General features: G+C 40.3%; 40 protein-coding genes and 1 long non-coding RNA gene across 82 annotated transcripts; 17 read left to right on the forward strand and 24 right to left on the reverse strand.

Moving 5' to 3' along the window:
- The first annotated feature begins 665 nt into the window (after positions 1-665).
- LOC137196185 (transforming acidic coiled-coil-containing protein 1-like) lies at positions 666-21,770 on the forward strand. 4 transcript variants are annotated; one of them, XM_067609058.1, is made up of 13 exons: positions 666-723; positions 10,640-10,731; positions 12,970-13,408; positions 15,184-15,238; positions 15,360-15,441; positions 16,546-16,598; positions 17,913-18,050; positions 18,139-18,215; positions 18,413-18,456; positions 18,721-18,881; positions 19,366-19,472; positions 19,591-19,711; positions 19,834-21,770. In XM_067609058.1, exons 1-13 carry the CDS (start codon positions 719-721, stop codon positions 19,900-19,902), a joined length of 1,443 nt encoding a protein of 480 aa, XP_067465159.1. In that variant the 5' UTR covers positions 666-718; the 3' UTR covers positions 19,903-21,770. The 4 variants fall into 4 exon arrangements, with proteins under 4 accessions (XP_067465159.1, XP_067465151.1, XP_067465133.1 ...); XM_067609050.1 differs by lacking the exon at positions 666-723 and adding an exon at positions 1,917-2,320; XM_067609032.1 differs by lacking the exon at positions 666-723 and adding an exon at positions 8,364-8,877.
- A 107-nt stretch (positions 21,771-21,877) lies between these two features.
- si:ch211-113d22.2 (uncharacterized) lies at positions 21,878-24,586 on the forward strand. The gene is made up of 3 exons (XM_067609066.1): positions 21,878-22,414; positions 22,925-23,038; positions 23,668-24,586. Exons 1-3 carry the CDS (start codon positions 22,366-22,368, stop codon positions 23,880-23,882), a joined length of 378 nt encoding a protein of 125 aa, XP_067465167.1. The 5' UTR covers positions 21,878-22,365; the 3' UTR covers positions 23,883-24,586.
- Positions 24,587-24,865: 279 nt separating this feature from the next.
- On the forward strand, positions 24,866-41,983 carry plekha2 (pleckstrin homology domain containing A2). 5 transcript variants are annotated; one of them, XM_067609111.1, is made up of 13 exons: positions 24,866-25,155; positions 25,357-25,400; positions 32,527-32,687; positions 32,818-32,874; positions 33,330-33,378; positions 33,514-33,611; positions 35,219-35,350; positions 35,540-35,629; positions 35,717-35,785; positions 35,877-35,947; positions 38,604-38,667; positions 40,165-40,242; positions 40,382-41,983. In XM_067609111.1, the coding sequence occupies exons 3-13, from the start codon at positions 32,547-32,549 to the stop codon at positions 40,835-40,837; spliced, it is 1,305 nt and encodes a 434-aa protein (XP_067465212.1). In that variant the 5' UTR covers positions 24,866-25,155; positions 25,357-25,400; positions 32,527-32,546; the 3' UTR covers positions 40,838-41,983. The 5 variants fall into 5 exon arrangements, with proteins under 5 accessions (XP_067465212.1, XP_067465204.1, XP_067465219.1 ...); XM_067609103.1 differs by lacking the exons at positions 24,866-25,155; positions 25,357-25,400 and adding an exon at positions 25,463-25,662; XM_067609118.1 differs by lacking the exons at positions 24,866-25,155; positions 25,357-25,400 and adding an exon at positions 26,889-27,268 and having other exon boundaries at positions 40,457-41,983.
- Positions 41,984-43,479: 1,496 nt separating this feature from the next.
- Positions 43,480-61,242, forward strand: tbx5b (T-box transcription factor 5b). 2 transcript variants are annotated; one of them, XM_067609080.1, is made up of 9 exons: positions 43,480-45,174; positions 49,442-49,588; positions 49,905-49,999; positions 50,357-50,476; positions 51,903-52,050; positions 53,864-54,016; positions 55,804-55,895; positions 56,834-57,090; positions 58,856-61,242. In XM_067609080.1, the coding sequence occupies exons 1-9, from the start codon at positions 45,136-45,138 to the stop codon at positions 59,443-59,445; spliced, it is 1,641 nt and encodes a 546-aa protein (XP_067465181.1). In that variant the 5' UTR covers positions 43,480-45,135; the 3' UTR covers positions 59,446-61,242. The 2 variants fall into 2 exon arrangements, with proteins under 2 accessions (XP_067465181.1, XP_067465184.1); XM_067609083.1 differs by lacking the exon at positions 43,480-45,174 and adding an exon at positions 48,096-48,585.
- LOC137196261 (uncharacterized) lies at positions 56,970-67,236 on the reverse strand. Its single transcript, XR_010931235.1, has 2 exons — positions 62,102-67,236; positions 56,970-57,101 (listed from the first exon to the last, which is right to left on the reverse strand). It is a non-coding gene; the product is annotated as an uncharacterized lncRNA (long non-coding RNA).
- Positions 67,237-75,960: 8,724 nt separating this feature from the next.
- Positions 75,961-79,975, forward strand: cfap73 (cilia and flagella associated protein 73). Of its 2 annotated transcripts, XM_067609187.1 has the most exons (8): positions 75,961-76,106; positions 76,225-76,391; positions 77,506-77,635; positions 77,726-77,830; positions 78,109-78,291; positions 79,112-79,333; positions 79,452-79,610; positions 79,692-79,975. In XM_067609187.1, exons 2-8 carry the CDS (start codon positions 76,351-76,353, stop codon positions 79,818-79,820), a joined length of 969 nt encoding a protein of 322 aa, XP_067465288.1. In that variant the 5' UTR covers positions 75,961-76,106; positions 76,225-76,350; the 3' UTR covers positions 79,821-79,975. The 2 variants fall into 2 exon arrangements, with proteins under 2 accessions (XP_067465288.1, XP_067465281.1); XM_067609180.1 differs by having other exon boundaries at positions 75,961-76,391.
- An 898-nt stretch (positions 79,976-80,873) lies between these two features.
- On the reverse strand, positions 80,874-87,159 carry iqcd (IQ motif containing D). 3 transcript variants are annotated; one of them, XM_067609165.1, is made up of 6 exons: positions 84,722-84,775; positions 83,011-83,128; positions 82,209-82,899; positions 81,815-82,036; positions 81,647-81,718; positions 80,874-81,232 (listed from the first exon to the last, which is right to left on the reverse strand). In XM_067609165.1, the coding sequence occupies exons 3-6, from the start codon at positions 82,890-82,892 to the stop codon at positions 80,951-80,953; spliced, it is 1,260 nt and encodes a 419-aa protein (XP_067465266.1). In that variant the 5' UTR covers positions 82,893-82,899; positions 83,011-83,128; positions 84,722-84,775; the 3' UTR covers positions 80,874-80,950. The 3 variants fall into 3 exon arrangements, with proteins under 3 accessions (XP_067465266.1, XP_067465271.1, XP_067465258.1); XM_067609170.1 differs by lacking the exons at positions 83,011-83,128; positions 84,722-84,775 and adding an exon at positions 86,727-87,159; XM_067609157.1 differs by lacking the exon at positions 83,011-83,128 and having other exon boundaries at positions 84,722-84,811.
- Positions 85,016-96,994, forward strand: tpcn1 (two pore segment channel 1). Its single transcript, XM_067609139.1, has 26 exons — positions 85,016-85,627; positions 88,940-89,079; positions 90,572-90,748; positions 90,844-90,957; positions 91,110-91,240; positions 91,396-91,484; positions 91,630-91,664; positions 91,794-91,852; positions 92,017-92,116; positions 92,294-92,410; positions 92,541-92,665; positions 92,767-92,815; positions 92,901-92,964; positions 93,075-93,119; positions 93,203-93,259; positions 93,349-93,399; positions 93,517-93,589; positions 93,825-93,932; positions 94,045-94,206; positions 94,392-94,507; positions 95,170-95,216; positions 95,337-95,405; positions 95,519-95,615; positions 95,856-95,995; positions 96,090-96,170; positions 96,257-96,994. Exons 1-26 carry the CDS (start codon positions 85,537-85,539, stop codon positions 96,398-96,400), a joined length of 2,481 nt encoding a protein of 826 aa, XP_067465240.1. The 5' UTR covers positions 85,016-85,536; the 3' UTR covers positions 96,401-96,994.
- A 287-nt stretch (positions 96,995-97,281) lies between these two features.
- On the reverse strand, positions 97,282-105,168 carry slc8b1 (solute carrier family 8 member B1). Its single transcript, XM_067609149.1, has 15 exons — positions 104,746-105,168; positions 102,671-102,823; positions 102,096-102,148; positions 101,516-101,573; positions 101,206-101,311; positions 100,940-101,107; positions 99,936-100,049; positions 99,773-99,847; positions 99,539-99,669; positions 99,301-99,442; positions 99,060-99,181; positions 98,259-98,412; positions 98,092-98,172; positions 97,915-97,979; positions 97,282-97,766 (listed from the first exon to the last, which is right to left on the reverse strand). The coding sequence occupies exons 1-15, from the start codon at positions 104,902-104,904 to the stop codon at positions 97,575-97,577; spliced, it is 1,773 nt and encodes a 590-aa protein (XP_067465250.1). The 5' UTR covers positions 104,905-105,168; the 3' UTR covers positions 97,282-97,574.
- An 878-nt stretch (positions 105,169-106,046) lies between these two features.
- Positions 106,047-114,092, reverse strand: LOC137196384 (acyl-CoA dehydrogenase family member 11-like). 2 transcript variants are annotated; one of them, XM_067609195.1, is made up of 15 exons: positions 114,024-114,092; positions 112,458-112,753; positions 112,113-112,336; positions 111,890-111,989; positions 111,107-111,224; positions 110,770-110,912; positions 110,522-110,674; positions 109,388-109,482; positions 109,193-109,292; positions 108,969-109,109; positions 108,795-108,887; positions 107,364-107,471; positions 107,094-107,265; positions 106,932-106,998; positions 106,047-106,834 (listed from the first exon to the last, which is right to left on the reverse strand). In XM_067609195.1, exons 2-15 carry the CDS (start codon positions 112,734-112,736, stop codon positions 106,714-106,716), a joined length of 1,914 nt encoding a protein of 637 aa, XP_067465296.1. In that variant the 5' UTR covers positions 112,737-112,753; positions 114,024-114,092; the 3' UTR covers positions 106,047-106,713. The 2 variants fall into 2 exon arrangements, with proteins under 2 accessions (XP_067465296.1, XP_067465297.1); XM_067609196.1 differs by lacking the exon at positions 114,024-114,092 and adding an exon at positions 113,560-113,947.
- A 408-nt stretch (positions 114,093-114,500) lies between these two features.
- morc2 (MORC family CW-type zinc finger 2) lies at positions 114,501-129,817 on the reverse strand. Of its 5 annotated transcripts, none has more exons than XM_067609191.1 (29): positions 129,710-129,817; positions 128,958-129,113; positions 126,782-126,835; positions 126,642-126,676; positions 126,476-126,544; positions 126,231-126,321; positions 126,022-126,130; positions 125,226-125,385; positions 124,930-125,041; positions 124,663-124,788; positions 124,503-124,582; positions 124,329-124,411; positions 123,665-123,750; positions 122,971-123,111; positions 122,719-122,873; positions 121,532-121,684; positions 121,194-121,322; positions 120,973-121,078; positions 120,703-120,835; positions 120,530-120,616; positions 119,555-119,806; positions 119,204-119,455; positions 118,226-118,336; positions 117,837-117,894; positions 117,601-117,739; positions 117,338-117,505; positions 116,084-116,177; positions 115,641-115,829; positions 114,501-115,526 (listed from the first exon to the last, which is right to left on the reverse strand). In XM_067609191.1, the coding sequence occupies exons 2-29, from the start codon at positions 129,023-129,025 to the stop codon at positions 115,458-115,460; spliced, it is 3,309 nt and encodes a 1,102-aa protein (XP_067465292.1). In that variant the 5' UTR covers positions 129,026-129,113; positions 129,710-129,817; the 3' UTR covers positions 114,501-115,457. The 5 variants fall into 5 exon arrangements, with proteins under 5 accessions (XP_067465292.1, XP_067465293.1, XP_067465291.1 ...); XM_067609192.1 differs by having other exon boundaries at positions 129,612-129,789; XM_067609190.1 differs by having other exon boundaries at positions 129,251-129,789.
- Positions 129,818-130,755: 938 nt separating this feature from the next.
- zgc:158398 (uncharacterized protein LOC568894 homolog) lies at positions 130,756-134,442 on the reverse strand. The gene is made up of 7 exons (XM_067609198.1): positions 134,254-134,442; positions 133,438-133,614; positions 132,877-133,168; positions 132,681-132,783; positions 132,408-132,546; positions 132,179-132,319; positions 130,756-131,887 (listed from the first exon to the last, which is right to left on the reverse strand). The coding sequence occupies exons 2-7, from the start codon at positions 133,597-133,599 to the stop codon at positions 131,867-131,869; spliced, it is 858 nt and encodes a 285-aa protein (XP_067465299.1). The 5' UTR covers positions 133,600-133,614; positions 134,254-134,442; the 3' UTR covers positions 130,756-131,866.
- Positions 134,443-135,282: 840 nt separating this feature from the next.
- Positions 135,283-141,673, reverse strand: plbd2 (phospholipase B domain containing 2). Its single transcript, XM_067609202.1, has 12 exons — positions 141,381-141,673; positions 139,771-139,864; positions 139,504-139,662; positions 139,285-139,385; positions 138,985-139,199; positions 138,455-138,549; positions 137,423-137,583; positions 136,963-137,058; positions 136,782-136,853; positions 136,524-136,676; positions 136,182-136,344; positions 135,283-136,036 (listed from the first exon to the last, which is right to left on the reverse strand). Exons 1-12 carry the CDS (start codon positions 141,599-141,601, stop codon positions 135,866-135,868), a joined length of 1,701 nt encoding a protein of 566 aa, XP_067465303.1. The 5' UTR covers positions 141,602-141,673; the 3' UTR covers positions 135,283-135,865.
- A 72-nt stretch (positions 141,674-141,745) lies between these two features.
- Positions 141,746-150,857, reverse strand: rbm19 (RNA binding motif protein 19). 3 transcript variants are annotated; one of them, XM_067609200.1, is made up of 24 exons: positions 150,706-150,857; positions 150,430-150,612; positions 150,215-150,328; positions 149,955-149,996; positions 148,453-148,675; positions 147,998-148,239; positions 147,836-147,895; positions 147,635-147,713; positions 147,307-147,378; positions 146,678-146,887; positions 146,455-146,585; positions 146,166-146,293; positions 145,986-146,082; positions 145,720-145,830; positions 145,398-145,598; positions 145,224-145,293; positions 144,959-145,098; positions 144,795-144,855; positions 143,632-143,711; positions 143,483-143,538; positions 142,656-142,772; positions 142,448-142,553; positions 142,219-142,339; positions 141,746-142,106 (listed from the first exon to the last, which is right to left on the reverse strand). In XM_067609200.1, exons 1-24 carry the CDS (start codon positions 150,739-150,741, stop codon positions 142,024-142,026), a joined length of 2,763 nt encoding a protein of 920 aa, XP_067465301.1. In that variant the 5' UTR covers positions 150,742-150,857; the 3' UTR covers positions 141,746-142,023. The 3 variants fall into 3 exon arrangements, with proteins under 3 accessions (XP_067465301.1, XP_067465300.1, XP_067465302.1); XM_067609199.1 differs by having other exon boundaries at positions 144,959-145,101; XM_067609201.1 differs by having other exon boundaries at positions 144,959-145,104; positions 150,706-150,856.
- A 2,305-nt stretch (positions 150,858-153,162) lies between these two features.
- Positions 153,163-155,306, reverse strand: LOC137172162 (golgin subfamily A member 6-like protein 6). The gene is made up of 3 exons (XM_067576454.1): positions 155,032-155,306; positions 153,763-154,620; positions 153,163-153,667 (listed from the first exon to the last, which is right to left on the reverse strand). The coding sequence occupies exons 1-3, from the start codon at positions 155,059-155,061 to the stop codon at positions 153,602-153,604; spliced, it is 954 nt and encodes a 317-aa protein (XP_067432555.1). The 5' UTR covers positions 155,062-155,306; the 3' UTR covers positions 153,163-153,601.
- Positions 155,307-156,259: 953 nt separating this feature from the next.
- LOC137196478 (solute carrier family 2, facilitated glucose transporter member 11-like) lies at positions 156,260-164,921 on the reverse strand. 3 transcript variants are annotated; one of them, XM_067609203.1, is made up of 12 exons: positions 164,457-164,921; positions 164,230-164,328; positions 161,862-162,022; positions 161,647-161,771; positions 161,178-161,307; positions 160,909-161,057; positions 159,153-159,340; positions 158,890-159,000; positions 158,323-158,424; positions 158,115-158,190; positions 157,874-158,001; positions 156,260-157,738 (listed from the first exon to the last, which is right to left on the reverse strand). In XM_067609203.1, the coding sequence occupies exons 1-12, from the start codon at positions 164,526-164,528 to the stop codon at positions 157,544-157,546; spliced, it is 1,536 nt and encodes a 511-aa protein (XP_067465304.1). In that variant the 5' UTR covers positions 164,529-164,921; the 3' UTR covers positions 156,260-157,543. The 3 variants fall into 3 exon arrangements, with proteins under 3 accessions (XP_067465304.1, XP_067465306.1, XP_067465305.1); XM_067609205.1 differs by lacking the exons at positions 164,230-164,328; positions 164,457-164,921 and adding an exon at positions 163,540-163,713; XM_067609204.1 differs by lacking the exons at positions 164,230-164,328; positions 164,457-164,921 and adding an exon at positions 163,182-163,393.
- A 1,455-nt stretch (positions 164,922-166,376) lies between these two features.
- LOC137196515 (solute carrier family 2, facilitated glucose transporter member 11-like) lies at positions 166,377-175,399 on the reverse strand. Its single transcript, XM_067609206.1, has 12 exons — positions 175,279-175,399; positions 172,146-172,244; positions 171,347-171,507; positions 171,140-171,264; positions 168,965-169,094; positions 168,682-168,830; positions 168,145-168,332; positions 167,882-167,992; positions 167,315-167,416; positions 167,106-167,181; positions 166,865-166,992; positions 166,377-166,728 (listed from the first exon to the last, which is right to left on the reverse strand). Exons 1-12 carry the CDS (start codon positions 175,315-175,317, stop codon positions 166,537-166,539), a joined length of 1,500 nt encoding a protein of 499 aa, XP_067465307.1. The 5' UTR covers positions 175,318-175,399; the 3' UTR covers positions 166,377-166,536.
- A 5,461-nt stretch (positions 175,400-180,860) lies between these two features.
- si:dkey-98f17.5 (uncharacterized protein LOC569123 homolog) lies at positions 180,861-195,465 on the forward strand. Its single transcript, XM_067609209.1, has 12 exons — positions 180,861-181,025; positions 182,958-183,069; positions 185,388-185,481; positions 187,201-187,255; positions 190,276-190,416; positions 190,512-190,672; positions 191,366-191,464; positions 192,171-192,316; positions 192,434-192,605; positions 192,698-192,810; positions 193,010-193,097; positions 193,830-195,465. Exons 1-12 carry the CDS (start codon positions 180,914-180,916, stop codon positions 193,881-193,883), a joined length of 1,347 nt encoding a protein of 448 aa, XP_067465310.1. The 5' UTR covers positions 180,861-180,913; the 3' UTR covers positions 193,884-195,465.
- Positions 195,466-195,570: 105 nt separating this feature from the next.
- On the reverse strand, positions 195,571-209,520 carry LOC137171555 (apoptosis-inducing factor 3). The gene is made up of 20 exons (XM_067575564.1): positions 209,500-209,520; positions 209,311-209,455; positions 205,086-205,299; positions 203,363-203,472; positions 203,150-203,259; positions 203,002-203,046; positions 202,814-202,910; positions 202,602-202,714; positions 201,735-201,821; positions 201,475-201,566; positions 201,246-201,376; positions 200,843-200,958; positions 200,486-200,557; positions 199,897-199,960; positions 199,126-199,202; positions 198,915-199,032; positions 198,715-198,813; positions 198,443-198,518; positions 198,174-198,278; positions 195,571-196,862 (listed from the first exon to the last, which is right to left on the reverse strand). The coding sequence occupies exons 1-20, from the start codon at positions 209,518-209,520 to the stop codon at positions 196,820-196,822; spliced, it is 1,935 nt and encodes a 644-aa protein (XP_067431665.1). The 3' UTR covers positions 195,571-196,819.
- A 6,713-nt stretch (positions 209,521-216,233) lies between these two features.
- Positions 216,234-217,035, reverse strand: cldn26 (claudin 26). The gene has a single exon (XM_067576465.1). It carries the CDS (start codon positions 216,905-216,907, stop codon positions 216,251-216,253), a length of 657 nt encoding a protein of 218 aa, XP_067432566.1. The 5' UTR covers positions 216,908-217,035; the 3' UTR covers positions 216,234-216,250.
- A 1,282-nt stretch (positions 217,036-218,317) lies between these two features.
- Positions 218,318-226,244, reverse strand: lztr1 (leucine zipper like post translational regulator 1). Of its 2 annotated transcripts, none has more exons than XM_067609220.1 (19): positions 225,650-226,244; positions 225,034-225,096; positions 224,901-224,957; positions 224,730-224,809; positions 224,524-224,632; positions 223,995-224,078; positions 223,843-223,900; positions 223,604-223,743; positions 223,315-223,516; positions 222,830-222,940; positions 222,583-222,675; positions 222,359-222,454; positions 221,877-222,063; positions 221,618-221,787; positions 221,116-221,399; positions 220,527-220,676; positions 219,837-219,942; positions 219,632-219,712; positions 218,318-219,192 (listed from the first exon to the last, which is right to left on the reverse strand). In XM_067609220.1, the coding sequence occupies exons 1-19, from the start codon at positions 225,799-225,801 to the stop codon at positions 219,076-219,078; spliced, it is 2,340 nt and encodes a 779-aa protein (XP_067465321.1). In that variant the 5' UTR covers positions 225,802-226,244; the 3' UTR covers positions 218,318-219,075. The 2 variants fall into 2 exon arrangements, with proteins under 2 accessions (XP_067465321.1, XP_067465314.1); XM_067609213.1 differs by having other exon boundaries at positions 221,877-222,066.
- Positions 226,245-227,650: 1,406 nt separating this feature from the next.
- On the reverse strand, positions 227,651-237,173 carry gal3st1a (galactose-3-O-sulfotransferase 1a). Of its 3 annotated transcripts, none has more exons than XM_067609260.1 (3): positions 235,545-237,173; positions 232,684-232,834; positions 227,651-231,529 (listed from the first exon to the last, which is right to left on the reverse strand). In XM_067609260.1, exons 1-3 carry the CDS (start codon positions 235,552-235,554, stop codon positions 230,392-230,394), a joined length of 1,299 nt encoding a protein of 432 aa, XP_067465361.1. In that variant the 5' UTR covers positions 235,555-237,173; the 3' UTR covers positions 227,651-230,391. The 3 variants fall into 3 exon arrangements, with proteins under 3 accessions (XP_067465361.1, XP_067465353.1, XP_067465344.1); XM_067609252.1 differs by lacking the exon at positions 235,545-237,173 and adding an exon at positions 233,105-234,385; XM_067609243.1 differs by lacking the exon at positions 235,545-237,173 and having other exon boundaries at positions 232,684-233,089.
- A 113-nt stretch (positions 237,174-237,286) lies between these two features.
- On the reverse strand, positions 237,287-247,151 carry pes (pescadillo). Its single transcript, XM_067609232.1, has 15 exons — positions 246,979-247,151; positions 246,709-246,788; positions 244,877-245,030; positions 244,429-244,538; positions 244,008-244,179; positions 243,783-243,872; positions 242,633-242,749; positions 242,270-242,347; positions 240,912-241,001; positions 239,500-239,630; positions 239,235-239,360; positions 238,561-238,745; positions 238,214-238,377; positions 237,957-238,124; positions 237,287-237,685 (listed from the first exon to the last, which is right to left on the reverse strand). Exons 1-15 carry the CDS (start codon positions 247,000-247,002, stop codon positions 237,611-237,613), a joined length of 1,764 nt encoding a protein of 587 aa, XP_067465333.1. The 5' UTR covers positions 247,003-247,151; the 3' UTR covers positions 237,287-237,610.
- A 549-nt stretch (positions 247,152-247,700) lies between these two features.
- Positions 247,701-254,685, forward strand: p2rx2 (purinergic receptor P2X, ligand-gated ion channel, 2). The gene is made up of 12 exons (XM_067609272.1): positions 247,701-248,215; positions 248,847-248,982; positions 249,096-249,167; positions 249,272-249,347; positions 249,439-249,535; positions 251,252-251,332; positions 251,440-251,593; positions 251,809-251,939; positions 252,039-252,129; positions 252,206-252,271; positions 252,382-252,459; positions 253,556-254,685. Exons 1-12 carry the CDS (start codon positions 248,049-248,051, stop codon positions 253,652-253,654), a joined length of 1,248 nt encoding a protein of 415 aa, XP_067465373.1. The 5' UTR covers positions 247,701-248,048; the 3' UTR covers positions 253,655-254,685.
- Positions 254,686-255,282: 597 nt separating this feature from the next.
- pole (polymerase (DNA directed), epsilon) lies at positions 255,283-271,063 on the reverse strand. Its single transcript, XM_067609359.1, has 48 exons — positions 270,808-271,063; positions 270,502-270,637; positions 270,301-270,381; positions 270,125-270,169; positions 269,687-269,779; positions 268,999-269,153; positions 268,764-268,908; positions 268,596-268,676; positions 268,392-268,499; positions 268,193-268,303; positions 267,973-268,058; positions 267,759-267,878; positions 267,532-267,664; positions 267,278-267,391; positions 266,964-267,176; positions 266,755-266,862; positions 266,512-266,640; positions 266,319-266,421; positions 266,086-266,232; positions 265,845-265,990; positions 265,481-265,629; positions 265,248-265,340; positions 264,685-264,987; positions 264,342-264,537; positions 263,946-264,160; positions 263,396-263,498; positions 263,217-263,297; positions 263,015-263,137; positions 262,635-262,844; positions 262,214-262,426; positions 261,949-262,092; positions 261,713-261,853; positions 261,411-261,564; positions 261,065-261,171; positions 260,720-260,896; positions 260,376-260,599; positions 259,969-260,189; positions 259,645-259,849; positions 259,356-259,529; positions 259,094-259,219; positions 258,383-258,515; positions 257,909-258,116; positions 257,621-257,752; positions 257,232-257,425; positions 256,913-257,113; positions 256,430-256,555; positions 255,782-255,871; positions 255,283-255,669 (listed from the first exon to the last, which is right to left on the reverse strand). Exons 1-48 carry the CDS (start codon positions 270,873-270,875, stop codon positions 255,553-255,555), a joined length of 6,882 nt encoding a protein of 2,293 aa, XP_067465460.1. The 5' UTR covers positions 270,876-271,063; the 3' UTR covers positions 255,283-255,552.
- Positions 271,064-273,746: 2,683 nt separating this feature from the next.
- On the forward strand, positions 273,747-296,269 carry acacb (acetyl-CoA carboxylase beta). Of its 8 annotated transcripts, none has more exons than XM_067609293.1 (54): positions 273,747-273,815; positions 275,679-276,252; positions 279,269-279,401; positions 279,498-279,636; positions 279,840-279,949; positions 280,055-280,136; positions 280,235-280,333; positions 280,507-280,616; positions 280,711-280,821; positions 280,937-281,146; positions 281,242-281,412; positions 281,523-281,684; positions 281,784-281,947; positions 282,262-282,412; positions 282,530-282,633; positions 282,717-282,798; positions 282,893-283,038; positions 283,136-283,286; positions 283,396-283,530; positions 283,867-284,013; positions 284,106-284,294; positions 284,460-284,560; positions 284,679-284,767; positions 284,880-285,004; positions 285,106-285,219; positions 285,441-285,554; positions 285,646-285,735; positions 285,817-285,935; positions 286,417-286,440; positions 287,085-287,225; positions 287,343-287,442; positions 287,529-287,636; positions 287,750-287,806; positions 288,151-288,192; positions 288,312-288,527; positions 288,694-288,849; positions 289,204-289,407; positions 289,607-289,762; positions 289,841-289,963; positions 290,046-290,315; positions 290,418-290,515; positions 290,646-290,766; positions 290,854-290,964; positions 291,683-291,826; positions 291,927-292,047; positions 292,156-292,252; positions 292,360-292,456; positions 292,543-292,678; positions 292,768-292,945; positions 293,080-293,192; positions 293,327-293,481; positions 293,613-293,783; positions 294,065-294,201; positions 295,029-296,269. In XM_067609293.1, the coding sequence occupies exons 2-54, from the start codon at positions 275,699-275,701 to the stop codon at positions 295,153-295,155; spliced, it is 7,305 nt and encodes a 2,434-aa protein (XP_067465394.1). In that variant the 5' UTR covers positions 273,747-273,815; positions 275,679-275,698; the 3' UTR covers positions 295,156-296,269. The 8 variants fall into 8 exon arrangements, with proteins under 8 accessions (XP_067465394.1, XP_067465412.1, XP_067465384.1 ...); XM_067609311.1 differs by having other exon boundaries at positions 273,797-273,811; XM_067609283.1 differs by having other exon boundaries at positions 273,801-274,095.
- On the reverse strand, positions 296,106-302,517 carry foxn4 (forkhead box N4). Its single transcript, XM_067609365.1, has 9 exons — positions 302,359-302,517; positions 299,799-299,965; positions 298,756-298,868; positions 298,552-298,662; positions 298,333-298,460; positions 298,121-298,217; positions 297,820-298,027; positions 297,321-297,713; positions 296,106-297,231 (listed from the first exon to the last, which is right to left on the reverse strand). Exons 1-9 carry the CDS (start codon positions 302,469-302,471, stop codon positions 296,981-296,983), a joined length of 1,581 nt encoding a protein of 526 aa, XP_067465466.1. The 5' UTR covers positions 302,472-302,517; the 3' UTR covers positions 296,106-296,980.
- A 10,292-nt stretch (positions 302,518-312,809) lies between these two features.
- Positions 312,810-322,053, forward strand: myo1ha (myosin IHa). The gene is made up of 31 exons (XM_067609449.1): positions 312,810-313,519; positions 313,603-313,718; positions 313,835-314,033; positions 314,135-314,215; positions 314,627-314,806; positions 314,900-314,998; positions 315,086-315,199; positions 315,281-315,352; positions 315,433-315,552; positions 315,646-315,713; positions 315,906-316,011; positions 316,111-316,191; positions 316,277-316,368; positions 316,775-316,869; positions 316,995-317,041; positions 318,480-318,560; positions 318,790-318,895; positions 318,996-319,113; positions 319,215-319,328; positions 319,412-319,488; positions 319,567-319,635; positions 319,734-319,818; positions 319,915-320,077; positions 320,152-320,235; positions 320,313-320,406; positions 320,478-320,533; positions 320,615-320,750; positions 320,838-320,908; positions 321,248-321,345; positions 321,424-321,523; positions 321,642-322,053. The coding sequence occupies exons 1-31, from the start codon at positions 313,367-313,369 to the stop codon at positions 321,666-321,668; spliced, it is 3,102 nt and encodes a 1,033-aa protein (XP_067465550.1). The 5' UTR covers positions 312,810-313,366; the 3' UTR covers positions 321,669-322,053.
- Positions 322,054-322,099: 46 nt separating this feature from the next.
- kctd10 (potassium channel tetramerization domain containing 10) lies at positions 322,100-326,486 on the reverse strand. Its single transcript, XM_067609424.1, has 7 exons — positions 326,385-326,486; positions 324,970-325,183; positions 324,705-324,874; positions 323,959-324,045; positions 323,803-323,855; positions 323,491-323,686; positions 322,100-323,395 (listed from the first exon to the last, which is right to left on the reverse strand). The coding sequence occupies exons 1-7, from the start codon at positions 326,385-326,387 to the stop codon at positions 323,177-323,179; spliced, it is 942 nt and encodes a 313-aa protein (XP_067465525.1). The 5' UTR covers positions 326,388-326,486; the 3' UTR covers positions 322,100-323,176.
- Positions 326,487-326,702: 216 nt separating this feature from the next.
- On the forward strand, positions 326,703-334,006 carry ube3b (ubiquitin protein ligase E3B). Its single transcript, XM_067609377.1, has 28 exons — positions 326,703-326,802; positions 326,983-327,252; positions 327,399-327,567; positions 327,747-327,864; positions 328,008-328,067; positions 328,159-328,263; positions 328,354-328,450; positions 328,564-328,649; positions 328,777-328,859; positions 328,996-329,101; positions 329,189-329,309; positions 329,408-329,585; positions 329,855-330,021; positions 330,173-330,340; positions 330,443-330,614; positions 330,709-330,827; positions 330,936-331,050; positions 331,161-331,260; positions 331,340-331,459; positions 331,566-331,742; positions 331,846-331,956; positions 332,061-332,198; positions 332,294-332,359; positions 332,443-332,501; positions 332,601-332,783; positions 332,960-333,071; positions 333,172-333,264; positions 333,349-334,006. The coding sequence occupies exons 3-28, from the start codon at positions 327,407-327,409 to the stop codon at positions 333,538-333,540; spliced, it is 3,207 nt and encodes a 1,068-aa protein (XP_067465478.1). The 5' UTR covers positions 326,703-326,802; positions 326,983-327,252; positions 327,399-327,406; the 3' UTR covers positions 333,541-334,006.
- A 2,108-nt stretch (positions 334,007-336,114) lies between these two features.
- On the forward strand, positions 336,115-340,112 carry aldh3b4 (aldehyde dehydrogenase 3 family, member B4). The gene is made up of 11 exons (XM_067609393.1): positions 336,115-336,196; positions 336,372-336,472; positions 336,948-337,143; positions 337,280-337,390; positions 337,690-337,810; positions 337,915-338,000; positions 338,564-338,645; positions 338,731-339,120; positions 339,213-339,379; positions 339,481-339,580; positions 339,670-340,112. Exons 2-11 carry the CDS (start codon positions 336,420-336,422, stop codon positions 339,867-339,869), a joined length of 1,506 nt encoding a protein of 501 aa, XP_067465494.1. The 5' UTR covers positions 336,115-336,196; positions 336,372-336,419; the 3' UTR covers positions 339,870-340,112.
- Positions 340,113-340,170: 58 nt separating this feature from the next.
- On the reverse strand, positions 340,171-341,932 carry mmab (metabolism of cobalamin associated B). The gene is made up of 9 exons (XM_067609437.1): positions 341,772-341,932; positions 341,453-341,511; positions 341,250-341,343; positions 341,100-341,157; positions 340,939-341,011; positions 340,754-340,851; positions 340,600-340,664; positions 340,427-340,486; positions 340,171-340,344 (listed from the first exon to the last, which is right to left on the reverse strand). The coding sequence occupies exons 1-9, from the start codon at positions 341,873-341,875 to the stop codon at positions 340,260-340,262; spliced, it is 696 nt and encodes a 231-aa protein (XP_067465538.1). The 5' UTR covers positions 341,876-341,932; the 3' UTR covers positions 340,171-340,259.
- A 140-nt stretch (positions 341,933-342,072) lies between these two features.
- Positions 342,073-352,259, forward strand: mvk (mevalonate kinase). 3 transcript variants are annotated; one of them, XM_067609410.1, is made up of 11 exons: positions 342,073-342,155; positions 342,409-342,488; positions 343,303-343,450; positions 343,819-343,963; positions 346,370-346,525; positions 348,055-348,158; positions 348,310-348,355; positions 348,542-348,632; positions 349,064-349,183; positions 349,390-349,543; positions 350,707-352,259. In XM_067609410.1, exons 2-11 carry the CDS (start codon positions 342,411-342,413, stop codon positions 350,856-350,858), a joined length of 1,194 nt encoding a protein of 397 aa, XP_067465511.1. In that variant the 5' UTR covers positions 342,073-342,155; positions 342,409-342,410; the 3' UTR covers positions 350,859-352,259. The 3 variants fall into 3 exon arrangements, with proteins under 3 accessions (XP_067465511.1, XP_067465502.1, XP_067465518.1); XM_067609417.1 differs by having other exon boundaries at positions 342,097-342,197; XM_067609401.1 differs by having other exon boundaries at positions 342,092-342,488.
- A 47,461-nt stretch (positions 352,260-399,720) lies between these two features.
- fam222aa (family with sequence similarity 222 member Aa) lies at positions 399,721-450,355 on the forward strand. Of its 2 annotated transcripts, XM_067609469.1 has the most exons (4): positions 399,721-400,023; positions 400,431-400,625; positions 426,430-426,572; positions 443,189-450,355. In XM_067609469.1, the coding sequence occupies exons 3-4, from the start codon at positions 426,476-426,478 to the stop codon at positions 444,661-444,663; spliced, it is 1,572 nt and encodes a 523-aa protein (XP_067465570.1). In that variant the 5' UTR covers positions 399,721-400,023; positions 400,431-400,625; positions 426,430-426,475; the 3' UTR covers positions 444,664-450,355. The 2 variants fall into 2 exon arrangements, with proteins under 2 accessions (XP_067465570.1, XP_067465563.1); XM_067609462.1 differs by having other exon boundaries at positions 399,721-400,625.
- Positions 450,356-453,316: 2,961 nt separating this feature from the next.
- Positions 453,317-467,554, reverse strand: trpv4 (transient receptor potential cation channel, subfamily V, member 4). Its single transcript, XM_067609482.1, has 17 exons — positions 466,962-467,554; positions 465,660-465,740; positions 464,237-464,676; positions 463,473-463,648; positions 462,701-462,853; positions 461,764-461,904; positions 460,025-460,323; positions 459,708-459,887; positions 459,317-459,475; positions 458,484-458,576; positions 458,269-458,342; positions 457,726-457,891; positions 457,577-457,643; positions 456,623-456,927; positions 455,604-455,731; positions 454,953-455,074; positions 453,317-454,824 (listed from the first exon to the last, which is right to left on the reverse strand). Exons 2-17 carry the CDS (start codon positions 465,666-465,668, stop codon positions 454,724-454,726), a joined length of 2,613 nt encoding a protein of 870 aa, XP_067465583.1. The 5' UTR covers positions 465,669-465,740; positions 466,962-467,554; the 3' UTR covers positions 453,317-454,723.
- A 1,147-nt stretch (positions 467,555-468,701) lies between these two features.
- On the reverse strand, positions 468,702-473,779 carry gltpa (glycolipid transfer protein a). The gene is made up of 6 exons (XM_067576477.1): positions 473,464-473,779; positions 473,052-473,183; positions 470,725-470,783; positions 470,501-470,634; positions 470,239-470,389; positions 468,702-470,105 (listed from the first exon to the last, which is right to left on the reverse strand). The coding sequence occupies exons 2-6, from the start codon at positions 473,152-473,154 to the stop codon at positions 469,923-469,925; spliced, it is 630 nt and encodes a 209-aa protein (XP_067432578.1). The 5' UTR covers positions 473,155-473,183; positions 473,464-473,779; the 3' UTR covers positions 468,702-469,922.
- Positions 473,780-476,613: 2,834 nt separating this feature from the next.
- tchp (trichoplein, keratin filament binding) lies at positions 476,614-481,832 on the forward strand. Its single transcript, XM_067609586.1, has 13 exons — positions 476,614-476,787; positions 477,101-477,295; positions 478,714-478,924; positions 479,020-479,076; positions 479,419-479,487; positions 479,839-480,012; positions 480,102-480,214; positions 480,309-480,375; positions 480,472-480,644; positions 480,734-480,815; positions 480,905-481,090; positions 481,288-481,431; positions 481,526-481,832. The coding sequence occupies exons 2-13, from the start codon at positions 477,105-477,107 to the stop codon at positions 481,556-481,558; spliced, it is 1,500 nt and encodes a 499-aa protein (XP_067465687.1). The 5' UTR covers positions 476,614-476,787; positions 477,101-477,104; the 3' UTR covers positions 481,559-481,832.
- A 58-nt stretch (positions 481,833-481,890) lies between these two features.
- Positions 481,891-498,176, reverse strand: git2a (G protein-coupled receptor kinase interacting ArfGAP 2a). Of its 9 annotated transcripts, none has more exons than XM_067609502.1 (21): positions 497,792-498,176; positions 493,890-494,023; positions 493,462-493,574; positions 493,191-493,296; positions 493,007-493,093; positions 492,772-492,902; positions 492,565-492,659; positions 492,215-492,260; positions 491,706-491,754; positions 491,541-491,613; positions 491,310-491,407; positions 490,539-490,650; positions 490,287-490,429; positions 490,013-490,162; positions 487,741-487,989; positions 486,739-486,828; positions 485,021-485,103; positions 484,643-484,834; positions 484,250-484,381; positions 483,552-483,615; positions 481,891-483,274 (listed from the first exon to the last, which is right to left on the reverse strand). In XM_067609502.1, exons 1-21 carry the CDS (start codon positions 497,841-497,843, stop codon positions 483,062-483,064), a joined length of 2,412 nt encoding a protein of 803 aa, XP_067465603.1. In that variant the 5' UTR covers positions 497,844-498,176; the 3' UTR covers positions 481,891-483,061. The 9 variants fall into 9 exon arrangements, with proteins under 9 accessions (XP_067465603.1, XP_067465595.1, XP_067465647.1 ...); XM_067609494.1 differs by having other exon boundaries at positions 491,706-491,757; XM_067609528.1 differs by having other exon boundaries at positions 483,145-483,274; positions 484,221-484,381; positions 491,706-491,757; positions 497,792-498,175.
- Positions 498,177-500,136: 1,960 nt separating this feature from the next.
- ankrd13a (ankyrin repeat domain 13A) lies at positions 500,137-508,239 on the forward strand. The gene is made up of 15 exons (XM_067609575.1): positions 500,137-500,677; positions 502,226-502,361; positions 502,666-502,790; positions 502,881-502,926; positions 503,213-503,356; positions 503,458-503,647; positions 504,497-504,563; positions 504,684-504,765; positions 504,909-504,970; positions 505,055-505,185; positions 505,310-505,467; positions 505,603-505,734; positions 505,828-505,982; positions 506,092-506,156; positions 506,301-508,239. The coding sequence occupies exons 1-15, from the start codon at positions 500,570-500,572 to the stop codon at positions 506,497-506,499; spliced, it is 1,800 nt and encodes a 599-aa protein (XP_067465676.1). The 5' UTR covers positions 500,137-500,569; the 3' UTR covers positions 506,500-508,239.
- Positions 508,240-513,695: 5,456 nt separating this feature from the next.
- On the reverse strand, positions 513,696-522,166 carry slc6a4b (solute carrier family 6 member 4b). Its single transcript, XM_067609615.1, has 13 exons — positions 521,941-522,166; positions 520,735-520,869; positions 520,409-520,628; positions 520,119-520,257; positions 519,866-520,000; positions 518,388-518,491; positions 517,205-517,332; positions 517,003-517,115; positions 516,406-516,537; positions 516,197-516,296; positions 515,966-516,066; positions 515,234-515,401; positions 513,696-515,124 (listed from the first exon to the last, which is right to left on the reverse strand). The coding sequence occupies exons 1-13, from the start codon at positions 522,164-522,166 to the stop codon at positions 515,044-515,046; spliced, it is 1,782 nt and encodes a 593-aa protein (XP_067465716.1). The 3' UTR covers positions 513,696-515,043.
- A 6,617-nt stretch (positions 522,167-528,783) lies between these two features.
- On the forward strand, positions 528,784-564,253 carry sgsm1a (small G protein signaling modulator 1a). Its single transcript, XM_067609601.1, has 25 exons — positions 528,784-528,856; positions 528,988-529,031; positions 540,289-540,364; positions 548,989-549,151; positions 549,427-549,579; positions 549,675-549,742; positions 550,884-551,029; positions 551,444-551,581; positions 551,966-552,090; positions 552,684-552,751; positions 552,897-553,060; positions 553,496-553,631; positions 554,396-554,525; positions 555,034-555,098; positions 555,963-556,108; positions 556,810-556,938; positions 557,024-557,206; positions 557,671-557,742; positions 558,024-559,250; positions 559,360-559,484; positions 559,896-559,978; positions 560,131-560,240; positions 560,373-560,469; positions 560,885-561,052; positions 562,527-564,253. Exons 1-25 carry the CDS (start codon positions 528,838-528,840, stop codon positions 562,613-562,615), a joined length of 3,924 nt encoding a protein of 1,307 aa, XP_067465702.1. The 5' UTR covers positions 528,784-528,837; the 3' UTR covers positions 562,616-564,253.
- Positions 564,254-565,191: the final 938 nt, after the last annotated feature.

The following is a 565,191-nucleotide window of genomic DNA, read 5'->3' on the forward strand; positions in this document are numbered from 1 at the left end:
ACAATATAAGATAAAATAAAATAAATTACAAATCAAATTCAACACATGAGGCTCTGGTTTTCACAGCTTTAGAGTTTGTGTGTAATATTTTAGTATCCAGGTAGGATTTTACATGAAGACAGTAAGGCTGAGTTTTCATTTTGCAAATTTGCTGGCATGTATATGGAATTTTTACAGTAAAGAAATAAGATTAATGACAGGCATTACATGAGCAAAACCAAATAAAATAAGTTCAATTTTGAATTTGAGTATCTAATTTTCTGTTTAAAAACCAAAAAGTTTGACTAAAGGTACAGTCCCAAAAAAGATGAATTATCATTCCATCTCTGTGGTGACAGAAGGAACAAAGAGGGTCAACATTTAACCTGTATTTTACAATAACTGAACTAACTGGACAACACCTGTGCAATATTTTCACAGCTCTTGGGCCTTATTTGAAACCAAAAAAATCCTGGGTACATTTTTTTCCAGTCTATATCAATATACAGATTATTCCAAACAAATACAGAAGCAGGTTTACTAATTATGCCCCTCTGGATTATATTCCTTATACATTTATTATTAGTTTTTATACTCAGAAAAGGATGGTAGAGGAGTTTAATGGAAGTGGGCCACAGTCTCGTTACTGTGGCATATCATTGAGCATGCGCAGTTGTGTTGTAAACACAGCATCACTTGTAGCGGGTGACTTGACCAACAGCCCGGGACAACAACAACCATGAGGCAAGTTGGGCTCTTAATACGAATTTTAGTATTCGTTTTTAAGCTATTACTGTTATTAATAGCTGAAGGCTATTAAGCTATCAAGGTTATTGCTACATTTTATATTTGTTTATGTATATATTGATAATTTATGGTGTTGTGTTCACGTTAAAAGTGGTGCGGAAGCTAACTAACAAGAGTAACGGTCAAGTTTTACTGACTATAACGGTCATATCATGAGTCACGGTCAATGAAAACTCTATGTATTTCATTGTCACACCATTTCTGTGGGCTGTGTGTGGCTCTATGGTTGTGCCCACTGTGTAAAAAATGTAGTGAGGTCATTCAGTAATGAGGATCTCCATAGTGAGCCTCGTGTGATTCATTTCAGTGGGAGCAAATTATGCACTAAAGCCTCTCAGTTATTCTCAAAGGCTGGACTGTCCAGGACACCACAGCCTGACCCGCAACTGCTCTGAGGTTTTAGCCATCCTTCATTTGATCAAAAGAGAATAACAGGAGGAGACAGCCTTGAATCAAGAGGTAATTGTCTTTTTTTTTTTTTAATTCAATGTTAGACTCTGCTGTAGTCACATTAATGAGTTAGATTGATGATTAATGAGTTGGCCCATGATACATTTCCAGTAAGGCTGTTTCATAGGTTTATTAATAATCTTGTTCAATCTTTTGAAACATTTTGTGCCACACTGATTGCGTTGTTTGAAGTGTTTGGAGTGTGTCCAGGTTTGGTTTCAGGGTAAAAGGTCAAAAAGCAGTGATGAGCTTAGGAAATGAATGTATGCAAACAAACTGTGAGCTGTTACAGTGTGTGTGTATTGTCATGCTAACTCCGAGGGGCTGCAGGGGTGGGTTTTGGGTCACAGCAGGTAGTGGGAATGTGGCACAACAAGTGGGGCTGTGTTTTATGCCGCCAACTCTCCCTCCATCTCTCCCTCCCCCTTCATCTCTGATCTGGTATTCAGCTGACTAACAATAGAAGAGACTCTTTCTTTTTCGAACAATACTCTCACCCCTGCCAGATACCCCCATGACACTCCATCTCCATCTACTCCCCCCCCTCCAACTTCTTAGACCTTGCAGTCTTTAAATAACCCCCCCTCCTTTCACACAGACACACTCCACCACTCTTGTCTATCTCCTTCTAACAGCTTCACAGTACCTAACAAGTGAATGTAATCTGCCCCTGTGTGTGTGTGAGAGAGAGAGAGGGAGAGAGAGAGAGAGATGATGATGGAGGTTGAGGAGAAGTAGAGCGAGGAGGCGGGACTGTTAGCAGAGCTATTCATGTGCGATCAGTAGTACTCCTGAGCATTTAGTCTGTATAGCATCAACAGTGACAAGCAAAAAGACCAGGAGAGGAGAGGCTGGTTGGCGACATTATATCAAGCCAGTCATGAGAAGCAGTGCGTTGTGGATCTCTGACACTGAGCCAGGCTGTCTGGAGGAGAGACAGAGGTGAACCTGGGAGGAGGAGAAGGACATACGGAGCATCTTGGATAAACGTGAAACGAAACACAGACTCGGCTGTTGCCATGGGGGGCTCCCTCAGCCAGCACAGGAAGGGCTCCGTCAGCTCTCCTCGGAAGAAGAGCAGCATGTAAGACGAGGATCCTTCGTTGTTTGTTTGTGTGTCGGTGTGTGTGTGTGTTTGTTTGTGTGCCAGTGCTCAATGAGAAAAGGCACGGACAGAGACGCTCCAAAATAGCTGAGTGAGCGAGTGCTCCTGATCCGGGAAAGCGGATCAATTTCACCCTTTGGTACTTGAGATTTTGTTGTCTGGTGTGGTTGAACTCAGGGAGGGGAAGAGAAGTGAGAGATAAGGAGCTGAAGGGCAGTCGCAGAGACCTTGATGCTTCCTGTAGAGCTAGAACTTTCTCTGTTGGACTGAAAGCAAATCAGCCCATCGGATGGCCTCCGCTGCTACTTTGAATACTATTTAGGTATTCAAATCTATGGAGAGAAGGAAGAGACAGAGCGGTACAGCTGATGACATTAGCAGAGAAGCTAATGTAATGAGCCGATTGAGTCATGCTCTTGAAATCAATGCTGTGTCCATACCTTCCTTTCAGTTCTTCATCTTTTGCATTGGTTTCAATTTTAGCAGCAGCTTCCAACAGCATCTGTAATCCGTATTCTGAAGTGTTATTTTAACTGTGACACAGTTTATTCCTGTCTGAGCAGGTAGCATAGCTCTCTGTTCTGCTGTTTATCACCACACTGAGTTCATCATGCTGTGTTTGACATCCCCAAAGTGCCTCGTGATGTGAGTCTCCTTGGCAAAATGCAGGGAGTGAAGATGTTGTTGCTGAGGCATTCGTCAGAGCTTAAAAGCACTTATCCGCTACGCATCCTCTTCTTTTTTTCTCTCTAATCCTTTGTAACAGTGAGTGAGTCGTTTCACTTTGTCCTCCCAGCTGCTTTTATCTCCATTTTTTAAAAGCTTCCATAAGCCCTGTGTAGCCGATGCACACATGCACATAAATGCACTGGCTAAGCCATATTCAGCCTAGTCGTCCCTTAAATATACATAGTGTTCACTCAGCGATTCAAGTCATGGAGAACGGCGGTGGTTAATATGAGAAGCAGCGCCGCCATGCACTGAAGCGGATGTTGTTTCAGAGATGATAGGGACACAGTGAGTGACAGAAAAGCAAAGCTGAAGACTTGGGAGACAGGATGTCAGAGACAAGGCCATGTTCAAGTAATGCTGATTGTTATGTGGGTGTTTTAAAAAAATCTGCCAAAAAATCCCTCTGTAGTTTATGGCATACAGCTGTGTTTGGGTTAGTGCAGATGGGGGTTGGGGTCATCCCCGTGGGAAAAATGGGAAGCCGAGCAGCGCAGTGGGATCACCGCTTTCAGCTTCTGGTCTAATTTTAGTTGGCTCAATCATCCGTTTTATGTTACAACTGGAACACTCTTGGATGGACACAGTCTTATTCTTCAAAATCCCTGAACATCAGATGGTCCCTCATTTGGGAAGAGACTGACCTGCATTTGGAGCCCATTTTCTTGCTGCAGTGGTTTGAATTCAGGCCAGAGTGAGATGAAAAACTTTTTTTTATCTCTAGCGAGATGCACGCATTGTGAATACATGAAGCCAGGCACAAAATTTGAAGATTTTTAATTATGCCTGCACTGATGAGGCTTGACAGTGAATCTCACTGCTGAATAGTGTTCACTCGCACTGTGCAACAATGATGCATTTGAACAACCATTTCAACTGAATTTAAAGGGCAAAGAAAAAGAATGGAAACACCATAAAGTAGAACAGTAGGGGGTGTGTCGTCTCCCTGCCTTGTGCGTGCATGTGTGTACAATTTACATGCACTATTGTCTGGGAATTGTGTGCTCCCATGTAGTCATGGACAATAGCTCAGTTGGTGTCCGTACATGACTCCTCTGGGGTAAACCCCTCCTCTCTTTCTCTCTTTCTCTTTTTGTTTCATAATGCCACAGTCAGTTAAGTCATTCTACTGTACTGCATTCAGTCTAACTCTGTTCACTCCACACTAGTTTTCTGAATGCAGGATGTAAACACACAAACCCAAATCAAAGACTTTGGAGCGTGTCTATATTTTATCCCTCTGACGCTGCTGTGACCTACATAGAGCTAAGATGCAGGAAAGTATAAACATCAACAACGTAGGAAGTCTTTATATGCATGTTTCATAGTGTAATACACTTGTGACCTCTTCCCAAACGGTTGCCATGGTGAAACCGGAGATCCCGTCCACTCTGTTTAAGCTCACAGAGGTGATGTCAGAACAGTCATGCATCTCTCTCACATCTATTCCTCTCCTCTGCTGTGATCTTTCATCCTGACACTGTAACAATAAAGATGTGGATGAATCTAATGCTGCTGTTTTTATGTTACAGTTATTTAATGTATCTAAGGAATCTGGGAAAGAGTCCATAATGACCACTAGGTGGCACCATACTACAAAACAAGCCAACAAATATGACCCAGCAGTATTTCTCTGCTCAGATTAGATGCTTCGACTCATTAGAAAGACACACAGATAGATAGAGAGATATATAGTTAGTCCGTCTCTCCATCCCATGTTCATTTCTCACATGAAAAACTGAATACGGTTTATACATGGACCCACACTTTATCCACAACCTCCTTATATTATAAATATATTTTGTGCTATTGAAACCAAACACTATTTATTAAACTTTTTGCTCACTTATATCCTCTGCTGCACAAAAAGTAGTGAATTTAATATGCATGTATGCAACAAAGATAGAATAGAACCCATAATATAAGACGCCACAATCAAGTATTTTGTTATTGGATTGTTTATAATTCCAGTGTAGACATCTGAGTGATAATATAAAGACATTTTCTGCTCCCAATGTGTTGCTAAATTAAGGAACGGTAATCTTGCAGATTATCACTAACTCAAGCAATTACGTGCAATGTGGATACTTTCACTTTAAAAGCAAACTTTATTTTTTTCCACAGCCTCATCCTACCATTAAGGCGCTCATGTGTATTGCACTTGGCTTTTGAAGAGACTTGTTATTCTGACAAAATCTAGAAGAACCAGTGTTACTGGGATAGTCATGCTTACTTTATTGCAGTTTGAGTCTGGATTCATGACCAGGAGCACTTACATTGTAAATAGTGACAATGACAGGTTTATAACTGTCTTGCTTCTTATTTAATTACCAGAGAGAAGCCAAGCAGAGTTTCACTGTACTTGTGTATGATGACAGTAAAGATCATTCATTCATTTAAATGTGCTGTTTGACATTTGCTCTCTGTAAATGTTGATCAAACCAGGAACATTTGAAGACAGCACTTTCTGCATTTCTTTGAATGTAACCTCTAATTGAAGCAAGTTAGGCTAGAGCGCAGGTCTAAAATTAAACCAGTGAAGCTGGAATTACACCCTGCAATATGAAAATGTTGGACAGAACAAATATGCTACAATTCTGCTCTTCTTACCATCACTGGGCATAAAAATGTAAAGTTTATCTTTAGGGTGGAGGCCATTAAAAATCAAAATCATTCATCCTCTTAGGGGCTTTAGTGACATCTGGTGTGGAAAGTGACATTTTGCACTAATTGAGGAGGAAGAAAGCATCTCAATCCAAAATTAAAAGGCAGTCTGTAATTTTCATGGGAATCCATTTTATTACATTAAACATTGGGATTCATCGTCTAGGAATATTCACTGTAAATTTCATGTTAATCCAACCGTTGACCTTCAATATATTTTGTAACGAATCAAAGCGGTGGTCAGGGGAAATGCTGACCTGACGGTGGCACTAGACGAAAGGTCAGGCAAGCCAGCTGACTTTCTGTCGTCATTCAGGGGGATTGAGAGCAGAGATATACAGTCTTTGATAGTTGAGAAGCTTCTCTAATTCCCTTTGTGTACATGTACATAAATAGTTACCTCATTAGTATCAGATCACCTCTGTTGTGGCTCACAGACATGTTTAGCATCGCTGATTTATTCTTAGCTCATAACCACACATGCCGCTATCAGTCAAAATGTAATTGATGATTAAGGATGGGCCATTCTTCCTGTATTAACTGACAGCAAACACACATAGCAGCCTGGGTCTAGTGTGTGCGGTGTTTCGTGTCTACCCCTGAGCTGCACAGGGCTCTGTGTGTGCTAAGATGGCAGCCGCAGATCATATATGTATGTGTGGGTTTCTGCCACTGTTTCCCTGTGAGCTATTTGCGGTTTCAAGGTATTACATAAGAGCCGATTCTTTTCCCTTTTTCTGTTTTCCTTCTACTTCGCTCGTCTGTGTTCATGCCTCGGCCAGAGGGAGAGGTGGGGATGTTCCCTCTTAGAGTGCTCTGTCTGCATGTGGTCGCTCTGTCTGTGTTTGTGTCCAGAGGCACAAACACATATAGCTTCAAGGTGCAACAGAGTAAAACCAGGTTCATGCAGCACAGGACGTTCATTGCTTATGGCTTTGCTGCTTGAGGGGCTTTGTTATCTTCAGGCAGATCATGTCCTCCACAGGATAGACAGGTTTGTCCTCTCTGCTGGCCTGACTGACAGATACCCAAACAAAGGAGGTAAAAGAGACAATGTCGGGAATGTTAACGAAACACACAAGGGCGCTTTGCAGATTCCTGCTCTGCCCTTTTACCTTACCCTTTGATCTCAAATTTCTAAATATTCTCATCCTCATTATCTTGCTTTCTCTCCCATCCCCGCTTTTAATTAACGCTGTTTTCCATCTGTCATCCCTCTAATTTGCTCTGTTTTTCTGTCAGCCTATCACAGATTGAACAGGGTCTCTTTCTCCGTGTTCACCAGTGTGTGACATTATTTGTGAGCGTGTTTTTGTGCGTGAATACATCTACGTGCCCGCCTGTCTCCGTGGATGTTTTCCACATGCGAGCAGTAAGCAGCAGGAGAGAAAACTCAAAGTGCAAATAAAAAGAAAAAATATTTCTGCTCCTGTTCACCTTTTTCACAGTGGTCAAATCATCCTCCTGTTATTAGATTAGTCATGGTCCATGTTTCTCTTTCAAAGAACACATCTCATCCGGCCTAGATACTCTGTATGTATGTGTGTGTGTGTGTGGGAGATGTATAAATGTGAAAGCCTCCACTCAGTTACATAAGCCATCCATGAACAGCCTTACAGGCACTTGTGTGAGCATGTGTGAGCAGCGATGAGAGCTTTAATCCAAATGACTTTTCTGTCAGTTACTGTTACTGCTGAATCTAGGTTTGCTGTATTGATTGGTTTGCTGCCTGTCCTGGATATTTTTAGCGAACAATAGATCCTCTGTAAGTTTGGCCACACATCGTTGCATTAATGGTTTAGATTTTATCTATCTGTGTCTGTTATACATTCCTAGTCCTTGTTGAAAATATTTGCAACAGGATTGCTCTTGTCTCCTCTTAATGCAACCATGGAAAAAAAGCAGAAGGGCTCTTTTTTTTTCAGGAAAGCTCTTTGTCACAATCACAGTTATCCACTGTTTCTGCTGGAAGCTGCCAAGTAAACAAACCATTAACAACTCAAATTACCTTTCAAACTCATGGTGGCCTCATTGTTTCAGCAACTGCTCAGTCAGTTCATTTGCAAAAAAAATATCCTTTAATTTGGTTAAAATTCAAATAGACAATGCTTGTCTCCCTAAAGGATGTAGTATATCTGGAAATCTGTACTGTACATATCCAGGGCTTTACTGCAAATATACTTTATATTTTTTAGGGAATATGGGAGGTTATAATGTCAGTGAGATGTGTGTTATTAGAAGGCATAATTTCAGAAAGACAGGATACACAACGAGAGCATTATTTCACATCCAAACTTATCTTTTAAAATGTACTGTTCGCCACATTTCCTCCCTTTCCTGTCTTTTCATCTGTTTCTTTTCTTGGAGACACTAAGCATCTGGCATTATGTTTGTCTCAGAGTAACCAGATTCTTCTTAGCCTGTTAAAACAGGAAGCTTTGCCTTTCTGTACCCCCCTCTCTTCCTTCACAATGGGCAAACCCTGAAAAGCTCAGGGAGGGGAGAGGCAAACTCCTGAGACCGAGCAAGTTAGCAAACATACAGGAGCAGGGCGAGCTGTGTCTGTCTGTTAACCAGCTGATCGTCCACCCAGAAAGAAAGCAGGGAGGGAGGGGGGAGCAGTGAGAGGAGTGACTACTGATGCTCCAGTAATCTGCACGGTCTGAGTCAGTGCGGTGGAGAGCAAAGCAGCAACAGAAACAGCAGCTGCAGAAGCGTGAGACACGTTTTCCCCCTCTCTCTCTCTCTCTCTCTCTCTCGCGACCGTCAACAGTGCAGAAGAGCAGGATGGGAGAACTGAGCGTGAGGAGGAAGTGAGAGAGCTGTATAGAAAGCTGACGTTGAAAGGGAGGGAAGCAAGAAGACAGAAGGGGCGCCTGCTTCTTTTTGACAGCCTCGTTTTTTGGAGTTGGAAAGACAGAGCGTTGGAGATCACTGCGTTAGTCTTAACTGATCCAGAGGAAAAGGAAGTTTACCGTTAAAGCTCGGAGGTGGCAGCAGGTTTAGGACTCGACTCTTGGTGCAGGGATGTCCTGGTTGTCTCCGGTCCAGTGGGCCAAATGGACGTGGTCGGCAGTGACCGGGGGTGCGGGGGAAGACGAGCAAACCAGACAGCCAAGAGCAAAGGATGATGGAGATGTCAAGTAAGAGGGCTTGGCCACAGATGTTTGTGTGTGTGTGTTAGAGAGAGAGAGAGAGAGAGAAAGAAAGTGAGGACAGAGAGAGAAAGCTGGTTTACAGGTGTGTTCGTATAAGACATGAAATCAATAAGAATCAATTTTTGATATAGTTTGGAATCTGGTAGATTGATTATTATAGTGTGTGTGTGTGTGTGTGTGTGTGTGTGTGTACATGTGTGATGATTCCCCTGAGTCATACTGACAGGTGGTGGATATAAACACACATACACAGACAAATTGATTGATGCTGTGGTATAATCTCACATTCTTTCCGACTGTGGATCCCAGTGCTTCTGTCGCTGGCTAAAAACAGATTCTTAGTCAAAATTCAGTCACTCAAACTACTCTTTTATCATTTCCTGCTTTTGTCATTTCCTTATGACACACCAAACACTTGAGGACCTGACTGTTTATGGCTGTTTTTATGTGTGTTTTGAGTGTGTGTGTGTGTATATATGTGTGTGTGTGTGAATGGAGAGTGAGGCTGTTTGGCAGTTGAGGAACATTTGCTGGGGGAAGGGAAAAAAAGCCACAGTTTCCAAAGCTTTTGATTTTTTTTTAGTTTCTAAGTAACCATCCAAGCTCGCAACCTTTGGGGCCATCACTGGGACGTGATCCAGTGTGTGTGCGTGTGCGTGTGTGTGTGTGTGTGTGTGTTGGGTGGGGGGTGGGTATGTATATTAGGATTAGCTCTGGATGGTGTGGTTGCATGGAGCCCTGTGTGTGAACATGTTTGTGTGAACTGGTATCAGAGATGGAGTGCGGTTGGGTATTGGCTCTGTCAGCTTTGTTCTTTGTGCTGTTTTTCATTAGAGTGTGGACGTTTTGATGTGCGTTCAAGTGGCTGGGAACGAGTACACACACAAACACACACACACCCACATAAACTCTCACTCGCTGTCTCTCTCCCTTCCTTTCTGTCTCTCCACAGTTTGGAAATAAATTTGGGCTGGGTGTCTAGGCAGCTGACACAGCAGACCAAAAGACTGTGTGTGTTTTGTGTGTGTGTGTGTGTGTGTGTGTGTGTGTGTGTGTGGATGTCGTGGGACACAGTGTGTCTTTATTAAGGGGTAAAGGATGCAGGTGGCCTTGTAGGGCCCAGGCCTCACTTCCTCTCCTCTCCCTTCCTCTGACTCCCCTTAAAATAAAAGCAGCTTGTTTACTTTGAACTGCTTTGAACTCTGAGCTCTATTGTTTTCACGTCGCTTTAAGAAAACAGAAAATTGATATTTGAAAGCCTGCGCTTATTTGTTATAATAAATTTGACACTGCAACACACAACTAAAGCTTTTATTGTTATATGAACATCATTTAGTAGCTGTTTGTAGCATTGATATGTGATTAGATAGACTGACTAACATTCAATACCCCTCTGTTCTCAAAGATGGGAGCTTTCTCGCAGCTCTAGGCGCTGTGATTTTTTTTTAATCACATGCTCTAAACACTTTATGAGGAAAGTTGTTGTTTTGTGGATCATGTTTTGTCAGTTTCAACACATTTTGAATTTCAAATTGGAGATTTCATCTTTGGTTTCAGAGAACATGCCAATTATGCAAGCTCAGTCGTAACTCTGACCTCTTTCTTTCTCATCTCTTTGTTTGTTTCTGATAAAATCACGTTTTTGTCAATATTTTATGAAATTTTAACTTAATTTCATATAGTCACTAACAACTTCAATTATAAACATGAAATAAATCTTTTTCTTCCCCTCTCATTCTCTCCATAGTTCAGACTCAGAGGGGACCTTCGAGACTCCAGAGGCAGAGTCTCCGTGTGTTGTGAATCTGCTGAGCCAACTGGACAACTCCAACCACTCAGGTGAGATGACTCAGCGGTCTGGCGGTCACACCTGGTTAGAGATGTTGATGTTCAGTATCAAACCTCAATAATTTAATGTGTTACCAAATTTAGTGATTACTGACAACTGTCAAACACCAAAAGCTGGCGTAGAATATCTGGTCATGTTTTAAATTTGTTTACTCATTCTTTGATCACTTACTTCCCATATGATTTAACATATCATATGATTTAACATATCTCAGACTTTGAGTAGGCAATGTACTTGTACTTGTACATTTTAGTATTAATATCAAAGTATTGTATCAGCACTAATATCAAGGTATTTCCAACTATACCCGGCCCCATTCCTAGGAATCAGATTTGGATCTGGACTGGAGTGAAGTCAAGTTACAACAATTACAGAAAAACTTGAATTTGACGGTATGAGTAGCAATGATTACAATTTTAATACCAGTGGTATCATGTTTGAAGTGATTTTCCATTAACCTTGGCAGTGTAGCTTGAACTGCTCCTGTTCTGAGCTGTAAAGCTTTCTGGCAGATTTCCCACAAGATCAGACTTCATGGCAGACGTATGTTAATGGTCCAGGTTACCCAAACTACAAACATATTTTCTCACTTAGCTCTAATAGTATCTGGCAATGTGTATAGTTTTGGATTTTGTTTTTTAGTAATTTGAGTGAACAGACATTTTAATTGCAGTTTAGTAATGACACTAATGTCTCAAGATTAAAGTGGAAATTATGTTTTGTTGGTAAGTTTGTGTCACTTCAAATCTGGAGCGTTATGTAGTTGACTGTGTCAACTACAGTATGAACATGCCAACACAGACCGTGTGTATGAAAAGTTATCAGAAACGTTAACGAGCTCTTTCCTGTTAGGCACAGACTTGTAAATCTGCCGATAATTGGGTGGTAGAGAGCTGCCAGAGAGGCCGCAGCCTCCCTCTCCCCCCATTCCCTCCCGCTGTCCTGCTTTCGCCCACACAGACATGAACTACAATGCATCACCATAGTAATAGATGAACTGGAGTGCATCCTCTGTGTTGAAACGAATGCTAATTATATCACCAGTGTTAGCAAACTGTTTCCTCATTCCCATCAGTTTTCATTGAAGTAACTGATTTTAATTTGCACTGTACGTGAAGATCAAATGGGTCTGCATGGTTTAGATGACTCATCTAGTTGAAATCAGACATGCAACACATGGGACATTGTGCAAGATAATAACAGAGAGATGAATGTGTTTATTATTGAATCTAGTTGCAGACAATAACAGTCTCGATTTTTGGTCACATGCTCTGTACAAAATCTGGGTTAGCTTCATAAATAAAATATCAACTGTGTGGAGAGACTCATAGCCTGGTTCACTATAATTAGACTGTAATGGCACAGGGGGGAATCTGTCTGTTCAAGACCACAATCTGACTGTATGTATGTTTGAACCAGGATGATGCTGAAACCTTAGACAGCAGTGCGTCTACCTGTATACCATCTATTTCTCTCTGACTAGCTCACTTCCTCTTCTGTCTCCTTTTCCTCTTTTTTGGTTGAGTTGTGAAACTGCAATAAATCCTGATGTTGTTTTTGTTGCTAGGCCACGTGGTGCTGTGTACTCTGCATGACTGGGTGTGGTTCCTCCACATCTGTTCCCTGTCTCCAAAGGGTGTATGTGTGTATATATCTGAAAGTACCCAGATTTTGAGCAGGAGCTTACCAGAACTTGTACTAGTTGAATGTATGATGTAATAAGTCACACATTAGCTCTTGGTCATGACAAACGATGTGAGAAGCTGTTATCCGCCCAAAGTGAAACTACCATGATTTCATTCATATAATGTGTACTTTGAGAGGAAAGAAAAAGAGTACCTAGAGGATCTTGTAGTTGTGTTATTGTGTGAGTTTTACAGTGTGTGTGGGGGTGTATTTCTCAGTAACAGAGAGTGCTGTGTTTCAGCAACAGTGTGACTCAACCGAGACCGGTCTGCTGCTGAGGTCGTAAGCTAGCTGTTAACGGGATGTGTGAGGACACAGGATATGAAGTGCCCTGAGAGGAGCTGTTAGAACATTTAAAATGTCCAGCAGCCATTTTAAATGTTCTAACAGGAAAAGGGAGGCCATCACTTGAAGGTTAAATCTCTTGAGTGACAGATAAAATCATTAGGTTGCGACCGGATAGGGATGTTTCAAGGTTTTAAAGTTTAAGAACAGGAACACTGGTGGAGGGATTAAGACTTGCTTTTCTTCCCTTTTTGCAGTTCTTCCTGATGTTACAAACCACTTTCTGGACAAGAACTCCAACCAGGATGTTTCTTCCCAAGAGGTCGATTCCCTGAACAACCTCACCAGCTCGTCCCCTAATAACAGCTGCGTTGGTTTGGATCAGAACCTCAACATGACCCTGGGCACCAAACCAGGAGAGGGTCTCTCCCTGTCCAACCCTCTGCCTCCGCAGCAAGCCCTACGGCCCCCATCACTGTCAGTCATCTCCCCACTGAACAAACCCGACCCTGAGGAGGTGGACGACGAGGCTCCGATGACCTCTGACTCAAGCCCAGACTCAAACCTGACACCCAGCCATGACGTTTGTGTGGATCCTGACTTGCTCAATGGCAATGTGAACTCTGACTCTCCGCTAGGGAACGCAAAACTGACATGTAACCTGGAGGGAAGCGAGACCAACAGCAAGATTATCACGTGAGTTAAATGTCAAACCCTCACATGTACCGTTCCCCTTTACTCGTCACTCATTATCATCCTCTTTTCAGTCACTGGTTACACTCACACTCAAACTGGACTAATACTGTATGACTCACAGATTAAGATGAACAAAAGCTGCTTTCTCTTTTATGGCTGCATGGAACACTAGTGAATGCTCACTATTGTGCACAATGAACCTGAAGTGATCAGAGTCTTCCCCTTTTACCAGCTGTGTCACCCTGTTCTGTATCCTCAAAGCCCTGCAAGGTCCCTGTTCCCATTAAACAAACCTTTCAACTGCTCTTCTTCTCCTGCACAACCATCCATTCCTCACCATTATTATTATAGTTTTAATTTTATTTTAGAATTTGGATTCATTTTCAGTGTTAGTCAAGCTTTTTGAAGGATTTAACAGGATTTGTTTTCCGTAGATGTTCATGTAGGCCAGGATTGACATTATATAGTTTTAACGTTCTTGTGTGTTTTAAACAAATGCTTTGTGTTTGTAAGACAACAGTTTCTTTCAATGGCAATGAGATGTTAAAGTGTTAAAATGACGCCCTCTTGTGGTTTGTTTCTGTTATGCTCCTGCCAAAAAACTTCACATTTGATCACAACAAGACAGTTACAACAGAAATATCCCACATAACTGTAATCGTTAGCTTTTTGTCGTATATACTGCAATGAACTACAAACCAGCACCATGTTGGAAAAATAAGTTTGAGTTTACTTATAAGTTTTAGTCTATAACAGATTCAATAACAGTTGGTTAAAATCAAGTGGCAGTCCTGCCTTCAAATTACAATGTAAACTGATATTGGATTTTAATTTCTTTATGATTTTTGTATTTCAATTTCAAAAGTAATTTTCTCAAAGGGAGGAACTCCGCCACCAGATAAGAGAGTTTCTCATCAGGGGATCCTCTCACTTCTCTCACAGCATTAAAGAAGCATTATTATCGCTTTATTTGTTTTAGGAGGTTTGGAAGATTTTAATTTGTCCAGTTTCAATCAAGGTTTTATTTTCCAGTTTGATCACACTTTCTCACTCGTCTTGCTTTAGTCTTTCTTCTCTATTTACTAAACTCTAATAACCACCCTTGTGTTTAACCTAACCCCTGTCCCGTCCTTTCCTGTGTCTTTTCTTCCTTTTCCTTCCAAACCTGTCATTCTGTTTCCCTTCTCCCTGTGTGGCATCAGGACTGCTGAGCAAGTCCATTTCCTCTGTGTTCTGTTGTAAGTACTGCATATTTAACTGTGTGTGCCGACGTGCGTGTGTGTTTGTAACTTCAACCCTAGATGTGCAAGAGCGCTCGTTTCTGCCTAAGAGAGTCCAGGCTCGCTCCACGGCCTGCTGTGTCATCCACCCGACCTAAATTGTGAAGTCAGGGGGGGGAAAAGTGTGATAAACAGATTAAGAAAGTAGAGGAGAAAGAGAGAGAGAGTTTGAGAAAGAGTGTTAGTGGAAACCTTGTAATTCCCTCTAATGCTCTGTGCAACTGTTCTTGTTCTTATTTCAATTTGGCCTTTTTCATTAATCTGCTTTTTCTTCTGCATAATTCAGCACTTTTAAGCAGAGCATGCAAGCTCACACACACAGAGCAGAGAAATGAGGTCTGGCTGTAAGGCTTTCTGTCTCTGCTGCTTTCTCTTCTCATCACTACACCTGTGCAAATGCTTACAGAGCTCGCAGGGGTCCATGTAGAGCCTCTGTGTCAGAGCTATGGTCTGGTTATCATTAACACTGATGTTGTTATTGACCTTCATACTCAGGAACTCCTGTAAAGTAAAGCAGAACCAGCCGATGCAGAAGGACTTCAGCGGACAGGTAAGCGTAGATAACGTGTCTACTGTTGAATTTATTAGCTACATCTCCTCATGTGGTCGTGTTTAGTTTTTGAAGAGTTGTACACAGTTTGCGTGATTGATTATATTTGCTGCTGTTGAAGGACGACCATCATGGAGGCCACGCCACAGATGAGGAGAAGTTGGCGAGCAGTGCCGGGGTCAAACCAGACAAGGACCAAAACAGTGAGTAACAAGATCAATAAAGATAGATTTTGATGTTTTGCTCATAATGTCTTCATTTCTAATAGAAAACACACTGTTACCGTAGCGAATAGCTCAGTTATTACTGAGTCTGATAGCTGTTGAAGTCAGCGTGCTTTAGTTTCCCTTTGGGCAAACAATCAGTCATAGTCGATCAATAGCGGACAGCGAGAAGGTCATCTTTGCCTTACAGTTTAGATACACACACATTAATCATTAACCTTACATATCATTTTGTGCTGCAGTGAAACTTGTGACTGTGAGTAGTGAGTACCATGTCAGCACAGTTGTTCAGAGCAGTAAGTTCTGTCCTTTTTCTGTTTGAGAAGAGCTGTGTTTGTGTGATAAAACATACATGTACGATCACGCAGGTGCCTTCAGGCTGCATGTGACACAGCTTTAGTTACTGAGGCCTCACTGTGACAAATGTTGCACAACAGTGCATCACTGCAAGTGCAGGAGCCTGTTTTTTTGGTCTCCAAACACATGATGTTTTGGTCTTTTTACTTTGGATATTATTTTTCTGGTTCAGCCCGAGGACAGTCTCAAGTCTCAAAGATAAGTTGAAATTACTGAGCAGATCTGGTTTTGGAGTGTGAACAGAAAGTACACTAATAAATATATAATTGTAAGAAAAAGTGTTTTTCTACTTTAAAAAAATCTGCAAATAATGTCCAAACTTGTCAAGATGAAGTTAACTTTTAGTAGGTTGGGATAATTTCACCTTACCAATTTATTTAAAACTGTACTAAATACTAAAATAAAACTCATCAACACACTGTTACTAACATTACGTATATTGTATATTACATACAGTAGGTCATGAGAATACTCCAACAGATCAAACAAGTGCTCCCATCTCATCCTGTGGGCAGAGACATTTTACTTCTTCATACTAAACTTTAAATTATTATTTAGTTTTTTCTTATACTATGAGCACATGTGGCGTTAATGGAGTTATATTTTTTATGAGAAATACATTTATTGCCAGAAACATTGTAATGCTTATCATGTACTGCCACCTGTTGGCCATAATAGTCCACAGCATCACTAATTCTTCTTAACGTGTGTATTGTTTTCTTCCAGTCCAAGAGTGCCATGTGACATCCAAAGCTGCAGAGTCAGACTGCTGCTCCGTGGTGAGAAACAATAACATTTGATCATTTAAGTCCTTTCTACTGCTGTATGAATCAGGCCTGATCACATGTACTGTGTCAGATTTTAGACTTTATATCTTCACTACAAAAGCATCTGCAACGTGTTCCCACCAGTAAACACTAGGTGGGGCTGAAGCACTCTTTTATCAGTCAAACTAATCTGTCTCCATCAGATTTGAGAAGTCCAGACTTGCCCCAGTTACATTTCACTGGTAACAACATAAGCATGTTGAGATTCAGCTCTTTGATTTATATTGGTTGGATTAAATTTGTGTAGTAAATGACAAACTCAGCAGTTTTTTAAGCATGTCTTGTGATTTAAAATACTAGTAAGAGACTTTACAGCCCAATTTTGTGCTTTGATCCACCTGCATCATATCTAAAGCTGCAACACGATCGCCTGTCTGATATGATGGTTGCACTCCTGCGTTGTAGGACGGCAGGAGGTACTTAGTATCTGCCACCATGTTCATCTGCTCAGGTGACAGATGGATTTAGATTATCATTCAGGAGATTAGAATATGACTGGTATAATCCTGAGAAGGACAAAATGAGAGGAGAGACGGGGGGGGAGGAGATGAAGAAGGAGGACTGAAATATTTGAGAACGACAATTGAAAGGCAAGACGGGTATGAAGTGAGAGATAAAGGTTTGAGAGAATGAAGAAAAGACGATGAAAGAGAGGAACAGAGAGAACGGAAAGAGAAACAACATGTTCACAGTGAAATAATCAGCCAGAGACGTTTTAAGTGCAGGAAACTGTCACATTTGATTACTGTTTTATGTCTGTGACTCATTATTTTCACTTGTGTCACTACAACAGAACTGATTAGTGAACTGATTAATCAATACGTTTTCACTTAGAATCAACAGATAAGAATCTGGTCATGAATTATGTGTCATAGTGGTAAACAAAAAAGTTTATTACATCAATAAATGTTCCTTTTTGTTTCTCTCTCTTAACTAAATGCTGATACAACCTGTAAACAGTGAGTTCAAGGTTTCACATTTGCTTTTCTAAGCACCTACAGTAAACTGGAGTTCCTCTTTCCCAGAAAAAAGTTAGTGACTTGAGAGGAAATCATGCTTTTTATGAGAAGGAATAAAGGAATAATAGTAGTCTGTATTGAAATTATGAGCATAATGTAGAATTTCATGGTATCATAGAGGAATGTTTCTTGAATCAATAGTGAATCTATAGCATCTTGAAAAGGCAGGTGTAGGTGTGAATACCTTCTTTTGTGTAAGCAAACGTACAATTCTGAGATGACATGGCTGATTTTCCTTTGCCCTCAGCAGTACGAGGACCCGTGCAAATTGAAAAACAAGTCGGGGGGAGGAAGTGAGATGCAGAAAACGGGAAGTCAAGTCTTGGATTCCATCTGCATCAGTGAGGCAGAAAAACAGGCCGTTCTCACCCTCATCAGGGAGGAGGTACACACCTTTATCTCCCTCATCCAACATGAAATTTATCAGTGTGTTTGTTTTCCCCGTAAGCTTAGTTCAGTTCTGCTCCTTTCAGATTATCACTAAAGAGGCAGAAGTCAACGACTGGAAGAAAAAGTATGAGGACTGCAGACAAGAAGTCAATGAGATGAGGTGAGGAAACGTGTTGCTGCATGTTTTTTATTTACTCAGTTGCCATGGAGAATTGACCAAAACATCCACAAATTTACTACCTCTATGTCTTTTTTAAAGATAGGGGCTTTGGGCTCTAAACTCTCTTTGAAGTATTAAAAAACACCAGTTTGTCCTGAGGTTAAGTAAGATCCGTCATGTGCTTTGTCTCCTTACAGGAAGATTGTTGCGGAGTACGAGAAGACAATCGCTCAGATGATCGGTGAGTCATCCAATGCAACATTTCACTGGTTGCTATATTGATTTTAGTGCCACAGCATGATAATGTGTGTGTCCTGTTGATAGTGACGTAGAGGCAGTAACAGTAGTCCACTTGGTCCTGTATTAGAAAAAAACATCACAAACTTCACTTGTCTTTTTGTCTTTATTTTTGAATATTTTGTGCGATCACTGTCACCTGATAAAACGCATGATAATGATATTATCTAACGCTCAACAGTAAAGTCTTTTTCTTCACTTCTCTCAGAGGATGAACAGCGCAACAACTTGAGTTCCCAGAAGGCTTTGCATGCTGTGACGATGGAGAAGGAAGCTGCCCTGGCAGACCTGAACTCTGTGGAGCGGTCGCTCTCTGATGTGTTCCGTCGCTATGAAACTATGAAGAGCACGCTGGAGGGTTTTAAGAAAGTAAGGGGTCATAGGAGAAGTTCTTACTGAGGGAAAGATTCATTTTCAAGTGATCAACTGTTAGTAGCACGAATTGAAGGGCTGTAAGAGGACGAAGGTCAGAATAAGGTCGGGAAATATCCTGTGGTTATGAGCAACAGGCTTTTGAATTGAAGGTCACCTGACAAATCTGGCCCTCAAAAGTCTGACCTGAAAGTGGTTTAAGGAAGCTGCTCATGGAGGAAACAGAGAACAGCTGAGGTGGTTAAATTGGTCAGCTTCCAATGGTAAATGAGTGCAGGAAGGATTACAAGGAGAAGAGCATATATTAAAGAAATAAAAAACAGTTATTAGAATTATGACCATCTAATTCTGCAGTATATATTTTTTACTTAATAACTCAGTAAGGATAATTTAAAGACACATAAGTCTGCGCCATTGTTTTCTCTCTGTGTAAGAATGATTCATAAATAACACCGTGGTTGATCTCTGCTTCCTTGTACAGAATGAGGAGGTGCTGAAGAAGTGCGCTCAGGAGTATCTGGCCAGAGTAAAGCAGGAGGAGCAGAGATACCAGACACTCAAACTCCACGCTGAGGAGAAACTAGACAAGTATGTGGAGCTTAAAAGTAAATCTCAAAAAAAAAAAGGCAAATAGCTTTCACGATTTTGAGATGCTGTTATATATAACGTCTGTTAATTTTCCCTCTTTCCCCTTTTCCTCCCACAGGGCCAATGAGGAGATCGCTCAGGTGCGTGCAAAGGCAAGTTCGGAGAGCGTGGCGCTGAACGCCAGCCTGAGGAAGGAGCAGATGAAGAATGAGTCTCTGGAACAAGCCCTGCAGCAGAAGGTGAGAGGCGTCTCCATCATGCTGCATGCTCAATCTAGATGAAACTTCTACTTTGCAGCAGTGCATGTTTTTACGCTGTAACTGAACACACTGTGATATTGTCCTGTGTTTTGTCGTCACAGAATCAAGAGATTGAGGAGCTCACCAAGATCTGTGACGAGCTGATCGCAAAAATGGGGAAAATAGACTGAGAGACACTTCCTGTGTATCAGCCACCGCCGTCCCTCCGGTCCTGCCGACAGTGACGTCCTGTGCATGCCCCCAGCCACGAAGCAGCTCTCATACCCTGTGCCAGCCCTGCAACTCAGAGACTGCTCATGTACAGATGTCTGAAGTAACTTCCTGAATGCTACAGTACTTGTGACGAGAATCGTTAAGATTCTGTACATGCTAATAATTGTTGGGACTCTGTCATATGTTGTCACTTTGTTTGCTTTTTGTGTCCATTATGACGCCATCTGGATCCCGTGTGCTTTTGTCCATCATGCCAGTGAACAACAACCCGCTTGTGACTCAGCTTAAATTCCCAGCAGCTTAACAGCTAAATTCTCAGCAACTCCTCCAGCAGGATGACATCAGATTTAATGCAGCCTGGAGGTTGTTTTTTGAGTTGCATTTAGGCATATACGAGGATGGGCTTTGACGAGGATTGTTTCATATTAAAGCAACAATCCATAAAAATGTATTTTTCTATGAAGTAAACAAGGATTTTACTCTGAATGAAAGAAGCTCAGGGGTATTGTTTGGAGCAGAATGAGGTCAGGGTTAAAATCAGGGTGTGCAAGAACAGGAGGAAAGGATTTGGGGTTGTTTGAGGAAACACAGTAGACCTTGTTCAGGAAGAACACTGCACCACAGTAAGTCTAGACCACAAGTCAGTGAGACTATAGCTTAAAATAATTCTCAGCGTTTGCTTTAGCTGGTCTGCAGGACTACAGAGATGGGATTCTGGACAATTCAAGTAGCTGCAGATAATTTATCACTCACAGAAAAGTATAATAAAACTGACAATCAAGGATTTTCTTGTGATTACATAAATGTTGTCGTATTGTCCTGTCTGTTATAATACAGGCAGTGTCTTCCTAAAGTGTAAACAACATCAACATTAGTGGTCGTTTGTTAAGAATCTGGATAAAGTTAAACGTAATAACTCAATATTATGGCTGAAAATAGTCGAAACTATTAAAAGATTGGAGAGTGCTGCAGTACCACAACTGTTGTTTTTTTTTTATCACTCTGTCACTGATTGAATATTATCTTTGTTTTCATCCACTACTCCCATTATCTCTAACCACCAAACAGGAAACGAAGAGTTTAACAGCTTTGTAAGAAGTGTTTTCTATCGCTAATGTGTGACAAAGATGTGAGATCTCACGCCTGTATCTACAGCTCTGCACTCTAGTTGTTGTAACAGATGAATTTATTTTGTTGCATGTTCATTTACATAACTTCACATTTCTCAGGCTGTAAATTGTTTTCGAGCACAGTTCTTCAGTAATCAGTAAATGCAGATGGACGTCATTGGAAATCTTTAACTACTGGTGCCAGTTTGATACCTGGGTATCAGCACTGATAGCAAATCAATACTCTTTTTCAACACAAGCTGTTTTATTTCCATTTAACAAAATAAGCCAAACTTCTCAGTTCCATCAGTGTTGAATTAAGGCATAACACAAACAACCATCTGTATTTTAATCACTATAAAATGTGAAAAACCCTATGATTTAATCAAACAATATTTTGTCAATAAATAAAACAATTCTAAGAATCTGACAAACTCTTTGGAACTAATTCAGTCTGTATTTCAGATGTTTTACTGTTGGTTTTCAGCCTCGTAAATCCACTTGTGACACAAACCCACTGACGCACCACCGTTTATCTTTGTGTCAGTCTAACGTCACATTATTGTTTTGCTGTTTTTGTTCCTTTCTGAATTATTGTTTGATATTTGTATATTAGAAATGGCGATCTCACACTTGTGTCGACACCTTGAAGACTAACAGGGTGAGTGTGTGTACATTTACCTGAATAAGTATGAATATAATTTGTTTTACTATAAGTTGTTCTTGTGTTTTGTTTGTTTTTTTACTTGTGTTGATTAGTAGTGTTTGTGCAGCTCCTGATGACACAGACACACAGCTGATATGACATCTTAGTGACTGCTGCATGAATTCTCACGGTATGTGTCAGTATGTATGTCACGGCCTCGATACTGGTAATGATGCACAGTGCTTATCTTTCATCAGACTTTCCAACACACTTGTGCACACACACACATTCCTGCTGAGGTGGTGATGTCTTCCATGAGTGAGTAATGACTCTCTTTCTCAGCTGGGGAATATAATTAAAACTTTGATAAGTATCATTAGTTACAAAAACAGAACTGTAGAATCAATACTTGAAGTTCTTTTTACCACAGGATTGATAGTTTAAACACACCAAAGTGTGTTAAAGCTTGCTCAGTTAATCCATTACCACAGTGTGCTGGCTGTGCAGCATAGATGGAGATTACAGAGATTAGACCTTAATGCCCTCAGACACCTTCCCGTGTCTAAACCCCCCCGCCCCGGTGCCCCCTCCATCACAGACTCCTCTCTGCTCATCCACTCTTTCTCTGGACTTTTGAAGACACACTGACCCATCAGACAGCTGCCATGAAGACTGCGCTCGCCCTTCTGCTGTTCATCTCTCTGGCCTGCAACAGTAAGTTTCTATAACGCTGATGCCAACACTTATAGTGCAATTCTGGCTTTTCAGGGAGTTGAGAAGGATTTAGTTTGCAATGACTTGATTAGCTCTAAAGTTACAGGAGCACTGTGGTACAGAAGATCCAGGATGTTTCTGTACTGAAAGTTGACCACAGATTCTTGATTGTTAATTTCCTAGCAGAGCAGTTTTAGCTGCAGTTGAGACATTCACCATATACATTTGTCATAAATTTACCCCTGCAGGGTTTGAAAGATGTATACGTCAACTTAGAATAATAAAGTTGGCCTGTTAGGTGAAAAAGTAGTCTGAGCCATATATGGATCTTTAATGTAACTGTGTGTGCTTGTGTGCATGAATGGACATAATTGCAGTAAATGGACAATGAAGAACTTATGGTCGTGTGTGTATGTGTATGTGTGTGTGCAAGCATGCACAAGCACACCCGTCTGTGGATATACATACTTAGTCTCAAATCAGGTGCTCTCTCCTGTTCTGTCTGCAAAGGCCACGCCCTTAAATGTCACACATGTGTGGCGTCCAATGACGACGACTGCAACCGGCAGGGTTCCACCTCCTGTCCTCAGTACGCTGACGCCTGCTCCACCATCACTGGGCCCAGTAAGCAAACATACACACACACACACACACGCACACACAGAGGAAAATATGCAACACAGAAATAATTTGTTATTGTAAAGGGCTCACTAGAGGTCAGCATTACCCTGACAACCGCTGCTTGCGTGAGGTAGCAATTTCAGTAATGCCTAAAATAGTCCTCATGCTGCTTTCATCTGACACAGTTAAAGTCATTATTAAAACCCGTAATGCAGAAACTGGTGGTATTTTTGGATATATTACAAAAAATTTAAGAGTAGCTCAATGCTTTGTAGATTTCTTGGCCCATTCATTATTCTGTCAATACTTTGTCTTATTCTGTTTGTTTATATGTGTGTGTGCGTGTGTGTGTGTGTGTGTGATGGTAAAACCTCAGCCTCTGCATCCTCTCATCATTTGAGGTTTCTGGATGTGGTCCCAGCAGTTTATGATAACCACAGATCTCTCTCTTTGCCTATGTGTGTGTCTGTGTGCGTGTAAAGAAAAGAGTGAAAGTGTGTGTGTGTGTGTGTGGGGCAGGGGATTGGGTTCAACGGGTTCACAGCGTCATACCGAAGTGGTCAGTCTTCAATCACTTCAAAGAAATTTAACTGTGAACGTCTGTCGGCCCTTTCTGCAACTTTCCCTTTCAGACACCGTGATGAAGTCGTGCACTTACAAGGCTTTCTGCGACAAAGCTCACGGCAGCAGCTCCGGAGCCAAGATGGACTGTTGTTTTGGGGACGACTGCAATGGGCCCCACAGGAGCCACAGCCACGGGAAACACAACAGTGCAGGGGCCCTGGCCTCCAGCCCCGTCGTACTGATCACTGCCCTGCTGCTGCGCATAGCCGTCAGCCATCTGTAAACACTTTTACTTTTTATTTTCCTCCAGGGATTCATCATTTCTTCCTTTTGTGTTTTAATTATGTTTTCTGTCCATCCACCTTTCCTTCTTTGTCCCTGTGCCCCTCAGAGATTTTTAACCCAAGTAACAAAAAGGATTTAAGTTGCAGAAAGTGGTTTAAAAATTGGGTTGAAACAAAAAAAAGTATATTATGAATGTCTGGATTTCTACTTGTGGCGGCGTATTTTGAAGAAGCTGCATTTCAGTGGTTTCCTTCCTTTTGTTTAAATTTTATAATATCATCAAAGGCCTGACTAGTAATTATCTGCAGCAGTAGGTTCACTTTCAGGTGATGTAAATCTGTACAGCGACCTGTGAACTTGAGAGTGTTTGTGGTGATGAATAAATTGTGTACAAAGTGAACAGCGCAGCTACATACGGTTGTGGCGTGTGGGGGGAGGGGTGGGCTCGGGTGTGGTTTTTGGGTGCCAGGGTGCTTCAGTGGGTCGTTAACGCACAGCTCGTTTAACACCATGGAACCACAGTTTCACCCAGTGTCGTTTCCATGGTAACAGGGAAGAAAAACTGTGATTGACGTGAGTTTTCGAACGCCACCGTCCTAAAAAAAAAAAAAAAAAAAAAAAATCTATTGTAATTAAGTGTTTAGTGCTTGAATTGTTTGTGCATGCAAGCTCGTCTGAATAAAAGATACAATCACACCCTTATTTTGGGCTGTCTAGACTGTGTGTTTGCGTGGGTAAGATCACCTTAGTGTGGCATTTGCTACCCTACACATGACCTTTTAAAAGCCTGAGAAAAAGACATTATGTGTTTATGTTAATGTGTCTGGTGTGAAAACATACCTGCTGATGCCCACGTACAGCAGAGATAAAACACTCGGATGATTTTCAGCAGAAACAAAAGGGGGGAGAGGGGGAGGAGGAAGGAGGGGGGAGGGGGGGTTCTGTGGAAACTTTAGGACTTCCTTCTGCAACTGTGCAACTGTGCAGTCGCCACAGGATATGAAATCAGTGAGGTAGTTCTCAAGTCCCCAGGCAGGTCATATGACGTGCAACCACTTCCTCTTAACAGGAGGACACACATTTTATCAAAAAAAAAAAAAAACAACCCAGAAAACTTTTTAAAAGAATCACCTTTGTATATGAAGATATTTGTGATTTCAGCCGTTATGAAAGAGTGGGGGGTGACCTGGAGTGACAGATCTGAGGAGGATTGTTCATGTTTGAAAAGCTCAGACTCCTGATTAGACGTGGTGTTGAAACCAAGAGGTCAGGTCAGTTCATCCTCCGAGCTTTCTCTCTCTCTTTCTATTTCTCTCAGTAGTTTCATCACAGGACTAAAGCTGCGTGTAAAGGTGGAGGCTAACAGTGAAAACTGAACTGTACTGTAATTATAGGATAAAGTCACTGCAGCGGATTTTAAAGGAAAATATCATAAAACATTTATCTGATGTCTACACTTGCTACTTTTGCAGGATGAATTTTCATAAAAACATGGGATAAACTCAAAAACTATGATGTAAGTACCACCTCACCTATCTACAACATTAACACACACACATTTATACTGTACATATTAATCTGTCAATAATGAAACTCACTGAAGATGACCATTCACTGAAAGCAAGAATTTAACACCCCAGTTTCCTCCAGCAGCGTTGGGTGATTTCCCTCAGCTCTTCATGCTCTGTCACACACCCTGAATGTACACAAAGAAGAAGACACACACATACACACACAAACATTTTGGCTGCTTTTAAAGACAAAGTCTGCTTATTGAGGTTTGTGTATTTCCATTTATTTTTTCTATTGTGTATTTCGGGTGACATATCTGATGCTAAATGGAAAGTGACACATATTGGAGCTACAGTGGTTAGCTTTGTTCAGAGGTGTTGCTTCATGTTTTTTTTTATCATGATGATGTTAAACTGTACTTAGCAATCCCAGAGAACCGTTTGACCACATCTCATTTATGCAGAGCTTAAACTGACGGTTTTTAACAGCAGCTTAATGTTATCTACAGCTGAGCAAATGAAAGTAAGTGTCATTGTTTGTCACATCTTTTTTTCCTATAAGTGTATTTCTATAAAGTCTGAAGTATAACTATTTACACTTAGAGAAGACTGTTTCTGAAATTTCCATGTTTTTTCCAAAGATTTGAGATAATATAAAAAATAAACAGTATAACTGAACCTGACCTCCCTACAGTATATTTCCCTTTTCAGCCAAAAATTACTACCAGTAGGTCTTTGTACTGTTTTTGTGGATATTTCTGTGAATTTAGTGGGTTTATTGACTAAGGAGGAGTTCACATTGTACAATTACACACAGATTATGCATACTTTTTAAAGTAAATGTGTCTCTTTTTAGGCAAATTAAAATATTTGAAGTATTACTTTTTTTTAAATTACCTTGTAATGTACAGAAAGTTTTGAATCAACACTCAGACCGTAATGGAGAGAGACAGTTTACAGAAAATATAATTAAATTGTTAAATGTGAAGTGTTATGCTGTAAAATAAAATCATCAGACCTTTCTTAGGTTAATGGGGTTGTATTTTCTCAATATGATACTTCTGTTGCTATTGTTTTATACGTAAGCACGACATTTTAAGTACAGGAAGTCTACTTTTTGGAAACTCACGTCCCTTCATGCGCACCTGTCTCACACACTCACCTCCCAAAGTAGGTGTGTGAACAGAGTAAAAGACACCGTGTTAATGTTTATCTGGGTTAACTCCCTTCTTTTATGGCTGCTCATTTATATAAAGCAATTGATTCAGCCGAGTGTGTGTGTGTGTGTGTGTGTGTGTGTGTGTGTGTGTGTGTGTGTGTGTGTGTGTGTGTCCCAGTTCGCAAGTTGCCAACCCAGAAAAACAGAAGATAACACATCAGTTTGCACGAAGAGATACTGCTGCACACTTTCTGTTTACTTCCAGTCAAACTGTCACAACAAACGTCAGAAATAAGCCAAAGTTGCGAGGCGTATCCTGCTAAAAATACAACACAACACTGAAGGTTGGAAGGTTGAAGAAAAGGCAGTTGAGCCTGTCGGGCTCCGTGTTAGTTCCTCATCAGCTGAACAAGAGGGGAGGAGGACCCGACAGGAGCTGACAGGGCACATAGATCACATCCGGGGCTGGTTTATTCTAATAACGAGACGTCGAACCCGGAAAAAAGACGATTGTATCTGTAATCCGATCACACAAACAAATAGACGAGAGTGTGAGCGTCTGATGCACGCCGGGGCGCGTACATGAAAGCTGTTTGTAAAAGTTGTTAAAAAGTTTTTTCTGCCATGCGCGTATTTACCAAACTCGGGTCTCTCCTCTCAGCGTCGTAGCGGTTCAGGGCGCTGGCTGTGGCGCACACTGACTCTCCACAGCGGGTAAGTCGACAGCGGCACTTTGTCAATGTATGTGTGTGTGTGTGATTGTGTCTTCATGCCTGTTCAGTGTGTGTGTGCGTGTGCGTGTGTGTGTGTGTGTGGATGGTATGGTACAGTAGGTGTGGCAACCAGTTGAGTTGTTGGATCTAGTGAGTCAGTGCAGGTCATCTGAGCTGAACAAATGTCTGTCTGTTTGTCTGTCAGGTGTTGGTGAGTAATTCCACATTTAAAACTTTGGTTACGTTTTCATTGCATTGTCATAATCACGTTATACATGCGCGCCCCGAGATCATCAAACGTGTCATTCAGTGTCCTGAAACTTGTGTCTGCACCGCTGCTGCTGCTGTGATGTACCGCGAAGGGTTAATTATCATTAGAAAGCAATGCAGAAAATAACTGGCAGCTTAAGTAACAGTTATTTTCTCATTTTTTGGTGTATAAAATGCCATAAAGTTTTGAAAAATGCTCATCACGCTTTTCTAGAGACCAGGGTGACATCTTCAAATTGCTTTGTTTGTTTGAAACGATCCCAAAACCCCAAAAATATTCAGTTTGTAATGATATAAAACGGAGAAAATCAGCAAACCCTCACATTTAAGAAGCTGGAACTCAGGAATAGTTGATGTTTTCTTGGAAAATGGTTGTGATTTGTGATCAATTGCTTAATAAAATAGTTTCTGTTGATGGATTAATCTGAATCAAAGTTGCACTGTCAAAACAGTTGCATAATGTCTTTTGTGGCTCTGGAGGGAACACCCAGGTACTCTGGTTTGGGCTTGGAGTCTTAAATATGTTAACCGTAAGCCTGCGTGAGAAACAAGTGGCATGGAGTTTAAAAGAAGCGTTTTCCAGGGAGTGTTTAACAAAAGAGGCTGCAGTACTTAACTGTATTCAGTGACATGTATTTCAGCCTCTGCTCCATCGATTTTGACCAATCTGTCTCTTTCAAGCCCCTAAATGTTATAGAAGTACATAATAAATTTGCTTTAATGCTCATGTAGGTGACGACAGTTTGAATCTGCGCGCTAACATGTTTACCAAAAGTTTCTAAAAATCTGTGAAGAGGTCCATAAATAGAGCAGATGTGTAATCTGAGTGTAGGTGGGTTTCACTTCACTCCCCTGGATGTGGTGAAAGACTCGTATCACTGCTTTGATCTAAACACGGTGTTCTGTCCCCTCAGTACAAACCCTTTTTGACATTAGTTGCTAAATCTGTCATGCTGCTGCATTTCAACCACACAGTACATCAAATCGCATTGAAACGTGTCTGATTTTTACCTGTTAGTAAAGTTATGCCAAAGATGCCGCAAAATCACCACTTCTTCTCCCTCTAATGGTTGAACCAGATGTTTTCTGATAACCAAATGTGCGTGAGTGAAGTGTGGCAGTCTCAGTGTTGGTAACCGTGTGACCTCCGCGGCCTTATTTTCACTCTTCAGTTACCAGAGTTTCTGCAAAAAGTCTCTTGAACGGTTTTTATCTCTGACCTATTTCATCGCCAACAGAGAAATGTTGCATGGCCGGTGCATCAGATGCACAGCCCACTAATATTTCAAAGCAGTTTCAAAATGAAGCATTTTCCTTACCGTCATTTTAAAAATAGTTTCATGGGTGTTGTTCCACCAGCACAGAGAAGATGCAGCTTGTGTATCTGTTATTCTCTGTTTGTCTCTGGTTTGTCGGCTGACGTTGTGTGGATGTTTTCATGGAAATGTTGATATTTTCCATCTTTTGAAAGGTTTTAAGGAAAGACAGTCCTGTAAAAGTGTTGGCAGAGGGGACAGCCATTAAGTCCTGGCTACATATTTTATTTGACTGTCACTTACGTTATAATGTTTGTTCATATAAAAAAAAAAATCAGTCACAGATGTGACCTAGTTATCCATCAATCGCCTTTATGGCCACATAAGTCCTTTCAAGAAATTCAGGTGTAGGAAAAAAACCTAAAAAAGACTTGTAAAATGGAAAATATGCAAGAAATCTGCTTTTATTTAGTGCATCTTGTTCAAGAGACTCTTGAGGTGAGCTTGGACCTGTGTGATCATGTAATGTGCATGAGCATATCACCTCTTCCTCATGTGCTCATTGAGTGGCTGCAGCCAAATAGTGCTGGTAAGTCCTGCAGTAAACCAGCAAGTGAAGAAAAACCCGGGGAGGTGAAGAGGAAAGAGACTAGAGCAGGAAACAATTGTAGCAGGCTAAGTTTACCAGTTTAATGAGCAGTTAATTCCCCTTGGATTACATGTGTGCATGGATGAATTAAAAACACACTCACCCAGCCTTATACCTGCCAATAAACTGGTAAAGGAAAGTTCTGCCTCCTCTGTGTTGGATCAACACACTTTGGTGACAGCTGTCACACCTGAACCACTTAGTCTCACCTACAAAGTGGACCTTTGAGCCGGATAGAGTCGTTACATACTCCCCTTTACCACCAGGGCCAAAGTCTTAGTCCGATGCCTCTGAGCAAAGGAAAGAGAACTGGGAGGACCCCCTGCTGTCCTCAGATCTTCTGCAAGCTGGGAATGCATGTGAGGGGGAGCTGCAGCACCAACCACAAATCAAGATACCACAATGCTACGTTACCCTTGACCTGGATGGAGCTGAGGTGATGAGAGAGCTTCACATATGGGTCAGTGGCTTATCTTCACACTGAGGACCAGCAGGGGAATGTTCAGGTGTACATTGTGTTGGCCAGATCTTGCATTGGCTCCCAATGCTCTCAATGCCAAGGCTGGAGCTTTGTGCTGCCCTCACTGGAAACCAGCTGTCCTGACTATTCCACAATGAGCTCAAACTGGAAATCAAGAACACAGTCTGTGGCCCGACTCCTCAACTGTGCTCACATTGCTTCAGTCTGAATCTTGTAGATTTGTGTGTTTGTGGGGAACAGGATCATGGGGAACAGGATCCAGAGATTCAGGAGCTGACTGAGGGTCACTGTTGGAGGTATGTGGATTCTATGAGTTATCCCACCAATGACATAATGTGGAGAAGACCCTGTTGAACTGGTGAAGCCAAACAGGTGGAGTCAGAGGCCATTTTCTTTCCCAGCCCAAGAATCATGGTCTAAACTTCCCTTCTGAGTATAAGTCCCTCAAGATTGGCAAGCCCATCTCATCAGGTAGTTGCTCTGTTACCTCGTCCCCAGAGTTTGACTCCAGCATGAGAGTGATCCACGTATGCGGTCAACTCCGTCAATTGTAAAGCCTTGGTTCTGACATGGTGCAGCCAACAATGCTGCACCCAAAGCACCCAGTGATAAAACTTCTTGTACAGCAGTATGACAACAAGCTGTGCCATTCTGGGCCAGAAAGGGTCTTTGCTGAGATACGACGGTTCTGGATGCTCTGGGGCAGGGAAATGATACACCACCATCAACACCACTGTCCCCAGTGTCAGAAATGGAGAGCCAAACCAAAAGTTCCAAAAATGGCTGATCTGCCTCCTGCATCACTCCGTATCTTGAAACTGGCCTTTTATTCTACTGGTGAAGATTGTTTTGGGACCTTTCTAGTAAAGCATGGACGAAGCAACAAGAAGAGATGGGATGTGATCTTCAAGTGTTTGATGACCTGTTGTGTACATCTAGACCTTCTCTACTCTATGGACAGTGATTCACTCCTGATGGCTCTCAGATGCTCTGTGGCGCCCCCTTTGAAATTCTGTCTGATCAAGGGACAAATTTCCATGGAAGAGCTAAGTGAGAGCTTCGCTGCTATGAGTCCAGCTCTGCAGATAGAGCTAGCCAAGAAGAGCCGGTTCCGTTATACCCCCCCCATACTCACCACAGGGCAGCTTTCACTGAACAGTGCATTCAGTGAAAGCTGCCCTGCCCTGGAGGCATAGCCAGATACTAGCAGATCACTTCATCAAGAGGTATCTGCCTGCATTGCAGCACCGTCAGAAGTTTCAGGGTGATACAAAGAACATCATACTGTGGTCTTGATTGTCAATCATCTACTACCCAGAACCCTTTGGCCAGTCATCAGGGTGAAGGATGTCCACCTCAGTGCAGATCAGTTAATGTTCAGGTAAAGGACAAGATGTACCAGAGATCAGTTGCTCATCTGATTAAACTACCAGCCATCCCAGAAGACCATTAAACAGCATCCCCTACGGAGTATATTCTCACAGTGAATGTAGATGCGGCTGTTCAAGAGACTCTTGAGGTGAGAATAGACTTGTGTGATCATGTGATGTGCATGAGCATATCACCTCCCCCTCATGTGCTCGTTGAGTGGCCGCAACCAATTAATGCTAGTGCAGGAAACCAGCAACTGAAGAAAAACCCAAGAGGTGAAGAGGAAAGAGACTAGGGCAGGAAACGGTTTTAGCATGCTAAATATGCCAGTTTATGAGCAGTTTATTCCCCTTGGATTACCTGTGTGCGTTAATTTGAAAAAAACACACTCTCACCTACCAATAAACTGGTAAAAGAAAGTTCTGCCTCCTCTTTGTTGGATCAACACGCTTTGACGACGGCTATCACACCTAAACCACTTAGTCTCACCTACACATCTGATTGTGTGCAGAATGTGATTTTTGTATTCAAATTGACTCTTCAGAGATACTGAAAGAACAACAGTGGAAAGGCTGTATGTTACTCCAGCAACTTAAGGAGGACAAGATTATAAAATAGAGCCCTCAACATGCCAGAAGACGTCCGACTCCTTCTCCAACAATAAGAAAATAGTTCAATTTACTGTCAGACGTCTACCATGGATAATATTCTCTTGAAAAAGCAAACATTACTGAAATATCATCAGCATACCTAAGTGTCTGCGCTGCTGAATGAGTCTCGATTTTGTTGAGAAATCACTCAGTCAGTCAGCAGCTCAATGACTCACATGCATGGCATCATCTTAATGAATACATCTCACCATCTCACCCCCCCCTCCTCTTTTTCCCATTCCTCCCTCCCTCCATCCCTCTCCTCTCTCTTCTCTGGCCAGTGGAAATGTGCGTGTGTGCAGATCTTGAGTGCAGTCTGTAATTTTTGGCTGTGGTGGAGGGCCTCAGCTCAGCCTCAGGCTTCAGGGTTTGCTGCTCAGCCTCAATCACGTCACATGAAAAACTGCTGAGTGCGAGCGGGTCTCTTTCTTCCTGTGTGTGTGTGTGTGTGCTTGTGTGTATTTGAACAGTAAATGAAAGATGGTTTATCCTCCACATCTCTTGCCTTTCTGTCTGTCTCCCTCGGGTTGCTCACTTTACATTTTGCCTCTGTCCATCTCACTATCTATCCGTGTGTCTCAGTGATATGTGATAGCAGCAGCATGCCGTACTTGGACCGGCTGAACCGTGTGTGTGGCTTCCTGGACATTGAGGAGAAGGAGAACAGCTGCCGATTCCAGAGGCGATACTTCATCCTCGACACGCAGGGAAATGCTCTGCTGTGGTATATGGACAACCCTCAGGTGCGCCACACATACATGCCATGACACACACTTGTACAAACAGCAAGAGGATGTGAAATGACCAATAGGAGCTGTTTAACCTTGGACTCTGAGCCAATGACGAGTCTGTGTGTTTGTGTTTTTTGCACAGAACCTGCCCAGTGGAGCCAGCTCTGTTGGCAACCTCAGACTAACCTACATCTCTAAGGTAAACCTCTCTCTTGACTCATTTCTCTCCACTGTGGGTTGTGACGCTAGTTTACATAATGCCTTGTGAGCTACATACATCTAGAGGAGGCGTTTGTGCAGTGTGGACACAGGAATTCATAGAGTGCACACAAATAGAAACATGCAAATAGGCTGTACAGATACACTAGATCTCAGTTATCTACAGTAATAGCTGATGGTCACATGCAGTGCTGAGCCTAAGCAGACTTTGTGAAGTTTTCCAGATGTCAGTGTGCTTGCTGAGCTAACCAGAGATAATGACATCTGGCTTCAGTGCACTGTAGTGCTGACAGCTCCTCCCTGGACAATCTGAGTCAAATAGACATCAAAGATAAGAAATGCTCTTCTCTTCTCCTCTCCTTTCTTCTCTTCTCTTCTCTTCTTTTTTCTTCTCCTCTCTTCTCTTCTTCTTTTCTCTTTCTCTCTCTCTCTCAGGTGAGTGAAGCTACAGCGAAGCAAAAGCCGAAGACAGAGTTCTGCTTTGGTGAGTTCTCCGGGGAAACACTGAGTCACTCTTACGCAGCAGCCCACAATGTCATTAACTTTATTTACACATGTGATAAAAATGATATAAAGTGGTTATTGTGGGTATTCATGGAATTGATTTCTATTTCTGCAGTCATCAATGCCGTTTCCCGGAGGTACTTCCTCCAAGCCAATGATGTGACTGACATGAGGGACTGGGTTGCTGCTCTTAACAAGGCCAGCAAGATCACTGTGAGTGAAACACACACACCTGCACACGTACATGGCATTAAAAGCACACGCTCGAAAGGGGACCTCTTTCCACCTGAGTGGAGGAAGCTGCAGTTTGCAGTGGTGCAACTTAACTCTGTTTGGCCTGCACAGATGCAAACGCCAGCATGCTGCCCACAAACACTCTCTCACACAGTTGGTGAATGAGGAAATTGTGAATCTGCAAGAATATGAGAGACAACACACAGGTCACTGTGGTGAAGGTGTCAAAACACCATCGTGTGTGTGCGTGTGTGTGTGAGTGTTGATGCCGCGCAGATTCAGTTTGCACATTTGCATAATATTTGTGGGCGTTCAGCAAGATGACCATGTGAGCCGGTGACATCCACATGTCTCATGACAGCGGATAACAGAGATGAACGTTTCTCTTATGCTCTCACCTGCATGCTGACACAGGAAGCAGCGCACTCTTTCACTTCCCCTTTGATGGGGAGAGTTTCTTTCTCTCCTTTTCTGGGCTTTTTCGGCCTTAAAGAAAACTTGTGTGAAAATATTTCCTAAGGCAGAGTGGATGTTAATGTAGATGCAGGAATAAAAGTGAAGCATTGACAAATGAATTTTAGGTGATTATTTCCAAAAGATAAAATACTTCAGAGTGCAGCCTGTCATATTATATTCCTGTGATTAGTTTTTCTTTTTAAGGCACACTGGGGTTGAAGAGTTTATATATTTGTCTTAGACTTTGTAAGGGAAATTTATTTATATTCTTTATTGGACAGGTATAAGTGAGGCTACAGACAGGAAATATGGGGGGAGCAAGAACGATTTGACATGAAACAAATGTCTCCAGACATAATCGAGCTGGAGATGTTGCAGTTATTTAATATTTATTTTGAGTATTTGATTTATTCTAGATATTGACTTTTTTTTTGCTAGTTGCTATTGTTTATTATTTTTTATTATTATTTTTTTTTTTTTTAAGAATTTAGCAACACAATCAGGTTTATATGTAGAAAAAATATCTACTATGCATATATTTAAATTTCTGATGACATGTTTCTCTTGTTTCTTGAGAGGTCCTACGTAATTTTAACCACACTTACTGTAGCAATAACTACTCTTCCTAGAACATCTGACAGTAAAACATTTTAAAAAAATCTCAATTCATTTACACATCCATACTGTAAAGAAGTTAACTTTGCTCTTCTATTTTAGGTCTGATTTCAAGAGTAATCTCCTTAATTGTTTGTGATTTTTTGTTTTCTGCTGGATTTTTGAGTTTGACAGACTATTTCTTTAAGATATTGTTCTATATGGTGTTTGATAACTGTGGGTGCTTCTAAAAAAGTAAGATTTTTTGAACACAAGTATTATGGTTAATTTAAAACTATTATTTACTGTTAACAGACTACACCATAACCTGTCTTGTTCACTACTTTGTGTCAAGTGCCTCAAATGACCTCGTAATCTCTGCTGGATGTTTTCATCCAGAACATCTCACAGTTGTTCTGCTCCTGCACGGGGACTCCCAGTGGGAGTCAAACCCGGCAGTTAGGAGCAAGTTTTACCCACTGAGTTTGTTACTGTCAATGTAGTTAATGTCATCCCACCTGTCGCTGTGCTGACAGGTTCCTAAGCCTGGCGCTGCGCCGCCAAGGTCCGATGTGACCGCAGTAATCAGTGACCCTCAGGGAGGGAAGAGGCAGCAGGCCTACAAGACGGAGATCATCGGAGGCGTGGTGGTGCACACTCCCATCCAGGTAAAGCAGAGGAAGCCAAAACCCACATTTTAGTGTTAACGGTAACACAGATGACGCTATCTGAAAAGCAAAAACGGAACAGTCTGCCCACAATGTCCAAAAATACTGATATATTTCGATGATGGTGGTCATAATGGTGGTCATGATTGTTATAATGATAACGAAGACGGTTATGATGAAATATTTCAGAATGAAGGCGAGGAGATGGAGGGGAGAGAGAGGAAGGGCAACAGGCCAGGCGTGCTGAGGTGTGGTTACTGTGTCAAACAGGGAAATGTGGTGAGTAACCAGCAACTTATATATCATTAACTCTGTGTGTGAATCAACGAGCCTCATGAGGAAACTGTAATGTGGTGTTTGTTTCAGAGAAAGAGCTGGAAGAGGCGGTTTTTCACCCTGGATGATAACGCAGTCAGTTACTACAAGTCTGAGATGGTGAGGAGCAAGACTCAGGCTCTTGTCGATGCTTTTGGGTGACTGTGGTCTTTGTCTGCCTGTGTCTGAAATGTGCTTATGTGTGTACCAGGATAAGGAGCCTCTTCGAGCTATTCCACTGAGGGACATTCAGAAGGTCCATGAATGTCTCGTCAAGTCAGGGTGAGTCGATGTGAATCACTGAGTCAAACTCTCTCACCATTTTGCTTTCTCTCTATCTAGTTATCGTAATGAGTACAAACACATTATTTGAATATGACCAGATAATCCTCTACAGATACGAACACCATCCAGATTTTGGCATCATAAACAAAAAGGCTATTGTCTTAAAACACAGAGGTGTTTGGTATTCAGACATTTGGTGTAGTTTATCCTTTTCATCATTTTTCACCACATTTGTTGTTCAGTGCAGGATAAAGCATGAATGATGTTCCACAGGTGTTATTTTTATGCCTCCGCACTGGCAACAGCCGTAGCCGGAGGCCGTAATTCAAGAATTCATACACTAATCATGACAAAGTTTCACAGTCTCTAAGGGAAGACGGTATGTTTCTCACTGGAAATTATTCACTGGAATCATACATGTCAATATAAAAATAGACTTGATACCTTTTATTAAATTCCTTCAAAGTCTTCACTACAAATATTATGAGTCTGAACAGAAATGGATGTTAACTGCAACTTGACAGGTTGGCTGAGTCATATAACCGTAGGCAGTGGTGGAAAGTAACTAAGTATATTCACTCAATCACTGTACTTTCATACAATTTTGAGCTACTTGTACTTTACTTGAGTATTTCCATTTTATGCTACTTTATACTTCCACTCCACTACATTTCAGAGGGAAATATTGTACTTTCTATTCCACTACATTTATTTGACAGCTTTAGTTACTTTTCAGATGAAGATTTGACACAATGGATAATATAACAAGATTTTAAAATAAAACACATTGTTAAAGATAAAACCAGTGGTTTCCAACCTTTTTGTCTTTTGACGTCTTACATAAAGCAGTGTGTAGTCGAGGTCACATTTCAGATGTCTATGAGTTAACAGCTGCACCAAATAGTGATTTTTACCTCTAAACTTCTCACATGGTTTCATTTCAGTAAATGTTCAAATGATTCATTATTTCACCAAAAATCGAAGATTAAAGAAAAAGTCCAAAAACTGAAAACAGATTTGTGTATCTGAACTTTGTTTTTTCTTCTTTTCTCTCCCATTAATCATCTCATGACCCCTCAGATTTACGACCCCTCGGTTGGGAACCACTGGACTAAACTAGCTAACTGTATATAAAGTGGTTGAAACTAGCTCCACCTCCAGCAGCTACAACAGTAACATGCTGCTCTAACACTGATGCTTCAGTATTAATAATCTAATGATGTCATATATAATAATATATCAGTCAGAGGGACCAAACCACTATTTTACTGCAATACTTTAACTACATCAAGCTCATAATACTTACGTACTTTTACTTAAGTAGGATTTATAATTAAGGACTTTTACTTGTATTGGAGTATTTTTACATTGCTGTATTGGTACTTTAACTTAAGTAAAGGATCACAATGCTTCTTCCACCACTGACTGCAAGGTGGTATTTCTAGCTACCTCATGAGATAAGCTTTCAGAGATTGACGTCTGACTACTTTTATGACTGGAAACTGATGAGCTGTGGTTTGAGTCTGTCTTAAAATTGCTTATCTTTTTTTTTTCATAGACACTTCAGACCAACTTTATTTTTCTTCCGAACCTCCTCCTCATTGCATGCAAAACCTCCTTTAAAAACCTGAAACATGGCCTGATGAGCTTTTTTGGTCTGTTTTTGTCAAAAGCTCTCATTTATTATCATAGACATGTCAGACCAACTTTACATTCATCTGGGCCTCCTCCGATCATACAAACAACCTCCAGTTTAAAGTCTAGTCAAGCTGCACCCCCTCTCTTGAGGTAAAAATAACACCTGTGGAACATCTGTCAAATCTTGTCCTGCATGACCCGATGCAATCAATCTTTGACTTTCCCACTGTTAAAACCTCTATCCCGTCCTGTTTCTATAATTTATTTCCACCCAGACCATTATCAGCTACACAGGTTTTATGCATACTCAATTTAAACTTACATTTTTGGTTGTTTTTCTTCAAGGTGAGGTTCAAATACAATAAGAAATGGAGGGAAAACACACAATTATTCTAGTGAGCTGCTGGCTTGCAGATAAGCATAAAAAAGTGAAAAACACACTCATACACTCATAATTCAGATGAATTTATTTAACAGATGCATATCAACATTTCGGCACATTGCCCTACACAAAGTCATTTATATCAACTAGGACTGATGCTACAAATCAGCACCATTAACCTTTAAGGGCCAATCTCGGGGAAGCCTGAGGCCAAAAACAAATCATATAATGAGTCACATAAATCAAGAAACCAATACAAACCAGAAAAAATATTTCCAAAAGAAATAGAAATTGAAATAAGCTTACATTCAAATCAGAAAAAAGAAATGCACAATATGAATCTCTATATCTAAGAAAAAAAGCTTGTACAAATTCAAATCATGCTTTATTATTTGATTAATTTAGACACATGGTTAAAATATTATGTTGTTTTTTTTACATTTTGTGAACCGCTTAACTTGTACTGGTACTAAGAGTATTAAAGGCAATAAAAAGCAAATGAACACAGAATATTTTTGATTTTTTGAAATACAAATAAAAATGGGTTTTTTGGTTACACCCTTACTATCTATCTAGCGCTCGCTTTAGCCGCTGTATGTTTCAGGATAATATTCCACAATGTGTGTCCATCAGGGATCTTTTGTTGAGAGACAACCTCTTCGAGATCATCACCAGCTCCCGAACCTTCTACATTCAGGTAAAATCTATTTTCTCTTATCACACCAGCCAGTCTCAAATGTTTTCACACATTTCACACATCTTAAAATCAGTGTTTTGATGTTATGCAGCTTGAACATGTGGGTGAGAAGCTGATCAGACAGAAGTTATTTTGCCTAATGAATATATTCACAGGTGTATCTGTCCTGATGTTTTGTTTTCTTTAACTGCTCTGCTGCTGAAGTGTGGCACTGGCTCTTTTTTTAGGAGCATGAAAAGTTTGTTTTTGTGAAACAGGCACAGCCATCTGTTACCATAACAACAATAACATCCTGTTCCTCCCCCATGGGAGGACAGCTGAATGAGACGGTAAGGGGTCTGATCAGATGTGGGAAGTGCTGAGGGAAAGAGAAAGAGAGACAGCAAGCACGAGTGCTTTTATTTCTGTCCGTGCCAGAAAAAAAAGGAAGCATGACAAATATTTAGTAAACTGAAAAAAACACACAAGATTGAAAACATGAAACAGATTCTTGTCATAGTGGAAGAGGAGACACCAAAATAAAAATAAACTCACAATAAAATTTAAATCACATGTTACAAAATTAGAGCCTGATATCTATATTTGAGAGTTTATGAAAAACAAATAATGATATATCTGCTGATAATAATATAAACAAACTTCCTGACCATGAATAAATACTTCAATAAAGGCTTAGTAATTTCCTAAAACAGCTGAGCACTGTAGTTTTTGGCAAACATTACTCAAACAGGAGGAAATAACATATTTGTTAGGGACTATTTTCAGCTGCGGATTTGTTTGCTACCAAGCAGCAGGGTGGTGCATGTGTGCCCATGTTCACTGTAATGAAACAACATGTTCCCAGTTCAATGGTGTGGATCAATGATTTTTAACATTGTTTTTAATAGTTTTTGAACAACACTGGAGCTCTAGAAGAACAAGCTACACAGGTTACACAGACAATACTTGTTAGCAGGATCAATTAACTGTTGGTTTTGGTCTTTTTATGAGATTTGTCGATACTAAGGCTGGGCAATATATGTATATTATATCGATATCATGATATATGAGACTAGATATCATCTTAGAATATCGTGATATGACATAAGTGTCTTTTCCTGATTTTAAAGGCTGCATTACAGTAAAGTGATGTAATTTTCTGAACTTACCAGACTGTTCTAGCTGTTCTTTTCTGTTATTTGCCTTTATCCATTTAGTCATTATATCCACATTACTGATGATTATTTATCAAAAATATTTTGTGAAAGCACCAATCATCATCCCTACAATATTTTCGCAGTATTGATATTGAGGTATTTGGTCAAAAAATATTGTGATATTTGATTTTGTCCATATCACCCAGCCTTAGTTGACACTAAGAAAGATACAGAATTAGGAGATGAAAATGTGATCCAACACAATAAATCAAATCAGTACATTAGCTTAATAACTGGTGTGAAAATGGCTGCAGTCATGCTGCTCTGCAAGGCTTTAACTTCTGTCAACTTCTCTCTGCAGACAGACTCTCCAGAGGAGATGCACAGCTGGATCAGGGACATTGAGATGAAGATCCAGGATTTCAGAGGTCCCCCTAAGGTAACTCTGTTGTCTCTCCCTTTGACACCAAGAACAGAAACATTATCTTGAGCCCTTCTGGCTATTGTGTTCTTGAATGAGAGGTGAAAACTCGTCATTATGATCCATACTGATGTTGTTTTTATCTCTGTCATTGCAGGGTTTTCAGGGTTTTAAACGAACGTCTTCTCTCTATCGAAGTCACAATGCCTCTTCTGCATCTCGTGGTCAACAGGGCGATGAGCGGCGTCCTCCGCTGATCAAGTCCTGTTCCGTGGCGCCGGGCTGGCAGCCGTGGACCCCTGTGCCCCAGTGTGAGCCCCCCATCCAGATCATGGAGGATGAAGACTGCGCTTTCAGCTCTGTTCCCACCTTGCCTTCTCTCTCCTCCTCCTCCACCTCTTCCTCCACCTCTTCCTCCTCCAACTCCCTCTCAACCCCGAACCCTTGCCCCACTGCGCCTCCCACAGCCTCGACCAGTGGACATGGCATCCTCACGGCGTCAGCAGATGTGGCGAGTGGGCGTCGGAGGCACCGCTCGCAGCCTCAGCCTCACACAGGCTGCAGCTTCCCCTTCAGCCTGGATGACGACAACATCCGCACCACAGACGTCTAAGTTCTATGAAGTCTGTCCAGACTCCTGTGTGGACAAAAGCTGGTACCTGCTTTTAAATGAATGTGACTGGTAATGATAGTATTCCCTGCTAATGAAGTGACACTGTGACCATCTGCCTCAATGCAAGGACCCGCATTTGGTGCCCCCTGCTGGTCATTTAGCTGCGTTGCAGATGAAGGAAACCGCACATGGATGATGGAGTGGTTTGTTTTTAGTGCAACTTCCTCTCAAAACTTGAATAATCTTGTTGTTAATTGTTGCAGATTTGCAAATTATGGCACATGCTTTCAGTCTGTTGCACTTAGCTCCCAAATGTAATCAAAAACACCCTGCTAGAAGTATTCACAGACAAGTATTTAAAGGCATTTGGTCACATTAGCATCCATAATGTTTATTTCACATCTTATGCTCATAAAATACTTTTTAGCTTCTTTTGAGCCCAGCAGTGTTTTTCCCCTTTTTTTTTTCCTGAGACACACGTGATGTGAAAGTCTGACATCAACTAAACTTCATTAACGTTTAACAAGCATTTCACTACCACAATGTAATCAGGTGCAAAGTATTGTGTAGGTCTCGTAAAAAAAAAAAAAAAAGGTACACACACTCACTCTGCAGCCGGTACAGACAGAGAAGATGGAGTCAGCAGCAGCTTTTATGTGTTAGATTTTATAAAGCGTGGCTTAAAGATCGATTGTCAGTAAACTGTGACTCCTCTCTAAGCTTGTAAAAAGGTACCATAATGATACAGCAGTGTGTTCATGGTACTTTTTGTAGAATGTACTGCCAACATCAAGACAGGTTTGTAAATGTGATTTTTCTTGTTGCAGCATTATGTGGGGTAAATGTGCCACTACTGCTGGTAATTTAATTCTAATTCTGCACTTTTTCTCATTTTTACTTGTGTTTTTTTTTTTTTTTTTTTTTTTACGTGCTTCACAGCTCACACAGCAGATATTACAGCTTCGTCTGAGATGCCTCAGATAGCTCATGCTGTTACACCAGTAGTCCCAACCCTCCTCAGGTTCACCTCAAGACTCCATTGATGTGGTACCATGTTCCATGCCTGTTTCCGTTTTCTGACATGTGCACTCGTCTGCCTGTGCATGCTGTTAATTTTCTTCCTTGTGCATTAAATGATGCTTTTTATTTGCCTTGTTTGGGTTATTTTGGGTAAACTCTAAAGTTCACAGCTTGTTTCAGTCTTAACTTTCCTGCCATCTAGTGGCTTGTGGGTCAATCCACATTTTACAAGTTTTCAAAATTACCTTTTGATAAAAGTGTTGGCTTTCAGGCTTATAGTTTGAAAGTTTTATAGACTTAATGTTTTATTTGTTTTCAGTATAAAGGGCAAAAATGGCCAACTGGGAGGCATGAAGAGGGTCAACATATTTGCCCTTTAACACTGTCGCCAAACACAAGCATGCACGTACATGCCCATTTTGTGCCCAGAGGTTGTGATAAGTGAAGTGTTTCACACGTCCAGTGCAAAGGTCCATTAGGTAAAACGCCTCAAACCCTGTCCTGACCTCTGTCCACTTCCCTCTTTGCAGCTGTGTGGCTGCAGGACCAGCGAGAGTAAAATGTCTCCACAGAACAGTTTAAATTGTGTCGGTATGTAAAAAAGGCCCTGAGTGCCTGTGAAATGTCAGCTGTGTTGAAATTAGTTTTCAGTCTGTTAAAGACAGAGCTCCTCTAGGTACTGAGAAAAAATCCAAGCAGAAACGTGTGGCTGGATCAGTTTGGATGAAGAGAGGTGAAAGTTTGGTGTTGTTAGGTTAAGAAGAGAAGAAACAATGAGCAGAATGGGAGATGAGCTTTTCTCTATAAAACAAACTCCAAATGTCATACTTTTGTACAGATAAAAACCCACTAATTTGCAAAGCTTTGGTACCCTCTCTCTTTGTAACTTGTAACTTTTGTTTCTGAGAAACAATGAAGCAATAAAAAATAAATAAAATAAGGCAAAAACACTACAAGCCTTCGAGGTTTAATTTCTTGTCTGTGTGTGTCTGTGCAAACATAAAGGTCACGTCACACTTCAGTTTGACGCCTGTGAGTGACGGGCATCTCTGAGGGCAGACAGACACACTGCTCCCCTAAATGTTAATGTTCCCACATGAATGACCCCACAAGCAGACTGCTCTCTCTCTCTCTCTGTGTGTCTCTGCATGTTTCTGATGTCATTACACTCTGGTGATTTTACTCTCCTGGAGCTCTATAGCCAGATGGTTGTGTTTTGTTGCTTGTACACTGGATTGGTGAAGGACTGTTTTGTGTGTATGATGAAGAGAGTGACGTAGAGTGTGTTCTGTTTGTTTCTTTTGGACTTTGTCACATTGATTTCTTTGCTCTCCGCTGTTCATCTGTTGTTTCCCTGTTTGCAGAAGAAACCCACTAGAGGGAGCTGCAAGACTCCACACTTCATTCACCGCACTGTTGATTGTGAGGAGACATTATATGAGGGCCATGCATGCAGCTGAAGGTGCAGAGTAGTCTTCCTCTTACAGACACTCACTTCAAAACCAAATGAAACAATAAAGACATTTGACTTCAATCACAATATCAAAGCATGACAATAATAAAACATCTCATCAGTCAGCTACTAAACAATGAAAAAAAGACTGATTGATTTTGACACTTTTGCAGTTTTGTGTATCTATATTATGTCACCTCATAAATAAAAATCCCAACAGTAATAACATTTAGGGGTTAAAGATTTATACTGTATCAGGCCAAAATTACAGAACATTTACACTTAGTGAGCAAAAAAACAAGAGGATTAGGTACAAGTTAGTTAGTTAGTTAAGAGGTTATATAATTTATAAAGTCTTTACAATTAACAACAGTCAGGTGTTTGCTGTAATCATTCCTCCTGTTCATACTGCTGATTGGAAGATCTCCTCCAAATGTGCTCACAATATAAGTGAATGTGATGTTTCATATTAATGTGACGTTTTGTAAAAACATGTATTGTTGCACTGAATGAATCATTTGCTAATTAAAGCAGTGATCAGACTAATTAACATCCTCATTAGCTTGAGAGGATGTTTGATGTATCATGATGATCAGACAGCTTCTTTACAGAAGATTAATGACAAATGCAGAAACATTTATTTCTCTCCATAATGAGGCGAGTAAGGAGGGAAAAATTCTGATGTTCGAGACACAGACAGATGAAACAGTTTTGGGGAGAAATTCTGCAGAACTTTTAAATCCACAGTCCTCCCTTTGAGCAAAAATGCATTTAAAAGTTTACCTGAAGATAATATGAGTCTTCAGCCATCTGAGTCAGTCAAATAAAGCAGATATCTTCCACAGTTACAGTCTTTTTAATAAAAAAAAAATCTCTCTTTGTGTCTCGACGGACAGTGTTTTCCTGTTCAGCTGCAGTGGAAGGATCATAACAAAGAAGGAATTCAACAACAAAAAGAAAGTAACTTTGAAAAATGTCAACTTGATTTGACTAATTTGGACGACTGAGGCTTCATTTTGGCTTCAAGTAAACTTTTACATACATTTTAACACACCTGACTGCTGTTTTAGGACAGACTTGAAAAAATGTGAATCTTTCCTTTAAGAGCTATGATCTCATTATTGTGACTGAGTCACTTCTGCAAAAGGAGGATTTCTGGAAATGCTGTTAATAAGTTGACCGCAAACATTTGATCAGTGTGTTGACTGTTGGAAAGAACATCGATGAAGCTGATAACTCCTTTCAATGTCAAAATGACAGGATAATGTTATTTGTGTTGAGTTTTTAAGAGGTCTCCTACCTCTAATATGTCTCATATGTAAACCTCGTCATGTGCCACCGAACCACTAAGTGATCTCATCTCGTTTGCAGCGAGTGAGATTTTTCTTTAAAGAGGAGCAAAACATTTAACTAAGCCTGTGGAGAGCAGAGTCATGTGTGCGTGTAACATGTGTAATATGAAGTCATATTAATGTGGAGCAGGTTTTCCTTCATCTGGACTCGGAGGCCCCGTCTGGACCGCTGCCAGACCCCCACCCTCTGCTGTTCCCACATCAGACCACCTTACAAACTGGAGGCGGAGGGGAGGGTTGGAATGTATTTTGCCCTGTGTGATGTGATTGTTTGCAGAGAAATGGGTTGACCTTGCCCTCTAACGCCACACACACACACACACGCACACACACACACGCACACACACTCGCTCTGGCCGAGCTGAAGGTGTGTGAGACAGACCTGCTGAGTGCAGGAGGTCTGGGACCCCTTCACCACTTCCTCCAGACAGAGAACAGAGGATCCAGTCAGCTGAAGCCAGGATGGGACAATAATGAGCCGTCCAGCCGCCACCAGCACCACCTCATTTCAGGTATTATTGAAAGCTTCGCCTCTCACTTCTCTTCTTCCTCACAGGCCAGACAACTGAGGGCTCCGAGCATGTGAGAGTTTCAGTCTAGAAAAAGCAGTTTGAAAATTAGCCTACATTCAGTATCTTAAGATTTGGGTGATTAGATCCTGATCACTGACTGTAGTTTGCAGCTTGAAAGTGTGTGTTAGTCTAAAAGTTTGGGGTTAGAAAGACAGAAAAAAGGGAGATTTTTCAAATATATTCAAGGAAATTTGAATTTGGAGTCATGTTGTAGCTTTAGCTTTTAAGTTTTAATCATTGTTTTTTATATCATTTTATCCCTGGTGTTTGCTTTATTGACTTTTATTCTGTTTTTTAAACTTTATTGTTTTACTGTTGTAATTTTAAGTCTTACATTATCTTATGTTATTTATTATTGTCTATTTTGCTTTTATTTATTTTTGTTTATGTTTTTTCTAATCTTGCTGTTTGAAGCACTTTGAGCTGCATGTTTGTGTGAAGGATGTTATTTGAATAAAGTTGAGTTGAGAAATTAAATATGACGTAATGAAACAGTTAAATAACGTTTCTGGCATATTAAGAAATTAATTTACAACACAGTTAAGGAAGTTTATTATATATTTTAATTTCAATATATTTTTTAAAATATAAACACATGTTTTTCCTCTGTACTGAACGGCTGACAGAATATCTGAATAATTACTTTTTTTAAAAAAAGAAAAAAAAAAAAAGCTTCTGTTTTCAGTGTATTTTGTTGTTTTTGAGCACAAATGAGGAAATTATATCATTTGCGCAAATATGTCAATGATCAAGTGGGCAACAAACATAAAGTTCTAAATCAAAACAAATAACAGAGATTAGTCCATAAAATTGATCAGTTATTTTTCGGTTTTGATTCCTAGATTTAAACTTTTTTGCGTGTTTAAACAACGACAGAACAAAGAAGTCAAAAACTAATTAGACTGATTGTTTATTTTCGGTTGTTTAATGAAAACGTGCAATGAAGGTGATGGATACAACTTAAAAAATGTAAATATTGTATTTAATGAAACTGCATTGAAATATTTCTCAGGAACATACAATTAAAATGTCTCTTTAACTTTATTTTATATAATAACGTCAATTAACGGACTGCAGCGTCATAAAGGCTAAATAAACCTAATTTTGACTGAAGAGTCACGAGAGGAGGCAACATGATCACTGATATTTTAATAAATAATATTTTGTTTTTACATAAATCCTAATAAATATAATTATATTTTACTTATTTCTGAATGATATAAAATATCTACTAAAGCGAGTTTAAGTGTGTTTGCTCTGCTCGTTAGAGATGAATTATGTAGGCTAGTAAATTAATAATTAGCCTACTCTTAAAGAACATTTTAGAGTATTTGGTAAAAGTTACTTTTGAGCACTTTAAGGTAATTAAGCCTGCTGGTGGTGCTTTTTCTTCAGGCAGCTTTTTCTATAATTAGGCTACGGGTTTTTATGCAAAGAAGTCTTTCTTCATATAAAAAATGGCTAATATTTAACAAAGTATTTCGACCTGCAGAGTCTGTTTGCTTTCGTTTAACTCGCTCTAACTCAAATCATTAAACTCTGAACTGACTCAAAACTCATCTGTAAACAGATATAATGAATGAGCAACAAAGATATTTAAGGTAATTTTGGGAAAACTGACAGCAAAACGTGAACATGTCCACGTGCTCTGATCGACTCATTTAATGGCTTTTTATAATAACTGAGGATATTTAATATTGTACATATTTTCATATTTCATATTTAATACAGTAGCTACTTCGGTTTTTATCTATAATCAAATTCAACATATCAATAATCTATGTGCTACAGTATTTTCAGCTATTTCAGACCATCTACACCCGCCATGTGTCTTTACAGAAGCCGTTATAACAGAAATATAGTCAACAGCTCGGATACTTTAGACTCACATTACACAGAGAAAGGCCCCTAATGCGTAAATCTCTCCAAACACAGTCTGAACTCATTGTGGTCATCCTATATAAAGAAGCCTTACGTTGAGAAGGCACGGCTCGGTAAAAGCGGGTAACGGAGGGATCCTGCATGTTGACCTCTCACTCACCCCTTCAACTCTCAACTCCGGATGCCTCCGGTTATCAGGATCTACAGTAATCCAGTCAAAGTGATGCGCGCTGGCGTGAACCCGCTGCTGCCACCTGCGCCTGAATCTATAATCTACTATCAGATCATGTATGAGTGTATCTCGTATGAGATTAGGCCTGTGGGTTTGTATCGTGCTTTTAGGAAAAAAGCACAAACCAAATCCGCCTCATGTTCTAGGTTGTTAGTGTCGCTACGTTACATTTGCGTAAAGGACACTTCAATGAATTGATAGCCTGCTATTAAAATTTCACTGCTTTATAGGACAGCAGTAGAAATAAATTCTGTCATCCGCCTGTTTGCCATCCTCGCTCAGTATGTGCGATTGGAGATGTTCCGCAAAATCCGCGCAAAACAATGTTTCTCTTTCTCTTTCTCATCCTAATTTGACCTACAGTCGTCTTCCTCACACATCAGTGGTCAAATAGTTTATTCAGTGTTAATTTAAAATATTGTTTGCTTAAAAAAAACAACAGGTTTCGCTGTTAAATCAAAACAGTTGGATTATCCAGATGATTTTGAGGTGAAATGGTCAACCAGCAGTTGAACCAAGAACCAGGATTAATGCTGCAGAGACAAATAGACAGAGATTGAAATTATAATAATATTAATAATAGGCTAATGCTTTGTGTGTGTGTGTGTGTGTGTGTGTGTGTGTGTGTGTGTGTGTGTGTGTGTGTGTGTGTGTGTGTGTATGATTGGCCAGTGTCACGGCTATGATTTGAGCTGCAGATACCGATGCACCGTGCGGACCTATGGGAGCGCAGGGGAGGCAGCAAGGGGGAGGGCACTAGATCCGAGGCGGACTTGACTCCATTTGTAGGCTAATGAAGGAGCAGATGAGCGGGGGTTCAGATCAGGGTTGGCACCGAGTCTGTGAGGGCGATACGGAGCGGAGCGACGTAAACGAGGAAGAAATTATATCGCCGCTTTAAACGGATCTCAGGCCTCCGCTGCAGACGGGAGGCAGCGGAGCGGAGGAGCCGCGGTGCGAGCGCAGAGAGACGGACAGCGGAGCTCTGAACAACCCGCTGATGTATCAGAGCTGCACAGGGAACACGGTGGATTTTTGAGGAGCCGATACCGAAACATTTGGACTGTTGGATTTTTGGAAACTAATAATAATAATAATAACAATAATAATAATAGCAATAATAATAATAACAATAGGAATTTAAAGCAACTTCACAAAAAATACGCGAGGAGCCTGCAGAGCGCGCAGGAGTAGGATGAGCATGTTTTCTGCAGGGAGAGCAGAGCAGAGCGTTTGAGGTAAAGGCCCTTAGAGAGACCATCCAAAACACACACACACACACACACACTCTCTCTCTCTCTCTCTCACACACACACACACACACTCACATGCCAGATACAGGCTGTGGGTAGCTTATTTGATGTCAGTAATAGTTTAGAGTTACTTCCGTTTTTAAACAGGGTGCTATTTTAACATACAATTCAGTTTCTAACACAGTTGCGGAATTTAAAGCTGCAGTTATCAAGCATTAAAGCTGAAATATGAACATTAACTTGACCACTGAAGCTATAATAAAGTATGAACTATATTACGTGAATATGCACGCATGACCAAGTGACAAATCCTAAAACAATGTGAGAGTTCAAATTCATTAACGTTTAATCTGCTTTCAAGTTCAAGCCTGTAATTAGGTTATTGGATCAGTTACAATGTAAGTCATTGTAAGTCACTGTAATGCAGTGTAACATGTTGTTATTGTTGTTATTTTTGCAGAAATTATTTGTTTTTTCCAACACAAATTTCATCTCAAAACACGACAGTTCTTCACCAGATATGAAGTTTTCAACAAGTTTGTGTTTTTTTTTTTGTTTTTTTGTTTTTTGTTTTGGTCTTTTTTTTAAATAAATTAAACATCGATGTTTGTTCCTGTTCATTGCATGAATTTAATATTAAATATTTTTTCTTTATCATAGATATGAGTTGAGTTGAAACTAAGCTTTATTTGCCTGTAAACAAACATGCTTCAATTCATTTCGTCAGGCCTTTTAGATGACATGTTCAATGACAACCTCCCACTCTTTGTGTGTGTGTGTGTGTGTGTGTGTGTGTGTGTGTGTGTGTGTGTGTGTGTGTGTGTGTGTGTGTGTGTGTCAGTGGGACATGGCAAACGGAGGGGACCAGTTCGGCCTTGCAGAGCGTCCGGACTCGGACTGCATGGATTCCCCAAAAGAGACCAAACAGGAAAATCAAAGCTACGCTTTAAACTCTCCAGTTTCTCCGCAGACAGCGTCCAGTCAGCAGGTAGAAAGAGACTGTCTGTCAAATAATGTAATTATTACATTACTGATGTCTGAGTTCAACAGTTTCTGCAGTTTTTATACTTCAGAAATTACATCACAAAGAATGTATTGATGCATCTCTGACTGTAGAGCTGCAGACGAAATATTCACCTCACTGTTTAATAAATATGGATAGTTTTATTTACCATATAGAAACCACATAATCATTATTTTAAATATGCAAATCATGTTAAATGTATTTTTTTTAAAAAAAAACATATAAGTGCGTTAGGCAACAGAGGGACTTCTTCATCCGCAGTGTTTATATTTTGCTGCAGGGGATGGAAGGAATCAAAGTTTTCCTTCATGACAGGGAACTTTGGACGAAGTTTGATGAAGTGGGAACTGAAATGATCATCACCAAAGCTGGAAGGTAGGAAGATCAAATGATCCACTGTTGACTAAAGAAAATAGATTTTGCTGATAAGATAGACTTTCCAGGTATATTTTCACTCCTCATGCTTTTATGAAGCCATAACCGCACATCATTAAAACGTGCGGAGTTACACGAGAATGATTTTTATTAATCGTAGGTCTGCTTGCATCAGTATTTCTGAGCCAAACAGGCGCAGTGTGTGTGTGTGTGTGTGTATGTGCAATCAGGCCTCAGGGGAGTGTTTTATCTCAGAGGAATGCACTATGGTCTACATTTTATTATCTTGCATGTATCTTATCATTTAAATCTTTCAGGGAATATTGATATTTCCCTCCCTGATTGTGTTCCCTGTAGGAGGATGTTCCCCAGTTACAAGGTGAAGGTCACAGGACTGAACCCAAAAACCAAATACATACTGCTCATGGACATAGTTCCGGGGGATGATCACCGCTATAAATTTGCAGACAACAAATGGTTCGTATATTTATAATTGTTATATATTTATAATCAAACTTAGTAGACTACTGCAAAAAAACGTCTGATTGGGTAATGCAACCAAATATAAATCTATATAATAATGTGTTGGAGTCTGCACAATAGGTCAGATTTAACAAAATATATTGATTATTAAATTCTAACTTTATCATCTTGGTTCAGGCAATGAATGGTGAATATAATGATATGCATACACAGCCATAAATAGACTCTTTTTTTACTGCATTATTTTTCCACATCCTCACACATTTAGCTGCCATCTTGATCCCTCTTGCTCTGTTGATATGTAGGCCATAATTAATTTTATACATCCGCCTAAAAAAACCTCTCTAAATATAAATCTGGGTAAACGAGTTGTAAGTTTATGCTGCGCTCCATTCCCGCCTCTGCACCGTGTAAAGGTCGGGTCCTTCTTGCAGACTGGGATGGCCTAGTTCCCCGTGTTTCCCCCCCTTGTGTCTGCCCGCCGGTTAAATCGGAGTATGAAGGGTTCACCGGGCGGACAGACGGCATAGACCGGATTAAAAAGTCTCCCATTCAACTGAGAGGGGAAAAAATCCGAGTAGACCACCGACTCTCCATCAATGCTGCTCTGCCTCTTCGGAGCATCACAGTGTCTGGAGCCCATTACAATGTTCAAGAGCTCAGTGGAGGAACTGACTGTGACACAAAGTCCCAGATCAGAGCGCAGTGGTGATAGCCTGAAGGCGTTTTTAAAGAGATAAAGTTTCTATGTTTTTGATTGCTCCTCTCATCTAGTGTATCATGTCATTTTATATTATTTTAACTTTTTTTTTTTCCAGGTCACGTCATTTGACCTTTGCTCATTTCAGACTCAAAACGCAGGCCAGCCTACATGCAACTTTACAACATTTCATCAATATTGATTAAAAGCCTTTTGGAGTTGAAAACTTATGACTATATCAGTTATTATAAGATTACAATCCACACTAGTTATTTTCGGCATTTAAAAAAAACTCCCACCTGTAGCCTTTTAACACTTTGATTAAATATTAATGCACCACATCATGTAGTCCTTTTGTCTGCACTTAAGCTACCGGCGAAGACGGGGGGAAAAAATGGCCCAAAAGTCCAAATATTAGATGTTTGAATGTAAACATTTTTTGGACATTCGTGGACTTTGTTGATATCTCACAACATCTCTCCTGCTCAAAACAACAGCAGCTTCATATCAGAGGGGTTAATTTGGTTAGACTGAGCCATGCAGTGTCCAGATGTGGCTGTCTGTGTAAACTTCAGTAGGCCTACAAACACGGTGCATTTTGTCTAATTAAAGCACCAGATAGGTCTTCTGCAGCCGGCGGCGGCAGCACAGGCCTCCTGCGCCGCCAGACAAACCACTGTGACCCACTGATTGTCAATGTCTCACCGTTTTCCGTTATAGGTCGATAACGGGGAAGGCAGAGCCCGCGATGCCCGGGAGGCTTTACGTCCATCCGGACTCTCCCGCCACCGGGGCGCATTGGAGCCGCCAGCTCGTCTCCTTTCAGAAGCTCAAACTCACCAACAACCACCTGGACCCCTTTGGACATGTGAGTCCTGCTTCTTAACAGCCTTTTTGATGATGTGGCTTGTTTATGTTTTCATAGAGAGAATAAGAAAATGTGTGCATGGCCTGTTTTGGCTTGAAATTAATTATGAATCTGAGCGTTTGGAATTTATTAAATACATTATTTTTAGTTATAGAAAATGAAAATGCCGTTTAAAAGACAATACGTCCATGGAAGTGACACATATCACACACCTCCCCATGAAACTGGTCTGTTGGTCGTATCAAATAGCTGCACATTGTGTGTATTTTAAATAAACAGCCCTGAGTGATGTTTTTAATTTAAGAAGAGTGATTACACAAAGTAAAGTCACAGGTCCAGATAGGCAGACAGCCATTCAGTCCTGCGCTCAGCTGGCAGCACATGTAGCTCACTCTCCTGAATATAACTCAGCAGACATCACAACAGCAGCACAAATCATCATCATGTGGCCACACTTGAGACTCCACATCAGACCAAGGACTCATTCAAGACCACAATTACCCAAACAGCTGTACAGTAACAGCAGCGCGTATTGTTTCACAAAACAAACACAAAAACATAATCCTGAAATTAGAGGTAATGATTTCAGTGACTCTGAAGTGCATTAGCTAATGCATGTCACCGGCGGACACGTCTCTGCATTAAACCGAGCCCCCCCCTCCCGGATAAACAAACGTGCTCGCGCCCGCGTGCGCGCCTATAAAAGGGCGTGCGTGGAGTTGTCAGTGTCGTGGGAAATAGTTGCAGGCAGGCTGCTCTGAATGCACAAAGTTATGACAATTTTGTCCCCGAGCCAAATGTACAGCCTTAAACAGTAGTGTTACAGCCCTTTTAATAAATAAAAAATAAATCTGAGTTATATATATTATATTAAACTTTATACACATTTCAATGTGTAACTTTTAATTTGAATGATCAGTGATTGCACTGAATTATATTTTGACATTTAGGCCTCATATGTCAGATCCTTTGGTGTCTATGTATATTATTTAGTTGTGGTTGAAAGAGTCACTGATGCCATTTATTAATACAATTAAATTAACAGTGCAGCTATAATATACTCTAATCCATGTCTAACTCTCTGTTTTTCATGCTTTATTTCTGTATTTTTGTGTTATTGGTCTAATATGTATACACATCATCTATTCCATATCTGTCCATCCTGGGAGAGGTTTTTTTTCCTGTTAAAGGGAGTTTTTTTCCTTATTTGAATCAAGAGTATAATGATGTTTATTGTCTCTACAGACTGAAAATCCCTATGAGGCAAATTATTAATTTTGAAATATTGGGCTATACAAATAAAAATTGACTTGACTTCATTAATCACTTTGTTTTCAGGTGGTAGATTTGGTTTTATACATGAATTTATGCTAACATGTGCATAAAAATAACACCTTGGTGTAAACATGTGTCTGGAAAATAAGTCATCAATGAGTCATTTTTTCAGTAATTTTTCTAACTAAACTAAGAAATAAATCCTTCTTACAAGAACCTTTATTAAATATTCATGCATGACTCATGACACCAGTATTTTTAGAAACCTTGGCTACAGCCGTGGAGGCTATATAAACAAAAATCAATTATTAATTTGTTTTACTTCTTGACCTACATCAGTTTGATCCTGCTAACATGTACAGTACAAATCTCTGTCGTAAAAATTCCTGTCAGCCTAGAAATGTGCATGGAAGTCTGACTTTAGTTGGGTTTATACCCTCCACCTGGCCTCCAGCGCAGTCCAGGTCCCATCTGCTGGTGGAAACATGACAGGTCTGTCAGCCTCACCTTCTCAATCTCTCTCCCCCCCGCCGCACAGATAATACTCAACTCCATGCACAAATACCAGCCTCGTCTCCATATTGTCAAGGCGGACGAGAACAACGGCTTCGGCTCAAAAAACACAGCTTTCTGCACCCACGTCTTCTCTGAGACTGCCTTCATCGCCGTGACGTCCTACCAGAACCACAAGGTACAGCAGGCAGGACACACACCGAAACACTTAAAACTGTTAGTAGAGCGCCACCCACATCTCTTTCAAGGATGAGACAAATTACAGTAAAATAAAAAGGTCTTTGAACATTTGAATAATTATGGAAATGAAATCTCAAAGTCTCATGTGTGAAAATCAAATCTGTTCTTCTCTCAGCTTTGTGACCATTTAGATAAATGTATGAAGGTTTACTTTTGGTTATAGTCCACAGTCAGACTACACACACACACACACACACACATACACATAGAGAGAGAGAGAGAGAGAGAGAGAGAGAGAGAGAGAGAGAAACATACAGACACACACTCTTCTTCTTTGTTTGTATTACTGTCTGTATTTTATATCCAGAAAGTCAATTTGCATCTTCTTTGTTTATGTGTCCTGCATCTATATTTGTAAACATGTCCAAAAATAAATTATCCTGCCTGTGTGTGTGCGTATATGCGTGTGTGCGTATATGCGTGTGTGCGTGTGTGTGAGAGAGAGCATGTGTGAGCGTTGGTCTGTAATGACCTGTTTCTTTCCCTTGATCTTGGCTGTTCCAGTTTCCTTGGCGTACTAGAAAGACAGATTGCTGAAGCTTTTAAGCCGCCCTGCTGATTGAGTTTTCATGAAAAACCCACAAATTGATCACATTTCTCGTAACAAATCATTAATTATATAAGTGAGCGAGCAAAGTTTTGCAATTGTTTTATTTCTTCATTTTTCACTGCTATATACTTCTTTGGAAATTTACTCACTTGAGAACATAGAGGTAGGTGTAGATTAGATGGAGAGTATTCAGTCTGTCAAGAAGCTTTCATTTTTATGTATAATAGTAGATATATGCATCAAATATAATGTAGCTTATAAACAGTATAGTATTTGTTAATGATAATAGTAGATAAATGTAATGGTTTTTACATCTAATTATACATATATTAATATATATATATGTGCATGTGTGTGTATAATAATAAATACATATATTTTACATTTTAATACTAAATTATTTTAATTTGTAGTAGTAATAGTAGTAACAAAAGTCAGGAGTATAAAGTGAGCATTGAATTCGTTTTTCAGAATATTACAAATGATTGTAAATCTGAGCTTTTACACTCATATTATATTTAGTTATTGTGTAAAAAAGACGTAGACGTTATAGTTCCGTCATAATACAACAAATGCTGTTGGTGTCACACCTTTATGCTAATTGTAATATTCCTGTATTAGAATCACTGAACCAGGTGTTTGTTGGAGGCTATCAGTATTATCAGACACTTCAAAGTTTGTTTAGACCTGAACTCGTGTCAGATCTCTAGTCCACTTGCCTGCTGTTTGACGGACACCGTCTTTAACCAAATGAAATCCGTCAAAACGTGAAGGTTTCCCTCCATGACATCACCGAGAAAAGTTTGAAGACTTAACATCAAAGCTTCCAGCTTTTGGACCTCTAAAAGCTTTGGCCTGAAATCCTTAAACCTGGCGACTGTTTGGGTAAACAGTTTATTCTGTGTCAGCTGGCGAGAACACTGTCCGCTCCGTTAGAAATGTCAGCTGCTGAGGAATGTTGGCCGTCCACAGCTTCAACGAGGCGGCTTTTAACATCTGCAGGGCCTCTGACTAATAGTAAACTATTGACTTTCAGTCAATGAAAAGAACAGCTATAAAACTGAATATGCCTTTGTGCCTGTAGTTGCATGAAACAGCGTTTTGTTGCGGCCTGTGAATGTGCTTTGGTGTAATACTTGTGTTTGACTTAAAGCTTTTCTATGTTTCATCCTCAGATTACTCAGTTGAAGATTGAGAATAATCCTTTTGCAAAAGGCTTCAGAGGCAGCGACGACAATGAGCTGCACCGCATGGCCAAGCTACAAGGGTGAGTCTCTGTGTGTCTGTGTGTGTGTCTCTGTGTGTCTGTGTGTGTGTGTGTGTGACCATTCATAAGAAACAAATTGTACTCTTCTTTCTTGTCTCTCTCCCCCTGTGGGCAGGGCTGTTATGATGGGGTACATATGGTCTAAGACGTGAGTGTGTGCTTGTGTGTTTAAGCTGAGCCAAGTGGTATAAAGACATGTGAGCCATTGTCACCTGAAGGTTACTTCGCCCTGAACATGCAGCACGAACACAACCCAACCGAGCATCAGTTCCTGTGCTGCATTGATAGATGCATGATATCACATTGCTGCTGGTCTATCAGACTGTCACTGCTGATCAGCTGAAGGCCCTACATGGTGTCTATTTGTGTGCTGAACTAATCTCCATTCAAGTGCTGTTGTGTCAGGCAGTTTAGAGATTTTAGCAAGCCAATGGGAGAGGCTGTTACTGAGGGGAGGTAGAAATGTGGGCAGGGCAGAGAGAAGGGAGAACGGGTGAAATGCAGCACCCCTGTGTTATTGTGCTGCTGTGGTTGGTGGAGAGGAGAAGAGAGGAGAGGAGAAGAGCCTATCTGAAGTGACACATGGATGGATGTTTATTTTTAGAGCGGGCAAATTATCTCACTGCAGCACCGACTGTGTGTGTGCGTGCATGTGTCTGCTTGTGTGTGTCACGATCTCAGCAAGAGTCAGGGAGATGTGGCCCGCTGTCCCCTACATACCACAGAGTTCACCGAGAGGGCAGTGTGTACAGAGAGAGATCAGAGCTGAAAGGATGGAGAGCGGCTAAGTAGACTTGAAAGAAAAAGGGGGGGAAAAAAACAGGAGCATAAACAATACAACCAGGCAGAATTGAATCTAACAGAAAAATAGCTGTAGGCAGATATGAGCAGCACACCTGAGGCCGTAATATCACATGGCCTTTCTGTTTCTGTTCCAGTAAGGACTACCCTGTGGTACCTCGCAGCACCGTCCGTCAAAGAACTTGCTCCGCTGGGAGTCCCTTCAGTGGGGAGGTTCAGGGTCTGCGGTGCTCCCCCGAAGCCGCCGCATCCCCCTACAGCTGTGAGAACGGCTTGAACAGCAGCAGCAGTCCTCAGGAGCTGCTGAGCGCTCCTCCAGCCCACTACACCCTGCCTCATCCTCACCTGCAGCACAGCCAGCCGCCGCAGGTCTACCACTGCACCAAGAGGAAAGGTAGGAGGAAGCTGTGTGAAAGAGAAATACAGTCTCAGCTCTCACGCTATGAAATAAAAATGGCCCTGACACAGGAGTGCAGATGTAGCCAATTTATTTATTTTAATATCGATTAAATAATTGTAATACTGATATTGGAAATTAATGTGCGCACTTTATAAATCATTCTGTTCTGACTTATCACACCCATAACTCTACATTTATGTTGTTAACTGCAAAGAAAATATCATGTTACTGCACTCAAACCACTCATCTATGACTTTTCCAACTTGTGGTTGTGTGACGTTGCTATAATATTTATATTTTATGAACTAAAACAACAGCAAAGACAAAGCATTAACAGCTTGGGAAAATTACGTGACTTTAGTCATTTGCATTAAAATGTTACCTCAAGGATAATGATGGGCATGTAATTACTGTTTGTAACCAAAAAAAATAATTTTGACGTAATTCACGCTTTAAGTCTCTCAAATTCGTTGTTTACAGCAAAATAAATGGAAACAAATAGCTGGTTGGGAAGTAGAAAATCAACTTTACCGATTTGCATTAATTTATGCTGTGACAAAGTTTTTTCAAAGTGTGTGCAATTAGCTTCTGATTTTTCAAAGGCTGCATTTAAATGAATAATGAATCATTCATTTTTCTGTGGTCATTTACACAACCTTCATGGGTTTATTCAGACGCATTAATCAACAGAGAAAAAAAAAACACTACAGCGCAGCTACTTCTGCAGCCTGCTGGTGAGGGAGAGCTCAACAAAGTTCAGTCGGTTTGTCGAAGCTCAGAAAATAAATCATTGAAATGAGGCTGGAATAGAAATACTCATTGAGTTAGCAAGCTGGAGCCCAAGTTCAGTGACCACACAACCTCGACTCCCTATCGGCTTTTTGTTTGTTGTAGAATGGTCAGATATTATTTTTTATTACTGCTCTCTATCCCTGTTTTAGAATAAATTTAACACATTCAGAGCAGCTCTCTTGCACATTTTTTTTATTGGGTGCTCCCTTTTTCTACAATATAGCTGCACACATTTTCACCTGCTTTTTACCGAAAAAATAAGTGTGAATTAGTAAATCTAATGCAATAAGCAATCAAACACACTTTCAGTACATGGTGTGCTGCCTTTTTCTACTTTGATAACTTTTTTTTATTCTTATAGGTTGAGTCTTGAGCACACTCTGTCTTTAATACCTTGATTTTGGGAATATTTTTTTGTCTACAAATCCCCTTTTTTATTTAACAGAAACAGCCAAAATTCTCAAATGTTAAATGTTGCCTAAATACAAGCAGCTATAACTTTTCAGGAACTGCCTAAAACTGGCTAAATTATGATTGAAAGTACTATCTAATCAAAGAATAAGTAAACAAGACTTTGGATCTGGCCAGACAATCAATGCCAACTTTAGGTACTTGATAGTTTGATATGTTGCGCAGTGGAAACTTTGTACCAAACAGTATAAAGATTGGATACGCAGCTCTAGTGGATAATCGGATTAAACATGCTTAACAATCAGTATAGTCCATTAAGCTCTTCTGGCAAACATTATGAATAAACTGCACTTTAGATCTTCATGTTTTTACCGTAGTTAATGTAATAGATTGTCTAAAAGCAGCAAAACAAATGCAACCTACTTTCATGTGTACATTTTGTTCTCAGCTCAGCTATGTGAACTTGTCTAAATAGGAAGCAGAAACTTTCCCAGTTCTCACTTGTCATAACGTTGAATGGAAATCACCACAATATTTTCTCTCTGTGTCTCTGTAGTGGAGGAAAACTGTTCTCCAGGAAACCGCCAGCACCCTTACAAGAAACCCTTCACTTGTGGCTCACCAAGTGAGGGCGAGTCTTACTATCACCCCTCCTCCTACCCTCCTCCTCCACCACCCAGTCTATCCAACAACCCAGCCCTGGGTCTCACTGACTCCCCCTACAGCTCAGACATGGGACAGCGTCAGGCGTGCATGTTTGCTGGCTCAGAGCCCAGACTGGATGAACTAAACTGTGCATCCTGGTCATACACCTGCCCGCTCCCCTCTGCCATGACCCCCATGGAACCCTACCCACCCTATACCCCTCATCCTCCCTACAGCTCCAGCCCTCAGGGCTCCCGGCTCAGTGCTATAGTCCACCAGAGCTCTCCACCGCTCGGAGAGCCCATCGCTCACGACCCCTACCAGAGCCAGAGCTCCAGACCTCCAGCTCAGAGCTCCCAAAACATTCACAGCAGGCAGCTCAGCCCACCTCTCAGAGAGTATCCTCGCTACACCCCCAACCTGTCTCCTCCTCTCTACCACACACTAGAGACGCACACACACATCAGATGCGGGGTCCCCGAGTGGAGCGCAGCCTCCTAACTGAACCAGAGGGCATACCTGAAAGACTGATCAGTGGACAGAGATTCCTCGTCTCAAATTCAACGACCCTTCTTTCAGCTTTTCTGAAAGATGCTGCACTGCATACGGACTGAATATGATATTACCTTTGTAACATAATTGTGAAAAGTGTGATTTTGTGCTGTGTAAAGAGGCCTCATCTGTTTGTCATGTTTCTCCCCTGTGCTGGATGGAGCAGTGGGTTGTTAAAGAGTGGACTCGGACAAACAAACTTCATGAAGCTCCAGATGTAAAAAAAAAAAAAAGAGAGAAAAAAGGAAGAAGTGATCCTTTCCGAGCAGCACAATGACCATCAACGTACTTAATTGTCTTTCCGTAACACAAAGACTGGTGTCATCCAAATGTTTGCACTGTGAGCCCCGTTAAGGCCAAACCGTGAACACAACCAGGCTGTTTTTTCTCTCAATGACTCCCACTCTCTACATTGTGAAGGATGTAAATTGTGACCCACTGTCAGACAGGCAACAACACTTACCGACCAAAATAATCTCAGCTCTCAGCGGAGCCTGAGGGAGACCTTTTTTATTCTCTTTAGTGGAGCAAAGCAGAGCTCCATGCTCAGTCTCAGTGAAGGAGAAAAGGCATGAGCTGTCTGTGTGTGTGTGTGTGTGTGTGTGTGTGTGTGTGTGTGTGTGTGTGTGTGTGTGTGTTGGTATGTAAAGCCTGTGTCAGCTCAGCTCAAGAAAGCTATGAGTTAATTTCCAATGAGACAGGCAGAAGTAGCTGCAGGCGCTGCACCATAGAGATAAACAGTTTGTTTAGACCACACTACAGGCTGAAAGACCTGTAAACACTGTTTCCACTGCATTCTGGGTAAATGCACAACATCAGCGTCACACAGCTGTCACCGCTGTCCTCTTAGTCACCCCCAGCCGACCAATCAGCTCACTCCATTGACTGAGAGCCGACAAATGAGCATGTGCCTCTCTGTTATCCCCAGCTGACCAGTCAGAGCTGGAGTTCAACGTGGTTTATGTGTGCATGCGTTGGCCCATTTTTTGTTTGTTTCTGAATTATTCATGAGTCCATCATTGCTCCCTGACATGTGAGGATTGCTCAGCAAAGAAATACAGTGCTGTAAATGTGATAATGTTGCAGTTTTTTACGATTGCTTAAGCGTATTTTTTTTAAAAGTGGGCTCATTTTGTCAAAACACTACACACAACATGGTTGACCAATGTTGCTCGAATGTCATCTGATAAATTTGGTCCTCCTCTTCTTCGTTTTCATCCTCACTCTCCCTCTTCCTCGTCCTTGTACTGCAACATTGCCTTCCATTTTGGTTGAAGACAGGCACTCTCACCTGTTGCTTTTTTTGTAGTGCTTTCATCTGATTGGTGAGTTTACCACTAAGCACGCGTCTGTACACCTGACCGCCATGCTTGATCGATTGGTTCATAGGTGTGGTATTTTGAGAGGCAAGAAGTGACATCATGTTAGATTTCTGTGTCTAACGTAGAGAAGTGTGTTTAGTGTTTTGCAAAAAGTGTGAGGCTGAAAATGTTGCGCAGATCTGGGCTGAGGTTTCGCTCCTTGTGCGTCAGGTTTCACTAACTGTGTGTTATTTTTCATTTTAGCGTGAAAGCAATCGTAAAAAACTGTGTTAGTGTCTTTATTTTGAATTTACATTGGTCCTTGTCATATCCACACATCATTACTCCATTAATTGCTTTGACTAGATTGGATTGAGTAAATTTCCCTTCAGATTTGGGTAGCATTATTTTCCTCCTTTCATTAAATGTAAAGAGACAATTGTGACTTTTTGTGCAAAATAGAGGCAAACTGAGATTTTGGTTTATTTTTTTGTAATGAAGCAGTTTTGTTATATTTTTGCCCAGGTGTTTTAAATGCAGTAACATGTGAGAAGTTGCTCTAACAGTCTGTCAGAATGCAGAGAGCAGATCCTCATCATTCCTTAATATGTATTTGATTTGTGTGTGTGTGTGTGTGTGCGCGCGTGTGTGTGTGACAGTGAGACGTAAAGAGCTCTCTCTTTTGGGAAAATGTTTGTGTTTTATAGCATTGTTCCTGCTAATAGTATTTATTACTCTAGATTTGTAAAGATTAGTTTGTTGTAAACTTGTGAGACAAGACGGTATTGTTCAGAGATATTTGTTTCTCTTTGAAGGTTTGATTCATCCTCCATTTCCAAGTGGTGATAAATAGTTGTGGTAAACAAAACTAAATTTTCTGTTCTATGGAAATAAAGACAGATTTATATACAGAAATGGAATAAATTTTAGAGAATTTTTGCGTAAGTCAGTTGGTTGTTGTGTTCTTTGTGATTAGACAACGAACACGGCACATACGAACTATTAACATTCCCAGAGGGTTATTTAAAGTACGCTCAGCACCTCGGGAGTGGAAACTCTTTTAAGTGCAGTGCAGTTTATCAGTTTCAATGCATGTATCAATATGAAGGACCTGATGACCGTGGAAGTCTGCGACCTTTCCCAAACAGAAAGCGTCCAGCAATCCCATACAACACTGTAGAGTATTGTTTAAAGTGTAACCGCGTGTATTAGGCTGCTACCTCTGTGTCTGTAACCCACCCAAGTCATCCACTCAGCAACAAACCCCCTCCAGAGTGGTGTGGGTGCTGGGGTGCTACGCATACCTCGTCCGCCTCTTCTTATCTCTGACAGCTTGTTTGGCATCTCCAGTCTCCACCAGCTGGACCCCCTCACTGACAACCTGCTGCCCAGAGAAGGGAGGGGTCTGCCGGGATATGGGACAAAGAAAGGTGGGGGTGTGTTAGTGGTGGTCGCCCCCCCCTTTTCCTCCAAACCAAACCGCCATTCCCCTGGACACACATACACACGCCAGACCTCCTCCCTCCCAATATGGTTCTGTGTCTCTCACAGCAAAGTTACACCTGCTCAGAGTTTACAACACACCCACACTGATAGAAAAGCGAACGTAATGTAATTTATTTGCAAAGGTTGTTAAATCATTTAACTTCTAATCCAGTGTATTTACATTTAATTACACTGTTAGAAGTCTGCCCCTCTCTCCCCTTGTCTTTTTTCTCTTTCTTCCTTTCTCTCCCTCTCTCTCACACACCGTGAGGTCGGAGGTTAAGCAGGCAACTCTTCAGAGGGTCTGTTCCTCCTTAACCCTTTGTCTCCAGACAAACTCTAGCCAGGACGAGGAGGGGAGGGGGGGTTAGAGTGAGGTCTCAAGGGGCCTCCAGCTCTGAAAGATGAATTGCATCACTTCATACTTGCTTGTACAGTAACAGAGTTCGGTGATGACCTCTGTATGGCTGAGAGTTAGTTGGGAAAATAAAGCTTTGGGTAAAGTAATATTAAACACAGTGAGTGTGTATGTGTGTGTGTAAAGGACCCTAATCCATCAGTGGAGGACTTTCTCAGACACACTGGTTGGACAGTAGATTGATGAACCTTCGTGATCAAAGAGCTTAAGTGGTGCTTATCGTTATCTCCCTGACACACACACACACACACACACCACTCACCCTCCTCCTGCCTTCTGCATATTCTCCTTTTCTCATCCTTTCCAAATTGCGTGATGGTTTATAACAGGCACAGAGAACAGACACCTAGGCTACTGTTTTTTTTTTGTTATGTGCACAGTTGAGACTTCACATTTACACAAGAGAGAAAGAAAGACTGACATTTTTAAATGTCACTCATTTAGCCTGCAGACCTGAATTTTCATGTTGTGAGGGTTGCTGAGGTTGTTCTCTCGGACAAAAGGCTATACTGTATGTTAAATCTACTGCCCGGCTACGCAGAACCATTTCTTTTGCAAAATAAGCTTTTTTAAAAGACCTATTTGATGCTCATTTAATTACAGTCTGAACTATTGGTTTGAATACATAAATGTGTATTTGGAGTCTCTTGCAGGACACTGAGAGGCACTTGTGTGATGTCCAGCATTAGTGATGTCATTTTGTGTGGAATAAGTGGTCTGAGATGGAGTGTAATTGGTAAAAGCTGATTATGGTTCGTCTCTATCGGGCTGATGGTGCTCCATCTCTGTGGCAGTAAAGGGGGACAGCTTAGTCCTTCCTGACTGGCATAGCGCTACTAAAACAGCCGATACGCTGGAGAATAGAAAGAGTTTCTGCACACTCGGACACATGCAGTTTTCATGTTTCAAAATCTGAGTCTGCAGGGGCTTTTTTTCTTCAATGGCTTTCCTGAAACTTTACAAAACATAGTAACAAAGCTTGTCCAGGTGAGTGTTTGCTGTTTTGAGAGCCTGATAAGACCAAGTGGATTTGGAAAGTGTAGAGGGACTCGTTCCAAAATGGGTTGATGAATGGATAAAACCAACATTTGTTAATATATTTGTGAGCCATAAGTATCTGTAATTAGAAGCACTGTATGGGACTAAGAGGACAGCACAATGGCAGTACAATAATGTTAGACAATGAATGCTTAGCCATCACATATGGTGCAACAAAGTAGGATGGCAGGGAAGGTTTATTTGAATGGTACTATCCATCCTTGCTGTTATTTAAAAGCCACAAGAATGGGCTAATGCTGTTAAGCACGGTATAGTAACAAGACTCAGACCAAAGCTAATTTCCCCCTAAATGAGAGTTTATGGCTGAAACAGCCCTGAAATCACTGAAGTAGATCTTAATATGAGCATAAGGGCTGTCAAGGATAAGAGGCCAAGTAAGAGTATGTGTGTGTCTGTGTGTGTGTGTGGGTGGGTGTGTGGGTGTGTAGGGTGGGGTGTGTGCTTGGGTTGTCCTGCATGTTACGTCTGAAAGACAAAGGGAGAGGTTAAGGGTCAAACTAACAGCAGACAGGCCAGTCCAGGGTCAGAGGGCTCAGACTAACCTGATCAGTGCTGGCTGTTTATCTGAGGGCCCCCCGAACCCTCAGCCTGATGGAGCTGCCTTATCTTTCCCTCTCATGCTGGACTCTCACTTTTAGACCAGATCAAGAGCTCAGTGCCACTTTTAAAGACAGCTGATCTCACTGAGAGAAACGAACATGCAAACATCGCAAAAAAAATAGTTGTAGGGTATCCTGTTGGCCCAACAGTCTGGCAATGATGTCCCATGTTTGGGTCCAACTGAAGATATTTATCCCCCTGATTTTCCTGTCACTCTCTCTTTCTAATTTTTTTTTTAAAAAAAGGACACTGTGATGTGAGCAAGATTAATTGTTTTAACTCCTAACATATCGCCATGGTCCCAAGACTGGCAGCCAAACACACATGACAGGGTGAAAGGGATAGAGGCGCTCCCGCAGTGGGTGGTGGTGGGGGTTGTGGGCCGTCATGGAGCCAGTGTCCCGTCTGATTACAGCCAGAGGACTGGAGAGGCACGCTAATCCTCCACACACACACACATACACACACACATACACACAAAGAAACACAACCAGCAAAAGACTGGAAGACACACACAAGCCTATTCAATCAAGAGATTACACCCCATACCCCCTGACCTCACTCCGGTCCCCTTGTCCGGACAGGACATGCAGCATAATGATATCACTACCAGCAGGACTTCGCTCTGCGTGTTTGCTCACTGTACAGACTGGCTGTGGGCCCTCGCGGTCCCCCAGTTTTGACTAAAGGAACACTGTTAGGTCATTATTGTGCCTGGTTCTACAGCCATAGCTAGGTTTAAAAAAAAAAACTCAGATCATGAGTCCAAGTTCTCACAATTACCATTTTTTGACTTACTGCTCCAATTCACAAAAGCCTCATTGACAGTTATCAGACATACAATTCTGTTGTCTAAATGGCCTAAAAGTATACAAACCTCAGTATATAATTTAATCTTGTAAAATATCAGGTTTTGTAGCGGTATTTTCTTTTGATAAAATCCACAATACACATAACCTTGTGTGACTAGACATATCTGATGACCCCAAATTTGTCTTGATTCCCTTGAACGGTCCTGACCCCCAGGCTGATAACCATTTTATTAAAGATTAACAGATGTCCCGCCTAGAATGACTTAATAAAAATACATTTGAAATTAGTCAAACATATTTAAGTGACACATACTGTATTGCTCAGAAATCATAAACAGTATGCTTTAGTTTGCCTTTTGTGGATGTCCCATGTGCCTCAGCATCCCCTGGCAGGCTTCTCTCTCTCTCTCTCTCTCTCTCCCTGTTGCCCCAACGTTCCTGGAGGCTTGTCGCCATTTGTGTACAAGCGTGTTTGCAAACAGGCCAGACAAGACCACTGCTGTGAGACAAACACAAAACACAAACATCAATAAACAAACAAATCCATTCATACACTCCGCTCCCTCCAAAGACTACGTGCACATGCAGCCCGATTTCATAGCACTCACTCAGCCTCCTGTCAGGTCTCATTGTTTGCCAGAGGCAGCATTGTTTGGTTCATACTTGGTGCATTTCTGCGATCTTGTCTCATTATTAATAGATGGTGTCAGAGAGTCGCTGGCCTCTCTGTCTGACAAGGCATTAGCATAAACACAGACTTCCTCTCAATAGCTGTTTGCAGCACACTGTTGACTTTTAATTATGGATGTCTAAATGTTTGTTACCTGTCTACCCAAGTGTGGAAACCACTGTGTGTGTGTGTGTGTGTGTGTGTGTGTGTGTGCGCAAGCGGAAGTGAAAGTCAGAGCTTTTACTGGTAATAAGCTTGACTGCTCAATCACTCACATCTTTTAAATTTTTGCATTTCAGGAAATAAACAGAGGCTTGACGATGAGAGTAAGTGCAGAATAAACTTAATTTAGAAAACCAGTTCTGTTCCTAATCATCAGCTAAATATTCCTGTTGTTTGCTGGGTCTATACATTTATCCAGGGCCTGTTTCCCTTTAACTTGAATGCTGAAGACTAACATTTGAGGGTCAGAGTAAATTCATTATTTCATTCCTGTTGTGCAGACAAGCACTATTCAACAGTGGTGGAAGAAATATTCATATCCTTTACTTTTGATAGATAGATAGATAGATAGATAGATAGATAGATAGATAGATAGATAGATAGATAGATAGATAGATAGATAGAGAGAGAGATAGAGTAGCTACTTTATTAGTCAAAAAGGGAAATTAAGGTACCTATACAGTAATGTAAAAATACTCCATTACAAGTAAAAATCCTGCATGGAACAGCCTACTTTAGTAAAAGTACATAAGTATTAGCAGCAAAATGTGCTTTAAGTATTAAAGTAAAAGTACTTGTTTTGTCCCACTGACTGATATATTATTATATATGACATCATTAGATCATTAATACTGAAGTATCAGTGTTAGAGCAGCATGTTACTGTTGTAGCTGCTGGAGGTGGAGCTAGTTTCAACTACTTTAAATACAGTTAGCTAGTTTAGTCCAGTGGTTCCCAACCTAGGGGTCGTGGCCCTCCAAAGGGTCACCAGATAAATCTGAGGGGTCGTGAGATGATTAATGCGAGAGGAAAGAAGAAAAAACAAAGTTCTGATACACAAATCTGTTTCCACTGATTTAATCTTTAACAATGTGTTGTATTTTAAAAGTTTAGTTAGTTATATTAGCCATTGTGTCAAATCTTCATCTGAAAAGTAACTAAAACTGTTAAATAAATGTAGTGGGGTAGAAAGTACAATATTTCCCTCTGAACTGTAGTGGTGTGGAAGTATAAAGTAGCATCAAATGGAAATATTTAAGTAAGGTGCAAGTATCTTAAGTATAGTACTTGAGTAAATGTACTTAGTTACTGTACCACTGCTATTCAAACCAACATATAGATATATGTGAACACTAGAGCTGCAACGATTAGTCCATTATTCAATTAGTCGATCCGCAGAAAATAAATAGCCAGCTATTTTGATAATCTATTAATTGTTTGAGTCATTTTGAGAAAAAAAGTCCAAATCCTCTGAAATGTGAATATTTTCTGGTTCATTTAGTCCTCCGTAACAGTAAACTAGACTTCTTTGGGTTGTGTTGGTCTGGACAAAAGACATTTGAGGACGTCAACTTGGGCTCTGGGAAACTATGACATCAACATTTTTCACCATTTCCTGATATTTTACAGACTAAATAACTAATTGACTAATCAAGAAAATAATCGTCAGATTAATAAATAATGGAAATAATCATTTGTTGCAGCCTTAACAGTAAAAAACAGAGAAATGTATTCAGTGTATTAAGTGATACAGAAAGACTTGTACTTTCCATTTGTTGTAATTATTGTGCAAACATTTAAAAGCACAGTGAATTTGGATATTTGGATTGAATATTGAATATATCACTTAATAAAAAGTGATATAACACTTTAAGGCTACTTAAAAAGACATTTGAAGGAAAATGGGTGACATTAGGGTCAATAAAGATGACTATGCTACCAGCACTAGTTTCATCGTCCTGTGGGCTTTGTGTCTGTATTATAGATTCTGACCTATTCACCTTCTCCTCCTCTTCCTCTTCAGCTGTTAAAAGGTCTGCTGGTGTTTACACGGGTGTGATGTCTCCATCTCCTCAGTCTCACACTGTGCCCATCACCTGACACAACATGCTTTTATTATAATAGCATCATTCCATTAGTATTAATACGGTACTCTGTGTGTGTGTGTGTGTGTGTGTGTGTGTGTGTGTGCGCAGCAAGCCGTCCATTCATCAAAAATGGATACAGCAGCATCTCTGCCTACAGCTATCTGTGTTGTTGTTTTTCCCCTTCACTGCCTTTTGGTCATGCCTTTCCTCGTTCTTTCTCTGCTCATTTTAATGTGTGTGTGTGCGTGTGTTTGTGTGTATGCATGACACACATTTTCATCAGCAGATGCATTTTTCTGGTTCTGCTGCTGTCGCTGTCAGCATCACTGTCTCCGCCACACCTGGCAATTATTATGCAAAAAAAACAGCACACAGCATTTCCATTAAGAGTGCTAATGCCACCTTCCTCTGTCGCCACATGGCCGTGTGGCACTGTGTTACCAGTATGAACATGTAATGTCAGAGTACCATTAACTCAGTAATGTACACACCTCTTCCTTAAAGGTGATAACAAGTCTTCAAAGATATTTTAGGAGTGAACTCAGTCAACTGCGTGACTTTGGGGACTTCAGGGACAAACAGTACACGTAGTCTTGGCCCAGAAATGCATTGAAACTCACTCTATGATATCCTCCAATTGGCATATTTTCATATTTTGGTACATACATTGTCCTCTGTGTTTAAGTCAAAAACCTATGGTTCCAAGGTGAAATAGCCACCATAATACAATATATAAACGCATGAAGTCATTATTTTCAGGTGTTTACTTAATTTTTTTCAGCATTTTGTCATTGTTTGACAGCAGAGAGTACGGAAGTGACAAAAAATAAGGGCAACAAAGTTCCTTGACTCAGATCAAACCAGGGGAAATTGTGAGTATATGGTCAGCATCTTAGACCTTGAGATCACCACAGGATGCCTTTTATATCATGACTAGTGATATAGTGTTTTGGGGACATATATTTTGCCACTTGGGTATATATTTGAAGAAGTAGCTGACTGTTAAAATCCCTTTACATCCATTTTCCCCCACTAATATCCTTATAAATAGCTTTAAGGTTGTTAAAGGATATGGCTAGTGATTTTCTATATCGTTTTTATTGTCAACAAATCTCATGGGCAGAGCCAAACCAACAATGTCCAACTTACAAGTATTGTGTGTGAATCCAAAGCCTGATATATCAGATTCCTCTGTGACCTCTGTTGTTGTCCAAAAACAATTAAAAACATGTAAATGAGCCACACCACTGGACTCTATAACATGTTTCTTCACCCCAAAGTTTATGGTCACGGCAGTCTGTTTAGCAACAGCTCTAAAGAGTAATCGCAGCAATCAGTTTCCAGTCTTCATTGTTGTTTGTTGTTCTGTATTTTCTTGTTGTGCTACATATGACAACCTCTTGACTTTGTACTTCATTGTTAATTTCTCAAAGAACGTCAATACAAAGTCAAGAGGTTGTCATATGTAGCACAAGCTAGCTAGTGTCGTCTGCCTTACACAGAACAACTCTCAGAAGACTGAAAACATGATCACTGCTATTAGTCTTTGGAGTTGTTTCTAAACAAATTGCTGTAACCGTAATCATCTTGGTGAAGGAACATGTCACCCAGTGCAATGGTGTGGCTCACGGATATGTTTTCAATAGTTTTTGGACAGCAACAGAGGTGTACGACACAGAGTAATACAATATACAATTTTTAATCACTCTATGCAGCCAGGTGTATTCCCTACACCTTTCAAGACTGCACTTGTGAAGCCTCTGATGCTGAAATGCTCAGGGAAGTGGTAAAAACACTGAAGTCCTCCACATGCACCCTTGACTCAATTCTGACTTGAATTAAAATGTTTTTTAATTAAGTGTCTGGGGAGATCCTAACCATTTTAATCAGTCTATGCAGCGAGGTGTATTCGCCACAGCATTCAGGACTGCACTTGTGAAGCTTCTTCTCTTAAAAACCTCTAACTACAGACCAATCTCCAATCTCCCATTTTTAAGCAAAATTTTACACAAACTGGTGTACATACAATTAAACAATTTTATTAACTCAAACAATAAGTTAGAAATGTTTCAGTCTTGTTTTTGGGATAATCATAGCACTGAGACCTAGTAAAAGTTGTTGATGATATCAGGATACATCTAGATGCCAATAAACCTTCAGTGTTGATACTATTTAATCTGAGCACTACTTTTGATACAGTTGATCACAAAAGACTGAGGGATCATGTTGGACTGTCTGGAACTGTTTTAACTGGTTTTCCCCTTATCTTTCTGGCAGAGACTTCTTTGTTACAATTGATGATAACTTCTCCAAAACCTCTAAAATAACCCATGGAGTTCCCCAAGGATCAATTTTAGGGCCACCCCTTTTTAATCTATATGTGTTACCCCTCGGTGATCTCATCAGGAGACACAGCATCTTTTTCCATAGTTATGCCGATGACACACAGCTTTATGTGGCTGTGTCTCACGATGACCAATTGATTCTCTTTTAAGATGTATATTAGATATTAATGTTTGAATGTCACAAATCTTTTTACAGCTCGACCAAGATAAAACTGAAATTTTAGTCATTGGTTCTAAAGCTCAGAGAGAGAAACTAGTCACAAAATTAAATTCCCTTGAACTTACCCCAACACAACAAGCAAGAAACCATGGTGTTGTCTTTGACTCAGAACTGAACTTTAAGGCTCATGCAGCATTTGTCACCAAATCTGCTTTTTATCATCTCTAAAGTATTGCTAAAGTGCGACCACTTCTCTCTCTGAGTGACACAGAGAGACTAATGCACGCTTTTATATTGAGCAGGCTGGACTATTGTAATGCTCTCCTATCTGGTCTGCATAAAAGAGTTATAAATCAGCTACAGCTGATTCTTTGTTTTTCATCTATTTTTTTTAATCAAATTTTTATTTCATTCTCCTTTATTATTATTATTATTACAGTTTTGAAATCTGTCAGTCATCTGTGAAGCACTTAAAATCGCACTAACCTGTATGAAAGTTGCTATACAAATAAAGCTTGATTGATATCAGACTTTGGATACACACACTCACACACATAATACTTGTAAGTAGAATCAGTTCATTGTTGGTTTGGCTCTGCACATGAGATTTGTTGACAATAGAAAAAATACAGAAAATCACTAGCCATATAAAATAATCTTATTTCACATGGTTTGACCATTTCATATATTTATTCTGTAACAGTCTGTTCCAGCTCTCCATCGAAGCTGTGTGATGTTCAGTGAAATCGTGCAATATTCAAACTCAAGACGCCATGCTTTATGTCTGTGCCACACCATCGACATGCATCATTTTATAGATATTTCTCAAATTTTTGTATCATTGTAAACTTTGGGACATCCACTAGAAGTAAAATTCTGTGTGTTTGTGGTCGTCCTTGTGGTTTAAGATGAATACCATGTACTGCAATGTCTCTGGCTTGATTAAGGCTGTCAACCTTTGTTGCATATCATCCCCTCACTCCCTTTCACCACATTTCCAGTGTCTCCTCACTGTCAACTGTCAAAAAAGGCAAACATGCAGATTTTTGGCTGCACAGCATGAGTTTGTAAAGAGTGACCTTGGCAGGTCAGTGGGATTTTATTTCCAAACATGTTTCAGTATGTGAGCAACTTGTCAAACTCTAATACAGCCGTACAGATTAGGCCTACATTTTACGGATAGAAGTAGCCTTAACGACTTCACACAACTGATCTTGTTTCTGACATGTGTGTCAGCAAAGTGTCATCATGTGTGCCTGTGTCTGTCAGTCTAGTACGGTGAGGAGCATGGTGTGTATAGCCACGTGCTTGTGTGCACTGTCCAGCATCAGCAGGTTAAAGGTGTGAAATTAAGTGTGTTTTTTGTACTTAAAGTGAAAAAATCACACATTTTCCGGCAGTAACACCTGTCAATCATACACCTGGACTTAATGTTTCAGTGGTCATATTACCGAGGTCCTTGGTGTACACACATTTACAGTTTTTGTTTTACCGTAAAGGTGGTATACAGTACATGGCAGAAATTATGAAACAACTGGCTCCTGGGTTAACACAAAATAAAAGCTGCTCTGCAGGCACAGCCACATTCTTTTTAGTGGTTTTGTGTTTTGAGATTTTGCAGGTTATCTGTGTTGTTAACAATAATTTGTTCACACTGGAAGAGACTGTCAAACTTCTTTCCAAAGCCACAGATGATCCACACTGACACTCCTCTCCAAAGTCATACAAAATACTACAATATACCTTCAAAGGAAAGCTGTGATGCAAGATATATTATATTAAAACAGAGCTACTCAGCAAAATGTATTGCTTTACTAAATTTAATATAGGTTTACAGTAGCATAAGTGTGAAACTTGCTGCTGTATTAAGTAGTTTTTAAAAAAAAAAAATTAATTGCATTTTATGAATACAACATAGGACCAAATACAGACAACGCAAATACACAACACATGAACAATAAGCCAGAGGTTACAGACAAAAAGATATAATATATTTGCTTAGGAGATCATTGCATCACAAATCCTTCTTGACAACAACAACCTTCTTCAACATACAAGGTTCAGGTTTGTACTGGCCTTGTATTTCACCTCTTAAACTACATGTCTCTTATTTATATAGTCTTTTATAAGTGTCCATCTAAGTTCATCTAAGCCATTATCTCTATAAAGTCTCTGAAGGGCTGAATTCATAAGAATGATCCTTCTCACAGAGAGGAATACCAATGCCATTTCAATCCATCAACTTTAACTCCCAACAAACACACTTCTGGGTATAGTGACACATTCACATTTAATATTGAACATAGCATATTCTGGACTCCTACCCAAAATGTTCTTATTTCTGGGCAATGCCATAACACAAAGTATGTATTAAGGATCTTCTCTTCACAGCCGTGCCAAAAGAGGTCTGACACATTAAGATTCCTTTTATTCAACTTCTGTGGAGTTGTATAATATTTTCATCTGTATAAGTTTGTATCTTACATACACATTTTGATAATTACGTCACATTATAATCTCTCACTGTTTTAGTGGTAGGTGTTTACCCACATCACGTTCACCACGGTCCCATTGTAATTTACATCTTATGGTGGATTACCTGATAAAATGGCCACAAGCCTATCCTCTCCGTACCAAAACGGCAGCTGAGGTGACGGAATGCATCATTAAATTCTTCCATCAGTTTGAGGCTCCGAAAAGGATATTGACTGATCAAGGAAGAGAGAAAATACTTTTAAAAAATGTTGCTGAAATATTTTTGTTGTGTTTTGATCTATATACAATATGCTTTATATATTAACAGATAAACAAGAATGTATGTGCAAAGTTGGAAATCAAAAGGAGTCTTTGTTCACCTTATCATCCTAAAACCAATGGACTGGTAGAGAGGATGAATGGCACCATACAAAGGTCAGGCAAATGGTTGATTTAACATAAATTCATTATATACTTTATGAACATCATCATCATCATCATCATGTGTATCATAGGGTCTTCAACTTACAGCAGCAATGTCAGTTGGACCATAAATATATCTTTATGGGAGATGCCTATTGTCTGTTAAAGTTCTGTTATTTTTTAGAGCTCTCAGCAAGCTGGAGGCAAAAAAAGCTCAAAACTGGGACGAGTACTTGGACGCAGTCATGTTTGGGTTGCGGACCAAAAAACAGATTACTACTAAGTTCTCCCCATTCTTTTTGATGTTTGGGCAAGAGGCGCGGCACCCAACAGAGGTGCCAGAACACTTCATGGTTGGTAAACACATGTCGCAATATATTTTAAGGTCTATCGATGCAGTGTTGAAAACATAGACTGAAAGAATGTAAAAACATTTGTTCACAGGTAGACAGCAGTGTTGAGGATGTTGTGGCAGAAGAAGCTGTGTCAGAGGACATTGATGAAATCAAGGATATTGTTCATGACAATGTCACCAAGCAGCAGGAGAAGACAATGAAGCAAATGAAGCAGGGTGCTGCTAAACCTGGCTTCAAAATAGGGGACAAGGTGTGGAGACAAAATGTAAGAACCCAACAGAGAAAAGGTGGCAAACTGGAGGTAAACTTCCTTGGCCCTTTCACTGTGACAACAGGGGAAAAGTGCTGATCTACTTGCGGGAGATGGTACTGTTTTTTAAGTTAATGTAGATCACTTGAAAATTGCAAAGGAGGAGCTGCCTTACATCCCTCATAAAATCAAAAAATCAGTGGCTACAGCACCCCCAGCCTCACCAGCAACGCTAGCCGCCGCAGCACCAGCCTCTACAGCAGTACCAGCCTCCACAGCAGCACACCACACCACTAGTTAACACTTGTTATTCTAGCTACTTTAAGCTTATTACTCAATATACGGCTCAGCTTAAAACGAACTAAAGAAACTGTCAGAAACAAGCAGCCAGACCTCCTGAACACTAATCATACAACATCAACAGGTGACTGAACAACCACTCAATTAAAAACGAATGAATGAGTGAGTCCAGACAGCTCACTGTAACTTCAACAAGCAAACTAACGTTACCCACAACACATTATATGATCTCTGCTGCATTCTTGTTAAGGAGATAAAAAACACAAAAAAGCCGCACAGAGACATTTAACCATCAGAGATGAAATTAGCAACCAAAGAGACACAGAGAGAGAAGCTGTATCTGACTCACGTTGTCTGACGTCTTCTTCTTTCTTTCATGGAGATGAAGTATTCGTGTCATAACATCCATTTGTAGCTGTTGGTCATCTTGTTTGTTAGTTATCAGAACTTTGTGGCTGCTGCTTAACCAGTCTGATATCATTAGCAACAATGACAAACAAGCTAAGTCTCCTGGTTGTTTCTCCGGTTGCTTCTCTCTCCAGCCTCCACGGCAGCGTCCTGCAGCTGCTGCACTGCACAGACCAGATAATTTCTCCCGCTAGCTTAACAACAGTCCTTAACAGTCCCTCCATGGATGTATAAAGAGTCCTTCAGGCTGCTACAACAAGCTAACTGTTGCATTGGCTAACGCAAGGAGCTATATACTGCTGCTACTCTGCTTTACAGTGGAGAGAATTGAAAATGAAATCTGGAAACTATCATTGGACCAACTTGATGTCAATATTGCATTCTGGTTGTTGATTGGTAAGGGAGGACAGCCTCCCTTGGAGCGTCATTTTACGTGTCATGGCCAATCACAGATTAGCATGAAAAAAAATGAAATACATTTAGTCCAATGTAAGAGATCCCGCCCTGCAGAGGTCAGCAGGCACCCGTCCTCCTCTGTCCCCTACTCCACCTTCACCAATCCCCCCCCCCCACCACCACCACCACCACCACTACCACTTCACACACTGCTCTTTCTCCTCCCGCCCTGCAGGTGTCGTTGTTGAAGCATTTTAAATAGAATTTCAGCAATGGTTTTTTTCCAAAGAAGAGAGAAAAAATACTTTATAAATACTAAGATTTGGTAATGGTTTATTTCAACCAAATATTCTTTTTTATATTTTGATCTCCCTTTTGCCTCTCAAAAAATAGAGGAGGATCAACCTCCTCTGCCTCTATGGACCAGCCTCCACTAATTTAAACATGAATCATTAACACAAAACTGGAAAAGAAAAGCCTGTATAATGAAGAAGATACTGACAAAGCCTAAAAATATATTTATATGACAAAAACTGTCAAATAAAACAATACATCAGAAAGCAAAATTATACAGATAGGCCTTGGATCACAAAGGGGATAGAAAATGCCTGTAAAAAATACCCTATAGGAGAATTCATAAAATATAGAACTACAGAGACAGAAAATGAATATAATAAATACACAATATATAAACATAAATATATTCTATTCTGTTCACTTTCAAATTATCTGGACTTTAAACAGAATGTAACGTGGAATGAGAATGATATTGATTTGTGTCATTGTGTGTAGGTTGTCATTCGTAGTAAATTGTGTCTTGAAAAACATGAGCATTTAGTCCCTTTTGACATTTACTCGTTTTAAAATGAATAAAAGGTCTGTGGGTATTATCTGTACGTTTGGTTGTCGTTTAAGGCGACTGTCTTCAAATGCGCGTTCCCGCGACGAGGGATGCTTTTCACGGCAGGGGTGCTTAACACGACACAACACCTGCAATTTACAAGGAAATATGTGTGAAAGAGGCTTAAATGTACCCGAGCAACTATTTTGCAGTGGTGAAAAGTAACTATCATTTTTTTTAATGTTGTTTGTGGAGCTGTGCTTTTGTTGCATTTGAATTCCTGATTGCGCCTTTGTGCCTTTAAACGTCCCTCGTTTGTGTTACCATGGAAACGAGAAGGAAGGAGGGCCGCTGGAGACGGAGACGGATACACAGTTTGAAAACTAAAGTTGACAGAAGAAAGAGTTAAACTTTGAGATTGTGAGACTCTGTGGCTTGAAAAAACTTCAAACACAACAACAGACCATGGCTTCTGGGAGTGTCCGTGAGAAGCTGACTCCACAAAGGTGAGTTTAACCCTCTGGTCCTGTTCAAAATCACTACTCTCTCAGCTTGTTGGTGGCCAAAAATGGCCACCAACAAACTGACTCTGCAATTTTTAAAAATGTTGATGTTATTTGCTACTTTTACTGCATAAAGTTTTTAACCAATATCAGTTCTTGTCACAAGTATAAAAAATCCATTCCTTTGTAGGATTTTAACCTTCAAATGCCAGTTTGTTTGCGCAAAACAACCTCAAAATCAGCTATTATCCATATTCTCAGTGCTAGTGTTTTCTCTTGTATAATGAATAACACAGTCTGGGATATGTAACTAATTAACAACAACACTGATTTAAGATAATATGATACAACACTGATATTATGCATTGTTATTTTTGTGCAGGGAAAGCAAAATAGACAAAACTCCCACGCAGCTTGTTCGTGGCCAAAAATGGCCACCTCTTGTTTACATTCTGAAAATGCTATAAAGACACAATATATTAATATTATTTTCTACTTTCACTGGTTATTTTTTTAAATTAGCATCCGTCCTGATCATGGAATCCAAAATTGTATCAATGGCAGAATTTTAACCCTTTAAATAGGCTACCTGTTTAGATTGCCTGTTGCCACTTACCTTTCAAGTAAGAAAAACAGAAAATTGTCATTTTTTACCATATAATTGATGCAACTGGATATTTTTTTTAATCATCAGAGCGGGTCAATACCTATCAATAAGTAGCAGTAACAATTATTTTTTAGCATAATTACTTCTTTTGAGCTGGGCCAAAAAACATTAAAACTCCCTCTCAGCTACAAGGTTTCAATTGGCCAAAAGTGTCCACAATAGAGAAAAGTGGTAGTACTGGATGTATACAGCATATTATAGACATATTTTAAGAGCTGAAGTTAAAAATAAAAAAAACAGAAAAAAATCCACACCCTTGGGAAATTTTATGTCATATACATTAACACAGCTAAAATGGTCAAAAAAAGAAAGTGAAGTGGCCACAAATGGCCAGCATAGAGACCAGAGGGTTAAGCTGAGCGTCTCTCTCTCTCTGTCTGTGTGTGAGCCAAGATCAATCTGAGCGGTCAACATCAATAACTTTCTGCTATGTTTGTGTGTGAACTGAAGGTTGGCTGAGGGCAGGAGGTTGGTGGTGCCAAGACCCCCCCTGATGGAACGGGACGATCTTTTATTTGACATACTGAAGAAACGCCGGGAGGATGAAGAGCTTACCAAAGTGCTCAACGAACACAAGCAGGTGCTATCACAGCGTTACTTCTACCTGTCCATTATAAATACTACATTATAAAGTATGTAACCTCTGCCTGCTGTGTGTGTTTTTATGTAGACATTGAAGAATTTGGAGCAGTGCGAAAAGGAGCTGACAGAGGAGTTAAAACGAAAACGGATGAAAACCAAGGAGTTACTCTCCGACTTTGATATGTTTCTTAAGGTAAGACCATTACACACTCATGTATTAGACTGTTCACAAGGCTGGATTATCAGCAAGGCCAATGTGGGCAAATTCCCTATGGCCCTAGGAGTGGAGGGGCCCCAGGGTCAATGTTGTCAATGTTTTGTGTGCTGTTGATGGACAGTATACACAAAGGAAGTGAAGAATTTTGCCTATCAGCTAATTCTTGCCCCAGGGTCCCCCAGCAACTTAATCCGGCCATGACTGTACACCTTGATTCTCAAACTAACTAACTAACTCCATCTCATTCTGTGAAGGATAAGGACATTGATCAAGCTGTTGAGAAGGAGAGGAAAAAGATGGTCGAAAAGGATGCAGAGATAGAGAGGCTGAAGAAGGAGCATGTTGAACTGAAGGAGAGGAAACAGGAGGCACTGCACCAGGTGCAGAGACTCTCTGTGTGTCGGGACTTCATGGAGCGAGTGCTCAAAATGACCAAGGTACGGCACGGCTTTTTACAAGTTTAAATTTGTTTTCCATACAGGAATAGTCTACCATAAAATTATATTTATCCATTTAATAAACCATCTGTCAGAGTAGTCTTTTTGAAATGCATGAGACCACCTAACTACCTCTGCAGCACATTGCAAGTGTTGTGTTACTGAAAAAAAATTGATCGACAGAAAATTAAATGACAACTGTTGAATAACGTCGAATAATTGATTTGGTCATTTTTCGAGCAGAAATGCCAAACATTCACAGGTTGACAACTTGGCTCAAGGCTGGACAAAGGAGGGGAGACCACACATGAGTTATAACTAAAAATAAATTTATTGTACATAACTTAAAGATAAATGAAACTAAACACAACCAAAATCAACATAGTGGAAGCCAGAGGGGAGAGGGCAAATGACTGACTGCCTCCAGCTTATATGGAAGCTGGGCAGTCCAGGTGAGCTGAATCCTCCTGACGACCCAACTCCGCCCACCAGGCTCCTGCAGGTAGAGGACTCAGAGTCTGTTCAGAGAGGGTCATCACACTGAAATGTCAGGATCTGCTGCTTTTGCCTTCTTAGATAAAACAAGGAATTTGAAGATGCCACCTCAGGCTCTGGGAAATTATAATTATAATGAACATTTTCACATTTTCTGTCATTTTATAGACAAACTTATTAATCAATTTATTGAGAAAATCATTAGAATAGGCTTTCTTAAAATGACTTTTATGCTGTTTTAAGCGGAGGTGAGAGGCAGGACACTGACATGTTCTCATTATGAACATCATGAAGTTTAATTTTAATGCATGTATGTGCGTTACAGTTTCAAGATGTAAATGCACTCGCAGATCATCTAGAGAATCTTCTACACGTCCGAGACAAGCTCTCTCAGAGGGAGTGTGAGGCAGAGGAGAAGGCCGACCAGCTGAGAAAAGAGCTGCTGACACTGGAGGACCAGCATCGCTTGATGCTGCTACACAAGAACAATGAGTTGTCAAAGCTCCAGATGGAGCTAGAGAAGAAGCGCTCTGAAGCTGACATCTGGGTACGAGACATGATCACGTGTCAAAACCGGCCTCAGAGCCAAGACAAGGTTGAGTGTTGCTTAAGGATTGAACTACCATCTTCTGTGTGAAATTCAGTTGTCCCCTGTCTTCATACAGGAGAGGAAGTGGAACCACATCCAGGAAACCGCAGCAAAGAAAACACTCCTACTGGGACAAATTAAGATGGCGACCCTCAACCTCTATGAACCAACAGGTGGGGCTGTAGGAGAAGAGGAAGGTGTGGATATAAATGACACAGAGACGCAGCTGGACAAGGTATGTACCCTGACAGAGCAGCGAGGGTGTCAATAGAGAATGATCAGCTGAACATACTGTCTCCTACTGTCTCCTTCCTAGATCAAGATTTTCATCCAGGACCACGAAGACATTGTGAAACAATATCAAAGACCCTCGCAGAGACACAGCAATGGACAGAAAAGAGACAGGTCCAAAAAGCACATCGCACCTCGCAGTAAAAAATGTTGATTTTACAGTTTAACCTTAAACACAAGTTTCCATTCTGCTTTAAAACGGAATTCACTAAAAGTTTGTTCATGAGTTGTTCTATGTAAACTCTATGAGTTAACTGAGCTTGAAACTTGAAGACAATGAACTTCAATAAACTTAACACACTGAGTACAGTCAACAAAGTAGTTCCTAGTTGGATTCACTTTGCACTTTGTGTTTATTTATTCACTTATTTTTTTTCATTTTAATTAGGAAGACCTGCATTGTGTGACTTGCCTAAAATACACAGAAATCAAAAGTTCTGTAATTCATTTGGAACCAGAAAAAGAGTTTTTGCAGAGTTAAAGCTAAATATAGTGCATGCCATTCATTAATTCAGCTCATCTTTATCATAATTAACAGGACTTGAGTATAGGTTCTGAAATATACATATTAAGTAGACTTGTTTTAATCTGACAAAGATATCTAGATACAATATAAGATCACTTTTTATTGTTAATGGCTTGATCCCAAGCTTCTCTTCTTCAGATGTCCAAGTGTCCTGAGAAACCCCCAAATGGCTCCCCAAATGTAAGTTGCTGTGGATAAAAGCATCTGCCAAATGAATGTAATGTAATGTAGATAATTGATCATTCAGAACACAAAGTCCTGTGCTGCCATCCTGTGGCCAGTAAAGAAAACAGCAACTAGTGTAATCAATGAATCGGTCCCTGTTTGAACTTATTTCAGCTGATCAGACCTGTTTTCTGTTTAAAGTTGAGTGGAGCTGAGCCAGAAATTTGCAGCGGTCATTAAACTTAATGTGCTACTGTCTGTACACTCTCACGCAGTCCTGAGAACGTGGTCTAAACCGCCAAACATCTGTGTGGATATCCATTAGTTTTAAACAATAAAAATCTTTCATTGTCTGTTGCCATTTCATCATGTATGATTAGTTTTATATCCAAATATTAAATGTTGCTCACAAAGAGTTAGAACGAGTTACATCCCTCTTTATGTTCTGATAGTTCACAAGAATAGTAAATACTAGTTTAATAGTTAATAGTTAACAAAAATAAGACAAATGAATGACATAAAACATCCAAAAATATTCATGCTCTCCATGTAGAGTGTGTGTCACTTTAGCAATGAAGAAACTAGTCAGTAGTTTATTTAGTCTTCTTGCCTTTGCCCTTTTTGCCCTTCTTGCCTTTAGTCTTGCCCTTCAAGGCCTTGCGAGTACTGTAGCCTCTCCACCAGGCTTGGGCAAGAATAGCAGCCCTGGTCTTCAGCTCCAGCTCCTTCATTTCCTCCTTTCTCCTCTCTTCTGCCAGCCGACGCTTCTCCTGGATCTGGTTGCACTTCACCTCTATGACAGCATAGAGTTTCTCCAGCTTCTTCAGCTCCCCTTCGTCCCTTTCAAAATCCACTTCACTTATCTCCAGATCAGCCTAAGAAAGGTGATGGTGGCAGTTGTGTCGAGGGGCAAAAGGATAAAGGGAAGGGTGGAGAGCAGGAGAGATGGTGATGGATCGTGATGGATAGTGAAAAGAAGGGCACCAGTGTTAAAACCTGACTGAAATTTGCCTAAACCAGTTAAGTTGGTAGTCTGATACACATTGTTGACAGATGTTAGAATACACGTATAAATGCATCAGTCTCAGATCTCAAACCAGTTAATTTTAAACACATCTGACAACCAAGTCAATTAACTGTGGTTAAATAATATCAGGATACCACCCAGATTCAAGGTTTGTGCCAGTTTGTACCTGTTAATTTTAAACACATCTGACAACCAAGTCAATTAACTGTGGTTAAATAATATCAGGATACCACCCAGATTCAAGGTTTGTGCCAGTTTGTACCTGTTTCTCTTCTATTTCATCATCAAAAGTTTGGAGCAAGTATTCAATTTCTGTCTCCAACTTTTCATTTTTCTGCCAAGGAAGAAAAACACAAGACAAACGTGTGTCACTACCAGTTAAATATGAAACGTTTAATGTGAAGTGTTTGGCATAATTAATGTAGCCTACCTCTTGGATTGCTCTCTCTGTTGCTCTGTTTTCAAGGAGCACATTGTTGAACTGAATGTTCAGCTGATCGATTTCCTGTTGTATGCTGGCCTGCTTCATTTTTGATGTCTTGAGATGCGACTGGCACTCTTTGTCTACAAGAGCTGACAAAACTGCTTCTTGTGCAGTGCTCTCTTGCAGAGAAGTGTCCAACTTTTTGATCTCCTCGTTTCGTTCAGAAATCTGAGATACAAACAGAAAGATGGGAGAGGTGAGATAAGAGAGGTTATGAGCAGAGGATTACGTAACAAATCTTTATTTTTTTATTTCTATAGCTACAACTAACTAATCAAGAGATACATGTGGAAGACTAGACCCTTGTACTGTAAGTGAAGGTTTCTATTTTGTGCCTCACCTCTGCATCTGTTCGCTTGATGGCTTCAGCCACCATTTGTTCTGCTGAGACTATTTGCTCCATGTCGTGGGCTTGGGATGAAGACACCTGCTTGGCGAGGACCAGCTGTAGCTCCTCATCTATGCTGGTCAGCAACTTTTCTATTATATTCCCATGAAACCTCTTAAGCCCTCTAATTAGTGTGTACTCACTCTCCCCTACTTTCATACCTAGCTCTGTCCTCAAACCAAAAAAGGCATCTGGATGGGCTCGAACAAGCCTGAACAGATCCCTGACGGAGTTCTTCACGTCCCTCTCAAGCTGAGCCCTTGCTCTCCTTTTTGTTTCTCCAATTTCTCCCTCTTGTTCCCCATCCGATTCCTGCTTGAGACCTTCTAGTGTTTCCAGTCTTTCGTGTAATATTTTATGCGCTTCAAGTGCTCTACTCAACTCCTTGTCCAAAATACTAGACACACCATCTAACTGGAGTAGAGCAGGTAGAGTTGCTGCAATCTCAGCTTTACTGATGCATTTTTCCAATATGATTGAGATGCGCCGTGCCTCATGAGAGAGCAGCTTCTTCTGAGACAGCTCATGGTTCTTCTGAGCATCCTCTGATTGTCTCTTTGCCTTTTGCTGGAGACTGAAAGACAAGACCTGAGAACTGGCTTCCTCAGCGAGCACTGTTGTCACCTCAGCAGACATACTGATTCTGATGGTAAGAAAAGAGTAAACCATAAAAATATTGTCAAATGTTTTTTGCAGTTTTTATATGTGAATATCATGTTTGTGTATATTGGCTCACAATATTTTATCCACTTACCAAAGTTTCATACAACATTGTAGACTACTTCTTTGCCATGCAGTAGTTTAGTTCCACATAAATGTTTTGTCTAGACCAAAGCGCCTCAACCTTTGTTTTTCTTTTTTGCTTGTGACCCCTTAAAACAAAGCAATGTCTACTTTAGACCCTTCTTTACAGGGTGCAGGTCTATGAAGTCTGAAAAACTGAAGAGTGATTTTCCCTTTGCTGACTTTTGAATAATTTTAAAAGGCAAAAGAAAGATCCAAAAAAGAGGTCAAACTACTATTAAAAAAAGAAGAAAAAGGAAATGATTACAGAAAAAATATAAAAATGAAATCTGCAGAACTTTTACATATAAATGAAGATCTGTTATGTTCAAGCCCTTGCCAAACGAGTCCACACAGTGCTGATTAAGCCATCATCACCAGATAAATCTCTGTATTTGACAGTATACCAGAGATTTTAATGTGGTGTTGGGTATAGTATCAGTGTATCCAGCTGCAGCCGCAGCACAAACATGCAGTATCTACACAACACACCCACTTGGTTAGGTGTAGGTATGAGGAGGGGGATGGTTATTGTTACGGTTAGGGTTAGTGGTCAGGGAGTGTGTGTCCAAGACTGCAGCTAGACCATTCTCTGAGGAGGGGGGTGGTAGGGTTAGGGGTCAAAGGGTGTGTGTCATGAAACATGCTGTCAGGGTAATGACGTCAGACAGGGGTGGCATCGGGTAGTAAAGTGGGTGTGTTTTGTAGGGTTAGGGTAAGTCTGTAAGACTGCAGATAAGAGATAGACCCTTCTTGTTGGGTTTGATGTTCCCGCCCTGGCCAGTTGAATGGGTACTGGGCATGCTCTATGGGCAGAGCATGCGTACCAGAGACCTCTGCAAACCGAGCCGCTAACTTATGGTTAGCCCTCTTCTAACTTGAATGGGGATAAAATAAATAAATCGTGTGGCTCTTCTAGACTTTCCAAATTATTTCATTTCACAGGGGTTGTGCGATGCACAAAATATTATCCAATGTTTTACAGCTGCAACACTAGACTAGTAGGCTATGCAGAGCCTATAACATAAGCACATGTGAACAGTGTTTTTGTAATTACTGTCACTGCCAAAAGGGGGAGACAAAAGTATGGCACTGCAGCTTTAACATAATTTTTTGTTGGCACCCTCCACGTCATGGTGCAGCCGTTTCAGGCCCGCCCAACAAATCCTGAACACTGAAATGGTGAAAAACTGTTTAACCATCTAACTCCACAATTCAGTAGCCTACTACATAGTTCAGAGTCTTTTCACGTGTTCACATTATACATGTTACTTTCTAACATGTAGAATGTGTTTCAAAAGAAATCTCTGATTTTCCTTTACACGGACTTCAACAAAATAGTCCCCCATGAAATATGCACGGCGTCAGGAATATCTAAGGGTCATCTTGCGACCCCTTGTGGGGGTTTGACCCCATGTAAGCTACTGCATGTCATTTGCCCAAAATATATGAGCCTGGTATATATTGGCATTACGATGCGTTACTTAGCTACAGCATTAATAGTTTAGTAATTTGACCTTAAGTAACGTTATTTCAGTTAGCGGTCAGCATTAGCGTTAGTTAAGTTAGTTAAACATCACAGTTGGTTATTGAAAGGATGACAGTTATATAATGTTAGTTTAACTGCCTATTACTGTTATAATGAGAGTTATTTTAATTTTGTGAAATGTAAAGCTACAGACCTCTTAACTCGGACGTTGGCTGCAAGCAGACACTATTGTTGACATTTTATCCTGTTGCTAAGATACCACAAATGCAGGGCGTAACGTAATATCACATTATTGGCGCACATAGCGGGTATCCTCTAAAATACATGGCTATATTTATGAGTAGGTTTTTATTTTTAATAAATTAATGATGAATAAATAAATAACGTGATAGCCTTCAATGAAGGTTTTTACACTATCGTATCAGAGCGATGGACTTGCCTGCCGTGAATTGTTTCAGTGTCGCGAATAACTTTGTTGATGTAGCCATACCCATAGTATCTGTGCAGCTCAGAGTGTCGCTGCTGTGTTTATATATCTAGATGTAACGTCACATGTCTTTGTGGTTGTGCATCGGTTTAAATCATGGTGTAAATGTAACCAGAAGACCTGCCTGATGAGCGGTAATGATGCCGTTATGGACGGACAGCCTCAGCTTGTTAGCTGGAGTGACAGTGAGACCGTTGACTTGGTGACAGATGTCATCTGTGCCAGGACAAAGACCGAAACTGCGACCAGCAGGCCTTGTCCGCTACACACAACTTGCTAGCTGCTAGTTCTTCTTTTGCAGACATTTTTTTAGTAACTTATCGTTCGCTATTCTTGTAGTTACCACAGACTGAAAAAGTAGTCGGCTCGCTAGCGTTAGCGTTAGCTGTGAGCTCGCAAGATGTGCAATTGTTTTGCGGTTTGCTGCACAAACTGTGTACTTGTTTAGCAAGCGGTTAGCTTAGGAGTACTCAGTTGTCTCTGCGACTGCAGGTTCGTTGCAGCCTATTTTATTTGTAAGAATGGACGCTGACGACGACGTGCCTCTCATCCTGACCTGGGACGAAGCAAATAGCGGTCTGCTTAACGAGGAGACGGAGAGGAGAGACGAGAGTAAGTGGAGCTTTCTGTCTGTCTGTGTATGTAAACAACTGGATGTGTGACATTGGTTTCTGGTGTTGGTGCTGTCACGGTATGGTATTAGACATGAGTCTGTCTTAAAACAACATTCAGTTGTCTATATGAACACTAAAAGAGGTTTTCCTCGCTGTTATCATTCATCCTGTTCATACTTGACTATTAAAAGGTCCCCTTCAAATGTGCTTTCAATATAAGTGATGGAAGCCAAAACCCACAGTGTGTCCACACAGTCATTTTGTGCAAAAATGCATTTAAAAGTTTATCTGAAGCTTATATGAGGCTTCAGCAGTCTGAGCTAGTCATATTAAGTTGATATCTGCCACATTTACCGTCTTTTTAGCATGAAATTCCCTCTTTATGTTTCCCTGTTGAACTATAGTGAAAGTATAGTAACAAAAAGAGGAACTTTGGCACTGAAGACCGTAACGTTGAAAGATATCTGCTTGATAAGCTAAAATTTAAATACCGTTTTGCATAAAAGGAGGACTGTAGATTTTCTCCCCCATCACTTACATTGTAAGTGCATTAAGAAGGGATCTTCTAATAGTCAGTATGAACAAGAGGAATGATTATGGCAAGAAAAACCTGATTCAATATTCATTTGGGCACCTGACTGTTGTTTTATGAAAGACTTGAAAAAGTGTGAACCCATCCTTTAATAAATAAATGGGGTGGACAAAGTAATATAGTCAACATCACCACAAACTACAGCCTCCGAAACGACATAAAGTTGAATCAGCACATCTCTAAAATAGTTTCAACGAGCTAGGTGTACTAAATAAACTAGCAACAGATTGTAGGCTATTATGTGATGGATTCAGTGTACAGAAAGACAGAGAACTGTCATTAAGCTATACTATAAGTGAATGGTAGGTGTGATGTTTAGTTAACCAAGTTATTCTTGCATGAGTAGTAATCGTTCTACATATTCAGCTCCATGATGCATTGGTTTCGTGTAGTATTTACAGTACTGTATAGTAGTTACAGCAATAAAAAGTATTTGTAGTTTATTATTTTTGTATATATTGTGTTATCATTGTATGATATGATAAGTCAGTGCTCATTTACTTACCAGAGGTGCACTTATGCAGTCTGAAGCTGATAGTTTTCTGTTGTTGACAGTCTGCTGCATACATGCTGCATGTCCAGGCTACACTGCTTTAATGGAGAAAAGAGATGATCCACCAGGCTCTGAGATCACGTGTGTGCTTGTGTGTGTCTGTGTGTGTGTGTGTGTGTGCAGTATGTATGGGCATGCATGCATCCACTCTGTAGTAATCCTGCTGCCTTTGTATTCATCACATATAAGCTACAAAATGACCCATCTGAGAAACTGCTGCCTCAGCAGACCGTGCACCCCTCAGCCCCTCCCTGTTGCTCATGGGCAGCATGTGTGTGTTGTGTGTGTAAATGTCTGCAGCCTGTGTAAGTGTGCTGGATCTTTTTCTCTGGCTCCTGAGGTTAACAGGAAGAGAAAGGAGAGGACTTTTTCTGTCAGGATATCTGGGAGTGGTGAATAAGGAGGAGGTTTCATTCTGTACTTGTGGATTACTGTTTGGAGACTTTTCTGGAGCAAGAAAGAGGGAGTTTGAACTTGGATTCTGAGAAAGAAGCAGCCTTCACAGTCATTCCTCAGTGAAAAATCACATGCTGGGATAGGGGTGTGGAGTTCAGTTTCATTGCTGTGGGTCAGGACTCTTCAGATCACCACAAAACTAGATTCAATTTTCCCTGGGAGAAACCGTCATGACTGCTGAGTCTGTTTGTGTTTCTGTGAGCCTGACCCCACCGTGTTATTGACTGGGAGCTCCAAACATGTTATTGTTCTCAAACAAATGATGGGTTGGAATGGCACACAGCAGACACGGGGTGTACTCCTGTCAGGATAACAGCCAGGCTGCTGCTGGACTGAAATTTGATCTTCACACTTCAGCTCAATCTGCTGCAGTCATGGTGGACAGGAAACGTCTGTGACTGCATTTCTGAGACTCATCTGTCTCCGTTATGTTTTTAATTCAAGGAGTTGTGCCCGAAGCAGAAACATATGATGTACAGTGCTTGGGAAGAGAAGCCAGATAGACTCGCAAAGGACTAAAATATGCAGCTGCAGAAAGACACATGGAGGGACCGTTTGTTCAAGAAAGAAACTGATTTATATTTATGACAAATCCAGCTTGAACTTGTAAATGATTTTTTCAGAGAAGATTGAGTTAATCTGGATTTTCAGTTGTACTTTTGAGTTCATTTTGAAGACAAGTTTAAGTATGAAAAAAGTACTTTCTGTGTCATTTGAAAAAGAGTCATCTAATTCTGCATTATGTCCTACAATGACATGTTACTTTGTCAATGTTATTAGTCATCTAGACGCCTTCCCTGTCTTTTGAAGTCGGCCACTCTTCCTCCTGTACCGCAGGATTTCAGCCCTCCTGCGGTTGATCTGTCTTGTGTCTGTATCCTGTCCGTGGCAGGAAGGAGACGTAATAGGCAATGTGACATCAGACTGCAGACACTTACTGACTGGCTGCACTGAGTTCAAAGTTCAAATTTCACTGCTGAGGCAGGAGGGTCATTTCAGTGTTCAAGTGTTACTGTACTGTCACACTTCAGTGTTATTGGTGTCATTATCTCTCTCATCAACGTGACTTTAAGAGACGCCTTTTTTACAAAAGTTGTCGAAGAAGCATTGAACTTCACAAGCACTGTCGACTGTTTTGAGCTATGTTCTGTCTCCTAGAGTCACTTTGATCCCCCAGCTTGGCCTGGATATTCCTGTGTCTGTGACAACTCGCATCCGGACCGACAACACACAAGTGTTTCTGGTGTTTGCATCAGGGCTTAGTGGAATGTTTGGCCATCTGTATCTGCAGATGTGTATGGATGTTGGAACAAGACCAGAGCGTTGTGAATGACGCAAACACGCCCTTGTGCTGTGGACTTCAGGAACCTTAAATCATTCAAACCACTGAGGCGCAAAGACAAATCCAGACTGATCAATGGAGTGCTCATATAGCCACGCAGTTACAGCCGGTTGCCGTGAAGATCAGACCTGTAACGAGAGTCCAGTAGTGCTCTCCTCTTATGCCTTACAGTTAGAATTAGCCTGCATTGGTATGTTCAGTTTGTGAGTGTGAGTGTGTGTGTGTGTGTGTGTGAGGGTGAGTGACCCAAATATGGTGCTGTGTGAAGCATAAGCATGGTAGTGAAAAGACAACCTCATTCAGCTTGTTCTTTTCCACATAAATATGGGATGTCTCATTACGCTGACACATCTGTGTTTACTTCCAGATGGAGGAGGAGGAGGCAATTATGACATAGTGGACAACGCCGTCATCTCAACACCTGGGCCACAAATCCACAGAGTCCAGAATGTGTCATTACGGCAAAGCTGGGAGATGAACTACCAAGAGGCAGCTATCTACCTGCAGGTATTCACAAGCAGGACATTTTGGCATTTTCTTAATTATTAAGTGTTAAAGGGCAACTGCGATTAGAACCATGACTTCCTATGTCTATATCACGGCTTTTATAACACCTACACTTTATTACTTGTAGATAAAGTAAACCTTGTTCTCTTTAAATGGGCTACATTTATGTCATGAACAGCTGCAGGAAGTAATAAATGTGTTATGATGGAAGGACCTGGAAAATACACAAGAAAAGTGTGGTTTCTTGGCTGATGAACTGTAATTGTCCGCTTGTTGTTGTTGATATAAAAACACACAGACTTTTTAATGTATTATAAAAGACTTGAGACTATAATCCAAAATTCATGTGTTACGACGTTTCAAAACCTTGTAGACAGATAGATAGATGATCACATTCACCAGACATGGACAGTAATAAGCACATATAAACATTGTAAAATGGATGATGTGTACTTTGTAGTGTCATGGGAATTATTCCTCTTAATAGTAGATGAAATCACAGAGAGGGCTTGTCTTTGGAAGTTTATTGCAATATTCAGTCAATCATTTGCAGATGGACCTCTGAGCTTGTTTGGCTGAGAGATACTGTATGAAGTTCAGTGATCATATTTGTACATACAGCCGCATGAGTCACAAAACATCCCATATTCATCACCCTCAAAGACAAACAGGTGTCTTTTAATTAATACACAGTATTCCTTCTGTCCATTCATAGCTCCTATCTGTCTTTCTTCCCGGGAAGGTTTCTTTCTCTTCCTCTGTCTGCTGAGAATTAAAAGTTGAAAACTGAATACACAGCTTCGCCGTTGGGAACTGGCAGTGGAACATTTTTACAGGAGAAGCAGAAAAGACAAAGAATCACATTGTGCACTAAGCCTTAAGACAGTATAACATAAGACAGAGCACATAATCATAAGAGTATAAATATCTATTACAGTAGCCTTTTTGGAAAATGGTGAAAGCAGTCGTTTCCAAGTGTTTTTTTGTCATGCCCCCTTCTGGAAGCCGAAAAAGATTCACGACTTCTCAGTTTACTTGTCACAGCAGGAAAAAGCTCAGGTGAAACTAATAACATTAATAATGGCTCTGTTCCAGCAATGCAGCAATTAATAAAGCTATTAGTTACACCTTTGTTTGACAAGTCTAAATTAAAAAGATCCATTCAACTTCAGTTTCACGACACATTTTGGTCTCCTGGTCATTTGCATCATGTACAGTTTGGGAACGAATAGCTTAAAGTATGTAAAAGCACTGATATGGTTATTTTTAATAAAAGATATAAGAGGAGGAAGTAGCAGATAAACTGCCTAGATATTTAGGTTTTTACATGATGCAGTAGGAGTGAGGCTCTGCTTTTTCTTAAAGCAATATGTCAGATTTCACTGTTATCTGTAGTGGTGAGACATCATTTGATTATGGAAAAAATCCTAATAATAAAATAAAAAGGCTCACAGTTTGTGGTTTGAATGCGTGTTTTGAATTTAACATACAGGAAGGAGAGAACAATGACAAGTTCTTCACCCACCCTCGAAACCCAAAGGCACTGGCAGCGTACCTGTTTGCCCACAACCACCTGTTCTACATGATGGAGCTGCTGACAGGCCTCCTGCTGATGATGCTGTCGCTATGTGAAGCTCCCGCTGTGCCCTCACTGCGCCTGGATGTCTACGTGAGTGAAGATAAACACACAGGTATGTGTGTGCTCGCAGGCAGCTTCCTGCCCCGCAGATGTAAAAGCGACACGTGTGTTTGATACCTCTGCAGGTCCACGCCACTCTGGAGCTGCTGGCTTTGGTCATGGTGGCATTTGAGCTTTGCATGAAACTCCGCTGGTTAGGCTTCCACACCTTCATACGACACAAGAGGACCATGGTGAAGGTAACTGCTGCATGTTTGATACTTCTTGATTGCATAATAATGTAGTAACTCACAGATAAATCCTGTTTTTGCTCGCCTCTCTTGCTGCAACACCCTGCAGGCCTCATCAGGTTCTGTTACTGTCGTTCATGTTTCCTCCTCTCTGTGTGCAGACGTGTGTGTTGCTGCTACAGTTTGTGGAGGCCATAGTGGTTCTGATCAGACAGACGTCTCACGTGCGAGTGACCAGAGCTCTCAGACCAATTTTCCTGGTGGACTGTAGATACTGTGGTGCTGTGCGCAGGTACATAACAACGCAAACAGACACACACGTACAGATACTCATGCAGTCAGGTCAAAGTCCTACATATAGAGGATTTAAAAATTCCTACATAAATCTCTTTCACCACTGATGACTTAAAGCTCTTGTCACTAACCAAATGTATTTAATCCAATCAGAAACTTGCGTCAGATCTTCCAGTCCCTCCCACCTTTTATTGACATCCTCCTACTGCTGCTCTTCTTCATGGTTATATTTGCTATTTTGGGTAAGAATCCTTGTTTTTATGTAGCGTATGAAATGCTGTCACGTCTTCTTTTTTTTTTACTAAGAAAAGATAAAATAATCAAGTATGATCTATCTACTCTCTTTTTCTGTGATTCTGTGTTTTTGACTATCCTGTTGTTTTCCAGGTTTCTGCCTCTTCTCTCCAAACATCGCTGACCCGGTACGTTGAGCCTTGAGTCTGTCTGACATTGGTTTGTTTGAGTTATGTAAGATTGGAGACTTGGGTGGCTGCTCTCTTTGCCTGTTGTGGTCATATTTCCTGACTTAAAGCCTTTTCCTCTCACCGCAGTACTTCAATACTCTGGAGAACAGCCTCGTCAGTCTGTTTGTGCTGCTGACCACAGCAAAGTAAGCACAGCTATACATGTGGCACTGTTCACACTGCATGCGAGTGGCACTTCCTACTTTTAGAGCTCAACATGAATGTTTTTTGCCTCACCATTTGTGTTCCTAGGCTTATTTCATTTTGTGTCTCATGACTCGTGTATGTCCTGGTTCCCTCTTTCCTGTAGTTTCCCTGATGTGATGATGCCAGCGTACTCCAAGAACCGCTGGTCCTGTGTTTTCTTTATCGTTTACCTCTCCATAGAGCTCTACTTCGTCATGAACCTGGTACAAACTGCCTTGTTTCACTATCTTACACTTATATTAACGTATAACGTTCATAACCATTGAACTAATGAATGAGAAATATTGTATTTCCAGTCCTGTTAAAACAAAAATGGCTTCTAGTTAGCCCTTTTAATTGTTCAGCATCACTACAGTGTCATTTTCTCTGTCCCTGTCCAGCTCCTGGCCGTGGTGTTTGATACGTTTAATGAAGTAGAGAGGATGAAGTTCAAGTCTCTTTTGCTTCACAAACGCTCCGCTATTGACCATGCCTTTCAGCTGTTAGTCAGCCGTCAGGTATGTCCTCACTGTTATGTGTAATGAATGGCATGTTTGGTACGAATTACCTCATTTATAAAGCGCTCACAGCCACTGTGAGGCGTTTACATTTACTGGTATTCTTATGTTTGTCTGGGTTGCTCCGTAGAGGCCGCTGGGTGTGTCGCTGAAACAGTTTGATGGCCTGATGCGTTTTTACAGACCACGTATGTCTGCAAGAGACCGATTCCTCACATATAAAGCTCTTAATACCTCAGGGGCTCCTATGCTCAGGTAACTGCCTGACGCTCACTTTTTCAGTCAAAGTCCTTTTGCCTTTAATTGCATTGTTACAATTTCATGCAGCCTAATTCAATGGGACTCTTCTGTTATAGTCTACAGGACTTCTATAAGTTCTATGAGGTGATTGGCCTTAAATGGAAGGTAAGAAGCCTGGATGTTTACCTCATTTTGTGTCCTTTTTGGCTGTTTTTAATATATATGTGCTGTATATGTGTTTGTTGTTTAGGCACGACGCAGTGGAGAACATTGGTTTGATGACCTCCCGCACACGACCTTCCTCATTTTTAAAGGCAGTTTCTCTGTTTTTCTTTATTGGTTTGTTAACTAAACACTCAACGAAACTTTTTCTCAATTCCTTATTTTCAGTGTTTCATTTTTGTTCAACTCTTACTTTTAACAGGAATCAATCTGCTGGTGAAGTCAAAGGCCTTCCAGTATGTCATGTGTAAGTGTGTTCAGCTACATTCTACCAGCTGCTCTCAAGAGAAACAGAGGCAAAGTCATAAAACCTTTTTCTTTTGGCTATAGATGTGGTGGTGGCCATCAACGGTGTGTGGATCCTCGCGGAGGCGTACACACTGAACAGTAAGATCTGTCCCAGTAACACTGACACGTGACTGAAAGATTTTTTGACTACAGATGTCACTTCACTCCTCTCCTTTCTGCTCCTGCAGATGGTTTCTCCACCAAACTTGTCCCGTGGAGTTACATTGTCTTCCTCACCAGTGAGTAGGCTACATGAAAAGTATTCATATTCTGTAAAACTGGTCATAGAGGGCGTCAAGCATTGATTAAAGTTGTTTACATGAACTTATTCTTATTCTCTGTCCTTCCATTTTCAGTTTATGGTGTAGAGGTGTTACTCAAATTAACAGGTTTGGGGCCGATGGCTTATTTCAGCTCAGGGTGGAATCTGTGAGTACTGATTTGGCTTTTGGATTATTGGATTGAAAGTAAAGAGTACTGATTCCAAAACTTCAGACTTGTAGACTTTTAGACTTAGATTTATGCTGAGGAGACGACATAAATTTACAAACACAGTTCAAGTCTTGACTTTTGGATTCAGTATTCTCACTAAACATTTTTTGTGGCTATTTTGAACTCTGGTTTTGTATTTCTGGTGCTGATCCTTACATCCTCCCCTGTTCAGGTTTGACTTCTCAGTGACAGTGATTGCCTTCCTGGGCCTGATGGCTATTCCCTTCGATATGGAGCCGTTCTACTTTATCGTGGTGCTGAGACCATTTCAGCTGCTCCGGTGTGCTTTCATTTTTTATTCAAATATTATAGCGTACATGTACTGTATGTATGGAATTATAATGCTTCATATTTCCTTTTCTGAATACATTTTGCTCTGTTGTCTCTTGCAGGTTGTTTAAGATAAAGCAGAGGTATCGCAATGTGTTGGACACCATGTTTGAGCTCTTCCCCAGGATGGCGAGTCTGGGGTTAACGCTGATCATCTTCTACTACTCCTTTGCCATTGTGGGCATGGAGTTCTTTGCAGATGTGGTGTACCCCAACTGCTGCAAGTGAGACATGATGTCATCATTTCTAGTAACCAACTTCAACTCTATTACACTATAGTTCTCCGTATTCTATATATTTGCTGATTGTGGTATATTGGCATCTTCTGCATCTCCCCATACCTCGAGGCACAAGAGGATAAATGACATTGATTTCCACTAATCATTCTTCATCCAACCTATTTTTTCAGCACCAGCACAGTGGCAGACTCCTACAGACAGATCAACGTCACCTATGGCAACAAAACAGTGTTGGAAGAAGGCTACTATTATCTCAATAACTTCAACAACATCCTCAGCAGCTTTGGTGAATCCCTTCATTTTTTTTTAAAGGATAAGGCTGACAATATTCTATATTTGTGTTATTAACAAATCCCATAAAAACACAAAAACAAACAATGCAATGGTTTCTCAATACTTTCTAACTTCCCCAGTCTGTCTGTGGCACTCAGCTCCAAGTTAATTTGTTCTTCCTGAAAGCTCACATCTTTAAAAACATGTCACAAATATATACTCTCATTGATTTTAAAAAAAGGCTAAATCATTTCCCAAAACATCTGGGTGCTGTAGTTTGTTCTCCATAATTGTTACTCAAACTGTAGTAAATACTGAATTTGTTTGGGCTGTTTTCAGAGGCAGATTTTGTGCACCACCAAGTATTTACTGCAGCAGGATTGTATAAATGGGATTTACTCAAAATAGACTTCAGTGTCTGTATTTATCATAATTAAGGAACATATGACTGAGTGCAACAGTGTGACTCATTGATGTGTTTTTATGGTTATTAGAAAACAATGGAGGTCTGTGGCTCAGAAGAATAAGTTATGTCAGGTTTTAGCTACGCAGACAATGTTTGTTGATTTTGTTCTTTTTGTGGGATTTGTTGACAAGATGAAAAGCATCAGCAGACTTTAAATCTGCCAATTTGGTTACATGTGTTAATTTTTTCCTTGTGTTGTTTTTCTCCAGTGACTCTGTTTGAACTGACTGTCGTTAACAACTGGTACATCACTATGGTAAGATCAAGCCATATTCTGTAACCACGCTGTCTTTCATTAGTCCGTCAGTGCTCTCCAGTCTTGTCATGAATCAATGGGTGTCGCTGTTTGACTGCTGCTGTGTTCCCTCTCTCGTAGGAAGGAGTGACGTCTATGACGAGCCACTGGAGCCGGCTCTACTTCATGACTTTTTACATAGTTACCATGGTGAGGCCTGTGTGTGTCTGTGATATGTCAGTGGAAGTATGCACCGCACTCTTGCCTTTATCTGTGAATGTGACCGTGCATGTGTGCGATATTTATATCTGTGCCCTCTCCAGGTGGTGATGACCATCATTGTGGCTTTCATACTGGATGCATTTGTGTTCCGCATGAACTACAGCCGCAAGAACCGGGAACCACTGGAGAACCCAGAGGGTGGGACTGAGTGTGTGTGTGTGTGTGTGTGTGTGTGTGTGTGTGTATGTGTGTGTGCACTCAGGCAACACCTGCAGAATGTGTGGCACTTTGGAACATGAGCCTTCCTGTATTTCTGGATATTTGCTATATTTCTGCACAGATCGGACTCAGATGAAAGTTTATCCAAGTATCTGTTGTGTGGTTTGTGAAACAAAGCTCAATAAGTCATTTTAATGTCTGTGTTTGTGTGTAATCTAGATGAGAATGGGATCGTGTTTGAAGTAGAGGTGAGTCGAGATGAAGCTCTGACCACTCTGGAGTTGTACAAACAGACCTGCCCTGGACTGTCCTCCCTCAGCTCTCTACAGGGAGTCCTACAAACTATGGACAGGAGTGGGGTAAGAGTACACACAGCACATTATACATTTTTGTGTTATGCTCTACATGTGAAGTCCCACTAACTAGTTCTCCCTCCTTCCTCGGTGTGTACAGCACTTGTCCATGGTTTACCTGGGTCGGAGGTCTAGGACAAAAAGTGACCTCAGTATGAAAATGTATGAGGAGGAGATTCAGGTAAGAAACTGAAGCAATCCTGAATAACCATGATAACAGTTGGCATGTCGTGACCTCCTGACCTTTTCTTCGTCTTGTTTATCCAGGAGTGGTATGCGGAGTATTCAAGGGAAGGCCTGCCTCAGCCAGACCAAAGCCTGGAGCGGGATCTGGACAGTCCCGTCTCTGAACCGCCTCCTTACGAAGAGCCTCAGCTCAACTCACAGACTGGACCTCATAGCATCAACTAATGCACAGTTCGCCAGCGGTACTTTCATACCATCATCTCAGCATTTTAAAATGCTAACAAATCCCATCACTCCAGGTCTTTTCTAGTTTCCCCTCACTCACCTTTTGCCGTAGGGAGAAACTAGTCTGGGGCCTTTTGGACTGATGTGACAGTGAGACGAGTAAATGGCGGCTCCTCCTTGGAGCTGTCACCACAGACAGACAGCAGTGCAGGTCTGTTGCTCGGCAACTGAAGTGGGAGTGTCCCCCTCTTTGGGCCTGAGGCAGCCTGTACTACTACTACTACAGTATGTTGTGTACGTATACTGCTGTAGGCCTTATGTGACCTCTTATAAATCATGTAGTACTTAAACCTGATGCCTTAGTTTTAACGGCTCATCTGATCAGTATTAACACCGACATAACTTCTACTAAGTTCTCTCAAGACCAAAAATATAAATACTTACACTCCTTTCAGCTCAACCCAACAAAACAGCTACAGTGTATCTCTTAACTAATGTCTCAACGGACTCAAAATATTTTACTTTTATATAACTTCTTCTCCTGTAATGTATTTGAGTTAGTTGAGGGATTTTAATAAACTGTTCAAATTGTCACATGCATTGATGTATTTTGCTGGATTGTCGAACTGCTGGTAACTTATTTACTTGCAATGTCTCATTAAACACAGTGAGGTAAGACTAGATAGCACGTGGATGGCACAAGGTTATCTTAGATCTGTAAAAACAAATACCAAACCAAAGTTGTTTGTTTCCCCAAAAGCAACTTTGTACAAGGTCATTTTTACATAATGTTTGATTGACAGTACATTTAATGTATTCAAAGTTTCAAAGTACAAATGCTTAACTCCACATATTTTTTTACAGTCCCTCGGGACTCAAAAAGTGCCATTGTAGCTCCAGTCAGCACAAACAAGAGGCTGAGGCAAGGCACGTTAGTTTCAACTCTCCCTGAGCAGGAAACTGTTCATCCTTGAGTTGCCTGCTTGGTTTCATGAACCAATCACAGCATGGCTCTAGGTAGCAGACAGATGTACTGTTGATTCTTGTATAAATAGTGCATTAACATTATGTGTAGAAGATGTCATCTGTCCATGCTCAGTGCCGCCATTGTTCCAGTGTCATTTTACATCATAGCAGGATGTCTCTCAGTGTCATACTGGCCTCAGTGTCGGGTCTATACAAAACGGATCTTGCCAAATTCTGTGAGCATTGCAATGACGAGGAAGATGGCATAGAAGATGAAGAGAAAGATCCCGTAGGTCCGACCCAAGTGGAACCGGCACATAGGAACAATGACAAAGGACAGAACCAAAGACAAACCCAGAGATCCTGCAAGAACCCATGTCAACGGTCCCTCTGGTTCAAACTGAGGAGGAGACAGAGACAAAGATTCATCATGTTCATGGGTCCCTAAACAGTCTTATGTAACTGCAAGTTGTATGTTTGTCTGTACAAAGTCTTGTGTCAAGACTATAAACTCTTGATCTGTGTGTGTGTGAGAGAGAGAAGATTACCTGCACATCAGATTGTGTTTTAATCATCTGCACCAGACATCCCAAACCCACTCCTAACAGCATGTCTGATGGAAATATGGTTAAGGTCCACTCATAAACAGCCATTGTTTTGTATGTTCATAAGATACATATATTTTATACAGACACACACACACACACTCATGAAAATAAGGATACTGAAAATGATGCCTCCAAAGCAGGCAGATATGGCCATCCGTGGGTAGCCTTGCCGTGCAATGGTGATGTCAGAAAAACAGTCTGAAAAGAGATGTGTTACAGATTTTAAGTAAAAGCATATAATCGTTTATGTTTTGAAAGAAATTTCGAAGTTCAAAAAATATCACCTCCTATGCTGTTGCCCCAGGCCAGCAGAGTCAGACCCAGCACGGTGCTGCTGAGACTCAGTACCACACCGAGCATGTGCAGAAGACTGACCACTTCAGAGGCCGCAGCGCTGATCAACACTGCGCTCACCACAAAGCCCAAAACAGCAAACAGCTGGAGAAAGAAAAAGACAAACTTAAAAATACATGCACACTTGGAACAAGAATGAAAAATAACACCACATATATACACTCACCGAGCACTTTATTAGGTACACCTGTGCAATCTAATACAACAGCTATGCCATTAATTCTACTTTCATTAAATTTATTATCATTATTATTATTATTATTTATTTTCAGTTTTTGTTGACATTGTCAGAAAGGTAATAATTCTACCTTATGTTTATTATTGAGGTTGTAGTGAGTGGTGGTGGTGGTGTATTAAAAAGTGTTCCTAATATTTTGTCCAACCCATTAACAAACATGAGGTAACAAAGTTGAATTATTACCTTTCTGACAATGTGGAAAAAACAAAAAGTGAAAATGTATAAGGTTCATGACAGTAGAATTTATGACAGAGCTGTTGTATTGGATTACACAGATGTTCCTAATAAAGTGCTCAGTGAGTGTAATCCGGTAATAAAATTATTGAATGAAAGATTTTGAATATTGGTTTTAAAATTATACATGATTACATCCAGATATGTTGTTGTTATTCAAGACAAGACCTGAAGGTGGCGCTTCCCCCCCTAAAAAGACTGCATATCTTGTATACTTTGGGACAAAACATGCCACTTCTTAACATCCGCAGGTACTTACTGGGTGATATCTGGGAGGACAGTCGTTGGTTGTGGTGCAGAAGACAATGCCAGACAGGAAAAGTCCCAGAAGGAGAGTCAGCAGCCAGAGGGGAAACTGTCCTTGGATCATATAATCTCCATCTAGAGGAAAAGCAGCAAAAGCAGGTGGAGATTTTAAGAATTTCGCCTGTATTAATCGTCATTTTCCTGTTTACCAAAGTTTGTCATGCTGCCGTTACCATGAAAGGTCATGCACTTACATATTCCAGACTGGAAGGAGAGCACGCACACCAGTGGAGCAGTGGTGAGCTGAAGACAGTTCAGCGGGCGTCTCCAGTTCTTGTCTTCTTTATCAGGATCAACCACAGGGATACAGAGCAGCAGCAGGACCTCTAGAGGTGTCTTATCATGCACAGGAAGACACAAGTGCAAAATAATTTACATTAAGAAGAGTTTTAAATGCGTTTTCATTGTATCTGTCTACCATCACACACATACCTTCAGGACTTTGAGGACTCTCCAGCTCCATGCTTTCCTCCTCCACTTCCTGTTGTCCACTGGGTTGAGAGAGCTCAGCAGGATCTGACTCGTGGACTCAGAGTAAGGCAGAAGAGGCCTGTACTCTGACTCTGAAACACACACACGCGTGCCTGTTATGTTGCAGATTACGCAAAAAAATCCTGGTGTTCATTAACTTATATTGTGGTTTATTGAAAGGTGCTGCATTCCTACCATATTCCTGCTGGATTGTCCCAGCACCTAAACAAGGAACGTCATCATCAGATGAGTCAGACGAGTGAAACTCTGCTACAAAGAGGAAAAAATCATCATTAGTGACAGTGGAAACACATATTTTGTTGGTTTGTGTGTGTGTATGTGTATATGTGCATCTAACCTGGAATATGAGCAACATTTCGGACACTTCCGTTCATCGAATGTTTCTGCCTGTTGTAGATGTACGCGCTAATGACTACAGTCAACACATACACCACATAGAGGCCCAGATAACCTAGAAAAAGGGAAATGAGGCAATAAGATGGTTCAAACTGTAAGTAAAACTGAGAATTTGAAGTAAAAATGTCCCTGGAACTTGATACAGGCTGTGAAACCATAAAATGTACATAAATGTCTCAATGTATGCAGAATACTTTCAGTGTGGAAATGCCTAAAAATGGTCAAATTATGATGATGAGTAGTACACAGCAGTAAGTGTAAGCTGTTTACTTTTCTAGTTTCCTAATTTCATGCACACAACTGACCTCTGTCCCCTGTGTGCAACTCACACTTTCAGTGACTCATGGAAAATTATGGCAGTAAGCTTTCTGGGAATTTCTTTTTTGGTCAGAGAGCAGCTGAGACCACAGACTGAAGCAGGACGTTCTGTTCACCAGAACAACAAAACACTCAGGGAAACATAACAATCTCTGTGTGTGAATAAAAATCTTTTTAATCTGCATCAACTTTGTATTAAAATAGACGGATAAATAAAAAAATAGGAAAGCGCAGAAATTCATGAAAAAGCAACAAATTGTGTTTTTAACAAACTCTATCTTAAAATATATCAGGAAATCCTTCACAAATTTCTGAATCTGCACCAAAAACTAACATCACGTGCTCCTTTGCTCAAGGCAAAACTTTACACCAGATCTCATTGAAATTTGTAGACAGGTAACTAACAAATGAACCATCAGCTCTGAGGAGGAGGTAATAAATCGCTGACAAGTCAGGGAAAAAGAGGAGAAATATCGTTCTATAAAGCCTACAGCAAACTTCAGAGAGAAAAGACTGGAGCACATTATTGATAAAGCTGCAAAACAATCAAATCTATTGTAAAAATTGACTATTACACCACTACTATCTGATCAAAAAGACACCCTCTGTGTGTGTGTGTGTGTGTACCTAGTGTTTCTGCCAGTGTCGTGGTTCCTCTGTACAGGATAAGGAACGTCCAATACACAGCCGCCATGTAGAAGATGACATCACGCAGAAAAGGTCGGGAGGCCACAGCGAAAGGCTTGACTAGCGCCACGCTGCCTGCAACTACTGTGGTGACAAAAATACCAGCTCCTGTGGAAGACAAGGAGAGAAAGATCAACCACAGGTTTTCATATTGAAGACTTTATTTATAAATCCATCTTAGTATGTGTTTGTACATGAGTCCTCACCAAATAAAGCTCCGACAGCGAGCCCAGCAGTGTGTGGGTGGGAGAAAGCTGCCATGGCACTAAAGATGTCGGGAGCTCCGTTCCCAAGAGCCAGAAGAGTCACACCCTCAGCACAAACAGCAGTCAAGGACAAAAAAATTTAGCTTAAGAAAAAAAAGAACTAAGAAGTAGAAAGAGAAACAGAAAAAAAAAATCACTGAGAAAGAGAGGAACTGCGTTGGTCAATTGGCTTTGTTCTCACTGATAACAGGAAATCATAGCAAATAGAGAACTTCTGCAGGAGGTGAAGAGGGTGAAGATAAAAGGATACGGCCACGTTATGAGTGAGGTGCAGACTGGTAGAGATGGCCGACAAGTTGGGACAGAAACTGAGGAGAAACAGGCAAAAAAATTAAGTCAGTAAAAAATTATGAGAAACGCAGCAAGTAATGAAAAGCATCTCAGAATTTCTGCAAAATATTCTCAATAGTTCAGGACGTTTTTATGTTTAAACATACAACAGCTTCCTTACTATTAAGCCATTGTGGTGCCGAGTGTGTTCAGCGTGTGTGAAGTGGGGGAGTGGGGGTTGGGGGGGGGGGGGATACAAAAGCAGAACAAAATGTGCTTCCTTTGAGGAAATCTCACAATCTTACAACTCAACTGAAACAATGATGAAAAACTGTCATCATGTGACCATCCTGCATGTGACCGCTCAGGCGACCTGAATGGTCACACTGTGTAAATGTGCACATGCGGGTCTTTGAATGCAGCGTTTCACTTGCCGGAGCTGAAAATGATCAGTGACAATGAATGATTTATGCTAAGTGGTTAGGGGACTGCACTGAAACACATAAAAGGGGAACTAATAGGACACATGTTGTCACTGGTGACATGAGAGAGAGACTTACAACTTAGATGCAGTGAGTCCGAGAATGACGAACAAAAAGAGCAGCCATATAATCTGTGGATAAGCAGAAGGAAGGAAAGGTCAGATTGGCCCTGTATTATTTTCTCATCTTGCATTCAAAGAGTCTACTGCACTCAGACAAATGCTCTTAAAGGGAGAATTAGGTTAAATAAATTGACCCTGATAAACGCCAGGATTATTATTCCTAATCTGTAATGTAGATCATTTATTTCCTACACAGAGAGATTTGCTTTGGAAGTTTTGTCTGCAGAATCATACTTGGACTTTTTTCCCCTCTCTAACAACATGCTTCATGCTATTTTCAGTCCCACAGTTTTGATTGGTCATGTGGTTATGAGGGGAATTCAACAACTTCATACATTTCACAGGCAAATCCATTATTTAGCAAAGAGTGAAATGACTCAATTCACTATAACAGGCCTTTGATAACCCCAGATTGTCCAGAGCAAATCAACTTCCTCATTAGATCAGCTGCTGCCAAGGCTGCAGTTTCATCCTGCTTCATGACAGCTGTCCACACCCTAACACACACACACACACACGCACAGGTCTTACACAGAGAGTGATGGTGAGAGGTGTGAGGTCGGGTGGAAGAAGACAGAAGGCCAAGCTAAGGTAGTTGATGAAGCCGTCCTCCATGTTACAGTCCGGTGTGCTCTTCACAAACTCACAGCGTTCTGCAGCACTGAGGTTCATCACACGGTCACACTGAACACACACACACACACACACGAAAACACAGAAAGAAAGATATCAGTTCCTTGTCACTTGTTAAAGCTTCATAAGTGGACAGACTGAGTGAGAAGTTTTAAGACACCACTTGAAATGTATCCTGTTGTTTGTGTTTCAGTACCTATTAGATTAGCAGAAAACAGAAAGCAGCTTTGCTATATTTTGCCCAAAAGTCCAGAAACTAAACAGTTCTCCTTTCTGAAATAATGTCAAGCTCAAGATCTGCTGTGTGTCAGTGAGTTTGTGCAAAACTGATTGAACATAAATGTATTTAGGGATAAAATGCACCATGTGAGCATAATATCAACTAATAGTGAGTGATAAGGATAAAATACTGTATATATATATAATTATCATCATATCGTGACACAGTAAGTCAGCTGAGAAACAGTCTGTCTGAGTTCCAGCAAACTAAACACTAAAAAAATAAAGCTACCTCATAAAAACCTAATATTGCCATGAAGCAGTCCAGCTTGTTGATCTGCAACAGTGCGAACGATCTCTGTCTTGATACAGAGACACTGAAAGGACGGCAACCATGATGTCAACTGTGTGGCAAATGGGAGACAATCTGCAACTATTTTGATAATTGATCGATCGTGTCTGTCATTTTTCAAGCAAAAGTGCCAAATATTTGATGGCTCCAGCTTCCCAAATGTGAAGACTTGCTGTAGTCCCTTTTCACATATGACAGTTAATTGAATATCGTAACATTTTCAACTATTAGTCTGACAAAACAAGACATCACCGTGACCTCAGAGAAATTGTGAATACAGATTTTTTTTCTATATTTTTTTAACATTTCATAGACTAAATGATTAATTGACTTAGAAAATAATCAGCAGATTCATCAATAATGAAATTAATTGTTAGTCACAGCCCTAATATATATGGTCATATCGACTAAATATCAAATGAAATAATGGTTTTAAAAGTAGACTGACACAGAGCTTCTCTACAGGACAGGATGTGAAGTTTAGGTAAAATGCTCCAAACCTGCTCTCACTATTTCAGCCTCACAATGTGCTCAGTGATGCATATTCCCAAACAAATTTTTAATTAATCAAATCAGAGCTGCAACAATTAGTTGATTAGTCAATCAACAGAAAATTAATATTGATAATCGACTGATTGTTTTGAGTCATTTTTTATGAAAAAATACTAAAATTCTCTGGTTCCAGCTTCTTAAATGTGAATATTTTCTGGTTTCTTTAATCTTCTATGATTGTAAACTGAATATGTTTGGGTTGTGGACTGTTGGACGAGACAAAACAGGACATTTTAGATGGCACCTTGTGGTTGGGAGACAGTGATTGACATTTTTCACCATTTTCTGACATTTTATAGACCAAACAACTAATCCATTAATTGAGAAAATACTCAACAGATGAATCAATAATGAAAACTTGTTGATCATTAGTTGCATCCCTGAATCAAATTAGCACAAACTAATTGCCTCACGGTGGACCTGTGGGGCCTTTGGGGGCCCCGAGTATCTGGGGCCCTTGGGAAGCTTTGGCTGGTTGGTCTTTATGTTTTATGGACTACAAAACATATTTTTACAGATCATTATCTGAATGAGTGGATAATAGGGAATAGTTCAGTTTTACCATCTTCAGTCACCACAAGAAATGACAGAAGAGAAAACACACTGAGTCTCTCTCCCCTCAGTTCAGACTACATAGACCCACAACATACATGTATTTATCCACTTTTATCTGAAGGGTCTTGATATAACGACAACATGCACATGACAGACTTCAGTCACGTCTGTGAGCTCCTAAAAATCACGTGACAGCTGCAGAAACCTGCTGACAACCTGCCAGGTTCACATCAAACTGCCCTCAGATCAGATACAGTGACAGTTCACATGTTAACTTCTCAGCTTTCACACCGACCTCGTCGTTGTTGTTGTTGTTTTCAGACATCACGGCAAGTGTTGTGTTTGAGGACCCCCTGACTACTCCGACACCAGTTCGGCTCCTGAAGACATAAGAGTCCGAGGAAACCTGCTGGTGAAACACCAGCAAAACTGACAGTAAAACAGCTGAAGACATGATTCACTTTTATCCTGGAGCCGCATCCATCCTGGTTGCGTTTATGTTTAGTCCCGCTGCTGTCCGGACCTTTCAGCTCAAATTACACCGAAGAGAGCTGCGAAATAAATCTGTAAAATACGCGTCGCTGTTGTTGCAGCTGAAGCTTCACCTTAACATATGTGGTTTGTTTCTTTCAGTCCCTTTCAGTGAGTGTTTGCTCACCCTCGATGTCGAGTACAGTCTGTACACCTTCACCAAAACCCCACCTACTGTTTTTCCAACAGTCGTGTGCCGCCTTCAAAGACTGCTCGTAAAACACCATACTGAAGTCAGCCTCAGATCCGCGGTTAAGGGAAAAGTTAAGGAAACATAAATATTATATTTATCTGCCGATTCTCCGTTTTTGTACCACTTATAATTAACCTTAACGCGGTTTAAACCCACTTTCAGATTTTTGAAGCCTTTGTTCTATTTGTGAAAACATAAACGATTTCACTGCTTTTTTCCACATCCAGACCACATTAGACCAGGTCCAGACCAAAAACCACTAGACTAATCGAATCTGGACTAGATTAACAAGGAGACTGCAGAGACTCATTAAAACACAATTTCAGATTTGTGAAAGCTTTATTACATTTGTGAAAACTTTTTCACAAAAGGGTGATTTCACCAACATTCCTCCATCCAGACCACATTAGACCAGATTTTTTTTTCAGTTTTCACAAATAGAATAAAGGTTTCACAAATCTGAAACTGTGTTTTAAAGAGTCTCTGGAGTCTCCATGTTAATCTAGTCCAGATTTGACAGGTCTAAATATAGTGGCTTTCGATCTGAATGAGAAATAAGCAGCAGAATCACCTTTTTTTCTGTTTTCATTAGCAAAATAAATTTTTCACAAATGTGAAAGTGGGTTTAAACAGCGTTAAGGCTTTCGCTGTTAAGGCTTTGCTTTTGTCAAACACTTTTTCATAAGTGTATGTGGTCCAAAAACAGAGAATCAGCCACTAAACATCGATATTTATGCTTTCAATTTCCCTCAACCAAAAATCTGAAGCTGACTTCAGCATCTTAATCTAAGAATTTCAGGATGCAAAAAAACAACAAGGCAGATTATGAAATATACAAAACATAGTGAATAGAGAAGTGGAGAAAATATTACTTGTGGGTGTATTTTATATATTTTCTTTATATAATATCTTTGCAAAAAAAGCTGCTGCACATCACATGGAAGCATTATTAAGATGTTTCATCCTCATGTTTCATTTCAGGTATTCAGTTTTGAGGCGTTGTAAAATGCAGTGATAGTGTACATACAAAAGAGTTAGTCCCAGTACAGTGGCATCAAGGAAGGTATTTCTACAAAATGTGCACGATTCACATATTTAGTTTTGCACATGCAGTTTTTCCAACAGTTCTGAAAGGCATTGTGTACGCCAAGCTCAGCCCCTCTTTGGGGGCTCTGACCTGTGCTCAAGTTCAAGATCTTTGCTTTCTCTGTGCTTACAGAGTCTATTAACTGGAAGAGTGATCCTGACTGTGAATGTGTGAAGCCTTGAGTCAGGTTTTATTTACCCACTTCAACCGTTTTAAGCATCCAGACTCCTCAAACAGCTCTATTTTCATTGGAAACAAAAATGCAAACACTTTATTTAAAAGACGGAAATATCATACATCAAATCACATACACGCTTCATACAGAGAGAACTAAGTATTAGAAATTACTTATTCAAAAGTGGATTTTCATTTTTTATACAAAAATATGATCTCTGTCATCTACAAAATCAAAAAAACGAGGCACAGCAATGTCAGATCAAGCAACAGATACATCAGTTTTCGGCTTGGATCGGTTGGTCGTACACCAGCGCAGCATCAAGGGGGGGAGTCTTGGGATCATAGCAGCCTCTTGCCTGTGAGGTCGCGACAGGACACAAGTCCTGTTCACACCACCTGACGGAGGAAAATAAAAACATATATGATGGATGCATGAAATACATTTGTGTTGTTTTTTTTTCTAACAATGACATTTTACTTCTTTTTTTTCTACCTGAGAGCTGCGTAGGAGTCAGATGGAGAGGCTCCTTTCCAACATGCATGATCAATGAGAAGGGCACCTGTTAACACACAAAAGAGAGGGGTGAATGCAGGTAATTCACTTAAACGTGTGTGTGTGTGTGTGTGTGTGTGCGTGTGTGTGCATGTTACCTACCAGTGTAGATGCGAGCCAGGCTGTATGCCAGGTCTCTGGCTGCTAGTTCAAGGTAGCTCGGCGCACTGGTAGCTGCTACCTGAACAAACTCCTCCAGTTGAGAGAGAGCACCGTCTACTGCCTTCACAGCTGGAGCCACTGAGGGAACACTTGAGGCACCTGCAAGCAGGGACTACAAGGAGAAGAAAACAAGTGCACATCATGTTCCTGTTCAACTCACAGATTGTAATTACTGAACTAGTTTGACGGGATCTTTCACCGACGCCTTACCTTGACATGGGTGAAGTAAGCATGAAGAACCATTCCTGAGCTACGAGCCACACAGCGCAGCACATCCAGAGACAAAACGTTTGTAGTACCTTCCCATATACTCAACACCTGACAGAGAGAAAGAGACGGGTAACCTTAAAAATGACAAAAAGTGTTAAAAAGGTATTCTGCCCCACAAAGCCAAAATGCAATAGCTACGTATTTGGTCAAAATTGAGTTAAGGCTGAATTTTGATGTTTGTTTTATCATATAAAAAATATTAGGTTGCACTTTATAATACAGCCTGCATTTTACGGTGTAACTTCCTCGTATGACTCCATACTTATAAAATACTTTCCGGTTCTTACTGGTACTTAAATGTAGGTACAGCAGAAGAAAACAAAACAACGAGAAACAAGGGAGTAACAATTGGTGTTTTAAAGTGTAACTTCCCAACATTTAACATGTAACTTCCCGGAACTTATGGTGTAACTTCCTCATATGAATCAGTCTTACTCTGTAGGTACAGACTAGTTACCCTATAAGTACATGGTAACAACAGGGAGCGGGCTGGATTATGTTCTCCCGTCCTTACTTAGCTGTTTGGTTCTGTTACCTTTCATGTCACAATCTAACAACATGCAACGTGTCATTAACAACACACTGGACCAACATTTTGAACAGACAATGAGAAAACATTATTGAACATGATTAAATAGAATATGTTTCATTTATAACTTCTTAACTATATAAACTACTATTATACAATATAAATATTCTATATAAATTGTACTATATAAAACTTAAAACTATATATAAAACTATATATAAAACTTAAACAACAAAATAATTTAACTAATCTATCAAAATGTAGTTATAAAATGATTAATTATAGTAAAAAAACAAAAAACAATGAGAACAAAACAGGAAACTATGTTTAAATTGTAAATGTTACAGACCAACAACAACAACAAAAAAACAATTCTGGTCTGGTCCTGGTCTGTAACATTTACAATTTAAACATAGTTTCCTGTTTTGTTCTTCTTCTTCTTATTATTTTTTACTAAAATTAATCATTTTATAACTACATTTTGATAGATTAGTTAAGAGTTATTTTGTTGTTTAAGTTTTATATATAGTTTTTGTTCAGTTTTATATAGTACAATTTATATAGAATATTTATGTCGTATAATAGTAGTTTATATAATTAAGAAGTTATAAATGAAACATATTCTTTATCTTTAAAATGGAGCAGAAAACTATAAAAACACATTTTGTTGGTAGATACCGTATATCCTCCCTGTATTTCCTGTACATTAGGCTAAAAGGCATAAAATTAAGGCATTACATCTGTTAGGCAGTTTTTTTTAGCAGAGCCTGAAACCCTCAATTTCACTACTTCTGTAGTTATAGTTACTGCTCTCTGCCTTTGTACGGCATCGTTGACTTCACCTGTGAATCACGAAGTAGTCCAGGCAACCCGGTGTCCTCGATGTAACCCTGCCCTCCGAAACTCTCTAAACCCTCCGACACCACAGCCACTGCCTGAGAGGAAACAAAACAAGGTTACCGTCGCTACTCAAACAGTCAGATAACAGTTTACTATCACGGACTGTACTTGTGCACCTGCTTGCCAGTGTAGAGTTTGACCACAGGTGTGAGCAGACGTAGGAGGTGCGTATCAAGCTGCGTCGCCATGCCGCTTTCCTCTCGGCCCAACAGACGACACACATCCATCACCAGGAGGAAAGCTCCACGAGTCTCCACCTGTCCGTGTCAGAAGCAAACATTAGCAAAGCATGATGGGAAACACTGAACAGAGTTTGTTTGTTAACTCAGCAGCAGTTTACCTCCATCCGAGCGAGAGTCTGCATGTGCAGTGGGTGGTCTTTAAGAAGCTTTCCAAAGGCAGTGCGCCGAGTGGCGTAGTCACGAGCTAACTGGACCACCCTGTGAACAAAAACATAATTATTAATCAGCTTATTTAGAGCAAATGTGTGGAAGCGGGTTCAGGATGCTGTGATAGTGTGTGAGTACTATCCTGCCTTCTCATGGCTCCTGCTGCAGACACGCTGTTGTGGATCCTGGTTATAGTCAGCATGTTAGCTATGGACGCCACACCCCTTCCTTCCTCTGAGAGCTGTTAATATAGAAGGAGAAATAAAGATGTGAAGGACTTTGATGTATCAATTTGATATCAAAACAATCAGCTGGTGATGTCTCCGCAGAAAGATTAAATCACGAGTAGAAAGATATTCAAAGGTGTCTTGTTTCTATCTTATGATATGAGGTGTTATATTTCCAAATGAAACAGGTTGTTGTAACAGTGCATGAAGTCAGAGAGTCTGGCCAGAAGTTTTCAAAAGTAAAAAAAAAAATCTTGGATGATTTCCAGACAATTTTAAAACTGCAGCCACTGGGTGGCAACAGGTGTCTCGTGGTTTTACGCTTACTGTTACACTACAAATTAACACTACCATTTATTTAATTTAATCTATTAATTTTATTATCTAATACATTATTTTTCATTCATTTTTTTGTATTTTTAAAGAAAATGATACAAGAATAGAATGGAAAGAATACATGAAAAGAAAATTCATACATTTTGGAGAATTCAAAGCTCTATAAAGCAATATTTTTGACTAATGACTAGTGACGTTCTACGCAGCTTTCAGCTCATTATTTTAGTTAACAGAGGTGAGTTTCTTTGACTCTCACTGAATCCCCCTACAAAAGCTGTTGGCAGCCAGTTCTAACTCACAACCGTATAGAAGCTGACTGTACGCTGCCTGTCCAGCATGAAATGGTAGAAAGCTGAAGTAAAGAATGGCTGATACTGAGAGTTGAAGATGAAGTCAGGCAAAGAAACACAAAAATAGGGTTACAAATGATCTATAAGAGGATGGCAGAATATATCAAAGGTTGTCTACTGTCTGCCTCCATGTGGTCAAATTCACTCAGTGTAGCTTTAAATAGCTAATAGTTATAGTGAACCAGCTAGTTTTTCACTTAACAGAATGATGCCAGAAAGGTTTTTCTTATTGTCAATACGACAAATGTTCAATATAAACAAAGTAAGTTGTGCCTGAGCCAGTGTGTCTTTGTCGTATAAGCAGATCTACATAAAGAGAGAATCCACAGTTTATTGTTATTGTAATAAACCATGATGTGGAACTGACCCTGTGTGCTGGCAGTCCGTCCAGCAGCAGCTCAGCAGTCGGCATCTGTCTTGTGCCGAGCTTGTCCTTCAGTCTCTGAACCTCGATACCTCTCAGCCGTCCGTCCTCACCTCGACTCACCTCCGCATAGAACAGAGACAAACCCCTGCTACCCTGTTGGATGGAGACAAGAACACATATCACTCTGAAAGTCATTGAAGGAGACCAATGATCGATGTTAGGAAGGTGTAAGCAGTCAGCAACAGTACCGGTGTGGTTGCTCCCGTTCTGTCCTGCACTCTGGCCAGCGTGAGAGTCATGTCTGCATCCGTAGCGGAGGTGAACCACTTGAAGCCGTGTAGTTTGTATGAACCGTCTGTCTGAGGAACAGCAACTGTCTCTGTGCCGCTGCCTGAGAATATGCAAGACAGGAAGAGATGACGTTAAATATTATAACACTCACTCTTCTTCTTCTTCTGCACAACAAACCAATCCAAAAAGAGTTTGTGCAATGACAACACAGAAATGGGCTTTATATCATTTAATCTAAACCTTTTTCAAGAGCTTTTAACCAGTCATTTACAATTCATACTGGTCTCTACTGACCCACATCAGATCCTCCCTGTCTCTCAGTCATCCACTGTCCTGACGTCCAGAAACGTTCTGGCTGACGAGTGGTCAAACGACTGAAGGCTTCTTCTACTGGCCACAAAACACCTATAGACTTCACATACACAGCACAGTTGAGTGAAATCAGGTTAAAACAAGAAGTTATGCAGGTACCTGATTCATTAAAACCTACGACCTCCAACCATAAACCACATATTTTAACTGACATTAAATCATCTGTTGATACACAAGACTGCAGATTGAAGACTTTCTTCATGGTCAGATAATTTGAAAAGAAAGTAAGAAGAAATGTTCTGTACATTCTTTAATATGAGCCTTTACGCTTTACATATTGTCTACTATTCAGCTGTTAAAACTTGGGGGATAGAATTATTTATTTTACTTTTAAAAAGTTTTAAAGAATTTCCTTAAATCATCCTATACAGCTGCCACATCACTGACTCTGTCACACACACTTGTAGAAAAACATGTTATGAAAGTGTATACATGGCCAAGACATTAAGTTTCTCCAGCAAAATTTAACTGTGTTAAGTGGATTTTAGCTGGATTTCATGTTTACTTTCAAGAAACCAGTTATCTGCAGAAAATCTATACCTGAGTTCACTTTTGTGAAAATGCACTTACCAGTAAAATAACATCATTTTTATAATACTCATCACTGATTGACAATCTAAGAGATGCAGAATGACCAGTAGATCATAAAATATTATAATGGAAGTTTGGTTTGCAGCCTATAAATTAGTTTGTTTCTCAACAGACCTGGATGACTTTAGCAGCTCCGTCAGTCATGGCCAGAGGACACGTGTAGAGACCAGAGGAGGGAGAGAAGAGGTATAGCTTGCTCATTTGGTACACACGACTGGAACAAAACACAAATATTTACTTTTAATTTCTCATTTTGAACTACGTATCCAATCAGAAACTACCAAAAACGATGAATTGAGCTGAAATATGACATTAAAAAGGTCTGGAGCCTCCTGACCTCCACTCCCCACATGGCCTCTCGTAGCCGATGGCAACCAGTCCTTCCTGTGCCGACAGGTCTTTCATGTTTTTCCATGCTGGGGAGGTCACAATGTGGTCCACTCTGCGACCCCAGGGGTCAAAGTGCACCAACCTTGGAGGAGTAACCTCACACTCTCGGCCCCACTCGTCCACCTCATTCGCCACACGCTCTCCAAATGCACACAAGTCTGAGAAAGCTGCCTGTGAACAAACAAATACACATAAACAAGACCTCCGCCTGACAAGATAGATCCCATCCAGCTGTTTAATTCTAGTCATAAAACACAAAAATGTCTTGGGTGCTGAAGTGCTCCGTCCTCACCTCCTGAGGCAGGTGTCTCCTCAAGTATCCTCTGAGCAAAGCGTCCTCTAGAAACGGGTTCTTCAGCACAGGCCTGTCCTGAAAGAAAGATCCTATCCTGGCTCTGGAGAACGGCAGGTTGCCCGTTGCCTCCCAGAGATTGTCTTCATCAGATCTTCTCGTGCCCGGCTCAGCTACAATGGCTGATCTGACATGGACGAGCGGTCGAGTAACACCGCACAACACCCTGCAGCAGCCTCCAGAGACGCTGCGGTTCAAGAGGGCCGTGCATGCCGACATGGCTCAAGACCTGTAGTCTGAGGTGAGAAAAGGTAATCAGCATTGTGCCATGAGATGACAAGTTCAGCTGTGTGAAGGCAATTGGAGAGACGGATTGGTCTCATTAATTTAGTTATTTACATTATATTGTTTAATACAAAACAAAAATATTCTATATGTCATTGATCAGCTGTAAATTATGTTATTTAGATTTGCTTCAGCATAACCAGACTTTTCTTCTTATATTTTCCTGATGCTGAATCATATTTGTGAATTGTAGTACTTCTTTCTCTACTATATATACATGTTTTGTTGTCCTTTTGTATTTTTGAGACACATCATACTATCAGATACAGAAGCCATCAATATCAAGACTTTGGATAATGGCCTCAGATAAGTGTTTGAATTTTTCTTTCTTCTTTCTTTTCGCCAATAACGCCTCAAGTAAAGTGTAAGTATAAGGTTTCAGTTTGTTAGGCGTAATGTATATATTTTTTAAATTTAGTGCAGGCTTTATAGTTGGCAGTGTTACCATGGTTACGCGTCTCCAATTGGCAAGGAGGCTCCCAGGAAGTGACGTCGTAATTACAGCTCTTTATATACAGTTAGTGGTCCGAAAAGATACATACTATTGTTTATTCACACGAAATTATGTTGAACGATAGTAACTTACACATATTTGAGTATGTAGTACATAGTGTGTGATCATATGTGATTTCAGACGCAGCGCAGGTTTATGCGGTGGAGTAGTTTGTAATAAAGCAGCCTCTCAGAGCTGTCAGGACATTTTTATTTTAAGTAGCTAAAAGTTCAAGATAAGCCAACAAACTCATAAATTACCCACCTGGTCCCCCCAGATGTCTGACTGAAGATTTCACCCTTGAGAAGAGCGGCTCAGTAACCTGTTAATGTTACTGTTAGCTAACGCTGACTGTTGACCACAAAACTGGGTCAAAGTTCATTTGATTCCGCTGTTATTGTTAATGTTGTTGTTGTTGAGCGGAGAACAGCCTCACATTTTGGTCAGCAACTTCATTTAATTTGATTTAATGATAGTCTACTTATTAATACATGCAAAGGGTTGTTAATATTTCACTGTTAGCTTAGCTTTTCTTCGGCAGACAGCAGCGTATATTCTTCACTCTGCAAAAACCAGCAGTTAACCAGCTGCCAGTTACCATAATATACTTTGTTTTAGCATTGACTGCTCTCCAGTTCATATGGTGAACTCCTTTCGACGCTGAATTATCTATAAGTCCAATTTAAAAGCTTTATAAATGAAGAGAAACACCAGTAGTACTGTCTTACCTGACGTCAGACCACCGATGTTTACGTCACAGCTGCGGTTCCTTGTTAAAGGGTCAGTTCACCCAAAATACAATAAAAACACTCAAACTAGTGGCATGCAAATTGTTTGTTTTGGCAGATTTCTGTTTTCACTCCAGTGCACTGGATGTTAATGGAAATCACAGCATTAAAATCTAAAATTTTAAATAAACTTTTAATGTTTAAAACACCACAAACAAAATTCTAGTCACCTTCATTTTACTGGGATGGTGGCAGAAATCAAGAGAGCTCAAAACCTAGTCACATTAAACTATACATTGTAATTTTGGTGAATTGACCCTTCAATAGCCTCATATTTAATATTTAATGGGTTGCTTGCTTTTAACATTTTACTGAAGACTCTCCATGCAAAATGTAAATGTAAATTTCCCCTAACCAATATTTTGTAATGTACCATATACAGATGAACAAAAATAACAGACATACATGCATCAAACGTGTTGTGGAACCAGTTTTATTGTTCTAAGTAAAGATTTGTCAAAAATACAGAATCCTTTGTTCTAATCAGAACAAAAAGACTTACAGCATGCACCGTTTAATAAAACACTTCCATGACATGTTAAAAATCTGTTCAAAAAGAAGGACACAGGCACCAGATAATTATGAACACACAACTTTTGCATTAAACTCAGATTTTTTTTTCTTCCAAAAATAAACACAGAACAGTCATTGCTTAAATGCAGTAGGGATTTAAGGGAGTAATCATACTGATAAAACCCAGTAAAAAGTTCTTGTTTGTGGGTGCGGCACACCACCCAACCGTAATAGATTAACCTGGTTTGCTTGTAAGGCAGGCCAGGATGGAGGAAGGTAAATGGGCAACACTGATGTTTCTTTAGTGTACAAAAATAAAAGTTAATGTTAACACACAGACTGCAGTGGAGCGCACAGCCTGATCGAGCCAAAGTCTTGAGTCACTTTGTCTGATTCTCACCTGACGATGGAGCAAAATGGAAAAGAACAAATGTAGCCTCCAGTTTGTCAAAACATTAGTTGACTTTTTAAAGGGAGCAGAAACTGTATTAAACGAATTCAAATTATTTGACCGGTCAATTAGGATATGATGGCTTAAACATAGATTAACATATAAAAAGCAGGTATATGAAAGGGATAAAAAAAAAACCACAGGTCAGACGGCTACTCAAAGATATAGAAACACTAAAATCAAAGAGCATGCTGGTGCTGACTAAATGCTGGAACGCACAAAATAACAAAAATCTAACTTATGACAATCTGATTTAACAGGTGGAAGGATCAACAATGAAAATATCCCCAAATATTCACATCAAACTTCCTTGGGGAGCCATCTGTAAGTCATGGCTGGAATGAAAACTGCCAGTCTGTTTATGTGCATGTCCTCCTCCCTCTTATAGATTTCTCTCTTTTCTGTCTTCTTTAATCACCCTTGGTGAGAAGGTCCTCTATGTAGGCGTCAAGCTCGTCATCTGTGTTTATGTCAATGTCCTAAAAGAGTGAAAAAGTAATGTTACTTCACATGATTTTTACAAACAATAGTATTTTATGTTCTGTTTCCTCAACCATCGATAAAGAACAGATTTAAACAATAAGCAGTCTCACCTCTTGTACTTTCTGCAGAAGTGCTACAATGTTTGTTCGTAGTTTCTGTAACTTCTCGTCTGCCTCCTTGAGTTTGACCTCGGTGCTGTTGCTCTTCTCTTCCACAGCTTTGGCCCTGGCGTCTGCTCGGCTCTGATATGAGTTACACAATGACTGGAGACCTGATTCATACTGCTGGAAATACTCTTTCTAAATGACGGGAAGAATCAGATAAATACACCAGCACTCATTACTCTGATAAAGAAAACATACAACAGTAAAAAACAGGTAAACACATGCCCAGATTTGACAAGTATTGTAATGTGAAATACTGCTGGACAGATACAGAGCTCCGTTCTCTTGTTATTCTATTACTTTATATGTAAAACAACATTTTCCTTTTGACTTAAGGTTCAATTCTGGTTGACGAATCAATACATTAAATCATCTATGATCTGTCTCACCAAAGGAAAGGCCACCAACTCCTCAGCTGTCATGCTGTTAACATCATCCTTTGGAATCCGAAAAGCAGGAGGAAAGAAGTAACGTAGCATCGTCCTGAAAACACAAGCACACGTTTACATGCACACAAGAAACCAGGTTATGCAGGTAATCAGAAACCATCGACCTTAGCAGAGTCTTAACTTCAAAGTCAAATGTTCAGAGGTGGAAAAAGACTTATTTAGACTTCCCCTTTGTTAGTTTCAGTTTTAGTCAGACTTTGGATGGAACTGTTTTAAATACGAGGACAAATCACTATGTATAATAAACTCTCCTTTCATTCTGCCGCTGAGCCGTCACAGAGAAACTTTCTGTCTAAAGTCTTTGTCATGCACATGCTCACATGGAAAAATCCAATTACATCTACACCTAGCCAAAAAATCTGCTTCTACAGGGCATTTAAGAACATTTAAGAAACATTCTTATCGGAGAAAGATGACTTATTTAAGTGCATTTAAACTAGAGGTCGACCAGTAGTGGATTTTTAAAGGCTGATATAATAATGACTGTTTGGAGCAGGAAAAAGTCGATAGCCAGCATTCCCATCCCTCCCCACCTTTATTGGTTTTTTGGTCTGTGCAAAAGAGAGGAGGATGTAACGTTTGGTTGTTGGAGCTGGTCAGAGCGATTGGATCTCAATGTGGACACTGAAGACACATATTAATACCAGGTGTAAATGTAATCAGGTTAAATCATATCTAGATACAATCTGGATACGAGACATTTTAATGCAAGGTGTAAAGGGACTGTGTGTGTGTGTGTGTGTGTGTGTGTGTGTGTGTGTGTGTGTGTGTGTGTGTGTGTCAAACAGAGAGAGCAGAGGCAACCATAAATGACAGCAAAACGTAGAGACTCAGTGTAGTTTTTTTTGGTTCATTCGGCTTAGGCACTGGGGAAAAACACTTGAGGCGCTGCGCCTGAGTCTTATACTGGAAGGGAAAACCCTGATTACCTTGACTTTGTGTATAGAGCCTCCATGCAAAATGGTGATGTACGTCCCCGTGTGACCGATGGAAGCTGCGCAGCCATCGGCCACGATGGGAGCCAAATTCCACTGATTCTGATGGTTTGTAAAACGTCCCATTGGCGCCGATTAATCGGTCAACCTCTAATTTAAGCGCACTGATAGTAACCAAATGAAACAATGTGTATGTGCCCTGCCTCTTGTAATTTAGAAAGTGTGGGGTAACAACACCAATTACACATCTCCACCTCACCTCAACATGGTGACCAGACTGTCCGTCACCTCTCGACTGGTTCCTGGTTGAGTAGTGTCTGGCTCCATGGGTGCCGGCCCCTTCTCAGTCTCCTGCTGGGTGTCAGGTGTCTGAGAGATTGGAGATGGCGGACGCATCAACCGGACGTCATCACTACCCTTAAACACCCTTCACAGACATACACATACATACAAGTACAGGATATTAATTAACAGCAATATCAAAATGTGCCCAGTATAAATTAAAACAGATAAAGGTCTGACCATCGGTCTTTAGGGGTGGATCTAGGTACGTAGTCAAACTTCACTTTCCAGCGAACGCTCTGTTTGTTTGCCTCCACAGCAATGACTTTTCCTGTGTACCACTCCTTATTGACACGTACTTCAACCAGCAGACCCTTATCTGTTGAAATATGTAATCATGTTAGTAGCTTCTAGAGCTTTCTTTTTTTTGGTTCTGTGCATGATACACTTTAGTGTAGACCAGCCCATCCTCTCACCTTTCTGAGCATTTTTAGCATCGTTCTCTGGCTCCTGCTGTGGAGCCTTCTCAGGTGTCTGCAACAAACAACAATCATTACGACCACCAAAGTCAGAGAAATATTGTTTCACCGAAAGGAAAAGGAGGTTAACAGAAATGATTTGCATTCATGTTAATGAAAGAAGTGGACAGTTTTGGGGTGAGAAAGTCATGCTCAACCGTTAGAAATGATTATGACTATTTCCGTTTCAAGAGGAGATTGTTAGAGATAGTCTGAAAACTAAACCCCGATTGGATAACACCACAATCAGATGAAAGATTAAGTTGTCTTGATGATTAGAGGTTGTGAGAGCAGATGCAGCCAAGCTTTATTTGAAGGCGGTAGAGTGAGGGACTGAATAAAGCTACCTTGGCTTTAGCCCCATGCTGTTGTGTAGAAATAGATTTAGGGAGAGAGGTTGGTGTCTGCCGTGTGGGAGTAGTAACTCCTTTCTTCTCAGGCTGGGAATGTGTGTTCACCTGCAAGGTCAACAGCAGAGGGGCTCTGATTGAGGTCCAGTATCTTACTTAGTCATCCAGGAGTGCCTGCATTTCCTCATTTCCTTCACTTTATGAGTCTGAAACTGATCTCAGTGTCACCATCTTGCAAGCCATTCATATACTGAAGGAAGCAAATAAAGCAGTGCTCACTGCAGTTTAATTGAAAGTTTTATGGGCGTCAGTGACATTAAAAAAATGTTTTTAAATTAAGCTTTGCCACTGTCTTAATGTTCAGTAAATCTTTAAACAGCTGAGTATCTCCATTGATCAGCAACATAGCAGATAAATAAAAACACTCTAAATGCAAAAGATAGTTACAGCCTGTATATGCACACATGGAGTAGCATGTTATTACATGTTAGTTGCTATTTCATGTACAGATACTAATAAAAAAACAGGACATATTTGAGAAACTTGTTTCCAAGATAAGCTATTGGATTTAAGCATGTGACTGTCATGTCATTTGTAATGGATGCAGACATTTATGATGCTGCAAGTTAACAACTGCACCAGCTCTGTTCACTCCTGCCTCCTCTTCATTTACTCATTTCCTGAAAGTTAATCCCTGCTGGGAGACAAGAGGTACTGGAGGAGGAAAGGCAACAAGCAGCGGAAAAAAAACAAACAGCGCACATCTTCACAGCAGTCTGTACAGCATGTTGAACAATGCGCCACACACCCAGCCTGATAGACACAGTCTGATTCAAAGCGTTAAGATGGAGACATGGATGGTTTGTGCAGTTGATAATGCTCCATTTTATACTTCTAGTTTACTGTTTTTTATACTATATAAACCTTTTGCTCTTGCTATTAATGTATTTATAATAAAATGTGTTGTGTTCATACCTCGTCCACCTTGCCACGTTTGGGAGGTGGGGTCTTTTCTATCACTTTCCCTCGGTTACTAGCAGCAGCAGCCATCTTAGATTTCTTTGTCTGTGGTTCTTCCTCCTCGCTCTCCTCCTCTTCCTCCTCCTCTTCTTCTTCTTCTTCTTCTTCTTCCTCCTCCTCCTCCTCCTCCTCACTGTCCTCCTGCTCTATTATTCTCTTGCGTTGTCCAGCAGCTGCTGGTTTGGCAGGTGATGCTTTGGCAGGTGTCTATGGAAGGACACAGACGTTAAGCTTTCTCCAACAAAGCCTTCCATTAATACAGTATTTTGTGGGACCACCAGAATACCCCTATAACCTGTAACTTACCCGTGAGCCACGGCTGGGTGGGGGTGTTTTGGCAGTAGCTTTGGGTGCAGGTTTTGCTGCAGGTTGAGGAGGCTTTGCCGCAGCTCTGGACCTGGATGGCTCGACTTTGGGTGGCGGAGGGGGAGGGGCAGATGTCCGGGAGGGGCGCTGAGAAGTGGCACGAGATGGAGGGGCACTAGGGGCGTTTTTGAGGTGAGCTGGGAGAGGTGGGGAGCGCGGGCGTGTTACAGACCTCTCTGAAGACCGAGTTGCCTATGGCGACAACATGGGAAAAGGAGAAGAAACAAAATGAATCATTTCAGTGGGAAAATTAAAAACAAGATCATCAACAGCAGTGTTGATGATGTTTGTTCAATAAAAACTTAATTGTTTATTCTGAACTGCTTTTGCGGCACAATTAAATGTGTCAAGCAGGTTACTGACATTCAAATAATTTTATTACACTTTCACAATAAAACTCTATTTAAAAAAAAACATACAAAACTGTTTGTTCAAATATGTTTTAGCTGTTTTCAATTTGAGGTTTGGCTTCACATCCTCCAGCTAGCATTTATGACGGTGTTGCAAAGAATCATAGTTGTGAGCATCTTCGAGTAGGTTAGTGATCATAAAAAACTCATTATTTTTAATACTATTTTTTAAATCTGGGAAAGAATCTGCTTTTATTTTGACTATTAAAAGTGAAAAAAAAAATCAAGTTGAAAAACATCTATATTGAACTACATCAAAATGATTTACAAACACTGTTATTGCTCATACTTCCAGTGATATTATCAATATAAACAATGACATTACAGATTAAAAGTATTAGAAAACACTAAAAGTGTAAAAGTTTAGATACACTGCAGGTAGGAAGTTAACAGAACTTGTGCTGAAAACTCCTTACATTAAACTGATCTTGAAACCAGTATTTTCGGTTTTACATGAGTACTGACCCTGAAATATATTCACTATGAGGTAGAGCTCAGCTTGTACCTGAGAGGAGCTCTCTGTTGTTGGCTTCATGCTGACTTCCAGTGGTAGCTTCTTCAGATCTGCTGCAGATTTGATGGTTGTGGTTTTCTGAGAGAAGCAAATATAATCTATTATGTCCTAATGTACACAAAACAAAGAGAGACAGAGACATAGATGAGAGATAGATGATGTACCTGCAAGGCCTCTAGTTTCTCCTGTTGCTGTTTGATTTTCTCTGTCAGCTCTTTCTGTTTGTCTTCAGCTGACTGTTTGTCTTTCTTCAGAACACCACATGGCAAATTCTGTCTCTGTTCAGGAGCGTCACATCTAAAAACACAAAATAGACACATGACAATGATACAATATATAATATGTAGAAACACTACATGAATAATTCAACTAAATGACATAGCATGACTTGCACTTTTAATAGACATGAAGTATAAAACCACATGTATGTGTACCTGTCCTGGGAGCTGTCAGGGTTCATCAGACACACCCAGCTGTCTGGGTAGCGTTTGTCTACGGCGTCCATCTGGAACGGCAGTGTTCTCCATTTTAAACATTTATCTAAAAATGAAAAGCAGGACCAGAGAGTCAGTGTAAGTTTGTTGCAATAAGTTGGTTTGTTGAGGTACAGTATGTGTGACTGTATTTTTTGTGTGTGTGCGTATCTGTAACTAACCACACTGAATGGTAAGTGGTATCTCCATGGCGCGGCGTCTCTTGTATCTTGACTCTGATGACGGAGGTGCAGACCAGCTGGCGGACAGATATCCAAACTCATCCCAGAACTTCACTATGCCTTTCTGAGCTGCATAACACATACAGATACTCAGCATTTCATAAAGAAATATTATTAAAATAAAATATATCATGTAACAGTCAAAGGTTTGGACATACTTTGTCATTCAAGGGAATGAGAAGGTAAACAACAGCAAGTAAAAGACTGAAGTGGGCATTTTTGAACTGAACTCTTTGCTACTTGTTTCTTACTGCAGCTGCAACAACACATTTACTTACAATTCTGCTCTAGCTTTAATATTACTTTGTCACTGCCTCTCCCTCTCTTGATGTCTGACTTGTTGATACCATCTGTATCAAATTGGTTGAAGTTCAGATTGGGGTCAAATCCCCTTAAGGCCTCAGGATGCTTCGACAGAGTCTGAAAGCTTTCTGAAACAGATAATCGATGAAAGATAAAGTGCGGGCTGCTGTGATAAATTTCCAGAGTTGCAAAATCCTGTCTTTGAGTATAACAAACTGTTGTGCACTGTTCTGGTGTCTGATAAGCCTTCAAGCTAATTAATACCTTACTCCAACTGGACTTCCTGGTACCTTAAACAACATGCCCCCAGCACCGCAGCCCCCTTAACTGTTTTAATGCAGGGATGTTTTCAGTCCAAACACGACTAAAGAAAGTAGGCAGGTTTGTCTCTTTTTTCATTCTTCTCACAACTATTTCCATTACTTCTGTGTGTATGACCAAATGCAACAGCATGAATGCCTTCAAGGAAACAATGTCTGAAAGTGTGCGTCATCATCCTCACCGTAAAAGTTCATTAAGAGATCTCAGGGAGGCATTGTGATGCAGCCAGGAAGAGGCTGTCATCGCAGGCTTTTCACCACAACTTTGAGTGTGGAAATTTGAAACAGCTATTAACACTTTTGTCTTTACATGGTCAGACAACGACACATTGTATGACCCATTTCCTTTGAATCATACTGAAGCCTTTAACCAGCTCCTCTTCATTTGAAGAAGCCACACCTCGGCCCAACTCAGCCATCAACAGTTGATGGTGGCAAGATAAGCAAAAGCTACTGCTGCATTTCCATACTGTTGAGATACCTGCACTGTGCCCTACCATGGGAGTGAATTTGATGTGGGCGTGTGGTCCATGCAAATTACAAGTTTCCCCAAAGTCAAGCACATAAGTGCGACTGATCTAACAAGCTCAGGATCTCTGTCTTTCAGTTACTACCCAAAGCAAAAAAAAAAAATTGAAAAATAAAATACTATCACAGTCTCGTACTAGATATTAACTGACCTGAGCAGGGCTTTCACATTTCAAGCAATTGGAGCAGAATTATATTAATACCATGACACTGACTGTAGTACTGCAGTCACTAACCTGGTTGTATTTCTTATTTGAACTGTGCAGGTCAGGTGTTACTAACAAAGGGGAAGGCGGCAATTCAGACAAACTCACCAATGTTAGTGTCCTTCCAGTACTGTGCTAGATGTTCCCCCATGGATTTCAGTAAATGTCGATACTCCTTAGCATCTGCAAAGTCTTGTTTGTTGTGAGTAGGCTCTAGAACTAAATATGGGACATCCACTACTCCAACCACACCCCCACAGGCCCTAAAACACACACACACACAAACCACATTATTGTAAAACGTCTTTCTCAGTCATTCAAACGTTCTTACTTTTCATTATCTGTGTGCACATTACTCACATGCCTCCCTCCAGCTGGGGTCCTGTCTTCTCGTACATCTTGATGAGACGAGAGCAGTTGTATACAAACATCCCATCCAGGTCCCTCTGTTCAATGTTCACTCCAAATATAAAATTCAGCTCCTTTGGCTCCTTTAATGCTCTGAGGGAGAAGAAAGAACAGGAGACTGATGGAAAATAGATAAAGCCAGGTAAAGAGCATCTTCTGGAGTGCACAAGGTACTATTCCTTTAACATACAGACAAAAACAGAACAAATTGAACCTCGGTTTAAAAGATCATGAACCGCAAGCCACCATGTCAAGAAAAATTACTGCTGTAGACATCACTGGCACAATAACTGTAGGTTTGAGGCTGCTTGCTTAAATATGGTCTCTGTGCAAATGACCTTTTTCAACAACATGGGTGTCACATGTGGACATAAATTGTATTGGATATTACACAAATTGTCCATTGCAAACATCCAGAAATATTTACTGGTTCAACTTTGACTTTGTTTTCACCTCTACATTAATTATTTAGACAATCAGAGTATTTGTTCATAGCTTGCTTTTTCTTTTTGACCACTGTTGCTCTGCCTATTGGACTCAAATTAAATTTGTGAGTAAATAATAATCAATCTAACCATTAGCAAAAACATCACTTTAAATATCTGCAAATCTATAAATCTGATAAATTGGGTTTTGTCTATCATACTTCTGTTTGGCTTCTAGGATCCTTTTCTTCATGTCAGCATCCTGTCGATGCATCATGGCTGAATCCTGAACCTTTCTCAGAATTGCCTGAAAGAAGAGAAGGAGGACATCAGTAAGACATCAGCACAGGCATTATAACACTTAAAAAGGGATATAAATATATCACAAGCTTTAAAGTGGCTTAAAAAAAGAAGAAGACAAAAACATGAAGAAAAAACTGCTGTCATGCCGCAGTGTGTCAAAAATGTTGCTGCCAGTGCTGAGCTCTCTTCAGTGGTTTCCAGTACACTTAACGGGCTGGCCCCTTTGTATATTTCACATCCTTCAACCTCTCAAGTCTCCTCTAGATGTCTTAGATCATTAGACTGAAATCTTTTGGCTGTTAAACAGCTTAGGCCTAAACACTGGGGGGATAATAGTGCCTTTGATGCTCTAACATTTACATCATGAAATAGTCTCACTGTTAGCTCAGGTTTGCTCCCACTACTGACCCTTCTCATCTCAACGTTAATCCCAACCTTAGTTTATCGTGGGGTTAAGGTTGAGGGGTTACAATTATTCTTAGACAAAAATTCAGTGTATGCCAGTTTTGGTTTAAAAGCTTGTTTACATACATGTTGAGTTTTGCAACTGACAAACCAACCAGAAGATCCTCTTCAGCTTACCCGTGACTCTTTTGACAGGTCCTGTCCTAATCTGGCCTCCAAGGCCAACCGTTTGCTCTCTGCCTCTCGGGCTTTCTCCTCCGCTGAAATAAATGACATAAATTGTCAGAGTCAACTTATGAGAGTGTCACAAGCAAAACGTAAATTAATAAACCCAGTTCAACACTGACTCACCGATCTTAGCGAGATGATCAGCTTTCTTGACTTCTTGTTCAGCACGTGTTTTGAAACGAGTTGATGAGTATTTATAAACCCTAAAAACGAAACAAGGTTGCCAATGAAAGTCTTGTCACTGGAATATATTAGTTACAGAAACAGTGCATTGTTATATTACCTTGGTTTATAAAGACAGCAGGACAGTCTCTTGGTCCTGACTTTATGTCCCTGGATGAAAATCCTCATGCGTGGGTCGATGTACAAAACAGCAGCGTACGCCCTGAACGACCTCCTCTCTGGTTTCCTGTAAGAGGAGTGCAGCCATTGGTACATTGTCAAATTGTCTGGTACATACAAATAACAAAGTTGATGTGAAAAATATAATTCCTTTTGGCCATGGGTCAGTGATCCCATGATAAAATTGTAAACAAACAACTATACTCACACTCCTTCAGCAGGAGTCCCAGCCATCAGTACGTCCTGGTGATCTGTCTCCACATCCAGCTCTGGTTCTCTGTTGTCCATCAGCTTCAGATTATAGACAATCACAAGAGTACCTTTTCACATAACACAAATGTAAGCATCACAATCAATATCCCCAACACTAAAGCTTTAGGAAAAACAAAGATATATTTAAGAAAATGCCGGTCTTCATTTAAAATGGCACATTATCTGTTTTACATAAGAGTCACCATGAAATTGTATTAAATTAATCACTGAGACACGCATGCATATACTCACCACTGCTACTTTCTATTTTGTTGAACTGCTCCATCAACTGCTGTTCATTTTTAAAAGGTGAGTATTTGAAGATCAGCTCAGTCTCTATGGCGTACTTCTCTGGGTCAGAGGTCAGTGGCTCCTTGGTCTTCAGGTCCCAGGAGGGGAGAGGCACGATCACCTGAAGACAGAGGATCATAACACTTAAGTATACAAGTTTAGAGATGTCTGAGTAGCTCTAAGTCCCACAGAAGATAGCTGTGGTAGATGATACTAGTGGTATTGAGGGAAAAACTCCTGATTCATCTCAACAGTCACAACATAAGTAGTTTTATAATATACTTGATTCCAGACAGCGTAACTGCATGTGGAAGGAAAAATGCATGCACACATAATGCACATTACCAAGCAAGTGTGTTTCTCTTTATAATAAAGCCTCACAAATAAGCAAATAATTATCAAGAAAAGTAGTCAGAGTACATTATAACAGCAACGGTTAATTATAGCTTACATTGCTGGGAGAGGCAGAACATGATATGAAGGAAAAGCGAAACCTCATCAAATGAAATAGCCTCCTGACTCATTTCCCATCATGTCTTGCTCATCTAGTTTAGAAACAACAACCTGATATACACGTTGTCTGTTGAACATACATGCAGCAGTGGAGGCCGTCTTCTCCACAAGATATAAAGATATGGCTTCAGATTTAACTGCTTATGTGTGTCTTGCACAACTACAAAGTTTTCAATGAAAAGCGAGTTTGTTCACTTTGTCCAAATTATATATAGCGTGACACCCTGTATTCAACAGCTCTGACCTCATCCAGTCCCTCCTCTTCGTGGAAAGTCCTTGACATGAAAAGGCAAGTCAGTGTGTTGCCCTTTTTTGTGAACAAGATGAAGTCTTTCCCGATACGCATAGAGCCCCTGTGGAAACACACACATTTCAATTATGTGAAATTGTTCAAACACAAGTGTATCAACTGCGTAATGTCATAATGACACAAGAATTTAGAAAAGATCTTACGATTTCAGTCCATTTCCATATTGGCCGATTTGAGTGGACCCAGGTGATCTCTTGTTTGACTTTCCAAACTGAATGACATGGGTTGCCTCATCTATTAAAAAAAGGTGCTCAGCATCATATTTCTACAACAATAACACATTTATCAGCAGAAAATATCTTAGAGACACACGTTATGGAACCACACAAAATATCTTTAATTATGAACTAAACATTAGCCTTGTCTCTGATGATAAAGTAGCACTTACTGGGGTCCATTCCTATACCGTCATCGAGAAAACAGAGCATGTAGCCGCCCCGCAGCTCTGGCCTTTTCTCTGTCAGAAAGGCAGGAAAGTGACAGAAGTGTTAGGAGCAATAAATAGATGTGCATGCTTCAGTGTGTGAATCTGGGTGTTTTATTCTGAGGTGTACCTGTGTAGATGTCTATCCGTGTGGCGTTAGCATCTCTGTGAAATATATAAATAAACCATGAGACTATTTAATACAAGAAAGATATCAGGCCAATATCAATTCCCATGCTGCACAATTTTGTTTCAAATCACCATGTGTACCTCGAGTTGTCCACAAGTTCTGCCAAGGCTCCAAATAAGAACTCGTGAGTTGTCCTAAAAACAGACAATTAACATCATTCATTCAATAAAACGCTGAATAATCAAATGACATTAAACTTGAGTTAACTGGGCAAACCGGTGAGAGAAAGAGGACAAGATCTGACAAGATTTGAACTCCCTATTATGTGGTGTGTGGGGTTGTTTATCAGTTACACAACCTCTATATTAATAAAATCTAATGACAGCTACTGTATGTCTCAATGTAAACAGACAGAGTGGTAAAATGAAAGATTTTAAAAATAGATCATCAATGAACAATATATAAACTCAGTCTCACATCCTCACAAAGAATATTTAGACTACCATCTGTTTGGGTCCTCATTCAGATGGTACTTAGAGCCTCATCAATCAAACTTTATTTGTATAACACCTTTCATACATGTTCATGCAATTCAAAGTGCTTTACTGACAAGCCTATAAGGCAGAACAAATGTAAAAAGTGAAACAATTTGAATATTTTATAATAAAATGATGTCACTGTTTGTTGTGACTACACAGTAAGAACGACAGGAATTGTCACTACTGAATATAAGTTATACTTAGTGACAAGTATTCAATACTCTTCTCTGGGCTGCATTTAACAATTATTTACCTTATGGATTAAATTTAATTATCATTTATCATCATTTTTCACCATTTAATCAAGTGTCAAAAATAATGACAAACGCCCATTACAAACTACCCACATAACCAGCTATATGACTTGGTAAATGACTGAATCACACCCTACTAGGTTCAGTTACACACTTGTGGTTAAATCTTTCTTGGACCTTTGCATGTGATATTGGAAATGAGGTCATGGCCTGATGTCATCCGAGTTTCTAAATGTGTTGATTAGAAACACAACTACACATTCAAACATGGACCCAGTTGTTCAGTCAGGCTGCATCAAAAGAAAATGTTTGGGTTGTCTTGTTCTGTAAAAATAACATGAAAGAGGACCTTGGTTCCATTTTCCCCACTGCAGTGCACAGAAAATATTACTACTGCTTTTTTAAATCCATGACAGATAATGTTGCAAACCACATTACTCTGTATATGACTCGTGTCAAGTGTGACTTCTAGCTATTCACAAGTTCACCCTGTTCTGTTTTTTTGCACACCAAGACTTCACTAAATTTGGTGTTGTCAGACACATTTCAAAATTGGCACTGACAACCGCTTAAAGGATCCCATCACATTTGAAAGTCAAAAGTCCAAACAACATTCTTGGAGGGGATGTAGAGGGATACAAATATGGAGTCCATCTTGACAACAGACTGCACTGGAAAAGCAATGTGGGAAGATAGAGCAGACTCTACTTCTTGTGGAAGCTTAGGTCCTTTAATGTGTGCAGTAAGATGTTACAAATCGTCCACCAGTCTGTTGTGACAAGTGCAACATTCTTTGCTGCTATCTGCTTGGGCAGGTAGCATCAAAGCCAGGGACACAAACAAGCTGAACAAACTGATCAGGAAGACTGGCTTGGTGCTGAGGGCCCCTCTGGATACACTGGAGCTGGTTGTGGAAAGGAGGATGCTGCACAAACTGTTAAACAACATGTCACATCCCCTCCATAACCTGCTGGTCAAACAGCAGAGCACCTACAGTAAGAGACTTTTTCAGCTCCGCCGTAAAACAAAGAACGCTGCAGGAAGTCATTCCTGCCAGCTGCCCTTACATTGCACAATGCCTCTCCTCTGTGTCAGAATAATTTAGCCTTTAGTTGCATGTGTTTCTTTTGCCTTTCTTGCCTCTTTGTTTTTGTATTTTGATTTGCGTCGGGTGGCTGCTGTGGCATTTTAATTTCCCTTTGGGATAAATAAAGTATTTATCCATTTATCTACTACATCACTGACTCATATACTTATAAAGCAAAAGCTGTGATGTGAAATTTCTTGCACTCTTGACATGAACTTTAATGACTAGCATAACTCCAGCATAAATAATTGTTTATTTAATACATGTAATATATATTTATCTTCCATTCCCCAAATAATACACACCATTAAAGTACCGTTTGCTGTCACACAATGAAGTAAATTCTCCTCTCCTTTCACTTTCACTTCTTTCATCACAATTTTGTGCAGTATCAAGTTCATAAGCACATATTGAACACCAGCACGTTGGTACTTACGAGTTTGTGTGCAGATACTCAAAGGTAAGCTGAGCCCTGCTCAGGTTGCTGTAGCTAGAGTAGGCCATGGCCACTCACAATGATTTCCCGCTCCCTTCCTGATCTCCTGTTTGTATTATTTCCTGACCCACCGAGCTTTAGTCCAGAGCTTTCATCCTAAAACAAGGAAAGACAAAACCATCACAGGTCTTGCGCATTTGTCCACCTCAGTGCCCTACGAACTGATACACCTCTGACATCAGCTGACATGGACGCTTGAAAACAAGCCCTGGGGCACAAGGTAAAACACTCACGCTTGTTAAAAGCCTAGTTTCTCGGAGGCCTGTTTGGGATTAACAAAATATTTAAGAGCGTCTTTAGGCACAGAGTTGGCTATGAATACACTGACGGTTATGTTGTAACACAGAAGTCCGCTACTGGTCTAAGTTAGCTAAGCGTCTGTGAAGTGAGGCCAAGTCATCTTCAGCGAAGAGCGTGTGGTGTAAACGTTTCAGACGTTATGCACCAACTGTTACTAACGTTTAATGTTAGGCTAACATAGCGAGCTAGCGGACATTAGCATCTTCTACACTGTTTTATGAGGTAAAGGTAGCTACGTTAGCTTCACGTTGTAGACATGCAGCACACGTTAGTCGTATTGAAAGTAATTTTCACCGGCTTGGCAGACCGTTTTCATATGACTGCGACTTTGTATTGGCTTCTCGCTAATGTAAGGATTCGCTCGAGGAGAAATAAACACTTTGTAACGTTACGTTTCCTTGTTCCCAGCATGAAACAGTCCGACAGGCCGCGAAAACATCCAACCACTTCGACGTTGGTTTCTCTAGTCTGCAGAGACCCCGCCTCTATTTTTCCATCCCCAGCCAATAGCAAAGCATCATGTGAGGGTTCTGAACGATGATTGGAGCAGAGAGCTTGCTACGTAGGCAAGGTAACATACCGGTGCATCGACGTGTGACGTTTCTTGGACTCATTGAATTGAATTAAAGTACTTTTCAGACCATAACAGTTACAGTAGTACACGTACTACTGAAAACACTGACTCACATAAGGGAAGCAGTTTCTTGTGCGTTAGTCAACTCATCATTGACAATATAGGCCTGCTGTACTGTTACATTTGCCATTAATATTGGTACTGTTGTGGTTTTGTTTTTTTGTATGAGTGATGTAAGCTATGTATATGTGTACTATGTATGTATATAAGTATATTTGGGAGATACATGTTCTGTGATGCAGTAACTCTAATCCTAAAAATAATTGCCCTAAGGGAATAATAAACTATATCTTATCTTATTAATGATGTCAACAGTGTCAGAAAACATCAATACCCCAAATTTTGTTGTCAATCAATTTTTAATCCTTTTAAATTTTTGGCAATGCTGCTGCCCTTTTGTTAATTTTTGCACAATAAGTGGATTTTGACAAAGAAAGCTCCAATCATAATGTTCACTGTAAGAGATTTAAAGGAAATGTCAAGTCTTTGCAAGTTGATTTCCATACTGCACTGAAAATAATAAAAATCAACTTCAGCTAGGAATATAGGGAAACTACATTAATCCCTAAAAATGCAATAATCAACAGAAAAGGTACTATATATTCAATTTGTTCTTAAAAAGCTCACATACCAAATATCTCTGGTCTACACCTCCAAAACAAACATTAAAGCCACAATCAAAATTCAGATCTCCAAACCCTTTGTATTGAGAGTCCTCAAGTCCAAAAACTGTTTTATTAAAATTTTCTCCAGCTTGCCGAAGAACAGTTAATTGTAATTCATGAGTGACACCAGTAACTGTGATTACTGTAAAACATTTTATTGTAAGAAGTAGCGTATGTCTGTATCAAGCTAAAACACGAGCATTGGCAGAACCACAAATGAAATGGATTACTTGGTTAAGACACTTCAGGTAAAGTTTTTTTTACTCCCGAGATGGATTCACAGTTTCAGCATAGTACTTATTTTTCATCATCAATGTTCCCTTCCTGCTATTGCTGGGAAAATGTTGTTTGAAGACAGCAAATCTTAATGTTACAAAACAGACAGGCAATCAAGCCTGGTATACCAAGATACCTTGGATCCAGTAAAATGTGGAAAAATAAAAACATCTGCTGAAAAGAATACAGCATATAATTATCCTACTGTTTTGACAGTTTAAAAAAATATTTGAATATTGTTATTATTATTTTGACCCGAAACACTCTCATTCTCACATTCTCACTATATTAAAGCTATTGCTCTCACTCATAGCTGAATGCAATAAATTAATGTCCTGCATATTATTGGTAGTAATTTTTGGAAATGAAGAAGATGAAGTAGACAAGGCAGGTTGACAGAAAGCAAATAAAACCTTGAATACACTACAGGCAACACTATGGGCATTACAATTTGATGACTTGTTCCCTTTACACTATGGTCCCATTAGAAAAATATACAGTACTCCTTCTTTATCATGAGCACATTTCTCTGTGACGACGTTTCACTTCAAGTGTTTTTTGTCATGTATTATTTCAGTCTCATATAAAAGGATGTTCAAGTGACTTAGTAAGGTTAGAAGACTTGTGAGAGGTGGATTCAAATGGTGAGAATTGATGCAGCAGAAGCTGAAATAGCTTGACTTTTAGTCCCTAGTATGAGTCAAGCTCCAAAATAGTTGCATCCTACATAAATATGTAGTCTCCAAGCCCAAGCCGAGGTAACCCCGATGACATCACCAGGGTCCATTTCTCAGCCTCCTCTAGAGCGACAGATATTAGATAACTGGTTTCACTGGCTGAGTAGTGCTCCCCATGACATGTTAACAAGTTTTCATGTGTAAAATCATCGGGGTGCCCACTTTAATTACTGATATACACTGCTCTTCTTTCTCAACCACCGTCTGATTTCTTCATTTTTCAGTAGATGAAAATATTCAGGGGTCGATCAAAGGCTCCTGCAAATAAAATAAGTAATCAAGTTAGGTTTAACCATCTGCACATTTCACAACATGCTAAAATATCTAGATGTGGTGTGCTAAAAAGACTGAAGAAATTGAACACAACCATTCTCAAAAGCATATAAGCTGTAAAATATTTTCAATGTATAGTACTATTAAATACTGGTATCACCCTCTAGGTTACACATATCAAAATTACTAAATGTTATAATGGTCAGAGATTAAAAAACAAAACAAAACAAAGTGGTCAAGAACTGCCCGTTGTTAGTAATTTAAGAAATTACTTACATTTTGTAGATCCAGTCCATTCCAATGGTAGCGGCGTGTCTGTGAATGTGTCAGACTAACAGCTAAACAGAGTATGAAACAAACTCCAAGCAGACACACACTGACTTCCAAAAGATGTCGCTCTGCTAGACTCTGTTCCTCCTAAAGAATAAAAATAGAGTATAAACTGTCAGTGAAAAAAGGTAGTATAGCTGAGCAGGTCGTGTTGTTCATGTGTGCCACACTGTACCCTTGTTAACATGACTGTGAGTGTAGGGTCATTCTTGGAGTGTAAACTGTAGCAGGTTTGCGATGCTGTAGGCTTGTTGCTTGCTTCCACATGTATGGGTGAAATGTTTTTCACAGTTGCAGGACACTCTGGGGGACGTCTTCACCAAAGTATACAGTGTGCACATAAAAACACACAAAAATAATTAATATATGAGTTGACATACATTAATTTTAGGTAATTAAGTACTTGATGATTTGAATTATGGAAGCTTTATAATGTGAATGAACTCACGGGCTCATGGGCAGGAGGCCTGTTGGGGCACGTATTGTGAGGCAGGTGTACGCCGTATCATTTTCAGACAGAATGTCTAGAGTCACACTGACAGTCTCATTGCCTGAGGAGTGAAACAATCTCTCATAGGTGAGAATGTATGGCTATACACACTTTACTTTATTTCACAACAAAACCAATCCACTGAAATACCAACCTCCAAGATTTAGCTGACTAGCATTCAAGGTGGTGTGCAGATCAAGGTCTTTCAGGGAGCCACTGTTTGAGCTGTTAGTCACAACCAGAGGGACCCTGAGACGCAAACTGGTGACAGAAGGAGTCTTTGTAGAGTTAACTGAAGGAGTCTTTGTAGAGTTAACTGAAGTCTCTTTATGTATTTCCTGCTCCATAAGAGGGAAGGGGGCTGGAGAGGCCAGCTCAGCTGAGCTCACGTTGGCTTTCACACACAGCTGGAACTGTGATAAGGAGGACAGTAGATGGTTCCAGTCCTAAGGGAAGAACAAAGCGTATGATTTGCACCGGACACACACACAAATGCATGCATATGTACAGTCACAGCCTGTGCAACATTATGCTTCCTTTGCGCACATGTCCTCTCTTATAAGGATTGCCTGGAATGATCAGTTAACCTGATAGCATATCACTGAATAGCAGAAAGGGATTTTTATATTTGTTATATAGTTGTTGTATAGTTGTTATATAGTTCCAAATTTTCATCTTCCATTCTCCAAAACAATGTTGATAAAGGAGTCGTTACCTTTGTTGTGTCAGGGTTAGGCAGGGTGTGAGTGGAGCTGTAAGAAGTGAGGCCGATGAACGAGATAGCCAGAATCAACATACACACGAAAAACGTCACCACTGGAGGATTGTGGGTTACATAATCTCTAAGATTGGTCACCGGCTGCCAGATAGCCATCATCAGAGACACATAAACCTAGGATGCAGCAAGCAGAGGAGAAACACTTAATATCAGTTACTACAGTTTTGACAGCTGTTCAAGGACTTGGTCAGTTGTAGGAACCTGTTAGTGGACATCAGATAATACCTATTAACGCTGAGTCAATATATCTGCATTTGTACCAGAAGTCAGTTGATCGGGACGGTTTTATTTAAGATTGTGATAATTTGTGTTTCAGCAGCATTGAGTAATCCCCAAAAGACTTTAACCTTCAGACATTTCTTCCGGTGAATGTACTCTATTTTCAGCGCGGTAACATCCAGCTGAGTATTTGTTGGCTGATTCAGGCTTTAAGTTGCCATATGTGTTATGACTTCCCTGGGGAATGTGTTTCAGTTGTGAAGAAGTCCTTTAGGAACTATGTAGGTAATGGGACTTTTCTGTACGGGTTTTTTGAAATCCAGACACTAACGCTAAACTTCTATAATTATTCTGACAATCGCTTAAAATCAAAATAAAATGTTTGCAGTACTACTGCTGACACATGTAGTCTAGACTTCAGAGCAACAGGAGACGTTCATTTGTCTACGACATCAGCCAACCGACTCCACGGGTTACCGTTAATGTAACGTTAATGTCGCTAACTAACTAGGTTGCTAAATGATAACTTCATACCTTGAAATTGAGCAAACTTCTCTGATCACGTCGCCAGCTTTGATAAAATACGATGGTGCCTGCGTGTCTTGATCATATGGAGCCCGGAGCCCGACATTTGAATAGGTTTAAAGTTCACTTAAAGCAGCACAAAGATAACAACACGACAGAGCTGTCGGTTTACGAATATGGACTGCTATGACGACAGCTAGCAGGACGTGGGTCACGTGACCGAAGATTGGTAGCCAAGCAACCAGGCGTCACTCTAGTCTGTGGCGTGAATGTAGTTCATGGATGTATAATAAGAGCTCTCATAATACATAAATAGTTACTGTATAAGTTACATTAAAAAAGTTACTCAAATTGTTACATTTAGGTCTGTAATTACTGAAAATGACGTGTCTTTTTGCAACAATTTGCCGTAACATATACAGTACAGTTCATTCGTAATTTAGGTTAGATTTCTTAAAGGACGGGTTCACAATTTTTCAAGTCTGTCTTAAAACTAGTCAGGAGCCCAACTGAACACTGAAACAGGTTTTTTCTTGCCATAATAATTCCTCCTATTCATACTGGCTATTAAAAGATCCCTTTATAATGCACTTACAATGTGATGGGAGTGAAAATCTACACACGAAGAGGGACTTTGATGCTAAAAAGATTGTAAATGTGGCAGATATCCACATTTATATGACTAACTCAAACTGCTAAAGGCTCATATAAGCTACAGATAAACTGTTAAATGCATGTTTGTACAAAATGACTGTGTGGACACACTGTGGATTTTGGCACCCATCATTTAAACTGAAAGCACATTTGAAGGGGATCTTTAATAGCCAGTATGAACATGACAAATGAAAACCTCTTTCACTGTTCATATGGACACCTGATGAAAAACTGTGAACCTATCCTTTAACTGGGAAGGATTTCTCCTGTAAAGAATATCTTATAGATCTTTTGAATGTGTTTTTTTCCACATTGTAACACTAAACAAAACTAATATTGACCAAATACTAAAACAGAGAAACAGTTCCACATTATTAAAAAAAAGACAATGATCATCACTGTTTATTTAGAAAACATTTTTTAAAATGACAACAAATCATAAAATGTATTATATCAGAATTACTAAAAAATGATTTAACTCATTATCATGAGATTTGCCTTTTCTGTGACAGAACTTTTGAAGCTGCATCAACAATAATACTCAGTGATTTCTCAAAGGAAAGGTCTGTGGAAACATTTTACAACTCCAATAACTCAATAAGCCGTCAGAAACAAAACAAATGGAATTTACATTTTAATAATTAAAATAAGAAATTAAAATCTTAAAAACAAAAGAACATCAGATATAAATCTGATGTAGAAACTCTCATTTTACAACAATAAGGTTGTTAAGTTGTTCTTGGTAATATTGCCTTACATTCAAAGCTCGCTTTAATCTTCTGTGCTTTTAGCAAGCAAATAGTGCAATACTGTAATACTGCCAGAATATCATCGCTTGTCTTCTGAGAATCAATAACATCACATTTGTGTTCTTAATTGTCATGCCACACTGATTTATAGTACCATTTCCCTTTGTTAAATCTTCCAACAGCAGCTGGCAGTATTTACATTTACAGCATGATAGCAATTAAGGAGTCCAGGTGACTTTTATAGGCTTGAATGCCCAAGTATCAGGATGACCCATGTGAATCAGGTCTTTGTAAGGGGAAGTGCTCCACTGGAAGGGTGGCACCTGGTCCCATGTTGGCCCGCTCACTGCCACCATACCGTACTGACGGAACATCTCGTAGGAGGTCATCTGCACAGAACACACACAATGTGTCAGATAACGTCTCACAGTCTTTTTCATTCAAGGAAAACACACAGAAAGGATTCGGGGAGGAGGAAAGATTAAAGTATGGATGGATGATGATGGTGAGAAATGAAATAAGAAGGATAAAAACCTTCATGTCGGTTCCTCCGTGTGATCTCTGTCTTAAGGCACCAAATGGGTATGTGCCATTAGCTGGGTTCAAGTCCGAGCGGGCCGAGATAGCGTTCTCTCCATTCGCAGGTGGATCACAGCCTTCGCACCGTGACAATGGGTCTTCCTTGAAGTTATTATATCTGAGGGGAGACACTGCAGCTCATAAATAAAACTGATGGGATGGAATTGAGATTACCAGGCATATGGAAATACAAAATCTTCATCTTAAGTTTAAGAAATATCATAATAGCATAATAAGAACCAGTCCAGCACATGACAGAAATGTCCACATCGAAGTTGTGCGACATGCAGACTTTACCTCATGAGGCGCACCATTGAAGCCACGTCTGTGACAGATGTCTGATCTCTCCTGAATATCTGAGCCCGAGGACTCTGGTCCAGAGAGAACCACGGGCCATACTCCTCCACCAGCTTATTGCAGCCACTGGCGTTGAATATTTCCTCATAGTATCTACATTCAAGCATGAAGGAACATTTTACAAATGACACAATTAGAACATATGTAATTTACAGTATAAGTTCACATAAAAAACCTGTTTCTAAAGTGGATACTTACGGTATGTTGTAACTTGCCCAGTACCCTTTCTTCAGCAGTTCCTGAGTTTTATCACTGTAAACAACTATTCCCCTGTGGCATTAAAAGATAAAAATGTAAGAAAAGCTTATTTTAAGTGACAGGCTTATCAATTATAATAGTTTTCAATAGAAATGCTGAAATAATAGTAATTAAGACTTACGGAATCTGCTCTAGCACGACAAAGAGACCCTCATTAATGTCAGTCTTCCCTGGAGTGAAGTGGTTATAGTCCACAATCATCCACTGGTTGTTGTACCTACAATGCACACACACACATACACACACACACACACACAAAACTGAACATACAACCTTTAACCTTTGACCTTTTAATCAGAGATCCATGACAATTGATGTTAAAGTAACTGATTCATGTATTTCACAAGAAACACTGTCTTGATGAGCCAACTGACTTCACATGTGATGGCTGACTATAAATAGTCTCTCCTTTTTCTTCCTTTACTGAAACAGTGTAAATCCACATGACAGCTTCAGGTCTCAGATAATCTTATCATCATGAGGAATTTTGGACACAAGGGCATCAGGCAGCAGTCAGACAAGCCTGGAACTTGCTCGGAAGATTACTTCTAGACAAAGTGGTGATAATGTGTGAAACTCACGTTCCGCTGTTGTACTTTCTGAATATCTCTGCCCACTGCTTGCCCGTAGTAGCCAGTCGATTTGCCACGATGTTCCTCAGCCACTCCATGACCTGTCCCGAGGGCTGAACAAACTGCCACAGATCAGGGTTGCTGTTGCCAATGGTGGTTTCCAGGGTAACCTGCAGACACAAAATAGATTAAGAACAGGGAAACCTTTGTTTACCTGAATTTCAACAACCACATTAAGAAAATTACAAAGTCAGCCTACTGTCACCTGAATATTATATCAAGGATTAAAGGACTTCTGTCTCAGCAGGAGTTGGAAAAACATGTCCATGCATTTATTTTCAGTAGACTTGACTACTGTAACGGTGTCTTTACAGGTCTATCTAAAAATATTGATCAGACAGCTGCAGCTGCTCGAGTCCTCACTAAGACCGAGAAAGTGGATCACATCACTCCAGTTCTCAGATCTTTACACTAGCTTCCTGTCTGCCAAAGAATTGATTTTAAAATGCTGCTGTTGGCTTAAAAAAGCACTGAATAATTTAGGGCCAAAATACATTTCTGATCTGCTGTTATGAATCATCCAGACCTCTCAAGTCGCCTGGGACTCGTCTGCTTTCTGTCCCCAAAGTCAAAACTAAACATGGAGAGGCAGCGTTCAGTTTTTATGCTCCACATATCTGGAATAAACTCCCAGAAAACTGCAGGTCTGCTGCAACTCTCAGTTCTTTTCTGTTTGTCGCTGCCTTTTATTAAATCAAATTTGGGGGTTAATATCTTACACTGCACTGTAACTTTTACTCTCCTATTTTATCTGCCCTATTCTATTTTAGCTTATTTTTTATTTCCAATTTAATGCTTTTTAATTGTAATTTAAATGTATTTTTATATTGTCTTATGTTGCTTTAATATTATAGTATAGTCTTGTCTTTCATCCAGACATCTTCAATTTACAATTAAGAAGCTACACATTTAAATATTGTAGTTCATTCTTACGAATCATTAACAGTCAACTCTGTCACGTCAGGTACAAAGTGTTCTCACCAAGCCACTGCTCAGGATATAAAAGTCATCTCCAGAGAAGATGGATCCAGGGTAAGATGAGAATGCCTGAGTTCCTCCAGGAAGAAGAAGATTGTCTAAAAGAAAAAAAAAAATCAGAGCACAGAATAAGGTTAGATTTGCCTGTAGCCACAAGTCATAATAATAACTTAAAGCACCTTTAAATAGGCTTTTGAAAACCTGAAGGTCTTATGGTTTAATGTAAGGTTTAATTTACAGTGCCCATAAAAAGTTTTCACCCGCTTGGAAGTGTTCATGTTTTATTTCTTTGCAACTCTGAATCAAAGTAGATTCAATGTGGCTTTTTTGACACTGATCAACAGAAAAAGACACTTTAATGTCAAAGTGAAACAGATCTCTATGAAGTGATCAAAATGAACTACAATCACAAAATACAAGTTGCAAATATAAAATACAAAAACAAAAACTTTTACATGGTGTGAATAAAAATCACCTATTAAAACAGTGAAGTTTTAAAGGCACCGTAAATAACCGTTGCATCACTAAACTACCTAAAGGAGAAACTTTGAAGGCAAAGATGTATTTCTTCATGATGCGCAGCATGGACTGGTAGTTGTTCCAGGTGTCATGTGATACCAGCAGTTCCTTTTTGTTTGGCAACAGCTTAATGAGAGCAGAGCAAGAGCCGGACCCAAGGGGTCGAGTTTGGCTAGACTTGTTCAGAGCCGATTCCAAGTCCTCCAGATCCCCACCCAGCTGGAAGAGTCTGGGTTGGACAGAGCAAGAGGAAAGGTCATCTGAGGAGCATTGGAGAGATCTGTTTTTATTAGAAAACTTGTATATCTGCTTACAGGAAGCCAAATGGGTTGAGGGAGAACGGCCCTGTTGGAAATGACAGCGCATCGTTGTAGCTGTCCTCCAGACCCTTCAGCTGCAGCAGCGCCAGTTGCACCTGACACGCAAAAAAACAAGAGAGGTTATTTCTAGGGGCTTCAAATTGTTCATGTAATTATTATTCATAATTCCTGTGCTTTGGAGTGACTTTCCTACAACAATCACATATTTAGTACCTGGTACCAGTAGGGTGAACTTGGCTGCTCCTTGATTTGCTCTTGAACCCACTGCAGATTGGTTGTGATGAAAGCCTGGAGGCGTTTACAGTAACCAGTGTCACTCGTAAAGGGTCCACAGTAACCAATCAGAGTGTTCATCCAGTGCTTATAGATGAGCTACGACAAACATACACAACAAGCCCTTAGATTAACTGGAATGAAAAGTGAGTAAATGAGTCAAAAGTGAAGCACGACCACATCTGAGGATTGGTGATAGAGGCTGACCTGGGATGTGACTGCAGCCTCCACTACACCGGCAGCATAAGCCTGGATGCTGTCATTGTACTGACTGCTGGTAGTGATCTCCAAGAAAGACCAGCTGAAATAAGTGCACATGTAAATCAGCGAAAGAAAAGCAACATGTCATCTGTGTGCAGGCTCAAGACAGTGAAAGTTTGGGTGATTTATTTTTTATTTATTGTCATATTTCTATGACGCTCAGACACACACACACACACACACACACACACACACACACACATATATATATATATATATATATATATATATATTGAACATCATAATTGTCCATATTTTAGGTGAGATGATGTTAGAAGGCCAAATGTGTACCAATAACTAGTAAGACAAACTCTATTCTACATTTTGCAACAGACATAATCAACTGAAGACTGTTTGTTGGTCCTCTTTGCAGATGAGTTCAGTCATGCATTTTCCTAATTCCTTTTTGCAATGCCAGACATGGCCAGTATTTCCTGAGATATCATGATGCACAGATATTGACCTACACAGCCTACATATGTTATTAAACGCTGGCTATCATAACAACATTTTTAAATAAATGTCCTTTCATTTAATTCATGGTGTCTAATCGATTTAGTCTATCATTTGGTTATTACACTCAGTCTTGCTTTATCTTCCTGTATATAAGTCTTTTTTTCTTCATGTAATTAATGTCCGGTGATTAGTGCTGCATTGCCTTGTTTATTTAAGTTGTCTCTTATTTTGAGGTATATTTATGTTTTTTAAAAATCAAGTTTTAATATTGTTTTCTTCTTCATTTTGGCGGAGAGGAGCACTAGAGCCTATGGCTGTCTTGACCTTTCATTTTACATGTGTCACTTCTGCAATCTGTTCTTATGTTGTTCATATATAAATGCAAAATGAAAGTAAAACTAAATTAAGTGCTAAAACAAGTCAGAAATTTAATCAACATTTGCATCAAATATCAGGAGAAAATGCCAAACTGGCTCTGATCCTCAGCTGTGATGTTGTTCATATAATTCAGTAAATTCAGTATGTTTAGGTTTCACAGTAACACAAGCAGTCAGTCACTCTGGGAAACTGTTACAGGCCTTTCTAATAAGTTTATGTATCATCAGTGTATTTTAGACCAGTGGTTCTCAAAGTGGGGTCCGGGGACCCCCAGGGGTCCTTGAGGGGGTTCAAGGGGGTCCCCAGCGAAAGAGGAGTCATTTATTTTCACGATAATGTCATGATGATAATAAGTAACACAATGACTGATCGTGAGACTATTTTGGTCATGTGTTTCATACACTTTCTGTAAGAAAACATTTAAAAAGCAAAAGTCTTGTCAGATGGGGGTCCATGGTCTAATTTGTCAGTTTAAGGGTCCTCGAACCACTGTGATAGACTAAACGATAAATCGATTAATGGGAAAATTCCTCGATGTATTAAAAGATAGTTACAGTCTTAACATCATAAGTTATTAAAGGTTTCCACGGTCATATTAGCGGCTTCCTCGAATAGCAGAGCTACAAGAGTCCGCACAAGAAGAAAGTTTTCATATTTCAGGCCTGTAACAGCAGCTTCAGAGTCCTGCAGCTCAAGGACAGTAAAACCTGAAATCAACTCACCCCGATGTTTTAATGTCATCAGTGAAATTCGCCCAAGCTACAAAATCTTCTCGGTATTCCTCTAAGACGGACAGCTGCCCGCTTTGTTTATCAATCACAGCTGATCGTATTTCAGCTCCAGCAAACTCACACTTAATGTACAAAATTCCTAAAACTACTAAAACCTTAAAAACGGCTGAAAAACCTCCGTAAACAGACATCTTGCAGAGCTTGGACGCCATGTTTACACGAACAAGTCATGTGATAACACTGATGACTAGTCACGTGATCACAACTGCAGTCAATACAGTCACTTAACCACGTGTTTTCTGTTGCTCTTTATCAGTCACACACACACAAACACACCAAACATGAGCCATAACAGGTAAAGCTTTAAAATCATGAAATAAAGTTTTATATAAAAAAACTGACATGAACTGCATCTTGTATCTTTGTGGCATCATTCTATACAAAACATCTGTAATGTAAGTAATCCAGGTTTTTAAAGTTCTACAACACTTTGACTAGCCGATAAATTAATTTTGAGCTGCTCCTTCTGCACATCCATGCAGATCCACATTTAGTTCACAGTCCTGTTCACACAGCAGGAGCGCTGGTCCGGGTGTTGTCATGGTCTCCATGGTAACAACAGCATTCAGGGATATCAGTCTTCCACATCCCCATCAGTTACCATCTTCTCCATAATTCCCTCCAACACTTCTGCTTTTCGTTGCTTTTTGGCGACCACTGACATGGACAATGAATGACACAGATAAAGAGATAAAAATGAATACGTCAATGAGTTATTTTCATTTCACGGATCATATTCTGCAGGTTGTTAAAAAACAGTAAAATTTACCGTGAAAATGTTCCGCTGTTTTCCGTCTCAGTGTCTCCACCGTTTCCTCAGCATCAGCCCACTCCAGCACAAGGCGTCTGCCGTACAAGTGAGTGCTGTGGCACAGTGCAGCAAATGCTTTCTGTACAGAAACAGGTATGGCATTTATGATCATAATACTGTAAAGTTTAATATATAAAGACACTACATTTCCTCAACACATTGCTTAAAGCTCACAGAACACACAAACCTTAGCGTCCTGTTTAGTGAGGAAGTCAACAAAGCCAAAACCTCTGTGATTCCCTGAACCAGCAGCTTTCTTTGGAAGACGGACTGTCTTCAGCTCTCCGAATGTACTGAGACAGAGGAAAGAAATCATTGTATTACTAAATAATCTCGCTCCACATAGTGTGAATAAAATAGCTGTGTGTGTGTGTGTGTGTGTGTGTGTGCGCTACCAGAAGAGTTCTCGAATTTCCCTGACTGTGGCTTGGAAGGGGACGTTGCGCACAAGGATCTTGGATCCCGTCTGCTTCTTCTCAGCTTGCTTCTTCTTGCGCGACACCTCGGTTGACCTGCACACAGTGAAAAGGGAAAATAGTAGTGAACTTAAAGTCGATCCTTAGTAATACTCAAACAATATTTTATCAATAACTGGTCATTTTCAAGGCTTTGTCAGCCAATACAGATTTTTAAAAAAATGTTTATTTCACTGCATTATCACCATGTATCCTAGCTAGTTTGTATTGTAACTGTGATGCCTGGTGTTGATGCAGGACTAAACCAGTTCCGGTGCTTTAGCAGCTCCTGAACTGGTTTTAGAGCTGCAATGATTAGTTGATTAATGCACAATTATTTTGATAATCAAATATTTGTTTTAGTCATTATTTTAATGCAAAAATGCCAAATATTTGATGTTTTCTGCTTCTCAAATGTGAGACTTTGGTACTTTTTTTGTCCTGCATCATAGTAAACTGAATATCTTTGGGTTTTGGACTGTTTGTCAGACTAAACAAGACGTCTGAAGACATCACCTTCGACTCTGGAAAATTATAATAATTTTTCACTAATTTTTAGTATTTTTTATACATCTGTAATTTAACAACATGTGAGCTGTCTATTCCATGTTATTGTTCACTGTTTGAGCTTCATATCACAGCGTGCACTAACAGTTAACTCATTAGGTGGGACGAGACTTCAGACCTTCTGTTTAAGTACATGATGATTTTTTTTAACTCTTCACCACAGTCAAAGTTCACAAAAACCCTTCAGAGGCAAATCTTACCTTGTGGCTTTCTCTGAAATCTTCAGTTCCAACTGGTGATCGTCCACAGAACAGTGCTGGTGGAGGTTTGAGAGAGAAAACACACATTAGCCAAGAGGAAGGTTGTGGAAAGACTGTAAACAGTACCAATGAGGAAATGGAGCTGGTACCTGCAGCTGCCTCAGAGCCTTCTGTGCTGCCTCTGCTGTCTGATACTGGACGAAGCCGTAGCCCATCGACAACAGTTTGCCTGCAAGTTACATCAACAGTGTTTAGTGGACTTTAAGCTGATTAAAAATATATTTAAATTCAACAATTGCCCTCACAAAGACATACAGTCCTTTCTAACAGAATTCCAAGACACCAAATAAATTATTTGTAACCCTTTTTCTACACAAAACCAACATCACTATATGTGCACAATCAGACTGTGGATTATAATGCTACAACATACAGTATGCTAGCACTGCTGAGAGTTCCTGCTACTGAACTTTCATTTGTAATCTTTGTGAAAGTGAATTGTGAAAAGAGCTTAAAATAACATAACTGTCTATGTTGTATGTGATCAATACAATTTGGTACATGTATACATTTTTAAAAAATCTGTTTTGTCTACATCAAAATACACACAGCACTTAATCTTAACAGGGGAAACATTTTCCTTATTTAACCCAACAATGATGTTATATCAAGTCAGTGAAGTGAAAACCATTGGGACTGTCAAGTTAGCAAAGACTTCTGACAGAGATTTCATATGTTTCACACATTGTTAATTATGATCTTCCTTTGTGCACAAGTTGTGCTAACTTGGTATATTCCCTGCTGTATGTAACCTAAGTTGTGAGATGAAAAAGATGCAAAATATACAGTTTTTGTGTGCTGTAAAAATGCTCTAAAGCCATGTCTTGGCCAGTGGTTAAAAGGATTGTCAAGCTCACCATCTATGGAAACTCTAACATTTACATTAAAGGGTAAATCCAAGGGCTTTGAAAAGATGTGGGTACCATTTATGGACTTCATGAAAAAGAGCCCCATGGGGGATTTTTCAAAACAAGAACTTTATCTTAAAATATAAAGTTGTGACTTAAATTTGGACAAATTGCACACCATCAGTTTTTTGTTTTTTTTTAACTTTTCTTCCCTGTTTGTTCTATTTGTTTTGTTTGTATGTTGTGTTTTTTCCCCCTTTTTTATGATTATGTTCTGTATGTTTGACATGTATATTTAAAAAAAAAGAATAAATATAATGGTAACAAAAAGTGAAGTGAAAACCATATAAATCAATGTTCATCAGTTTACACATGACAGAGATCATAGTTTTAATGTTTAGTACCTGTTTTATCTTTCTTCTTGGAGATGGTACAGGACTTGACTTTACCACATTTGGAGAACGTCTGCAATAAATAAACAAATAATATTTAACATATTAAACATAAATCTATGATTTCCCTCTTATTCAGTATTTCTAAGTATGATCTTTGAAATAACTTGACCTACCTCCTGTAGTTTCTCCTCTGTCGTGCTGAAATTAAGGTTCTTAATGAAAAGTGTGGAACCTGGAGCACATTCCTCCTCCTCCTCCTCTTCTTCTTCTTCCTCTTCTTTCTTCTTCTCCTCTTTCACTGCCCCCTCTTTGTCTACTACTTGGTTAAACAGATCCAAAAGATATTTTGGTGAATCAAATGATCCCTTACATGTTTTAAAATACTAAACCTAAAGAAGATTGTCTACTGCTGCTTTATGAGTGTTTATGGGGTTTTACCTGCTTCTGGTTTGGCTGCCACAAACACCCCCACAGGTGCCCACTCCAAATACAACGGAATATGTTGGAACTGGGGTGTTTAGAGATACGGCACAGTAAGTACACGCCTGTAATGTGCTTCTCCTCATACAAATGCTACATGTACAGATTTTGCTGATGAGAGGCCGTACACACCTTGCTGTAGGCGAGTCTAGTGAAGGCTCGTTTTGCTTCGGTCGGCTCAAGGAACTCGACGATGGCGGTGAGTCCTGAGGGCGGCAGCAGCACTCGGCCCAAAGAGCCATGAGGGGAGAAGAGCGCCTCCAGTTCTGATACTGTCACTTCAGCCGGTAGGTTTTTCACCAAGATCACAGTTGTGCTCCTCCCTGCTGCTGCCTGAACACCAGAGGGCACATTTGAGAAACAATGTCAACAGTCATATTTGAATAAAGGGCACTATAAAATTTAAAAAAAAAAAAAATTGCAACAAGTTAAGAGGAGTTTATATGAAACATACCTGACTAAAGGAATCCAGACTCACACCGTTGTCCAGTAGGAACTGTCGCGTCTCCTGGACAATCTGGGTCTCTCCCAGAGCCATCCTCACTGCAACACTTCCCTTTGACTCCTGCAGAGAAGAACCAGAGAAGTCTAAAGAGGCAAGATGTGCACTGCTCGATACGCATAATGATGATGAACGGATGAAAGCCACATGCTGGAGCTGAAACTTCAGTATATTGCAGGGTGAATAAATGTAGAAGAACAGGATGAAACGTCACTCACGTGGTCCAGGACTTGGCTTTTCGTGGTGTTGTATTTTTCAGCAATGGCGTCTGCTACTGCACTCGTGCCCAGAAACAGGGCGTTCCAGTTGTGTGAGCTAAAAAGAAACAAAAACATGAATGCGTAAATTCAAAGAAAACCACAAACAGAGAAGCAGAGGATTAACACGATCGTTCATACCTGGAACTGGAAGCTTTATTTTTGGCATCCTTTTGTCGTTTGTAAGATGAAGATCCTGGACCGCCAGCATCTGAAGATTCAACCTTTTCCTTCTTCACCGTGGAGGGAAGCAAGTGAAGCATCCTGCCCTAAAAGAATGAAAAAAAGAAAATTTCCATTTAGCCTACACAAGTCATTTCCCTTTCCTGTGGACTGCAGGTTCAACTGCACTCCTAATTCAGTTTGCATGACTAAATCCACAAGCCTGACAGTACAGATCCTAAAGAGACGTCTCAAACATCAGTCATACCTGAAATATATGTCCGTCCAGCTGAGCCAGAGCTGTCACAGCATTCTCTGGAATCATGTACATTACAAAAGCGAATCCTTTAGGCCTCTTGGTTAGATTGTCAATGGGGAAGAGCACCTCCGATAAAGGACCTGCAATGATGATGAGTAAACCGGGACAAGAGTGAATTTATTTTAGCAGGTGAGAGCTTGTATATATGTTTATGAAAAGTTATTTAACTCACCATATTTAGAAAATAAATCTTTGATCTCTTCCTCAGTGCACGTGTAAGGAAGGTTTCTGATGAAGAGTCGGCCTGACTCTGCCACATCTTCCTCCTCCTCGTCCTCCTTCAGCTTCCTGGTGAAGTTTCTGTCGATTTCTTTGTCCTTTCTGTCCCTCTTGTTCTTACCCCCCGAGGAATCCACGCGGAAGACCTCGATGTAACGCCCCCCTGAAAACACAAGCAGAAGGAACGTCAATGTTAGCCACAAAGCGTGTGTACAAACCCTGATGGCAGAAGATACAGAGAAACTCTGTATCACAAAAGGTTCAGGCATTTTCATGAATGTCAATATGCTTCTTTTTCATATATCATTTTGATCTGGAAAGAAGAAAACTTAATACAGGCTGAAAAAAACTCCACAAAATCTGTGTGTATTAAAAACTATAACAGGAAAAATACAGATTCAACATTACAATATTTATTGATTCAGTAAATTGGTTATTGGCTGCTCAAATGCACTCATCTCTCCTTAAAACACACAGATACATTCTTTAAAAAAGACGCAATGTAAGATCTTCTTACCGCTACACCGCGCCATATCCCCAAAATTATGTACAAAAATAAGAATCAAATATAATATCTCTCACCTATGTAGTCTTTATTCTTCTTCAAAGCCTTTTCCACCTGTTCTTCAGAGTGCAGGTCCACATATACGTAGCCTGAAAAACACACATTAATACATGATACATGTGCTGTACGCAGTCTATAATCCATAATAATATAAATAGGCGACTAGATGTACAGCACCAGTCAAAAGTTCGGACACACCATCCCATTTATTTGAATGAGAAAGTGTGTCCAAACTTTTGACTGGTACTGTACAGTCTGCTATACAGTACACTCAGCATATAAAATATTCTCAGTTTACAGTACAAAACATCTGAATTTTATGTAAAAATTCTTTCAGTGACATACCTGTTCTATTGCCGCTTTCGTTTTTCCCGATTCTGATGGCTGCAGGCTTCAGCGGGGTCATGAATTCTTTAATTTGTTGCTATTGACACCAAACATAAAAAACACCATGATGTCATTAATGCAGACTCTGACATATTCTATGTTTTTAAAGTGAAATATCTTCACTACACCTATGACATGAGGAAGCTGTTGCTCATTCACCTCTTTCACATTGAACGGGGCTCCTCTCAGCTTCACGGTGAACTCCGTCGTTGGCTCGGTCTAAAACAGATACCCGGGAATGTTAACCAGCCAACACTGAAATAAACATGATACTGTGTTGAACAGTAAATGTTTCACATGCGGATCTATTTGAATAGTCACCTCTTGCTTGGCAGTTTTCTTCGCTTTGCCCTGCTTCTTATCCTCAGAGGGAATTTTTGTCTTTAGGATTTTTTCTCTGTCTCCACTCTCATAGGCGCTGTCTATGTGCTGTACGACCTCCTCATCCTCATCATCATCATCCCTCTCTCCACTCTCCTCCATGGTGTCGTCAGTTTTTGCCACCTTTGAGCGCAGGTACTCCATATCTGACAAGCCAGACTTCAGTGCTTCTTTAGTGGCATCTGTAAAACACAACATGCCACCAGTACTTAGACCTATCCCTTATGTACACTTATTGACTGATTTGGGCAGAGAAGGTTGCATTTCTTTGATTTTTCTCCGAGCATTTGAGCCATATCAACAAATGCAGTCTTCAGAAGATCCAGTCCATAAATTGGGAAATAGCTTTCATCAAGCTAAGACCTAGACTAAAAAAAGGAGCCACCATTACCAACCTTCATCTTCGTCATATTCCTCTTCCGCTTCCTCATCTTCATCTGACTGGTCGGAGTCAAAGTTGAGGTAATCGTCTGAAGTCGACTTCTTTTTGCTCTGAGTCTTTTTGCTTTTGCTGTCAGCGTCGACTGGCTGCTGCACCGTGTCGTTCGCCCACGTTGGTGCTTGGCTACGATTCTGATGCACTGACAGAAACTCCTTGAATCCCTGATCCTCCTCCAGCTGACAAAAGACGAAAAACACTTCAACTTTAACTTCAATAAAACAGTTAATAAGAGCTCTATAGCTATTAGTCTTCAAAACAAGACAGAACATTAATGCAAATTAGAAGGTGGATGATGTAAAGTGAACTAGAGCTGCAACAATTTCTCAGTTAATCGATTGGTCTGCAACTATTTTGATGATCAGATGAACATTTCACTCATTTTTTAAGCAAAAGTGGTGAATATTTGCTGGTTGCAGCTTCTTAAATGTGATGATTAGAAGCTTATCTGTGTCACAGATAATAGTAAACTGAATATCTTTAGATTTTGGATTGTTGATCAGACAGAATAAGACATCTGAAGACGTCACCATGGGAAAGCATGACGGACATTTTATAGACATAACGACTAATTGATTGATTGGCAGAATATCTGGTAGATTAATAGATAATGAAACTAATCCTTAGTTGTAGCCGTAGAGTGAACAATGTTAAATAAAATAAACTCATAGCTCACAAATCTGTGAAATTAAACATTATGCAGACTCTGAATTATGTCCATAATCGACATATTTCTGGCAGGTTGATTTAAGGCCGAGTACAGTTTGAAACTGTTCAATACAAGAGTCGATATGATACCTGAGTGTTTTTACTTTCTGATTTTGGTACTCAATACTTTGAAAATAAAAAAACATCCTGCTTTGGGAGCAAATAGCGTATAAACATTACATTTTACATTTACTAAACTGTTTCATTTCACTACAGGCAAAGTTCTTAAATGTTGAATGTTTAAGATTTGAATTTATATCAGGAACTATTTGATTAAAGAACAACATGAAACAACATCTGATTCCTGGTTTCTAATTAATTATTGAATTAGCTGTGGATTATTTATTTTGTTGATTAATCAATTAATTGCTTGGTCTATAAAATGTCTGAAAATAGTGAAACATATCGATCACTGTCTCCCAAAGCCCAAGATGACGTCCTCAAATGTCTTGTTTTGTCCTGGACAACAGTCCATAATCTAAAGATATTCAGTTTACTGTCATAAAGAAACCAGAAAATATTCAAATTTGAGAAGCTGGCACAAGAGAATTTGGATATTTTTTCCTTTAAGATTGACTCAAAAGGATTAATCAATTATCAAAATACTTGCTGATTAATTGAATTGTTGCAGCTCTAGAAATATTTTGATCAGTACAAAAAAAAAATTGAGGGTTGATACCTAGCCTCCATTCACATTCAGATATAATTAATATGTAATAACAAACATCTGTAGCTGACACATTGACTCACATTTCCCAGTACGCTGTTGGTCTCCTTATTCTGCTTCTTTTTCTGAAAACATAAACAAGAAGATTTGACTCAAAAGTAGTGACAAGGCTTCACTACAGAAGTATCTACCAAAAAATACAGGGTGACTATCCAGAGAGTTAGAAAAAGAAAGATGAAGTGCTTTGTCAGTTTTGTCAGAGGTTTTAGTCGCCTTTAGCCTTTCGACTTGATGGATGTGTGCACTTGCAGAGAGGAGGGTTGTTATGTTTCTCTGCTGGTACCTTCTTGCTGTCAGTGTCAGTGGGAGCGGAGGGTTTGTCCGGACCGGAGCTCTGACTGTGTTTGCTCCAGGATTTAGCTTTAGTGGGGTCTCCAAAGGCCTTGCACATCTCCACCTAAAATGCAACACACAAGCCTCCGTTCACACCTGAGAAAAACCACGATCATGTCATCAACACATGAGCAACTGAAATGCACTGAAGCTATGAAACCATACCGTCACTCTGGATGTGTCCACGAAGCTCCTGTCGAAGTGTTTCAAAGCTTTGTTCGCATCTTCTTCGGTTTTGAAGCCAACAAAGCCAAACTTGCGAAACTTTCCGTCCTTGGTGAACTTCAGGGAGCAGTCTGTCACGGTGCCAAAGGCCGCAAACATCGCTCGGAACCTGTCCTCCTTCATCTGAACACAAGTTAACACGAGTTCACACAGGTTAGTTATATTTACAGCTATGCTGCCGGTTACTGTCTGCTCACATCCGGGCAGGTTACTCACCCCATTTGGGAGGTTTTTAACGATGAGTCTCGACATTGTTAATGGCTGTAGATCCTCAAATGCGGCATAAACTTGATTTTTTAGATAATTGTCAACAAACGAGCGTGGACTCTTCCCTGGGTCGCCATGTTGAATGGGCGGAGACTCTTCTTCTTCTCTGTTTGATTTTATTGACAGTAGGTAGTCAGTTTACTTTACCGCCACCTGCCTGACTGGAGTATGAGCAGATGATCAGGAAGAAACAAAGTCTGTCTGCTTGTCTGTACTTCTTCGGAACGGCCCGATTTCTTATTGTTTATCGAAAACCTCATATATATATATGTATGTATATGTTCATAAATATGTGTGTATCAATTGACGTATCAATTATTGTTAATTGTTTTGATTGAGAGACCCCTAGCGGCTGAAATTACATATTGTGCGTTTAATGTTATCAAACGAGGAGTGGTGTCGTCCCCTTCTCTCTCTCATGGCAGTGATCATGACATGCAGTAGCAGAGCCCAGAAGCCCTGTCCCACTGCTGCAGAGTGGAGTGGTTCGCTGTTTGCTTGTTTTTTTCCCCCAAGTTTATTAATGTTAAACATGTAACATGTCCAAATTGAATCAAATTTCGACAACGCACTCCTTTGTATCCCTCAAGTGTGAAGTAGATTGGATGACCAGTTCTCCAGATATGCAAAGGACAAACATACATACAGACAGACAGCGACTCCTTGCTTTATATAAAGAGACGAGATGATATATCTCAAGTATAAAATCAGTGTGAAGTTGTGGCTCCTTGTGATTGTCTTGGAGAAATACAATTTACTAGGCTTTGAGAATTTTAGATTATTCTTAAATTTGTGCCTAGTTTTTAAAATTATAAATGGTTTGGCCCCTCCTCCACCATGTGACTTTGTGTACACTCGCTCAGAAAATTCTATTAGATCCTCCAGAATATCCTCATCACAAGATTGTACCATTTTGTCGCACTGCATTTGGGCAGTCAGCTTTCTCTGTGAAAGCCACAACTCAGTGGAACGCCCTACCTGATGATACGAAGAACTGTAGTTCAATCAATACATTCAAGGCCAAATTAAAAAATCTACTAAATCAGCTGTGTGACCACTGAGTCTAAACTCAATCTATGGTCTTCTCATTAGCGCAGGTAGTCTTGCTTTTAATATGACAAGTTTACGTTATTTATTTCTAATTGACATTGTGGGTTTATGTGATATGCTGTTGTGTGTAGCTTTGTATTTTGTATTTTGTACAGTGTGTTCTGTGTGTTTTTTGCTTTGTACTGTTTGTTGCTGTGCTGTTGTATGTATTGATTGTGGGGGACTGCGGATGCAAATTAGCTTTGAGCTAACTCCGGTGCAGTGCATCTTTAATGTTTAAAACTGCACACTGTCCTAATCAATAAATCAAATCAATCAATTTCAGATGTCAATGAGTTGTTAGCATTTCCACCAAAGAGACATTTCCCCTCTACACCTCTCGCATGATTTAATTTCAGTGGCTGTTCACGATTCAGTATTTCACAAAAAGATAAGATCAGAGAAAAGTTTAAAATTTAGATACAGATTTGTGTATCAAAACTTGGTTTTGTCTTTGTGAGAGAAAAAAAAAACTCATTTGTGAAAGAGAGATGTTCAATCTTAAATTTATGGAAATGTTCAATTTATGAGCTATATCTTTTCAAACGAATGTGCTAATCAAAGCCTTGATGTGATGATTTAACCTACAGCGCCTCACTGTGGCCTCCAAGGTCTAATACAAGAGATGTTTTATGTTCATGTTGCCAGGCTGGGAGATAAGGTGGAAACCTTGGATGGATAACAACAGCTGCCTGCTTTATTTTCCAAGTAGAGTTCTTTCTGACACAAAGTGTCCTCACTTCTCCCTTCCCTGGTGGCGTGATCTGAGCAACTCTATAAGAAGTGATTGTTTTCCTGTTTGTGCTAAGTTTTTGGTGTGACTGTATCCATGTGGACACTGTGCCAAAGGTTTCTGTGACATCAGATATTTCTTTTCAATAAACTTCATATATTCAAGTAAGCATCAACTAGAGTCTGTGGAGTCTCTTCAGTTTTATTTTTAATCAAAGTATTGTTCAACAATTATTTAACAAGTACCAGCTGTTCCTGATCAGTCTTCTTTTCTCTCTTGTGATTGATTCATCTTGTGGTCCCTTGGATGAGGCCTGACTCCAGCTTCAGAGCCACAACTAAACTAATATATAAAGTAGCTCAGACTGGCTCCACCTGGACCCTCTTCAACAGTAAAATGCTGCTTACACATTGATGCATCAGTAACAATCTAATAATGTCACATATCATCATTTATCAGTTACAGGGGACTTTTGGGGGCCCTAATTCATTTAGAGGCCCCAAGCAGCTGCTTAGTTTGCTTGATGTGAGACAACGTTTGAGAGAGAAAAGTCACAGTTTAAAACACAGGAATTAAAAAACAAAACTTCATAACTTCAGTCACTGAATTTTAATGACTGATTTACAGATACATGTAGGGAAGAAGAAAGGGGGGATGGAGGGGTAAGGGAAGGGTAAGGGTGAGGGTAAGGGAAGGGTAAGGGAGGGGTAAGGGAAGGGTAAGGATGAGGGTAGAGTGAGGGTGAGGGAAGGGTAAGGATGAGGGAAGGGTAAGGGTAAGGGTGGGGGAAGGGGAAGGATGAGGGTAGAGTGAGGGTGAGGGAAGGGTAAGGATGAGGGAAGGGTAAGGGTGGGGGAAGGGGAAGGATGAGGGTAGAGTGAGGGTGAGGGAAGGGTAAGTGTGAGGGTGAAAGTAGAGCGAGGGTGAGGGTGAGGATAGAGTGAGGGTGAGGGTGTGAAGGAGTAGGAGAGGGAGAGAGGTGGGTGAGGTGGGAGAGGGGTTTGGGGAAAGAGGGAGCTGTTGTTATTTGCTGCGACTCCAGCTCCAGAAGCTCTTCTTCTTCTTCTTCTCCTTTTTTATCAGGAGCTCCTGAAAAGAGAAAAACAGCGTATTTTGAGTTCAGTTTCAAAGCTCTGAAATGATCTGAAATCAATTGTTAGAATTAAAAAGATGAGGCAGCAAACCTGAAGCTGGAGGTTGTCATTGGTGAGGCGCTGGATCTGTTCTTTCATCTGCGCCTCCTCATGGATCCAAATCTCATGTTTGGCCTGCAGCGTCTCCTCCAGTTGTTTTTTCTCTTTCCTCCACTGGTGTGACCTCCTCTCCCAACTCTCGGACACTGTGGAGAGCTCCTCTCTACACTTACTGACTCTCTCAGAGAGCTCCTTGCGGAGGCTCTCTACTCTCTCTGAGAGCTCTCTCTGGTCTTTCTCCATTTTTTCAGTCAGCTGCTGTCTGAGTTTTTCCTCCAGTGAATTACAGGCCAGTTGACTTTCTTTCAAAGCTGACTGTGTTTCACTCAGCAGGGCCAAAGTGTCGATATGAGCCGTGGTACGTTCTCTTCTTTTTTTATTGGCCCTGCTGATTTCTTTCTCTTTTTCACTGAGGAGCTCTTCCAGCTGGCTGACTTTTTGCTGCCAGCTCTCTTTCTCAGCGTGGAGGCTCCGTTCAAGAGAGATGATTTGATCATCTCTCTTTCTAATGCCCCCTGCTGCCTTTTCCAGCACCTCTTGTAACTTCCTCCACCAGAGAGCATTGGCGGAGTCGTACTTTTCTTTCTCAGAAGAGAGCTGGCAGTGAAGAGACCAGATCTCTTGTTCTCTGTTCCTGTTCTTGTCCTTTTCCTCCTGGAGGTCACTCTTCAATGCCGTGATTTCTTCCTCAGTGACAGAGAGCTTTTCCAGAAGTTGCTCTCTGTCACTTCTCCAGGTCTCCCTCTCCTTGAGGACCATGATTTTAGCAGCGGTCCTTAACTTTTGTTCCCTCTCCTGCATCTCACCCTCCATCAATTTCCTCATCTCCTCCATCCCTCTGTTGTAGTCCTGTGCAACACAAACACAGAAATACATGAAGACATTTTCATATCACTGATAGCTCTATTTTTCCTTACGGGAAAACAGTCATCTGTTAGTACTGAGAGGAAATAGATATCACATTTACACTTTATACTAGAACCCTTCAATAAATCCTTTATTTATTGTTTATGTATTCATATTAATCTGAGGTATTTATCCAGGCAGACATTCACATATATCCATGTGTTCATCTGACTGACTGTGAGAGATGAGTTTAAATTAAGACGATAAATTTGTATGAAATGTAATCTCATTACAAACTGCATCTGTGCTGATAAAAAGTGTATTTGTTTAAGCTTTAGACACAATACAAAGCCATTAAAACATGCATAGTCTTGTGCAGTAGTGCAGTGTTACATCCTGGTTTGAACATCTTACCCTGCTGGCTCTACTCTCTCGTCTTTCCATGGTGGCTGATGATCTTGAAAACGTTCTAAAACGTGAGATAGACGTAAAATCTTGTCGAGTGTCTGACAGATGACTTTCTCTGAAGACGAATGTGTGTCTGTTCAGCTGGTGAAGAGATTGTGTTCTGTTCTGAGGAACTCACATATAGACTCTTTACATTCTAGAATGGATTTGTCATAAACGCTGACATCATAACAGGAAGACAAACATTCTTCTGTAGACTGACATCATGCAGCTGAAAGAGCTCAATCAGTTTGAATGATCACATAAATGTTTGACAGAATACCATAAATGATTGGAGCTCAGAGAAACCACACAGACAGTGTTGATCTTTAACTTTAATCACAGAAAGTGAACAAGCTTTTGTCCTGCAGTTCGTGGACACAGCATCATGTACACATCACAGCATACTGAAGTTTCCCTCATTGTTTTCACTAATAATATTATAATATTTACCATCACATTCAGATTCACAGTCAAAATGTTTAACACAACAATGACTTTCATTCTGTTTTAATATGAATTATTCTGAGGTCACACACACCTTGCTGTCTGCATTCATGTATCCAGAGAGAGTTACTCTCTCTGCTTCGTGTGGTATCTCACAAAGCTTGTTCTTGATCTCACCAGTACAATCCCTGTCAATCATGTATTATATATCTTGGTGTTTTCTGCCTATGCAATTAAACGAACTAAACTTAACCAATGCACAGAGAATGAGAGGTTCATTAGGGGCCCATGTCTTACTTTTCTTCTCTGGTGCCCCCCAACAGGTTGATCCAATCATTTATGGTCTACGCTCCTGACTAAGGCAGCAGCTAGTTGCCTAAGAGTCTATATTGGTAAGAACGTGTGCAGCATAGCATTTAAATCACAGGTTAGTTGCCTGTATGTCTGAACGAGGTCACTGAAGATCACCTGAGACTGAGATGGATGAGTGAGTCTAATTTCAGTTCAATACATACACTGCAATGCATACACTTCTTTAAAATAAGACTCTTCTACTAACTGGCAAAGACAGAAAGAAAGAAATGTAATCTGTTCCGACTTTCCTCATGGCTACCATCCTAGTTTTGAAGCTAAGCCTGTTATATGAGTTAAGAATTTGCACCAAATACTAAAGACCAGTACTTCTATTAGAGTTTCTGTAATTGCGTATTGCAATTTTTTGCATATAGTGCACATCTCTGGTTACTTTCAAAAAACAATGTTACCTCACCCTAAATGGTTGTTTGATGAATCTTTGCATTTTGCAACTTGTAATGCTTTGTCCTCTTGAGTAATATTTAAGTAACAATAGACGATCTTATAGCATCACACTCTTTCCACCTCTGTAAAAACATGCATGATATTGTTCTGTAACCTTTCCTCCTCGCACACTTCAGTGATCCCTTGATCCCTGGTGCATTGCTCAAAGGTTAAGCTGCTGATTCAAACTGAAATATCAGACAGCCTCAATGGCATAAAACTTCATGAAAACAGAAAACTGACTTTAGGCTTGTTGATGTTCTTCAAGTTTTTGATAAATCAAGCTTTATTGACAAATCTCAGAAGAGCACCCTTTTACAAAAGTTGAACAAACCAACATTTATCATTCTAAAATATTAAGGTTATTTCAATATACTGTATGTATGTAAGTGAAGTAAAGAGTACAATAATTATGACTAGCCAGTACATCACTGAAGGTCAGATAAAGCAGCATTATTTTGTAGCAGTCACCCATTCTTGGGACTTGCTGTAATTTCCCTGTTTTGAATTTGTGTAGCTGAATGTTGAAATCCCTCAGAGTTGACTAGAGGGTTATTTAGATCACCTGTTGTGCAGGGTCTGGGGACTGGCTACCGAATAGTAAATGAGAGCAGCTGGGTGCATTCCCCTCTTGGCCAATCAGGGTGGTACGACACCCTTTCTCTGGGGTTTTAGAGAGGTGGGAAACTGCACACCCAGGTCATTCTGATCCTTCCTTGACTTACTGTGGACCTTATTTGAGCCAATATTGTCAGCCAGAAACTCTGGTCTGTTCAGGCCCTTTAGAGTCTTCTTTGCTGTTTTTTGCATTTTTGATTGCGGGTGACTTTGAGCATTCTGGAGCCTAGCTTGAGGGAACATTCATAAAATAACCTTTAAAATAAGTTACCTGCACTATGGCAGATTTTAGTGCTATTCATGCAAGAGTTTTGCTTGCCTAACGATAGCCTACTGCCTGTAAGCTTTATTTTGTTGTTTTGTTTATTTGTATATTTAATTAAACTGCTTTATACACTTCTTACTGAAGAGGCATTTGTTCATTATTAAGGAGACATTTTTCACTGTGAAGAGACTTGTGAGGTTTTTTTAAGTAAATATTTTTTTAATATATTTTATATGTGGTTGGGAACTGGTCCTCAGGCTTCTTCCTGATCAGCTGAAGTCTGGAGAATCAGTGCCGCCGCAATTTGAGAGATAAAAATAGCTTAAAATTGCTTGAATCCTGAGTCAAGAGTTACATAGAGGTTGCCAACAGTTTTGTCCCTGAGCCGTCAGCACTGTAGGCTTTTCCGTTGTTTTTGGACTGAAACGCATTCTGGATTTCTAGGAAGGTTTTGTTCTTGGTTTCAGGAACAATAAAGAATATGTACGTTGCCACCATGGAACAGACGGCCAAAAACACCAGGAAACAGTATTGATGCAGCCCGATCTGTGGAGATAAAACATAATAACACACAAGTAAGACCAACTTTCTCAAACAGCCTCATAAGGTAGTACTACAACATTTAAACCAGAAAAAATTTTATGTAATTTCAAACAGTTGACCATCTTTATGGACACTTACCACAATAAAAGGGAAGACCATGCTGATGAAGAAGAAGCTAAGCCAATTCACTGATCCTGCGATCATGTACGCCGCAGGGCGTGAGGTTTGTGTGAATAGCTCTGCTGTCAAGATGTTAGTCACGCCACCTTTTTAAAGAGGATTACAACAAAAGAAACCACTGTTAGTTATTACAGTTGTGCAACAGCATCTGCTGAGGAGAGACTTCGATGGAGGATGAGACACAAATGTAGTCAGTTACCTGGTCCTAAGCCAAAACTCAGGATAAAGGCAAAAACACATGCCATGCTTAAGTATGGAAACACTGGACTGGTATCCTGAGAAAAAGAAAATCACACAAAAATGTTAACGCAAACTAGGAATGGCATATATATGAGAGTACATGACAGAAATGCTATAAATATCTCTCTCTCTTTTTTTTTTTTGGTCCAGTTTTGAGGTTTAATTACCTGAAAAGTCATGGTCAGAGTGAATAAAATGCAGCAGACGCTCATCAGCGTGTATCCTCCTGTGATGAGCACTTTCCTTCCCAGACTTTCAATGAGCAGACCCTGTGAGACACACAGCATGTCACAAGACCAGGAAAACATTTCCTCTGAGTTTTACTCTGACCTTTCATGGGATGTTGCCTCTTTTGTTGAAATCCCGCTCAACAGTGTTTCACTTTGTTTTAGCATCTTATGCTCTGTTATTATTATTTCATTTATACTTTTGTTTCCCTTCTGTTCTGTGTTTTATGTTCTGACGGTTTCCTTTTTACCATATTTCTTATGTTATACAGTATGTTCTTGTGCTGTTCTTATATATTGATGAGTTAAAGATAATTTTTCACTTTGGTGGCCTATGAAGTTGTACTTTATTCTATTCTATTGCATTTCCAGATTGCTCTAACCTCCAAACTTAAGTCCAACTCTTTGATGTTTATATTTGAAAAGGTCTAGAAGTGGAACATCAGAAGTGTGTCTAAGGCTCACTGCAGCAAGACACTTAAAATATACTGTGAAACTCATACTTACACAGGTTAAAGCGGTGAGACATTCACAGGCACCAGTACCAACAGTCATATATGGTATTTTATCGTCGGGAATACCAGCTTGTCTGAACACATAATCTGCATAGAAGTAAATCTGCAGCAAATACAGACAAGAACACCAAATTAAAATGTGCACACCTGACCTTATTTCTCTACAGATCTATTTCACATTTTTGTCAAGTCTGAACCGGACATTTCGGGCATTTGGTAATAGATTCAACATTGTGAAACATAGCAGGTACATACAGCATTGATCCCGTTCAGTTGTTGAGCTGCATTGAGGAACATGACAGTGAGCAGCTGCCAGCGCACGCTGCGGTCAGTGAAGAGCTCCCAGGGTTTCTTGGCCTTGAACCCGACCAAATTGTTTCTCTCCTTCTCAATGTCCTCCCGTTCAGCCTCATAGCTGGCCATACCATGCAGTTGCTTCAGGGCTGCAGGCAGGAAAACACAAGACACACGTGGTGATTGTTGTCTTCTTCACACACCATTCTTATCTGATCCCAGCTACAGGCTCTGGTTTTTGAGGATCCTATTAAAATGTTTCCTGCGTCAAACCAGTTTGTTTTTCACATCATGATGGCATTACTAGAATGTGATCACATGCTCTCACAGCCATGAGGACAAATGTCTCTGCCTCTGGTGATTCCAGACAAAGGGGGCCCTCGCCCTCTTTAACTACGCTCTCATGTTCACTAAATCAATCTTTTCAGGCCAAAGATAAAATCACACTGATTTTGAAACAGAAGTGCCTGTACAGTGTGGTATTATTGTACATAATATGATTGACTGACATGTATATGACCAATAGGAAGCCTGGTGTAGTATTGACCAATAGGAATGAGGCTGGGGGTGTGTTGTGGTTAATGTGTTCTGACAGAGCTGTTAAGCTAATAAAACAGTAGCATATTTAGTTCAGTTTGTCTCACGTGCATATATCTTCTTGCAAACACGACATGGTATCAAAAGTGCTGTGAAACTAAATTGGAATGGAAAAGGTCTACCTGGAAGGAGAAAGAAAGAGACTGGTGAACAAGTTAAATGAGTGACGGTGAAGACGAGCAGGGAGCGAAAGGAGCTAGTAGGACACACCCAGCTCTACGTTTAGCATTCAGCCAATGGAGCCCTTTGATTTTTCCAAGTAGCACGAGTGGACAAAATGGATACGAAGATTTGAGACATTCCGTCAGGTGAGCAATTTAACAGCAAGCTCTGAAGAGAAGCAGGTGAATACTTTGATCTATTGTACGGGAGACAAAGCTGATGACATTTTGAGAGGCTTGAAGCTCAGTGGTGCAGACCAGCTCCAAGACGCCAAGGTGAGGGATGGCTTTCAGTCATTCTTTGTAGTGAAATAGAATATCGTTTACGAACATGCACAATTTAACATGCACAAGCAAGAAGCAAACAAGACTGTCGATGCATTTGTCTCTGCCCTGTATGCATTAGCAGAGCACTGCAGTTATGAGACGCTGCATGATGAATTAATGAGGGACAATGTTAGATAGTGGTAGGACTGGCAGATTAACATGACAAGACAATTGTAGGAGATCAAAAAGCAGCAAAACACACTGAGGAGTGATGCCAGTGGTGTAAAGCAGATGCTGTGTGGACAGAGTGTTTAAAGGCAGACAGCAAAAGGCGGAAAAAAGGATTTAGGAAAAGCCTAAATTCAGCAAATCCAAAAGCAATGGAGCAAAGCCACACAGCAGTCAGAACAAAAATCCAAAAAGCTCCCAGTGCAACAAATGTGATGGCACACTTCATCCTTCAGCACGAATGCCCTGCTAATGATGCCAAGTGCCATCCTGTGGAAAAAAAGGTCACTACCAGTGCATGTGCAGTGCAGCCAAAGGAACGATGCCAGGGGCATGCTGTGGTTAATGTGTTCTGGCAAAGCTGTTAAGCTAATAAAACAGTTGCATATTTAGTTCACAGTTTGTCTCATATGCATATATCTTCTCTGCAAACATGACATGCAGCAGCTGCAGTGCCGGTTTACCTTTTTTACATCCCTCATCATCTCCTTTGTCAATAAGCAGGTAGCGTGGGCTCTCTGGGAAGCAAGGTAGGATCAGGAGCTGCAGGAAGGCTGGGATACATGTGGTGGAGAGCAGAATAGGCCAGTACTCTTCTCTGCCCAGCAACTCTCTGTTAAATCACACAAATGTCTTTTCTCAATGACAACATAGCAATTCATTTCCACATGGCAGCACTGTAAAACCTTGTAAATTCATATTTCTGATGATGTTAAATGTGTTCAGCATTTACTGTAGACCCATCACTTGTCCAGTCAAGATCCCAAGAGTGATGAAAACAGAGGTTCCCATTCCTGTGACGCCACGAAGTGCAGTTGGAGCGATTTCCCCCAAATACAGAGGTTGAACACAAATGCCAATTCCTACAAAAATAAAATATGATTAACATTTCAGTTACTTTCAGTTCTTGTGGTTTTGGAACCTTTTTGATTATTTTTAATTCCTTTTTGTTTCTATCTTGACAATTTCACTTTTCTATATAGATCTATATTTGACTTGTTTAGCTTTTCCTTGTTTTGTTGATCAATGTGATTTTTAAATTACTGTTTTTTTGTTGCTCATGTTGTGTTGAGGCCAGAAAGACTAATGACCACTTTGTGGAAGCTAATGGGGATCCAAAGAAAGAAGAAAGAATCTAATACAAAGATGTATGTTTCACTGGGATCTAGAAAATGAAGCCTTTAAGTGTATTTGTGATTTACCTGCGTTCACTCCAGAGAGGAGACGTCCAATGATGAGTAATTCAAATAACCCTGTAGGGTAACTCAGACCCATCAGCAGCGCAGCCGTTAATGCAAAGATATTATTGGTCAACAATGTCCCTTTCCTGCAACAACAATGAAATATATCTATTACGCAATTACAAAATTAAAAAAAAAACATAATTTTGCAACTTATTTAACTTTTTTGTCCATACCTTCCCAGCTTCACAGACAACGTTCCACCGATTGACACTCCTATAAGTCCTCCTAAGGTAAATATAGATACAATAATGGACCATAGCAGGGTGACAACATATTCTGATATGTCCATTTGGTAACGCTCGTTCCAGGTTTGGTTGATGAAATTCTGCACGTACTAGAAATAAAACAGAAAAAAACACAATGTACATTTAGTAAATGTATTAAAAATAGCTTTATTTATGTTGTATATTACTGATGGAAAAGTGTGATTCTTCCAATAACTACTGACTCTAATGTATTATGTGTGTAACATGACTACACATGTTCACATACATTCATTACACATAAATACAGTACATGTGTTATCAGTAATATCTATTATTTTCTATATCAGTTAATCTGTTGATTATTTTCTCAATTAATCAATTAGTTGTTTGGTCTATAAAATATCAGAAAATGGTTAAAAATTTCAATCACTGTTTCCCACAGCCCACGATGCAACTTGAATGTCTTCTTATGTCCTGACCTGAAATCAATCCTACCATTATGTTGTAGAGGAACTTATGGGGTTCAGACTTGTCCCACATTATCATAACAGGTATTAATTAAAGCTGCAAGCAGCGATGAACAGGCCCTCGCACCTTGCATGCGTCAGAGGAAGCAGCAGCCATGGTATCACTATTGAGGGTCTGTTGACACGGCTCTGAATTGTCAGGATTATTGGACACTGTTTGAATGGGTAAAATATTATTTCTTGTGTGCAGTATGTGACACTGGAGATAACTCATTAGAAATTGCGTATCCATTTGTTGAAATATGTGTCATTTAGTCCTCACTCTCTGTTGCACGTAGGCAATACTACATTAGTGAAATAGTACTGCAGCAATACATTTACCAGAGGGCAACTGACATGGATATACATTTTCATGAATATTGGACATTGTAGGAGATAACTATCACTTCCTGTGTCAACTATGTGGCGCTAGAGAACACCCATTAATTATACGTCATGTAGCTGTATATCATGTGTAGACCACACCATGTATGTTTCATGTAAATCGGATGAAGTTTGTCACATAAGACCGACTTCCTGTTGTCAGTAGGTGGTGCTATGAGTCAATATTGACATGTAGATGTGTTCAGGCCTGGACTCTTATCAAACATGTGAAATTTGGGGCAGATTGGACAATGTAAAGCGGAGTTACAACAACATCCTGTTTAATGCCCCAAACATGTTTTGAGCAAAATTGACTAGCACACCACGCCAAGGGTGTTCCATGAAAACTAAAAAGCTTCACAATTTAGCTTTGCAAAGGTCTAAAGATGTAACCTACCAAATTTGAAGTCACTCAGGTTAAATTTCTAGGAGGAGTTCATTAAAGTACAATGCCTGTAAATGGCTTCACTTTGCAAAAAAAGTGCATAGTAGATTCAAAATGGCTGACTTCCTGTTGGACTTAGGTTATGGTTCCAAGAGGCTTTTTTTTTTCTTTAAGTCTGGAGATGTTACATCTGCCAGACAAATCTCATACATTGATTAAATTTAAAGGTGGGTGCGTTGACTTTTAAAATTTTCTAAGGGGTGCCCTCGAGCCATTTTGCCACACCCAAACCTAAGATCATTTCTGATATCAAGTCACGCCACTTCTGATGCGTGTGCAAAATTTGGTGAGTTTTCGAGCACCACCATACCTGCAAATATTCCTGATTTTCGTGGGAGTCTCCTTATCTTTAACCCTCTCTCTTGCTGTGCTCCCGATTGGTAATTACTCTCAAGTTGCACTTACATGTAAGTGCAACATGAGACATTTGTTACTGTAGTAACAAATGTCTCATCGCCTCGAGTAAAACGTTATCTTTCACTTTACTGCGCTCCACACCTCCCGGGAAAAGCCTCCTGATTTTTGAAACCTAAATGATGCACCCTTATCACCTCCAAATATGCTAAAAGTAATTAGGGGGCATTAAAGAGTCGAGATATGCCAGCCCAGCATATGCAAGCCCAGTTGTGATACGAATCGAAATATTTACTATTTCTAAACATTAGTGCGAAGTTTCCTGAGTTTTCGCGCATCCTAAAGTCCTCAAACGTGTTCGTGAAAACTTGACACGCAAAAGCCAAAATGGCTCCTTTTGGGCGAAAAGAATTGAAAAATATGTATTATGTCGAGAATGATGAGAGCAAAGAAACCACTGATCATGAACATCAAAGAAACTTTGTTCCAGTGAAGCCCCCTGGTCACACCCCAGCACAGTCCCTACAGAGCTTTGCAATTTTTCAGTTCTGACGTATTTGCCAATTTTCTGGCACTTTCATGCTCGGGCCATAATTAGACTAAATACAGTACAAGAGTGATTCTGACAGAGCAGTGAGGTTATTACCATGGTAGGTGCATTGATGACAGAGATGTTATATCCACACTGAAAGGTTCCTCCTATACAAGCAGCACATGCTGCCAGCACGAGTGATTTTTTTGGAAACTGCAAATAAAAACAGTCACAGGTGATGCAAAAGAACATCTGGATGAACAGCTGGCACAGCGACCACACATGGACCTGAATTCACCGTATTTCTTTAAACTTTACTTCATGACATTTATCATACATACCTTAGAAGTCCGCTTTGTATCTTTGATGTCTTCAAGCAAAGGTCGATATTCATCCGCATTTTGTTTTGGCATTTTGTCGGTAGGTTGTTTTGCTCAAAGAAATATTATCCACTTGTTTGTCGTCTGCACGCAGAGCATCCTCCACGTAAAGGGTTTGTTCTCGAAAGGAAACTTAAATCTGAGGAGAGGATGGATTTATCCTGAGGACAACACAATTAATCTGTTGTCATAATATCGCCGCAGGGTGTAAAGACTCGGCTGCAATAATTCCTCAGCAACCAAACACTGTATTCAGCCTAGGGTTATATCTCCAAATGACAGAAGGAAAGTAATCCCAGTATGTCCAAGAACTGAGAAATTAAAGCGCAAAACGTGATTTAATTCCCATCATGCATAGATCAAAGTTTGAATGCAGCTCAAAGCAGCGTAGATAACATGATGACGACTTTGCAAACAGCCATAAAGAAGGCGGAGAGTCGAACAAACTGACTGGCAGACAAACTTTAGACTGTGTTAACTCCATATTCACGTGAATATGTAAAAACTGGTGTTTCATCCAAAACTCAAGTCATTTGTTTTCACATATTGTCATTTTTGTATTGCACATTTTAATTAACATTAAATGGTATGTAGGTTTAATGTGGGGCTATAATAAAAGGCATACATAAATACACAAGAGGCAAGACTTAGCTGTTGGAGCATTGACTCCCTCTATGTTTAAAACTGGAGAAGGGCAGCTGCAGTCTGAATTTTTTTTTTTTTTTTTTTTAAAGTAAAGGGACCAGAACAGGGATGGGAGAATGGTCACAGTCCATTAAATGCACCACATTACATGTCTGTGATAATTTTTTTTGCAGAATGAATATAAAACAAATTATAGACTGCATTTTATATGTGACATAATTTTTCTACTTAATTTACTCTATTTTGCAAATCTTTGCACTGGCAACCTGTGTGTCAAATAATTTACTCTGAAGATCCCTTCAGAAATATATTAAGATGTATGTGTGTGACATTATCATATGCTATGATTTAAATGCTATATGTGCAGCATAGCATTTAAATCACGGGTTAGTGGCATGCATGTCTGAACAGGGTCACTGAAGGTCACCAGAGACTGAAATGGATGACTGAGTCTGATTTCAATTCAATGCAGCTGTCCAGATGATATTTTTTCTCCTTTTCTTCTCAGTGAATTGGACTCATCACAGAGCATATACTTCCTTAAAATAAGACTGTTCTACTAACTGGAAAAGAAAGAACAAAATGTACTCTGATCTGACTTTCCTCATGGCTACCATCCTTAGTTTTGAAGCTAAGCCTATTATATGAGTTAAAAAGTTGCACCAAATACTCAAGACCAATCCTTTTTTGCATATACCGCACATCTCTGGGAACTTTCAAAAACAATTTTACTTTCCCTTAGATGAATGTTTGGTGAATCTTTGTACTGTACACCTTTGGTCAAGAATTGCAGAGTAGCCTTCAGTTATGCTGTCGTGGCACAGTCAGGACAGGAGGATAATGCAGTTTTGATTTTGAACCTCTTTAACCTTTTCCTTATGGAGAAAGGATGGTCAAAAGAGCTCATTTTTTACTTTTACTTGAGTATTTTTTTCACCCAAGTAATATTTTTTGTCTTCTTGAGTACTATTTAAGTTACAATAGATCTTATAATATCACACTCTTTCCACTTCTGTAAAAACTTGCATGATATTGTTCTGCAACCTTTCCTCCTCACACACTTCAGTGATCCCTTGATCCCTGGTGCATTGCTCAAAGGTTAAGCTGCTGATTCAAACTGAAATATCAGACAGCTTCAGTGGCATAAAACTTCATGAAAAAACAAAACTGACTTTGGGCTTGTTGATGTTCTTCAAGTTTTTGATAAATCAAGTTTTATTGAGAAATCTCAGAGCACCATTTTATAAAGGTTGAACAAACCAACATTTATCATACTAAAATATTACATATTATGGTTATTTCAATATACTGTATGTATGTAAGTGCACTAAAGAGTAAAACAGATGTAATTGAAACATAAAAATAGCTTAAAATTGCTCAAATCCCGAGTCAAGGGTTACATAGAGGTTGCCAACAGTGTTGTCCCTGAGCCGTCAACACCGCAGGCCTTTCTGTTTTGGGACTGAAACACATTCTGGATTTCCAGGAAGGTTTTGTTCTTGGTTTCAGGAACAATAAAGAATATGTACGTTGCCACCATGGAACAGACGGCCAAAAACACCAGGAAACAGTATTGATGCAGCCCGATCTGTGGAGATAAATCATAATAACACACAAGTAAGACCAACTTTCTCAAACAGCCTCATAAGGTAGTACTACAACATTTAAACCAGAAAAAATTTGATGTAATTTTAAAACAGTTGACCATCTTTATGGACATTTACCACAATAAAAGGGAAGACCATGCTGATGAAGAAGAAGCTAAGCCAATTCACTGATCCTGCGATCATGTACGCCGCAGGGCGTGAAGTTTGTGTAAATAACTCCGTGGTCAAGATGTTAGTCACGCCACCTTTTTAAAGAGGACGACAACAAAAGAAACCACTGTTAGTTATTACAGTTGTGCAACGGCATCTGCTGAGGAGAGACTTCAATGGAGGATGAGACACAAATGTAGTCAGTTACCTGGTCCTAAGCCAAAACTCAGGATAAAGGCAAAAACACATGCCATGCTTAAGTATGGAAACACTGGACTGGTATCCTGAGAGAAAGAAAATCACACAAAAATGTTAACGCAAAGTAGGAATGGCATATATATGAGAGTACATGACAGAAATGCTGTAAATATCTCTCTCTTTTTTTTTTTTTTTGGTCCAGTTTTGAGGTTTAATTACCTGAAAAGTCATGGTCAGAGTGAATAAAATGCAGCAGACGCTCATCAGCGTGTATCCTCCTGTGATGAGCACTTTCCTTCCCAGACTTTCAATGAGCAGACCCTGTGAGACACACAGCATGTCACAAGACCAGGAAAACATTTCCTCTGAGTTTTACTCTGACCTTTCATGGGATGTTGCCTCTTTTGTTGAAATTCCGCTCAACAGTCTTTTACTTTGTTTTAGCATCTTATGCTCTGTTATTATTATTTCATTTATACTTTTGTTTCCCTTCTGTTCTGTGTTTTATGTTCTGACGGTTTCCTTTTTACCATATTTCTTATGTTATACAGTATGTTCTTGTGCTGTTCTTATATATTGGTGAGCTAAAGACAATTTTTCACTTTGGTGGTCTATGAAGTTGTACTTTATTCTATTCTATTGTATTTCCAGATTGCTCTAACCTCTAAACTTAAGTCCAACTCTTTGATGTTTATATTTGAAAAGGTCTAGAAATGGAACATCAGAAGTGTGTCTAAGGCTCACTGCAGCAAGACACTTAAAATATACTGTGAAACTCATACTTACACAGGTTAAAGCGGTGAGACATTCACAGGCACCAGTGCCAACAGTCACATATGGTATTTTATCGTTGGGAATACCAGCTTGTCTGAACACATAATCTGCATAGAAGTAAATCTGCAGCAAATACAGACAAGAACACCAAATTAAAATGTGCACACCTGACCTTATTTCTCTACAGATCTATTTCACATTTTTGTCAAGTCTGAACTGGACATTTCTGGCATTTGGGAATAGATTCAACATTGTGAAACATAGCAGGTACATACAGCATTGATCCCGTTCAGCTGTTGAGCTGCATTGAGGAACATGATGGTGAGAAGCTGCCAGCGCACGCTGCGGTCAGTGAAGAGCTCCCAGGGTTTCTTGGCCTTGAACCCGACCAAATTGTTTCTCTCCTTCTCAATGTCCTCCCGCTCACCGTCATAGCTGGCCATACCATGCAGTTGCTTCAGGGCTGCAGGCAGGAAAACATAAGACACACGTGGTGATTGTTGTCTTCTTCACACACCATTCTTACCTGGTCCCAGCTACAGGCTCTGGTTTTTGAGGATCCTATCAAAATGTTTCCTGCGTCAAACCAGTTTATTTCCACATCATGATGGCATTACTAGAATGTGATCACATGCTCGGACTCACAGCCATGAAGACAAACGTCTCAGCCTCTGGTGATTCCAGACAAAGGGGGCCCTCAACCTTTTCAACTATGCTGTCATGTGCACTAAATCAATCTTTTCAGGCCAAAGATAAAATCACACTGATTTCGAAACGGAAGTGCCTGTGCAGCAGCTCCAGTGTCAGTTTACCTTTTTTACATCCCTCATCATCTCCTTTGTCAATAAGCAGGTAGCGTGGGCTCTCTGGGAAGCAAGGTAGGATCAAGAGCTGCAGGAAGGCTGGGATACATGTGGTGGAGAGCAGAATAGGCCAGTACTCTTCTCTGCCGAGCAACTCTCTATTAAATCACACACAGATGTCTGATCAACATCCTTTTCTCAATGATGACATAGCAATTCAATTCCACATGGCAACACTGTAAAACCTTGTAAATACAAATTTCTGGTGATGTTAAATGTGGTCAGCATTTACTTGAGACCCATCACTTGTCCAGTCAAGATCCCAAGAGTGATGAAAACAGAGGTTCCCATTCCTGTGATGCCACGAAGTGCAGTTGGAGCGATTTCCCCCAAATACAGAGGTTGAACACAAATGCCAATTCCTACAAAAATGAGATATGATTAATTAACTTTTCAGATGTTTGACATGTAATGTTCAAACCTTTAATGAGAAAAATGTGAGGATATTAATAATAATAATCATAATCATGCTTTACAAGAAAAAGTATTAAAAACAAAAAGACAAATATTTAAAAATAGGAAACATTAAAAGAATTAAAAAAAACAAACAATAAAAACCTAAGGAGGTAAAATCATTGGAAGATAAAAGATAATACTGGTCATAAAAACAACTGATGACAGTAAAATCAATTTTAAGATATAAAAAACATAAAACAATATAAAAGAAATATCAAATAAAGGTTGAATTAATTAAAAGCAAGACCATAAAAATAAGTTTTGAGCTGCCTCTTGAAATTATCAACAGAGGATGCTTGTCTAATATGTGGTGGGAGAATGTTCAAAATCTACAGTGCATTGCTACAAAAACCGCCTAATCTTACTTTAGCAATTTATTTGTGGCACATTAATGAAGCCAGCGTTAAGCGACCTAAGCAAACGGTTTGGAACATACTCCAACAAGCAATCTGAAAGATATGAAGGTGTTTGACCTTTTTGGGCTTTAAAAACAAGTAAAAGAATTTTAAAATCTATCCTCAGCGTTACATGTAGCCAGTGCAATGAAGCTAATACTGGTTTAATACCTTCCCTTTTCCTAGTTTTGGTTAAAATACTTGTTGCTGAATTTATGAATGAGTTTTAGCTGTTTTATTTTTGGTAAACCAGTATAAAGTGCATTACAATAATCTAGGCATGAAAATACAAAGGCAAGAGTCAGTTTCTTAGCATCTTCCAAAGAAAGGTAGGGTCTGACTCTTGCAATGTTTGTTATATGATAAAAGGCTATCTTTGTAACGTTGCTGATATGACTTAAAATTCAGTTCAGAGTCGCGGATAACACCCAGGTTTTTTACTTCCAGCTTAATCTGTAGAACCAGATTTCCAAGCCTGCTTAAAATGTCTGTACCAATTAAAAGAACTTCTGTTTTGTCTTCATTTAATTCAAGAAAGTTACCACTCATCCACTGTACAATGCTAGAAAGGCAGGTTATCAAAGGATTGAGGGCCTCCTTATAGTCTGGCGCTACAGATAAATATAATTAGGTGTCATCTGCATAACAACGGAAATTTACACCATGGTTGCGAACAGTTTCTCCAATTGGAAGCATATATAGGAAGAACAGTAGTGGACCAAGAAATGAACCATGAGGAACACCAAAGAGAAAATCATGCTTGTTTGAAAAATGTTCACCAAGGCTAACAAAATAGCTTCTGCCAGTGAAGTAAGTATTAAACCAGTTCAGCCCAGTTCCACAGAGTCCAATCCAACTTTCAAGTCGGTTTAGAAGTATCTCATGGTCGATCATATTGAATGCAGCATTTAGATCAAGAAGAACAAGTATTAAAACGTTTTTATTATCTGAGCTCACTCAAAGATCATTCATTACTTTTACAAGTGCTGTCTCTTGTGCTGCCTTTTCTAAAATCTTACCCAGAAAAGGCAGGTTAGATATGGACCTAAAATTACTCAAAACAGAAGGGTCAAGAGTATGATTTTTTCAGTAAAGGCCTGACTAGAGCTGTTTGAGTGTATCTGGGAAGATGCCTGTCTCTAGAGAGCAGTTTACAATGTCAAGTACATGGTAGAAAAAACTGTTAATCTCACAATTTATACTTTTAGTGCAGTTTTGGAACCTTTTTGATTGTTTTTATTTTCTTTTTGTTTCTACCTTGACAATTTCATTTTTGTTTTTATTGTTAAGTTGTATTGTCTGGCTTTTCAGAGTTATTTCACTGTTCTATATAGAGCTATATTTGGCTTGTTTAGCATTCATTTGTTTTGTTGATCAATGTGATTTTAAATTGCTGTTTGTTTTATTGATGCTCATGTTGTGTTGAGGCCAGACAGACTAGTGACCACTTCGTGGAAGCTAGTGGGGATCCAAAGTAAGAAGAAAGAATATAATACAAAGATGTATGTTTCACTGGGATCTAGGAAGGAAGCCTTTAAGTGTATTTGTGATTTTACCTGCATTCATTCCAGTAAGGAAACGTCCAATGATGAGTAATTCAAATAATCCTGTAGGGTAACTCAGACCCATCAGCAGTGCAGCCGTTAATGCAAAGATATTATTGGTCAACAATGTCCCTTTCCTGCAACAATATTGAGATACATCTGTTACATGATTACAACTAAAACATAACTTTGCCACTTATTCAACTTTTTTGTCCATACCTCCCCAGCTTCACAGACAATGTTCCACCGATTGACACTCCTATAAGTCCTCCTAAGGTAAATATAGATACAATAGTGGACCATAGTAGGGTGAGAACGTCTTCTGCTATGTCCGTTTGGTAACGCTTGTTCCAGGTTTGGTTGATGAAATTATGCACATACTAGAAATAAAGCAGAAAAAACAAAACAAAAAAATGACTGATGAATGGTCTTACCTGTAAAAATAGCTTTATTTATACAAAAAGCACTATACTATGTTATATATTACTGATGGAAAAATTTGATTCTTCCATGAACTACTGACTAACTTATTAGGCGTGTAACATGACTACACATACATTCATTGCACATAAATACTGTACATTTGTTATCTGTAATATCTAGGGCTGCAACTAATGATTATTTTCATTATCAATTAATCTGATGATTATTTTCTCAATTAATCAATTAGTTGTTTGGTCTATATCAGAAAATGGTGAAAAATGTAAATCACTGTTTCCCAAAGCCCAAGATGCAACTTGAATGTCTTCTTTTTTCCCGACCAACAGTCAACAAAGATATTCAGTTTACTGTCATAGAGGACTAAAGAAACCAGAAAATATTCACACTTGAGAAGCTGGATTCAGAGAATTTGAAAATTTTCATCTTAAAAATTGACCCCAAACTATGAATCAATCCCACCATTATATTTTAGAGGAACTTTTTGGGTTCAGACTTGTCCCACATTGTCATAGCAGGTATTAATTAGACTAAATACAGTGCAGGAGTGAGTCAGGCAGTACAGCAGTGAGGTTATTACCACAGTAGGTGCATTGATGACAGAGATGTTATATCCATACTGGAAGGTTCCTCCTATACAAGCAGCACACGCAGCCAGCAGGAGTGATTTGTTTGGAAACTGCAAATAAAAACAGTCACAGGTGATGCAAACGAACATCTGGATGAACAGCAGGCACCCCACAGCGACCACACACGAAACTAGACCATATTTCATGACATTTAACACACCTACCTTACAAGTCCACTTTGTATCTTTGACATCTTTAATAAGCAAAGGTTGATATTCATCCCTGTTTTCTTTTGGCATTTTGTCGGTATGTTGTTTTGCTCAAAGAAGTATTGTCCAATTGTTTGTCGTTTGCACACAGAGCATCCTACACGTAAAGAGTTTGTTCTCGACAGGAAACTTAAATCTGAGGAGAGGATGGATTTATCCTGAGGACAACACAATTAGTCTGTTGTCATACAGTCACCGCGGGGTGTAAATAATCGGCTGCATTATTTCCACCTTAAATAACTTCAACCAAACGCTAGATTCAGCTTGGGGTCCAAAAGACAAAAGGAAAGTAATCCCAGTATGTCCAAAAACTGAGAAGTTAAAGCGCAAAATGTGACTTTTTTCCATTCATGCATAGATAGGTTTGAATGCAGGTCAAGCAGCGTAGATAACATGATGATGACTCTCCAAACAGCCGTAAAGAAGGCGGAGAGTCAAGAAAACTGACTGACAGACAAACTTTAGACTGTGTTAACTCCATATTCAGGAGATTCCTTCTGTAAAAACTTTGCCTAAACCTCAGTCATTTTTGTTCTCAGATACTGTCGTTTTCTTGTCTTGCATATTTTCATTAACTTTAAATGTTAGGTAGGTTTAATGTAGGGCTCTAAAATGTTGAATACATAAGAGGCAAGGCTTTATGTAGATGTTAGAATATTGACTCCCTCTATGTTTAAAACTGGAGAAGAGCAGTCAGTGAAATGAACATCTGCAGCAGCTGCAGTCTGCATAAAAAGAAGTAAAGGGACCAGAAGTCCATTAAATGTGTCACATTACTCTACATGCATGTGATATATTTTTCTATAGAGTGAATATAAAATGAATTATAGACTGCATTTTACACATGACATTATTTTTCTACTTCATTTACTCTATTTAGCAAATAATTACACAGGCTAACTGTGTGTCAAACAATTTACTCTAAAGATCCCATTCAGAAATATTTTAAGATTTATATAAAATACTCTGCTTTGAATAACAATTTGTGTCTGAAGAAAAAGTTCCTTATCTTGTTAAATCCTTAAAATCACATCTACTTCTTCTCCCTCATTAAAAAGAATCTATGAATATGCGAATATTGTTCATTTCAGAAGTTTAACTGCTGGACACAAGATGTCGCCTACTTCACTGTAAAGTCAATTCTCAGTGTTTGTGTGCTGGAGGCTTCAAGTTTCCAGACCATACTTGTGTAAGTTGCATAGTGGGCAAAGATTTCCCCAAACCACAAATCATGCTCACTGGGTACATGCCTTACACGGGTTGGCAATTTTTCAAGTCTGTTTTAAAACAATAGTCAGGTGCCTCATTGAACATTGAAACATGTTTTTCTTGCCATAATCATTCATCCTGTTTATACTATTAGAGGATCCCTTCACAATGCACTTACAATGTAAGTGATAGGGGAAAAAATGTATTTAAAAGTTTATCTGAAACTAATAAGAAGCTTCAGTTGCCCAATTGAGTCAAATCAAGTAGATATCTTTCAACGTTACAGTCTTTTTAGTGCCAAAGTCCCTCTTTTTGTTACTATTCTTCCACCACAGCTCCACAGGGAAACACTGTTCGAGGAAACACTAAGGGGGAATTTCATGCTAAAAAGACTGTAAATGTGGCAGATATCCACTTGATATGACTAACTCAGACTGATGAAGTCTCATATAAGCTTCAGATAAACTTTTAAATGCATTTTTGCACAAAATCACTAGTGGGTTTTGGCCTCCATCACAAGAGGAAAAACTCTTTCAGTGTTCATTTGGGCACCCAACTGTTGTTTTAAGACAGATTTGAAAAATTGTGAACCTGTCCTTCAAACTCAGATTTAAGATGAGCACAGAGAAACTTTCCACTTTCAGCAGATAAATGTGAAAACAGTCTTGTAATGTAAAACTCTGCACATACATCATTCTGCACATTGAAGCTCAAACATCCAAATGAAGTAACAATAAGCAAAACACATTTTTGAGTGGAGAGGGACTATAAAATATACTACAGATGATTTAGCACTGAATGGTTTATGGTCAGCTGCTATTTTATGAAGTGTTTTAGAGTTTAGAGTCAAAACTAAACATGGAGAGGCAGCATTCATTTTTTAAACTCCCAGATACGATTGATGTTTTTTTTCCAACTCTCAGTTCTTTTAAATTAAGGCTTACATTTAAATCCTACATATACAGTATGTGTGTGTGTGTTTATTAAATTGTCATGTGTTATATTTTGTCTTTTATGTCTTATGTAAAGAACTTTGAATTCCCGTGTTGGATACAAACATTCTCTTATTTAGCAACGACTTGATTCAAGGGAATTAATCCTCATCCAAATGAATGAAACTGTGCTTAAGTCCTGTTCTAATTAAAGTACAGGTTAATTTAATTTTGCTGGATCCTCCACAGCACCTGTCACTGACACATACAGTACATTAACTCAGTAACTGTGGTAATAAAATGATGTATGGAAAGCAAATTCAAAGCACAAAGTTCAAACTGAAATGACCTCCACTGACACAGAAAGCACACATCAGATATTACGTCCATTGTAACATTTCTCATGCTTTGGGTGGTTTGTAGGATTTGTGACACCAATCTTAAGATTACAGTGAAATACAAAAGGTTAGTGTTACAAATCTATGCTATGCTTGATCTGAATGGAGCACACTGCAGGCGAATCTGAGAACAGTATTGTTGTCTGAACAGACAAATTTGTCTTTGTTGAGGAGAAAAATGCGTAACTTTGACTAAAAGTCATGCTACTCTCATTGATTCCAGAAATAAATCTCCACAGTCTGCAGTGTCACCCCCAAAAAACACCATGTAAAAACTAGATTTGAGCTTTATTCAGCTGGTAAATCCAAACAAAGGTAATTACGGTTTTAACGTACCTCTTTCTTTGATTCGGCTGGTCCCTCACTGAGATTCATTTTGGAAGCTGCCGTAAAATTATGTTTGAATGAACCATTTATAATGGATGTTCCACTTCAGCCGAAGGACTTACATAATGGCAGCCTGTTGTAAGGTGCAGCATATGATCTCAGCTCCAGGGGGGAGACTTGTTAACTCCTTAATGCACATTCCTGCATGGTACTGAGGGAGGCTTGCTTTTGGGTAATGGATGAATTTCTGACCCATGTACTGCAAATATACACTACTGACCTTTTATTGTCTAAACTGAAGAGAATGAGACTTGATATTCCTTTGGACAGTCTAATTTCATGCCCAGTGCTTCTTAAAATGAAAATCAAGCCTAGATGCCTGTATCACGTTGTGGGTTTTTTTTGTGTGCCAGAAAAAATATTATGATGGGAGATTACAGGAGTAATCTGCTAATGGCAATTTCCCAAGTTATACAGTATAATTCAGTAGCATAAAAAGTACTTTGATTAACACATTGTAATTTGATAAAAGACAACCTACACTAACACATTATTTACATGTATCAAAATGTTTTAAATGTATAGATATATTATAGTATGTAATAGTATAGTATAGTAATCAGTGATTGTTACATGGTTAAAATTATTTAAGGTCATTGATACAACAGTTAATTTATAGATACAGTTGTTATTACGTGGCTGCCTAAATCTAAGTGTTGTGGGGCTTTTCAAGGGCAAACAGTTATGCATGATCCAAAGAGTTGAATAGTTTACCAGCCAAAAAACCTTTAATCCTGCAAGAGCCTCTGAGTATTTGTTCATGCTACCGTTTGGCCACTTGATCCTTAAAGTGAAAATCCATCCAAAAATAGAACTCACACATGTTATTGTTTCTTAACCCTTGCATACTGTTCATATCCTGACCCTTGATAGTATTGAGTGGGTCATTTTTTACCTGGCTCAAATATCCCAAATTTTGAACCACAAATGTATTTTGCATCCATATATATCTTATCAGTCATTCGTAAATAGGTGATTTATCCTTCATAAACTGTTTTTTTTAGGTTTGACACTATCCGTTTATAAAGAAAATATAAGACACTATATTATGATTTTTATGTTGTCTACAACAGGAGAACATAACAGCCAGAATTATTTTTATGATTTTTGTTGAACATCACTTTTGAATGGTAGGTTTCATTATAACCATTAAAACCATCAATCAACACTGCATGCCCTCCTTTTCTGTCAGTTGTACAGAATAAACTCTGCATCAAGTATATTAGTCATCAAACAAAACTGCAAAACATTCATTTTACAGTCATTCCTCCTCTTTTTGTCCCCTTGTGGCAATAAACTGTGGGACCGCAGACTGATCAGGACAAGATTGGGACTACTGTGCTGCTGTGGCTGGTGTGTGGGGAAGCTGACGTCGCATTTGCATGAGAGAAGTCACAAGGGCCTTTCCCCCAATTCCTCTTTGTTGTCCTCTTCTAATACTTACTTTCCAATTCACTGTTTTTTATCTTGGAATAACAGATCTACCAAATCAGGAAAATAGGGTTTCAGGTACTTTTCATAGTCCTATGAAAGCTGCCCTCCATTATAGGGAGGACTATTTTGGGCAACCACTATGTTGGTTGCCTGGGAATTGATGCGTTTGATTTGTTACTTTATATTGGCTTGTTTGCAGGTGCAGATAACCACCTGGGTGGGAACCGTGGTAAATGTAGGAATTGATTGATTTGACCCCCTCTAGTGAATTTAAAATCCATTTGAATATTTGACCCAGAACACCCTCTATGTGCAAAAATGTATACTAGCTGCACAAAAATAAATAATTTTGAAATGTTTCGACTTTTGTACATTCTGGGCCACTTTGGGGAAAGTCTTATAATTTCAGGCTTAAAGAATGAAATAATTTAGCGTGTTTTTATTGCTTTCAAATATCAAAATGGATCAAGTTTGACCTGAACAGTGTGTGCGGGTTCATAATGTTCAGCTCAGTTTTACTTTGTAAGTTTGGCAGAGCAGCGGAGAGACAGCAAGGTCATCTGCAGACAGATCCTGGAGCTGCTCCACAGACAGTAAATAAAAGAAACACTCATGTGACACTAATTAAGCAGCTCTGGGAACACTGTGTGATTCACAACTAGAAAGTTCTTTTAGGTGTGAAATCAAAGAAAAATGTAGGAGAAAAATCAATGAACCAACACAACGTGTCACCTGAAGATATCAGTCAACTGATACTCTGATTTACATCTTAGGAACAGATGACAGGTTGTTTAAGATATTGACTTTATATTATATTATATACTTTTTACTAAGTGTATGAACATTTATAATGCAGAGCCTCATATGAAGCAGAATTTATCGTGTGTCCACAGTTATGCTCAGGTGTACTACCATTAGAAAAAGGAACAGTTTTAATGGTCCTGAGGCTGTTTGTTATATGATTTATTTTTTACATTTTATTGCTTAATATATGATGATTAACTTTGTTTTTGTTCTGGTTGGATGATTATTAAAGACTTGAATTGTGTTGAGCCTTTTTTGTGGCAGATTTTATTTGTAACATCAAATAAGATCTGACAAAAATGTTGTTTCATTGCGGAGACAAGCGTTTTTTGTGTTTTATAATAATGATCCATTTAGGCCAGCCAAAGTTTATTTTTGGGTGGACTTGCCCTTTAATGTCACTATTGCTTGAACTAATCCTAACCTCAGATTACCTAATAAAAACTTTGATGTTACAAATGGGCAGCTGAGGTTGTAGTGACATGAAATGGTGGAAATGAAGTATAAAGTAAGTTTTCCATCAAAGTATTCAAGTACTTTTTTACTCAAGCACTGAACTTTCTTATATTATACTTTCCACTTAAACATTTATAAAATCTAATTAAAATGTGCTTTATTTGTGTGACTATAGTTAAGAACAACAATGCAGTATAACTAAGTATAAGACAACAAATAATGTACACATTATTACATTAACTACAACACTATATGCACTACAACATACACTATACAACTACATTACTACGCTACACAGTGTACTATAATAAAAGAAACACAAATTGTCACAAACAAATCATTAATAAATTAGAAATTAAAGGATTTATATGGCAAGATGAGAAAAAGTTTAAACATTTAAGAGACAATAATAATGAGAACAACAAGAGAAAACAGATTAGATAAAAATAAAAAGAGGAGTCACACTTAAAGGAGCTCAGCACAGTTTCACGTGTTGCTCCTCTGGTTTCCTCTCAGGCTGTGACATTTTGCTGCTTTCCAAACCAGTTTTATTTTGGTCTGAGACAGTGTGTTGAATTCTTAAAACTCCATTTATTTATTTACTACTCCATTTATTTGACAGCTATAGTTACTACTTACTTTACAGAATAGCACCCTTAAAAACCTACAATTAGCATGTAAAATATGATGCATTGTTATGAAGTGCACTAAACTACCTCCTAGTCTATAAAATAGTTAAAATTAGCTCAATCTTGACCAGCTACAAGATTACAATGTAATCATAATACAATACAATACGAAACGACATGACTTTATTATCAGCTTACACTGAAATTTATTTTGTGTCTTTGGGTAGTTCGGTTTAAAAGGTTGCAACACAGATTAAACATATAGTTACATATATGACACTTTTCACAGACATATAAAACACATCAAACAGTCATGACAATCAACAACACACTGATCTTGGTTTAGCAACAGGAAGACTGATGTATAAATGAATTCTTCAGCCTGTTACGTTTAAATAGAGGGACTGTAAATCGCCTATTAGAGGGCAGAAGTTGGTATTCTCCGTTTAAAACATGCAAGGAGTCAGAAGAGATACTGTTAGCAAGTCTGTTCTTGTAATAATATAACTGACTGGGACCACCCTGCTGCATAATAAGTACTTATACTTTTGTTACTTAAGGATATTTTGTGGTAATACTTTTTTTGAATGCAGAACTTGTGATGGACAATGTTTGAAGAAGTATTCTGATTCTTTGCATGTCAAAATACTCCATTACAAGTCAAAGAGCTGCATTCAGAACCCTGCTTACGTAAAAGTACAGAAGTATTATCTACTACCTAAAGTATCAAAATTAAAAGTACTCATTCTGCAGAAAAAATGGCCCCTGTGACTGAGAAATTATCACATTGTTGCATTAGATTGTGAATACTGCTCAACCATGTGTAAGCAGCATTTTACTGTAGCAGCAATAAAGTTTCTAATTGTAACCAACCTCTATGTTGGATTCAGTTAGAAATTTTAGTCCAGTGGTTCCCAACCTCAGGCTCAGGCCCCTCTAAATAGTCACAAGATGGATCTGAGGAGTCATAAAATGTTTAACGGAGAAGGAGAGAAGGAACAACAAACCTCTGCTGCACAAAATCGATTCATTTTTTCACTTTTTCTCTAATCTTTGCTTTTTTTCCCTTTTTTTGTTGCCTCAAACAGTTATTTAAATGAAACCATGTGAGAAGTTTAGAGGGGAAACTGTTAACAACTCATAGACATCTGAGTTGGACTAGAGGACCAAGTAGACACTTTTTTGAACGGGTTACAAGCAAAAAAAAAGAGTTTAATCTTGAACAATGTATTATATTTTATCATCTTGTCATGTTGTTATGTAAAATCTTAGTCTGAAAAGTAACTAGTTACTATAACAGTCACATAAATGTAGACTAGTGGAGTAAAAAGTTCAATATTTCCCTCTGAAAAGTAGTGCAGTAGAAGTATCGAGTAGCCTAAAATGAATATACTCAAGTAAATAAGTCAAGTGCTGTGAGTACAAAACTTGAGTAAATGCTTTACTTTCCACCACTAGTGGAATATTTTTACATTGTGGCATTGCTTTACTTAAAGGATAGGTTCACAGTGTTTCAAGTCTCTCCAGGTGTCCACATGAACATCGAAATAGGTTTTTCTTGTTGTAATCATTCCTGTTCATACTGACCATGATAAGATCCCTTCATAATGCACTTACAATGCAAGTGATGGGGGACAAGATCCATGGTTTGCATTTTGTGCAAAAATGTATTTAAATATTTATCTGAAACTAAAGTGAGTCAAATCAAGTAGATATATTTCATCGTTACAGTCTTTTTAGTGCCATAGTCCTTCTTTTTGTTACTATACTTCCACTGCAGCTCAACAGGGAAACACTGTTTGAGGAAACACAAAGAGGGAATTTCATGCTAAAAAGACTGTAAATGTGGCAGATATCCACTTGATATGACTAACTCAGACTGATTAATATAAGCTTCAGATCAACTTTTAAATGCATTTTTTCACAAAATGACTGTGTGGACACACTGTGGATTCTGGCTGCTATCACTTACATTGAAAGCACATTTGAAGGGGATCTTTTAATAGCCAGTATGAACAAGGGTGAATGAATATAGTGAAGGACAGACTTGAAAAACTGTGAACCTGTCCTTTAAGACAGTAAAACCCTGCTGGAACAGGTTTGACTGCTCCTGGTCCTGCTGAGTCTGTCCTCGGTGCCCTGACAGTGTTCGTCCGCAGGGCGGCGCTTCATCTGCACCGCAGAGTCTTGTGTGCAACAGTGAAACTCTTCCCCCGCTGACTGTGGAAACAGCAGTGAGGCGGCAGGTTGCCCTGTTCATAATGTCGGGCAGAAAGCCCCGGTCGGTGGCAAACCCTCTGGAGTCTGCGATCACCACACCGAGTGAGAGGATACTGAAAGAATGCCACAGTTTGTATGTCGACAACGAAAACGGTAAATAACGAATAACTAAAACGAGTCGACGCTACAGCAAAGAACAAAAACAAGCAAGCATAGTTGTGATGTTATGTAACGTTAATGGTGCAAACTATCCAGCAGGACCCTGTGAAGTTAGTAGTTAACGTAACAATGAAATGCTGCTCATTTATTAACAATAATAATAATGATAACATGTGAAGTATGGTGGCTGTGCAGCAGCAGGAGGAGCAGCTGTCTGTCAGTGTCAGACAGATGACATGAACCGGTGTTATACCGTATTTGGTGACCCATCAGATTCTGTGGCCTGCAGTGTTGGATGAAGTACTCAGTTTAGGCGATAATACTTGTATATTTTTACAGTATTTCTATATTTTGGTATTGATAAGCTACTTTTACTTGAGTACCTCTTCCAACACTGCAGGTCACAGAATCTGATGGGTCACCAAATACGATGAAACACCGGAGGGCAGCGCCTATATGTGACTGTTTGAACCAATGATCCGTCAGGTTTAACACCCATGTACAATGTTCATCATGCAGGACTTTATATGAAATGTTAAAGGAGCCTGCTGCAATGTGCTTCATGATAAACTGTTTTAGGTTTTGGTTTTGAAATGAGACCAACTTTACTGAACCAGCCTTCTTGGTTGAGTGCTCATATCTTCTATCTGGAGGGTTGTGGTGTCCAGTAACCCTGCTGCAGTATGTACAGCTTGTGTAGTTCACTGGAACAGTATCTGTGCAGACTTTGCACTTGCAGCGCTTACAGGAAGTTGCCTCACTGTGTTTCCTGTCTCAGGTATTAGAGTGGGACACACTAATCCTCTGAGGGACTTTAAAGTAGAGCTGCAACAATTAGTCCACTAATCGATTAGTTGCCAACTATTAAATGAATCAGCAACTGTTTTGATAATCGATTAATCGTTTTGAGTCTTTTTCTTTTTAAAGACATAATTCTCTGATTCTCCCTGCCTCTCAAATGTGAATATTTTCTGGTTTCTTTAGTCCTCTATGATAGTAAACAGAATATATTTTGGTTGTGGTCTGTTGGTTGGGACAAAATCGGGACATTTGAGGACGTCATCTTGGGTTTGGGAAATACTGATCAACATTTTTCACCATTTTTTGACATTTTATGGATCAAACAACGAATCAATTAATCAAGAAAACAATCAACAGAATAATCGTTAGTTGCAGCCCTTCTTTTAAGTTTTACAAGCTAATATTCTTCATAATGTTTGTGATTGTTTTGAGTAGCGTGTCTTTGAGAATGTATGATGATTGTGACGAGAATGAACTGTCGTATTGTGATCCTGTGTGTATGTAACCTGCTCTCTGATTACTCTTGCAAAAGGGATTTTGATCTAAATCAGATTTCCTGAATAAATAAAGCTTATTAACAACACTAATTATAGCATAATGCTTAACGCTGGTATACCATAGAAGACAGAAACAGGCCTGTTTGACATGTGTTCATTTCAGAAAATTGAAGGTCCCAATTAATGATTGTAAATCATCCTTTGCAGGGTCGTCGGGGCAAGTCGCCAGTCTATCACAGGGCTGACACATTCATAGAAAATAATAAGGGATTGTATGAGGCTGGATTGTGGATTTTGAGCTTATGCTGGTCGTTCCCAACACTTTTGGCTTGTAGCCCCTTAATACTAAATACCACAGTTTTCACATGTATTTGAATAATTTCTGGAAGCCTGAGGAGATAAAATTAACTAGTATTTCACAAAAGAAAAGGTTAGAGTACAGTTTAAAATAAAACAATTTTGTGCAGCAGAAATATGCCCCTTGAGATGTTAATTGCGACCTCATGGGGGGATCCAGAACCCCATGTTGGGAACCACTGACTAACATTATTTAAAATCTCTGTATTACATTGTGATGACGCTCCTTCACTCCTGCTCACTGTGTGCGTACACGTCTGTATGTTTTCAGGCCTGGTGATGATCGCCAGCAGCCTTGGAGTCCGGCTCCTGCCTCCAAGAAAGAAGATCATTGTGATGATAATGGGGAACCACTCTGCAGGGAAGAGCTCCTTCATTAACTGGTAATACAGTTTATTGTGTGACTGGTTCCACCGTTTAGCTGCCTGATCATCACATGCTCTGCTTCATGTGTGAACGAGAGAACCACAAATATCATCCTCACACATGACTTTTTTAAAAAGTGCTTTGTGATTTGAATGAAGTTCGGTGCTGTTGTCACAGGAAATGTGGTCGTGGCGATTACAGAGTTGACAGTGAAAGACTGGCAGGTCAGACTTGTCATGTTCACGCTGGTCGGGTGTTTGACAAAAGCTACTTGTAGAATCAATCCAAGAAAACCCCCAAAAACATAAACGGACAGAAAATATTTACCTCACTTCACAGTTTTATTTCTTTTCTAACTCTGATCAAACATGAACGTTCAGGCAACCTAAATTTTTTTTTACATTTGTCTTAGTAGCCATATATGTTTCAATTAAGAAAGTGTTTATAGATAGAATGAATCAGATGGAAATGTCTGTTTTTGGCTCATCCAGTGACAGATTAAGGTATTTAATGACATCCTGTTAATCCAATATTGACCTAATACACAGATATATTAAATGTCTATTATTATTACCTACTGCAGTGTAAACGAAGTAGCAAACTCTCTGCTGGCTGGGTGTTTGAACGAGCTCCGTATGGAGCCCAGCTGTCGATCACACTGACCTCTCATGTTTTATGTATGTCTGCAGGTCTTTTTATCATGTAGTAGTAGGGTGTGTTTAAGTGTTTGAGAGTAACAGAAATTAAAACGTTAGATAAGTTAGACTCTTTACTTATTGAAGTACCACAATTTTAATTCCACAGATTGCTTTTAAATTGGCTTCATCAGTATCTTAACCATTTTAAATTGCAGAACTCGTTGGTTGGGGACATAATAGGGTTTCTCCCTGAGAGGAAGTAATATTACAGATGTTATGATTTACATCTGTAATATTTGCATAAGATCAAACAGCAATTTATCAACAATTCATCTTATGCAAATGTAACAGATGTTAATCATAGTTCCCATTCTTAGGATTAATAGTGAGAACTGTTAGATTTGAGAAGATGACAGTATAAAGTCTGTTTTTCCAGACTGTCCGTATATTTGAAGTTAGTATTTGACAATGTGTAATTTACTGTTTACTCCTCCTGAGCAACAAAAGCCTGTTTAACACCTCAAACCGGTCCTCTTACATACAGAGCAGCTCTTTGCACAGTTTATTGGAAAGTGCTGAAGCAATTAGTTGATTAATCAATAAGTAATTCAGCAGAAAATCAATCAACAACGACTGTGATAATTGATTTAGGGCTGCACCTATCAATTAGTTTCAGTTTCCAGGAGATTAATGTGTTGATTATTTTCTCGATTAATTAATTAATCTTTTGGTCTAAAATACATCAGAAAATGGTGAAAAAATGTCAATTACAATGTCTCAGTGCACACAGTGACGTGACGAATAGTCCAAACACACATATCATTAATTTATGAGAAAAGTAGAGCTGCAACTAACGATTATTTTCATTATTGATTGGTTATTCGTGCGGTCTGTAAAATGTAAGCAAATTGGGAAAAATGTCTATCACAGACCTTCACAGAGCCTGTGGCTTCTTTTAAAAATATCTACTTTTATCCGACTAACAGTCTGAAATCCAAAGATAATTGGTTTATTATCATAGAAGAGTATGAAAAGCAGAAAGTATTCACATTTGGGAAGCTGGAACTAATAATTTTTTTTTTACCATTTTTGCTTTAAAAATGAGCTTAAATCATTATTCAATCAGAAAATTTTGTTGTCAATTTATTTTCTGTCGATCAACTCATCGATTAATTGTTGCAGCTCTAAAGAAAAGTAACTAATTCTTACATTTGAGAAGATGGAAACATAGTTTTTAACATTTTTGCTTGAAAAATGATTTAAACGATTAATAGATTATCAAAATAGTCACCTATTAATTTTCTTTTGGTCGACTAATCAACTAATTGTTGCAGCTCTAAATTAAAGAATTGTTTAACTCATTTAAAAAGAAAAAATGCACATCCACTGATTCCAGCTTCTCAAATGTGAAGCTTTTCTGTTTTTCTCTGTTTTAAACCAGTGGATTTGAATATCTGAGTTTTAAACTGTTGGTCAGATGAAACAAGCAATTTGTAGACCTTTCTTTCTGGGAAATATTGAGCATTTTTCACTTTTTTTGACATTTTATAGACTAAATAAATAAATCATTCATTGTCAAAAATAATCAACAGATTTATCGATAGTGAAAATGTACTTTTACTTACTAGAATAAAGCACAGTTTCTTCTGATCCTGTGCACTGGCAAACAGTTTTTGATGTATTTGCTGTTGTTTCAGGTATGCAGAAGAGCACATACAGAAAACAGGCGTCGCCATTGAAACGCAGGGGTTTACATTCATCACAAGTGGCCGCAAAAGAGAATCACTGACGGTAAGAGCAGCCTGACGACTGTCAGTACTGTTAATATTCCTCATGTGTGTGAGGATGCTTGAATAGAGAAGCATAATAACAACCCTCTCATAGTCAGTGTTGTGCTGCTCCATTTAATCACCTTATTTATATATATATTTTTCCTCAGATCTTATCAGTGCTTGTTAACGAACAGTATTTCATATTCAGACGGCTCTTCTCAGTTCAGGTGTTATTAAACTCTTGACTTCAGTAATGGGAACTAGGGCTGTAGTCAGCCAAAGAAAATCTTGGTCGACTGAAATCGTACATAATCTTCAACTAATCAATTAGTTGAAGATTATGTAACGGGACAGAGTGCACAGTGAACTCACATTTCTCCGTTTTGCCTCTTCAGGTTAGGCTAACCTATTGTTGCTAACCATTTACTTTTGCAGCGCGTGGGAAACAACAGACGTGACTTTTTAGCATTTATTAACTGTTACACTGGAGTCTGTATTGTTCATTTATTGCAAGACTGACAACTTACCGCTAACCTTTTCCTCTGCCCCGCTCACATCCACCGTCACTTTCCTGCCGCTCTTTCCCACCTGCTACGCAAACATACTAAACACTGCCCTATTCCTAAACGGAGTTACGCTACCGATATTTATTTTTGGCATTAAAAAATATCTTTTGGCCTGGCGCGGGTTCGTTGATATTATTACAGGAGAAACGCTGATTCAGTAAACATTGAGTACAGTTCATGGATGTATAAACAATATAAACTGGATGTGTAAACTGGTACAGTTAGATCCAGCGGTCTCCATTAGGTTGGGCGAGTTCAAAGTTGTGAAAATAACTAACAAATTACCTGTGAAAACGGGAGTATATTCAAAACACCCCCGTTTTCACAGGTAATTTGTTAGTCTGTCCCTCCCGCCGCAGGAAATAATGGATTAATCCTGGAAGGCTACTGATGTAGCACTTCTCTCCTTATGAAAGCAACACGGAAATTATTCGACCAATGAGAATTTACGGACGAGAGCATATCGACCAACTAATCGATCAGTCGACCAGGAGACTACAGCCCTAATGGGAACTGTAGCTGAAACCAGTCATAAAGGCTGATGAAGCGTTACATTCAATGTCTGCATGTACGGAGGGCACTTCTCATTCTGTATGCTGCTCCAGTGAGGGGTTTTATTGTGTATACACACACACACACACACACACACACACACACACAACCTAACCCTTACCCTAACTTGAACATAACCCTAAAAAAACCTTAACTTTAAACCAAGTCTTCACCCTAAAACTAATGATTTACATTAAGAGGACTTGCTTTTTGCCCCGATAAGGGAGGTGAGTCCCCACAGCATTAGAATTACCACACACACACACACACACAGGCATCTTTGCAGCATATTAACAAGCTCAGGAGACACCTGTCTCTCTGTGCTCCCTCATCCTTCTCCTCTGACTCTCTGTTAATATCCTGCTGCGGTGAAGGTGATGAAGATGAATAATATATTTGCAGTGCAGGACCGCAGACTGGAAGGATTATCTCCTATGTACAGAGAAAGCTTAAAGCGAGCGCACTGAGCTGCAGCACAGCAGCTGGTGCCACGACTGAGCGTGAAGTACCAAGAGGAGAGAGGACTCTGTCGTAGAGGGTCGAGAGCTCAGGAAGAACTGCAGATTAACATCAGTCTCATCTTGTTATTTCTCTCACTGTCTTTGCTCCTTTTTCCACAGGGAAATGCAACGCTACACCTCTACCCTCACTTTCGACCTCTCCTTGAGTTCAAAGGTAAGCATTATTCTCTTGTTTCAGCATCAAAAACTCATAATGGGCTTCTGATTGCGCACTATTTAGAGTATTTGCCACAACTGTACTGAAAACGTAGTGATATTGCTGCCAAGAGGCCTCTCTACTGCACTTATCCTTTAGTTAAATACATTTTTATGCTCCTAAGTGAATCATCATATGTAGATATTGTGTCTGCATGCAGTTGCTGATGTGACACTTCACATAACTGAACCTTTTTTAAATATTTTATAAAATAGTTTACAACATATTTTACATATTCCTTTTGAGGATAATGGGTTTGCATCTCCTTCCTTTGATTGCATAATATACAGCATTTTAAGCACAGCACTGCAGTCTTACTCACTTTGACCATAATGCCAAAAAAAACTAACATTTATGGTGCATGTAGAAGAGAAATGCATATATATGGTTGTGATTTTTTTTTTATAATTGATTTTCTTTCTGCTGTTGGTTATGAAAAACATCAAAGAGAGAATATAGTGTTAAATTTTGCTCGAACAGCATGGAGGTGCAGCATCAGTTAAACGGCACTGTAGGAATAGCGAACAGGAGATTAATGTAATCATGAGCTGCAGCCAGAGATCGTTTCCTTTTGAGGTTCGAGATAGAGCTATTTTCTTCTTTTAGAGTTCATCTAAATGTACATATTTACATATTTATTTAAAGTGTAAAGTTTTGCTTAGTCATTATAGATGAAAGCGAAACTTCTCGGCTGTGTTGCTAATGAAACATAGTTATTTATATGTTTCTGGATATTACAGGTCATGCTTGCCTGTTGTGATTTGATGTTGCGTTTAAGTGCTTCACCTTGATGACTAATTCTCACCACTGAGTCATAGCTCCTGTGTATTAAGTTTGTCTTTTCATCATAAATCAGACCAGACTCCCGCTCCCCTCCTGTCACGTCTCTGCTGTTTGTTTCTGAGATATACGAGTTGAGATTAGTCTCACATAGGAGAAAGAGAGAGAGAGATCTAATTAGGAGTATATTGTTTTAAGACAATTGCTCTCAGCTCGTCTGTGCGTCAGCAGCGGTCTGGAGAATCTGGATGGTGAGGTGGTCGTGCAGAAAGTCTGGGTGTGCCTGCTGCTTGAGTGGGAGCAGCGGCGTGGAGGGGAGGGGAGTAATGTATGTCTGTGCGTTGACAGCGTGTAGAGAGTGAGGGTTCACTGGGTGCGGACCGGAGCGCTCACGGTATGGCGTGAGTCACACGCCCCATCGACAGCAGTGCAGTGGAGTCAGGAGGAGCTGCTTGGAAATGTCACAGCCATTAGAGACGGCACAGCCCAGACTCCAGCAGCAGCAACAGCCTCGCTCCGCAGGCCTGAGCCTCGCAAACAACAAACACAGATCTGCTCTGGAATACAAGCAGGCTTTTTTTTTATTTTTTATTTTTTATTTTTTTTATTTTAACTTCATCGCCGTCTCTGGAAATACACAATATCAGGCATTTGTTTACCTGTCACAGCGACTGAGGATGACTCATCAGAAAAGCATCATATATCCTTATGTGGGAGTAGCTGCTGATTATACAGTTTGGTGTCCTCTGGGATATGCTCGGAGATACTTCTTTAATATTGTTTTAGACTTACATAAAGAATATTTAACCCTATATTTTTTATCTTCATCCTAGCAACCTGTTGTCAAGAGTTTAGACTACATGCTGCGTGGCTTCAAATGATAAATTATTACCAGATAATAAAGATTTTTAGCTGTGTTCTCGACTCATTTCCTGTAGATATGCTTGCACTGTGTTTTATTTGACCGAGTTCTTTTTTAGTTCTGGTTGATGCAGCATTATTGCAGCCTTTGCCCTTTTCCTCATGCACAGGATCTCCAGTGTAGCCTTCTCAGTTACAGTCACTTGAGGAACTTAGCACCAGAGTCCTGCGAGTGTCGGTCTCATTCAGACCGTTCAGGGGGCTCAGAGGACTTTCTGCAGTTATATGGAGGAGGAATATGTCTTTAACAAGGGCTGTTTGATAGAGACAGACAGCAGACTTGCATAATTGCTATTTTATTGTGTCTCAAACAGCGACGTATGCATGTGTTTTTAACTGAAGTGTATATATATATAATGTTACTTCAAGGAGATCCACAGTCATCTTGTCATGTTTTTCGTAACAGGGATGGCTCAGTATTGTCAGGCGGTGGGAATACACTCAGGAGGCTGATGTATTGATGTTGTGGCCATGCTGATGTAAGGGAGACATAAGGGAATGCTAATGTGCCACAGCAGCAGTGGCTCCGCTCGCTGCAGCACAAGGATGTGATTTGTGCTGGCTGTTAACACCTGCCTCTTCCTATGAAATAGCCTCAGTGTCATCCCAAGCCTCTGTGTGTGTGCGCGTGTGTGTGTGTGTAGAGGGAGGGTGGGGGCTTTTTTTCAAGAGTGGGGGTATGTTTCAATAGTCATCCTGTTCTGGTGCTCAGAGCAGGGGTTGGTCAAGGGGGGTGTGGGGGAAGGTTTGGGCGTATCTTAACCTCACAGTGCGTTGCCTCACAGTCGTTCTTCACTGGCTAGCTTTATGTCCCACGCCCCATGCTAAAGCTGCCAGTTGAAGAGCTGTTGTGTGTAACCATGACAACAGACCTCTCCGCAGAGGGGATGGTGAGAAAACTGTGACCTAACAGATTTTTTTCATCTGTCAGAATTGAAGTTTTATCAGTGAGGGTGTGGCCGCCGCTGGTGTTTTTCTCAAGAGAATTTATTGATGCTTTTTATCCAGATGTGTATTTATGCGTGATCTGGATCCTCCCAGACGTGTTTGCAGTTTGATTACAAATGCACAGAAAGCACAAAAAGTTGTTCTTGATCTTTCATGTCACTGGCCTCCCTCAGGTTTCCAAGTATTGACCACACTGCGGCTTTCAGTAGCACGTAATATAATCATCAGCGTTGACAGCTTCCTGCAGGGACTTTTTATTCATCATCTTTGTTTCTATGAACTTATATTGAATGAGGCACCTGTACACACACAGTGTTTGCATATTCCAGGTGTTACGGACTATCTGACTGCTGAGATCTCCACCTCCAAGCAGAAGAAGTTCAGCCTGGTGACGTTTGTGGACACGCCGGGTTTAGTAGATGGGGACATGATCTACCCGTTCGATGTGAACAGTGCCATCACCTGGTTGGGTACGTCTTCACAGATCCAAGTAGTTACTCCAGTGCTGATGGATGATACTCTGAAGGTGTTGTGTTTCTCTAATGGATGTCGTTTTCGTCTGCAGGAGAACAGGCGGACCTGATATTTGTGTTCTTCGACCCGATGGGTCAGGCGCTGTGCAAACGCACGCTCAACATTGTGGAGAAGCTGAGTGAGAAATGCGGAGACAAGCTGTTGTTCTACCTCAGCAAAGCTGATGAAGCTGGGAAGGAAACAGACCGGCAAGTAAGTGAACTTACAAACACTTTTCTTTAACTGATTCATTTAAATGATTCTAAGAAAGTCAAGTTAAAGGACAGGTTCATAATTTCTTAAAACAACAGTCAGGTGCCCAAAAGAACATTGAAACAGGTTTGCTTGCTATAATCATTCCTCCTGTTCATACTGAACATTAGAAGATCCCCTCCCTCCACAGTCATTTTGAACAAAAATGTACTTAACAGTTCATCTTAAGCTTATATGAGGCTTCAGATGTCTGAGTTACAGTCGTAAAGTTACAGTCTCCCACAGTTACAGTCTTTATGGTAAAAAAAATTCCCTCTTTGTGTCTTGATGGATAGTGTTTTCCTGTTCAGCTGCAGTGGAAGTATAGTAACAAAAACAAGGAATATGGCACTAAAAAGTCAAAAGATATTGATTTGATTTAACTAACTTGGACAGCTGAAGCTTCATATTAGTTTCAAATAAACTAATATGAAGGAGGGCTGTAGATTTTATCCCCCGTCACTTACATTGTGAGTACATTATGAAGGGATCTTTTAATGGCCAGTATGAACAGGAGGAATGATTACAGCAAGAAAAACATGCGTCAGTGTTCATTTGGACACCTGACTGTTGTTTTAAGACAGACTTGAAAAAATGTGGAGCCGTCCTTTAAACCTGCAGAAATAACCAATGTTTTTGTTTTTATTTTGGCAGAGGGTGATGATGCAGATAGTCCAGGAACTGTGTCGCCGTCCAGGTCTCAACAAATGTGGTTTTGAGATGCCCACAATATATATCCCCAACCCACAGAAGGTAAAATTTGAATGTCTGTTGGTCATTATCATTACCAGCTTGAAATCTACATGCTTTTCATTTTAACCTCCAGTTTTATGAACTGATAATAACAACAGGCATCTCATACTTAGACACCTTAAATAATGCAGTGTTTTCCCACCTTGTAGAGGTGCCTAAGAGCTGTTTCTTGTATTTTCAAGAGTGCTTTACTCTAATAGATATCAAATCCAGGTCTCATCTTGAGTCTGGATTTAAGGTCCTCAGCTGTCCTTGGGGTTGAACATCCATTGATTATCCTGGAATGTAAATTCCCCGCTCCATGTTTCCTTGTGGCTCTTGATGGCTGTAAACAGGATGATTCATTTTGCAATATGATGAGTTATCTGCTCTTGGAGAGTGGGGGCAAAGGGGTTGTAAACTATGAGCTTTGATCAGCCACCGCCGACAACGGCAGCCCCAGACCTGAGTTATTGCTGCACCATCCTGTGATCTACGGGCCACACAGCTCTACTCCGCCTGGTAGATTTGTGCATCCCTTTCGACCGCCAATTTATTTTCGCTGAGCAAGTGCAGCCTCACTTTATGATAAGTGCACATGGCTGTTTGTCAAAATATACCCCCAGGATCTGTCATGGAAGTTTCCCGTCTTTCCTGTCGGAGACGCAAGTGATGTTTGCGTGGTAATTCCAAAACTGATGCACTTACGAGATTTTGTCTTGTCCAGCCGAGCCGGTGTGTGAACCAGATCGATGGGGTGTGTCAGACCATCGAGAAGACCATCAACCAGGCCGTTCAGAAGACTTTGAATCAGCTGGAGAAAGACTGTGACCTCATTTGTTCCACTATCAGCAGCAGACTAGAACAGGACAGGTTTGACCTCTTAACTTACAACATAACACACATTCATGTGGCGTCTTTCACTGCATGTGATCATCTGCAGCAAATATGATATAAAAACCAGATTTCCCTCTTTTTGTGCACATGCAGGGCTGATGTTTCTTACAACAGAAGCGTCCGTCTTCACTCATTCCTGTGCGGTGCTTTGGGAGTTTTCCTTCCTCTCCTCTTTATCCTCAGTTTCATTGTGAACACCATCTCCAAAGAGCAGCTGGATGAGCTGTTGGGAGAAGGGCCGTCTCGAACTCTCTCTGTCTTCACAGTAAGTCCTGACAGTCGTACAGGTGATGTTCCCACAGTGTTTCTAGTCGTGGTCTTGGTTCTCTGACTGCCTCTTCAACGTCTGTCTCACAGGCAGTAGTCATGTATTTATGGGACTGGATACCAGAAGATGGACAAGTAGTGTTTGTGATCTTTTTTGGGGCATTTTGCTACCTCCTGCTGTTCCTAGCGAAGTATTTTGCGGGGTAAGCTTTACAAGTGCACAACACAAACACACACATACACTTAAATAACACATAAATAACCTTAAAGCATCAGGGAAATGTCAGAGCTCTTTCTTCCTTGAGGAGGAGGGTGTATGTTTGATATAAAAGAAGATGCACATACACACACACACATTATTAAATTCTGAGTGAACGTTGTTGTGATGTGCTTCATCCTCAGCCGAGGGAATAAGACTCTGACGAAGAAGGAGAAGAGGACCATGGCAGAGTACAATGACTATATCCAGGATATCGTCAAAACCAAGAAGGTTAGATTCTTATCTTGTGCCATCATGGATAGTGCAGAAGTTAGAGCTGCAACGATTAGTCGATTTATTGATTAGTCGATCGACAGAAATTTAATAGGCAACTGTTTTGATAATCAAATAATCCTTTTAGTAATTTTTTAAGCAAAAATACCAGGAATGTGCTGGTTTCAGCTTCTCAAATATGAAGATTTAATGTTTTTCTTTGTCATATGTACATGATGGTACTATTATTTGGACAAAACAAGACGTTAAAGATGTCACCTTTGTCTCTGGGAAATTATAACGGATATTTTTGTACTGTTAACTGACATTTTATTGACAAAGCAATTAAACAAGTAGTTGAGAAAATAATCGACAGATGATTCGATAATGAAGATAATCACTGGTTGCAGCCTTAACTGCAATAATTGATCATTTTATGATAACAAATTCTACGTTAATTGTGAAAAGAGTCCTTGTAGTGATAAACAATTATCACCCTGCGGTTCTCTGCTCTATTGAACATTTCAACATGTTTCAGTTAATTGTTTTGGATTTAAGGCTCACAGCTTTACTGTTCACTGCTGACCGTTTACACTTTGTCACAACAGCTTTATAAGGTGTTAAAATTTAAGTACTGTGTTTAAAGTTGGCTCCACAGAATCAATGAATGCAGGTTTAAATGAACATTTTCATTTGTCTGACTTGAAACATGATCATTATAAATCTCACATGGTTCATTTTACTCCACAGGGTAAATTGTATGAATGGTACCTCCAGCAATGTGCAGCAGAATATGACTTCTGACCCCGAGGAAGCTGAACGTCTGTTAGCATATTGCTGAAAGAGCCAAGGAAGATTTTTGTGCAAAGATGCTCCTTGTCTACAATGTATCATTTGGTGTTTTGCAGCGGGAGAAAGACGATCATCCACCAAATGATTTCCTGTTTTCTTAACCTCTAATGCAGCAGAGATAACTGCCAGCATTATCATCTCAAGAGCTGTTTGATGATTCAAAAAGTGCCTTTATTGTTCGGTATAGCTGAGAAACTGTGATTGTAGTCATTTGATGATAGCAAATTTCATAATGTGAATTCATTTTTACAATTTTTGTAGCACATAACTGTTGATGAGAGAAAGAAATGAACTTATTCTTAATTTCTTCTTCAGAAGTAACTTGCAGCTGCTTTCTGACAGCAACATATTTTCATGATGTCCTCTCTGTTGAGCCTCATTGTTCTCATGTCCTCCCTCCTGAAGTTTGTCTTTGTAAGATACCAGCATGTGTTACAGGGATTCTGACCGTTAGCAAATAAGCGACGCAGTGATAATAATACTCGGGCATTTATGAAATACTTTCATACCAATAACTTATGCCTATAAGCTTTCTCCTGCCTCCAAAGAGTTTGTCCTACCATTTTGTTTTGTCGTGTAATTTGTGAAACCATCAATTTGTGTATAGATAGATTATCATCATATGATGGCATTTACATAAACCACAGTCAAGATACTTGTAAAAATGGTTCAAGTACTTTAATACAGCAGTATAGTAAAACTGGTGAGCAATGAAGTCTGACACTGCACTGATGTTTCTCCCGATTTTGTTAATGATCCGTTTAACTCAAATCTGGTTTTATGACAGTAACACCATGTAATGCCTTCACTCCAGTATTTGTAGATATATTTATTAGTCTCAACAGGTGTCTTTGAGGTGCTTTTTTTTTTTTTTACAGGGGATGCACCGATCCGATACACCAGATCGGGATCAGGACCGATACTGACCTTTTTAAGTGGATCGGTTAACGCAGTTCAGGCATCAGTCCAAAAATATACTTTCTTTCTCAGTGTGATTATAAAATTCAGTCTTTCCTCAATTAGCTACATTAATGCAGTCACGGTGGGTTTGCAGTTCTTTCGTAAAATGATCCACTCGGTGAAGTTTACAGATTTTAAATTTGGGAAAAGAAGAACACTTGGATGGGTTGTTGGTATCAGCAGATACACTGATTTGAGGTATCGCAGTAGATATTGGCAGAGAAAATGTCAAATCGGTGCATCCCTACTTTTTACCCCAAATAAAGTAGAAAACCTCTTCGGGCTGTTTGCAATATTATTGTGAACATTGTCAGGTTATATTGTGTGTGTGAGTTAGATGCCTCCTCATTAGGACATTTATTTCTTTTCTTTTTTTTATGAGATAGTTCATTTATAAATTTGTGAAATGTATGTATGAATTTATCTATTTTTATTGTATGAAATCAAAAAGCCTCTTTGTCTAGAAACATTTTTTTTTAGTAATCTCGACTCAAAGAATGAAACCTGTCAGAAACATGCAAACTATGCTGTGTCACTTCCTTGAAAATCATTAAACATTTTCTACTGACTTTTACTCTACCGGCTATTTTCTGTGTTTCCTCATTAATAAAGTCAAAAATGTCCCCAGAATCAACAGGTGGAGTAACACAGATAATGAAACCTTCTATAAAGCAGTGAGTAGATATTGTTGGAAGACTTTTATTTCAAAGTTTTAGTTATAAAAATGCCACTCCCGCCTTCTCTGTAGGAAGAACAATGCTTTTTTTTTAACATATGTGTGTCAGGGCTCAAGTATTTTGGGGATTTTCAGCACACCAGGATGTAATCAAGCATCTGCTTTACCCCAAAGCACATCACAAGCATTTCTGAATGAAAGTGAAATTACAATAACTGGGTAAAATATTAAAGTTACAAATCCATTTCTGCTTTCAAAAGGACCAGTAACCCCAGGCCACAAACCTCAGTTCCCTGAGTTAGTAACAAAGAATATTCCTATGGAGGTGACAGCTATCAAAAATTACCTCAAGCAACTACTGCATTAATCTTGTTGCAGGGATGCCATTTGTTAGAAAATACATATTTCTATTGTGCAAGCACTAGTGTGTAATCAAAGTATGATTAGAATTTTATTTGTGCAATCTACTAGCAAGGCGACCAATAAGAAGAGGTATGTTTTAATCCTAAAAAACTGTAATTTATTACCAATTAAAGCTGCATGTGTGCGTGTTTGTGTGTGTTAGTCTGTTAAAGCTGCATTCAGGGTTCAGCTGCAAGTGATTATGCAGTTTCTTGTTGCAGATTTAAGCTTTGTTTGCAGATGCTTCTAGATTAAAAACTATTTTAGGGGCTTAATTTTTCCTTTTACAGCAAGTTATACCATGCAGATCTAAGGTCTGTATGCAAGCATACAACCAAATCTGTTATTTAAAACTTAGAAAAATTCAGTTCAAATTGTATGTTCTTATCTTGTTACAGTGCATTCAGGATTATAGCTATATACAATGTTATTTGTACAAAAAAAATGTCAATGCCCATCCCTGGCTTCTTATAAACAAAGTGTACAGGTAGATACATCTTGCAGCAGCACAAAGGCTGAATCCAATATTGCTTTGTTGTGAAACATGACAACTGTGGTCAGAAATGACCTGCCAACACAGTGATTCAGTGTATTCAGACTGCACATGGCTCCGTTCGTCACATCAAAGTGTCTCTCAGGAACAACAGCAAGTTTCAGTGTCATCCTCGGGGGAAGTGTGTCTGAAACAGACGCAGTCCTTAAAGTGTGTCCTCAGTGTGTGTGTGTGTGTGTGTGTGTGTGTGAGTGTCCAGACCGGGGTTAGCTGCTCAGTGTCTCAGCACCATAAAGTGTCCATATTGAGGTGTCCAGTGCACTTTAGGTCTGTCCTCGGGAACCTCCAGATGTGAAGTCATTGAGAGCCTTTGTCAATCAACCAGGAAATGTCTCCAGTCCTGTGACAAAAACCAGCATTTAGACACACACAGATACATGTTTATCAAGGTATGAAGTTCTCCCCACAAGTGGTCAATGTGAGTGAAATGGTAAACAGAAAAAGCTCATATTTGTCCGTACTTGCCAAGCCGTGCTAACATCCTTCAATATTTGTGTGTGCATTATTAGAAATAAAAGACATGAGAGACATGAAGAACAATGCAGTCAAATTAGATAGAAGAGACAAAACAACAACAAATGCAAATACAGCAACATTAAAATGTTGTGACACTTCTTTTGTTTACAGGTCCCATAGTTCCCTAATAATATGATGATGTTATAATAAAGGAACTGATGTGAACTCTAATGTTCTCTGAGGGGACTGTGTGATTTGGTACTCATTACAGGTGAAATTGATTCATTACAATCAATTCCTTGCACAAAACAGACAGTCTTTGTGCAAAAATCTAAAATGTGTCTACAGGCAAGAAATTCAACAAATATTTAGAGTGTAACATTTAAGTATTTATTTATGTAGAAATACCTCCTCTTCACTCTCCATGACAACTGAGCAAGCTCAAACTGCTGATGAAGGCCAAGTGACTCAGCTAAAAGTTGCCGATCAAATCTATTAAGTGGACCTCAAGAATGAACCTTCCATCTCAACATGTCTTCATAAGTTTAAAACACATTAATAACACATTTAACCCTGCCTGTGAATAATGTGCAAAAACAAATGATAACGCATGAATGTTTTATGATGCACAAGATTTGTTCATGTGTGTAATCAAATACAATTATTTATGAAATACTGCATATATATCAAATATATTATTTAGCGCTACATATGCTTCATAAGTTCAAATTGTTGACAAATACATTAATAAACACTTAAAATTGCCCTTATACCTGCATACAACTACATTATAGTGTGTTAAAAGTGTTTATATATGCTTAAACATGCTAAAGAACTATAATTTCCTTGTTCTTTATTAAAAATACAGATAAATTAGTGGGTACTTACTATACTGTCTCAGAACGTTATCTATTTGTCTGCTGTTTTCCCTATAATTAGTACTAATTAGTAATAAACATCCACACAAATTATCTATAAAATAAAGTGTACTATATTAATTAAGCATAGTGTTATTCCTCTCTAGTACTCTGAAGAGAAGCAACAATAAGTCAACTAGTTGGCTTCTATAATACTTTCCATGTGACATGGAACATTTGTCACGTTTTACTTCACAGTAAAGAAAACCCCGAGAAACCTAAAGAACATAACGTCTATTGTAACCGTGACCAGATTTAAGTCTTGGAAGGAGACTTACTCCACATCTCGTTTCTTAATCGTCTTTCCAGACCCTAAGACCTCTGCCACTCGGGACACAATAGGATCATAGTTCATGCTGGCAACAGCAACCACCTCCTCACTCCTATAGATGGGCCAGAGAAACATGAAAAACTATCATTAACATGCACGATAGAAGATTCAAATGAGTTCATAAATACAGTCAGAAAATAACACATGTGGACTGAATATGGATATACTTTACAAATTCCAGTTTATTTCAGATTTGTTGTGAAAAGTGACCTTTACCTGGTATAAAACGCCACAAATCTGAGCTCATCCAGATCTCCTTGTATAATGACATCATCAAATCCATCACCGTAACCTTCACAAAAAATAAATTATATACATACATGCATTTATCAACAGCAAAAAGAAAAACATCCAATTCAGGCATAATTCTTGGTCTTAGATCTTTAACTTTAATTTTACAACTAGGTGGCAGTGTAGTAACTACTGTCAGAACACCATTCAGCTTCTTTTCAACCTCTGATCAGCCACTCCTTAAACTGCAAACTTACCTGCATAGCGTATGGTCTTCCCAAACATGGCTGACCAGAAGTAAGGCACAGTTTTAATCTCAGTGGCTCTGCCCATCATGCTGAGAGCTGCCACTCTTCCTGTCAGTAAGGTTAAAAAAACAAACACCATGTAAATCATCATCACGGCAACTTACAACAGCCTGAGATGTGCAGTCAGGAACCAGCTTTAACACACTCACCGTGCACATGAGCCATTTGCCAGTGAGGGATGTTCACCTTCTTATTGTTGCGTGGCGGGAAAGGAAACGTCACCATGTCTCCTCCAGCGAAGACACCATCAACATTTGTCTGCATCGTCTGGGAGGAAGTTTGAAGCAACACATCAACAAAATGATACAAAATACATGTTCACTTGGCAGCCTATGGCATGCATAAAACTTTGCAGAATACCTTGTTGACAGTGATGAAGCCTTTGGAGTCCATGTGGATGCCGCTTTGTTTTAGGAAGCCTGTTGCAGGAACAGATCCTGCAGGAGTAGAGACACATAAGAGTCTACAGCCATGCACAGCAGCGCTTTGTGCTAAATGCTAATGTCAGCATGCTCAGAATGATAATGCTACTGTAACATGATGATGTAATGTAGGTGTAATATTTGCTATATTCACAGCATGCTACTTTTTGCTAATTAGCACTAAACACAAAGTACAGCTGAGGCTGATGGGAATGTCAATAATTTCGCAGATATTTGGTCATAAAGCAAATTGTTGGTGGCACTAGATGACAAGTCAGGGGATCACAGAAGTTTGGGGACATGATTGAACCTAAATATCACGACAATCCATCCATTAATTGTCCAGACATTACACTCAAAACCTCAGATGTCAACCTCATTCATTGTCTGGGATCATGTGAATGAGATTTTGTGACAATTCATCTGGTAGATGTTGAAATATTTCACAGTATAGGTAAAAACTTTGACCTGCTGGTGGCTCTACAGGAAAAGTCAGGGAAGCACCAATGTCAGTAGGATTCATCCTCTGGGTACCATGAACGTCTGTACAAGATTTCATGATAATCCATCTGAAGGTTGTTGAGATATTTCAGTCATCCCTACAGCTACGCTGCTAACAGTTCGTTGAACATCCGACAACAACCACAAGTCATCCGATAGGAGCTGAACAGTGGAAAGAAGGTACATTTTACATCATCTTTGACATCACCTGCTCCAATGACACACACGTCAGCTCGCAGGACTTTTCCACTCTTCAGTACCACCTCCTTCAGCTGCGTAACAGAAATAAACACAATGTTCAGTCCAAGCACTAGATGTTTATATTGATACAGTTACAGCTTCAACGCTTCTGTTCAGACTTTGAGCTGATGAGCACAAAATTAGTCTTTCAGGCCCTGAAAACATTTTTTTCTATTAGCTCAAGCAATGAGTGATGGAGTCCAACATAAACACAATTTTCTGTTAAATTTAGAACAGTTTTGGTTGCATGACAGTTTTCTCTCTTCAAAATGTAATGACAGTTGTGGGATTGTCTTGATTAGCTTAGAGGTTGAACGTTGAACTGTTAAAATAAATATAAATAATAACTTTGGGATGTTTATTTTTGAACTTTTACTGTGAAGTTTTCTGGGGCTTTAAAATTGCCACGCACGTCAAAACCAGGTGTTTTTAGCCCTTATATTGGTTAATATTCTTGTGGTTCTTATCTGACTCATCTTCATCATAGATTAAATAAGATTTCAGGATAGTGATCTGCTGAGCATCATGTCATGCTGTTTCTCTCACTTTCTGAATACCTGTCCATGATGGCCTATCATCTCTGACACCTCATTCAGCATGTAGAACTTCACCCTGTTTGCTTCAAACAGCTGCAAAGACAAAACACAGTCACAGTAACCGCATAGAAACAGCAGCAGACATCAGCACATAATACTGCTGCATTTTCACATGTCTGCATAATCAATCACTAGTAATTAGGAAATCTACTCTCCCCTTTGGGGTTTACTGATGTATTGACCAGAAAAAAACATGATTTGCATTTTAACTAGTAGGACTTTTTTTCCTCCCAAGGAGAGAGCTGATAATACATTGATACGTCTTCTGAAGATGCTTCATGCTCTGAAAGGCTTGATTTCCCAGGAGTGAGTCCTTACCTTCATTATGGCTTTCCCTACTTTCTCCCCGAGAGCTTTTTTAAAAGGGAGTGACTCAATCCCAATGACGGAGACTGAGTGGGCCTTGTCAGTCAGAGCTGCAGCCACCTCCATACCTGCAAACACAAGAAATACACTACATGCAGTTAAAATGTACGGTAGTAAAGGATAAGTTCACTATTTTTCAAGTCTGTCTTTAAACAATAGTCAAGTGCCCATATGAACATTAAAACAAAAAGAGGGGATTTGATCTTCTAATGGTCAGTAGGAATAGGAGGAATGATTAGAGCAAGAAAAACATGTTTCAATGTTCATTTGGGAACCTGACTGTTGTTTTAAGACAGACTGAATCTTTAACGCTTATTCTTGCATCAAAATATTCTTGTAAATGTGTTTTTCTCACCAACAAAAGATGTTCCCACAATCACAGCGTTCTTGTTGTTGGCCAGCCTCGCTATGCTGTTAGCATCCTCGGGCGTCCTGAGGTGAAACACGTTCCTGACGTCTGTGCCTTTGTAGTTCATAGGTTTGGGTCTGTCCAGCGGGAAATGGAAGCAATCAGATATCAGCTTACTAATGACGCTCACAATGAGAAGAAAAAAATACATATAATTTTTGAAGTTTTTCCTCACTTGCTTCCTGTAGCAATAAAGAGTTTACTGTACTCCATCCTCAAGCCGTCTTCAAAGGTCACAGATCGTGTTTTGACATCAATTGCCACAGCCTGAAGTAAATATTGAGTAACACAGTCATTTAAAGTTGGGCAATTTCCAAAAATAAAAAGTACAAGATAATCTATATTTAATTAAATAATTTAATATATATATCAATAATAAATATATCATTAACCATCAAAGTCTTCACTTCAGATTCTGAGGTCACCACCTCTCACCTCTTTCTCTGTGAACAATTCAATGTCGTGGTCCTGCAGGAAGTCCATGGAGCGTAATCTCAGCTGCTCTGCTGTGCTGTCTAGGGACTGAGGGGTAGCAGATTAGTGCTGAGTCCATCAACAAAAAATATATAAACTAAATTAAAATCAAAATCCCTGAATCCAAAAACAATCTGCCGACAATTTCAGGGTCAAACAAAAACAGTCTGAGAATGTTACAGTCTGAACATTACAACTGAAAAAGGGCTGCAACTAAAGATTATTTACATTATTGATTAATGTTTTAGTTTATAAAATGTCAGAAGAAAGTGAAAAATGCCGTCATACGTTCCCAAAACCTAAGATAACACATTCAAAAGTGTTTGATTCAGCTATAAGTCCAAATGCCCCAAAATATTTATTATATTCATGTCTGACAAACATTTTTGTTCTGACAAACTAAGAATTTTTGCTTTAAAAATGATTGAAATGATTATTTGATTATCTAAATAGATGCCAACTAATTGATTAATCAATTAATTGTTTCAGCTCTAAACTGAAATGACTGTTAACCCTGAAATCTGTAACTATGATGATGCATCTGGAAAACTGAGTGCAACCATTTAAAATCATCCATGATCGTGATGGAGACTGAATAAATAAAGCTCTCCATGGCAGAGAGCTGCATCCTCTTTGATTCAGTTGTGAACGTTTACTCCTGCACACATCGCTTTCCTCAAAGCTTTGCTGCTGTGAAGTGTAGCTGCTCCCCAAAGAGCTCCTGTTTTAGCACCACTGACCAAAGCGGCACCTCTGCAGTCTGTTATGTAACTTTGTTGGCAGATTCAGTTCTGTCTCAGTTTATGTGGTCAGGGTCTGTGTACAAACCTTACTCAGTTTAGGCCTGTCATATGGAGGATGTCTGTCCATGGTGCACATGACGATGCGATCGGTGAAGCCCTCTTGCCTCAGTGTCTCTGCACACACCAGAGCTGCTGGACCTGCGGACAAATCCACCACAAAAGAGGAACATAACTGTGAAAATGAGAAAGTGAGAGGAAGATCCTGCATGATGAAATGACGGACAATAACGCCCTGACCTGAGCCGATGATGAGAACATGGCTGAAGCCCGTGCTGGAGTTAATGACTGCTGAACATCGGGCCATGGGCTTTGACCTTTTCTGTGACTGAAGAGCCTGGAAATGTTTAAAAGATCAATCAATCAGGCGGTCAGTTTATTCCCCTGCATAAATTCTCCACATTCTTGCAGGTTTCTCTTCTTGTTACCTGCTTGTTTGCACGAATGATGACCTTGTCCTTTTCAACTCTGACCTGGAGCAAACAGACATGAGCGATGTGTACACTTTTTGACGGTGCTTAGAGACATGATAAGGCAGGAAATGTGTTAACAGACAGCACCAGCGGGGAAGGTCACCTGGAAGGTAGGCAGGCTGTCCAACCCGGGGAAGTCCTCAATGTCTCCTGTTGCAATGTTGAAACATGCACCGTGCCAGGGACAGCGCACGTGTCCTTTTGACAGCACACCTGTAACGACAGACATGTCCTTTTCAGCTCAGATGAAAGTCAAATGTATCATACTATCTATTATTAATAATGTTAAAATTGTAACTGAAGATAAATGATTCACCTTTGACCAGGGGTGCTCCGTAGTGAGGACACTTGTGGCCCATGGCTGAGAACTCCCCATGTTCTTTGATCAATAAAGCTCTGCCACTTCCCAAGTCCACCTCTCGCATCCTGTAACAAAAAAAACAAAAAGAGTGTGTTCATAACGGTTCAAAATATAAGGAAACAGATTTGACTTCAGCTACTTGGATGAAAACTGTCAGGGATGATGTCAGTTTATAGCAGATTTATTTGTATTGGCGTATACTTTATGTCATAGCACAGAAATGCCAGAGAAATATTTGAGTTAATTTAGAAACAGTGTCTGCGTTACATAGTTTGTCCACTAGGGGGCACTGACATGTTTATTTTTTATGAGTGAATGTCCTGCTCCTACATGTCTTGGTCACAAAGCTGTAAAAAAATCATTTAAAGGTCCAGTGAGTAAGATTTAGTGGTATCTAGTGATGAGGTTACAGATTGGAACCAAATGAATAGCCCTCCCCTTCCAAACGTGTAGGAGAACTTCCAATGGCTGCAAAACTTGCAAAAAATGCGAAAGGCCCTCTCTAGAGCCAGTATTTGGTTTGTCCGTTCTAGGTTATTGTAGAAACTTGGCGGTGCAACATAGCAGACTCCATAGAAGAGGACTCACTTCCTATGTAGATACAAAGGGCTCATTCTAAAGTAATGAAACACAATGATTCTTATTTTCAGGTGATTATACACTAATTAAAACATATTTATGAAGATTTTATTCCATTTCTGCCAAGTCCACACCACTAGCTGCCACTAAATTCTACATACTGCACCTTTAAGGGAACCTTATAAAACATATTTTTTATTCCTTGTATTTATTTGTAAAAAAATGCATATCAATATATATCGGTTACCATCAGAACACATCAGGACTACGTTTACATGCGTGAATCTAGCAGGTAAATCTGCCTACAGACTCTTGTATCAACAATGACCCAAATATATTATTTTTTTATTAATATTTTTAAATTAAAACACTAAAAATAACAGTGGTGGATGTAACCATACTTATATGTATTCTTGATATCTGCAATAACAATAGCAATCCCGTGCTGAAGCAGCATCTCTAGTGGCAATGTGGAAATTTTTAGTAAGATCCCTTTAATTTGCATGTTTCATTAAAGCAAGACTATGTAAACTTGAATTCATAAGTATTCATTAAACAAACCTTCAGGGGTTTGTTTTGCCACTGCAGCCTTACTGGTCTGGTATGACTGGTTGCTTGTGATTCCTAATGTTAGCAAAGCTTAAATGGATATTGTAGCTGACATCAGTTCACTAACTTTATGGCTATTATCATACATACAGTCTTTAGTATTTGGCCCATAATTGTAACTTTTGGCTGCTGCTCAGCAAAAGTTATAGTCTGGCTTTAAGATTTAATTTTACAGTTGAAGACTTTCAGATGCTCTAAAATACTGCAAACACATTTATCACCTCTGTACTGCAATTTCTTGTTACCAACCAGCCGACACATACGCTGATATAGATAAATCTCTGATGAGATCATAAAGGAAAAATCAGTTTTACTATGTTTTAGTGTAACCATGTGAACTAATATCCTTCTGGATTCTTGAGCTCTGTTGGTTCTACTATGTTTTTCAGTGGGTCGTCTTTGAAATGATGATGGTTTGTATGATGTGTATCACAACAGCTTCTTGACCTCAGCACATGTGTGTAGAAGTAAGACAATAAATTTTACTAACTGTCCATTTTCCAGATCTTTGACATGACAGACGGAGGCCTCCACGTAGTCCCGTGGTTTGTGGTAGAGGGGCAGCGGTGTGGAGTCGTCATCAGAGCCGTGTCCCAGGGCCCCATTAGGTCTGCAGTCAGCAAAGGGACTCGCTTTGCCATTAGGTGACAGCCCGTCCACCTCTTTTTCTTTTTCCAGGAGAGAGAGTTCCACTTTAACTTCAACTGCACAACACAGACACGTCTCCTCAGAAGAAGTTTGAAAATATATCAACAAAAACACGCAGCACAATCTCTAAGAGTCGTATTAGCAGTAGAATAAACCAGTAAATGAATTATTGATGCTACCAATCAGCAGCGAATTGCATCATTTCTATACTTGTCTTTGTTTTTTTTACTGTCCTCCTCCAATGCTTTGGAAGAATAATTTGAGAGAGACATCTACGACTTTGGGACAAATTGAGTTTGACAATTCCACAACTGGAACAAATGAAAGCAGGAAGCAGGTGAATGGAGAAGTTTGTGAAGGCAACCTTGACTTCTTTCTTTTCTTTTCTTTTCTTTTCCATTTTTCTAGTATTTTTTACCTGGTGATTCCAGTCAGTTAATAATATAAAAAATGGCAGATGTTCAAGTATTAAACATTCAACATAAATCCAGGTTTCCCATGTGCTATTAAACGCCCACATCTGTCTTCTAAATCAGTCATGCAGCATCAGTTTTACTGGTGATATAATCCACAATAATAGAGACAGAGTCACTAAATAAAAACTGTCGACACATTGCTGATTCACCTTTTCATCAAAATGGACTTAGTAAGGTGGAAAACATGACTTTGACAGAGTAACAATGCCTTTAAATTCCATATAACATTCCCCCAAATGATCAAATTTCCATAAAGGAAACTGACATAGACACAAAACAACAATTAAGTACAGCTTAGGTTTGTGACCATTTTCAGTTTTGCTACTTTTCTAAATATATGCAGTTGAGAAAGCAGAACTGTAACAGAGTGCGGTTCATTCATCTGTCTTTTCTATCTCGTTTTCTTTGATGACATCTGATGCGCGGCTGTTTGGGTTTATATTTCAGAGCATTAAGAAATGGTTGTGTAACCCTTTTTCACTGCAGCAGGCTTTATCTGTTCGGCTGGAAAAATGTGCTGATCATCCGGTTCTTACACAGTAATCTGGCTGGAATTTTCTCCCGCTGTGCGAGTCTTAATTAAAATCGATGGAAAATCATAATAGTGAGTGCAATTGCCGGAGAAAAAGAAAGAGAAAGCTTTCCAGAGTTTAAGAGAATCTCTAGATGCTGCTGTAATAACTGTGGTTGAACGAGACATCACTGCACTGACGCTGAATTTGATCGGTGCTAAAAAAAAAAAACAGAACACATAACAAAGTATTTCATCTGTATGTTTTCAGCCAGAGATTTAACACAAACATGTTATCAATTTATGAGTAAGTACAAGGTGTTTTGAGCCTTATGTATAATTTTACAGTATTTGTAACTTCTCTGTATTTCTTCATATTTTATGCCAATGAAGACGGTAGTGTGTCATATTTACAGGGTCTGCTTCACGTTTACTGTACATTTACTTAAATGTATCACTTTATATTCACTTTATATTCAGAATTCAGTCTTCAGAATGGGCTTCACTTATATTCTGTTAAAAGATTTCAATTATATGTTTTTCATATTAATGCTAAGACTGTGATTTTAAGACCTGTACGTGACTGCAGTTGTTGTCAGCTTTGGAGGAACTTTTGTTGCTGGACAGCTTCAGCTTCATCAGCTCCCTGATTTAATTACTAATTAATTAACCAGTTCAGTTCCAGCACTGAGCAGTGAATCATTCTCCACATATGCCTGTAGGTGTTAACATCTGGTACAGTGCATCAGACTCTCTGCTCTATCCATCTTTAGTGCTGTGATTTATTGTATATAGGGCTGCAGTTAACCATTATTTTTGTTATCAATTAATCTTTAAATTCTGTAAAATGTCATCACAATTTCCCCAAACTTACTTTAACATATTTGAAAATATTGTTTTATTTGACTAAAAGTCCAAAACCCCAAAATATTCAGTTTATTTTCATTTTTGTTCTGACAAACAAAGTACTTTTGCAGTAAAAACAAAAACGACAATTTGATTATCTAAATAAACTCAAATATGTAGTCATTTCAACCCTGACAAAGTACCACTGAATCATAAACCACTGAGCTGTTCTGCCATTTCCTTTCTTGCCCAAATATAACTTTACTGTTGCCAAGTTAACAATCACAAGTCACACAAAATGTAGAACATTTTTCAGATAAGACTGAGCCTTCAGTCTCTGCAGTCTCTGCCTGTGGGGGATATTGGACTGCTTTATGCTTTATTCACCACATCTTTCAGCAAAGTAAAATCACAGCACACTGTAACTCAGCAATCTAAAATAAGACTTGAAATATCCATATTTATTTGAAGGATTAATTCTATATTAAATCGTTTGAATATTTACACCTTTTTTTAACCACATTTATGATTACAGGCATATTTTCAAAAGAACATTACGTACATGAGTCTCTTTACATACATGTACGTTGACGTGTCTGTAAAGAGATTCATGTTCTGTTTGTGAGATCTAACCCTCACTTTATGGCAGAGATGTTTTAGAATCCAATAAAAACATTTTATAGGATTAAAAAATATAGTTTTTCAATATTTTTTTACAGATTTTTTTGTTATTATAATGTTGGAGAACTGATTTTTAGCAAATTTTTAAAGCAAGGAATGTGATTTATTAATAGCGTTCTTAAATAATGTTTGGCTTATACTCTCATACATGGTTGTCCATGCTCTTCTGATAGCAGTTCATCCAGAAATATGCATGAATAGGACAAAAAACTGTAGTATGAAAACAACTGTTCTGCTCCTGATAACATTAAGCACAGCTACTAGTCAAGTCAAGCTAGAAATGACGACATAACGACTTGGAAAAGAGAGATAATGTGAAGATAAACTAAAAAAGTTTTCACTGTTGTCAAAAGTCTCCTTGGTGGCTTTTTAAGCACCATACTTATGTAAATATGTAAAATATGAATATAATATAAACAACTGTTTTAAGTTTTTGACATTCTTAAAAACTTTCCAACATGGTAAAAGACGATTTGAATAGATATTTTAGTTAAGTTTGTTTTGTCATCAATTATTAGTAATTGGAGGTCCAACTAATTAGTCCTGACAGTCAGAGGCAGCTGTTTTGTTTTATATATACAAACAACTGGTCCCTTTTCCTTCTCACTTTGCCTCCAACACATGATGCATTCAGCAGATGATTTAATCTAAGAGCTTTTGCTTCTCCACGCAGACGAATGAGAACATTGTGTGACTATCACCTATAAGACAGCAATGAACTAACCTCTCCATAAGGCCAGCAATGCAAACACTGAAATGGATCAACACACAGTGTCAAATTTTCATATTCATGTCTCAGTATGTAATCCTCTTGACCAAGATGCCACAGAGAGCATTAAAATTCCTGCTCCACAAAACACTACACTGCAAACAGAGGAGGCTGGATAGCAGAGGACACGTATAACAGGATTTGGAGGCAGTAGGTGGCTTTGAAAAGGATTCAAACTGAACAAACTGTCCCAAAAATGTATTTTTCAAAATCTACTTGTTCATTTCCAATAACGGCAGTAAAGCAAACACTGGTCTCTCCACAGAGAACAGAACAATAAATAGCTTCATTGCTATTGTAAGAAAAATAAAAACTGGATGGATAGAGTGTACGACAAATATATATCAAATCCATGGACTTAACCTTTACTGCTGTATATTTTTCACTCAGACTGCAACATTAAAAACAGAAATGGAAGAGAAGACACTTTCTTCTTCACACTGAGCGTTCTTCATATTTAACATTAATATTCATCAGATTTACTCTTTCATCTCTAAACACATAAACTGTCCAGATTCTGCTGGAAATGACAAAATAGCATCTATAGCATCTATGTAATGCAATTCAGTAAAACAAGAACCCAAACAAACCAACGTCTCTATGATTTAATCTCAACTACATAATGTTCCTGTTATTTTGTTCTCCGTCTATAGCTGAGGGTGCTCTGAAGAGTTTTGTCTTCAAAAAGTTGCTGTTTTTCTTTGTTGTTGTATATTTTCTTTCAGACTAAACTAAACTACTCAGGTTGAGAGAGTGAGACAGCACAGAAAAATTATTTGGTTACCTGGTTTGGGTTTGGAGAAGCATCCTCCCATGATGGGCCAAGGATTGAGGGACACTGAGGGAGAGGGAGGGAGGGGGGAGGAGAGGTGGTAGGGGGGTAGGGGAGGCGGGGGTGGGAGTGCAGTCAGATCCTCGGGCTGGGCTGCCTGGTCGGGAGGTAACAATAACACAGAACTGGGGGTACGAGAACCTGCAGGTCCAGGCCAGCCATCGCACACGTCAGCCCTTCCACATAATCTGCACGAGACAGAAGAAACGATAGCATCAGCAACACTCCAGCTACACACATGTGATAACAACATGAATGCTTTTGTCATTATATAAGAGATTGATAAAGAAATTCAATAGACTCCTGGTTTGTTTTGTTGCTCAGCAGCTTTTAAAGATGGTTTTGAAGACTTAACAGTCTCAGCAGAACATTTACAAGATTGTCAACAGTTCTTTTTTTATTGTTGTGGGTCTTCTAATCCATCATAGTCAGAGTGTGTTTGTGTTATTTATCAGTAAAAACTGTCTGATGTTGCCCTGTTGTGACTGAATGAGTCAGGATTTAAGTGCTGGGGAGAGCAAGCCAAATTGTTTCCTGTGTGTGTGTCTATGTAACATATTAGTGCTTGTAGAAAGAGAAGCAATAGTGTTAATTGGGAACATTTCCACACACATTGTCACCTTTGTTCATGCATATTGCATGGGAAAGCGTTAAATATTAACAGCACTCCGATACCTATTAACTTTCTCGTCACACTGCGCCTTAAAGGGAAGCAAGGGGCCCCTTGAGTCTCAAAATCCCCCTTGTTTTGTTGCCACGTTGCCCTCACATTTCTGCCAGCTCTGGTATTTCACCCAAACGTACAGTTGTTAACTCACAGAGATTCACGTCGGCTGCTGTGAATCACAACAGGACAGCAGGTGTATCACTCAACGTGGTGCAATCCATCACCAAATTATCCTTTTGAGGTACAACCAAAAGGACTGCTTGATATTCTGAGCACATCTTAATGTCCTTGAACTTCAGAGAAAAAAAAGTGCACAGAGTTGAATGGAGCGCTGCTTAGCAAAGTTCCAGAGAACAAACGAGAAATGGAAAGATCTCCTCCGACTGCTCACAGCTCTGCAGCTGAGGTTGAGTTGTTGTATCTAAAACTATGAGTTTATTTGCAGTGGTGGAAAGTAACTTACTCAAGTGCTGTACTTAAGTAAAAATGTGAAGTAATTATTACTTGAGTATATCTCTTTCATGCTACTGTCATGCTTATATCACAGAGGAAAATATTGCATTTTTGGCCCCACTACATTTATTTGACAGATATAGCAGCTAGTTACTATTCAGATTCAAATTTTACATTAATAAACATGAGATAAGATTATAAAATACAATGATTTGTTAAAGATTCAGTCAGAGACTTGTTGGTTTGTGACCCCTTTACAAAAAAGACTGATTTCCCCTTTAACTTCTCAGATGGTTTTTCATTTAAAAAGCAGTCTGAGTCCTCAAAAAGTATCCAGTATTTCATAAAAGAGCACCACTGTGAAATATTAAATCAAAATACAGTACAAAAATAATTTCAAGTCAAAGATGATTTTTGGCTCAATATCTTGTCAGTCTTTCCAAATTGAGCATCCTTCCAAAGTGGAAAAGCCTCTTTTTGATCTCTATTCCGGCACACATTTATGTGCCAAGCACTTACATTTCCCTGCATTCAGGTAACAACCATGCTAACACAGCAGAGTCTTTGATGTTGTGAAGAGCAGCAGCGTCACACTAAAATAAAGAGATATCCAATCACTTCCCAAAGAGAGAGTCTATTTATGAAGGCTTCTCCTTCACATGTTGCCCCTTTAATAATTTGTTACAACTTGAAAATTTGATAAACAACAAATTGGACCGGAGTTCCAGCAAGCCTGGGATATTTTGTGCAAAACTAAAGTAGGTTAAGCAGATTTGGTCCTCACAACATATGACGCAGATCCCGTTCTCTCACTGTTGGGCCTGTCCCCAAGCAGTGCTAATAATCCTCCCTGCAAACAAGCTGTCAGTTTCACTCACTTCCCTACAAATGTAATACCTGTTACTGGAATGCTGGGGCAGAATTAGCAAATGCAGCTCCTGGTTGGTGGTGAGGAGGCCAATCTATAAACTGACTGCGACTGAAAAAAAGCAGGAATGTTGAGTGCCAAGTGCCTGTGCTCTGACGCTTACATCCATCACTCAGAACTGGAATCAGCCTTCCACAAACTGGCGCTCTCATATTAAAACAGGGGTGTTATTGCTGTACACAGATGAAAACGCCTCAGTCTGTCATGCAGAGATTTATTGTCCCATATTCCTTTCAGCCAAACCAGATGCCCGCCACTACACATCAGCAGCAGAGGAACAGATGCTGTGACATCCATATGCAGTACTAACAGTGGATATTTAATTATAAAATATATATTATTTTACAGCAGTTAATAGGCCCTGGCACAATTCATGAAGACTGGAAATTTGCAGCAGCACTTATAAATAAAAGAAGAGCTCATTTTCTTCCAAACAAACCAAATCAGTGGTCTCAGTTTCATTCAAACACTTGTTTGGCAGGTGTGTTAGCCTGTGGTTAACGATTAGGGCGCTCTGATCCTCGTCTGATAAAGGACAAGAGCTCACAGCAGTCTAACCGCACACTTAAATATTTGCCCACACCTCTTTCCCTCACTTCTCCTGGTTTGTGAAATACAAGATAAGCAGGAGGATTCATCCCCCCGGATTGCGTAAACCGTAGTGTTGAGCAAAAGCGCTGTTAGTGGTTATTTATTTTTGTTGACTGTTGGCTTAACAACAAGTTCAATGTAGGGACAAGAGGATGTAAACTGAGAGTTTAAATGCTTGATATTTTTGGTATTTCTGCCTTTGTCATTTTGATAATGGAAAGAGACAGGCGGGATAGGAGAGGTAAAGACAAGTGTCCTTGGACAACATACACCAACAGAGTCACCAGGTTGCCCAACAACATGACAAAAAGCTTGACTGACTTCTGTTTATTCCTGTAGTTACATCTCTTACTCTGTAATAGAATAGAAAGGATCCCCATTAAGAAGCTCCTTTCTGTGAAAAGTCCAAAGTTTTCTTGTAGATAAATGTTACATGTTACAGTTACAATCAGGAGAACTGACAACAACTCCATATGGTTCTAAACAATTCATGGCTAAAACAAAGTGATATAATCCTGAATGTCTGAACTATGTTTTTACTGTGAGCAGTCACAGAGGTCACATACTTAAGCTTTTGATGGAATTCAAAAACAAACCCCAAGTGTTTAAGGTAATGCATACATGCCACGTGGCTCAAGAAAACAAAGATTATACCGTCATTCAGCATTGTTCAGTGTTCAGTTAGCATCACTTTATCCGCTTTGTCATGAAAAAGCACCTAAACTTTACATTCTGTGTGTTGTATTCTTCTGTAAAGTTGGATAACATTATGGCACTGCGGACTCGTATTAGGATAACTTGCTGCTGCTTTGAGCGATAACCTCTCCATGATGTCATGGAAAACTAGAATTGTGGTTTACTACAGTGGAGCTGAGCCTCCATACAACAATTTTGCAATGGACCAGTTTCTCAGCACACACACACACACATTAGTTCCTGTCAAAACCAGTTGAGACATGTAACCTCAACATTTTAAAGAGCTACTGATGTGTCCTGACTATTAAACACTCAATCAGCCCTTTAAGGGAGTGTTTTGATCTGGTTCTTTCTCACGTGTGTGTGTAGCAGATTTTCATTCACTGATCCATGAATTGAAATCTGTTATGAACTGTAGCTCTGTGGGGGGTTTTTCTACTGTGATTTCAATAAATATACTGCACCACTGGTTCTCCAGAGCAGAGCAAACAACTTCCATACAAGTACTGTACTGTATTGTATTTAATGTGGCCACAGTGTACCAATGCAGGCAAAAATCCACTTAAAGAAACAAGTCAGAGCATCACAACATTAACATCCTATTAGAAAGTCACAACACTGAATCATGTCAAATGAATACATCAGCTTACCAAAGCCAGCGGTGTGCATGGAGCAGGTGCACTGAGATCCAGTCAAACTCCCTGGTGCTCAGCTTCCCCTGCGGAGCACGGTAGCATATTAGCACCAGTCCCCTAACAATCCCTGTCCCTCTCCGGGATTGGCTCTCTCCACTGGAGTACTCCCAGTCTGTGTGTCCCTCTGTACCCTCCTGCGCTCTCCTCTTCTCCCTCTTGATGCAGCAGAGGCTCTGGTGTGTGTGTGTATGTGTGTGTATGTGTGTGTATGTGTGTGTGTGTGTGTGTGTGTGTGTGCGTGTGTGTGTGTGTGAGCCCCCTCCAGCAGCAGACTGAGCCGACCGGTCGTGGGAGTTGCTCTCTTTCGCTGGTCGAGCCTGCAAATGCAGCACGGAGGACCTTTGCCAGTTTCTCAGCTGTATGCAGTATTGATGGAGTTGCTGAGGGGATGCTAACACAGCATGAATTCTCACCGTCCCCTGCTCTCCCCCTCCCACCCCTGCTCTCTCTTTCCCAAACACATCCACACACACACACACCCACACTCTCTCTCTCTCTCTCATAGAGGCTGCTTGCTTTTCTGTTCAGATCCTTTCAGCCTCGCCTTCAGATGTCAAAGACCTGAATTGCCAGTTAAGCCAGATCAAAGACTTGCTGCCCTCCCCACTGGTCTGACTGCCCACTTATCACACTGCCTGCTTACTGTGCATGCATGCTGCTGCTTAAGGAGTATGTTGTTAAAACTTACCACTTTTATTACATTTATCCCGACCACCAGGAGACATACTCTTCAGACTGCAGCACATTATAAACACTGAAACAGCTCTTACTATACAATAGCATGTGTGTGTGTGTGTGTGGGTGTGTGTGTGTGTGTGTGTGTGTGTGTGTGCTACTGTCCTACACTTCTTTCAGTCAGTGCAGCATAGGGAGAATGAGTCAAAGTGCAGTCGGTGCAGTAAATCCCAGTTTCAGTCAGGGGGGTAGTGGTGGTGGTGGAGCAGGATTAAAAAGGTATACACTGAGTCTTATAGAAATGAGCTCTCAACATATTTCCATTCCTTATGCTCCCACTGTGGGAGGAACTGTGCCTCCCTTTTAACCAACTGCAGGGAACAAAGTAATTCACCTGATAGTCTCAGATTCCTTTCTATGGAAATGACGGCAGCATGGATGATGATCAGGATGCAGCACAGATAACCTTTACAGAAAGCTAAAATGTCCATGAATGGGCTTGGTGCACTGATACATCAATCATTGTACTTTCTGTCTGTTGGGCTACTTGATATGCAGGGAAGTGAACTGTACATGTCATGTATATTCACTGTGCTAATCTCTCATTCATGTGTTTCCTCTTTGTGTGCGTTGTTGTAATTATTTATGGTGCCTGTTGGCTTGTTTTCTTTTGCACTGGAACTGGAGTATCTATCTAAAAAGATACTAAATCTGCTGTACTTCAGTTAATCAGATGAAACAGATTCCTTCTTTTTTTGTGGCTGCAGTGTGCTGACAGCTGACATGTGCACATGTGTCTGTGTGTTTTTGTTACTCTCTGCATGTGTTCGGGTACATGTATGGGTGTAATTGAGAGTAGGGGGTGTGCACGTGCACAACGAGATGACTGATCAGGCTCTCCCAGCCCGCAGAGAGGGCAGCCTTACATCACTGATACATCACTCTGTTTAATTGAATTACAGGGGGATTCTCATCTGCAGGGGCCAGGGAGAACTGCAGCATCAAAAAAGCCAGATTAAGGGAGGTTAGAGGAGTCAATGAATCATTCATGGGCTAAAATATAAAATCATACCCTGCAAAAATATTAATGTCAGCTGTTACGGTAGATTCAACCCGAATGGTAATAAGATCTAAGCATCAGCTAAGAAAATGAGCATCAAAAAATAGGACTAAAAGTATCCAAATCTATTGTAATCATCACATTGTACAGCAGTGTACCAAAGCCAAATTGTCTGTTAAAGACTAAGACAACCTGGTGGTGTCCAGTCCCTCCCCTAAACTAAATTCAACACACAATAGCTGCAGCACTGGAATGAAACTCTTATCAAACTATTCACTTCTTCCCTGACAGTGGGCTCAGAGACCCTACCATAATATGGTACTTATGACTTTACTTCCACCATCTAGCACATTTAATTAGTAGCTACTGTGTTGAAAGTTTGAAATCTTACTCTTCAAACGACACTATAAAGTCCAAATTCAACAGAAATTCAACCACAACTGTAATGTTCACAGATTACGTTACTCTGGTACACTGACTTTTCAGAAAGCATGAATAACTTTGATTTAATCGTTGTCTGGTGTCTGTTATATTAAAACACCTGTCAATCAATTTGGGAGTCAGTCCTTCAGTTTGGATCCGAGATTATTGTTTAAGTCAAGGTTTGCTTTTTGCACCTGTAGAATCTTCAACAGTCTCAGCTAAATATTAAGTTAGTTAAGGTTATCTTTCACCTATTATTATTCTGTTGTGGTGTTTCTATTTATATTTCAGTCAGACTTCTATTATAGATTTTTAAGGAATCTGAAAAATGAATGACTGAAGTTGCTTATGAGTCATTGTCTCACATTATTTTAATAGTTTGCGAAAGCTTTTCCACTCATCACAGTTGCATCACCTGATGTGGACAATCTCTATAGTTAATGAATACAAATTACAGAACGGTATTTGATACTTTTGGTAAGAAAACTGACTTATAAATTAACAAATAAAACACAAAGAGCCATGTAGCTTTCAAGTTACTTTAGTCAGAAATTTGTTGTTCTTGTTCATCAGTGTGACACAAATAGAGCTACTGAAATATTTCACATGTAATTTGCTGATCTCATCACTCAAGTCCGCAGGCTGACAGGCTTCCATATCAAGTACATATATGTGCAGGTAAGACACATTTTACAATAAGAGATTTATAAAACCTCAGTCTTCAGGTAGTGCTGCGTCCTGTGCTTCACCTGCGGGCTGTTCGGCACACTTGGTGGCTGCTGGTCGAAGTCTCCCATGCACACAGCAACAAAGAAGAGGGTCCCTCCGATGATCAGTGCCAACCCTCCAAACCATCCAGAGAACATCGCCTCTCCATACTCCCAGCGTGGCATCACATCAGGAAAACCCTCGTTCCAGAAGTCAACCACAGTCGTATAGGCCACAATAGAGACAGGAGCCAGAGTAGTGAGCCCTGACACCCAGGACAGCACCCCGGCGAGGATGAGGAGCCCTCTCCTCAGGTGAGGTTGGCCCAAACACATCTCAACCCCCTCCAGTCCCGGAAAGGCAACCAGCAAAGCTAAACCTCCGGTGCCTAAGGACACTGACATGAGCACCCTGGAGATCTGCAGGTCCATAGGCAGTCCCAGGACAGACTCATAGGCCTTGCACTGCACTCCCACCTCCTCAGTGTAGAGGCAGGTGTGCCACAGTCCAGAATACCAGTTCTCCACTTCGTTCAGGTCAGAGTTCATTGTCTTCCACAGTGGGAGGAAGGTGGTGACCAAAGAGGTGACCAAACCCCCGAACGTCACAAAGACAGCAGTCCTCTGCATCATTTTAGTTGTCAGAAAAACCATCTTCTGCCTCTGTTGATGACACACATACACACTCTGTGCTGCAGCCTCTGCTCAGCCCTGCAGGTCTGAGGAACAGGTCAGGAGATCCAGAGTGGCTCTGAAGCCGTCCCACCTGCTGAGGTAGCAGGACCGACCCGGCCAGCCCACTTATTCAGGATCCTTAATAAAAAAGCACCAGATAAGTGGGAGATAATCCAGGACCGTGGCATGACAACAGACATACTGTTTTGTTCCAGTGTTCAATATCGCAGCGAACAATGAACACTCTTTTTAGATGAAACCCAGTATGTCCAATGGGATTCTGGGCTGTGAGTGCACAAGTAGACTTAAATGAATGAAACATGAGCAAGCTGTGCACAGGGGAACATACAAAAAAAACAAAGAATAATTAAAAGATACCCAAGGGATGACTATAATAGCCTGTTCCTGTGCAGCTGTGATATTCAGTCCATCTTTTAAAGTTGTAATTATTTCAGATGAAACATTTCACAAGTGTCACTGATGTGACTCACTGATGAGGCATTGTTTTAGTCGAGTCATTTATACACTCTAAGGAAATCGAGGGAGGAGCTTTTGATTTGCCAAGCGTCTCAAGTATCTGGACTATGAATAGCACTTTGTGCTCACTGCAACAGTACTTACAACACTTTGTGAATTCCACTGTGGCTCTCTGCAGATCTTAGAGTACAACTTGGCAGTGAACAGAAAATTCAATCTCAGCATTTAGGTCAGCTTCTTTTTTATTTTTAATAAAGAAACAAATGTCAAAAAGCTTGAGTCCTTCCCAGCAATCTTGTCATTTATTTGAGTCGTAGCTATGGGTTTAATTACGGTATAAAGTTTTTAAGCAACTGTGTTATTAATAAAATTTAACTATTTAACCAATTAGTTTATTAAAATTGAACCCACTTGTTCCACATATAAAGTAAATATTAACATATTTTGTTAAAACCTTACAGAAGCTGAAGGAGTTCACCTTGTCAAACCAAGGAGCATTGTCTGAGCTTATCACCAGAGATCTGCGGAAACTGAAACCCCTGATGGCGTGGGTAATTTTACAAAAGGTCAAGGATTGACCTTCAGTTTTGTCAGGTAGTATATGGGTCACAGGGGCTTTAGTTTATGACGAGAGTCTGGATAAGAATTAAACATTTGTTCAGTTCAATATAAAACAATATTTGTGAATATCCCACTTTAGTTATCAAAACTTACAGCAGAAACTGTCACTCCTGAATTTTAGATATTTAAAACACTGTATTTAAGCTTATTGCAACTTTACAGCATCCAGATTTTCTGAGATTTATCATCATTGTGCATTTAAATTATGTACAAATGTAAGTTTTCCAAACAAATAAGAGTGACTAGCGCTCACTGTGGAGAGAGAACAATAAAAACTCAGTTCAACATGACTCACTTTATATGAAGATTTATTAAGGCTTTAAGTACATGAAACCCACGTGGGTAAATATTTATTAACAGCATACTGATGTCACTAATTATACATTGCTATATTGTACAGATATATAGAGAGTTTATGTCTGTTATTTATGGTACCGTGTTTATGACAATGACATTAAACAGAACAAATAGCTTTATGACAGACATGACATACATGGTGTTTTTCGTAATAATATCGATTTGTTTAATTTAATCCAGGCTTGTTAACTGTGTCAGAGCTGAGAATAATATGAGTGATGAATACAGATACTTTGATTAAGTTACATTTACTGTAGACGACCGTGAATGTATTCGAGGAGACGTCTAAAAACTAGACAGCTGACATTTCTATAGTGTCACAAGTATGAATTATTACAGTAAACTGCATGTCTATAAAAAAATGCAGCATCAATACTGAGCAGAATAAAACCTTGCAAAAGTTTTGTTATGCATATACAAAATAAATACATGACAAAAAAAACACAGTAAACAATCCTAACTGAGCTAGAATCTGGTTTCTTCACTGATTTCACTCCTCATTTAGATGCAGAGTGACAAACAAAAATTTGATACTGCAGGAATAAAAAAAGGAGTCTATGGGTGTTGAGACGTGCAAGGTCCAACATAAAGAGAAGTACTGTGTGTGGGGAGGAGGGAATGAATACAAGTAGGTGGAGCAGAGATGTATGGCTTCTGTGAGAGGAGAGAAGAGCCCGGTTCTCCACGTCATCCTAAATGTCGGAGCCCATCTCGGCACACTGTTTGTCTGATATGTGTGTAGCTAGAGACTCAATGATGTCCAACAGCAGCAGCTGGCTGAGAGACCGCAGGTTGGGAAGCTTGGATACCTTCGGAAGGGGAGGAGAGCAAAAAAAAAGAAAAAAAAGAAAAAATAAATGAGCCAGAAATTAATACAAGACAGTGAGTCAAACAGAGTAAAATGAGGAATAAGCAGCACTTGATTTGCTCATGCTCAAAAAAATAAAACAGAAAGAAGCTTAAGGAAAACATTAACAACAGAGCTAACTCTCTGTGAAGAAGGGTGAGGATTGAGCGCTTCACTGTGTCTTTGAATAACAAACAATAATCAGAGTGGCACTATGACCCTCATCGTAATGTGATGAGGTGCTTGTACAGCCGGCCTCCCCTCTACGTAGAGGATAGAGGGTGATCCACTAGGAGGCCAAAAGGTGTCGGTCTCCCGCAAAGAAGACGGGACTACAGGGTTAGCTCAGCTGCAGTGAGTGGGCAGCAAACCCCCAGGGCTCCGGATACGAGCCCACCCACCTTGATGAACTGGTGGACAATAATGTGGAGGCAGTGCTTCTTCATGTCCAGAGCCTGGGTCTTATCAGCCGCCTCCAGAATCTGAAGAGGGGACAAAACATCAAGGTGGAAAAAAGGGATTCTCACCGCATAAAGAAATTCTTCAAGCATGGGGCAGCACTGTCAAATTAGGTCACTGCTCCCACATGGCTGAAAACATAAATACCTGCAGGACATTCTCCACAGTGACGTTCATCTCCAGATTCTGCTTGCAGTAAGCCTGCAGCCTGTTATTTGAAAACCCGTAATAATATGGTGCAGCAAAGAGATAGCTGTTCATCAAAAGGTCAAGGGAAAGAAAAACAGGATTCATCATTGAGTTTTGACCATCGCGGCAGTCACTTTAAACTTTTCACTTAAATGTGAATTATATATATTTGCTCATTTAATCATATTAATTTATATGCAACTTTTTAACTTAACATACACATCAAAAATATAACATTATAATGGATTAATGCTAATAAAACTATTTAAAGCTATATTTTATTCCCTGTGTTATATCTCAACTGTTGAAAGTTAAAAGAAGAAGCACCTTACGATGCAGTTCCAATAATGTCCACTAGCCGCTGACTGCAGCTTTTTATGGATCCCAATGAAGTCATTTTGACCTAAATCTTAACCATGCCAAACCCTTACCAAATCTCAAGCATCTATTTTAATAAAAACATAACTGCTTTCTGCCATATTTTAATTTTACACTTAAATCCAAACATCCTGTTTATTGGTCCACTTGCAGCACTTTACAGAGTCCACTGAAATACTACAAAATCCCCCAACTTCTCTGCAGAAATAAAAACTAAACAAATCAAATCTTTTAAAAAGGCAAAAAGTGGTTTGAGTTTGAGAAGGATACAGTGAATCCTCTGGAGGCATGTTGACGTCCCCGTAGTAGATATAACGCAGCATGGACTCAAACGCCTGCTTACTTGGAACCATCTCACCAATGGAGATGTTTACTTGACCGTCTTCAGGCATGAAGGAGCGGAACATCGCCTCGAAGTAACTGAGGAGTCAAAGAGTACAAGTTACAAATGTCTCTGTAAATACAATGATAATAATTAATAACCTTTCTGGAATTGTAGCACATTTCTAAATTTTGCAAAAGGAAACCATTATATATTTTATGCAAACTGCTCTTAACACCTAAATAAATGTAAATTTACGTAAATGTACTGGCACATAATATACTATTATACAAACTGTTTTATCTAATTGTTCAAATTTTTCAAAATTTCTGAAAATGCCTTAAAATGTCTCATTAAAATCTTAAGAGCACATTTTTGCTAGTACAAGTTAAACAGAATTGATAATTAAGAATGAAATTTTTCTCTTTTGAAAGTAAAAAGTTTTTAAATTTTTTTTTGAATTGCTACAGTGGCTATATGTGCAAAAAAAAAACTAATACTTTAAAAAGGATAAATTTGGTACTGCTGGGTCTCTACCTGGATCGAGCTGCCAGTATGGCTTTATGAGCAGGTCGCGGGTGTCCGTCTAACAGCAGAATAATGTCGCAGAACTCCAGGCCGCCTCCCTCCAGGTAAGCCTTCATGTCCTGCACCAGGGACGTCCCGATGTCCACAGGCTGGTCAGAGTACAACCTGGGGGGAGGCTGCTGCTTTCGCCGCACGATCTCCACAATCAGCGGGGTGGACAGATGTTCAAACTCCTTTGTCATGATCACCTGGTTGAAGTGTGACTCCTTCACCACAAAATTAAGGCAATGTTCCTGGAGGAAGAAATCAATTTTGGGTGTCACTGACAGAATAAATGATTATTTCTGTTTCCTTTGCAACTTAAAAAGTAACTTCACACAAAGCTACAAACATTTTTAACTGACCGATTTTGTTGAGTTTTAAATTTGTTGTACTGAAGACTTCAACCACTAGAGGTCAGTAAAAACACACTTGCAGCAGGTTTTGTGTTGCAGCAGTTATTCGGACGTACCTTCAGCTGGTCCAGTTGCAGCTTGTTGGCATTTTCACAAACACTGAGAACGTTCTGCAGGTCGACAGATGCCTCAATGTACTGCACGCACAGCTGCTCCAAGCGGGAAAGCTTAAAACTAAGAGCCAGTTTGTATACATCCATGATTAGGAGAACATCCTGGACATGACCTGTGTAGAAAGACAAGAAAAAAACATTTTGTCTCTTCTTATGATTTATTAAAAGATCCAGAGACAGAGAAACATATGAAGAGAGCTACCTCTGCGCGGGTACTGGATCTTGTCTGTGTACAGGAACTGCATTAAGACTTCAAAGGGCTGGGCCTCCGCTTCCCTGATTGAGACCTCTAACATCGGCTGTGTGCCTGAAGGCCTGTTGCCTCCTGGGATATCCCTCGGTCCTCCAGTCGCCCCCTCGTCACTTTCCTCACTGCTCTCCTGTTTAGTCTTCTGCACACAGACACAGCAGATTATGTAACATTTTCTGTTCACGTCTCAGCAGAGGTTCATCTATAGCCGTGACGTCCCCCTGTTAAAAGTGTTTCTTTGAATATATATATTGTTTTAATAGTAGTTCATGTTGATTTTCTATTCTATCTACAAGATTGAAGTTTGAATTAGTTTTTTTCTGGTCTTCCAGTCTGATAGTTGAGTGAAATGAAATACAAAAGCCTCTTCCTGATTTTTCTTAATCAAATTCTGTCTGACAGGAAATGAAGAGTACTTGCTGCATGGCTCTGACCTGTCGCTGTCTATCCCGAGCCTGCAGGATTTTCTTCCGCAGCCACTGGCATCTTGCAGTCACTATGGCAATATGGCCCAAGACTCTCTCCTCCCTCTGTACATAACACACAGAGTCAGACAGATGGAAGAAAATAGTTATTTGGATAATGTTTATGACACCTTGTACTTTTTTCTCAGTAAAGATTCTTAGACTCCAGTATCACATTCAGATATGAAACTCGCCTCTCCCAGAATAAACTCCACATCACAGAACTGACGGTTCTCCCACAGTTTGCCGTAGTCTTCATGGAGAGTACACTTTGGATAGCATGAGAACTGCAAGAAGAAGAAAACAAATATTGTTAAGAGTTCAAGGAGTAACTAATTATAACTTCTCTCAGAGAATGCTTGATGCTTCAAGTACTGCAAATTCATCATGTTTTCTTTTGGTGGGAGAGGCTTCTGACCAATAAAACATAAAGATGCCAACCTGGAATCTGTACATCTCCCCACTGCGTACATTGTTGTCCACAGTCCCTCCAAAGATGTACATGGCATCTTGAATCACAGCAGCAGCATGGAAGAGTCTCCCGCTGGGCATCTGAGGCAGAGACAGAAGAAATTCAGCATTTAAAAAGTGTAGGGAGACTGTTATTGATTATTATAATCTGAATTTCTATACAATTTATGTAACTTTTAACAAAAAGATGCAGCATGTCCTCTACAGTTTCAATTAAAAGTAGCTAAACTAAAAATGAAAAGGAAAACAAACTGATTTTTATTTCCAGTAATGTTTTAAGAAACACAAACATTTTTTGTGACCTCAAAGATACAGGAAGTGCTAAACGGATGTTAAACACATAACTAATATATTCCTGTTTATCATTTAGATGATCAACCAAATATATTTCTGAATCAAGCAGCCACTACCTTTATGTCTTGACACAGTACTTTGTAAATCCACTGGGTTCGTACCTCACTGTCCAGGCTGGGTTGGATCACCTCCCAGGTCTGAGAGTCCACATCATAGCAGTGCAGCTCGTTGGGTAGAGTGTTATCAGCAGCACCTCCAAACACGTACAGATGGCGGTCGAAGGCGACCATCGTGTGGCCGTATCGTCTCTGGGGAGGGGGAGGGGAGCCTCGCAGTAAATGTTCAGTGGGGATGCGTGTCCACCTGAGAAGATGGAGAACAGGATCTTACATTTGCAACTACTGGAATAGTGACTGCGAGTCACAGGCACATGCAAAGGAGTTTGCTCACATGTGGCCTTTGAACTCGAACTGGAAGAGGTTGTTGGTGATCTTGGCTCCACTCTGACCAGAAAACACAAACATCTTGTCCCTGCATACGGCTACAGGGAAGTTGCAGCAAGATGGAGGAATCTCACCGCTCTGATCGATCTGATGGACACAAAGCCAGAAACTGAGATGTTATTACGTACAGTGTTTGTGTGTGTTCTACTCTCAATGTTGTATATATAAAAAAGTTATTATACTGGCCTCCTCCCAACACGCGTGTTCTCGATCCTGCAGACTGATGGTCCACATGTCATTCAGCCTACACATGGGGAAAATATCCATAAATATTACACATACACACACACAAAAAAAACCCAAAGTGTGGATGAGTTAAAGAACAAAATCAAACATACCTGGCATTCCCATCATAGCCAGCAAATATCCAGAGTTTATCACTGTAGACTGTGGCCCCGTGTGCAGACCGAGCCACTGGCAAACTAAAACAGAGACGAAGGACTGATTAACTGATGAGCTCATTGTTTTCCGTTTTATTGATTTCCGCCAAAAAAAGAAATTTCCGTATGGATTTTATGGCCCAAACAACCAATTAAATGTGTTTCCATTTGCAAGAAAACATTAGTCACTGCAAGATCATCTTGCAACAAGGACATTTCAGATTCCACAATAAAAACTGACAGACACAAACATGAGGAAAAATAGAAAATGAGGTGCAGATCATTCACCAGAGTCCCTCAAAGTAATCTAAAAAGATGGTTAAACTACTTTTTGAACTACAAATAAGATTTATTTTTTATATAACTGATATTTTATTCATGCACTTTATGTTAATATTCAAAATAAACACAAAATATGTCCCATATTTGTTTGGACCCTTCAGTGGCTTTGAAACAAGTGGCAACAACAACTTCAGAAATACATTACCTCCCCTCCACTTTCCATTCAGTCCACTGTCCTGTTGCAAACTTGTACTCGAAAAGATCATTTTTGTTTTTCAAGTTTGAGTTTGAGTAGATGTCTCCAGTGTAGCCCCCTGAAATAGATTCAAGTCACACATTACATCATCAATATTACATGGGTTTGAAATGTGTAGAAAACATGGTATTTGATTATGAAGAACATAAGCTTACCAAAAACAAACATGCTGCTGCCATAAACAACAGCCGAGTGGTGATATCTGGGAGCAGGTGGAGTTCCAGTGGTGAAGGCTCTGTAAAATATATTATAACCAGGGATTCGGTCAAATTGTGCAGCTTATATGTCTATAATTTATAGGGCATAGTGTGTTGCTGCAATCTTACCGACACCATGAGCAGTCCTTCACATCAAAGCGGAGCAAGTCATTCAACATGTTCTTCCTGTTGGACAACAGATTTTAACATATGTATGTTGTGGACAAGTATGAAGAAAAATGCCTGTCTGAGTACCACTTACCCATTGTCTCCCCCAAACACGTATATGGCATCCCTGTACGCCACAACAGTGTGCTTGCTGCGCCTGAATAAAACCAAATGAAGGTCAGGGTGAATAAACATCCAGGTTTAAAAGGACAGATTCACAATTTTTCAAGTCTGTCTTAAAACAACATTCAGGTGTCCATATGACCACTGAAAGAGGTTTTCCTCCCTGTCCATACTGGCTATTAAAATATCTCCTTCATATGTGCTTTCAATGTAAGTGATGGAGGCCAAAATCCACAGCTGATATGAAGCTTAAGCTGGCACTAAAAAGACTGTAACGTTGAAAGATATCTACTTGATTTGACTCATTTGGACGGCTGAAGCTTCAGATAAACTTTTAAATACATTTTTGCACAAAAGGAAGCTTGTGGATTTTGTTCCCCATCACTTACATTGTAAGTGCATTATGAAGGGATCTTCTAATGGTCAGTATGAACAGGAGGAATGATTACAGCAAGAAAAAAAAATCTATTTCAATGTTCATTTGGGGATTTGTTGACTGTTGTTTTAAGACAGACTTGAAAAACTGTGAACTCGTCCTTTAACTAGTTAGCTAAAGCTGCTGCTATCATCATCTGTCAGCACGTTACCTTGCACCAACAAACTCGTCACAGGGAGGGAGTCTTCTCCAACGATGAACAGTCTCAAATGGGCCGAAATTAAGTGTCAAATATTCCACACTGTCGGAGCAACTGTGGTCGAAGTCAACACTTGGAGCCACTTTAGTAGATTTACAGGACATTGTTGCTAACTCATCCAGCTGATGCACTTCTTCTCAGGGCCATTCATCTAACGCCATCGTTTAAATGCTCATTTATCTGTATGACACTGCTATCACTGGAACAGATACAACAAAAGTCTAATTTATTTACGTTAGAGCATTATTTAGGTCAGAGGATTAGTCAGCTAGCGACTGGCGACGCTAAAAGCTACAGTTAGCCGCATAGCTAATGCTTGCTAACTAGCCAGTGCTGTCCTACTGCTAAGCTGCTAAACAGCTACAGTGAATAAAACAAATAATAGACGATATCCTGTAATATCTGCTTCATCCGGTTCAATTCTTCAGCTGATATGTTCCGCGTAATTCAGTGGAAGTACAACAAGATGTTAAACGTGAAAACTAAACTAGCAAAACAGGAGCAGCCGTCCAGTCACACCCCCGACTGACAGACACTTCCTGTCATGTAAAGAGATACAAAAGGACATAATAGTTCATTATTAATTAATGATTATTATTACTAATTATGCATTTAACCCTCAAAACTATTGGCTGTATATACAGCAGGTCTATGAATTTAAAATGTGACAAATGTTAGTAAAGCTTAGTAAAGAGTCATAAAGGTCAGCAATAAAAAATGTTGATAAAGAATTAAATTTAGCCCATCATACAGGATCATACAGTCCTGAGCTGTCTAAAATCATGAGTTAGTACTTCTTTTTTTCTACAGTAAGTGTCAAGTCAGCCGTTGTTTATGGTAATAAGTTTTTAATTAATGTTGGTATATGCTGCAGCTCTACATAGGCCTATAGAAAGATTGTTTGATTCACAAAATCACAAAAGTTGTTCTTATTAATAATGGCTCTGTCAAGCATCCGTAAATTATTTGTCAAACAACAAAAAAGCTAATTTTTACAACTGTTAAATTCTTTATGTCATTAGTCTTATGTGTCTCAATAGAAAAACTTTCTAATTTTGAACATGTACTGCAGCCTTCTTCTGATCAGCTTTTCATCCAGGTAATATTTACCATCCAGGTACCATACGGTGTATGTGTGTGTGTGTCTGTGCGTGTTCATGCACATTCATAAGTGTACATATTAAAGAGATATAATGTATTGTTGCACACTAAAAATGTCTGCATGTCCCTGCAGGTGAAGAGGGCAGCTCACCTTCTGACTCCTTCTCTGAGAGCCCAAATTTCGTGAGAAAATCACTAAAGCTCCTGTCAGACAAATAGCAAACAATGTCTTTTAATATTAAAAGGGACCTTCAGGAACCACTATTCACTATTATTTATTTTATTACAGCCTCTGTCTTTCTATAAGTTATACTGTTTCCATTGGCTTATTGTTGCCTCCTGTAATTTTCATATGTTTTCTGCATACAAATCACTGGCATGCAACATCAATAGACTTTATTCACAACAGACATTTTGACATGTCATAGAGAGAAAAGCACAGGTTTAACCAATGACATTATTAATGTCCGCATGCAGTGATCAGATTCCAAAGCCTCGTATTGTGCATGCTGATTCACTGGCTTGACTTACAAGACATAAATTGAACTTGGCCATCGTTAACGTTATTAGTTCCACCTGTGCTTTACCTGTTATGACAAGTCAAAATTTCCGCTGTGGAAGAAGATATCTAAACAAACTAGTGAGGATATACTTATGAAGCCCCATTTGTGCCTTTTTCACAGAGGTCATTTTGACATGTCACAGCTGGAGAAGCACAGGCGTAAATTTAAAAAAATCAATTAAAACCAATGATGGTTGAATTTCATTTCGGTTTCAGGATCCTGACATGCTGGATTACTGTCACACTATCTTGGCTTTCTGGCACATTTGAATTGAATATAATTGAATAGAACAATGTTATAAGTAAATCCTGTGTTTTTCCTACTAAGTCAAAATGTCTGCTGTGAAAAATATTGATTTTACTTTGATGAAGTTTAACTTCATTGCTGGCATATGGCCTCCTTCACACAGCTTCTTGGTATTTATATGAATAACTTGGCCAAATAAAGCAAAATCTAATTTGTCTCCTCTCAGTTAATAGTGTTAAACTGTTGAAATAATACAGTTTATAAAGAAATATTCACCCGTCCTTGAATTTTTCATGTTTTATTTTTACAACAGTGAATCACAGTAGATGAAATTAGGATATTTCTAACACTGATGAACAGAAAAAATACTTAAATGTGTCGGCGGGGGCCTGCTGATTTGCCACTTTGGTGTATCATCTGCATCCCAAACAAATTTCAAGAGGACAATCCTCGTACATTTGCTCATTCAAACAGCCACTACAACACTGGTTTACTTACTCACATATACTGGTGCTTTATCTTGGTCCATAATTTCAATTTCAACTTATTCAAAGATGTTTGGATGTCATATACATTCATACACAATAAACTGAACAATCTTTCTGCTTACTGTATGTACCAAGAAACATAATAAGGATGAAACAAATAGTCACAGATCGAGAGAAAGCTGTCAGCTTTATGAATCAGACAAAACACTTAATACATGCAATATTACATGTAATTTTCACTTTATTTTAAGGATAAACATAGAAAGATTATCATATATTGTCAAATACGGGGAGGTGTATGGAGGACAAAGTCAGTCAATTATAGATAAATGAATCAATACTAAATATACGTTAATAGATACAAAACACTTGAAACAAAATATTACATGTATAGAAATAATAAATAAATAATGAGTGATACAATGTATTAACAAGGAAAAATATGTATTTCTCAATTTAATTCCCTTTACCTTTTGCAGGCAGTGATTACAAGGCTGTGCAAACACATGTAGGTGGTATTTAACACTGTTGGTCATTGTCATAGAGACTTGCTAAATAAGATTCACCTTACTTGGCTGACAATGAAAATTTTTTTTGGCTCACTATGCAACAAAGTGCTACCACATCATCAATGTACCTGCCAAGACACTTGGCAAGAGTGCTATAAGGATTAACAATGTGTATCAGGAGACTGCATGTTATATAAGGCAGCAGAAAACATACATAAATATATTAACAGATAAAGAAAGTAAATGAAAAAAGAAATAGTTTTGTTCTTGATTGCATAGTGCTCATATCTATTGAATTATATTCATTTTTAATTTATTAATACCTTTGCATTTTATTTTCATTGTATTCAAAAGTCTTTTTCATGACAGACATTTTAAGATTTCACAGCAGGAAAAGCACAGGTGCGATTAATAACATTAATCATGGCTACATTTCATTTAGATGTATCAGTTCTGGGGCTCTGGAAGAGAGTGATTGTTAATGTTATCAGTTGCACCTGTGCTATGACTGCCACCATTAAAGGACAGGTTCACAATTTTTCAAGTCTGTCTGTTGTTTCAACGGTCAGGTGCCCAAATGAACCTTGAAATAGGTTTTTCTTGCTGTAATCTTTCCTCCTGTTCATACTGACCTTTAAAAGATCCTTCATAATGCACTTACAATGTAAGTGACGGGTGCCAAAATCCACAGTCCTCCCTCTGTGCAAAGATGTATTTAAAATCTGAAGCCAATATGAAGCTTCAGCTGTCAAAATGAGTCAAATCAAGCACATATCTTTCAACTTTACAGTCTTTTTAGTGCCAAAGTTCCTCTTTTTGTTACTATACTTCCACAACAGAGAAACACTGTCTGAGGAAACACAAAGAGGGAATGAGATGCTAAAAAGACTGTAAATGTGGCAGATATCCACTTGCTATGAATAAGTCAGACTACTGAAGCCTCATATAAGCTTCAGATAAACTTTTAAATGCATTTTTGCACAAAATGACTGTGGACACACTGTGGATTTTTGCCCCCATTACTTACATTGAAAGCGCATTTGAAGAGGATCTTTTAATAGTCAGTATGAACAGTATTTTCCAGGAATGATTACAGTGAGGAAAACCTCTTTTAGTGTTCATATGGACACCTGACTGTTGTTTTAAGATACACTTGAAAAACTGTGACCATACCCTTTAAAAAGCTTTGAATTTTCTTATCTATTTCGTAAATTATGGCTGATTTTGTCCTCCATAGACAGTAAAGTGGGATGTAATACTTACATTCACAATTTTCACATCTGTATTTTACCCCTCAGAGGGGTTTTAGACACTTAGAACTTTAAAGTTATAAGTGAAGTATTTTATCCGTGTCTTTGACCAATCTTAAAAGTTTGGCAGGGATGGCAACGTTTGGTCTTTATTCCATCAAAGGACATGTAAAATTAGTCCTAAACTCCATTGTTCACTGAACTTCTCCATTAGAACAAACTCAAATCTGATGATAAGAATATTTTAATGTTTGATAAAACATAGAGAACAATACTAGGCCTCAGCTATGTGTAGTAAACTGGTTCAGTATTTGTAGATTGTGAGGTCAGCTTTTTTTTTTTCTCAAGCACCCATCAGAGACATTACAGCGCACAGACATTTGAAATGCAAACAAGTCAATGCGGATACATTTTTTAAAAATTAGACAGGTCACAAGATTGAAATGTGACAGAAACCTCTAACCTCTCACTCTACATTTCTCTACTCTTATTACAGTCTTTCAGAGTTGAATTGGCCCCTCTTGCTCACATGCTTAGTCACCAGTTAATAATATCCCGGACATGGCCCCACAGCTTGGTGATCCACAGGTTAACCCCAAGCTCTGTTAAGTACTGAAGCTCTGGCATCAACATCTTACGACACAACTTCTGATGTACCTTGTCCACATTCTTCTTCAGGTTGTAGCCCATTATGGACTTCTCTCCGATGGGCTGCCAGGGCTGCATGGCTGTCTCTTGGATGCTGCCAGCTTCCACAGCGTGACCCCCCTCAATGCAGATGGCTGCCATCTCCGCATTCCTCCTCCTGAGCTCCGCCACATCCTCAGCCATACGCCTCTGTCCGTATGCGTCCACTTTCCTCCAGAAGGTCTGGTTGAAATGCCGGTATAGCTTCCAGTCAATAGCATTCCACTCAAGGGCCCTGGCCCTCAGTTCTGGGGTAAGTTTAGATACAGTGGATCCCTTGCGGGCGTTGAGCTTGAAGAAGAGCAGGTCATCCATCTCCCAGCAGAGAGCATCCTTGAGCAGGATGAGTGATTCCTCAAAGTATTCCACCAGCATGACCAGCTGAAAACGGTCAGTGATGAACTTGATTCCCTCTTCCACCCGAGGATCATCCAGCTCCAGAGTGTTGTCCTGTCCAAAGTCGAAGAACAGCAGATTCTTGAGGTAGAAAGAGTTGAAGCCCTCCGGATCAAAGTAGTAATCGGGGTCATGTAGAAACTCAGTCAGCTTGTCATCTCCTGGTATTTTCCAGGTGAAAGGCACCAGCCGGCCAAAGTAGTGGAAGGATGACTCAAAAAGCTCCGCAGGATCTCGCAGAATAGTGATGTAGGAAGTATCCACAGGGAGCAATTTGGCCACTTCGAGTGCATTGAAGCGCATGTGATTACAGATAATATTGAAGCACATCCCAGGTCTGTAGTCTTTAACCTGGGAGCGCTGGAAAACAGAGGGATAGAGGAAGTCATTCCTGCTGTCAGGGAAGGCAAATTTGAGCTGGTGCTTCTCTCCGAAGCGGAAAAGGATGTTGAGGAAGGTGCTGCTGGCCGTCTTGTGGGTCTTCATGAACATGATATCCACTTTAGGAGTGCAGGTCTGTTGTGAGCTGTTTGTGGTTGGTTTGGTGTGGAGCTGGGATGGACGGTGGGCACAGGAGTAAGGCACTGGAACTCTACGGGGAGAAAAACAATCAATAAATAAAAGGTTATTTCAACAAATAACCCCAAAGTAATCCAGCAAATGTGGAAGAAGCTTTCAGATCCTTGTAGGCAAGTAAAAGTACCAACAAAACAATTACAAGTAAAAGTTCAGTGTCCTACTACCTAAAATATAAAAAGTAATATTACTCCTATTTCTCCCAAGTAGAAGTACAAAAGTATTATGGCACTAAGATGTAAAAAAAACTGAATATTACTGATGCATTAAGGTGTAAGTAGCATGAGATGTGGCTAATTTTAAGTACTTTATTCATTTTTGGTAGTTTAATCTATAACAAAGCAGCACATTTTATAAGCTGACTATATGTTATGTGTATAAAATCTTGATTTTCAAAGCAGTAAATATATTGGTTAAATAAATGCAGTGGAGTAAAGTAAGCAGTAAATACAATATTTTCCTTTGAAATGTAGTTGAGTTGAAGTATAAAGTAGCATTAAATGGAAGTAGTCAAGTAAAGTACCTCAAAATTGTACTGAAGTGCAGTATTTGAGTGGCATTTTACTGTTGTAGCTGGTTAAAGTGGAGCTAGTTTTAATACAGTTAGTAAGTCTGGTCCAGTTGTTCCCAACCTAGGGGTCGGGCCCCCTCAAAGGGTCACAGTATAAATCTAAGGGGTCGTGAGATGAATATTGAGGGTTGGAATGAAGGAAAAACAAAGTTCTGCTACGCAAATTTATGTTATTTTTCCAGACCTCCGGATTTAATCTTTGCTTTTTTGTGACATATTAGATTATTTGATCTCTTTCGGCTTCAAACTGTTATTTAACTGAAACCATCTGAGAAGTTTAGAGTGGAAATCTCTCTTTGGTGATACAGTGACTCATAGGTTGGGAATCACTAATTTAAAAAGCATTGTATTTTATTAGCTAATCGTATGTTTTTTTTAAATCCATAAACTCATATAGCTGTTAAATAAATGTAGTTGAGTAAAAAGTACAATATACTAACTACTACTACTATAACTACTGTACTTATATTTTCCATAGAGTGTATTCTTTGTTTTAGATGAATTGCTAACAAAATGTGATGTGAGCTATGAACATGTATGTGTGTTAATATGATGTTGTTTTCCACAGACTGCATGAACACCAATGTGACGAGTCTTACTCAGGCAGACTGAAGTGGACCGGTGGAGTAGAGAGGCAGTAAAGCAGGATCATGCAGCTGGTCAGGAGGATACCCAGGACCAGGCTTTTGCACATGGACCTCCAGTGCCTCCCTTGCTTGCCAGTCATGGTCCAGCAGAAACAAGGATTACCTTTAAAAAAAAAAAAAAAGACCACCATCATTATCATCTTTATCATCATGGTTAGGTTTTCCTACCTGTTATAGCTGCCCAGACATGACAGGGTAAATATATACCAGAAAAACCTGAATTTATTATGTTTTAACAGCTTCTAGAGATTTCTCTGCTAATTAGAAAACTGGAGGCAAGCTTTGTGAGCACAATTATGACACTTTATGTTATTTAGTTGGACGGATGGTTACTTTGAACTAAATTAAAGTGTAAAAAGTCTCTAGAGATTACCATCTGTTCTCTGGTTTCCACAGGGGAGGACACGATAACACATCCGATGCAATAGATCACTGTTGCGAAAACATAGAACCTTATCGTGTTAGTTTTTAAAACTAAACTGGGACACAGAGATTTTGATTCAACTGCATGGTGATGTCAGTATTTCTGCAGTATTTAATGCAGGGCTCTTTTTATTGGTTCATATTATATTTTTGGTCTCCATGTACTTGCATCCCCCACCTGTAGCTTTAGTTGGGATGCTTTTTATTAAACACAAACTACAGATTGAATTCAAATGACTTTCCCTTTTTAATTGTACATGCATGACTCAATGATAACACTCTGACAGAGAGGGAAGGAAATGTTGAGAGTTTTCATTGTCATTTTGGTGAGACAGCTTGAAGTGATTTTATAATGGCAGCCGTATAGACGACAGTATTGTCACCAGGTGGACCATAATTTAAGGTGCTGAATAATATTTACCTACAGAGAGCTATAATCCCTCTGTATTTTGCACAGTTAACCTTATTTCAATTGGCTGTCCGCGTCATAAACACACAGTGTGTAGTTAAAATTGTATGGTGAGCCACTAAATGACATACCTTGTCTTGAAATGACCAACGCTGTGTTTCTCACCTGTTCCATAAAATAAATAATGCATTCCAGTGGAAAGTGATATTGCTTTCTCCCCTGCAGACTGCGGTAAGACGAGCCACCTGCTGACTCAGCTACGCAAGTAGCAAAGTGACACTCACCACCTGGAATTTCAAGCATTATGTGACCCAATGTGACCTCGGTACAGAGCAGGATTTGGGGAGATGTTTACATAATTAGGGCAATCTGTCAGCTTTTACTGCTTTTTGTGAGTTTATCATCATATATTTCAAATAAATTACTCAAAAATTGGGGGGAAAATTAATCAAGCCTTCTGTTTTTCTCTCCACATTTTTAGGCGATACTGATCTGCAGCATTATCAGTAGATCAGTTGAGTTTTCCCCACATTTTAATCCCCATTTTCTATCTGCAAAAACATTCTGAGCTGCCCTCACCGTGAGAGGACCCTCCCCCAGTGCCCTATTGTAGCAGGAAACAACAAATTTATGAGTTAAAATCACATCTTTTCAGGCTAAAATTAACTATATCGCTGCTCAACACTTTGTGGATTGAGACTCTCCAGAAAGTTTTAGACTTTTTGACAATGCTGGACTTCATCTGATGTGACATTTTGAACTGTGACTGCTTCTAAGATGCAAATGTATGGTAGGGGTGTTATCAGTGTTTCAATTGTTTGAAAGCCAAATTTATAGGTGTCCGTTATATGTGGCTGAGGTTGTGATACCATCACTGAAACAGAAAGTCAAATCCAACTATGAGCACTTTTCAGCTGCACAGGATGGGACTTTCATTCAATATTATGGTTTTGAACAACTCTTCCCTCCTTTTCTCTTTGGGTTAATCACTGAAGTACCAATATTTTTGACCAGCATCATGTTTGTAAATCACACACCAGAGTTTTAGTGGATGCATACTGAAGTTAAACCATTACAGCCTTTCAACCTCATGAAAAATCAATTTCTAAAACCTTTTCTGACAGGACGGCTGTCCTTTTTACTGTCCAGTGTATTATTTATTATTCATATTTGGAATTAGTCCAGCTCTGGGTTATGGCTGGATTTCTTAGGCCTTTTATCAACTTGGGTTACTGTTGTATGAGTCTGTACAGTTACACTTTAGGTCCAGTTTTAGCAGTGTATCATTGTACAAACATTACTCTCCACAGCTAAAAGGGCTATTTCTGCTCTTTGTGTGGACTCAATGAAGGGGCTATTATGAAGCCATGTGAGAGAGCTTTCTTTCTGCCATCAGAGTAGCTTCAGATGGTAGAGAGAAGACAGAGAGGAGATATTTGAGGTTAGTTTGGGTTGAAATGTTATTGTTAGTGACATTATCTCCTCTTTTCCTCAGACATATGCCTGCATTAACCTCCAAACCTGAGATCCTTTAGGATGGATACACGGCGATGCTATTTACAGGGCTAGTTGATTTTATTGTTTGCTCAAGTTATCCCTAAAAGGTGTCGTTGTAGAATTCATACTAGTACAACTTTATCCATTTTCCTTATCTCACCAACTCAGCATGAATGTTACAGCTCAAACTTAGGCTGAAAATGTTTACCCTGAGCTTAGTGTAGCTGCATACCAAACCCAGACAGACTTATAAAAGCAGTGATATTGCATGTTATAATACAGTAGTATAAAGACTAGTATTGTTTTAACAGTAAACATTGTTGGAATGTTTTTTTCCTGAGCAGCATTTCATGGTGCTGTCAATTATAATAATGTCTAAACTATCTGATTTCTTAAAATCATATAATAAAAACATACCATTATTAACATTACAAAGCACAAGATTAATTTATTTCAATCAAAAGACCGATGAATGATACCTTACCTTCATACATGAATCCAAAGAGAAACTAATCAAAGTGTTTCTTGTCCAGCTGTGTAGTTTTCTGCCTTTCCATCCAGCTCCAGATGACTCAAACAAGTTGATTCCCCTGTTCTTATATCTGATCTTAACATACACATAGTGTCACAGACCCAGCACAGTCCCGCGCTCCCCTTATCACATGTTCAGTCCGACAGAGCTCACTCATCTGGTCGCTGTTCCTCTTCTCCTCTTTCCCTCTGTGCCTCTGCGCGCACACCTGATGCCTCTGCATGCACACCTGATGCCCCACGCCGCCTCTCCCCTTAACTTTCAATTCCAAAACTGATCTCACTGAGTAAAGCACTGCAGGGAGGCTCATCTAGCCACCTGTGACGTCAGGGTCTCTGTCAGGGGACGTGCACTTGTCCAGTGAGTGTAAAAGAGGAGGGGAGGGTGGAGGGGGTGGAGGGGAGGGGAAGGGAGGGAGGAGAGGCTGTATAGTCCCTATTCTGTGTCTACATACAGAGGGCTATTGAGTGCAGACACTGGAGTCTGAGCTGCAAGCTGATAGGAGGGGTGGAAAGCAGCATAAAAGGAATACAGAAAGCCAAAAGCACAAAGGCTATAGTTGTACCACTTGATCAAGACTGTTCTGTCTGTATTGTTTGATATGCTTATTTAGCAAGCTGCGTCTACACCTGCAATAGCAGAAATGTACATAGAGTGTAATTTAATTCTGGACCACAGATTAAACAATTATTTAGATGAAGGGTCAGGGTAACCTGATCTCAAATCACCACAAAGAGCATGTGCTTAAAAAAAACAAAAGTTATAAAAGGATTCATATTGTTCCCTCTTGAGCAATATTAAATGCATAAAAAACTATATTTTTCACTCTGGTGCATATAAAATATTGATAGATCATAGACACTGAATCTTTGGCGTGTGAAACTACCATTATCAATACAACCTCTTGTGCAAGACAGCAGACGTTTCAATAGAGAATAAAATGAACATTCAACCGTGAGTGACGAGTCTATTTGGCTCTGCGTGCCAGGATGTAGCAATATGTGGTCATAACGCCTCATCCAGCACAGTACAGTGCGTGAGGTCTATCTCTCTCCAGCACTATGGCTGGTCCTGGAAGGGGCACTGGATGCATGCTGCTCATCCTACACTCGTCATGCTCAGGCACGACACTGCTGCTTTTGTTGAGCGGCAGGGCGTGCCTCTGCCTGCAGGCACCCAGAGTGCCAGGCTGAGACCCGGACTGGGTGGGCATGCGTGGAATGCAGATCAGGGTGAGAGGGGAGGGGGGTAAGAGGAGGCAGGGAGTGCCACAAACTGAATGAGGAGATTGAGTGCGGGGCATGACTGGCCTGGCCTTTGGCCCACCGAGATCACAGCAGCGTCTCAGAGGGCAGAGGGGCTTATGCTCCTTCGTCATCGGCGCCTACTGCCCGTGTGTGAACCAATCAAGTCAAGACGCCACGCCAACAGCATCACAGTAGCTTCAGCCTCTGCACAGATGTAGACTCTTGGTGTAGAGACAGATTTAAACCCTTCTGATTCATACACAGCCGTAGGAAGTGACACAAAGGCAGTTCATCTGCCATTATGACCTTAGTTGTAGCATAAATAAACATTCTTACATATGCCACCCAGTGTTGCAGTGTGAAGAAACACGGAGCAACAAACTACTAACTAACAGCTAGAAACTTCTATTTCATTTGATTACTGTTTCAAGAACACACGTAACAAGATGAATACACTTTGTTTTTACTTTAAAATAGTCCGTTTCAAGTACAGATCTTAAAATACAGTGAAAGAGGTGTCTTATGTATTGTAGAATAGTAGAGCAGAGTTCATACAAACAAAATGAAAGCAAACAGTCACTTTTACATCAATAATTACACGATCAGCAATGAACCACATCCTGGATATCAGCTTGAAATTATGCAGAGGTTAATTCGCTCACAGAGCTCTGAAATGCACTTGCAGGTTTCATGACTTGTCAACCTGTAATGCAGTCTACCTCATGAAGTTAAATACATAAAGTCAGTCTGAACAATACGTCATCATATGAGTCATTTTCTGGCCTTCTTCTTCTTTGCTTTTTCAGCATCATCAAAGGCCTTCCTCTTGGCAGCAAGCTTGTTAGCCTGTGAGAGAAGAACAAATGCAGTTAATGAAGAGATGCTCCCCGCCAGTCACAAATGTCAGTGAACTCGGGGTCACCACTGGGTTTGCACGTTCTCTCGGCAGCAGCTATACAATACTGTTAAACATTCTCAGTCCGAGATAAGATGCCAGATACCGACAAATAAAGAAGAGAATGTTAAAAATGTGCAAATGTTGTCTGAACGTGTGACTTCTCAAACAGTCTTATCTACATGTGACTCCATGTTCAATAAATACCAAAACGGAACAAACCTCTCGAACTTTTCTCTTCTTTCCGAACATGATCTTGTCATAGAGGTACTTTTCCTTTTTCTTCATCATCATGATAGCCAGACGCTTCTCCTCTGCTTGCTCCTCTTGCTCCAAGCGTGCCGGGTTTTCCACTTTCATTTTTCCAGGCGTCACTTTCACTGGCAGAGACTAAAATGGAAGAGAAACGAGTCAATCAACTGATTGTAAAAACAAAAGATGACACAGATGGTAATTAAAACAAATCACAAATCACTTACTTTGCCCTGGGATCTTTGCTCTTCCATCTTCTTCAGATTTTTCTCCTCTGCCTCTTCCTCATCATCTTCCTCTTCTTCATCATCGTTGTCATCTTCTTCCTCCTCCTCCTCCTCTTCATCTTCACCCTCCTCTTCTTCCTCGTCCTCTTCCTCCTGTCCTTGAGCTATGATGGAAGAAAAATATATAAATTATTTTTGGTTGAAAAAAAAAAAAAAGATTCTTTAGTATCAAATCTCTACAAACTGATTTATTTTTAGCACAAATATCAAAACGCAAAGTCATTGATTACACATATAATATCAATATTGTTCAAACAATATGAGCACTGAGATGCCTGAGTTCATACCAGGATTTTCTCCCCGTTGTAAGGCCATGATCTTCAGTTTCTCTGGGGGCACGTAGTCTCCATCCTTCTCCACCACGAAGGGAGAGAGATGGGGGGGCAGAGTCACTCCGAGGAAGTAGTCCTCCACTGGCAGGACTAATTTGGCATTGACACAATCATACACCCACTGGGGCTGGATGTAGTACCTGAAACAAACAGTATCACAGTAAGCGCTATGAAAATAACCTCTTATGGTGCATGTTGTTTATTTCCCTGTTCTGATAAGAGTGATGAGCACATATATCACTCTAAAAAAGGTGAGCATTTTTCCTCTCTGCTTAAGTATTATCTGAGGGAGTTGGCAGGCATGGTGGAAATAATGTGACTCTTATGTGGAAATGCAGAGAGCATGATAAAGGAAGAGGGCAGGGTCTGTCAAACACAATGAAGAACAGAGTTGCTTTGAGGCAAGAGAGCGGAAATAGGGCACTGAAAGGAGGCATTGTAGAGGAAATGATAATGTACAGGGAGAGAGGCGCACAAATCAATCAGCAGACTTCCTGTATTTAAGGATTCTAGTTGATACTGTGAGTCTCTTTTATGCAATGATACATTCTAGACATTTGGGTGGAAAAAGGAAGATATTTTGAATGAGGAAAAGTACAAAAAGTATGAATTTGACATATTTCTTTTACCTGTTGATATACTGTTTGTCTATGTTGGGTCTGTCAACAATGTGATGCGTGATGGTCTCATCTGTCACATCGTATGTGCTCCCGATGCAAACAGACTTGTCCCAGGACACCTCACCACCAAGACACCTGAAATTGAGCAGCAATACACAAAAAAAAATTATAAAGGGAAATGCATCAGTTTGAGGTTTGTTTGAGGCATATTGTATGCTTTCATTGTTTCTAAAACACCATGTGGCCGAGTTTCATTGCAGCAGCCCTCACTCACCTGATGACAAAAGCCAGCGACTCTCTCGGGACTTCTCTGTTGAGGAAGAATTTGAGCCCCTCAAAAAGCTTTTTCTGGGCTTCCAGCTGTTTCTGTTCCTTTTCTTTAGCCTCCATCTTTTCCATGTCCTCCTGAAGAGAAGCATTAAGCAATATCGTTTATACAGATGTTTTATAATTCTGTGAGGGCTTGGCCATGAGAAGACCTGACATTTAAAACTAAATTCAAATTCAGCATTAACGGCCTTCTTTCAAAGACGCTGCTTTAGAGGCATCAACAGTCATTGTGAATTTTGTGAATCACTTCCCACTTAATAAATAGATTAGAGTACCAGGCAAATTTAAGTACAGTGAATAGTGTACGTAGATTTATTGTAATGATAACAGTGAACAAAACCTGATTCTTGAAATTCAAATACCTCAAACCAAAAGGTTCAGTACGGTTCAATTGGTTCAACAGTAGTTAAGGAGTGTTTGGCGTCTATATAAATGAAGTTAAGTCCCCGATGAATTTGTTTATTTGTATGGCCCACATTCTCACAATATCACAGCTCAAGGTCTCTACAAACAACAAAGAAAACCTCTTGAGGAAAAAAAGGACATGTACATTTTTAATTTTGTTGCCAAAGATGCAAATACTGGCAGTAAATCCGTGAAACGTTGTAAACATTACTACTCTGATATTCTTTTGCAAGACCTAGAACAACATGGCAGATTTATTTTAAGGAATGCAGTGTCATAATAATAGCGATGCAAAAAATAAAATGCAACCAAAGTTACAGCCATTTCTACCAAACTGTCCCAAAAACTGAGGAGGACAGGAGATAAACTCAGGAACAAAAAGTCCCTTTTATGCATTTGTGTTTTCATTTCTACTACATCAGAAGAACCATGAAAATAAGTGAAATCAGACCAATGAAGGATTAAAAAGCCACTGTTTTGTTTGAGACAGTGATTGTGTAGTTCTTTACATCTTCACCGATGTGTAAAGTCTAAATGAATGATGCTCACATGTGGCAGTTTTCAATCTTATATATTACAAATCAGCAAAGTAAAGCACCGCAAACTCTGCCCTGATATTTCTTGAGGTTTTAAGTGGAGTAGAGTCTTAATGCCGACAACCTGAACTGGAACACCAATTCCTAAAAAAGTTTTTGGGTTCCTGGAAAGTCCCCATGGTGAACAAGTTCAAAAGCTGTCCACCCCAAACCAGTTTGGCAAAACAAAGCTTCTCAGGGTGAGAAACACCTCGTCCTTAGCAACAGTACATTGAGCAGTAATCCCCAGTATCACATCTCTAAAAGCTTCCTTGATAAAGATATGTGACCTCTCACCTCTGCCGGTTGTTCTTCTACATGTTTTGATGACATTTTCAGACACATGACAGTGATATCAATTTCTAAACTCTCTTACCTCTTCAACAGGAAACTGGTCCAGTTCAGCCTCCTCCTCCTCTGCAGCGGAAACCACTCGGGCCAGACTGGCACTCAGGGCTGACAGTTTCTGCACAGCCAAAAACAACAGTATTACAACCAACCCCCTTATGTTTATTATCTTCACGCTTACTTGCACACCAAGTTTGCACCAATCATTTGATAATGTCCAAAAGAATTACCCTACATACCAACCAACATAAGAGAGGGAAAGTGCAAAGGCGGACATAAATGGCATGAAAAATTATTAGCATGGGTGGGTATCGATGCAGAGGGCTCACGCTAAAACACAGGGTTACCCGTGAAAGGGTTGAAACTGGTTTAAAAGCAATGTGACATCATCTGGCAACGCACCACCTTGGCTAATCAATCAGTGCCAAATGAAAAGTCATGGTAGATTCATTTGTGACATGATCAAGGTAATCTGGCGATCGTTGCAAAAGGTTGAAAGGATTGCAATGACATTTTTTCCAAAGTTGCACAATTCTCTCTCATGGCATTACAATCTGCTGTATGTTGGCATCTGATAAGCCTTCAAACTCACAGATCTACAGTCTAACTGGCCTTCCTGGATCATATTTTATCTTCTCACAGTACGTGAAGCAAAACACCCCCATCAATGCCACCCCCTGTATTTTTTAACAGTGTTTCTCCTGCCGGCTGCTGACAATGCTGTCAGCCGAAGAGTCGATCACACTGGCGGTAGAGGAGGAGACTGTAGAGACGCTGGTACGCATCTCTTTAAACAGTAGTTTAGCTGACTTTGCTGCATTTAACACTGGAACTGAGAGTTTGGAGCAGGAAACAGTTACTTAGTGTCTCACTGTCCTCTGTTTTCATCATCTCTCTCTGTTTCAATCACAGTTACAGTACAAGTCAAAAGTTTCTCATTCAAGGGAATGGGGAAGTGTGTCTAAACTTTTGAGTGGTATTGTATGTATTTAGGTCATTTAGAGACAAGAATATGTAAAAGTTTACAGCCCGTCATGCTGTCACTCTGTGTTACTCTGTCTATAATGACACAAAACAAAAGGCAGCAATTCAATTGACATAATACGAGTCAACTCAGGGTGACTTTTAGGGGGCAGCACTAGTGAGATCCATTTCTAATCAAATTTTTATATTGAATGATTTTATTATGACTGATTTTTCTTATTGGCAACATGGTTACAGCCTGGTGATGGCTATTATGTCAGAGCTTTGCACTCCTTCCTGACTCTATTAGTCAGCCCAGACTTTATGGGTGTGTAGGAGGTTTAGCAGTTATCTACATAACAGTAGAGGTAAGTGAGCAAATGATTTAATGGACCGTTCATCGTGGTCCATAAAGAATCTCACCTCTAAGTAGCTCTCTGAATTCATGGCATAGTCATCCTCCTCCATGTCCTTCAGCTCCAAGTCTGCTTTACTGTCCAGCTATAAAAGAAAAATGGCATTAACACAGCACAGAACCACCAGCCATAAATCACTGCTGTAATCATCGAGAGCTATTGTGGTTTACAGTTCGCATCTCTAATTCTATCTCAGTAATTGATCCATTTTAAGTATCATAACTACAACACTTATAATAATTGTAATATAACATTTTGCCCATGTTACACACTGATAATTCAGTGTCCTACTGATATTAAGGAGTTAGAAGTGATATGTATATATAGAGCACAACTCTTGTGTAGTTTACAGTGCCAGAGTTCAAGATACCTTTGGTGGGTAAACCAGATTGAGGGAATGGTAGAGTCGGAAGTTGATGAACCCCAGGAGTGTGGTGTACAACTCTGTGAAAGTTGCCATTACTCTGTAGTCAACATCTGTGGGGTGCTGAAAAACCAAAAAACAGAGTTTAACTAAGTCTCAATGGAAGAATGAATAAACATGAATGCAAACAATTATAGTCATTTGTAATCTCTGGAGGATTCAACATCCCAGAGGCCTGTACTATGAAGCCAGTTCAACATACTTGGGATATCTTTTCGTTATCTGGTTTCACTAAGTCAAACAACCACAATCACGCTAAGCAATCATATGACGCTAAGTCAATCTTAGCCTTTCTTTCAGCTGGAACCCCGGCGGTGTCAAACGGACTTGACAGCAAATAAAAATAAATATAAAAACATAATTCAAAGCAGTAAGTAGGCTTACTTTCATATCTTATAAGTACAACAAGTACAAGGCTTTTAGTGCTTCAATCAGTCTCTGTTTTAGGATGATATTGGTTGACATAGCTTGCAGCCAACAGGGAAAAAAATAAATGAAGAGGACAGGAGGAAGCCCTCCAACTCAAAAAGCTGACACAGATAAGTCATTCCCTCTGACAAGAATCTATATTTCTCATGTAAACCCGAAGGGTTTTGCTGGTCTCTGAACACTCTTGCACTCCTAAGAGACCTTCTCATGATCCGCACATCGAGCTCCGTGGGATCTTCTACAAATGGTGATGTCATTTTTCCAAGAGAATTGATTGGTCAGTAGTCGGTGTTTTATATGTGTAGATCTGTTATCTAGAACATAATCTGCTCAGGTTATGTGTTCAGCATAAGTTACCACGGTAAGAAGTGAACCACCTTGGTAACCCTGAAGTTACCTCGCTAACCCCAAATCCTGCTTTATAGTACAGGCCTCTGGGCAGTCAGTGGACTCATTTTAACCACCAATTACACTAAAGTTCAACACCCCTCCATCAGCCAGCACGGACAGTTTTTCTGTATTTGACAGCAACAATGTTCATTGACTTAATGATGGGTCCAAATGCTGACAGAGTGGTGTCATCCTTCGGTGTAATCCCATAATAACAAACCGACTGCTTACTATTGGCATAATCACTATGGACTGCGTTTCATCATTCTGCACTTACATCATGGGAGAACTGATACGGCACCAGCCATGTAATGAGCTGCCCCATCACCTCTGCTTGATAATATATTCCCTTGATGGAGATGAAAACCTACCGGGGACAGAGAAGTGTTTAGTGTCAGAACAGAGGTCGATGAACTCAAGTCATATCAATACTTTGTATTTATACTGTAATGTCAAACAAAGAAAGCAGCCTGATGGTTGCTGTGCAGTGTTTTATTGGCACCTTTCTGAGCGCACGAGATGTGATCACATAGTTCATCCATTCCACAGTGAGGCGTCTGCACAGCTGGATCGTCTGCACGTGACATTTTCCTGTTCGGGCGAAGGTGGAGAAGAGGAAGCACATGCAAAGTGCATCTTCGATATCACGGAGAGCATCGATGAAGGAGGGGTACCTGCCACACAAAGGAGCACCAGTAAAGCAAAGCAACTTCATACCATTTACTATACATTATATCATACATAGAAGGGGAGTAGTTTCATTTCCAACTTATGAAATGCTTTATTACTTTATAGAGAATAATTCCCACAGTGTGCAGTTAGCTGACATTTCTACTGATGTCTTGTAAATCGACGTCACACAGAGAAAACCACTTAAGCTCAACTACGACATCCTATGTTCACTGTTGAACATGACATCTCACCGTTCTTTGATGATGTGGTCCAATTTATAGGCTGGCTTGTTCTCCCTCAGTCTCTCCACTGCCGACCATTCTGTTTTTCCATATGCCTTCTTAAGTTTGCGTACAAACACCTTCAAAAAAAAAAAAAAAAAAAAGGCACAGTGACACATCGATCGCACTTATACTATTACTGAAGAAAATCTCACCATAGTATAAACAAGGAATTTCAAAAAACAAGAAAAAAAAGAAAAGGGACAATCAGATCCTTTTCAATAATAGAAAAGCCCTCAGCTGACTGATTTTCCCTCGAGCTGAGTGCATTCTTTGAGGGAGCCATTTATCAACAACAGAAAACCAAATACAATTTAAGTGGGATCTTTTCCTGAAAGAATCAAATCAACTCTTGCTTCAAGAATGTTCATACATCAGTGTTGATATTTATTAAATAGTCTAAATATTACTAAAGTACCTTGTACTCTCTGAATTTGCCGACTATTGGCTCATGCAGCAGAAAGCGGATGTCTTTAAGCAGGTAGAAGGTCCTTGGGGCTGTGGAGCCCTTGTTCACTTTCTTCTTGTGCTTGGGCTCATGAGGGTAGATGCCTTTAAGGATGCAGAGTCGCCTGAGAAACACAAAAATCACTTGTCAGTGACATGGAAGCTGTCTGACTGTGTTTTGCCAGCCGAGTGTCCTGATATGAAACTAATTCTCAACAATCATATGTTATTAGGATTGGGTGTTGTGATGTAGTGTTGAAACAAGTGATCAGTTACATAAAGTTAATCGCTAAGAATTTTGATAATTGGTTACACGTTTGAGTCATTAATCTACCAAATGACAATGATGAAAATAGTCATGGGTACAGTTTCTAATACCATGACATGATAGAAATGTGTCGACCATCCTCTTACTGTTTATACAAAGGTAGCAATCCCTTTAATAACAGGTTGTATTAGGCAATCAATGTGAGGGACTGCTTTATGGCATCGGGGCGGACTTTACCATTAGGCAAGGTAGGCAACTGCCTGGGGCCCCCCCAACAGCTACAGATTTATTATGATGTTTATATATGTAAAATGTCGAATTACGTTACTATTCTAACTCATTGTACCCCGGAATAACTAACAAAAGGCCTCCAAAGCATTTAAAAATAAAAATAAAAATATGCAAATGTTTACTTTTACTTCAGAGAAAAACACTGTGTCATTACATTTACCTGACAGATAAATGTTATTGGTTAAGTTGCAGATTCATATTTTACTCAAAATATAAAAAAATAAAATATGATGGATTATTATTGATTAATCTCCACCTTAAGCTCCACCTTTAACAGGCGTAATGTAAATTTAAGTACTTTGTATTAATAATACCTCTCTCTGAATGCAGGACTTTTACAGTATTTTTACTGTGCAGTTTTCTTGTTTTACCTCAAGAAAACAGTTTTGAGTACTTCTTCTACCACTGCCAATATATGGTCAGTTTTTGTTTAAACTGTTTGAGGTGTTGATTCAACTTTATGGTCATTTTATAAGCCGTTAGTGGTGCAGTTGAACTGTATTGTGTTATCCTGAGAGAAATTAACAACACTGAAGTCAGCTTCTGATTCAGGTTAAGGGAAACATAAATAATGATATTTAGCTACAGATTCTCCATTTCGCACCACCACTTTAGAAAAAAATGTTCAACATCGTAGCAAAAGCCTTAACACTGTTTAAACCCACTCTCAGATTTGTGAAAGCTTCATTTTATATGAGACAGAAAAAGGGGTGATTTCCCCTATCCAGACCACATTAGACCAGGTCCAGATCAAAAACCACTATACTTAGACATGTCAAAGCTGGACTAGGTTATTGTTATTAAGACTTGACTAGTCTAAGCATAGTGGTTTTAGTCTAGACCTGGGCTAATGTGGTCTGGATGGAGAAATATCAGTGAAATTGCCCTTTTTCAGTTTTCACAATTAGAATAAAGGTTTCACAAATCTGAAAGTGGGTTTAAACAGCATTAAGGCTTTTGCTACAATGTCTAACATTCTTTCATAAGTGTAAGTGGTGAAAAGAATGAGAATCAGTAAATATAATCGCTAAATATAATTATTCATGCTTCCTTTAACTTTCCTCTCAACATTTCCCCGACGCTAATTTCAGCGTCTACTATAAATATAATACTATATTTAGTATAACGTTACCGTGATAGAGTGATATAAATGGGATTGACAACATATTGGGAGACATCTCTCAGTTGGTGATAATTGACAAACATGCAGCTATTATTCCGTTTAGCACTGAAGGTTAAGTTACCTGAAGTCTGGGAGGCTCAGTTGCAGCTTCTTGCGAGCTTTGTTTCTTGTAATGTAGTTGGTGGCAGAGCCCCTCTCAAACTGGAAAACAGAGTCAGACACTCACATTAAACTCTTGTACAACATGTCACTTTACTTCATGTCCAGATTGTCGAAATAGTTTGACTTTAAACTCCCTTGTCTTCGCCAACACGTTGAGAAAAACAAACTGTAGTTAGCTTCAGTTAGCCAGGTTGCTAGCTTAACATTTAACAGTTACATCGACTCTCACCTTTTTCTTTTGAAGACCTCCCATTTACACACAGTATGTGACGCTCCAAACAATTTTAGAAGATGTGATTATTTAGAAATAATGCAGTTAGCAGATGTACACAGCGCGAGCCACCATCACCATCAGCCGACACACGTGTTATTTGACATGCGCACAGAAAGCGTGCGTGCGTGGTAGGACCCAAAGCAAGAGGTGGTCCGTTTATCCGCCTGTATGAAAAAGAAAGCATAAAGAACACCTCTTTGTTGCTCTTTGAAAAAAATAGTTTTATATCCGTTTTTACTAAATCTGACTGAATATAACTTATAAAATAAGTATATCAACATGATGCGCTGCTGCACTTAGTCCGTCAGTAACACCGCAATGGCACTGAAATAAGTATTGCAAGTTTCAAATAATACAAACAAGACATGGAACAATATAATACTTAATTTTAAACCCACTCAGACATAAAACAGAAGCAAAGGAGTAATTGACAAGGTTTAAAAACGCCCCCAAAAGATTCCTGTGCACAACTGTATGAAATGTATTCTTTAATACTACTACTACTACTACTACTACTACTACTACTACTACTACTACTACTACTACTAATAATAATAATAATAATAATAATAACAATAATAATGATAGGCTAATAAACTTTATTTGTATAGCACTTTTCTTACAACAATGTTAAAAAACCCACAAAGACAATGATGTAAAATTACCACAATTAAATAAATAAAATAGAAAATAAATAAATAATAGGAATAAAAGGTAATACAATCCAAAAACCAACAAACAAACAACACAACACAAAGACCCCTTTTAAGAAATGTGTCAGATTTTAAGTCAGATCCAGAAACACATCATGAAGCTGCACAATCATCAGAATAAACTGTCACCACATCTCAACCACGCCCCCTTCTCTTTTCCCTTTCTCTGGCTCTGGACAGGGATGCTTGAGAGAGATGCAGACTGGAGCTGAGCAAAGAGAGAGAGTGAGAGAAAGAAATAGAAAGTTGAATACAGAGAGATAGAAACATTAAGAAATTAGATTCAAGACACTACACAGGACATCTCACAATATGTGTGGAGCATTTCATAAATTCATCATGGGACTACATGAGTGTATGAAGGACTATTTTCTTGGTTTCTGGGACTATGAGACCCCAAAGATGATGGTGGTTAAAAACAGAACTCTTGGAGTCATATACAGGGGTGTTCAATTTCTTGTCATCACCTATTTCATCTGGTAAGCTTCATGTTTGTGTATTTATGTGCCTATCGTTTGCACTATAAAGGATGATCTACAAAATTCAGAGGCTGTAGTAACTTAAAACAGAAATGTTATTGATTTTTCTACATATTTTATCATCAGATGTATAATGTGTTTGTTTAATGCTTCCTTAAGGGATGACAGATTACAAATATAAAAGTCTGATTTGCCAACAATATGCTTTTGTGTGTCAAAAATGTGTGTAAGTAAAAGGAAATGCTCTGTGTCTTTAAATTCTCAGACCCATAAAATAGCAATTTTGTTGAGAGGAAATGCTTCTCATTTGTAATTAACTCCTGAGAACAGACAAACTCCATAGCTGATAGAAACATGGTTGAGTCTGTCCATTATCACATATTTACACATTTGGTCTGAGTAGAGCAGTTTTCATTAATGTGTGTGAAAATCTTATAATTCATCTGATTGTTTCAGATTTTAAATGACTTTTTAGATTAGATGTGTTGAGTTTTATGACTGGAGTGCGTCATGTTTTCTGGGATTCAGCAGAGATGGCTGAGCAGATCCAGGGTAACCTGATACTGCCAGTAAAAATTGACATCATGACAGAAAATGTAATATTGCTTCTGTCTGTTCTATCATCCTGAAGGTATGTCTTTATAAGTCAGAAAGCATACCAAGAAAGTGAAACCCGCCCAGAAAGCTCTGTTTACACTGTCATGAAAGGCTCAGCAGTTCATGGAGATCAAATCTTGGACACTGTGGAGTATGCTCGACCCTCAGAGGTGAGTTAAAAAGAAAAAATACTGCAGCATGAAACTGTCTCACAATCAATATTGTGTCAGCATTATTATCTTTACACCAGACTAATAGTCTTTTTGTGGCATTTCCCTCATAGGGTGGTGATGTCATTAGCACAATATTGAGACGAGAAGTCACGTATGACCAGAGACAAGGAACTTGCGCTGAGGTGAGTGGTCAACAAAAGCTCTCTCAAGTACGCAGGAAAAGACAATGAAATAAAAACGTGTGTTAACCACACAGACACTGAGCATCCATCTTGTTTTACTTCAGTATTTTCGTGTTGCCAACGCCAACTGTACGACAGATTCTGACTGTGTCCAGGGAGAGGTTGACTTTAATGGCCATGGTACTGTTTTTACTTCTCAAAAAATCTGTCTTCATGCTTGGTTGGTCTGTATTTGCTGCAGATTTACTCTGTTTTAAACACTTTCTCACAGGCAGGAGGACAGGCAGATGTGTTCAGTACTACAACCAAACCTTCAAAACCTGTGAGATCCAAACCTGGTGTCCTATTGAGGAGCACGCTGTAGTACGGTAAGGCAGGTGATTCAGGTGTTCCTCGCCAAGCTGGTCTGAATCACCCAGTAATCCAAAGAGAGTTTCAAGGGGCTTCATAGACCAACAGCAGTACTGGTTTGTGCAACAGACCAAGTTTAGAAAAAACAACACGCAACACCTTATTATATCACATAAAGAAAGGGAGAAACCAAGGGAGAGGCACTTAGAAGACGGACCCCTTGACAGGAAGCTGAGTCATTATAGAATTTTTTAAAACATTCGATTATCACTACAGTAAGTTCAATATCTTTACACTATTCTTACTCCAAGAAAGGCATGGTGGGCGTCTGGACAAAGCTTTGTTGAGTTTCTTCTGTCCTCACTATACGTGTAGATGCACAGTTATGCAGTGAGCTTAACACACATCCAATAAAGGCTCAAGACAGCAGTTGACCCATGAAAACAGTATTGGACAGCAAAATTCAATGAAAGAAATTTTTTTAAAAATGGGTATGATAAACAATAGCTAGATCTATGGACAGATATGGAAACGATTGCCACCCCCCCAACAACACTACCACAACCACCTTCAGTGATCAGGCGACCACACAGTTCTTTAGTTTTGTGATTTCAGAGGTCATATTGCACAGCATCAATACTGAACATAAACTGAACTAGCCCTAAATATCTTACATAAAACCCGAGGGGATGATCACCCCCTTTAAAGGTGTCATGAGGTCTTGTTTTTGTGACAACAACAGAGTGAATGTTTTGTCTATTCACTCCGTTTGTCAGAGCGACTTTTTGCCCTTTCTCTTTGCAAGGATAAATCTTTATAAAAGTCACTTCTTACAGAGGCTTTGACGTAGGGGCCCTTTGACCCCTTTGGGCCTAGTTCAGTAACCCATCCATGGTTAGACCAAAGGTGCTGTAAGAATGACAGTAAGAAGGGAACTGTATTCACAAAAGTATAAATTTGTTTAGCTTTCAAATTCATTTACAAAGTTTCAATTTACATCCACAGAGGACATAACACAGTAATCAATCAACATCCAACAGGTAACGGTAATGCAGCAGTTGGTGTTAGCTGCTGAATATTGTGTTAGCAACACAGACAGAAAAAACAAATTAACATCTAGTGTTTAAAGTCAAGTTAATTGTAAAACACTTTTCAATGGCAGTGCAAGGCGCTCAACATCAGCATAAAAGGAATTGATTAATATGATAAAAATCATTTTAAAGCAAAGTTTAAAAATACAGAAATACAAAAATACAACAATTAAAATTGACCACCAAATCAAGCACTCACACGCACACACAGACACACACGTCATATCATGGTCACTTTTGGGGACATTACATAGACTTACATTCATATCCTGGAGACTTACCCTAATGCTAATCATAACAACTACTTGCCTATCCCTAATCTTAACCACTGACCCAAGAATCAGCTTTTTCCCAATTGGGGACACAGCTTTTGTCCCCAATTAGACAAGCCGCTCCCAATTAACTGGTCTTTAGTCTGAACTTTGTCTCCGAAAGTAGCCTATGACAGTGAGCAGGTCAGTAACATAGTGAGGAGCCAAATCAGTAAGTGCTTAATAGACTATCAACAGGATTTTGAAGTTGACTCTGTGCCGTACTGGGAGCTAGTGAACTGGTGTAACATGTTCTTAAGGGCTTTTAAGGTCTTGGTCTTACTTAAGGTCTTACTCTTGGGAATGATTGATTACTTAGTGTCTTCAACAGAGAACCAGCTCTAGTGGAGGCCATCAATTTCACAGTGTTCATCAGGAACTCTATCCACTTCCCCAGATTTAAAGTGCTGAGGTAGAGTACCTCCACACACAAACACACCAACACACACACACACACAGGAGCCAATGCTTCTGACAATTTTCAGCTTCAGCGACAACTCCTGTTTTTATCTTCGACAGGGGAAATATCAAGGATGCATCAAACAAGCGCGACATGCGGAAATACCTCAGTAAGTGTCATTATGATGAGGAGAAAGAGCCCTACTGTCCAAACTTCCGCTTGGGCTACATCGCAGATCAAGCTAGGGAGAATTTCAGTGAGCTCTGCAGGACTGTAAGTATGAGGCCTTCACCACTGAGTCAGCTAATGTTTTGATGCAGGATTTCTGATTTCAAAGATCTTTTTCTACACATATATATCTTATTTTGAACAACACATTACTGTCTCTATGAAGTCTTCAGGATGACACAGAGATGTGTTAATAAAATGAAATACTATGTGACAGTGTAGCATTGCTTAAGGTATAATTATTATCTGCTTTTTTTCAGGGAGGAGTGATTGGGGTTTTCATCAACTGGAAGTGTGACTTGGACCTGGATTCTTCACACTGTAAACCCACATATTCCTTCCGACGTCTTGATCTCCGAAAGGATCAGGCCAGCTCTGGTTACTATTACAGGTGACCCCCAACACCAAGCAATGACTTTCATGTTCAAAATTTTAGACTGCGGCCTTTACTGTGGCTTGTGTTGAGTTTTTTGTTTCTTAAATTGTCCAGGTTTGCCAAATATTACAGCAAAGATGGGATAGAGTCTCGGACACTTATCAAGGCCTACGGCATCCGGCTAGACGTCATAGTTCATGGACAAGTAAGTAGACACTCTGTCATCACTACAGTTTATTTTCAGCTTGTCATTGTAATATTTGCATGTAATTTTGTTGTAGGCAGGTAAATTCAGTCCCATCCCAACCATCATCAGCACAGTGACGGCTTTGACTTCAGTTGGGATTGTGAGTTTTTAATTCATTCCTCTCTTGTCTTGTGATTTTTGAAGTTGCAGCTTCTTTAATCGCTCTTTCCACCACAAACTGCTTTTTCTTTTTCATCTCACCTTCTTCAGTGTACCATTATCTGTGACTGGATCATGCTGACGTTTATTGACAAGAATGAAATCTACAGTGACAGAAAGTTTGATGAAGTGAGTAAAAAGCATCATATATTTAACCGCAGCACATGGGGCGTCTGTGTTCAGGGCATTTTATAGGGTTTTATACCTCAGAAAGAATAGCTACCGAGATACATTCTCAATAATCTTTTTTTAAGAATATGTACAGATCTATTTGGCATTACTTATAATATAGCACACATGAATTTGAATAGAGAACATATCAGAAACTAACTGATGATTAATGAATAGCTAGTAAGTAGTTCTTGAATGACTGAAAAGATCACTAATGATGTACGTATTAATTATTAATTTGGTGCATCATACGGATCAGTTTGTCTGAATCCTCCATTACTTAATGATTACTTTAAGATGATTTACTATTTTTGTGTCCATTCAAGATAAAGGAAAAGCATAATTATACCAAACTGGCAGGTAGATACTGAGTTTTAACTGGAAATGAATTTCTTAATCACAAACCAGAGATAACAGGATTCTCAAACTGTATTTTGTGTAGTGTATATGCCTTTTTTATGTTTTTGATATGTCACAGTGGGAAAAGCACAGGTGTAAATAATAAAATGAATGATGGCTGAATTCCATTTAGCTGCCTCAGTTTCAGGGTCCTGTTTCACTGTCACGGCTCACTGGAGCCACCATTAATGTAGTCAGTAACATCTGTGCTTTTCCTACTATAAGAAGTCTGAGTGTCTGCTGTGAAAACGACCTATTGTTAAGTGTTACCCATAATTCATAGTTGCTCTTACCTTGCCTTTTTAAAGACTGAGGAATTGAAAATGGGACCACATCAGGCATAACTCAGGAACGTGACCTCTGATGGGTTCAGTCGTGTTATTGCAAAGGTTAAGATTAATCTCTTCACTTTCAGGTGTCCATTTCAGAAGGAAACATCAGTCAGGGCATTGTACTTGATTTGATGGTTTAAATGTGATTCATGTTAAATGCAGAAGGTATTTTACAGCATCATGGCTGAACTCTCACTCTGCTTTCTCTCTCTGATTGCCTCTGCGGGATGATTGTTTGTTGAAGGATTACATTTAATAACTCCCAGTATATTATAGTGGTATCAGAAGTATCATGTCTAAGTGAAGGATATTTTCCCCCACAGGTTATCAAGAAGCCCAAGGCACCCATCTCCACAGAGCTCAGCTACATCAACAGCTACGGCTCAAACCATTCAGACCTGTCAGACGGTGTACCGCTGTGATGTCATCACAGTTGCCTCAGTCCTTGCTGGACAAGCGTGTGGACCCTCCTCTCCATCAGCCGACTGTGGCGACAACAACTCTTCTCAGGAGTCTGCAGCAGCACAGTGATGGACCGGCTGCTATGCTGCTGTTAGTGGGAATAAACTGAGAGAGAACCACAGTGACAGAGAGCATCTTTCTGAAAGGCAGCCAGGTCTCACAATGTCTCTGCTGCCTGAGTTGCAGATATAGTTCATGTATTATCTCAAAACTTGTTGATCTGTACATGGACCTCAACTGTTCAACAACAGAATAAGTTCAGTTTCTTTTTCACTTGACACAGTTACAGATGACATTAATGCAACTTAGAGAATTTTTATTTTCTGAATATGAAAAGACACTAAACCATACAAACTACAATATGTCAATTTCTATCAATGTATTGCTGACATTCAAGACAACAATAAATTACCTATATAAACCTTTATGTCAGAAATAAGCATTTATACAAGCATTTGTACTGAATACAATTAAATATTGACCTTTGCTCTTTTAAATCTGCATCATTACAAACATAAAATGCTGTATTTAAATATTCAGATTAATTTGCTTTGTCTTTCAACCTGATGTGTTCAGCATAATGAGAGGATGCTGGATGAAACAGCAAGGAGACGCCCAAGAAGAGCAATGAGCTGTAATTGAATAACACCGACATTTCCCATAAAGTGGTTCCTCTAACAAGATTGTGGGGGAAGTGTGAATCCATCTGGACGCTTGAGAGCAATACAAACGTCAGCGGTGAAAAAAGACTTAATACTCAAGTCTAATGGATCAATATCTGCCATGATGGGTGGAGGAGCACAATGGACGACCATATGTCAGCTTGGAAATCGTATGTTTAGACGTGAAATGATCTACTGTAATAGAATAAAGGCAATGGTGAAGTTTCATTTCACTACTGAGCTCAGAAAGCGCTGTTAAGATGTACTGACTGAGAGGTTAATAATGTAAAATGTAAAATCTGGAGTCACAGCTCCTCTATATGCTCTCATCCCTTCATTCTTCAACCTACATGTACAGATATGTGTCAGTGAGAAGCTCTGAGGAGCCAATCTAATTGTGCTTCAGTTCAGTTCAGTTCAGAGTCTGAAATGTGATTATGTGTCTGGGAGATGCCCATCAGCAGGCAAAGCGAGTCATCTGTGGGACAATGAGGTTAAAAGGATGGAGGCGTATGGGTTAAGATCATTTTGATCCAGACTTACTTTTTCTCCACATTCAGTAACAGTAAAAAAATAACTGCCACACCAAAGAAAAACAGCTAAAATATTATATAGCATGCAATAATGTGGCTTCAGTCATGTGTTTGCACCTTTCATAGCAGCTTGACAGAATAAATGAGGGGTTAAATTGGTGGAGTTCAGGTCACAAGCTGTTGAAGCCCCAACAGACACATTAACGGCCAAGTGAAGAGGAAGCAGTCAGTGTGTGACTGCAGACTGATGAGGGTCCCCAGAGAAGATGGCACTCAGCATGTTTATGCTTCTTCCTGTGTGGCAGAGCTGAAGTCCTTAGTACAGAGTAGAGTACTGAGTAGATTTCACAGCAGAAGGAAACAACTGAGCAGTAAAAACATACAGGCTCATGATTAAAACATTTGGAAAAAATATTTATTGACAGTGAAAATCAGAAATTTACACACATACATAAGTTTAATGACATGATCATAAATTCAAACATATCTACAGTGCACACTTTTCTCTTCCACAATATACACTCACACATAGAAGTCATGGAGAGTGATGAACAAGTGCATCACATCGGTAAGCGAGAGTTTCAGCATCAAGTGCTTCCCAAATTAAAATGAACTAGCAGATGCAGCTGAGGGAGTGTTGGACGTCAGCGGCAGATGTCATGTTTACTGAGTGTTGATCTGTGGACTCATAGCAAGCAGCCAGTCAATGGTTTCCTCCAAGAAGCTCATGTTGTAGTGGGATGCTATGTTCCGAAACACTGTGATCTGCTCTGCAAAGCTCTTTAAGGAGGAAAAGAGGGAAAAAAAAAGAAGTAAGAACAACATGAAATTGTAATGATCATAGACTTTAATCACTACATGATTTAATGTAACGCATTTAAAGAGTAAAAACCTTTGCTGGGAAAGTGAGGTCAAAGTCTCCGGCGCATCCGCAGTAGAGGGGCATGTTAGCCTCCTTCACCCCTTTACATTTGGTACACGCCTAAAAGCACACAAAGACCGTGAGGCTGTGATATAACTTCAGAAGAAAAAAAATGTCTGAAAATGATATGCAGACTGTTAAACAGCAGGTAGCTTAAGACAGGAAATTTGGACAAATGCTGCTTTACTGTACACAACCAGGGTCATGTGATTTGTTTATGGTACTGCTTGGCAATAAGGTTTGGTGCACAGTGTCAGCGGTATCATATATAGCATTTTCCTACATAACTGAGCTCCTGGGAAGTTGTTAGTAATATTCCATGATTTCTACTGTATTTCAGTTCTTAGGTATCGGTTCTTCTTTGAGGAAATCGTTTGACAATGTACACATGTATTGTTAGCTGTGTTATAACAGCTATAATACTATTAATGACGTTCTTCACTATGAACATCTTTAACAGGTTACTTTGTTGGTACTAATGGTCCTCAGCTCTGCATCTTACCAATCAAATCACTGTCTTACCCTTTATGACGACTGAAAACCCTCTGATGCATGTTTAAAACTCTTCTTTTGTCAAGTAGTTGTATCATTTGAGTAGACATGAGCATTTTTACTCACCAGGTCCTGCAGTGTGTAGCTCATCAGTTTCTTCTGTAGAGCTTCCACCAAAGCCATCTCAACAGACTCGGTCTCGTACTGGGCTTGGCAGTTGGAGCAGAACCACTGAGGCAGGACAGATCCATCCTGAAGAGAGTAAAACACAGTTTATATATACATTATATAAGTAATGGCAGCTTTAAAACAGTGTAATTATTATGCCCCCTGCTGTTGCCTGGTCAGCAGTGCTCTTATAACTAACTCACTGGGTTAGTAATCAGTGCTTACTGGGAACCTGGGCTTGATGATCCCAGTCCAAAAAGTCTAGGCTGCTACCGACAGTCTCTTCACTCTTATGCAAACCCTACAATAGTGACACCACTGATCTCCACACCTCATGTTCTTTTGCAGTTTTGTTATGTAGTCGAATCATCTTAATTTTGCCTGATAAATGACTTTAACTTTTGAAAACGGTGCATACAGGTTGTGACACTCAGCTCTTACTTGTGCCACGGATGGGTCTTTGCAGAGGTCAAGGTCACGACAGAAGTTGCAGTGGTTGCAGATGACTTCTGGCAGGATGTAAGAGTTACAGGGATCGCGGAACTGAGCGTCCTCCGAGAACTCTCCAACACCCACGAGGCGCAGGAGGTCTCTCTTCAGCTTGTTCACCTGGTTCACAATGTTGGCATCTAGTGACAGGACCTGAAGAGACAAAAGAGGGAATTGAGAAAATAAAATCATTGGTTGATCTGTTGAAAATTGTGGTGTGTTTCTGTTATTTTGTCCGGTCAATAATGTGGTAGTCAGTTACAGTATTTACCTGGCAGACATATTTGATGAACTCCAGAGCTGGGTTGTTAAGCAGCAGGTGTGAACCAGGCAGGACGGGGAACATCTCTGAGGGCTGGGTCACATTCCTGGTACCCGTCACCTTCTTCTGGATTTTTTGCGTGATGGTGAAAAAGTTCTGCGTCAGCTCGTTGGACACATATTCCTGGGAGAAGGAGATCATTCCTGTGGGAGAGAGTTAAAAAAACAAAACGCACATCTGAGATGAAATCTATCTAAATGCAAATAAAATCTACTCATCATAGGTTTAAAGGTAACAGACACTGGCTGGAGGTGACTCTAATGAGTGTAACGTGAAGTTTCTAAGAAACAGAAAGGAAGTCTTTAGTAACTGAAGCGGCTTTCCAAACAGCATCTTACCAGGAAGAGCACTCAAGTCTCCCACCGCCTGCTGGGAAGCCTGGCTGCCTCCACGTCTCTTGACTGGTGTTGCTCCTGGAGTGTTGCGTCTGAGCTCCTCTTTCATGCTGTGGTACACCGCTGCAATGTAGGCTGGGGAGGAAAATGAGAGATGGTAGAGAGAAAAAAAAATGAGAAAAGAAAACATCTATTGTGTGTACATCTACTCTGAAAACTCAAATGTGTCTTTTGAGAATAAAAAGTCCACAAAACCTCATTACAGTTGTACCACAGGTGTGTCACATTTACCTGAGACAATCATGAGGAAGTAATTCTGACAGGAGGCGGTTTGAGGCAGATACTGCATGATGTTCCAGTTGCTTTCAATCAGCTCTTCCACCTCGTCCGTCTCTCCATCTCCATCATCTTCCTCAACGTTGTCTTCATCCTCATCTTCATCCTCACTACCATCCTCATCTCCCTCCCCTCTTTGTTTTTTCTTCTGTTTGACTCCATCCTAAAAAAAAGAACCATGGAGGTGAGAATTAACTTTATATTCAGGCTAGTTAAAAGTCCTCCCCAGACACACTATATTATATAATTATATATCATATAATATTTATATAAAATACTGTACTCTGAATAATACTTTGTGTCCGATATGTTTTTTTCCATAATTATCTCATCAAAATCCTTAAAATGATCTACTCCGTCTACTTGAAGGGGACTTTAACTGTAATAAATGCAAATAAACTATAAGGCCGAAGGTGCAGTTTGAAGTACCTCTCCATACAAGACGCTGGAAGGCAGTTTGCCCTTCACACCGCCATGGTTGGCCAGGTCCATCCACAGAAGGAACTCCCAGCATCGCGAGAAGGAGATGGACAAAGAGTGGAAGATTTCTCTAGAGTGTATGCTAAAGGAGAAACAGTTAGGGAGGTGACTTTTTTTTAGGTTTTGGGTAAACATACAATGTGAAACCTACAGTAAGATGTTACAATGTTTTGGATGACTGGTAAGATATTTACACAAAAGAACCCCCCAGAAAAGTTAGAACACATTATTACAATAAGTTATAGATATGCAAGATATATTGTATGTTACGTTATCGGTTTTATATTGGTATATTGGCCTACGTCCAACTGCACTTTATAGTTTACGCTCCCATTAGTACAATGGGCAATCTCTGTTGGATTTGCTTTATAAAATTCACTTTCCATGATGGAGACCACAACATAAACATCTAATTGTCTAATGGGTAATTGTTTTTTTTTCTCTGAGGGAAACAACATAAGACAATCAGATAAAAAACTCATTTGTTAGCTCAGCTGCTTCTTCACTGAGAAGCCTTTTTAGATATATAGTTTTTGCATTTTGCAGTATTTTATTCTACTGTATAATAAATTAGTGTTTTAGAAATTAACCGAAATTTTGTGATACTATGCGAGGATTTCTATTCACTCTATAGAGACATGCAGATGGTAAATATCTAACCTGTTGGTGATGTATTCTACGTAGCCAATGGCGTCATCTATCCTCCGTTTTTTAGTACACAAGATGATCCTGTTGAAGTTTCCGTACACCACAGTGGAGCCAAGACGCTTAAACTCTGCAACCAACCTGAGTGAGTGAGAGAACTATTACTGGAAGGACTTTGTCAAATTACCCCACAGGAATCATACATCAATGAACCAAGGATAGCAGGGTCTGATAACTTCCGCCATGAATCTAAAATAGTTCTTAATGTGGCACTCACTGGAGGAAGACTTTCTTCATCATGTTGTGCAGGGTGCGGTGCAGCGCAGGGTCGTAGAGCAGAGAGCTAGGGGAGCGCAGCCAGCGGTAGAAGTGCATCACCTGGTTGTCTGCGTACACATTGTGGTACTGTGTGATCTCCCTGACCCAGCCCACCACCATGCTCTTCAAGATCCTGCTCATATAGAAGAAAACGACATGAATATAGTATGAACACTATAACTGCAAACTGTATTATTAGATCACACATGCATATGGATTTATATTGTTATGTACAGATGTTTACACACCTGAAGGTGTTGGAGCAGAGAGCAGTCTCATCATAGCTGGCAAGAGAACTGGCTCCTTGGTTTCCTGACATCATGTCCTCCAAAGAGGCCTGCTGGATCACGTCAAAACTGACACCCAGACTGGCTCCGCCCTCCATGTCATTGACATGTTGCGACTGGAGGATGGTGTTCACCGCCAGGCTCTGCACGTCCAGCTCCACACACACTAAAAGAAAACAAAGACACTTTTAAAAAAAACATACATTGTTCTATGATCTTTTGCTCAACCTGTTCTTGGACACAATTTATATTATATTACTGGTGTTTGTGTGTGTGTTTATGTACCTGTGGAATAGCATCCTTGAGCGTTGATTTCCACAGAGCACCTGTCATCACTTTCCATGACCAGACGGCTATCATCAGCCTCTTTTCCCCCGAGGTCTGGCCTGGCCGTGGGTGAAAGCCACAGCAGGTGGTTGTGTTTCCGCAGATGTCTTGCCAGGAACAAGTCTGAGCCGAAGATGGACACATCCTGAGGCAAGTTACCTACAGGTAAGTGGTAATACCTGAAAGCGAGAGAGATTATATGATATTATATGAGTTTTAAAAGTTCAAATGTTTCTTCACACAGAATTTAAAGCAGTCAACAAAAATGACTTACAGAAAAAACACTTTATTAGAAACAACAAGGAGCATGTCAGTAGACGTCCATGCTTGATTAAAACACAAACAGAATAAACTGAGTAGTGTACCTGGCCATGTCGAAAGCCTGTGACAGGCAGCTGTCCAGGTTGAGGTAGTGGCGGATCATGCGCCGGGCACCATGGCGTTGCCAGTCCAGCACATTATAGCTGATTTCATCAATCACGTGCACTGGAACGACCGGGAACTCTTCAAGCACCGGCATCCCAGCTGCCAGTCGCCGCAACTCCCAGTTGGACTGCACTGCGATGAGGGTGGGCCCCCGGCGCTCCTCCTGTAAACAGAGAAAGACAAAGCACATACTTGATTATACATGCCGATTTAGTTACATTAACCTGATTAGTAACGTCTATGTATGTAATTATTAGAAAATAATCAAGTGTTTTGTTTTTACCTTATAGTTTAGCAATATGCGTTGAAGTGCGCGGTAGATAGCCTTCACGTCGTTTTCAGCCCGAACCTCGAAGTTGTGTTTCTCTGGAGGCAGCAGCTCCTCTGTCATCTTCTCCAGGAGGGCAGTGCGCTCAGCTGTGTAGACGTTACTCATGTTGGGCATCTGGTTGCTTCGAACCTTTGAGGAGAGGAAAATAAAGACAAACCGTGAGTAGCATATTCATACGGTATTGTCTTAGTTCAGTCATGCTTTTGTTGGCTGTTTAAGAGTCTCACTTGACAGCATATAAGGTAAAATAACTAACAGCATGGCACTGGAGGAAATAAAGAGACATATTGTTCTTACTGTGTCCAAAACAAAGATGCTGGCTTTGCGCTGTGAGGGGATGAACAGGCCAAACAGAGCCTTATGACCTTGGCTGTGATGGTACAGGTACATGTGGCGAACACTCCCTGAGAAGAAAATAAACAAAACATGGTGATATCACATCTACTGTCAGGAAATTACATTTTCATCTAGCTAAAAACATGACATTTCTTGAAATCTAACTGTGCTAAAGGTCTTCAAACCATTAGGTCGGAGGAAAAGCTGATGGTTTAAACAGTCCATTCAGCACAAGACAAACCAATAATCTCTGTAGGAAGATATCTGAATTCAAACTAATATGACCAGTGTGTGTGACAGGTCCTACCAGGCTCCAGGTAGCTGAACTGGGCCAGAGATCTCATCTCCAGATGCTCCAGGTCAAAAGTGTCAGCTTCCCTGCCTGCCATGTCCCTCACAACGTGCCTATTGACCATACACACACATCCGAGCTGCACCAGTGCACGAAACAGCAAAGGGACCTAAGAGAGTGAGGACAAGAAGATTATAGAACCACTGCTTTCTGTTTACAATGTAGAGAAATACAGAGAAAACTGATAATGTGAAGTTTAGTATAATTAGTACACATTATGTTACAGTAAGCTATGAATATATACATATATATGATACCTGTGTTTCATAAACTCCTTCAATGTCTGGTGCCGAGAGGTCAGCATTGATCTCATTGATGTGCTCCTGGTACATGTCCTCTGGTACGCAGTACTCATACAGGTAGTACACCATGTTGGAGCGAGGCAGCATGCGGTTCACCTGAAGCCAAATGATTTGTTAACCAAATACATTGGAACTATTTGTGACAACACACGCTTGCAAACCATTTATAGTAACAGCAGTTCACCATGTACCTTTTTGTACGTGGCTCCCTCCTCCTGTTTTGGGACTTTCTGATTGACATAGAAGACACGAGGGATGTTGAGCTTCATGCAGTGAAGATCATTTCCAATCACAGCCCACAACTTGTACAAACCGGGGTGACTAGTTTCTGCAATCTGTGAGGCAGGAAACATCACATTAGCCATTTCTTCATTTTCATATGAACAATATTGAACACTTTTCTTTGAATTATGTCCTTCAGAGAGGGTGGTGATGGTGAAATTGTTTTTGCTCTACCTGCACAATTTGCCAAGGCATGTCCAGGATGCTGCGAGCTGTTCTGCGGAGGAAGCTTCCCAGGCCCGTGGTGGGGCCGTCTCTGATCACTCCTCCCCCTACAGGTTGGGCCTCTCCGTCCAGCAGCCTCCTCCTCTTCTTCCTCTCCTTCCTCTGCCTCAACTGCAGCTCCCATTTTTTCTTGTGGTAACGCAGCCACACAAGCCGCTCCTCCTGTATACACACAGTTATTAAAACTAGATTTAATGACTTGTTTTTTACAAATTTCTCAGTGAACTCTGAAAAGAATGATTAGAAATGTTTAAATGTATTTAAATATGTAGGTGTCTCATTTAAAATACAAAAAATATCATTAAACATATTAAATAATGGACGGACAAAAACTGGAGGCAGTAGTTTGTTGTTATTGTTGCATGCCTACCCGTGTTTTTCCCATGGGAGGGGGTGGTCCCAGGATCTCTCTCCAGGACTGGGTGAGCTCGAGATCCTGAGACTCCACCTGGCTGTCCTCTCCCTGAGAAGCTCGCTTCCTCTTGGTGCTGATGAGGATGGCTGGCTGCAGAGGTTTGGGTGGCATCCCAAAGTCCTCAATGTCAGCAGCCTGGCCTCCCTCAAGAAGTTGATGAGCCACCTGGAAGAGAAGAAGCCATTAAAGAAAAAGAATAATACAGTATGGGGCAGCAGGGTGAGCTAGTGTTTCAAGATGCTTTTTGTTAACCAGAGAAACATACATCAAAATATATATATCAAGTCTTAATAAAAAGAGTTTGACAGAACATTTTGCTGTCAGGTGAACCCTACCTGTCTCTTGCCCTCACTGGTGAACAGCTCACTGATTTTCTTTTGCTTGTAGATGTCATTTTTCTCCAGGAGTTTCTTGTGAAGCCAGTCAGGATGCCTCACTCTGGGTACTGGATTCTTCACCTGATGATGAATGGACACAGTTAAAAAAAATATCTGTGCATAAACTTGAGATAAAATGATAGACTGATGAAATGTTTACCTGTTGAAGAGCTGCAGGGATGGTGATGATTTTCTGGATGGCACTACCCAACCTCTCTATGTAATAACCCCAATCGAGGATCTGTGAGGGCCCGACACAGAAATGTAAGATGGAATAAATTCATACTCAGATACAAAGGCTTGTGTCCATGTGCATAAAATCTTTCTCTGAGCACTTACAGTGCGGATGTCCAAGTCGTGCAGGCTGGGCATCTTCAGCCACTTACGAAGGAAATGTTTCTTCACACTGGGCTCTGCTTGGAAGATGGCCAGAGGAATGGCTCTGATGGGGAAAAACACAACAATCAGACATTAAGGCTTTTACTTCGGGGAATATTACAAAGTGCTTGTTCAACATCGGGGAAACAACTCTGAGATAATTTTATTTGGTTTGCTAACACCAAAAAAACAATCATGATTTAATGTGCACTTGACAGCATGTTTTCCAACAAAGATTTATTTCTCAGGCATTTTGTGGCTTTATTGGACAGTTTATAGTGTAGGCAGGAGATGAGGGGAGAGAGAGATGACTAAGAAACTTGAGCAGAGAAACTTAATTTTTTCTCTCCTGATTTTTATTCTCACTCACAACAGCTGCAGACCCTGGTCCTCAGGTAGGAATTTGTCAATTACAGGTGTGTAAAAGTGAAAAGAGCATGTGCGTGTTGTACGCTGCTGGCTAGGATTGCCCCAGGGTCACGAGTGTTTATTTTTAGACACGTTGTCCCACCTCTCTGTGACAGGAGAACCCTCAGGTTTTCGGGAGATGACGTAGCGACAGCTCAGACCAGCGTCTTTCACCATTTGGTCTCCCAGGAACTCTGCCAGTCTCTTAGCTGTGCTGATGGAAGTGGACTTCTGCTCTCCGTAGTCCTCTAGCCTTTTGGACATTGAACGATTCTCTGAAATCAGTTCAAACAGCTCTGCATCTGGCATGTTGGCAGCCTGGAAAATCAGAGAAAGAAATCTATCAGCTTTTAGTGATGAAGATTATAGACTGGAGCCAACATTTAGATTTTTTTATCTGAAAATGATACTGCAGTTATTATCTCATTGAAGTTACACCAAACAATGCTGAAGCATGATGTAAATGTACAACATCAGTTGATGAAGTTTTTTTTTTTACCTTGCTGTACAGCACATCCAGCCAGTAGTCGGCCACTTTGGCCACAGAGGCGTAGACCTCCTCCAGAGTGGTGCCTTTGAGGAAAGCCTCAAACACAGACGACTGAAAAATCTTAATGAGCTGGAGCTCTCCTCTTCTCTTCACTTCAAAACCTTTCAGCTCAGCCAGAGAGCCATCTTCATTAAACACAGCATATCTAAGATGAAGAGAGAAACCTTAAAATCATCATCATCATAATCACTGCACATTTTAAAACCAACCTTACCAGGTAGCCCAGTACAGTATGTTTAATCAAAAGAAATAAATTAATATAAATGAATATAAAATACCACTTCTGCCGTACCTTTTCTTCAGCTTCTTCCCTTCTTCTTTAGACGCTGGCAGAATCATGGCCAGGTACGGCCCATCCACCTCGAAGAAGATGCTGTTCTCTGACCTGATGTTGTAAGTGAGCGACGCAGGTTCGACCAACTCGTGGTACTGATCGTTGGTGAATCCCTCCTTCACCAAGATATTCAGCATGGCACCCGGGTAAGAGATGGTCACCTTGGGCTTCTTCTCGTTACTGGTCTTCACTACGAAGTTCTCGGGGAAGGTGTTGGGGAGGACACACCAGATACCATCAGTGTCCAACTCAAGAGGCCTCCTGAGTGGCAGAAAAGTAGATGTGGAAAAGGAAATTTAATGCGGTATTTTTCAGTTTACTGTTGAGCTGTTCAAAATATCTACTACTAAACTGCAACGGTCAGAGAAAAAGGATCTGCTGATAAAACATTGTTAAACAAGGCAGCAAATCCCTTCCAGCTCCATCTTTGCTGCGCTGGAGCTGACAATGCATTCTGACTTGCATTACACTGAACAAAAAATGTAATTTCTTTAATTACGTATCACATTATCGACACTCACCCTATTTGTTCGATGAGCTCTCTGGCCTGAGTGATAATGTTGGCTCCAGTGTAGCACACAATGCCAGCCATCTCCATGGAGTACCAGCGCGCCCTGATGGAAACACAAAGACAACACAGACAACATCAGATCCGTAGCTGAGCACCGGTTATCATTCAACAGTATCAGTAACAGTAACAGTGCATGTAAGAGGATATTGGATAAAAGATCTCCTGATGAAAACTGACTCCTACCCTTTCCTCATGACATAGCCGTAGAAAGAGTTGAGAATACACTTGTGAGCCAGCTGAAGAGACTCGTACAGGATCTCCATGTTCTTGCAGCGTTTCACCTCGGCGGCGTCTCCGCTGTCCTGAGCTGCTGACAGTTTCTTCTTCCACACCTTTCACAATGTGAAAAACAAGCGTTTGAAGAAAACACTTTTGTTGGGCCAGAGGAGACTATAAATGTGCATTTAGAAAACTAATGAGGTTGAGTTTAATGGCTGAAAATCTTGAGATTCTGCAGAAAAAGCAATTCCAGGTCCTGTTTAATAAATTACAAATACTGTTTAAATAGGGGTTGTTTTGCATTGCAATCAATACTAAAAAAAGGTACCTTGTGCAATCCTTTGAATTCATAACGCCGATCTCTGAAAGCTCTCACAGTGTCAACATAGAAGGAGTTTTCTCTCTGGCAGATGGTGGTGACTCGCTCCTCCAGCCTGGTGATGTGCGTCTTCTTATAGGCCCTCTTACAGTAGTCTGAGACAAAGACAACACGTGTCAAGATGAGCTTTGACAAACAGTAAATCAAAACAAGGAACAAACTTAGTAAAGGCTGGACGGAAAGGAAGCACCTGCCAAACGCTTTTTCTCATGCTTGGCCTGCTCCTCCCTGTTGAGTGTGTGGAAGGCCCGAGGTGGACCGTTGGGGAAAAAGGGCGGAAACTTCTCTGACTCGAGTTGCTGCTGGATGCGGTGGAACTCACTGCGGCTGGCGGGCACTGCAGACGGAGGGAAACATCTCTTTTTAGCTCAGCATTTCTTTGCCATATCCAGAAACAACACAGGATATACAATGCCGACTTACTGATTTCCCCTCTCCACTGCCAGGCCATCCTCCTCTGACAGGTGGCGCCAGGTTTGTTGAAATCACAGGCTGCACAAGTGGCTTCATCTACCATGGCGGACGGCTAGAGTGGAGATTCGAAAATAAAGTGTTGAGTTTCATGCATTTCTATATCTTCTACTTACATCCGTGCATTTTTTTTTCTTCCTTTTACCTGCAGGCGGTTGGTGAGGATGATATTGGGGTACATCGCCCCGACATCCAGATGGTAGATGAGGGGGCATTCGATCCTGTTTGGGACCTCCTTCAGAGAAGTCAGCTTCTTTTTGATCTCATCGCAAACCTGAAAAAATACCGAAGCATTTTACAACTTCACGCCGAGTGCTCTGGGAATAGTTGGGACGACTTTGTAAAATAAAAAAACACTAATTGGAGACAAAACAAAAAAGAGACACACCTCATTAAAGTTTGTGACTTGATCCAAGGGGATCTTCTCCTCTTCCTCAATGGCGTGACGCATCGTTCTCTCAACTCTTTGAAACAGGAAGTCAAATGCAGCCGGGTTCTGTCAACAAATCGTAAGTGACTGTCACGCTCAAAAACATACAAAAAGTTTAAAAGCAAAGAATCAAGCGTTAAGGAGAACTGACTGAGAACGGACCGTACCATTTTGAATCGGCAGGGGATGTCACTGCGGAACACTCCGGACTCCAGCGCCTCCACGTGACCGCCCACGTAGGTCTCAGAGTCCATGACGTGGCCGTCGTCTGTCAACTTGTTGAAGACCTGCTCCTGCTTGTTGGGGAAGATGATGTTGGCATGGAAGGCCTGCACCATGAGCAAAGCTTCACACAAAGTCCCAGAACCCTTACGCAGCACCTGGAATCAGAGGGACACATGAGCAGCGCAAGATGAGAAACCAGTAGTAATCAAAATGTTTGATATGTTTTATCTTTTAAAAGTGGACACAATAGACAAACCTCATCAGGCTCCATGGGGATGATGGTGCACAGAGCAAAGATGAAGGGGTGAACGTATTTCATGTAGAGGTAATATGTGGCCACAGCGTCTGACACAGAGTAGGTGGCTAAAGTCTGAGAGAAAAGTTAATAATAATAAAAAAAAAAAAAAAAAAAAAAAAAAAAAAAAAAAGTCAACAAGATTGCAAAAACGCATTCAAACCATTTCAATTCTTTCTCATGTGATCTGAGCACAAAGAAGTCCACTTCTGTACCTGTGGTTCCTCTGTTGCCATGCGGCACATCTCCTCTGGGTCCAGCTCCACAGGGTCGTAGCCCAATTTAGCTTTAGCTGCTGCCTTCAGATTATGGCTCCCCACTGGCAGGTAGCTGTCTCTCTTAACCCACCTGACACAGAGGAAAAACAGGTTTCAATTAATATATTATTTCACCCTAACACTTAAGTAAAATATCATTTTAACAGTGTCAGACGTGTGCGAACCTTAAACAATCCATGTGGATGGCCTGACTGGACTTGTACTCTCCCTGGCTATCCTTCTGGAAACCGATCTCCCTGTGCATGCTCAGTCCGTGGAGGGCGGCTCGTGTCTCAACAAAAGGCCTGAAAGAATGAAAACAAAGCGAGAGAAGTGAAAACTGTAGTATGCGAGTAATAAATGAAATCATTTTAAAGACACTGGAAAACAATAACTCACCAATCAAAGAAGTCTCCATTGTAGGTTACAAAGATGTTGGGCTTTGTTTCTTGAACGTGATCAAACCACCTCTGAAGAAGAGCCGCCTGCAGCCGAAGTCAGATTACAGCGTGTTATTACACTGATGCAACGGATCGTTACATTTATATAGTAAAAATACTCAGACGCACTTTCATTGTCAATTAAACTGCAGTATTTCGACAACAACCCAGTTATGCACCTCATCATCCTCGTTGAAAATAGTGAAAGGCCCGTCATATTCAGGTTTGGGAGTGAACTCAAAATCCTCGATGTCCTCAGAGACGATCTCTCGGTTTGTGATTAGAAACCCCTTTAAAAAGGAGACATGAGTTAAGTTAAACTGACACAACAATCAACAGGATATTACATAACAAAGCTGTGAGGGAGATAAAACTCACCTGTCCATCGATCATGTAGGAGATCATCATAATCTGATCGCTCTCTGCATCTGGGAATTTCAGTGGAAGCTTTGTGGTCTCAATGTCAAAAGCCAAAACAACAGGGTCCTAAAAAGAACAAGAAACTATGCTTTACAGAAGTCACCGGAAAAGATGAACGCTTTAAGATGACAGATCTAATATAATAAAACAAAATCCTCATACTGGTCGCTCCACAAGATCATCTCTCCGAACGATCTCTGGTGGGTAGGCGCTGCCTCTGTATCGAACGTTGTACCAGTGAGCCTGAGAGATAAAGACAGTGATGATCAGAAGAAGAAGCACACGTATCTGTGTAATATAAATGTTGGGATTAAAGAAATTAATCTTTACCACGTGGATCTTGAGGTCGATGGACAGGCGCACATGGTAGGGCACGTCATACTCTCTCATGTCCACTATGTTGTCTAACTGGTCGGAAATACTCTTTAACGTCACCTCTTCATCTGCCGCCGCCACGTTGCCACCTGATAAGGCACTGCAACACCGAGGGTGTAAAGTAATCAATATAAGAAGGAAACAACAGAAGAAATCTGGCTATAAATGATCAGTATTATTGTGTCTTTACCTCGATAACATTGAGGTGTAGGCGTCATTGGACTGCTCCCTCTCTCTGTTTTTGCGCACTGCCGGGGAAATCTCACGCTTGACTTTGATGAGGTCGTCCACGGTGTTGAACGACAGCCTGATGTAGCTTCTCTTCAGTCCGACCAGGTGGTTCGCCTGAGGAGAACAGACCAGAATAGTTCAGCATGTTTGTAAAGTTATGGGATCTCACATCAACAACCCGTAAGGCCAATGCTAGAGCTGTAACAATGAATCAATTAGAAAATAAATCGCCAACTATTCTAAAAATCAAATTAATCGTTCTAAATCATTTTGTGATGAAAAAAAACACCAAAATTCTCTGGTTTCAGCTTATTAAGTGGGAATATTTTATGGTTTTTTAGATCTCTACAATAGTAAACTGAATATTTGTTGGAACAGAACAAAATATTTTAGGTTGCATCTTCGGCTTTGGGAAACAGTGATCAACAGTTTTCAACATTTTATAGACCAAACAACTAATCAAAAAAATAATTGACAGACTAATCAATAATACTGAATACATCATGTACTGTTTCTCAAACAGTAACAATAAAATGTGGCTGTTAAAATCTTCAAACTCTACTTTGACATCTTTAATTTTTGTAAACAAAATGACACTTTAAAGCTGGACAAAGAAAAACAAACAAACAAACAAACAGTAATCTCACCAGGTCCAGATCTTCTTTTGGGAGAATTTCAAGCTTTGCCACCTTTCCTTGGAACTTCTTCGACAAATATGAGATAACTTCTCTCTCGCAGTTCTGCAATCAAAACACAGGTCTTCTTTAAATAAGCGTTTACACACCCTCACATTTCACATCAACCACAAGTAAAACTTGGGACATGAATTCTCTTCTTTCCTATCCTCTTTATCTGAAAACTAGTGGCCTAATACTGGAATGCAGTAGATCTGTTTTTTGGTATTATATTAGTCTTGTAATGTATTTTATTACATGGCTGATTCTTGATTTAGGTGCTGTCATGTTTTTTTTTGTTGTTGTTTGTTTTATGTGTGAAAATTAATAAAACACACACACACACATATACACACACAAATATATATATATATATATATATATATATAAAATAAACAAACTTGGACTTACCTTTTTAGTGGCAATATAAAAATATGGCATGTATGGGAGAGCCACCTACAGACAGAATAAACATCAGGAGGATTATGTTAAGAGCTTTCTCGTAGATATTATGACATGATAGTTACTCTAAACAGCTGTTTACTGGTAAACAGTAAACAGCATCAGTTGCTTTTTCTCCAACACACCTTGAATCTGCTGCCATCCTCCTGAATGAAATAATAGTCCACAGCACTGATCATCCTTTTGTCTTCATCCAGGATCTCAGTCTGGAAGTGCAAAAAAAGAGCAAAGAGTCACACAGTTATTATCATACATCAGTAAGAACTACAAAAATAAATAAATAAATAAAAATAAACACTCAAACATTACACACTGTGTTGACCTACAGGATGCATGTTGATCAGCCAGCCGGTTTTCTCCCCCGGCTCCTTCATCCTCTCGAACCCGAAGCGTGAGTCCATCTCGTCGGTGAACTGGCTGCGCTCCAGCCTCTTGAGGGCCGACATGGAGGAGCCATCGTCCCTGTTTCAAACACACACAACAGTTACAGTAGATCTGACTTCAGATTTTTACTTTACTTCTGTCATCATCTTCTGTCTTCATTAGATGTCATAAACATTAACACTATATTTCAGCTGTCTAGAGACACTGAAGGCAAACTTCCAGTTTAACCGTGAGGTGAAACTACTTACTGGTTTTCTTGGTCTCCTCCACTTTGTCCTCGGTCAGATTTGTACCTTCCACTGTTTTGTAAAACCATTTTCTATCTGTAGTCTACCGACAAAGCGCTAAAAGATAGCCCCCTGCCCTGTTTTTTTAGTTAAGTCTGTATAAAAGCTGCATTTGTTTTCAGTTTTTTTTTAGCTACTTTAAACGTTTCTGCTCTCACTTCTTCTGACACTCACACGGCTTGTTTTCTTATTTTGGCGCGTTCCTGTAGTTGCCGCGAGAGGAGGAAGAACAAAGATCGTTTATTGAAAGGAAAGATGAATCACTCGAACCAAAAACTCTGCACTGTTTCCTGGTCTGTGAGGGCGTTATGAGTGATGCGTTCATTATTATTTTTTTCAATTCCAGATCAAAAATACTTAATTTTTTATTTTTTTCAGGCACTTCACTTCAAAGTTCACTTCCATATTATATAATATATTATATTATTATAGTAGGAAACTGGTTATCAGAGTAACTTCTGACTTCTGGCTGACATGGCCATGGCATAAATAGTGTCTAAAGTGCCTGAAAAGACAAACAAACATGAAGGAGTCCCAAGGTAATTAAACCCATAAATAAAGTAAATTAGAAATAAAGTTATATTGATTCATATTTTCAGTCTACACTATTTAACCCTCACATGACCAACTTTTACAACTGTTTTGAATTGTCTTGTGATGTGAGCACCTCGCCAGTTGGAAACATGCTAATCTTTCCCATTTCCACCTTCAGTCCCTTTGGACGTGAACGCAGCAGATGTAGGAACGCCCACGTTTTCAGACAGGAAAAAAAGACATTAAAAAAAAATTACATCTTTAAAAAAAACTTTATTAACAACACAGTAATATTACAATACAGAAAATAAGTAAATTAATAATTAAATAAATAAATATTACTTTAAAAAAAATTAATAGTTGAAGTTTGAAGTTTTTGAAGTTTTTGAAGTTTTTGGACCTGAAGAAATCTGGCTTTGTTAATATGATGTCTGCCCAAAAGACAAAGCAATGTTATCAAGTCATCAACTTCACAGTTGTTAGACTGAACCGTGTTTTTAATACCGTTCATATTCTGATCCTTCCCAGCTTAAGTATTTCTTTATAATTAGAGCCTAACCAACTTTTGAACCACAAATGTATTTTGCATCCATAGATATCTTATCAGTCATTAATAAATGGGTGATTAATCCTTCATTAATGTTTCAGAGAGCAGAGAGAGTGTGTCTTTAGATTTGACACTATTCATTTATAGAGTAAAATACATTCACAATCACACTACATTATGATCTCATGTTATCTAAAACAAGAGAACATGACAGCCATAATTATTTCTATTAATTTATTGAAAGTGAAGGATGCAACAAAATTTGAATGGTAGGTTTCATTATAACCAGTAAAACCATCAATCAACACTGACTCAGAACACCCTCTATGTGGATAATGTTTACCATCTGCACAAAAATAAATAATTTTGAAACATTTCCATTTTTGTATATTCTGGGCCACTTTAGGAAAAGTCATAACATGCCATTCTTAAAATATATAAATTTGGGTGTTTTTATTACTTTCAAATGTCAAAATGGGTCAAATTTGACCTGAACTGTATATAAGAGTTAAAGCAGTTTGAAGTTTGAAAGGAGTTTGAAGGCCTCCTCTGCCCCTGTATGGAGGGCCACAAGTGTCACGGAAATAGTAATAAAGCATTTCATTAATTAATAACTAATTGTAAAATAAAAACCGGAATTAATAAATTGGTTAACTAATCAATTACTTAATCCATAAATAAATGGACAAAATTACAAAGGAATTCATTATTTGATATTTAAAAAAAATACAAATTAAATAATTACCCCTCAATAAATCCTTCAAATTAAAAAGGACAATATTGCAATACAATATACAGATGGGTGACAAATTAAAGGAAAAGCCATCATTAAGTGTCTTAGTAAGGTGTTGGGCCACCACATACCGACAGAACAGCTTCAATGTGTCTTTTCATTGATTCTACCTCCAGTAGAGTTTCATAGACTTGTAGAATCAATGCTGTGTTCTGTCGGCACGAAGTGGCCCAACACCTTATTAAGACACTTTATGATGGTGTCTGTACATTTTACGACACACAACAAATCATAATGTGCAACGTCATCTTTATCATCTTTAAACACAGGACCCTGAGCCTATCTGGCAGGCTGAGCTGATCATGGATGTATGAAGAGAATTGGATACAGGAATAGCGCCAGGCTTTGAAGCCAATTCTACATAGCAGCAAAACTGTATAACTACAACATCACATTATGCTATTGGGTCCAAAAAGACTTTTTCCCATAGACTTATCTTGTGAAAGACACGTCTGTAAATCAGCGGATACATTTTTTTGAGTGTCACAACCCCCACAAAATGACTTGTTTCACTGTCAGAATTTGATCCATTCAGTCCGATCACATTTCGAAAGTCTAGAAGAGCCACCCGATTGAATTGTTTTATCCCCATTCAAGTTAGCCAGAGGGCTAAACTAGAAGATAGCCGTCTCGGCTGGTGGAAGTCTCTAGTGAGCATGCTCCTGGGCGCATTGGGCCCATAGAGCATATGTAGTATCTTTTCAGGAAGTATTTTTTTTGGTTTCGTGCACCACTGAGCAACTTTCATTGAATGAATGGGCCCCCGCCCCCAACACTGCATCCAGTTCTTTTTGTACATCCATGGAGCTGATCTGGTACCTACACAGGTTTTTATAATTCCTCTTTTTATTGCCCATTAAAATATCAAAAAATGAATTCATTTGTAATTTAGTCTATTTATTTATGGATGGATTTGTAAACCAAATTATTAATTCCTGTTTTTATTGCACAATTAGTTATTAATTAATGAAATGCTTTATTACTATTTCCGTGACACTTGTGGTCCTCCATACATCGTCCACCCCCCTCTGCACATGTTTACTACCCGAGGAGGAGGCTACGGTCGCGGGGGGCTGTGAGAGACCGCACTGGTGGGTAGGTGGCTTTGACATTTGTAGCTGCTGTCATACAAAGAACTTAACAAAACCATAACACTATTTACAGCGGTGTGCTTCACTTTTTGCGGAGTTTGAGCCCTTGGTTGAGATAAATAGACAGTGAAGACTGGTTAAATTCAAAAATAACTACTGAGAAGTGTGAAGTTATGAAAAATAACGAGTGGTTTGGCTGTCAGCTAGTTAGCTCGCTAGCTAGCTGTGTATCGCAGCAACAATAACAACGGCTGGGCTGGGCTGCCAGTTGCTTTCTGTTACTGGTGAGTGAAAATGACACCTTTTTTTTTTTACAGCTGAAACCCCCCTTTTCAAGCTCACTTTTACTAGTTGAAACACCCGAATCATCTCGCTGACACACATATATATATCACTCATGATGTTGAAAGGTAGGTTCATTTTCCTGTTGGTATTTCTGCCAGAATTGACTTGCCTTGTCACCCTGCTTTCATTTAACTTCTTAAAGTCACGTTTTTTTGTAAGAGAGAAAAGTACATCGTTTTGCTGATAAGCCACGTTCAGTCTGTGACATTTTATGTACATTTGCCAGTCGGTCGAGGTCAGTCATCACTCTTAAACTCCATTCATCCTCTGATATTTGATAGTGAAAGAGGCTAACTAACTTCAGTTTAGATTAGTGATTTACTGGAAGTAGTAACGAAAGAAAACTTTGAGTATGCTTTTTTTTTAAATGAGAAGTTGTAAAAGCTATTTTTTAAAAGAACTCTCTCTCAAATAAAGTGCTTAATTTGAAAAATTACATTTTAGTCCTTTTGTTTCTGTCATGCTACAAAGACATAGTGGCTCCAGAGGACAAATGCCCCCCTGTGTCTATATTAAATGCCTCTTTCACATGGATTGCATATTGATATATCATCCACTTTAAGGCACCCATATGTGTTTCTTGGTGACTGCATATTGACCTATGCTTCATTTTTAGTTCTTTATTTTTGTGCTTTCAGTTGTCGATGTTTATTTGGATGTTTGTGCCCCCTCTTCACCCTTCATTCCCTCAGTGATGACCTTTACCCTATATAAACCACTCGGCTCTCATGCCAGCTGTTACAGACTGGCTGTTTACCTGACACTGCCTGGTAAATGTAGCCTGCCAGGCCCTGCTGGTATGGTAAACTACATAACCTTCTTATTGATTTATAAGAAGATGAATTTGACTGTGCAAATTTAAACGACTGCTAGAAATCAGATTTGAATTGATTTACTTAATAGAAAAGACATTCTACTTTTTTAACTGTATAATTTAAATCTTTTGGGTTAAGCTAATACAAAAGTAAGATTCTCTATGTGTTTCCTGTCTGTGTTTTGAAGCTAAGCTTAAGAGCCTAACCCACATGTCTTATCTAAAATTACCCAGCATGCCTCTGTCCTGAGAGGGCTTGTGACCTCAGACCACCCCAAGAGAAATGTCTCCAGACTAGAATAGTACAAAGATAGCAATGCTACAAATCAGGTCTGACAGGCCAATAGTCATTTCTGAACATAAACATATAACATAAAAACACATGTTTGATAAGGATCCCTTAAATTTGGTTATTAAAGAAATGTGACTGGCTTATGATGTACTTAGTGGGACATTTTGCAGTTGAAAATTGAGCTCGCCTGTGCTCTCTGGTGGACAAATGGTGTCACTGTTTCTAAATTACCTTAAACATATCTTTGGCATTTCTGTACTACAAGGTTCTGCTTACAGTACAATGTTTTAATGCCACAAATATTTGGAGTGGAAAAAGATGTATGATGATGAGCCTGTCATCTCAAGTTCACCTTTGATGTGAAAATGTTACTGTCATCTCTTATATGAATTATGTCCACTTTGTTTTCATTGCAGTCTCAGGAGGATGTCTGTGAATGCTCCCGTTTGCAGTTCTGGGATTAATCCTATGGATTTTGTTGCTACTGTGGAGGATTAATACCAAGACAGTAGCGATGCCCGAGAAAGGAGAGGAATTTCCATCTGGCTGTGGTCCCTCTGCAGCCCAGGAGGACATGTCTGCTGCACACTCCCCTCATCCAGGCGAACATTCCCTGTTAACAGTTCCTACTACCTCAACACACAATGAGGATAACAGTCTTCAGGTCAACAGTGCCTCTGTGGGTCTGGAAGTGAACATGGCTGACACTGAGGTTCAGCAGGCCTCCTCTGAGGTAAATTCAGAGCAGACACCGTCGCCGCCGATCACCCAGAAACCTTCCAAACCCAAGGTGCCAATGCTCAGCTCAGGGCCCGAGGCGAGGGAACGTCTCAAGTTCATTCTTGGAGCGTCAGAGGATAATTCTTCAGACGAGGAACCTGTGGTAACCAAACGTCCAAGTGGTGCATCCCCGCCACCGACCTCCACTCCAAAATCATCTCCTCTGCAGGTGTCCTCTGAAGTGCCACAGCCCAGCTCCTCAGGCATTAGGTAAGATTTTATTTATTTTATTAAAGTCACTTCAGTGTCCAGGGTCCGCTATGTTGCAGTTTACATCAGTCCATCATGTGACTACACATAAGTGAAAAGCCTTGTCTGGAAGTTGTAATTCTGCATGTCACTTAAGCATGGAGACATCTCACTCATGCCAATTATTAGTCTTGAGGTACATAAAAAGTGTGTCTTTATTTAAGTTAGTCAGAAGATGTTTTTTCCTCAAAAATGCACTGTCAGATGAAGGTCAAACCTGGGCACACTGGTAACGTGCCTTTGTGCTCCGACCCTGTCTTCACAAGATATGTGTTATCACGTGACTGCATCGAGCTGACCTGTATTATTGTCACATGCCAAACACTCCGGCTCTATTATTGGAACAAGAGCGTGAGCTAGTGACTTTGAAAATTGTGGTGTGACTCTAGGTCACAGCGCAGTGAACTGAGAGGCAAAAAACCCTAAAAATCCTCTACAGATATTTTTTGTAATTTTATCTTTAGATCCACCAATAGTATATAATATGATAGATGGTCAGAGGAGCTGTTAAGTGCACACAGCTACGAGTTCATCTTGACAAACTTAGTTGGACTGACTTATCCAAATGCATTAAGCTATGTGTGCTAGTAGGCTTTGTAGAAGTCATCATGAAGGGGAAAAAGGTAAGAAATTTTCCTCTCCTAAATCTCAACTTTCGAAGTATGTCTTTGTAGTTAAGGGGAATAGTTTTGCAGCAGAATGAGATTTTATATTTAGGGAAAATATTTTATGGAAAATAGATGTTTGGTTTGTTTTTGTGTGCGTGTGTCAAAGTGTACATGAAGGTTGCAGCCTTTTCCTGCCCAACAATTTTGGCTTCACATTTTTCCTGGACAGTAGTTTGCTTTCTTTAGCGGACGTAGCAGAATGAGCACTCTTGTCCTGCTGTCTGCTTTGCTTCTGGCTGCGCTTTATATACTTGCAAGGAGCAGCCTGTGATCTGTCACAGGGGATCTGTGGATGGAGGATATTTTGCTGCACATGTGGGAGGAGTGAGGGGAGGCAGCACCTGAGAGGAAGCACTTTGTAGAGGTCTCTTTGTTTTGGTCTTAGATTTTAAAATATGTTCTTACCACTGAGGCACGTAAGACAATAAAGCGCGCTATATAATGGAGGGAAATGGCTGTCAAAGTGTCAACTGGTTCCCATATCTCCGAAGGTTAGTCCCATTAAGAAGTGGTTTCCGCTCGGTGTAATTTGAGACTGTGGCTGGAGTGTTTGTTTTGTGCACATGATTTATGTTAGAACAGTAGAAATAATGAAATTGTGCGTTACTTTGTACAAAACATGAACAGATATTGTAGTAACATCTGCCGACATGTTTGTGAACAGAAAGAATCGCTCATGTGGTCGTAGTTATGTAACTGTGCAGAGCTTGTCTTGGCACATGTGAGTTTGAGGAAATAAAAAAACCACACTCAATTTGTACTCTTTAGAGAAGGGAAGTGTCAAACAAACCAGAAGAACTTTGTGGTCTGGCGTCAACATATAGCAGTACAGTAATAAGCTAGTATGTTTTAGCAAAGGTTATACTCCTCCTGTCTCAAATTCATGTTTATGAATAGATACTCATTGTTTAGTCTATGAACTCAGTGTCTAGTTAAAGTAAACACTGTGCGGACATGCCTCATTTTTTGGAAAAAGATTATAAAGTGCTTCACACTGAGCTGCAAAAAGGTTTTGATAAACTAGTTCAACAGCTGAGTGCACTCGGTAGTTCCTGAGTGAAGTTTACAGTACAGCAGTATGTCTAAAGTCCATATCAGCTCAGAATTGCACTTCAGCTTCACTGATGCAACACGTGTGTTTCTCAGTGATATCTTAACTCGGACCAGAATTTCTACAAAAGTTCAAGTGGTTGGTGGTGCAAAGAGACTGAACAAGGCACGAGCCGGCAGATAATTATGGTACGTAAAATGGTCTTAAGTTACTGTAGTATTTACTTGAATAGTGTATTACCATACATGGAAAAACAGCTTTGCCTCTGTTGTCTTAATGTGAGCAGTGTTGTAAATGTGTCTTACTCTGTGTGTTGTAATGCTGGTCTGTAATCTGTAATCAAATAGTGAACCAGATGAGACGATCCACAACTTAATGGCATTAAAATGGATCTTGTGATTCTGATACCAATCATATTTTGTAGATCTCTATCAATAATCAAGTAAGAGCAAAGTCATAACTTCTTGGATATTAGTGTCTGTTAAAATATGCTTTGCACTTGAAAGTCGATTAAGTTCTTTAGAAAAACATGAAGGCTGTAGATTTTTTCCAACTAATGTCACATAGCTCAAAAACTCTCAAATTAAAGCTGATTTTCTGTCTGGATTTCACAATAATTATCATCAGTAATCAGACATTTTATGACCAAAGTGATACATTTCATGAGCTTTCTTTCTGCACTCATTTGAATTGGTGTGTTTAAGGACAGCCCAGTTGCTGGAGTATTTTAAATACTTTTATCACTCTCCTGTTTGGAGCAGTCCTTGGCTGAAGGTACAGTATGTATGAAAGCATCATGATTACACCATTTAACTTTTATTAGCTCTCTTGTTGTGAACATCCTATAAAAAGAGACACAGGGTGATAACTTTGGCCTGTATTTTGAAACTAATTGAGTTTCCTGTGATTGCATTGTTTGGTGGTTTTCTGTGAGGAACAGTGGTTAAGGGTCATTTTGAAGATAAAGTCAGACATAAATGGGCTGGTCCACAGAGGCAGACTGAACTTTGACTTTGATTTTTGATTTTTCAGAGCTGTTGTTCTCTTGTTGTTTACCACCATGGTCGTAGAGGAGAACTGTAGCCTGTTTCTGTTTTCACCCGCTCGGGTCTGACATTATGGAGGATGATATGCAGACTCCAGTTTCCTGGATGATTTAATATTTATTGCAGCTAATATACAGCACAGACTACACCAAGGTTATTACATTTAGCAGCGTTACTGGGGAAGACAAATAACCATGAGCTTTCCACTCCAGGCCTAGCATGTCTGGTCTTCACTTGGTGAAAAAAGGACGTGAACACAGAAAGATGGATCTACAGAGGGACTTCACTGTGGCCTCTCCTGCCGAGTTTGTCACCCGCTTTGGTGGCAACCGCGTCATCGAAAAGGTAGGAACAAAACTCCATCCTGTATTTTGATTGATTCATTTCCAAATTTCTGTTTTTCTTGAGGTTACTCAAGTGGCGTCTATTTCTGTTTTACAGGTGCTGATAGCTAACAATGGTATAGCTGCAGTCAAATGTATGCGCTCTATCCGTCGCTGGTCGTATGAAATGTTTCGCAATGAGAGGACCATCCGCTTTGTGGTCATGGTAACCCCTGAAGACTTGAAAGCTAATGCAGGTCATTGTGAACTTGATACATATCTTTTTTTTATTACCCAGCAGTTATTACCCAGCACTGTCTTGGGTGAGGGTAAAACACTAGAAACTGTGTCTTAACTGTGAGTCAGCTGTTTGACTGTGCTGCCATAGAAAGTGATGCCCTGAAAGCCTCCACTGGATAAATTATTGACTATTATGTGTTGTTCTTTTCTTCTCCCACAGAATACATCAAAATGGCAGATCATTACGTGCCTGTTCCCGGTGGGCCCAATAATAACAACTACGCCAATGTAGAACTGATAGTGGACATTGCCAAAAGAATCCCTGTGCAGGTAAATGTCAGCATGTATCCACATATCCGTCTTCTTTTACCTTGTCTACTCAGTAATAAAAACTATGAGAAATGATTATATGTCTGTGTGTATCACTATTAACAGGCTGTATGGGCCGGTTGGGGCCATGCTTCAGAAAATCCCAAACTGCCTGAGCTCCTGAACAAAGCAGACATTTCATTCTTAGGTACAACCCAGTTTGAAACCACAGAATCTTCACATTATTTTGGTTTGGTTCCTTCTATCTGTGTTAGATGTTTTTGTTAAATGACAATCTTATCTTAGGACCGTCCAGTAAGGCTATGTGGGCCCTAGGGGATAAGGTGGCTTCATCCATTGTGGCTCAGAGTGCTGACATTCCCACACTACCATGGAGCGGATCAGGTGATGCCCTTGTTCCCACTGTCTCAGTTTACATATATGTAGTACACGCTGTGCTGCAGATACTGACTAAAGATTCCCTCATGTGGTTTATTTTTAAATTTATATTTGTGCACCTGTACAGAGAAAAGACTAAACTTTTCAGTATTCTTCCCTTGCCTGTCATTGTGCTTCAGGTCTGAGAGTGGACTGGGCAGAGGAGGACCAAAGACGGGGCAATGTCATAAGTGTTCCTCCAGAGGTCTACAGACAAGGCTGTGTTCTTGATGTAGATGATGGGTTGGAGGTGAGCATTTTTAGCAAAGTCGTCAGGTAGTTTCTTTTTCCATGTGAGTCCTTTAAGTAAACCAAGTTCAATTTCATGTGTCTCCTCCTGGCAGGGAGCTGAGAGAATTGGTTATCCAGTTGTTATCAAGGCCTCCGAGGGTGGAGGTGGAAAAGGTATCAGGAAAGTAGAAAGCGCTGACGATTTTCCAAGCTTCTTTCGACAGGTTTGTGTAATTACATTTTACAACCTAACGCATGTCTTCAATTGTGTGTACTTCAGCCCCAACCTTCAACAGCTGAATTTGATGTCATTACAACAAATGTGTATGTTGAGCGCAGGTTCAGACAGAGGTACCCGGCTCGCCCATCTTTATTATGCAGCTGGCACAGCATGCGAGGCACCTTGAGGTACAAATACTGGCTGATGGGTACGGAAATGCCATCTCTCTGTTTGGGCGAGATTGCTCCATCCAAAGAAGGCACCAGAAGATCATAGAGGAGGCTCCGGCCACCATAGCTGCTCCCTCAACATTCGAGCAAATGGAACGGGTCAGTTATTTTACTGCATGTATTCATTTGCTCACACTAATCAGCTCTCTTGCTTTGTTTGAGACTTCACGTTTTGTCTCCTCTTCCTGGCTCAGTATGCTGTGCGACTGGCCAAGATGGTGGGCTATGTGAGTGCAGGAACTGTGGAATACCTTTTCTCTGAAGATGGAAGTTTCCATTTCCTGGAGCTGAATCCTCGCCTGCAGGTGGAACATCCCTGTACTGAGATGATCGGAGATGTAAATCTGCCTGCCGCCCAGCTTCAGGTAAAGCTCTCATTGGACTTTCAGAAGAATATTTACACCACAGAAAAGATTTGATTCCTCATGCATCTGAGGCTTTAACTACAAATCATGTCATATTTCATCTTCGGTAGATTGCGATGGGAATCCCCCTTCACAGAATTAAGGACATCCGCTTGCTTTATGGAGAAACTCCATGGGGCGACACCATCGTTAACTTTGAGAATCCAGAATGCATACCAAGTCCAAGAGGGCATGTCATAGCTGCTCGAATCACCAGTGAGAACCCTGATGAGGTAGAGCTCAATCTCATCAACACTGAAGACACACCTCTTTATTTCTAATAGATATTAAAGTTGCACCACTAACCTGTCCTCTTTGTGCTCCTTTTAAAGGGGTTCAAACCCAGTTCTGGCACCGTGCAGGAGCTGAACTTCCGCAGCAGTAAAAACGTCTGGGGTTACTTTAGTGTTGGAGCGACTGGCGGCCTGCATGAATTCGCAGATTCACAGTTTGGACACTGTTTCTCTTGGGGCGAGAACCGTGAAGAAGCCATTTCGTAAGTCACTCTCGCTCTCCCTCTTCTTTTTTTGTGTTCTGTCAGGATATTTTATCTTTAGCAGTTTAAGTGTTGTCTATGAGGCAACAGCCAGTAATGCAATATCTGCCTTGTAACTGCCTGTGATATAATGAAATAAAGTGGGAAATGCAATAACCTGCCAATAATATAGTAAAATCTTATTACCAATGCATTTATTTTATAGCAAAGTGTAGGCTCAATTCTATAATAATGTGAAGCAGTTATAACATAAAAAAATCAATATTTCACAGGCTGTTAAGTTCATCTTGTGTCATAATTGCCATTTGCTTCAGGAACATGGTGGTGGCTATGAAGGAGCTGTCCATCAGAGGTGACTTCAGGACTACGGTTGAATACCTCATTAAGTTACTAGAGACAGAAAGCTTTCGAAACAATGACATTGACACCGGCTGGCTGGATCATCTCATTGCAGAGAAAGTGCAGGTTAGAGACTGGAAACCTTATGTAATGATTTATGTCATAAATCATTACACAGTTGAACACACAGTCACTGAATATGTGAATGTTGTTGTTTAATGAAGCCACATCCTCCTTCTGCAGGCGGAGAGACCAGATACCATGCTGGGTATTGTTTGTGGCGCCTTGCATGTTGCTGATGCAGGCTTTAGAAAGAGCATGTCTGACTTCCTACATTCACTGGAAAGGTCAGTTCACACTCTCCCTTCGAATTAATACCTCACCACAGTCGTTACTGTATGATCATGTTCTCTTGTTTATGCATCTATAGAGGCCAGGTACTGCCTGCAGCCAGCCTCCTCAACTCTGTCAGTGTGGACCTTATATATGAAGGAGTCAAATTCTGTCTGAAGGTATCTGTTTCCTTCCTCTTACACATTCCTTGTTTGACTCAACCTCTTACCATTTTCATTCTGATCAATAAATAATCACCGTTGCTACTTGCAGGTGGCTCGCCAGTCCCCAACAACTTATGTCATCATGATGAATGGTTCCCACATTGAAATAGATGTCCACAGGCTGAGTGATGGTGGCCTCCTGCTCTCCTACGATGGCTGCAGCCACACCACCTACATGAAGGAGGAAGTGGACAGGCGAGAGCTTTACTGTGTAGTATCTGGATGAATTGAATTGAATTGAATTGTTTATATGTTTTGCTAATTTTCCTTCTGAATTACTTTATTCCCACAGCTACCGCATCACTGTTGGCAACAAGACTTGTGTATTTGATAAGGAGAATGATCCCACGGTGCTGAGATCGCCCTCTGCTGGTAAACTCCTGCAGTATGTTGCTGAGGATGGTGGTCATATTTGTGCTGGAGAGACTTACGCAGAGATTGAGGTGAATTTGATGGATTTTGCTTGTGTGTGTGTTTGTTTTTGGTTTTTTTTGAGGCATGCTGTGTGTTACCATATTTTTTATCGAGTTTCTGTTTCTGCTGTGGATTCAGGTGATGAAGATGGTGATGACTCTGACTGTGCAGCAGTCTGGTTGCATCCACTTTGTCAAGAGACCTGGGGCAGTTCTGGAGCCTGGCTGTGTGGTGGCACATATCGACCTGGACGACCCTAGCAGTATAAATCGGGCAAGTTGATCCAAATCACAATATACAGTGCATAAATTGATCATTTGATCGTGTTGTAATTTATACTACATTTGAGCAATGTTCAGTTGTTTGCTAATAAGTGTCAAATTAGGCATTTTGGCAAATTTTGGCCTGGGTTTGTCCAAATTTACTCATATTAAAAAAATTACATTGCAGGTATTTACTGTTATTTGGCCAAGCCCAGTGGCAGCTCTGATGGCAAAGCAAAAAAAATCTTTTTAATGTCCCTCTTATAACTATTTTTATTGTACTATTCATTGCAGAAAATAATGGAAACTGTTCTTCCCCACTTTGGTCCCCTCCCTCTTGTCATAGGTGGAGCTCAACACGGCCACATTGCCACCCCAGCAACCGCTGCCCATCACTGGGGAAAAGCTCCATCAGGTGTTCCATCAGGTCCTGGAAAACTTGGTTAAAGTTATGGATGGTTACTGTCTTGAAGAGCCCTTCTTCAGCAGCAAGGTACATCGTACGCCTTCTGCCGCTACAGATTCTTGAATGGTATCAGTCATTTATATTGATTATACTCTATGTTTGTATTTTCTTCTCTGCAGCTGAAACAGTGGGTAGCTACCCTGATGAAGACATTGCGTGACCCTTCACTGCCGCTGCTGGAACTGCAGGAGATCATGACCAGTGTGGCGGGTCGTATTCCACCTGCTGTTGAGAAAGATATCCGTAAAGTCATGGCCCAGTACGCGAGCAACATCACCTCTGTCCTCTGTCAGTTCCCGAGCCAAAGGGTGAGAACATAACAACAAACTAGAGAAAGTTCTCTAAATATGAATAACCACATTTGTCTGTGTAGAAACAGTTGGAATGACACAGTATATACAGTGTACTGCATATTTCACGGTTTAACAGTGCACTGTCCTGTATATAATGATATTTTATTTCATTTATTCCAGATTGCAAATATTCTCGACAGCCATGCAGCAACTCTACAGAGGAAGGCTGACCGAGAAGTGTTCTTTATCAACACTCAGAGTATTGTTCAGCTGGTACAGAGGTTAGCTTTTTGATTTTTCGTAATTGTCAGATGCACATGTTTCTGCAGTAATACATCATATATTTCAATGATAGAAGTATTGCATTGATTGACACATGTTGGAATATATCTGGTCCAGGTACAGGAGTGGCATACGTGGTTACATGAAGTCTGTGGTTCTGGATTTGTTGAAGCGATATCTGCAAGTAGAGATGCAGTTTCAGCAAGGTGACCTTAAAACACTACACTAAAATTTAAATGAAACTCTACTTTTAAAAAAATCTTAACTGTGTTTTTTTTGTCATTACTAACATAATTTCACTCTCGTTCTCACAAACAGCTCACTATGACAAGTGTGTTATCAACCTGAGAGAGCAGTACAAACCTGACATGAGTCCTGTGCTGGAGTACATCTTCTCTCATGCACAGGTCTCCAAGAAGAACGTCCTGGTCACAATGCTCATAGTAAGGCTTTCATCAAATTTAACACTGACATGCATGCATTAATCATTCTTCCTACATGAACAGAACTTGACATAGCGTGCTGTGTCTTTCACTTTGTGTAGGATCAACTGTGTGGAAGAGATCCCACCCTAGCAGATGAGCTGATGGCAATTCTCAATGAGCTCACACAGCTCAGCAGGATGGAGAACTCAAAGGTCGCCTTAAGAGCCAGACAGGTAAGACCGTAGACTGTCTGTGTCTCAGTTTAACACTCTGTTGTCTGTTTTGAATATATAATTTAAGCACAGTAATCTACCAAAAAGGGAATCTTAAGTGATATTTTTTAATGATGTTTTTCACAATATTGTATTACATCAGTTACGCACCCTTTTTGAGCAGTCAGATTATTCCAGCTTAATTGACTTTATACTGTATAAGACTTGTGGATGTTTCATAGGTGTTGATTGCCTCCCATTTACCATCATATGAACTGAGGCACAACCAGGTGGAGTCAATCTTCCTGTCGGCCATTGACATGTATGGACATCAGTTTTGCCCAGAGAACTTGAAGGTGAGTGTTGTACAGAGAATTTATCATCGCAACTATCAGTTTTCCCCAACTCGAATATAAAATGATTAACATTTGCTTTCATTTCCCACAGAAACTCATCCTCTCTGAAACCTCCATTTTTGACGTCTTGCCCAATTTCTTCTATCACTCCAATCAAGTTGTATGCATGGCTGCTCTGGAGGTATGGATAGTGAATAAAGAAAGATATTTCCTTATTTTTACTTCTCATTCAGACATCAAGACTTGCTCTGTTTACTCACAGGTGTACGTGCGCAGAGCTTATATCGCCTATGAGCTAAATAGCATCCAGCATCACCAGCTGCAGGGTGGAACGTGTGCTGTAGATTTCCAGTTTATGCTGCCGTCATCACACCCGAACAGGTAACATGTTGCCTCCACTAAACTGCGCTGCAAGGAGCCGGAGATGAATGACACACTAATTATTCCTTTTACAGGTGAATCACCACCACCAAAATTAGACACATATTGCCTCAACTCTGCTGTCTCTTGAGACATTTTACTGATGTCATTAAACCAAATAAACAGACATTCCATAGGAAAGTACATGAAGAAAGTGTCATGAAGAAGTCCAGGCCTTCAAAACAATCTTTAAGTGTCTGTCAGCCCCTAACATAAATCATAGTTACCCTTTGTATAGTGGTACAGGCTGAGAGTGGCCTATAAATTGTGGCTGTACCTGCTTATAGCTAACTTTGAATGCAAAATGATTTTACCAACTGGACATTAATGTGAATGTGCGTAACATCTTGTAAAGTGCTTTAATCTAATCATAATGCCTAGAGGTAGTGGTGAAGTTTGATCATCCACTGCTAATATTCACCTGTCAATCATCTTATTTCAGAGGGAGCAGCCCTACTCTGAACAGGTAGAGTAAAGCTCCTCCCAGCCAGCTACACCTGATGGTGTGTATGTCTCACGGCAATGCATGCTGAATGCACTGTGTTGCTTTTTTTCCATCCGTCCTCTGAAACCAGAAACACTTGCTTATGGACTCCTCTAACAAGTCCTTCCTAATTCACTTTTTAGCTGAGCTTACGTGCATATGAGCATATGTTTTTGGGTTTTTTTTTTGCTTCTGTAAAGCAATAAGGAGCTTTTTGAGAGGTTCATCTTTTATTCACTTCATGTTCCTCTAAAAAATCTCAAGCCTGAAATTTTATTGATTGCTACTGAATGGGGAGCCTGTATTCCCCAGCACCAGATTTTGATCCTTGATTTGCAACTATCAATCAAACATAGTAAGAACTGTTCTTGATAACAATTCATAATTCTTTCCAGTAAAAAACATTAAATGTACCTATCAACTGTATGTAATTCTAATTGGATATGAGGGTGGTAAATTCTGGTTGTTTTTTGATGAATATGTAAAAACAACCAAACTTGCTTTAATTGCTCTCTGTACAAATACTTGTTTTCTTGGCTGTTCTTTTTTTTGCCAAAGCAAACTTCTCTATAGTGATCATTCAGTGGTCCTGTCTGTTCATCACTGTCCATGTATGTTTCTCTCAGGGTTCCTGTCCCAGTGAATGGATCAAGCCAGTTTAAGATGAGGCGGCAGAGCAGTGATCTCTTCCTCGAGGGAGCCCTGTCTCCACCTTGTCAGCGCATGGGCGCCATGGTGGCTTTCCAGTGTTTTGACGACTTCAAAAGGTCAATTTGATCAATTTATCATTTTCTGTTCTTTCCTAATCATTTATAACAAAGACATTGTAGATCAAATTAAGAATATGTTATTGAATGCTGATATTGTGTTTGCTTCTTTTGCAGGAAATTTGATGAAGTTCTCTGCAGCTTTGCAGAACCACTCCTGGAGAGTTCATCCTTCTCAGAGTCCTGTTCCAGTCTCTACGACGAGGAGAACTTCAAGGTGAGCGCTGTGGGTGTGTAAAGGTCACTGATTTTTTTTTATTCCTGTGTCTCTGCAGACACCAATTTCTCTTCTCTTCACTACAGAATACAAAGGAGAACCCAATCCACATCATTAATGTTTCCATAAAAACGGCAGACACAGAAGATGATGATGCCTTAGTCACAGCCTTCGCTGCCTTCGCCCAGTCAAAGGTCAGCTTCCTCATCTGAAAAAAAAAGACTATAATAATAATTGATTCTCATGAATGTGAGGAATTGTCTCTGTTTTTCATTATTGAATTGAACATTTTGTATTTTTTCTATAGAAAGCAGTCCTCTTTGAGTATGGGATCAGGAGAATCACATTTTTGGTTGCACAGAAGGTAAATCTGCAACAATCTCAGCAAGTACACTATTTTCATTAGGCCTACTATTGTCATTTATATATATTACTATATATTATTTTGTGAAGTACTGGATAAGGCTATAAATGACTAACCCTAACAGTTCAACAGTACATCATAGATCTAAATGTGAAAACACATACACTTAGTTTGTACTTGACGCTGATTACTGAGCCATTAATAAATGGAGTAAGTGAATACATTTCAATTTCTTTCATTTGTTTTTTTCTATATATGGTGCTGCTTCTATTGCATAATGCTAATAGCTTTCATGTGGATTTAAAGTAAACTATCTGATTATTTATTTTTTGATATTTCGACAGAGAGAATTTCCCAAGTTCTTCACTTTCAGAGCTAGAGATGGGGTAAGTTTTTCTCAATGGAGCAAGATATTGTAATTGTTAATCCAAAAACAGTCAGTCAACTGACATGCTGCTATCTGATAAGAAGGAGATGAACCACTTTTATCTGTGATTCTCCACAGTTCCAAGAAGATCGTATTTATCGTAATCTGGAGCCAGCTTTAGCATTTCAGCTGGAGCTCAACCGCATGAGGAACTTTGACCTGCAAGCCGTTCCCTGTGCCAACCACAAGATGCACCTCTACCGGGGTGCTGCTCGTGTTCAGGAGGGGGCTGAAGTTACGGATTACAGATTCTTCATTCGAGCTATTATCCGCCACTCAGATCTCATTACAAAGGCAAGAGGGAATATTTGAAATTTGATTCATTATTTTTTTTCAAAACAAAACAAGTGAAGTATTTTTCTAAGACATAAGGCTTATTTATTAAAAAATATTATGTTGTGCTGTTAGATTGAGATTTTTGCTGAAACATGTGATTAAAGTTCTCTTTATATGCAACCAGGAAGCTTCCTTTGAATACCTTCAAAATGAAGGAGAACGTCTTCTGCTGGAGGCCATGGATGAGCTGGAGGTGGCCTTCAGTAACACCAATGTCCGCACAGACTGCAATCACATCTTCCTCAACTTCGTCCCCACTGTCATTATGGACCCCTCTAAAGTCAGTGTGCCGCACATCTCTGCTGACATAGTGCTGTATTGCAAGTATTATTATCCACTGTTGCATACAGTTTTCAGAATTCATATAATTTCTGTCTGCAGAAATTACAATTTTCTGTAATGTTTAGACTTCATTTTTCATTTCTCTCGGGTGCATATGTTGGGTGTGATTCTGATATTTAATTAGATATTAACCCACTAATATATTGTTATGATTTCAACTTGTACAGTCCATGTTCACTGACCTAACTGTATATACTGACTTCTGTACAGACTTAAGAATTCTGAAGACTTCAAACCTCTGATTATCCGATTTATTTCTCTAAAATCCTTGTCCTCTTCTCGGTGCCCTCAGATAGAGGAGTCTGTCCGCTCCATGGTGATGCGCTACGGGAGCCGTCTTTGGAAGCTGCGGGTCCTACAGGCTGAGCTGAAGATCAACATCCGTCTGACTCCTACTGGGAATGCCATCCCTATCCGACTTTTTCTCACTAATGAGTCTGGCTATTACTTGGACATCAGCCTGTATAAGGAGGTCACTGACCTAAGTTCTGGGCAGGTGAGGAGAATTGACCGTGATAGCCTCATGCAAACATGTTGTGAAATGCAGACCAATAGATTTGATACATTTCAGTTGCAGGGGATGTATTCTGTGTATTCTTTTTTTTTTTTACAGCTGCAGTTGTAATAATTTTACTTCTGAGCAAATAATTATCATGAGCATATGAATTAACAAAATTTCCTTGTCATCTATCCAGATCATGTTCCAGTCATATGGAGACAAACAGGGTCCTCTGCATGGCATGCTGATCAACACTCCTTATGTTACCAAAGACCTTCTGCAGGCCAAGCGCTTCCAAGCTCAATCTCAGGGCACCACTTATGTCTACGACTTCCCTGAGATGTTCAGACAGGTGCTGCTACCTCACTTGACTTATGTCTTTCTTTGATGCTCCTAAAGTGTCTCACTCATACTGAAAATCTTCCTGTAGGCACTGTTCAAGCTGTGGGGTCCAGGCGACAAATGTCCTAAAGACGTGCTGATGTGCACAGAGCTGGTTCTGGACCCACAAGGTCGACTGGTGCAGATGAACCGCCTGCCTGGAGACAATGATGTAGGATACTTTTTAGAAAGTTAATTCATGCTATCTCTCTCAGTGTGATAATGCTGATGCCACTTTAACTGCTCTTTATCAGGTGGGAATGGTTGCCTTCAAGATGAAGATGAAGACTCTGGAGTATCCAGAGGGTCGAGACATGATTGTCATCTGTAATGACATCACCCACATGATAGGTTCTTTTGGGCCTCAGGAGGATGAGCTGTTCCTCAAGGCGTCTGAGCTGGCTCGGGCTGAGGGCATCCCCCGCATTTACATCGCTGCTAACAGTGGAGCACGCATTGGCCTCGCTGAAGAGATCAAACACATGTTCCAGGTGGCCTGGATCGACCCCTCTGACCCCTACAAGGTGACTTCTGAGGCCTGTTTGCATTTTACACTTGTAGAGGAAATGACCACATGAAAAGAACATATGTATGTGTGCTTTGACTTTCCTCATATCACCCTGTAGGGTTTCAAGTACCTTTATCTGACGCCACAAGACTACACCCACATCAGCTCCACCAATGCTGTGCACTGTCACCATGTGGAAGAAGGTGGAGAGTCCAGGTACAATAAATTATCTATGTATACTCATAAAATATAACAAAATCAGCCACATTTGACACACTTAACTTGTCTCTGTGGGGAAAAAGGTTATTTCTTTGTTGGTCTTTGACACTGTGCCCATATTTTACAGGTACATCATCACTGACATTATCGGGAAGGATGAAGGTCTTGGGGTTGAGAACTTGCGAGGTTCTGGCACCATTGCTGGAGAATCCTCTCAGGCCTATGAGGAGATTATTACAATTAGTATGGTAAGACTGAATACCTGATTTCCCTGAGCAGCAAGAGTCTATGAGACTCTCTTGGATCTTTATCTAAGCCACTTAATGCTCCTGCAGGTGACATGCCGCGCTATTGGAATAGGAGCCTATCTGGTCCGTTTGGGTCAGAGAGTCATCCAGGTGGAGAACTCTCACATTATCCTGACTGGATCCGGTGCTCTTAACAAGGTGTGTTTGTTTGATCCATCTTACTGTTATCAAGGAATTTACAACATGCTATATTTCAGCCTTGGTTTGTTTGTGACCCTGATATTAATGATATTTTGGTGAAAAACTTGAAAATGTTGAAAAAAATGCATTTCGACAGGAAAGAATAGCTAGGCAAAAAACTGATGAAAAACAAAGATATATGTAATCATCTTTTTCAATATCCTGATTTTCTGCATTTATTTTCTTCCACAACACTGTGGGATTAATGATAATCTATTAAGCCCACATTAGGTGTTTAAGGTGTTCTGTCTCAGGCAAGGAGTTGGTTCATAACTAGATAGTTCATCAAGATTATTGGATGCTAGAGAAGCAACTTAAAGGAAAGAAAAGTGGCAACAGCACCCTTGAGTCAGATTTAAACCTGATAATTTGTGGATTAAAGAGTTTAACACCAGGCTAAAAAGCAGTGTTTTACTGCCCTCTGTAATTGAAAGTTTCAAATCTGTTTCATCTCTGACCACATGATTGTGGCATCACTGCTGACTGTGGTTGGGTGTGATCAGGAGTGTGCTTTGTTGCACTTCTAGCCAGAGGGATTTCACAGGGTCCTACAGTGAAGAGAGAAGAAGTTAAACAACTGGTTGCAGCAAAAACAAGATTTTTTCAGGGTGTGTTAAGTAACTCTTAAAAAAAAATAGCCATTACTGTGACCCATAAAGTCTCTGTTTCTGTACAGGTTCTGGGCAGACAGGTCTACACTTCCAACAACCAGCTGGGAGGAGTCCAGGTCATGCACAATAATGGAGTCACACACTCCACTGTGTCAGATGACTTTGAGGGTGTCTTCACCATCCTCCAGTGGCTCTCCTACATGCCAAAGGTTCAGCTGAATGTTTGAAGTTATAGTGTGGCATCTAGATCTATATACAGTGTCTGAACCCAATCCATCAGATCACTAAGTGGTTCTTCTCTCCTGACAGAACAAACACTCCCCTGTGCCCGTTTTAATGACTACAGATCCAGTAGACAGAGAGATAGAATTCACTCCTACAAAAGCACCATATGATCCTCGCTGGATGCTGGCTGGGAGACCCCACCCCAGTGAGTGGCATGAAAATGGAAAACTAAAACTGGAAACTGTACTATTTATAATAATAATAATGTAATAAAGCCAGTTAATTTGCTTTTTGTTTGCATTTAAATTATCAGTGGTGAAAGGCGCCTGGCAGAGCGGATTCTTCGACCACGGCTCTTTTATGGAGATCATGGAGTCTTGGGCTCAGACAGTGGTAGTGGGCAGAGCACGGTAAATCTCTTAACACTCAATGTATGCAAAAATATTGTATATGTATGTTTGTTTATTATTAAATCCCACTACTTACACTGTTTTCTGACTCTGTTGAATGAATACAGATTAGGAGGAATCCCGCTTGGCGTCATTGCTGTGGAAACGCGTACAGTTGAGTTCACTGTCCCCGCAGATCCAGCCAACTTGGATTCAGAATCTAAAGTGAGTTAATCTGTCCATGTATCTATGATTTGAACATATTATATGAGTATCTCATCCTTGCCTGTGTTGATGTGTGTTTATTCCAGGTTATGCAGCAGGCCGGCCAGGTGTGGTTTCCAGATTCGGCCTTTAAAACAGCTCAGGCGATTTGTGACTTCAACCGTGAACGTCTGCCTCTCATGGTGTTTGCCAACTGGAGGGGCTTCTCTGGAGGGATGAAGGGTATAGGATGAATACTTAACACTGAAGAGAAACTTCAAAACTTTGTTGAATTAAGTGATAATTTATTTGGTCTCCCATTCCTCTCCCAGATATGTATGACCAGATATTGAAGTTCGGGGCCTATATTGTGGACGCCCTGCATGGTTTCCGTCAGCCAGTGCTGGTGTACATCCCACCGCACGCTGAGCTGAGAGGAGGGTCATGGGTGGTGATTGACCCCACTATCAACCCACTGTGTATGGAGCTGTATGCTGACAGGGAGAGCAGGTACATGAAGCAGCAATGTTTTTAACGGTTAATCAATGGTGTCTGATGTGACAGACAAGACAGATGTGTGTGTGTGTGTATGAATCAGTACTTTCTCTCTCTTCACTTCTCACTGTTTGACTTCCTGTAATCAGAGGTGGTGTGCTGGAGGCTGAGGGTACAGTGGAGATCAAATTCAGGAGGAAGGACCTGCTGAAGACCATGAAAAGACTGGATTCAGTCTATGCTGATCTGGTTGAACAGCTTGGTAAATGCTATTTCCTTTGAAGTCACACAACAAATCCTACTTTCTTATTTTCTTTTTCATTATAGTACTGTTTGGATGGTGGTAACCTCACTGGCAAGACTTATATTCACTCAGAGCACTTATATTTTCATCAGCTTCCCCAGAGCTGTCTGACAAGCAGTGCAGAGAGCTGGAGTCAAAGCTCAAAGCAAGAGAGGAATTCCTGTCACCCATCTACCACCAGGTGGCAGTGCAGTTCGTAGATCTCCATGACACTCCAGGCAGGATGCAGGAGAAGGGTGTCATCACTGTGAGTGTGGACTACATGAACACTGATCTTATGACAACATGGCAATATGTGTGACACGAGACACAGAAAGTAAGAATGAATTCAGTGGAGGTTAATGTTATAATAACATATTTCACTGTGCCCTTTGACAGGATATTTTAGATTGGAAGAATGTTCGGACCTTCTTCTACTGGCGTCTGCGCCGCCTCCTGTTGGAGCAGGTGGTCAAGTGTGAGATTCTGCAGGCCAACAAGGACCTCAGTGACGGACACATGCAGTCTATGCTGCGACGCTGGTTTGTTGAAACAGAGGGAACTGTCAAGGTACGTGGCTGCAGCAAGTGTTACTGCACAACATGCTAACTCATGGAAATGTCATGTTAACATTGTGAATAAATGTCTGTAAAGCAGGGAAGTAAAGCTACTGGACTAACTTTATCCAAACTTGGTAATCGGTTCATGGGCACTTGAGATACATTTGTTTTTTTATTTTTTTAAATCCCTGTACGTTTGCCCCAGTACCCCTGTACTAAAATGCTATTGCCTATTTGTTGTGTGTCTAATCAGTATTCACTGCCAGTTCCTGCTCATGTCTTCCTTTCCAGGCCTACCTCTGGGATAATAACCAAGCAGTAGTTGAGTGGCTTGAAAAGCATTTGTCGAAGGAGGATGGTGCTCGATCGGCCATCCGAGAGAACATCAAGTACCTGAAAAGGGAAAACACTTTGAAACATATCCGCAGGTATACAGACACACTCACACAAACCATTAACAGTTACACGTCACATCTAAATGAATCTACAAGGCATGTAAATTGTAGAATGATGAGCTTATACATAACTGAGCTACACTTTGGACATAAGTGAATAATTTTAGGGTTCCCTCAGATATCCCACTCCACAAAGAGCACCAGCTAAAAAGTCAGAATCACTTGTTTAGTCATGTTTAGCTAAAATGGACTGTAGAATTCTAAATTTAAAGCTCTCCTTTAATATATACCTTCCTCTTAAAGCGACTATGTAACTTTTAAAAACCGCAATAACAGATTTCCTTTTACAAATGAAAATTTGAAGTCACCAGCAAAAAAAAAACGCATCCTTGCTCAATTCAGTGCTGCTGTTACAGCCTTAATTGGTCTGGCATGATCAGTAGCTTATGGTGGCTACCATTACTGAATCAGTTCAGTGACTTTATGAGTTTTCTCTATTTGTTCTACTGTTACTACGTTTAAGCATTTACCATTAACCTTTTAATTGTTATCTTTGGCCACTTTTGGTGGTCACTGTTAAGAAAAGTTATTTAGTCTCACTTTGCGCCCCATATATTTATTCACCGAGATGCATTCTGGGCCTGACAAGGTAATTTAATATTGATAGAGTCATCATGGTGGGATGCAACCAAAAGAGAGTTTCTAATCTATCAGCAGACGGGCCACTAAAAGCAATAGTTTGTTCAGATGAAAGTAAAAACGACAGACAATTGAACTGTTAGTTTTTACTATTACTACATTTTCACCATTAGCATGTTTAAAAGGTGCAGTTGTTTTATAATTTTCCTCTTGTGTCCTAGTCTGGTGCAGGCCAACCCTGACGTAGCCATGGACTGCATCATCCACATGAGCCAGAACATCACTCCGTCCCAAAGGGCCAAACTCTCTCATCTGCTTGCAACTATGGACAGCACCAGCACCAGTTAAACTGAGGGCCTTTATCAGGTTATATTATTAAAGAGAACAAAAAACTCTGTTTTTGTAGATGGCACTGGTAAAAAAAAAAAGAACTACATTAGTGTCAACAGGTGTAAAGCTTGTTCTACTTTAAGGATTATAGTCAGGGCAATTCTTTGCAATATCACAGACATGCACAAAATGACTTGTTCCTCAGTCATCACAAAACCACTACAGTACTCTGTCTGTTGTAAACATTGCTGTTGAATGGCGTCTACGCATGGACAATATAATACTCTTGACTGACGGTTTGTCTTTTGTGAGTTAAGCTGCTCAGTTTTGGTTCACAAACTATCACTGCAAAGCACATTTGACTTAGCTGTATTTATACATACGACAATGTTCACTTTGCCTTCTCAGTGCTCAGTGCAGCTTTTTGAGGCCAGAGTTATACAAGCTGCATGAAGTGAAGACTTCATATTAAAGTAGGTGCTGCTGGTCACATTTAGTTTAAGGTATACAAAAGACTATGTGTTATCTTTGAATGTAGCTCACATAAAAATGAGTGCGGACAACTGATCAATTCTATGATCATTCTTCAAATAAAACAATAAGAAAACATTTCAAATTTCTGAGCCAGAAAATGAAATCCTACAATCAGTTAATCTATGTTTCATTACTGCATTGACTGAAATTCTGAATTTTTATCAGTACTGCAATGCAAAATGCAAATTAAGATGGAGATTTTTTTTCTAATAAGCAGTATTATGAGTGCAATTATGTTTGTCATTACACTGTTGACGTTGGACTCATGTCGTCCATCTTTTCATTGTCACTGTTTGTATGTGTTTATGCTGTAGTGTTGTGTGTGCTAAGCCAATGGCATGAATGATAGGAGATACTGTGACAATGCGTGTGATAGATCTGAATATCTATGATGTGTAGCAGTAATTCTTAAAACTCAGGTTTTGCAAAAGGTGGACATAAGTCACAAAAGTATTTCCCCTCATGTAGAGGCTTGATTAGCTTTACCTCTGATCCAAATACCAGAATTATCAGCCATATTTCATTTGAATGTGTATAAACTCTTTCCTGTGTCTTGTGTTCTACCAAGGGCTGTTTATTAATAAATGTGATTGATATATTTTTTGGCAAAAGAAACCTCTTTTATTTACCCATTTTATTTTTATTATGGTCAAGTTAATGAACATAATATGCATCTGACTTTCAGGCATGTTAATCACAGTGTGTAGAAGAATAATGCGTAAAATCTGGATTACCGAGTGTTGGCACACGTTGGCATTTTGGAACGAGGTGGGTAAATACAGTCAAAAGAAAGCTTTTCTGTGGCAATAGCAATTTGAAACATTCAAATATATACAGCAAAAGATTGATAGAGTCATCACCTTCTCCAGCTGCCTTTTTATAAATATAAATAAAACATCACAGCAATAATGTCTAGCACGATACAACAGACAAGAGACAGGGAGCTACAGTATGGTAGGGCTTTAAAACGCAGAGTGAACAGTAGAAAAACTGGCGGATGCTAACTTACTTCTCCACAAAGAGTGTATGTACTTACACAGGCTTTGAGTCTTTGCTTGGCAAAGCTAGATATTTTAAGTCTTACATACTTTTCTCCTACAGCAGCCTCTTTATCAATCACCAGTTTTATTTCTTAAAGAGCTGTTTTCTTGTGGACTGTATGTGGGGAGATTGTTTTCAAACATTCTTCAGATAGTTCCCAGCTTATTTGCTCAAAAGAAACCTTCAGACTTCTTCAGCCGGCGCCCACAGATATCCACAGACAGTCACATAAATCACACTGACTCTTTTTTGAGACAGTTCAGCTGCTTTAAAGCAGGGCGATGGGCTTGCTGGTGGCTGGTGTGCCCATGTACTGGGAAGAGAGGTGATCCTGGGAGGTGTAAGAGGTGTAGAGGCCCGTCACTTGCACATCTGACAGCGGCAGGTTTGCTCCGCTGGAGGCAGGAGGCAGGTTGGCCGTTCCCAAGTCACAGTCTGATAGTCGGAGGGGCGAGTTACTGAAGGTACCCAAAGCATCCAGGTTAAAGCTGTCGTCCTTCATTTCTTCCCACAGATTACCTGAGAAGACAGGTAGAGGGGTTAGTGTGCTGCTGCAACGACACAGCTGTTATCTACTGTAGCAAACAAAAAACACTCCAAAAACTCACCTTGAAGGGCAAAGTCCATGATGCTGGGATCCAGCGCGTCCACCTCTGTGTGAGTATCACCATGCACACTGTAGAAATCGTCTGGCGGCTTGCTGGCCTGCTGGGTGAGGGGACTGTGGGAAAGGTCAGGGACTGTGTGGAGGGGGGGTGTCTGGGCTGGAGCAGGGGACATAGGGGCCAGGCGGGCCTGAGCCTGGAGCTGGGCCTGAAGCTGGTGGTGCTGGTGCATGGGTAAACACGGCAGGGAGAGGGTGACTATAGGCTGGGGCTGCATCTGGGCCGGGACTGGCAGCGGGAGGCCAGTTGGACAGCTGGGCAGCCGTGTCATGCCCGGCTCTATAGTCTTTCGTCTGCAGTTCTCGGGGCGGTCTGTGATCAGTTTGTCCAACTCATCTGCAGGGAAGACGACAGATTATCAGAATAAGTAAGAACTTTTCTGCTTGTCTTGCCTCTTGGCTGAGCGTTGGACCTTTAATGTTTAGGAAAATGCATTTCTCACCAGGATTAGCCATGCTGCGGCGGATGGCTGGGAGATCCTTGCGTTTCCACTTCTGCATCTCTTCCTCCATCTTGTCTATTTTGGCAGGGTTCAGCGCCCATAGACAGCCTTTACGGGAAGAGCTGCTCGTCTTGTTCTCCACTTTCTCAAAGCATTTGTTTAAGGACAGATTGTGTCTGACTGAGTTCTTCCATCCATCCGGTGCAGTCTGCAGGGAAAGAGGTAATGTATACTGTCACATCCTTTAACTACACACATCTCTTTTTGCCCTTTTCAGTTTAATATTAATAGAGGATCATACCTTGAAATAAGGAAAGTGTTCCTTCATAAAGCTATAGATCTCACTGACTGGGAGGCTGCCAGTTTTGCTGTTCTTCAGAGCCATGGCAATCAAACAGCTGAGAAATAATCACCAGGAAAAAAAATCATTAATTGAAAGAAATTGAAAGCAGACTATAAAGTAATGCAGGTGAATATTTTTATTTGATTTCAGATAGTTAAGTGAGGTCTGACCTGTAGGAGTAGATTGGCTTGGGAAAAGACTTGGGCTGCAGCTCCTGGTCTTGTGGAGCCAGGCGAGGTTGCGTAAACAGACTTTGGTTGTTGAAAGAGACATTGCTATAAAGCCCACCAGTTGAACACTAAGAGATAAAGGAGAAGATAGTGATGAGGAACTTTATCATTTATAGTATCCCTGTTGATCAGACTCTTTATGAAGTTAGCGAATGTTACCTGTTGTCCAGTTTGGGTTAGAGAGTACACCTGCTGGGGTGTGGGCTGGTAGACTGAGGTAGGGCACTGGTATCCAGGTGAGGGCAGCCCATTCATGGAGAATGGAGACATCTGTGAAACAAAGGGACATTTGACATTAAATTACACAATAAGCACTGTACAACACAAAACTTTTTTTTTCTTTGCACCACTGCTAAAACTCACACTTCCGCTGTGGGTGTTGATGATGCTGATTCCCAGGGGGCTGTGCTGCATGTTGCTCTGGAGGTGGAGCATGGAGCCCTGACCCGCCGTCATCGTCATGTTGTTCAGCTGAGCTGTAAGGAGGAGCAGCCAGGCTGTTGTTGAATTTAAAGGAAAGTTTGCCCAATAACAGAAACAAACATATTTGTTTGATCCTTTTAAATATTTGTGGTGTGGTTTCTGAGGTTTTTCAGATATTGTCTCTATTTCACTACAGCAGCCTCTCTAAAAACAAGTTGATGGCTACTTTATGACAATCCACAGACTTCAGAGTGAACAGTTTTCACAGTGAAAGATTTGAAGGTGGTTCTGGATTAGAGCTGCAACGATTAGTCGATTAATTGATTAGTCAATCAACAGAAAATTAATCAGCAACTTTTGCGATTTTGATAATCAAATAATTTTTGTGATTTAAAAAAAAAAAAAAAAATTCTGGTTTCTTTAGTCCTCTATGACAGTAAACTGAATATCTTTGGGTTGTGGGCTGTTGGTCGTGATAAAACAAGATATTTTAGGTTGTATCTTGGGCTTTAAGAAACGTTTCCTACCAATTCTGACATTTTATAGACCAAACAACTGATTGGTGAATCGTGAAAATAATTGACAGATAAATCGATAACAAAAATAATTGTTAGTTGCAGCCCTGTTCTCCTATTAAACTGTTCAATTTGAGGTCTGAGAGTTGGTTTTGTGAGTAACTTTTCATAATGTTTCAAAAGGGAAGATGTTAAATTTTTCAAGTACATTTGTTTTTGCACTTTGACCACCAAAACTTTTTGAATGCTTTGCACTGGGCTGAGTTAAAGCTGATTGCTCAAACCTCAGAAAATCTCACCAAAAGTCAGTCGGATGAGATCAAACTTTATTGATCTCAGAAAGGAACTTTAACAAATTTCAGACTGTGTTCTGTCTACAGAGGCTATGAATCCAGCACTCCTGATTCATCCAATCGGAGAGATGACGAGGTTTTTGAATGTTGCACTGTCCCCTGCCTGTCACCTCACCTGTCTGTTGCTCCAACAAGCTGCCCTGGGAGGGCCCGTTACTGTGGCCTCGACTATCAACCATCTGCTGTAGTCGGGGCACATCCACAGAGGTGAGCCATGACAGAGACTGCAGGTCCCCAGGGAGGTCCTCCTCCCTCAGCTGGGAGGGGTCCGTGGTCAGAAGCCTTCAAGAGAGGAGGAGGAGGAGGAGGAGGAAGGGGAGGGGTGGTTGGGGGAGGGGTGGTTGGGGGGGGGGGGGGGGGTTAAACACGGCTGTTGGCTCAGACACACATAGACCAGAAGTGGAATTTAAATCTAAACACTTGAAAGAACATGTTTGTCCTTCAAAGTCAAAACCACTGTAATGAGTCTGAATCTGGGGAAACAGATGAAAGCTGCTCAGCAAAGCCGTGTATTAGCTGTGCCATCCAGGATTTACCATAAGAAGATTAACTACAAGTGTTATTTAGCAGTGACAGTTTTAATCAACAATGAGGGAGTTAAACAAGCTTTCCATTCAGAGGAAATCATCTGTTGAGATTGGAATACAAGGAACGGCACACTGATCTTTGTTTCTCTTAGTTTATTCTTCTTTGCTGATTTATGAAAATATGGAAAACATATATTTTCAAAATTGCAAATATGTTTTCAGTAATAGATGTTTTTAATCCATAATTTTATTTGTATAATCCATGCTATTATTTTGCTGTAAACTGGATTAAAAGAAGGATTTTTGTTTAACCAGTGAACTGCCAGTGCCAATCAGCTTTCAGCCATTACGTTTTTTATGCAGCGAGCCTCGAAGAGAAAGAAAGAAAAGAGAGGAATCCTCTTGAATCCTCTTCAGTCTCCCCTGCACACACACTTACTGTGCAGGGGTTTAGTAATTGGGGTCGCTATGACAACACATACTATTCAGTTACTTTGTGGGTCTGTGGACAGTGTAGAAGTACGCCCCTCCACCGCCACCCCCACCCCCCTCATACACACCAAATCTCCTATTAAAAAATCAACCCTGTGTCAGGTGACCACAGTCTGGCCCTAACCATTGGCTGAATCATAAGTAAACAACGCATGAGATCGTTTGAAACATGGGACAGCAGCACATGTTGCCTGCAACAGTTGGCCTTGTCTATTGAAAAATGATCACCTATTGTGTCCCAAACGACAAATCTGCCCAGTGGCACGTGGCTCTATTGTCTTCTCCAGACCCTTCCTTGATTGTCTCTGTCGTTTCTTTTCTTTACCCGGCCCTTGCATTAATCTGTTGGAATGACAGCCCTCACATAAGAGGGACAAATAGGATGCCATCTGCTTCCCTGTCCCTTTCCAGCCTCTATCCTCACTGCCGCCCCCAACCCCCCCCCCACCCACCCTCCCTACACGGGGAAATCAACGGAGCCTAGGGCCAGGGGGGTTGGGGGTTAGGGGGTGCAAATGTAGTTTGAGGTCAGGGCTCTGTGTCTGCCATCTGAATAAATGACATCATTGCAGCCAGGAATCAGCACGATCAGCCTCGAACACCTTGCATGCGCCAGCAAATGATTCTGTGTGATCGTCCTTTTTGAGGACAGAGGCAGACAGGTGTTGTTGTGAAGTTCAGTATCACAATATCCCAGCTGGAGCTTTGATGTTGGTGAACCTTGTTATTGCTGTCTAGCAGCTGCGAGTTTTATTTCACTTTTCACGAAATGAATGAATAATTTTCAATCATCTATGAGTGACTGAATGTTGAATGAAAGCACTACAAAGGTACAAATGCAGAGAGTCTTTTTCTTTTTGTGTGGCATAAAAAGCATAAAATTATAGTCAGTAGTTGCTATAGCTGCTCTTTTACACTTTTTCTTCACATGTCTTCTCAAGGTTGCAATTATTCATCATAAATGCCCAGTACATACTGATAAAAACATAAGAATAGATGACACATGGGGGGTATTCCCACCTCCCCTCCTCTTGTACTACCAGCAGCATAGAAATTGCTCACTGATGCAAAACATGTTGAGCTGGTGTCTCCATGTATCATCCGAGCCTTCCCAGAGGTTCAACAACACTAAATATTGCACCTCCTCCTTCCCTCCCTGCCTCCCTCCCTCTCTCTCCCTTCCCTTCCCTCCCTCCTTTTCTAATTGGGAGCCACTTGTGCATACTGGTGACCCAGAGCGCCCCGTCTCCCCCTGAGCCAGCAGGCCAAGAGGCTCAGGCTCTCCGTGTGCCGACAGCGGGAGTGTAAACAGAGCTGATGGTTTCTGACAGATCCATTCAGTCTGAAAATCATTTATTCTTCAGTTCAGATTTTTTTTCCTCTCTCCTTTTTCACGCAACCCCCCCCTCATGCACAAAAAGAGCTGTCCATCTACCTTTAGATGAAACATAGTGGAGTTGAACAATTTGTTCCATGACTCTTTGCAAAACACCTTAAGGGGTTTTATTAATAAAAATATGCATTTCATCTATTAAGGCGTCTCAGAGAGTGTTTTTTTTTTTGACAATATGCAACAAAAGAAATTATAAATTGTTTAGCCAAAGATGAGTCTGTAACAGTCGGTTCTAATAAAGCTGAACATGGTTTAAATCCTACCTGTAGTCTTGTGGAGACGGATGATGCCCAGCATTTTCAATTATTCCTGACATCCTGGATGTAATTCCACCTTCTATCATTTCCTGGGATGTGTGGTGCCTCTGTACGGACATCAATAAAATGAACACACTTTAGATTATCTTCAAACAGAAATAAACAAGCAATGTTGAAGATCTTATTACAACATGGATGATATTACTTTGACCAAATTGTTTCTGAGTTAGTAAAAAGCAAATATATCAACCCAATTTTGAGGAAGATTAACCAGATGCAAAATAAATTGATAACAGGCTCATACATGCCTTTGTTGTTGTCTGAAACCTTTTCAACTGTTAAAATGATTTTCTACTCTTCACCCTCATTAATTGAATTACATGAAAAATACATAGAATAAAAATAGCCTGCATTTATAGACAGACATTCAGTTCAAATGTTTACATAACAGTTAGGTCACATTAAGTTAGCCTGTAGAAGTAAATGGTTCATCATGTCTGCCAACAAAGAAATTAAGAATAAAGCCTTTAATCATTAAAATGTCACTTAGCTCATAAAAACTAACAATCACACAAAGACTGTGACGCTGAAAGAGAGAAATCAGTAAAAAAAAATATTCACCTGTTTTGGAAGATATTGAAGGATGTGTGAGCCGGTCGCGAGCCCCTGTACTGTATTTCACTGTGTTGCACTTGATTCTCCAAAACCGTTTTTAAATTTCCCTCTCTGGAGCTGTCCAGCGCTCTGTCATGCGCAGTGGAGACCTCAGCAGAGCTCCCAGTCGCCCGGGGCGCAGGAGGAGGAGGAGGAGGATCCCATGAGTTTGACAGCTGCTGTTAATGCAGTGCCTGTTAACAGTCCCGAGGACATCCACACTTCCCACTGCAAGGAGCAACACAGAAGTAGCAGAGATTTGATTTTTTTTTTTCTCTCTCTCTCAGTTTGTTGGCTGCTTTGTGTCACAGCAGTGCGCTCATCCAGTGGATCCAACAGCAGCCAAACGCGAAGCTTGTTGGATTAAAAATCAGACCATACTCCATCCAGACATTTCAGTCCTCTTATGGGGTTATTAGTAAAGAAATAAGTTGTTATATCTACACGTTTTTATCTTTTATCTTCCTCTCTGTTAGTCCTATTGCGCTGGTAGCTCCAGGGACACAGGTGCGCCTTGTGCGTCTTAATATATCACTAAATACATAAGTACAGGCCTATAGGCCTATAATCTGTCCAAGTAATTTGACTAGTATGGCAAAAGAAAAAGTTAAGTATATTAAAATAGTTAAACTAGGTCATGCAAAACAGAAGCAGCAGACAAAAACACCTAAATTAAACAAAAAATGAAGAAGAATCATGAAATATCCATTTTGCTCCAGTGTGCTCCTGTCAGGTTATTCCAAGTAAGCTCCTTCGTTCAGGTCTAAGACGATGTGAGTCGCTACTTGTGGTGGCATCTGTGTATGTGAGTGTGAACTTTTTTTTTTCTTTTAGGGAAGTGCTTGTAGATAATTTGCTTCCCGCCGCTGTGGCCGCGTCCTGCTCCTCTCAGCAGTGGGAAAAAGAGCCGGGGAGGCGCGTATAGGGAGGGCAGGGGGGCTGCAGCAGGAGGCGGCAAAGGCTCACAGTGGAGAACAGGTTCACTCCAGCAAAAAAAAAAAAAGAGTGGCAAGAAGACAGAAGACAGTACACTAACCAGTTCAGAAAATAAGAAATGACTGTGACACCTCCTCACTTCAGCTGAGTAAAGAAAAAATCTCACTTCCAACAGCTGGTTTTCTTTATGAGATCCTCTCAATTGCCCAATGACAACTTGGGTTAAATCTTTTTTTGTGTCTCTACAGAGAGTCTAACTCGGTTTTTCTAATATATACAGCTCTAAGAGGATTGATGCACCCTTAAATTTGTAGGGAAAAAAGAGGAGTAATGTGGTAAAGCAGCTCTAAGCATTCATATTTGTTTGCTGATTTACTTTTTCCCGAATTTCTCAGAATAATAAATGAATATGACTATTTGATTGTTGCATTCAGGGACCCCCAGGGGTCCTTATGGGAGCTCCAGGGGGTCAAAGCAAAAGTTAGATTTCACTATTATTTAATTGACGAGAAATTTTAAAGGGATGGACCTCCAAGTGACAGCCATGTCTCACTTTAAATTGTTATACAATTTGATAGAAGATCAGAGATGATAAAAAATCTTCCTTTATAGAGGAAAATGTTTGTGTTCCAGTGGTGAAGTTGCTGTATTTTAGGAATTAATATAATCTTAAAGGTGAAACCTGTTAAAGATTAAATTTGCGGCCGGATATTAAAGGGGCATTCCTTCAAGTCTGTAGGGAGGCAGCACTGACAGCACTATCAGTCCCATGGGACCCTACAGATGGTAAATCGGCCTGTCACAATAGGCACAATCAATGATTACATGCATGAACGTAACGGACAAAAACAAGGCCGTCCTCAGAGAGCACATCCTCCAGGTCCTAAAGCCTGCAGGGTTACGATCTGGAAACAGGAGAGTGACACCCTGGACCAGTGTATGTGAAATACTGTCAAATACTGTTGGTCAGGTGTTGTTGATGTTTGGCTGACAGAAAAAATAATCTGCAACTATTGTGATTCATGATTAATTCTTTCTAAATGTATTTTTCAAGCAGAAATGCCCAACCCATTCCCTTTTCCCCCATCTGTATAGTATACTCTCTTTATATGGCTCTGAGTAAACTGAATATCTTTACGTTTGGGAGTGACATCACATTGGCCTTTAGGAAATTGTGATGCCATTTCCCTCTCTCTTACACCAAACAATTAGTCGATTAATCAAAAAAAAAATCTATAATGAAAATAATAGTTAGTTGCAGATTTACTGACAATGCAATGTACCATCAATGCAGTAAATACAAAATCTGAATTGGTGATTTTTGATGCTATAGTTTTTACTTTTGGTAAGCAAACATCATGTTACATGTGTTTTAGTCAGTGTGTGTGTTGTGTCTTTTTGTGATCACAATTTACCTTTCTAAGTTGTCCTGCTTTAGTCTTCACTCTACACCACGTTCTACAGTCTTCTTCGACTGATGCACCAGCAGTTCAGGCAGCAACTGTCTGGCTTAAGTTGTCTTGAATATTCAAATGGTGGTCGTCAAACTTCTTTTAAGTGACACCTCCTGCTCTCGATGTTAAACTTGATAGGACTCAGTTTGCTGCATGAATTGCTGGCGCATCAGTTCTACAATTTCACATCTGGCCATGAATAAATATCTTGACAATATAACCATCATGCAGGCATTTATTGTAGGCATGCACATCTGCTGGGACAAAATAAGAGAAACATCTCTCAATAAAACAGAAGAATAAAGACTTCTTTGCAGATGTACATGTCTTTTTTAAGCCTTAAATGAGAAAAATCTACTTGTATCACCTGTCCCTCTATGCCAGTAGTTTTATTGTGTTTTCCTGTTGCTAAATTACATAATTTGTTGGGCAATGAAAAAGCTTCTGCGAAGTGGTTTCTGTTCTGTGGTTTTACTGTTGTGTGCAACCGGGCATAGCCTCAGTAACTGTCAGGAACATGTTGATATTATCAAGATATTTCTCCACGGCCAGTGAGTGAAATTGTAGGACTCTCAGGTTAATGGCAGTGACCTGTGGGCCAGCTCTGAGAGCTTGACCTGGCTGCGTGTGATGCACTCAGGGAGACTCTGAGTGCCACTGATGCATCAGAGCACGAGGACTCCCTGCAGTCCAGGAACACAGAGTGACGGCTCTCCTCTCTCATGCCTGTTGTGGAGTAATGGGGAAAAAATGGGATCACCGCCCAGGGTTGGCCTGTGTTTGTAGCCTGTGTTTTTGTCTTGCACCAATTGTTTACTCAAAACACACCAGCCCCTCTGAGAACGAGGTCAGCTCACCCCTCTAATCTCCTCTGCAGGCAGAGAGACACAGTGTCCCCCAGAACAGCATGTCACCCAGAGTGACCCTCATGGTCACACAGAGGAAGCTGCTGTCGGCCATGCTTAGCCAAGACGCAGCATCGGGGTCCTGCCAAAGACTTTGTTTCCCCAAAGATGCTTCAACCTGGACGGAGCAGAGTGTCCAGACTGTCAGGCCTCAGGTTGCCCTGTCAAAGGTCAGTCAGTGACGACTTACAAAAGGTTTCTGTGATGTAACTTCTGTTTCCTTGATAGAAGAAAGACGTGACACCACAATGATAAAATGGCAACTCTAGTATTAAGTTGTTCATGTAATGTCACATCATTCACTCATTTATGTGTTTGCTTCACATCTATTTAGTAAAAGGGGAAATTAAATGTTTACTACACAAGATTATAGTTGTCTTAAACCTTTTAAGTGCAGCTCAAACACTGTTGCGATATAATAAACTTGATATGTTGCATAATGACTTCCAGAATGCAACAATCAGAACAGGCAACCTGTATTAAAGGGTCACTTTATCCAGATCACACATGAATAAATGAAATTACAATCAGACAACTTGACAGACAAGCATACAGACAGTTTTGGGTTTTTTTGGTGAGATATTCAGATCTCCATTGCTCAGATTCTTGCCACTAAATTCAGATTACATAATGCCATTTATGGCTATGCATAATGCTTAGAAGTGTATTCACAATTAGCCATCTGTTTGTATCAGTATGGACAATGGGGAGGTTGAGCTGCAGTGGATGTTTAATGCACTGACTGAGTATTGGTTAATAATGGTCAAGCACACATCCCATCACACCATTTTCCCTCCTGCAGGGCAGATGATTTCTCTGGACAGACTGCTGGACTTCACAATCCTATTGTCCTGCAGGATCACAGAAAACCCCATCTTCAAGTTTTAGAGAGGTCAATGGTGTTGACCTCTGAGCGACCTGTGTCAACACCAAAGCCTCTGCTCTGAGGCGAGGTCAGTCCTTTTTGGTGCCCTAGAGGGTAAAGATGGAGCAAAAGTCTTCTTCGTTTTCACAGCCGACTGAGTGTAAAAGAGCCTCATTTCCAAAAGAGCTCTCATTTACTTTTTATGTGGCGCAGCAGGCACATGGTGTCCTCTAAGGATGGCACTCAGACACCGCTAAGTCAAGTTGTCTGAATAACTGTGCATTTAGTTTCAGCAATGACCTTTCAGAGGTTATCCAAGCTGACAAATATTTCATTCCTGGTGTTTAAGTGGGTATTGTATAAAGATAATTGTCTAATCAAGTGTAAAGCAAATTAGAATGAGATATTTAAAGGCACAGGTCCAAAAAAATGCCTGACAGAAGAAAAAAACAATTAAAAGGGAGGTTTAATAATGTTATATATCCTTCTTGTTTCTCAAGCAAGACAGAAATTATGTCTAAGTAAAAAATGTCCAATGTGAAGTATGAACTAACCTCACTGACCCAGCACTTAAGGACTGAAATGATGACAGGCCCAGCCTTCGTTACGCTGCTCTGAAAAATTAGAATAATGGACTATGAAAGAAGGAGAGATCAAAAGAAAGGGACAGGGGAAGAAAGAGGGTCTTTGGGAAAAGAAGAATTAGATAGGAAGAGAGGGAGAAATAAAGGGAGGGAAACAGTGAAATGGAGACAAAATGAGAAGGAGAGAGGCGAGAGCGAGGGGGCAGTAGTGGTGTGATGTGAGTGTTATCATCAGCTCTCATTCTCAGCATGGAATCTATAATGGGAAAATCAACCTCTCTGACTCCTGTGTAATTGGATTTGCCGGGTCTCGTGCTGAATCAGAGCCCAGTGGGTAGCACAAAGCTTGTTAAGATTGGACAAGCATGGGCCGGGGGAGAGGTGGGGCGACGGCGGAGGTAACCTTGACAACTTTTCTGGAGTGGAGAGTGAATAATTATAATATGTTCAACACTCAACTGGTCACCAATTATAGCAACCGACTGAGAACTTTCCAATAATTAATCAATCCATAAATTGGGTGAAACCTGATCTTTTCACACATTTAAGTCACCAGAGCAGAGAAAACTGACACCTGTGTTAAGGTGGAGGGTGTGTGTTTTTTGATGGTGGTTACCAGGTAACAGAAGTAAACACATTGTTACTTCCACCCAGTCTCTTCTCACAAGGTGCAGCTGCTTTAAGGAATGTTCATTTTTATACACAAAAGAAAACTCACTATTGATTTTTTAGCACATAGTCTCAAGACATAAAAATAATCATATATATATTTTTAATTTAAACTTTATTTAATCAAGTACTCTCATTGAGATTGAGATCTGTTTGTCAAGAGAGACCTGAGAACAAGAAACAACCAGTATACAGTAACAACACAGCTAAGGCAACACAATTACAATGAACAAATAATGAATAAAAACAGTCACAAGAATCATAAAAAACACATCAGATAATTAAGTTTTTAAATCTCCAAAGAGAACGAAAGGATCTAGTTTGTGGGCAGTTTGCAGTTTATTCCATTTAGTACCTCAAACGAGTTCTGCGTCTCTGTAGTCACAAGATATAAATATTAGAAGAGATGTGAGGCTTAAACAGTAGAGCTTTATAGATGAATATCATGAGTTGATTATTTCTCCTTGTCTGTAAGGAAGTCCGTCCAAACGTGTAATACAGAGAGAAATGATGAGTATGAAATGTATGTTGACTGCACAATAGTTTTACAGTTTAAAAAAGATCAGTATTGCTGGATATTGAGGATATGAACAGCCTTAATACTAAATCAAGGCCCAACAATTACTCCACTATAAGTTTGCAAATGCTTAAGCATCTAGTTGTAAGTAATAATTTATGTGTTTAAACATAAGAGTTTGTCCTTTTATTTTTAACCATGTTATCATCATAGCTCTATAGGGAGGGTAGTGTTGTTTGATCAGTTGGTTACTTTGGTCCATGCCATGAGATTTTTTAGAGACTTTCATGTTCCCCAGAGGATGAATCCCATAAATGAAACTTTCAAATTAAACTTTATTGTCCCTGAGGGACAATAAAATAAAGACTTAAGCACACAGAAGAAAGTATATAAACATGCATAAAACATTTTAAAAAAATATTTGAAACATGCGTATTTCAAGTGACAACATAAAATCTGGAATGTGTCATCACATTCAGGGGATACTCATCAAAAGCTGAGTCGTTATGAATATTTAAACCGTTTGATGGGCTAAACACATACTGACTTTCATGATTGTCTGACTTTTTTCATCTAGTCATCGTCTGATAATAAAATTTGTTTTATTTGATAAATTTACTTTGGTTCATGACTAGATATGTAAAAAACTAATTACATTCACATTCACTGTCTCAGCTGTCCTTTGTGTTTAGTGCCAATTAGCAAATGTTAGCATGCTAACATGCTAAACTAAGATGCTGAACATGGTAAACATACATCATAACATCACCATGTTAGCAGTTTAACTGTTAATACCACATATACATTACCAGTTGAAACACACAGTCCACGCTTTTGACTGGTACTGTATATATTCACACAATTATATTACATTTTAATAATAATATTTTAATGAGAAATTTTCCCTGAGTACGATACAATTAAAGTTGAAGGCCAATTATAGACTCTGGCATTTAAATGCTGTTGTAGGAACTTGAATTGAATGTGCTGTTGTCTGATAATTGTTCTCACTCAAGCAAAAAATGAGGTAATTGCATTTGGGCATCAACCCAGTCGCATTTTACACAAGGACTGAACATTGGCAGCTAAGACTGCCTTTCTAAACAACGCTGCTCCCTTGAACAACTCTGTTATGCTGAGCAATAAAGCAGTTAGTGAATACGCTGTAATGTATCCATCTAATCAAAGATCAGTAACCAGACCTAGACTCTGCCAGCAGGGATAAGGAGACTTTTTTTTGCTGTTAGTAGAGATGTAATGGAGCTTAAAGTGGAGGAGAAGAAGAGAGCGAAAGGGGGACAGTTGGTTTGGTGTGGTTTGGATCTTGTTTCTGTATTGTTATGTTACACTCAGCAGAGCAGTAGATACCCAGGTAAGAACTGAATAAGATCTCTCTGTCCCTTCACCTCCCACGACATGAATGATTAAGCACCTGGCCCACAGTGTCCCGAGTCTGGGTCAGGATGGTGTGGAGGAGCATATATGTGCCCAGGCCTCCATGCAGCATCACCAACACCTGCATTACAGGATTAATGAGCTGCTAGACAAACCTCAGGAGAGGACAGTAAATGTGTTTTTTATTAGTATTACACAGGCTGGACTTTTGCCAACTAACTGTCAAGCCTCCAGTGCTTACAGGTTCACTGATTGTCTGCGTGCAAGCAGACACAGGAGGACACGTTACTCCTGTCTAACTTCTCTGGAGACAAGGAAACTTTTGCCAGTTTGAACAGACGGATACAACTTCAAAAATGCAGGTTTGAAGGGTTTTTCTTTATTGTCATGTGATTCTCTTTGTGAACAGCCTTGTGGTTTTATTGCATTTCAAAGTGCAGTTTGGGTATTATAGATGCTGTCAATGGGTTTTAAAGCTTGACAGTTCAGTGTGAATGTTCTCTTATGTTTCCCAGTGTTCCCATTTTAAGACTAAGATGATATGAGTCCCATTGTAGTCTACAGGCTAAGATTACATACTGTCTTAGCCTTAAGCTGCTTCTTGGAAATGGCTTTGGTCAGTAGAAGCTACACAGAACCATTTGTTTGTTGCAAGATATGAAGACCTTTGGGGTCAAGTGGAGATATTACCAAAAACCAGATAATCAGGCAGAATCCCCCTAAAGAGGGAGATAAACTTTTCTGTTACTTGGTTGGTAAATTGCTCTGTCTCCCCCTCCCTCCCTCCCACCCTCCTTCTCTCCCCTAAAGGCTACTTCTGCTTCTTGCACAGATGAGGTCACTCAGTCTCAGGCAACACTGACACTCTAGACCAAGATGAGGGACCATCTCTTAATTAAAATACAATTGGTTGTGACTCTGAGGTAGCGAGGCAATTCACCTGATCTGACAATGGCTCAAGTGGATTCATTACATAATCATTCTTTCCGCTGTGCATCAGATCAAGCTGTCGGCTGTTTAATTATAATTAGAATTACAATCTTGTTTGTATATAAAGCTACAAATAACAGGCATGAGGGGGAGTTCTTTCTACACTCAGACTTTCTTGTCCTCGCCCCTTTTAATGTTAAGCTTTTCTAACATAGAGTGATTGGAAAAAAATACCTGCAGGACACTAAAGCAAACAACATTCAGAGCACAACAACCCTTTAGATTTTGTTCTTGCTCTGGATGAAAACCTAAAACATTAGCATCATTATGACCACTGAATTCACGAATCCTCCTCTTGACAGGAGCTTATCTGTCCGTGTTATTACTTGTAACACTGTATGGCAGATCCCTAAGTCACGCTGTCCCAGCATATTGTCTGCTTGCGCTGCCCTGAGAGAAGTTTGTTCCCATGAAGAAAGGGGGGTGTCACAGATACCCCACACCAGCACCACTACCATCACTTTGCCAGATTGATTCTGACATCCCAAAAAGGGTTCCTTCATTGATATTGTTCACCTGTCTCATTGGCTTAAAGTGGGTGGGGGTGGTGGGGGGGCGGCTATGGGAAGGGGGTCGGGTGAGGGTTATTGGTGGGGACACGGGGTGAGTGGTATTGTTGAGGAGAAGGGTGAGAGCATTCGGGGGTGCGGGGCTGACAGGTGGAAAAAAACACTCTCATCTGACTAGCCTCCTCTATCCGTCCATGGGGCCCCGTGTGAGCAAAGTAATGAAGTCCAAATTACAGCACAGGATTGCTTAGAACAAGCCTCTATTGTTCGTCCTCGGGGCACACTAAATGAGTGTCACAGCAAGCAGCGGGGCACAGACCGTTACTGCACTATTTAGTCTGTCCCGTTGTCTCAAGACGGCCCCGTTTCAGAGGTTCTCAGATCAGACAAATACTGCTCCCCTCCTCACCCCCCTCTTTCGCCTTCACCCTTCCTCTGTACAGCCAACCCCCTCCCCAACTCCTCACCCCAAAATAGGCCAAATCTCCTCTATTGTGTTTCGACTGCCTAGTGTGAAATTCACTGTGACGTTAAATGTTTTCTAATGAATAATTACTGAATGGATATGCAGGGGGAATATGTGTAATGGATTGTAGACTGCATTTTAAAGACGTCTTTTTTGTCTCTGCTCCGTGGTATTTACAGGACAAAAACACTTGGCCTTTCTCAGAAGAAATGAGGGCCATAGGCGGAGGATAGAGGCAGGGGAGGAGGAGGGACGGAGGGCTTTGTGTCAATTAGATCCAATGGATTATCTTTTTTTAATGTTTTTACAGAGAGAATTGAGAATCAAAGGACTTCTGCTTCCAAAGGAGAGGGGAGAAAAAATACAAAACCAACAAAAGCTGTGAAAACCTTTGGTCTAAGTGTTGGTGCTGAGAATGCAAAACAGATCGGTGGAATTTTTCCCACTATGCTTCTTAAATGTGCCGCTGTTTTGGGCTCCCCCAAGTCCATTTGCACAGTGTGTTGTGTTTGGTTGGTGCGTCAGCTCTAGTGAACTATGGGCTGCCAGCCAAGGTCCCTGTGTGCTGTGTAGCGATCATTAGCTTCTGTCTGTTCGTCTGCACAATCACAGAGCTTTGCTTCAAAGCCACATAGGACCTCTAGACCTCTTATTTCAATAGAACTAACGGGGACCATGTTTGTGCTTTTTCTGGTGCTTTTTTCAGTTCCTTCCTCCCCCACGGAGCCATTTATTCAAACAGTCATTCATCCAGCTGCATGAGTTAAAATACATGGTTGAGAATTTTGAATATCATTGTTATACATACAACCTATGTTACACTTGTTACTGTTATTTTGGCAGATGTTGCTTCCTCAAAAGTTGAACTTGAAGTTGAATAAAAATTGCATTTTTTTTACTCTAATAACTTCTGTTTTTGACTGCAAAGTACTATTTATTGAGTAATGTGTTTGAGAAATATAGATATATCTAGATTATTGTGTAGAACTCCTGGGATTTGGTATAACTTAAACTTTTAAGAGTTTTCCTACTGCTCTTAATACTTTCATATATTTCCTTAATCATGGTTGATGAAACTTGTTGCACAGGGTCAGCTGGACATGGAGGGTGCCCTGACTGCCAGGGACCGGGTTGGCATTCAGGACTTTGTCCTCCTGGATGAAACCACAGAGCCGGCCTTCCTCAGCAACCTCAAGAAACGCTTCAGCAAGGATCTCATCTATGTGAGTCCAGGACTTTGAACCCTGCAACTGATGTATGTACACACTTTACAATGAATCTAATATGTTTTAACTCACTGTTTTAGACCTACATTGGCACTTCGATAGTGTCAGTCAACCCCTACAAAGATCTGGATATCTACAATAAGAAACAGATGGATCTATACATGGGTGTCAACTTTTTTGAGCTTCCACCACACATGTGAGTAGATAGCCTATATCTGCAAGCACACACTGACAAGCTCCTGAAAGTAACTTGAAGTAACTGTTAGTCCAGTGTTTTTAGGTTCACCTGTGAAATGTTGTGCACCTCTACAGCTACGCCTTGGCAGACAACGCCTACCACACCATGCTGACAGAGTTAAACAATCACTTCATCCTCATATCTGGCGAGAGCGGTGCGGGGAAGACGGAGGCCTCCAAGAAGATTCTGCAGTATTATGCTGTCAGCTGTCCGAGCACCACTCTACTTAACACTGTCAGGGACAAAATGCTCATGTCCAACCCTGTCCTGGAGGTATGATGGTTACTTAATGTTATATCATTGTAATGACATAACAAAATTCAGGTCATGCTGACGTTAATTACTCTGCATGATATGCTTGTGTTTCCCTGCAGGCTTTTGGGAACGCCAAAACACTGAAAAATGACAACTCGAGTCGGTTTGGGAAGTATATGGACATTCAGTTTGACAGCGAGGTAAGAATTAGGAGCCATATTCACAGATGTGCTCTTAAAATTCTATCTTTAAATCTAGTTTTTACTCTAGAACAGGGAATATACAAACAGGACATACTCTAAATGAAATGACAAGATAATGTTTTAATTATATGACACACAAAATAAAACTATTGATATGTTCAAAAAACCTATATAATTGTAAAAAAAAAAAAAAAAAGTTTAAAAGGGCTAAATCAATTTGAATCCCTTAGAGTTAAAAAAGGACAAATTGACAAACTTCACTTCAAAGAAAAAAATACCAACTTTCCTTTCTTACAACTAAAAAATAACTTTCAAGAGGAAGATTTTTAAAATCTGGCCATTGGACCATAGGCTATGTTCTTTCTGGAGGTTGTAGAGCTGCTGTCTTTAGGATCATGATGCTCATAGGGGGATGCTGTTGGAGGACATATCCTGAACTACCTGCTGGAGAAGTCGAGGGTTGTGCATCAGAATCACGGGGAGAGAAACTTCCACATCTTCTACCAGCTGGTGGAGGGAGGGGATGAGGACCTGCTGCACCAGCTGGGCCTGGAGAGAGATTGCCAGCATTACAACTATCTAACGCAAGTCTGTGCAACTCGGTGACTGTGTAAGAATTACATTTTATATGTAGACAGTACTACACTTACAATCTGTCACTGTGTTGACTCTCTTTGACAGGGAGAGTGTGCCATCGTGCCTTCTATTAATGACAAAAATGACTGGAACACTGTCAAAAATGCACTGCAAGTCATCAACATCAATGAGATTAACACTAATGTAAGTTGGACGATGTTGCTGATACTCTGATTGAAAGCACTCACTCTTGCCTGCTACTTTTGCTTGACAGATATTTATTCTGTGCAGCACTTGTTCGGGATCATTGCAAGCGTTCTCCACTTAGGAAATGTCCAGTTTGACCCTGACAGTAAAGGCCATGCCACCTTGAACAACAACGCAGAGTTGCGCTGGGTCTCAAATGTAAGAAAATAAACTAAAGATATTCAGGATTATTACAGGAAGACAAAGAAGAAACTTAATTAATGCTATTTTTCCCTGCAGCTACTTGGAGTTGATGCTCACAGTCTTCAAGAGGGACTAACATACAGAAAGATAGAAGCCAAAAAAGATCAGGTGCGAGCATGTTTAAATGGTCTCAAGTTGTTTTTCTATTCAAACATGCCATGTAACTATTAATTTGTCTCAATGTAAAGGTCTTCAGTCCGTTCACAATCGATCACGCCATCTATGCCAGAGATGCACTGGCCAAAGCCATGTATGGGCACACCTTCACCTGGCTGGTCAGCAGGATCAACGAGTCCATGGAGAACAAGGTGAGGAGAAGACTGTGTGATAAATTGACAAATCTCAGGTAGTAAAAATGACTATGTATGGATTTTACACTCTCGTTTGTTTTTTTCTGCCAGGACCATTCAAGGAAGACTGTGATAGGGCTTTTGGACATATATGGTTTTGAGGTTTTTTATGTAAACAGGTAGGCAGTCTAATCTTTGCCATTTCTTACAGTTCGGCACATTATGGTTGATACCCTGTTGAAGGCTATTTTAGAGACTTTTTAGCCAATAATAGGCTGAAGTTTTCTTTGATACTCTTTGGGAAAACTGCTTGATTATTGTTACTGAGCTTAGGCTGTTGTTGTTGATGTGATCACTCTCTCCCCGCTTAGTTTTGAGCAGTTCTGTATAAACTACTGCAATGAGAAGCTGCAGCAGCTTTTTATCCAGCTGACACTTAAGGCCGAGCAGGAAGAATATGAAGCAGAGGATATTGAGGTAATCCTGTCAACCTGAAACAAAAACTATATTATGTTTACACTGATTGGCGTTGAATTGAGTCCCATTCACAATCTGTTCCATCACGTTTTTCCCCAGTGGGAGCCTGTGCAGTTCTTCAACAACAAGATAATCTGCGACCTCGTTGAGGAGAAACACAGAGGGATCATATCAATACTGGTGTGTACTTGTTGAAATATGCATTAAAGTCAGGTCAGAAGTTTATGAAATGAACAACACTGATGTGCTAATGATGATCTTGCAGGATGAGGAGTGTCTCAGGCCGGGAGACGCCACAGATCTAACCTTCCTGGAGAGACTGGAAGAGAAGATGGGAAATCACCCTCACTTTGTCACGTGAGTTAAAACCTGACCTTGCGCACACACTTATAGAATATGTCACAAGTAGGGAGGTTAAAACTTTCTCTAAAAAGATGTTTAGTAGGTTTAGAAGTGAAGAAACTGACAATATGACAATGGGACACTTTTACATCTGGGTTTTCCAATCATGTTCAAGTTTACATCATCAGTGTTTTGGAGCGGCACATTTGGTAATTAACCAGTTCTTTTAATTAATTACAAACTGCATCTCTGTGATACGTTGCAATTCAAAGCTTGGACTCTAACTCCATTCATCGACTCTCTGCTGAGTGGAGGCTTTCGAGTGAGCCGACAGTGAGCCGATAGAGACGGAGGATTAGGATTCGTCCATAAAGCCTCTCACTCTTCATCCCTCTGTCTCTCTCCACCTCTTTGACTGCAGGCACAAACTGGCTGACAAAATGACACGTAAGACTCTGGAGAGGGGAGATTTTCGTCTGCTGCATTATGCTGGGGAGGTCACCTACTGTGTTGTGGGTAAAAGAAACTACAATCTCAGGCTCTGTTACTTGGCCCTTAAACATCTAAACATGGTTGTTTTCAACTGACAAACAGCCTCCTAATGTTTCTTTGTTTTTTGTTTTCTTTCTGTGACATTTTAGGTTTTCTGGACAAAAATAACGACCTGTTATATAGAAACATAAAAGATGTAAGTCTGAAAATGTACACTTTATAAAGTTATTACCTCAATTATTAACAATGTAGACTTCCTGTAAATCAGTGGTTCTCAAACTTGGTTTCCAAAAATGTTCTTGACAGCCTGATGGCATCATCTTCTTCCTTTATTTTCCTTTTCTTTATTTTTCACATTTTAACTTGTCATAGCAGAAACAGCACAGGTGACGCTAATAACACTGATGATAAAACAGACAAACAAACAAACAAACAAACAAACAAAAAACACCCATTTTCCTTTACTTCAGTAAAAGTACCAATACAGCAACGTAAAAATACTCCACTACAAGTAAAAGTCCTGCATGAAATCCTACTTAAGTAAAATTACATAAGTATTAGCAGCTTGATGTAGTTAGTATGTAATACTATACTATACAATAGTAAGTATTGCAGTAAAAGTAGTGGTTTGGTCCCTCTGACTGATATATTACTATATATGACATCATTAGATTATTAATACTGAAGTATCAGTGTGTAAGCAGCATGTTACTGTTGTAGCTGCAGGAGGTGGAGCTAGTTTTAACTTCTTTATATACAGTTAGTTAGTTTAGTCCAGTGGTTCCCAACCTAGGGATCGGGCCCCTCCAAAGGGTCACCAGATAAATTTGAGGGGTTGTGAGATGATTAATGGGAGAGGAAAGAGGTAAAAACAAAGTTATGATACACAAATCTGTTTTCAGTTTTTGGACTTTTTCTCTGATCTTAGATTTTTGGTGAAATATTGGATCATTCGAACATTTATTGAAATGAAACAATGTGAGAAGTTTAGAGGTAAAAATCACTATTTGGTGGAGCTGTTAACTCATAGACATCTGAAATGTGACCTCGACTACACACTGCTTTTTGTAAGAAGTCAAAAGCCAAAAAGGTTGGAAACCACTGGTTTCATCTTTAACAATGCTGTATTTTAAAAGCTTGTTATATTATCCATTGTGTCAAATCTTCATCTGAAAAGTAACTAAAGCTGTCAAATAAATGTAGTGGAATAGAAAGTACAATATTTCCCCCTGAAATGTAGAGGAGTGGAAGTATAAAGTAGCATAAAATGGAAATACTCAAGTAAAGTAAAAGTACCCCCTAATTGTATTGAAGTACAGTACTTGAGTAAATGTACTTAGTTACTCTCCACCACTGCTAACAGTTTCAGGGAGCCAATGTAATGTCTCTCTTCTATTTTTGGGATAACAGCCTTATAGCAGAGGTCTGAGTCAGTTGCAACCTGTTAATTGATATTTTATTGATTGTAGCAATTCACATTGTTATTAGTTACACCAGTTACCCCAATGGCTTTGCGATTTTCCAAGTAGCCTCAACTCCCAGTTTGGGAACCACTGTTGAAATACAAGAAGTGAATGCAGGATATTTGAAATTTAGGTTTAAGCAACATCTTGTGTTATCCCACCTTCTCACAGCTGATGTGTCAGTCTAAAAACGCCATAGTCAGAGAATGCTTCTCCTGCGTGGATCCAGACAGCAGGCGACGACCAGAAACAGTGAGTGCTCATATTTAATTTCTTCATATTCTTCAACTGTATCACCAACAAAATCTGATTACATGTTATCAGTAGTATCGTGTAATGGCTCAGAGTTACAAATCATATGTAAGATCATCCTTCTCTTTGGCCACTGAGATAAAGTCAAGTAAGTTTTTCCCCATCATTAAACCATATGTATCTGACAGATGAACTGTTGGGGATTATGACCCTCTTGTTTTGTCTGTAGGTGGCGACCCAGTTTAAGAGCAGCCTGCTGAAGCTGACAGAGATCCTTGTGGCTAAAGAGGCCTGGTACATACGCTGTCTTAAATCCAATGAGTCCAAGCAGCCAGGTACTTCAACAAATAGAAGGGCTTTTTGTTAACAGGGTGAAGATATTTGAACCTGACTAAATGCTCTTTCGTTGTCTCTCTCATGCACACACACACACAGGGCAATTTGATGAAGCACTGATCAGGCACCAGGTGAAGTATCTGGGCCTGATGGAGCACCTCAGAGTCAGACGTGCTGGTTTTGCTTACAGACGCAAATATGAGGTCTTTTTAAAGAGGTGTGAAGGGCCACAGAGCTCGAACTTTATGCTTGACTCTTTAATTTAAAAATCTCAGTTGAGGGGCTCCTTTTTAAAACATGCTTTGCTGCATCTTACAGATATAAACCTCTGTGTCCAGCCACCTGGCCACACTGGAGAGGAGAGCCTGCTGATGGAGTTGAAGTGCTGGTTCAACATCTGGGCTACTTTCCAGATGAGTATAAAATGGGACGGTGAGGACAGGTCTTCCTACATTCAACTGAGCAAATACGTTATAAGCGGGGAGCACTTTTTTACTTTATTTTTTGTTCTACAGAACCAAAATATTCATCCGTCATCCGAGGACACTTTACGCCACAGAGGATGCTTATGAGAAATGTAAACATGAACTGGGTGAGTGCAAATCTACTCTAATAGTTTTTAGTCATAAATAGTTGCACAGTGATTTAACAGCATGTGTTAAAATTTCAGCAACAAGACTTCAGGCCAAATACAAAGGATACAAGGCAAAGGGAGAATTCAGAAAACAGAAAGAAGCTGGTAAATGTTAGAATTCATTGTATAATGTAAATCAGTGCTGTTGTTTTGGGAGAAAAAGGAAAATGACACAACTTCTATGATTTTTTTGACACCCTCAGCCACTAAGATTGAAACCTGCTGGAGAGGAGTGCAGGCTAGGAAGGAGAGAGACAGGAGAGCCTGGGCGGTGAAAGTCATCAAGAAGTAAGACAGAAGATGAAACTCATACTCATCATCACACAGCTCCTCTCAGCACCACTTTTAACTTTAACTAATATAATATTTTACAACTTATTTCAGATTTATCAAAGGCTACATGACCAGAGGGCAAGCGAAAAGCGCAGATAACTCAGAGTATCTGGCCTTTGTGAGACAGAATTTCCTGAACAGGCTTAAACTCAATCTGCCAAAAACAGTTTTGGACAAAACCACCTGGCTAACTCCACCACATGTGCTGATAGAGGTACAAAGATCCATCGATTTCATTGCACAAAAGTTAAAATAAACATATAATTTCATGTTTTTGTTCTTCCCCAGACATCAGAAATACTGCGTAAGCTTTACTACCGTCTTATGGTGCGGAAGTATGTGAGAGGAATCACACCCCAAAAGAAAGCACAGGTGACACGTAGGTCAAAGTTTATCATCATATTTTCTTTTTTACTTTTCTTAACTTCACGTGTTTTTGCTCCTTCCAGCTTCAACTGAAGTTTATTACCAGCTCCATCTTCAAGGGGAAAAAGGAAAGCTATCCACAAAGTGTCGCTCAACCTTTTGTGGACACCAGAATCAGTGAGCATCAGATACATTTACACACACTTTTCTTTTGAACAATCCATTTTTACACTGATTAATGTCTTTAGGTGAACAAGACATAAACATGAGGGTCCTGCAGATGATTCGCAACGAGCAGATCAAGGTAATAAAGTGTCATTATAGACCTTGAGGAAATTAGCATCACATGAAACAACTCACTGTGCTGTATTCTGTGTTTCTGCAGTACAGCGTCCCGGTGATTAAATATGACAGGAATGGTTTCAAACCGAGGCCGCGACAGCTCGTTCTCACCCAGACGGCTGCCTACCTGATAGAGGAAGCAAAGATCAAACAGAGAGTGTTGTACACCTCTCTCAAGGGTCAGCACAGTATGATATTAGACGCGTCACCTGCCATCACAGATGTTCCCAAATTGAGCTAAAAGTCTGTAATTTGACTCATTTCAGGTATTTCGGTCAGTAACTTGACAGATGGCACCATTGTGTTCCACATAACATGTGAGGACCCTAAACAGAAGGTACCTGGATAAGCAGTATAATATGACAAATATGACAGTGGGAAAGTTTTTAAATGGAAATGATTAGTTGTGTTGGAACAAATCAATCCTTTAATGAAAGTTTATGATGTTCAGGTTCTATGAATAAGAGATCAATGTTCAGAAGAATTAATGTAAAGAAAATATTGAGTGAATTGTCAAATTAAACCATAAAGATTATTTACACAGAACTCTTTTCAGCTACAAGTTTCTTTGTATAATAATAAAAGGAAAAGGCACAAGTTCCTACAAATGTGAAATGGCATTTTTAAAAATATACGGTCTATATGTCTGGTTGTATATATTCTGTGGTTGTTTCAGGGGGATCTGGTGATGCAGTGTGACCACCTGTTTGAGTTTTTGACCAAACTCAGCGTCATTGTGAACAAACAGAATGCGATCAAAGTGGTTCAGGGCAGGTGAGTCTGTGACTAAGAACTGTAGACTTAAAATATGTGCTCTGATCTAAAACGCTGCATGTTTGCATCAATTCTTAGCATCAAGATTGAAATCCAGGCAGGGAAAGAGAGTGCCGTGGACTTCAGCATTGGTCAGGAGCCAATGGTATACAAGGCCAAGAACGGACACCTCATGGTGGTGAGTTGAGTGCTGTTATGATGAAGAATGTGCTTAATGACGCTATTTGATACTATAATTTAAAATGTGTCAGCAGACAACACAATACAAGGTGAATCAGGCTGTTTTGTCGCTGCAGGTCGCCACTCGGGCTCGGACACGGTAAAGTGTAGGGCTGAGAAGACACTTAAGAAGCACCTGCATATTTCATCAAGGGACCCCTAAGTGGAGGATCAGCATGGCCACAGGATACACAGCTGACCAGAAACAGAAGCTCTTTAGCAGCCCTGGATGAGCTTGTTTTGTTGTACAGTAACTTTTTTCATCTATACATACTAGTCAATGATTAAATACACTTTTCCATCACAGAATATCAAATGTGAAGTTTAAGTTTTTAACATCATTATGTGTATCTACTGTGTCCAGTACTACAGTAAATAGCAATAGCTGACATTGGACTATTTAAAAACACCTAATGTTGCTTAAACTGCTTCAAAGAATGTGTAAATCTGATTTCTTAAGAAAGAAGCCATATGTATCATACTTTTGTAAAGTTCACTGACAATTAGAACAAATGAAATAAAAACAGAACAGAACAATGTTTGTAGAAATTTATTTGTGATAAAGTATGTATAAATATAAAACATACATATATGTTCACTTCTGTACAACAGGCCTACAAATACTGTGATTGTTAAACATATCAACTCAAACCTATTGTGTGCAAACAGTACATTCTTTGATGAATGTAGCGATGAAGGACAGGTCTAATTTCTCTCCCTGTTAAAAGCTTGTAGACAGGATTCCCTTCCTGCCAGGAGAGATCTCTGGTTACAGTCATTCACTTCAACCTCGGCATCCATCATTCAATCACCCAAGTACATTTAACACCTCAGGTCACAGCTCAAGTTCCCTCCATAGAAAATGATTATTTTGTGGAGTGAAGGGAAACTGAATAAATGTTAAAACTAAATATGGCAGAAGCACTACTTTGAAATGTTGCTTCCACCTATGAAGTGTATCAAAAATGGTTAAAATTTTAAAAAGGTTTAATTTCTATTATCTGCTGGCTTCACAACAGCCTTGGTAATATCTTTTAGGAATAAAACAGTGCCACCATGTGGCCCCATCATGTATAACACCTGGTTCATCCACTGATAACCTCACAATGGACCCGTCAGAGCCACAGTAAGGAGAAGCAAAAATTATGTACAGAAATTTTTAGCTGCTTAAGTCATATAATTCTTGCTCTCCTGGATGTAATGTAGTTAGAACTCCATATAACATATTCATACAGACAATACTCTTCTTCTTCATACACTCAGATTAGACTGTGGTCACCTGCACTGCTGAGCGCAAACATATGTGATTATGGGCTTCTGCATGCCAGCAGAAAACAGTGATAGAAGTTATTAAGACTAACAAACATAGAAGGAAACACTACAGCCTGTCAGACCACACAACAGAGATGACAAGTGCACAGACAAACACACACAAAATCACTTCACCACTACACACTATTGTATGACACTCGTCTCATAGTAGTCTCCTGGAGAAAGCTGGTAAAATAAGAGTGGAAGTGAGACGGAGAGGCGCTGGGTATTGTAAGGCACGAGCGTGGTGCAAAGACTGTCTGGGGTCAGAGACACAGGCTGACGGGTCGAGGGAGGAAGGTCACTGGTGGTGGTGTGTGCGGTCATCGGGGCGTTTGATGTGAATCCTACGAACTCGTTCAATTCGTTCCCTCTCCTCGTCCTCATCCAGATGGTGGGACCGTCCTGCGGCACCCCCTGTTGCCTCCAACAGGGCATTGTCTGGACCCCTCCCATCATGGGACTCGTACAGGAGGATGTTCAGGGTCTCTTCATAGATCCGTGCCTCGGGGAATTCCACCTAGTATATAGAGTGGTTCACGAGATATTAGAGAGATTTAAACAATACAGCTCTACACAACAGCAAAGAACTCTGTAAAGTAGAGACATATTTACCTTGGTCTGCTTTTTTTCAGTGGCATAAACAATGGAGGTGCAGCATACTTCAGCAATCTTACGACCCTGGCCATAAAATGACCAACAACAGATCTCATCTCCAATCACATCTTTGATGAACAGTACACGACCGTTGAACCGCAATGAGAGCTTGTCGAACAGCTCTATATTTTTCAGCATGTTGTCATCAGAATTGCTGAGGGGAGAAAAAAGTAACAGGAAGGCCATTTATTGAGACAACTTGCATGATTTCACCATATTGTGCTACATGTTTAAATTGACACGCTAGCTGCTAATTGAAAAGGACTTTACCTGGTATATGAATACTTATTGTTGCTTCTGTTATACAGCAGTTTGACAGTAGGCTGTGAAGACAAAGGATTTTGTAGATTAAAATAAAAATCTCCAAATTTCTCGATATTGAACAATGAAATGTAACACATGTAAAAAAAAAACAACATAACAAACCTTATTCGAGGTTGCAATAAGCTTCTGCTCTTCCTTAGACGATGTCATCAGAGGCACTTTACAAAGGGGTTCATACGTTTCTTTGTTCTGAAGGACAAAGGAATTTTTTTTCCATTTTAATTTTTTCCAAGTTTAATCTGCAAAATCTGTAACATGTATAAGAGGTAGGACGCCACCTGGTGGAAGGAGGAGCAAACATAATACAGGATGTGCAACGCCCCACCTCTTCAATACCTAAAGGCTCGTTGTTTTAGTTACTGTCACCAAAAAATGGTGAGATTGTTTTGAAAAGAGCAGATTTAAAATGATTTTCACACAGATTTTATGTTTCTTGTAGTAGTTAAAAAACAGCAATAAACTGTATCTGATTTTCACCCACACTTTTGCACATCTTATCCAATAAGTCATTTTAAATATTCAAAATATAAAAGATTTAAGTAAAAAAAATATATGAAAATAAAAATAATGAAATCTCTCAATATTAAACAAGGTGGGAAATATCTAATTGAAAAAAGTCTGAAATGTATCGGCCAGTCTGCTTAAAATAAAACTGTAAAAATATAAATTTTAAGGTGAAATAAAGGTTTAATATTTCAGAATTTATTTCAAAGAAATCTGACATAGTAATCAGTAAAAATTCTGATGATATGGTAGATTTAGCATTGATATAATGCCCTGCCTATTGGACAGCCCTTTGATAATGATGATGATGATGATGATGATGATGATGATGACGATGACGGTACCTGCAAGGCAGCTGTGCATTCATCAGCTAGGCCTTGGACAAGGTAATACTTGGCCTCAGCAAGCAGCTCCTCTGTTTCTCGTCGGCTGTCTGGGAGCGGCACTGCACCGTCTCTAAGGTAGTTCAGGATTGTTCCAAAATGTTTCCCACAACGATCAATCAAAATCCAACCTATGGATATTAGCAGTGATTCATTAGTTAGTGATACCTCACAGTCACAGCTAGTACAGGGCAGACCAGGACAAAAGCTTTCACCAGCAGCTCACCTTCACTGTCTGTGAGGACCTCCATCCTGCCACTGAACATGGCTTTGAGCATTGTATCCTGTTTGGTTAGTGTTTGCATTGTAGTGTAGTAAAGTGCCCCACCCACATTTAACTTGACATATTTGGAACTGGGGCTGGAACCCTTGAAGGATGTGGTCCGGGTTGTAGCTGCCGGCACTGCCGAGCTCACAACACTCTCTCCTGACATCTCTTCCTGGAACAGAATAAGAAAAAACACAAAAGCATTATTAAAGATCCAAACTTTTTGGCTTTTGATGTTTCACAAAAAGCAGTGTGTAGTCGAGGTCACATTTCAGATGTCTATGACTTGTTAACAGCTCCACCAAATAGTAAATTTTTCCTCTAAACTTCTCACATGGTTTAATTTCAGTAAATGTTCAAATTATCCAATATTTCACCAAAAATCAAGATTAAAGAAAAAGTCCAGAACTGAAAACAGATTTGTGTATCAGAACTTTGTTTTTTCTTCTTTCTACTCCCACTAATCATCTCACAACCCCTCAAATTGATCTGGTGGCCCTTTAGAGGGCCTGACCCCTAGGTTGGGAACCACTGGCCTAAACCAGCTAACTGTATAAAGTGGGTCAAACTAGCTCCACCTCCAGCAGCTACAACAGTAACACGCTGATGCTTCAGTATTTATAACTGATGATGTCATATATGACAATATGAGTCAGAGGGATGAAAAAAGCATCTTTACTTTAATACTTTAGGTACATTCTGCTGCTAATACGTGTGTTCTTTTACTTAAGTATGATTTAATATATATACAGAGTATATAATTAATTTGTTACATGTTAAAACATGTAATAAAACACAAAACGCAGACATAACTTGCTCCTCTGTATTGACATCTCATTTAAAACATGTCAATGAGAAACAAAAAATCCTCTACTCGGTCTGCTCAGGTTCTACACTCGTTTGTTTCAGATAATATTTTGTAGTCCTTCCCTGTTTTTTTTTACTTTTTGTCCAGTTTTAAGCGTGAATGTTCTGATTTACTTAGTACATCTGTTCACGTTACCATGATATCATCATTTAAAACGATAAAGAAGTTGAATCAGAGACAATTCAAAGACAATGCCACACGGCATCCTTTTCAAAAACACTATTTATGAGATTTATTAAACGTATACGACTGATCATTAGCTAGTGTTCTTTTCTCCGTATAAAATAAAACGTTGAACTTGATCCCTCAATCCAATAAAGTAGCTGGTAATTTGATTTTAGCTGGGAAGGCTAACGAGCTAGCTAGCATTTACTTAAGTTACTTATATTATCATACATCTGGCAAAATGTACACATATTATGACATTGACTATTAAAAAACTTTCTCCACATAACGTTAGCAAGGTGTTAGTAATAGGCTTTTAATAAAACATAATCATATTTACCATAGAAAACGCAGCAGACTTCGTAATTGTAGCTTGCTAACGTCCGTCAGCTAACACCCACTTCCTTCCGGTGCAACTGCTGCGCAGTTATTAAAATTACGTCATTTTCCTGTGCTCCGTTTAAAGGGACAGTCAACATTATTTTGTTTAAATGTTGAAAGCTGAGCGTTGGAAGCCAAAGAAATGAGGTATACATATCAGTACAGCACCCAACTTCACCCCACTTTGTGCCTTTCTGTGTTTAATCATTATATTATAGAAAATGACTTTAATTACGTTAGCCTTTAGCCTGCACATTTCCGCTGCTGAAGGAGTAACCGTGATAACAGCCCCCTCCCTCCACCCACCCAACACACTGGACGAAAGCTTTATCCACCACCAGAAATACAAAGTTCCTCTCTTAACACCGTGATCAGAGGTAATTTTGGGATATTAGAGAAATTCTATCATCAAAAACTTTCATATAATGATTTCTTGGTGAAGACAAACACTACCCGGACTCATTTAATGCGACACAGGGGATTAATGGCTGCAGTCTGTGTGCGGATCTTCTCTCATTGTTTACATTTCGAAACGGTATGTTCCCCTTGTTTTTGAGGTTGTCATTGGCAGAGGACCAAACCTAACCCCGCGATGATGATAAACATCGCTGAATCAACGTGACAAGATCCTTCCTGAGACAGTGTCCAGCCGAGTTGCGGTGAACTAGCCCTGTGTGCTAACTATCCCAGCTCCATCTTTACTGTGATCGCCCGCTGATCCAGAGAAATGGCAAGTTAGTCTTCACCTTAAAGACATGACTGTGGAGGTATAGCGCCAGGTGAGCCTCCAGGCCCAGACTACATCTTTCACTCGAGGAATATCGCAGGTAAGTTGCTGTGAGGATTGCTGTGTTATCATTGTTACAATCCCTCATAAAGTAAAAAATAATCGCTCTAATTAGACCCCTATCAAATGTGTACGTTTACATTCTATAACACAGTAGTAAAGTGGTTTAAATTCTTCTTTTCCTAGGGTACACAATGTTTAGTGTACCTCAAAGCTCCAAGTCAGAGTTCCTGGACAAAGCCAGGCAGGCCAGGGAGGAGAGGAAGGGGTTGAAGGAGAAGGAGAGAGCAGCAATCAACATCCAAGCCCTGGTCAGGAGATTTCTCTGTCGCTGCAGACTCCAGAAGCAAATAAGGTGGTCTCCAATACCTTTTTTTTTTCTCCCTTGCACAATCACCAATCACCTTTGATTGTTGCAAGAGTTCAGTGTGTTTGTGGAAAATGGTTAATTACTCATCAATTCATTTACTATCCAGCTTTATTTTTTTAGTTTGTGTAACTGTGTCTCCATGTTTTCTTTCTGTGTCTCACCAGGAAAGAGGTTGATGACTATTTTCAAGCCTCTGAAAGTGGGACATCAAAAAGAAATGCACTTTCAATTTTCAAAATTGCCCGGAAATTACTATTCATTTATTGCCAGGAGGACAAGACGGTGAGTCGCCAGTTTTGCGCATTTATTAGTAGAGAAATAGTACAAGTTAGTTGTTTTTTTGTACTTGCTCTCATTGGAGGTTGTGTAAAGAACTTGTCTCAGGCTGTTGGATTTAAGTGACTCTGATTTTGTGTATCACACAGAGGTTTGAGAAGCTCTGTCGGGCTATTCTTGCCAGCATGGAGGCTGAAAATGAACCTAAAGTGAGTACATACGTTCATACCTTCCAACATACCAAACATTTTTTAATATGAGATTTGTGTGTCAGTGACTGTCCTCTGTTGTGGCTCTCAGGTCTGGTATGTGTCGTTGGCTCTCTCCAAGGACCTCACCATTCCCTGGCTTAAACAGATAAAAGATGTGCTGTGGACCTGCTGTCAGTTACTGAAAAATTTAAAGGTTAGTCTTGTTTTGAAGCTGGGAAATGTGTTTTGACATTCATTGCGTTAGATAAATTGTACATATCACTTTCTATTTTCTGATTTGCAGCCTGACATCCTTCAGGACAACAAATTGGTAACGCTGTACCTCACCATGCTGGTGACCTTCACAGACACTTTGACATGGCGGATAGTCAGAGGGAAGGGTGAGTCTTGTGCCGAGTGGAAGGTGTTATTGTAAACGCATCTTTTGTCGTTGCAGGACATGGTTTTTGCAAAGAAAAACACAATATTTCCCCCTTGTTATTTTATATTTTAGGTGAAGCTCTCAGACCTGCTTTGATGAGGATTTGTGAGAATATCATGGGTCATCTCAATCTAAAGGGATTCTATTCGATACTGCAGGTTCTGTATTACAGCTCACACTTTCTTAATTGTAGATGTAATAATCTATGGTGACACCTGTTTTCTTCTTTTCTGCTGGCTGTCATGTTATTAAAACTCCTGTGTCATTTTTGTTTTTCTTGTTTAGATCTTGCTGACCAATGGCTTGGCTCGTTCTAAACCGTCTCTCTCCAAAGGCAGTCTCACAGCTATCTTCACTTTGTCATTAAGGTGATTAACTTAAGGTTAACTTCTGTCTAAAAAAAAAAAAAGAATGATATCAGTTTTACTATACTTCAATTGTTTTGCTCTATATGTTTATTTGCTCATTCACCACCCCTTTAACTCAATCTAATACATTTCTCAGGCCAGTCATTGCTGCTCACTTCTCTGATAACCTGCTGAGATCATTCCTCATTCACATCATGTCGGTTCCAGCAGTCGTCTCCCACCTCAGTGTGCTTACTCCAGAGGTAAAAACTCAGTCACATACAACTTGTTATTTTAGCATAGTTGAATTTTTTTTAGACTAAATTTTAATATCTGCTCTCTTTTGACAGTGTATGGCATTGATCCAGACACATGACCTGCTCCGAAAGTTCATTCTGTTTCTCAGTCACGAGGAGCATTGTTTAGACATCTGTGTGTGTCTCGAGGGCAGCCACACACTCTGCTTACTTGGTATAGTATTTGACATGAGCTTGCACTTTAATAGAGCTGATGCAGTTGTATATGGATGAGTGAATCATTATGTCCTCTGTCTTTCTCATGTGTTTCAGGCAACCTGACTCACTTGGGCTACCTTAATGTGAAAGTCCTAGAAGAGGAGGCCAATCATTTTGTCAAGGACCTGACTGACATGCTGTCCTACTGCCAGAGATATGTATCCCAAAAGAAGTCCAACCTCACACACTGGCACCCTGTCTTGGGCTGGTTCTCCCAGACTGTAGACTATGGGTGAGTGAAAGAGATGCTGTTTACTTGAATGAGTTTACCCTGAAAATGTACCATACCAACATATACAAACAAAGGAAATGTGGGAGCCCTTGTTGTAATTTCTCTGATAAAACACTCATTATTAATGACAAAAAACATGCCACCTGTGTAGACTGTATACTAAGTTTTCTTTATGTTTTATGCTTTTTAAATCACATTTTGCAGTTTCTCACTTTGCCTTGGTCTGACTTTATCTCCCCTTTGTCCCCTCTGTCTCCTGTGCTCCGTAGTCTGAATGAATCAATGCCGCTGGTCACTAAACAGCTTCAGTACCTGTGGGGTGTTTCCATCATTCGGACGCTCTTTAGTGACGTTCTCTCTAAAAAGCTGGAGAGTCAGGAGCCCGCTCCCTCACCCCCACAACCTAGCACGTCACAAAACAATCTACCAGTTAAAAGTGAGTTATAAATCTAAACTTTTTTTATCAGTTTAATTAATGAATATAATGTGTTACATGTGTTAACATCTGTAAAACATTTGAAGGCTCTTGAGTAGCTCTTTACCTAAAACAATAAAACTTCTGCTACTTTGTGTCTGTGTTTTGACAGACCTCTTCAAGCGAGCATTTCAGAAGTCCGCTTCTGTACGAAATATCTTGAAGCCAGTTGGGGGAAAGCGAGTCGACTCAGCTGAAGTTCAGAAGGTGTGCAGCATCTGTGTGCTCTATCAGGGTGCTCTGTCTACACTGACACAAATACGACTCCAGATACTCACCGGTCAGTGCCAAAGTTTGCTAATCTTACTCAATCATATTCTGGAAACAAATCCTAGAAGATTCACTGCTGAATTTGACGCTGTATGTTCTCTTTTGTCTGCAGGTCTGACACATCTGGATGATCTCCTGCCTAAGCTGTGGGCTTTCATCTGTGAGCTCGGTCCTCAGGGAGGCCTCAAACTCTTCATGGAGTGTCTCAACAATGACACCGAAGAGTCCAAGCAGCTCCTGGCTATGCTCATGCTCTTCTGTGACTGCTCACGGCACCTCATCACGTAATTGCAGTGGTTTTTAAAGTATCATGCAGAAGTTACGCAATGTGCACTCAGCAGCAGCACTTTTTCATGACACACTGTTGATGTATTGCAGAATTCTGGATGACATTGAAGTCTATGAAGAGCAGACGTCTTTCAAAATAGAAGAGCTCATCACTATCTCATCATTTCTGAACACATTTGTGTACAAAATGATATGGGATGGCATCTTAGGTGAGTGTGTGACCACACTGAACTCATATTACACGAGTGTTTCTTCCCTGCATGTCAGAGAAAGTGTATTGTGTCCCATTTCACTTAGCAAATATTTGTGTCTGACAGAAAATGCAAAGGGAGAGAAACTGGAGTTATTCCACAGTGTTCACGGCTGGTTGATGGTGCTTTACGAACGGGACTGCAGGCGAAGATTTACCCCTGATGACCACTGGTTACGCAAGTAAATCCAAACTCTGAGTAGTTGTTGATATCCTAAAGATATAAGTGCTCTGACTGCCTTGTTATTAAGTAGTAAAGCTCACCTTTAAATCTTCCTGTTGTTGTATTCAGGGACCTGAAGCCCAGCTTATTGTTCCAAGAGCTGGAGAAAGGCAAGAAAAGAGCCCAGCTGTTACTGCAGTACATCCCGCATGTTATTCCTCATAAAAACGTGAGCAAAGAATCCTTTCATTGAAACCAAAGAGTTATTATTATTTTCAGTCTTCTGATTATTTTCCTGCTCATTTCAGAGGGTGCTGCTCTTCAGGAACATTGTGACAAAGGAAAAAGAAAATCTAGGATTGGTAGAAACGAGCTCTGCTTCGCCACACGTCACCCATATTACCATTCGTCGCTCACGGATGTTGGAGGTATGGAGTCAAGTGCTCTGGTGGATTTTTTTAATGATAGTAAAATATTAAAGTATTACACTATGTGAGTTGTTCCACAATAATGCTTGCATCTTCTTCTTCTAAGGATGGATATGACCAGCTCCGCCGCTTACCAGTGAATTCTATAAAAGGCGTCATTCGCGTGAAGTTTGTCAATGACCTGGGAGTGGACGAGGCCGGTATCGATCAGGATGGCGTCTTTAAAGAGTTTCTAGAGGAGATCATTAAGAAAGTGTTCAACCCTGCCCTCAACCTGTTCAAGGTAAATCAGAATAATGGTGTGCCGTTTTTTTTAAAAAAAACGCCACACCTCTGCTGTTCACACTGACCATACTTTTTCTGTATCATGTATGTCTTTTCCACAGACTACAAGTGGAAATGAAAGGCTGTATCCTTCACCTACATCCTACATCCATGAGAACCATTTGCAGCTTTTCGAGTTTGTGGGGAAGATGCTCGGGAAAGCTATATATGAGGTATTGTTTGCATTCTTTGAAGAAATGCTCTCATTGGTCACTCTTACTCTGAACACTGTTAAAATCTGAAATCTTGTGTCTTTGTGACTTCCGTGTGTGTTCAGGGCATTGTTGTGGACGTCCCTTTCGCCTCCTTCTTCCTCAGTCAAGTCTTGGGTCACCACCACAGCACTTTCTACAGCTCCATCGATGAGCTGCCCTCGCTGGATTCTGAGTTTTACAAAAACCTCACTTCCATTAAGGTTGCTTAAAATTACCCTTGGACTGTTTTTATTATTTTTTCCACGTTGCAGTTCAATTTCTAATAACTGATGGATGTTTTATATTTGTTTTTCAGCGATATGATGGAGATGTAGGGGATCTAGGACTGACGTTATCCTATGATGAAGATGTTATGGGGCAGGTAAGAATGGAAGACATGGAAAATATAATACAGTGTTTAAAATTTCTCTGTGATTTTAAGATACCTTGTATGTTCCCTTACAGCTAGTCTGTCATGAGTTGATACCTGGAGGGAAGACCATGCCTGTCACCAATGAAAACAAGTATGTAAATTCATATCCAGTTTGAAAAAAAAAAAAAAAGGGTAGTCGTTGATTGTAGTTAAAATCATCCTCTGACCTCATCTCCACTAATCCCTGCAGGATCAGCTACATCCACCTCATGGCTCACTTCCGGATGCACACACAGATTAAGGAGCAAACAGCAGCTTTCATTCGGGGCTTCCGCAGCATCATCAACCCAGAGTGGTTGCACATGTTCTCCACGCCTGAGGTTCAGCGTCTTGTCTCAGGAGACAATGCTGAGATTGACTTAGATGACCTCAAGTATGTGCAACATCTTCCATCATGTCTCTAATACTGATTTTGGTGTTTAAAATACAGTTTCTAAAATGTTTTGTTGATATATACCTGTCAAATTTCATCTACACTTCCTGGGTATAGACAGATTAATTGAAGATGCTCATTAATGTTGCCTTTCTCTTTCTCTTTCTCTTTCTCAGGAAACACACGGTCTACTACGGAGGTTTTCACAGCAGCCATCGTGTCATCATCTGGCTGTGGGACATCCTGTCCAGTGACTTCAATGCTGAGGAGAGAGCTATGTTCCTTAAAGTAAACTCTCTTAAATTTGGCACTCTCACTCCCAAAAGCTTTTAATTTCTGACCCAAATGTGGTTTAACAATCTTTTGTATTTTCATGTACCTTTTACAGTTTGTTACCAGCTGCTCCAGGCCTCCTCTCCTAGGTTTCGCCTACCTCAAACCACCTTTCTCCATCCGTTGTGTGGAAGTTTCAGATGATCAGGTAAGAACAAAAAGAAAAGGGAGAAAACTGATGCTGCTTATTGCACTGATGGTCTGTATTAAATTTTCTATTTCCTGTAACTAGGACACCGGAGACACCCTCGGCAGTGTCCTCAGAGGCTTTTTCACTATCCGCAAGAAGGAGCCTGGCGGTCGACTTCCCACTTCATCTACATGCTTCAACCTGCTCAAGCTGCCCAACTACAGCAAGAAGAGCATCTTGCGTGACAAGCTGCGCTACGCTATAAGTATGAACACAGGCTTTGAGCTCTCCTAACGCAGTTGCAAAAGGACAATCTGCACAGGAGGAGCCTCTGCGTACCTGGACCGTCACATCTGAGGGGCATCAACAAAACAAAGGAGGAATCACAAAGGACCTACAAAACTCTCCTTTGGTCTCTTTTTAAAACTGGATGCTCTACTGCAGCCCAAAAGGGGATGCTGTTTTTGCATGCTGTTTTTGCAGCACAATCTAATTTTTAGCATCTCCCTTTGCCACTCCCAAAATCCAATTTGTTATGTATTTAACTCGATGAAATACAGATAAACAGTGGCTAGATCTCTGTTTCTCAGGCTTAACATAATCATTCATGGATCTAACACTCCCATTTTAAGTGAACTGGAAAGCAATACAGATGCAATGCAAGCCATTAGACACGTGGGTTGACTCACTGGAGTGAAACCGAGCGATGCGTTGTTAATACACTTTCGAGCTAAGACTCCATTATCCAAGCAACTTTCAGCTGATATTGGATGAGTCTTAAAATGTTTTGCCGAACATGACGCATCTTTTCTAAATGGAAGATGAATCAATGTCTTGTGTTCGACCTCCACAAAGGAGGAGTGGCTCACCTAAAAGTGTTCCTGTGTTGATTACATTACGTCCCATTTCGAGGAACATCGCGTCGACCTCTTTCCATTTCTCCCCACTTAAAGACACTGCAGTCACCCGAGAGACACGATGACTGGTTTTTATGGTATATCTGAAAAATCTTAAGATCTGCCTCACTTGTGGTGAAGCAGCAAAGAATTTCTTGACATGAACAAAATATTTGGATGATGCTGTTGTTGGATCTAGAAAAGATGTCATTGCTTTAGCATCTTTTACCTTTAAGGATTAAAAAACTGGAAAATGCTTTGTCACTACAGCAGGCGTGAGACTGTTCATGTCACACGTCTGTGCTTGACCTCCACTTCGAAAGTCAATCAATGATGTTAGTCTTTGTACTTAATACTAGTAAAACTCTCACTACACCTTTTGAATAACGCTGAGTGCCTCATGCATCCCCCCCACCCCACCACCCTCCCTGCTACCACATGTCTGACTGTATTTCAACTGCAACCAACAACCACGTATATTGGAAACAAGCCATAGAAGTGGGAGCTGGACTTATTATCTGCTCCTGCCAAGAAGACAGCGCAGAAACCCAACCACTGTACTACCACTACAACAACCAAGGAGGGTTTTTACCAAGATGCTTTCTGATCTCTGTGGACTTTTTAAGCCATGTGGAAAAGAATTTGAGGTTTGTTTGTTTTTTTAACAAAAAAGAAAAACCTCTCAACATGATGTCATGGACTGGTTCGTCAACCAAATGTGACTGCTTGATTTGATGTTCCCCTTGGATGGAAATGTTGCACACGTTTCTGCTGTTGGGGGGGAAAAGGGACATGAGGGTGAATGTTACCTTTATAAGCCTAAATATTACCTTACACAGGGTTCAGTTCTGTCATGGAGTAAAGGAAGAGATGTTTTAGTCATTTACCAGAAAGTGGACTGCAACTTTCAAAGAAAGTGTTAAAAGAAATCTTTACCAAGTTCTTTATTATGCAAAAAAAAAATGTTTTCTGTCATGAATGAGTATGGATAATTTTATTAGTAAGTACCACCGGCTATAGGACATACAGGTCATTAATGCCATGTTTCTAACCAGTAATATCATGGCCACTAACTTGTGTGAAAACAACAAAAAAAAAGTGATCATAATGAAAATGCAACAATTATATATAAATAACACTGGTTGTATTGAATTTACCTGCAGTCTACTAATTAGATTAAACTACTATTCTTTGACAAATCAGTTAGGAGTTGCTTCGGCTCTCCTTTTAATCAGAAACGCTGCGGATGGATTTTGAGCGTCGTGTGCAGAGAGAGATGAACGATACCTCACAAGCTTGTCTGTCTCCTGCGTGTGATGAGGTCCCTCATCAGTTTTAAATGATGTCAAAGAGTATTTGGCTAAATGTACCAGTTGACTGCTGATGCTGACTTTGAAAATCAACTCTTTTAGTACAAAAAAAATAAATAAAATAAAAATTATCCTGGGAGATGTTGTCACCCTTCATGTGAAAATACTGTCACTCATCTCTTTTTTTTAAAAAAGTGTTCTTCAAACTGGCTGCACTATGGCAGTGGTTCTCAAACGTTTTCACATCAAAGACGCCTAAACTGACACAAATTAGACCAGAGACCCACATCTGATGAGACTTATGCCTCTAGATGTTTTATTACAGAAAGTGCATGAAATCCATGACCAAAATAATCATACATACTGTCACTGTGTTACTTATGGATGGAATCATAGTAAAAACAAAAGACCCCCGGGGGTCCCCGGAGCCCACTTTGAGAACCACTGCACTATGGAGTATGTTGTAAAAAAAAAAAGAAAAAGAAAAAGAAAATTGTCCATGTGTAAGATACTTTTTTCCTGTCATGTTAAATCATGTACATCAGTATTATATAAAACATTGACTTTCAATCATTTACAACGTAATGAGTTATTAATTTTCTTGTCACGCAGCGGGCTGTCGACTCCTAACAATTTATTAATTAGTTTACTACAAACACCTGCTGAGTCTTGTGTGGAAGGCCACGCATGATACTTGTTGAACTATGACAAGCCTGACAGCAAACACGGAGGAAACATTAACAGGTCTCTGTGGGATTGAGAATGGCTCACAACAACACCACATTTTCTGTTTTTCTTGAATAACGTGCACGGCGGATTATGGTGTAAATACGCACGTCTGAGTCATTTTCTCCATCCGTGCTCGCTCCCTGTGACTCTTAAATGAAAGGTGCTGTTGTGTGGATTTCTACAACACTAGCTGAGCTGTCTGCATGCCGACACCTGAACCTAAACCTGCACAGAGACCATGAACAGTCCGCCGAGCCCTTCTCCAGCCCGGTGGTTCAAAGCGCTGCGGAGGTAAATGGTAGATTTGATCTCAATTAACTTTTTTTCTGGAAGAGGAGTTGATCTGAACTTGCAAATCGTTTCATGTCAAGTACATGTCCACGTGTGTTTATGTGTATGCACAGTGAGATGCTGTCCCGTTAAAGATTATACTCACACGGATTTGCTTTGTTATGTGCAGCACCTGATTGGCTGGAGTTATTAGGATTTTCACTATCCTCCCTGCCTGCCCGCCTGCCTTTTAAGGCTTTTAATGAACTGGTGCATAGGCTTAACTAGCACACTGACTCCATTTAGAAAAGCCAGCACTGGAGAATTCTTGACTAGAATAAACATGAGTTTGAAAGGAAGGGCTTGCTATGCTTGCCAGAGGAATGGCCGGTTAACATGTAGAAGGTATAGTAGCAAACTATGTAGTGTAGATAGAATAAACTGTATATAACTGACCTGTGGTGTTAAACCCAGTGATGTTGGCTGAATGTTCCAGGACCAGGCTGGGGGAGCCATGTTTGAAGACGTACCCTTTGGAGTGTGGGGATCTGCTGCAGAGGGCCAGAGTTGCCTTTCAGGCTGGACGCACCATCAAGGAGGACTTCAGACTGGCTCAGCTGGAGGCTGTGGTGCGGATGCTGGAGGAACACGAGTGTGACTTTGTGGATGCTCTTGGAAGGGACCTTCATAAGGTGAGAGGTGAAGCAGTTGCCTGCAGTTTTTATGTTTGCTGTGGTTGGTTAAAAAGATGAGACTACTACGATATTGACATAAAGGTTCAGATTGTTGTCTATTGGTGTTTTTGTCTTTATCATTTTTTTTAATCAGCCACGGTTTGAGACAGTTGTGTCAGAATTGGTCCTTGTCAAAAATGAGGCTCTTCATGCCATCAACAACCTTAAGAAGTGGATGCACCCGCTGCATGTGGAGAGAAACCTGGTGAGCCCTTTTTTCTGAACACATCTTCATAATATTATTGGGATTATTCACGATTTACATGACCTTTTTGGAGAGAACATTCTGTCTCGCCGCTACAAGGAAATGTATTGTGCTGAGCGTGCCAAAGCAGATTAAAATATAAGTTGCCGTTGCCCTTTTTGAAAGATTAAAGTGGGCTGATGTCTTTTCCTTTCTGTTAGTTGACCTGCTATGTGCGCTGATAAACTCTGCCCACATTTACTCATGAGAGTTCTGTTTCTGCTGTTAAAATTAATTTTGAGCTTGTCTAACTGGTTTAGTCCACCACACTGGATGAGTGTCTGGTGATCAGTGAGCCACTGGGGGTGGTGTTAATCATGGGGACCTGGTGCAGTCCAGTTCAAATGTGCTTGGTGCCGCTGGTGGGGGCCATTGCAGCAGGTGAAGACACACATTTAATCAGTTAAATTCTAGCATAATTTTTTCCTCTCACAGGCTTATCGAGGATCTGACAGACACTGATGATGTTTTGTTCAATGATGTAGGTAACTGTGCAATCATCAGCCCCTCTGAGTGCACCGCTCACACAGCAGAGCTCCTCCATCGTCTCACGCCCTTCTACTTGGACAATGTGAGTAGTTACATGCTAGCAGGGAAAATGGAATACTCGACTGACTGATTTACAGTATGTGTCCTGAAGTCTCACAAAGACTTTTGTGTTTGTTTGTTTTTTTTGCTCAAATATTGAGTGGTTGAGCAAATGCTTGGAGAAAAATGTGATGCACTAAGGAGCATTAGCCTTTTATTCCATTTATCACAGCTAATATGGTGAAAGAAATGAAGAAATGTCATTTTTGGTTTCTGCAGCAAGAACAAAACCACTCTCTGTCACTGTTGCCTCTGGCAAAATGGCTCGATGAATCATCTGAGTACATCTACTCGAGACAATACATTTTGATCTGAGCTTTTCAAGAGGGAATTTGCTCATAAACACAATGACTTTGTTGAGGCTAGATGTGCTAAGATCTGGAAGCCTGGGAACATCCAGGACTAACTAAATGGTTGACATACAAATTATAATTATGCTTTACTACAATATGCATTTATTTTTTTTTTTCCTTTTTAACAATAAGACATAAGTGCTGTTTCAGAAAAAATGTAATGATCTGATCTACAATTCTTGTTTTCCTCAAGGAATGCTTCCATGTGATTCTTGCAGGCACGAATGACTTGCCTCAAGTTGTCGAACTACATTTTGATCATGTCTTCTTTACAGGTAAGGATAACATTAACTTAAAATGTCTTTTTCTGGTTATTTATTGACTTTTCTAAATGTATTAAAGATGTCTGTAAATCCCTAGGAAACAAGGAGGAGGGAAGCAGAATTGCTCAGGCTGCAGCTCGCACTCTCACACCTGTCACCCTGATTTTGGGTGGCAAGAACCCATGTTATGTGGACCAACACTGTGACATTTCCACCACCGCGCAGCGCATTGCCTGGGCACGTTTCCACAATGCTGGACAGAACATGGTGGCTCCAGACTACATCCTGTGCCACGCGGATGTCAAAGCTCGGCTGGTCCAGGCCCTGAAGTGCTGTCTGATGCAGTTCTACGGTTCTGATCCCCGAGAGTCCCGCAGCTTTGGCCGCATGGTTAATCTGGAGATCTTTAACCGCACAAGAGACATACTGTGGAGATCTGGCAAGGTGGCCGTGGGTGGACAAGTGATAGAAGCAGAGAAATATATTGGTAAGACTCCTCGCTGTGCGATTGTCAGAAACAAGGCCAACTGTAACATATGCAGTATATTTCACTTAATTGTTTTTGTTCTGTCTATAAAGCCCCAACAATTTTGACAGAAGTGGCAGAATCGGACCCTATCATGCAACAGGATATTTTCGGCCCAGTTCTTCCCTTTCTGGCCGTAAACAATGTGGATGAGGCAATTGCTTTCATTAACAAGCAAGAGAAACCCCTCTGTGTGTATGCCTATTCCAACAACAGCAAGGTGCAGGGCAGCAATTTAAACTAGACACTCTGTATTCATCGTACAAGCTTTGGGCAGCCAATGTGCATTCTGATTATGTGTTGGCCTTTCTGACAACACAGGTCATCTCAAGACTCATGAGTGAAACCTCCAGTGGAAGCTTTTGCTCCAATGACAGCGTCGTGCAGAGTCTCATGGTAGCTCTGCCTTTCGGTGGAGTTGGTAAGTTTTCATTGTGCCAAATGTCTTGGTGGAATAATATTACCTACAATATATATATTTTAACTCTACCAACTTTTGTGTTTGGACAGGTGCCAGTGGAATGGGTTCCTACCATGGGCGCTACAGCTTTGATACTTTCTCTCACAGGAAATCATGCCTGCTAAGAGGCACGCGGTTTGAGTGTGTCACCTATCTGCGTTATCCACCCTATGAGGACCGCAATCTGTCTCTAATGACATGGGCCAGTACTCTGTCCCAGAAGAGCCAGGGCTGGTGCCAGATCCTGTGACTGTGTGGGAGGGTGATGACAGAGCCTTATTGGAGGAAAGCTGAGTGCGCCTCCCCAAGTCTTTAACAGCCCTACATATTGTATTGTATTAATAATAAAAAAAGGAACAAAATCCACTGCAAAAAGTTTCTGAGGACATACCATAACTGTATACCAACTCAAATGAATGCACGTGTTTTGATGAAACAATACCTGTCAAATTAAATTACAAGATACCAGTATTGTGGATGTTCATACTGTATCTACTCACTGGCCTTTATTCTCACAATATGCTGATTAAAGATGCATAAAAATGACAATCTGGACCTCATTCATATTTATTAATATATTTACAATGTATGTGAAATTATATACATGATCATACATCTTGTTCTTCATGTGAGGATCTGATCATTCTGGTCTTTTGTAGATCTTTTCCTCATTGTTTTCTTTCAAGGCTGCATATCTGGCCAGAGTGAAGAGGTAGTCGCTTAATCTGTGTGAAAATGTTAGGACATCAATCAGGTGTGTGGTAGAGAAAACATGCTCTCATATTAATTTGATAGCACTAGACTGACCTGTTCAAAAACTTGGCAACATCTGGATCCGCCTCCCCTGAGCGCACAATTGGAGCAACGCTGTAATAAGAACAAAGAGCTGTCAGATTCAGCTGTGTCGGTAAATCAAGACAAATAGACACAAATGGGTCATTAAAGACAATGTCACAATCGGGGAACACGTTGAGACTGACCTGCGCTCTGCTCTCCGACAGACTGCGCGAGCTACATGCAAGGCTGCACTGCTCTTTCCTCCAGACTGTGACACATGATGCATAAATGTTTAGTACGTCACAAAAACTGGACTTTTAAGAACTCAGTGTTTTACAAATGCATAAATGGACTTACAGGTAAAATGAAGTTGGTCAGTGGAGGAAGTTCATCTGTGAATGTATCAATCCAGCTTTCCAGGTCTGCAATTGGCTGAGCAGTAAATTTTGTTTTCTCTTACATAAAGAGAACAGAAACAAATTCATGAATCCACACACAAAACAACATTTTACTGCATTAAACCATAAAACATCTGTACATACTTATATGACTTTCTCTTGCAGATGATAGAGGGGTGGCAATGTTGGAGCCCACGTCTTGCAAAATGCACTGTATCTGGAATGAAAACATCAAAATACTCTCAGAAATCTTGACTCTAACCCAATGGAAAATAAGGATAATAAAAGCTACATATAAATCAAACCTTGTCAAGCTGATGTGCGAATGTGTGACCTTTATCAAGGCAAAATTCTCTGGCCAAGCTGCAACATACAATTAAAAGTGGTCAGTTTAAGTGAGGCAGAGGAAAGAAGTTTTAAAATGGACTGTGACTTCTGAATAGTAGAAGTTTTACCCTATAGCTGATGACAGCTCATCGGTATTTCCTAAAGCTTCAAAAATATGATCTTCCTTTGGCCTCCTTTCTCCTGTAAATGTGCTTGAGAAACCTGTGAGGAGAAACAATGAGAATCAGGTCAACCTTTGCAAGAACCTTTTACAGTGACTGAACTGTAGTAACTCTACTGTACTAACAATAACTAAAGTTGAAAAAACAACCTTTGTCCCCTGTTTTGGTGTATATTTTGGGTATCCTGCTGTCTTCTTCAGTGGCATAACTGTCAGTAAAAAAGAAAAAACAGGAGACAGGATGCATAGATAAGACAAGATGTATGTGTATAAATACTTCTAAATGTTTTTTGACATAACTGTCCAGCAGATAACAACAATTAACAAATGGACATCGAGTAATAACTTGGAAAATACATTGTTTACGTTACAAAAAGCTACTGAGCTAGTTATGTCACATAGCCAGCTACATGAATGATATAAGGAGGGACACGTATTTTAACACGGAACAGACAAGCACTACCACTACCTTCTCTTTGAAAATAATGTTATCCCTGTCCGATGCTCGCTTATGAGCCTGGCTGTCCTCACAACACAGCGGACGTGGGTAGGTTTGATAATGAACGAAGCCATGTTTGCTTTACCGGCTAGCTGCTAAAGCCAAACGACAGTTAAGGCCTTTTTGTCCCTCTACGGTGTCCTTACTTTAAGGGGCGTCTCGTTTTTAATCGCACGATTGGTCAACTCACCGGGTGTTGGGACAGCGCGGGACGGTGATTGGACAGAAGAATATATGTGCAACTAGCTGCGTCGCTGATTGGATACTGGAAGCTAAACATTATTCTCGTCCCTCCCCCTGCGTGTCAGCTGTGTTTTTAGCGTAGTTTCAACCCTCATCAAGCCGCATTGGAAAGTATGTGTTCAGAGCTTCAGTCCATTCAGTGACCATGAAAAGGTTTTGTTAAAGTCCAAATATTCGTCGAGCCTTCATGAAAAGCGCTGAGTTGTGGAGAAGAGTTGTCGACTGCTGGTTCAAAGGATTAACATTAGCTAACGTGGCTAAGCTAGCTAATAATAACACTGTGTCAGCGACAAGTTGAACTCGACCAGGCTAATTGTGCATCTCACAGTGTTGACACAGTGTTGTACTCTGGAAACTGTTACAGATATGCAAGTCAAGGACTGCATCGTGTCTGCTCCGGGGAAGGCGATCCTGCACGGCGAGCATGCTGTTGTTCACGGAAAGGTAAAGTGGGAAGAGTGAGAGTACAGCTAACAGATATGATAGTGCATGTGTGTGAGATTAGGATGAAGCTTGGTACGCCAGTCAGAGCAATACCCAACCAAAACTTTGCAGGTTTAGCCAGTTTTCACTCAAATGTTTTAAGTTTCCAGAATCTAGAATTATGCAAATGTTTTTTCATTTTAGAAGTTTAACTGTTGAACACAAGATGTCTCCTACTTCATTGTAAAGTCAATTTTCAGAGTTTGAGCACTGGTGGCTTCCACATTTCCACATCACACACTTGCTTAAGTTGAATATTGGACCAGAAGTGGCTCGGAAACTAGTTGTGATGTCACAAATCATGCTCTTAGGTCCACCCCTTAAAATCTGATTCTCAGTGAGCACAGAGAAACTTTCCACTTTCAGCAGATGAATGTGAAAACAGCCTTCTGGTGTCAAAGTCTGCATATATATCATTCTGCACAGTGAAGCTCAAAAATCCAATTGAACAAGAAGAAAAACATATTTTTGAGTGGATGGGGACTTTTAACAGTTTTGTTTAAAAGACTGAAATAGCATACATTTTTAATGCAATGTTTACATCACCCAGAGACAGTAACAGAAAACCATTCGTTTCAGTACCTGTCAGTTGACTTTCACACTGTACTGTAGATGAAGGGGAAAGTACTGACTGCCTGCTTCAATAATCACAAAACCATGGTATCCTTGGAAAAAAAACATGCTTAGAAATAGACATGATTTGCGGACACTGAGCTAAAACTTGAAAAAGTGTGATCCTTGTATGACCCTTATACTTGTTGTTGGTCCATCACAGGTGGCACTGGCTGTGAGTTTGAACCTGAGAACATATTTACGACTGAAGGCCACCAATAGTGGTAAAGTTTGCATCAACCTCCCAAATATTGACACATTCCTCTGCTGGGACCTGTCTGAACTGAAGAGGCTTATTCCATATTCCTACGGTAAGGAATGATGCAGAGCTGGAGATCATTAGAGGTTGCATTTACTGTATTTTTACTGTTGTGTCATGCATCCCTTAATCCAGCACATACAGAGAGATTTCAGCATTGGACATTTTTCCAAAGTCAAAAAAACAGCTCCATTTGTTTTAATGAAAAAATACCAAACTGTCATATGAGCATATTGCTTTCAGTGTCATTGGAAGAGAAGATATGGAAAAATTCTGGATCAGATTAGTTACTACAGCTTGAAAATAACACATATATCTGTGGACATTCCTATGGTATCATTTATGTATCTTTTGCAAACATCACTGTCTTATTATTACAGTGATTTGATCATTACTGTGTCTTGTCGCTCATTTTAATAGGTAAGAGGGAGGAGGTGAAACTTCTGGATACTGAACTTGTGAGGAGACTACGAGACTTTGTTGGTGTAACAAATGGAAACTTGGATACTTGCAACATGGCCACCTTAGCTTTCCTCTACATCTACCTCTCCCTGTTTGGACCAGGGTGAGATATTATGATTCTTTCTCTCAGCATGTGTTCATTTTATTATTGCAGCTAGTTAGCACAGATGAAAAATGGAAAAAAAGCATAATTTTGATTCAAATGAAATATCTTAAACCAGACCCAGAAAATATCACTAAATATTTAAAGAGCAGCAGCAGCAGTTTAGAACTCCAGATGTAAACACATCAATGTGCTCCATCTACAGGCAAAGGAAGTAATAGCTTCTGCTAATGTGATGTCTTTGTATTTCTTAACTGCCGATAATGAGAAATGGATTTATAAAATCCAAAAAAACTTACATATGGTGGTGGTTTCTACAGACAGAAGCTGAATAGTCTTTTTGTTTGAGTATTTAATGCACACCAGACTATAGTGTAATACAGTGATATTCAACTTCTCTTAGGGTTTTTTATTGTAGATAACTGATGATACAAATGTAAACCTCAAAAATAAAAACTCAGCAGACAATAAAAAACATGACTGTAACTCTCATTGCCAGCAGGTGGTGCAATTGTTAAAATTGCAGCAGCATTACTTTCTTTACCTGTGGAAGGTGAAATCAACATGTCAACATCTGCAGATTTAAAATGTTGCTTGGTAATGTGTTTAACTCTTTTGACAATGACTGCACTCCTCTACCTTGTAGGTGATCTGCAGCATGAATTATTGAGTTTGTGTGCGAGCTACGAACCAATTCCAATTTAGATTAAAGAAGCTGATATGTGTTATCAGATTGACCAGACAGTTTGTCTCTCAGTTGGGTTGTTAAAAAGCACACTTTGTTCATTTTCATTTGCCTTTTACATTTTTTTAGCCTTTATTTATTCAGGGAACTTTCACTGAGAGGAAGCCTCTCTTTTGCAGGAACGCTCTGTTCCCCCTTACACAGTTACACACAATCACGCCTGGAAGCTGCCCAGTACAACCACAATCTGGAGCAGTTAGTGTGAAGGCCCTTGCTCAAGGGCACCTTAGATTTATCCTGCTGGTCCAGGGATTGAACCGACAACCTTCCGGTCACAAGCTTGCTTCTCTAACGTTTATACACTACTGCCACATTCTTTGCACTGTGACCACTACACATTGTCTACACTGATATATCTTTAACAGAGTGAATTAACAGGAGCACTGCTGGTGTCCCTCAAACCACCAGTGCTCAAGGAAAGGAATAAGATTCAAGAAGAGCAGAAGAATTATGACCAAAAAAAGAGCAGTAGAGTCATTAAAAAGCACACCAACGCATCGGTGTGTTTTTTAATGACTCTAGCCCATTGAAATAAAGGCCTTTCATTTTTCAAACCTACCTTGAGTGCCTGGATCTGGATTTTTTTATGCCATTTTTTTGGTCATAATTCTTCTTGATATAAAATTACTGTATTGTTTGTCTGTTGTGGCAGCTGAATGCTGTAAATGACACCAGTAGAAAACAACAAAGGTTAGTAGTAGTAGTAGTAGTACCTGTCACTATCTGTTGTCCTGGAGGCTTATCACACCTGTGCTGTCATGCAGTCACATTCTCATTCAGCTTTTTTTTTTTTATGTCTTTACTCTTTAAAAACTGGCACAGGAGTAGCAGGAGCCTTTCAAGCTCTCTTGGAGATGCCCTGTTTGGAACAAAAATCACTTATTATTGATGTAAATGCGAACAGGCAGTTAGGGGCCATTTTCACTGCATCTGAAGAAAAAAAATCACTCTTCCTTGAGATGAAGACGGTAGAAAGAGGCAGACTGAAAGGCCGGATGTTAGTTTTAGCCACTCCGTCAGCTGTGAACAGGGAAGATGCTCAGGAACATTAGAGCCGCAGGTTGTCGGGAGGTTTAATCGGCGTTGACACGTTGCTGGCGTGTCTGAGAGAGGTGATGGGTTCTGACAGGATGGACACTAATGAGAGTCTGGCACTAGGCCACAGCGCAGCCTTTAAAAAGTCTGAATGTGTTTTTCCCTCGAGAAGAGCCGGACAATTAGTTTATAGTATTCTCCTGTCTGCCCAACAGCAGCTTCCCTGACAGACATTGACAGCAGAGTCCGAGTTCTGTTGTGTATACAGTAGTTTATGAATTACTATACATTACACACTGTAAATACTGTGAGTGCTGTACAAGATAATGTGATTTAAAAAAGGGAATATTATTTATTATATACTTAATTTTATCAATATGTTTTTGTGAAAATTCATATTGTCATTGTAAGTAAGGAATCACTATTTTTAATTCTAAATAGTAATGCTCATTGTTTGTGTAGTTTTTCTCATTTTTGGGATGCAGTTTCAAATTCTTATAACCTGTGCAGTATAACTTTAATATTGTCATTCTTAATTATTTGCAATAATCTTTTAATAACAATAATAAGTCACATACACAGTATTTAAGTGTATATATATATTATTATATATATTATTTTCTCAGGGAGCTGCCCAGCCTGACGGTGTCTGTGTGGTCGGAGCTGCCGACCGGAGCAGGACTGGGGTCGAGTGCTGCCTACTCTGTGTGTTTAGCTGCAGCTCTGCTCTGCGCTAGTGGAGCCATTCCTACACCTCTCAAAGAGTGGGATCACACTGCCAGGTAATGACATTATACCAAAGGAAAGTCTCTATCATCATGAGCTGTGTATGCAGTATGTGTAGACCACCACCGTGCATAGACAGAATCGTCTGGCTCGATGCTGTAAAAAGGGCTGTTGATAAAAAACTAACAAGTGTATTAAATCACAGAGGTGATTTTACTTCACATATTCTGTCTAATTAAAAGACTTTGAATCACAACATTATAATTCTCAAGAATAAAAACTGATACATGGTTAGAGGTCAACACAATAACACAAACAACAGTACAGTACACTATAATGTAATTCAACACAGTAGACCTCAATACAGTGATTACTATCTTTAAGAAGCTTATGATGCTCTATTTTAGATGACTGTGTCAACTCTTTGTGTATACTGTACTATTTTCAAGAGTGTTATTGTCAAAAAGTGAGTATAAGGTTCACAAAGAAAAGTGGAAAAACCTAAAAACATTGTAAAATATTCAATTTTCATCATATTGTACTTTCCCATTTCAGTGCTTAAATGTCCATAAGTAACTTGAAATTATTTGAATTCTTTTGGAGCTCAGTTCAACTGCAGTACATGGGACTCCCCCATCAGTGCTCTTTTACCAAGATCTGTATGAACCACAGAAACAGACACAAATAACAACTAGAAGAATGCACTCAGTAGAGTGCAGATCTCTGCCAGGGGATATGTTCATCTCGTATCATGCTTAACTTTAGTGGATCATAATATATCAGGTATGGAATTAATCTGCAGATGCCCTGGTTCAAGATGAGACCAAACTTTTCTATGGATGTCAGTTTTTGAGCCACGACAAAGGCCAAAATGTGGCTTGCAAAAGACTAGGTGAGCCTTGTTTTTAGCCTAGCCAATTGTCGGAAATGCCTTTTTGCTATGTTGTAATGCATATTATAAAATGGCGAGGAAAAGACGAAAGTCTAAGCTTTACGATAGGCTAATAAGGAATCCTATCAGTATTCATTTGAATTCACAACACAACCTGCTCTCAAGGTACCGAAATTTGGCACGGCACCGATTGATCACATGGCAACAAGGCAGGATTGGTTGTTCCTAGCAGAAACTGAAGCAATTGTTGATCACAGGGGCCACAAGTTGTCCCTACCGGCCGGTTAAGAGGAGTGAGGAGTCAGCAGTCAAGGGTGGTATAAAACAGAGCAGTTAATGGTGTTATAAAATAGGTTTTTCAAAAATTGTTAAACACCGCAACCATATGAGGTCCTTGAGGATACAGTCATAAATGTGCACAAAAAATATAAGCTGACGGGTCCAGTAGTATTTGAGATTAGCTGCGGACAGATATACACATGGACACACACACGCACACACAACCAAACGCATGACCCCATCCTGGCTTATGCCTGGTGGAGATACTAATAATTTATTGAACATACAACAGTATGACCCTCCCATATACAGTACCAGTGTTTGGTTAGGAACTCGAGAGAGTTAAGTAGATGGCAGGTCAAATAGGGTGTCAAGCCACAAAAGTTCCTTTTTTCATTTTTACATGATTTGCAGGTGGTGTCAGGAGGACTTGGAACAGATCAACAGCTGGGCTTTCCAAGGGGAGATGATCATCCATGGTAATCCTTCTGGAGTAGACAACGCTGTCGGCACATGGGGTGAGGCCTGAAATTATCCGGCATACGGCACACTACATATGGTGTTATACCTTCCTTTGTCTCTGTGGACACACACCGGAGTATTGAACCTCCACTGTTCATTATCATCTGATGATTATCTATTTAATGATTTTGATTTCCATGTATGTAGGTGGCATGCTGAGGTTCTTGGCTGGGAAGATAATACCACTCAGCAGGTACTGACACTGATTAAAAATGTTTTTATTTGATTTCATGTAAAAAGTGTACAGAGCGATCTAATAAAATCACGGCTTATATTTTTCTCACAGAAAACAATTATTGCCAGGTAAAATTATTGCATCAGCAGAGCACTTGAATAATAAAGCTGGTTGAACTCTTTGATCTGTCTGCTTTACTTCCAGGGTGCCGTTATTAAGAATCCTCCTCACTAACACCAAAGTACCACGTAGCACCAAGGTACTTGTTGCCAGGGTGAAGGACAAAATTAACAAGGTACTAAATGGTTTCTTCCTCCCCCGTGTGTTACTTGCCGACACTGTAATTAATATAATAGGCGGTGCTTTTGCATGGCAGATACTCCAGAGCCCAGCGTTGAGTGCCTTCATAAAATATTGAAATGAAACTCTTAGCCAGCACCCCTGTGTGCTGTTGCCTTGGTGACACCAGCAGGTGTGCAGATTTCTGCCTGAGACATAGATAGGCCTGTATGGTGTTGTGGCAGTGTTATGATCGGGCGAGAACAAAACCAAAGTCAAGCCTGCCATTTTATAATCCCTATTTGTATACAGCTTATCCGTCACAGAATGGTTAGGACTTTTATAAAAACACACACACACACACACATTTGTTAGACATGTTTTGCACATAAACTGCTGTGATGTTGGAGATGCTGATTTCCCTGTTTTTGTTTACCCCTCCTGTAGTTTCCCTCCATCATGACCCCTGTCCTTGACTCGGTTGACGCCATTTCCTGCACTTGTGAGAAAGTCCTTTCAGAGATGACTTGTGAACCCATCACAGGAGAGCATTACAATATATTAGAGGTAAAAAATATTAATAGATTTTGTAGAGCACCTTGCGCTATAATGCTGAGACAACACAGTGGTAAAAAGTTGCTGTCATACTTAAAAATCTAAACACCATTTTCATTTTTTAATCTAAGATTTAAAAAAAGCAAAGAGCATCCACATGACTTATTCCCTGCTGGAAGCAACAGGTATTAACTGCAGCTGTGTCATATCACTTACAGGAGCTCATTGACATCAACCAGCACCATCTGAATGTGATGGGTGTGGGACACCCTGCCCTGGACACACTGTGCCAGGTCACACTGGCCAGAGGGCTCCACAGCAAGCTAACAGGTGCAGGGGGAGGAGGCTGCGGCATCACTCTTCTGAGACCAGGTACTATAGGCCTCTTTATGTTTTCCAACCTCCACTCATAATTATTAGACACTTTATCCTAGTCTGTGTGTGTCATAGCAGTGTGCATTTGAAATGTCTACATAAAGGGTAAAGTCAAAGGTTTGTGTCTGTTTTACAAAGAAAAATAGCTATTGATACATTTCCCTAAGTTTAAAAGATGCATATAATTGAATTGAATCTCATTTTGATGAGGCTAAACTTCATCCTCCCATGAATTAGTCTTATAATGAATTCAATTTGATGAGAAAAGTTTGATGAGCCAAGATGTCAGGACTCCCGCTGACAATAAATGTTGTGTTTTCCTCAAACGCTCCCTCACTCTTCCTCTGTGAAATGACAGTTTGAGTGGCAGGAAATGATGAGAAGGCTGCACAAGAAGGGTCCTTTTTGGTATGCGGTTACTACTGTGCAATTGGTTATAAGGAAAGTTTTTTTTTATCATCCTTCTTTGACAAAACAAACAAGCAAAGAACCTGCAAGTTCAGGCTTTGTTTATGCCTGCAGCCTGTAGCATGAATTTTTAACACATTTAAAATCCTTTAAATATATTTCCAAATGCTCTTTGTTTGTTTTGTTAGCAAACGTTTCCATTTATGTGAATTACAGCTATTTTCAGATAGATGCTCTAGTATCTGTCTTCTCTAATCTTCTCTCTCAGAAAGTCTTTAAGCTCTTTGAGTTATGGATGCAAGCATGAAGTTATTTTATCATTGCACTTAAATGCTGCTCTTGTTTCTGAAGCTTGAAATTTTCATTGGAAGTGTGGCTAGCATTAGTGTTGCTGTGCAGCTGTGCTGAGCCCTTGCCTCTTGAGTTTCGGGCCATTTCCTCTGCAACAAACAGCAGGGTAGTGCCAAACATTTTGTAGGATCACACTGAGTACAGAACACTTATTTATGTACATCTATTATTGATTTAAGAGATTATATTTTTGTGTAGCTACAGTATAATGTTGCCTTTTTGCTGCACTGACTTTACAAAACCTTTCCATACATTCTCCTGCCTCGCCCCTGAAACATTAGTCATATCCACTTAATTTCAGTTTTAACATTCAGCACCAGTTGCCCCACTAAATTGTAATGCAGTTTTCCTTTTGATGTATAACTCCAGCTCACCCTGACGTGACTTGCTTGTTTTTGTAGAAACAGACTCCTTTGTTGTCCAGAGTACAGTGCAGGACTTGAAAGACCGAGGCTTTGACTGCTGGGAAACGAGTATTGGTGGACCAGGAGTCCAGCAGCACTCTCCTCTCTCTGTTAAGGAGGATATTCTGGAGATTTTAAACCATTACTGAGACCCACCTGTGTATGAACAAGAGGACATATTTGCCGTTGGGTTTTTTTTTTTTTGTCATGATCCTCAAGACCTGAGGTACGCTCAACTGCTGCAGTGGATCAAGGGACATTTTCACTCTGAGCAGAACTGGACAGAACTTCCTGAATTATAGATTCTGACTGAAGTTTTGAAACTAACAAGTCAGCCGTGTCTCTAATAAATTACTGATATCTTTTAACCACAGGGACTGACATTATTTTTACTTTTGGGTGAGGCCTCTCAAACATACAGTGTGAAACGGTGTAATTAATGAACTCTTTGTCCAGTAGATGGCATCAGAATTACACAAATGCTTTTCAATGGAAAGGGATTTATGGTGAGAGGCTCTGATAAATTGATTAATGTGTAAGTTAAGCGCTGGCAGAATTAATTTGTAATTAAATCCAAATGTTTAAGCAGCAAGGTCAGTCTAGCCTAGTGGAGTAGATGATCATCTGTCATTAATTACTCACTTTGGCATTGTGAAGGTTTGTAGAAAGAATAAAGGAGAACAGAGTAAGAAAGTAGTCAATATGTAGAATTTACAGAGGAAAATAATGGGGAAGTTATGAAATTATTTGTTTGGTTCATCAACAAAACACAATGACTAATAGTCAGATATTTATTTTGCTCCACAGTTCAACAAAGATATTGAAAGTGACTGAAATAATAATCATAAAAATACTGTACGGACTATTCACATGCAATGTAAAGCTTCAGTCTTATGAATTATTATGAACACAGATGTTTGCTGCTTTGAATCAACACTTCCCTGTTTAATGCTGCAATGCTCTTTATTGTGCTTTACTTTTAATATAAATGCTGAAATATAAAAGACTTTTCTGTGATTTTCTGCAATCAATTCTATCTGTAATGGTTTGTTTAAATATTATTCTCATGTCAGAATGTGTTCATTGTTCATTATGTTCATTCAATATGTTCATTTCTTCTGTTAGAGAGTAACTGGCCGTGTTGTTTTGCTAATAGAGGATGGGGAAGGGGCACAGCAGGAGTGTGTAGCCTCTCTGGAGCCTCTGGATTAGCGCCACTATAATGTGAATCAACAACAACCAGCGTCCTTCTGTGAGTCACACATTTGTACTGACGTATATGCACACACACGCACACACACGCGCACACACACCAGCTTTCCCAAATTCTTCTCCACCTAATCTCTCATCCTCCTAAGCATTACAAAATATTCTGCAAATGCCGCAGATACAGAGGACTGATCTGTTTAGAATATCCCTGATTTGGGGAAAGGTCACTGTGGGATTCGCAAGTTTTGAATATCCATTTCATTTTCTATTTTTTAAATGTCATGAAGATTGAGTGGTACGAATGTGGCAGTGTACGTGAATAAACGACATTTGTCACCCTCCCTCCTTTTCCGCCTGGCGCCCCCTCTGTCCTCTTGAATTGTGTCATCTTTATGTCAGGGCAGCCCCCCGTCAGCGCGCCGCACAGTTGCCCCTAACCCCTGCTGGAATTTAATTACCACTGCGCTTTTCAATTGAAATGGCATTGACGAGGGGGAACAAGAGAGAGACAACAGAGCCTGTTTCATTTGAAGCCCCTCTCTTTCTTTTCTGTTTCATTCTCTCTCACTCCTTTTTACCCCTGCAAGGCACAGATGGTATTTTTTTTTATCAATGTCAGCGCCTGCTTCTTTCTGCTCTGATGAATAGAATCTAAGGAGGCCCTGAGATTATTTCAGATAACAGAGGGAGTGAGGAAAGGGGGTCAAGGATAGAGCGAGAATGTCAGAATTAGAGAGATGGTGAAAACAGAGAGCTGTCCCGGGAGTGTGAGGAGGGAGACGTACAAATCATTTAACATTTAACGTTTTGGGAGTTTTGTCTGGATGGATCAATGTGGCAGAATCAAGGATGTATAATTCATTTTGTCCAAGCAGGAGGAATGAAATGTTAAATGTGAATTTGCTGAGTGGTCATGCTCACTGTGGCACATTCCCTCTGGTCTCTCAGTCGACTGGTGAAAAGCTTGTCAGGAGCCATTAAGTTTGAATACAGAATTAGTCCTGACTGACAAGATATCATGTTGCTGATGGCCACTGGTTTTACTAAAAGGGTTTCAGTGTGTGTATGGCTTCCTACAGAGGGTATATACATTTACATATAAGGTAAAGGCCTCTGCATCACAACATGTTGTCAGCTTTCATTAAAAAATAAATCATGTGTTTATGATGTTATATATCACAGTGTCAGAGGGGGAAATAAAAATGGGCTCAGCAGGGCAGATTTGTGCGACTGTCTTCTCCCAGCATTCATGTAGACACACTGACAGAGGCAACATCAACATCATGAGCTCCTCTCAGTCATGATGGGCCGTATGATCCTCCTGGGGGTGTTTGCCCTTTCGGTAAATGGGGGGTGGCGGACGGTGTTAGTAGCAGGGGTCCGATTAAGACAGCAGGGTGCAAGGGCACTGTCAAAGAACTCAGAGGAATTAGTTTTAGTGGGGAATATATTGTTCTTTTAGCTCCTCATGATACATCCACTGTAATGGATAAGATGAGGATAAGGATAAGATTTTCTTTAAATACGCAGTTGGAATACAGATTTCAGCTTTTACCATCTTGGACTGATTTAACATCTTTACCCCAGGGGGTTCCCCAGCTTTTTGGCTCATGACCCCTCAGAACAAAAGCAATGTCTACTTGTGACCTCCTGTCACTGGTTGCATATATCTACCAGATGTGAAGAATGCATTTCTCCCTTTGTTTTATTTTTAGTAATTCTTAGAGGCCTGAAGAGGTAAAAATATCCAGTCATTCATAAATCCACAAGAAACAAGACTTGGAATCTATAGCCACACTGTGACCAAAGCAAGAGAAAAATGTGAACCTCATGATGGCGCTAGAGGAAAAGTCAGGGGACCACCCAGTACTAGGAGGATTCATCCACTGGAAGCTATAAATTTCAAAATTTTGTGGAAGACAAGTCCATATTAAAGTCCATGTGAAATCACACTTAATCATCCCTTTTGCTGTCAAAAATAATGTTAACATGTTTTTTAAAAAATGTGCTGTTAATAGTTTTGTTTTATTAGAATGAAGAAAAAAGGTCTTTGAAAAAATATCAGCAATGATCCTTTTTGTCATTGACCTTAGCTTACAGAGCTGATACAGTAAACAAACTGCTGTAGCTACAAGTCATGGACAGACAGCGTGTTGAAAAACAGGGATTTTGAAGAGCAATGACCAAACCAGTATCTAACCTGACCGATGTGACATTTTCAGGTGTGTTTACATGCTGTTTAATGTGTTGCAGCTGAGCAGCTAGCTGTTAATTGGCTACTCAGCCTGCTAACTGACATTAGCGGGGGAATGTTTGTTTGGTTGCTGTTCTGCAAGCCAAGGAGAAGGACAAGATGTGTGCTCATGTTTGTAAGTTTGACAAGAAGAAGATGTTAGCAGGATGTTAGCTGGGTTGTTGTTCACTCTGTGGCTCAGTTGTGTTGTGTGGCAGGAGGCTATCAGGCTCAGTGTGACCGTTTGCTCTGCCTATGATAGAACGACATTATTGCTACAATATTTGATTTGCTGTATCAAATATAATATAATTAAGTCTCCTGCTGCTTTTTAATCAAAATAATGTAAAACAAGGGGGCATTATCATGAAATCAAGAATTTGAAATATAAATTTCTCCCTTTTGGTTTCTGATTTTTTTTCTCAAAGGAGAACACAAGACAAGTGCAATTTAATTCCAGTTGGACGTTAAAATATTGGGAGTACTTCATGGTGGAACTAGAGGAAAAGTCTGAGGATCGCCAAGATCATCAGAATCGTCCTCTAGTTTATCCATCCAATTGTGTACAAAATTTCATAGCAATCCATCTAATAGTTGTTTAGATAGACTATATCAGTCTGGACCAAAGTGGTCAACTGACCAATGTTGCCAACCCAAGAGCCACCCTGCAATTCTGGCTAAAAAGCAAATATTGAAGATTTCTTTCCTATTAATCATCTTGTGATTAATTTTACAACCACTGTCTTGTGGGGGCCCTGACCCTGAAGTTGCTTTAACCTCAAACTCAGACAAAATATTTCAAATGAGTTTTCCAGCTGCAGGATCTGTTTGGTCTAGAAGTGGGCCTCACTCATATTTATGAAATGGCCCTCAGTGTATACACCTGCTTGAGCTGTATTATTGTAAACATCTGAAACACATGGCACAGTGCGACTCCCAGTGCTCGTTCCATTTTCCATCATAGAATTGTATCATGTCATTGTATCGATCCTGTAATTGATTCTGTGAAGAGGGCACCTGCAACATACTCTGTCATCCCTCAGTGCCAGGAGCGCTCTTGTTTAATTGCAGGCTAAGGCGCTGGTTTTTCTTGTTGCCTTTGAAAAGCCTCATTGATTTTTATACCACCCTTCATCCTTGCTGTGCTCCATTTTAAGAGCAAATCCCTTGTGTCGAAGTTGCCCAGAATGTAGAAGTATGAAATCTGTCAGCGCTTTTCACAAGGCTTCCAGGTGCAATCCAGACACGTTAACACCAAAGTTGAAAAAGTCTGTGTTTTAAAAAATGTTTAAACAGAAGAAAAAAGAGGAGAGGCTGCACTATATTTTGTCAGTCTCTGTCTCACGTGGGACCAGTTGAATGTGAGGTTGAGTTGGAAACACTCTGATCAGACTGGGAAGGTCAAAGTTCATCTTTTCAGCTCTGCCTGTTTGGATCGTTGTGTTAAAATGAACTGATTATGTCCAGTATTTTTGGATAAATCTGAGGTTTATCAGTATTTTTAGAATAAATAAATATGTTAGAGAATAAATATGTTGTCAGTTTAATTCTGTCTTTTTGTTTATGATATGTGCTGTATGCATGTATGGCTCTTTTACCAGAAACACATTATACTCAGATAATACATTGCATTTAATAATCTGAAGCAAGTAATCCAAATAGGAATGATATATATTTTTTTTAGTCAGGCTTTAAACTGCAGTTTAGAAACTGGCACAGAAATATATTCAGTGCATTAGGGTCTATATAGAACAAAAATATCCTAAATGAAATTTGATTTGCATTAATTTGAGAAGCAGCTTATCTAACATTCATACCCTGAACTTGCTTTGAATTAGAAATAGGTTCTCATCATTTCCCTGGGATTGCAGCCAATTCATTGGATTCAGTTTTTTTTTTTCTCTCTCTCTCTCAGAGGCTCGGGGAGGAGGATGATCTCAAAATGTTATCACATGACACCAAGTGATTGATGGACCATTAAAATGTCAGCCAGATGTACTTAAAACCACAGCTTTTAGGTTGATAAATCATGGCACAAATGGATACATAAAGCTGTTAGAAACAAATATTCCCATCTAGATCTATCTGCAGTCAGATAGTAATGGATGTTCTATCTGCTTGTTTGTCTGTTGCTCTGTATGTTTCTTTCCTCACATTTTTCCCTCTCCGAGTGTATCTCTAGTCCTCTGCAGTCATGTAATTACAATGGGACAGGTAGGAGTGTTCATATTTCATCTGCTGCATTCACGATAACATCTAATAATCCGAAAGCGTTGCAAAATTGGTATCTCGTTGCTCATGCATTATGAATGAGTCACTGATTGCTTTTTTGCATAGATTAGCAATCATTTCACAGAAATCTTTCATATAAAAATGTGCCAGGAGGGTTCTATCTCTTTTTCTGAAGAGTTGAGGTGACACATCCCGCCGCTTTTTAAGATAAGACAGATCAGGTGATACCACTTCTCCCCCTTGCCCCTCTGCTCCTTCTCTTGCTCTCTGATTTATTTCTCTATGCATATCATCACAGGGGGGATAAGTGTAATTTTCAGCCCACTTTGCAACTGATTGCTCACTTAGTGAATATATTCAGCATCTGCAGTGTTATTGTGTTTGGAGCCAAGTGGCTAAGTACCACTGAGATTCTTTGGCATCAAAGTAAACATTTGCAGACTCCAGAAGTGCATCAAGAGAATCAAATTGTCTTCTTCAGAGCTCGGAGATTGTGTGCCCTACATATGGATTTCACTGACCTCTGGTTGTCCTGACTTACAGCCTCAGATTGGCATGACACACAAGGGGCTTGTATGGTCTAGTGGTTAGGAAAATAGGCTGGCGACCAGGTCACAGGGTAAAGTCTCAGGTGAGGTTTACATACCACTTTTGTTTCCTGTCAGGCAAATAACCTGTTTCACAGATGCAACCATCAGCATCATCCAGTGAAACGTCAAGTCAAATTTATTTCACAGAACACTTCAAGAGACTTTTATAAACAGTGAGAACAGTGCAACTCTGATTGTTTGAATGTAGGCTCGACATGAGTTGGTTGCGTGCTTAAAACTTTTCATACATAAAAGCTTCACTATCACTTTTCATAAAAGATGTAGTTTGATGCTTTGATGCGTATGGACTTTGAATTTTTTAGATCTGCCTGGTTGTTGATTGAATTAGGAGGGAAAAGTGTCAAGAGTGTGCAGGAGGTGTGTGCATGTATGGATGCCTGCGTTGTGTCTCCCATCGTAACCCCTGGCCTTTGCCCCCTCCCCCAGATGGGCAGACTCTCAGCCAAGGCCCTGTGGAGGTTGGTGCCCTCTGCCTGACAGCCTGTCACTGTGCTATGGTGGTGATTTTTTTCTGCAGGAGATGGTGTCTGATTGGGAGCAGTGTGTGAATAGCCCTGTCACACTCGATAAGCCAGCAAGACGACCTGTGACGGGGACATATGGCATGTTTGACAGGGAGAGAGGGTGCGAATCGCACTGAATGATAAAATGGTGTTTTTCCCCCTTCGGCAATGTCATGCTTTCAGGCAAGCGTGTGGACCATCGCTCACTCAAGCGGCTGACTCCGGCCTCCTTGTGACATCTCCTTCAAGGTCCTGGGTTTCTCTGCCTCGCGCCTGGCCAATTCTGACACTGCAAGACTATGCTGCTCACAGCTGCTCTGTTAGCTTGTCGATGTGGGGAACATAATTGGATATCAGTTTAGTTTAGCGATGCAGACTGGGAAATTCATCTTAAGAGCCTGTTCTTCAGAGCTCCTCCTAAAGCTCTCTGGCACTGCAGCCCTTCATACTGTCTCTTCTCAGCCTGTCACACGCCTCACACTGTTGATTAATACACACACAGTCTCATCAGACGACTAATTGATGGGTTCAGCCTCCACAGGACCCTGATTTATTTAAAGGGCCATGAACACAGAGGGAAGGAGAAGACGAAGAAAGGAGGAAGGAGACAAACAGGCTTGGATTTAAATTGTGTCGGGGAAATCATTGAGTTAAACTGCACGCCTCTCATCCCTACTGTCAGCTGGGTCTTGACTTCTGCTGTTGCAGTCTCAACTCCTATCCTGTCAAGTGTCACATTGTCTGTGTTTGTGGCTGTGACAGACAGCCCAGGTGTCACACTCAGGCTTCAGTGCACCATCAGGCACCTCTGCTCTGGTCCCCAGTGGCTCACAGTCAGAGAGACAGCACAGTCCAATAACCCCTCTCAAACCCAGCATGTCTTGCTCCCTGGGGACTCCCCTGTGGAGTTTACTCTCTGTCCATTGGGCCAGAACTTAGAAACTCTGCCAACAGTCACATGATCCTACAGTCACTTGAATGCTAATTATAACTCTTAACTGCGGCGTTACTGCTTCTGCTATTCTGGCTATTTCTGCTGCTTCTTTTTTTATAGAAAACAAAGAAGCAGGACATGTCACTAAATTGGTGACTAAGTGGATAAGGACATTGAGATTGTGCTGTTTAAAGCCTTTTCAGTAAAGGAATTTAAACATTTGATCAGCTTTTAAGCTTTTTCACAAATGCGCAGTTCTAATTAGAGTGTAATTTTGAAATATGGGCAACTTTTTCGATGCAAAAACTCTCTGACCATTAATTCAGTAATATTCTTTGCTGACTTTCAACACAACTACATTGTATAATAAAATGCCTTTATTGTCACAGAACATTTCCAGTACAACAAACTTCACATCAAGGCATAAATATAAATTTAAAAAAACAGTATAAATAAAAAAAACTGATATAAAAACAGTACCTGTATAAAAAGCAGCAGCGCTTAGTTTTTTTTAGCTTGTAATGTTGCACTTATTTTTGTAAGTAATTTGTAAACGGCAAATATTGCATGTATTGCATGTGCAATATTGTCGTGCAACTCTGATGTGTCATTTTATTCTGTAGATTTCTGCTGTACAAATTATTGATTCAGTGTAAAGTTTTACAGAGTATCTGGTCTCATGTAATCTACAGTCTATATGGTGGTAAGTAATTAAGTGCATTCACTCAATTACTGCACATACTTGAAATTTCTCATTTTCTGCTACTTTGTAATTGTACTTCACTACATATATTTATATCTATAAGAGCTATAGCTGCTAGTTGTTTTGCAAATATTGTGCACACAAAACATATGATCAACATATAAGATATGATACACTGCTATTGATAAAACAAACCAATAAATAAATGAAGGATTTATAATAGGTTCTTCCTCAGCCTGCCATAACATTAAAATGCTCAATAACTCTTAAATAAAATAGAAAATATAATAATACAACACCGTGAAAGGCATCTGTTAAATCAGTGTTTTTACCTTTAATACTTTCAGTACATTTTGCTGACATTACTTCTGTACTTTTACGTTTCTACTAAACTAACTAAAGGATCTGAAAACTTCTTCAATCACTGACAGTGGAACACAGTTCACTGTTTTGACTCAGCTTGATTATTTTATGTGTAATATTGCATCTATTTACCGTATTGTGATAAGAAATCGATATTGAAAAACATTTCAATTAACATTGATGATTGTCGCCCTTCCTAATGTCATCCATTAGGAAAAAATAGCACATTGTTAGAACTATTGTCACGCATTTGATCGTGACATTAAATTTTTATTTACTCTGCTTCAAAGTTAGGTTAGTCTGGCTTCCTGTTTGTGTTTATATATGTTTAGAGGGTGTTTGACAATTGAGTCACAGTTTGGCCTTCAGTTCTTACATATCCAGAAATTGTGTTGACATTTTCCCATTTCTCAGAAGTGCTGTCCATGCCTGTGTGAGCACTTTGTGACAGCTGCTGTTCCACTGGACACAGTCTCAAACTGAGCAGCAGTAGGCCAGGACCTTCGCTCAGTGACCCCACATCAGATTTTTTTGTTCTGGATTCCATCAATAAGGCTTGAGTGGCAGGCCGTCCTCTCATACAACTCCACTGTCGAATGCTAAAGCAGAATCGCCCTTGCAGCAAGCGATGACCTCAGTGTCGTGATGGTCCTGCTGCAGCGCTATCAGCAGACACGAAGGAGTCTTTAACATCCGCTGCACATTAGTTATGAGCACTCTCACTGTGTGATGACTGTTTGTTAGTCAGCTGTCAGGGTCCTTGCTCGTCAGAGAAACTTTAGTCAAGTAGCCATTTTAAGGATTTTTCAATGTTGGATTTCATGCATTTTCTTAGAAGATTATAGGAATAGCTGGCATTACAACAACATTCATAAATATGCATCAGGCTTTTTTTTAAACACTAGAAACACAAAAGTGGCCATTTTGCATGATTGCATTCACTTACTGGAGGATTGTTGTGGAAGCAATTTTAAAGAATTGTGAAGTAAATCAGCTCTTTGATTAGCTGACAAAATCTGTGACTATTAGGCACAAATGTATTTCTTTAGAACAGAAAACAAATGGAAGACACTTTGTGATCCAGCAAATGTGACTGTAACTAAAGGAGGCTGTTTATCAGTATTGGGGGATTGCTATAATATAGTGTGTTCAGAATAAATAATAATGTGTTTGTAAAATGTTAATTAAATGGTTGCAGTTAAAAAATACAAAACAAAATAACTGATCACATTTTCCTGACAGCAAGCAAGTATTTTGATTCTGATCATATTAAATATGTAAAGCAATATAAATACATTTAAAATATCAAATACTGATTTTTTTTTATCATCTTATTAAATGTCATATTATATACGTGACAGTCATATCTTAAAATGTTTAAAATTGAATACATTAAAATGCAATTTGATGTTTCTTTCACCTCCTTTCTTTGCTATGTGTGCTGCAGTTTAACATATACATTTTTAAGGAAGTGATAATACATTCAAAACAGATTAAGAGATTATTACTGATCTCTATTTTAAGCAGAAAATGATTCAACACTTCCTGAATATATTTTAAAGCATCCTGTCCTTACCAATCATGCATTACATCTGTACCAGGAATCCAGTGATTACTTTCTCCTGCCTGGGCTGCATTTCATGTACTTTGTGATCTTTTCCATTAAATGTGTAGTGAGAAGAAAAAAAAATCACTGAGGATGAACACTAAAGTATTTAGTCCTCATTTGTAGTCATGAGGGCATCGGCACTGATGAGCGTGGTCAGGGTCACAGCACTTAACTCTGCAAAGGAGGACCAGTGCTTGTAATCACATAATATGTATGATCTCTCATTCAAGTGGAGCTGACATTCGGCAAATGCAAATGGATTTCATGGACTGTGCGGCTGTTTTCAGAGAGTTTTGCTCTCTGTATGCTTGGTATATAGCCACTATGTAAAGCATGTCAAATGCAGGCTGTTATGCTCAGGTTGGAAGAGTGATTGACAAAATATTGACAATTATTTTTAGCACAGCAGGTGGACTGTCATGCTGCAGTGGATGTTTAATTTGCCTGCATTCTGCATTTCAGAAATTGAACCCAAGTGGATCATGTAGGAGCTGCAGCCCCTCTCTGTGCTGTCTTTCCCCCTCTGTAATTAAGAACAACATTTTGTGTTAGATTATAGGGAGACCCATTGTGCCATTGAACTAGTCTGCCTGATTAATAAAAGGCAGCTAATTTCAGTGGAGGAAGGCAATGCTCCAAAATGTCTCCTAATTACACATTAGGAGTGTGAAAGGCTCCTGCCGCTCCGGCCTCAATCCTCCACCCAACCCGCAACCCCTCCTCAGCCGGGGTGCATGTGCTGGCCCACCAGCACATTAACGCCGCTCCCAGGAGTGGCTAATTCCAGCCAACCCGACAGCACAATCAGTGGCAGATGTCAGGAATCGAAGATGATGAATTATGAATATCCCGGAGATGTGGATAGGATACCGGCTTTAGGGGGAAAAGTTTCCTTTTTTTCTGTGCCATTTTGGGCAGCCAAATAAGCAGACAGATTTAGGAGGAGTGCGCTGTGGTTGGAGTGATTGATTTCTATTCGTCATTATAAATGGGGTCCGACTGAAATTGGATGTTTTAGTGAAGTCGTCAAGGACTTTATGAGTTGGAGGGGCTGTCTGGCAGTGTAGGGACTGTGCCTGACTGTGATAGCAGTAATGACTTCCTCTTCTCCCTCCCCTGGGTGGTCAACTCGAGGGCTCAGGCAGCTGGGAATGATGTCCCGGAGAGGGCAACATGAATCTCTCAGTGCACAGCATTTGCATGTCTACATGATTACAGCTGAAACGGAGGAGGTGTGGTGAGGGGTCGGGCTGGGGGTGGAAGGTGGTGACAGTAACAGCTGCAGAGAAGAGGACAGGAAATGGAGAGCAGTTGTTTTTGTTGCCATTGAGCCACATCCACAGAGGCATGATGGGAATGTTTTGATGAGAAAGAACTGATACCTCGGCACCAGAGTATAATAAAGCAGTGCTTGATGTAATTGCATTTCCATAGCTTGTAGCTTTTATTCTCGTTATTAAGGTTGAGTTTCAATAAGGATTGAGTTGAGCTGAGCTTACTTTTAATAGATTGTTATCTGCCATGAGATAGAATGCATTTCTTTTAAGCTGGAGGCAGGTGCAGCTGCTTAAACTATGCCTGACCTTTAAACATACCCTTTTCATATGAATGGAGGAGAAGCAGTGGACACTATCTGCTGCACCAAGGGACCTTGAGACACACTGATGGAATCGGATTCCCTGTCAAAACAGATGTCAAACTGACGCCGTGGCCTATTACTGACTGACCAGCCGACTGATGAGTTCGCTGCTGATATGTGAATGCACACCTGGACATCTGTGGGGGGTCACAACCATGGCGTGGGGAGGGGATAGTAAGGTGAGGTACGAACCCGGGGCAGGCTGCCAGGCCAGACTTCACCTTGCCACCTCCAATGAGCCCACAGTACATTTCCTCAGCCTTCCTGCCATTCATCACCACACCATGACAGGGAAATTCATCTGAGCAGGAAAGAGGAGCTAATCCTCTATATCTGAGACAGTGATAGACTTGCTGCTCCACAGGACTGCTGCAGGACCAATGAAATTAGGCTAAAACTGCTGTGGGGGTTCACAGGAAATTGGCCTTGCCAATCATACGCAGCAACCCAGTGTTGTACTCACAAGCTTCAAATTTAATGTCAATCTAGCCTGCATCTGCTCATTTATGCTGCCCTATTTTCATAATGCAAATGTATCCATCTCTGACTTTGATTGCCCTCTCACTGCAAAGTTGTTACTTTCTCTAATATGATGTAGAGGTTGCTGCAAAGAATGTTTTGAATCCATGATTTTGGACAACAGAGGTAAACAGCAGCCCTACTGTATGTCCATAGTAGAAGATCAGGTAATATATTATTTTAGATCTCTCCAACTCTCTACAGTATGTGGCTGTATTGATGTAATTTCAACCCATTTTCCTGATGAGTGCCTCAGTTCTGACGCCCACACAGCTTCTCATAATCGCAGCGGTCAGCATATAAGTGGGCTCTCCACCAGCAACTCAGCAGTATTGAAAAGTGAAAATCTATTCATCAACATGTTTTTCCGTTAACTACATCTGAATGCAGAGTGCAATCCCCAATTGGGTTGAGTCATTACTTTCAGTGAAATAACTCCATTAAATAACAGCGAACACAAAGCTGTCCCCCACACGCAGCCTCTACTTTTCCCCAAGCTGCAGTCCCTCCTGCTGTCTCCCAGAGCTCGGGGTTCAGAAACACTAATACTGTCTGCCAGTTCAGTTCTACATAGATTTGTGAGGAGACCAGGGGTGATCATTTCTTCCCCCTTTTTTTTTCTCCCCTCAGGTGACACTCTGAAATATATTTTGTGTGCCCTTTCACTTCAGACGAGCTCAGTGTGGAGGAAGCCCAGAGGAGACTAATGAGAGAGCGCAGGGGTATGGCTCCGTCTGCCTCCATGCCTCATTTTTCTTGATTTCAGTCGCTCCAGTGTCGGCATGGGCTCCTGCTGGTCAGGTGATGGCGGTGCCAGCTGGTGCATCCAGCTCGGACGGACAGCGATTCATTTCCCCCAGCTGGTGATTTATGGCACGGCAAAGCAGAGAGAAGCTGGTGTGCATGGCACCAGGCCGCCTGAGTTAGTGCACTGTCCGGCCCCGTCATGCTTTACCACACAGCGGGCTGGACTGCCTAATTTACGCTGGCAGACAGTCACATATATCACACCCCGTCTGGCCAATGAAGATTGGTGGTGTTTGAAAGGGTCTGTATACACAGTCGATTTTACCCACGTGTTACTCCCTGCCCAGCATTGCACCAAGAATATTGTTTTTCTTTTTCCTCTCCTTCTTTGTCTATTTGATCTTTCATGCTTCATTTCTGCACCTCTTTTTGTTCTCTCTCATCTGTATCTTTCTCTGTCGCCCCCTCTCTCAGTGTGTGGACGTAATGTGAAGTGACTGTGTTGGAGGGAGGCCCTCTCTGGCTCCTGAGGACTGTGCCCTTCTGTTCAGAGAAACTGGGGGAGGTCACAGTAGGTAGCTCCCTCGAGCCATGGCGTATTAATGCCTAGGCTGACCTCGGTGATAAGAAGGAAGCTTCAGGCGCATGTTTGATTCATGAGTCCATCCTCAGTGGGCCCTGGGGGGCTTTTTCCACTGCTGTCCTTTTACTGGCAGGGTGGAGGGTTGCTGCAGGGGAGATCAGTCCTGTCTGTCACAGAGAGGTTGGGGTGTGATAAAGGCACAGGGGCTGGGAGTGGGCCAGAGCACACAGATCGGCCCCTGTGTCGGACACAAGCGATGACTTAATGGTGGGTGGTGACGAGACAGCCGAGTGTTGAGGGATATTAGAACGGATATCAGCGATGGGGCCTGACATCATGAGCAATCCACCTGCCTAGAGGAGGGTTTGTTCAGGAGCGAGATGAGAAAGTGAGTTGAAGGGCACTTGGCAGCTCCACTTCTTGTTTTTTTGCCTGTATTCTACCATTTCAAAATATTGGACATGTCTGAGGGCTGGCAAAAAGGAGTTAGATGGCTCAGATGGGGTGGAAGATGGAGTTTGTGGGGGTAAGCCGACACAGTTTCAGTTCCAGCGCATATCTCCAAATTACATCCTCTGGAGTTTGGTTAGGGATTACTCCTGTGTAATCCTGACAAATGCTGCAGAGTGAGACACATCTCTGACAACAGAGCAACTACACAGGCCGCGATGACCATGGTGATCGGTTTAAATGAGTGCAGGGTGCAGGACATACTCTTGTTTAGCCCCAACTTCGAAAGCTTAATGTGCCGTAATGAAATATTGTATGTCTTGATTGATAAAATGAAAACGGAAGAAGCACAGAAGCACAAAGTTCACTTCTCTTTTTATTTTTTTTTTTTTTGACAAATTTAGATGATTTTTGGCTCACTAAAGGTAGTGCAGAATGTAAGTATTCAGGCCATGGTTGCATGCCTTCAAATGAAATGGTTCTCTAAAAGCCCAGATCTGGGTAATTACAGCGACAGAAAGAGAGAGAGAGACAGAGAGAGAGAGAGAGAGAGAGAGAGAGAGGGCACATCCTTGAACACCAGCTGTTTGAATATGGCTATGTAATACATAATCCTGATTTGTGTTCCTTTCAGTCACCAAAAGATCTGTACATGCCTCAAAGAAACTTGTCAAGGCTTTTCAGTGCACATTGCCTTCTCACAATCAAGTCGATGCTTGTCAACGCTACTGCTATCAAAATAGTCACAGTAGGGAGGGGCAATCCACTTTTCACATATCCCATTGCTGTCACCTCCTTCTGCTCGTCACTAATCTTTAAAAGCTATTTGCAGTTTTAATACAGATCTCAAATCCTGTTTCCCTTTCTCCCTTCCACTTGTGTACACACACACACACACACACACACACACACACACACGTATTGTTCTTCTTTTGTGGTTTGCTGGAGAGCTGGGTTTGGTGGGTAGAGCGAGTCTCCTCATTCCTCCATGCGTTCCCATGGCCGTGCTTTTGTTTTAGCTAAGCTGGTGCCCCCGGATTAAAGGGAAAATAATCCTTCTTTCATTGTTGTTTTTTGTTTTGAGAACCTGCTGAAAAGCGATCTGTTGATTTTTCTCTCATCTTTCACAGATTAAGTTTAAATTGAACGATGAAAGGAGAATTTGATGGTAATGTCTGTTTATGTTTGTGCGTGCTAAGGCGGAGGTAATGTTGACATTGTTTTTTTTTTTTTTTCTGGTGGTTTCGTTTGAGTGTGGTTAGAGAGAGTGGAGGAGCTCTACAGCCTTTTCCAATTTTACAATGTGTAATTCACATTTGCTGGGAAATGTGCTGTATGTTTAATTCATCCAATCTCTGATTCATATCCACTTGAGTTATTGTCTTGCCCAGCAGCCAAGCTACCCATTTGTGTCAGATGGCAGACTAATGGTGATATTAATGAAGTCATTGCTTTCGTCAGAAAATCAATAGTCACTCGAAACAGTCAATGCAAGCGAGTGGGCTTGAATAGTGACCTAGTTCCCATATAATGACAGCTCCTAACCCATTCTGTATTGTTTGATGCTCACAACATCTGCTCCCATACTGCCATACAATCATATTTATGCAACAAAACACAGTAGAATACAATGCACAGCAGCGCGGAGTATATGAGGAGGAATTGGGGCAGCTGTAATTTCTTTGTTTGTATGTGGCAATCAACACTGCAGAGCAAAAATGAATTTGCTGATGCTTCACATGACTAGTAATACCAATATTATTCCACATCATTAGCTGTGAAAAACTGCTCCGTGAAACATCAACCCCAGTCTTCCTTTGGCCACAGAATGCAGGGGCCAAGTGGGGCCAGGAGGTTAACCTGGATTTGGCATTAAACAGCCTGGCTGTTATTGTTGGGTCTTTTGAGTCTATAAAAGACCCAGCAGTGTTAGAGTTGGAATGGGGCCACATAGAGGTCAGTGGGCCTCGGTGGTCAACTGAGCCATGAGGAGAAGGTGAGCATAGCCTGTATAGCAGCTCTGGTTCCTGCATACGGAGGCAGCCCCGCGCCTCACTGACATCAGTCAAAACTCATGACTGTGTTATTACTGTGCTCTGTTGTGCGCTCTGAGATGAATAGGCTCTGCATTCAGCCTAACAAAGAGCCTTGGCATGCATACAGGAGCAGGAAGTGGGAATTCTAATACTGCTTTATCATGGGCAGTAAAAGAAGACAATACGAGCTGTCCCCTCTGAACTGGTTTAGTGAACACTCAAATCCCTATCTTCTGTAGAGACACTCCCTGCAAGTCATTGCAGTGAAGAATATTTTTAATTTTTTTTTTTTTTCAAAGGGGCTTACAGTGGTATGAGTGCATACTTGCTTCAGCACTCATAGCTCCAGTAGCAATCAGTCTGCTTAGCTGTAGCAGTGTCATGTCTTATGGAATTACCATACAACAGTCACACTTATCTTAACAAGAAGGTTATACTGAGTTCTATGTCAGCTTTGATTTCATACTTTTTTTCTCTGATCACATATGCAAAGCTTTCATGAAACCAGTAATAAATATATTTAGCCACAATGTCTCCAGCGCTCATCTTTCAGTATCCTTTTTGGGACTCCAGTGTCAGTACCTAATGTATATCAGTTGACTATGTGCTACTCAACATCACCTGAAAGTCTTCCTGAATGTCACCACGAGCAACCATGAAACACCGTTCTTTCAAAACATATTCCCTCATTTGGCGTCTCGATGACGGTGTGGCAAGCGCCCTCTTGCACGTCAGTCCAAAATCTCTTAAAGGTATTCAGTTGGGTTGACTGTGGAGTTACTCATTTCCTGTATGGTAACATCTGCATTTATTATTTTATGGCCATGTTTTTCATTTAATTTCACAGTAGGTACTGCATAGTGTGCAACGTGGGAAATTGCATGGAGCCTCACACAGACCAGAGCACATTAACTGCCACCCTGCACATTACCAGCGGCTCTGTGTGTATCTATTATATGTTTATAAGGCAGCAGGCAATACAAATATATAATTATAAATAAATAAGGATGAGGGAATCTGTGTGTGTCAGTCAACTCTGAGCAGAAGGACAATGAGACATGATGCGGAGTGATGAGGTCTGGAGCAAATGGCTATAGTTATAGAACTTTTTATAAGGTGCGACAAAATAATGTTTAAACATAAGATATGGCTTTATCAGAGTTACTCTTATACTCTCTATATATACGTTTAAAAAAAACTTACTGTATATATATGTTCTTACTTGCAATACTCAGTTCAAAGTTGAGCATTAACAGTGGACAATTTGATACAAAATGAAAGTGATAATCTGCCCAAAATGTATGTTGCGAGTATCAAACGCTCAACCTCTGGAGGCCTGCAAAGTGGCATTAATCTGTGAAGGAGCAAACTATTTTTTTACAGTCACCTTTCAAACAAAGAGGAGGAACAATTCAGTTTTGTCAGTGAGTAGTAGCATTGACTGAACTGTAAAATTTGCTGATAGTTGATGATGAGGTCGTGTGGATTTTCATATTAAACTTACTGTATATCTGTTTGACTGCACCATCCTGCATTTCCAATTTTCAGCTATAAGCAAGCAAAGAGATGTCGAGGCTTCTCTACTGTGACCTTTTATGCCACGGCACTGTCTCATCTTACCTATCTTGCAAATATTATATTATATACATTATATATAGTATATAAACTGTATATATGGCTTATATATAAAGCCATGTTGGTCATACTGATTAACAAACAGTAAACTATGTTGCTCAAGACTGAAATTGTGCTGTAACAAACTGAGGTTAAAATGTGAAGAGCTTAATCATAATGATTGTTTGTGCACAAAGGGCCATAATCTGTGTCTGTGGGGCTAACTGAGGAACAGTGACGCGAGTCAGCGTCTCCTCTGTGGGCCACAGAGCAGATGCAACTAAAATGCTGTTACCAGAGACAGCCTGGTCCTCAGGCTAAGCTCAAATACCCAAATGCCAACCCCCCCTCCCCCATCGCCACCCCCTCACCCCCTTCAGCAAAACTTCCACATTTTAATCCAATAGTGTGCATAGAGCTCAGGGAAATGATATTTAGGAGACAATGAGTGCCCTGCAGAGAAAAAGAAGGGAGGGGGGATTAGAGTGTGTCTCTGAAGTGGCTTTGACTCTCCTACTGATGGAGAGTAATTAAAGCAGCCTACTGTGTTGTCGATGTTGCTAAAGGGGGATAATAATGAAACATCACAGCTCATAGAGCTTTGGCCTGCAGCACCTTACTTTGGCCTAGAGCCCTGATTAGGAGCACATTCACTATGTAGGTTGTTCCTAGACTCACCACTTAACACTCAAACACACCAACATACTGCTGCTTTCAAATGTGGCAAATTTAGTTAGAAAGTAAACAAAATCTCAGTAAATTACATTTCTCATGAAATTTGCATTTTTGATCAGATTATTCATCAAAAGTGCAGATTGTCTGGCTCCTCCAATTACAACTGAGCTGAGAAGATATTAGTAAAAATGAACTATTGCAGTTATCTAAGGTCACTACTTCCTCACAGACCAATTACACACAAAGCTGTGTAAAGTCTGTGACTCATCATCGCTGCCTGACTCGTCTTATCTTCCTTTAAGATAATCTGGCACGCCCTAAATGCCACTGCTTGCATCTTGAAACATGTCAGTGGGCTCAACAAAGTGTGTCTTTGATACAGCATGGAATAAAATGGATGACTGACTTACACATAATGCCCGGGCTCTGAGCTGAAGTGTCAACCAAACACCTGCGCTCTCCTGCCTCCCCTCTGCAGGTTATTGAAGGTCACATCAGCTGCAGGTCCTTTGAAATTTGCACTGAACCCCACAGACACATTAAAGCCATCATAGAGCTGACCGTTGAAGTGACCTTGTCAAAATGTATTAGTGAGATAGTAATGTTTTTTTTTTCTTTTTTTATGTTGGGAAATTGAGTCAACCTGGTTGTCAGCCTACAGTTGGCTGTACATTATTAAATGTTCATTTCACACACAAAATTCCATTTATCATATTGGAAGTAAATTTTCAATTTACTTCAAAATTTTAGACAAACAATCATCAAGAGAAGAAGAGAAATAAAAAGATTAAATGGGAATTTTTTTTTCACTAATTCCAATGGGTAATTTGATATTGCAGCAACAAAGAACAAGCTGTAAGAAATAGTCAATAAAATATAAACAAGGGTCAGAAACTGGTGTTAAAATAAACAGGAATGTGTTGTTCTCCTCTTTATGAATAAATAATAAAACTGTGAAGAACTATTGTGAAATAGATTGGAGTCATATATGTTGTCTATATTAAAACATGGTTAGGTTGCTTTAATTTGAATGAATTGAGCACAATTTCTACGATTCCAAGTTTGGAATCCACATTAAATGTATTCAATATATTTATTCAAATGTATTCAGCCTTAGTAGTGTTTTTTTGCATTTTGGCTGGTCTCAGAGAAGAAATCCTGATATTCCATATTCATCAGGATCAAACACTGATTATGTGCGTACTTTAGATTCTTTTGTTTTCTCCAAATGTAAATCACAAAACAAGACGGTCCTCCATTACTTGTAGCACTGAATGTGTCGTATAGAGCAAAAAAGGAGCAAAAAGTTAAAAAAATATATGCATTTGTTTCGAGATGAAAGCAGATACCCAGGGTTGTCTTTAATTAGCATGTCTAATTTTGGACATTGTTTCCCATTTGTCCATGACAGCACTTTTTGTAGTGTATCATTAATTCACATTAGTCTTTGCCTTTCCCCTTCTGCGGCCTTTAACTTGTTTATCAATAGAAAACAATTCTTGGGGCTCAAGGTAAACACTGAAATACGACGTCTGTGGAGGAGGGGACTCGACTCGTATTATTGTTTCCTCAATCTTTATAAAACATCTTGATGAAAATGATACCACACTTTATTGCACATATATACTTGTTCCCTAAAGGCACCTACTATATAGTTTGGTTAAAGGATGGAAGAGGGGATTGCAGGTGAGAGACAATGGCAGGTTTCATGTAATCTATTTCTGTCAAGATCAACAGTTGCCTTCTCATCATGAGTGGTTTGGTTTGGATACAGTTCAGAGTGTTTTAAAGGAGAGATCACAGCTACAAAGAGGAACAGCTGGGATTGAGTTCACTCTGCCCAGACACATGTGGATAATGGATCATTTTCATTCCAACTCCCAATGCGTTTGCGCAAGTTATGGGGTATAGAGCAAGGGTGGAGGAGTCAGCAGATGTTAAATTAAGCATGGAGTGAATACATAATGAGCTATTAAAGCAGGAAAACATGTCCTAAATACGGTGGTATTTTGCACACAGATCCCAAATGGTCAGAGGACTCTATCTCAAAGCCTCACCCCCTGCAGAGGTCCTGGCAGGGGAGAGGATATTGGGAGGATGGGTTTTTTTTTTTTTGAGGAGGGCGATTCTGGCGCTTTCTGAATTTTGGATTTCAGCTTTTAGGTCAAACTTTTCCTCAGGTCTTGCAACCATCTGCTCCTGGGATGCAGGCCAAGGCCACAGGGCAGGGTTCTGTTAGCGAGGAGGAGGCCGGCGTCATCTCAGGCTCTATAAAGAGGCCTTATAGAGCTCAGCATTTCCCTGTAATGTGCCCTCTCTCTACCCTGTGTTTTCAGGTGTTTTCCCTTTTTAGCTGCATCCTCCTGGGAGCCAGCTTTAAAATGGATGATTGCCTGCGACCGTCGCATTAAAAGCATTAATCCCGCTCTTATCAAGCAGGGAATGATGAATTAGGAGCATCAGCTCTGGGCTCACCTTTGTTGTCATTTGAACAGAATCAAAGCTTTAAATCACAGGGCTGCACCTGGTAATAGGAGGGGGGGGGTGGGGTGGCGGCGTTCTAATACTGTGTGTGACAGAGCCGCGCTGCTTCCAGCTGATTTAATAACTCCAGAAGGAGGGGGTGGCGCTGGGCTAAATGAAAATTTGAGCAAGGTTTTAAAATATATGATTGCAGGATGAAATGGCAGGTGTCCTCATTTCTCTTCGGTAAGTGTTCCTTTTCCTTGCTGTGTAATACAAGTCAGCTGAATTTGAGCTGTCATTCAGTCATTGTCAGGCCAGTTTTGATAAGGTTTGTAACAACACAGCACTGTATGTGCTCAGTGTAGGATACTTGCTTTCCTTTTTCCTACCAGGATCAATGGGAGTTTAAGTCCTCTTTGAAAGATCAGACTGACTTGCTGACGTTTTCCACAGGGGAAGGTCTGGTTATAATCAAGGTTGATTTGTTTAGAGGTAGACGATGCGTCAGTATAGGAGCAGAGAACATGCTCTACCAGCGGCATGACATTCGCTCCCAGTAGTGCTGAGCTGCTGCAATACTATTTGCTACTCACAATAGCAGGTCACATTGCTCTTATAACGCAGACTACTGATCTGACACAAAATGTTCATGTGGTGTAAATTTTACTCACTGCGTGGTGAATTGTGGTTGAATTCAGTCTTTTAAAGTCTTTTCACATCATTTTGATATTGAGGTGGGAGTGCAGCAATTGAACATGACAAAACAAATCAACCCTAGCTTTTTATGTGTACATGTTTGCATATTTTAATGAAATTGAATTGTTTATGAGCAACATTTAAGCAGCTAACCTCTCTTGTTTATGGAGTGCTGCCGTGTATTTATGATAAAAAACACGCATGGAATTAAGCAGCTGCTTTAATGAGAAAAGACGATGTAACTCTATTATTCAAATTATTTCACCACGTTCATTTCTGTAAATTCTCACATCAAAGCAGCTCATTACATTTTGTTAATTAGACCTAGAATAATTGAACCTTACTTCAAAATGCAAGAATATGAGAGTGGATGTCTGTAGTTCATTGAAATATGGATTGGACTTCAGTAGCCTAGTTTCCCACAGCATCTGAGGCAGCTAAAGGTGATTTTCCACTTTCTAAATTATATAATTATTCCCCTGTCCCCATCTTCTACTCTTCCTATTTTTCCTCTTTTCTCTGGCTCTGTTATTTCTTTTCTGAACACCCACAAGGTCTGTAAAGCACTCAGCAAGCTCAATCCATACCCTTCAAGTAGCATGGAGACCACTCTCCTTTGAGTCTGTAAATGCTGCAGAGAAATATGTGAAAAGACAGTTATGTTGTAGTGAATATTAATGGCTCTTTGAGTGCTTGCTCCCTGGTAAACAGAAGGATTGAGTTGACATGTAGCCAAAGACATAATTTAAATCTGGGGAGGTCACAGGAAACATTAGCAAATTATCTACCCAATGCCTTCCAAGATCTCCCGGCAGATAATGGAAAAGCCAATCTATTTGGCTGATCGGTATCTTATCGGAATAGGCTGAGAAAAGCTCACAGTAATTTCGCTTGATATGATAGAAGATTTCCCTTCACTTTGAGATTAGGTTTGCCTCAGGGGTCTGTGCTATAATCGTAAGCTTCTAACAAGGTGAAACATTTGTGGAATTCACAACTATATTTTTCCATGAAACATGCAAAGAGAGGGCGGCACTGTGTGAGATGTGCAAACTTGCATGTCCTGTGGGTAATACCGAGGCATGTCTTGGATAAAGGAGGGTGATTATTGTCAGTATGTTTAATTTTAGGTAATGTAACATTTTTAATACTGGAATTCCACGTCTGGGGTTTGTAATTATGTATAACAAGTTAATTTTTTTGCCATTTCAGTGTTATTAATCTCAAAAATTAGACCCAACGTAAAAGCTATTGTAATGTATCTTTAGTTACACTTATGTTCAGTAAATATATATATTGTTTACATATACATTAGAGAAGCACATAGTTTACTGCAAATAAGTTTGGCTCTCATCTCAGCTACAAAAAGCCGTATAAAGCAAGACTAAGAGTCTACAGCTACATGCCAGCAGCTCTGTGAAGCTGTTTTTAGGCCCAGTGGTGCTTTGAACTAAATGCAAACATCCTTACAATGATGCTGATGCTGATGATAAGCAGGTACAATGTTTACCATGTTCACTATCTTAGTTTAGCATGTTAGTATGCTAACATTTGCTAATTAGCACTAAACACAAAGGACAGTCGAGGCTGATATGAATCTCATTGATTTTGCAGGTATTCGGTCATGAACCAACATATTGGACAAATTAATCCTAGAGGAAAAGTTAAGAGTCACCAAAGTCATTGTAATGCACTGTCTGGGGACCATGAATGTACAAAATATCATGCTCATCCATCCATTTCACTAATAAATTAAAATGTCGACCTCATGGTGGCGCTAGAGGGAAGGTTAAGGGATCTCCAAAGTCAGTATGATTGGTTCTCTAGACACCATGAATGTTTGTACAGTTCATTGCAATCCATCCAAGAGTTGTTGCGATATTTCAGTCTGGACCAAAAGAAGGACCAGCAGACTGACATTGCCATCCACAGAGCCACACTGTTAGCGTGGCTAAAAATGTAAAATCCAAAACAGATGGAAAGATAGTTGGCTGGATGAAAAATGAATGGATGGAAAGAGAGATGGGTGGATGGGGGGATGAATCATTAATTTAATTATACTGTTATCCTTAGTGTGGTCAAAATGTCATACCAATCTGTCTAAATTATGCTTTACTACTATTATGAAGTCATTCATGGTAATAAATGTTTGCTCTTGCTGTTGGTAAAGCAGTTGTCTGTGACCTTAAAGATGTTGAAATAAGCCATCAGTGAACTTGAAGCCATCTGTTGCACATCTGTAGACTGTATATCCATCCACTTCCAGAGAACGAGCGGAAGAGAGAGGGAGACGGGGAGGCAGAGACAGACAGAGGGGAATCCTACCTTAATCTTCTGTCTATCCAGTGAGATTCCATCAGACTGGTTTCTGCCCCATATTGCTCTGCGCTCTAAGGTTTTGTTTTAGTTAAGCCCAGCTGAGTTATCTTCAGAAACGGCGGTCCATCTTGACGGGAATGAATCCTGACAGCTGTGGCTATAAAGTGGAAACAGATCTGTGGCCTTCTGTATGGCTTCTGGAATTCCACGGCTCTCTGGGGCCAAATCAGCTGTCCTTTACACCAATCGATCCAAGACCATTGATTCCTCTGCCAATTTAATTTGCTTTCTGGTGTCTGATTAGTAATGATTTACAGAGCCCTTTGTTCTCCATGCAAAACCTTAAAACCATGCTTTGATGAATTATCTATTTTCTCTGCGCCCTTTCATGTATGAACCTTAAAAATTCATAGGTTATGACCCCACCCACCACAGAGGAGTGTGTTCTGCCCTCTGGTGATCAGTGGGAATTGGAGGAGCTTGTTTTCACCTCACCACAGTAAATCTAGTAGCAGAGGTCATCAGCTCAAGAGGCACTCACCGAAAGACGGGCTGACAGGTATCTACTGTTGGCTCACTAAACTATTGACAACTGGACTGGCTTACAAGTGTTGGTAGAAACTGATTAGTAACAATTTTTTAAATGTAATTATATACACACTCACACGTGTGCAATCTAATGCAATTCAGTACAGCTCTGCCATAAAATTCTACCTTTACTTCATGTATATTAATGGGATGGACAAAATATCAGCAACACTTTTCAATAAACACACTCCAGTACACCACCACCACCCACTATGGCCTCAATATTAAACATAAAGAAAAATGATCACCTTTCTGACAATGTCAACAAAAACTGGAAATGTATAAGCTTAGTAAAAGTTGAATTTATGGCAGAGCTGTTGTATTGGATCGAATTAGATTGCATGGGTGCTCCTGATAAAGTGCTCGGTGAGTGTATATCAATATAGACAAACATATACAGTACCAGTCAAAGGTTTGGACACACCTTCCCATTCCCTTGAATGAGAAAGTGTGTCCAAACTTTTGACTCGTACTGTACACATATGGTATACATATTCAAAGTAGGTAAAGATTAAAAAAGGGAGGGTAATATAATAAACAAATAAAATATATTGAAGTATGTAGGTATGTAGGTAACCACTAACCATTTTCCCTTATGAGAGGAAATGTTTCTCTTTACAATCAAAAAAGCAATAACTAAGAAGTAGGTTTCAGTAACATTAGAGAATCATATCAATGACGTATCTAAAAAACGCTGAGGCTGAGTGTATCAAGAGTGTATATTTGAAAATAGCCCACATTACTGAAACCCAACCTGCATGCCATGCTCTCCACTCAATGTAACCTCCTCCCGCCATGCGGTGCAGAGAGTGCTCGTAGGTCACAGCTGCAGTGTGCGGGGGATGTCAGGGCAGGCCGGGTGGAAACCTGGGCCTGAGAGGAGAGGTTTTGTTGAAGGGAAGATTTAGAGACTCTCTCCTGCTGTCAGGATGGAGGGCAGGAAGTGACACTTATACCAAAGCAGCCTCATAAGCAGAGGCCTGTGGGTAAATTAAGCTTCACAGCTGGAGCCCCCCTGCCCTCCCCCACCGTGACCCAGGGGCCTCTGCTGCAGGTTTCTGTGGTGTTTACAGCCCAGTGATAAAACACGAGAACATCTTGAATGAACAACAAATTATTGACAGGCAAGAAATATATTGGCATAATTTCTGACAATTCAGGAACATCATGCAATGGTACATTGTTCAACCTGCTTTATAGCTGAAAAAAATGTTTTATAGGTTGCTTGATAAATTACATATTTTAGCAGGTTAGTAGATTAAGGTAAAAGAATACTGTGGAATGAAAAAATCAATATCATGTCTTAGCATAAAAAATGAAAGCAGCGGGAAACAACCTACCTACATGTCTAAAGCTCACTAATTATGCTATTTAATCGTGGTATAATTATGGTATAATAAAAGTACTTTGCTTCAAATGAAGTCCTTGTTATTCCATCAAACAACATCAAATGTAAACATCATCATGAAGGTATGGAAAAGGCTCACCTAAATGGACTGCAAACATCATTAATGTTATTAGTTTCACCTGTTCTGTTCCTGTTTTGAAAAATCAAAATGTCTGCTGTGAAAAGGGTCCATTAAAGGACTAGTGTGTAGGATTTAGTGGCATCTTGCAGTGAGGTTGCAGATTGCAACCAACTGAATACCCCTCCCCTTCCAAGTGTGTAGGAGAACCTACGGTGGCCGTAAAACTCACAAAAAACGCAAAAGGCCCTTTCTAGAGCCATTGTTTGGTTTGTCCATTCAACGCTACTGTAGAAACATGGTGGTCTTCCGTGGAAGAGGACCTGCTACCTATGTAGAAATAAAAGGCTCATTCTAAGCTAACGAAAACACAAAGATTCTTATGTTCAGGTGATTATACACCAATGAAATCATACTTTTATATTCCATTTCTGCCAATAGATCCCCCTAAATCTTACACACTGGTCCTTTAAGGAGGCTGTGACCTTAGTTTTTGTAACTTTCTGGAAACGACAATCTGACAAGCATGGCCACCTCTCGCAGCTTCTGGACAGCCGTGTGGAGTAATGCTTGCGTTCCAGACAACTCAGAACTTCAAAATTTCCAAGCTCCAACTGGGTAACTCGGGTCAATGTCATGCACCCCAATTTTACCGAGAAGCAGATGATCTGATGTCACTCAATATGGCAACGTCCATAGAGGTGAATGTGGAGGTCAACATCGTGAATGGTAACTAATCAATTTAAGACCATATAGTAATTTCCCTATTATCCCATTTTAATGTTATGATGGCTATGTGGCAGTTTGGAACAGCTATAAACACTTTTTCCTTCCAATGTGATCAGATAAGACAATGTGTGAAATACTTGTTGTTTCAAACAAACAGCTTACAGTTACAGTTACAACTTACAGTTACTGTTACAGTACGGTTACCAGGTTTTGTAACACTGTGCCTGTACAGAGACCTATACCAACATTGACTGATGACCTGCACAATAGTAGCAGACATTAAACAATGTACTGGATAGATGGATAAACTGTTATTTGTCAATGCTCAACTCCCCCTAACATCACAAATTTTCATTTTTACATTTCTGTTTGCGTATCAATTAAACAAGCAAGATACTAGTTCTAGTGTTAGAGGTGTTGGTAGGCATATTTTTAAACACTCTTTATGCTAAACTAGTCTAATCGCCTCCCAGCTCTTTAATGCGCAGAGATTCATATCAAGTTCTCGTCTCACTTGTTGAAAGAAAGAAAATTTTTACTGTAAAAGGCTATAGAGTCATAATATTAGGTTGAGTATTAATATTTGTCAAAGTGACACTACCTAACGGATTTAATTTGACTACCATAGGATAAATTAATATTTGTTGTGATGATATCTAATGTAGTCTCTAAATCAGAGCTGACAGTGCTTTAACTACCAGTATGTAAGAGTCAGATTTCCATATGGAGCGCTCCTGATGTGAAATAAAGGAAAGGCACGTAACCTCTGGTGTGTAAATGTGAATGTTTGCCCCGAGTCATTTGCCTGCCAACAGACATGAAGACTCGGGGGAAATGAGGTGTGACACACGGGCCCACACACGCCAGGTTGTGGCAGTTGTTGCTTTGATGATCGTGTAAGCTTATGGGTCTCCAGGTGAAACGCAACTCCCTGTTCCAGACGTTGACTGTAAATATCCTACTGTTGTCTACACCACACAAGTAGGGGTTTGACTTTCCCTTCACACTTTTTCATGTTTTTTCACCTTATGTGTTATTCACACAGTCTTCCTGAGAACTTCCAGATTTGTTGCATTACAAAGCAACAGCTCAGTAGATTATTATCCTTTGTTTTGTGCGTTCTGGACTGTATGTGTGGAACAATGAGAGGAGATTGTCTCTGATTATTTTGCGGCCGCTGATAATTGATTACGATATTTGAGCTTCGTCTGCAGCAGCCCAGAAGATTACAAGTGCTGTTGGGCAACCAGCTTCACGATAACCCCACACCTGGCCTGATGATGAGATAGAAACAAAAGGAGCCTTGATCAGCTCAAGATACCCCCGCTTAAAATCATCTAAAGCACAACAGTGGAGCAGTTGGGAAAAACAAACTTCTTAGAGATGAAAGCAGTCTGTATTCATGCATTCACAAAAATCAAAGACCACCTATGACTCTTTGTTAGATCATATGAGGTGACATTGGTAATAAAACCAATTTGTTTTCAATCAGATAGAACATCTTGTGCCGAGATTCGTCTGTGTTTTCAGAAACAGGCCTTGATTATTGTTCTGCCCTTACCTTCAAAGTAAGCTTCAATAACATTGCCTCACACGTAGGTGTCAAAAGTACAAGGCCTCCGAATACACACTGTCACATTCTCTCTTTCTGTCAAATTATTTCTCTCTGTCTTTGCACTTTGTTTGCCATCAAAAAACATCAAGCAGGGGCCCGTGTGTTGTTTTCAGGCTTCTGTTTGTGATTGTGAGTGCATGCATTTTATGTGCACAGTGGGTGTGCACTCAAACACATAGTAAGCTGATGATGGCTTGGGACGGCCCGATTGATTTCTGTCAAAAATAAAGCAAGCCGAGGCTGCACTGAGACAGCAGCTGGAGGTTTCTGTTAATGGCAGAGCGGCCCAGCCAGACTCCACCGAGACACCTGGAGTGAGAGTGAAGCTCTTAAGGTCAGGGAACAAGCGTGTGTATGTGTGTATTCTGCATGTTGAACACATAAACAAACATAGTTTCCTAGAGCACAGCATAATGTTTGATACAGAATGTGTGTCTTTATTCACATTGAATAAAAGATGATTGACCATTAGCTTAACACCTCCCTCAAACAACAATTGTCAAATCATAGCTTAGCGACCAAGTAGTTGGCATGGCAGGCCTGTCAAGTTTAGATTTCTCCACACTTTGAAGCTGTGTGTGTGAGGTTGTAGAAAGACAGATACTCAGTAGCCTATATAGAGTTCAAAGGGTGGTGTCTTTTTTATCACCTTTCCAAAACCAAGAACATAAGAGCAGAAATGTAAGAAATTGTTTGTTCTTACGTAAGCTGCAAATGTTAGCATGTCTGACTAATTAGCTAGTCCCTCCAGGATTTTGTGTAGTTTTTTTGTGATTATTGTGGCCAAAAATGCTTGATTTTGCAGCTGCTTTTCTCAAAAATTGCAATACAATTTACAATATTTTATGTGCTATTTTTTTAAATGGCAGGAATTGGAAAAAACTGCAAGCAAAGGAAAATAATGCAATTAAAAAAAAAACTACCACCAATGAAGAGTCATATTTAATCACTCAAAAAGAATACTGCATATGACAGAAATAAATATATTTCAGGGCTAATTTTTAAATCTATTTTCTGAACTTGAGAACTATGGGCTCAGAGTTATATAAAAAAGAAAATACTGTACTTGAGTTCCATTTGTGAGCCTTTGTCAAATAAACTCACCAAATAAAATCAGTCAATAATGCCATTAAAATAAAACCATTAACATAAAAATATAGTTTAATTTGCAAAGTGCCCATTTTTATGTTTGAGGTAGATTATGTCCATCTTTGTTGTCTGAACAACGTATCAACTTGTATTCTTCTGACTAACTCATTTGGGAACATTTGGCAGTAGTTTTTGTTGACAGGTGAGATTTGTCCATCTTCCACCTGAATACGCTCCTGAATCCTTGCTGAATGCACACTGTGATAGCGTAAGTTACCATGACACAAAATGTGACATTTGGTCCAAATCACAAGCAGACTGTTGATTTGGCCATTTCATGTGGAAAAGTTGCTATAATTTAGCACAATTAAGCTCTCACAAATATTGCACAGATTTGTTGTATTTGCGTTAATTATTGTGATTGCCTGGAGAAACTAGCTTACTACCAGCACTTGTAACTGAGCATCAATTCCAAGGCCAAGGAGCGCATAACTATATTTTGTAGGGTTACAGTTTACTTTAAAAAACACAATAGCACATTGTATTTCTGGACTGTGTGGAAGCCAACTGGTCCTAGACGCTGCTATGTCAGAGTGCAGGCTAATGTTAGCAACTCTGTCCTGCTCTTTAATAGATTGGGGAAATTCCAGTAGCCCCAGCCAAACCCATTATACGAGATAGTGTTACTGTGGTAAACACTGGTTAGTCATCATCGTAAAAGCCATTTCTTTTAAAACATAAAAACATACTGTTTGAAAATATGGACAATGAAGTATAAATAAATTTAACTTCTGTCTTGCTAGTCCAAGTGTGTAGCTAAGCTTATCCACCAAACGGGTGCTATGTTAGAATGAAATAAGAGTCTGATCTTACATTTTTCCTCATCCTACTATAACTAGCTATACACCACAATACAAGAACAATGCTGTGTCTTCTACATGAATCATCAACTAGTGGTGATGCAGACTTTTTACCTAATATATGCAGCTTTAGCCTCAGTGTTTTAACACAACATCAAGCAAGTAGTCTTCTTTTTTTTTTTCTTTACAGGATTCTCATTTTAAAACAAGTCTGGTGGAAAATTTAGAAATGTATTTGACGATGATGGGGACAGTATTTTCAACTACTAACTCATGGAGCTAACATAAGCTTAATTAGCAAGTTAGCAACAGCGGAGAAAATCGCTGCTATTATTGAAATGCCTGCTTTTGTTTACTTCTGTGTGAAATTGTTTAAGAAATGAACTGCATATGTGCTGTGCGAGAAAGGAAAGCTTGACAGGGGCTCAGTGAACGGTCAATTGTCTCTAATAAAACCCTTTATATCCTATCTCGTTGCTTTGGAGTTGCTTCCTGCCCCCACCCACACTTTTCTCTTCTTTTTTCCTTTTCCTCTCCTTTGCTGTGGTGCCGGTGGTCGGGTGTCCTCTCACCTCTCCTCCCCAGAGGGCCCTCTCCCTTATTCAGTTCCCCCTTATCTGCCACATCAAAGGATCTCATTACGAGCTGTGACACCAGCCCCACCCTGAGCCAACCTGTTCCTACCATCACATTTAAATAGCATCACATTGTATTCATAATAGGTAATGTCATGCACTGCGGTCTCTGATGTCTCCCAGATCCTCCTTTCCTTTCCTTTCTACTTCTCTCTCCCTATTTCAACCCCACATGCCCGACAGACGCCCCTCTATAAAATTCTCTTTTATTTATAGCTTGTTTGCTTTTTATAAGGCAGCTGTGTAGACCAAAGTCGCTCGTCTTGTTTGATGTGCACATCTCTCATCTGTGATTACGAAGTGAATCTTAAAAAAAAGGACAGGCTGTTAAATGAAATGACTGGAGTGGAGCCTCCTTAGTGAAGATTATTCTGCACGCATTTTATTTGGCTTCTCTCCATCGACAGCACATAATTTCTGTCTCAGATCCTCTCTGAAGACCCCCCAACACTCCCTACAGGAGACAGTGGGGCCTGTTTAGACAATCCCACCTGGAAACTTCAGTATCCCAGACCCTACCTGTTAGCTCAGGAGTCCCAGAGCTGCAGCCAAGGGCATAATTAACAGGAGTGGGGTCCCACTCTTGCCACTTGCTGCCCTCATTTACCCACTTAATTTATTTACTAAACAGAGCAGTGCCACTGGCTCAGCTCCACTCTAGTTCCCGGTAACGCTCTCCACACCGGCAGGGCTGTTAAAGAACAGAGCGGTGCTTTCGGTGTGTGTCGTAAATAACCTCCGTGGCAGACTTTACTGGAGCCACTGAGCACAGCTAGAGATGAATCTGATTGTAATAGCGGATGGGGAGCTTTCGTGAGCTGCATTTATCATGACCAATGTGAAGACAATAGTATCCGGCGGGAGTGATGGATCTTTAACTTTGTCTCCTCCTTGTGCTCACTAGTTTGACAGATACCACTCATTCCCCACCTACAGACAGCCAATTAAATCAGTATACAGTCTAACCTAGATGCTCTGACTCCACTGACCCAGCCACAGTGTGCAAGTGTGTGTGTGTGTGTGTGCGTGTGTATGCTGTGTGTGTGTAATGTATTGGTGGGGGTGAGGGCACATGCAGAGTTTAGGCAGAGAAAGCACAACTGCAAGGACAACTTCTCCATCTCTTTCAGACATTTATCTGACACTTGAGAGTAATAGATGAAGGTTGCAACATTTTTGGAAGGGGATGCTAGAGTTTTATTTCACAGGATGTTTTGTTTTTCCCATAGAGGATTTATTTTGGCAGGGCTGTTACTCAGAAGCGCTGCTCTTTCCTCCCTTCTCTCTTCCTCTCTATCTATCTCTGTCCTCTCTTCATCTCCATCCTTTATTTCTCTCTGTGGCGCTGTCTCTTTCTTACAGCCTCCCCTCCGTTTGATAAACTTTTGAGATTTTGTATAACAAAGCACACAAGAAACAGCAGCCACAAGAAAAAAAAGGACAATCACACTGTCAAGGTGCTTTGAAGAGCAGAGCACTGCAGCAGCAGATTAATGTCCTCATAAAATGAGGGAGCTGATTTTGATGGAGGACTTTATAGATTTTGTAGGTGGACCACCTCCTTTGGGTGATATTTCTTTTCTCTTTTGTTCTACATACTTGAGGTAAGAGAGAGAAAGAGTGGAGAAATGTAAGTGTGGGAGCGAGAACCGGGGTTCATGGTGACAGTGACAATAACCAGATCAGCAACACAGTCCGTCTTGTATATGAAAATCTCTGCCTTGTGGGAAAATGGCGTACTGTTTCAATGATTATTACCTCTCAGGAACAACAGACAGTATGTGTCACCTTTAGCCCTGTGCTAAAACACACAGACATAGTTTTCAGACAGCTGAACGCTGCTACTGATAGTTCACCATTAAGAGGCAATTGTCCAAGAATGATTGGCCCCTTACAAACAATGAATCAATAGTTACTATGGAAATGGAGTCAAAAAGAAAACAGCAATGGCTATTGACGTGGGCAGGTAATGAAATGATAATACCTCACAGATGGAGCGGTTGTCAAGGAGTCATTGACCTTGATTCCTCCCCAAGCTCCTTTTCTGCTCTGTCTGCTCAGGGTTGATAAGAGCAAACGTGCTGGATCAAAAGATCTTTCAGATCAACACGTTTGTCTCACTACACATTTTAAATTTAACACAAATTTTAGAATTTTATCCATACCATGCTATGCATATCTATGCTTGCTGACAAACAAAAGTGAGGGTCTATCCTCTAAAATCTATTGGTGAGTAAAGTCTACTGGTGCACAACTGAGTGATAACTCAGATGGTGTTTGCTTTTTATAAAATCAAAAGCAAACAGCAGCCCTTACTGAACAATGACTATATGTGATTGCATATTTGACTGGAGGGCAAATGAAGAGTCGGTGGAATACAAAAGCCTCATGTTATATATCTTCCCTTTTTTGTTGAGACCTTTTGATGAAATTCAATGTGATGGCCCAAACAGCAGTAAAAAGAGAGCCTTGATGGAGGAGAGTAGAGCCTGAGCCACGCAAGCCAGGGTAAGGAGACCTCCCTCTGGGCCTGGCAGCCCAATCCAGTTTATTGATTTTCTGTCCTCTGCTTCAATATCTGGAATGCGCCATACCCAATAGATTATGACAAACGTGCCCGCCAGAGACCACCGATCCTCTAATTGAACTTGATGGAGTACAGCTGAGGATCAAAGGTTGGGAAAATTCGGTGACATAGCAGGTTTCTTTACTACTCCCAAAGACACTCCTTCAAAGTCTATAAAATAGTCCGGGTTCTCAGGAAAAAAAGGCGTGTCTTCCCTCTGTCCGACCATCTCCCCTCTCTTGTCTTCTCCACGGCTGTGGACAGCTAGACTTTCACCGCACCGCTGAGCACAATGGAGTCAGTGCTTTACAATAACAACCTCCTGCCAAAAGCACAAAAAAACAAGGCAGGAGAAAAGCTCAGTGCTCTATTTTGATGAAAGTAACAAGCACAGCTTGTTGTAAATAGGCTTTCTGAAGCCTGAGGCAGCTTTTCTCCCCAGGGGACGTGCTTTCTGCATCTCTCCCAGGGTTGCTGTCGCCAAAAGGTTCTCTCTGTAAGGGAAAAAGGAGGCACAAACAAGAAGTTGCTTCAGCTCTTCTGGCAAGAGGAAATCATCCCTCAGTAGGGCACACTAGCTGGGATTTACCATCCATTCAGATTAGGAATAAGATGTTTGGGTTACAATACATGACTGTGTATAGACCTTTTTGTTAGCTGCATTGTTAGGATTACAGTCCAGGTGCACACAGAGACACATTGTTAGCTGAGTCTGTCGAGGTGTTGAGCTACTGAGGAAAGAGGTAGCGCCCTGTCTGTCTGAGAGCTCTTCGTCCTGATCCCTGATAACTCGGATGTGTGCTTATTCAAATGAGTTCTGCTCTGGGCACCCTCTTGCAAATCAGGTGCCATCCGCACTGGCATTGTCACACAAATTAGAAACGGATGTTTTGGGCAGAGCAGAGGTGCAGTCTGTGGACATAGTTAGCCCTGGTTTCTTTGACATGTTAGTGTCTCTCTCCACACCTCTACAGCAAACTCAACCGCGGGACCCAGTCACTCTCACCTCTTGAAAGGGACGTAAAAGATGATCGTCTCCAACCTGCCACCCACATTTGAGAGTAGTTTTTTTCTTTTAATAAATCTCCTCAAACCTCTCTCTTCAGTTACCTTTCTCCCCAATGCCTATAAGCCCCTCTGATCCTTTCCAATAATAATGGCATTGCCAGCCAATCTCTCTGAAAATGGGTTCAGCGCATACCTAATCCCATTTAATTACTTAGACACACAGGGCTCAGGACACACTCCTCAGGCGGCGGCCCCCCCTCTGTAAGCATGCCCTGTTTGCACCCCATCCACCTCTTCTCATGAATTATGGATCCCTGGCTGCAAGGCGAGGGGTGATCATTCCGCCTGCTCTGTCATAAGGCTCAGGGAGAGCCTTAGCTCAGTGTAAATATGGTGCCTGTCTGGGGTTGAGGTGCCCTATTGTGCGTGGTATTAAAAGCTCACCACTCTCCCTCTCAGTCCCTCCACCGCTGCAGTGCTCACAGCAGGGGGGCAGGGGTAATCGCACAGGCCTTCCAGCACTCTGCTCAACTGCAGCCGGGCTCACGCTGACCGGCATTATGGCTGACAGTCATCATACCTGAGAGGAGGGGAGAAATGAAAAGGAGATGGAAGCGGAAAACTGGAGAAATGGGCTGAATCAGCCTGGTTTTACTGTTGGTTTGTCAGCACAAATACACAGTGAGAAAACATCAACACTTTCATTGTGATCAGATGTCAAAGTCCGCCCGACCCTGTGCTCTCGGTGATGTAATGGTGATATGACTTGAACAGACAGTCCCTGAACAGACAGTCCCTGAGTGATAGGGATTTCTGAATGCCAGGCAGTGTATGCTATCTGAACACTCTTGAGTCGCTGCTGTTGAATCCAGTTGCTGCCACAGCGTTAGCAGCTGAGAAGAGCAGAGTAGCACACTGGATAAATCATGCTGTCCACTCCTTATGTGCTCGCCAGACAGGATCAGACCTCTCCTTTCCAGTTGCTATCAGATGCTTCAACTACACTTACTTCAGGGCATGATATACCATTCTCTCGTGTCACTACTTGGCTGGAAATATAATGACATGTTTATTGAGAAGTAAAGTCTACATCGGTGGTTATATACATTCACAGAAGCAGCTAAATAAAGTACAGGACAGCCACCTAAGGACTCTATAATTGGCAATGTCACAGTTCTCCCCTTGCCCTAGGAAAATAAAAGAAAGATGATGTCTGTGTCAGCTCTGAGATGGTTCGATGCTGTCTGTCAGGGCCCTGAGCACATTTCCCTGAGCTTGATACAGACAGGGCTTGTCTCGCTGCCCTCAGCAGCAGACAGACGTCTCATCTTTATCTCTCCAGATTTCTACCTAATCTGTTTCTCTCCCCTTGGCCTCTCTTCATGAATCTGTCATAAATCATTTTTGGATTCTGGCCCTGTTTGCACAGACGGTTTCATAAAGGGAGAGGAATGGGCATCAGATATCCAGACTAAATAGCGATCAAATTACACGGGATATGAAATGCTGTAGTTTGGAATCCATTATACTACTCAATATGAGTCTTCTCACTGTAATATGTCAGCTCTGGCCCTGAAGGGACAAAAGCACAGATGGTACTGTATATGTGCAATATGCATATGACTGAACAGTCTAATAACTATGGTTGACAGCTGAGTGAACAACATACAAGCTGAGTGCACACAACTTGTTTAAAATACAAGGTTTACCGTATACACATCAAAAACGTGCCTGATTGCATCTAATTTTGCATATCATATAAAGAAGCTCAAAAACATAATATGACATTTGGAGACCTTGATAATGAGTTTGTGGTTGCTTTCAAACCACCCACACCAGGTGCTCTTATACACAGATGAGGCTTCATCTAATGCTTAGCCTTCTTTACTGGTTACATTGATTCTGCAGGTTAATTACAATGGGGTTTTTTTGTTGCTTTTTTTTTTTTCCAATTCACAGTTCACATGAAAACAACTAATTACATTCAATAACAAACTAAACTGATGATCGCAGTAAATTTACTGGACCTATCTGCCTCCATCTGTTAAAACCACTGCCTTTTTTAAAGGGCTCTTCATTTTGACAAGTATCATTGAAAAATCCCGTCGCCATGGCAACGGCAGACTCATTACATTTAATCCACTAATTGCTAACTAGCTCCACAATTGGCTGTAATTGCTTTGGGGACACAGTTAACCCCTCAGTTGGTATGCAGAGCAAGGCTACTCCTCCTGGCGTCGGACAAAGGCCAGAAATGAAAGATGGTGCAGTGGAAACCCCACCCACAACATCCACCCCCCTCCTAAAGACAAAAAACCCCACTGTGCACACTCCGTCTTCATCATCCGTGCATTCCTAAATCTCCTAGTGCAATATTAATTAATGGGGATGGTTGCCATGGTGATTGATCACCATATTCTCTGTCAGCAGTATTTAGTCAAATGGGCCTAATGTTTGTTTGTTAATGGAGCCGTAAACAATACTGCTGGAAGTCTTTTATTACCTCCTCAGCAGCTCTGCTAGCACCTGGGCCATTCAACAGCACACTGTACACCCAACATCAAATGAAAGCGAGGAAATCTACTCGCTCTGCTCTGATAAATTGCAATTCTTTTGGCTCTCGTGCTTTGCGAGATTCTGCACAGCACCGCGACACAGGGAATGATAGTGACCTAACATGGTGATGTTGTAATATGTCTAACAATATAGGAGCCATTACAGACTGCAAAAATCCCTGCCACATGTAATGACTTGAAAAAAAATGAGCTACATTATAGAGGACATCAGAGTGCACTCAGTACACATGTCTGCCAGGCCAAACAAAGGATTCTTTTATTTATTTAGGTAATGTCTCTGATGGTATCAATGTCGTCATTAAAAATGACTCACACAAATGACTATGTGATGATGAAAACATATAGGGTGACCAATGTGAAAAGTGCATTTGTGGTTGTGTGTGTGCGTTCACATGTCGGTGTTAGAGTATGTTTTAGTGTGTGTGTGTGTATGAGTCAGGGCACTGAACAAACCCAAACCCCTTTGAAGAGTGAAAGGCTCAAAGGATGGAGAGGCAATCCGAGAACTTCACAGGCGCAGAGGGGAAATTGCCTTGAACCTTGAGGTGTATGAAAGTGCAATTTGTGTCCCATCTGTTCTGCTTCCCTTCCATTAGGAGGAAGGGTGCTCTAAGGCCACCGAGGAGAAAATGCCCCTGTGAGGGTCTCTTGGTACACAGAGGCTCTCGTAGATTTAATTTGCCAGACTAGTCATTCCCTTTCCCCTCTCTGTGCTATTAGAGCTTTGAATGTTATTACCTTTGTCATTTTTTTAAGATGAAAGAACAATGCGTTTTTGGTTTTGAAAAATTTAAAATGTACCTGACAAAAGTAGCTTTCGGATTCAGTGTCTGTGTGAACCGCTAAGTAATATTTCCACGCCGTATTGATTATCTTTCCAGTGGAAATGGGAACAGTGGAGAAGAGAGGAGGAATGAGAACGAGACAACCCTGCAGCTCTATTGCGAAGAGTCTCTCTACCTTTACTGAATCCTGTCTCTGTCATACCACTCTGCAAAGTGGCTGGATCGGCTTCCTTAACTTTTTGCCCTTTCTTCAGAGGGATTTGCATGACAGAAGGCAGGAGAGAAGTTTGTTGCCCGGGCAACGGATTGCCTCCATTTGCAGTTGGAGTAGAGGTGTTACTAGAGGAGTTGGAAACCATGGCATCAGAGATTAGATGGGCCCAAAGGATACATGTTTGTCAGAGCTAAGGTAGTAGAGTGCATTACTGGCACCAGAAAGAGCCACTATCATCGATTCCCATTTTAAATATAGCTTTGGAGGAGAGAATCTTTGAAGTATTAGCGGTGCATTAAGTCAACTGTTGGCCATTTTTTGCTGGCAGGGATCAGCATAGATATGCCGACAGCTTTTACTTTAAGTGGCATAAACTGGTGAATTTTGCAGATTATATTTGCAAAATCTGTGACTTGAAAGTTGAAATGTGTTTCTATCAGTATGTTGCAATATTTCATATTATGTTCACTTGATGCAAAGCTATTCTTTTAAACAAACTGAATATGACCATGTCTTAATTTAGGAATGATTGTCTCTCTTTTGAATTCCTGTTGGGGATTGGAGTGGCCTTAATTTGACACCCCGTCCTCCTTCATCAATATTATTACTATTATTAATTTCAGCTTCATTTAACTGTTTTTTTCTCTTGGGCAACTACATAACATGATCAAAGTGGGACTTTATATACATCTTATATCTTTCTGTACATGATCAAGCAAACTTTTTGTGTAGTCCATGAGGTGTGGTCCCTTCAGAGGCACCTATTTAAATGAAGTAAGGTCATGGGTGCAGACACCTCCACCCCTTCCCCGTTGTTATTAGCAAATCCTAATGGCACCTTTCAGTGAAACGCTCGTCTCGACAAATTGATTTCCATGTGTGAAACAAAGCGTTGTCCCCTGAGACAACAGCTCCTAAAACCCTCTTCACACATATATGCTTGCTAATTCAGAGGAAAAGGCCATAAAATAAATGTGAAATATAAATGGGGTTGCATGGCAAGAGAATATTAACAGTGGGAGAGGCGGGGGGGGGGGGGGGGGGGGGGGTTGTGTGGAGTTGGCGATTAGAACCACAGTTTATATGGGGAGAGTGCATACAGTCCCTATTACCAATTGTGAAACAAATGGCATCTAAATTGAATAATTCAGTCTGGGGGAGAAAGACGTGGGATTTGCACACAAAGACTGACTGACAGATAGAGTGAGAGGAGAGGCAGCCAACCTTTAACAGAGCTGGAGAGAAAAGACAGTAAATGGCAAGTTAGATTAATAGATTGGCAAGGTCTCACAGAAGATGGGATAATAATTCACGAAGCAAAAGAAAGGCAGCTTTTTTTGAGGTCAGAGTTGAGTGAGGAGGAATGATGAAGATGGAAATATGAATATTGAATAATGTAGTCAAGATCCTTCCTTGAGACAAAAAAAAGGGATTTAGAGTGGTAGGTAGAATCAAAGGTTATACGCCGTTGTGGAGAAAGATAGAAATAAGTCAGGTGGGTGTAGAAGAAAAATCTGTGAAGGAACTCAAGCGTAGTGAAGACAGAACAGCTGGAGTAAGAAGAGTGTGCAGTGTTAGACAGAGGTCAAGGTGTTATTATAATGCACATCCAGCATTCACCATCGAGCTCGAGCGTTCACGTCTGTCTGTATGCACCTTTTAACCAGCAGCTGACATGCAGACATGAAGCAGCAAACGGACATGTAAATGAACACCTGGATTCCTGAGAGCTTCTTTGGATCCAGTTTCTTACAGAGTAATTTTAGCTGAACAAATAAAAATCACTCCGAAAGTCAATTATGTCATGGTGAAAAGGGAAATGGACTATTTAATTTTACAAAGCAACCTCTAACTCCCGACTAATTACATGCTGCTTATTTCGGCTGGTTTCTCTTCCCTTGTGAGGTGACTGCATTTTTCTTCCCTGCTCCGGCTCTCTGCCCCCAGGGCCTCGGTTTTAGATTTTTCTCTGATCTCATTCAGACTATGTGCTTTGAGCAAAGATGTCCTGCTGGGATTGTTAACCAGCTTCCAACACAGACTTTTAACCTGCTCTCTCATTCGTCGTTATGTCCAAACCCATTATTTTCTACAACGTCTTTTTGGTCAGCTTATTTTTGACTGACAGTGTGAATGTTTGTGTCTGTGGAGCAGCCCCTTATACAACTGGACTGTGATATATATTTTTTTTTTACCTTAAAGCAGCAATAATACCTATTTTTATATTAACATTGCATCACACAACTACTTGTATGTGAAAGTGTCTCTCAGTTCATTGTTTTGATTTTTAGACCTCAAACTACAGCAGGCTCAAAAAAAAAAAAAAAACACAACATGCACTTCCTGCGCAGCATCAAACGGCAGGAAGACAAAGTAAGCGACCAGCTAGTGAACATAACCCTACTAAACACAAGTATATTTAAATATAATCTTTAAAACTAAAAAATAAGAAGTTGTTCTTGACCCCCTTTTGATTCATATAGATCAGGGATGTGCTAGTATCAAATTTTCACACTACAATTATCTTAGGTAAAAACATAGCGGTAAATCCCTCTATTAGTGCTAAAATATAGTTAAATGACTTCACACCATGATCGCCTCGGATTTTGTTCACTGAACAGTGAGCTGTATATCGCGGCTTCAAAAACTGTTCAAACACTGTGAACACTTTAAGACAGTAAACCTCTAGTAGACTTTTCGTAGTCTGTTTGTACACCACGTGTTAACATTTACATTAGCTTTTGACATACTAATAATTTTTGTACACTTGAAGACAATATGTAATATTCTATGATGAACTAGCAGTGTACTTGCAGGTCCACTTTAAATGTACTTTTTGTTTAAAATAACAACTTACATTCATCAGATGGCCAAAAACACGACTCCAAAAAATGGTCGTTGTTCTGCTGGATGTGTAAATAGGCAACTGTTTGCCATACTAGCCTAAAAGTTGATACCATGTTTTAACTACCCTGAAATGGCCAAAAATCAGTTATTGCAGGTTTAAGTAATACTTATGGATTTGTTTTTTTCTAGTGAGAAACTGTCAAGATAAAAATCTCCTGTGAAAAAGCAAAGCTGGCTACATGCTGGCTAAAGGCTAAAAATTACAAGTTTAGCAACAAAAATCCTCCAAGATAAACAGCAAACTACGTTGTTGCACTCCAGAGCGACACATAAAGGTATTTTCCTATCTAACACTCCTGTCGTCAGATATCGGCAGGACAACATAATTTGTCTGTGCCTGGCCTCACTTCCTCCTGTGCTCCAGTCGTAATTACTACAACCATCAGAGGGCTTCTGTCACTGGAACGTAAATATATGTTGTTTTGGGGCACTTAAATCAATGAACAATCCTGTTAGTTTTCCTGGGAGGACAGTCGTGTTAGGAAAGCATAGCATCATCCTGGTCATCATTATCATTATTGTAATCATTGTCATTATCGTTATGTTTATGCTTCCTGTAGCTAAAACTTCTCCATTTATAGTATAAATGTCTTTGTAATCATTTCAGCTCACAGTTCAGTTGCATCAAGGACAATTTGTAAGGACTGAAGTAATTGGACGAAGAATTCAATGAGACAGTTTCAGCGTGGTGATTGCTTCCAGGAGACTGCGGTGTTTGAATGTTGTGGAGAGGTTTTCTCTAATGTGATTAGCTGTCTGTTTCAAATTAAACACAAGCCAATAATGAAACTAGGGACAAAGTATCCCATTGTCCTTAGCATCCCTACAGATATCCTCACTTCTCTGTTTCTTTCTTTACTTTGACAGCTTTTGTTCCGCCTTTCATTTCCAGCCCTCGTCCTTTTATGAGACAGACAGTAGAGAAGAGGTGAATGTGTGTGTGTGTGTGTGTGTGTGTGTGTGTGTGTGTTTTGGGGGTGCACTGTGGGTGAAAGGAGGGAGCACTCAAATCCCAGTGGCTCTGGGGAGCTGTCAGAACTGATAGTGCTCTATCACTTGCGAGCGGAGGTGCAAAATTGGGCAGAGCTGAGCACTGCGCAAAGCAGAGGATGATGGTCCCTCTGTCCACTGGAGCCTGACTGACTGAGATGGAGAGACATGGAAAGTGTTCAAGCAGCTGCCTCACAACTTGAAATGAACAAGCCTAAGCAATTCAGAGTGAAACAGGAGGAATTCAGAATACAGCAACAGGGACAACAAAATCCTCTGAATTTTCTGATGTGTTTTATCCATTAATGCAAAGGAAAGACTGTGCAGCTATGGCTTTTTGTTTTGTTTTGTTTTGTTTAGCCTTTTTTGCCTTCTTGCTGAGAGTTAGATGAGAAAATCGATACCACTTTCATGTCTGTTCATTCAATATGAACCTGGAGCCAGGAGAAGGTTAAATTTAATTAGTTCAAATACTGAGCTGATTTTTTTAAAACTTTGGATGGAGCCAGGCTAGCTGTTTCCCCTCGTTTCCAGTCTTTGTGCTAAGCTAGACTAGCCACCTCCTGACTCCAGCCTCATTTTGAATGGACAAATATTAAAGTGCTATCATCTCTTCTCATCAGCGTATTCCCCAGAATGTCAAACTACTACTTTAAATGATTTTGTAAATGGGATCTCAGTAATGAAGAGCTAGTTCCAAAAATAATTCAATACAGTGTGCACTTATCGTCATAGTTCACCATTTTTGCAGTTAAAATAAAATACAGTATAATATAAAATAAAATTACTAACTAGAAATAGTAAAGGATGAATATCAAATTATGACTTCAGAAAGCTGCAGCCAATATCATGTGTGGAACATAAACAAGCGATAGCAAAACATTTTCCCAAAATGATGATGAACGATACGATACGATACGATACAAAATACTTTATTAACACTGTGTAATATGGTTGAAAGCTTAGAAAAAACTAGTAAGTTGACCTTAAATTGGCATTGCTTTTCAAAATACTTTCATGGACTTACATGCTTAATTTACCGTATAACCCAACATAGACGAGAAGTTTTGAAAGAGCTACAGATGAAATCATGCTGAGCTACAGCTTGTATGTAAGATGATCCATCTTCATGACCACTGCGCAAATGGTCCACTGATGAAGACTGTGTGATTTGGTTGAAAGCTCTGGTAAAAAGCTAGTATGTGAACCTTGAGTCTAGACTGTTTAGTCAAACTATTTTCTCAAAATTTTAATATATTTTTTGTTGTTTATTTCCCCCCCCCCGAGATGCTCCAGGAAGTCTTTCACCCACAATCACAATTTGCTTTAAGAGTTATGAGCAGCTTCTTCACTGTTGTTGTGTGTTGTTGTGGGACAATAGTGCCCATTATCACTACACTCAAAATTCAAGTGAATTTACTATGCATACTGAAATCTTTGAGTATACCTAGCTTTGTCACTTTTCATGCTTAAAGCCCGGTTAGAAAAAGTATGCAGTTATGGAAGTAGGACACAGTGAAGGACTTTAATTAACTTCTATTGAAATCACATTTTCAGATGACAAAGGTATCTAATTAGTGCAGAGATCATCACAATCCTTCAGCACTGAGCTGAAGGATTTAAAGGGAAACTTTGGTATTTTTCAACCTGGACCCTATTTTCCCATCTTTTTGTATCTAAGTGTCTAATGGGGACAACAAGGTTTGACACTGGTTCAGTATTGAGTGAGAGCGCTTCTGCCGGTAACTGTGAAAGGGGCTGCTTTTGGGATAGCACCCCATCAATGGACGTCCACTAAAAGTGCTTGTTTTTGCCATTGACAGGCTCAGATTGTTATTATAAGTTTCTGACAACATTATGGAAAGAACCCTACAGAGAAATAAAACATTTTTCTTTACCTTTTGCTTGATCCAGTCTGTTCATTATTGTGTCTAACCAAGTCTCGCTCAAGGAGAAATCTCATGAGAGTTGAGTTGTTGTCAAAATCGGCTAACAGACCACATCAAGCAAATGGTAAAGAAAAATGTTGACATATTGATTATATTCTAATGCCTGCGTTTCTCTTGGGTGCATTTCTCTAAAGAAGGTGTTGACTAAAACAAAGCGTATTTAGTGGTCCGTCACCTGTCACAGACACCAGTGCTGAGCTGACTCTGCATTGTATGGAGAGAGGGGAGATGCAACATGTGAAGCTCTCAAACAACAGGAAGAATAGCTGTGTTCTTGGCAGACCTGCCTGAACCAGCTGCTGTACGGAGGAAAACAACAGTGTGTGTGTGGTCACATCAAGACGTTCTTGATCTACCGCAGCATAAATTAAGTTTTTCCTGTAACACTTTGTACCTCATGTAAGATGTTGATGTTTCATATATTTATATTTCAATGTGAACACTTTTACTTTGTGTTAAATATTATTATTTAGATGACATTACTTAATAAAGACAAGTATGTGGGTAAATGTCTAATGTAAAACACCAAGAAATGTGTTTAAAGAATGTTTTTCTTTTCTTACAGGGTAGTGACAGCCAGCTTCACATCTTACCAATTACTGGAACATAACTTCCTTTATTAGATGTAGAAAATTCAATAGTTTTGGTGTTCACATCTCCTCCAGTGTGTCTTCAGTTTTTATGAGGAGCGAGAACACCCATGAGATTTAACAGGCTCATGTGACGGCTGTGACACTGCATAACCGCCCCACTCTTGAGCACTTTTAATGGAGACATATAATGACCTGTCAGTGTGAGATAAACAACATTTCATCTCAGGTCATCTGTGTGTTTCATCTGAAGCGTCTGTTTTATGTTAAAAATGTGAAAATAGCCATATAGTTACTTTTCATTTCCAGTTCAGTTTACTCTCCTGTAATGATCTGACTTTGCTGCTCTTTTAAGTTAATTTTGGGTTGGTGAACATCAATAACAGTCACTCTAAACACACCCATCCCAAACATTATGGGCTCCGCGTAACCTCAACCCGAGGCGAGTACACGAATGTTTGCAAACAGCTTCCTGTGTGTGTTTGTTGAGAATATGGGCTGTGTCTCAGGAAGGCATCTCTAACTGGTCACACACAGGAAACCAGATGCTTTCGAGGGTTGAACCAAAGCACAGTTCAAAAAAACAGCCTTCTAAGACATAAACAAGTGACAATCTTTGTGTCAAGTCAAGTCAGCTTCACTTATACTGAACCTTGGATAAAAAAAAACAAGGTTACAAAGCACTTTACAATCACTCTCAACCAAAAAATTGCTGAGGAACACCACTTCATGTCAAGTCAACTTTGTTTTTATTGCATCTTGAACACAACACACACTACAAAGTTACATGAACAAATGCCAGAAGAAAATCACACAAAATAGACCAAACTTAGAAAAATACAGATTAAATATTGCTGTCTTCACTATAGCAAGGCCATAGCAAAAAATGTGTCTTATCTGCTTTTTTTTTAAAATACCATCCAATCTTTTTTGAAGGTTGCACCACAAGCTGGGGGCTGCAATAGCAAACACACAATCCCCCCTCCAGTTCCAGCCAAGACGTGAGATTTCCAACAGCCAAACACAAAACAGGAGGATGTTGTAAAGATACCAAAGTTCAGGAGTAACACTTTTTCGTCTTGGTCTGCATGGCTCCTCTGGCCTCTGATCTCTGTCCTCGCTTCCCCTCGTCTCTACAACATTTGACTGTCAGTATAAAGTCCCTGGAGAGGCATCTATTTGCCAATTGCTGAGACTTAAAATATTGCAAAAGATGCTTGTCTTGTCAAGCACTTGCAACAGCGGGATTTGATATATGCTTACTCATACAGTATTATTGTAGCCAGCAGACTGAATAAACTGAAGATGCCCTGCTGTTGTTGCTTTTAACAGTTATAATAGGGGTCAGACATGTTATATTCATTAAGGCGTTGATATTGTCAACAGGACAGAGCAGACTTGGTTTTAGCTGGTTTCTTAGTTTTTATGACGGTTTTAGCTTCAGGCCTTTTGCTCTTCCAGTCAGTTCTCTACTTTCATGTCGATCTCTCTTCGCTTCTGTCAAAGACATTTAAAGCAACACTATGGAGACTCGACCCTGCGTAGTGCAGGTGTCATCTCTGCAACATTATCCCCTCTTATCAAGCCTTTCGTATACCGCCTTATTCTGTTTGATACTTCATGCCCTTGCTCCCACTCCAGTCTACTCTTCCTCCCCTGCCACCTCTGGCTGCCCCCCGATCTCATCCTCCACCTCTGTGTCCTCTAACCACTTGACACCTTTTCAGATTCATCCCCATCAGTTGGCAGACAGCGTGCATTTCACCCGCAGGGCACAATGCAGCGATCCTGGCGAATCAATGGCAGATAAATCAATGCTATCTCTTTTTTCCATGCCTCTGCTGCCATCGATTTTTTTTTTTTCTGTTACTTTGCTGTTTGTGGAGATTTGAACTTTGCTCAATTAAACTGAGTTCACTTTCAGGAACAAATTGTAACAGCGTAAGGCTTTCAAGCCCTGAGACAGACACTAATGTTAGCTCTGGATGGGGCGTACAAGAGCTTTATTTATGAGATGCCCTGTTCAAACAGAGGTTGCTGTGGTTTTTATTGAAGCTGAACCTGGATTTATTGTGAACCCTTCTTTCAGATGAGCCATGCCAAAAGCTTGCCTTGATTGCAAGGTCTTTCATTTTCAACCAGAGCTAATACCTAAAACAGAGACAAAGCAAATATCCTTTGATCATATTTACCAAGAAAGAAGGAGGCCCAATTAGCATGTGAATAACCCTTGCTTTGCTGTTTTAGGAAAATGCTCATAGGGTTTCTTGGCAGGGAAATATCAAATATGATTTCCAATCTCCGGGCTCTAGATCCTGTCGCTGGGAATGATTCCTGGGAAATGCAAAGACATATTGTTTTGAAAACTACATTTAATATAGCCCACAGAAAATTATCCGCTGTGATATTTCGCTAGTCTGCTCCATAAATAATTCATTGTTTTTATGTGCCCTCATGCTGCCTTGGGGATTGGAACAGCTGAGTGTTTTCACAATGTATTTGTGTCCAATCTTCTGCGTATTGGGCGTTCTCTAATCAAACCACAGTAAACATGCCTTGAATGTTTGTTGAGTCATCTGCTTATCAGCTAATCAAATGGCTTATTTGCCTGCCTGCCTGCCTCACTGGAGCACAACACAGCTCTGGTTGAGTATTTTTCAATTAATTGTTCATGTGTTTGATTGACTATGCAGCCACACAGTGTAGGTGATATGATTGAACTCCACAGGCTCTAATGTATGCTCTGTAGGTCCACTGCAGCAATGAGAGGGAGACATGATTGAAGCTAATACATTTAAGGGATTGATGTAGCCAGGCGCTCCATTGTTCTGGGTACTGTACCTCTCTGGGAGCACTTTTCACTGTTTTATTGTTTGTCATGTAGATTTCAGACCACATAAAAGACTCTACATGTACATACAGTATGTACCTATTTCTCTGAGAGGTGTTTCTGTGAAAGAACTAGCATGAAAGTGCAAGTCATAGAGAGAATTTCAAAGGCAGAAGCCAGGACAGCGACATGGAGCTGCCAGGGATTGGTGAGCAATCAGATAGGGCAGAATTGATGACCTGGCTCAGGATGGATTTCTTGGAGCGGGCTGCCAGACCGAGGTAATACTTTCAGGCTCTTATCAGCACTGGCATAAGCTGAGTGCTGCATCACCCACTTCCCAGCGTCAGCTTATTATGAGAGTCCATGATGTGTGATTGCTTGTACTGCCTTTGTGTGTCCCGGGGTCTGTGTGCACCAGACATAGTTGGCAAGAAGAAGACGAAGAAGAGGAAGAATACTAAGGGCTTCTGTCAAAGTAAGACTCTCCACTTCCCCACTGTTGTAATGACATTTTGCAAAAAAATAGGTGTTTTGCAAGGTTTCCTGTGTGACTCATATAAGCCGGAGGTGTCAGTGATGGAATTCTGCAAAGTTAAGTAGACAGTCACAGATATGTCATACTTTTAAGAAATACTGTCCTATTCTTGCTGAAATAAAGTTAGGCAATTTAACATTTGAGGTAGTCGGTGGATGTATGGTGCACTGTATATGTGTAAAATGAGCCTTTTTGAATCATCGCCGCAAGAAATAATCTTAAATGACACGCCTCAAAGTATAGATCATCTAATAAATCTGACATCATGTAATAAACTTTGTATCCCTAAGGTTGTAACTGGATAATCGCACAGCAGCCAAACTTTTGATATGAACTGATTATTGCAAGGCTTATTATCTGTATGGGATATTTCTTCTATATGAGTTTCAAACCAATTAAGTTAAAGATCATTTCACCAATTCATAAACAGCAGATTGATTGTGTATGCTAATCACATTTCATTTTATTCTGGTTGCATAATAACACTTTATTTCTCCCCGTAGAGCCGCTACAGAGCAGCATTCCCGCAGCGTGAGGTGATATAGCCTAGTGTCTTGCTGAAGGGCACTTCTGCAGGGTGGATGCCTGCAGGTTTGAACCCATTAAATGATGGTGGTGGCGTTAACCTTTAATTAAGCTGCTGGGGGGGGAATGCTGAAACGCTGCAAAGGATAAAATAGTGATTAAATATCTCAATCTGCATTCTGCCACTGCAATTTATATCAGACGGTTTTTTTTTCCTTTTCTGCGAATAAACAACGTGGTTTCAGACGCTTGGACGCCGAGCATCTCTATGGTAACAGTCCTCAATTACCGATGATTGGCCAACCCGTGGGAATGTTTCTATTCCCTCAGTGCAGTGATTGGTCGGTGGGCGGTCTGTGCAGCCTGACAGTCTGCAGCGTTCCGGGTTATTGTCAGTCTCGGCAGCTCGGCACAAGGGCAGGACCGCATCCCGGAGCTGCCTGAAGCAGCTAGCTCTTTAATCAGACTTAACCATTAGTTATTTGGTTAATACACCAAAGAGAGGGTCTCGGAGTGTTGCTATCGAGGTTACTGGACAGCCTCAGCTGGAAATCTGAGTCTAAATCGGGAGGCGAGACATCTCAGAGAGGCTGCCGACACCGCGGAGAAAGTGACGGACGGAGCAGAGGCTGATCACCGGGATTTTACATCGCATCGCACCAGTTTAGGATATTCCAGGCAGCTGCTTTGGCCCAGCCTTGATTTCTTTCAGGGTACCTTCACACAATATTGCCTAGATAATATTACATAAATAATATTTGCTTGATATATTTCACATAAGGTCGTGTTTGAGCAGGCGGACCACTTTAAACCCATGCGTAACAGCGGTGGATTTGGGAATACTGCGTAGCAGTTCAACCATCCAGTCATCCGATTAACAGTTTGGTAATTTGGAGGTATCTACAAGCGAGAGGAAGAGCAACCAGGACCCTTTACTTTGTTCCGGAGGCTAAACCTTAAAAACCCGAAGCGCACTCGGTGCGCAATTCTTCCGAGGACGCTCCTGAAATTGCCGACCTGCGCTTTTGCCCTCGACAAAAATTGGCAGCCGAGTCGAGAAAAAAGGCAAAGCTTATTAACTTTGCATGCTAGAGGCTAGAGTGTGGAATCTAATTCGCAGGGTTACCGGTGTATTTGCATACCATCGGAAGAGGAGGATAAACTTAATCAACATTTGACATCGACAAAGCGGCTGCTGGATTTTGGAGAACAGAATGAATCCTTTTTAATTTGGACCACAGAAGTATGAGGCAGATTGCTCAGTGAATGCTACAATCTGCATGGAGTTCTAGTCTGCACTACGGAGCAATTTATGGTAAATATATTTTATGGTGAATGTTTTATCCTCCAGGTCTCTCAGATTTTGAATGGTCTGTCATTCTTTGTAACCATTAACGTAGCTACTGCCAGAGCCTCGCTGAATCCTTTTGGGATGATAAATAGCGGAGCGGGAGAAAATAATGAATGTTTGTAAATGCTCACTTTTTTCTCCCCAGGATGCTGCTCACATAACGATGTCTCAGATTTCAACCCTTTGTTTCCATGCGTGACCCACAATAAAGGAAGTGTTGTAAAAATCGACTTGTTAGAGAGCCGCTCCCGAATGGCTTCAGGGACTGCTCTGTTATTGGTCTTTTCAAGTATGGGTAGCAATTAGGTGTATTGTCGAGGGTATTGCACCGCAGGCAGGAATATGTGGCACTAGAGGAGTTGCGGCTCTGAGCAAAAGGTGCGAATTTCTCATCTGTACGCCCCCGTGCGTCACTGCGTGTGGGGAGGGTGACTATAGTGTCTGCTGCAATTAGTGATTTTTCACCCTGGAGTGTTAATGATATGCAATCTCTTTTTATAGTGTTCCCGCATATTGTGTCAGGCTTTTATCAAAGAAGTCATAAAATTCATGGAGATGTGCGCGTAAAACTGTAAAACTTTTGTGCTCGGCGACATGGATGATGCTCTGTGCTGCATTTGAGGTCTGGAGGCAATTTGTCATTGTCCTGTGAATTCTTCAGCAAATTTGTCCTCTGCAGTCTGAGGCTTGAATGCAAATAGAAACAAAATTCTGATTATCTTGTTCTTGTTTTATTTGAATATGAATGTGGGCTGATAAAAGTTTTTTGGCAGTTTCTACTCCTGTGAACTTTGAGCTTTATGGGTTGCTGAGGTTGCTCTGTAATATTTAGCTTCACCCTGCACATAAATGAGCCTGCACATTATGCTGACTGTGCAGTGGAAAGGCTGCATACTTTGTTTTATCATTAGACTACAAGCATCCTCAAAATTTATCTTCCTCACTGGCTCCAGTCATTCTCTCCCCGGCAGCCCCGCAGACAGGCAGCTTGCTGAATGTAATATGGGCCCCTACAGCAGGGCAGGCGCCCCCACAGTCAGGGCACCTGCCATAGAGCCTTCCTGGCTGTATTGAATAAAACATCCAGTGATGTATGAGGCAGTGGCTGCACCCGAGGGGGCAGAACTGCCTCATTTACTTCCTCCACTCTGCGCCTATGACCTGCTGAGCAAATTGTGCTCATATTAGCTCTGCGGCTGCTCCTCACCTAAACAAATAGTCTCCCCAGCATAATGCTCGCCTTAACTCAACATGATGGTCGGACAAGGCAGGGGAAAACGGAATGACAGAAAAGCTTTAATATCTAGGTCACTGAATTACCTTTTGGAGTTTGTAGTTCTTGTTTTGCCTCTTTATTTTCTGGCTTGCTCTTAGATCTTTTTTTTTTTTTTTTCCTCTCACATTGGACCTTCAAGTGCCCTGTTGCATGCTCAGGACTTTACTCACCTTGTTCTCGTCTTTCACCATGTTTCCTGTTGCTCTCCACTATCAGCTGTTGTCTTAAGAAATATTAGAGATTCGTAGGTTGAAGCAGGGTTACGGAAATGTTAATCGCACCAGTAATTTATACCCTACTTTACTTGTGGATGAAAGTATGAAAAGTTAACTTACTAAAGTCAAATCTGATCTACTTTACTCATTTAGGCTGCCAGCAGCTGGAAGGTTGGGAGCATAGTTTAGCAACGTATTAACAAAAGTATCACACTTTAAGAAGCCAGGCATTTTGTCAATTTGCAACTCAAATTGCATATCAGGTTGATTGATTGATAGCATATGGGTTCTTTACCATATTCTTTGCTTATTAAAGTGGCTGCCTGAAGTGAATAAGTGAGCTCCACTCATGAATATCGTTAAAGTCGCTGAAGTTTAATTTCCTGCGCTGTGTATTAATCTTTTTTAATCCCTGCATGGTTTGATTGTCTCAACACCTACCCAGAGGCAGCAAAACTCATTTTGGCACTTAAGATGACTAAAATAGTAGATACAGTTGTGTGTGTGTGTGTGTGCGCGTGCACACGTGTTACTAAAGATCTTCCCATCCCTGAAGTGTCTAAGCTATGCATGTCCATTCTTGTGTGCCACCTAATAATGAAAGTGCTTATTTTTATTCACACAAATGAAATAACGTTTTAAGAAGTGATTTTGCTGTCCACAGCCTCCATTTATTGAATAACGTACTGTAGATGTAAGTAATCATTTAAAAAGAAAAAAAATGTTTTCTTCTCCTGTCAAAGAAAAGACAACCATTCCTAGATAAGCTGATACCCTAGGAAAGCACGAAGCTTCTTACCATATAACTATATCATCCAACTCTTTAAGGAACATGAACATTTTCTCTTAAAGCCGTCAACAGCAGCTCATTAGATACCTGATCAAAGTGTTTCATTTCAGGAAAGGTCTATAACAGTCCTTGTTTTAACACTTTTCATGTGCAGGCAAACAAAAGAGACGTGTCCTTTCTTGTATTTTACGATATTACGTGATTTCATATGAACTCCGTTGTGCCTGAAGTGAGATTTGTATGGCACATCAGTAGCCAGGATGTAGAGACATGAAGACACTTAAAATGAAAGCATTACATGCAAATCATTACGGAGAAACAAACACAAACACTTCAGTCAGTCAGTGTGAATGAACAGAGGTGAAAACAGTGATTTATTCCGGCAGAGATGATGGTGTTGATGGGATCTGACATGTAATGTACAGGCAGGGTGGTTCTGTTTGGCTTTTTTTGCATACTGAAGCATACCTTGTTGTACAGTTAGCAGCTACGATACATCAAACTGATCACTATATCTATTGTAGCGCTGGATGATTGACCCACAGTCGTATTAGCTGCACTGACAAAGTCAGACGAGCGTCTCTCATCTTCTCCCTAGTCTGCTGATGTTTCCGCAGTGCCAGGATCAGATACAAAAGACATGGAAAAAATGGTTGAAGGTCACTCTTGGCAAAGTACTGGTTCTGAGTTTTCAATATTTTAAGGCTGCAACAAACGATCATTTTCATTATTGATAAACCTCCGTTATTTTCTTGATTGATCGATTCATCGTTATGTCTATAAAGAAAATAGTGAAAAAAATGTCTGCTGTCATTTCTTAAAGCTCACAGTGACATCTTCTAATGTCTTATTTGGTCTGACGAACTACCAAAATCCAAAGATATTCAGTTTACTATCATTTATGACACAGAGAGGCTTCAAATCCTCTCATTTGAGCATATGCAACCAGCATTCTTGTTTAAAAAATGACTAAAACAATTATTCAGTTATCAAAATAGTTAATTTTCTGTCCATCATCTAATCAATTTATTGAATAATCATTGCAGCTTTACAATATTTGACCAACTGTGAGACGTCTGTAACATTTTATTTCCCCATGATACTGACGTGTATATGAATGAAATCATGGCACTTAACTGTTGGTTCAAAAATACCTGTTTAATCTTGTGATGACAGGACGTGATTTCCCTTATATAACATATAAAATTCATATCACATAAATGAATACATAAATCTTCAGTATACTGGCTGAGATGTGGCAGTGAAAGAGTGTTAAATACAGTGCAGGCATCTTCTTGTCATAAACAGGAGCTTAAGCATTTCAATTCCAGCCTGAATTTGTTTAACGTGGAGCAGCTACACAAAAATAGACTACAGGCATGTGATTGCACACATGCACCCCTGCAGTGTTTCTGATGAGTGGTATATGTTAGCGAGACGCCGCGTTATGCTTCTTTGCTCGTTACTCTGTCGATGATTTGCTGTCATTCCGGCTGTATACAGTTTACCTGACCGCTGCTGTGCTCATGTGATCTGAGCTGCCGCTATGGTAGACGTTGGCAGCTCTTCATCAGGGTTATCTGCAGCCACTTAGCGCATGACGGACGGCGATGATCCTCCGACCTCCTCCCCCTCTCACCCTCTGTCAGGCTGAATGGAAGTCACGTCTCACCAGGCCCCTGAGGTTAATGTATAGCCTTTAATTTGGAAAGGTTAGGGCGGTTAGTGCTTTTTTTTTTAAATTTAAAAATGCATACGTGCATATGAAATACAGTCAACAGGAACTGTGCAGTTTATAGGTGGTTAATGAGTACACTTGTGTGATCGCTGTGCAGTTTATAGTTTGCTCTATAACCCAGCCAGAAAAGTGAGGGCAGGCATGCTCCTTCCAAAGTGTTCTTGGGAGAAGAATAAAGCAAATCTGACAAGCTCTCCAACAGCGAATTTGCTCTCCTTAAAAACAATGCCGCTCTTGCCTTCCTCATGGTCACATTGATTTGTTCTGGGTGACAGTGCAGGCTGCTGTGAAATCACCCCAGCGCCATTGATCTCAAGGAGAGGAGGAGGAGAGGGAATGAGAAGCCTGGCGACAGTGAGCAACATGGGAAAATCCTCAGCGTGCCCTCTTCAACCTTAACCAGTAATAAAATGAAGGCCTTGGTTACTATCAGATCAGCCCCTGCTGTACTTCTCCAGCCACTGTATCGCAGTCTAGTCGGCGCTTTGATTTGTTTTGGAGGCCCGTACATGCTGTTTGATTTGCTATTGTGCCTCGCCATGTTTCACATTATCAGCTGAACTCTTTATTGCCACTGTTTTCCATGCCAGAAGCAAGTCTGTTTTTATCTCATGCAGGCCTCTGATTAATCTCCCCCTCTATGCTGGTGTACTTTAATCTTGAATGGGAGATATCTGATTCTCCTCGGCTATTGAGGAAGATCAAACTTTAATGGAACAAGGAACTGCACATCATCCTAATCTCCATCTCCCCTGCATTTTGGTTGACTGCTCTCCCTCGGGCTTTGTAGCTTTCTGCAGAAGCAGGAAATACATCAGACAGATAAGATGTTTTCTCTTCATGCTTTAGTAATTTATTCCCTGTTGACAATAGCCACCACTTTACATCTCTTCTGTTTGATTACCTGGTTGAGGGAACAGCGGGTAAAAGCAGAGGAATTGACTGACACGTACAAATGGCTATCCTGTATGACCTAAATGTGTGAAACTTTTCCAGAAGCTTTAATTGGGATTTCTTCACAGTTCAATCCTTCCATGGGAAGCGTACCGGCCCTTCTCTCTGTTTTATTGACATGCCAGAGGTGGGGCCATGTGTGACCTACGTCATCTGTCTATAATAGCCTGAGGAGAGATACATCAGCTGCATGGAAGTATCAAGGTTCAATGCGTTTGATTATACTACAGTCAATCCAGGAATTAGCTATTGACTGCTCTTTTTCTCCATTCACTTTCTCCATATCACTGAATAACGGTGCGCATTATGCTGACCAGCATCCGGACTGCGACTGGCTGGATGCATATTGTTGCAAATGGATAACACTTATTTGGTGTCACACCTCCCACAGACGGTTTGTGTCTGTGACAAAAAGAGACTATTATCCAATTCTAAGGCGGTTGCTGTAAGGTAATGAAATTTCCACTGACTGGAGAAAACAATGTTGTCTGGTCTGGATTGTAATTGCAGAAGCAACCTCGCCATTTCCCTGAGTTCAGCGTGAATGCAACACGATTTAATAAAACTCTGGAGATTTTTATCATTTATTGCCAGGCCTGGCAGCCGCATCAGGGAGAGTAAGCTGAGGCTTGCACAGATAAAACTCATTCAATTTACTTGAATTTTAACCAAGCTGGAGACCATTTACAAGAGAGCCAGCATGTGACCCACTGGGAAACATTTATGTATTTGTTTAGGGCTAGTGCAGGTCAGCTATACGGTGAATATGAAGCCGCCATTTCCTTAATCTAAATGGAGGAGTACCCTGGAATTTCCGTAATTTTCTCTCGTCTTATTATTTGTGTCAAGAGAGGGTTGAAAATCCGTGGGATATTAGGCCCTGAGGCCAAAGAGCTTCTGTGTGCCTGCCTCCACTCACATACAAAAACATAGGAACATTGACATGAGGACATGTATGGACACACACACACTCAGACACACACACACACACACACACACACACACACACACTTCTAGCCCTGTTTTATTACCTCCTGCCTGCTGCTGGAATTGCTTTCCTCCCTCGAGTGAGCCAGGCAAAGCCGGCTTTATTGTGTTAACCTATTTGTGTGTCAAGAGCGATTGCAGCGTTCTTTATCTCTGTTTGTATTCGGACGGGGAGACGGCAGAGAGAGAGAGAACGAGAGAGAGAGAGGAGAGCGAGAGAGCGAGGAAGGGGGAGAGAGAGTGGCGGAGAGAAGCAGGGAGGGGGGTTTGCACAGGAGCCAGGCAAGCCACCGGAGTTAGACGGATGGCCGGTCACCTCGCTCCACTCTGGAGGATAATGACTGGTTGCTTAGCAATAACCCACCCCCACCTACTTCCAGACTTGTATCCAGAGTAATCACTTTTTTCCTCTAAAAGAACTCATATATAATTACAAGCCCACTGCCTAATGGGTCTTTTCATTTATTTAGGAGAGTGGGTTGAGATCTGGAATTGGAGATTTCAGTTTGGGGGTGCACATCAGCTCCTATTTGTTGTAGGCTGCAGAATCGTGTGTGCGTGTGTGTTGGTCAGCATGTGTTTGTCTCTGCTTTGTGTTTTGCAGTTGGTGGAGTTTGACCAGGATTATGAGGGGGGCCACAGCTATATTTCCTGTTAGATAGCTGCCGCTGTACAACCTTTGACCTACGTAATGCAGCAGTGTCAGTGCTTTGAGCCACGCAGGCGCACACATTCACATATTGCTGTTTTGATGGGCGAACAGAGGCTATGAGTGCTGCTTCTTGTGAGCTCTTAGTTTTATTAACATTTTTATTGAGTTGAACAAATTGCTGACCTTTTGTGGCATAATGAATGGCGCGGCCTGCTTAGGAAAAATGAGAGTTTTGGCAGAAGTGACTGGCGTCAATCCAAGCTGTTTAACTCATGATTTGCAGCGTGTTTATTCAGCAGGTGACAACATTTAATACTGTGTGAGTGTTTTCGAACATTTCAAGTCTTTTTCAACTGCTTCTTTTTTTTTTTTTTCAGTCCTCAGTCAGGATGTTAATCTATATGCTGTCTTTAATCAGCGCTGTTCTCCTGCAGGTCTCCATAATTTTAGTTAACTGTGTTTTTAAGTGGCAGGATAAAGGTATAATATCTGAACATGACCCCAATTTAAACTGCCTTTCATCACCAGCAGTCACTGATGTTGGCACAAAGTCCAGAGTCGTTTTAATGCTCAGCCAATTATCCTCTCTGCTTTTGAAAATAGATTTTTTTTTCCTCCCCTCTTTTATGAAGAAGTAAAAAAAATAATTTGAAATTCCCTGTGAAGTTCATATTAAACTTTTACTTGTTTTTATGATGATAAAAAGTCACGGCTGCTCAAACAGACCTCATGGATCAAATTAAATGTTTTGACTTGTGCCAGTGCAGCCAGTTGGTGTTGCATTAGGCAGTTCGTTTTTGGATAGACAAATTGGAATTTACAAAAAAAAAAAAAAAAAAATCAGTTTTGTTATTGAAGCTTCTTTAAATAGTGTCAGCCGTGTCTGATATTTACCCATCTGTGCTCTTTCTCCATATCCTGTTCAGTGCCATCTTTCCTTATCCAGGCTCATGCACCATTGCTAAAAGTGACAGCTTTGCACGTCCTGGGAACTTCATACAGATAAACTACACATACAGCACTATCCCCCACCCCCATCTCCGTGGCATGCTTCTGTGGTTGCGTCTATAGGAACAGCTGTCCAGCTGTCACCGCAGCCAGCCAGTCAGCCGCTCTCCAAGGCAACATCTGTAGAGACTGAATGCACAAGGGCAGCCTGCCGTTCTCTGCCCGTCCCCAAAGACCGTGGAAGTGTGTCAGGCCTTTTGGCTGCACATTACCACTGACCACATCAACCGTATCACTGGGAACGTTATCTGCTCCTCTGCCACTTAAATAAGCTCTGTGAGTTTTTTTCCTTTTTTTTTTTTTTTTTTTTGTCACCACCTTACAGAAGCGGTTATGGTTCTTAAAAACAGAACATGTGACTGTACAGCCAGAAAACATGGCACATTATCGTCTCCATTAATAGTCATCTGCTTCTGCAAGGATATGTGTGTGCGTGCGCGCGCGTGTGTGTGTGTGTAAACAAAATCCCAGCGAGCAAGGTGCAATGGCCTGGAACTGACGAGAACCCACTGGGAGAGTCTCTCCTTGATGTAGCCCCCCGCTCTCCCCCACCTCACCATCTTTTCCTCCTGGCAGCGGAGCGACGGTGAGGCAGGCGGCGAGGGGGGGGATGGAGGGGGTGGGGGGGGCACAGAGCCATGTGAGTGGGGAGATGAACAGAGCTGCGGTCCCCTCTGTCAGCCACAAACTAGGATCAGGGAGATCGCATGGGACTCTCTCCTGGGATGAGCAAAGGGAAGAAGGGAGAAAGCAGCTGTTCAGTGTTTTTCTCTTACTCCTTCACCAGCTCACTTGTGTTTTTTTTTTTTTACCCTCTCTGTCGTCTTCTCTCAGGCTGTCATTAGCTTCTGTCGTGCTGTTTTTTTTCTTTTTTTTTTTTTATTTGCTGGGTTTGTCTTTTAAAGGATGAAACGCTTTGAGTATAGACATGGATGAGATGAAAATTTGCACTATGAAAGTGTCATAATCGTTCCTGTGCCTCTACTTGGATGTTTTTAGGAACTATTAAAGGACTTGATTTCTTCATCAGTCCTCTTGATAACTGAGGGCCTCTCAGGCGTACTGTGCCTCTCCCCACAGACAGCTGCAGACTCAAACAGGCTCTGGGCGAAGTTTGATGGATCCTGTTTACTGGAGCTGAGAGAATGCCTGGGTATCTCAAATTAAGTGTCACTTAAAGCTTGTCTTTTAGTCAGCTTTCCATTTTGTTTCCCCATCTCTAGTGACAGCACTGTGCTGCCAATTGTAACAGGGATTGAGAGGAAGACATTTGGTGATTACACATTCTGTCATGATTGAGGGGTGAAGCCAGCAACTTGAGGCAAAACTAAATTCCATATGGCTGCAGTGAAATCTCTCCACCCATAGTGAGTTACACTCAAACAGCCCCTGTCCTGATGACAGGAAAATCGCCTGCTCATGACTTATCGTTTTATCATTCAAATTTACCCCATTGATGCTCGCTGCTGTGATTGACAGCTGGGCTTGAAAGCCAGAACTATCTCAATTGAGCTGCGGCAGCCAGTTGGTAACCGTGACAATGGTCTCTCCTCTTTGCCTTGTTTTCACACTTTTTCTGCTGTCACAGAAACCTCGCTGATTGCTTCTCTGCCAAGACAGCATCCTATTAATCTTTTAAATAAGGGCCGCAGCCCAGCAGTATTGTTTGCAGAAAACCGAGGGGACCTTGTGAGACCACACTGAAAAGGAAAACGGGGCAACTGGGGCTGAATTGGTCTGGTGGATGACCAGGACACTCTGACCCTACCTGATAACTGTGTGGACTCTCTTGTCTTCTGCTGCTCTCAGCTTTGCTCTTCAAGTGCATTCTCTGCTTTCATCTGCATTGTTGCACTCTGAGTAAAAGCCACTGTGTTTATGGCCATTTTCTTTTTCTGTGCACTTCTTGATCCCTTTCAGTGTGGTTGTAATAGACTTTTTTTTTTTTTTTCAAATCTCAGCTCAAACATCACAACAGCAGCATATTCTGAAATGGCAAACCATTGATGTATTGTGATATGACCTAGGGAAGGAAGAATAACAGCTCAAAACTTTGTCCCTCTATACTTAGCTGACAATTTGTTTGAAGCAGACAAATGTGAACGAAATAACGGTGTCCTTGCACAGACGTGTGTTTTTACAATGTAAAAAAAAAACCTCTTTCCTCCATCTTGAAAAGACTTTCTGCACTCTAATTTCATGGACTAGACTTTTGTGTTTAATTAGGTGTGATTTGTGAACATTTCCCAAGTGGTAGGAAGTCTTTTATTGAGTCTCTGTACTTTCTTGTCAAGTGACTGTTAATGGAGAATTGCTGCAATGCTCCTTACACCTTCTGCTATATAACGAGTGTCTTCCTGTGCAAAATAGCCCCATAAACCAAACTTCTCAAGGATGAGGAACAAGTGGCGGCAGTATTTGCCATCAAAGTAGTTTGAATGTTTATGCCCTATAAAGAGACTGAAGTTATGGGATCACTTTGTACTTTCTTTGTGTCTTTGTCTCCTGCCTGGCCATGGAAACCCAGTGAGGCAGGGCAACCTAGATGACTAATTGACTCCCAGGTCAGAGCCACATGATAGCAAGACTGCTGGTCAATGGAAATGGATATACTTTCCTCTACAGGGAGCTTCGACTGCTTTGTGATCATCTGTGTGATCACGCACTTGTGTGTGTGTGTGTGTGTGTGTGTGCGCACATGTGTGGGCATCAGTGCATGCTCACATGCATGAGCATTTGAGCATGCAGCTATTCATAGCTTTTCATCCTCGGTGCCTCACAGTTGCTCCTCCACTTTGAAAACACAGGAAATCAATCCATTAATAACGACTTCAGAACAATATAACAACGCTATTTATATAGGCTTAAGTCTGGCACTTCCCTGTAATCTCACATGATGCTGCTGGGAGAATATTGAGTGTTTGAGCTGTAAGAAATCATTGAAGTGAAGCATTTGTTTTTTTAATTATGTGCTTTAATAACAAGAAAGAATTGCATTCTAGTTGTGCAATATTTGACGGCAGTTTTAAGTGTATCCACTTCAGTTTTTTTATGGGAAAATGTTCTCGCGTTTTGCAGAGGTGTCTATCCTCTTTGTGTATATAGCCTCACTGCAGAGCTTTTTTATCAACAATGAAATTCTCTGTGCTTTACATGCAGCTTTTTGTGCACAAAGACATTTGAGACTCTGAAACAGTTGGTCCTTGAAATATGCGTTTAAACTGTGAGTCTGTGTTCTCTCTGAACATGCAAATGTATGTGCGCAGGGATGGCTTTTTGTTCTTGTTTGCAGGTTAAACACAATCACTGCTGTCCCAGATTCACACACAAGCCCCCTCCACCTGAGTCTGATCCCCGGCAACCAGCCGGAGCGCTTCACATGCAGCCACGAGCCTCCTCCCCTCCACCCGTCATCCAAAAAAGATTCTCTCAGTTCCTCCGAGTTTCAAAGCACTCGCATTGCTCAACTGTGTCGAAGCATGCCCCTCCTCCCTGACCCCTCCTCCTGGAGACAGCACTCTTGACCTGCTGCCCCATTGTTTCCAGCGGGGATAGATGGGGAGCCGCCTCTGCCGGCGCAATCCTTCACTCAATAGCTGCTCCATCTGTTGACTGCGTGACTCTGGGTTACAAGCGGGGATTTTGCTCCGTCTGTGCAGGGTGTGAAAGGAGCTATCTCAGGGGGCTTCCTGAATAGGGTTTTAAAACTGCAGTTGCAGGGTGTTGTGATGCCCCTCACACCCCATCCCACCCCTCCACCCCCACCCGTCATCAGCCCAACACAGCCGGCTGGGTGTGTGCAGGATGAGAGGCCTTCATTGTGCCTGTTCACAGGCCCCTAGGCAACAGGGTCACCTTGTCCCCAAACAAATGCTGCCCTCAGTGTGTGTGTGTGTGTGTGTGTGTGTGTGTGCATGTGTGTAAAGGGGGAGTGGGTATTTGAGTGTAAGAATGCATCATCAGGAAGAGGGCAGAGGCCTTGGCTGTGAGGACATTTATCTAAAATCTCTGCCTTTCACATCAAGGCCCATTCAGTGCAACCCGTCTGCGTCAGGCTTTCAAAGGACATCGCAGATAGAGAAACACTCTGGGGCTGCTTTACAGGTCAAACTGCTCTCAGTGAGCATTTAGACCAACAAAGCTGCTGATGTAATTTTGTATTCCTCTTGTATTTTCAGCTTAGAAAGAGTGAAAAAAAAAAAAACATTGGAAAACATTATCCTTGTTTTGTCTTTCATGAATTTTAGTTCCCGTCTCTTGATTTAGGGGAAGAGCGCTGCTTTGGGCTTTCGAGGTTGTTCTGTTCTGTGGTTTGTCCTCTTTAACGGGGGGTACTTGTGAACAAAAGCGAAATCTGTGGCTGTTTTGACAGCTGGTTCACCTTCAGTAATTAATGTTGAAATTGCAGTCTGCCAGACATTTGTGCTGAGGTCCTCTGTCTATCTGCGTGGGAGTTGTTATTTGGCATTTCCTCTTAAGTGAAAATAAGCAGGATCCTGCCCTCTGGGATCCTTTTCTTTCTCCTGAAAAGAATTCCCATCAACTAAAAGAAAACCCTGTGTTTAGGATGGTTTTGTTTGTGGAACTGAATTCTTTTATTTGAATAAATAGGTTAAAATGCTTGTATATATTTATCATGTCTAGACTTTCATCTGCTTTTTCTCTCTCGCCCATGCTTTAACATGCTTTTGACAGTAAATACATCAACTGCAGTTTAATTCAGCTCTTTCTTTTGTTTAAATCTAATGGGGTGGTCCTCCTGGTTACACTTCTCTTGCCAGGAGCTTAGTCCTGAAGAGGCATAGCCAAGCACCCTCATCCCCCCTGTTTCCTGTTCCTTTCCTTTATCACCGAGCCACAGTCAACCACAGCTTCACCACGGGGGCCCGAACCCCTCAGCTGTCACAGGATGTCCCCAGCACACCTTTACTTCACTTAAGATGATTAAAGTTAGTGGGCTTGCTCTCCTCATGTCATCTGCACACGTGTGTTTCAACTCCACCTTTCTTCCTTAGGCTGAAAAAAAAGACAAAGTGAGCAACAGGCATCAGACAGGGAAGCAGGCGGTTGGTTCAAGCGTGGAGGCCCCTCACCAGACGAGACCGAGTTAAAGGAGGAGGGGGTTGTTGAGTGGAATGAGTGGAGGTAGAAAAGTGCAGTGACAGCAGAATGAATAAATTGAAAAATTCTCTCATTGTAAATTGTCTATCGCTCGTGACAAATGATCTGATAGGCGAGCGGCCCGGGTTTCCGACGCATCCGTCCCAATAGAGCTGTGAATAACTGGTCTATCTCCACACTGCTTAGCACTGGCCTCGCACTTAATAATTCATACAGTGTGAAATATTTTCCCCGGTACAGATATGCCAAAGAGCTGCCGCCAGCAGGCGTGGGCGGTGAGGGGGGTGTCCCTGCGGTGCTAATTTGGGGGATGGTGACGTGCGTAGATTTCTAAGGGGGCTCTAGTTTAGAGGAGATGCCTCAGACACATTTGCTCTCCTGTATGCTCTGTCTGTTGCTGGAAAGAGCTGAGCTGGAGATGCAGAGAGTGAGAGAGAGAGAGAGAGAGTGCAGATGACATTTAACTCATGGCTGATCTGCCTGGAACTGGGAACAGAGCGGGGAAATACATTTCCATTTAAGCTGTCTGAACACAGTTATCAGTGACTGTGGGGACAAAGGGAGGCTGTAAACCTGCTAAGTACTTTTTGCTGTTTGCTCCTGTGAGTGTTGTGGTCGGAGTTGACATCAGTGGCAGCAGGTGTCTGTGGACACCTGGTTTATGTCTCCTGTTTCCATCAGGTGACTCCTCCTGCCTCAGGCTACTTCAGGAGCTCAGCAGCCAAAAGCAGCTCTCATGGTCCCTGACCTTATTGTCCCCTTCATTCACAGTGCTGAGCTCACACCACCTTATTCTCCACGGCAATGAACCCAAAGCTATAATGGCCCCACTCGCACGTGCGTGCACGAGCACGCGCAGATGTGTGCTTGTCTGCGATAGTGCCCTTCCATGTGTGTCATTTTTGTGCAACAGTGCTGTGTGGTTTTGTCTGGCTCGTTCTGCTGCTCAGTCCTGTACAAACTGGGTTTTTATGGTTCGCATTCAGACCCTGATACCAATTATGCAAACTATTAAAAATTTAAGGAGGACAGTCTTTTATAATTTAATCCTAAAGTAATAGATTCTATTAAAAATGCATGAGAGGAGCTTTATAGATGGAGCTAGAATTAGTGTCTATCAAAGACTCCAGTCAAGGATGCAGGGGGAATGTGCAGCAGGAGTGGTGGTATTGCCTCATTATTCAAATAGGATATGATTACCATAGTGCAGGAGTCCCTCAGAGATGAAGCAGAGCTCGCTGGTCACTGTGATCATGAACAGGAGGAGTCTAGTTGGGCTCCTCAGAGGAAGATCTCCTCTTTTTTCTGGGAAATGAAACCAGTTTTTTATTTCCTGTTTTTAACTTTGACAAATGCAATTTGTTGCAGTTTAAAACACTCTGTCGTTAAAATACTCTTTGTCTTCTCGGGTTTCTCCTCCCTGGTGTCTCGCTCGAGATTGTTTAGTCTTGTCCTTGCTGAAAGCATGTAGAAGGTGTTCAAGCATGAAAACAGGAAGCCTGCAGTGTTGTAACTTAATGGCTCATGCAGCAAGCGAGCCGTAGACCTTTTACTGGGCTCGACACTCCTTGGTTTACCCCACAAAGCTTCCTGGACAGGTGGAAAGCAAAGTGAAGAAACCCCTGTCTGATTTTCCACAGTGTGTGTGCTGTTTTTAACAAATCAACAATATTTGCACTGTTTTATTTTAAACTTTTCAGTCATTTTGCACTCCACTTTACCCTACTCTGGCAGCTAAACAGTTTTTCTGCATCACAGGTTTTATGGGCTACAGATGGCAGCTGAATTTCACTCTGTTGTCATTGTGATTTGCTTCAATAATTACAGGTAGAGAACCGCAGTGATTCAGATACCAAAACAGCATCTGAAAGGGCTCTGTGCTTATTAATGTGCTGAAAGAAGTGGATTGAAAAAGTCAATAAAAATTGGAACCCTCATGAAGCTTATATGGATTTTAAGTTCTGCCTCTGAGGTAAATTCCTTGCCTATTTGATGTAATGGTTGCCTGTTTATGGAATAAATCCAGTGGGCTTAATCGATCATCTCTGCGGAAAGGTCAAGGGGAGAAGCTCTGGTGTTTGAAGTGCTTATCCCATGGAGGAGTGCCAGAAATGTGACACCTCCTTATGAGTGGGCGGTGGTGGGCAGATTAGTGATGGACAGGGTGGCCCAGGGGAATGATTTAGGAAGATTCAGCTCTAAATACTCTGTGTATATCAGAGAGAGAAAGAAAAAAAAATGTAAGCTGCCTTCCCCCAATCCCTTTTTTCAAGAGAAAAGCATATTAGTATTAAAAAAAAGATTTTTTTTTTCTCTCCAAAAAACGACGAGAAAAAAAAAAAAAACAAGGGGGGCACAGCTGGTGGTGAAAGGTGAACAAAAGTTTATTGGTTTTAACCTCCTGTCCGCGCTTTCTGGTTAATGTTGCTTGAAGTTACTAGTCGGTTTCATCCCTCTGCAGTCTAATCTAATCTGGAGTGGGTGGCTGTGGGCAGCATCTGTGCTCCGAGTTGAAATAGGGCATTCTCTCTGCCTAATCCTCTATCCAGGGATCACTCAGTAGGGTGAAGACAATTACCAGTCTGCTTTCTCATGCTAATGGAATCTCTAACTAGATCTTACAGAAAGAGGAAAAAATAGATGGAGGAAGAAGAGAAGCAGGGACAATGGCGCAGAAAGATGACCCAACTAAAATGGGTTTTTAGATTACCATTTAATTATTGATAGAGACCCAGTTGCAAGGCCTAAGGTCAGGATTTGGAGAGCATTTCCTGAGAAAGGAGATAGATTATCAAGTTATTTTGGTGTGTGTGTGTGTCTGCCTTTCACCTTTTTATCACCTGCCTCCAGCAAGGTGTCTGGAGTGGTTTTAAATTGCATTAATATGCAGGAATTTATAGATTGCCTCCCTTGGCATTCCTGCAGGGAGGGGAAGAGAGTATTACAGTCTCCATCTGCACTAATTACTAGGTCTTGGCAGTGTTACCTGTCTCTTGTGAAGGACAAACCAAGGCACTGAGCAGTAACGCACAGAGCAGAAGGAGTTCATTTGCTGGGGAGTCTTCAGGAAGAGGGATGTCTCCTGGGCATTTTTACTCTGATATGTTTGATGTGTTTAGAGCCTTGACTACCATAAAAAATCTCTGCTAGCAACATCAATAAACTAAATGACTTCGTCCAACTTCGTAGAGCTCAGAGAAAAGCTAACAGGCTTTGCCCCTGATTTCAGTGACAGTCGCGCCTTCACTCAAACTGTTAAAGTAAAATATATCAGCATACATCTTCTGTTAATCCCGGTGGAAACTTACATCGACTGTCTCCAGCACGTCTGAAGATTTAAAGTCATGACAGCACTAGAGTAAATCTTAACAGGGTCCACCTGCCGTGTTCTCCTTGAAGTGTAGTTCTGAAACCTGAAACAGAAAGCAAGTCTTTGGTCTACCAAATAAATCACAGGAGCAGCGAAATGTATCAAAAATCCTTGAGAGGGAAGAGATAATCAGTCTGCACATATGCTGTTATCTCGGCGATGACCTCGCCTCTCAATTCTCTCGGTGGCTGGTCAAACTCGCTGATAACGGCGTCCCTTATCAGGTCGCTTTTGTCATGGAAAGCGTCGACCATTTTAAATCATTACAACCTGCCCACTTTTTCACTTTCCCCAATCATTGAGCAGTGACACTAAGACCTTGCCTGTGAAAACGAGAGATCGATACCTTAACTCTTTGCACCTCAGGTAGCTCAGTAGCAGCAGCAGCAGCAGCCTGTCACTGCCAGGTCTCTGCATCAAATCTGCATGCGGTAATTCCTCAGCTCGCTGTCGGTTTCCTGGGTTTCTGTGTTTGTCTGCCGGCCTGTCAGAAAGACTTCTTGGATAGCTGCTGCATGAACATCTTGGTGGTGTTTGTGCCATCTGTGTCTTAAGCCAGCAGGTGATTACCAACCGCAGCCTCACCTCCCACTCTGTCCAATTGGATTCCCTCTGCTGGCATGGTCAGGGACAGCTTTGAGAGGGAGCAAGATGACAACAGCTGGATAGCACACATTACAGAGTGAAGGGGAAGGCTGCTGAGTCTCGGTGACGGAAACTGCAGCGAAGAGAAGATATGTGGAGAAAAAAATGCCTGCTTCCTTCCCAGCTAGCTTAGCTGTGAGCCGTTGTGTCATCCTCTCTTTTTTTTTAGTCCTTAATATCCAGCAGAGCAAAAATGGCTTTGTCGCACTTCAAATATATCAAATGAGATCAGTGTCCACATTTCAACGGTGTACTATTTGATTGCCTTGTGGGCTTCACAACACACTAATGTTATGCATGACTGACTATTGGATCTGTGACACCATCCAGTGAAAGACGGCGGAGTTGTCCTTTGGACCATGGGAATTGGGGTCACCTTAGGCGCCGCAGAGAGCAATGTTTGGAGTCGGGCTTCGGCAACTGAGAGAAGAAATCACATTGTTTGAATTTAATTATATTCCATTGATTTATTGAACACCCATTAACAAGCATACATTTCTAGGCAGGGCCATTTTGCGTGAAGGTTTTCTCTCTGTCTCTCTCTCTCTCTCTCTCCGTCTTTTCTCTCGCCTGCTCACTCCATTTCATCATAAATTGACATAAGCCTTTCTTTGAAGTTCAGGAGCCAAGCTGAGGAATGACAGCACAACAAACAATGAACAAAACACAGAAAGACAATGAACACTGTTTGAATATTCAAGTGAGCCACCGTAGGATGGGTGAAGGAAAAAAAAGAACCCTTGTTTTATTGTTGTTGCGTTAAGCCGTGAATGGACCTGTCTGGGACAATAAAGAATTGTGTCACATTGGGATAAGAAATTTTGCTATATCAACAATGCTTTACAAATGGTGTGTAATAAGGTTTACTGAGAATGTATAAATCCTAGCATGAAAAACCAAGAAAGCACAGCTCATTTTTCACATTTTGGCTGAAGTTAGTGCGGAGGGTGTGTGATTTATGTTCGGAGTTCAAGCCCGGTGAGGTTTTATCTGCAGTAAAAATGTATAAAAGGATCTGCTTTCAGAGTGATATTAAGCTTTTAATGCAGCCAGATAATTTAAATTGTCCTTTGCAGAGGTCTTGTGTCAACAGGAGTGCTCTCATGTATTGCTGTGATCAACAGTTTAGTATGAACTCTACAGCTACCCTTCAGCAGCATTCACGGGGTTTCTGAGTGAAAGTGGTATTAGAGGACAACTGATTCTGCTAGCCTGCAAAACAACACAACAAAGGCTGAGGCAATAAGAGGAGAAGACTATGTGTTTCCCCTGTGGTTTGTCTGACAATCTTAAGCCACGCTCTCATTGCTCAAAGTCCCTCGCTGGCATCAGCAGGAGCACAGAGGCTCAGTCATGTTGGTGGTGCTGTGCTGGAAACAGACAGTTTTTTTTTTTTTTTTTGTACTGAGGGGACTCTCCCAGGATGCATTTGTTGGGTTTCAGATGGGTGATTAGTGAACAGGATACATACCTTTTTTTAAAATCTAAATTAGGAACACAAGGCTATTCAGTTATGACTTGTGGGTTTGATTTGTTGCACTTGTGTTTGTTTGCTCTTTGCTCCATTTCATGTTTTTGTTGATAAGATTATTTTTTTTTAAGCTACAAATGAAATGTTATATTTTTGTCTTTGCACTGTGTAGTGCTATTCATTTAAACTCTTGTTTGTCACACAGATTATTTTGTTGTGCAGTGTTGCTTAATGAGTTTAAAGTTGTTTTTTTAATTAAACATTGTTTTCATGCTCATTCTAGCTTCTTTTAAATATATCTCAGTTATCATACTGCAAGCTTTTCTTCCAGTCTCTGCAGCTTCTTTTTTTCCCTTTAATCAGCTCTGTAGTATAACACATAAACATTTCTGATTTATATTCTCATCATGATCATTTAGGTAGAAAAAAATGTGCTTAGTAAAATACTCAGAATTAGCTCAGGTCTGTTGAAAAGACAACAAAAGCTCAAAAAACGTTGCTAGTTGATGAACTCATCAACTTGCATTTCCTTACATTACCAAATAACCTGCATATGCAAAGGCCACTATTATGTAAATTTCACTTTAACAAGGTCATGCTGTTCAGGTCCTACACTATACACTTCTCACTTACTGTATACTGTAGGTGTAAAAAAAAATAGCAGTATCCAGAGACTTATATAACTGATGCTTTGGTAAATCCTACCAAAAGCTGCACGTGTAATATTTTCAGAGAACTGGTGTCTCTGGTTGTTTCTGAGAATTGAATTGGAAGATGGATTGTTTTGCTCACTAGCTTTGGTGTCCATAGTGTTACAGGAACAAGCCTGCTACGAGGTTTCAAATATGTGGGGGCACTTTCTATTTCAAAAACCATACAAGGAAGCAGAGTATGTTATGAATCTAGGGTGCAGGTTCTGAAAGCAGAACCATATGAGGTGGACAACAGGGGCAATCCAGTCTCTCTTACCAGAATTGATGAACATTAAACCCAACAAACGATGCAGTCCTTACCATAACCACCTGTAGGCTAGTATCTTAGTATTTTCTTACCCCCACTGTCACTTTGGTCATAATTTTGTATCTGCTGGCCTTCAGCTGTTTGTGTTTTCTACATTTCTGAGTGTGGTTGCCACATCGCCATAATGGCTCACTGCCTTCTGTGCCCGTTATTTACCATTAATGAAACCTAGCCCAGCACAAAGATGCAGCAGTTGGCTGTGAAGTCAATTAGTCCTCATTGCTATTACAGGGTTGACATTAGTCTAAGCAGGCGTGTTTTGATTAGAGATGACAGACGACTCACTGCTATTGGACTGCCAGACATTCCTCACCCTTCATCCCATGGGTGAAGCTATTGAAGCTGACTGGAATATGGAAACCTAACAGCTGAGTGTTTTTGCCAAGATGCCCTTCATCTGCACAGAAATCTCCTTTTATAAATACGACTTCATGGAATACGAGGCTGTATAAGCCTCAATAACAGCGACATGCTGCACTGTATATATGAGACTTAGCTGCCAATATGTTATTCCAACACCATATATCATGGCAATAATGCCTAAACTGTAGGCTTTTACACACAATGGCCTTTTGTTGTACAGGTTATTTATTGTGCTGGTGTGAGGTTGTGCAGAGTTGGTGGGTGAGAGCATCCAGGGGCTTGTATTGTTAGGGAATCAGTGGCTCTTGTTTGTGGAGCTGGGAGGGTTTGTTAACAATGCCTTTTTTATGTCCCAGAGTGCGTGCCTGTCGGCAAACGTCCCCTCAGAAATTTTGTTTGTGTGTTGTTTTGTTGTTTGTGTGTGTATGGATCAGGGTCGGCGAGCATAACCCTCTCATTGTGTGCCATGTCCAAATAGACCAGTTTTATATCAGGCACATGTGAGCGTTAGTGTGTGTGTGTGTTTTGAATATACAGTATGAGTGCAAATTATTTAGTGCGGATGTGTGGAAAGGGCCGAGCCAGTCCATTACTGCCAGTCCTTCCTAATGGAGCCTTTCACTCTCCCTCCATTCATGTGACGGTATGGTGACGGAGAAGGGGGAGCCGAGGATTAAGGGGGTAGAGGCAGTGCCTTGTTAAAGAAAAAGAAAGGGTTTGAGTGTGTCGATTGGATTAACTTGTTTGGGCTTATTAAGAGGGGAGACACAGCAGCTTGTTAAAAGCACTGCATGGGGCATCCCACAGTGAGACGGCAGGGTCACCATTCAATTAGGTTGAAGCCCCACCCCTGCTCATTGTGGAGGCTGTCTGCCAGGCTCCCGGACCACAACTGGTCCTATACTGGGAGGGGGAACTCGGCAGTTCACTGGAGACACTTTAAGTAAGACTAAGACAGTCAAGCCTCTTGAAAAGCTAGATGTTGGGTTTACTATAAAAATCAGGGAAGTATAGTGTCAGCTAGGGCTCGGTATTGTTGGAAATTCTTCGATATTAGAGCCGATACAATGCCTGAATTTCAGTAGAGATATCAAATATTATTTTAGATACCTTAATTTGAAAAATACATGTATATTTTTTTCACAACACTATCACCAGACAAGAATGTCAATAGTGGGCATTTCTGCAAAACCCTGGATTACATTCAATGCCAACATTTTTGAAACAGAAGCTTTTACAGTCTGCACATGGCAAATATGGAATGGTTAAGGTTAGGAAAAGATTGTGTTCAAGGTTAATAAAAAAGGTGAATGTTATGGAATGTGACAGGAGGTAGATCCCACATCATTGCTTTCCTTCTTGCTGCCTAAAAGACACAGCTTCCTGCATTGGCACTAAACATTGACACTGGGCATAAATCGTGAGATGTTAATTTGTCCAACGTCGTCATAATTCCTCAGATACTTGGCCGGTTTTTCCACAGAACTCATTTTTTCTATTTAACAAAAGAAGACAAAGTTCTTCAGTGTCAGCAGAAGCAGCCATATGAGAAGTTTGCCTAAATAAAATTGTCTAAAATCAGTTTCAACATTAAACAATAACAAATTTGACTTCAATCAGGAACTATCTAATCAAAGATAATGTAAACTAGACTGAATCCGACCAAACAATTGGTACCTTCTTTCCGTAGGTTGGCAGTTTTTGACACTCCGTACTACAATTTTGTGTAACAGTACACAAAATTCATGGTTCAATATGTACCTTGGTTTTGGGGTCACGGTTCATTATGTTTTCAGTACAGCAAAAAAAAAGAGAGAAGAAGAAAATAATATTTTGGTCTTTTATTTCCAAAAATGTAAACATCCAACAATGGCTCATTGGCCAAAACTATTACTGAAACAGTTTAGTTGTGCAGTGGAAAAAGAAACAACCCTTCTATGTCCCGCAAGAAGTCAGGACACCTGCTGACAGCTGTTTTATGATGATTTATGGTCGCTCAGAACTGGTTCTTCCACATTGGAGATCAAATGTATTTATAGCTGTTCCGAACGGCTTCACTCAAAGGCAACCATCACAGCGAGGGGACGTGTGAACACAATATCGCTAAAATATGGAGATAATGGCGCATATTTTAATAATAATGATGGCAGCGACACTACGTGAGCGTGGGTAACCAGGGTAACCAGGGTAACTTGGCTAAGCCAGTGAGCATACATCCATGAGCATGCTACCCGCATGTTCCAGCTAAGTGGCGCACTGCCAAAACGTGCCAGGTGGAACTCAAGCGCTAAAATTATTGTTCCGCACATTAGAGTAAGTGGATTATGAAACTATTTCGACAGTAACTGTTTGGGTCAGAGAGCATACCGAACCGAGGAAAGTCTCGTACCGAACCGAATATCCTGTATCGAACGGTTCAGGACAAATACACAAACCTACTACACTCCTACTACACACATTTCAGTCCATATGGAAAGACTACTGATGTTCAGTTACCAGCCTGAGTGTCAGCTGCCTCACTCTTTCTTTCACCTGAACATGTCTAGCTCAAAACATACACATACACGCCGTTTATTCACCCATGACCACCCTGTTACACCCCGCATTTGGCAGGATGCTTATCTGGGCAGACAGCTTTGGGTGCAGGGAGCCATCTCCTCTGATCTCCTCTGCAGTTTAAGAGCCTTTTAACTAAGAAATAGCCCTCTGCCAAGCCCACTGCCTCTTGATTCCGGCTTATTCCATCATCTCATGGGACTGATCTTCCGCCCCCATTGCAAACCCTTCAGCAGCGTTAGCAGAACAGGAAAGAGCCGATAGACATCCTGGCTTTTGAGATATCCTCGCACTGGTGTAATAGGAGACCTGTGAGTGGATTTGATGAGTGAGTGAAGTGCAGGTGGTTTTTCAAGCAGCGTGTAGGGCAATATGTGTGTGTACTCGCACACATTCTCCAGCATCTTCACAGGGATTGACCTAGGCATGGCAGGCTGTTTTAGGACAGCTGGATGATGGGTCATGGGGTTTTTGCTTCGGAGATAATTTCCTGCCACTGATAGACATCTGCTAAGTAGTCCAATAACCTAATAGGAGGAGATGAGGCAAAAGGGGGACATGACAAACAAGCCAAAGACTTGCTCCTTCTGCCTCGCTCTTAAAGGCAATAATAGGAGAAAATTGGTTCTTGAAATTGAATTGAAAAAAGTGGGTCTCTTTCAGTGAAGTATAATGCCTCAGAATACATTTGGTGAGCGGCAAATGGAGAAAAATGGAGGGTAGTTACACTATTGTCTTTCATTTCAGAGAGGGGAAAACTGTGGAGGTATCCCCCGTAAGACGAGCTTTTAGTCTCAATCTACACCATGTGCCCCCTTCCTCTCTCCCAACCACTATCTTTTAACAAATGGGCTCTGAGGATGGGCTCGTTGTGAAATTAGTATCCTCACAGAGAGGACACAGAGAAAGGATTATGTGAATGGCCAGTAATGAGCTCAAAGTGCTAGTGTGTTTGGGCCAGGCCTGCCTGTGTGTGAGAGGAAATGGCACTGCAAGCGACCTTTTTTGCTCAAGCACCTGGCGAGAAATAGAGTGGCCCCTCTCTTCCATCTGCAGTGTGTGTGTGTGTGTGTGTGTGTGTGTGTGTGTGTGTGAGACGAAGAGAGTGAATTAACAAGGCATTCGGAGTCTAAAGGTCTAATTTACTTACATTTATCAGGGAGAGGTATTTTGCGAACACCATTTTCACACTGTCATGTTTGTGCTAAAAGTGTGGTTTTGTTCAGCTTTTGACAGATTTTAAAAATATACATTTGACTTAGAGTGTTAAGTGTGTTATACAAGCCTCAGTCTGCGGTCAAATTTGATGTCTTGTAAAAAATGTTGTATTTAAGATGTTTTTATGTGAGAAAGACTGAATTCATTGTAAGGATGATGATTTTTTTTTCTGTAAACCAGCTTCTGATCTTTGAATATTCAAACCAGGAACCAACAAATGTGTTGCATTTGTCTTTCATCCCTTTGTCAAGCCATAATTTTAATTTTGCTTTATGTATAAGAAAAAAGCAAACTTGAAACAATGGCAGTAAATTTGGATCAATCGATTGGAGCTTGTTTTTGAAAGGTGCAATCCGAGTGAGGAGTACTGTTAAAGTGTATGCAGATACACATGAATGAAAAAGGATCGGCAACGTTCTTATAAGTCAACTCATTTAGTGGGATTTGTCCTCTCAAACCAAAGACTTAATTCTTTTTCTTTTTCCAAAAGATGTTGTAATTCAGGTCAGGTGGTTTTAACATGTTCTGAAAAGTAGGATACAATTTCAATTTAGAAAATAAAAATGGATATACTTAAATTCATGTAAATCTTTTGATCCTGTTATAACAGTTACAGTGTTGACATTTTCGAAAATCTATCACATAAATTTCATTTTTTTGGTCTTGGTTTTAGACCTTGATCAAATATTACATGAAAAGTATATTGCATGTTATTTGCAAGGTTGGTTTGATTGAATTCTATTAGTGGTTTATAATTTTGATGTTTTTTTCACCGGTAATCCATATTTTTCTAGATTCCTTAAATGAGAGAGAACTGGAGCCGGCACTTTATGGACTGCCATTAATTTATCTTGTAATCATTGTAATTGCTTTCTTTCATATTAAAATGATAATCTATAAAACTAAGTAATGGACTGATGGCAGGTGGCTAAATGTTCATTTAGTGATTCACTGAGAAAATAAATAACAGGGGACAAGCCTGTGACAGGCGCATGAGAAATCATTTTTCAATAATCTGCCACGCATCATGGCAGGAGACGCTGGCGCTGACAGCATAGATGAAATATTTGCCTCTGTTCTTTGTTTTAATATGGGAGGAGACCAGCCCAGATGGAAACGATAGTGTTTCATATCGATGCGTTTTGGACAAGAGACTCAAACATATGCAGAGCTAAGATTAAGGCCACGATGCTTTTTACAGACACAGCCATGCTTTTTAGGTGAGAGTGGGTTTCTTCAGTGTTATACACAGCGCAGGGAGAGCATATGTTTCCTGGAAACCAAACAATATCCGCTAAGTGAACTATAGAGGAGTGAATCTCGATCCTTATCATATAAAAACACTTTCTGGACCTAAATGGTTTGCTTTAGCTGTTCTCATCTGGCACATAATCCAAGTAGAAGACTTTGTAATCAGTCATCATTGTGCTATGTGACACTGGTATGTTGCTGATGAATGATACCCTCCATGCTACTCGACTGTTGAGGGTTCTTAGTGAGGGAGCTCTGGGTTTCTTTTATATATATATTTATATATATATATATATGTGTGTGTGTGTCTAGTGTTTCCACTGGGGCTGTGATGGGCTTTTTGAGAGGAAACTAGCAGCAACTGCCTCCCTGTTCCTGAGTGAAGGTGGCTGTGGGGAAAAAGGGGGAGAGTAGAGCTGGAGATTTATGGCCTAGAGGGAGATTGATTAGTGCCGTCACTAGCCCTGATGTACGGTTGGCAGTCTCCCCCTCCCAACCCATCGCATTTGCTCACACACACACACACACACACATACACATGCAACCATACGGTACAGAACACAGCTACACATACATCCAGACACCACTCAGTCCCCCCAGGCCCTTCCTGACAGTCCCCCAGAGCTGTTGCATGTTAAGATGTAGCAGACAGACTGCTGTTTTCTCAGCATTACCATTTTTTTGCTGTCCATAGATAACGCCATCAATCACCACCACATGCATAGTGCCCTGGAAGGAATGTGCCTGAGTGTTGCTACTTTCTGAGTGTGTCTGTGTGTTTGTTTTGAGGACGGTTTCATAGACAGGAGACGCGGTTGAATGGCTGTGTGGATGTGCTGTTTGAAGCTGCAGAGTGACTGGCCTGGACTGTGCTCTGAACCCATGTCAACCGTGCTGCCCCAGTGCAGGTGTGTGTTTATCATTCAGCACACAGAGCTGAGAGGCAGGCAGTTGTAGGCGTGCTTTCCCAATTATATCCTGGGTGAGAAACCCAGCCCATCTAGCCCAGAGCCAGCTCCTGCCGGCTTACCGGACACGGCCATGGAGCTTTGACCTCGAATCATCCTGCTTAACTCACTCAACGTTCCTCTCTTTCTTTTTCTTTTTTTTTTCTTGCTGTTTTTCTGCTCCAGGTTGGCCGCAGAACTCCCCCGGCTGTAGTACTGTGCCCACCTCGCCATGCTGGCCTGTCTGCAGAGGAGGCAAAACCCTCCACCCCAGCACCCAGTGTGTGCCAGCAAGACCCTGGAGCCACCGCAAGCCCTTGGAAGGAAATGTGAGTTAACAAAATGACAGGGAGCGATGGAGGTCAGCTCACCAAAAGCTAAGAAATGAGAGAGGCTTGTGTTTGTCATTTGTATTTAATCTATCGATCATGGTGAGGGATGGAAACGGGTAGTTAACCCTGACTGTGAATAAGTGAAGGAAAATAGACTTTCCGGTTTCTGTTGTTTGTCACTGTGTTCCCTCGCTACTCTGAGGAATTCTAAACAGTTTCATTCGCTCTGCACTTAGACCTTGGATTGCCATGTTGTTTGGCTACTCATTGTGAGGGTGGCTGTTTAGCTGTGCTGATTGTGCAGTCGTGGCAACAGGGCTGAACAGACAGTGTTTAACGTGCCTCACTGGCCCTGGGTGACCCTGAGGGTCTGTAAACATTTACAGTGTCTGGCCCTGGCTCTGCCGGCCGCCTGTAAAGCATGACAGCTGCTCTGTTTGCTCCCCGAGCACCACCCTCTGTCCACTCACAAAATGGTGTAAAGGGACAAAGATGAGCCAGGGTTGAAAACTGTTACAGAGTTAGCAAAACTAGTTCTAACCAGTTTGGGATTAGAGAGCTGCGGCAGTCAGGCATCTGGAAGGTGAATTTCTCCCTAATTTTGTTGAAGCTTTTGTATAAGCCTTTTACAGTGAGAGTCTGTTTCCTGATGAGGCAAAGAAAGGCCTTTCCTCCTTATTGAACACCCTTGGAGTCTTTAGTGGCCTTTGTTTACATGGTAGGCCTACGAGCTACCTCAAGCCGATTAAAAGGACTGGAGGATGGAGAGCAGGGGAGCACTAACCTAGCAGTATTTTACCTCAGCTTAGAGAGGCTTATAGGGAATAGCAGGTTCTGTGCTTCTTCATCAGTAGGACATTGTATCAGGCCTGTAACCAGCCCAGTAAAAGGCTTTAAAGAGGCTCTGATTGGCTCTGGTGAAGAAATGAAGCTCTGTCTGCATTTTTTCTCACTGGCCAATTAGCTACTTCTTAGCTCAAGATCACACTCCAGTCGCCTGCTACAGAGGAGAGGAGTCACAAACAGCGAGGAGACTGGGTTCTACCTCCGTTCTCAGATCTGGAGTTGTTTTTGCTGGTCTGTATAGATGCTTCATATTGAGTTGTATAGGTATATATGAAACAGAGAGGGAACTAGAGAGATAAATAGAGCTGCGGGTGCATTTGGAAGGGGCCACTCTTCAGCTGAGTGGGGTTCAACCAGGCTCACTAATGAGGTTTCAGAGAGGGGTGAAATGAAAGGGTGGACAAAAAGAATCTGCGCAAAATAGAATTAGAGAAGGTAAAGATGGAAAGGAAGGGAGCGAAATGGAGGGAGTCCTCAACAGTCATCTTAATCGATTCCCTCCTTCCCCCCTTTCAATTTTGCAGGATTAGCCCACTTCCTCTCAGGGTCCTTTATTGAGGAGCAGCCAGTGGGAGTCAGGACTCAAATCAATAGAGAAAAAGAACAGTCTCCAGTCTTCCCTTTGCCCTCCCTTTTACTGACCCTCTCTGTCTGACTTTCCCTCTCTTTCTCCACCTGTTAAACCCTTTGATTGAAAGACTACTACAGTGACTGACTTGAGGTTCATAATGAGGATGTTTGAACATAATAGTCTCCTTTCTGTCCTTGGAGGAGGAGGGAAGAGGGTGGGGTGGGGGGAGTAAGTGTTGGATTTCCACCACTGTGCAGTTCTTGGCCTCAATACGGCAATTGTTCGTCCAGGCCCAGAAGGGGTGCAGAAAGGCAGACAGTGGGTCTGGCTGCAGAAGTGGGCACACTCAGGTCACCATGCTGAGTGGGTCCCCATGACTGATTGTTCATGGCCCAGTTTGTGCCAACATGGAAGGGGGTTTGTGGGTAAGGTGACCTGGGCTCTCAACAGGAGGCTGAATACCAGAATACAGCCCTCAAATAGACAGAGTGAGTGAGAGCACAGGAGGGGGATTACCTGGCAGTGGGGTAGAGGTGAGCTGTGTCATTTGCATTTGCTGTCCTTTACACAAAAGTAGTGTGTGTGTGTGTGTGTGTGCGTGTGTGTGTGTGTGCATGTGTGCGCGTGCATGTGTGTGTTTGAAGGCTGGGATAGCAGAACAGTTGGGATGAGAGGGTGAGGAGGGTTTTAGAAAAAGCCCCTGCATGCAGATGCAGAGTGGCTGCACAGTTCATTGATGCGACTCCCATTAAAAATCCCTCATACCCTCAATAAAAAAGGACTTAACTGGCTCTACCATCAGCTGGAAGCGTTCAGATCGGCTCGCCAGACAATCAATTTCCCCCAAGCGCGCAGAGCTTAGCGGGAGAAACGGGAGGCGGAGAGCGGGATGTTTCCATTATCACAGCCCGGGCTCGGGGGGGGGGTGGGGTGAGGTACTGTAGAGCGGGGTGCAGGGGGAGAGAAAGGAGGGAGAGGCAGAGGGAGATGGGGAAAGACAGACAAGTGGAGAAGAGAGAGAGAGGCAGAAAGGGAGACAGAGAAGCTGGCTTTTCAAAAAGCCATTGACCGCCTGCCCTTAAAAATATCATATTGGATTAGCCTCACAGGGGCGGCCTTTTGATATTTTTTTCTTTGGCCGTAGAATTAAAAGGAGTGCAGAGCATTACTTGAATTATAAATCATAGGCACTTGCTTTCACTGCACCCAAATTCCGCGCATATGTGGCTGCACTCTCCAGCGCCAGCCCCTGTCATTTTTAATTAAATCCCCCCTTATGGGTGACATTTGTAGCTTGCCCCCTCCTTCGTCCTCCCCTCCACGTCTCTCTACCACTGCCCTAGATGGAGACATGAAAGGCAGAGACGGCAGCGGAGCCAGGGCCTCTCATCGTGTTGTGCCCCAGAGAGAGGGCACCCATCCAGACAGATGAGAGAGAAAGGCCCTGCAGGGGGAGAGGGGTGAATGGATGCCACTGACCCTGGCCACCCTCAGCCAGTGGCGACTTCCCTCGCTACCCATCCCTCTCCTTGATTGTCGTCCTCCACTGTAGGTCTGAAGGTCCAGGGAGCAGGGGTGAGCGTAAAAGCCCTGCTCCTGGAGGGGAGAGGGAGGTGCACCAGTCCAGTGATGAGTAACACTGAGATGGCTGGACAGGAGGCCCAGCTAGCCCCCACCGCTACCCTGCCTCCTCCCTGGCCCAGACAGCAATTACTCTGCCACATGTCAGCTAAAGAATAACAGGTCCAGAATCCCTCAATTGACTGGTTGATGCTGATATTTCTGCCTGGCTATTTTCCAAAATAATATCTTTACAGATTTCAGCAGGTTTTCATTTGTTTATTCATGACTTATCGCTTACATGTGTGCCAAGGCATGACATTTTACAAGAAGGGGAATGTCATTGTCACGCTGGGTGTGCACGTTTGTGTTTTTTATCCTGGCGTGCTGCAAATTCTGCCCTCGCTAACCACACAGCTCACTGCCACTCCCATATTTGTCCTGTGATTGGATTTGACTTTGGGCTAAAGCTGGGTGTTCCCTCACGCCTCGTACACACACACACACACACACACTGATTTAGCATACTTTTGGTTACATTGCAACAACTTATGTAACCCTAATTAAAACAAAAACTATTTCACATCATGCATGAATGCAACTGTATTGAAATCAAACCTGAGAAACCTGTTTCGTTCCCAGTTAAATGACCTGAACCCACTGGTATGAAATCCAGAAATGTGCCTTGTAAAGGAGACGCACACACACACATAGAGAGCACAGGAGGGAGCACACATGCACCGGTAACCCTCTGTGACACCACCAAGGAAGCCTGAGGTGCCAATCAGCCAGGTGTAGATGAGAAGTTCCCAGAAGGCCTGATATCCCAGGTTCATACTATGTCAGGCCAGGTTCAACCCTCTCCCAGCTTGATCGACAGAGACAACCTGGCCTTGTCACACACAGCCTCAGGACATGACATGGAGGTTCACCTGGGGATTGTAGTTCTCCTAATAGCCCTGTGCCTCTGCAGGCAGAGCTGCCAGAGCCATTAGTTTGCTTTGCTTTTAGCAGCTTCTCTTCCTAAGCCGCACCCGCCAGAGAGAGGGAATTTGCACAGGTAATGACCACCAGGCACCTCTTCTCCACTGTTGTCTGAGGTGGTGTGAGACATAACAGTGGAATTAGCTGGCCATATCAAATTGCAGCACTTTACTTCAACAGCTTTTATGAGGGGGAAAAAAGTGGGAGCGTTTCCAGTTGAATATTTAAATATGGTCACGAGTAGCAGCAGAAATAACAACCTTTACCCTGATTGCCTCAGTACCCCGGAGGTAGGGGGCATAAAGTGGAACTTGGGTAAAAGGAATGGAGACAGAGAGCGAGAGAGAGAATCTGCATGCACTTGACCTTTTCCCACTGATTGAACTACCTCGTTTCTAACTCCCATTTTGAATTCCACAGAGTGCCCACAGAGACTGTCATTATTCCACAGTCTGCAGCAGGGAAGCAGAGGTCATGAGGTATTTTTCATGGTGAAAGGTGATTGACAGCTATCCATAGCCTACCTCCTCCTGGATGCCTACTTATGCAATCTCATTTTGGGGAGCGCCAGGTTTGGATAGCCACAGGAAATGTGTCATTCACTCTTTCATCACATTGCTATATTGCAAAATCCAGAGTATTAATAGAGTTTCAGTTTATTTCAGAGGGACAGTCATGTGATATTGGTTGTATTAGTCTTACCTCATGCACACTACAGCCTCTTCTGTCGTGTTGGCGTCTCAGCGCTGGCACACAGAGGATCATTTCCGGCTGGCGGCGTCCCACAGAGCCATGCCTTCCCTCTGCCCTCTGCCTTCTGCTGTGAACACGGGGGGCGAAGCAATCTTATTGCCTTGGGAGGTGAGCTTGAGGAAGAGGGGCTCTGCGTTAGTTTTGGTCACAGCAGGACTTGGGTTGAAAAACAGGTTCCTGGTTCCAAAGCCTTCAAGCTGGCATTTGGGCGTCCCAGGTGCAAGGCATCGACACCCTCTGTCTTCGCCTGCCAGAGAGTGGGGGTGGGTTTGGGGATGTGAGCAAGGGTACAGAGAGTGTCCGCAGTCCCTTGCTGTCCCACAGGAAATGACACGCTGCCTGTGCCATCTCAGAGCTAAGCCCACCACAGACTGACTGAGAGAGGCATTCAGGAGGTGTCATGCGCTCCTGGCAGGACGCTCAGTGGTTTAGAGTGGTCTCTTCATTACAGAAATCTAGATGTAGTGCACATTTGGACTTACAAATTGTGAAAGCAGGAGGCACGGTTTCACCTTTTTCAACTAGATTTACATGATTTAATTACTCTACTGCTGAAATTTCTGGATGAACAAATTTCAGCATAGTTAAAAATCAGAACGATTCATCAATTTTATCAATTAATCTGCCAAACAAACATTATATAATGTTGTTATGCTGTTTTATAAGTGTACAAAAAGTCTTGTGTGGTGCGTAAGACAGCCTTACACACAGTTTGGGGTTTTTTTTTGGTTACAGAATTACTTACCACCATAGCTGCATCTGTTAATTTCCACTTTAGTACAGGTCCACACATTTTAACCTCTCAAAGATGACTGAAATGCACAGAAGGTAAATATTGAACAATATGTCGTTGCTAGGGGTCTCTATGTGAAGAGAGACAATACATGGTGAAAAGTTATGTGTAAGGAAATTAGAAGTAAAGAGCAGACAGCAGTACAGTTTGGTGTTTTGATGGTGAAATTGCACCAAATTTTGATACCATCCCTAGCTGTGGTTTTTCATTCTGCTCTAATAGTGTAGAGAGTTTGGTTGGGAAAGCATGGGAGTGCAAACTGACCACAGCGCAATGTTGAAATCATCGCTCCTGTGGGATATTTAACTACAGTTTATGTGGTTTTCTTCTCTGGTTTATTCTCATGAAGGCCATCTTCACATGCATTGGGTGCATCATCATTTTAGGTTACAAAAATGGTGAATCACATTCTCTGGATTATAGCTTTAGAGTCGGGGTGTGTTTGAGTGCTGACCTCTGGCTAGTTCTAACTCTGAACCCTTGAGGAAAATTTACACACCTAAACTTGTATCTATAAGCTCCATCAAGAAGCAACTAGTGTCTCGTTTATGAAGTTGTTTTTACATTTTCGTTGTTGGTATTCAGTTGAACATGAAAGCAAAAGTATCACTTAATGAAGTGATGAAAGTCCTGACAACCAGACAACCGGTTTGGTTGTGCCAGACACTGTGACCACACAGTGTTTCTCAATGACAGAATCTAGTGCAGCTCTCACACAATAAATGTACTTTTTTATGCTTCACCACAGTCTAATAAGTGGATAAAATGTCAGTATATCGATTAAGAAACTGATTTCAGCTTTAAACCATCTCTACAAAAATGTGCTTCTATTTCATCCCTCTGAGTCCACTGACATAAAATCTTTCAGTCTTTTTTCATGTTTCCTTCTTCTCTGTTAGTTCATATCCTTCTCTTCTCTCCTCTTCTATTCTCTCTTCTCTTCTCCTCTCCTCTCCTCTCCTCTCCTCTCCTCTCCTCTCCTCTCCTCTCCTCTCCTCTCCTCTCCTCTCCTTTCCTCTCCTCTCCTCGGCATGTGTACTGCAGCGGAGTGCCTTGTTGTCTGTGCAGTGTTAAATATTAATTGGGAATCAGTGGTGGACTTGTCTCCTAAATGATAGAACAGAAGGGCCCAGGCTTGCCTCAGGCAGCCTGCGGGCGCCTTTCTTCTTCCATTTACCTGCAGGCCTGCGCACCGGCACTTCCTCCAGTCTGACAGGCCTGCCCAGGCGCCTCCAGCCTCCCATCTTCTTTCCCCCTCTCTCCCCCGCTCTCTTCCTTTTTTCCTCTTCTCTGCTCTGGTTCCTTTCTTATCTCTGTATGTGCTTACAATCTCTACCTCTGGGGTCCTTTACTCCAAACCTGTGTGTGTTTGTGTTGTTGCTGTGTCCATTTGAGTTTGTGCATGACTGTGAATGCTGCTGGCTCTCGGCTGTACATGTAGTCCTTTGAGTAAATAGTGTCACAATGTGGCATCTTCTCTTAAAGAGAGGGCAGGGAGGGCCTGACATAAATCTTTCAGGTCAGGATTTTAGCTTGTTGTGTTTCTTTCTTGGCTGTGTGTCCTGCGTTAAACTCAAGCTCATCACTGAATTGGTTAATCTGTTTCCTCTTCCTGATGTTTCCCCATAACTGGCCTCACAGTTTGTCTTTCTTTTCTCTGTGAGCCTCCCTGTGTTCCTCTCTATCAGCCTTGTCATCTGGAGAGGTGTACCGAGACAAAACAACCGGCAGCGGCTGCTTCAATGTGCACTTGCTAGCTCTAACTTGTGGGTGACCCTTTTGGATGGAGTTAATTATACTCCAAAGATTTGTTTTGTGAAATCGCACCAGTCTGCCCTGTTGTTGTATTGTGACTCTGTATCTGTTTGCACTGGAACACATCTTTTTCGCAAGGTTCAGTGAGGGTATATTGTGAAGTGGCACGGCTGAATGTAAAATGGAAAGACCAAGAGAAGGAGGAGAGGGCAGCAGAGAGGCAGGGATATAAATGGAGGAGAGTAGGGGGTGGGGTTGACTTTGATGCCATAGGAATGAGTTCACAGGCTCATGAGCACAGGCCTAATCGCACATGACAATATCGGCTGGTGTGCCAGTCGCAATGCATAACCACCCCGCTGCTTGTGCTGACTCGGGGTATTTGCTGATAAAGCTCTGCTTTCTAGACCATGCTGTATGCACAATGAGGGTGGCCCAGGCAGGCCTGAGGGCTGGCTCATCACAGGCAGCCTGCAAACCGGGGGCTATAGGTCCCCCCATCTATAAAGAACCATGCATGCACTCCACTGAGCCCTTTGGCCAGACTTGATTATTAAACAGAGCAGTTTTGTGATGAATATAGTTATTTTTTTCCATTTATAATCTATTATGTTGCCCATCCAGGCCCATAAATTATTGCGAGTGGAAAGAGCCTGGCAAACTCGTGCTTGAAACGAGGTCGTGGCTGTGAGGGGTTCTGTTCACAGTGTGAAATATTCAGGGTGGATATTTTTCTATTGAAATGCCTCTTCTTCTTTTTTTTTTTTTTTTTTTTGTCTGTCAAACACGGAGCCGGTTCTTTTTGTTTGCCCGTTTTGTTGATGGAGTGCAGTGTGTAGTGTGTGGTAAATATGTTGCCCCAGTTTCTGTGTTTGTTTGGTGCACGGGTGTCCCACAAAAGGCCTGACATGGCTGCTGCTGGCCTGCATTCCTTTGTGGCTCAAAGAGGACATAAACTACCCACTGGTGTTGTTTTTGCTGGACACTCAGCTAGATCATCAGTAATTAACACATGCCGTTTGAATCCGCGGGGATCCTCTGTTTAGCTCTCTTTCACACATGCTGTGATTTCATGCATTGAACAACAGCATAAAACACCAAGATAATAACATGCTTGCATAAAATATCTTTCTCTTTATGTCATTTCAAAAGTTATCCTCACTACTAATTCTAAGGTTAGAGATGATAACGCTGTTTTTAATTCCCAACAGAGGCACTAGGTCTACTATGGTGGTGCCAGTGGTGTTAATGGGGCAGGAATGCAGGGCGAGTGCTTTCCCACGCTGTTAGTTTTCCTCTGCCGGGGCGCGTTTGAGACGAGGCTCTGGGCCGGCTAGGCTCTGCTAATGCAGCCAGAGTGCAGACAAATGGAAAGTGACACTTGTGTGTGTAGAATGGTATTTGTGGTGACGCTTTGACTACAGATAATAAAGTGTTCGCCCTGAGGTGATTTCGCCCGGCAAGCACCCCAGATGAAACTCACTTACTCAGAGTGGGAGACGGAAGAGACAGAGAGGGGGGATGAAGACACGGAGAGGGGGATAAAGTGAGAGCAGAAAATAGAGAGGTGGTAAAGAGACAGGAAGGATGAAAAAGAGAGAAAGCAGCATCAAGACGCAAAGAGAGAAATTCAAGCATTTGTAATTTCAAATGCTTTATGGGTCAGAGGGTGAAACTGTTGTGCATAGTGATGCGTTGTTGTTTTAGATAGTGGCAGATTTTAGAGGTCAGATAACTCAGGTTGAGATTTGTTCCTTTGACTCCACCTGGTTTTAATGGTTCATCACATTCATTCACCCACTGTTTGATATAAGAGGTAAAGAACATGTGTGCTGCATTTTCAGGTTTATGTTATTTTGATGATTAATGGTTCGATCGATATTGTAGCTACAAAAGGGAAAGGATGTCAGGTTCAGCTGGAGGGTAAAATGTTTGGATCAACTGATGTTAGAGGGATTTGTGTGCGTGTATGCGTGTGTGTGCGTGTGTGTGTGTGTGTGTGTGCGTATTTGAGTGTGTGTGTGTGTGTGTGTTCTGTCTGCCAGGCCATGTGTACAGAGGAGTCCTTCAGGATCAATCAATTCTCAGTAATTTCCCCTACAGCCCATAAAAGCCAGGTCTGTCTGGAAGGACCATGAGGTTGCCACATCAAACCAGCTAATTAATTTTCATGGCTGATTCAGTAACATCTGGCTTTAGAGATAGATTCTTATGAGAAAATGTAAACATGACAGTGTCCCAGTGGTATAATATTTTACATTTCTTGGGAGGAAACCTTTTATAATAGAAACCTAATTAGCAGTTTTGATTCGACACATTGTCCACTATCGTGTGGTACATGTATGTGAAACTGTTAGAGAACAGTTTGTGCAGAAATGGAACATCAGTGGAAACGGATCTTGTCTTTCCTCTGCTCCATCTTAGAGTTATCTGTACCTGTGGACCTTATCTCTGTCTCAGCATACTGTATTAATCGCACACGTGCACTGCTTCACTGCAGGCTAACTAAATGACCTCATGCTGCAGTCTGTGTGAGAAGGAAGCCCAAATTAGGCTCTCAATTTGGTATTTCTTTCATCTGCTTGTGCAGGAAATAGGTAGATTAAATCTTAGATGAGATTGGCTTTAATGAAATGAAAGATTAGATTTGGGAGTTTTGGCCAAGTTTTTTTTTAAAAAAAAAATCTCTTTTAATGATTAAATCCATTTTTGACATTGTGCCATGTCTGCATGCCTGCGAAGGATCAGTGTGCAGATTGCTTTAACATTCTCATTATCCTCTTTGCTATTTGCGAAACATGTTGGCGGGTTAAGAGACCCATATGTGATTGCAGTATGGTGGCATCCCCTTCTGAAAAACAAACTACTGCTTTATTTACATAGTGATTCATTTGATTAAATGCATTATTTTCTTGTTATTTAGTGTCTGATGTTTGACTCAAAAGTAACCGCATGTGACTGTGAGACATAAGGTTTCTTTACTTTGCAAAATAGTTTTTCGATTTAAAAAGTTACATAAAAAAATGACATCGATAAGTCAACCTCCTCAATAATAAATGTGAACAACTGAGGTACCTTCAGTGAAGACAGAGAGGAGTCAGGTGAAGAGCATGTTTTCTTTTGCACTGTCTTACAATATGCATTTGTTTGATGATTATGATGACACAGGCAGCTGTGAATTCAGACAGCTCTATCCTCGGAGAAATCATTGCAGTTTGATTTTTATCTTTGCAATTATAGATAGCAAAGGCCTGACAAATAATTGCCTTGATGTTTTTTCCCTGTGTTGTTGCACAGAAAATCAACCTTGAGATGAACAGAGGGAGATGAGTGTTCCTAAAAATGTCTTTTCTGATATCAAGCAAGCAGCAGGGTTCCCTTTCCCCTCACGTGCACTTCAATTGATTAGTACTCTGGCTGAGGGCATATTCAACATGTCTGCCCCCTGCAAGGCTGCTCTACCCTGTTGATCACTGGCTCATACATGTGCTTCCTCTGCTCTCTCTCTCCTCAGGAAGCTCCTGTGGGGCACTGAGGCTTTGATTGACTGGCGGCCGAGTCCGCAGGACGCCTCTATTATTATCATCTCTACCTCGGCAGAGAGGCGGGGGCTATGTCCAGGGGGTCTGGCCGACAGCCCCTGCTTTGTGTGCCCAATAGTCAATTAGAGGCAGCGCACTGCCGGAGACGAGTGGGATGCAGGGTTAATTGCAGAGGACCAAACAGCTGGCTCTATCAGGGCCCATTGTGTTTGCAGCAGTTGTCACGGCAATTGAGGCCTGGCTGTAATCGCTGACTAATCAGCCCTGTGCCAGATGACACCTCCATTAGCACAAGGCAGGTATTGTTCAGGACGCGAAGCTGCCTCTGGCTTCCCCCCCCCGCCTGCCCGTCCTTTTACATCAGGCTAACGGAGGTAGGGAGAGGATGTCATAGACCCTGATCCTATCTGCAAAGAGCTAAACAATAGCCACAGGTCAAAGGTTCCTCCATGGAACAATGCTGTTGAATCTCCTACATTTGACAAGGCAAACTTTTTCCAAGCTAAGCGATTCTGGCGTGAAGGATTTGAAGACTGTTTTAGTCATTAAATAATTTATTTAAATAACTTCATTACATTGAGGTCAAGGGCAAAGTGTCCATTAGTGGTGGAATGTGGTACAAGATTGTGGCCATCTTGGTGGCCTAAAACGCATGGCACGTGACTGCAGCATCCTCTAGGATCTTTTATTGCATGTTACTCCCAAAAAGCAAAAAATAAATAAAAAATCTTGTGAAAAAAGAGACCCCGCTTTTGTAGCTCCATGTACAGTAGGTTGAAAGGACACATCATCAGTGCAGCAGCTCATGTCCTACAGCGACTGTCTCTCTCGGGGGAAATGGCTTACTGAGGTTGATGTTGGACCGAAGCTGACCCCCTGTTTTCTTTCATCTCTCTGGCAATCTCTCTCCTGTTGTTTGCCCTAACCTCATCACACACTGCTCTGTTTGTTTGGCCAAAGTTAATGTGTATTATGCACTCGCTGCTCTGTGAAATCTTAATTGCAGTTCAACCGAACCGTCCTCTCCCTTCATCTAAACAAGCACTTTTTCCCCCCCTTGCTCACCAGTGTACGTGGTCAGATGGGATCAAAGCGTGCGGTAAGTAGGGATACAAGCTTGCAGGAGTGAGTGAGAAAATGCCGAGGGCTTTTTGATGTGTTGGAGCGTTTTCTCCACTAATAAGAAGAAACTTCTCCAACCTGCTCATAATTTTAGAACACTTGAAACACTAATAAATGAGAGCAAGGGCATTTCAGGCAGGTCGTTCAGACTTTTTCCTCTGCTTATTCATTTAAACCTCTAATTAAAATGCAAAGCATTCTCATGGTCCTCTGGATTTGGTGCTGCACTCTCACACAGCCTCTGACTCCCTATCTCCTCTCCCTTTTTTCTCCACTCCCCTGCTACCCCACCCACCCCCCACCCCCCCTCCACCCCCCTCTCCTGCTCTCATACTCTCTCTGTCTGCCTTTGCTTCTTGTGATCAACACAATTTGACCTCTCACTTGGAAGAAGTGCACAGAATTTAATGGATTTTTTACAGTCTATTGCTGTTTTGTACCCAGTGGACCTCATCTTTACCAGGCCTCCCCCCCCTCCACCTCCTCCTCCACCCTCACACCAAGAAAATTAGTTCATCAGAATTCAAAATGTACTGCTGGCTAATTAAAGGAGTGTTAATTGAGTGTTCAGAATTGGGTACCCCCTTCACGAAACGCACACAGATACACACACTCACACTCACACATACGCACACACAGGCATACACACAAGCACACATGCAATCACAGTGACAGCACCGAGTACACCAAGGACGGTGCGCTTGGGGAGTTTCATGCCAATCAAAAATTGAGAGAAAGGAGAGTGCCCATCCTCCAAGTGAAATGGGATTTCTAGATCATATCATGGCCTACTACAGCTCAGTCCGGCTCTGTGCTGCCATGTTATCCTATCCCAGCCTTGCTATCTCTGTCTGACCACTGGAGAGTGTAACACTGCACAGATAGCCTCTCTCACTGCGTGCATCGTGCTAATGAGGGGTGGCATTTAGAGATGTGCTGCTCTGACACATGGGCATTGTGTGCCAGGCACTGGGTGATTAAGGACGAAGGTCAGCCCATTAATTGCCTCCCTGCCATCTCCGCTCCCTGGCGCGTGATCTCTCAGAACCAATGCATGTGTTTGCCTGAGCTTTTATCTCATCTCCTATGCAGTTCAATCATATGCTTGGTTTGTTTACATTCCTTTCATGTGAAAGTTTTTTTCTTTCTTATTGTAAAAGCTGTTCTAGCCCAGGTTTCCCTGCTCATTACTATAAGCTATTTCATGTGCTTGTGAATGCACATAGCCTCCTGCTCTCAGGAAGGGAAAAAGCATATTCTTCCATCCCCAGGGGAAATAATTAATCCTTACAAGGCTGTCGCATGTCGAAATGAAGCGAGTGTGAAGCATTTAGCCCAGGAGGCATTGCAGGCTGTCGCCCGCACAGGCACCTGTTGTTGTCCCTGCCCTACATTTCATGAGAGAGCGCTGAGCAGAGGATAACAACATGCTCCACTGATGGCAAATGAGACACACAACTGCAGATGCAGGTTTGTGTGTGTTTGTGTGTGTGTGTGTGTGTGTGTGTGTGTATGTTTACGCCTTATTTCTGTTTTCATGCATTGCGTTTGCATGCACGGCCACATTGGAGAGTGTGCACAGGTGCAGGAAACCCCCTACCTTATGAGGAGGTGAGGGCTCACACAAAGGAGGCAGTGCTGGCTGCCTCAGAGGGTGTTTATCAGCATGCACCATCTGTATGCTTCTGCTCTTAGCTATGATCTACTGCAGCCTAAACCAATAAGTCACAGAGCGCCAGCCCTAAAAAAGAGACTCTCTCCTTTAACCTCCATGTCCTCACTTATAGACTTACTGCTCTGGAGGAGAGAGATGTGGAGACCCTGCACATCAAACACCCACAGTGTATAACAGTGTGTATGAGAGTGAAATTACGCCCCGGTTTGTAGCCATACTTACTGTAATCAACTTTGCTATAAAATTTATACCATGGAACTTTTTAAAGAGGAAGCTGGAATCAGAAGCATCCAGATGCTCATTTGCCTCCTCCTCCTCCTCTTCTTCCTTTATGCCTGTGGGTTCTAATAACCGGAAGCCTTTGTGGAGCTGAGATGGGTTTTGTAGGCCTGAAAGGCCTCTAATCCCTGTGGCCTGTGAAGTGTGAAACCCTTTGATGCCAGGTTGGTGTGCCAAAGGCTCTGCCTATTGACAAACAAGGGCCAAGCTGGGAAAAGACGGAGGGAGAGGGCTTTCTCCTCTCTCTCAGAAGAAATGCAGGCTCAGGCATGGAAAATATGGACTCAGTCAGTGAGAAGGAATAGAATTAGCCACCCTTTAATGAATTTCCTGGCTGTTTTTATAGTTTTTTTTCCTCATGTGGCAGTAATTAGGTGGAATGATGGGCATATTGCAGCTGGGGGCTTGTAGGGGCGGCAGGGCACAGGCCCTTGATATGCCTGAAAGCCAAGTATCTTTCCTCATTTAGACCATGTGATGATCAAAGATGTTTTTTTTGCCCTCATGTAAAGAAGATCAGAAAAAATGCTGCCATTCCATTTGCATGTGGACCAGCAATGTGCTTTGAAATGAGCATGTTTTTCTCTTCTGAGCAAATGAAATAAGTCTTCTGTCAGTTTTCCACTGCAAGTCAGAACATCAAAGCAAATGGCGCTGCTGTCACCAGGGAAGAAGAGCTTTGCCTCAGTAAGGTTAGTTAGATCTCAGATAGGCTGGCCTGGCACACTCAGCGTAGCCCATTAGGATGGCACCAGGTTTGTGCCCATACTCACTGGCAGAGTTTTAATCACCCTGATTAAAACTAAGCCATTAAAGCCAGGCTTTTTTTTTTTTTTTTTTGCAAATTTAGATTATGATTTGAATTATAGTGTTTCTGATTTAGAAAGCATGCTGTGTGCAGGATGAACAAAACTGACTAGAATAGGTCTTGCACTAAATTTGGCTTGGGATATTCACAGTCTCTCCCCTCTGCCGTTAAATTCCCAATTTATTTCTTTTATGATATGGATCTTGTAGATTTAATCATTTTCACAGTTGGAGACCCATAGGGTTGTTGAAATGAACTCCCCATGCTATCTGTAATGGGAGCAAAGAAATGAGAATTGTGACTACTTGGCTGTGGAGTCTCTTTAAAATGATTTTGCAATCGGAAAGGAAATGGAGTGAGTCCTAGTCACAGTCTGCACCCTGCAGACTCCTTAGGTCGCCAGGACATTTGCTGACGGCACAGTTATGGCAGTTAATTTTTGTGCGTTTTGTTAGCTTTTGCATAAAAATGTCATTTTTGAAGGGGTTGCAAGTCATTTGTGGCAGTTGATATATTGCTTGTAAATTGAGTTCTTCTCCCAACCCCCCACACTTTTTGTTGCACTGAGCTAAGTAGCCATGAAATTGCCTGAATAATGTCGTTTAAATCCAATCTCACCGCGGCCCCTCACCTCCATGCCCAACCCCCAAACAATGACACATGGTGGGGTTTTTAGAAATTGCCATTTTCCTGTTTGCCACCTCAATTCACAATGGCCAAGCCTTGGCTCATTGAACGAGGGCCATTGCTATTCTCACTCGCCGCTTTCGCTGTTGAATTGAATTTTGGGATTGGAGTGGTTTCATATGGCAAACAGCACAGCGCATTTACATGTGCATTCATAGCACCGTCTTTGTGACTGGAGTCTGTACCTGCCTTTTGTCTGTTCCATCATGTGTTATTCTAGACATGTAAAAGAAATACGTGTAATAACAATATATATTACATGCACACCTAAGCCATTTTTGTGCAACCCTTTCATCACTGAAATATTTCATAGTTAAACAAGGGCAAACAGTTTGGGTGTCGTGTATTTGATTATATGATCTTGGCAATTATGTATTTCTGTCCTATTACCGTTTTTCAGCATGTGTTCATCTCCAACTCAATTTTCAGTGTTATCCTTGACAAAGTTTGCACATAGCAGCACTCTAGCATTATTGACTTGGCTCTGTTCTGATGTAGTTCACCTTAACCAGGCTAGTAATTCCCCATAGATGTTTAATTGGTTTTTGTGAGGGCCTCTCCACGCACTCCTGGATTGAATAAATGTGGAAATTCTGTGGCCAAGGGTAAGACCCAGTAAGTGATACCACTTATAAATCTCAAATGTGCCACTGCAATTAAACAAGCTTTTATCCCCTCCCCTTCGTCCCTCCTTGCCTGGTATCCAAGGCTAACCCAATTCAATGCTAAAGAGAGTCCGAATTAATTTCACAATGCACTGATTTAACAGCGCCTAAGGTACCAGGCTTTGACAGAATGAGTTTTTAAAAAGATCCATTTGTCTAGGGATGAACTTCCACAGGAGGGTGTGAAAATGAGATGGAAAGAAAGCTCTCAAATGGAGGAGGGGAGTGAAGGAACATAAATGAATGTCAGTCCTGATTTACAATTTGCAAACTCTGTTTGGGTTGTTCTGCAGTGTGTCTGCTATTAACATCTGGTTGTAGTCACCTAATCTTGTAGAATATTGACATTTTTCAGTCAGCTATAGTCACCGTAATGCTGCCGGTTTTTAATGTTGCTGCATACTGTAGTAGTGATTATTACAATTGACTGATTGATCTGTTTGACCCTCAGATATTTATGCTAATTAAAACCCTGGTCTGGTGTTCTTCTCTTATACACATGCAGATATCTATACTTTTTACCTCATCCATTCATTTCACTCATGCTTTTCTCTGTCTCTTTTTGTCCTGCAGGTGAGCTGGTGGTGCCTACACACTCCCCCCGCTACCCCACTGCGGCAGAACTTGATGCCTACGCTCAGAAGACGGCCAACAGCCCTCTTTCCATCAAGATCTTCCCCACTAACATCAGGGTTCCCCAGCACAAGCACCTTAACCGGACTGTGAATGGATATGACACCACAGGACAGCGCTATAGCCCCTATCCACATCTCCATACAGGGGGCTACCAGGGCCTGCTCGCCATCGTCAAGGCCTCTTCCTCATCGTCGTCATCATCAACCTCCACCTTTCTCCCTTCAAAAGGTGTTCTCAAGAACTCAGAAGGCAGACGGACTAAGCTCTCTCCTGCCCACATAGCTGTTGCCCCATACCCGCCCCCTAGTAGTAGCACTTTAGCCAGTGGCCACGGCCAAATGGTATACCACACTGGGCCCTCAAAGCCTCCAGAAGGCCCCGGGCTGTCGGTTCCCCCTAACGTCACTGTAGCTGGCTCAGTGATTCCTGTAACAGGGGGCCGAGGCCTGGCCCTGCCCGCACAGTCCAACCTCCCCTCCATCCAGAGTATCATTTATCAGATCAACCAGCATTGCCAGGCCCAGGCTCTGCAGCAGGTGTGTCAGGGAGCTGCAACTGCACCAACAAATTCCAGCCCCTCCAAGCAGGGCACAATTGTCATGGGGGTCTCTTCTAGCTCCTCAGGTGGAGGCTACGTGGTAGGAATGGGTCCCCAGGCTAACATGGTATACACAGGCCCTGGGCTGCCGGCTCAAAATGCAGAGGCAATGAAGACTGGGGTGTACGCAGACGGTATGGACTACATCCTCTGGCAGAAACAGCAACAACAACAACAACAACAACAACAGCAGCAGCAGCAACAGGCTGTGCTCCGCATGTACAGCGGAGGCAGCGGAGGAGGGGGCGCCATCAGCAAGTCCCCTGAAACATGTGTTCCAGGGGGAGGGATTATGGCTGCACAAGTCTCCTCCTCTTCCTCCAGACCTTACCACCTGACAGCGAGTGCCAGCGGAGGAGGCGGGATGGACAAAGTCAGCTCTTCCCCTTTGAACTGTGTGGGTATGCATGGAAATTTCTCAGTGGGTCAATACTTTGCCCCACCGTGGAACAGTGTGCTGGTGACACCTGACAGTGACTGCTACAACCCCCAGGAGCTTTTGGGCACCTCTACAGGGGGGCCGGTCACAGGGCACAGAGAAATGGGCTACCCCCACCACCATCACCACTATCACCACCACCATCATCACCCTGCTATAGACAGCGGGGGAGGTTTGTGCTGCAGCCTGCCCAGCAAGAGCTTGTGCAACACGTCTGTGCTGAGCAGCAGCTTGCAGTCTCTGGAGTACCTGATCAACGACATCCACCCACCCTGCATCAAGGAGCAGATGCTTGGCAAAGGCTACGAGACTGTGTCTGTGCCACGTCTGTTAGACCACCAGCATGCACACATCCGCCTCCCTGTTTACAGATAGAGGAGGAAGAAGAGGAGGAAAAGAATCAAGTTGTGAATTTGTGAAGAAAATCAAAGTTAAAGAACAGAGATGGGTTTTTTGGGGGGGTTGGGGGGGGGGGGGTACAGAATTGTTGAGAGTGGCACTGCTTTAACCAGTGTGGGAGCTTAGAGAAGAGCAGTTGTTGTGCTGTGTGACCCTAGGTTTGGTGGTTTCAAGGCAGGCTGTGTGAATCCCAAATATATGACAGGTGGTGGTGATTGCCAGTGGGAGAGAAAAGGGATTTCAAGATTCTCCAGATGTTCCATTGTGTGGTTTGCCAATAGGAATTTTGGATTGATTTATTTGTCCTTCTGTTTTTTTTTTTTCTGTTGTTGTTGTTGTTTTACTTGCCTGAACTTTTTTGATGAGAATCATAGCTTGACATGAAGTGCATACGCCACTCATATCCCCCTTACAAATACTAAGGATGAAGCTACTGTGTAGGTTGTCACTGAAACGGTCTTAAAATGGCCAAAGTTTAGGGCTGCTCACAAAATCCAAAACTCTGAAACAGTACGCAGACACACACACACACACACACAGACGGATGATCACACACAGATACACAAATGTACTGATACATGAGAAGAATAAAATTATAGGCAGTACTCGGGTGTTATGTACAAGGATCATAAGGTTGAATTAAAAGGATAGTACAATATTAGTTATTATTGCTGTTATAATTGATACATAAATTGCACTGCTTGAATCTTGTTAACTTTGAAGTTTGGAATTGGGTAGTTTGGATATGATATATTTAAGAAACTTGAAAAACTTGAACCTATTTTTTGTTGTTTTATATATTTGTAGGTATATTATATGCATTGGCTGCTATGGGGAAAAGTGTCTCGAAATGCTTTTTTTTTTCTTTTTTTTTTTTTTTTTCTTTTTTTCCACTTTGGTTTTTATGATTTAATTATTATTCCTCCTCAAGCTAATGTGCAGTTTCTTATGTCCTGGTGTGAGGCATAGTCGCTGCTTTGGTTCTGTAAGAACCTGTCTGAGAGCTCTTTTTCCTAACCAACACTGGAATCTACAATAAATCTTGAAATACTTATTTAAAAAGAAAATGTCACAAAAAATACAAGAAAAAGAAATGTTACAATGAAGAATGTGATTGGGAGGTTATATACATAACCTAACGTGTATGTTTATGCGTGTATGTGGCTGAGTGCATGCGCGTGTGTGTGCATTTTAGTTTGTGTTCTTCAAAATCCTCAGACTTTTTTTTTTTTTTTTTTTTTTTAAATTGTGTCATTGCAAGATTTCTACCACCAAGATTAAAAAGCTGATTCACCAGTCCCATAAACATCATATCTGAGTAATGTACAGGAGATCTTTTGCAAATCTTGCTCCCTTTTATTGGAGGCTTTAGATACTCTCTGGAGCTATAGTAGAGATCAAGTTCTCACAAGACTTCTTTTATAACTGTGCTTACGGTACTACATCCCGCTTTTTCTGTCAGGTGTTATCATAATGACAGAAACAGGTGGGGGAAGAAGGAAGTCCTATTTTAGGGGTACTATTCACCCTTAATCCTGCAAACAAAAACGAAATGAAAACAATCATGCCCTCTCCTCTGGCGTCAGATGAAATGAGACAAGGCTCACTGCTTTTCCTTGTCCATTTTAGCCCCTGGTTGGGATGCATTTAGCCCGGGCCAGTCTTAACTTGATGATTCAGAGCATTGAAATATTTATTATGACTGTGAGATTCCCTTGAATGTACTGCACTTAAATTACTGCGATGTTTTATTGCCTTGTGGGATTCAAGTGAAAGAGAAAAATTGGATCAGTGCAGCAGTCCTCTGGTCTTAAATTAGCATTTCTTTTGTCAGTCAAATTTCAATGGTAAATTGAATTTATTAACTGGAGAGAGAACCGGAGCTTTGTTGTGGGGAAATACTGGCATCAGTCTAGATTTATGAAGTGCAATTATTATGACTGTATTAACATTTTTTCTCTGAGCTTACACCAAAAAATGTAAACTACAGTTGTCAATACATTCCCAATGTACCACATCCCTAATCCCTATCCTTTTTTGTTTTGAGGTGTAAAATAAATTTCTTTAAGAATATATTCAGAAAGCCACATCTTGGCTTTGACGTCTGTCATTATTTTTAAATGTATGTCCTCTAGAAGTCAGCGGGAAATTGGGCCCTTGTTTCAGCAGCTCTGTGAGATCCAGAGCGGAGCGTGATGGGTGACGTAGATCCTTCACTGTGCTGTCGCTATAAAAAAAAAACCTCTGCCACTGCAAAAAGCGAGTATGTTAAAGTGATCATCTTTTAAAAGTTTACACTTTGGCCATCCAAAGACAAAGGACAGACAGCATGATTGAAAAAAAAGAAGATTTGATGGATTTGTTTTTAAAAGAGAGAAGCAGGAAATAAAGTTTCTTTGATCATTTGCACTCCATAAATAGACCTGTTTTTCCCTTAAGATAACCCTTGCTTAATCTTAACTATGAGCCTTAAATTTTGAGCTAATGGTGTTTGTAGACACGCTACTGTCTTTGAAGGCTGGCAAAGATTTCAGTCGAAAGAATACCGAGCCCCTTGGCTTAAATTTGCACAGTAAGCCTCCTTAACATTCCAGCGAAAATTTTTTTCATGTTGTTTCAACAGCTTAATACCCCAGCCACAGTCTGATTCCAGCATATTTTCTGTCTTGTAGAAATATTTTGACAGATTTACAGATACATCCCGTCCCTAAATCCCCTCCGTTTGGCTTCTGCATCCAAGCATTAAACCCTGTCACATGATGTCGAAGTGAAGAGGAGACACTTGAGGCAGTGGAGTTTCTGGTGTCTGGCCTTTCCCACCAGTGGAGGTCTGAGGCACCAGGCCTCTCTGCTAATGGGAATATTGGGTGACGCCTGGCTGCTGGACACTGCCAGCGGAGAGTATTCATTCACTCAAAGGGCTGAAATCAAACCCTTTTCAAATAGCAAGGGATTTCCTATTAGGTACTGAGAGGAATCTGGCCATTTGGAGCCAAATTCAACTGAACAAAGCGTGGAAAATGTCACACAAAATAATGTAATGTTTCATTTTTTTTAGCAGAAATGTTAAAGTCAATTTCCACGCAGTTTTATTAAATATAAGGAGGTATTAAATACTTACATAATAGCAAGTGTCTTTACTTTGTGGCCATTTTTTCTACTGTACAGGCTCCAAACTGTCTGTCCCCTGGTCCCTTACACACATTAATGAGCGCCTATTGATGGGATGCATCTTAGCCCTGCAACTCTGGTCTATTCCACAATTCCCGATTTGGACAATGGATGCTTAGCCCATATTAGGATAATAGAATTAAATTTCAAATAGATTTGTGCCTGAGCTGATCCATGCACGGCTCACTCAGCTGCAGAGGCAGAGTGGCATATGGCATGTCATTATCTAAGCCCACCCTCCCCCTGTCCAGGGCCAACAGGGTTCAGCAGTGCTTAAACAAACTGAAGGTTAGGACTAGCTGGTGTTGAAGGGGAGGACAGCAGGGTTTGTTTGGGGGGGGGGGGTTGCTAAATCACAGCCTCCACAGCGTCTCAGAGGGCCTCCGCACCGCACCATGGCGCCTGGGCTCAGAGGCCTGTTTTAAAAGCTGGGCTGTGTTTGATCGAGGGGATTTGTTTTCTGTTGGATTATACATGGTTGCTCCCTGCCTGGCTGAGGGGCCCTGTGCAATGTGACAGATCTCAGCAAAAAAAAAAAAGAAAGCAAGAGATACAGGGAGGGATTTTGGGGTCAGAGAAGCCTCGAAGCATCAGTAATCAGGATAATTGCCATGTTCCTGGTGCTGGTATCAGCCTCCCTTCTTTGGCTGTGCGGCCTCACGTTTAGATTGAAGCTCTGTAGAAATCACCTTTCTACCTGAAAGACTTATTGTGCCTCGATATACTCAATTCTAGTAAGTGAATTCTTTATTTGTCATTTTTTATGCTTGAAACGAACATTTTAAATTATGCTTCCCAGGAAATGACAGGTTACACCATTCAAGCGCCATCTGAATGAGGACATTTAGATCTGTAACTTATCTCTTTGGCTACAGACTATTGACTGTTAACACGTTTTCAAGGTCAATGAGACACTCACAAGGATGGCCCGAGGGCAAAGTGGAAGGGAATTGACTTATGCTGGTTGTAAAAATCCCTTAGTAAATCCCAATAAGTCCATGAAGACCTTTACCCAGTGCTAAGGTCCAGTTGCATGTTAGGCACCTTAAATACTGCTGAGAAGGAAGGAGAGGGGACGGACCCGTTCAAAGCAGGGTCAGTCTTTCACTCTCAAAACAGAGGGGAGGGAGGGTTGGAAAAAAAATAAAGGCAGCTGCTCGCTCTGTAGAGTCTTGGCGCTGCTTCTCTAACCTACAGATGACAGAGGGGGGCGGCTGGGGGGGGATAACGTCCCCTCCACACCGCTTTGGTCAACCTCAGTCATGTCCCCTGGCTGCCCTTGGGCCCCTGGGGCTCTCATCTCAGACTCCTTCCCAGCATCCCTCCCTAACGTCTACTACTGGAGAAGATAAAGTCATGAGGCCAGCCTTCTCCATTTGGCTCCTACCTAGCAAGAAAATACTTTAATCAATAATTCTGATGGCCCTGAGGAGGCTTGTATAGTTAACCCACCAGCCTTATAGCTGTGTTGCACAATATTGTTAAAAAGAGTTGCTGTGTTTTACCACAAACTAAGAGCACATCGTTATCTCTTTAGTACTACTGAATAAAACTGGATGGGTCACATGTTAGCACTGTAAAATTTCCGTTTTGTTTTTAGCATTTATTAAATACCACACAAGGTAAAAATCAGCACAGATGAGGAAATATATCAGGATCCTTTTCCAAAGGCACAGCCCCAGAGCTCTTTTCGTAATTCCCAGAGCTTACAGCGTTTTATTTCTTCAGCGTCACAACTATGTATGTTCAGCTGAAAAAGCTTATGGCCTCCAAATATTCGTCTGGCTTATGTGATACGTTTATTGCCGTATCCAATCTAAACATAAAAGTCTGGGGATTTTGCTTTTTCTTCCTGTTTCCTTTACTGTTTGTGTGGCTCTCAGAATGTTCATGTGGACAAACAGGGCTGTTTTTTCCCGAATGATCTCAAATGTACCAACGCTGCCAAAGTGTGAGGGTGCCGCAACCTTGAGAAAATAATATATATGGAAATGGGAAATCTATAAAGCATCTCTCTTATTGTTCTCCCTGCAGTGTTGTATTTATGTTTAAAAAATGATTTTGTCTCCTCAGGATGAAAAAATGTAAAGAATACCTTGCTTTTTTGAAAATGATAATATATGAGTCTTAGATTTCGAAATAAGAGTCTGAATATGAAAAAAAAAAAAAAAGCTGTAAAATCCTTTAGTCGTGGGGTTTTCAACTTTTGAATGTGCCTACAGCCAAGCATCCCAGTGATTGCTTACCTTCTACCCCTCTCCAGTTCTGCAATCTCCTCCTAATCTCCTCACAACCATCATCTTCAATTTGCTGAAACTGCCACTGTCCCCCCTCCCTCCATCCCAACGACCACAGTAGATATTTGGTCTGTTCCCTGCTTTTTGTCAATCTCAGGACTGAAATTTCTTTATTTTAATGTAGATGCTTGGTTTTCATTTATCCTCTTCTCTCTTATGTATTATTGTTTGACATAAGTAAATAAAGCAGATGACTTCTATGCCTGTCCTGTTGCTATACTTATCCACAGCAGACCCCTCTCTCTCTTTCTTTTCTTCTCTCCCTCTTGCTGTAAACATCTCCTCAAACATTTTTTAAGACTCCGGACTAGACCTTACTGTAATGAAGGTAAGCATATTAGTCTTAGGATTCACTTTGCACATCACCTCCATATGCCGGTCTCTACAATCCTGTTGTTCACTTGACCTTTTTCAACCTTTGCAGCAGCACATTGGCAGTGGCATCACTAGATCCTCACAGTTTATGAAGAATCTTTGCTATCATTTGAAAACAACCTCAACCTTGGGTAATAAAATAACAAGAAATAAAGGAGACTGTGCCCTCTGTATGGTGCAAATGATATATGATATGATATTTTTCTTGGATGAGGATTTGGAGAAACTGCTCTTAGGTGGAGGCAAGCTAAGTCTCTTCACTTGCAATTTACCAAAGTGGTCAGGATGAAGTGTCCTCCTCTGAAGCCTGGATACTCGGCTGTACAATGCACGAAAACAAGCTAAAAAACAAAACATTTTAAAAGCTTATTTGTCACAGAATTTCAGCAGAACCTTTGATCTGTATGCATCTCACACCCCATTGCTCCCTGCACCTCCTCCAAAACCCACAAAACCCACAAACAAACCACATTAATATATTAGTCTTGCATACATTTTCATTTTTTTGCTGAGTCTATGTTCTAATGTAAATCTATCAAGAAACTATATTTATGGTAACAGTGTGTTACTGTAGTTAGGAGTAGGATGATGCCAGTAAGGCATAGGCCGACTACAAATTACACTTCCTGACAACATACACTCAATCTGAATGTTTAACAACATAGGTACCTTCAAGAACTCAATATTGATGCCTTTTTTCCTCCTTTCTCTCCTCACTCACAACCTCTCCACCCACCTAAAACATCAGATAAGCCATAGACTGATGAGCCAGCCGCCTCCACCAGAGCGTGTGGTACTGGGAGAGCACAGTGATTTCATACACGCTCACTCAGACAGAAAAAGAGCTCTGTGGAGCAGAAATGCTTCTCTTATTAGCAAAACTCATTCACCTGCACGCCACATTGAGTCCCTGGCAATTTCACAATAAATCATGAGAGATGCCTATGGAGGCCGGGCAGCAGGCTGACGCTCGGCTGCGGCCATGCCCTCGCCTGTCAGTTTAGACACTCTGAATCATTTCGGGTTCAGCAACCTCGTTTCATCGCTGATGAACTGAAAGGTCATCTCACACGCCACCTCACCAATATGTCTCTGGTTCCTCATCTCCCAGTGCTTCCAATGATTGCTCATTCCATTTAGAAATACCACACCTTGGTGAAAAATTTCACTGGGGATCATGGGAGGAATTTCAAGGAATTATTTCAGCAAAGAGAAGATAAGCTGTAGGGGTGCCACAGAACTGCTCCAGGAGTTGTCTTTTGAGTCTCGAGAAGGATTCAGTGATGATTTATCCACCTGTTTTGCAATATCAGTGAGTGAAATGATCAGTGAGAGTGGGACTAATATGTAGAGAGGTTTGCTTCCCTGTGTCAGGCTGCTGGACCACAGGCAGACAATGAATGTTGTACTTGAAGCCATCAGACAGTCTGGAGCGTTGTTTAGTGAATGAGTTGGCCCAAGTCCAGCCCAGTATCCGCTTGAGACTCATCAGCCTAAACACCTTAAAGCTTAACTGGCTGGACAATAGCTGAACAATTTGTACTGCCAATATCTAATCTAGTTAGTTTACTTAAGACCTTTTGGCTGACGTTGTCAACTTTCCCTTACGCGTGGTTACTAAATGAGGGGCCGTTACAACATGATCCTACTTGGCATCATTTAGTTTGTTGAGACACATTTGTGGCAGCGAGCACACAGATGCTGCAAGCAAGTGAGCCATTTTGTTAACAGCTCACACTTCCTGTGCAAGTGTGTGGTTCCAGAGTTGCTGACAGTGACACTTGCAGGACCGAGCCCTGCCCTACTTAACAGGCTGCAGGGAGGAGGGCAGGCCAAGTTGTCAGCAGCGCTAGGTGCTCACTGCTTAGATAAACCTGGAGGATTAGTGGCCCAGTTAAAGTTGGGGCAAAGAGGATTAGCCTCTTCTGTGAGGTGGCGAGAGATTCCCTGTGTCCTTCAGCGCTGCCGGCCTCAGAGAGAGAGATGAGAGGAGGGAGGGGGGAGGAAGGGGAGGAGGAGAGGTGAAAGGGTGAGGCCCTAGTTATCGTGACTGAGAATCACCACTGTAACATTTTAAAGAGGAGGAAGAAAGGTGAAGTGTAATGATGAAAGGTGAAAGGCAATGAAGCAATTCATAAATTCTTGCCAGCTTGTGGTTTCATTAGGGAGGCAAAAGCCCATAATTACTGGCCAGGTGTTACAGTGAGGTCGACCTGGGATCCACTGGGAAAAAAATGTGCTCCATTCGACAAACTATAACCTATGATAGTAATAACAGTTAGCATTGATAATGCAATATTTATGGCTATAATTACAAAAAATATTTCTGCCCTACACTAACTGAGGGAATAGACCCGGGTATAGCTTTAGTCTTTCTCTTCTGGGATCTCTTGATACAATAAAGCAGAGGAATCTAGACCTCTGCAGCCATCAGCAGGCCAGAGAAGGAACTGCAAGTGATCATTTACACAGAAATACTGAATTGAACTCAAAGCAATAACATTCTCAGAGCAACAAGAGGAAACCTTTACTAATATGTTGTTTCCTAAAAAAACAAATGGAAACAGAAAATATATCCAACAAATATTCTATAAATATATTGATAATATATTTATAACAAAAAACTTAAACACAAAAATCTAACATTTTCCGAATAAAACTATTCCTCATTTTTAATGACACGTATCATTGATCTCTTTCCACAGAGCGGTTATCTGGTAAAATAAATCTGGCTAATGTTGGTTATTAGCACATAAATTATTTCAAGAATAAAATAACACATTCAATCAATTATTGAAGTATTTACTGGAAAACATCTTCAGAAAGACAAAGGATCTGAAAGACTGAATACAGCGTGCTTTATAAAATAAATTCAGTGTTTATTGTTCTGTGCAGCAATGTACAAACAATATAAAAATGCACAGACATGTCTCTTTATAAAAGCAACGTAAACATAGCGAACTTCAACTGAAATTAATTTGTGAAAATGAATTGTATGCCCTATCTGCTCTTTATCAAACTCTGGCATGTAGCACAATAACACAAACACAAGCATACATACACAATATTCTGTATAGGGCAAGGAGCCAATTGCAATGAAAACACTGCAGCAAATAAGGGGAAGTACATAATGGCAAGGCCTGAGAGTTGATTATGCAAATATCCCAGCTGCAAAGGAACAATAACTCTGGAAATTCAAAGACAAACCATAACATGGGAGGCTATTGTCTGGCATTTGCATATTTGCTTGACAACTATAACCTGCTCATCATGCACATCTTGTTCAGAACAATGTCTTTGTATTCATACAATAACACACACATAAGAAATTGGCATAGTGCATTGTTTCAGTTCATATAAAAGCTGTGCAGCCTGAGCTCGCAGTCCAAGCCAAGACTTGTTTTGAAACTATTTCATTAATAAAATATAGACAATATACTGTATAAAACAGATATATCCCGTTTCTATACACTAAACTCCAATAGCCTGAACAATGAACATTTAAATCAGCATATATAGTATACTATAAGCTTTATGCACACATCATATAGGGAACTCTTAAATGTAAAGCAAGCAAACATAAGCTGAGGTCTAAGTCTATAAATATTTATTGCTGTCTTCTCGAAGAAATACTTTCCATTGTGATTATATTTGTAGATGGCATTTTTATCAAAGCTTTTGCTAATGTAATAATACAGTAATTATGCTTTTTCTTACTATAAGAAAAGCCATGATTCAGTTTTCTGTAACACCATAATGAGGTTGGCAATACTGAAATATTGTGACACTCTGAAATCCCTGAGTGATCAGCTTCTGATGTCTGAAATGCAGAGGTACAGTACATTTTTACAGTAAATTTCCTTTTCTTATGTAAGTAAAAACAAATTAATCCATTCATTAATGCTACTTTTTCCATTTTTTTAAATCCCAGGGTAAGTATTTTCAACTATATTATGTGTTTTTTAGATGAGTGACTCTTTAAGACATTGTACATCCAGTGTCTTTCTGTGTGTTCAGTCGTCTGTCTGTCCAGCTGTAATATTTACTACACTTCATCTGAACAAAAGGCACATGACATCTGTGCAAATTAGTGCACTTATTGGCCAGATCGTCCCCAGCAGAGTGATCTCCCTGATGCTGATTGCTCTCTGCTGTCTCCTCACAAGAAGGTCAGCACTAGTCCTCTGCAGGCGTCAGTGCCTGGCCGTCAGGGGCTCCATCTCTACCACCAGATCACGAGGCCGTGGGCCCTTGCTTAACTCCACCACCCGCGGGACCACTGTGGACCAGCGGTCTGGAGGGGGGATAAAAAGAACATGGATTTTCTTTTATCTGTGTATGACTGAGTGAGTGTGCTGTCCACATGAATATATACTATATTTGTCTATGCATTTATTCATAAGCGCACAGTGAGAATCTCACCTCTCCTCAAGCCTCTGACGCTCTGCTGCAACCCGTTAGCTTGGCAGGTCTCGTTCTTGCCTGGATCCTCATTGATTATTGCCAGGTTTTGATTCCAGTGGCACCAGTTCACCTCATCCACCCTGATATAACATGACATTGTTAGTGGAAAGATATAGTGCATATGTGTCAAGATTTCTTCAAAATTTGTTTTAATGCTTTTTGTCATATAAAATATTTGAATAAAACTCCCTTTCATGTAACTTACAACCCTTAAGGATATTTTTCACATATTTGGTATATTATTTTATCTCTGCTCCCACTTTTTGGGAATCACGTACATCTGACTGAGTTTTCACTGTATACATCTTGAATTGTTAATCATTTTGAGATGTTCATCATCTTGGGCAGGTTGGATGGCAAACTTGTCAACATTAGAGCTCATCAGTCTTCTGGCATATATAGTATATGGATGTGGTAACCATTTTTTTGGCCTGACAAAGATCAAATGGATCAAAATGTTGTCCATCTAAATATATTTGTGGTTTGTAGTTAGTGTCTGGAAGTGGCACCAGTTCACCTCATCAACCCTGACACAACATGGCACAACCGGGATTGGCTGTTTCCTTTGAATTGACAATAGCATCTGAGGAGCAGAGTCATGCAAAATACCTGAAGCACCAGCGTCGGTCAGGTGTGCCATCGGAGTTCTTCCCCACAGTCACCATCTCCCCAGCTCGAAAAGACTTGCGAAGGCAGACTGGGAATGAGCGCTCGATGTCCAAGATGGTTGTTGCCCACTAGAAATGAATATAATTTAAACATGTTTAATAGGTGTATTTAAAGCAGCATTAATCTTTTTTTGGGGGGTGGGGGGTGGAGGCACATGGGGACGGAACTCCACAACAAGCTGAACATAATAATTAATATTTATGGATAATTAATATAGTTATGTATATTAACTGATGTTTGCCTATTTACTCATCCAGTGGACGCAGAGCGACACTAGTATTAATTTTGGAGCTGTGTTTTCTGGCTACTTAATGTAAGGCCAACATTCACTCTTGCAGTTTTGTTTGGTCTCCAACAACTCCAAAAAAATTGCTTTTTAGCTGCTAAAAGCACCACAATGATCAGTAGCTAGTTGCTAACATTGTCTTTTAGCTGATGCTAGGAAGGCAGTGGGTTTATACAGCTTTTCTGCTAAAAACAGCTGCCTGCTGTGTCTGGAAACAACACTACTGTGAGCAATGAGGATGGATCAAAACAGTTAAATTGCGTTTAATTGTATACTGTGAAATACAGAGAGATTTACCTGACGGTGATAGGCCTAATCAGCATTGTGTGAACTCCAGCTTTAACATAGCAATTTGAGCAATTGTTTAAATAAAAATATTGACCAGTGCAGCTTTAAAGGGTTGGTCCACCCAAATTACAAAAAACACACTCTCTCACTTTCCTCTTTTCTATAATGAGATGTCATGGATGAATAACTAAATGTATTTTTTCAAAACTGTAAGTACCACAAATGAAATTTGATTCTATGAGTTGGGGTTTAAGCAGAAATCTCCCAAGACCTGGCCACATTAAACCAAATCTGTCTGCATGGCTAGATACAACTAGATTTAATGCTGACTTTTAAAACTGAATGAACACTGCCCTACCACTACAACCAAACCCTCCCAGCTCACCTGAAGCTTCCAGATCTTCTTGCTCTCCTTCGACACCTCTCCCACCGTCTCCCCCATCAACGCGATCAACATGTTGAGCAGCAGCACAAAGGTGAGGATGATATAAGTAACTAACAGGATGAGGAAAACTGCAGGATACTGTGCACTGTGGATCATGTCCAGCTCTCCCATCCCGATGGTCAGCTTAAAGAGGTCCAGTAAGAAGGTACTGAAGGTGTCTGGGTCCCTGCACTTGGGGTAGGTGGGGCAGCCCCCCTCACACTCAGTGCCCGGGGGAGGACACACGGTGAGCAGGGACACCAGGGCTGTGGTGTGAAAACATAGGGGCTTTGGTTATGTTACACTCTATACTGAGAAAGAAATCAATACCACTCTCATGTCTGTCTGTTGGATATGAAGCTATGGCTAGGAGACGGTCAACTAAGAGTGGAAGCAGGGGGAAACAGCTAGCCTAGCTCAAAGGAAGTCACTGCACCCAGCCAAGAAATAGTCTGGTACCTGTCCCCCCGTAAAACTACAACTTGACAATTTCACACGACATTTTTGGTACAAACTGTTAACATGTTTATTAGTGATGCTTTTTAGCAATTCTTTACCTTTGTACAGAGCCATGGAGCAAATAGACAGTTAGCTTAGCTTAGCATAAAGACTGGAAACAGGAGGAATTACTCTATTTACGCTTAGAGAGATAGCTTAGCTTATTTTAGCATACTCTGTTTATGGTTAGACAATTAGCTTAGTTTAGCATAAAGACTGGAAAAAAGGGGGAAACACCCTAGTTCCAGTCTCCTGGCTGTAGTTTACTTTTTAAAGGACAGATATAAGAGTGAGTGAGTATCCATCTCCTCATCTAACTCTCAGAAAAGGAGCGAATAAGCGTATTTACCAAAAAGGTGGATTATCCCTTTAGTAATGTTGACATACAACAGTAAACTTAGATGACCATAAGCCTACCTGATGCATATCCAATCATGAAGAGCACATACACCAGCAGAAATCTGAAAAGATCTTTGTAAAGAATCTGGGAACCAAAAACAAGAAGAGCGTTAAGATGTGTGGATGGTGATATTTGAGGCTGTTGATTCACTGTTAATTTTCTTCACCTTCTGTATCATGATGCTGTAGGTACCAGTGAGCTTCAGGCCTCTGGTGAAGTAAAGTGTGTTCATCCAGCCGAGGACAAGTGCAAACACCATCACAGACACATAGGCCTCAATGCCAGACAGGTAGAGAGCAGCTGTGACTATGATGAGTACAGAGTAAATGAAGCTAGAATGAACAGAGAAAAAGTTTGTCAAGGAAACAGCTCCAGTGCTAAAATCTGTGATGTTACTTAAAACATGAAGACAGAAAGATGTGATTGCTGGCATTTGGCATTTTAACAGAAGTACACATTAAAGCCATGTTGCTCATGATTTAAATCAACACGGCTCAGAGAGGTGCTCGACATTCCCTGCTCTTTGTTTGGATCATGGGTTTAATTAAAGATGTAAACTATAAAACATGCCAGTGAGGAGGCTGAGGAATTAATTAGATGACTCAATTAAGAGGATACAAAATTTGCCTCGGGTAAAAGTCAGAGAGAGCTACAGCAGAGGTGAGGCAGAGGGAGCGAGGACAGAGGATTTACTACAGCAGTTACTTACTACAGCAGTTGAAAGGATCCATCAATAAATAAAGACTTCACCCCGGGGCACTTCTTCAGGAAGAGGTCCTTAATCTGCAAAGAGCAGAAGAAACATTTCCATAAAGGCGACAACACAGTCACTACAGATTTGAGTCTGATGCAAGAGCCCGGGAGAGACGGCAGCGAGCAACCAGTGATCAAACCATAGCGAGGCACCAGAGCCTGTTGACTCACGTTGGTGAGGAGGAAGAAGATTCCTGATGCTAATGTGATGATCTCTCCCGACATCCGCAGGTAGTCTGTGGATGTTGTGTAAGGGTATGGAGGCTGGAAGGAAGGAAGCAGACATAGTTCAGTTTAATCTAAAGCTGAAACCATTAGTTAATAATCGATTACTCAAACGGCAGATAATTAATCAGAAGCTTTCTCTAGATGAGAGATTAATTGTTTAGGCATTTTTCAAGCAGAAATGTCAAATATTCACTGATTCCAGCTTCTCAAATATTAGGGATTTTCTGCCTTACTATGTTTTATATCATTTTATATTGAATATATTCTGACAAAAACACATATGTCACAAGATGTCACCTGAAAAATTGCAATGGGCATTTTTCATTATTTTCTGATGTTTAATATACCAATTGATTAAGTGAGAAAATAACTGTCAGATTAATTGACATTGAAAATTATCATGAGATGCAAACCTAATTAAATACATTTTTGACTTTTTAGCTGTAAAACAAAATATGTACATCATGTGCAACATATTATGTGGGTAGATAAGACCAAATGAAGTGCAAAATTGGTGCAAATTCAGAATACAGAATCTAATCTACAGGACGTTTGGCCTACATAACTCTCATAACATATATGCCAGATAAGCAGAATGATGGCAAAATCAGCAGCAAATACCTGCTATGCTAAAAAAAATATGTTGATGTGGTGCCTTGACAGTTCTGTGCAGCATGGGCACATTCAACTATTTCAGATCATGAATCATTGATCAGTTCCCATGCAATCTGTCCACGCTGTGAAAATGTCCACATTTTCAGTAGTTTCACACCCACCGTTCCCTGTGTCGGATGGTAATAAGCCACAAGGGTGAAGATGATCATGGTGATGAGGTAGGAAACCACGCTGATGTAAAAAGTGACGGCAGCAAACTTCTGCCATTTGGCCCTCAACAGTTCATTGATGGGCTCCACTGCCAGCATCTCATGGCGGTTCTGACAACAGGACGAGAAACATAACAGTTACAATGTAGAAAACTCTCTTAATGCACTCTTAACTCTCTTAAATTGGGGTTTTGATGCACCCATATACTTCGTACACCTTTATGATTTGTCTGATGTTTTGTCTAGTTGTATACCCTGATCCTGAGAGAAACAACATTTCATTTCAGCTGTATTTTTTATAGTTGCAATGATAAATGAACTTGAACAGTGGTGTCTCGTTCACCTCATTGCGACTGTTGTAGACGAGGATCTCCAGCACAGACGGTTCCTCTCCACAGGTGTCCAGTGAAGACAGGTCATAGAGGGAGGAGTACACCGGTCCGTAAGCCCAGTCCTTAAACTTACGTGACAGATGGCGCACTTCCTCGTCTTTGATCTCACGTCGGATAATGTGCTGAAAAACCTGGAGGAATAAGGGGAAGCTGACCTTCTGACCTTTTACTTGGACATATGAGTATTAGTGCATGTAGAAATTAAATGACGAAAACTTCTTTTATTGTACCGATGAAAATTTCTTCGTATTTTCACCATCATCCCTACCCCAATCTTGCCCAGTTTGGCCGCCATCATGAGAGGTGACATGCCATCGTTGTTGAACACTTTCTCCAGGCTGCAGTCTGGGTAGAGCTTGGCGCTCTTGATTAGCAGCAGGTCATACATCTTTGTGAGGAAACGGGTGTTGTCCTTGGTGTTGTCTGCGATGTGCACCAGGGCGTGCAGCACAGTGTTTCCGCGGGAATCCTGGCGCCGCAGGTCGGCCTTCTTATGTGGATTCTCAGTCAGGTAGTGCACTATGTCAGGCTGGTTAGTGCATGCAGCCAGAGAGAGAGGCAGCTCACCTGGGAAAACAGAGAGGCAGCACTCACTTCATTCAGAATTCACAGGAGATTAAGAAAACTACATCTCAGATTAAAAATAAGCAAATCAACAGGAGGGTTAATTAAGAACTGTAGCTGGCTTCTGTATGTTTTTGCAAAGCATACTAAACATGGATCAAAGATCTGACTTAAATCCCCGCTATGAAAACAGCACAATTAGCAGTTGTTTGAGGGAGGGGCGCAGTGGGGCCAGAGTGCCAAAAGCAGCTGCTGAAAATGAGCCGTTGCCATGGGTGACAGATTACTTTGTCACCTCACATAGAAACGCTCCTCTTCATGGATTTGCACGGGTGCATGCAGAGCGTTAGCGTGAGTCTAAATCCCATTAGCCATCAGCCCTGCCAGGTTCCTGTTCACCTCACTGCAAAGCTCCGCAGCAAATTACTCACACTGCGCCCGGACACGCCGGGATTTGGGAATGACAACCGTGCTAAGTGCAAATAGAAATCATCTCCTCTGTGATGAGTGAGGAGTATAACGCATGAATGTAATCAAATAAACAATTCTTAAAATTGGGTTAGGTAAAAAATAAAACTAGTCCGCTCCATATCTACCTTTCTTTCAGTGTTGGAGAGCTATATTAAAATCAATTATATTTGCAGAGGGTTAAAATGACACACTGTTATAAATAAAATGAAAAAATTTCTGGGTGCTGTATTCAGTAGTGATGAAGGAAGCAGAGGCTTAACACACACCAGCAGAGGGCAGTGTTGAGTTATGTTTACGGCCTCTGATTTTATTTATCCTCTTCCAGGTTTGTGAGGTCCTGCCCGCCAGCACAGGATGTTGACTTTTCTTCACTGCAGAACACAGACAACTTTCACTGGATGTACCTCTTGAAAGTATGACATAATGCTTGTCTTTTTATGTGTTTTCGGAGCACTGCTAATGACGGTTTCTCGTACGACACCTCAAGAAACTTTTGGGTGTGAGGTGGAGTTCGGACCACAGCAGTGTCCTGACTGCATTGGCTCAGCCAAAACCTGCCACGTTAAAAAGAGAGAGGGGTGGGGTCTGATGTCAATTAATTTCACCATGGCAACAGATCTTTGTCTGCCAGGAAAATGAAACAGAATGAAACAGAATGAAGTATTTTATCTTGGCAGCTGCTGTTAATATGCATTGCAAAACTTTGATGTCAACTCAGTGCCATAAAAGCCTGAACAACCACTTATGAGTAAAACAGAAGCTCAGAGCCAGTGTCGAAATTGAAAAAATGACCAATGAAGTCACAGAAGCCACAGACACACCACATCCTTCCTAACCTATGACGCAGTAAATACACTAACAGATTTCCAGAACCCTGCTTGTCCGCTGTGTTTTATCACCTATAAGATTAAGGTATAAGGTTTGCTAAAAACAATGAGCTCTGTTGTTTCCAAACTAGATTTATGTGCTTACCAAAGTAGAAGTAGCCCCCCTCATCTCTGGGCTGGAAGAAGCGTCCCCTCGCCTGAGCGTGAACATCAGCACCCATCTCCACCAGCAGCTCCACATACTGCTTACAGCGTCGCTCTATAGCAATGTGGAGCGCCGTCTGGCCTGACAACAAAAGAGTTAATATAGAGACTTTTTTTAGTAGTAGTAGTATTTAAAACTTCTTTCTGGGCTGCATTTTATTGAAAAATATCAGCAGAATCACTTTTATTTGCCAAGAACTCATTACTTTACTGAGTGGTCTGGAGTTAAATACTGTGAATGGACCATCTGTTATCAAAAGAAGAACAGTCACATGAGAGAAGAGTCTGCAGGATTGTTTTTCTCTGAAACTTTCATAAATAACTAACAGCTGTGATGGGTTAGGCTTGCATTTATGTGTCAAAACCCATAGAAACACTTAAACATTTTTATGTTGTCACATAAAACCCTCTTTTTTTGAATAAGCACAATAAGCAGACTTATTTTCAGGCTAAAGAGAACTTCTGAAAAGTACAGAGAATGAGTGAATATGAGAAACTCAGGCAGAAATGGAGAAAAAAACTAAAGGAATTTTTTTGCAAACCAATATCCTGATACAAGGGATGAAAACAAAACATGTGAGGCCCGAATCCTCTCATTTACAGAGCTGTAAACAGTCACTGTGCACACACACATACCGTATTGTAAATGCATTCCTTTTCCCAATAATAGAGCCTCACCCAACCTCACCCAACGTGGCAAGCATGTTCAACAAAACATTCTCTCTGCTAGCTTCATCTCAGTGGAAGAAGAAAGGATCCCAATCTTGTATAAAACTTGTATAAAATTCAAATATGGCCATGATTTCTTAAAAAAAATCCTTTAAATTCAAATGAGCTATACCTAACTGAAAGTCATCATTATTGGGTTATTTCCATACCTCTGTAGTAGACATCCCTGAAGGGTGTATTGATAAACTCTCTGAGGTTTCCGGTCTTCTCTGCTATGTCCACCAGCAGCGGGATGGTGTCATTTTGATGACTGTAAAGGTTCAAAAGGGCTTTAGGCAGACACGTCTTACCCGTGGACAGCTCTGGTAGAAAAATAAGATAAAAGCAAAGATTTTCTTAGGATTCATTGTTTATACCCATGAATTTCTGCTGTATTCTTGTAGATAAATTGAAAATGAGTGAGAATGAGTGGATAAAGAAAGAAGAAAGAAAGAGTTTTGAAAACTGTTGCATGTACATAATCCAGTGTTCATAAGGACAAGCTATAAAAAGCAGGGTTCAAGTTAAATCTTCACTATTTTTAGACTCTCAGTTTTTAAACAGTCTGTCAGTCTCTCAAAGAGATAGCAGTTTGCTGTGATTTCTTGCTGCTCCCTGTTATAAGCCTGAAAAAACTTCTCAGACACACACGCACAGGAAGTTTTCCTTGGGCCTCCCTGGGAGGACAAAGACTGGTATCACTCCGCCTTTTCCCCTTCACATCCTTTGTGCCACAAACAATAAAATAAAGTTGGGCAAAAGCGGAGTGGAGACTTAAGAGTCAGAAATTTCACAGAAACTGTAAAAATGCAGTTAACCCGCATCTCAAAAGTGGCCCTCTTATATAAATATCCCCTTGTACTCTGGCTTTTCTGACTTTTGCTTTAGACAAGAAAACAGCAGTTCACATACAGATGTGACTTCACTCATTTATAATCCTACCTCTGAACTCCTCATCAGTTAACCTCTTTTCATGACTTTGCAGGTACTCCAACAGGCCCTCGAGGGCCTCTGGATCACCACGTGACACGCATTCGAAGAGAAGAGAGCGGTTGAATACTTTCATCACCTTTGGCGGGTCTGGGCTTGGACCATCATCAGTGGACATCTCAGTTTTACTAAGAAGACACATAAACATGAGATGATGTAATCATATGTATCACAGATTCACTGAAAGATGCCAACTTTTTACTTTTCATTGACAGAAAATGAGGAATTTATTCCACTGTAGAATTGAATGGGTGATTGATGCACAAACTCTTGTTTAAGTGATCACCCACACACTCGAGTGCGCCAATAAATAGATCTCTGTGAGTGTTGGACAGGTAGGGCGGCCAGGAAAGGGCAGTAGCCTAAATATTACCTCAACGGCTGCAGAGGAACCAACAACATGCTCTCTGTTAGATCAGTGAATGGGCTGAATAAATGGCCCACAGTGTGTATGTGTGTGTGTGTGTGTGTACATACTTCCTCGTGTGGCACACCTCTACAGAGTGGCAGTTGTAGGAGGTTTTCATTTTTATGACAACATTTTTCCTAACCAACACTTTTGTCCCTGGAAAAAATATCTCTTCTAGGTTCACTACTGTTAAAAAGTGAACTAGAAGAAGTTTAAAGAAACATAATTATTAGACCATGAAACACACATGAATTGGTCTCACACTGATTAGTGAGTACAGTTTAGAGATAGTGAGGCTTCCTCTCACCCTCTCGGGAGCTTCTTCCTGCGTCGTTTCTGGTTACTGGTGTTCCTGCAGGTACCATAGTCAAAGAGTGAGTCCATGGGTGCTTTCTTTGGGCCTGGAACCACATTTGACTCATATATAGTAGATTCCAGTAAGTCCATGGGGTTGGAAATGCCCTTCTTGAAAGCACCCTGGAACTTCATCCGCAGGTTTTGTCTGCTGTCCGCAGGCTGGCCGGGCGGAACCAGCTGCTGACTCGTGTCCTGAGTTGGCGGGGAGCCATCCTCGCTCTCAAACAGGTCTGAGAGGTCAGACAGGGGGAACACTCCGTCACTCTCTGGCTGAGCGGCCGCGCCATCGCCTGCGTCTACAGAGACAGCAGCTCTGGAAGAGGAAGAGCCAAGGGTGTCGGCCTTGGACAAGGCAAGTTGGCACCTTCTTAGGAGGGCAGCAGAACGGCCCTGGAATAAACACAATATCATAAAAAGGTTCAGAGTGAGCTGCATGGCATTTAGGTAGTCAGGAAAGTCTTGGACAAATTGAAAAACAAATCTTAATCTGTTCAAATTTAATTAGACATCCATGATAGTGTGAAAAAGGAATGTTTCACTTGATATATATTTCATAACTGTCAGATTAAAACATGTGGCTTAAAGCTCTCAAGCCTTTTCTCTCTGTTCCTAATAGGTGCATCTGATTTCTATAATTTTAATAATCCTTTTTTTCCTCAGTTCCATGTCTTTCTTTTTCTCAAACTACTGTAAGATATCCTTAATAATGGTGGACGTGATCACATGAGAAAGGATTACGTACTAAATAGACGAAAGAGAAGGAGGATGTGCAAATGAGAGAGGGATCCAGCCGCTAGTAATTGCCAACAAGCCAATTTATATGTTGCAGTGTTGAACCATCAGGAAAGTGTGAAAAAATATCATAATAGCTTGTTTACCCAGATTTAATGTTATTATGCTGTTAGTACAATTTTTAGATGAGCTTTTCAAAAAGAAGCACATACACACTTTGCCCCAGAAAATTGTTTAGCCGAGGTGGTAAGCCACCCAAATCCTGATGTATCTCTTCTCTTTTTCAATTTATTTACTAGATAAAAGCCTTAAAAACAGCCAAACAAGCATTAGCTGGATTTCTCCTCTTCACCCAGAAAGATAATGTTTTATTTAATTAAATTGTATTAATTTCGTGCGATGTTCTTAGCAGGGATAGTCTGTGTTCAAATGAAAAAACTGCAGGAAATCCTGAAAACGCAACAGTGATAAAGATTTTTGTACACTGGCCAATATGATAAGAACAAAGTTGACAAAATAAACCTACTTAACTAATGGGAAACTCTTTTAAGGATATAATTAGCATAGGGACCCTAGGAATTTCCCCTTGGGAGTTTGAAGAAGATTTTAAAGTATACATTTGACATTTAACCCCTCTGTACCTCATTCATCCCTTTTATCACAATGATGTGCCAAATTCCTCTTCAGGAGAAACTGGAAATGATGCTGAAGCATGTGGGCGCCTTGAAGAAACAAAGACAAAAAGTTAATATACAGACAGTAAAAGAAAATTGTAGGTCCTGAACAACATAAAAAAAGAGCTCTGGTGTTGGAGGTTTGGATATATGGAAAACATAGCACAGAACTGATGCCAAAAGAAATAACATAGCTGTGAATTTGGCCTCTCATTGGACAGAAAGACATGTTTTCTTTAGGAGGCAGAATCACGCCACCAGGACACACTCAACGGCTAAATCAATGTTTAATCTCACATTTCCCAGCCTCTCTGCACACACAGACACACACTTTACAGAAGCTCATCACAGGAGATGTCAAACAACATGCCATCCTCACATGTCCTTCCGCAGCTTCCTTTCCAATCACACGCCTTCCTGAGTTTGTTCATAACATTGACAACTTATCCAAGCCAGACTGAGCTGTAAAGGAGCAACATAAACAGGGGAGCTGAGGTCCCCGCTAAGGGAAGAGGCATGACTCACAACCCTGTCTGGAACACGGGATTATCATGCCTTTACACTTCAACAGGCATTTGATGGTAAAAGAAAGACAAAGAGACAAAGAGAAGCTGCCCTTGACAAACTGTTATAATAGATTCAGAGCAGAGGAATGTGGTTGTTTAATGGAGGTGACTGAGGAAACAGAGGTGTGCATTCAGCCTGTCAGAGTGATAGATCAGGTTCATAAAATATCAAGTGGCTCACACATTAAAAACATATTAGAAACTTATGTGAAAGTTTCTGAATGTGACTGATGCTAATGACCCCTTAGAGATATGTCACTTCCTGCTCTGTCACTGCTGATGTGACATTGCACAGAGCAAGAGAGGCTGCCGGGCTGCTGAAAACAGAAGTAAGCAAGAAAAAAGGAAAAAATAGAGCAAGTATCTACTTTGTATTTTAAAAGATTTTAAGGGTTTAAAGGTAATATCCTCCATCTGACAAAAACATCCTATAGATTTATGATATATGATAAATAAAAAGAAACATACAGTATAAAGAAGCATAATGCCATCTTTATGAGCGGATAAACATTATGAAAGTGTGAAAAATAGTTTCAAACAATGAAAACAGTATTGAAGTGCTTAATTATAGTTAGAACAAAATCTTTAAAAACGTTTAGGCTTCTTACTCATTAATTGTTGAACTAAAGTTAGTAAAGGGGGGAAAAGAACTTACAATAACAGTAATTGACAAGAAAGCATAAGAATAAGAGGTGTTACTTACCTTGATCTAATCAGCTGATCTTATTTCTTTGTCTTAAAACTATTCACAGTTTTTTCCATAGTTTGAAAGAGCTGAAAGTTGGATTATCTCTCGCCTGTTGGCCGCTGTTTTGCTGCCTCTTCAGGTTGAATGTCCAGTCAGATTAACTAAAAGTACAGAGTCCCTCTGATGCAGCGTCTGACCGCGGCAAAGTCCACCAGAACAACGGATGCTTTTACACAGATTTTGGGTGGGACCAAACTGCCACCACCTTAATGGCTGGAGAAAGTTGGAGCCAAAGCGGAAGTGCACCAGCAGTACCAGCGCTGGCCGCTAGGGGCGTAGCAAAGAATCCGAGACTCCAGTAAAGACACTTTTACAACAAGGTAACAATTTCTAGGTAGCTTCTCAGTTACTCCTGGAAATACAAAGGCGAGTTTGTGCAGTTTACAGGTTACGACATGACATTGTGGTCTTACCAGTTTCTGTTCTCCTCATGAATGAGTTGGTGCTCATTTAAAAAAAAAAAAAAAAAGATTGCTCCATTATTTTATAATAGAAGGGTGACAGGTCACTTTAGGCATTTACTTTTTTCTAGGATGGGACTTTAAGTATAAATTAGTCAAAGTTAACTTTACAAGGTCCGATTCGTAGCGGTGCTGGAGCTTTCCATCATAACATGATGTTCCTCAGAAGGTGGAGTTTTCCTGTGCAGTTGTCGATGTTGAAATTTCAGTTTTCTGCCCATTTTTGTTGGCTTCAAAGTTGAGATTGAACATTTATTCTTGAGTTTTCTATCCCACTATGCGCCTTATAGGTGGCTGCACAGCCACCTGGATGAGCATGCCCGCTTGGTGCAATATTTCACAAATGCTGAGCCATTTCTCTACTCTTTATTCAAAAATCATGAGGCAGAGTACAGTTTAATAAACCTCTGGAGGGATGATGTGTGAGCCTGCTGTACAGAGCATGAAGGATCGTCTCTGTTCTAGGAGTGAACGAATCTTAAGATCAGTTTATTTCCTCATATTTATTCATAACTTTTAAAGCTTTTAAAGGGGCCTTTTTCATTGTAAATATTTACTAATTTATACCAGTGTTGTAGTTGACCCCTACAGGATGTAAGGAAGCTTAATCTCAGACCAAATGCAAGTGGTAGAAGAAGTATTATTTGTATTTTTATTTGTAGTATGACCACAAGTAAAAATCTGCATTCATAATTTTACCTATTTAGAAACACAGACAGGTGTATTATCAGCAAAATACGATTAAAATATCAAAAGTGAAAACATGAAACAGCAGAATGGACTCTTTTAGTGTTACATTATAACTGGACAGTTATTACGCAGCATTTTAAAGCTGCAGGTGGAGCTAATTTTAACAGTTGTCTATACTGTTATACTTTCTGTCTTTGAGTAGATTCATCTGTAACAATGCATGATGCATGATGCAATACATTATTTATTAAATGTTGATCTTTAAAGTGACTAGTTTCTACAGCTTGGACAACTATGCAAAAAATGTAAATTTCCATATTGAAATGTGATGGAGGTGAAGTATAAAGCAGCAGAAAATTGAAACGCTCACGTTAAGTACAAATACATCTAAATGTACAGTAGTACAATAGCCTACCTGAGTAAATGTACTTAAATACTTTCCATCACCGCCAGTTTCTTACTTTGATCTATGATGTTGTGGAAAAAAGCGGTGGAAAAGTGTAGAGATGCAAAAGAAAGAAACTTAAGAAGCACAGATTTTTTTTTATTGCAAATTATGGTACACATAAGTTGAAAATAAAAGATTTGTTATTTTACACTGCAAAGTAGTTTCAGACATTTCAGTGCATGCACTCAGTATTGTCTAACCAAAGGCCATCAGCATTTCCTCTATTCAAGCTTGACATTTTGTCAAAATATCACATTTGACGTCTAGCCTTGCTTAGTATCTGAAATTTCCCATTTATCTAACAACCATACACACAAGGCAAAAAGCTGTGATGCAACACTTTATATTCTCTCAACAGTGAGGTTTTAAGAAAGTACATATTCAGTTTTATGTAAAGCACCTGAGAGGAGAGTGGACTGAAGAACACATTGCTTTGGAAGATTAGTAAAGATACATTTGCAAGTCCTGCATAGGATGGAAGTGACTCACTTTGAGTACAGACCAGCCCTTCAGTGACAATTAAGATTTTATCACAATTGGCCTGCCTGGTGTACACGAGGCAACAGGACAAAAGGCGGAACAGCTGACATGGTCGCTTAAATGCTCTGTATCTCCAGCTTAAGGCACAAATAGGTGTGCAATATTAAAAGTCATAAACAACACTGTATGTACATCTTTAACTTTAGTATGGTGGAAGAAAACAAATGAGTCATGATATTGGATAAACTGTCTATGATTTGTAAAAGTTGAAGTAAATACCGATTTTAACACTGTAAAAAGTTAAAATTTAGGAAGCTAAAGACTTCAAGGTGTCACTTACAGTAACTACAATAGTTGTAGTTTCTGAAGCATAAATGATCACTATTAAGGTATCAATTATTATTACCAAGTTTTTGCATTATATTCCATGTTGACAGTGCTGGTGCTGGTTTCCTGTTGAGTAAGTTTGATTCTTTGTAGCATTCATGACATTACTCATCATTATGCATACAAATTTCTAACAATACTTTTTCTAAATTTTTTTTTTTTTTTTTTTTTAAAGAGACAGGTTTCTCAAAGTGAACAAAATAAATAAATAAAGCGTTTAAATCTGCAGCTGCTATGGGAAACATCTCCCACTATCAAATAACAGTGAGGGGAAAGATGTACTGAGAAGGCCAGCAAAGGTGCAAAGTCGAGTGGAAGTGCACAAACATTTAATTTGTAACCACAGCGTATCATAAATACACTCCACCGGCGAACCAACAGATGACCTGACCAATGTTAATTACTTTGTAAACAAAGTGCATCACTGGAGGCTCGAGGAATGTCCTGCAGTCAGACTGTGTAGTCAAGATCAGCACTCATCTTGTTATACATCTCATAAATAGCGTCAACGGTGGCAGAGAAGTTGATTAGGAATTTCCTGATTTTCTCCAAGCACTCGTCTTCCTTCACGTCTCGGCCCTTGGAGAGAGCCTTCAGGAAATCTGACTTATGTGGGGCAGCAAATAGAGCTGCCTAAAAGCAAAAATTACATGCATTTTAAACCCATGCAGGTACATTTCTCAATTAATAACACAGACCAAGCATAAATCTGCTCTCTTAGATATGTGTCTCTTGTAAAGGACACATCTGACAATTCTGACCTCACCTTGAAAAGCTGTTGCACCAACCAGCTATGGTACCTCTTCAGGGCTATTTCATACGCTTTAGTGACATTGACCCGAATGAGGTTTGGGTTGTTGTCGTCCTTTTCACCGTCCACCAGGCTTTGAAGGAAGACTTGGATAAATCGTAGACCCCTGGTTAATGAAGAAGACTTTCACAGTGATTAGGGGTGCAGACTTTACTCAAAAGATCACACACACATCTGAACAATTAAAAAAAACACATAAATGTTAAGTTTTTCAAACCTTTTCAGCCACATGAGTGCCAATGTTGCTCCAACTTTGGGCCACTCTGCTCCATGCATTTCCTTCTCCGCCTCCAAAATCTGCTGGAGTGTCTTGAACCGTCCCGGGTTGGTATCATAAACTGCTTTGATTTTCTAAAGTGAAACACAATATATATTAATATATTACAACATAAATTAAAAATATGATAGGATATATACACGTGATGGCATGATTGTACTTACTGTGATATTCCCTGATATATCAGCCTTAATAGGTGCAAAAATAGTAGAGCCAAGGCAGTCTGAGGAGAAATATATTCAAACATGTCAAAAGTTAAAATCAATACACAGTATATGTAAACAAAAACTATTATTAGCTTCTCAAGGTGACAAACTTCAGAGGCTAGGAAGTTAGTGAGATAACTGGAACTGTAGCTTTTAAAGTGAAGCCATGTATACATGGTTTATTTAATTTGTTTGATAGTATCATCTGAAACTTTTGGATCATAAACATAAATTTGCAATCAAGAAAAATGCCAAATATTTAAACTTGCCAGTGACAACTAAGATTATCTGAAAGCCCCAGTGTAACTCATTTTCAGAGGCTCCATCTTTTCCATTAGTGTTATGTATAAATTAACTGTTAGATGGAGAAAACGTGTGAAAAATGTATAAATTCTACTACTAACTACACAGGGACACAAAGCTCTTGACTTTGCATGCTTTGAGCCACAATTCCAGGGTTTAAAATATGTACAAGACATTCTGAATTTTCCAAACTGATGAAATGGCACAGCCATGACGTTACCATCCTGGATCAGAACATTTAATTTGATATACAGTATGCATGATATGGTTTCAGTAAAGTGTTGAAAATTTTTTTACCTAACTTTTAACCTACATAAGGCAAATGTTTAAGTGGATACTCAACAGTCTTGCCGCTGACAATAACGCTGGACAGTACAGCAAATCCACCTGGATTAGGCCTCTTAAGTATCCACCGTTTTCACAGATGCATCACAGTATTATTGTTAGGTGTCCTTTAATTAGGCTACTAGAGTACCTGAGCATTTGGTGACAGGACAGTGAACAATGACATATAGAGTCCCGACCACACATGGCTCCTGGTTGACCCACTGACACAACAGACAGCTTTCAGCCCTGAGCTGTTAGTGGAAACTACTCATGACATAGTCCGCTCTATTGTGTCGATGTGATGCATCGCCACAACACTGATGGCTACATATCTTGTTTCGGAGAGATCTTCATCTTGTATGCTTCTCTGTCTACTGAATATTTTCCACTCTCTTCACAGGATAAAGATATTTGTTACAAATATATATAAAATTGGAAACAGTAGGCAAGAAAAGAGAATATCTCTGAAAAGTAACAGTAAAATCATTTTTTACATAAACTAAAAATTAATAAAACAAAAATGTATAAACTTCTAACAAGAAGGAGCCCTTACATACTGTGGTATTAATAAATGGCCTCATTTGATCATTGTTGGCTCGTTAAGGGCTCTGCACACCCATATATGTGTTAATTATTCTGGCTAATTAGATTTCTTCTAAGGTTGAAGTTGGACAGAGTCATGCTGGGAGTTTGTTAAGGTCACTAAACTGCATATTTAATCATAAAGTTATAACAAGTGCAAGAAAACTGAAAACTGTGTCCACACAGTCCTAAAGAAGAGGTCCAATCAGGTAAAATAATTGAAAACACCTGTATGGGTGAACTATGCTTGTGTACGGCTTTAATGGCTTGTAGGAAAGTTGGCCAAGACATTTTCTAGGTCAGGAAAAACAATGGTGACAAGGAGGAAAGAGGTTAATATCGACATCAGACTTGGTTCCTCTCAAGGGTTTCACATGGCAATTTCAATAGAGGACCTTTGGCATATTAATACAGAATGAAGCCGCACAAAGATGCCCTGATGCACCATGCCGCCGGTGAATGGGCAAGGGGAACTCAACACCGTCCTAATCAATTTTCACAACTTAAAATCCAGGGCAGTGAATTAAATTATGCATGCAAAAGGATTGTGGACAGCTTGATGAAGAGAAACACGATCCAAAAAAGATTATCATTTTGGAAAGAGCAAGATTGTCTCATTACGCTTGATAGGGAGTGTTGTGACAGATTTCCCTCACAACAAGTTTTGTGTTTATTAATCAAAGTCGAACAAATCCCACATGAAAATGTGACAATGGTGGAAAAAAGGTAAATTGCAAGGGACTTTTATCATTTAAAATCCTGCATTTTGGTGCCACTTCAGCCAATTTAACAGTCAACAGCACTTAAATTATATAACACCTATAAATATACATACTTAAACTAATTAATATCACTTAGCCAATACTCTAAATCTGGCCTATACTGCAACTGTAAGCCTCTGACAACTCAATCATCATAATAAGCTGTATAACTGTACACTTGTGCATAGAGGCGCCCATCTTCTCTGCAGCCACTGACATCTTAGAATAAGTTTTTCACACAACTTCATATCAACGAATGTCACTGGTATCTGCATGGCCTCTACTGTGTCACAACGTGGAAACTCCACTTACCAAAGAATGGTGGAAGGTATGACACAGCCTCCAGAAACGGTCTTGTTTCCACCTGTCTGTCAGCAGGCAGCTGTCTGAACTGGTGCTCCATTAGCAAAGCCATCGCTTTTAGTCTGGACACACTCTTACCTCCTGAAATGATAGCAACAGGCTGTCAACCTCCACTGCAGATTTACAGTGACACCAAGCAGAGGCTGTGTGCCATACCCCACCCCAATCCCACACACACACACACACACACACACACACCTCTTTCTCAGACAGTCTCTCTCTCTCTAACACACACACACACACACATACCTCTCTTTCTCAGACACTCTCTCCCTCTCTCTCTGCACACACACAGAAACACACACACACACACCTCTTTCTCAGACACTCTCTCTCTCTGACACACACACATTTCACGTACATTGAATCCAGGTGGTGGTGGAATATCCAGCCGACGGCTCATGTTATCAACTTGCTACTGATGGACCTGTTACCTGTTGGGTAAAAGGGTCAATAAACAGTGTTTAGACAACAGTCCAGAACAAGCAGGAACAGCACCTGTTGTGCTCAAATCAGCTGACATCAGTTTTCCCCAGTGTTTAATCACTTCTGCTGCTTTACTGCCAACTAATGGAGTTTTGAGGAACATCTCAAAATGTACATTAAAGGACCAGTGTGTAGGATTTAGTGACATCTAGTGGTGAGGTTGCAGATTGCAACAAACTGACTACCCCTCACTCTCTCCTATGAAGAAACAACCTACAGGGCCGAGAAACTCGCGAAAAATACGAAAGGCCCTCTCTAGAGCCAGCGTTTGGTTTGTCTGTCCTGGGCTACTGTAGAAACATGGCGGTGCAACATGGCAGTCTCCATGGAAGGGGACCCGCTCCTTATGTAGATGTAAAGAGCTCATTCTGATTTTTATTTTCATGAGATTATACACTAATTAAAACATACTTATGGGTATTATATTCCATTTCTGTAAGTCCGCTCTGTTAGACGCCACTAAATTCTAGACACTGCACTTTTGATACTAGATAGGTCTCAATTTGTGTAATTCTAGTAATAAGAATAATAGTAGTAGTATATTACTGCTACAGTCAGAGTAACAGTATGTGAGTATGATGATTATTACTAGATAGAGTTTTTAACAGTGTAATATTGTGGAGATTTGTAAAGGAAAATAAAAGATATAGTCTATATACTTCTACTACTACTACTAATAATAATAATAATAATAATAATAATAAATAAATAAATAAATAAATAAAAATAAGAGACAAGTCTAATGAAAAATAATAGTTAGATCAGAACCAGGTTTATTGCCGAGTAGGTTTGCACATACAAGGAATTTGTCTTGATTTTGTTGTGCATAACAGTCAAAATTAAAGCTGCAAGCAGTGTTGAACGGGCCTTCGCGCCCTTGCACACGTCGGGCCACGGCGCAATCGAAGGGCTTCTGTGACGGGCATGTAGATGTCTTCAGACCCGGGCTGTTTACAGACAGTGCAAGAAGGAGATAAACATCACTTCCTTTGTCCACTATTTTGCCTGCTGTTGGGGCTGCTTTACTGAAATTTCGTAGGTAGCGCTATTCAGCCAGTTTGCATCACTGATGGAATATTGTCATGTAGACGCGTTCAGGCCGGGAGTCTTATCAAACATGTAAAGTTTGGTGCAGACTGGAGCATTTACAATAAAGTTATAGCAACTTCCTTTGTCATGGCGAAACATCAAATCTCAACAGTGTGAGGATGAGAATTTTCTGCAGGGTGAGACATGGCTGCCTTGCTCACACCTGTGTCATAAAAATCATGCAGGTTTTGTGCCCATTCACTTGAATTTCAATTAGTAAATTGAAAACCCTTGATGAGTTTGTGTGTAAAACAAATTAATTTCCTAATTTTCATCAAGTCTATTTTTAGGAATGTGTCCGATATGCTGATATTTCCAACTCATTGTGGCCGATTGCCGATGCTGATATATGCACATATTTTTACCAGCTGGCTGGGGAGGCCATGCATGCAAGCATAGATTATACTATGATCAAGAAAGACAATATATGAAGGAAGAACTTAGGAAGACTAGAGTTCAGTAGCTCAGCATTCAAGTTCTTCCCTCATATAGGCTATAGTCTTTCTTGATCATTAGTACAATATATGATTGCATGTGTAATAGTCTCCTCAGCCAAGTGGGAAAAAATATGTGCATATATGAACATCGGCAACTGGCAAAAATGGCAGTCAAAAAGTAATCATGTTAAATAATTGTGATCCAATATTGAACAAGATAATCGTGATTTTTGCCATAATTGAGCACCCCTAAAAACAACATAAATTGTGATTTACACACACACACACACACACACACACACACACACACACACACACAGACACACACACACAAATAGTTTAAATAGGTATGTGATAAATTGTAAATATGTATGTAATGAATTGTTTTTTTTAAGAAACTGTTACTTGAACATTTTTCAGTGTGCTCCTGAAGTTATATGTGTGCTCCTAATTTTTTTCATTTAGGAGCACATGTACTCCTTGAAAAAAAAAAGTAAGGATTGAACACTGCTGTCAGATGTGTAGAAACACTAAGTAACTGGAGTGTGGCGCAGTCCAAGGGCTTTTGTCACAGGCATGTAGATGTTTTCAGACCTGGGCTGACAGGTCTTACTTTACTTACTTTAGTTTATTCAAGGTCCAAAATTGGCGCAAAGCCGTACTTTGATGAGCACACTGCGGACTTCCTTTTGGATTTAGGTCAGGGGTGTCAGCGTATGATTTGTAGGTTTTGATGAGACGAATAACTGAGTTTTGGTTCGATCTCTCTACGACATTCCTACGACATTTTAGATACATAGGTGGCGCTCTCGAGCACATTTTGGCACTTTGGGGGTTAATTTTTACATTTTATCAAATTTTTCACCAGACCTGATGTGCGTGCCAAATTTGGTGAGTTTTTGAGCATGTTTAGGGGGTCAAAGAAGAAGAAAGAAACAAACACACAAAATACAATAGGGTCTTCGCCCTTTGGGCTCAGGCTCTAAATATACACAAAATTAAGTAGTTTAATAAAAAAGGAAAGAAGTGTTGACGCACCGTTTTATCAATTAGTCCTACATCCACAGCACCACCCAATGGCCACCATTGAAATGGCTCCAACAAGAAGTAAAGAAAAGAAAAAGAAAATGTCCAGAGGTCTGTATTTACAATAGTAGACGTCTATGAAAAACACTAAATATTGGCTTTTAGTTGGGCATCTGATTTTATGATTTAACAGTTCATCCAAAATAATGTAAAAAGTCATACTGACATGAATTGATGTTGGGACTTGAAATAAGCTCAATATCATCGATTTACTGACATTTCCTCCAACCAGTCACTCTCGAAATTATCCCAGAATTTCTCATTCTCCAGTGTACTTGATGGTGAACCTCTTTCACTTTATTAGTAAAGAAAAAGTGGCGTTACGTTGAATTATCTGTTTTTGCCTGTTTTTGGTAACTTACATCAATATCTGAAGTAAATACGATTCGCGTTTTTATTCAGGACCACAGTTTGTCCTTTACTTCATCCCGTAGCGTGAGAGTAACTAGGAAGTGGGGCTGTAACAGCCATGGTAACTAAGGATAACGGAGGGATTAAATAAAGACGACTTTTCTTCCTTGATATGAAAAACGTCGACTGAATTAGACAAGGATCAAGAGTGGAAAATCAACTAAACCACCGTGAAGGCAAGAAGTTGTACTATTTGACCTATAAAAGCTCTTACAGTTGCTGGGTAGATGTGTGATGTTAGCGCTTTGTTTTTATTGTTTTAGGTTTTCTCTCTTAGCTAATTGTCCATATAGATAAATGTTACATAGCGACACCATCAATAAAGACAAAATTTACTTGCTTATCTCTGTCTTGTGTGAGACAGCGACATTGTCACACACACACTCAAATATTTAGACCAAGTTGGCCAGGTAACTAATCAATTAATTAGCAAACAAGCAACGTTATTTAGGGTGACGTATGTTATAACGTATGTTAATTGTGATTCAGGTCCATGGCTCTGCCGACCCTCTCTGCCTATGTGCCCAGTCGGTCCCGGGTGCTGGCCGGACAGCTGGCCCGGCAGAGGGAGCAGGAGGCCCGGTGGCGGCAGCAGTGGGAGCTGCATGCTCAGTACTTCAAGCAGCAGAATGTCCGCAGTCAGAAACAGGCTGTGTGGAGCTCCCGGCAATCCTACCAGCAGAGGTAACCTCATGCTAACTCATTCAATTAACTCAGAATTTCACCAACAACTTCAGAAGTCTCTGTGACATTACATATAAAGCAGATACATCATATTGCTTTGTATTGTGTTAGCGATGTTTTCTGTTTCCAATTTATGCTGGTGCTGGTAGTCTTAGAATTCTTGAAGGAGGAGGACCGCATACAGACTTGTTGGTTTCATCAACTTCTTTTTTAAAACAGCATCGCACTGAATCAAAGCCCAACGTTTCATCTTATGCCTTCATCAGGGGCCAAACAGAAATATTGGATTGAAAACCACTTTATATACATTTTCAAAACATCACCATCATCTGTGTCACCTGCATTGCCACCTGTGATTGCTTTATACATTATGGCACCATTATTATATTATTATGGCTTGATTACTAAATGATATGATTATCCTATAGGGTGCCTTGTGATGTTTGGAAATGTATAAAAAGTGTTTTTCACCCAAGTATTCCTGTTTGGCCCCTGATGAAGTTGAAATGTTGGGCTTCAATTCAGCACAATGCTGTTTAAATAAAGAAGAAGTTGATGAAACAAACAAGTCTGTGTACGGTCCTCCTCCTTCAACTCTGTAAGTTATCATCCTATGTATAAGGGCTCTGTGTGATAAAGATAAAAATGTAAAAAGAGACAATGATTTGTAAACTATTGCCCCTGCTAAAGTCTTAGGCTATTTATTTAGGCAACACAGACTCACAAGTGCTCTTTGTTATGAAAAACAAACATCTCTGGACATGACTGAATCTGTAGGTGTAGCCAAGTAAATCTCAAATTGGAGGGATAATCTTCATAGTGTTTATCATTCACAAATACATATATAGCTAATGTGGTGAGAGACACTTAATAACATGTAATCAACAAACATCAACATAGCCTAGTTCTTAAATTTACAGTTCATGTCATTTAAAAGAGAACGCTTATTTTCCTGCCTTTTAATTGTGTAAATATTAACATCTTCACAATAAATCCAATTTCTTGCTCTTATGGCTTGTGATAAGAAAGAAAGATCATTAATACGTATCAATTAAATGTTTATCCATGAATAGAAATGTTGATCATCTTTCCATTTAGTAATATCTTAAATATCATTATGGTAGTAATATGCTACTACAAGAGTAATAGTGTTCAAGTCACTGCTGCTTTTTCCTTGTTTAGTTGCCTGTTTGCTATATAGTAGGTATACAGAATATTAAATCTGTGTAACCTCACATGAATGTGCTGTTATATAATGTGTGTAAATAATAACACGATCATGAATGCATAAATAATCTTGTAGGATCTTCTCATATGCTCTCCCAACCTGTTCATCAGTTTTATCATCCTACATACAAATGACAGACAATAAGGCCAGAGGAAAACCAATAAATGTCTCTTTCCGTTTGCTTTATTAGTATGTCAGCATACCATGAACAGAGACTGAAGGAGGAAAAGAGAGTGAGTCTGGAGCAGCGCAGGAATCGACTCCGCGAGATGCTGGAAGAGGAGCAAAACCGATTGGAGGCAGAGCTCAAGGAAGTCATCCCTGACCGGAGCACTTTGGCAAGTCAGTTGGTGCAAAAAACTGATGAACTTCGTGCAGCGAGAGAGGAGAGAAGAAAGAAGGTAGTTAAACTGAAGTAGTTGCATATTTGCCTGCATGGTTGTCTGCTCTCAGTGAATAATGCTCATAATGCTATTTTTTTCTTTTTTACATCTAGCTTGCACAAGAGCTGCTGAAGGAGCACTGGAAGAAAAACAACACAGACTTGCGAGAGGTAGCTAAGTTTAAACTGTTAATGCAAAAGTGACAAATTGCCAAACCTCTTACTACAAAGTCTGGCTGTTGACAAAGTGATAAATGGCCTCAGGAGTTCTGTGACTATCCCTACGTCTGAAGAGCTCCATGAGTAGAGAAAATGGACACTTATAGTCAAGACGTCCACTTGATCTGGAAACTAATCAGGCTTGTGATGCAGATATTCCATGCCTTTCTGTTAACCTGAGTCCAGGATTGACTCAAGAGAATAAAATGTTCTGGTATCGCTTCCGCTAGGGGTCAGGTTCATCGGTATCTCGTCTCATCTATGTCACAACTCCTGGTTTTAATCTGTCCACAGGTTGAGTCGGCATTACATAAAGATCATGTTATCAGCCAGTGGCAAGAGCAGATATCCGAGAAGAAACAGGTAGGAAACTCATCACAGCTGTCTGCACAAACCATCACGGGAGAGCTTTTAACCTGTAGGTCCTTATCGTGAGTTGGTGTACAACACTCAATTTTATTTATAAAAATTGTCCGCCAGTATTTACAGGTATCACCTCCCTCAAGCCAGTGACACAAAGGTCATTAAACATTGTCATTATCCTTTTACTTGACTAATTATTTATGTGGCAAATCATTTTTTTATTTAACAGTCATGTCATCTGTGAGCACAGTATTGAATCTGAAATCTACTCAGGTTAATCCCTTCAATATGGTACATAATTGAGAATGTTTAGACACCTAATGTAAGTGACCCATCTCTCTAAACACACAGCAAAAAGAAACAGAGCGGGAGGAGACGAGGCGCTTTGAAAATGAGTATGAGAGGACCCGAAAAGAAGCTCTGGAGAGGATCAAAGAAGCAGAGGAGAAAAAGAAAGAAGGGGAGCATCAGAGAGCAGAAGAACTTCGCAAACAGATGGAAGAACTGAAGCTGAGGGAAGAAGAGGTATTCAGATCTTGGACAAAGTAGTTGTGTTGGGAAAAGTGATATTGCAAGAAAAAACCAAAACATTTTTATGTTTTCTTCTATCTCAGGCGACTCGTCTAAAGAAGGAACAAGAGGCTCTGCTGGTCCAGCAGTGGGAGCTGGAGAACATAGAGGAAGAGAGGAGAAAGGTGGAGGAAAGGCGAAAGAAGTCTGATATGGGGTAAGGGAAGCTCTTTCTGCAGATAACTGGTCACAAGTCAGATGATACTTCATGCTTGTCAGGCACTGGGATCATTGAATTTGTGTTCCACCAGGCGTTTCCTGATCCGACAATATCGTGCTCAGCTGAAGAGGAGAGCCCAGCAAGTGCAGGAGGAACTAGTGAGTCTACTTCTGCTGATTTTTTTATTATGGTTTGTTATATGTAATCCATATTTTCTGGTTTTGACGTCTTTTGAATCTCTCTGTACCCACCAGGAGGCTGACCGCAAGATCCTGGCAGCCTTGATGGAAGGAGAGCAGGAGGACAGAAGGATAGAGACAGCGCGAAGGGAAAGGGCGATCGCTGATGCCGCCTGGATGAAACATGTGATTGAAGAGCAGCTTCAGTTAGAGAGAGAGAGGGAGGCTGAGTTTGATATCCTTCACAGGTGAGCAGCAGGTTTCTGTAAGCTCTCGCTCCGCAGAACAGTCTCCTCATCTACTAAAATACAAACACACTGTGTTTCACTCATTTTAGAGAAGAAGCTCAACACGTATGGGAGAAACGAGAAGCACAGTGGGAGAAGGAGAGGAGAGCCAGAGAGCGGCTCATGCATGAGGTAAACTTGCTGGAAATGCAACTGAAACCTCATTTGAGTGTAATTAAATATATATGACTTTTAAATAAACTATTTGTCTTCTTGGAAAGGTACTTATTGGGAGACAACAGCAGCTAGAGCTGAAGATGCAGAAGAACCGTGAGGCTCAGGAGGAGTCCCTGAAGAGACGAGAAGAGCTGATCCAGGAGCTGGAGACAGAGAGGGAGATCAGGCGCCGGGAGAAAGAACAAGAGGATAGCCGCAGAACAGCACGGATGCAGGAGATAGATGCTCAGGTTGGCATTTATTTCAGTGGTTCTCTATCTCCATAGCACTTTTTTTTCCACAGACTAAAGTTAATGTTTGACAACTTTAAGACATCAGTCTGAGCCTCTAGAACTGATGGCACAATAGAAATATTGAGCAGCTTACTTTTCATGAGTAAATTGTCACTCCCTATGGTTCTGATGTTGTTTGCATGTGTGTACTGCAGGTGGAGCAGCAGCTCCAAGAGCGGTGGGAGGAGCAACGCAGGGTAGAGCAAGAAGAGGAGGAGGAAAGGGAGGCTCTCCGAATCCAGGAGGAGGAGCTGAGGCTGGAGATGCAGAGGATGGCCAATAAAGGGTACCAGGAGAAGGTAAAAGATAAAAATCAAGCTGCCCGTTATGTGAATGAGTTCTCGGATGAGACACAGGATACTGAATGTTTACATTTACTTGTCTCCCTCTCAGATTCACAGCAGACCTCGATCAGCCTGGACATGAACAGCCTGCAAGACTGAAATCAAAACAAAATTGTGAGATGTATATTTTTCATACATGTAATTAGTTTTATTGCCTTATAAAGAAACTGAGTGTTCATGTTGGTTATGAGGCCACATATTATACATTGTATGTGCCATCTTAATAATTTAATGCTAGTCATCTGTGTATGTAGAGAACTGATGGATTTTTTTTTTGCACTTTTTTAGCTATTCAAGAAGTTTATATTTTCTATCCTCAATTTGTAGAATGTAATAAATCTTTTCCAATCAAATCAGTTCAGTGTTTTGTGTCAAGGCAACAGAAACATAATAAATAAAAATCTGGCAAACCTCAACAGGTTATACTTATAAATTAAGTTTATTTAGAAAATAATTATTTTTTTTCCCGAATTGCAACTTCACAGCTGCATGACATACATCCCTGCACTCCATTCAAGTACAGAGAGGGACATTACCTTGATCAGATTTCATTGATAACCTCTGAAACACTTGGTGAGGATGAACCTTGTGCTGCACAGTTATACAGGAGACGTCTAGAGTTCTATCCCATGTGTTGCACATCAAATACAAAACTAGCAGCAACGGAACAGAGCACAAAACACAATGGACATACATATGGTTATTAGCTCTAAATATCTTGTAACATCACCAACACTGCAGTGGCACACAAGACCGCATAATACAGTGCAGAGTGGAGCCTCGTAGAAACACACCAAATCATATATTTTTTTTAACTTAATACAACGACAACTTGCTGCTGGTGAAGAATATAACTTGGCCCCCTGAACAAGTGTTATATGCATTCACTGACTTGACAAATGGGCATACATAAATAGCTGCAATAAGTGCACTGCAGACTGGATTACACTTGGACAGGGGACAAACCATATAAATAGCTTTTCTATGCAACAAACATTAGCATTGCAGAGCTACAAAATGTGCATAAATGAAGTTCTGAACATTAAACGGAAGTAAATAAACGGCCAGTTTGCTTACAGTTTGTTGATGCTTGCACAGTGCAATAATTGAGGGGAAGCTCCTTAAGCTACAAGAGTGTTAGCAATAGCATTCAATGACAGTGGATTCATGACTTGTTTATGGCTTTTCAGCAACCATGTCTGGCTTTGGACTGACAACATTACAGTAACCAACATCGTCATACGGATTTACTTCACTGTGCTTAATTCCTTCTCTCAATGAGAGGTATTTACACAATGAACTGGTTGAACATTACTTGTCAGTAAGAGGGAGTTACTCTAATTGTTAGAGAGTAATCAAGAGAAATTGTGCTATTATAGCAGCCAGGTATCCCTAAGTAAAGCTGCTGCAGTCTTTCCCTTCACACTCAGATTATGTCCCAAGTTGACTTTAAATATTGTCCATACTTATATTATTCATAAATTAAAAAGCTGACTGAACGCATGCATATACCACAAATACAAAAACAACAAAATCATTTTTAAAAAAATATAAGAACAAAACTGAGATGCTGACGGTTTTGCTGTTAGTTGGTATTCTCCTTTGTGGTGATGGTGACAAGCTGCTTGGCTGCCTTGGCAATGTCATAAGCACATTGGATGACCTGCTGGGTGACCAGCTGCATGTCCGGTCCCGGGCAGCCCTCCGAGGGCACCGCCTTCCTGCACTCACTCTGAAGCCTGTACGCACTGGAGGTCAACAAGCGCAGAGAGCTTCTCACCGTCTCTGAGCGTGGCTTCTGCGGAGGAAGGTTAAAATGTCTGTTTACTGCAGGGAAGTGTCCAAAAAAGTGTGCAGATTTGTGTCAAGATTGGCTGTTAAATGGAGATCTTTTAGCACCACATTGACCTCTGCGAGCTAGGGACTGAATATGGTCGATTTGGCTTTGTCTACTTTACTCGCCCCCCTTTTCACTTAGTTCTCAAATACAGTCACTCAAAATACAGAATTAAAAAAAATAGATTGATCAATTTACTCGAAGCAAAATACTGTATATATAATACCAGTTTCCTCACCTTAGGAAAGAGGGCAGCCATTTCTGTTACAGCCACATGTATTCTTTCTGAGCAGGGTATGAAGCTGTGAGGAGAAGAGAAGTATCTGTTAGTTTAACATACTGATGTCACATTCACACAGCTCTCAAAATTCCAGATAAAATGTTCATTACTGGCAATAAAAAGTTATATTTTAACCAAAAACATGCAATTCAATTGACACAATTATGTACTACATATCATTGACAACACACCGTGCATTATCATCTTCAACTTCAAGTTAACATCAACTTCAAAACATGCTATTTAACATATGAGTGCACACATTTTAGCATTGTAAGTACAAAGCCCTTTTACTGACACATTTGACACATTTTTGTATATAAAAATTATAGCTATACAATAGTCACAACATGTCAGTCAAGAACATCTCACATCAAATATACTGTTAACTATATATCAAAAGCAAGTCACTGCATTGATGTCACTTCACTTTTCATCAAATAATTGAAGCAGATTCAAAGTCGGCACTTGAAGAGAAAAATTTTGTGTTTGAAAATACATCCAAACTGAATACATTCAAGCATTCAGTGGTACATCAAAAGGAAAAGATACAGTTTTATTAGTGGGTAAAGAGAAGAAAAAAGGTTAGTCAGAAACTGTGTGAGGGAGAGGAAAATAAAACTGTGCCTGGGAGGCAGGGACAGAGGCCAGAGTACCAGGAGGTGGGGTCAGGGGACCGGAGGCTGAGCGGCTGAAGGGGAGTTGGGGCCTTCTCAGCCCAGGGCACCAGAGTGCTGAAACATCCCAGGCTGTGCCTGAGCCGGCGCACACCTTCACGCTCACACGGTCTGCTCACACAAGTGAGTGACGAGGACGCCGCAACACCAAAACAACAACGACATAACACCGGAGCAGAGTGGAAGTAGAATGAGGGAGAAGAGTGATGAAAACAGACAAAAAGGGGAAACGATAGGAGATAAACGCAACTGAAAATAGCAGAATAATGATGAATGTAAGAGGAACTAAAGGTTTAAAATGGAAGCAAGGAAATGAAAGTTTTATAAAAATCCTAAACTAATAAAGGGGGATTCTCGTCTCATAATTCTGACCTGTCATGTTTGTTGTCCTGAGCAGCTCGCAGAAGCTCTTGGATATTCTTGGTGATCTGCTCGGTTTTGCGGATGACGTCCTCAGTGCTGGGAAGCGAGGGGTCTGATTCCATTTCCAGATCATCCAGCTCAGGGATAGAGGTACCCTCCCCCAGCCAGCCACTGCTCCTCAATCTCCCCCTCCTGCACAAACTGCAGGGGGGAAATTCAGAAGAAGAAGAAGAAGGAGAAGGAGAAGAAGAGACGTTTACTGCCAAAAACCAAAAACTCCTGCTTCTTGCTTTTAATACAAAACAGCACATAATTTGACTTACAAAAACCCTTTTGACTGTATTCTTTTGTTTTTAACTTCTCAATTACTGTGGGTGAGGCTCTTACCCTGAATCATCCATCTCAGAGTCATTGAATGTATTGTCATAGTCACTTTCTGGCATGCTGCTCTGCTTCTCTAACTTCGAGGCCTAGAAGGAAGAGAATTTTTAAAAAATGTGATTATATGGCGTGTCGTTAACGCTATAAACCAGAAACAGCTGTGGCGAAATCACACTCTGGTTGCTGCATGTCAAATTCACTCAACATATATTGTACCCTTTCTGTTTCTAGTGTTGCCAGCAACAAACAGTACAACAATGTCAGAATTGTAAAATACACAAGTGAAAGCAATGCATATGGCTCTGAAACAAGCCAATAGAGCTGTGAAGCAAGAGCATAGAATCAACTTGAAGCCATTAACGTGATTATCAGTTAGTAAAAAATAGATTATGCAGGATTCAGATCATCATACACACATCGGTATGAAATAATCACAATTCCTAACTTGCTTGAACCTGATCTGATCTGCTTAAGGCACAAATCACATTGGATCATCTGCAGCTTTATCCAATAAGGTTTACGACCTGCCAGAACAAGTAAGTGAGTAACACTTGGCGAGAAACATCCGTGATCATAAATGAGTTTGGATTGCATCAGAACCATGACAGACCAGCTTTACTCATTCCCCAAACTAAAGGGAATTAGACCCCTGAGAGTCGTAATGTGAAGATGGAAAGTCAGGGTTCAGATGACCTCATAAATAAACTTAAATTACATGGAACACAAATATTAAAAAGATACAACTAACTTATCTCCACTTGAGATGAGGCTCACCATCATATAAGATGCGACTGTAACTTACAGTAAGAGCTTTTTTTTTTGCAGATTCAGTATCACCCTCAGAGCTACATTTATAAACAGGAAGCAGAGACAACACTTAAGCCACACAGGCCTATTGTACAATAGGTTCATACCCTTTCAGTCTACGTCAAAAAGTTTAAACAAAATCCCCCTCTTGTGTGCAGTATAAAATGCTCCAACAGTCCACGGCAGGAAATGCGATCAGCTCATACATGTTTAGATAAGTCTTTGTTCTGCTTTAAAAGAAGATCAATCTCTTTAGACTGTAAAACAACTCCTGGATCACCACAGCGTTTAGGGTGTTACTGGAGGAAGTGAGAGCATGCTGTTGGAAGTTCATTGTGCAAAATGGCCAAGCGTTTGTTAGAGCAAAAAGGATTTCTCTTTATAAAGATTCAATTTCAGGAGTAAATCATGATACATTCAAAAGCTAGAGAGGTATAAAATACACATAGACATTTTGAATTATATTTTAAAGTAGTACCCCTTCTTTTTACAGACAGCTGGTTTATAAAAATGAAACAAACCTTTAACACTTACAATCTTTGTACAATCAAACTTTCTAAACATCATCTGCAACACAGAGTTCTTGGGCAAAGAAAGAAAGAAAGCATTAAAATTAGCATGTGCCGCATCACAAGCGCAACTTTCTGCTCAGTGTTGAGTGTTCAGGCAGAGGTTTTTGCATTTGCAAAACCCACACAATTCCATTTGTTCAGCTGCGCAATGAGGATGATGCTGATGAAGGCGGGTATCTGGTGGTGAGGGCAGCCGGTGAAGGGATGGCTCATGCAGCGGGGGGGCAGATAGGGAACAGCATACGGGAGAGAAAGGAAGGTGATTGAGGAGGAAGAGGAAGTTAAAGGCTCCCAGTGGATTTGCTGCGTCCCACAAGGTGTGAACCGAGTGAGGATGTACTTAACCTTTTGAATACTTTCGTCCTTCGACCAAGACAGGGTGGATGGAAATGAGGGGAGGGATGAAGAGGTGGTCACAAAAGCGCCCCTTTCCGTCTAAAGACAGGGTTCAAATCACATTTTAAGGAGACAGACTTCTTAAATTAAGAAAAAACTCAAAAAATAAATGAGATTAGATAATGTCATGTCCTTGGGATCAAGTCTCTTGAAGCTACTTAAAATCACTGAAGCATACTGAAGCTTTATGAAATCTAAATCTGTGCAATAACAATTATATTTCAGGATCCAATAATTCTATTATTTTAGAAGGGTTAGTAAAATCAATGCTATGTAGACAATTACAAAAGCTCAGTTGTTTTTACAGATCATCCTCCTACATATATTCCCCGAGCTCCTAACCATTTCCTTTTTGCACAGTGTCCTGGAAAAAATATGACTGAAGAGTCTGGGAGTTAATCCATTGAGAAAAAAGTACCAGAAAACACTGTTTATATTTACAGGCTTGAATCTAACTGCAGAAGTGTCTTTTCAATCATTTGAACCAAAGAGAGAATCCAAACAGATGAGAAAATAAGCTTGTGAGTTCGTCATGCAGTACAAAACACAGAGTATTTGTATGGTAGTTTTAATGCTTCATCAACATAAAAACACAGTACAAACCTTCAAAATATATCATAATAACAGCATCTCCTTGCACGTACAACTAAGTTTTGTCTGACAAACAAGCAGCACGCCTTTAAACAACAGATGTATGCAGACAATGGTCTTGAAAATGTATCAGAACTAGACAAGATGGGATGTGACTGGATGTGTATAAATAGTTTTTGTGCTTTTTGATGACTCTGTCTTTGCAGAAGAAAACTACCAAATAGCAAATGACTAGGGAAAAACATAAAAAAAAGGCAGAGAGACAGGTGTGCAGACAGGGTGAAGACAGAGGAGAAAGTTGTGGAAACAGGGCAGTGGAGAGGAAATGGCAAAGGAACGCAGGGAGAAGGGCTTACTTACATGAGGTGGGAAGGGTTGCAGGGTGGGGATACCCTCCTCTGGGTAGGGAGTTTCCCCTTTAGGGAGATAGGGCTTCAGGCCTGAGCCGGTCTCATACATAGACATGGGCCGACTGGCCCGCGCAGACTGCCGGCGTTTCAAGGCTGAGGGGCTGGAGGGGTCAGGGTAGTCTGAACCGCTGGGGATCTGATAGATATTGGTTGGGACGTGCCGCCTGAGAGAGGTGTTCTCGCTTTGCAGAGATTGCAGCTGGAAGAGACGGTCAGCAATACACTAAGAGGTGCTCTCAGCAAAGCAAGCTTCTTCCCCTGTTTTCATCTGTTGTATCTTTACAGCATACAATTTCAGATTTTATCCCATGATTCCTCTGAATATTTTCATCATATTTTGACAGTCTGCTATAGCTGGCATTGTAACAGTCGTTTCATTCTGCCAAGGCTTTACATTGGCAGAAAAAAAACATCTTTGTAGATGTTGTATAAAAATCGAAAACCTACACTTTGATTTTTTTGTTATTCCCATGATATAGAAAGTTCAGTCAATATTTGAATGTGTCACCAATATACAAAACTTGAAGCTGCTTCAATAACAATTAATTATGAAGTCTATTGAATGCTTGTTTGAGCTTCAGAGAAATATTTCATCAAGTATTAGTGGCTAAAAACATGAACGATCATCTTGTTTTCTACCAAGCTTTTCATTATCTTGTGTGTGTGTGTGTGTGTGTGTGTGTGTGTTTAAAGTGTCCTTGGGTTACGAGAAAGGTGCTTAAAATTGAATGTATTATTATTGTTAGTGGAACAGCTCCAGACTGTTTCTTGATGACATCTATTAAGATCACAGGAATGACTGAAATTTTGCTTTGGGAGTGATTTTCTCTAAGCTTAACAATGCAAAGCAAGTGATGAGCAAGCAAGATTGTCGCACAGTTAAGCAACACAGGTGCAGTTTGAGTCAAAGGTGCAGCTACAGTACAGACAGATCAAGAATTGACAGCATAAGAGGCATTCAAGAATGAACAAAATCAAGGAGATTTTGTCAAGGATATAACAGTTTGAAAAACGAGCCTTAATGCAAACTACTTGCATCCAATGCAGAGAAAATTGGAAATCTTTTGTACTATTCAGGAAAAGAAGGAGAGTAAAACTCTAAAGCTGCAGTGTGTATTAGTCTCTAAACTTAACTGTTCTCTCTGAAGATGTTTGGTGAAGATCTGATTCCAACTGATTGCTTTGATATAATAGTTACTGAATGATTTGTCCAGGAACGTGCGTTTAAAAATGAAAGAAAACTATTCACAATATGGTGTACGCCTGTCTTTTTAAGTGCCAATGTTTACATGACTACAATATTAACACACACCTTAATCTATATCTACTGTATTACAACAGTACACCTGCAGAGCCGTATGTCTACTGCAGGTGAGAGTCACATTGACCTTTGCAACTTGTGCAACACAAACTAACAGAGAAACAAATGATCTGCATACTTCTTCCAAAACAGCCAAACAGAAATGAAATGAAAAGAAAAAAAAATAACCTCACTGGCTACTTTGTTTTAACAACATGATTGTGCTCACAACATTTGTGGGCAAAATAGATCATTTTTAAAATAGTTGGGGTTTAGTGAAATGACTGAACTGAGGAAGATACTAACTTTCTATGAAACGTGACCACTTAGAAAACATATCAAACAATAAATCCACATGTACTAAACATCCAAAAACATTCATTGTAATGAGTGCACAGTATATGTGATGAAGCAAGGCACACACATACAATTTAAGTTAGTCATTATCTACTATAAAAGGGATTTTTTTAAAAAAACAACAAAAAAAACACTGTCAATTACTTCATGCATTTTCTTAAACCATGCTTGTTAGTAACATTAGACAGTATAGCCTTTACTTTTAATTATCACACAAAAAGGGGGACTAAACTGTTTTTGTTATGAAATGAGGCAAGGGTGCATTTCTTCTTCTCAAATCCAGAAAAAAAAAAAAAAAAAAAAATCTCCAGCTTACATTCAAGCTTTAAAACTGAACATGCTGACCAAAACAGAGGGTGGACCAGCAGGGTGTCACAGCAGCCTTATCTTGTAACAGAGTATTCCTGTTCAGGTAGCTAGGCCCTCATTACAAGCCACAGGTTGGGCCTCCACACCAAAGGAGCGATCACACTGGGCAGGAGAAGAGGCTCTGCTGACCGCTGTGGCCCCCCCTCAGTCCGGCCCCCCGGTGTTAGTGATCTTATTGTTGGACCACGGTGGATACCTTTTTCTGCATCAGCCTCAGCTCATCGCTCAAGTTGTTGTTGGCTTTCATGAGGTGCTGGATCTTGGCTTCAGAGGCAGTAAGCGCATTCTTCACATCCAAGTACTCTTGCATAGTGATGGGGTTGTCGGAGAGGTCAGAGTCCAGACTCTGTTGGAGAGAGCGGTTAAAGGCGCTTAAGCAAACCTAAAGAAGACGTTTTTATCAATGAATTTCACAGCTAAGCTATATCAGTTGATCTGGGTTATAATTTGTGAAAGCGATGCCATGTTACCTTGGTCCTATCTCCTTTGCTAGAGGGGAGCTCTTGATCTGTATCCTCATCAGACGCCACGCTATCATAGTCCGGCTGGTCGTTGTCCTGACTGTCACTACAATGCCTGACAGCCACACTTTTCAGGATAAGTTCAACATTGTCTGGAATCAAAGGACACAGAGTGGGATACTTTTACCTGTGCTACACTTACAAAGAGGAAATGTTCAGTGTCAGTAAGATCTTGGAATAAGGGAACAGTTAGTTACTGACCTTTGGGACTAGCTACTGAATTCCCTTGTTGTCTGCGCTTAGCATCACTTAGTATGTCGATCACAAGAGTTGCAAATTCGTGTGCATTGAATCTTGCAAGTTTCTGGCGTCCCTAAATGAAGAAAAAAAAAAAAACACCTCATCAGTACTGAATCTAACTTCAAAGTGAAGATGCAGAAGGAAATAAAGGCGCCTTTAGACTGCGTGACAACGATTGTGTACGTTTATGGCATGTAACGAGATGTTTATAATAAAATCTTGGTAACAGGCTGTCAGACTGTGCACTGAATGTGTGCTGAATTGTAGCGCTGTGATGTAAGTAGGAAAAAAGTAAATGAAAGCAGAAGCACGTTATCAGCCCGCGTCATCCATCTGCGCCACTCTAATGTTTTGAAAATGCGGCAAACTCAAACAAGCTTCTTTTTCATTTCACTTCTATTGTTTTGGTCTTTGTGTGCCATGAATGAGTGGGTTTTCCCCCTAAACTTTATTCAAGAACTACATTTAAAAAAAATGTCATGCCAGCAGGTTTACTCTGTGTCATTTCATGTTGTATTCTGATTGGTTTATTTGTAGACGTGGGTCGTAGCAACAGTCACATTGTGAGAATTTGTTTTGTTTGTTTTGTTGGAGCACTGATTTGGATTGAGGAGCACAGATTTCACCACGTATCTCTCACGAATGTAAACTTTGATCTCAGACAGCCCAAAAATCACACAGTGTAAAGGGGCCTTCAGTCGTTAGAATGGGAGTTCTGTGAAGCTAACTTGCCTGGTTTCGTGTTGATGAATATTCTGGATTCACAGGGAGGAAAGGCACCACAGTCGTCTCCGTCACCAGAGTGCTGTGATTCTGTGTAGCTAACCACACTACAAATAACAGGAAAACATGACATCAGTGTTGTGCAGTTCAGAGGTGTTAAGTTAGCACAACAACAACATCACCACTGGTATTTTTAAAGGATCAGTGTCGGTATAAGATGGCACAAAAAAAAACATTTACCCGCATCCGTCTCTCGTCGATCCACCTCATCATACACATCCATGGCGAGCTCCTCGAATAAATGATTACTGAGCTGTGTGAAGGTTAGGAAATAAAACCAAGTCAGACTTAATTCAGGGTTTAGAAGAAGCTCAGTACAGTTGAAATCTAACATCAAATACTTACAGACTGCAGCTTCTTCTTTGCTGCCTTGGCCAGTTCTGATAAATCTAAACTGCTACAAACAGAAAATAACTCTCATTAACATGCTGCTGAAATATTTGGTCCACATTAATGCCCATTTCACTGAGATCAATACTTACATGTTCCTTATCCATCAATAGAGAGCAATAAAAAAAAAGAGATCAAATATATCGTTTAAACTGAAAAACCACAGAAATTGTTCTGCTCTAACAGTTAGAGCTGTTTGAAATATTTTAATTATCAGCAGCAATTACAGAGCTGTTGGGTATGTGAACTATTTCGCTGGGTCTGTTTCCTCTAACAGATATTAGATGCTGCAGCGGGCCCGACAACGTGTCAGAACAGGCCTCAAAGCAAAAATACAATCACAAACAACTGCCCCACTGCACTCACTCTGTTGGCTCGATTCAAGTTGAACCCATTCACTCAGACACACTCGTTCAAACACTGATCACTTACAACACGTTGACTTTCAGTTTATGCTCTCTTACCTGTCGGCCATTTGTGGAACAATGAAGTGCTGGCCGTTTTTATGATCTGAAAGGAAGTACAAGAATGTTCTGGATGACTGACAACATCATCAATACTTATGGGAAATGTCAACACTTTCTATTAAACATCATCTAGATATAGTGTAGAGTATAATAAGTGTTCACAGAGTAAATTAAATATCATACAATTATTTTAATCTGCAACGTAGGTCAAATTTATAATCAGGTATCAGGTCACTTGCCAGTCACACTAGTGTAACTAGTCAAAACTATCTTTCACTCCAAACAGGTAGAAAAATGACATGCGTGTATCCTTTGTTTTTGTTTTTTTACACACTCTCATTGTGTACCTGGTTTTCTCCCACACAGGTAGAACGCCAGTCGATCAGTTAGTTCATACTGAATCTCCACCAGTCTGTCTGCCAGGTCATGATGGCCAGCTTCCCTGTGAAAACACATTAAAAGTACTATTTAACGCATTAAAAGGTGAAATTACAGGGCAATAACATTTTGTGCTAGAATGATAAAACATGATTGAAAATAATCACGTAGCTAACCTTGCATAGTCAATGGGAGTTTTGCCATTGCTGTCAGGGGCTCCAGGATCTGCCCCATAAACAGTTAATAGTTCAGCCTGTGATACTTGTCCTGCCTTTGCAGCTACATGCAAGGGAGTGTTTCCTTTTTCCTAGAGGCGAGGCAAAAATGTAAGACCGACAATCCAGAGAAAAGCCAAAAAAAATCCAAAGATGAAAATGGAGGTTTTTTTATATAAAAAAGAGGGAATCTTACAGGGTGAAAGAAATTAGCTTGTGCTCCCAGAGACAGCAACCTCAAGCAAGTCTCAAGATTCCCGGTGCGTACACTTGAGTGAAGTTGCTGGAGAAAAAAAAAAGAAAGAAACAACCTATGAGCTTAATATTTACAACAAAGTAACGCACCAAACATGTCACAATGAGCACTTTTTCCTCCTCACCTTGCTTAAATCCTTGGCTGTCAAGCTGTCGTCGTCCCGACAAGGCATGCGATGGACAAATGCCAGCATTTGATATTTGGCTCTTATAAATTCTGATTTGTTTGGGCTTTGATGATAACATGAATCACAGAGATGCAAAGACACAGAGAGAGAGAGAGAGAGAGAGAGAGGCAGTGAGTGAGCCAGTGGCACAAATTAACACAAAATCAGTTTATTGGTCAGGAAATGAACATGTAGTGGGAAAGAAAATGAAAAACAATAATGAACTTACTGCAATTTGTCCTGAGGGTTGGCCTTGCGTTTCCCACTCATCACAGATGCAGGGTCCAGGAGGGAGTGCTCCCATATTGAATTTGCACCATTGCTGTATAATGTCTGCACCATCTAGGGGGAAATGAAAAAGAAACTTGTTAAACGTGTCCCATTGATTCAGACAGTAGAATGCTGACTCACTGTTAACAATTCCCTTACTGAACAAACACTTCCTATATTTGGACAAAATCAAAACACCTCAGGAGAGATCTGATGTACAACTTTTATCATCCGATTTATCTTGAGCAAAGACACAGGTCTGCTGAAAGCGTTTTGTCATATGAAGTTTGGCTCATAAACCACGCAAAATGACGACAAAGTAGAAAACATAGAGAAAGAAATGTAGCTTTAAAACAGGAGGATATTTTCCCTGTGTGGGGTTATTACCTGTAGCTGCGTAAGAGGCCATTGTGTGTGCGTCAGGTGGCGGACTTGGGAGCTGTGTCTGCCTAGACTTCGATGAACACTGCAGCACTCGTCACAAATCAACACACCCCTGTTCACCGAGGCCCAGCGAGGCTCTGTGACGGGGGAGATAACAGACAAAATCACGACACTTGCAGTGACCTCACGGTTGAATCACACCAAATCAGTGTTCCTGTTTTTTTATTAGGTGCAACTAATCTAAGGTGTGAGTCAGAGATAGTTGAAAGGACAATATTGCATTCACCTGGCTCTCACGGGTGTGATTTATATATGTTGTATACAGCTTTTCCTCTCTTCACATACAGTAACAAATCACTGATGTGTTGGTCTTGATATCCGACTTCTCCTTTTTCTCAGCTGCACACCCAAAAACTAAATATCGCAGACAACTATTTAAAGAATAAGGCTTGCAATACTTTACATTTTTGTTATTGTCAACAAATCCTGTGAAAAGACCGACACCGGCAACGAATCGATCCTAATTATAAGTTTTGTCTGTGTAGCCACAACCTGATATAGTGTCTCGCTACCATAGATCTCCAGCGTTACACATCAGTGAGCCACAATATTGCACTGGGTGACATTTTATTTCTTGGCAATGAACTTGGCCACTGTAGTTAATTTTGAGTCAATCCCACTTGCGTTCACCGTCCTGCTGCCCGAAATACTCACTAGAGCACCAAATGTGTATTGATCCTTGGCTGAGAATAGTCCCTAACAGATGCACTATTTCCTCTAGGTCTGCAACTAATAATAATTTATAGTATTGATTCATCTGCCGAATATTTTCTCGGTGAACTGACTAATTGTTTTGTCTATAAAATCTCATGAAAATAGTGAAAAATGCCCATTATAATGTCAGGGAGCTCATAGTGACATCTTCAAATGTCTTGTTTTGTCTAATCGACAGTCCAAAATCAAAAGATATTCATTTTACTATCATGTATGACACATAAAAGCATTAAATCCTCATATTTGAGAAGCTGTAAGTAGCAGATATTTCTTAATTAATTGCTTAAAAATTGACTAAAATGATTATTCAATCACAAAATATTTGATTCATTTTCTGCCGATTGACGGCTGTTTGAGTAACTTTTGATAAAAACTGCTGTGACCTGCTGCTTCAGGAAATGACAGCCTTTATTAAAAAAGAAATTCTATATTTTTGACCAAGTTTTACATGTTCATTGGGGTCGAATGAGCTTGGAAAAGTATTGAGAAAGTAGGTATTTAGAAAGTATTAAGAGACATACCAACAAAACAGTTGGTCTTTTCATTATTATCTTTTTGACAGTAAGGAAAATATAGAAGGATGCCAGTCATATCCTTGAAAGCCTCTGTGTCTTCAGTGCCAAGCTCAGACCACTGGAAACATTATTTACACTAACATAACACGAACAGACATTGGGAAAAACTATTATGGACCACAAAAGTCAACTTTATTAAACCTTGTATTATCACAACATGCCCAGAGGAGGCTTTTAAACCACATGCAGTGTGATATAACTAGAAGAGAGAAAGAAAGAAAAAGAAATAAGCCTTAACCCTGTAGGAAGGTAGCAAGGTCTTATTCACCCCGGATTCATGTGGAGTCACCCATTGTGTAAAAAGGGAAGTGAAGACTAGCAGTTGTAGGTTGAAGCACCTCAACCTTATCGTTGAGTAATAAAGCAGCTTCCTCTTTCAAACACTGAAAAAATAACAAGTCAAATACCATCAGGAAATTTTGCGCTGCACACCGAGGTAATACATGTTGTTAGAAACTGAGACAGAGTGTAAATGTAAGCTACGGTATACTCTGTAACCAAAATAAATGTGTTTATTTAACCTTGACCTGCTTAACACACTTCCTCTAATTCAAATGTCAGAGCTCTGCTGTCTGTGTATAGGGACGCTCTTCTGACAGCAAACATTTCAGGACCAAAAATACTATAAATTCATGCGACCATCTGATAGCCAATAAACTGTTAAGCAGATTGGGCGGCTGGCACGGCGACAGGACAGACAGCGAGGACCGCAAGTGTCTCAGCAGCAGCTGAGGTACAGAAGGAACAGCTGCAGGGGTTGCCGGTCAGATTCTGGCACCTGGTCCCCGGTTTTTAGAGTCTCCTCCTAACTTACTCTCCACCGAGACCTGAGGGCTGGCATGCCTCTTTTACTCTTTCCTCAACAAGTGCTGCTAAATTTAATACCAGATCTTGAAACTCTAAAAATATTCACACCCAACAACTGGTAACAGTGGTATGGAAGGGCAAGTCAGGCCAGCTGCTGTGGAGACATGAGGAGTTTCATCTGAATGACATGATGAGAGACAAAATAGAGCTGAAACTGGAGGGATACTTAATATTTAGCAGGCTTGTTATTGCTTCTCTTTATTCCTTGATGATCTTATATTGTGCGAAAGACAAGTAAACAGTGCACAAGTTCCTTTATATTTTCTAAAAAGGAAAAGTACATGTTCTTCAGGTACAGTATATTACACTAACAATACACTGTGGCACCACAATAGAAAAAAAAACTTCTGCATTGAAAGCATGCAGTCAATTCATAGAGCATCCTGTTTTGCTTCCTGTGCTTGCTGAAAAACATCACGTCATTTCTATCTAAATGGGACTTCTGAAAGTTCCTCTCTCACACACACACAAACAGTTCAGTTCAGTTTTCAGAGAAACATTTGATTGTAAAGCTTAACTTCGCTTTTCTTTCATTCCTAATATTAGTTAGAACACACAAATCTTTTATAAGAAAATAATGATATTGCTCTGATGGCGTATAACAAACCCAGCATTAAGTAGTCTTTACTATTTCATTTGCTACCGCACATTACAGATACCAGAGTAAAGCAACTGGTTTAAGGCCATAACGATTAGTCAATCAATCAATTAGTCAGTTGAAAGAAAATTAATCAACAGATGTTCCAGCCTCTTAAAAGTTGAATATTTCCTGGTTTCTTCAGTCCTCTGTGATAGTAAACTGATGGACTGTTGGTCGGGACTAAACACATTTTAGGACGCATCTTGGGCTTTGTGAAACAGTGATCGATATTTTTCACCATTTTCTGATATTTTATAGACCAAACAACTAATTCAATAATTGAGAAACTAATCGACATATTAATTGTTGATGAGAATATCTGTTAGTTGCAGCCCTAGACTGGTTCAATCTAACAAAAATACTATTAGGTTTGGTTTTAGGATGTAAAAACGTATATTTTTTGCAATCTTTTAAATTTGTAAAAAGAATTGTTTATTTATTTTATAATTAGTAACATACTTTAAGTGTCCATTCATTCAGTAATTCCTCATCAACAGTGAGTTTAATGGGATAAACCTCATAAACTATCATGTTAGGAGACCACTGTAACCACCCACTGCCTTTTTATAAATGATGCAGTCAACTTGTACTTGACAGAAACGACAGAAGACAACTTGATATTTGCACACACACACAAAAAACCAGCTTCCTGCTGATCTATGAATTAAAAAAAATTGGTGGAAACTTCTGCACGGCAGGGGTAATTTCACATGTAGAATAACAACTGTTGTATAATGTCACACATCCTAAATGCCTGCCTGATTATTTAAAGGAAAAACCACAAGACGGAAACAGTTTAAAAAAATAAAAAAAGACAGCTGCTCCAGGTCTGATTGCATCCTCACCCCTGGAGCTGTAACATTAGATACCTGCCCTGCTGAAAACAACAGTACACTGCATATCTGACTCACTGTGAAGCAGAAAGCAGCGCTGATAGTCCTGATTTACACCAGAAGAGTGAGCCCTGAAGGGACCAAACGTCAGTGGATAATAACACAGCTACCAGCTAGCTGTTGTGTTAGTCACACAGTGCAGACTGGTTTGCTTACCTGGGACACTGCAATCAGCGCAGACTTCAGCGTTTCTAAGGCGTTTAGACATCCTTCACCCAGGAGGAAATGCCGTCTAAAACGAGCTCAGTGTTATGTCCGTTGAGCTAATCATTGGTTACTCGTGGGGATGCCTGCCTTCCGCGTTAGCTACAGCTAGCTAATTAAAAGCAATCCAAACAACGACCCGCTTCTTCATTTAACGGCTCAGCTCGGTTTTCCGTTATAAGCATTATAATGTGAGCTGACAGTAAGTAAATGTACGGTGCTGCCGGTAAGTTAACTGACTCAGCAGCAGAGTAACTGTCGCTGTGTCCGATCAGGAGTTCACTCTTCAGTCTGTGGCAGGCAGCAGACTGCAGACAGCAGCTTCACACACTGCTGTTTTTTTTTCTCTCTCTCCCCCGACACTTTATTTATAAAAAGCGTCATGCACAACATGTGTGACATTAATACAATAACAAAACAATTAGACATCATAATGAAATAAAGATAACATCAAAAGACAAAGACTTCACTTACAGTTTGTTGATACAGTCAATATTGTAAATAATAATATAATAATAAAATAAATAAATAGAAAAGTAACTTAACAGAAAAAGGTATGCAATAAACTCAGATTTCTTTAAAAAAAGAAATGTCTTGGAGCATACTAACTGTATGTGCACATTTCTCATTGTTTATAAGTTGTATAATAAAGACTGAAAATACTTTCTAAATGCAATCATGAAAAGTTCAAAGGAGAACTCGGACTTATGGATGTGAGAGTTTCCCGGTAAAATTAGTAAATTGACAGTCCGTTGAATTTCCGGTTGTTTGTTATTCATAGTATAATATTAAATCCTTGGCTTCCGGCTTATTGAATCAAAATAATCCTCTTTTTTTCACAGAACCCTGACGTATACTGATATTCATAAAATAGATGTTTAGTTGTGTCTTCTTCATTTATTTATTTATTTATTTATTTATTTTACAAAAATCTAATTTGTTATCGATATCCACAAATCTTGAGACGAGTTTTTTTTTTGCTGGCAGCTCTTCATGGTGCAACAGCATTCCCAGTGGCAACTGGGACCTATTACAGTAAAGTTATGCCCTGATTTAGGTCTGACAGGAGATATTTTTCTCCCCAGCTGCTTAAAAATAACACCTCCTTGCCTCATACGCTCAGATCTCAGTCGTTGCATGACTCTGATTCTTAAAGCTACAGTTAATAATCAAATCTTAATACAATACAGTAGTTCTGATGGAGAGTGTTGTAAGGTTGGAGGATATACACTGGTAGACCAAAATGAGGGCAAAGGAACTATGTATTTAAGATGTTTTTTTTAATGAAACTTTATTTATCCTTACACATTCCGTTTCATCAGTCTAAATCGAAATTATAATCAAATCTTGTAACAGGTTATACACAACAACAACAACAACAACAACAACAATTATAAAAGGTACAGTAGAAGATCTTTTTTTAAAAAAAAAAATAAAGGCTATTCAAATATAAATATATATGTTTTCAAAAAATATTCGTAACCATAATAATCGATTGTACATATACTCTTTGTTAGATATTATTCAAGATATTTTAGAGAATTGTAAGAAAATAGTGATATTGCTCTGATGGCATAATGGACCCAGCATTAAGTAGTCTTTAAAATATGTGAAATCATGAAGGAACAGAGAAAATAATGATAATGTCTTCTAAAAAGCGAAATTTGTGAATACAAATTCCATCATAATCATCACATAGTCAGTTTGGTTTATGTACCTTTATGACGCGGTGAAGAAAGAGCATATTCAACAGCTCAGTAATGTGAATATACCTCCTGGATATTTATCCATATATAAATTAAATTTAAAAAACAAAAATAAGCCATAAAAGTATGACGATACACAATTAAGGACAGCCTTATATGTGTATCAATGGGCCCATCTTTGCTTTTAGCATTTTGTATCCGCAGAAGAACATCAGGCACCAAGCCAACATACGTTAATAGATCCAATCACTAACGTTACATAATATAACACATAATTATTTGAGTTCAAAACTGCTAAATATAGTTGTGTACATGTACTGCACAGCATGTTGACGGTAAAGTTACGGATATGTAACCTCCCCCTCTAAACGTAACCAGCAACGGCTGATCTCATTTCGTTATAGGCAATACAGCCGATTTATCGTCTGGATACATTTATTTTATTATAATGATAACTTGAGTTACATTTTTAATTATTTAAAATATCGAATACATAAAAAATATGACTCGGAGTTACGTTTTATAGGCACTATACTTTAGATTTAATGTTCTGGACACCCCCATGCAGACATGTCGAATGGTTGCGTCCAAACTGGAACTGACAATTTTTTCTCTGAAGGCGTCTTTTTTTTTAAATGTACAAATCGTGTTTCTGTCGCGCATTCACTCAAGGAATTGATGTTATTACGCATAAGTTAAGTTCAGTTTTATAACATCTTGGTAAGCGCGTATAATTATACGGTATTAATTTGATTAAGAGCCTGTTTCTATGTAGGACACCCCTGTCATTATTGTGTGCTACTCCTGGCACTTCCTTGTTGAAAAGTTTTATTTAGAGGAAGACTTGAGGGAAAGTTGGCCACCGGCGTACACATTCTGACTTTGTTGTTGTCAGTTTTTAAGGTCATGATTGATATTTGTCGCAAAATTTTGCAAAACTAGCGTGTAGCTGTCGCGGTTTTCCCATGGCTGTAAGTATAAGAAGCAGGCTAACGTTGCACTGAGAGGCTCCGTAAAGAGGAAGATGTCCACAGCTAACGTTAGCGAAGATATTAGAGGGAAGTTTCCACTGCATGCAGCAGTGTGGGAGAATGATTACAGAACACTGGAAGAACAAATAACGTTACCACAGGTGAGTAAAAACACTGGATATGTTGCAAACCTACACACCGATGTTTTCTAGCTAGATGAAGCCAGGAGCGAGCTGTTAAATCTGCACAGTCGTCCAGTTAATGTAGGCCAGTCGTGTTGACAGATGCTCCGCAAAACACAAAGATTACGTTTAAATGTTTATTAAGATATCTCTGTTCACTGATCAACACGTTTGTTTCTTTAAAAATGTATTCCAACATAGATTGGTTACCTGCTTCCAGGTGTAATTAAAGGACGGGTTCACAATTTTTCAAGTCTGTCATAAAACAACAGTCAGGTGCCCAAATGAAAAGTCAAATAGTTTTTTTCTTGCTGTAATCATTCCTCCTGTTTATACTGGCCATAAGTAGATGCCTTCATAATGCACTTACAATGTAAGTAATGGGGGTCAAAATCCACAATCCTGTTTATGTGAAGCTTCGACCGTCCAAAACAGACAAATCAAGTAGTCAAGTCTTTTTAGTGCCAAAATCCCTCTTTTTGTTACAATACTTCCACTGCAACTCAGAGGAGAAACACAAAGAGGGAATTTGATGCTAAAAATACTGTAAATGTGGCAGATATCCACTTGATGTGACTAACTCAGACTGCTGAAGCCTCATATAAGCTTCAGATAAACATTTAAATGACTGTGTGGACACACCTCCATCATTTACATTGAAAGGGCATTGGAAGGGAATCTTTTAATAGCCAGTATGACAGGAGAAATGATTACAGCGAGGAAAACCTCTTTCAGTTTTCATATGAACACCTGACTGTTGTTTTAAGACAGACTTGAAAAATTGTGAACCAGTCCTTTAATGCTACTAACTCAATCTATTACAATACAACTCACAGACTGTCATGAATTATGTCGTTATTATATTAAAGACTTAATAGTGGTGATCATGTCTTGTCATCAGTGACAAAAAAGCCCTGCTGGACTATTCATTGTCCCATACAATATTTCCAAGGGTCTTTTTTGTAAGAGCCTGGCAAACATATTTCTGAGTAATCAAACCGGTTGTTACTCATTTTTAAAAAGCATCTCTAATCTCATAGTGTTTTTCTCCATAGTGGCTCATTACAACCAATAATGTGTATTGTTGCAAGGTTATTACTGTAATGCAGTCACTGTAATTGTTACTACCTGACCATGCTGATGAATAACAAGCTCACCTCAACAGTGTGAGTCATATGAGGACCAGACATGATGCTGAGCTTTGTCAGTGAACTGACTACTGTAATCCTACATCATCAGTGATGTAAACCTAAATTGAAAGGTGTCAAACTATGTATAAGATAATCATAATGTGGAAGGCCTCAGTTACAAGTCAAGCATAATAACAAACCCAACTTAACCATCAGTATAAATAAAAATTTATTGTTATTTTGATGCTCTTTTGTTCTTGTGCATCCTAAAGTATTTTTATATGAATTCAGCAAGTCCAACCAGCTGCTTAGATTTTATTCCTTTAAGTAAAACTCAGTTAGGTGGGCTCACCCTCCAAAATATATCTGGTAATAAGTTTCTCCTTTATTTTCTCAGAATGACATCGAGGCTGTGGATCCCAGAGGTCGGTCACCTCTGCACCTGGCTGTGTCGCTTGGGCACCTGGAGTCAGTGAGAGTCCTTCTGAGACATGGAGCCGAAGTGACTAAAGAAAACGCTAATAATTGGACAGGTTAGACATCAAACTGGCTTCTTGCAAGGTTGCCTGGACTTGTCTTGCACATATGCATTTTGTGGTTTTGTGGGTTGTTTTATCACTTTGTGTCGTTCATCTCTACACATCATCAAAGGTTAATGGGATTTCTGGTAAAAATGCATATCCACTCCTCTGACTGCTGTAAAACCATTTAATTTTTGATGGTTATTACTGTCATTGTTGAGTTTTTTTAACATAGAGTTGCTGCTCCTGGGGAACAAATACTGTTGCCTTAAAAGTGGTTAGTAGTTTGTTCACACACTTGTCTGTCTCTGTGTAGTGTTGCAGGAGGCGGTCAGCACCGGAGATCCAGAGATGGTTCAGTTAGTGCTTCAACGCAGAGACTACCTCAAAGCCTCCACTGCTCTGGGAGGAGTGCCTGAGCTGCTGGCAAAGATCCGAGAGGTTCGACTTTATACATTTTCCGGTTGTCTTGTCCTCCACATCTACATTTAATTACAAAGGATATTGCTTTGTCTATCTTTCCGTCCACAGTCTCCAGACTTCTATATGGAAATGAAGTGGGAATTCACCAGTTGGAGTAAGTTCTTTGTTCATATAGTACAGGTTGGTTATCAGTCATAGTATGCAAAAGAAGAAGGTATTTTAAAGTGTTTTCTAACGTTGTGACCTGCAATTAAATGTCCATACAGTCAGAATCTTTTCCAGCCCAGAGGTTTTATCAGGTCATACAGGAAAAACTACATACTGTACCTTCCTCTTGGTCTCTGAAAAATTTGTTGTGGTTTAGCAATGAGTCACATTGTTTTTCATGTGCAGATACATTTCTTTCCATTGCGGGTCATTCATAATCTGTTGCTTCACAGTCCCTCTTCTGTCCCGGGTTTGTCCAAGTGATGTTTGTCGCATTTGGAAAAGTGGCGCCAGCCTGCGAGTGGATGCCACACTCCTAGGCTTTGAAAACATGACCTGGATCAGAGGGCGCAGAAGCTACATCTTCAGAGGAGATGGTGCGTGTGTGTGTTTTAACTCTCTTTCTGAGTTCTCTCTGTGATTCATACATCCCTTTCTGTAAAATGATTTAGGTTTATCCCTGACTGTTTATCGACAGATTCATGTGCAGTGTTGATGGAAGTGAACCATGATGATCAAGTGGTGGACACCGAACGTTTCAACATATCCCAAGAAATGGAGGATGTCACACTAGAGTCGATGCAGCCTGCGGAACAGGAAGTTGCCAAAAGGTTGACTACATCTATTGTCAACACCTACTTGGACACCAAGGATATTGCTTTTGAAAGGCAAGTGACTCATCTTTAACACTTTCCCCTTTCTCACAACACACAACTGTTCCAACTTCCTGATGTGCTAAGAACAAACTCCACAGTGGCAGTACTTCACGAGAGCTGAAAGCTCAAATGACATTTTCACACTTGTTTAAATATAATTACTCTCTGAATGAGACTACTGTCTAAATATTGATTCCATTTGGCTTATTAATGATCATTATGTGTACTGACTTTTGGATGAAAAAATATTTCCATCCAGTATCTAACTAACATCTAAAAATAAACAGTGAGTGTTACAACAGATATTAATAATTAGGTGAAATTTAATGAGGTGTGTGCAACTAATTTCTGTGTAATTACAGCTAATCTTCATTCAGATAACTTCCTCAAACACAGTTGCATTTGACAGACAATTCTTATACTATGGTCTTTGATCATTTGACTTGCAAGAGGTATTTGCAGTTGCCAAAAACGTGTGTAACTAATAACATTAGTGATGGCTGCATTAAATCCAGGTGTTAAGTGCTGTAGCCCCATATTGTGCACACTTGTTCAGATTAGTGCAAATAATTTAAATGCATTAACAGGCTTCTTAAAATGTCCTATGAAATGTTGTTGCATGAGACATAAACTTTTAGGGAGTTTTTCCTTATTTGAATGGAGGGTCAAAGGATAGAGGATGTTGTGTTGCTGTACGGATTGTAATGGCCCCTGAGTCAGATTTGTGATATTGGGCTATACAAATAAAATTTGACTTGACTTGTTTTCTCTGTTTTATGGAAATGATTCATAACGGAAGGATATGATGGTGGACTTTTCCTGTAATGATGATTTTCTTTTCACAATTTGTTTTTTTCACAGGAACAAGTCTGGGATTTGGGGCTGGAGGTCTGACAAAACTGAAGTGGTCAACGGATTTGAAGCAAAGGTTCACATAATTTATACATTTGCTTTAAATTATAACTGTACAGTATATGTGTATTGCCATAGAAATGATGGAGAGTTTTTATAATAGTGTGTGACGCTTAGTTCTGGTTGTTTTGCTCAGGTTTTCAGTGTGAACAATGTGAATGTGGTCATCAGGACAAGGACAGAGCATCTTACAGATGAAGAGAAAGCCAGGATAAAAAGTAGGTGGAAGAAATTCTTCATGTGTTACTTTTTTATCCTTCAGCATACGTATTTATATATTTTATTATGTTAAAAGCTCCCTTTCATCCAAATGAATAACAACCTACATTTGCCTGAGACTGAATGAGTTCTTTGTTCAAAGGTGAGAGGAACATCCTGGAGTCTCTGCTGGGGACTGTGGAACAGCACATAAGTGCACAAGGGGTAAGACGTGCACTAGTAATTACATAAAAATGATGCTTCTTGTTCCCACCAGACAGCTGATTTGATGAGTGCTTGACTCTATAGGACATGACTCTTGAGTACGCAACTGCCACCAATCCCACTGCCATCACTCCAGAGGAATATTTTGATCCTGACTTTGACTTGGGGGACAGAGACATTGGCCGACCCATTGAACTAAGCATCCGAACACAGAAGTAAGACACTGAGCTTTAGAGATGTAGAAACCTTTATTCCTTAGAGTTGTGTGTTTGTAAGTTATTCTTGTGTGAAAGTAAGTTGTGTGTACATTTCAACAGAGCTTTCATTAATCTCTTACAGGTTCAAAGGTACGCTGTGGATGAGCGAAGAACATCCCCTGTCCCTGGTGGAGCAGGTGACCCCCATTATCGACCTCATGGCCCGGACTAGTTCCCATTTTGCACGGCTACGAGACTTTGTCACCCTAAAATTTCCACCTGGATTTCCTGTTAAAATAGGTTTGTGTCATTCTTGTGAGGTTTTATAGAGACCACACTTTCAAGAAGCACACAGAGTAATACGGTCATTTCCTGTCTGTAGTCTTTTTTTTTTTTTTAAATATCTGATATCTGTTGTGGCTTCCTCTTTTGCAGAGATCCCTCTGTTTCATGTGCTGAATGCCAGGATTACCTTTGGTAATGTGAATAAATGCAGTACTGAAGAAGAAGCGACCACAACGCCAGCAGCCACGCCAACATCCTCAGGAGAAGAAGAAGAAGCTGCAGGTTAGTAACACAGTCACTGAATATATTATAAATACAAGATGCATCATGTCTGTCATTTCTCAACCGTGTTTCCTCTCATTTTCATCTGTCCAGCACTGCCCCTATTTCAAGTGTGTCCTTCGGTGTTCGAGGTGCCTGCCAACTACCACCGTCGAGGAGGCAGCCGCCACACGCCCGTGTCCAACAATGACGAGGAGCTTTTGCAGTACGCCATCCATCAGAGTCTCCTGGAGTCTCGAAGAGGCCAGGTCAGAAGGCAACAATCGTCATGTTATGTTCGTATCATTTTCGACTGCTCTCCTTTTGCAGTCCATTCATTACACACTTTAACTGCTTCTCATGTTTATGTCATTGTAGGAGGGGATCTGGGATGATGCCGATGGGGATTTCACTGATGTAATGCTCAGTAGCCCGAGTGACAGGTAGGAACACAGGTTAAAGCCATTAGCATCGCAATCACATGATTAGCAGCTCTCGCTTCAGGGTTTGAAGACCAGTAACTGATTTTCTTAACACTAATTTCACCTCTGGGATTTAGATGTGAACTTTATATCTTGTTATTCTAGGAGTATCCCAGAGGGGGTGCTGGTGGATTATGGTGACACCTCCAGCCCTATAAGCTCCCCGTCTGCCTCTAGTCCTGACTCAGACCTCCGCATGGCCATGGAGCTCTCCGCACGAGCTCAAGAGGAAGAGGAGAAGATGAGGAAGCTGGAGGATGAGGAGCTAGAGAGGATATTGCAGCTGTCACTCACTGAGAAGTAAAAAGGAATATGAGGGAATAATAGTAATAATAACAACAATAACACAACTTTTCCAGATCCAGAAGCAACCACCACACCTCAATTTTCCTTTCCAACCACTGTAGTCATCTATGCAACCGCAGGTTTTTTTATGTAACAGGCAATATCAAACCCTCGGTATCCAAGATTTTCCAAAAGGTATTTTTGGTAAGAACATACTCCTTTATATATTTCTATCTCCACATGGTGCGTCTCCATCTTCTGGCTTGGTTCATGGATTCCTCAAGATAATTTCAGAGGGGTTTTACTCTTCTTTTTTTTTTGTTTTGTTTTGTTTTTTCTTTTCCAATGTAGTATAACAGCAGCAACATGCTTCTGTTGATCATATCATAGTCTGGAGTGAGGGTCAGATGAGTGTAATTAAGGTTTAGTGAACAAAAGCGGACTACTTAAGGTGACTTTGTATAGTGTTGGCACTCAAATTTGGCACGTGAGGTCCAAAGCGCTGCTTTTTTTTGTTTTGTTTTGTTTTGTTTTGTTTTCCTGGTACCTCTCGTCTCAGTCCATGAGAGGATGAAAAACGCTTTGCAGGTTAGAAAACCAGCAGTATTGTGGACCTGGAGGGGACAGATTTGAGTGCTGTCACTGTGACGTCTTGCTAGAGTCACTTTGTTGAGGACCATGAATGGTTGGACAATACAAGACTGAATAACAGACATCTCAGGGTTCAGATTTTACACAGTCCCTTCACTTTGGAATTAGGTTTGTTAATCAACTGTAAATCTTGCGGAAATTGTAGACTGGTAAATGTTTCTTTGGTAAGAAACGGTATCTCATATGCATATCACTCAGCCATAACAATAGTATTTCAGAAAGTTTAGGTGAAAAGTTCATAAGTAAATGCAAGACTCTTGTACTTGAATGTACACTGTTCAGAAAGGTAAACACGGATGGGATTTCCTGGCCTTTTTTTTTTTTTTTTTTTTTAAATCAAACATTTTCTTCCGATTTCATGGTGAGGAAGAATGTATTTTTGTTGATGTGTCATCAACTGTCACTGAGCAACTTCAAGCATTAACTCCTCAGTTCAAAAACACAATAGCAGAGACCAGTCTGCCTGTGGATGTACAGCCATCATGCAGTGTTGCAGAGATTATTCAGATTCCTAACAGCAGTCTGTCCTAGTCTTCAGCCATTTGTAGCCACAAACAACTCTAAACCTCTGAGCAGAAGAAGAGACAGCACAGACTTGTTGATCAAGCATGTCCGCTATATGTACAGTATGTAGACTTTGTTTCTTCAGCACGTGCCAACAGATTGCTTTGCTGTGATAACGCTTGGTGGAGGAAAGTGGTGCTGACAGTTTCATGTTGTGCCACTCTGTCTAAACTTTCTGAACAGATTTTTTTTTAAAAATTGTAAATTAGGAAACAAGATGAAGAGGTTTCAGTTGTTCCAGGGTGATGCTTAGTAACATGCATTAACCACTATAGTTGATTTCACTGACAACCAACCACTTATCAAAAGTCTCGCTGCATTGCTGTGTCTGACTTTCAGGGGCTCCAGCTCACAAACTACTAATTATAACGATCAAGTTGCCAAACTGCTGAACAGTCGAGTTTAAAAAGGCTAGCTTTGACGAATTTAATGGAGATCTTTGTAATGCACCGTTTGAGCTGCAAAGTTTTTTTTAATATGTTAAAATTTTAAGAAAATGTGTCGGTTTCAAAATGTTTTCTAAAATAAACGCACTTTATTTCCATGAGGACTAAATGTGACTTCCTTCATGTTCTTTATTTACAAAAAAAAACAAGTTGACACACAAAGGCCTTTCTTTATGTCTTGAGATAGATATTTTGTTCAGGTATCATTTATCTGCAGTGTACAAATGGTTTTACGTTTGGTTAGCTGCTAAATATGTTCATACTTCCAGTCACAACATCTGCACTGGATATAGTACATAAAGTATACTGTGGGATGAATGGATTGTGCAGAATACACTCATACTACATAGAAAGAATCTGTTCTAGTAATAGAATAGATGCTGCATTATCCTTATCTGAATTAAAATTTAAAATGGGCGTCATTTTCTATGAGAAGCTTTTTTAGATTTTGTCTAATATTTGACAAGTCTGACTGTATTAATTTTAAAAAAAATTTGCCTCTAATCATAAAATCATTTAAAAAGCAGAAAGTGGGACACTGGCATCAGACTAATTATTTACAGAACAAAACAATAATACTTAAGTCAACTCTTTATTTCAGAAAATTGATTAGATTTTCACATTTCCATTTCTTAGTATCACTTCATTTGATTTCTCCTGCACATGAGCCTTTATCAACATTGTATCTGCAATCAGAGTACTTTCTTACTTTGTAATCTCATTATTGCTGCAGGACTCAACAGTTAATGATTAAATTTACCTTCAACGGGAGATAAGAAACACACGGACTTACAAGCAAACCAGATATAAATACCTACTCACAGCGTTTCCTGCAGATTAAAAGTCCTTATGTGTTACATGATTATTAAGATAAAAAATAAATTAGGCCTACAATGTATTCCTGTAAACTGTATACGCAAATTCCACATTTAGGGGAAAAAATCAGTCAGCTTTTGGTACCACTAGATTTTAACCTGCCTTGATCAACATTGTTTCAACTGGTGTAACTGATGTCGACTGAAGCAAGACTTTCACTTTGTAATCCCACTTTTGTCAGTTTAATGGATGCAGAAGTTAAGGTCTATTAGTCAGATTTCCCCTCAAAAAGGCTAATAAGACAAAGATAAACTGACAGCATTTCCTTTTAGATTCGTCATAATCAAATAAAATAAATTTAAAAAAAAATCTAATATAGTGTGACAGTAGCCCAGATTAATAAGAGTAAAAAGAGAGTAAAATTAGGAAATGATTGCATCCAGTTGTACAGCAACATTTATGTATCATAAGAAACATTTTCAAACATACAATAACACTGAAAATAACCTGATTTCATTGCTAAGGCAACACCAGTTCAGACTGGGTGTTTTCAGTGAGGCTTGCTGGCAGGTAGGTGGCACGGCTCAGTCTGGTACCGTCATGGTGGTGTAGTCACCCGGGTCTGGGACACCGGCTGGACTGCAGGTTTTTGTCTCTGGGTGTTTTATCCCCACCTTTCACCGCCGGGACAGTGGTTTGTAGACACAGACAGCCATGATAATCATCAGCAGCAGCAGGACTCCGAGGACACTGCCCAGCGTGACTGTATACGGACATAAAGACAGGCTGTAGCGACCAGTAACAACAGACAAACACACTGGTTTTGATGGTTTAAACGTGTCCTATGTGTGCACTTAATTTAGCAAGTAGTCGTTACTGAGAATAAAGAGAATTAATACGGATTTGACGTCTAGACACCTTGCAGGAGACCGCCTGTATCTCAGCATCACTGCATGCACCGACAGGCCTCTCCTTTGTTTACATGCAGTCTTACCCAGATTCTGCTTCTCTAAGAACACATAAGCTCTGTCGGTCAATCTGAAGTCCTCCTGTTGTCCGTTGACTGACACACTAAAGCACATTATCAGGGCTGCTGGGATGAGGTGCAGCATCATAGCGGTGGAAGCTGGAGGAGCGGTGATGGTGATGATGATGATGATGATGAGAGTGAGTGAGGCAGCTCTTCTTCCGCTGACGGATCAGGGTCCTAAGGCCGCTGGGTTGCTGTGTTTGATAAATTTGAGCTGTCAATTAATAGGTTAGTTAATCGGCAGGTATTTTTTGATAAGTGATAAATAATTGAAGTCTTTATTTTTAGGATATCCCGGAAAAAATATTGTACAAAAAAAAGGTTTTGTCTTGAAAGAACAATTCAGTTTAAAGACAAGTAAATATTTATTGATTATTCAGTTCTAATTGGAAATCATGTTTTTCATGAGGGTTGAGTTGGTTCTCACCTGCGGACACGTTTCACATTTTTGTATTTCCAGCTGACTGACTAAAAGGCTTTCTGCTTTACAGCAGATGTTGTTCCAGCTTCCAACAATATAAGAATATTTCCACCTGCCCACAAGATTTTTCTGGAGTGCACCATCTTTGTGTGTTACTTGACTATAATAAGTTCCAAATTATATAGTTTTTCAAGGAAAATTCTTAGGAAATTATTACAATAATTTAAGAAAGTTCCCCAAAGTGCCAAAAATTCACTGGTTCCTATTTCTCAAATATGAATATCTACTGGTTTTCTTAGTCCACTATAACAGTAAATCGAATATTTTGGGGTTTGGGGCATCAGGTTTGCGTCAGTTTGGGTTCTGTGAAATTGTGATTATGGCATTTTTCAGTTTTCTTACATTTTAATGACCAAACACTGAATGAACTAATCAAGATTGGCAGATTAATGAAAGTAAGAATAATTTGCAGCAGATGTTGATAATACCAAATACTTGCTTGCAGTCATGTGAATCATATGTAACTGCTGGTTGATTATTATATTGCTGATGTTGAGAAAATTACACTGAGCTTTTTGCCGTGACTGCACCAGGACACTGACAGGTGTTGGCAGGTATGTCGGCTATGGATCTACAAACGTTATGAAATCTCTTCTCTTACTGGTAACCATCAAACAAGTGTGAGGCCCCCATCACATCTCCCATTTCTGAAATGTCAAAGAGCAATAAAGAATAGATATAAAGGTCAAGCTCCTTGGGGTTATATCCTTATATAATTACTCTGCATGACTGATGTATATGGCCTTTACCTTCATCCTCTATAGAACTTAACCATTACTAACACTTACAGCTCTTAATTATATGCCAGAGGAGCTTAATGAGCATTAATGAGCATTAGGAAATGTCACTCACGGTGGTCTGAAATTAAAACTGGAGGCTTCCTATCACAACAAGAAAACATTTCATTATAGCATGAACTTAGATATACTGTTTTAATAGGATATCTGAAGACATTTAAACTGAATTAAACAGACTGTCATATGTTATCACTTGATTAAACAAGAATGGGCTTAATAGGCTTAATAAGCCTAATAAGAAAATGCAGTCTTTGTAGTTGTAAACTCTTTATGAGTATGATTCTGTGAGCATCGTCTTTTTCATCTCATCCTGTTGATTCATCAGTGGATTTGAACATTATTATGACAGCTGATATCAGGGAGCATTACATCAACTTGTTGATATATCAGGTCGTTACATTATGTCACTCAAATGATTGTTTCTCTTTGTTTCATCTGTGTCCAGCACATGGAACTCAAAGCTTTTTATCACCATATACAAAAAATATATTTAAAAAAATGTTCATTCAAATGAGGGCATCCAACAAATCAATTTTCCAAGTATAATTCCAACAAGTGGCTTAATGCTTTTGCAGTTTTATTTGACATGAAGGAACATAATCAGTGTTTGCACAGAGAGCTGTACATGTCTGAAAATCAGGGCCCACCCTTCTTGGAGATGTACTCTAATGAAATTCAGACATGTTGACATTCATCGGGGGTATACGCACAACAGAGTAATATTGAGGTGATTGTGCATAAAAGCAAATATTTTACTGGTCAGATATTGCTGTTAAGACAACACTTAGAAGACCCTTTACCTAATTGATGGCAAAGACCACTTACTTCAATGAATGTAACTACCACCTTTCTGTGTGTAGTCTTAAGTTGCCCACAGATGTCAATATCTGTTTATCTATTTGTTCTAGTTGTGGATAAAATCCTCTATTATACTATGTAACTTAATATCACAATATCAACATATATCATGAGAGAAATCTGAAAAATCAAGTAGAAACTGTTTAATAAAGATAAAAATAACCAGACAGGTGTGTTTAAAGGTGTGTTTTAAATAAAATGTCTGACAAATCATCACATTCGTGCAAAACAGACATAAAAATACAATATTGACTTTTTGTTTAAATCCTATTTTTGATGGGCTGCAAGTAACAATCACATGTAGATGATATATACTGTTATGACACTTTGTGTCCTTGATACGTGGTCAAGATGAACTATTATCCTTCTCCCCAAGTGTGTGTGTGTGTAAGCATTGATTTTTGTGTGGTTTATATGTCTGTATGAAAAATCTGTCAATAAAAATAATATTAAAAAAAGAAAGATACAATATTGACATAAATCAGTCCTAACTGTCTAATACACTAATACAGATATATTAAAGCAAGAGACACCATGAGATAAATCCATCCTAGTTTGTGCTGTGACTACTAGACTAGCAACCAAAAAACACAACTTGCAAACTGTGAATAAAATAATAATAAAGGTTTCATTCTGTACACTCAGACTTTGCTGTTTGGTGTCAGTGGAAATTGAGACATTCACATGAGCAAATAATCATTTATCCATCTGGAGAATCAAGAATATCTGTAGCTGAGGTGTTTTTTATTTACTCTGTATTTACTTGTATAGCTACTGTACTCTACTATGTCAAGATTAATGGATGCACTGCAGCTGATTCAGTCATAACATATACTACATCTATGTAGTCATTTCTTTCCTTAATATACTGCTTGTCAAGCTGTTCATGTCAGGTAGAGGAGAAACCGTCTATTTAGCAGTGTCTCTTTTATGTGTCTCCTGCGCTTTCCTGTTGTCTACTTCAATAGCAGTCACTGACACAAAAGGGCTTTGATCTACACGTCCATCACCTAGCAGCTCAATGGGGAATCATATGTTCCAAAACACTTTATACTCTCATATATGTTCATATCTGTTGTCCTTGAAGTGATCGGGTCTGGTTTACCCGGGAATAAAAATCAGTTGAATAAGTAAATATCCGAAGGTGGCTGTTAATGGGAACTGTGTGTGTGTGTGTGTGTGTGGGTGGGTGGGTGTGTGTGCATTTGAAGGTAGAGGCTGCTCTATTCCCTTGTATGTTGATGGATTCTGGATATTGCAAATTAGCTTGTTAATTAGAATATCTAATAGAGGTGAGCAGCAGCCATCAGCCATTACAAAGACATGTCGATCACCATATGGTGATTTGGAACAAATCTCTTAAACGTGTTCTCCCACACGTTTATGATTGAGAGAAAAAATACAGTGACTGTTTTAATGGGGATAGTGGAGTTTCACTGCTTAAGATGCTGCATGATGTTTCGTTTGTTTGTTGTTTTATATTCCTGTTCTAGGAATGAAAAGGATCACAAAGATGGAATATGTAATTTATACAATAATTAATTTATAGACATTGTACATCATACATAAGTACAGAAACCAGGTTGAAGAGGACTGAATTCACACAACAATCATCACCTTGCTCATCACATTATTCTCCGACTATAAAGAAGGTGTAAAGCGCTTTTAGATAAGTTATAACACATGTGACTAAGACATTTACTGTGTATCTGCAAAAACAGTCTTCAATTAGAGAGTGAAAACATTGTCTGGAGAGGCACAATATCAATACAACCTTTACAAATTTTGTACATGTAGTGTAATATGTAGGCAGTTTAAGGCAAAAGAGGCTATCTGGGGTTAAATGAAGCCTTCAGACAAAGACGCATGAGTTTATTTTTTAAATAATTTAAAAAACCTAGTGGCAAAAAGTCACCTGGAATTCCTTAGAAAATGGTTGCTACATCTTATAGAACAGCCTCAGTGTCTTACTCAAATGCAAAGTCTGTCAGTGAGGAAATTCAAAAACATAATCTTTCTGAAACCATAAAATGAACAGACATGATCTTTGTCTGAGTGCCTCATTTATCTCCGTTACAAACACTTGTGGGGAAAAACAGGACTTTTTTTTTTTAGCAGATGTATTCAGCAGCTGGCGTAAAATCCTATGCGAGACTGTGTTACATATAAATATATAAATATAAAATACAGCTTTAACAAAAATAAAGAAGTGACTGTAATCGACTGTAAAACAGTTTTAAGTTAACCCATTATTGATCGTTTTCCTTATGGGCTGAAAGGTACTGTCTAGCACAAAAAAAGGACTTAGCTCCAAGAAAAAACACACAGAATATCTGTTCAAACTAGCAAAGCTGGTAAAAGTTGGTGTGAAAAAAATTAGTTTACATACTTTTCATTATGTTGGCCACTGAAGGATAAACAGCCAACATAAAACACTTTTATTATATGAAATTACATGCAAAACACTGCTCCCATCCTTTTTAAGTGATTCACAAAGTACAGAAAATATAGAACTTAACAAAAGAAAATGCTCCCGTGCAACTGAAATAATGTGCTAAATGTTATAGAGATACATGTTGTTATTTTCCTTGGCATATTGTTCTCATGAGATAAAGATAGCGGACAAATCCTTGAGTTTAGGTAATTACTACTGACTCTGAATGCAACCCTGGCAACATGTGAAAGCTACATACTGTCCTGTATTCACACAGATTCACACATGTAGCTAAGGGATGACTATTGACTATTACTGTCTGTTCCTCTTACAATAACAAATTTAGCAGCATTTACCTTTTTGAGTGTTTGACCTCAGGAGCAGGTAACAGTCATGATGTCACCAATAATTTAAAAGCATGATTTGAATAAAAAACTACAAGCAGGGGAAAGAGTGAGTTTTTCATGTGTAAAAGTGTGTTTCTTTCTATGGAACAGCGGCCATGTTGAGGCTGTCAGCATGGATGTCTGGTATGGTCCTCTCTGGTCTCAGACACACCGCCAACCTCTGTGGAAAAAGGGGAGGTTCAGGGAAGAAGAGAAGAGGTTTAATTTAAACGGAAATGTGTAAGAAAGTTCATGTTTTCAGCGTTTCTGCACATGTAGCGTCCACTGACCTGTTTGAGAGATCCCGGGGTCCACACCAGCTTGTAGACCATGTAGATGGGGATCCACATAAAGGACGAGAAGCCGATGATGTACCCTACTGTGATGCTCCAGTCTGGGTAGTTATAGTCGAAGAGTGTGAGTTGCGGTGCTTTCAGCAGGGAGCTCACTATGATATACTGAGAGTTGGGATACATAACATTTCCATATGTAAATGTATTATCAGGGAGGGGTAATATAACTGTCACACTTTCATACAGTATAAAATAAGTATATAATGGAACTCATAATAGTGTAATAATGCAAAATGTCAACAAGAAGGCAAACAGAGAGACTAGGATATTAAACTGTATGTAGGGGAGGGAAACTGACATTCACCCAAAGGTTTTGCAATATTCATGCTGTACAAAAAGTTTTGAATGTGGTATTTCACATAGAGGAGGGTTTATTGTTCAGTGGGGGGTGTGCTGTTAGGTCTCCACAGCCTTCAAAGGCCAGGTACCGTCGTCTTTTGATCTTACACTGAGCTTTCACTCACGTCTTGGTCTACTACTGCCCATTGATCTCCGGATGACTGTAATGGATGACATTTATTTGATCTTTTTTTTAAAGGATGATGTTAAAATGTGTGACAGAAAAAAAAAGATCCTATGGTTTATGTATTATAAAATGTAAAATCGTCATCGACATTTAGATCCACTTATTGCGTGTTTAAGTGTCGGTGAAAAATATTTTTCTCTTACCGCCAGAAATGCTGGACTGATGGCAACCCAGCACACCTTCCAGAATAATCCTGGAGATTTTCCCAGCATGGCTTGAACATCACTGCTAAATCTTTTGATGCCTGAAAGCAACAAAACATATTGTGTTTATATTTCACATGCTAATAATAAATTTGATTCTCAACGTCATCGATTTACATTAAAGATAAAATAGGCTGAATATCAGTCAATCAATAATAATCTCTTGTTTACCATAGAACCAGGAAACCGCGATGGCCTCCAGGAAACCCACCGCAATGATGGAGCATCCAACCCCAAATTCCTCCAGCAGCTTCACCACATAAGCACCACCCTGTCAATTACATTTTACACTGAATAGTGACATCAGCCATCATCACTCATTTTTCTCCAATTAAGCAACAGACATTACTCAAAACCAGCTTAAATTGTGAAAAGCTCACATTTGTAAGGGTGCTTAGAGAGCCCAAAAAGCAGACAACTACCAAGCCCAGGACTAACAGTTCACGTCTGTGAGACAAATAATCTGGGTATTCATCCAACACTGCAGTGATGATCGCTTCCAGTCCACCAAACTGAAACACACAGAGAAGGTAAATATTATTAGATGTTTACTTATGCTATTTAAAATATACCATATCACAGTATGATATATGTATTTTTCAATGTGCTTCAGCCAATAATTTGATTTGGAACTCTTATGTCTGGTAATGCACACTTCAGTAAAATTAGCATCACTATAGCATTGTATGCACTTGGCATTTGCACTTTTTAGGTCAATGAAGAAGTGAGAATTTAGTTGAAATTTCAAGCAAACAGGCCTGGTTTATTGTTGAGACTGTTAAGAGTATTTCATTTAGACACGATAAACTTGGTAATATTTAACACAATCTCATCTGTAACTTATGAATCTGCCAATAAAACTTTCAAAATTACATTATTCAATCAGATATGTTGTCTAGCTGAATTCTTTTCTCTAATTCATGAAGTGAACCTGTTGCCTTCGTGTACTCAAAGCGTCCAGGTTTCACAGTTCGTACCGTGCTATCCAGTCCCAGCGTGATCATCATCACAAAAAATATGATGGCAAAAAAAGTTGAGCCCGGCATGTTAGCAATAGCTTCTGGGTACGTGATGAAGAGTAAACTTGGCCCTGGAAGCATTAAAACATTGGTATGAATATTTGATTTTTAATGTAGTTCTTCTGTTTTGTGATTTTAAATATCAAACTCATTTGCTCACCTTTATCCTTGGCTACGTCCTCCACCTTCACTTTCCTCATCTCGGCCATGTAGCCCAGCACCGCAAAGATTACAAACCCTGACACGAAGCTGGTTAGACAGTTCACCAAACTGGTCACAATGGCATCACTGGAGAAGAGGGAGAAAACAATCAACAAACAAACAATTTTGTACATTTCTCTCAGTGATAGTGTTGCTGTTGCTGTCTGTGCTGAAAGCCGCCTAACACTTTGCTGACCCATCTGACCTTTCTTTAATGGGCTCCTTTTATTATCCCTTCAGCCTTGTTATGTGGCTGACACATGAGGACACTCCTGACTAGCAACCACAGACATCAATCAACAATACTAATGAGGAATACACCACTGAAGCATGAGGTGTGTTTGAGATATAAAACTATCCCTCCAAAAGTCTACCAGATATACAGTGTGTTACACAGAATGAATCATCATTATATCAGGGGGTTTATTAGAACAGCAAAATTAAAAATACCAGCGTTAAAACACACACACATCGATCTTGTCTAGGTGCTGAGTCTAAACCAAATATAACTGTGAATTCTTTCTCCCAAAAGACTCAAAATATGATTTGCTTCTGAGAAAATGTCTTCTTTATTACATTAAGTGCACTGTTTCAAGCTTAAATTGGCACTTTGTCAGATACAATCGAAATGTTGCAGTTGCATTCAGTAATGAATACCAAAAAGTCATCTATCCAGAAGTCATGTGATTATAAAGATAATCATTATCACACTGACACATTATATTTTTGAAACATGTTCAACAGGAGTCAGGAAACTGTTAAAATACAGCGCCGTTTCTGGTTGACAGCTGGGCCCGAGTTCATTCATGATCTGTGTGTTTACTACAGTTTGCTCACATGTCACTCTGCTCTACTTGTCACATCAGCCGCACACACCATTAGTCATACTGGGAGTGTGCGATTTAATTTCTTGCTCTGCTTACAGCTCGCCATTTTTACCCACCATGTGGTATTCATATTAACAGTTAATCCCACAGCTGCTCTTACAGTTCTCACAGGCCATACTGTGCACTTAAGTCATTAAACTCAATTCAAATTTAGGAGTGCAAAGAGTAACTGCCTCTACTTACAGGCATCAAGCTGTGTTAAAGACAAACACAGGTTCCTATGAATCAGTGTGTTTCAGGCTGGTCACTTCTTACCGATAGCAGTTGTTTGTGAAAGGGTTGTAGCTGGAGAGCGCCAGGAGCACCCCAAACCCAGGTCCCAGAGAGAAGAATATCTGAGCAGCAGCATCCACCCACACCTAGAAAATGTAGAGAGAGAGACAGAAAGAGTTAGTGTACTATCTGGAAATATAACTGGACAACTTCTAGGTTGCTGTGGGCATTTTTCAGCCTAAGAAAATACGTATTTCGCACAGAGAAAGACAATTTCTTCTAGGTTAAATCTATAACACCTTTTAGTTTCCTTTTCAGTGATTTAACATCAACTCCCAACACAAATAAATGAGGGTATCATCAAATCCTCCTTCTCTTATTTTTCTTATTCGTTTTCTGATCCCTCAGTATCGTTTGTCAAGCTGAGAGGTGTTGTGTCAGTCGTATAGAAATCTAGTTTCCGCACAGCTGTACGCAGGGAGATCTGAAGAGGAGCATGCATTCGGCATTAAAAAGAAGAGGGCAGCGTTGGATATTGGCGATTGAGACAGAAAGGGAGGCTTTGTTAATGGGCAGAAAATCTAAACCAATTATGCATCTTATTATCCTGCTCTGTGGCTTATTTATGCATCTCATTTCATCTCATCCATATTCCCCTCCAACCAAAGCACTCACACATGTTTAGCAAACAACCACAACAAGCCGGAGAGGAAGATGAGGACGTTTCAGAGATCATAAAAACACACACAGGCAGAGTCTCAAGCGGCTAAATTTATCAGATGAGGAGTGAAGTGGAAATAAATGAGTACATGTAAAACTGCTGCTTCTCTTGCACAGAAGATCCAGATTTCATTACAGAAAGTCCAGCAAAATCAATACTCATCAGGAAGTCCTAAATGTTGGTGAGAGAGTGGAGAAACTCAAATTATCTCCACTCCTCCGTAAAGTCTTTTGGGAAAGTTAAAATGAACAGAAAAATGGAGCATATAATTTCATTCTTGTTTTGTATTAAGTAGATTTTTGTACTTCTGTGGAAAATGTTTAGAAAATGGTTTGGTTAGGAACATTGAGAGTAACTGCTTTGAAATAAGCTTGCTCTCAACTGTCAAAACAAATAAAAACAATACAGAAAATTCAACATAAGAGGTAACATTTGTTTGTATGAAAAAAAGATGGATGAAATAGCTGAACTATGTTAAATTAATATGCAACAATGAACTATTTCCTACTAGTGGAGGCAAACTAAGGATAAACTAAACTTCTTATTTTTCCTCTTTCTTCTTCTCTCTTCTTATTTTCTGTTCTTTTAATATGATGGATGGGCACATTGGGTAGAGTGTCTTTAACTAAGTGAAAAGCTATTCCATAATTATACAATTGCTTTTGAACTGATGTAGCATTCAAAAAAGATCCTCAAGGTAGCAAACATATGAGGCATGATCATGTTCCTCTATTTAGAGATGATTAAATTGTGTCATTTTCTGACAAACCAGCTTACAGACTAACATTTTACAACTTACACTGGTCTCCAGCAGTTTTTCCCACTGCGGTTTCAGGTAAAACACCACACCACTCCAAGCTCCTGGCAGAGTGGCACCACGGATTAGCAGGATGAAAAGCACAATGTAGGGCAAAGTGGCGGTCACCCACACTACCTGGTGTAGAAGAAATGGATAAATCAGGAAGATGTATAAAGCGAGAGGAGGCACTGGATGAAAGTAAAGAAGATACACAATGATCTTTTGGTTCTGTGAGGCAACTACAACATGTTACCTTCCCTGAAGTCTTCACCCCCTTCCAGAGGCTGAAGTAAACTATAGTGAAAATGAGAAAAAGGCAGAGCATCAGCTGCCAGCGAACGCCCCCGACGTTTTTCAGCCCTGATGACTTGTGGATCTCAAGAACATTCCTCCTGTTAGGATAAAACACATAAATCATCAGACATTCAATATACAAAACAACCTTCTCTGTACAAAAACACTAGCAGACAATATTTGTATAATGTAATACTGTAAAGCTATTTAAATATGCGGTTTCTGTTACTCACACTTACATGCACTTACGTGTAAAATTCCTCTGCTGGAGACCTGGAGGAATTCGTCCAGGTGACGTTTGGCAAGTCAAAATAGTTGGTGCAGTTGGGAGTATTCCACATGTTGTCACAGTTTGTCCACGGCAGGATACTGGAGAAAGAGGAGTAGAAGTAGAAGAGGGCCCAGGCGATGATGGTGTTGTAGTAGAAGGACACATACAGGGCGATTATACAAATGGCGTATCCTATACCTGAAAGAAGAAAGGAAACATGTGAGATTTTTATTGGAACACTTTTAAAAATCTGCTACTGGTCCTGGAAACAACATGTAATCAGCTCAGTGTGAGGACATCTTACCTTTGAAAATGGGACAGATATGTTTCCATATGGATATGGCTCCGGTTCTGTGGAACTGTCCCAGTGCCAGCTCCATGTAAAAGAGCGGCACACCACCAAAGATGGCCATCAAAATGTAGGGAATAAGGAAAGCCCCTGCGCAGAGAGGCACGATGATACATGTTATGTAGGGCATTTTCATCAGGGTCATGGTGTCACTTTGCACTGTCACTTGTGTGCAGTGATAAACTGAGGACGTTCATAAACTCAAGACTGGGGAAATATAAAGGTTAGAGAGGGATTAAAATATGAAACTGGGATTATAATTTAAAAATCAGACTTTTCACTGGCTTCACATTTACATCTATTAACTACACTCTTGTGTAAATTATGGTTTATGTCCCAGGGAGGATTTACAAGAATCAAATCTTTATTTGACCAAACCATGAACAAGAAAACATCATTAAGGCTACTACAAACTGAAACTGACTACACAAAATTACAAAATGAAATGTTTACAAATATCTCCTGTTTATGCCATTCTTCATTATCTTATTATATTAATGCCTTTTGAATTCTGTTTATATGTCTTTTCATATGGTCTTTTGTCTATTTTATATCTTATCTAATGCCTTTTTAATGCCTGATGTAAAGCACTTTTAATTGCCTTGTTGTTGACAACTGTTATACAAATAAACCTGCCTTACAACCTGATTGGCTGCTGCATTTAAACCAGTCCTTAAATGCTGATGTATAATACAAAATGTTGAGGAAAGCACAACATACATAAAGACTTAACAAGCTGTGCTTAGAATAAAAACTGCATGATAATTCACTAAGTACGGACATTTTTCTGCTATAAAAACGCTTGATAGTGTTGTCACACTCCTGTATTGTACCAGTTATTGATTAAAAAAGTGATAGATACAGGCTGTGTCCTGTGTCATAGGAAAAGTGTAAAAACTTCTTAGTGGACTTTTTATGGATGTGAAGGCTACAGATACACATTTCAGCACCATGGACAGTGTTTGCTGCCAGATGCGCAGCTTCAACCTGTTTTCTGACACATTTAACGCCATTTAGATCACAAATATGTATCGATTTGAAGACTCTTCAAACTATCTGAAGTGTTTGCCCAGGTGGCTCCACATATCAGCTCTCGAGTTTTATAAATCCCAGTTTATAAAATGAAGCTGAAATCTAAGCTAAAATCTCTAAAACACTTACCGCCACCGTTTTGATAACATATGTACGGAAATCTCCAAACATTTCCCAGATCCACCGCAAAGCCAATGACAGACAAGAGAAAATCCATCTTTTTGCTCCATTTGTCCCTGGAGTCCGTCTGCGTGATGACCGGCACCGGGACAGCGTTGTTGGAGCTGTAGCCGGGGTTCGGGGAGCCGTGGTGGGTCAGACTGCCGGCCATGACCGCTGAGTCCTGTCGGGCCATCGGACTGTGAAAAGTCAGTCAGAGGACCAGCTCCACGGAGAGGAGGATGTTTCTGCTGTAGTGATGACAGGGACGAGGGGGAGGAGTTGGGGAGGCAGCTGTGGACACTTGGGGGGATACCTGTTAGTGAAGACAGATGTGGTTCCTACTGACAGCAGCTTTTAACACCCTTTCAACTACATTTCAAACTTTCGATCACTGTATAGTAGCTTTGTAATTCCAGTAGCATATTGAATGGTTTTACTTTTCCTCTAGTTAACCAGCAGCTTAGATTACAGCTTTTCTCAGTTGCTTTGGCTCAATCCTCGAATGACAAAAAATGTGACAAAATTCTTCACATTTTGTTACTTGTGCACAACAGAAAGAGCATTTCTCATTCTTTGTTACCATTTGCGCATTTAGGCAAATGTCTACAAAATTGTCTACAATTTGGACAATTATTGGGTGTATATGTCTTTGTGATCACATAGACTATGTTTCTTCTCAGTTCAATAGTTTTACGCTCAAAAATATGTGAGAATTATTTCATTGTGTGAGTCATCACATGCAGAATAGTCCATCTAATTGTCAAAATCTACTGAGCCCATGTTTCATGAATTGTACTGATATGGAGTGGTCATAAAGTCCGATAAATTGATAAATTAGTCTTCAGGTGAGAATGGGAAGTTCCTCACATTAATCCACCAATGGTACATGCTGTCCAGTTAGCTTACAGGTGTAAGTCATGGGTGTAAAACACATTTATAGAGCTTGAGGACAACAGAGTTACTACAGGTTGTTAACATGGAGGAGCTGCTCAGATGAACAGTGGACGGGGGCGATAGAGGTGTAAAGTATACAATCATTGAAATCAAATGCTTGCTGCAGTGGATGCTGCTTGTGATGACATAACAGCAGAAGCGTGCAGAGGATGGTTGCAGCATACAAGACGATTCTTCCCCTGTTTCATTGCAAGAGAGAACATTAGATGTGATGAGAATCTGTGGTCAAACAGACAGGAGTGACAGGATGATTCCCAGCACTGTAACTTCACCTTGTTACTCCTGCACATAGTTTAGTATAGTATAATTTTCAGTTCTTTGTCTGCTCACTGTATTGTACTGTGTTGTGTGACCACTGCAGGACAATAAAATAGTTTTTCCTCACATTACATTACAAATCAAAGTGCTCTTTAGCTTCACAAAGTGGAATTTGAAACCTTGCACTCTTGAAAACAGCATCTGAAGTGAAGAATATACACAATGGCATTCAGTTTGCGTCAGAAAAATAACCGTCTAATACAGCAGGCATTCATTGTCAATGAAAACATGAAGGACAAGTCTGTTTGAAATAAGGAGATGAGGAACACAAATTCACACAATGTCAAAGGAATGTCTCATTTTGGTGGTAATGACTTTTTCATTGACACAATAACATGAATTAAAGGTTTTGAGTGAGTTACGGCCTTTCGCAGGTTAACTAAAGTGTTTTGTTGCACATATGAGGTGTTTTGGGAAATGCATCTTCAGTGCTGAGAACTTAAAAAATGTTCCAAGAAATGTGCCAAAGCAATTGACAAAAACTGTAATATGAAATGTAGCTTTATACAATTCCTTCATCTTTCATATCATTTGTCAAAATGAAGAGTTTTTGGCAAATTATAATTTCATCCAAATTTAAGGAACAGGTGGTTCATCAAAGTAAAGGCCGATGTTACAGTAATGGTTATCAAGAGTGTCATCTCCACTATTCATCATTCAGACCTCATCGTGGACTGTCGTCAGCTTTATTGCTGCAAATTACACTCCCACAGTCACAATATGTGCCAGATTATTATTTTGACTTTCAGGAAGTGAATGAAAGGAATTTAAAAGCAAATCATATTATGAGAAACAGTAGGATCAATTTGGGTTCTAATACCAGTCCAGCAATATATTAAAATTAGCAATTAATGTTCTGCTAAAGCATTCACAGCTTCTGCATACTACCAAACCTCAGGCCTCTTTCAGTAAAATTATGAGTTTATGGCAAAAATATAATTGTGTTTAATCAACAGGTTGCTGTTTGTGGTTGTCAAGATTTATGTCTGTAGTTCATCATCCTTCAATAACTACGATGTGACATGTAGAGCTCATTAATCACCAGTCTGTAATACAAGGCTCTGAAGGTATGATTTTCCACAAGATTTTCTTGCCCTTCATAATAAGAAATAATTTAGGATCAATTTTAGTTTTCATAACATTCCAATATTATATGAAAATCAGGGATCACAGTTCAGAAAACAGTCTCACCACAAGGTCCATTTAGTAGCCGTTCTGGGGCTTTGGGTCATAATCACATGGTCTTCATCAGCTGATGAAATTGGCCCAGCTGTAATTTCAGTGTTTTTCTGAACACTTTGAGGAAGTCTCATCCATTTTGTCTTAAAATATCAGATTGAAAGATCATTCTTGATGTTGAAAAGAGCACTTAAGAAAACCACAAGGTCCATTAGTAGCTGCTCTGGGGCTTTTGATCATATCATTTTGTTATTGTAAGCTGGTCTTTAACATGTTCAGTTACAGGGAAAAACTCTTTGTCTATAATTTCTCATCGTCCATTTACTCTTCACAAAGTAAAGTTTATAGTTCATAGTTTATAGATCAGACGTCACAAATTGCTTCAGGATAATAAACAAAAATAAGACATAAAATACAGTCACAATATAAAAGTAATAAATAAAATGGAGATAGAATAAATAAAACTAAACAAAGACAAGTTTAAACATGTGGGTCATAACTAGGAAAAAACATCAAACTGGTAAAAAGGCAAGTAAACCTTTGAGGTATACAAAGACCAACGAGCAGGCAGCCCATTTGAAAAGTTTAATACAAAAAGCTATAAAAAGCATATTGAGCCATCTTGACTTCCTGATCTTATGATAATATAGTTTGGTGAAGACAGTAGAATAAAATCACAGCAGCTAAACTGCACTCATTAGGAAAAACCTAATAAAATGACTTTGTAATCAAATCCACTGCTTTTAGCACTGAGCAGTTCGAAAAGGCTGCTAACTGGATATTCAGAGTGCAGCGGTCACGCAGGTCTGTGAGTGGAGAGAGTGCCTCAAATGAAGTTAGTTTGGGAAATGGATATGACACAGAGATAGGACAGGAGGCAATCCATCGCCATCATGAAATTGTCTGAAACTTAAAAGCCAGATGGCAGTCAATCTGGCCTGTTGTCACATGATTTGTTGTCTGACTGTGTCACCTGAAGCTGGAGTATAGTGAAATGCAGATTGTTAGTTTGATAACAATGTCAGTTTCAATTGCTTTTGTTCATCTGAATCAAAGAAGGTACAAAATATAAACACGTATATAAAGTGTCTATATAGATAGATAGATAGATAGATAGATAGATAGATAGATAGTCTTTTTTTCAGTTCAGATTCCACCAGATTCAACATGCCGTCTCATCGCAGATCTTGGATGGGGAGGAGGTAAACAATCAGCCGGGGGAAGGAGCCATGGTTGCTCAGCCGAGGTGCGGGGCCCCCCTGAGGGCCATAAGCTTAACAACAAACCATATAGCAGTGGCCTTCTCTAGCATACAATCCTGTCAATCTGCATTGGCACACATGGGCAGAAGAACATCAGACTGACAGGAGCCTCTATCACATGCCCTGGTGCCTGTTAGAGCACGTCGACTCTAATCACACATGGACATGTGCATGTCGGCCCTGCACACAGACTCTGCTGACGGGCAAACAGATGAAGATATGACACAGCATTGTTATTTCTGAAACTGTTGATTTGATTTTAGCTTTGGACTCCTTTCACTGGTATCAATAAGGTCCCTGTGTTCTGGTGGCACCCACTGTAAATCCTTCTAATCTCTGTTGTCTCCTGGGCCGATAAAAGTTCACTGGAATTGGGCTTTTCAGCATCATTTCACATAATCATGTCTATGTGTGTGTTCAAGTTATTGATTTTACTCTTCCACTGTGACTGATGCCGTTGTTGTGTGTTGTTCTTTGTGCTGTAGGTTTCCCGTTGACAAGCAAGCAAAGGCAAGCTGGAGAAGAGCTCTGGTGTGCTGTTTACTCGGGCAGAAGTCCTGATATGACATTTAACAAGACATGCTATTACCACATATTATCTAAAGCCAGAGCAAGGTGTGAGTCATCTCAGCGAGGGAATCCTGGGTTGAAAAGGATGTTTGTCAGGAAAATAGAAGGGACTGAGGTGCAGCTCTCACAAGGACACATTAACTGCTGCACTGTGTTTTTAACTAGAATCACATTTGAATGTTTGTACACTATATTCTAGTAATTGTGCTGTGGTGTGGTATTATCATGTAAAATTGTAGGATTAAAGGCCTCAGCATGCAATTCAGGCTCAGGATTAGGAGTAAAACCAGGCTTGAGTTAGTATGTATCCATCCTGACATGTTCATCCACAGATGGATCCGTGGGATTTTGTTGTTACTGGTACTGAAACCACCATGAAGGCAGCTTTGGGGTTTTCCAGCCCTGCTCCTCTCAGTCTGTCATCCCGTGTTATCACTCCATCCTCTCACCACCTGATCTACCTGACAGCTCAGTCCTCCAGGCAGAACTGGACTTTATGGCCCAGAGACTACACAGTCCGGAGCACTGAAGCCTTTTAACTCAGTGACTCAGATTTTAACTGACTCAGATGGTGGTTTTTCTAAATTTGTTCTCACTCATATGAGACACAAAATTGTTACCATGTTTCACTAAAAGGTGTGAAAACAAAAGCCACTTATACTTCTCTTTTTTTTTATCATGGTCATCAAAAATTACACAGTCGCCATCTTCTGGACAATATGATTTATACCTTTTTCTTAAGCATTGTTGACATGCTTTACAGGAATAAGTGGAATAATGTGTGTCACATAAATGAATGAATTTTTGGCACATTTACACAGTTTTCTTCACACAGTTTGAACTCAGTGTTTGTTTGTCTTGAATGTATCCAGCAGCAGCTGCTCTGCAAGTGGAGCGAAGGGTTTTGAAATGCAGCAGAGCATCAGGGCGTCCAAAGTGCAGCCCAGCATGGACACTGAACCACATTTGGACTGTAGGTATCCTGAACCCAAGTAATTGTATAATACAAAAATAAAAAATGAGGTAGATCAATAGATAAATGAATAAATGATATGACTAAATAAATCTATAAAATAGCTATAAAATCAGGTGGTTTGCAAGTACTGTATGTAACTGGCTCAAGGCAGAACTTTTATCTCCCAACAGTAGTTTCATATTTTGACCACAAGATGGCAGAATGACAAAACGTTTCCATATCAGGGAAATTCACAACAAGCTCAGAACTAAGACCTGCCTTCATATTATGTTATATTTTTGTTTTCAGTTCATGATTTTTCTATTCTTTTTGCAGTTTGTATTGAATGTCTTTATAAAAAAATTATTTAGAAATATAACAGATCACATCACACTAGAGTGTTGTGTAATTGCCTGAACTGATACTGAAGATTAGTATCAATTAATTACAGTAATTCTGTGTACTAATACTTTTACACCTGCATTTACAGATTTTTTTGGCTACTTGGATTCAGTGGAAACAAACTGTGAATCGAACAGACATATTTTCATCTTTTACATTCATATGGATATGATATATGACTCATGTTTGTGTCCATCTGATGAATGATGAATATGTATATCACACGTGCACACAAACACTGATGAATTTTTAGGGGAATAGGTATCTTTTTAGCTGCTAAATGCTCCACTGTGTTCAACAGCTATCCATTAACTTTGTCTGTCAGCTGTTTGTTGCTGAGCAGGTAGAGTACAGTGGGCAATTTTGCTAACCCCCCCCCCCTCAAAAAAAACCCATCTGCCTGTTGCAGCTGTGAGAGCGATGAGAATGAACCAAACACATTAAACCAAACAACAGTAAAATTGTGTGCCAGAAAATCTAAACAATGAGCTGAGGGCACCTGCAGAACCAGGTGATAGCAGGGACTCATTATTAGCTAACTGTCACATTTCACACAGCAATTTGATCCAGTGCTGAGTGATATGGACAAAATCAAATATCATGATATTTTGACCAAATACCTCAATATCGATGCAACGATATTATATGGAAGACTATTGGCGCTTTCACAAAATATTTACATTTTTATATTTTATATTTTTTGATAAATAATCATCAGTAATGTGGATATAATGAATGAGAGGGTAAAGACAAATAATAGAACAGCTAGAACAGTTCACAAAGTTCAGATTACATCACTTTACTGTACTGCAGCCTTTAAAACCAGGAAAAGACAACACTTTACGATACACATTACGATATCCAAAATCCAATAGTCTCATATCACGATATAATAGATATATTGCCCCTGATTTGATACATTATTATTATTTTAAAAAATCAATTATAGCTGCTTTAATGTGGGCAGCTGTATTTCAAAGACAGTATAAGCAGCTTTAAAAGCTAGAGAGCTGTTTTTCCTTTGAATATAGACTGTTACATTGATGCTTAAATTACATACATTGAATGAAGGCTGTTATATTGATGAGTAAACCACCCAGTAGAAACACCTGCATGTGTCTTTAAGAGGCGTGTGTGAAGAGGAGGCGGAGTCCTGATCCACAGTGTAGCAGCCAACACTCAGCTGATGGGAGGGGTGTTGCTTGCAGACAGGAGACAGGATCCATGGCAACAATCATGGCAGGTGGGAGCAAAATTAATCTAATGATAAATATATTTACATCATGTTTGAGGTGCTTTGTAAATGTGGTGGCAGCTGAGTCTTGATCAGCTGCAAAAAATGTCCTATATGAGACTGTTTGTTCTGTGTTTTAGAAGCCGAGACCCGTCAGAGGCTGCTGCGCACCGTCAAGAAGGAGGTGGGTGTTTTCAGCTCAGCAGTTATCGAGTCGGAAAAACAAACACGTTTTTGTTTGTATGAAGCTGTACAATTCACACTGCACACAGGGAGGATTCCCAGGTGATCTCTACAGTAGTTAAAGAATGGTGGGATACTTATCTGTCTGAACTGGATGTGCAGTCTTTTTCTCTAATGATGACACCTAAGATTGATTATCTGTATCACAAGCTCTTTGAAATATTATAAAAACAAGCCCACATTAAATATTGGGAAACTAATAGTAAATGCAGTACAGTTAATTGAGTTTTTTTCTATTAAAAAATAGCATTATTCCTCGTTCAGTGGTCCCTGTTTGTGCTGCAGCTCAGTAATTATTCGGGTGGAGAAGCAGAAGGAAACAGATTGTCTGTCTGGTGTTTGTGATGTTTATGGCAGAGGAACCCAGCAGCCTTCTGCCAAGCCATTTGGTGGTTTCAATAAGACACAAACTGTGTGTATTTGTGTGTGTGTGTGTGTGTGTGTGTGTGTGTGTGTGTTTGTGTGTGTGTGTGTGTGCGTGTGTATGATGCATACTTAGTTATAGTGTGCTGAGTGGAATCAAATATGGTAAAGGCTCAGTTGGTTTGTTCAGCTGGTTTGCAACATTTCATTGTCACTCATCATCATTTGAGGTTATTGTAGTTACACAGATCTCAGTAAAGATCAAATGAAACGTCACTAAAGCTTAAAGGAGAATTCTGCATCACGATTTTGGGTCCCATGATATGACATAATGTGACTGCTTGCATCAGGGTGTCACTTTTTTAGAATTGTCACATTAAGTCTGTCATCATAAGATGGAAGTGAACAGTAGTGATGCTGCAAAGCGCAAGTTGCATGAGCATTCATTTGGAGGAAGATGGATGGTGATTTGTTATACTTTTGCTAATACTTTTATTGGTTTTTGTCAATTGCAAAACAACCCAAGCATTTTAAAGTTTAAAACAGTCTCACCAGATAATAATATACCCTCTCTGGACCAGCTTATTATACTGTAATATCATCACATTTTCTGAGATTGTTTAGTCTTATTGTGGTCAAACTGTCCTACACAGTTTATCTGTCTATGTGTCCAAAAGTCCAATACTTTTGGATTGTAGCTGTCAGCGTTAACACCAACATGTAATACTAAAATATGACTATTTTCATGCCAAAAACACAACAAAGTATATAGAAGCTTATTCTTGGTAAACCTCTGAAACTGCATTTAGACCACATGGCACCAGTTATTCATTAATCTGTCATCAAGACGTGTCTTAAGTCCTTCCTAAGTCAACTAGCTAGTTTATGTAAACACAAAATCACTGTAGCATCACAAGCTAAAATAACTTCTAAAAAAGAAGAGTTTTAGAGGGCCAAGATATATATCTTAAATATTAAAACTATATTAAATCTGTTTTGTTTATGAATGCTTACATGGGGAAATATATACGTTAGTTTAGAATGAGAGGGAAAGGATTTAGCTAACCTACGTTAGCTAAATGACCTTATTTGGCATATGTTTTGTAATTTGAGGTATATTAATAATTAATATGATTCTACAAAAGTGTACAAAATATGTCAACCATATTACCCTTTCTACTCAATCTAAATGAGCTAGCTATATATTAGCAAGCTAGTGTTAGCCTTGTCAGTTGGTTCAGTTAGCTACCCAACTGTCAGCTACACCTGGCAGTTACTGTGTGTAAATATTTAACAACATTTATACCAAAGAACTAGTTTGGGTGGTACAACCCATTTTATTTTACTGATGTTTAAGTCTTAGTTCAGCTAATGCTTGCATTAAAACTAGGTCAAATTTGAATTTGCCAACAGCTGGTGCAGTGAACTAAAACTAAATAATAGAACCACATTCAAATGTTCAACTGGAGTGTGATTAAATATTTAAAGTTGAACCAATTCAGCTTCAAACAAACTTCTGTATGTCACATCCACTGAATTGGAAAATATTTAATTGATTTTTGATGAAAGATGAATATAAGCCTGGCATATCAGTGAACTGATAACTCCATTGTGTCTCCATTGTCCTGCAGTAGTGTGTACTTTGTTGTCTGTTGGCTGAGGTTTTGTTTCCCTCTGTTTGTTCAGAGAAGGGTTAACATTTACACATTCACACACCTTGAAGCCTTAAAGATTCCCAATACAACCTGAGTATCAGTTGTAATGGGGCTGTTACTCATTCACTCTTCCTGACCAGATTTCCTGAGTCCAGACTGTTTTTTTTTGTTTGTTTTTTTACCTTCGTTCAGTTAACAACTGATGGGTTTTTTTCTATTTGTTCAATCTCAGATTACCTCATAAATTACAAGACTTTATTTCTGCCCAATAAACAAAGATAAAAATCACATCTCAGATCTTGTGAAAGGAGGAATGTAGAGACTTTAATCTGATTTGTTTTCCTCCGAGTCCTGTTTGCAGTCTTATCAGTAAAGACCAGACCCTTCCCATGATTAACCCTGCCTCCTGTGTGCTGACAGGACCTTGCTGAAATTCATTCACAGTCTTCACTGCGTACCACGAATGCAGCCGGTGATTCAGTCTGTAGATGGTCCAACGAAACAACTTGTTAGCATGGCAGCTCACCTTTTTCACAAATAGCACTTAATGAAGGAATGACTTTATAGAAAATCAACATTAATCTAGATTAATTAACAATCAATGGATGTTTTTCGATGATTTTTAAATGTATTCATTCCCTTTGAAGAAAACATAGATTTAGTTGTTGTTTTTGCCATTAGTTTATGATTATTATTACTCTGTGTGGGTTATACCATATGGTGTCTCTATGCTGTGTGTTCTCACGCTCTCCTTGTCCAGCTGGTTATTTGCCATCAGTCTGTTCAAATGTACCTGGATGTGGGCCATTATCCAGAGAGTGCAGGACGTCTGTGGCAGCAGAATTACCTTCTGGCTCAAAATTGGTTTGAATGAGATCTCTTATTTGCTGTAGCCTTGATACAAAAAAAACCCTGTCTGTCTGTCTGTCTGTCTGTCTCTCTATGTTCCTCTGATTGTACCTCTAAATCAAGCTCCTCTCTCCGCCTTTTGTATATCACACGTGCATACAAACACAAATACACACCTGTGTTTGCTAAAGGAGAAAGAGGGAGAGGAAGGGGCTAGAGACTATTAAAATACATACAGGACACAGAGATCTGCACCATTTACTTCCCTGCGTTGCTTTTTTTCTTTAAGGCTATAGCTGCTTAGTCAGGATAAGGTTTCAGGCCGTTCTAACAGAATGTCAGATAATCCATAGTCTGTGTTTTCTGCTTACTGGAGATTTTAAGATTCCAGATAGCATATTGATAGAAAACATTAATACAGAGTTGATTCATACTGCAGGAACCAGCTGTAGGGAAACCATCACATATTATTATTATTATATATTATATTATTGTTGTCATAGATATTGATAGAGATTATTACACTGAGATTGTCATACAGTTTTTGACTTTTCTAAGTGAATGTACTTATAATCAGGGTTTGGTTTCGATAAGACAGGATTACCTGATTGGACTGAGAGAGATGCATTAATATACATATACAGACCGTGGTTTGTATGGCTTGAATAAAAAGAGGGTGTCGGCTTGACAGTTAAGATAACGCTTAATAAACTGGGCAACCTTGTGTGAGGGGAGTGTGGAGCCTCCTCTTTCTGTTGACATCAGACACTAAGCAGCAGCATTGTGGTTCACCTCTGTTGGCGATGTCATCATAAGAGTAGGAAAGCCGGTTTGTTTACAAGTGTTTCACAGAGGAATAATCACATGTGCTTGTCGTTGGTCTTGCTTGAACTGGAAAAGGATTTCTTTATTTGCACATGCTCATTTATACATCAATCAAAGGTCATGACATCAGTGTAAGAGCAGACCTTAACAACATCTTAGCCTATAAGTTAACACCCCCACTTGTTCTTATACTGTACAAGCCATACTCAACTGTATCAGTTACACATGCATGCAATTAAACACTTCACAACTGTCTGGCAGTTCACATTTCAAACATTTAACCCACAAATTTTTTAGTCTTGAACTTTGTTACAGGCTTAGTCAAAACATCTGCATTCATGTCTGCTGTTGGACAATATTCACAGGTTATTTTACTACCACTGAGTGCAAACCAAATGAAATGATACCTGCTGTCAACATGTGACGACATACTCAGTTCTTTGACAGAGCAATTGCACCTTGGTTATCTTCAAAGTTTTCTACTGGTGTGTATTGGCACTCACTATCCATCCCATTCAATAACTGTACAAGATACAAACTTTCTTGTGTGGCTACAGCCAGCGTCATATAATCTGCTTCACATGTAGATAAAGCTACTGTTGGCTGCTTCTTACATTTCTATGAAATAACAGGGCCATTTTTAGTTAAACTAAAGCAGTTCCCTGTTGTGCTTTGTCTGTTATTTTGATCTGCTGCCCAATCAGCATCACTTTTTGCTACAAGTTTGAGTTTTTCTTTTCCGTTCTTGTAACTCAACTCCTGGTTTATTGTACCCTTCAAGTACCTCAACATGTTTGGTAGTTATCCAGTGTTGTTCCTTTGGCTCTGGTAGGTATTGTGACAGCTTGCTGACAGACTTTGATCAGGTCTTGTACATGTCATTACATATATCAAGCTGCCTAACATTTCCTCAACAGGTTCACCATCACCATTAAAATTTTGTTTCTGTTCACATGTTGCTAACCTTGTCTTATACCAAACCTCTCCAGTATCTTTGTTATCTACCTTATTTGGTTCATCCTTACTTCCCCTCCTCTCTGTGTAAAATCAATGCCTAGAAAATGCTTAGGTTTCCCAAGATCCTTCATCTTGAATTTAATTTTGCTCTCAACATTTTTTTTCACACCATTGAGTGAGTCACTATCACTGGCAGAGATAATTAGATAATTGACACAAATTATCAGAACTATCTCCATTATTCAGACTAAAAACTGTCTGAGTGTCATTGTCACTCTCTGAAGTTTCAATTTGAGGCTCTTGTGTCTCTTTTAACTGTGATCAGCCATCTTGGCTTCTGGCATGGGGAATATAAATCTCTTCCCATGAAGATCATCATCACTCATTTGCAGATCCGTCTGAGTTTGGCGTTCAACTACACTTTTTGTAACAAACTTCATTAACCTGTGTTTAAGGACTCTCCCTATGTCTGGGTAGTAGACTAGGGATGATGGGCTACTTTTGTCATACCCAACAAAGATCCCCTTTTTACATCAGGAGTCTAACTTTTTTTTTGTCCTGTTTATACGCATAGCAGACTGATCCAAATACCTTCATCTTTGAAAGATTAGTCTTCCTCCCTGTCAACATGTAGTGTGGAGTCTCTCCTACACGTCTTTTGTAGCACTTGTTGAGAATTACTGCAGCAGTCATTACAGCACACTGTATGTCCACAACTTCTTTGGTAAGTTGCTCTCAAGTAGCATATATCTTGCTATTTCAAACAGTGTTCTCCAATTTCCTTCAGCAGTCCCATTTTGATGGAGTGAATAAGGTGCTGAAGTCTCATGTCTTATGAGCAACTTACAAGCTTACTGAGCAATGAATGGAAGTCTTTTGCTGTGAACTCTGTGCCATTATCTGACCTAAAACAATTTATTTCCCCATAAGGGGTCAAGTCAGCAATTAACTTTTCAGTGGCTTTGACAGCATCACTCTTTGCATTCAGGAAGTACACAAACACTGCCCCTGAATAATCATCAGTAAATGCTCGAGTGTATCTAAACCCATCTTTTGCCTCCTGCTCTATTGCACCAGCTAAATCAGTATGTACAACCTCAAGTGCTGCTTTTGCTCTTTCATCAGGCTCTTGGTTCCTACTCTGAGCAAATTTCCCTTTTGTGCTGACTTCACAGTTTAGGCTAGACTTATCAATCTTACCCTTGAATTTCATTCCTTCTGTTACATTCTTCAACTTTGACACATCCTCATAACAACAGTGAATATCATAACACCAATGACATCCATCATCATTTTCATCATTTACAGTGTTTTGATAGTCAAGTCTATCGTACTCTTTGATGTCAAACTACCATCCTTGTGGATGAGCTGGTCACACCCTTGTCAAAAGTTGACTGAAGCTCTGTTGACCATTGCTGCTTTGACAGAGAAAATGTCCTGTGGATACGACGGTATGTACAGCACCTTCATCAGCATTCTATTCATCTGAAGACCATCGCTGTTTTTCAGGCAGACCTCACATCACCTCTCCCTAATGTGACACTGCTTGTTCTTGTTCCATCAGCCAACTCCAGGAAGTGCTTTTCCGGCTGGAAAGTCTTGCCAAACTTGCTAACACTACTCAATGTCCATGATTATATGTGATGTTGCTCCTGTATCAACCATCAGCCCTTTCTGTTTCAATCCACGAACCTGTCAGTCCCTTATTTTGAATGCAAATGTGTGGTCCTCAGCGTCGGATGCTTGTTTCACGTTGTCTCTCCTTTTTTGTCTGCAATTTGTGTCTGTATGAGTGGAGCTCTTGCAAAAACCGCACCATCGTCTCTGTTCTATACCCTCACCAGTACATTCCCAGGCTTTATGCCCTGTCTGACAGCAGCTGTAGCAGGTTATCTCTGAACACTCTTTATCTCGCCCCCTCACCCAGCCACCTTCCATCATCATATTGTCATCATTCAAGTTGGCATTAAACTTCTCGGCTCTCGCATAGCTCCTCAACTTGGCTTTGAACTTACCAAAAGTTATCTTCTCATCACCCTGTGTTATGGGTTCCATGCCACTGGTCTGACAGCCCATTATTCCATAACCCCAATAGTTCAAAAACTTCCCATTGGACTGAAAGCCCATTAATCCGACAGCCCTTTACTCCGAAAACAAAAGCCCACTGCAAACCTTTCAGAATCAATGCAATCAACAGCCCGTCGCTAAGAGTCTCTTCAGCATTTCTCAGTGCTGTAATAGCCGTCTCTGCATGAATGATGTAGTCTGTAACACTCTCGTTGGTGGCTTTCTGGAGAGATGTTAGCTCTGTATGGAGGCTAATCATGCGTGGCTTCCCTTTGCTTGCATAATGGTCCCTCAATATCTGCAACGCTTTTCTCTCATCGTCTGCTGCTTCTTTCATAATCAGGGGAAAAACTTCTGTCATCCAAAACCTGTATCAATTCAGCATAGACGTCTTCATTTTTCTTAGCATCCTCATTCTCCTCCTCCTCATTAGGCTCTGGCTAACAAGGATTCAATATGGTCCCCTTTAGTCCTAGCAACTGCAGATGGCCCAAAAACTTGGTCCTTCATAACTCATAATTCTTTTCATCTCAGTAAGAACATAACTAGTGCCATCGGCTTCCAAGTTCCCTCCTGTTGGTGCTGTCACCATAAGGACAGGAAAACTAGTTTAATTACACATATGTAATGGAGGAATGATCACACGTTAATTTCAAGTCATGACTGAAAGTTAAGTTTTAACTTTGCAGACAGTGGTTGACAAAACAGTCTCATCAGGATTAAGCCAACATAGAAAACAAGTCCTCGAAGTGTTCAGAAAACTGGAAATTTGAACATCTACAAACTCATGACAACCGGGCAGCTCCATCTGCTCAGGAAGATTGTATGTCACGATCACAGCACCAGAACGCTGTGTCCACTGTTTCAGGTTGTGTTGTGGTTGCATTGATTTAGTGGCGGGATCACGTTCACTTACCCTTTTTAATAGCTGATCAGTCTATTCATTCATTCAATTGTTATTCTAAATAATATCGTCATAATTCAAACGTCTAACTGCAGTTAATAACTTTAAATGAAAACTGCAGCTCCGTGCACATGGATTAACACACGTAACAGTGATGGTTTTTCTTCTTTCTTTTTTTTTCTCCGTTGTGTGTGTGTGTGTGTGTGTGTGCGCGCGCGCTCCTCTCGTTCATCACAGTGTGGCCACAGAGATGATGAATAATGAAGGGTGGATGTTAATGGATGGGGCTCTCTCCCTGGCTCTTATTTCTTGGCTCTGCTGTTGCAGGAGTTAATTGGAATACTCTGAAGATCTTTTATCACTCTGGCTGATGCCTTCAGTCTGCGGTGGTTAGTTAGAGGAGATTCATCAGGCTTTGCTGCTGCAACACAGACATTTAATGACTTGTCACATCACGCACATTGTTTTATCTGTGAAATGCTGTGAAAATCTATTTTGTGTGGTGGTGTTTTAGCTGATTTAAATGGTGATCTTTTTTGGATCTAATATTCTTTAATGATACCAAATTAACGCATGATGACTCTACATAGCTGGAAGATCTTTGAAATGATAAAGGCACGGTGCGTCTAGATATTATTAGTTGCTGTAGTTGGAGAGCTGCAGTTATTTCTGTTTATTGCAGAAATGAATGAATGTTGTTGACGCATCTCCTTAGGCGGAAGTGATCCACTGTGCGACACGTGCTGTCTCCATAGAAACCTGCAGGTTGTCTGTGCTTCAACACTTTGCTATATAAATTCCTCCGAGACCTGATCTGTAGCCCAGATGAGAAGAGATGAGAAAACACAGCGGCTGAAACTCAAGGAGGAGTCTGCATCCTCAAGTTGTCAAATCAATCAGGCATCTGTATGTCGGGTGAACTCAGTGAGAAAGCTGCTGCATATAAGTCCCCTGCATCTTATATATATGTGTGTTTGTGTGTTTGTGTGTGTGTGCATGCAGGCTTTATATAAGTCTGATCATGAGCAGAGCGAGTGTGCATCACATCAGACTAGAACTTTCTCTGTTGTGTTGGCAGAATGAATCATTTCTGATGATGCTGAACATAACAATGCTACTGATGCCAACAGGCCAAATTTGCGTAATGACTGCTGTCTAATTAGTGGAATTTTTTTTTTAATATGCAGAAGTTTTCGGGGTGGGAGTGTTCTGTGCACTTTTCTTTTCCAACTGTTTCGTAAACCTCTTTTTGTTCTTTTTTTCAGGAGTGAAGTCAGTTTTAGATCCTCATCTTGAATTAATAATAAGGGTGCGATCAGTGCTCAGTTGGCAGATTTTTCTCTGCACCTACACAGAAAAACAAGTTGTTTTGTGTCTCACACAAAATCTTCAGGGTCTGTTCTGTTCTTCTTTTACTTAGATGTTGCTTTTTTGAGACAAAAATAAACTCCATATGGATTCATGGATGTGTATGGATGTACATGTGTGTATTTAGCCTCTTAAGTTTAGTCTCACGAGTATAGTTGATGTGATATCTACTGTGAGATGAAAGAAATTTGTCATCAAACCATCAAATTTCATTATATTTCAAAATTGCTGAATTATAGGGCTGCATTACTTTCATTATCGATTAACTGCTGATTATTTTCTTGATTACTTAATTAAGCATTTGGTCTGTAAAATGTCATCACAATTTGAGTCCAATGTGACATCTTCGCGTCGCTTTGACCAACAGTCCAAAACCCAGAGATTCAAGGTTTTTGCATGTATGCTTGAAAAATTACAATGAATTTAAATGAAATTATTAATCAAAATAGTTCACGATTAAATTTCTGTTGATCCAATAATCAATTAGCTTGATGTAGAGAAACAATGTGATAAAATACAGTGATTTTTTTCAGGTATTTCATTTACCGAATTATCCAAAAACAAACATTCACATTTGGTTGTTTTGTCTGTAAATTAGAGCTGCAAGATAAGTCAATTAATCGATTAGTCGATCAAAAGAAAATAGATCAGTGACTATTTAGATGATCGATTCATTGTTTCAGTTATTTTTAAAGCTAAAATGCCAAATGTACAGATTCTCAAATGTGACATCTTGATGTTTCTCTCTCTCATTGAATATCTTATGGTTTTGGACTGTTAGTCAGACAAAACAAGAGAATTCAAGACATCACTGTGGGCTCTGAGAAATTATTCAATGTTTTTTTTAACACTCAACTAAACAAGTAATTGATTAATCGAGAAAATAATCAAAATATGAAAATAATAATAGGTTGCAGCCCTACCATAAACGGCTGCCTTGTTAAAATTCCAGAAAATGCATTTCATGACAATATAGTAGCTGGATATAACAATAAAAAAGTTACATATACTGTGATGGAAGATTTTATCCTTATAGTCGACCCCTACTCACAGGTATTATAACCCATCTGTGTACAGCAGGTTAACTAGATATTATAAATGCTCTTTGGTCCATAAAATTGAGCCATAGTGGAATATCTAACCTGAAGATAGAACTTGATGTCCCAGAGCATTTTATGATCAGGCTGTAAATATCAAACGATGAAAACTAATATTGTTAGAAGACAGCCCACTGCTTCGTGACCACTGGACTGCCTCACAGAGAAGAGATTTGCTCTCAGCACCGAAGGATTGAATCAATGTGTAAATTGGAAAACGGGTTTAAGATCGAGCTGAAGGAACTTGGACCACTGGAGCGAACATCTATGCATGTGTCTGTGTGTGTGTGTGTCTGTGTTTGTGTAGGAGCTGAACTTGGCAGTGATTTTGTGTAATATGGTCGTTGTGGACAGACTCATTTCAACAGGAAATTACAGCTATCTGTGTGGCTGCGTCCGGAGGTTGATATTCCCCGTGCAGATTGCAGAGCGGTGTCCACACAGGGGGACGTCTCCATAGCCACCGTGGGGATTGATTTATCAGTCGTCTTAACTATTGGTCTGTAGCTGTTGTCAGGTCAGCGGGGAGAAGGGCACATCGCCGTGACGACAAAAGCTAACTAATGAGCGTTGCCTTGTGAGCACGTGTATCTGACCTTCTCCATCTTTTTTTTTTAAAAGAAGTTGTGTGTGCATGAAAAGGATGTCATCAGCGTTTGACGCAACAGAATCAATTGCTCCCACTGAGGATTATAAATTGTTCAGAAAAGGGGTCTGTGATGGATGAACGCCCCCCCCCCCCCAACACACACACACACACACACCCAAATGTACCACCTCCATTTCCCAGTAGAGGTCCTTGGGATGAGAGCTGGTGACTCATCCACCAACTTAACATGCACTCTTCCCACTCAGTGTTTTTCTTCCCTTTAACTTTTCAACCACAGTTCAAACTCTCTCACCATCATTTTACCCTCTGTTTTTACGGACAGACGTGCATTAGTTCAGATAAAATCTCCTAATTATTCTCTGAAATATATTCATCAGTCAAGCAAACTCTCACCAACAAGCCCCTCACAGCCTGTGTGTGTGTGTGTGTGTGTGTGTGTGTGTTTGTACCAGTAGTGGCATATTAATGAATGAGTCATCCAGCATCTGCCGTGTCATTGACAGGTGAAGCAGATTATGGAGGAAGCAGTCACCAGGAAATTTGTTCATGAAGACAGCAGCCATATTGTGTCCTTTTGTGGTGAGTAACCAAATATACAAATTAATCACACTTTCATTTACAGCCTCTTCAGTTTGAACAATTGTGCCACACTGAATGTTTAGTTTTTTTTAATTTGAAGTCATTCCTGATGTGACTCACGACTGTCTCATGTATCAAAGTTTTATTTCAAAGCAATCGTACTGCGGATCTTTGCAAGCTTTACTTTCTGTTACTTGTTTTGCCTTTATGTCACAGTTATATCTGATGTGACCAGATTTCTGATTAATTTCAAGCTGGTGGTTAATAGTGATTCCCACCAGCAGCAGGTCAGAGTTTTCACTTATCCTATGAATTATCTTAACATTTACTAGATGGATTGTTACAGAATTTGGTACAAATATTTATGGTTGCCAGACGATAAATGCTAATAACTTTGGTGACCCTCTGACTTTCCCTCTAGTGCCACCACTAGTTCCACATTTGTGGTTTTGAGTGAAATGTCTTGACAACTATTTTAAGGACTGCCATGACATTTGGCACACTCATTCATGTCCCCCTCTGGATAACTTTAGTAACTTTGGTGATAGCTTTACTTTCCATAAAGCGCCATCATCAGGTCAAAATTTAATCTTGTCCAATACTTTGGTTGTTGACCAAATACCCGCAAATGGAATAACATTCCCATCATCGTCAGCTGTAGTTCTGGTTTAGTGCTAATTAGCAAATGTTAACAAGATAAACCACAATGTGTTAGCATTAGCTCAAAGCACCACTGTGCCTAACTACAGCCTCACAGAGCCACTAGTATGGCTGTAGATCCTTAATCATGTTTCATTTTCATTGTGTTGTGATTTATTTATGTAGTCTTTGTATGAAATGACTGTATACATGTATGAATACATTATGAAATAAATCATAACTTACACAATAGGTCTACATAACACTAGTCTAGCTTACTTGGCACTAACAATCTTAGTCCATGGCATAGTGTGGCTAAAGCTGGTAGCGCTTCTTTCAATTCAATTCAATTCAATTTTATTTATAGCACCAAATCACAACAAAAGTCATCTCAGGGCACTTTTCACATGGAGCAGGTTTAGACTGTACTCTTTAATTTACATTTTTCATTTACATTTACATCTTTATTATATTATTTTTCCAACAAGTAAACTGAAATTATATAGCCCAAAATTACACATCATAAATTTGCCTCAGAGGGATTTACAATCAGAACAACATACAACAGCCTCTGTCCTTTGATCCTCGACTCAAATAAGGGTAAAGTGTTTTAAAGTTTGAGAGGAGGATTGTGGATCAGAGAAGATGCTGAATAACAAGAATCTTTGTCCAGTAACAAATCCTGGAATACAAAAAAAAAACTTTTTCTTAAACAGAGAAGGAAGTTTTAGGTGCTACTTTAAACAAGCTGTCGGGTCCAGTGACGCCAAGAGCCACATCGTCAACATAACATTTGCACAAGTGTATAATTAGTGTTAAGGACATTTAAAGTTCATTATTTCACCAACTGTTATTGTTCTTGCCTCCAAATGGCACTGATGTAGTGCAGTATGATTACTGTGAGAAACACACTGCCCACATGCAGGCGCTCACACTCGTCAGATGTCTGGCTCAGTCCAGAGCTGTAACCAGCAACAAAATAGATTTGAGGATTTCAGTGTGAATAATATGACTCTCAGTCTGCAGAAAATGTGATATTTTTACTATTTGGAAACCATATGTGCAACAAAGACATAATAGGAGGCTATTTTATTATAACTCTGCAATGTTATCTTATTTATTTCTTTATTTTTAATAACAGTCAAGTCCCTTAAATCATATTTGAGTCAAGAAACCATTTTTATGGTAAACATCCCATGACAAAGACCCTTATTACCATGAAAAATTGTGCAAATGAATGAGTCATCTTCATTGCACCACAGAGTAAATATGTGAAAGGAGATACACGAGTGATAATAAGGAGAAACTATAATGACTATCTGCCTGTAAGGTCTCTAAAGGCTTGTCTGCTCTATATTCTTGTGAAAATATAATTGCACACTTACATATCACAGATTTGGATGTCAGAACGGGCGACACACCACTATATTTAGTAACGGATAAATGAAAAAAGAAAGTTCAAATCTGCGTTAATGTAAGTCACAGTTTCACCAGCTGTTGTCAGAACAGTTGAGATCGTCACCACTTGCATGCTAAGACACTGCAGTCACAGTTTAACTTAATGTCCTCATTTCACACACACATATGAGCTCATTAAAGTTGAAAAGAAAAAAGGTAGCGAGAATGTGAAACTTAACTGTAAAGGCTCGTGCATACCTTCAGTTTCTAGTAGACAGGTGAGTAGGAGGAAAAGTCCATAAGCAAGAGAAGAGAGAATTCCTGCACACTGTCCTTTTACTTGCAATAAACTTTATTAGAGATACAACATTTACCTGATGAAGGTCTAAGGACTGAAATGTTGTATCTCTAAGGACAGTGTGTGGGAATTCTCTCTTCTCGAGAAAAAGTGTGAAGATGGGTAAAATGAGTTAAGATTTTGTAAAATACACAATCTTGTGTTCTTTCTGGGTCCTCAGAGGTACAATCAGCTCCTCATGATGTCCAAGTTGAGCTTGTTTGAATTTTCATCATCTCAAAGTGTGAAAGGAATTTGCAGCACAGCTTGAAAGCTTATTAAAACCAGCATAAGCGAATGATAACGGACATCCTTCCCACCCAGTAATCAGCTTACCCCAAATCTCTTTTAACGGTTTCATTTTTCTCTCAGAGTGTTATGAAAATAATTTGTCACAGAACACAGATTTTTATGTGATGGAGAGACTTTCTTACACAATGTTTTAGTGTTGTATTTGCTTTATGTTTCCAATAACGCACTCATGTTAGTGTTCAGTTTTATGGATATTATCCACTGGACTGGTCTAGCGGTTTTAACAGCCGCCAGTCAGTCTGAGGAACCCCTCTCCACTACTATCATACATCCCAGTGGACACGTAGCAGCTCAGGATGACCCTCGCTACTCTCTGTTTTGTTGTCAGCCAGCTTCCTCCTCCTCCTCCTCCTCCTCCTCCTGACTCCTCCTATGATCCTTGCAGCAGCTCTTGTTACTACACGTCCTCGTTCAGCTGCGGTCTGTTTAGAGATGAGAGTGAGTGGAGGATGGGAGAGGAGCTCGGCCAGCTCACCAGGGAGCAATTAGCCTCCAACATCATGGCTACTTTGTTGAGCTGCCCAGGCAGAGTCTGAAATGTAGAGACAGTGTTCAAGGAATGTGTGTCAAAAAGCCACCACTGACTTTCAGTTGTGAATCCATGAAAAGCCAAACAATTATACTTTCATTGATAAATTAGAAGTTGTATTTATATCCTGAATTTAATTGCTGATTCCCATAGTTCCCAGTTATAAACCGCTCTGTCCTCCCCTCACAGCCTGTGTGTCAAACTCTGAGCTTCTTACATGAATCATGATGGATTCTTTATCCTTTTCTCTCTCTTTCAACTGCAGTGGACAGATTTGAATTAATTTGATTCATTTTTATCAAATTAACCCCAAAGTCTCAGCACCTTTCTCAATAAGTCAACTTAACTTAAGAGGAATTGTTGTAATTTTACATTCAAAATGCATAAAAACATGTATCTACTTTGGAAGTTCGAATATGATCAAGACAGTACAGCTCACTTATTTTTCTGTCCTAACCACAGAAATAATTTGTATATTGCATCTAAATGGACAAAAGAATCCAAGTCATTGTTTATTAATCATTAAAGTAATGGTTTTCTCAAGATGCGATGAGGATTAATTTAACTTTGCAGAAGACAAAGCAAAAATGTGACAAAAATTTGGGAATGCTGCCAAATCTGTTGAAATGAACTGGAATATATTCACTGGAGTTGTCTGACACACATAAAAGTTAAAGAGAAAACGTGAGGTGAAATTTGTAGTAATGTTAGTGCTATAAGTTTGAAGTGTTAACCCCAAAATACAAGATAAGTCAGGTAGTACTGTTACTTGTTCATAATATAAAATAATACCAATTTATCACCAATTTAACACAAATTTAATTATTTTATTATTATAACACATACTACTATAGGTTCACTATATACTGTATATAGATCTATTATGCAGTAGCTTTTAGATTTTCTCTCCCACATCGCCCGCAGTCCGTACAGCTGTTTTTCACATATCCAGACTCTTTCATCATACTTGTGCAAAACATATTTCAATGAAATGAACATTTTGCTCATTTGAAGATAAAAAAAATATTAAATAATATAAAGGAAGACTGTTCTAGATAGATGAACTTGATTTTAAAAACTGCGGTGAACCATCTTACATATTCAGGTCAGCAGCTAATAGCTGTTTTAATTGCTGATTGCTGAGCAATTAAGTGATTAGTCATCTTGTCCCTGAAATGTCAAATATTAATAAGTAGCTCCAACTATCTCAGGTTATTAAAGACCAAAATGATGTCTGAAAATTGCCTATTTTGTCTGAACTACAGTAAAAGAAAGGATTTTAGTTTATGATATGAAGCCAAGCTGAAAATGCTCACCTATCAGAAGTGGTAATGAGCATGTGTGTGCTTTTATCTAAGTATTGATGATGATAAAATTATTTTCAAAAACATCATCAGTTAATATTCTGTAGATTGTCTGATTAAATTATTGAATCATCCACTAACCATTTCAGCATTTCACATATTCAGACCTTGTGTTGGTGAGATCTGCTGTGTGTTGGTCAGCTGTGTGTCAGTGTCCAAGAGTCTCTTAATGCACTCAGTTGCCACAGATACAGGCTGATTAGAGGCAATTTACTGCTGTTTTTACCAGAAGGGACCAGAGTGATCTTGCTGACATGATGCTCATTACCTCACAGCACATTTAACTGCTGTTTGTGGGGAAATGATTCAGATAAAATATTTAATTTTACGAAATAAGTAATAAGAAATAAGTAATAAGTCACACTGAATGCTTCATGTTTTTGTGTCCGCCAGGCATAAGCCTGGAGGAAATCATGCATTTGGGCTTGTGTGTCTGTGTGTCCGTGTGTGAATTTGTCCGCAGGTAATCTTGCATACTACTGGACCCGTCAGCCTAATATCTTTTATGCACATTTATGACTGTATGCTCAAGGACCTCTCATGGTTGTGGTGATTCACAGTTGTTGAAAAACCTATTTTATAATGTATTTTATACCACCGAGTCCTCACTCCTCTTAACCAGCCGGTAGGGGCCACAAGTGATCAACAACTGCAGCAAAAGGAATTTCTGACAATCGGCTAAAAACAAGTCTATTGCAGGCCACATTTTGGCCTTTGTCGTGGCTCAAAAACTGGCATCCATAGAAAAGTTTGGTCTCATTTTGAAGCGGAGCATCTGCAGATTAATTTCCATAACTGATATGTTATGATGCACTAAAGTTAGGCACGATATGAGATGAATAAATCCCCGTTTTTGTTAGCTTTGCCACCATCTTGACTGTAAGGGAGCCAAGAGGGACAATTGAGCAACTCTTCTTTGTTTTGGCGGGGAGAGGGAGGTAGGGAGAGGTTTTTATTGTTTTATTGTCATTTATTGTTATCTGAATGAGTTTATACAGCTAGGTGAACCCAGGAGGACGCTCGGTTATACCATCACACTACTCTATGCATCTTAAAGAAAACTGAGACCATAGATGCCCTCAGACACACCTGGTGGAGATCTGCACTCTACTGAGTGCACTCTTCTAGTTATATATATGTGCTCTCTAAGTGTGGGATAAACAAAGTATTGTTTGTGACCATGCTGCTGATGCCACTGTTTATAAGTTTGTAGCAGCAGAAACTGTGGCACATGAGGAATTGAAGAAGCTGTCTGAAGCTTATTGGGTAGACAGTAGCTCTAAGAAGAGTGTAAAGGTTTGGGAGTCGCTTTCTTTGCACTTTTGCCATCTGAGACTAGTTAGCACAAATGATGAGACAGTAAGGAGGATGAACTATATTTGGAGACCTTTTAGTGTTACGCTTTGTTCTGACATTTAGCTTCTTGTTCTGATAATGATGTGAGGAAAAGCAGCACATAGAGATGAAGAGAGAAAGTGCAGGAAGAGAAGAAAAAAAGAAAAGATCAACAAAGATGCAGAGAAGATCTTGAGGACATATTTTAGATTTAAAATAACAAAACAAAACCTGAAGGTTGATGGCTCTGATGACACTTTCATTGGTGAGGTTGAATTAAAACCTTGCTAACAGTGACTGTAGTAGAGGCAACGACAGAGAAAGTGACTCACACAGATTCACAGAGCGACAGGATGGTGGAAGGAGAGAAGCTGCGATTTGAAGGAGTCAGGATGATGGAAAGAGAGAGACCGTGATGCCAATGAGTTGCCGCCGCCCCTCCCTACGCTCGTCTCTCCCAGAGCTCAATCGCTCCATCAACAGGGGTTGTCATGGCAACCCCAGCATTCCCCCTGACCCCATGTGAACAGAGCCACAGGATTAGTCCTGAAAGAGAACTCAAATGTCAACACAGCTCCAGGCGCTGCCACGTAGGCCTGAGAGAGAAGAGGGGTGTCTGTTTTTCTGCACAGTCGAGTGATTGTGCAACTGTGTCATCATGTCATCAACTGTTTGTCACTACTTGTGTGTTCAATACAGCTTATTGGATAAACTAAGATCATGCAAAGAGAAAAAAAAAATCATTATAGGAAATATGCCATTCTCAGCCTAGTAAACAGTGAAAACAAAACTTTCCATAAAATGTAGCAGAATAGTGAAAAATAATCAAACAGATTTATGTTTTGTCCCAGCAGTATAATATTATCTCATTTAGACACATTTTGTGCCATCAAACTGTGATTATTGGAACAAAATGTTCATGAAATGTCAAGAAAAAGCATCTTGTGCCACATAGACTATTTTTGTGTGATATCAGCTGCCAGTGCATTTTATGGCATAAAATGTTTATCCCAAGAGCTACAGATTAAAGCTGCATTTATTAATATTTTATGTAAACAATAAATTAAATTACTTTGTGTAGCGTTAAAGATGTTGCTCATTCTGACAAAATCACAGAGAATTATCACCAGCTCTGCAGTCTTCCTAGGCTCTACAGAGTTTTTTAGGTTCTTTCAGCTCATTGTTTTGGTTTTAAAGCTTGCAACTGTAATGGTTCACTCTCACAGCTCTCATCAGTCAGATTCCCAGCTCTACAAACCCATTGTACGCTACCTGCCCAGCACCAAACAGCAGACACACAAAGTCACTGACTAGCTAAAGAGTATAATGGAGCATTTAGCTGCTAAACAGCCAAATATGTTCTTCAGGAGTTAGTGTAGACAAAAACAAAGCGTAAAGGAGAGAGAATATTGAACTCACATTCGTCAGGTGGCCAGAAACACTCCAAATGAATGTTGCTTTGTGTCTGCTCGATGGCAACAGGCAACTGTTTGCCAACACATTTCTGTTAACAACTTCATAAGGTGATGATATGTCATTGTTTTGTTTACGGCTTATTGTGCTGCCCCCAAGTGGCCAGAAGATAAAAATCTATTAACATAGAGACAGAGCGCAACACGATATACTCTGAAAACCATGTCCACTGGAGGGGAAAACAATCAGCGCCATAATATGCAACCAAAGGCTGAAACACTAATAAAATGCCTGTAGCTAGCTAAAAACATTAGATTTCAGCATGTCAAAGGATTATTTTAGCACCATATGTCTACCAGAAAGGAAAAAGTGGTTTATAGCATATGCTGAAACCTGTTACATTGTATATGCTAAGATGCAATACATGAATGTAAGGGCTGACAACGTCTACAGTAGCGATAGCACAACTGTATAGCAAAGTCCACTACATGGCAGGCTGGCATGACACTTTTCAGAGGCAGCTGATATGGCGAGTACAATTTGTAATCATAGTTTAGGAAATTACACGCACAGACGTGCAATCATTTTCCATTCAGACCCTTTTTACAGTTAGTATTTCAACTGAATGCAGGTTAGCTATTCTGTGATTTAAATGTCTGTTACACACATCTGATACCTTTCAATTACAATTACTTTCATGTGTGTTCTCTGCGACTAGCAGCTTGTCCAGGTATATGTGTCATTTTTACAGAGGTTTTTGAGCTGTAGGCACTCTGCAGCACAGTTCCACAGCCCTGTAACGTTATCCACTTTTGTCTTCTTAAAGGCTCAGTTTTTTGGTACGGCAGCTTATAAAAACTTAGTTCTTGGTTCTTTACCCTGTTGGTTGTGCATCCCACCACACAGCAGCTATTAGGCATTTTTCTGTTGTTTGCTAGCAGACAGAATTGACAAGGAGGCACCCTCACTCAATACAAAGTCAATGGAGAACAATGAATTGTGTTCACCTCTGTCTCTATATTGGACTGACGTCACACTATTAATACTCCACTACATTCTTTTTATGGCAAGAAATGCTTTCTAGCACAGGAAAAGTGACACTTTTGCTCACATAATACACCTTGGACATAATGCACAATTGCTACTGCTTTCTCTTTGCTTCTGCAGGTTGTGATCTTGTTATTATGTTGGTTTCTTGTTCCCATTATACTGTTCTAGCACACAGAATTAATTGAGTACACTTTTGTGAAGAGTGTGTTTTCTTCTTTCCAAACATGGTGCGTTTGTGTCCCAACAGCTGCCGTGGAGGCATGTGTTCTGCATGGGCTGAAACGGCGAGCAGCAGGTTTTCTGCGTAGCAACAAGATAGCGGCGCTCTTTATGAAGGTGGGGAAGAACTTTGCCCCAGCTGAAGAGCTGTGCAGGAAGGCCCAGGAGCTGGAGCAGATCATCGAGACAAAGTGAGAGACGGACACATCACAGCAGACATCAAAGCCTGTTTGATTGTACGAGTAAAAGCACCGAAAACAAATGGCTTTCTGCTTACTTGAAGGGCTACTTTGTAATTTGAAAAGCCCTCTAAATAATTCATATAAGCTCCTATGAATCATGACTCGCTGATTCCATTAGCCTCATGCATTTGCAATTTTACTTGTTAAAGATAATATAATCATTTTTTAAATACGTTATTCTTGCTCTACGACTAACACTTTTTTACTCTTTTTTCATCTTGCAGACGAAGTCAAAGCTTACAAAGTCAAGACAGCTTGCGCAAAATGCCTCGACTGCCCAGCCTCACCCCACAAACCGTCAAGAACCTGTGGATCCGCACGGCTCTATTTGAGAAGGTGCTGGACAAGATCGTCCTTTACCTGGTGGAGAACAGCAGGTGCGTTGAGAGAGGCAAATTACATGTTGTTCTGCTGTGTGTGTTACTAGAACTCTACGACCCCTCAAAATTCCCCTTTCACGTTTGTCTTCCAGTAAATATTACGAGAAAGAGGCTTTTCTAATGGACCCTGTAGACGGACCCATCCTCGCCTCTTTGTTGGGTAATTATTTGTGACATTGTGAGCATTTATGTCATTTACTGTAATCATCTAACATCATATGACACACCCTGGTCTGAGATTATGTGCACATGAAAATGTGAGATCATGGTGCAGCATAAAAGCTTAGACCAGTACGCAGCACAAGAACATTATGGAACCCTACCTTTTCTAGTGAGTTTTTTCAAACCCCCACTGTTTGCACTTTCAAAAGTACAAGTGACAAAAAAGCACTTTTAACCAATGGAATATTTTTTTTGGCACATTTCTGTTTTTCTCCCAATGGGTAATGGCTATATCTTCCTGCACTGCAGTCTGTGTTGCAGCTAACTCCCACTCTTGACCAGAGGAGGTTGTAAATTGAAGGAAATAGTGTTGACAGAACAACCAGTGGAAGTTGGTGCTGCAGCAACAAAAACATTATCCCTCACCAGCTTCCCACCAGTCAACAGTGATTACTATGTTTGATTGAGCAAAGCCAGAAGCACTTTTGCTGTTGACTGAACCCAGGTCAGAGCAGGCAACTTGTTCCATGTGCTAGTACCTGTACCTTTAGGCTGACTTTGTACAATTTTGTACCCTAAACCAGTGGAATAGGTACAAACCACCACCCCCATGAGGGTTACAATATTAATCTGAGAGACTATGAGTTGTTAATAAGACAGGCAGAGGCAGAGGCAGAAAATATATTTCTGCCATAAAAATGTTTGTTTTTCTTTTTTTCTGAACTTTGTTTTTTTATTGTGAATTACTAGATAATCTTTTATCTTCAAGTCTCTGAAATGTATTTGAAAACATTCTGGAGGGAAAAATCACTCTTTGAACTGGCCTTCACCTGTAGACTTACGCACAAAGAGAAGTAGAGATGACTTGTTTTAAGGAGTTACAAATCAAAAAGTTTGGGAGCTACAACCACGGAAAAAGTCTTTGTACCTTCATGGTGGATCGAATTGTGGATAATCTGAGGCCTATTGTGGTACATCTCTAAAAAGCCTACTTTTTAACTCATAAGATCTACTTGTTCTGTACCTCTGTTTTTGAGTGTGCTCATTAATGTTAAAGATAATCTTAAACCTGTTTAGTTAACAAACTCTTACAACTCGTGTCTGCACCATCATTTAACTGTGCACCTTCATTGTGACAGTTGGCCCTTGTGCTTTGGAGTACACAAAGATGAAGACAGCCGACCACTTCTGGACGGATCCGTCTGCTGACGAGTTGGTGCAAAGACATCGCATCCACGGTGGCCACTGCAGGCAGGATTCACCCACCAAGAGGCCCGCACTGTGTGTAAGTGTTAAAACTAATCCTGGGCTCCTTTATTTTATCCCATGTATCTGCAATACATGTTTATCAGTGCCACGTCTCATCAGTGTCAGTGCTTAGATTACTGTGTTTATCTGAAAGCCTCATATTTGTTCAGTCTTCAAGTTATCAGTGAACCAGGTCAACTCAGCCTATCGTACAACACCACTAATACTCTTTACAGTCGGCTGGTGCTGTGTATTTGTGTGTGTGTGTTCCAAGTAAAAGTATCCTGGTCTTCGGCATCAGGAACAAGGAAGGATGCACTGTGCACATGGATGAATGATACTGTATATTTCTCTTAAGTTATTTGAAAGAGAGGCTTTATCTTTATCATTCTGCAAAGACATCAGTGTAGCATCGGCTTAGAATTGTCCAATATTTTGTGTCTTTTTCCAGATCCAGAAGCGGCACTCCAGCAGCAGCATGGATGAACGCCCTTCTCCCTCTCCATCGGCTCGTGAATATGTGGAGTCACTGCATCAAAACAGCAGGGCGACACTGCTGTTTGGCAAAAACAATGTGCTTGTTCAACCGGTAACTGTCTGATTCCTCCTTTTCACTCACAGTTACATTGATATGACACTCGCTAAAAAAAAAAAAAAAAAAATATATATATATATATATATATAAAAGAGTTTATAAAAGATAAAAAAGACGAGGTTTGCTATTGAAAGTATGCAGTAAGAACATTTTATTAACTGACAGATATTTTTTTTTCCATTTTACTTGAATAAAATGGTAATTTGTTGTCATCCTATACAACTCAGAACACTGTACAAAAAGCCTAATATGCTTAACAAAATTATTTCTTTGTTCACGTGTGCTTTAAATAGCGTTTTCTTCTCCACCAACAATACAGCCGGTTTCGGTCTGATGCATCAAATGAAAACATCTGTCCACATGTTTCATATGTTTCAGAGGGATGACATGGAGGCTATCCCAGGTTACCTCTCTCTGCACCAGACCGCTGACATCATGACACTGAAGTGGACACCCAACCAGCTCATGAACGGCTCTGTTGGAGATCTGGACTATGAGCGCAGGTGCAAAATCATCCAGCTGCAAATTGATTTTGGCGATTATAAACTGTATATATCTAACATTTGTGTTTGCACAAAGACATGTAAACACTCTGCATTATTTCTTTGCTGCGTCTCTCTGCTGTTAGTGGAACACTCGGGTGTTACTGAATAATGCAGTGTGTTTGTGTGCGGCTCAGGGACTCTGTGTGCGGAGTAAATGCTGCAGATCTGATGAGGCTTATTTTCAGCTCACCAGAAGCCAGCTGATGGTTTATTGACTGAGACGCTGTCAGACATCTCTCAAACTAGCAAACCATGTTATGTTCCTCTGTGTGTGTGTATGTGTGTGTGTGTGTGTGTGTGTGTGTGTGTGTGCATGGTTTCCTTCACCAAAAGAATTGATTATCACATTATGCAACTCTGTGCCTGCTCGTCTGTGTGCATGATCTTGACTACTTTCTTTATTAGCCATAAAATTAATGTTCCTTGAGATTTTGACTCACACACATAATACGTAAACATTCTCTATGGATTTGTGTGCTCCAGCATTAGCTGGCGCTTCACTCAGTCTGGATTGTTATTTTACTGACTGCGTGTGATTAAATGCTTTTCAGTGTATACTGGGACTATGCCATGACAATCCCTCTAGAGGAGATAGTTTACTTGCACTGTCACCAACAAGGTGGGTCCACACAAAACTACCATAATACCATAACTTTTATTTAGTGTTTATGTGATATTAAAGCTTTTTTCTTGCTATTATGACTGACAATAGAATGTCATTGTGGATAAACTGATGAATAAATAATCCTGTACCTCTCCTGTAGTCGACAGTGGGGGCACGGTGGTGCTGGTCAGTCAGGACGGGATCCAGAGGCCTCCACTTCGCTTCCCCAGAGGAGGCCACTTGCTCCAGTTCCTCTCCTGTCTGGAAAACGGTCTACTTCCACACGGCCAGCTGGACCCTCCACTCTGGTCTCAGAGGGGAAAGGTAAGCACCAGAGGTCATTCTTAGGGGGTCAACCCACAACACAAATTACACATATGAGCCGTTCTTCCAGAAAAAGAGCCCTAAAATGCTAAATCAGCGTTATCTGATCAATAAATCAATAAAAAAGACATTTGGATTTGGAAACGGATGAACTGCCCTGTTGCAGTAGTGGTTGGAGTGATACTGATGAATGTGAAGCTTAATGTTCTCTCTGCACTTGAGTTAATGGATGTTTTTGTCGGACTGTGAGTAGCATTGTATCTGCAGCTAAACTGAAATAATGAAAACCACCCACGCCTGTGCTGCCACTATTAATAGGCACAAGTATGCAGACAATCATCTTAAATTCACATGGATGGCTTAGCTGGGCTCTGGTGCTTTAGTGATTTTTTTTTTGTTGGCATTTGTTTAATAACAGTTATTTTCTCATTGCAGGGGAAGGTGTTTCCAAAGCTGCGGAAGAGGGTTCCTCAGGGATCTGGATCTTCAGACTCGGTCTCAGATAAGGAGGAGGACGAGGCCACAGACTACGTCTTCCGCATCCTCTTTCCAAACAGCCAGTCAGAGTTTGGTGAGAGACTTTTCCCTCCTCAGAGAAGAAAATGAACATGAGCAGTGACCACGGGCCTCTTCAGATTGTTGTATTTTTTTCATGAACATGTCACTCGTTGTTTGTTACAGTGACTGTAACCCATCCTCCCCATCTGACTTCCTCCCTCTCCCTTCAACTGAGTGGACAGTCCCCCTCCAAAACAGGGACTCTGGTTGTCCCCAAGAGGTCCTGCAGCTGTCCTGGAGAATCCCCCTCACTCACAGGAAGCAGCTGTAACACTGTCACACCTCGGCTTGTCTGTCCATCTGTCAGCTTGCTTTAATCTCTTGCATCTAATATCCTCCTGGCCTGTCCTGTGCCTCTGGCCAAGTTTATTGATGTGTCCCGTTATTAAAACCCCACCCACTCCCTGCCACCTTGTGTCACACCTTTTTTTTCCTGCTTTACAACATGGTAACCTTTTAACAGCTGATGGGCGGACAACTGATTGATCGGTTATGGCTCCTGATCTGGGAGAGGCTTTTGCTCAGTTGATCTCTGCTAACCCTAACCCTCTATATAAAGTAATTGAAAATGATGGCTTTTTGTTTATATGCTTTATCTTTGCTCTAACAGGAATCAAGTGCAAACCAATTATACTCTGCAGTGCTTTCAGCAGATCACAATTGATCAGCCTAATCCTGCTTAAATCATTTAAGTCTAAATGTAATTGTTCTTGAGAGCTCAGGCAGCGTAATGTTTTTTAAAGTGACAGTGACGATGTGTGTGTCTGCATGTTGCAGTGACTCCACCAGACTTGATGGATCAGGGAGCTACTATGTGGCACCCGACTCTCAGGAAGTCCTCGTGTTCCTCCTGTTCTCAGGGGAGCTTCTCTGATGGGTTGATGCCCAAAGGGTGCAACCACGAGAGGTGAGAGATCAACACACCACATTCTTGGAGTTACTTTTTTGTTTTTAGTTTTGCTCATGTTAAATTCGATGACTGCTTAAAGCTGCAGAGACACACCCGCTCACCAGACCCACTCCCTTCAGTGCCAATTCGAAAAATCATTGAAAACAAAGGGATGGGGGAAAAAGATACAAGAAACAAGCAATTGCCTGGAAGACAATTATGTGACATTTACCTCACTGGCACGATAATGTGTTGGGAAAATGAGGTGATAAGCAATGCAGATAAAATGGTTAAAGGCTATGAATGAAGGCACGGCGCTGGGCTGCTTTGTTGTCTATGGCAGCACAATAGGTTATCATTTGAATAATATAAGGTTGGCCCCGATACTGTTAAAAGCTACATTAGACACAGACTCACATTTTCAGGACAGTTTGAATAACTTCTCATGCACTACATGTAATGGTTAGATTATGCCAAAGTGTTTTCTCCACATCAGTAAAGTGTTGCTCCTTCTGTCTCTCTGCAGGACTCCTCTGAAGCTGTTGTGTGACAACATGAAGTATCAAATCATCTCTCGGGCGTTTTATGGCTGTATGTGATTTCTTATTGTGCTTTTACTTTGTCTATTCACATTCGCTATGAAAATCTGTGCTACTTAACCCTTTGCACCTGAGGGATGCAATTAACATCAAAATTCATACACCTTAATTTCAAAATCCTCACTCTGTCAAAGTAGAATGCAAATATTTACACAGATGACAGTTTCTCTGCGATCTGTTAAGGATAAGATTCAGTAAATCTTCCTTTGAATCGCAGGATAAAGACGCTCCTTTTATAACTTGAGATCTTGGGTCATAATCATCAATTTTACTCCAGTAAAAGTAAGCCAATCGATCTTTTCACAGCTGCATCCATGACTGTGGTGAGAAGTAGACGCAGCATGTAATTCTGAGCAGATAGTTGTTGTTATTTTTAATCTCCAAAACATGACATCACAACTTGATATCAACCACAATTATGTCTCAAAACATATTCGTACCTTGCTGGCTGATACAGAACGATCAGCAAAAGAGTATCCCATCATCATGGTTCTTTTATTAACCCGGACAATCTCCTCCATCCATTCATTATGTACATTTGTGCTGTATTGAAAACCACTGGACATACAGTGAAGATAAAAATGACAAAATTTCAATTTTTAGTTTGTTTTTTCATAAAAACGCCATTAGAGCATACATAGTACTACTCTCATGCAAAACAGTGGCATTTCTGAATAGCTAAACTTTTCCTGAAAACAACAACATATGGCATGACAGGGTGACACATGTAGTGACTGTGCCATTAGCATGTAAGTGAAGAAAATTAAAAACTCGGGTTCAAAGGGTTAATATCCTCATTTTAATTATCACTAGCTCCTGCAGAAGCATTAAATAACTAACATGTATTGTCAACCAGGGTTGGCATACTGCCGTCACCTGTCTACTGTGCGCACACATCTCTCTGCTCTCGTCAATCATGCCATCGTGGCTCCGGACGTGCCGTGTGATGCCTACAAAGGGCTCACCGCAGATGTGTGGCAGACGTTCCTCCAGGACAGCACAGTAAGCATTATCCGTGCCACAGCGCTGCAACATAAACTTCACATTAACTGCTGACAGTATGCAGTCCACACACACACACACACACACACACGCACATGTTCACTCTTAGACTATCTCTTTCACTCTGTCACTCATCCGTCTCATCCATATTCATCCTCTGCTAATCATGTGTCTCACACTATTAGTCTCACAACAGAGTGTATGAAGCATGACTAATGGCCCTGTCAGTCTAAATGTCCACATCTAGAGTGTATTTGGACCTGTGAACATTAGATACAGTTACCTGGAGTCATGGAGCGTTTGACTATAACCAAAACATTTTTCTTGAAACTGATTTATCTTATAGACACAAAATAACCCTGCTCAATGAAGCAGCAGGTAACTGGTTGGACAGGTTTTTCTAATCTGGACTTAACTTGAATCTGAAGGTGAATTTCTGATGTCCTTGTGAAGTAAGTTCAAATAAATGAACACATATAGTACTATATATACTTTATATGACAGCAGAGAGATGCCTGTTTTCCATCTAATACATTCTCAGATGCATTAAACATGGTCTACATTGAAAGAGTGACAGCTACTGTGAGGCCTCTGTTTACAAGCTGCCATGTTGTTACTGTCAATCTTTTGTTGTGAAGCACAGTACAGATTTACTAGAAAGCAAGTAGTGAGGAGACTGAAGTCACGTCTTCTGCCTTCAGGCCTACCAGGAGCAGGAGCTGCTTCGTTTGGTCTATTTTGGCGGTGTGGAACCTTCACTGCGTAAGCAGGTGTGGCCTTTCCTCCTGGGTCATTACCAGTTTGGAATGTCTGAAGATGAGAGGAAAGAGGTTTGTCATTTCTTCATTATGGCTTTGCCTCCAGAACATTTTCCACCTGAACCGCTGACCCTTGATTCCTCACCTTCCACCCCAGGTGGATGAACAGGTCCAAGTGTGCTACCAGCAGACCATGCGTGAATGGCTTGGCTGTGAGGAGATTGTTCGCCAGCGGGAGAAGGAGCAGCATGCTGCAGCGTTAGCGAAGTGTTCCTCTGGGGCAAGCATCGACAGTCCCGGTCAGAAGATGGTCCATCATGACTCCATTGTCAGCAATGAGGTAATGCAGTAACACACACTTGTATGCAGAATGAGAAACACAGTGAGTCTTATTCACTGTTTAAAGGAATAAGTTGTTTATGTTGTGAAAGTTACAGTATATAAAGCTAAATGTGGCCAATTTAACAAATAAAGGTTAGTTTACTAGTTGTGGGTGCAGTTTTATAACATCTTTTATAGCTCTGGAGGGATTTTTCTATTTTAAAATTAAAATCATATACATATTTTAATGGAAAGATATCGGTAGCATTATGGGAAATGTAGAATTCAGCAGTCTTTTTTCCTGCAACTAAACCACAGGAGTATCCCTTTAATGAGTACATGAGTTATGAGCATGTGACAAATAAATCTTTGACTCTAATGTGAGCACAGCACAGGAGCCAACATACAATGAGACTGTATATCCATAAAAATATATTTATACTTATATAATAATATCTTGGCCTGAATGTCTTTATTATGCAGTCCCAGTCCTCCCAGAGCTCAGACAGGCAGAGTCTTGTTCGCCTGCAGAGTGACTCCAGCAGCAGCACACAGGTATCAAAAACTGACCGTACTGCACCTGCATCGAATTTGTCATTTCTTCATACAAATTAGGTAATCAATTAATTTACATCAACCAAAACAGCACTTACAGATTTTAAAATCCTGATCATTTTTTGACACATTTCTCAATAATGATTAAAAGTGATGCATGCAACAGACTCGACGTTTTGAACCGATATTCCTCCGCCCTGCACTCTCTCTCCTGCTAGTTCTTCACATCCTCCCATCCCTTCCCCTGGAGTAGCCTGCTTCCCTTTGGCTTGTTCTTTCAGGTGTTCGAGTCCGTAGAGGAGGTGGACCAGATCGAGACCGAGCCCAAGAATGAAGAGGCCAAGCAGGTGCCAAAGATGCCCAACGGAGCGCTCCAGAACGGGACAAGCTCCCCTGACTCCGGACATCCCTCCTCCCGCAACTTCTCCGTCACCTCTGGCCTGTCAGATGGCTCGCTCAGCACAGAGGACAGTGCTGCGCCTGATGCAACCTCGAGACCTGCAGTTGTCCCTCAAGTGCCGCAGAGCCCAGTCAAACCTCCTCAGGAAGCAGGGGTAGAGAGTGGAGGTCTGACAGAAGAACCAGACATGCAGGTCAAAGGTGAAGTGAAGGGCAAAGAGGAGGAGGAGGAGGAGGAGGAGAAAGTACCTGATGTGAGCAAAACTGCAGAAGACACCAAGACTGAGGTGTTGGATGATAACATGATCCAACCATCGGAAGAGACCAACAAAGAGACGAGTCTGCAACCCAAAACACAAGAAAATGTTGAGGCTGAGCCTGAGAATATTAAAACAGGGGTGACCAAGTGTGAAGATGAAGGTCCTGTTGCACCAGGAGACATTGAAGGAAAAGAAGTGTCTGATGAAGATAATATGGTGGTATCTGCAGTGTCTGCAGAATCCAAAGGAGAACTTGTTGAACAAAGTCTTAAAAAAGAGGAAGATGTGAGTGTTGAGGAAACATCAAAGCTCAAGAAAACTGCAGAAACAAATGTGGAAAAGGAAGAAAGTGAAGGAGAAGTTAAGAGAAACCAGACAGAAAGGTTGAAATTTGAGGACACAGAAAAATCAAAGACAGAGGTGGCAGCAGGAGCTGAAGAGAAGGATCCCAGAGCTCCCCAAGTGGAGAAAAGCCTCCTTTTCTCAGCAGACATCAGGGCAAGAGAAGCGTACTGCGCCTCTCAGAAAGATGAGGCTCCAGTCATAACTGAATCCGATGAGTCTCCGTCAGCCATAGAGATGGAGGAGATCCCCAAAGCCAAATTTTCCATGGTGCCTTGGAGCAGGAAGGGGCGGTGTGATCCATCATCTTCCTCAGAGGACTCGGCCCCTCACTTGGAGCTCAGGCCGGAGGAGGAGCAGGGAAAGCCCAGTCCAGAGGGCACCGAGTCCATCCTGTCTGAGGAGCCGGAGATGGAGAGCCTCTACCCACACTTTGACTCTCTGGCCGGACCTGGAGAAACCAAGAATGAAGAGACCTCTCAAGAATCTGCTGGGAGTGCCTTCTCTGTAAGCGCTTCTCTTTTTTTAAGAGCTCAAATTCATTTATCCTCAGACAAATCAACCCTATTATGAGCTTGTTTTATTTATTTATTCGTGTATTTATTGTCTGTTTCAGCAAGAGCTTTTGGACTTGTATACATTAAATCTGCACCGCATTGAAAAGGACGTCCAGCGCTGTGACAGGAACTACTGGTACTTCACTCCTGCAAATCTGGAGAAACTGCGCAACATTATGTGCAGGTAAAACACTGATGACTGACAATTAGAAATATATAAAATAATTCCAGCGTTATACTTTAACAGTAATAGATTTTTTTTTCCTGGATTGCAGTAGAAGATAATATTTAAATTTTCTTAATTTTCCTCTGTTACATAAGCACAACTAAAGAGAACATGAAACCAACCAAATGACCTCATAATTATATTAATAATTCTGCCTTATAGATAAGTTTAATAATGTAAAAAGGGATAAAAAAATTTTTTTGCACTTCAAAAGTAATTGCTTCGATAAATGTTGAATGTCAATTTGAATAACTCTGTTCAGCACTGAAGAAAAAATGTAGAAGTGCTTCCAAATCTGGACAGCAGTGTATGACTCAGCCTGGCAGATAAAAAGCAGTTTAATTCACCTTCTTGGTTGTATTTTTAAAGCTACATCTGGAGGCACCTCGACATCGGCTATGTACAGGGAATGTGCGATCTGCTGGCTCCACTTCTAGTCATTCTGGATGATGGTGAGTCAACACACTGAATCTTTTTTTTTTTTTTTTAATCTCTGACATTTGGTGTATTTTTACTCTCACTGATGGAACAACAGAGGAGAGTTTTCCCACTCACTTTCTCACTCCAGCTTCCTCTCTCTCTACTCTCTCTCCCTCCTTTTCAGAGGCCATGGCCTTCAGCTGTTTCTCTGAGCTCATGAAGAGAATGAATCAAAACTTTCCACACGGAGGAGCTATGGATACTCACTTTGCCAACATGCGCTCTCTAATCCAGGTGACACAGTAAAGTCTTTACACATATCAGCATATATGTTTTGTTGAAGTCAGGTACCGCTAAATCCATTCATTACCCACAAACTCCACACTTGACTCATTATTTCCTTTCCTGAATCTCATCTCTGTATAGATCCTGGACTCTGAGCTGTTTGAGCTAATGCACCAGAACGGAGACTACACCCACTTCTACTTTTGCTACCGCTGGTTTCTCCTAGACTTCAAGCGAGGTAAAGCGACGGCACAGTGTGAAAGAGTTTGTGCCAATTAGAGGAATAGCAGAGTCAGTCCTCTTTAAGCCCTGTTTGTTGATAAAATGCTAAACCTCTCGGCAGCTTGTTAACAAGACATGCAGGAAGGGATTTGGAATTCAGATATATTTGTGGAAAAATGTTGTCTGGGAGTTGCTGATGAAATAATTGGCATGAACTGCGACTGCATGGATGGGATTTTAAGTCAACCATGCTTTATACTAAAGATTTAACTATTGGCTTTTATAGTATGTTTCCTACCTCAGCAACAACACCGCCTCAGCTCTCATCTCTCTCAACTGATGACTCAACTTCCTACATGTTTGTGTCCCATCCGAGCCCGGAAACACTGATGTGGTGGTTCGATCCCGCTCTTTTGTGCTTTGTCTTTCAGAGCTGGTGTACGATGACGTGTTTGCAGTCTGGGAAACCATCTGGGCGGCAAAGTTTGCCTCCTCTAGTCACTTTGTCCTCTTCATTGCCCTGGCGCTGGTGGAGATCTACAGGGATATCATCTTGGAGAACAACATGGACTTTACTGATATTATTAAATTCTTCAATGGTAAAACATGAAGCTTCACGGCCGTTGCAGTTCACATACATATTCTCTTAAAATAGCCAGAGACTTTTATAACAAAAAGTCTGTGTTTCATTCTGGGAACATGGATGGGAACTGTAGGATCCAGCAAATTTGGAGCTTGACTCATACTAAAAGTCATGATATCTCACCCTCTGCTACACCAATTTTGGCCATTCATTTTTTAAATCTGTCTCTCACACAAGTCCCCCAATATTTTTGATTATGATAACGGCGCTGAAACATCGTCGTTTCATCTGATTTTTCAGGGAATCAGACCCGGGGACAGGCATTTAGAATAAATCCGTATCCTCTCACTGATGGTCTGGTTGCTTATGTAGGTCATATAGAAGCATCAGTATGAAATTGAGACTGTTTCATAACCAGTTAAAAAAAAACTCCTTGTAGTTGCTTTAAAGAAATGTCAATTTCAGAGTTGTTATAAAACCAATCTAGCTGCTTTGATCTCATTCACGCTTTTTGCCATTTTCATGTCAATTTTTCTGTCACAAGAGCTGAAAAAATGTCCCTTTGTACCAAATTTCATGGCAAAGAGTGTTTTGTCCTTTGTCAAAAGGATTAACTAGATTGTTTTTCCAACCAGAAAACACCAGACTGTTTTGAATAGCTAAAAAAAATCAGAGACGTGTTCATCAATTCAGGTGTCTGGAATCAGGGTGCAACTTCATGGAAGTGCAATACGAAATCACTGGAGTGCCCCTTTAATTTAATGCACTGAAACCTGATGCTTTACTGTTGAGCTAATGTTACTGAATGTAAAAGTTCAACCGATGGTAAATTAATTTCAAAATGAGCTGTTGGCAAATACAATAAGATATGTCAATAAAACAATTCTATTATGATCCATGCCCAATAACATATGATCCATGCCCAAAAAGCTCAAGACTGCTTTCCTTCACTGTAGGAAATCATTTTAATCATAGAGGTTTTGTGTGTGAATAGCTTTTTATGTTTACTCTGTTGTTACAGCATGCATGCACTTGAGTCTAATTTTCAGTAAGAGAGTTTTTATTTGTATTCTCAATAGAGAAATTTCAGCATTTGACCCACCGATTTTATTTTTTTTCAGATACCACCTTGCAAACATCCACGATTTATTATATTGAATAAACTTTTAGTTGAAACATGATTTGCTTCATTAAAATGGGATAAATACAGAACAGAAATGGAGAAAAATGAATTAAAACTCTTGCAAGCTTCGGTACAAATGATTATAGTGCAGGGCTTGAGTTTAAATGTACTTGTGATAGATAACAGCTCCAGGGTCCATTAAGTTAAAGGACTACACACATCTCTTCAAATCTCTGGAGACTTAATAAAAAATGTTCCACCGATTCTTCTGGTTTGAAGTAGCTGAAGCTGTTTTTGTCATTCATGCATTTATAAAAAACGGGTAACGATGAAACTGAAGTTGTTGTTTTTTTTCTTTGTCTTTCAGAAATGGCTGAGCATCACAACATAAAGCAGATTCTGAGCCTGGCGAGAGATCTGGTGTGTAAGGTGCAGATGCTTATAGAGAACAAGTGATTGTGGTGTTTTTGTCTTCTTTTCCTTCCAAGTAAAGTGTAAACGGCTGTAGCAGCACAAGAGTAAAAAAACATCTACACACACACACACACACACACACTATACACAAAGCCTTTACAATCACTGTTTGCTGCTATGAGCCTTACTAACTGTATCCACTATGTTGTTTGTGTTGTCAAACAGGTGTATGAGAATATTACGCTTCATATTTGTCAGTATGTTCAAGTGAAAGCAAACGTAACAGGAGAAATATTTCTTTGATTTCTAAATGTTTTTGTCATAAATCCCTCAAGTGTCAAACTTAATCAGAGTGCTCTTAATATTTTGAGATAAGGATGGTTGTAGATGCACATTTCAAACCAAAATGCAGAGCTGAATTCAACCAGAGACTATATTTATGAGAAAAATATGTTGTGATAATAGTTTTTAGTACTTATTTTAATAGTTGAAGTCTACAAGATGAAATAAAATGTTGAACATAGAAGCAGGTTATCTCCCTATTCCTCTCCCCTGATGAAGGAATGAATGTCAGCAGACTTTTGTGTTTTTACCCCAAAATTTTCACTGATAACTGATCCCGAAAAGTGGCTTTTAGTCCAAAACCAACCTCCAATCACATTTAACTGATAGAACCATTTCAGTGATTTAATATCCGACAGTGTTTTCAATGTCCTTGAACTGCCTTGTCTGCCAAATAGTATGTCTTTATTTGTCATGTGTGAACCGTATTGTACCGAGAGAAAATTGTGTTCAAATTATGAGAATTATATTAAGTTATTAAGTTGTAGAATCATAACCTGATATTTAAGTGACTTATGGATATCTGAGCAAAGATTTACACAAAGCAACAAGATTTGAAAGTCCTCCGAGTTCTATTTTTCATCATCTAGTGAAACGCTGTATATTTTGTAAACTGTGCAGTTTACTCACCTTGATTTTTTTGTATTGTCTTGTTATTATTGTCCGCTAGCATTTCCTAGACATCTGTTCTTTGAATCAAATGTTAATTTCAGCTTGAATATGATTATAAATTGGGAAGAACAGATGAGACGGTAATGATATTTTAGTTACAAGTGACCAAATTTGTAGTATGAGTGTCCTCAACACAGAGGAGAAAACGAAAGGTAAATTCTCTGCTTGTTATTGATTTTCAAAGTTGATTGTAAACGACCTGATGTGAGGAAAACTGTTTTTATTGTTTTGAAGATTTGGAGCTTCTGAGGTCATATAATATATATGCTTTTAGCCCCTTAAATTAATACTAATGTTGGTCTCAGTTACCCACATTCACGCTTTTCATTGCCTAAAACTGAACTCAGCTGTTCTTCAAGTGTTGTTTCATGAATGTGGTGAGATGAAATGCATTTAATATCAGTGTTTCTTTGTGAATGCTAACTGCTGTCAGAAAACCTTAATTTATTGTAACATTTATTTGCCAAAAAATATTTATTTATTTATTGATTTTCTCATTCAGATGCTGCTTCTTTTTTTTTTTTGTAAAGTTGATATTTTTATTTTGTGCCCAGTTCTAAATGTGTATTGTACAACAATCAAATTCTATACTAAGAGTTCATATATAAATATATATTAAATGGTATATGTTCTTATTAATAAAAAAATAAAAATGGAATCATTATTTTTCCAAAACACAGTGTAATGTGCTTTTTACTACATTAAATCATGCTGATATGAGTGAGTCAAAAATATCCCATAAAGGTTACCTACATAGTACCAAATAGTTTTATATCTATAAGAAACATAATTATTCCTAGGAGGTGGCAATATCAGTCAGTCCACCACTTACATAATAAATAATAGTAATGTGTTGTGAAATATTGCATGAACTTGACACTCATCAAACCTGCTGACTTTGGTGATCTCTTGACTTTCCCTCTAGCACCACCAGCAGGTCAAAGTTTTCACTTATCCAGTGGAATATCTCAACATTTACAATGAAGTGGCACAACAGCTGTTTGATACAGATGTTGTACAGAGGTACATCCTAATGACTTTGGAGATCACCTGACTTGTTCCATGAGTGCCACCTTAAGGCTGACATCTGTGACTTTGAGTGAAATATCTATATATCTATGTATGTATATATTGGATGGATTGAATCCATGAAATTTGACATAGACATTCACGTCCCTCTCAAGGTGAACTGGAATAACGTTGATGCTAATATGATTATGAGTCAAATCAAGTAGATATCTGTCAATGTTACAGTCTTTTTAGTGCTAAAGTTCCTCTTTGTGTTCCTCTAATTCCACCGCAGCTCAACACGGAAACACTGTCTGAGGAAACACAAAGAGGAAATTTGATTCTAACAAGACTGTAAATGTGGCAGCTATGACTAACTCAGACTGCTGAACCCTCATATAAGCTTCAGTTCAACTTTTAAATGCGTTTTTGCACAAAATGATTTTGTGGACACACTGGATTTTGGCTCCTATCACTTAAATTGAAAGCGCATTTGAAGGAGATCTTTTAATGGCCAGTATGAACAGGAGGAATGATTACAGCAAGCAAAACTTCTTTCAGTGTTCATAAGGACACCTGAGTGTTGTTTTAAGACA

This window comes from Thunnus thynnus, chromosome 2 (assembly GCF_963924715.1).
Source record: "Thunnus thynnus chromosome 2, fThuThy2.1, whole genome shotgun sequence".
Classification (NCBI taxonomy): domain Eukaryota; kingdom Metazoa; phylum Chordata; class Actinopteri; order Scombriformes; family Scombridae; genus Thunnus; species Thunnus thynnus.

Coding starts and splice junctions, on each gene's coding strand:
- plbd2 (XM_067609202.1), bottom strand. CDS start 141,601: ATGGCGTCCAAGCTCTGCAAGATGTCTGTTTACGGAGGTTTTTCAGCC. Junction 139,386..139,503: donor GTTCACCCTACTGGTACCAG/GTACTAAATATG, acceptor TTTGCGTGTCAG/GTGCAACTGGCGCTGCTGCA. Junction 137,584..138,454: donor ATATCCTGAGCAGTGGCTTG/GTGAGAACACTT, acceptor TTGTGTCTGCAG/GTTACCCTGGAAACCACCAT.
- gal3st1a (XM_067609243.1), bottom strand. CDS start 232,883: ATGATGATAAAGATGATAATGATGGTGGTCTTTTTTTTTTTTTTTAAA. Junction 231,530..232,683: donor GTCCACTTCAGTCTGCCTGA/GTAAGACTCGTC, acceptor TTCTCCCCGTAG/AGTTCCAGTGCCTTACTCCT.
- plekha2 (XM_067609111.1), top strand. CDS start 32,547: ATGCCGTACTTGGACCGGCTGAACCGTGTGTGTGGCTTCCTGGACATT. Junction 33,379..33,513: donor GAAGACAGAGTTCTGCTTTG/GTGAGTTCTCCG, acceptor CTATTTCTGCAG/TCATCAATGCCGTTTCCCGG. Junction 35,948..38,603: donor GAATGTCTCGTCAAGTCAGG/GTGAGTCGATGT, acceptor TGTGTCCATCAG/GGATCTTTTGTTGAGAGACA.
- iqcd (XM_067609170.1), bottom strand. CDS start 82,892: ATGTCTGCTGAGGTGACAACAGTGCTCGCTGAGGAAGCCAGTTCTCAG. Junction 82,037..82,208: donor TCAAGCGAACAGATGCAGAG/GTGAGGCACAAA, acceptor TTTGTATCTCAG/ATTTCTGAACGAAACGAGGA. Junction 81,233..81,646: donor ATGAAATAGAAGAGAAACAG/GTACAAACTGGC, acceptor CACCTTTCTTAG/GCTGATCTGGAGATAAGTGA.
- acacb (XM_067609293.1), top strand. CDS start 275,699: ATGCTCCCGTTTGCAGTTCTGGGATTAATCCTATGGATTTTGTTGCTA. Junction 287,226..287,342: donor TGTTTTGACGACTTCAAAAG/GTCAATTTGATC, acceptor CTTCTTTTGCAG/GAAATTTGATGAAGTTCTCT. Junction 292,457..292,542: donor ACTTGGATTCAGAATCTAAA/GTGAGTTAATCT, acceptor TGTTTATTCCAG/GTTATGCAGCAGGCCGGCCA.
- p2rx2 (XM_067609272.1), top strand. CDS start 248,049: ATGTGTGGAGCATTTCATAAATTCATCATGGGACTACATGAGTGTATG. Junction 249,348..249,438: donor GGTTGACTTTAATGGCCATG/GTACTGTTTTTA, acceptor ACTTTCTCACAG/GCAGGAGGACAGGCAGATGT. Junction 252,272..252,381: donor CTTTGACTTCAGTTGGGATT/GTGAGTTTTTAA, acceptor CACCTTCTTCAG/TGTACCATTATCTGTGACTG.
- mvk (XM_067609410.1), top strand. CDS start 342,411: ATGCAAGTCAAGGACTGCATCGTGTCTGCTCCGGGGAAGGCGATCCTG. Junction 348,356..348,541: donor AAGATAATACCACTCAGCAG/GTACTGACACTG, acceptor CTTTACTTCCAG/GGTGCCGTTATTAAGAATCC. Junction 349,184..349,389: donor AGCATTACAATATATTAGAG/GTAAAAAATATT, acceptor TATCACTTACAG/GAGCTCATTGACATCAACCA.
- pole (XM_067609359.1), bottom strand. CDS start 270,875: ATGGTTTTACAAAACAGTGGAAGGTACAAATCTGACCGAGGACAAAGT. Junction 265,630..265,844: donor AATTCAAAGGATTGCACAAG/GTACCTTTTTTT, acceptor ACATTGTGAAAG/GTGTGGAAGAAGAAACTGTC. Junction 260,600..260,719: donor GCATATTGCTAAACTATAAG/GTAAAAACAAAA, acceptor CTCTGTTTACAG/GAGGAGCGCCGGGGGCCCAC.
- myo1ha (XM_067609449.1), top strand. CDS start 313,367: ATGAAACTTGTTGCACAGGGTCAGCTGGACATGGAGGGTGCCCTGACT. Junction 314,034..314,134: donor TGTCCAACCCTGTCCTGGAG/GTATGATGGTTA, acceptor GTTTCCCTGCAG/GCTTTTGGGAACGCCAAAAC. Junction 320,751..320,837: donor GTTGTACACCTCTCTCAAGG/GTCAGCACAGTA, acceptor GACTCATTTCAG/GTATTTCGGTCAGTAACTTG.
- LOC137196515 (XM_067609206.1), bottom strand. CDS start 175,317: ATGAATCTCAGTGAGGGACCAGCCGAATCAAAGAAAGAG. Junction 168,831..168,964: donor GGACAAGTGATGGGTCTCAA/GTAAATGCTGAC, acceptor GTGATTTAATAG/AGAGTTGCTCGGCAGAGAAG. Junction 167,417..167,881: donor GTCTCACCGCTTTAACCTGT/GTAAGTATGAGT, acceptor TGTGTCTCACAG/GGTCTGCTCATTGAAAGTCT.
- tbx5b (XM_067609080.1), top strand. CDS start 45,136: ATGAGCCGTCCAGCCGCCACCAGCACCACCTCATTTCAG. Junction 45,175..49,441: donor CCAGCACCACCTCATTTCAG/GTATTATTGAAA, acceptor TGTGTGTGTCAG/TGGGACATGGCAAACGGAGG. Junction 50,477..51,902: donor AAATTTGCAGACAACAAATG/GTTCGTATATTT, acceptor TTTCCGTTATAG/GTCGATAACGGGGAAGGCAG.
- trpv4 (XM_067609482.1), bottom strand. Junction 458,577..459,316: donor ACCATCCGACACAGGGAACG/GTGGGTGTGAAA, acceptor CCTTCCTTCCAG/CCTCCATACCCTTACACAAC. Junction 455,075..455,603: donor GACCGACGCTGGTGCTTCAG/GTATTTTGCATG, acceptor ATGTTATATCAG/GGTGGATGAGGTGAACTGGT.
- ube3b (XM_067609377.1), top strand. CDS start 327,407: ATGTTTAGTGTACCTCAAAGCTCCAAGTCAGAGTTCCTGGACAAAGCC. Junction 330,022..330,172: donor AAACAATCTACCAGTTAAAA/GTGAGTTATAAA, acceptor GTGTTTTGACAG/ACCTCTTCAAGCGAGCATTT. Junction 331,957..332,060: donor TCGGGAAAGCTATATATGAG/GTATTGTTTGCA, acceptor GTGTGTGTTCAG/GGCATTGTTGTGGACGTCCC.
- slc6a4b (XM_067609615.1), bottom strand. CDS start 522,166: ATGGCCCGACAGGACTCAGCGGTCATGGCCGGCAGTCTGACCCACCAC. Junction 520,870..521,940: donor ATGTTATCAAAACGGTGGCG/GTAAGTGTTTTA, acceptor CTCTCTGCGCAG/GGGCTTTCCTTATTCCCTAC. Junction 516,297..516,405: donor CTCTAAGCACCCTTACAAAT/GTGAGCTTTTCA, acceptor TGTAATTGACAG/GGTGGTGCTTATGTGGTGAA.
- ankrd13a (XM_067609575.1), top strand. CDS start 500,570: ATGTCCACAGCTAACGTTAGCGAAGATATTAGAGGGAAGTTTCCACTG. Junction 500,678..502,225: donor AACAAATAACGTTACCACAG/GTGAGTAAAAAC, acceptor TTATTTTCTCAG/AATGACATCGAGGCTGTGGA. Junction 505,983..506,091: donor TGGAGTCTCGAAGAGGCCAG/GTCAGAAGGCAA, acceptor ATGTCATTGTAG/GAGGGGATCTGGGATGATGC.
- git2a (XM_067609494.1), bottom strand. CDS start 497,843: ATGTCTAAACGCCTTAGAAACGCTGAAGTCTGCGCTGATTGCAGTGTC. Junction 492,903..493,006: donor AAGCTAATTTCTTTCACCCT/GTAAGATTCCCT, acceptor CCTCGCCTCTAG/GAAAAAGGAAACACTCCCTT. Junction 491,758..492,214: donor GTTCCACAAATGGCCGACAG/GTAAGAGAGCAT, acceptor TTCTGTTTGTAG/CAGTTTAGATTTATCAGAAC.
- aldh3b4 (XM_067609393.1), top strand. CDS start 336,420: ATGAACAGTCCGCCGAGCCCTTCTCCAGCCCGGTGGTTCAAAGCGCTG. Junction 338,001..338,563: donor CGCCCTTCTACTTGGACAAT/GTGAGTAGTTAC, acceptor GTTTTCCTCAAG/GAATGCTTCCATGTGATTCT. Junction 339,121..339,212: donor AGAAGCAGAGAAATATATTG/GTAAGACTCCTC, acceptor CTGTCTATAAAG/CCCCAACAATTTTGACAGAA.
- si:dkey-98f17.5 (XM_067609209.1), top strand. CDS start 180,914: ATGTCGGGCAGAAAGCCCCGGTCGGTGGCAAACCCTCTGGAGTCTGCG. Junction 187,256..190,275: donor ACCTCTCCTTGAGTTCAAAG/GTAAGCATTATT, acceptor TGCATATTCCAG/GTGTTACGGACTATCTGACT. Junction 192,811..193,009: donor CTAGCGAAGTATTTTGCGGG/GTAAGCTTTACA, acceptor CTTCATCCTCAG/CCGAGGGAATAAGACTCTGA.
- si:ch211-113d22.2 (XM_067609066.1), top strand. CDS start 22,366: ATGAAGACTGCGCTCGCCCTTCTGCTGTTCATCTCTCTGGCCTGCAAC. Junction 22,415..22,924: donor CATCTCTCTGGCCTGCAACA/GTAAGTTTCTAT, acceptor CTGTCTGCAAAG/GCCACGCCCTTAAATGTCAC. Junction 23,039..23,667: donor CTCCACCATCACTGGGCCCA/GTAAGCAAACAT, acceptor TTTCCCTTTCAG/ACACCGTGATGAAGTCGTGC.
- zgc:158398 (XM_067609198.1), bottom strand. CDS start 133,599: ATGATGGCTATCTGGCAGCCGGTGACCAATCTTAGAGATTATGTAACC. Junction 132,784..132,876: donor TAGTCAGCTAAATCTTGGAG/GTTGGTATTTCA, acceptor TTCACTCCTCAG/GCAATGAGACTGTCAGTGTG. Junction 132,547..132,680: donor GGCCTCCTGCCCATGAGCCC/GTGAGTTCATTC, acceptor ACTTTGGTGAAG/ACGTCCCCCAGAGTGTCCTG.
- pes (XM_067609232.1), bottom strand. CDS start 247,002: ATGGGAGGTCTTCAAAAGAAAAAG. Junction 244,180..244,428: donor GACCACATCATCAAAGAACG/GTGAGATGTCAT, acceptor TTTGTGTGGCAG/GTACCCCTCCTTCATCGATG. Junction 243,873..244,007: donor CATCTCGTGCGCTCAGAAAG/GTGCCAATAAAA, acceptor TGTCCCCGGTAG/GTTTTCATCTCCATCAAGGG.
- morc2 (XM_067609191.1), bottom strand. CDS start 129,025: ATGGCCTACTCTAGCTACAGCAACCTGAGCAGGGCTCAGCTTACCTTT. Junction 125,386..126,021: donor AAGAGGAGGGACTGGATGAG/GTCAGAGCTGTT, acceptor CTCTGTCTTCAG/GTGATCGTGCCTCTCCCCTC. Junction 117,895..118,225: donor AGCATGGGGCTAAAGCCAAG/GTAGCTTTATTC, acceptor TGTTTGTTGCAG/ACACCTGAGAAGGCTCCACA.
- sgsm1a (XM_067609601.1), top strand. Junction 556,939..557,023: donor CTGAAGATGAGAGGAAAGAG/GTTTGTCATTTC, acceptor CTTCCACCCCAG/GTGGATGAACAGGTCCAAGT. Junction 559,251..559,359: donor CTGCTGGGAGTGCCTTCTCT/GTAAGCGCTTCT, acceptor TGTCTGTTTCAG/CAAGAGCTTTTGGACTTGTA.
- LOC137196384 (XM_067609195.1), bottom strand. CDS start 112,736: ATGTCGGCATGCACGGCCCTCTTGAACCGCAGCGTCTCTGGAGGCTGC. Junction 111,225..111,889: donor GAGCTGCTAAAGTCATCCAG/GTCTGTTGAGAA, acceptor GTGTATGTGAAG/TCTATAGGTGTTTTGTGGCC. Junction 106,999..107,093: donor CCTGGCTCGCATCTACACTG/GTAGGTAACATG, acceptor GTGTGTTAACAG/GTGCCCTTCTCATTGATCAT.
- tchp (XM_067609586.1), top strand. CDS start 477,105: ATGGCTCTGCCGACCCTCTCTGCCTATGTGCCCAGTCGGTCCCGGGTG. Junction 481,091..481,287: donor TGCAGGAGATAGATGCTCAG/GTTGGCATTTAT, acceptor TGTGTACTGCAG/GTGGAGCAGCAGCTCCAAGA. Junction 481,432..481,525: donor ATAAAGGGTACCAGGAGAAG/GTAAAAGATAAA, acceptor TCTCCCTCTCAG/ATTCACAGCAGACCTCGATC.
- LOC137172162 (XM_067576454.1), bottom strand. CDS start 155,061: ATGGAAAGACGAGAGAGTAGAGCCAGCAGG. Junction 154,621..155,031: donor GAGAGAGTAGAGCCAGCAGG/GTAAGATGTTCA, acceptor TGTGTTGCACAG/GACTACAACAGAGGGATGGA. Junction 153,668..153,762: donor ATGACAACCTCCAGCTTCAG/GTTTGCTGCCTC, acceptor TTCTCTTTTCAG/GAGCTCCTGATAAAAAAGGA.
- foxn4 (XM_067609365.1), bottom strand. CDS start 302,471: ATGTCCGTACAGAGGCACCACACATCCCAGGAAATGATAGAAGGTGGA. Junction 298,869..299,798: donor CTTGTTGGAGCAACAGACAG/GTGAGGTGACAG, acceptor TCCTCCTTACAG/CTCAGCTGAACAACATGACG. Junction 298,218..298,332: donor AAGCCAATCTACTCCTACAG/GTCAGACCTCAC, acceptor ATTATTTCTCAG/CTGTTTGATTGCCATGGCTC.
- tpcn1 (XM_067609139.1), top strand. CDS start 85,537: ATGGACGCTGACGACGACGTGCCTCTCATCCTGACCTGGGACGAAGCA. Junction 89,080..90,571: donor AGGCAGCTATCTACCTGCAG/GTATTCACAAGC, acceptor TTTAACATACAG/GAAGGAGAGAACAATGACAA. Junction 92,666..92,766: donor TCAGGGGCTCCTATGCTCAG/GTAACTGCCTGA, acceptor CTTCTGTTATAG/TCTACAGGACTTCTATAAGT.
- slc8b1 (XM_067609149.1), bottom strand. CDS start 104,904: ATGTCTTCAGCTGTTTTACTGTCAGTTTTGCTGGTGTTTCACCAGCAG. Junction 101,108..101,205: donor CGCTGTCGGAGCTTTATTTG/GTGAGGACTCAT, acceptor TGTCTTCCACAG/GAGCTGGTATTTTTGTCACC. Junction 98,173..98,258: donor CTGGGGCAACAGCATAGGAG/GTGATATTTTTT, acceptor ATCTCTTTTCAG/ACTGTTTTTCTGACATCACC.
- LOC137196478 (XM_067609203.1), bottom strand. CDS start 164,528: ATGCCAAAACAAAATGCGGATGAATATCGACCTTTGCTTGAAGACATC. Junction 159,341..160,908: donor TGATGAGGGATGTAAAAAAG/GTAAACCGGCAC, acceptor TCCTGCCTGCAG/CCCTGAAGCAACTGCATGGT. Junction 159,001..159,152: donor AACTGAACGGGATCAATGCT/GTATGTACCTGC, acceptor TATTTGCTGCAG/ATTTACTTCTATGCAGATTA.
- fam222aa (XM_067609462.1), top strand. CDS start 426,476: ATGCTGGCCTGTCTGCAGAGGAGGCAAAACCCTCCACCCCAGCACCCA. Junction 426,573..443,188: donor GCAAGCCCTTGGAAGGAAAT/GTGAGTTAACAA, acceptor TTTGTCCTGCAG/GTGAGCTGGTGGTGCCTACA.
- rbm19 (XM_067609201.1), bottom strand. CDS start 150,741: ATGTCGAGACTCATCGTTAAAAACCTCCCAAATGGG. Junction 145,105..145,223: donor GGCAGCCAAACCAGAAGCAG/GTAAAACCCCAT, acceptor TGTTTAACCAAG/TAGTAGACAAAGAGGGGGCA. Junction 143,539..143,631: donor AGGCTCTGAGGCAGCTGCAG/GTACCAGCTCCA, acceptor AACCTCCACCAG/CACTGTTCTGTGGACGATCA.
- mmab (XM_067609437.1), bottom strand. CDS start 341,875: ATGGCTTCGTTCATTATCAAACCTACCCACGTCCGCTGTGTTGTGAGG. Junction 340,665..340,753: donor TGACCAACTTCATTTTACCT/GTAAGTCCATTT, acceptor CATGTGTCACAG/TCTGGAGGAAAGAGCAGTGC. Junction 340,345..340,426: donor GTTGCCAAGTTTTTGAACAG/GTCAGTCTAGTG, acceptor ATTTTCACACAG/ATTAAGCGACTACCTCTTCA.
- kctd10 (XM_067609424.1), bottom strand. Junction 323,856..323,958: donor TTATTGCAACCTCGAATAAG/GTTTGTTATGTT, acceptor TTGTCTTCACAG/CCTACTGTCAAACTGCTGTA. Junction 323,687..323,802: donor AATAAGTATTCATATACCAG/GTAAAGTCCTTT, acceptor TTCTCCCCTCAG/CAATTCTGATGACAACATGC.
- LOC137196185 (XM_067609032.1), top strand. CDS start 8,762: ATGTCCTGGTTGTCTCCGGTCCAGTGGGCCAAATGGACGTGGTCGGCA. Junction 8,878..10,639: donor AAGGATGATGGAGATGTCAA/GTAAGAGGGCTT, acceptor TTCTCTCCATAG/TTCAGACTCAGAGGGGACCT. Junction 15,239..15,359: donor AGAAGGACTTCAGCGGACAG/GTAAGCGTAGAT, acceptor CTGCTGTTGAAG/GACGACCATCATGGAGGCCA.
- cfap73 (XM_067609180.1), top strand. CDS start 76,351: ATGGCTTCTGGGAGTGTCCGTGAGAAGCTGACTCCACAAAG. Junction 77,636..77,725: donor TGCTCAACGAACACAAGCAG/GTGCTATCACAG, acceptor GTTTTTATGTAG/ACATTGAAGAATTTGGAGCA. Junction 77,831..78,108: donor ACTTTGATATGTTTCTTAAG/GTAAGACCATTA, acceptor CATTCTGTGAAG/GATAAGGACATTGATCAAGC.
- gltpa (XM_067576477.1), bottom strand. CDS start 473,154: ATGGCTTTGCTAATGGAGCACCAGTTCAGACAGCTGCCTGCTGACAGA. Junction 470,784..473,051: donor ATACCTTCCACCATTCTTTG/GTAAGTGGAGTT, acceptor ATTTCTCCTCAG/ACTGCCTTGGCTCTACTATT. Junction 470,635..470,724: donor ATATATCAGGGAATATCACA/GTAAGTACAATC, acceptor GTTTCACTTTAG/AAAATCAAAGCAGTTTATGA.
- lztr1 (XM_067609213.1), bottom strand. CDS start 225,801: ATGTCCTGTAAATCTACTAAAGTGGCTCCAAGTGTTGACTTCGACCAC. Junction 225,097..225,649: donor GACGAGTTTGTTGGTGCAAG/GTAACGTGCTGA, acceptor GGTTTTATTCAG/GCGCAGCAAGCACACTGTTG. Junction 221,788..221,876: donor GATCCAGTACCCGCGCAGAG/GTAGCTCTCTTC, acceptor CTTTCTACACAG/GTCATGTCCAGGATGTTCTC.
- LOC137171555 (XM_067575564.1), bottom strand. CDS start 209,520: ATGGCTGGCCTGGACCTGCAG. Junction 201,377..201,474: donor TTTATTGCTACAGGAAGCAA/GTGAGGAAAAAC, acceptor CCCGCTGGACAG/ACCCAAACCTATGAACTACA. Junction 199,203..199,896: donor CGTGTGTGTCATTGGAGCAG/GTGATGTCAAAG, acceptor CTACTCCTGCAG/GATCTGTTCCTGCAACAGGC.
- cldn26 (XM_067576465.1), bottom strand. CDS start 216,907: ATGGTTTTTCTGACAACTAAAATGATGCAGAGGACTGCTGTCTTTGTG.